We start from the raw sequence: 520763 nt of genomic DNA, 5'->3' as shown, positions 1-520763 counted from the left end.
CTGTAACGAAAAAGAGACCCAGAAAAGACATGCCTTCAGTAGCCACCCATTGGCCTCAGACATATGTTGCATATCTGGCCCTGGAGGACTGGAGGAACTAAAGAAAACCTCTCCCTGCCACACATACAAAAAAGCAGAAGAACTTGCATTTAGGCAAAAGTACTCTGCTCTCAAATTGGGACACGGGTGGCGCTGTGGGTTAAACCACTGAACCTAGGACTTGTCGATCAGAAGGTCAGCGGTTCGAATCCCCATGACGGGGTGAGCGCCCGTTGCTCGGTCCCTGCTCTTGCCAACCTAGCAATTTGAAAGCATGTCAAAGTACAAGTAGATAAATAGGTACCGCTCCGGCGGGAAGGTAAACGGCGTTTCCATGCACTGCTCTGGTTCGCCAGAAGCGGCTTAGTCATGCTGGCCACAGGTCCCAGAAGAAGTCTGCAGACAAACGCCGGCTCCCTTGGCCTATACAGCGAGATGAGCGCTGCAACGCCAGAGTCATCCGAGACTGGACCTAACAGTCAGGGGTACCTTTACCTTTACTCTGCTCTCAACTACCAGGTTCTAAAATGGTGGAATCCGCTGAATTAAGTCTCCCTTAAGTTTCCCAGCAAAGGAAAAAGAATTAGGATGTACCAAAAAAATTAAGGTTTTTGATTAAATTTATATACCACCCTTAATCTGAGGGTCACAGGACCGTATAAAGTATGGGGGGGGGGGGGGATACATAACATCCAGGGCCGAATTTAGGTTTGATGAAGCCCTAAGCTACTGAAGGTAATGGGGCCCTTTATATGTCCAGCTGTCCTTTGTCAACAACAAATTGTCGCTGTTTTTTGTGTTGAATATATGCTATTTGTTAATTTATGGACCTAATAGGTCCACCCACAACACAAAACACTGTTGCTGTGTGTAGGTTTTGTTTTATATGTTTTTTTATCTTATATTTTGGAAATGTACATCCAGGGGTTTTTTTCCTTTAATTTTTTGGGGGGCCCTCAAGAGAGTGGGGCTGTAAGCTATAGCTTGTTTAGCTTATATGTAAATCCGACACTGATAACATCAGAGCTTTTTCTAAAAAAAAATGTTTAGGGGTACTCTCATTTTGACCCAAGGAAATCACCATTTTATAGTTCAAATTGGAAAAAATAAATACAGTAAACGGACAAAAGTACAAAGATTACCCCCCCCCCCCGTTTAAAAGGCCATAGATTGTTAGCCGAAGGCCTGAGATAAGAAGATATGTCATGAAGGCACCGTGTGAATCATTTTGTTTGATTGGTTTTATGCAGGTTCTATGCAGGCAGCTAAGACTTTGGGGATGTAAGTTGGTAAGCTTTTCAAAAACTCAGAAAGGAAAGACTGACACCTGCTGGCTGTTGTGTGATTCAAGAAAAGATTGTATGCTACCAGCTACCTTGAGATGATGCAACTTCCATTATGAAAAGCAAAATGATTGGCAGATGCTTTGCAGAGTCTGCCTGTATTATTATGATTGATTACCCACCTTTTACCCTGAGGTTCCAGGGTGGATTATATCAAATAAAACCTAATATTAAAACAGTTCAAAACAACTTAATTTGCAAAAATAAGGTAGGTGCTAAATTTATACATCTCAGGTGTCTAATGAAATGCAATGATAGACAGACAGATTTATATACTTACTATGCAGGCTAGTAGTTTTATGCTTCTTGTGGAATTTTTGCTCCTCATTTTATTAACCCATGGCTGTGGCACAATGGGATAGTACATCTGGCTATTAACCAGAAGGCTGGCGGTTCTAGCCCACCCAGGGATGGCTGTGGGCATTGCAGGGGGCTGGACTAGATGTCCTTTGGGGATCCCTTCTACTTTCCGCTTTGTGCAGTGCACAGAGAATTTATTTTACAAGTCATTTCATGAATATTTTTTTAAAAAAGATAGATCAATAAATCCCTATCCAACAGCACCAGAATCATAGAGTTGGAAGGGACCCTGAGGATCATCTGGTCCAACCCCCTGCAATGCAGGAATATGCAGTTGTCCCACACAGGGATCAAACCTGCAACCTTGGCATTATCAGCAGCACACTCTAACCAACTGAGCTATCCAGGCATGTCTGGCATGGCACCACAAGAGACTTTAACCCCGACATTCTGTGATATATAGGGAAATGTACCCAAGCAAACTGATGGCATAAAACATTCAAAGCTAGGTCCAGGGAGGAATGTCTCAAAAGCACTGAAAAGGGATGTCTATTATGATAATATTATTGAAAGCATTATGTCTCATTTTTCTGTCACAGTTGCAATGCTCAGGACATCCAGGAAGAAATTTAAAAGACCTAACTTTTTGACCTTTTCGCCTTTTTGCTAAGATCGTACTCCATTTTGATTTATTTGAATTTCATCCCATTTCTGTTTTTATGGGCTTTAGTACTACTGTTTTACTGGTTTCATGTTGCTTTATTTTGTTTAATTGCATTGCTTAGTGTATTTTGTGTTGCATACTGCTTAGAGATTCAAAAAGCAGTAAGCAGCTTATAGCTTCTTTAGAGGAAATGAAAACACCTGCAAAACCTCAAAAAAATGATGATGAATAGCACCATGAAATCTTCAGAGAGAGGAGCTGCTAGAAAAAAAAACCCCAAACACAGGGGATCAGCTTCTTAAAACTACCTCATCCAACAGACCAAACGTCTTCAAGAATAAAAGCAACTTGACCTGACAACTGAAAGTTAGGACAGAGGGGGCTACATGGGAAATTCTAAGTTAAGCCATTGTTATGTACTGAGCTGGAATAATAGGATCCCGAATGCAGCAGTCTGATTGGTCCACAGAAGCCACCCAATCCAGCTCCAGGTGGAAGTGAATCAGCGACCTGATTGGCCTGCAGGAGCAGCCCGGAATTAGCCAATCACGCGGGGCCAATTGTGTAAATAATGTATATATAGCTAGACGTTTTGGGGAAAGTTTCATTCATTGCTACTATGAGCTGAATAAAGAGCATGAAATTCACACTCGACTCCGCGTATATATTAGCCATGGAGGAATCCCTGTACCAGAAATCCCTGTACCAGGCAATCATCCACCTTGAGCACCTGATGAACTTCTGGGGCACCATATTGCAACTTAGACTAATTCCAATGTGATTTGGAGGTCATGTGATCCAATGTAGTGAATCACTTTCCTCTCCTACTGCTCACTGTTTGCTTTACATACGTGTACAGTGGTACCTCGGGTTAAGAACTTAATTCGTTCCGGAGGTCCGTTCTTAACCTGAAACTGCTCTTAACCTGAGGTACCACTTTAGCTAATGGGGCCTCCTGCTGCCACAGTGCCACCGCCGCGTAATTTCTGTTCTCATCCTGAAGCAGCAGAAGAAGAGGAGTTTGGATTTGATATCCCACTTTATCACTACCCGAAGGAGTCTCAAAGCGGCTAACAATCTCCTTTCCCTTCCTCCCCCACACCAGACACTCTGTGAGGTGAGTGGGGCTGAGAGACTTCAGAGAAGTGTCACTAGCCCAAGGTCACCCAGCAGCTGCATGTGGAGGAGCGGGGAAGCGAACCCGGTTCACCAGATTACAAGTCTACCGCTCTTAACTACTACACACACTGGTTCTCGCAGCAAAGTTCTTAACCTGAGGTACTATTTCTGGGGTAGTGGAGTCTGTAACCTGAAGCGTCTGTAACCTGAAGCATCTGTAACCCAAGGTACCACTGTACTTTGATGCATGCACAGGTACCATTTACTTAAACTGGCATACAGGTTGCCAGGACTCTGCAGATCTTGACATTGAGTTGTGCAAGCTAGACTAACATGCATCTCAAGAACAGTGTGAACCCCCTGTACCAGAGAGCACTGAGTGTAGCACACTCACATCGTATCCTCCTGTAGTAATTCGGGAAGATGCTGTGTCCTATTGTTGAGAGAAGAAAGACAGTGGAGTACAGTAGGGGCAGGGATAAACTGCATATAAACAAGTGGGAAAGAGGCAGGAAGTTGTGTAAACTGCGATGCAATGCAATGTGAAAGAAAAAGAAAAAATAGTGTGTGTAACCCATCCAGAAAACAGCCCAGAGCAGTCAATGTGGCAAGCATAATTGCTGCAAAGGTATATGTGATTAGTCTCTCTGCGTAGGATCATAGAATCATAGAATCATAGAGTTGGAATAGACCACAAGGGCCATCGAGTCCAACCCCCTGCCAAGCAGGAAACACCATCAGAGCACTCCTGACATATGGTTGTCAAGCCTCTGCTTAAAGACCTCCAAAGAAGGAGACTCCACCACACTCCTTGGCAGCAAATTCCACTGTTGAACAGCTCTTACTGTCAGGAAGTTCTTCCTAATGTTTAGGTGGAATCTTCTTTCTTGTAGTTTGGATCCATTGCTCCATCTCCACTTCTCTGGAGCAGCAGAAAACAACCTTTCTCCCTCCTCTATGTGACATCCTTTTATATATTTGAACATGGCTATCATATCACCCCTTAACCTCCTCTTCTCCAGGCTAAACATGCCCAGCTCCCTTAGCCGTTCCTCATAAGGCATCGTTTCCAGGCCTTTGACCACTTTGGTTGCCCTCCTCTGGACACGTTCCAGTTTATCAGTGTCCTTCTTGAACTGTGGTGCCCAGAACTGGACACAGTACTCCAGGTGAGGTCTGACCAGAGCAGAATACGGTGGCACTATTACTTCCCTTGATCTAGAAGCTATACTCCTATTGATGCAGCCCAGAATTGCATTGGCTTTTTTAGCTGCCGTGTCACACTGTTGGCTCATGTCAAGTTTGTGGTCAACCAAGACGATTGGGGAAATGAATGTTAGCTGTCCAAGCAAAAATGAGATATAGGTATAAAAATAAATAGAAAAATAAATGATGCAACATACAGTGACCATCGCAGTTGATACAACAGTTGAGCTCATCTTCTCTGAATGTAACTGTCCCTGCTACTTGCTTTAAACTTCAATCAGCATGAGAGAGGAAAGGAAGATCTTTCGCTTTCTTCAGCTCAGCCTGGAACCTTTGGTTTCTTCCCACCACCTGAAAAAACACGAACCGCCTAAGCGGTGCCCCAGTAATTTAAGTCATCTGTTCCTTGCGAGCGAAAAAAACAAACAAACCTGTTAAGCGAATGAAAAGCTTTGCCGTAAAAATCATGTTTGCTGTCTGTGCAACCTGGAAGAGGGCTGTCCTCCTGCTGCTGCCTGCCTCTTGAGCGGCTGGTGCCTTTGAGGAGCTGCCCCCTGGTGCGCGCCTGTTTGCTGAAATATTTAAAACCTCTTTTGTGCTGCCAAGTGTGCTCTGCTTGTTCGCAGTTCAAAGACATTTCCCCATAGGACGCAGCATTTCGTAAGTCATTATAACTGCTTATTATTTCACAGCCCCACAGAAAAATGCCTGGGATATTTCTCTGACGATATGCCGGCGAGACGTAGGATTCCAGCTCAGCAGAGCTAACTGTTCTTTACAACGAAAGCAAAACATGGGTAAAATTTTGTATGCTATATTCTGCCTTTCCTTCAAGGAGCTGAGCATGTCTTTTTGGTTGTGTACACATACATACACTGAAAGCACATTTAAAGCAGATTATCACCACTAAGGAATCCTGGGGATTGCAATTCACCCCTCACAGAGCTATAGTTCCCAGCACCCTTAGTAAAGTACAGTTCTAAGGATTCATTTGGGGGAACTGATGTGCTTTCAATGTGCTTTCAGTGCATGGTTATGGAAGGTTTTATGCAGCCAAACTTAAGAAGAGAAGAAGAAGAGTTTGGATTTGATATCCCACCTTATCACTACCCGAAGGAGTCTCAAAGCGGCTAACATTCTCCTTTCCCTTCCTCCCCCACAACAAACACTCTGTGAGGTGAGTGAGGCTGAGAGACTTCAGAGAAGTGTGACTAGCCTGAGATCACCCAGCAGCTGCATGTGGAGGAGCGGGGAAGCGAACCCGGTTCACCAGATTACGAGTCCACCGCTCTTAACCACTTCACCACACTGGCATAAGGGATTAAGGATGAGTTGAGCATATAGCACAGATCCTGGTTCGACTTCACTAGCTGCCAGTTCATTTCTGGGCCCAGTTCAAAGTGCTGGTGCTGACTTATAAAGCCTCACATGGCTCAGGACTTCAATACCTTAAGGACTGTCTCTCCCCATACAAACCAATCCAGACCTTGTTCCCTTCATCCAAGGCCCTTCTCTGTGTCCCTCCTTCCTGTGTGGGGAACTGAAGCTGGGTCTTCCCAGCCATGGATCTCACATTTTGCAGTTTCTTGAAACATCCTGCAAATACTCACTGTATCTTCTGAAATTATCATAAAGCCAATAAATCAAGCTCTCAGAACAGAACTTCAGTGTTTTCTCATGCAATCACTACAGTTTTCATGATTTGAGACGGACACCCTCAACGGTGGTTGTAATGATTCTAGGGGTTGCTCGTGCGTAAATCGGCGCCACACCTGGGTGGGTTGCCTGAGTGAACCCTTTCTGTCTGGACAGCCACTCGCCCGTGGCAGTCTCAATCGCTGGCAGAATCCGTCAGTGGGCGTTTCTTGAACTTCTTCCAGCATAAAAGTTATTTGACGCCTAGTCGCCACCTACTCTCTCTGCGCGGAAGCCTTCTGCGCAGGGAGGGTGTGGGCATCGGAGGACCCGTGCTCTCCCCACTGGTCCCCGGTGAGGAGTCTTGGAGCCACCTCGCCGATTCCCCCATCTGCCCCCCTCCTCCACTGGTGCTATGCTGATTTCCTTCCCCAGAAGATGTGCTGCTTCTCTCCCTCCCGGGATGCTCTCCGGAATCCCTCTGGAGCCCTCCCTCTTCCTCTGGCTCCGATGGCAGTTCCCTGACAGTGGTTCTTATCCAACTTTCTACTTTTCATAGAACTTTTCCCACAGCAATTTGCCTGCCGTGAAGCTGCTGGGCCTTGCTGCATATTCTGGGGAATGTGCCAGGGCACACACTCAGGTGTCTTTTAGAGGAGCACAATGGGAGCTGTTTTTCACTAAGCTCACCCTGCAAAATTGCCAAAAACGTTAGGGTTTAAACACACACACCCAAACTCAAGAGAATGAAACCAGTGTCAAAACATGTTAACTAAGATCATTGAATTAAAGTGATTTTAAATTCAATCCTGACCCAGTGTATCTACATGGAAGTCAAGCCTGCCAGTGGAACGCAAGACTGCAAGGAAACACCCATTTCCTTACCCACTGGAGCCCTGTAAGGCATGGCCTATGGAGTTGCTAGGTTCTCCCAAATTCTCTGGAAAGTCTGTTTAAAAGGCACAGGGGACAGAGAAGCAGAGGAAGGGAAAGGTCCACCTCACCAGCTTGCCTTCTGCTTGTGTAGTATTGGACGCAACACAGTTTCCATACTAGCTACTTGATTTCATTGCATTGTTAAAATATCCTTGGTGCTAAATCTTTAAGTTTGTATCAGTTCTGAAATTGGGTAAAGTCCAGATTTTCAACCATTCCTTTTTCACATAAATATTTATAGCTGGTGGCCTTATTCATCAGCATGCCATTTTACATTTTCCTTCTCCATAGGTTAAAAAGAGCCATTTCCCATGTTTTGGCTAAAAATAAGTAGACTATGCTAGCATGTGCATAACCATCACCATCCGATCTCTTACTCTTCTTTTAACTAGTCCCAAAGTGCTGGTTGTGGGTTGTGTTGGATTTCATAACCTAATATGCCTAATATGTGAGAGAGCCAGCCACTGTTTTATAACCAAAGTACATTCCCACCAAATGTGGGCAAAGGTACCTGTTCTTCCGCCACATCTTGAATGTAAATCAGAAACACTGGGATACATTTCCCTACGCACAGTTCTAACCGGGAGATAATTCCTGTTTGCTATAATATCTTAAAAGCATTTTCTCTCATGGACAGGTTGATTCACATTAGCTGTTCATATTATTCACATTAGGTATTCACATTAGCTGTTGCTTGTAGTATTCTATATCCCTCTAACAATAGTTTTGTTTTTGTTTTTCCTTTTCCAAGATTTACAATCTTTTAAAAAGTTGGTTCATATTTTATCCCCTCACAACATTTGGGTTAATGCTTTGTATTTGCACATATGGGGGGGGGGGGGGAATGGCTGCTGAACATTTGAATTCGTTTGTACAAGCTGAGCCCAGAATAAAATTATGCCTTGGAACATGGTCCATAAATCTAGTTGTGCTACTCCCAAATCCAGCACTGATGTAACATTTAGAGGCCCACAGACATGTGGGTGGGGGATATCACACAGGTCTTTCCCAGGTATGAAAGACTAGTGTGTACCTAAATCCAGGTCTCTTATTCCATATTCAACACTCTGCCCACTGCATACACATAAACCAATCTTAAAATTATATTTGTTCAAGTTTGTCTTACCTGAAGGTGGCGCCTATGTGCTGTTAACCAAGCCCTGGCTTTTGCCAATACCCACGACCTTAAAAAAAACAAAAAACCACCCTCCAGGCTGAAAAGCAAGCCATAAAATTTATCACTTGCTATATTTATAATTCTGGCTGTCTCTTTGAGTAGGCAGCTCCTGACCGCAGCTAATAAAGGAAACGAAGTTGGTCACAATGTGCACAGATTCTTGCAAAACCAGGGACAGCAAATCTTAACACATCCGTGGCAGCTTCGTGACAAATGAAAATCCCCCTTTGGATGCTACCAAAATTGTATTCTTTATGCAACATGCACAGTGGAGTGCTCATGCAGAAAAGGAGGGGGACTTTGATAGATTTAGGATGTGAGTCTAACCCTAGGATGAGTTAGGATGTAGCTGCTCTCCATCTCAGCCAGCAGGTTCACGGCTCAGCAAGGCTGTGCTGATGCAAATCCCCAACCCTGACTCACAGAATCATGCAATTGTAAAGTTGGAAGGCACCGCAAGGGTCACCTAGTCCTTTAAAAAAAAAAAAGATATTTATTAAAGTTTTCAATATATTACAAAAATTAGAAAAAAGAAGAAGAAATAAAAAATTAAAAGGAATAAAAAGAGAAAGAAGATACAAAATAGAAACAGTTAAAAGCAAATCAATCTTTCCATATCATATCTTTCATTTACTTGTTTCCCTGACCTCCTCACACCTCCCTTTCTTGCATTCCAGTTCAATTGGTTAATTCAGCAAATCCTTCCCCTCTTTAATTTTATCTTAATCTTTTATCTTAACATATTATAGCTTTAAATTATCACCTGTTAGCAATCCATTTTTACATATTCCTTAACATTGCTGCTAAAAAATTCCACTTAACTTCAATCCAGCATCATTCTAACATTCATTAATTTTACAATGTTTCTGTAAGTAGTCTTTAAATTTCTTCCAATCTTCTTCCACTGAGCCCAAGGGTCACCTAGTCCTGTCCCCTGCAATGCAGAAATCTCTGCTATAGAACCCATGACAGATGGCCACCCAACGTCTGCTTAAAACCCCCCAAGGAGAGCCCACAATCTCTTGAGGGAGTCCATTTCACTGTCAAACACCTCTTACTGTCAGAAAATTCTTCCTGATGTTTAGTCAGAATCTCCTTTCTTGTAACTTGAAGCCATATTTCTCACCCAGATTTCTTACCTGTTGTAAGTTGCTCAACTCAGCTCAGCCATGCCTGAGCCAACACAGGTGGGATTTAGATAGAATAAGACCTGAATAAATGGGTGTTCCAGCAAAACGGGTAGTGTAAGTCAAACCCAGTTTTAAAAACTTGTTTTCCCTCTGCCAGGCTCAGTCTAAGGCAGAAGCAGCCCCACTTAAGAATGGAGTTCGGATCTACTTTATGCCAGTTTAACTTAAGCCAATTTAACTTAACTTATGCAGGCATCCCTTGGAGAGATAAAATCGAGATATGGAAATATCGATGAGACGCAGGACTGAGATTTGGATACGCTTCGAGGTTCAGACTGTGGGAAGCCGTAAAATCAAAATTACAATTCGGAAGACAATTTGATCTTTTTTTATTTTAGTTTTTTAGTTTTATTGGATTATGATTTGATATGTTAACTGGATATTTTTATTGGAAAATTAATAAATGCTCTAACAACAAAAAACCTATGCTGGCATCCTATACTTAGTATTGCTCCCTTAGTGGCAGAACAAAAATTTGGCAAGCCCAGACCTGAGCTATTTCATATTTATCTATATTGTACATGCTTGATAACAGGCCATGGAGAATTAGGTTGGACGAATATTTGCTCTGTTAACATACAAACACAGAGTGAAAAGCTAACTTTGGTTAGCCAAGTATGGGGGGAAGGCTTTTGCGTGGTCTTCGAAAGAATCCCATTTGCCCCCACAAAACTGATAACAACCCCCTCGCCTTATTCCCTTTCTTGGGTTCACTTCTCTGCGATCTTGGCCAGTGTGCTTTCTGCAAAACAGTTATGCTATGCTGGCATAGCTAATGCAAAAGAGCTATTGGCATAGAAATGGCAGGTTTAGGTAGCTGTTTTGAGATCCAGCTAGAGAACGGGTAGAATGCCAGGCACTTAGATCTGTATGCTGGCAAGTTCAGTTCCGACAGCTGGAGAGGCAGTCCCAATATGGAATGCAGGAAGCGCTTGGTTGGCCCATAGGTGGGTATGGAGCTCAGTGCCTTCTCTGAGCAATGTTGCTGAGATTGAGTTGGCATGGCAGATTTTGCCATGATGCTGACATGTGTTATATGTGGGGCTGCCTTTGAAGACTGTCAGAACTCCTCCACAGAACAGGAGAAGTAAGACCTCTGCCTGAGACCCTGGAATAATACAATAAAAGATTAGGTAAGTTTGTAAATACCGTATTTTTTGCTCTATAAGACTCACTTTTTCCCTCCTAAAAAGTAAGGGGAAATGTGTGTGCATCTTATGGAGCGAATGCAGGCTGCGCAGCTATCCCAGAAGCCAGAACAGCAAGAGGGATTGCTGTTTTCACTGTGCATTGATCCCTGTTGCTGTTCTGGCTTCTGAGATTCAGAATATATTTTTTCTTGTTTTCCTCCAAAAACTAGGTGCGTGGTCTGGGGCGTCTTATAGAGCAAAAAATGCGGTAGTTTAGAAAGTAATGGATCCATTAAGTGTCTTCTACTATCTGTCTTAATGATTTGCCCTAATTCACACTTCTTGAACCAGTATACAGACAGAAACACAACTCTCCTTCAAAATTTCCACTTCTCCAGATTTTCTGATGCAGTCCTTCAGCATGTACACCTTAGTTAAAAGTGGGCATAAAAATGCACATCTTAGTGTAAATAGCATACAGAAATGCATTATATTATCAGAAGATGGCTTGCAAAATGCATATATTAATCAAAACTGCGTACAAAAAAAGTGGTTACTAAGAGAAATCTGCACTAAAATGCCAAAGAATTGTCATGAGTGTTTTCTTAAAAATAAAAATCACATATTGTTGCAGAAATGTGAAGAACTGGATTTAAGACTGGAAAAAACAGAACTTAAAGAGACACTGAAATTGAAAGATTTTCCCTTCATTGCCAGTGCCTCTGTTTGGTGCACAGCAAATGGTTATCTGCGGAGTCCTTGCATTCTTTAGTGGCAGGAAATGGGGAGCTGTGAGTGCGTGTGAGTGAGTGACAGGAACGGAACTGAAGTGGGGACGTTTGTTGTGAATGGCCTTCATCATTAGTCATAAGAGACAAAGACTGTCTCATTACCTCTCAGCAGAGTTTGCTGCCCAGAGACCCACAGTGTCTCAGTAAATTAGTCATTCTGCAAGGCACACAGTTTTTGCCCCAGAGGTGCTTATTTCCCACAATGCCACTGAAATCTGCAGAAAGATTTTTTTAAAAAATGTTGATTTTGATCCTAATTGTTAAAAGTTTTATTCAAGAGTCAGGACATATTTAACTGTGTTAGCCAAAGGACAGAGCAGAAAGCAGCAATTTGCAATACATGATTGATGTTGTTGTTGTTTAGTCGTTTAGTCATGTCCGACTCTTCGTGACCCCATGGATCAGAGCACACCAGGCACTCCTGTCTTCCACTGCCTCCAACAGTTTGGTCAAACTCATGCTGGTAGCTTCAAGAATACTGTCCAACCATCTCGTCCTCTGTCGTCCCCTTCTCCTTGTGCCCTCAATCTTTCCCAGCATCAGGGTCTTTTCCAGGAAGTCTTCTCTTCTCATGAGGTGGCCAAAGTATTGGAGCCTCAGCTTTACGATCTGTCCTTCCAGTGAGCACTCAGGGCTGATTTCCTTAAGAATGGAGAGGTTTGGTCTTCTTGCAGTCCATGGGACTCTCAAGAGTCTCCTCCAGCACCATAATTCAAAAACATCAATTCTTTGGCGATCAGCCTTCTTTATGGTCCAGCTCTCACTTCCATACATCACTACTGGGAAAACCATAGCTTTTACTATACGGACCTTTGTTAACAAGGTGATATCTCTGCTTTTTAAGACGCGGTCTAGGTTTGCCATCGCCTTTCTCCCAAGAAGCAGGCGTCTTTTAATTTCATGGCTGCTGTCACCATCTGCAGTGATCGTGGAGCCCTTCCCAGCTCTTGCCACCAGGTGCTGTGAGTTACCAATCAGCCTCACCTGTGTGGCCACGCCTTGCCTCTTCAAAACAAACTTAGGAAGGCCCCAGTCCTGCAAAATCCTACTGGTCACAGGGCCTGGCTCCTGCACGCACACCTGAGAGCCAGCTGAAGTGCAACTTTTAGCTTTAAATTAGAAATGCAAATAATATTTCAAGAAGTGTTAGTATTTAAATTGCTAGCGTGAAGTAGGAACCCTATCAAAGAAAGGGAAAGACTTATCCAGCCTCTGCTTAATTCTTCTCCTCTTTTTCCGATTTCTTCTTTGCTGTTCTGTCACAGACAAACTTGAAAGTTTATTATCATCTCATTCCCTTGTCAGAGAGGGAGGATACATCAATTACCCTGGTGCTGCAGGAGATGACATAATCACTGAGGGCCCACCCCCAAAAAAGAAACAAGTCCGAAAGCTGCAGTCCCCTGAATTCTCCCTTCACTACACCACTGGTGTCATTAAGAATTATTATTGTTATTATGGAAAGAGATGGAGAATAGTTGAGATAATAAAACTGAATTTCAGATGCAGGCTTTGCCCTGAGTGTTTGCTGCATTTGTGCAGAATCTGGCACAGAACTTGCAGTAAGAGAATCTCAGGTGTCACATTAAAAAAAAGAGGGAGGAGAGATGTTATCCCCCATGCTTGCAGAAAAAAGCTCGGAGACTGTTACATATTATTTGCTTATCCAGGAACTAAGAATAAGATGCAATTTGCTAAGCACTTTCATATGTCTTTTTTTAAAAAAAAAATCTTCAGGCACTTTACATATATTAATAACTTAAACGCATGTAATCCCCCTTTAATCCTTTCAATTAATCATTTAAGTACTCTGTGTGATTTCGGTAATTATCCAACAGCATTAGGAAATGTAAGTGGAAGGGGTGGTATAGAAAAAAAGAACAGTAACCCTTCAGCAACAGAGTAGCACCAGATCTAATTCCTGCTCCTGAGATGCGGGACTTAACATCTTTCCGCAGGGCCTGCAAGACAGAGCTGTTCCTCCTGGCCTTTGGTTTGGACTCAGTCTGACCCTTATGTTTCCCTCCCCTTATGGTTGTGCTCTATGGGCTACTTTTAAAATGAGGCTGCATTTTAAATTGCATTTTAACCTGTATTCTAAATTGGTTTTTCCCCCCCTATTATGTTTTTACTGTAATTTTACTGGTGTTAGCCGCCCTGAGCCCAGCTCTGGCTGGGGAGAGTGGGGTATAAATAAAGATTATTATTATTATTATTATTATTATTATTATTATTATTATTAGTCTTTTCTGCTCCTTTGGTATGTCGGTATCAGTTACGATACCTTCAACTCTCTTGGAAAATGTAATAAGAGTCCTGCTGGATCAGACCAATGGCCCATCGTGGTCCTGAAAGCAGGACCTGAGCATAATAATAATAATAATAATAATAATTTATTATTTATACCCCGCCCATCTGGCTGAGTTTCGCCAGCCACTCTGGGCAGCTCCCAATCAAGTATTAAAAACAATACAGCGTTAAATGTTAAAAACCTCCCTGAACAGGGCTGCCTTCAGATGTCTTTTAAAGATAGGATAGCTGCTTATTTCCTTCACATCTGAAGGGAGGGCGTTCCACAGGGTGGGCACCACTACCAAGAAGGCCCTCTGTCTGGTTCCCTGTAACCTCACTTCTCTCAATGAGGGAACCGCCAGAAGGCCCTCAGCGCTGGATCTCAGCGTCCGGGCTGAACGATGGGGGTGGAGATGCTCCTTCAGGTATATAGGACCAAGGCCATTTAGGCACCAACACTTTGAATTGTGCTCAGAAACGTACTGGGAGCCAATGCAGATCTCTCAGGACCAGTGTTATGTGGTCTCGGCAGCCACTCCCAGTCACCAGTCTAGCTGCCGCATTCTGTATTAATTAACAAAAGCATACTCCTCACTTGTGCTTTCCAGCAACTGGAATTCAGGGGCACACTTTACAACTATAGTCTCTTTCCACCTTCAGATACCTTGCCATCAATCCTGACATGAGAGTGATGCACTGAAACATGTCTTCAAAACTCTGCTTCCAATTGCCGAATGACATTTTGCGCTTCCCACATCGTCCATGTCTTGTTGCTTCCTCATTTTGGCAGGGCATTTCGGTTGAGTACTTTATTCTATCCTTTAGATTCCAGAGAAAATGACAAGTACCGTATTTTTTGCACCATAACACTCACTTTTTTCCTCCTAGAAAGTAAGGGGAAATGTCTGTGCGTGTTATGGAGGGAATGCAAGCTGCGGGTGGCATGCCTACGGATTTCCCTCCTCTAAAAACTATGTGCGTGTTATGGTTGGGTGCGTGTTATAGAGCGAAAAATACGGTACATTGAACACTTTCCTTTCTTGTTGTTGCTTAATGCCCATTTCTCTCTCTAAGCCAGCAAAGAAAATAGAAACAACAGCAAAAAAAAATCTCAAGACAATATACGCCACTGATCAGGCCTCTTCCCTCCAAATGAGATCTTGTTCTCAGATGTAAGAACAAGCTGCAGCCATTTTCCACTCAGCAATAATTGAAGGGAATGGCTCATTTGAAGTTTAATCCATGAGAATCACCGTCCCGGCATGCTGGCATTGTTTTTTGTCCTCGCGGTGACCTCTCAGGGCTCCAATCCCACGTCTCGGTATCAATGCAAACCGTCCCGTGGGACTGGGCACTCCCTAATCTACCTTCAGGAACCCAGCAAGATTAAATAAAAGATGCAAGATTTATTTACAGGCCGAGTGGGATGCTGCAGTCTTACATTTCTCTCTTGCGTGGTTCAAAAGGTCTTGCCAAAACTCTCGCCAGTAGCAGAGAAGTTCGAATGATGTTGTTTAAGTCATCCATCTAGGAAAAGATGGCAAAGATCAGGGAGGATAGGAGTGGGTGAGACAGAGCTAAATCTTCCAAGAAAGAATCTGTTCTTCAGAAACTATATCACTTTGGCAATCACACAGGGTCCCCGGATGTTTAACGGTCTATTGATCCCTGTGCCACCACTGTGCTCGCTTCCCCACTGCCACCAACCCATTAAAGGTAAAGGTAAAGGTACCCCTGCCCGTACGGGCCAGTCTTGACAGACTCTAGGGTTGTGCGCCCATCTCACTCAAGAGGCCGGGGGCCAGCGCTGTCCGGAGACACTTCCGGGTCACGTGGCCAGCGTGACATCGCTGCTCTGGCGAGCCAGAGCCGCACACGGAAACACCGTTTACCTTCCCGCTAGTAAGCGGTCCCTATTTATCTACTTGCACCCAGGGGTGCTTTCGAACTGCTAGGTTGGCAGGCGCTGGGACCAAACAGCGGGAGCGCACCCCGCCGCGGGGATTCAAACCGTCGACCTTTCGATCGGCAAGCCCTAGGCACTGAGGCTTTAACCCACAGCGCCACCAACCCATTACTCTCTGGTAAAACACTGAGTCCAGACAGTTGTTAAAAGTGAACCAAAAAAAAAAGTTTATTTTACAGACATTAACAAGGTTATGGTTTCTCCGATAATATTCCTGTCAGTATCTTAATTTTAGTTTATTACTGGCCTATACCTTCCTAATACCTTCTGACTGATTATCTTAACTGTTTGACTGACTCTTCTTAACACGTTCTCTCACTCTCTCACACCAGACTAGCCCAACCCATAGACTTATCTTATCGGTCTCTTCTAACTCCAGACTGTCTTCTCCACCCTAACTCTAACTCTTTCCAAAAAAACTCCTCTGTGCTTAAACCTTATACACAGTTAACTCTGCCCCCTGGGTTCCCATTGGTTGGTCATTTTACAATTAGTTAACCCTTTCCCTGTGAACCCAGTATGATGTCACACACCTAGGAGGGCAAAGGCCACAATCACAATTACCTTTAAATAAATAGCCATTTCTAAGGGCAGAGCCACTTCCAAAATCACCTCTGCCATGTTAATTTGAAGCCTGGTAACCAAAGCTGGATTAAGACATGCTGAAACCCTTGCTAGATCCAGACACATCAAAGAAGCGTTTCAGTTAAACACATTGTAATTTTAAACAGGGAAAACACGTAGAGAAAAACAGGACTCCACAGTGCCATCTGGTGGCACAATGTTATATCACATGGACAACGCATATAAATCGCTTTTTCTTTACAGATCTAGCTGAGTCCCCTAAGGCATGTCACGTTTTAAAAGGACCCACAGAATTAACACCCACCCTGCAAAAGTATCTTATTTTAACAGGAATGTCAATGAAAAGGATAGTGTCAGTTTCCCATGTACCAAGTATGTAAAACTTGTAATTCAGGTTTTTTGAATTGTATTTAGAGGCCCCTCATAATCTGAATCCCTAAACTAGTGCTTCTCAAACTTTTTCCTCCAGGCCACACTTTCAGAATAAAACTTTGCTCGCGCCACACCAAAATTTTAATTGAGAAGAAATATATTGGAAAACAGAAATAAGCAACTCTTAGCAGTGCTTGTTTTATAACATAGAACACTTTATAATATTATCATGACACATTCAGAAAATATAAAACAATGCAACTACAGAAGAACATGAATCATTTCAAAAATATAGTTATAAACGAGTCTCTTACGTTTGTACCTTAAGTATGTGGGCAAACTCAGTAAGAGGTCTGGGCTTCCTTTTGCTGAGAATCTCATTTATATTAGGTCTAATTTGAGACAGACGAATTTTCATCTCATCATCAACAAAAAGAAGCCTTTCTCTTTTCTGATCTCTCATGTTTGTCACAGTTGAAAATCCCATTTCACAACAATATATAATGTAGAACTGTAGAAGAATAGCCAATGCTCTTGAAGAGCAGTGTGGATACTGTTTTTGGTTGTGTGTGTGTGTGTGTGTGTGTGTGGCTATTATACTATACTACTCTGAAATGTTTAGATGTTTCTTTGATTGTCCTTGAATCCCATGCGCACCAGTGGGGCACGTCACACGCTTTGAGAACCACTGCCCTAAACTGTAGCTTATTTAACTTGTGCATAATCTGGCACCGCTTGTAAATGTATTTTGTGCACATTATGCCCATGTTGTGATGATTGCTGGGAGCACTTTCTCATGAAGACAGAATGAGGCTGTACGTAAGAAAAGTTCTCACTGTTCGGTTCTTGTAGGACTTTGAGCAAGGCCTGGGGGTGGGGACGACTCACCTTTCCCAAGAATTTCCAGCATTGGACCATTTGGGGATAAGGATGCAGTGAAGAGGTTCAAGGTCTACAGCACGATTCGTCAACAGATGGGTTGGGAACCTCTACTAGGTTGTGGTGGGTCACAACAGCATAATAAAAGGCTGGAGGCTGTTGGTCTACAGGACCTAGGACAGCTCCTGGAGATGACAAAACAACTTCAAAGCTCAACTGATGGAAGGCACTCTGTGCCACTGAGGCCACCAGTGCCTCAAACAACATACAACGGATTTCGGAGTACCTCCAAGCTACATACCTGCTCCTTCAAAGGGAGTGTAACTCATCAAGAGCAGAACACTTCCTATCCATCCAGTCTAGGGACCTGCCCACTAACAGTCACCTCAGTCTTATCTAAACACAGTGGTAGAATAATGTAACATAAAACATATGACAATGGTACAAGATTAAACACACACACAAAAATAAACATAATTTTGCATACATCAAAACTTAAATGAGCAGAAAGCTGGTCAGTATGTTACATAAAAATGTCCGATAACCTCACATCCACAAGTTGTTGACATTAGTACCTAGCTGCCACCTTCCCAATCTTTCATGCCTCAACCCAGAAGTGCCCTGCAATTTTTTTGACAAGCACCTGACCTAGAAAGACCCTCCAAATGCTATCCAAATGCGATTTTGGATTTAAAAGCAATGTAAGGTAGTTTCTATGGGAGTATATTGTATTTAATTATGGGGTATCAGAGTTTTTAGGGGGCTAACCAGGCTGGGAAAGCTGGGATAGTAGGCTTGTTGGTTTTTGAATGTCTGATGTAGATTTTTTCAATTTTGTTGACAATAAAGATTATTGTATCATAAAGCTGGAGGGTGGGGTAAGGCACTTGCCCCTTGGTAGTAAAGGCAGAGTGTATGAAACACACAAATTGGTGTTCTCCGGTGTTCAGAGACAGGCAAATGTTCTGTCGCTCTGCTGAAATGAAGCGCTCGCTGGAAGATTCCCACGTTACTTTGGTTAAGGTTTTCCATTTTCTTTTCTTTTTTTGCTGGAGAGGATCACCGGATCCAAATCCGTCATTACTATTTGCAGAATAGTAATGTTCCCATGGTACGCTGTCCCTTCTTAAAAGATGCTGCACACATGGAGTACCACATGTCCCGGCCGTTACTATGGCGATGGGAGCACAGGTCTCTTGCCAAACTCTAGAGAGGGGACCGAAAGAGAAAGGGATATGAAGCATGAGGAGGAAATTGAGCAGAACGTGGAAGGGTGTCATTGTTTTTGCTCAATTGTTTATAATAGCAGCCTTTATATTGGCAGGGGCAGCTCAGAGAATGAGCTGCTCTCTGGAAGGCCACCAGTTCAGTTTCACTTGGTGGCCAACAGCAGTCTACTATCTTTCAGCCTCAGTCTGTCCCTTCCACTTCTGCAGTATGGTGATGATAATAATAATAATGCTGGAATACCGTTATAAGACTTGCTATGAGAGTTTTATGCTGAGAATTGCCTTGAGTTCTGAATGTGTACTATATGAATTCTGGGTGTTATTAAAGTCTGTTACTGTCAGGGACTGGGCAGTGGAGGGGTGGAATGGTGGATACAACCTCCTCAGCCTGATCCTGCCAGCAAAGAGGGAGACAATATAGATTTGCAGCAGTGGTTTGTGGAAGGTCACAGCTCAGAGGCTGCAGAGGGGAGAAGCTGGGAAATATTGGGAGAGGAGCAGGAAGAAGAAAAAGAAGCAGCACCAGGCGAGAGACAGCCGACAGACTCAGTGTGTTTGGAAAGCATGCCAGACTCCCCCTCTCCCAGAACACAGCAGGCATTGAAAGTAGGAGAAGAGAAAGCTCAGAGGCAGAAAACGCAGATCAGCCAACGTAGAGATGGCATATAGTAGGAGAGACAGAGAGGGTGGGGCTTTACTCGAAGCAACACCATTACCCAGAAAGGCCACATTTCTAAGTCTCTCTCTGTGAACATTGAATAAAAGACATTGGTAAGAGCTTCTTGTATATCTTTACTGGCAGCCTGCTGTGAGGGGGAGAGATCGGATTCCCTGAAGCCTGATAGTTACCTTGGAGAAAGGGCCATAGCTCAGTGGTTGGGCATCTGCTTTGGGTGCAGATGGTTCCAGGTTCAATCCCCAGCATCTCCAGGTAAGCCTTACCTGGGAGAGCCACTACCAGTCAGTGTAGACAGTGTTGAGCTAGATGGAACAATGATCTAACTCCATTGAAGGCAGCTTTCGTGTTTCTATATTCCTGTGTAGCCTGAGGTCTTGTGGATAGGGAACTGCAGAAGACCAAAGAAAATATATAAAGACTAGAACATTACATTTTGAAATAATAATAATAATAATAATAATAATTCATTATTTATACCCCACCCATCTGGCTGGGTTTCCCCAACCACTCTGGGTGGCTTCCAACAAAAGATTAAAAATACATTAAAACATCAGTCATTAAAAACTTCCCTAAACAGGGCTGCCTTCAGATATCTTCTAAACGTCAGATAGTTGTTTATTTCTTTGACACCTGATGGGAAGGTGTTCCACAGGGCGGGCGCCACTACCGAGAAGGCCCTCTGCCTGGTTCCCTATAACTTCACTTCTCACAGTGAGGGAACCGCCAGAAAGCCCTCAGTGCTGGACCTCAGTGTCCGGGTTGAACGATGGGGGTTGAAAATAAGGTTTAAAAATGTTGTCTTCACTACTCCTGTTCAGAGATAAGTACTGTTGCTCGTGCAGCCAAAATGGCAACACATCAAGACAAGAGGCTTGGGATGATGCAAAACTCAAGAGTTGAAAAGGGATGATAGGAGTTGTAGTGCAGCTACATCTACAGCAGGGGTGTGTGTTAGGAGATCTTGCATCTTGGGTGAATTAGATTGAAGTAATTGCTAACACTTACTGGAGTTCAAAGGCTTTATTCATGCAGAAACAATTTAAAGGAATAATAATGATGAGAGATAGAAACAACAGACATCTTGTCTCAACAAGCTAGGAAGGAACAACAAACAAAAAGCTCAGCTTTTGTGAGTGGAGTTAACTTCGACCAATTTATTATTATTATTATTATTATTATTATTATTATTAGTGCTATTTTTCTAGGAAAAGAAGTGCCGGAACTCACCATGAACACCTCCTTTGTTCTCTTATAATGGCAATGGCCTTCACCTGAGAGGTGTTGGAACTGAGTTCCGGTGACTTCCAGCTGAGAAAAGCCCTAATGGTTATTATTATTAAATTTATATACCTGGGCTAATCATGGCTCCCAGCTTAGCCTACATAACAGAGTTAATGTGAGGAAAGTGGGGTGGGGAAGACCACTGACATTGCTTTGAGCTCCTTTGAGGAAAGGTGGAATATAAATAAAATGTATTAAGAATAAATCAGATGAATTAAACATTTTTAAATTAAACATGTTTAAATTGGAATGAGCACAATCCAGTCCAAGGGGCATATTTCTGTCCCATTGTTTTCAGCTGGAGAGATCTAAGCAAACGCTCCCACTGAAAGCAATGTGATTTACAAACATTTGCTGGATCGTGACCCTTTTAAAGCACACACACACCAGCAGATCAGTATCATTCTTGTTCATTTGCACAAATTTGTGATTCTTGTCCCTAAAAAAATAATAATAAAAAGGGAAACTCTAAAGACACACATTCAAAGCCAGGCTCTTTACTTCCTGTCTTTTAGATTTTTCTAACATGTAAATCGACCATTACAAAGAGGATTAACTACCAGAATTGAGTGACTGGACTGCAACATTCAACCCCATTTTCTATTCACAGCCAGGCAAGACCAGGTGCCCAGAATCCTAATGCCCATCTTTTGAGTTTGAGCTTATCTGATCTGCATACTAAACACAAACTTCAATTGTTTTTCATCTTTAATCCATTGGTGGCCTTAAGAATGGAGTATTTTACTGCTAATTGTCCTTTAAACAGCTAGAAGAAAATCTGAAAGCAATTGGGAAGCCAAACACACATTTTACTGAAGGACAGGGATTTTACTTACTTACTTGGTTTCATGTTGCCGTTTATCCGTGACACCACAGTTTACAGGAAATTAGGAGATTCTTCTCTCTTAGCAAAACTACAGTCCCAATATCAGTCACTTTTTCTTGAAAGTTCATTGTTAAATTATTGTGCCATAGTTATACGTACACACACACACACATACCAGTGTCACTCAACACTTTTGTGTAACAGTAATGATACATACTTTGCAAACTTTTTTTCACAGTTTGTTTTTCTTCTTATGGCATGCTAATTTTGATTTACCGTATTTTTCGCCCTATAGGACGCACTTTTTCCCTTCCAAAAATGAAGGGGAAATGTGTGTGCGTCCTATGGGGCAAATGCAGGCTTCAGGAGAGCCCCAGCACCAGCCCCACAAGGTTGGGGGACAGAGGGAGGCGGAACGCCGCCATCCCGCTGTCTCCCGAAGTGGTTTGGAGGCTGACGGCGGGAAGACCCCGCCGCCAGCCCCGCAAGCTCCGGGGACAGTGGGGAGGCGGAGCGCGTCTTCCCCCTGTCCCCGGACCTGATCTGAAGGCGGGCAGCGGGGAGAAGAGCGCTTCTCCCCGCTGCCTGCCCCACAAGCTCTGGGGACAGCTGGGAGGCGCAGCGCGTCTTCCCCCTGTCCCCGGACCTGATCTGAAGGCGGGCGGTGGGGAGAAGAGCGCTTCTCTCCGCTCCCGGCCCCACAAGCACCTGGGAGGAAAATAATTTTTTTTCTCTTTATTTCCCCCCCAAAAAACGGTATTTTTTAAAAAGTGTATGTGTTATTATGCCAATAATTATGATGCATATCCCAGTTCTGAATAAATCTGTTTTTAAAAATTGCCTAGGTTTTATCATCCCTCTATAATCCGTGAGATTTGTTATCATTGCATGTTCATGCATATATATTTTTTTACTCTGCAGAGCACATATTTGTAACTACAATCATATACGCCATGAGATTATTTCTCTTCACTATGTGGTTTTTAATGTAAGGTGCTTCAAATACAGAGACAGCAGCATATAACTATTGCTTGGAAATTCTTTTTTTAAAAATCACTGAAGTTTTGAAATCAGTGGAAAAATCAATGCAGTTTTGAATAGTTCAGCCCACCATCTTGATTCATAATGGCGTCTGGTTGTATCCAAACATAGATAAAAGCCTGCTCCTTGATCTCAGGAACCATCATGCAAAATTTGGTTACAATATCCTAAGAGGTGTCCAAATACATAGACAACAGACAAACGAGGTCATTTCCAAAATATATAGTAGAAAATAAACAAGTAAGCCTCCACCGATTTCAGTGGGATTTACTTCTAGTGGGAGCTAGAGATATGCTTTCCAAAGAAATATGCTTAGCATTGCACCCTCTGTTACTGAAGTCATTATTCGGGCTCAACATTCGTATAGGACTTTCTCTTGTTCTAAGCTCTTTACACAGCTCCTTGTGCTCCTGTTCTTACAAGAACCCTGAAAGGCAGGCCAGTATTTACCGTATTTTTTGCTCTGTAAGACTCACTTTTCCCCTCCTAAAAAGTAAGAGGAAATGTGTGTGCGTCTTATGGAGCGAATGCAGGCTGCGCAGCTATCCCAGAAGCCAGAATAGCAAGAGGGATTGCTGCTTTCACTGCGCAGCCATCCCTCTTGCTGTTCTGGCTTCTGAGATTCAGAATATTTTTTTTCTTGTTTTCCTCCTCCAAAAACTAGGTGCGCCTTGTGGTCTGGTGCGTCTTATAGGGCGAAAAATACAGTACCTCTTCAGTGATGCTGCTGCTGAAGATAGCATTGTGTCAAACTAAGTCATAATCTGAGTAAATCCATTGAAATAAATATATATGACTATATTATAAAGTCCATTGGTTTCAGTGGGTCTACTCTGATTATGACTTAGCTCTGTACAACTATCTATGAACACTTACCTAGGAGTAACCCACTTTGAACACAATAGGGCATGCATAAGTATGTGCTCTTAGTCATGAGACATAACATTAGCCCTCAACACAATAAAAGCAAGGCCATCCCTTTTAAAAGACTCTCTTGGTCAATTTTGTGGTATTCTGGTGTCTTTACAAGGTTCTTTGGACTTGTGTTGTGATCCTAATAAAACGGCTGAGCAGCTGACTTAGGAAGTGGGTGGGCAGAATAAACCAGCACTACCACAAAGTTATGGGGCTATTTATTGTCTGCTGTTCTGAGCTGTACTTGTGCAAGTGTGCGTTGGGGAATGTGTTAGTGCATTGTAAGACTTACGGCAAAACACCGGAGGAGTATCCAGTGATCAGGTACTGTAAAACATTTGCCCACACAGCTTCTTGGTTATCAGACTTTCGAAATGTGACACTGTCACATGATAAGAGTTCTGGCATGGCCACCGACAGACACACAGTAGTCCTTTTGTTGTTATCTAGGGCTGAAATCAGTTGCATTAGGAGCCACAAATCTACAGTTTCTTTCTGTGCTTAAAGCTCATTGTATGTAAATGCAAACAGATGCGAATGTGTAGAGGGGAGATCCCGAGATTCGCCTAGGTGCTGGGATAAAATGACTCATGAATAGTGCAAAGGCTTAATCTTTCTGCCAAAGCTCTCCTGTCGAGGATGTCAGTACTGATACCTTTTGTCAGTTTTTTTATGAGACTTGCCAGACCGGCTTCAAACATACAGTCTGTTTATTCAACTGAATCTACAGCACTTGGACAGCTCTCCTCATCCTTCAGCCTGCTGGAAAACGTTGCCATCAGTCTAAATTCAGTTAATCTATCTGTTACTGAAAGATACGGGTGATGCATGTTGGAACAACAGTGTGGAGGGGGAGGGTTGAGCCAGGAGAACACAGTTTGAATTCTAATATTAAAAACAGGTCTGGCACCAGCACAGGGAAGATGGGCAAGTGACAGGCAGGGGCAGAAGAAGGGGGGAGCGGTCGGGGTGTCGCCACTGAGGGGGGTGACAAAATGGCGGCCAGCACTCACCATGGAGCCTGCAGCATTCCCAAGCCAAGCGTCTCTCCTGGGAGTGACACGGTGGCTTGGGCGCCCGCAGGCTCCGCGCTGCCCCAAACAGTCCACTCGCTGCCTCCCCCCAGCTGTAGGGTGGTTGAGTGGGAGGAGGCAGGCAGACTCCTCAAAGGCCCCACAGAGCAGCCTGCCCCGACTCACCCCACCCCGTGAGTGGCTGGCCCTGCCCCTGGTGCAGGGCACACGCACCACCCCAGGCACCTGACCGGCTTGCTCTGCCGCTGGTGACAGGGCCCCAGCAAGAACCGATAGCTCCTGTCATTGCTAGGGATGTAGTTCAGCTGGAAACTGTAGCCTTGTCAGGAGAATACAGTGGCACTTCTGGTTGCAAACGGGATCCGTTCCGGAGACCCTTTTGCAACATGAGCAGAACGCAACCCGCGACTGCACAGGTCGCGATTTGCCGCTTCTACGCATGCGCATGACATCATTTTGAGCGTCTGCGCATGTGCGAGCGGCGAAACCCGGAAGTAACCCGTTCGGTTACTTCCGGGTCGCCACGGGACGTATCCTGAAAGAACGTAACCTGCACCGAACGTAACAAGAGGTATGACTGTAGTGGCCATCTATTAACTCTGAGCATCCTTAATAAACTACAGCTCCCAGAATCCTTTGGGGGGAGCCATGGCGGTGTAAAATGTACTATGGTGATTTAAATGTATGGTGGGCATGTCCCTTAAGTTAGCTCTGTCTTTCACCTACTCTCTGCAGTCTCAACTGGCAGCAGCCACCACTGCCCCCAAGTTATGATCTGCATCACGAAACAAAATGTGTCACAGCCCTGGACTCTGGGTAGGGTTTAAAGGATTGGGGTTTTTTTGTTCACAGGAATATCTGCTTGTATTTTGTGCTATATGACCATCCTCCAGAGCTTCCAGGAATTTGCAGTCTCACTGGCAATCAGCCAGCACTTTGTAGAGTGAACAGCTGTGCGATGGGTCTGCTCACTTACTATGGATCTCCCTTGAGGCAGATCAAGATGCATTATATGAAACCAGAGTAGGCACTCAGCCAGCCAAGCTGATAGCCTGCAGAAATGAATGAAAAGGCAACAAAAGCCAAACAAAAAACAAAACCCTCAACAGGGAACATGATGAGGTGAGTGCATAACTGTGTTGCAAGTGGTCTGTTACAAGAAACACAAGCAAAGGGGGGGTGACAGCTTGAGGGGGGGGGGACCTTAGTAGAAGAGTGCTCCAGAACATATATATCCCAGCCCTAGAGGAAGTAATGATTTCCCCATATAATATGAGGGGTTTCTACCAGATTGTAGGAAAATAAGAGGAGCCTGCTGGAGGCAGAACATACCTATCATACCTAGTAACCATTGATACGAGGGATGCGGGTGGCGCTGTGGTCTGAACCACAGAGCCTAGGGCTTGCCAATCAGAAGGTTGGTGGTTCGAATCCCCACAACAAGGTGAGGTCGCATTGTTCGGTCCCTGCTCCTGCCAACCTAGCAGTTCAAAAGCACGAATTGCAAGTACAGTGGTGCCTCGCAAGACGAAATTAATTCGTTCTGCAAGTTTTCTCGTAGAGTGAGTTTTTTCGTCTTGCAAAGCACCACGGCGGGGAGGGGTGGAGAGAAGCAGGGCAGCTGCCGCAGCCAGTCCTTGGACTCACCTGCGCCTTGTGGACACCGCGCAACGCGGCTGCTGGAGGGCGGCGGGGCTCAGGAGCGCGACTCCTGCTGCAGCACTGGCTGCTGGCGGCAACGGCTCCCAAGGGGAGCGCGTGAGGGCGGTGGGCAGTGATGCAAGGCAGCCGGAAGGCCGGAAGGTGGGAGGGAGCCGGAGGAGCGGGGAAGCGAGCATGCGACCGTCGCCATGACAGGAGAGGCAGGGCTGTTTCGTCTAGCGAAGCAAGCCCTTTGGAAAATCTGTCTTGCGAAGCACTTCAGAAAATGAAAAACCCTTTCGTCTAGCGGGTTTTTCATCTTCCGAGGCATTCATCTTGCGGGGTACCACTGTAGATAAATAGGTACCGCTCCGGCGGGAAGGTAAACGGTGTTTCTGTGCACTGCTCTGGTTCACCAGAAGTGACTTAGTCATGATGGCCACATGACCCAGAAGCTGTACGCCGGCTTCCTCGGCCAATAAAGGGAGATGAGCGCCGCAACCTCAGAGTCGTCTGCGACTGGACCTAATGGTCAGGGGTCCCTTTACCTTTTCCTTTAACTATTGATACTTTTATTCACTATGAATTTGTCTAGTCCTGTTTTAAATCCCAGTCAGTGGCCATCATTGTCTCTTGTGAGGGCAGATTCCATAGTTTAACTCTGCACAAATGTGTTTTAATTGCAGAATGCACAAAAAGTACACATTTCCTGCAAAAGACACACAAAACTCTTGCGACTCCATGCATAAAGCAAATGCTCATATTTACATTTGTTTGCCGCCACGGTTTGTTAGCTCATGAATGCAAATTGAAAAAGTTTATAGTGTTTTAAAAGAAGGAGGAGGTGGTTACAAAATTAGGAACAAAATGGGGAACCAGAGCTCCAACTGTCTGGAGCTAGAAATCTGAATATTTCAGCTCACTCTGAACAGTTGTAAGAAGAATCCACTTGGTTGGTGCATTTTCTGAGTGTGTGAGTATATTAATAGTTGCCATGCAACCCCTTGTTGCCATAGCAATTGTAAACAAATTAGTTATGTGACTGAAGCTTCCATTTGGTTTGAGAATCGCCCTATGGGCAATTCCTGTCATTAGTGAAAAGTGAAAGAATTTTTTAAAAAAAGAAACATGCTCTCCCATCCAAGACACAAAAAAGCCTGCTTCTGAGAGTCCTTTTCAAGCTGTTGAGATGGCTGGATTCTAGCCAAGTTCAATGGAAGAGCAAACTTCTCATGAAAATATTAAAAAATATTGACTGTTTAAAGCCAAAGCCATGAATCTCCATCTTTTTTTTTTCTTTCTTTTTAATGGGGGGATATATTTTTCCAGAATTAATATCTACACAAGAAAGCTGCACACAAAGCAATACTACTTGCTTTAGCACACACAGCAACCTGGGGGGTGGGTCACACTGAGCGGTGGCCCATTCAACACAGCTATTTTCACACATTAGCTAAACATGGCAGAGTGGGAGGGAGTTTCCATCCCCAAGCTGCAAATATTTCTCTGAAGCTGTGAACAGATCCCACGTACATAGAGAGCCCTTGAGGACTGGTGGGGGTTTTGTGGGGTGGGGTGCATTCTGCAACATGTCACTGACAGAGTAAGAACAGACCATTCACACACAATTCCGCTTTATTAATTGTTCTGTCATGGTTCCCAAATGACCACATTCATACATTGAAGGCACTATGACACCAGACCCTCCAAGTGTCCCTATTTTCCAGAGACATCCCTGATTTAGAGAAGCCGCCCGGTTTCTGATTTGATCCTGGAATGTCCCGCTTTTCCTTAGGATGTCCCTATTTTCATTCGAAAAATGTTGGAGGGTATGGAATTATCCAACCCCCGAGCTGTCTGAAGGCAATCCTGTGTAGGGAAGTTGTTGTTTTTTTTAATGTTTAATGTTTTACTATGTTTTTATATATGTTGGAAGCTGCCCAGAGTGGCAACCCAGTAATATGTATGGGGTATAAATAGTAAAATTATCATTACGGAATGGGACGTCCCTATTTTCATTAGAGAAATGTTGGAGGGTATGTGATACCACTTTCAACTGGAATGGTTTCACCCAAAGAATCCTGGGAGCTCTATTTTTTTAAGGGTGCTGAGAGTTGTTAGGAGACCCCTATTCCTCAGCCGGAATTACAATTTCCAGAATTTCCTTGGGAACTTTGGGTACTCTCAGCAGCCTTAATGAACTACAGCTCCCAGGATTCCCTGGTGGAAGCCATGATTGTTTAAAATGGTATCATAGTACTTTTAGAAGACGTCTGAAGGCAGCCCTGTTTAGGGAAGCCTTTAATGTTTAATAGACTATTGTATTTTAATATTATGTTGGAAGCCACCAAGAATGGCTGGGGAAACCCAGCCAGATGGGCGGGATATAAATAATAAATTATTATTAAATGTACAGTGTGAGTGTGGTCAGTGTTATCACATTAATGTTGTCTGGAGGAGCTCTCCTGCCATTATAGCACAACGAAAGCATCATAACCCCCTCCCTCCAGAACATTTGCGGTATGAAAATTCACAGGTCATCGCAGCAGGATATTATGAGATATGCCCAGATTGGAACGGAAGCAGTACGTCCATCCCACAACCTCTTCAGGTGCAAACAGTATTGGAAGTCAGATCACATCTAACCACCCCAATACCACCATGAGCACAAATCATCATGAATGCACACAACAAAAAAGGACATCAGGTGTGGGGAACAAGTCCCTCTTGAAATGACCATGCTGTGAAATCTGGACTGCCTCCATGTAGATTGAAGGTGTAAAAATCTGAATAAATCGTATTTCTTAAAGCTACTACAGTCTCCGCCACGTTTTCAGTTCTGCAAAGGGTCATCCTCACCCTTCAATGCCACACGCTGAGGAAGGGGTCTGAAATATACTTGGAGTTGAGTGTGAATTTCATGATCTTTATTCAGCTCATTGTAGCAATGAATGGAACTTTCCCCCAAATGTCTAGCTATATATACATTATTTACACAATGGGCCCCGCGTGATTGGCTAATTCCGGGCTGCTCCTGTAGGCCAATCAGGTTGCTGATTCACTTCATCCAGGAGCCTGATTGGCTGCTCCTGCAGGCCAAACAGGTCGCTGATTCACTTCCACCTGGAGCTGGATTGGGTAGCTCCTGCAGACCAATCAGACTGCTGCATTCTGGATCCTATTGTTCTAGGATTCAGCTCAGTACATAACACCGGGTCCCTCCTCAGAGTGAGGAACTGTGGTTGAGATGGTGAGAGAGAATGACTGTCCTGCTCTCAGTTTGCTGCATTTGTGGCAAATAATGTTTTGAGTAGAGGAGCAGTGGACCTGGAGAAGCCTTTGGGAATGCAGCAGGCCACATCACTGCAACAGCCATCCTTTGAAAGTCTCATTTCTCTGAATTTTCCAGCGCGGTTTCCCAGCCAAGTAATGTATACATGAATGCATACACGAGGGCAAAGTGTGCATTGAAATGCATATATTTGTGAATGTAAGTGTGTGGTATTAGAGAAAATTGCTTTGCAAAAATGTGTATATTAGGCAAAAGTGCATACCAAAAAATGTGTTTATTAGGCAAAACTCATACTACAATGCTGATGAATTTTAAAGGAGATTTAAAATAATAATAATAATCAAATTGCTGCAGAAATGTGTAGAGAAGAATTTAAGAATGGAAAACGAAGAACTTGAGAGAACTGAAACCAACAGATCTGACCATCTCTAATTCAAATCTAGCCCACCTTCACTCATACAAACCATGACCACTTCAAGTGGTATCATAGTGCTTTTAATATATGGTGTGAATCCGCCCTGGCTTCAACTGTGATGCTCTCAGCCTAACCTACCCAACAATGTTGTTGTGAGACTGACATGTTTTCCGGGCTCTTTGTTTCTTACACTTTTATCTAGCTCCTTCTCCAAAGCTGTGGAAGATCAGCAGAGAAATCAGCTGAAATGTTCTTGGACCCTCCGAATGGTAAAGGCTTGTCATTTATCACACGCAGGACAAAAAGTTGGCAGCCTGTTGCATCACTATTTACCCCCTCGTATTCAAAGCCCAATCAATAACTGGGATGAAAGGGCTTGTAATAACGATGAAAAGTAGGACAGACAAAGTAATCATTGCTGCCAAGGCAGTCGCAAACTAAATGGCTGGACTGAGCATGTTGCCCAGAGTTGTAAGGGAAAGAGAAAGCCTAGAGAAATGTGGTCCAGTCAGTGTTAGTCAGCTTGCAAAACTCATGTTACATATACCAGGAAGATAAGTGTACAAGCTGCATAATACAAAGCTATAGGAAACAAGAAGCCCCATAACTTCTTTCTTAACTTATTATGGAATGTACCAAGTAGATATTATTTCATACTTGGCTTGGTTTTCGTAGAAGGTTCTTGAGACCCAGTCTCACTAAATTCATTGTTGGTGGGTATTACTACAGGTGGAATTAAGACAAAACTGCTTTGGACCTCTAGTATCTGGATGATGCAGACTTTTCAAAAAATCCAAATGTTCAAAGTAAAATTACTCCTCAATCACAGAATCCAACTTCATCGAACCTCTGTCAACAGCCTTCATACTGGAATCAAAACTTTCTAGCATTCTCCATTGGTCATGCCAACCTGTAACCGCTGATCTCCATTAAATAGTTCTTCACAGAAGTCAAATTGAATAGCAGCTACTAGCTCCCCCTTAGATTTGAACTGGTTTCAGTCCTAAACATGATGCATTCATCTTGGTGTTTTCTAATTTTGCACAGAATGAACACCCTCCCTCTGATGCTTCTGATGGAAACCAGGTTTCTGCATATTTGTATGATGACATGATTAATTGAGGGATGGAATGATTAAGAGATGGATTTACCAGCATTCTCCCCCAAATGGAATTTCTTGCGAAATATTTGCATTTATATAGTACTCTATTCTAGTTTGTCTGTAAACATGGGTATCAAGTGAGTAAGTATACTGAGTGAATGGAATTCTGGAGTTTGATGTTTTATAAATTGCATTACAGTGGTACCTCGGGTTACAGACGCTTCAGGTTACAGACTCCGCTAACCCAGAAATAGTACCTTGGGTTAAGAACTTTGCTTCAGGATGAGAACAGAAATTGTGTGGCGGCGGCGTGACAGCAGCGGGAGGCCCCATTAGCTAAAGTGGTGCTTCAGGTTAAGAACAGTTTCAGGTTAAGAATGGAGCTCCAAAACGAATTAAGTTCTTAACCTGAGGTACCACTGCATTTATGGCATTTGATGTTTTCCATACAGTATTTAATTTTTATTGTTTTCCATATTCTGTTTTCCTTTTTCTTCGTATATGGCTTTGCAATCTTTTCTGAAGAAAAACAACCTATACATATTTGAAACAAACAAACAAACAAACAAACAAACAAACAGGTGTATCTATATGTGAACATCTCTGTTTCCAGTATTTTAACAGCGGGATGCAGACAGCAGACAGAAGAGCTGAGTCAGCTGTCAAATGAGAGCCTGTCTTCTTTGCCCACCTAAACTGAAAAGGTAGGGAGAGGGAGAGGGACCCAGAGAAGAACTTCCAAATGTGACGTTCATGACCATACACAGGTTCATATGTGTCAGGGAACTGCCATCAGAGCTGGAGGTGGAGAGGAGGCTCCAGAGGGATGGTGGAGAGGGTCCCAGTAGGGAGAGAGGTAGCCCATCCGCCGGGGAAGGAAATAAGCGTAACACCAGTGGAGAAGGGGGCAGATGGAGGAATCGGAGAGGTGGCTCCAGGATTCCTCGCCGGAGACCAGCGGAGAGGGCACGGGTACTCCGCTGCCCACACCCTCTCTGCGCAGAAGACTTCCGCGCAGGCAGAGTAGGAAGAGACTGGGCGTCAAACAGCTTCTATGCTGGAAGAGGTTCAAGAAACGCCCACTGATGGATTCTGCCAGCGACTGAGGCAGCCACGGAACTTGAGGCTGTCCAGATCAAAGGGTTCAACCAGGCAACCTAGCCAAGAGTAACGGCAACTTACGCATGAGCAACCCCTAGAACCATTACAATATGGAAGGAAGTTGTCCCTTACTCAGACGACCTTCAGCCAGGAAATAGAAATAAAAGCAAACATCAACCTCTCTTTAGACTTAAATTTATTTAAACTTTAAATATATTTTATAAACATTTCAAAGCCTCCCCCCCCCTTCTTACCACACCCTTTTGGTGACAAGCTCTCAGAACAGCTTGTATATGATCAATGAAAACGTGTAACCAATGATTGAAACAATACAATGTTCCATGCAGGACCAGCCTGGGACAAGATGGTGCCCCTCTCTATTGCATAAGCAAAAGCTAAATGTACCTCCAGCTGGGCCTTACTTCAGCCCTGGCAACAGGACAGCACTCTCCATTATACCTGAGGGCAGAGGCATATGTTAAGAGGCATATGGCAGGCCATGTGGCACACACAGCTCTGTTTTCCAGTGCCTCCCTAACACTCCCTGCCTCTCAGCATCTGCTGCCTGAGGCAGTTGCCTCACTCTGCCTAATGGTAGGAATGGCCCTGGTCCCATGTGGCTTTTCAAAACTAGCCTGATGGTAACAAGTTAACTCACAAGGTTTCGACCTTGCAGGGCAGTTGGTTCTGGTGGCCTCTGAGAGGGGAGGAAGGGCCCAGCACAAGCTGGAGAAGAAGCAGCCAGTGGAGATGACAACAAGGGCATTTCCTTTCTCTGGCTACTCTTCCTGGCAAATGGAGAACATAAGATATCACAAAGCCAGTTTTTCAGGTTCTACCGAGTTTTGCTTTGTGGGTCATCAACTGCGTAATGGCAGTCATAAAGTGTATAACAACACTAGTTCACATTGCAATGGTTTGCTCAGAACCAGTGACTCTGACTCCAAATTCATAAACTTGGGATTCCTAGATCCATATCAGGTAGGTGCAGTTTGCACTGCCAAATGTCAGCAGCAGGCTATGCCAAATTAATGTCTTCCCAGCAGAAGGTCAATGTTGGCTAGAATCACAAAAAAGAGAGGGAGAATCTGTCAATTTCTGTTCTCTCCATTTCTTATATTTTCCAGTCAGTTCTGCACATTTTGCAGCAATTTATGACTATTTCGTTTTTTAAAAAAACCTGTGGATTCTCCTGTCAGACATTTTAATATGCACTTTTGACTAATGTACACATTTTTGCAAGCAATTTTCCCTAATATAACGCAATTTTGTATGTTATTTTCATTAATATATTCATTTTAATGCACTTTCCCCCCTAACATGTGCATTTTTGTAAATATTCTTTGTTTGGATACCTGCACTGAAAAAATTGAGTAAGTGTGAATTTGGAAATATAGCTGTGTTTCAGTTAGCATATTGTTTTGGAAAGTATGAATTTGAGAGCTTTAAATGTGTACTGAAATGAATTTCTCCTCCTTCCCTCCCCGTAAGTAAGGAGGTAGGGGTGGTATTAAGAGCAGACTGAGTTTGGTAGAGCAGTTCCCCATTCATTCTAATGGACCACGGTTGCAATGGTCACATTGCAGATTAATGGCTAAAAAGCAGAATCTGAACTGGGAACTTCCTGGATCACAGCTCACATTCTAGGACAATATATTTCCCCAGCTCAAAATCACCAAGTTACTTCTTTTAAAACCAAAAATTATTAAATCTGAATGGGACTGGCTGTAGATTTTACACAACTTGTAGGAGTCTATAAATTCCTTCTCATTATATTAGCTTATCTGTCTGTTTCACCAAAACCATCCCAATGCTGGAAAGAAGGCACATTCCACGTCAAAGTAGTGATTTTGCTAGGAGACAAGAACAGGGCAACAAGCATCATTGACTATCCAAAGTTACTGCACATTCATTTCAGGGATATTTGACTCACTACCGTGCCTGCAGACAAAGAAGACGAGAGAGGACAGTTGTACGAGGGCTAGGCAAGATTGGCTTCAATGGGGTGGCCCAGCATAATTGCATCTCTGTAAAAATTAGTGAAGGGTGATCATCCCACAATGCAAGGGTTTGGATGCTCTTCTAAACATGCAATTATCCCATCTCTCAAAGAACTGGGTGGGAGATTATCCTGCGCCAGCAAGCATTAGTCCATGGAATCAATTATCAATGCTAGATGAACTTTGTACAGAGCAAACCATGGCAAGAAAAGTTATTGGCATCTGCCCCCCTCCCCGTTCCACTGCCCCACGACAACAGTGCCTTTGACCAGCCTGTCTTCTTCCTGACCTTCCAATCTACTGGTTTCCCCCTTTTTGTGCTGACTGTATATTTAAATAGTTGAGTGTGTTCAATCCACACCAGCTACCATGTTCCTAAATTTCCAGTCTGCTATGGAAGTCTGCCTCTGGTGGTCTCCACCGGAACTGAGGAAAGGACAATGCTGCTATGAGATGTATGAGCATCTTATTGCCAGGCTGCCCCAGATGACTCACCCATTCATTCTAAGGTTACTGACAGTCCTGACAGCGCCCACTGCAGAAGGCTCTTCTGGCCCACCAGGTCGCTGGGTGCAGCCAACCTGTAAATTCCCCGCAACGCCTTGAGTTAGGATCATCATGGTTTTCCCAGGGTATCCTGCCAACCTAGCAGTTTGAAAGCACGCCAAGTGCAAGTAGATAAATAGGTATCACTCCAGCGGGAAGGTAAGCGGTGTTTCCGTGCACTGCTCTGGTTTCGCCAGAAGTGGCTTAGTCATGCTAGCTACATGACCAGGAAGCTGTCTGTGGACAAACGCCGGCTCCCTCGGCCAGTAAAGCGAGATGAGCACCACAACCCCAGAGTCATTCGCGACTTGACTTAATGGTCATAGGTCCCTTTACCCTTTACCTTGCCAGTGTAAGTCATGCTCAAAGTGGTTCACAATGACTATTTTTATGTTATTGCTGGCATCCGTCTATCTCGGGAGACAATAGAGGAGTGCATCTTTGGTGCTGAGGTCAAACTGTTGCAAGGTGTCAGGAACGTTCTTTCCCAGAGTGACAGTGAGGGCTCCGAGGACAAAGGAGGGTGGCAGACAGAAAGAGATGAAGGCTTGCTTTCTTCACATGCATAGAGTGTGAAGTGAGCCCCTGCCGTCCTGGAATGCAGGTCGTAAATTTCCAGGACAGCATAAAGCAGGCAGAGGGGCCGCAGCTCTCAGACATGCTCTCAGGGGAGGAGGGGCAAACTGGACAATCTGCTCCTGAGTCTCCTCCTACTAGGAGGGTGGGCAGAGTCCAGGCTTGGCATCAAGACCACAGAAGGAGGAGCATCCAATGGCGTATATCCTGTTGGAAAAGAGCCCACCCTCCAGTGGGCTCAACTGACCCATCAAGTGATGAAGACTGAGCTGTGTGCTCGGACTGAGCTACTGTGTAAATACCGATAAATCTGAACATGATAAAACTGCCAGCTTGCCGTCTCTTGGTGTGAGAGGGAGATTGTAAATAATAATAATAATAATAATAATAATAATAATAATAATAATACTTATTATTATTATTATTATTATTATTATTATTTATTTATACCTCGCCCATCTGGCTGGGCTTCCCCAACCACTCTGGGTGGCTTCCAAAAAAATATTAAAATACTGTAATACATCAAACATTAAAAGCTTCCCTAAACAGGGCCGCCTTCAGATGTCTTCTAAAAGTCTGGTAGTTGTTGTTCTCTTTGACATCTGGTGGGAGGGCATTCCACAGGGCGGGTGCCACAACCGAGAAGGCCCTCTGCCTGGTTCCCTGTAACGTGGCTTCTCGCAGTGAGGGAACCGCCAGAAGGCCCTCGGTGCTGGACCTCAGTGTCCGGGTAGAACGATGGGGGTGGAGACGCTCCTTCAGATATACTGGACCGAGGCCGTTTAGGGCTTTAAAGGTCAGCACCAACACTTTGAATTGTGCTCGGAAACGTATTAGGAGCCAATGTAGGTCTTTCAAGACCGGTGTTATATGGTCTCGGCGGCCGCTCCCAGTCACCAGTCTGGCTGCTGCGTTCTGGATTAGTTGTAGTTTCCGGGTCACCTTCAAAGGTAGCCCCATGTAGAGCGCATTGCAGTAGTCCAAGCGGGAGATAACCAGACACAAGGTTGCAGCGCCTGCTGTGGCTGTAGAGACTGACGTGGGAAAGGCGTGTTTTCTTTTCCTGCTGCTGTTTGTGCTGCTGCAGATGCACCATGGCGTCTCTTCTCTCCTCCCTTTGGTTACAAGTGTAATTGCAAGAATATGAGAGGCTGCATGGGAGGGCTGAAATGCATTTCCTTTCCATGTAAAAAGGTCCCAAGTAGGTCCACAAGGTAGGGCTGGGAATATTTCCTGCCAGAAACCCTGAGAGCTGCTGTCAATGCAGACAATACTGAGCTACATGTAGCACTGGTCTGCCTTCCTGCTACTAAAACACAGGTATAGTTCTGTGAAATAATTGTGACATCTGCTCTAGTCTAATAAAATTAAATTTATGCTCGGTTTATGCACACACACACACACGCCAATAATAAACATGTGTTTATTATTGAACCTGTCTGGATGATTTCACATGCAAGACCCCCAGCGTGCCTTCAGAAGAAAGCCCCCCGAATAACTACGTAGTGCCCTGCAAACACTTTTTCTATTTACACAGCTGCTCTGCTGCCGAATGAGAAGCGAGTTATTCTGCTTTTTTTTAAAAAAATCATAATGGAATTTCCCGTGCTGTTTTTGAACACCGCTGTGCATCCTGAGCGTGGGGCTCTCGGCAGGAAGTAGTTCATGGGCATTTCGGAGGAAAAGGAAAAGAAAGAAAACCCTTTCATTGTGCTGTGTTAAAGGTGCCCGAATGGAGCAACGAGTTCTGAGAATTGCAGGGCTGTGGGAGAGTTGTTTTAATGGAGCAATATCCCACTGTGGGCAGTGAATGCCCTTGCAGCCTCTGGGGTGCTTATCTCGAGCACTCGACCGAATGGAAGAGTTCTAAAATGACCTGGAGGGCTTAGAAAACAGTTCAGAAATGTAAAAGAAAGTTCAGAAAAGGAAACTCAAAGACCTTTTAGGAGAGGAAGACAGGGCACTGCCTTAGTCTATTTGGTTCAGTAGTGTTTTCACTGACTGGCAGTGGTTCTTAAGGGTTTCAGGCAGGGAACACTCCCAGCCCTCCATAAAGATGCTAGGGACTGAGGACGGGAATTTCTGCAGGTAAAGCCAATGTACTGACCCTGACCTAGGGCCCTCCCCACTGTGGATGTCCTGCGCACTTCATGGCATTGCTACTGTTTCAAGAGTTTACAACATCCTTCTGAAAAATGACAGTTACAGATCTGACCAGGCAAATCAAGCGCTGTGAAATGCACCAGCAAAAGATGGCCCAGATATTTAGTTATTTATTTCATGAAGTTTAAATTCCATCTAAAAAGATAAGCATGACAAAAATCCTTGCATCCCACCCATGAGAATTTCACCAACACCTTGTGATGACCCTTGTAACCATTTTCTTTTCTCAGCAAAAGAGAATTTTTAAGCACAGTGTGAATGCAGGATGAATAAATCAAATGAAATATGGTTTCCCTTTGGTATGCCCAAATGTCCTTCCCTCAACAGTGCAAGAGGGAAGAAGATCTTTAAAAATCCCTTCCCATGGACACAAGTGTCCCTGTGACTCTGGAGAGGCTGAGTTGGTTATTCATGGTCTCCTCTGCTCCTTTCATTGAGATCTGCATAAAATCTTCATTGAACCTTTCTTCCTAAATCTGAGAGGTCGATCAGACAGCATCTTAAAAAACAGAGACATTGCCGACAAAGGTCCGTATAGTTAAAGCTATGGTTTTCCTGGTAGTGATGTATGGAAGTGAGAGCTGGATCATAAAGAAGGCTGATCGCCGAAGAATTGATGCTTTTGATTTATGGTGCTGGAGGAGACTCTTGAGAGTCCCATGGACTGCAAGAAGATCAAACCTATCCATTCTTAAGGAAATCAGCCCTGAGTGCTCACTGGAAGGACAGATCCTGAAGCTGAGACTCCAATACTTTGGCCACCTCATGAGAAGAGAAGACTCCCTGGAAAAGACCCTGATGTTGGGAAAGATGGAGGGCACAAGGAGAAGGGGACGACAGAGGACAAGATGGTTGGACAGTGTTCTTGAAGCTACCAGCATGAGTTTGACCAAACTGTGGGAGGCAGTGGAAGACAGGAGTGCCTGGCGTGCTCTGGTCCATGGGGTCACGAAGAGTCGGACACTACTAAACGACTAAACAACAACTTCTCTCAGATCAAATTGGTATCTATCACTCTCAGGGTGTCCAAGAACTCTGCCCCAGCAAGCAAAAGGAACTGACCCTAGACATTTTTTAACCTTCCTCTTTGGAGTTTGTACAATGACTGTAATTTTTTTTAACGCTGGTGCCCATTTTACTTTATTCTACACTGCTTTCATTTATTTAATTCATTTTTAAAACTTTACTATACACAACTGGACAATGTGCTCTATGTGTTTCTTATCCCAGTTTCCTAATGCCGGCCATGGATTTGATGTTTATGTACATGCACACAGGTACGTACACTCTCACCACGCAACGGCTGCGTCCACATGGGGGACCACTTGTTCACAACAGCCAGCCATGTGAGCTGTCAGCCTTGCTTCTCCAACATCCTTGTATGGGAGCAAGAGTACAATAAGGCAGTGGTTCCCAACTGGTGGTCCACAGGCCAAAGGCGGTCCATATAACCCACCCAGGAGGTCCATGGTACCATTCAAATAACAAAAGCTACCATAGAGATATCAAAATGTTCAAAAGTAGGGGATTCATGGCTTGGCTTTTGGAAAACAGGGGTCTGCAGTACTTAGCTAATTGGGAGCTACTGCAGTGAGGGCTTTTCTATATGACTACTAGGCTAGTAGCCCACCCATCCACATCATGTGCTGGGCCCGGGAGTTAACCCGTTCAGGTCCGGTCCCGAATCCAATGATTCTGCAAGGAGTCAGTCCAACAGGGCCAAGGCAGGAAACAGGCTAGGTCAGGCACAGGGTCTCAGGCAGGTTCCAGCAAGCAGCAATGTTGCTCCCACAACCTGGAGCAGTGTCCGGCAGCCTTTTATCTCTGATGGGGTAACGGCCAGTCCTGATCCCCCAGTGACTCACCTCCCTGTTTCGCCCAAAGGCGAGCACTCCTCCTGCGAGTACTCAGGTCTCTCCTTCTCTCAGACCTGAGTCTACAGCTCGGGAGATGTCGGTGGGTTACTACACCCAGAAGCCTCTCCTGACCCAACTGGTAGTGGAGCAGCTGTACGTGATTGGGCAGCAGAGGGCAACGAGGTAATCCCCGCATCTGGAGCCAGGGCAGGCTCAGGCCCCTGACCCGGCCCAGCTGGTGCTTGCTGCAGGGGAACCTGTGCAGACTGGGGCTCTTCAGAATCAGGCCCCAGACTCGGTTCACAGTCTGAGGCAGAGGATCCGGTGTGGATTGAGATTCCTCTGGTTCCGAATCCAAGCCCGAGTCCCAAGCCATCACACATCATTTCTGTGGGTGTCCAAAGTTTTAAAAAAAGAAATTCAAAGCAAAGTTCATTTGCATCTCAATGCACTCATTTCAGACTCACTTGCAGTGCAGCAGAGCTTCATTGGCAAAACAATGGTTGGGAAACTTTCTCATGCAGAACCTCCTAAAGTCAAGAAGCAAACCCACAAAAGGGTTCCTCCACACATCTAACTGATGCTTGGCTCTGGCTATTGCCACCCATGCAATCCCAGGCATGGGGGTCGCATGGAACAAAGGAATCGAGACGGTGCATGAAAGCTGAACATTTCCCATTGATGAGAACTTGCTGGAGGTGTGGAACCCTAGTTCATCCTCTGCTTGCTGACTCATTCAAGAACCAGCCTGATGCAGAGGAAATGCTTGTCTCTCCCCTGGCAACTGCTTCTTCCTCCATATGTAGGCCTATCTCCTTGTTAATGGTGTTGAATTCTGGTTCTAAAGAAAGGAAAGAGAAACCTGAGTCATATGAATGGCTGCTTTCAATGGGCGGGGAGGGGGAATTTCCCAGTGTATGGAATGGAGTGAGTCCGGAATACTGCTCAATGGGATTCACTCAAAGATCACTTGCCAACACATCACAAGTTTTCAGCTAACACTGGGTGGCAGACAGGACTGGATGGAGACGGGGGTTTTCTGGAGCCAAGCTTTCATAGAACACTTTTAATGAGCTTGTCTCTTGTTTCCCCTGCATTGCTTTGCCTTTTAAATTCTGTTTTCTAAGGTGCCTGTCTCATCTCTCATAGGCTCTTTTCAATTTTAGTACATTAAGCAGACTAAGGGCTATTTTGCATTTCGCTCCTAAGAACGGGATGTCGCCATGTCAAGAAGATTTGGCACCGCTTCCTTTTAGCACGACTAAGAACTTTTCCCCCATTTCCAGTATAAAATGTAGGCATGTTCTGCTTCTTCCTCAGAGTTTACGTACTTAATTTCACCATTGCTATGCTGGAAGAAGGCATGCATTTCACTGAAGAATCTCTGATGGTGTATTTTCAGCCAGTTTCCCTGGGAAGAGGCTTCCACAGATGGGGAACCAAGTGCAGGTCAATTCTGTTTCCAGGGCAGCTGTCTACCAGCTCCATCTGGTACACCAGCTGAGACCCTACCTACCTGTCTCACCAGAGTGGTACATGTTCCGGTTATCTCCCGCTTGGACAAATGCAATGTGCTCTATACATGGGGCTACCTTTGAAAGTGACTCAGAAACTACAATTAATCCAGAATGCCAGACTGGTGACTGGGAGCAGGGGCTGGGACCATATAACACTGGTCCTAAAAGACCTACATTGGCTCCCAGTATGTTTCTGAGCACAATTCAAAGTGTTGGTGCTGACCTTTAAAGCCATAAATGGCCGATATACCTGAAGGAGCATCTCCACCCCCATCGTTCAGCCCAGACACCAGTTCTGAAGGTTTCCTGGCTGTTCCCTCAATTGTGAGAAGTGAAGTTACAAGGAACCAGGCAGAGGACGTTCTTGGTAGCGGCACCTGCCCTGCGGAGCGCCCTCCCATCAGATGTCAAAGAGATAAACAATTATACGACCTTCCATAGATATCTGAAGGCTGTCATGTTTCAGGAAGCGTTTAATGTCTGGTGTTTTCTTGTGTTTATATTCTGTTGGAAGCCACCCAGAGTGGCTGGGGCAACTGTGTCAGATGAGTGAGGTACAGGTATGTAATTAAGTAAGTACATAAGTAAGAAATTATGAGGAGGAGGAGGAAGAGGAGGAGGAGGAGAATGTCATCCAAGATCTTGCTGTCCTGTAGGCTAGTCTACCAGGTCCATGAAAGAATTATTTTCCTCCCTTATCATAACAAGAATATTTTCTAAAAGTCTGCCTACCACATATTCTGGATGCATACTTGCCAAGGATAATCTAAAGCAGTGTGGTATTTTATAGAAAACCACATAATGGAGTGGCTTGTAATGACCTCAGCCATTGTGACCAGGCTATGTGTATACATGCAGTTTGCATACACAGCATGTAAGACTTTCTGGCATCCTGTTTTCAAAACCTGAAGCTGCATTTTCCCTTGCTACCAAATCTGCATATTTTCTCAGAGCTCGTTTCTTTCACCACAATAGACAATATCTCCCCTCCTGCCAAAGAAATGTCCAAATGCTAAAGAGTAGCTATAACAGTCATTACTACAACAGCAACTTTGAGCTACGAGCACTCTTAAATTAGAATTATTGCTGCAAATGATTTGTATATGTCTTGATTGCTGTGATTACTGATTCTGTAACCATAAATGTGTATTTTTGCAAATTCATGCTAACATCAGGCGCTGCATACAATGAACTTTTTCCCTTTTTGGCTGAGTAGTTTAAATGACTTGTGTCCTTTACATACACAACATTGTCACTGCTCAAAAAAACAAATTGCATTCATGAAGAATCTGAGTCCCCCTCCACCACTCTAACTAGTTCACACCATTACATGCATAAACTGCAATTCTCAACAGATTTGTCTCAGATTTGTCCACCTTGTGTCACAGTCAACATGCAGATATTCCACACCAAACTTGAGATCAGTTGGCCACATCATCTGGGCATGGTAAACAATTAGAGGTTATTGGGGTGTTGTGTGTGTGTGTGTGTGTGTGTGTGTGTGTGTGTTCAAATGGTGCCTCTAAAGCACAGGGATGGGCCCTGCAGATGGTGTTGGACTACAACTCCCATCATTCCTAAGCATTACCCATGCTGCCTGGGGATGAAGGGAGTTGGAGTCCAGCGACATCTAGAGCGTTACTGGTTCATCATCCCTGTTCCCACAGACTTTCAATGGGTTGCACACTTCCAATTTCAATTATGACTGCTAGCGAAAAGTACTGTTTGCTAGCTTCCTAGTCTAACATCATTCCATCTATTGGTAAATTCATGTGGCACTTTCTGATTTTGCAGTCCATTCTGATTGCTTCCTAAATCCTCCATAGTTTACCATCTTATCTGTAACGCACCAGCACCTTTGCAAATGACTTTGTCAACAAACATTGTTAAAGAAATCAGTAAATAATGCCAATGCCAGATTTTTAAAAATTGATCTTATCAGCCAATACTGTCAGTGATGCTGTCAGGGATGGTGAATAGGGAGATTTTTAATGTTTGATGTTGATGTTTTACTGTGTTTGATGTTTTGATTTGGTTCACCAGATACTCCATTCCTTTCCCACCCATGGCCAGCCCAATACATTTTGCTGCCTGAGCCTGAGACATTCTATATACACAAAATTCTACATACAGAGGCCAACTGGGCTAGCCATTTAATCTGACTTCAACATTAACATAGCAGCACATATGAGGCTTACCTTTGCCATGCAGATCTATCTGCATGGTACACACACTTTGCTGATGCCTGAGCTACCTCACTGCTTAACAATAGAGCTGGCCCCACACCTACCCCAGTTCTGATTCAGTTTGATTATTTTCTGGACAGACACTCAGGTTGCAATCCTGTGCCCTTACCTGGGAGTGAACCTTACTGAACTTCTAAGTAGGCATATCTAGGGTTGTTTTGTCAGTGTCTTTTGGCCACTGGGCAAATTGGAAAAGGTTTGGAAAAGGGCAATCAAAATGATCACCTTCCCTATAAGGAAAGCTTACAACATTTCAGGCTTTTTGTGTTTAGACATGATAGAGGCGTACACAATTACTTCTCCGTATCCACTTTCTTTACTTCATGCATAATGTTCTCCTATAAGACTCAGGGATATGCAGTGAAGCTGAAGTATGGAAGATTCAGGGCAGACAAAATAAATTAATTCTTAACGCAGTGCATACTGCTTTGGGGGGGTTTGCTTTTGTTTTACTGTCAAGTGGTATATAAACGTTATGAAATAAATAAATAAATAAATAAATAATAAATTTAAAAAATAGTAAAACTATGACATTTGCTCTCACAAGGGGTAGTAATGGCCCCCAACATAGCTTAAACAGATTTAAAGATTTCCATTTACTGAGAGAAACCTTCTTCCCTCTTTTATCTTCCTTGACTCTGCCCATTAACTATGTTGCCATCCTCTTGACTTTTGTGCTACCTTTCCTGATCTGCAATATACATTCTTCCATTATTATGAACAACAAAACTCTGGTTATATGTCTACTGCTATTTTAGGATTCATTCTACTGCTATTTGCTAGTTAGGTAAAGGTAAAGGGAGCCCTGACCATTAGGTCCAGTCGTGGGCTGACTCTGGGGTTGCGGTGCTCATCTCACTTTATTGGCCGAGGGAGCCGGCGTACAGCTTCCGGGTCATGTGGCCAGCATGACTAAGCCGCTTCTGGCGAACCAGAGCAGCGCATGGAAACGCCGTTTACCTTCCCGCCGGAGCGGTACCTATTTATCTACTTGCACTTTGACATGCTTTCGAACTGCTAGGTTGGCAGGAGCAGGGACCAAGCAACGGGAGCTCACCCCGTCACGGGGATTCAAACTGCCAACCTTCTGATCGGCAAGTCCTAGGCTCTGTGGTTTAACCCACAGTGCCACCCGCGTCCCTATTTGCTAGTTAACCTTTGGCTAAAACTGTGATACTCCAGAAACAAGCACTATGATTGTTATAGATCTTTATTTTGTGAACCACACTGAGAATTACGAGTGAAAGGGTGGCATGCAAATTTAATAAATGACATTCAGGGCAGGTAAGGCTATCTCTCCATGGCTCCTAGCCACAATGGCTATACTCTGCCTCCATGATTGGGGACAGTATGTTTCTGAATACCAGTTGCCAGAAACTGCAGAAAGGGCAAGTGCTGGTGCCTATTGGGTTCCCACAAATATCTGGTTGGCCACCGTGAGAACAGGAAACTTATCCAGATGAGCTATTGACCAGATCCATCAGAACTAGTCATGTTCTTACATAAAGCACTCTTCTATCACTTTAGCAGTCCTGGAGAAACCCGGGAACAGTAGTTTGTGATGGATGTTGGGAAATATAGCGCTCTGAGGTCAGCACTCTTAACAAACCACACTTCCCAAGATTCTTTGGGGGAAGCAATGACTTCTTAAGTGATATAAGAGTGCTTTAAATGTATGGTATGGACGTGACCTCAGGGAAGAAGTTTGCAGTTATAGAGGTATGCATTTTTTATCCATGACTCAGAGAGTAAAAATAAATATGGAAATGTCTTATGAGTGGCCTGAAGGAGCCACCAGCATTCCGCTTAAACTTTGTGCAACGTCTCACTCGGCATCTTAAAATGCGCTCATTCTTTGGAAGCCTGCATCCTGGGTGCGCAGTAAATTACAGTAAAGCAAAAGAGAAACTTCGAAGCAGCTGTCCTTTCCCTCGTTACCTTTCACGCCTTCTCAAGCGCTGAAAGTTTCGGCTGGGCTTGAATTTACTTCGGGAGGCTCTTAAAAGAAAACGTCGACAGAACAAGCCCTGTCTTGAATGCAGCGTAACGACGAGTCACGGGAGAGGGCAGGGAGACCGAAAGGAAGAAGAGCCGTCTGTGCTTCTGTTGACTTTTCCCTTGTCCTGGTCCTGCTCACTCCTGAGAAATCGCAGACAGGTTACTCGCCCTCTGGTTTTACAGAGCATTGATTTCACACGCACACACAAATAAAAATACGAGCACGTTTCCTGACCTCCTACAGGAAGGCTTGAAAAGAGAGCGCACACTTGCACCACCATTAATAATAATACATTTATTAATAATTATTATTATTATTATTATTATTATTATTATATTTTTATTATCCTAAAAGGATAGATGCATGTATATAATGCTGCATAACGCTATCTGGAGACCCAGAAATCTCGTTTGGCAAGGCGACGAAGGAAAGAGGAGAGGCTTGCGCCCTCGCCATTCTCTCCCGGGTCCCGAGTTTGCATTTCCAAGGAAGCTGAACTGACAAAGCGTGAAAGTGGCCTAAAAGTGGGGCGGGGGGCGCACAAAGGAAAGCCACCCCGGCTGCGGAGCGCGGAGGCTCATCAGTATTCGCCAGGCTCGCCTCCCAGCGCCCCTCGGCGCCGCCGCCGCCGCCTGCGCGCACACACATTTGCCCGGCGCGGCTCCTCCCCTTTCCTTAACTTGCTGCGCTTCTAAGTTGCCTCCGGCAGAGTCCCAGCCTGCGCCCCCGGCCCACCTTCTCGCTCCCGCTTCCCCGGACAGCTTCCGACCCTCCCCGCGTGGACTCCGCTCGATCCGGAGGGAATCTCGCCTCTTGCTTCGCTCGGAGAGGACTCCGGAGTCTGGAAAGGTGAGCGCGCGCTCTCGATCTCGAATTGTAGAGTTGCGAGGGGATCGTGTGGTCCGACCCCTTTTAGTGCAGGGATCTTTTGCGCGACGTCGGGCTCGAACCCGCGACCCCGAGGTTAAGAGTCTCGCTGTGCTATCCCTTCTCCAGTTGCATATGCCTTCCTCTCCCCTTGGCACCCCCCCCGGTCCTTTCCTGCCTTGGTGGATGCTGTCTTCCTTTGGGTTACCCCTTGCACCCTGGTTATTGATCCGGACAGGTTGGGGGGTCCTGATTTGGGGTGCGGGAGAAGAGCGACTGTAATGACCTGTAAAGTGTCTCCTCGGAGAGCTAAGTTCCCCAAAGTTCAGTGGGACTCGTTTCCAAAAAAGGGGGGGGGTATAGGGTTGCAGCGTAAAAAATATACACCTTACAAATAGGATTCCCCTGCCCCAAAACGACATCTTTCCATAACCAGCTGACAGTGGGAAACTTTAATTTGTTCTAAATAGTGCAGAAATTAATATTTCAACATGGGTGAGAGGATGAATGTTTCAGCAGGTACTTGTGAGAAACTTAATTAAAACTTCTATGGTTTTCGGTAGCTGGGAACCACCAGCTACCAGAGATGTTAAGCAGTTGATACAATTGGAAAATCTTGTTGTCTGTGCCCAGCTTCTCATCATTTCTAATCTTTTGTGAGTCAGCCTCATAACTTTTGCAGTGGGAGACACAAACAGCTGTCTTAAATACTACGATCAAACGTGGAAGGTGAAGTTGGATTTAAGTCAAAGATTTAAAAAAAAACACACTATCATGCACACCTTTGGAATCGGGTGTTTGATGTGTGAGCTGCAGTACAGCAAAATATTAGTCTTTGTGAGTGTAAGTGTGTAATAAGCAAGCAGTGTCCCTCTAATAGGGGTTTAAACTCTAATTTGTCCTGTTTTGAGTTGATATGCAGACTACAGCATACCTCAAGAGAAGGTAGTGCCTGTGGGTGGGGAAATGTCTAAGAGCAACCTTCTTAAATACAGCAGATGAATTGATTGCATGCTTTTGGTTGAGGTCATGTACAAGATCATGTAAATTACTCATATACTGTCAGCAGAGAACTAAAAATGATTTGCACAAAAGCTGCAAAATTTGGCTAAAGCATGATATGATTCCCCCCCCCCCAATATATAACAATAATAAGTAATTTGATCTGAAATAAATAGATTTTTTAAAGCAACCATAAGATATCCTGACGCAACGCAGCCAAATTTAAGTCCTGTTGCTTTTAGTGGGGGTGATAAACCTGTTCTTTAATCTACGCACTGGAACTTTGAGGATGCATTAATCTGCTGCTTAGCTGAGCTCCAATGAACACAGTGCAGTTCATATCTGAACAAACACACATAGCGTTGCACCCTAAAATATCTGGATTGTGTCCGCGCCCCTCTTCATACAAAAGACTCTATTCTGCTATGTTGTGATGTACCGGTAAATTATTCCATATTGACTACAATGCCTTGATTGTTATTATTTATTTGTTTTTAAAAAAATGTTTGCATAAAAGAGTTGAAAGTTAGGTTTCTACTGCATGGTTTTGAAGGCAATTATTGAAAACTCCACTTTCTCAATCTCTCTTTCTCTCTCTTTCAGGGTTTCTGTTGTCACTGATCAAGGAAAGGGAGTTTTCATCCCCCTCCCCACCACAGAGATTTTAACAGCAGCAAACCTATAAAGTAGAGGCGTTGTGAGCTATAGATGACTAAAAGTAACGGTGAAGACACGAGGTCAGGCAACAGGATGGAGCGCATTCAGCAAGGAGTCCGGAAACGTACTCTCCTGGCAAAGAAGAAAGTGCAGAGCATCACAAAGGATGATGTCAAAAGTTACTTACTGAGGAATTTTTTTGTGCTCTTCACCATCATTGCTGTCATTGTCGGTGAGTAATTTTGACTGAGGCAACAAATCTTGAAAAAAACATCACTTGGACAGAGCGGTTGCTGTTGTCCACTTTCTTCCCCGTTGAGAAGAACTTGCCGGCTTGGAAAGTTTTCTATCGGAACACTCTGCATTGTTCAGGAGTTGGTGAAAGTTTCACTGTCGATGGTCAGGTCTGCAGGTCTGACTGCAGTTGCACTGCTCCGTGTTTTAAATCAGTAGAGCTCCAAGGGGGTTAAATCAGAAGGAAAATGGTTGAGTTATTTTACTGATTTTTTTTTTTAAAAAAAAGCCCTTAATTAGAAGCCCCTTTTTATGAGCCCTTAATCCTTCTTAACAATTAAAGAAAATTGGCTACTGCCTCAGCGCAATTTCCCAAGGGTGTGTTTCTCTTACGTATTTATTTACTATATTTTTATCCTGCTTCTCAGACCGTTTCAGACAACTGTTGTCTCCCCAAGCAGCTCACTTCAACAAAAAGAGAGTGAAAGAGGCCAGCCATCAGACTTACAAACTAAAAAGGCAAGAATCAAAAGGGAAGAGGAGTAAAGGGAAAGAAAGGTAGAAGAGAGGAAATCAGTTATTTGAGGCCAGAACGAAGTGTTGAGTTATAAGCATTTGTTATACCCTGTTTGGATCAGTCTGATCTTCCTTTGCTGGTGTTCATGCTTAAATTCCAGTTGGTAGCTCTTAGAGCAAAGTTTCCAGTGTCTCTTAATTTTGAACAAAGTCAGGATCCAAAAGTGAGAACATAACAGCCTCAATATTAAGCTATTTTTTCCCTCACAGTTAAAGAATTACAGCCACACAGCCAAGGTCAGGAGTTTATGGTTTGTTTGGTTTTGGGTTTTTTTTAGAAATCTGTGTGTTACTCATGCAATTCAGTAGCTATTAAGATATATACCTGCATAATGGTTATGGAAGGTAACCTGATTGGGTTTTGTTTACAAAGCCGATTAGGGCAATGTTTGCACTTTTTATATATTTTGAATATCTCCGGTGAGATGAAAGAAAAAGGTTGGCTTGGGAATGTTCCTTGCTGTGTTTACAATCCACCCAAATATATATATATATTTTTAAAAAACCTTCAGATAAGAATTTATAGTGGCCTGAATCCACAGAACTGTGTGGTCGCTAGTTCTACAAGGCAAGGAGACTTTGGGCTGGTAGTCCCCCTTTGCCTCATGGCAAATCTCTTTTTGAAACTTTAAAAAGATACAGCGTTCTCATCCACCATTCAAATGAAAAACCATTTTGATCCCGCCAGGCCCGTCCAACTCCTTAGGCACGCCTAAAGTAGCTCTCTGAGCCATCGCTGTTGGGTTCCTTTTGTGAGAAAATATTTTTATAGGAAGAAAAGAATTCACGAAAGTGTGGTGTGTATGAAAATATTTGATTTCTGGGGTTCTGCTTTCTGCAAACAAAAATCATTTGCACTCTGGAGAGCCGCATTCTTTATTTTGGAGAGTATCAGGTGTTGGTTATTATTAAAAGCAAGACAGAAAGGCTGCCGAATACAGCGAAAGAGGCTCAGCCAGCTTGCTTCCTAAACCTCTGCAAAGATTGCACATCACGGATATATTCCTGTGGGAATTTCACAAGGATGTTAATAGGGGTGTCTGGTTCAGTGAAAGATGCACAGAATCCCGGACCACTTTCCCAAAGTTTGCACTACATGCAGATTGTGTCCCAAGCTTTCCACCCTTTTCGTCATTACATTTTGATGGCCCAACTGGGTGTGAACCCATGCAGTTGGGCTTGCAAGCAAAAACTTCTAGTTAATTTATGCCACGATTCGTCTTAAGAAACAAATTGGACTCCCAAGAGGAAGCTTATGTCTTCGAGGGAGGATGTGGTACTTCAGGAAAAAGTAAGGCTGAAATCCTCTGACCCTGAACCTGACTCACAAACTGATTAGAGTTAATATAATGTACTTGGACTTCCAAAAAGTTTTCAACAAGGACCCCCTGAGTAAGCTTAGTAATTAAGGGAAAAGAGGAGAGGGTCTCCTGTGGATCAGGAATTGGTTAAGCAGGAAGCATGGAGTGGGAATGAACTGCCATTTCTCTGAAGGAAGAGATGTAGAAAAATTAGTACCCCCAAGGATGGGTATTGGTACTTGTTCTTTTAACTTGTTCGTGAATTACTTAAGAGTTCCACGCTGGGAATAATTAGAAAAAGGAACTGAAAATAAAACTACCTATATAATGTTATTATACAAATGTATGGTGTGGCTGCACTAGGAATACTATGTATAATTCTGGTCACCTCAAAAAGGATATTGTAGAGTAGGAAAAGGTTCAGAAATGGGCAACCAAAATTTTCAAGGGGATAGAGTGACTCCCCTAGATTGCAGTGTGTGTGACATTTTGATTTGGTTTAGAGAAAAGGCGAGTAAGAGGTGTCATGAAAGAAGTTTATAAAAAGGATGCATAACATGGAGAAAATGAGTGGGTGGGGGAGTTTTTATCCCATTCATAACACTAGAACAGGCACATCCAACAGGTAGATTGTGATCTACCAGTAGATCACTGGACATATGTGGTAGATCACTGGTAGATCACTGGCTCCCCACAAACAACTTTGACCTGAACACCAAAAAAGCAGGGCTTCCCCACCTAAGAAAAGCTAAACAACTTTGACCTGAGCCCCCCAAAAGGGGGTAGATCACTGCCAGTTTTTAACTCTGTGAGTAGATCGCAGTCTCTTGGGAGTCGGCCACCCCTTCACTGGAACATGGACATCCAATGAGGCTAATCATTGGAAGATTCAGCACAAATAAAATGAAGTACTTCTTCATGTGGTGCATAGTTAAACTATGAAACTTGTTCCCACAGGAGGCCGTGGTAGCTACCAACTTAGATGGCTTTAAAAGGGTTAGGAAAATTTGTGGAGGTGGCAGCTATTGATGGCTACCAGCCATGATGGTTATTCTCTGCCTCCATGGTCGGAGACAGTAATGTCATAGAATCCCAGTTGCTGGACACAACAGGAGTGGAGAGCGTTCTTGTGTTTGGGTCCCATTCCCTGGTTTCCCACTGGCATCTGGTTTGCCACTATGGGAGCAGGGTGCTAGACTAGATGGGCCATTGGCCTGATCCTGCAGTCTCTTCTTATGTTACCTGGGAGCGTGCTTCACTGAATTCAGTGGGGCTTGAAGAGACCTATGTAAGGCTATGCTGCAAATAAGGTCTACAGGATGTCACTGTTTAGGTATTGGCAATGTAACCATCAGAATCCTAACTGTTTCTATGTGGATACACCTTTCATTAAAAATAAATATTGGTGAGCAATTTTAAGAATGCATTTCCTTCAGAATGCAAAGACTGTCTCGCATGCCTTTCGGGAAATCTCTCTTCGGGCATTGAATAGACTTAGATTTGCATGGTTTTAACAGATTCTCATTCTAGCACCATTATATATATATGCCCTTAGATTGGTCCCCGTATAGAATCATAGACTAATGGATTGATATTATCTAACACACACACACACACACACACACTTTGTTGTGGAACTCTAAGCAATCACAAAAATTGTCTGGAAATCTATGCCAACAATTATTAAGAGTGGCTACAAAATTAGGGGTGATAGCTTCAATGGGCAAAACTTTCTGCATTATAAAAAGGAACCAAAAGGACAGGTGGATTCACTTAAAGAAAGTCCTTTCATGCCTAGTTCCTCTAAGGATAGCTTAGATTTACCTGCTGTGCACTCCCCCCCCCAAAAAAAGAGAGAGATTCTGTAAGCTTTGTGTGTGGTGTGGGATGAGCCGTTGTTTTCCCCAGAACAACGCAAGCTGAACATCAGAACCAACCCCTATTTCCATTTGTCGCAGCAAAACAGAAAGCGACATTGTACATGTTTGAGAAACCACTGGGAATGATTTCCTATGAGGTGCTTCCTGTCTTGTCAGTCATATTGGACAGCATAGAAACCTTGAATTGCAGCATTCAAAGTTTTGATGTGCAATCTTTCTAGCATGCTAACATATTCTGAAATGTCTATTACAATTTGGAAATGAGCCTTTCCCCAAAAAAACTGAATGATGTTGGTAGAATTGCAGGTCTTGGCATACAAACTCAAAGACACACATTTACAAATGGTTCATTGGAGGACTGAGTTTAAGTAATTTAACTTTGTGGGGCGGGATCCATACAGTAGCAGTGCCTATACAGTGATTTAACGTTTGAATTTTGCGGAAATCTTCCTCCTCTAAGAAAAAGAGAGGGAGAAAGAAGATGTGAAAAAGAATGTTGCTGATTGTTGTTAGCCGCCCTGAGCCCAGCTTTGGCTGGGGAGGGCGGGGTATAAATAAAAATTTATTATTATTAATTATTATTATTATTATTATTATTATTATTATTATTATACAAGGACTTATTCGTTGAATTTATTTGTTTGTTGGAATTTCTATACCGCTTAATGTTTTAAAATACATGAGCAATGTGCATTTTAAAACCTGGAATTACGGTATATGCAAAATACAATACAGAAAAAGAGCAAAATATCTTCAACAGCACGGGCAACTATGGCAGGGAAAGCCTGCATGAATAAGAAAGCTTGAAGCATAGGTCTAAAACACAGCAATGTAGACCCTGATCAGACATCCATTCTATAAAATAGTGTAGTAAAGTCAAATCAGCAATATATGATAGTCTTAAGATGTTGATTTGCAGGCTAATTCAGTTTGCCTCACTTGCAAAATATCTGATTTTGTACCATGGATGTTTTGTAAATGGATCAACCAGGCCAATTGCAATGCAATCTTACATTGTCATCTCCTGGAATCCTATGAGTTTGGGTTTTCTCTCTCTTTCTGCATGGATATTGTCTATTTTAATCAGGAATGCATCGAGCAAGAATGGGGGACCTGCGGCCCATCAGGTGGAGTTAGACTTAGCTCCTATCAGCATTGAGAATTCCTTTCTGAAAAGGAGAACCTTTCCTACTGGTCGTGATTCTTTGGGGTGAAGGGATGAAAAGTGGAAAGAAGTGGTGAGGGAAAGGATGGATATTTGTACTTCACAGAGGAGCGCTATTTCTAAATAGAGAGCTGAACTGGAGTTAAGGGCACTTTACACCGTCAGGCAAAACCAAGGAGGAGGAGGAGACCTAATGGTTAACACCAGGATAAAAAGATTTTTCTCATATAAGGAGTATTTTAGTGGGTTTCATTAATGCACAGTAAAATGGAAGCAAAGATACCGTGTGTGGCGAGCAATCTGAATTGTGAGTGCCAGCAGCATGATAACTATGTAAATATTCAGCCAGGCAATCCTCATTACAGCCACTGCTAATTCATGGTGACTAGCAGGATCAGTACAGTGGTACCTCTGGTTACATACTTAATTCGTTCTGGAGGTCCGTTCTCAACCTAAAGTGTTCTTAACCTGAAGCACCGCTTTAGCTAATGGGGCCTCCGGCTGTTGCCATGCCGCCGCCACACTATTTCTGTTCTCATTCTGAAGCAAAGTTCTTAACCCGAGGTACTATTTCTGGGTTAGCAGAGTCTGTAACCTGAAGCGTATGTAACCTGAGGTACCACTGTATAGGGAAAAGTCTCATGTTCCTGTGGCCAGATCCAGCACCAAGCAGCAATGGTAGCATAGAACCTGAAGCACCTAAAGCAAGGGGCACTTCATTTTGCAGATGCTTTAAGGGATAGCAGTTCTGCTGTGATGAGGCGGTAGCTGCCACCTGTAATGATTCTGCTATCCTGTCTGGTCTAGCAGTGAACAACAGAATCATAGAATCATAGAATTGGAAGGGACACTGAGGATCAACTGATCCAGCGGTTCTCAACCTGTGGGTCCTCAGATGTTGTTGGACTACAACTCCCATCATCCCTGAGCTCTGGCCCCATAAGTTGAGAAAGGCTGATCTAGTCCAACCCCTTGCAATGCAGGAATCTCAACCAAAGCATCCATGACAGATGGCCACCCAACCTCTGCTTAAAAAGGAAGGAGATTCCGGCACCTTCCGAGGGAGTCCCAGCCAGCATGGCAATGGTCTAGAGGGTCACAGGCTTCTCATCTCTGCTCGAGCCAAAACTTTGCCATTTTTCTCTTTCTTTGGACCAGGTAGTAATAAACTCCACCTACAATCAGTAAGAAATACCTCCTCCATTTTATAATCACTAACCTGCTGTGAGGCTAAGAGGCAGTAAGGGGCTTAAGGTGACCACATGAACTTTATGACTGAACATAGATTTGGACATGGATCGCCTTGTGTGACACTATCATCTGCACCACATTGATTCTCTAAATTTTAATGCCCCATGATTCCTATAAATACCTCCCAGGTAGCCAGGTCAGTTCCGTCTCAACTTATCCAAGAGATATGTTGCCTTTAGCAGCTCTTGTTTTGATTCACTGCTTGCCTCGTCTCCAAACCAGCTGACCTCCAACATAGTTTATTTTTGCTTGCTCTGTATGGAGAAAGCTCTGACTTCAGAGTGAGACTTAAGTTTGGCATCATGTTTTGCTCAGATTTTAGCACCTGGTTTCACTCAGGGCTTAAGGCCTCAAAAGAACATTAGAACTGGTTACCTTTCTGGAACTATTTGCCTTAGCTCCAGTTTAACCAATCAGCACAGACTGATTGCAAGCTTAATTTAAGTAACTCCTTTCATCCTTCGCGGAAGGTTGAAAACTATTACAGCTGAACTAGAAACATCAAGTTGTACATTGTTAACTTAGTATAACATTGTAATCCTTTGAGCTCTGTCTCTTGTGCTTCTTCCTTTCCCCCTTGATGTACATTACAAAGGCTCAATCCATTAAGGCTCCCCAGAACTTGTTGGACTTCAGCTCCCATCAGCCTCATTGAGCATGGTCAATGGTCAGGATTCATGGGCATTGGTCCAGTTTGGTGGGCACTTGAGGGTCCCAGGGGAAGCTGGCAATGCTGAGGTAAAGAAGAGAGTCTACAGAACCTTGGACAGCTCCAAGGGGCCCTACTAATACAGCTACTGGAGATGATGTCCCTTGTGGGGCCAACCAGAACCTTATGTAGGCTGACCAGACCTGTTGTGTGCTAGGCTTTACCTCCCTGAAAGAGCAGGTTATCTGGTTGAAGAGTCGTCACCTTATATTGCAGTCTATGGCTTCTGAGAGACTAGCAAGACAGATGTTCTGCAGGGGCTTTCCCTCTGAGTCAAGGGATGGTGGTAGAGCTGTGTTCTCTGGGGCCCTGAATGAGGTGCTGGTGTTCTTCCCTCAAAGAAGATGCCTGAACCTTCTCCTCATCAGTCCCCACTATGCATGGCTGGGTCCCCAAGTCATTAGTCATGACAGAGTTCAAGTCCAGCAATATTTGGAGGGATGCAAGTTCCCCATCAAGAGCTTGGAGTAGCTTCCTTATGAAGAAACATTTGGGATGCTTCTTAGTTTAGGGGCGGCAACTACATCTGAAGTTTATGACATTATGAAAGTTTATGACATTATGAAAATTCTGGAGTGAGTTTATTTGGTGGTTTAGATGGAGGCACAGAGGAAGAGCCCTTACTTATGAAATGCTCTCCCCATCTGGCACCAACCCTACAATATTTTTAGTACCAGCTCAAGACTTTCCTTTGCTCGCAAGCATTTGATGTTACTGTCTTTTGTGCCAGCTATTTTTTCAGATTTTGGTTTGGTTTTTTGGATGATGTTCCTAGCAGGGCATGGTTACATTTTCCTTTCCTTGTCTAGTTATTCTTCACATGGAATAACATACAGAACTGATCCCAAGATGGTGCTGTGTTGCTAAATAAGACAGATTGTTCAAGAATGGGTTTTGACAGAGAACAGTCTTGCAATAGCTATTAGCTAGGAAAGTTAGCAAGATGTTAACGATCTTTGTATTACCTACTATCCAGAGGTATACTGTCCTGTTTTTGTAATATACATATGATTACTGAATGCTGGAACAAACAGTAAGAGAGGCATCATCTTGGCTGCTGAGTAAGATGATAATTTAGCACCACCTGCAATTCTTATATTATTAGTTTCCATAGAAAGCTCTTCAATTGCCTTAATAAGGAGGGAGTTGTTTTCTTGCAAGCTCATGCTTATTTGTGTGATTCTTGACTTCATACAGTATATTTTGATTATTTTTCATAATGAATAAGAAGAACGCAATAGTTTGCTAATAGTGGCCTGGTTCACAACCACACCATGGGTGGTCTTCAGGGCCATGTCTTGGGTTTGCATGCTGTGGTTCCCTCCCTCATTTCCTGCTTCATGATAACTATAAATTGCCATGATGACTAATAGGGCAAACTATGGGGTTTCTAAAATACTGCTATCTTATTGGAACTCCCAGCAATCTCCTAACCAAAGTCTACACCTTCTTAGCTCCAGAAAAACAGTAGCCTATTGGGCACTCCCAGATCATTTCCTGGGCTTTGAGCAAACTATTGTTATTATCGGAATTGGAAAGTCAGTTCAAATTGATATCCCATTCTCAAAACCAAGCTGTAGTTTGAAACGACCATAATTTTAGAAAATTGGGATGTCTTGTCAAACTGTAGTTATTGCAAACCAAAGAGGGAATTGGTGCATAAGAAAGCAGGAAAGAAAGGAGGGGGTTGCACAAAAGCCTGAAGAACAGTCCGGGTAGACAAAGCTTGGTTTGGCCACAACATCTGAACTTATCCACTGAATTGGATGTGTATGTTTATCAAAGGGAGTGAAAAGAATTGGGCAAAACTGAAATAAAACCAAGCTAAATCTTACTGTTATTGGACTTCTTTAGAGGACCTAAGTGGGTTATATGTGTAATAAATAAATGGCGCGAGGAGGAATTATATTATATTACCCTTTCATTCTCTCTGCATAGTGCACCTCTTTTAAATAGATTATCTTTCCAGCCATAAATTCATCTTTCTCGTTAGTTTTTGTCCATGTTCTTCCAGCTGGTTTATTTTGGATAGGAAGCATCATTATTTCTACTAAGATAACACATCTCTGACACTTCCCTGCACAAGAGGACATCATTTTGGATGACATATCAAAACGAATTCCATCTCAAGTTTGCATTGCTTTTTGAAAACCACTCCTCCTTTTTTTTCCCATCTCCCAATGTATCCTATCTGGATCCTTTGGGTCTTATGAGAGTTCCAAAAATCTAGACCAGTCAGCTGCTAATTACATTTTATTGTGGTAAAACAACTATTTTAAATTATGCAGGGCTGCTAGCTTTACTCACCTTAATCAGTAGATGAACAAACTAAGCAATCCTACACAATGCTTTCCGGAAAGTAAGTGCTATTGAAGTTGATGAGACTTACAAATCTAAGATTGTCCTGCACAGGTTTAACTGATGTGAATTAGTGCCACAAATTTAAACAGATGCAGGACAACTCAAAGTGGATACATCTTGTTATTACTAACAGAAGGCAATGCCTGTAACATATTTTTCATCTCTGTGCAGGTAAACATTTATGTAACCTCCATTGGTAACTTGGACCTTTTCTGTATTCTTCATCATAATATTACAGTGTGTACTTATTACACACAGAGAGCCAGTGTGGTGTAGTGGTTAAGAGCAGTAGTCTCGTAAGTCTGGGGAACCAGGTTTGCGTCTCCGCTCCTCCACAAGCAGCTGCTGGGTGACCTTGGGCCAGTCACACTTCCTTGAAGTCTCTCAGCCCCACTCACCTTACAGAGTGTTTGTTCTGGGGAGGAAGGGAAAGGAGAATGTTAGCCGCTTTGAGACTCCTTAAAGGGAGTGAAAGGCGGGATATCAAATCCAAACTCTTCTTTTTAGTCTCTTTTCCATCATTTGGAGAGAGGCTGTAATAAATGCTGTTGTATGTGTCCCTGATTTGCATGTGAGATAAAATCAAACTACACTATATGAAAATATAATATTTTATCTTTGCCTCCAGCTAATTTAAGTTGGTACATGATTTTTTTTTCCTTCCAGGGCTTTTTGCCACAGCTCACTGTACCAAGAAGACACTGTTAAAAGTTCTGCAATTGTCCAATTTTGTGCTCATTACCCTCAAGCAGCCATGTAGTCTTTGGGCTCAGATGTGTTGTTGAAATATGAAAGGAAAAAGAAAACATTAAAAATAGCCTTCTGAGCTGTTGTTTTTGTTTCTTTGACTTCAAATTATATTCCCCTTTTCTTGGGTCAGAAAGGAAAGCTGATTTTAGTTCGTTGGATAGGTGGTAGACACCTAAAAGAGGGATTAGCCAATGTGGTTCCTTCCCAGGCAGCATGGGTAGTGGCCAAAGATGATATTGGTTGTAGTCCAACAACATATGGAGGGCACCCTATTGGCTACCCCCTACCCGTTCAGGCCAGTCTTGCCAGACTCTAGGGTTGTGCGCTCATCTCACTCTATAGGCAGACACTTCCGGGTCACGTGGCCAGCATGACAAGCTGCATCTGGCGAGCCAGCGCAGCACACGGAACACCCTTTACCTTCCCGCTGGTAAGCGGTCCCTATTTATCTACTTGCACCTAGAGGTGCTTTCGAACTGCTAGGTTGGCAGGCGCTGGGACCGAACGACGGGAGCGCACCCCGCCGCGGGGATTCGAACCGCCGACCATGCAATCAGCAAGTCCTAGGCGCTGAGGCTTTAACCCACAGCGCCACCCGCGTCTACCTTGATCTAAATGTATATGAGGCTGTTCAGAGGTTTGGGCTGAAGTGTCCCCAATAGATCACTAAAATGCAGGACCTTTTCATCTGAGTCATGCTTCATAGCCATGTTCAAATATATAAAAGGATGTCACATAGAGGAGGGAGAAAGGTTGTTTTCTGCTGCTCCAGAGAAGCGGACACGGAGCAATGGATACAAACTACAAGAAAGAAGATTCCACCTAAACATTAGGAAGAACTTCCTGACAGTAAGAGCTGTTCGACAGTGGAATTTGCTGCCAAGGAGTGTGGTGGAGTCTCCTTCTTTGGAGGTCTTTAAGCAGAGGCTTGACAACCATATGTCAGGAGTGCTCTGATGGTGTTTCCTGCTTGGCAGGGGGTTGGACTCGATGACCCTTGTGGTCTCTTCCAACTCTATGATTCTATGATTCTATGATTCTATGAGTCAGATGAGGTGATGGATGTGCTGAACGGGTGCCTGGAATCAGTAATGGTCTGAATGATGGGGTAAGAAACTGAAGCAAAATACCAATGTTGGAAATCCTGCCAATTGGGTGTTTTAATGGATCTGGATGGCATTGCACTTCCCCTGAAAGACCAGTTTTGCAGCTTAGGAGGACGGTTAGCTCTGGGCCTTACTTTAGATGCCCAAGTGCTATCAGGGAAGTGATTTTGCTTTCTCCAGCTCCAGACTCTCTTGTCACACTTACCCATGCCCTAGGTGAAGATTTGGCTGCTACAATGCATTGGGGCTCTCCTTGTTCAGAACATGGCCACCACATAATTGATTGGCATGGGTGGCTTGGAACACGGGCTTTCTGTTGTTAAAACAATGCTCACTGGTTTCCGGTTACCAGATTCAGTTCAAGGAGCTGATGTTAACATATAAAGTCCTATATGTCTTGTCACTTGAATCCATTGGCTCAGGTTGGGTTCTGTGTATTTTTATCGCCACAGTTGTGTTTCAGACAGTGTAGTATCGGGAAATAAATAAATGGCACCTACACCAAAATAGGGCTCAAATGCTAGACATTGCCTGCAACTTTGGAATATAAAGGGGCAAAGTTGACATGACATTTATCACATTGTTTAAAAGGGGGGGTCTTCCATGTCTTGGGCTCATGTTATCTGAAGGACTGCCCGTTCCAAACCTCCCTGTTCTTTAAAGTCCACCCCTGAGGCCCAATTCTCAGTGCCATCACCTTCACAGTGAGGCAGGTATCAATCAGATATACCACAGAAACACCACATAGATACCGTATTTTTCACCCTATAGGACGCACCGGCCCATAGGATGCACCTAGATTTGGGGTGGGGGAATAAAGGGGGGGAATTATTATTTTTTTTCCCAGGCGCAGGGCTGGGGAAGCCCGAGCTTCCCCCGACCCCAGCCCCCAGAACGGGTACCAGAGTGATGCCAAAGCTGTGCGCAGCTTTGGCGTCGCTCTGGGAGCTTCTGGGGCTGGGGCGAGGGAAGCCTGAGCTCCCCCTGATCCCAGCCCCCAGAACGGGTCCCAGAGCTTGCCTGGGACCCCAGAACGGGTCTCTGGGAGCTTGCTGGGCTGGGGGGATAGCTTCCTGAAGCCTGGAGAGCGAGAGGGGTTGGAGCACACTGACCCCTCTCACTCTCCAGGCTTCAGCGAAAGCCTGCATCGCCCCATAGGACGCACACACATTTCCCCTTCATTTTTGGAGGGGGAAAGTGCGTCCTATAGGGAGAAAAATACAGTACTTAACATTAATAAATAATTATTTTTAAATGCTGTGTATGATTTGGAGAAAGCCAAGTACCTCCAAATGCTTTGTAAGGATCAAGTTTGGTATTTCTAGAAAGAGTCCATTAATAAAACTTTGTGCTTGCTGAACCAAGTCTTTTGTGTGACCTCAGTCCTTTCCCCCCCTTCTCTGTCATGAAATTACCTTCGTGATCAAGCTTCTAAATTGTGCAGGGAAGTCCAGCAGGCTCCGCACTGCAGACATTCAGCCAGAAGCCATGTTGAGCTGACATTGATAACAAGATGGAGGGTGGAGAATTGAGGAGCATGTCCCCCTCCCCCCGCTTTTCACAAGTGGGTAGGGTTTTAGTAAGGCCTGCATAGTGAATGTGTGCAAAAAGGCTGTCGGAGTGGAAGAGTAGATATCAATATTTGTGGCAGAGGGTAAAGTGCAAATAAGTGGGCTGGTAATATTTGTGTGAGTGTGGACATGCAAGGGTTTTTTGTCATACAGTCTTGCTAATGATGCACAGCTCTGTTACTCCCCCCCCCACCTGAGTTAGGAGAGCCAAGGCAACTTCTCGGTCAGTTTGTGGTTCCGGTAATGGACTGTATGAGGGCCAATGAGCTGAGACTGAATCCTGATAAGATGGTGGCCCTGTGAAGAAGAAGAAGAAGAGTTTGGATTTGATATCCCGCCTTTCACTCCCTTTAAGGAGTCTCAAAGCGGCTCACATTCTCCTTTCCCTTCCTCCCCCACAACAAACACTCTGTGAGGTGAGTGGGGCTGAGAGACTTCAGAGAAGTGTGACTGGCCCAAGGTCACCCAGCAGCTGCATGTGGAGGAGCGGAGACACGAACCCGGTTCCCCAGCTTACGAGACTACCGCTCTTAACCACTACACCACACTGGCTCTGCGAATTGAAGGTTCCCACGTCTGGGAATTGGGCAGGTTCTGAATGGGGTTGCAGCCCAGGAACAGCTACGTAGTCTGTTGGTACTCTTCGATCTAGCATTGCCAATGGAAATGCTGGTAGCATCCATGGGGTTTGAAGCGCTCTTGGCTAGCTTTAGCTGGTGTGCCATCTAGGGCCATTCCTAGCCAGGGATAACTTGGCCACAGTGATCCATGCAGTGATAACGTCATAATTTGATTATTGCAGTGCACTCTGTGTGGGGCTGCTGACTGGAGCAGGCTGGTGAGTACATGTCACACCAGTTCTAAAATAGCTGCAATGTCTCCCAGTGTACTACCAAGCCAAGTTGAAGGTGCTTGTGTTGACATAAAACCCTACACTGCTTAAGACCAGGATACCTGATGGAGTCCCTTACTCCCTTATGCACGTGCCCTTGCTTTAAATCTGGCTGGGATGCCCTCCTAATAGTGCCACATTTGCCAAGTATGCATTGTGCGGCAACAAGTGAGAGGGCTTTGTCATCTGTGGCACCTCAATTTGTGGAATGCTCTGCTCAGTTAGGTCTGCCTGGTGCCTTCATCAACATCCTCTAGGCTACCAGGCTAAAATGTCTATCATCTCTCATTATAATCAAAAGATGAATGATGGACAAGTTGGCTGAAGGACTATTGGAGACAAGGTTCTAGGTGCTTTAGTGTTCTTTATTTCTCTGATGGGTTTTCATGTGGGTTATTGGAATGGTTTTATTGGCATTTATTCTTTTGTACATTAGGCCTCCTCCCCTTTGTGTGAGTCTGTTAGAGACTTTTTTGGACTAAGAGACTAGCAAGTCAATTCAAATAAATACATGTTAAAAACAACAAGCTTGATGGTTATCCACCACCTATATAAACGTTTTAATTTAGTGGGTTAATTGAAAGTGGAATTGACTGGGTTATTTTCACAGATGTGATAATTTTCTTACTGCTATATGTAGATGGTTATTTTCATTGCTTGTCTACTGCTTTTTTATTATTTGCTCTTGGATTTGTTTTAAATGAAAAATGTGATACAAATTTAATAGAATAAAAGAGGATGCAGTGTAGCTACATGGTTTCATTGCTGTTCAGGAGCCTCACAGAACCCAGTTGTTTGACCCATAGACGTTTCATAGGATAGACCAGGCATCCCCAACCTCCAGATGTTTGGGCCTACAACTCCCATGATCCCTAGCTAACAGGACCAGTGGTCAGGGATGATGGGAATTGTAGTCCAAAACATCTGGAGGGCCAAAGGTTGGGGATGCCTGGGATAGGCTTTTAGGTGTGATCAGAGTTTGGTAAAAGATCTGATTTTGGATAAGCAAGTTTACATGCAGCAATCTATTGAATGCTTGCCTCAAAATTGGTTTTATAGTTCTTTAGTTTTATCATTCTGTAATTATTCATCTGATGTGCTTATTGTTTGTCATCATCTTGCATGGCCTGTGGCCTGATAGAAGTATTACCAAGCTGTAACTAATAACATGGTAGAGCTGCCTTTTAAAAACTCACTTAAACCTAATGTCTGTCCAGTAACATGAAAAAGTATAAAATGAAATAAAAAGGCTTTATATTTTATTCTGTTCTTTTTGGTGGTTATACACAGCTGAATCTTTTAAGTGCATTTCTAATTCTGCTTTATATTAAAACTGGAATAAATTGTTCTCCAGAAAACAATCAGGGCATGGATTGGGTTTTTTTTTAATTATATGAAAATATGTGCTTCTCCTGTGCTCTCTCTGAATATTTGCTTTTTCTACCCCACTGATGTGAAAGGTCAAGGCAAAGCCTGTAGAACAGCTTTGGGGTATTTCTTACAAGCCTTTGTTCCTTTGAAAGGCTCGCAAATTATTTGGAAACCTGAAACTCTTACTGAAAAGGGCTTGCTCCAGGTCTAGTCAATTTACGTCTGATCCTTTAGTGTGCTAAGTTCCTCTTAAGTGATACTCAGCACCTCCATTTCTCTGTAGAGTATAGTTGTACTGTTGAGGGTCAAACGGCTCAGGATTTCTTTTTGCAGAAATAGCCAGCATAAGGAGTCCAGTCTGGGTTGGGATCCCAGAGTAGAAGACAGGGTGCCTTAGTCATTTACCTCCTGCTGTGTTCCTGAGCTGGATTTAGGGACTTTTTTCATCCTGAGAGCCGTATTCTCTCCCAGGCACTCTTCTGAGGGCCACATGCCCATGGCGGGCCAAGGACAGAGGAAACAACAGGTGGAGCAATGCATTCAAAATTTACCTATGCACAGTAGGCTAGTTTCTACAAGCACATACCCGGGAAACAGGATGAGCCACAGCTCAGCTATGAAATCTGAAGTGTGTTCTCTATGTTGTGCAGAAAGATGTGCTGTGAGAGAGACTGTAGCAAAAGGGAATTGATAACAAAGCATCCGGCAGCATCCAGCGTCTTCAGATGGGTAAAGCCCTTCTTACGCACAAACTGTGTTCACATCAGCAAGATACAAAAAAAAAAGCTTACAGACCCTGAATTTGCTAAGAGTTTTCTGCATATCTGGGCTATTTCTGGATTTTGTCTGAAACACGCACTGATCTGTGGGAGTGGAAATGCACGCAGCATCTTTTTGCTCTTCTGCCCAAAGAGGCACATTTAGCATAGTTAGGAACTTAGCACACAGCTGTTGCACATTGCAGAGTTTGTAATTTAAAGTTGTCCTTCCATAGCCACTGAGGTCAGACAAGAGCAAGTTGCCCATTACACTTGGCGCAGATATATGTCCTTGGGGACAATCCAGGCTGGTGCACAGGACCACCTTGTGTGTGCTGGCCATAGTGCTGAGCAAAACATCAAGGGTTCCTTGAGGTGAACATGCCTCATGACCTATTTAGGATGAGAAGGGAGAATCACTACAGAGAGGTCTGAAAAAATTATTTCCAAGCTTCTGTAAGCAGGACACTCATGTGTGGTGACCTTCAGTGCAAGTCAAGTTACTGTAATGAAATAAAAGTTTGTGAGGTTTTCTCTTCAGGGGCAAGCCCCATGCAAGTGAACTCAGAGCATGCTTGTACTATGGACAAGCAGGTTTAATGGCCACTGCCTTGGTCCAAGGAACCTTGCATAAATAGCATAACTAGAGGAAGGTCAGGATTGTGGTTCATGATTGCTAAGGTGTTGATGAGGAAATACAAAGCTACCTCAAATGTGTTCAGGTCTAGTGTAAGGAAGGAATTTGCTGGGTACGCCCAAAACATTTGTCCACCTTCTTTGAGAAATCTTGGAGAACAGGTGAGGTAGCACAGGACTGGAGACAGGTAAATGTTGTCCCAGTCTCCAAAAAGGGGAGAAGGGAAGAGTTAATGGAAAATATTTTGATACTGGTGAAGAATATAATGCAGACAATTTATAAGCATATTGATAATAATGCAGTGATTAGTAGGCATCAGCATGGATTTGTATCCCAACAGATTAATGTTACCTTCCTTTTTATTGGATTACTGGCTTAGTGGATTGTAGGAATGCTGTGCATATAATTTATCTTGATTTCAGCAAAGTATTCGATAGTTTGAAAGTTTGTTGAGTCTATGCTCAGAGCTTCCATGAGCCTCCTTTCAGCTGACCCTGAATACATGCAATTTGTGATGAAGATGTTAGTCTCATTTTCCCCCCTTACTTTCTCCCCAGGTATCATCCTTGGATTTGGTCTTCGGTCATACCACTTCAGCTACCGAGAAGTGAAGTACTTTTCCTTCCCAGGCGAACTCTTAATGAGAATGTTGCAGATGCTGGTTTTGCCTCTCATTGTATCCAGCTTAGTAACAGGTACACTCTTATCTTTTCCCTTTTTCTGTTTTGCAGCAGCTGCTGCTTTCTCTTTCCCTTTTGCCAATGTGTTGATAAAGAGAAAGAAATGCTTACAGCCGAGTGCATGAAAGATGGCAAACTCCAGGATTCAGATACTTGGTAAAATAATTCAGGGGCCATCAACATGGTACCTCTGGCTGCAGTGGTCCCCTTGGAGTCTTCTCTTGGCACAACAAAGCCGTTGAGTACCCCCTCTCATTGAGCACCCCTTGATCACAAAGTGGTGGTTACCTTTTTCTCCCTTGAAAACTACATAGAGCTGAAGGAGGAAGTTGTAAGAGTGATGCTCCTTCCCACTTCCTCTTTCAGCTCATTAACTCCACCGGGTCTGACTTTTACCCAGCTCCCTTGGAAAGGTGAGGTGTGTGCCTGCACTTAATCTCTTTCTCAGAGGAGGGGGCTGATTCAAGGAAGGGGGGGGGAATTGACCAGAATGAGGACCAGAATGCTTAAAAAACCAAATGTGCCCACTGGCTTAAAAGTATCGGTGACCTCTGCAGTAACACACCATGAGAATTATTAGGAAAGAAATTGAAAATAAAATTCCTTTATTTATGGATGCTTTACATGCAGAAGGTCCCATGTTCAGTTTCTGACATCCATTTAAAAGGGCAAATTTGCACTTGATGAGAAAGATCTCTCTCTGCCTGAGATCTTAGAAAGTGGCTACCATTCAAAGGAACAATATTGAGACCAGTGAGCAAATTGTCTGACCTGGTCTAAGCTTCTTTGTCTGAAAACACTGACAGTCAGCAGCAACGCTGGCTGATTTCACAGATATTGATTGGAAACATACCGGCACATTTTGCTTCATAACTTTCTTTCTAGGAGAGCTACAGACCTACTTGCTGAAAAAAGTAAATATCAGAATCAGGGCCTCCTCCCTGGGGCTGCCAATGAAGGCCTTTGCAAGGCCATGGCAACCCTTACAATAGAAGGAAATATTTTTTTCAGAGCTGAAGTTGTCTTTGGTCATACCAAATATACTCATGTTTTACTCATCTGCTTTATTTCATATTGTTACACACACCCCAGTCTCTGAGTAGTGAGAGGTTTCGGGGGTTCTAGTGTGAGCCCTGGGGTTAGTTATCTTGGAATGAAGGCCGCAGGAGAATGATGACGTTTCTGTGATAGCAAGGTTTTGTTTATACATACAGTGGTACCTCAGGTTACAAACACTTTGAGTTACAGACTCCACTAACCCAGAAGTAGTACCTCAGGTTAAGAACTTTACCTCAGAATGAGAACAGAAAACGCGCAGCAGTGGGAGGCCCCATTAGCTAAAGTGGTACCTCAGGTTAAGAACGGTTTCAGGTTAAGAATGGACCTCCGGAACAAATTAAGTTCGTAACCCGAGGTACCACTGTATTTATACCGGCTGAGCATAAGTAGAAGAATGGAAGAAGATGGAAGACATTTTAGCCACAACAAACCCTCTCTGCTGCCACAAATAACAAAGCAGGAAAATTAGGATTTACACACCCCTCCTAAAAATAAATTAATAAAAGGTTTGCTGCATAGATAGTGCTTTGAGTATTTTGACTTGTAACAAAAATATAAGACTATTTTACGATACTGCATAAGAATCTTCTCAACTGCTTTGTGTGACTGCAATAATATTATTTTTAAAACAGAAAATATCCTTCCTCCACTCTTTTATAAATACAACAAATATCAGAGGGAGGAAGAAGACCCATCATTGAACCAAGAAGGGTGCGAGGGATGAGGGGCAGTCGGGTGGCTGGCAAGAAAACAGGGTGGTTTCCACTTTCCTTGAGCAGGGACGACAGAGTGGCTTTATCAATGGCTTAGAAGTATCTTTGTAGACAGTACTGATGTCCATATGCTGTTGTCTGCAGAAGGCAGCTAGTTTGTAAAGGGAATGAGGTCAGTTGTCCAGTGTGAATAGGTAAGGATTCTTCGTTCTGATGTTTCAACACAAGTTGTTTGGCTGCTTCGCGTGGTGCAAAGAATCCACTTCTTTTGTCTGGATACAAAGTCTCATTGAGGCACTACAACTTAGCAGTAAGTCTTTTGAGGGCCATTGGATTGTGGCCCATCTCTCCCCACAAACTACCTTCTCAAAGTGATTCTCTATGAAAAGATGGATGGATCCGTCTGTTTTTGCTCCATGTCCTTTTTGCATCTGTTCCTTCATAAGCTTATTCCATTTCTGCACTAATCTGTGTTGTTTTTTTTAATCTGCATCAGAAGTCACGTTTAAATACATATTGGAATATGAATCTTTGGGTGCATTTTCTCGCAAAGTACACATTTATACTTGTATAAATGCTTTACAAAAATAGCTGAGAGCTGTGTTGCAATATTCAGAGCAGTGTGAAATCTGAAAGATAACTGTCCTGTTCTCATTTTGCAGAGGCTGGGGGTAGGGGAGTGAAAATCAACTCTTTTTAAATAGAGCATTCCTCAAGCACCCCCACCTCTGAGAAATCTAGTTGCTAACCTTGGGCATATGTTAGATCCCCCCCCCCGAACTTGAATTTCTATTTATTATTTGTTTTTTTAAAATGCAAGTTACTTGCATGAAATGGCAGAACTTTGCTCATCTCTGTTTGTTTTGTGGTGTTCTATACGAATCTTGATACAAGGCGTTTCTGAGATATAGCTATAGATATGCAACCTGTTCCCCGCATTCCCATTCAGTGAGAAACTCCAGGACTGAGAGTCGAGCTAGTCATGACAATAAATATTATGCATTGCATTTCAGCCTTTTGAACTAAAAATAAAATAAAAAGTAAGGCAGCCACTGGTGGAGAGAGCAGGTTTAAACACAGTCCAGGGAAGGGGTCCTGTACTGTTGAAAGTCCTGCCCCTGGAAAGCTGTTTTTTTCCTTAAGCAGAGGGACATTTAATTATTAAAACATTTTTATATGGTGCTCCACGTTTTTCCTCCCATACCAAATAGCAGCTTGAGATGGAGCTCGCCCAGTGGTTGTTCTCAGGAGCAGTTTGTGTGCCATTTGACCAATTCTGAGACCATGAAATTTCAAGTCACTGCACTGAGGCATGAAGACTAGGGTATTTCTTTCCTTTCTCCTGCACCTGCGATTGTTCTGCCTTCTCACTGCAGCTTCGTGCTTCCCCATTCCATGCACTTTCAGATGCTCCAGCAATGATTACTCTTTTTCTGAGAGGAAGTGATGAGTGTCATTGTGGCCACAAAACTCCCTTCCCTTATGCCACATGACTCTACCGGACCTAAATTCCTCTCCCAGGAACAGCAGGAGTTCCTTGCTGAACTTGATGTGTGGCTGCATTCAGAGAGCACCGTTGCCGCAACTGACAGCATTTCCAACAAGGCCATGAACTCTGACCCTCATTTCCAGGGGTCAGAAAGTTGCGCCTGATTCTGGAGCAGGAAATCTGGTTTTTCTGTGACACCATGACCCCTGCCTGCAGCTATAGGAGAAAAACTCCATGGCTCATGTTTCAGGGGAATGTCATCTTGCTGGTTTTAGTTCTGAGTCCATCTCCAAGCATCAGTCTTATCGTCAGAGAAAATCTAATTCCATAGACCTGGAAGAACTAGCAGCATTTGGAAAAACTGGTCCAGGGCTGAGCTGAAATGGCCTCTCCAGTTTTGCCACCCCATTCAGAAGCTTTGCATTCGGGAAGGTCATTTTGATGATTTTCTGTGGCACAGAAGAGAGGGGGCTGACATAGGCAGTAATTGCTATTGGTGACCAGACTGTTTCCTAGTGTGGGGCGATCACCATTTTGCCTCCAGGATTTCCTAGATTGAGGGCAGTAGGTCACCACATTGTGCCACCATTGAGTCAGTGAGAGTGAGGGCAATACTTCCAGCTGTCACTCTTGGAAGTTGGGGGATGGCAATGCCAGCAACCAGCCACTGGAATTCCAAGGAACACCATTATCATCACCAGGACAGTAAAACAGATGGTAGGTAAACCTAGAAGGATGGTCTTGGGAAATCTCAACCCTCACTCAGAGCTCCCAAATCCTGAGCCAAAAGTTCTTTCAAGGGAATGTTTGACTTGGCCCTTGTTAATGTGGAAGTCCCAAATTTATGCCCTGTCCCAGTGTCACGGTTCAGTTCACGGGCAATCGAAGTCCCGGCAGGGGATGTCAGGACCGGGAGCAGGAACAAGGGTCCAGATGCCAGGAGTCAGGAAGCCAAGAGTCTGAGGGTCAGAGAGCCTGGAGTCAAGAAGCCAAGAAGCCAAGGGTCCAATGGTCAGGAAGCAAGGAGTCACAAAGTCAAGGGTCTGAGGATCAAGAAGCAAGGAGTCATGAAGTCAAGGGTCTGAGGATCAAGAAGCAAGGAGTCAAGAAGCCGAGGTTCAAGGATCAGGAAGCAAGAAGCCAAACTCAGCAAGGCAGGAAGCGTGTTGCTGTGGCAAAGAGCCAAAGGGAAATGCTGACCTTATATCCCTTCCCAGCTCTTGCCACCAGGTGCTGTGAGTTACCAATCTGCCTCACCTGTGTGGCCACGCCTTGCCTCTTCAGAACAAACTTAGGAAGACCCCAGTCCTGTAAAGTCCTGTTGGTCACAGGGCCTGGCTCCTGCGCACACACCTGACACCCAGTCTCAAACTTACTAAATAGTCTTAGCCAAGTTTTTATCTTTCAGCCTCAACCATTCATCTTAAGCATGAGGATAATAGTGCTAATCTATCTTTCAGAGTTCTTGTAATAATTATTAGTATAAGATATACTAATCCTTGCAATTTATGGTCCCCTGAGCATAAGAAAGCCCATCAGCTGCATATTGCAATAGCTCCACTTTCCAATGAAACCCCTTGCTTTGGGTTTGGTGGTTCCAGAAACTTTATTATTTTATTTTCTTTGAGAAAATGTGCCTCCTGCACTTTTGCTGGAAAAACAGTGCTCAGTTTATGGTGGACTGCAGTACACAGAGGGTGCACTGCTTTCAGCCTGTTGAGTTGCAAGTTGTGCGAGTTGTATATGTGGAGCATTTTGAGAAAGCATTTCATAGATACGAAGCTGAATCTATTGTTTGGTCGTACAAATCCATCACTGGTTGCAACTCCAAGAAGCCCTGGGGGCTCGCTCAGCACCCACTCTGTGGGGCCTTGGACGCAACTTCTGGGTCTCATCTGAGGCCTTGGGGGGGCCTTGAAAGGGGTGTCCTAGGCCTCACAGGGCCTCCAACATCACTTCTGGGGGTGACGTAAAGCCATGACTTCATGTGATAACGGCACCGCTGGGCTCCCATGATGTGGGGCCCAAGTCAGCGCCCTGAAATCCTTTTGTTCCTGACTGGGGAATTTGATGTGGGGGAGAGGGTAACCTCAGCCAAATGAACATAATGATATTTCAAGCCAAAGATGGCTACCCTTGCAGATATTGTTGAACATTGACTCCCATCAGCACCAGCCAGAATGATCAATGGTCAAGGATGATGGGAGTTGTAGTCTAACAACATCTGGTGTGCCACGTACAAGTGTCTGCTATTTCCCTGCATCAAGAATCTGCTTCTGATGTATTATTTTTACTAGTGTATTAATTTTCTGCTTTAATTGCTCTGCAGCCCAAGTGACCATGCCATTTGACTGGCTTAACAAGTTACTATGATGAACTCTCCTCTAATTAAACTAAAGCAATTCACCGCATTACATCATGCTTATTTAGCATTAGGAGGGCCAACAAAATCATCAACTGGAAGTTCTTTTTTCAGAAGCAAATCGCCTTTAATAGTGGGTGACTGATGTGAGTGTGCATGTGCCCCTTTCCCCCCTCCCTGCAACACTCATTTCTTCTTCTTTTTGTGAATGAGCAACTTTAAACCTTCTTGTGAGATGGGGGGGGGGGAAATGCTAATCAAGATGTCACGTCCATAAAAGGATGGCCTTTTCAGGTCTCCACTAAGCAGGTATCAGCTGTGTTTTGTTCCTGTAAAAAAAATAAAATTGCGCTGCTCTTCTCTGTGCTCCTGCACTTCTGATTCTTGGCACTGGGACAGTAAGTTCTTTGTGCTCTGGTATTACAATGAGGCTACCAAAGAGAAAGAGCCTTGGTCCGAGGCTGTCAGCTGTTACTAATCACTGTTCTATGGCTTGCTGTGAATCTCTGCGAGTCCTTACCTCTTGCTCTGCTTAGCACACATAAAGAAGATAAATTACGCCTTTAGTTTCCCTTCAAAAAGCATATTGTGTGGCACATTCCAATACAGTGAGCGAGAGACGGAATCATGCAAAGAGTTAAATTAGTATCTAAACAGCCCCCGCAGCAGGGCTTTGCCCTGGCAGATGTGAGGAACAGGAAATGTACTGCTGGGCTGGGCATCCAAAAAGTTCCTTGTTGCTTTGCACTTGACAAGTTTCAGAGGATAAATCAGTTGCAGCTCAAAGCACAGCATGTCTGGAGTTTACTTGGAGCCTGCCTATGCTCTTCAGCTATAGAACCTGGCTTCAGTGCCAAGGGCGGCGTTATGCAAAGTGATGATAAAAAGACAAGAGTGAATCTGAGCATGTACAAAATTATCTCGAAGTAATCACAGTCTCTCCACAAAACATGGCATTGGGGAACCTGTCTGAGGGCAAGAGGCTTTGACCCCGGTGAAAGATTCATGAACCATGGTCCAAATGAAAATATCTCTACATCATCTTCATTGGAGGTCTCTTTGTATTACATGCCAGGTTTGTTTTGCTTTGTTTATATTAAACAGGGTTAACGATGACAGCAGTTAAAATACCTGGCTAAATAACCTTTTTTTTCTGGCACCAAAATATAGCAACTTAGGCACCTAGTGAGCCTTTTAAGGGAGGGCATTCCAGAATTGGGTTTCTGTTAGCAAATTAGTAGCTGCTTTGTCATTAATCCTCCAAATAATTCGGAATTACAGTTTGCAGATCAAATTTTAAACTGTATGCTCACTATTTGATAATTTCCTCTGCACCTGCATCCCATAAGTATAGGGGACACTTCAGCATGTCAACCTGGCATTTTCAGCAGCTAAAAGTGTTGGTTTTTTACATTCTGTTGGGCGCTGTAGGTATAATATGCCAGTGAAACAATATCCACAGGTTCATCAGGAGAGCTCAGTGAAGAATATTACAGGTGGACCACCACAGTCCACTGGTGGGCCGCCAGCTAATTTCTTTTCACTTGATAGTTGCTGAGATTTTGACCCTATCAAGGCACTTTTAATGTTCTTATACACCTTTCAGGGATGTTTACTGAGGAAATTGGAAACATACAATGATCTACCAGTCTTCAAACAACCCTATTTTTTAAAAAAATCTAGAGTAATTAGGAGCATCCCAGGGAAACAAGGGACTTACATTAAAAACATATGGCATACACTAAAAACAGTAAAGCAATTCAGGTGCTATGAATAGGGGACAGTGAACATGTGATGGGGACAAGTAGAGATGAGCACACTAGCTGCATCCCATCTCTCATCCTCTTCATCACCTTCCAACTGCTGGTTGTCTAAAGCCTGGACCTTTTTAAATCTGCAGAGACTTCCTGTGTATCTTAAAATGCTTTTGTTTTGTTTTTTAATGCTATCAGAGGACTGTTGTCCTTTGTCTGAAATGACAACAGACCTCCTGGTTGACAGAGTCTATGCTAGGATTAGCTAGCTGTTCCTTCAGACTTGTACTAGCTGTGTCCTTCACATCCTGCTGAGCAGAAGTCCACAAGGAGGGATAGTCTAGCACAGCCTTTCCCCAAGCTGGAGTCCTCTAGATGTTGTGGACTGCAGTTCCCATCATCCGTAACCATTGTCCCTTCTAGTGGGAGCTGAAAGGAGGTGGCATCCAAAACATCTGGAGGGCACCAGCTTGGACAAGGCTGGTCTAGCAGATCAGGTCATAGTCACAGGATCTCATATACTTTCCAAAAAATCAGCAAAGCCTTTACTGCTCCTGGAGCTGATTACCTCTCCCATGCTTTACCCACTTCCTGAAAAGTGGCAGCTCTTAACACTACTATGCTTCTCACTTAACTCCTATCTGGTGCATTGCCTGCAGCAATAAGAAGGAATCAGGAAGCAGAAGACCCCACTTATAACTCAAGGGGCTGATTAGTTCAGATAGAACTCTTGTCCTGTGTCCATTTCATCTCTATTTAAATGTGGAATGTCCTCTGCACCTGTAATCAAGTATCTGCAGGAGCACTGATGGAAGGATGCACTCCCACAAGTTAAGATGCTTGAAGGAGGGGTATGATGCCAGAGGAGGAGAGGACAGAGGCTGAAGAAAGAGCTGTGAGTGGAAGGGAGCACTTTCCCATCCTTTGGACCCCCTGGGAAACTCATCAAACCTTCTGCACCTGGAACGGGGTGTGGAGAGTGCAGCTGTGGGCAGCCTAAGAAAGTACCATCGTCCTTGGGCGTGTCCATAAAAAGCAAGTCCGGAGTAAGAGACTAGGGTGATGTCAGCTGTTTTCAGGAGCTCTTTTCATTGGTGGGTGAGTTGAGAGTTTGTTTGCACCCTGGGTTCTCACCTGGAGGCAGAGAGGAAGGGGTGTCAGAAGGGAAATGAATTGATATTTTTATATATTACAAACTTTATATTAATGTAACATTTTCATATGTAGCTGTGTGTTTTTGTAATATCTGTTTAAGTTGCCTGTTGTTTCAGCTTTCTGTACACTGCTTGGAGATATATTTTTAATATATCAAGCACTGTAGAAATTAAATAACCAATACATATATTAGAAAGTATATGGAAATAGTAAAAGATTATACCAGCTCAATATTTGGGGGTAATAGCACCTACAGCCTGTGTATAATGTGATGTTTTTACTGTATGTTTTAAATATATATTCATGTGTTTCTTTGTACAATTTTTAAATTAAAATTTGTGAATTATAACAATTTGTACAATTTTTGGGAATGTGACCAGCTTCTTTTGTAGATAAGAAATTACAACATAAGAAGTTCAAGCACAAAATAATTGTGTTATATAGCATTTGCAACGCATTCCGAAAACAGACATACCATCTCTCCGAATCCAAGGGTAGTTCATATGTATCAAGGGAGAGAGGGGAAGCTTTTATCTCCCCTGCAGACACCCTGTCTCAAATTTCAAGGGGGAAAGGTAACATAAGAGCAAAGGAAGTCACTTTATATCAAGCCAGACCATTGGGCCATCTGCATCAGCGTTGTCAACACTGAAGTGGGATAGCTCAGTCGGTAGACCAAAATGGTCAAAGGCCTGGAAACGATGCCTTATGAGGAACAGCTAAGGGAGCTGGGCATGTTTAGCCTGGAGAAGAGGAGGTTAAGGGGTGATATGATAGCCATGTTCAAATATATAAAAGGATGTCACATAGAGGAGGGAGAAAGGTTGTTTTCTGCTGCTCCAGAGAAGCGGACACGGAGCAATGGATCCAAACTACAAGAAAGAAGATTCCACCTAAACCTTAGGAAGAACTTCCTGACAGTAAGAGCTGTTTGACAGTGGAATTTGCTGCCAAGGAGTGTGGTGGAGTCTCTTTCTTTGGAGGTCTTTAAGCAGAGGCTTGACAACCATATGTCAGGAGTGCTCTGATGGTGTTTCCTGCTTGGCAGGGGGTTGGACTCGATGGCCCTTGTGGTCTCTTCCAACTCTATGATTCTATGATTCTTCTAGAGCACAAGACTCTTAATCTCAGGCTTGTGGGTTTGAGCCCCATGCTGGGCATTGCAGGGGGCATTGCAGGGGGTTGGACTAGATGATCCTTCCAAATCCACAATTTTATGATTCTATGATATCTGAAGTCGCTGGGGATTGAATCTGTGGGTGGGGAGGCAGTTGCTCTATCACTGAACTATGACCCTTCCCTCTTTGGACTGTAGCTCCGTGAGAGAGTATCTGCTTTCATATTCAGAAGCATTCTATCTTTGATACTGTTGATAATATAGCCATCGTGACTAGTAGTCACTGATAGCTTTATTCTTCTATTTATCTCATCCTCTTTTAAAGCCATCAGAGCTGGTGGCTGTAACTTGTGGGAGCAAATTCCGTAATTTAACAACACGCTCTCTGAGAAGAAATACTTCTTTTTCTGAAAGCCACGCCATTCATCAGGGTTCTCATATTACAAGAATGCTTATTCTAGTACAGTAGTACCTCAGGTTAAGTACTTAATTTGTTCCGGAGGTCTGTTCTTAACGGGAAACTGTTCTTAACCTGAAGGACCACTTTAGCTAATGGGGCCTCCTGCTGCTGCCACGCCACCGGAGCACAATTTCTGTTCTCATCCTGAAGCAAAGTTCTTAACCTGAATTACTATTTATGGGTTAGCAGAGTCTGTAACCTGAAGCCTATGCAACCCGAGGTACCACTGTATGTGTATTCACAGTTTTTTTGTGATGTACAGACTCTAGTTTCACTCTCATGCTTCTATTTGCTAGGAGTTGCTGCCCTGGACAGCAAAGCATCAGGGAAGATGGGGCTCCGAGCCGTCGTCTACTACATGAGCACCACAATCATTGCTGTCCTGATTGGAATTATCATGGTGGTCATCATCCATCCAGGGAAAGGGTCGAAGGAAAAAATGCATCGAGAAGGCAAGATTGTGCGAGTGACAGCCGCAGATGCCTTTCTGGACTTGATCAGGTAAAAATGCATTTTCTGTCGTATAAGCAAGGTAATGAAAGTTACAGCATATGACTGAATTTATTAACACTGAGCTATCAATCTCTTTTCGCTCTCTTTTCCCTTCAAAATGGCACCCCCGGCTCAGAAATAACTTGTAAACATAGACCCCCAAGGCTTATTGATCAGGCTTTTTAAGCTTCTTAACAATGTACTGTGGGGTTTACTAATGAGATTTGAAGCAATTCATAATTCCCCAATTCAGGGCCAGCCCTGCTATTAGGCAGAGTAATATGGCTGCCTCAGGAAACATAATTGAGGAGGTGGTATTCACCCACTATTTCCCCTGAGTTCTCTAAGCTGGTCTACTCTGCACTATCGAAACTCTCCTGCTGTGCTCAGTATGGTGGAGGAAATTGTCCCATCACCAATATTGAAGTAAGATTCAGGGCCCAGCCATCTTTGATCTCAATAGTAGAGCAATGGCTTTCCATGCAGACAGTACCAGGCTCAATCCGTGGCATTTCCAAGCAAAGCTGGGAATGTCCCATCTGGAACCATGGAGAGGTGCTGCATGTTGATGCTAGATGGACCCATGTATTGACTTGTTTAAATAGCAGCTTCCTGTGTTCCAGGGCTCCAGTCTGATTCTGTATGTAGAATGGAAAAGTAAAAGAAGAAGGTAGTTAGCGTAGGACTCCTTGACATAATAACAGGATGTCTGTGGCTTTTTTAAGTTTAGAATTTTATAGTACTGACTCAAATAAAATTTTACATAGAATTTTTAAAATGGAAAGATTACTGTAGGACTTTGTTCTAACTTCCTGTTGTGGGCATTTCATTCTGGAAATCATTAATGTACAAAATGTAAAAAATGTACAAAAATGTACAAAAATGTTGCTGATTGTGATATGTGGATTTGGGGAACACCATCTTATCCTTTGTGTTAGCAAAACCCCTTAGGCAGACCTGCCCCAATTCTCCCCACAGCTGTACGTGTGAAGAATTTGAGAATTTCTTCTGTGGGTTGACTGTGAACCTGTTGGAACTGTGATTTCAAATAATGCCCTGGCTCTAAGTTTTGGAGGGTCCCTTTCTATACCCTCCTCCTTCAGCGGCTTTACTTTCTCACTGCAAAAGTGTTGTTTATATTCTGAATCAAGGAAGACGTGTATTTATTATTTCTATTGTCTAACCAAAGTAAACTTGAGGCAGGGTAGATTTGCAGCAGGCTCCCGCTCAAAAGGTTGAGGAGAAAATTCGCTGAGATTAATTTGGTGAATTGCAAAGAAGTAGCAGTCTTTTTTAAAAAGAAAAAAAGAAAAGAAAAAAGAGAGAGTAAATTGATGCTAGTTCAATATACTGCTGAGACCATATGCTTGTGGTAGAATACATGTCTCATATTCAGTCCCTCACATCTCCCATTAAGAGGTTGTTGTTGTTGTTTAGTCATTTAGTCGTGTCTGACTCTTCGTGACCCCATGGACCAGAGCACGCCAGGCCTCCTGCAGTTTGGTCAGACTCATGTTTGTAGCTTCCATTAAGAGGATCAAGTAGCAAATGATGGGAAACACCTCTGCCCCAAGAACCACTGCAAGTCACTATAAATTATCATCACTAGGTGGACAAACAATCTGACCTAGTATGGTATGGAAGCTTCTTATGAGCGTAAGAACGTAAGAAGAATCCTATTGGGTCAGGTCAAATAGATGACCATGGAGCCCAACCCTATACATATTACCTTTATGTAAACCCCACCAGCTTCAATAGGGCTTCATCTTGAATGATAAAAGATGTGTACTATTCCTCAAATAGTTGTTGTTCTTTCTTCACAGAAACATGTTCCCTCCGAATCTGGTGGAAGCCTGCTTTAAACAGGTAACGATGTGTGGTTTTAATTACACCTATCTTCATCTGGGAGCTTCAAGTAAATCTTCTGATGCAGCTGAGTAGTCTTAGCCATTATGTTTTTGTAATGCCTAGAAAAGACACGGACATAACGTCTCTCCTTTTCCCCATCTCTCACAGTTCAAAACAAACTATGAGGAACGGACACCTAGTATAGCAGTTGACTCAAACGAAACATCTGTCCTTGCTGGCATTATAAACAATGTGTCCGAAGCAATGGAAAACCTAACTCAGTTGAAAAAGGAGATGATCCCTGTCCCAGGGGCTGTAAATGGAGTAAATGCACTTGGACTGGTTGTGTTCTCAATCAGCTTTGGACTGGTGATAGGGAACATGAAGGAGCAAGGACGAGCATTGAGAGAATTCTTTGATAGCCTTAATGAGGCTATCATGCGCCTCGTATCACTAATCATGTGGTAGGTGTTGAATGCTACATTTGTTGATCTATCTAGCACCATCCGTGTGCATGGCATTTTACAGAATACAAGAGGAAATATCCCTTCCCTGCCTAACATTCTCCATTTATTTGCCATTAATTTCCAGTGCGGCTAAATAACAGAACAATCTCATGCATGTTTGCTTGGAAGTAAGTTCCTCTGTATTTGGTGAAGCTTACTCTCATGTAAATGTGTTTAGGATTTCAGCCTTAGCCCCCTTGAAATGTGTCAGGAAATTTCTGAGTGCGTGCAAATGGCACCACCAAAATATACACACCTAGGCTTCTCATTGGATAGCCGTATATTATATTAACTGTGTGGTTTGTTTGTAGGTATGCGCCACTTGGTATCCTGTTTTTGATTGCTGGAAAAATTGTTGAGATGGAAGATATGGGTGTGATTGGAGGGCAGCTTGCCATGTATACTGTTACTGTCATCATTGGCTTGCTCATCCATGCTATTGTAGTGCTCCCTTTACTCTACTTCCTAATCACCCGAAAGAACCCTTGGGTCTTCATTGGAGGATTGCTGCAAGCTCTCATCACAGCCCTGGGAACATCTTCAAGGTAGGAATATCCATAGCCAGATCAAGATTGATTTTGAGTTCACTGAGTTTGCATATGCATGTACACCATTTTAATAACTCCACTTTTGCCTCAACCCAGCTCTAGTCATGTTTTACAAAGAGGGAATTAAACATGACAAGCTGTAATAGTGCATGGACAGGGAACTTCATTTCAATTCACATAACTTTTACAGCAGTGCATTGAGTTTAGGCCAGGAGTGGAGAACCTGATGCCTTCCAGGTATTGTTGGACTGTAGCGCCCATCAAACCTGACCACTGACTATGCTGGCTTGGGCTAATGGGAGCTGAAGCCCAGCAACATCTGGAGGGCCAGAGATTTCACATTTGGGTGCACATACCAATGGACATCCAATTTATACTCATGGGTCTACTCTGAGATGGACTAGCATTGGATACAGCCCATGGTTCCTGATCCAGTAAGTGAGCATCTGGAGCTACTTTATATCCAGCGCTATCTACTTTGGCACTAGCTTTCCAGATCTTAGGCTTTCAACTGAAATGACAGGATGTGAACCAGGACACATCTGCAGGCAACTCATGAGATCCACCACTGAGGTATGGGCTCTACCAATAACACACAGGCACCCAACTATGTGTGGAGATGCTCTTAGCTAGATTGGGGCACTGGCACACAGTTGAACATGTGAACTAATTTCATTTAAATAATAATATTTTTTAGGTAATTTGAGTTGAAATCTCTGTCTGCCGTCCTTGTTCTGGGTGGCTCCATAATGTCAGTAAAATGTGTATAGCCATCATCCATATCAATATTACCTGCCTTTTCTGATGAGTTAATTTTTCTCCATTTCCCCCCTTTTGGCTTTAGTTCTGCCACCTTGCCGATCACATTTAGGTGTTTGGAAGAGAATAATGGAGTAGATAAACGCATTACAAGATTTGTGCTTCCTGTGGGTGCAACTATTAACATGGATGGTACCGCTTTGTATGAGGCACTGGCTGCAATTTTCATTGCACAGGTTAATAACATGGACCTCAACTTTGGACAGATTATCACAATCAGGTTTGTAAATGTTGCAAAACCTTAGACGTTTGCATGGGCTGCTTTTTGCATCATATGGTAGTGGGAAAGACATGTGATAGGAGCCACAGTATATTTTAGCTGTACATTTTATGCCCATGATTGAAAACATTGTCATTATGAGTTAGCTCCAGGTTTTGTAAATCCACTGAAAGCAATAGGACTTAAATCATCACTTAACATAGTGAAGTAGCTCACCTCTAGGGGGATGGGTATCACAATATAGCCCTCACAAGCTAGACTGTACAAGGAAGAAGAAAGAGAAGGATCGCCATAATGTTGAATAAAATGGGGGTCCTTGAATAACTTAATGATTCAGGCTGAAATTCTATGCACATTTACCTGGGAGCAAGTCCCATTGAACTCACTTCTGAGTAGGCATGCATAGGATTGGGCTATAATTCTCTCCCATTGAAATAGATCCCTTTTTATCAACACAGTTCAGCATACTTCCTTGAGCCTCATTTGAGAAAATCTCCAGTAATTCCTGTAACTTTAGTAATTTTCATAATCAGGGGTAAAGAGTAAATGATGATTCCTTGAATATCATTGTTATCAGATTTTATTGGCCAACCAAATACAGGTTATAGGCAAAAGCAAGCACACGTCTCAAAAACATATTATAGCACATATGTTTAAAGCATTATAATACATATATCGGTTTAATCTGCACTTTGCACCACAAGTGTATTCATGTTTGCTCAGAAGTAAGCCCCAGTGGAACACGGGTGGCGCTGTGGGTAAAAGCCTCAGCGCCTAGGGCTTGCCGATCGAAAGGTTGGGGGTTCGAATCCCCGCAGTGGGGTGCGCTCCCGTTGCTCGGTCCCAGCACCTGCCAACCTAGCAGTTCGAAAGCACCCCCGGGTGCAAGTAGATAAATAGGGACCGCTTATTGGCGGGAAGGTAAACGGCGTTTCCGTGTGCTGCGCTGGCTCGCCAGATGCAGCTTGTCACGCTGGCCACGTGACCCGGAAGTGTCTGCGGACAGCGCTGGCTCCCGGCCTCTAGAGTGAGATGAGCGCACAACCCTAGAGTCTGTCAAGACTGGCCTGTACGGGCAGGGGTACCTTTACCTTTACCTTTTTAAGCCCCAGTGAGTTCAGTGAGACTTGCTGCCAGAAAAGTGTATATAGGATTACTGCACAGTCTTCATCAGCTACAGCAGGGGTGGTGGAGAACCTCCAGTCTGTGGTACAAATCTGGCCATTCCTAACAAACCACACCCATCTGATGTCATATGCAGTATTCCATCAGGTGTGGGGTAGCTCTGCGTGTGACTACAAAGGAACATTTGGGAGCTTGAAGTCAGCTCCTGGTTGTTCCTTTGCAGGAGCTAGGTGTGCCCCAATCAGTCATCAGCCGAGTTTTCCCCCTCCGTTTTATTAGCAGTTTCAATGTAAACCACTTTGTGCTACTAATCCCTGCACAAAGCAGGCTTGAATTAACCACCCATCAGCTGAGTTCAAGGCCACAGGAAAGTGCTTTGACAGCCTTCTGCTCAGTGCAACAACTGGATGGCACCACATCGTGGAGCAGAGAGGTGTCCCTAATGACACATCTGGCTCAGGCATTTTGAACTTGTTGCCTTCCAGCTGGCTGTGCTGGCTAGAGAGCCAATGTGGTGTAGTATTTAAGAGCATTAGTCTCGTAATCTGGGGAAACGGGTTCACTTCCCTGCTCCTCCACATGCAGCTGCTGGGTGACCTTGGGCTAGTCACACTTCTCTGAAGTCTCTCAGCCCCGCTCACCTTACAGAGTGTTTGTTGTTGGAGAGGAAGGAAAAGGAGAATGTTAGCTGCTTTGAGACTGCTTCGGGTAGTGATAAAGCGGGATATCAAATCCAAACTCTTCTTCTTCTAGATGGGAGTTTTAGTCCAAAACATCTGGACAGCACCAGGTTAGGAAAGGCTGATCTAGAGTATGTGCAAAGTTTTCTCATAAGACATAAAGGAAGATGGGGAAAACATTTTTGTAAAATGATAGATAGATGATAGATAGATAGATGATGATGATAGATAGATAGATAGATAGATAGATAGATAGATAATAGATAGATAGATAGACAGATAGATAGATGATAGATGATAGATCAAAAACACAACCTATGTGTGTGTTTAAAAATTAAAAGCTCTGTGTGATTGTTTTGGTGTCTCCTTTCTCTGAACAGCATTACGGCTACAGCAGCCAGCATTGGTGCAGCAGGAATTCCTCAGGCTGGCCTCGTCACTATGGTGATTGTATTGACATCTGTTGGTTTGCCTACAGACGATATCACCCTTATCATTGCAGTGGATTGGTTTTTGTGAGTATTTCTGCAGTGTAAAGTATAGGCTAGTGGGGGTTCATGAAAACTGAACTTGCAAGTCATTTTAGTTCATTTCCCCATGAATGTTTTACCAATATTTGGTTGTATTGCATAGGATATAAAAAATGATCATTTTAACTGCAAAGCAAGCCAGCACCCATTAGGATGTCCCCCATGCCCTGAACGTATTGTGTTTCTCAAATCTCTGCTCACTCAAGAAACTTTCTGGATGATGTTGAGCCAGAAACATACTTTATTTCATCAGTCCTACTTCATAGAGTTGTTGTGTTGGGGAAAAGGAAAGACCCTTCCCACCACTCCATGAGTTGAAGGTTAAGAATCTCTGCCTTAGAGGAAAGGATCAGATGGAAGTGTTACAAATAAATTTCTTTATATACAATTGCATGTTCTGTTTTGTTACTTCAGTATAGAATTGCAATGTTAAATACACTGCAGATTACATCTTCCTTTCCTAATTTCAGTGAATCAGTGTAATAATGTACTGTGTGTATTGGGGCTTTGGAGGGCTGGGACTGCCTAGCTTGTTTAAATTGCAAATTGTTCTATAGGGATCGTCTGCGTACCACCACCAACGTTTTGGGAGACTCTATCGGCGCAGGGATTGTAGAACACTTATCGCGGCATGAGTTGAGGAGCAAGGATGCTGAGATGGGTAACTCTGTGATAGAGGAGAATGAAATGAAGAAGCCTTACCAGCTGATCTCCCAAGAGAACGAGAATGAAAAGCCCTTAGACAGTGAAACCAAGATGTAAGGTAGAGGAACGATACAAAGCACTAGATACGCAGAAAGCGTACACTTCCTCCAATCCTTTCTGTAACTTGTCCGTTTGTTCCTCATCTCTCTCTATATATACAAGCAGAGCACTGAAGAAGTTTAGGGCTTAACTAGACATGATGAGAGACGTGAGGTTATATCCAGTGGTGTCACTCAGCTGTTATTAAGGCTTCCATCAGCAGGAAGGGAAGCTATTTTCAGCCATTTCCTCACAGACCTAGAACCCCTCTCACACCCTATATCTGCTCCTGAGAGTTGTGGAACCCTCCAGTGCAGCTTAGGGAAGTGGGGGCTACAGTGCTTCCCTCCTCATTTCGCTGATGGAAGCTTCACTGTCAGTTCAGTGACGTTACTGGATAAAACCCATGGTGCCTACACGCAAGGTCTCTTTGCTCCCTTCTCCTTGTGCTTGCATCTAGGTAAGCACAACACGTATTGTGATGTCATCACTGTGCGCATCGCCCTGCATCCAGTCCTGTGTGGCCGGAGGAGGGCAATGCACAGCACAATGACGTCATTCCACGTGGTATGTTTACCTGGATAAAGGTTTCAGGTGGCATGTGGAAGGAGAGGGGAAAGAAGATTGAATGGCTCCAGTGCTACATCTACTGTAATATCTAGTTAAGTCCTTGCTGAAAAATATACCTTATTACTTAGTAATGAATGTGTTATATGATTGTATCCCTTTAAAATAATAATAATAAGACAAAATACCAAGCATACAACATTATGATGTGATGTGATGTGATGTGCTATGGGGATGGGATATATTGTGTAATCAAATTACCAAGAATATTCAAGTGCACATGCTGCATAGTCCTGTAAATGTGATCTCACTTTATGTAAGCTGAAGCAGCAAAGCAGACAAGAAATCTTGAAAAGGGGGGTTGTTTGTTTGTTTGTTTGACTGTTAGACATTCTTCACACCAGGAAGGCTGTAATCCTATATACATTTACCTGGGAGTAAGTCCTACTGAATTTAATGGACCTTACTCCTGAGTAGACACATATAGGATTGCATTGTAAATTTACCTTTTACACTTGATGCTATTCTCCAGAAAAGTGAGTAGCAAATTTTGGTTTCTCTTTCTAAATATATTATTTCCTTATTTTATTGCTATTGGAGCACTAAAAATAGGGATACTGATTTTTGTTTTAAATACATGGACAATATGTCCTGCAACTTGCTCTAGTTACCATCTAAGCAAAAAAGGATGTATCATAGTTTCATTTCTACCTAATGGGATATTTTAGGATCAGGAAAAGCTTCCTGGTACTGTGCACCTTCAAGTCCCATTTAATTCCGAGATCATGAACCTAGAAAAATGCATTTGTGTATGTGTAACATTACTGTTCCTCTTTTGGATTATGGCATTACTACTTAACACAAGTACTGTTACCCATGCGTACTGTCTTTTCAGGATCAGAGATCGAATATACACATGCACTTTGGAACGTAAACTGTCTTCATCCCTTCGTTGCAGGGGGTGGGGGATATTAAACTGTTGATACCACATCAGCGTGGGCTTTTTTGAAACAACTTTTGGGCGTCCCCCTCCCACTGGACATAATTTTCCAGCCACTTACTTAACTCTGAACATTCCATCGATTAAACTAGATCAGGCCTGCACAAGTTGTGATCCACCAAACTGAATGTAGCCCACCAGTAATGATAGTTCAAGAAACTTCCTGCTGTTGCTGCACACGACAGATCACAGAAACAAGGGGATTATCAAGCATCAGACCGATAGTGAGCTACATTTGGCTTTGTCGTGGGCCATAAATTGTGAAGGCCTGCCCTAGATCTCTAGCTGCCCAGTGAGTTGAGTTTGACATGCATTTTAACTTTCGATGGGAGTTGGGATCGTAAGTGACACTTTATAAAGGCATATCAGTTTTATACCCACTCAAGTGTGTACTTTAGTTGGTGCTGATAATTCTATTAAAGATCCCTAGCCCCCTCCCCCTCAAAAAGAGGTACTTATTAGGAGAGTTTAAATCTGTGACACAGATACAACCTGCTTATCATCTCACTTCTAACTGCTGTACAGGGCTCATTAAAGTTGGCCACCTAAAGGTGAAAAGATAGTGGTTTTTGAACCCATCTTTGTTGTCTTCCGAACCATTTGTTTTCAGGGCAGGCAATGTGAGTTCGAGCCACTTCTGCACAGTTAAAATGTTTGCCCGTCTTCACCCTTGCCTATCTACTTTGTGTCAGAGATTTTCCGATGGAAAGAAGCACTTATAGACTAAGAGGTAGAAAGCAGAACGCACAGAGCATCTGACAGGGTTCAGTAACATTTCCACTGTCATATTGCAACTGCAGGGGACAGGAGAATGCTTTCAAACAGGGTGATTTTCCAATTAATTTGGTCTGTTTCGTTGTCTTGCTAAACAAAAGAAATTGTTGCCAAATGCATTTTTTCCCAACATTGGGGTTACAAGGGAAGAGGGGTTTTTTTTTTTCCATTCCACTGCCAAGTTCTCCATACTAGCAACACCCCTGATGTAGGGGGAGTAATCTTTTAGAATAGTGAAGCTAATGTGGTGCTCAATTACTTTTAGTAGGAAGAATATTAAAAAAAACAAAAACACAGCAGGATAGCAAATACGTTGAATAAATATTGAAAATATAAGAGAGGATTTTTAAAGAGCAATATTATAAGTCTTCTTCTGGGAGTAAGAGGCAGGGCAGATTTTACACACTGAGGTGAGATCCATATATTATCACCGATTATTTTTCCTGCTCCAATCTTTACTCCCCGATGAAGCCCAATTATGAAAAAGAAAAGAATGATTTATATATATATATATATTTACATGCATTGCCATAGCAGTCAAACGGGAAAGGTATATGGATGTGAAACAGGGAAGGTGTGCTGTACTGTAGATATATATACACACACAAACTGGTTGCATAGTCTATGGGGGTTGGGGAATTAATAGTATTTCTGTGAGATAGGTACAATATATTTCTTGTGTTACAGCTGCCACTCAACCATTTCAATGTAATTTTCGTCCCTGAGAGTTCATTCATATGGTCACAGATTTTGAAGGCAAAGAACCCTGAGAATTGCAAGACCATCTCAGCTAAATCTCAATATGCTATGAAGTTAAACTTTGATATTTTTTGTTACCTCGCTTCCCTTCACAAAGTGGCCAGAATTAACCTAACACTGCAGTCTTCCTTAATTTGTATGGGAGAAGGGGGGTTTGAAGCAGTCGTGAAGGTGGTCTGTATAGATACAGATTTGTGAATTAGATGCAAACTGGGTGTGCAGCTGAGGCTGGATCCTGGAGACCTCCATTGTTATATACACTCTACTGCAATGCACATGTGTGTTTGTCTGCAAAACAGATGAGTTCAAATGTATGTGTAATCATGGCATCAGTATCACGGGGGCGTTGTGAAGGCAGAGGTCCTTCCTCACCACAAAATTCCTTGTAGCTTTGACCCATAAACCATCCTTTCCTCCCTGTCCCATGTTGGATCTGTGCATCTGTAGAAACCAAAAGTATGTTCAGGATGACTGGCTGGCAGATAGTGCATGCTTCCTGCATGCACTTCCATAGGAGTGCAGAAGGTAGCATCAGAAAGCTGGACCATCAGAGAGCAATTCAATATGTGGCTCTTCCCTATGCCAACAGTGCCACTGTTTCCAGAAGTGAGGAGGAGCCTTACTATCACCTCTTTCCACGTGGCCCAAACCCATCTCATATCCTCTTTTCACTATACGAAATTGCCTTGCCAAGCTGAAAAGAAGCCCATCTGATGAATGGCCCACTGACACCAGTGGTGCAGTTAGGCAATCACTGATCTTATGGGATGTAGTTCTTTAGAAGATAACAGGTTGTATCCAGTATAGCATGAAGTGAATCGTTCCATCAGCACAAGGATTGACACTTGCGCAATAGAACTTCCTCCCCCCTCCCACCATGCACCCGCTAAATCTGTCCTGGAGGTTTCCCCAACCCTCTGGAGCAGATTTGGGGATGGCAAGGGGCATGCACAGGAGGAGAACATTAGACAAACCCACTGGATCAAGCCAGTGGACCATCTGGTTCTGCATGCTGTTCTCACAGGGCCCAACCAGATACCTGTGGGAAGCCTGCAAGTTGGACAGCACTGCCCACCTTCAATTCCCAGCAACTGGAGGAGGGGGTAAGTTCTGTTGCACAAATGTCAATCCTTACGCTAACAGAACAAGTGCATTGGATGCTGCTCAATGTATACTGCTTCACTTCAGAATGTGGTAAGCTAGCTCAGCTGCATCTGAAAGCCCTCCTGGTGTAGTGGTTAAGAGCGGTGGACTCGTAATCTGGTGAACTGGGTTTGATTCCCCGCTCCTCCACATGCAGCTGCTGGGTGACCTTGGGCTAGTCACACTTCTCTGAAGTCTCTCAGCCCCACTCACCTCACAGAGTGTTTGTTGTGGGGGAGGAAGGGAAAGGAAATTGTTAGCGGCTTTGAGACTCATTTGGGTAGTGATAAAGCGGGATATCAACTCCAAACTCTTCTTCTACTACTACTTACTCTGCTGAATGGGACCATGGACCTCTCCAAAATCCTGCCCTGACATAACCACTGACTACCAAGGGTTTTCTGGAATGTAGAGGGGATCTTTGGTTCAAAAATGTGACCTGTGAATAAAACTTGCAGACACACATACTACAAAATGTGAAGAGGACAAAGTCTCAGAATGCTGGACACAGGCGGTCTTTCTTTGGACTGATGAGGCAGGCTCCTTATTCCACAAGTTGCAGATCCTACTCACTTAGCTTGTCCTTGAGCACTGTCCTTATAGAAAGTGGATAGGAGTTAACCCAGTGCATTCAGGAATTGGAGGTGTTTTAAACAATGCAAAGCTCTTGGGTCATCTCTAACTGAATGCAGTAATGGATTCTCCTTTTTATTATATTTCTTACTTGTGCTAACAGAAAGGAAAACTAGATTACAGACAGGCATCTTCTGACATGTAACTAGAGATATTTTTTATAGAAATACTGTATTCAGTATGTGTGTACAAAAGTTAATATTAGATTATATGGAGTAACTTTTTAATTACATTTTTGCTTTTGATTGGATACTATTTTTTGGGAAATACACTGCAAAGAAGATTTCGTGTTAAAGGTTGTCCTTCCGTAACATCACTGTAGGGGGGGGAATGTGTTACAAAGCATGACAGCTTTTAAAATATTTTTTACACTAACTTTGTTTCTTACAGAAATCAGGTATCATAGAACAATCTCTATTCCCTGCCCACTCTGGGTTGGCAGCTGGGTACACCCAGTGTGGCTTGAGAAATATTACTTTGTAGATGTATTTTCAATAAAAAAAATAGTTTTACATTTTTATTTTTGAACTGTGTGGTGTTTTGCCTTCCAGAGAATAACGGGACTCTTCGCATTGTTGTGCATAAATTAATTCCAGTTCTTCTTCTTTTTAAGTCAAACAGTAGTGAACAAGCAGTGTGTTCTGGTTTATTTATTGATTTATTTAGTATTGGGACCACCTGAGAAGGTGCTCTTCCCAGCCACGTAACAGGAAAAGAGTCCACATCTGATAATATGAAATGGCACAAGTTCAGAACAATTAATATTCCATACCAACTTGGGAGAATGTTTACAGTCCAATCCCAACTAGATTCTGCCTAGTGATACTGGATATTCAACCTATATTAATCTGCAGAAGAGTATTCCACAAAGGTGCATTGTTGAAGAGCAAGGAGTATTGTGGATGTATAAGGTTAAGATGCCATTTTGTCAACTGCCACTGTGATGCCATCATGCTTCTGGATCATAATGTTGCCAGTATCTGACTCAAGGCACACTACAGGAATATCTGTTGGATCAGACATCAAATGGGACAGAACAGATACCACACCTGCATGTTCATCTGAGAGGGTACCACGACAGTCCAGGTTTAGGCCCTGGGAATCAGTGCACAGGGCTCCTGCAATGGAGGGGTTCTTTGTTGTGATTTCTAAATGAAGCTCCAACGCCCCCTCCATCTTGCTGAGCACCACCTCCCAGTTCTTCTATTGAAGTGAATCTTAGACTTATCAGGATGTTAGGCGCCAAGATGGAAAATGAGGTGTAATGTTGCCACATATCTTATTTTCTCTATACAAGTTTTGTATACCATGTAGCAGGGAAGAGGGACCTTTTTGGCTCCACAGGCCAGATCTTTATCTGGCTCCACCCCTACAGGCCAACTTTGACAGGTGGGTGGGAGAACTCATCTGTCAATCAGATTGTGTCATTATGACATCATAAAATTGATGTCATGATTCCCAAGCACCTAGGACAGGGGTAGGAATAAAATGCCTGCTTTTTGCAGACATCTGCTCTGAGAGAATGTCCCCTGTTTATGGCATTGCCCCCACAGCCCTGTAGAACATGGCCATTTTTGTTGAGGGTGGGGTTTTTAACTATAGTGCAGAAATATATCCCATCAGACACAGGTGGCATTGAAATGAAAGTTTTCAATTGAAATGGAAGTCTCTTTCCATAGTGTCTGTCCTTAACTAATATGGCCACTCTTATTTAGCCACATTAATGATTCTCACCTTTCATGCGAGTGCTTTGCGTGTCGAGGTCCCCAAGCCACCCCCCAAATAACTCACAACGCACACTTAATTTTTGTTTAAGGTTTTTGGCATAATTTTGGCCACAACTTTATTTAAATACAAAACCGTGAGTGGTTGTTTAGGCATTGGTTAAGACTATCTGTCCCCCCGCCTGGGGACAGAACTGACTTCTGGGCACCACCGAAAGACAGTGCGGGGGAAAGCAAGTCAGGGAGAAATGGAGCTGAGTCCCAGACCCTCAATTCTCATCCGCATGCTCCCCGAAGGCTTGCCGGCCCTAGTCCCATTCCAGGGATTGGACGAAAACATGGCAAGCCCCAGGATTCCTTTAATGGAATTCCCTTTCCGCAGCAACCATGGAGGGGCAGACCCAGCCTATCCTAACCCTTCCTTCACCAATTTATAACCAATGCCTAACTGCAACCTTACAAGTTGTGGCGATTTGCTACGTAGTAGGCAAAAACCAAATGGCCCAGCCAATCAGCCAGATGGACAAAATCCCTACCAGGCCCCTGCCCCAACAGCAGACGACCCCATGACAGGCATAGCAAGGTCAATGCAACAACCCCTTACTCAAGGGCGGGTGGGCGGGTGATCCGTTGCACGCAGCAAAGAGAAAGCTCCAGGCTGCGTGCAGAGTATTTAAACATTTTACCCCTCCCACCAAAATTGCAACATAACTTTTACCCCAGCAACCCAGTGAACCAATCACTGCCCCAGGCCATCTTTAGAGACCCTGCCTGGTAACAGAGGGGTGGCTCAGCAGACCCCACTGCAACACGTGCTCTCCATGAAGGAGAACACGCTTTAGCAGGCAACCACAGAGGAACAGAGAGCAATGTTTTCTCTGCAGAATTGGCTGCTCTTGCCACCACACAAACTGATCTGGCAAACCAAGCCCCGCCTCACATGAACTTAATGTAAAACTACACTTACGCAAGTAGAATAGCACACCAAACTAATAGAATTGATCAGCTGGATTCCTGAGGTGGAACGTGGGAGACTCCAGATGCCACTCAAACTTAACATACGTTGTGAATGCATCACATGAGAATGGCAGAAAACATAAGGTGAGTGTAATGTTTCAGCTCAGCATAATTTCCAAGTACTTGCATTTTGAGATCATGAGTCAACTCACTGGACTTCACCTACAACAGGAGATGTATATCCCACACCTGGGAACCCTGGTTGTTATACAAAGCTAGTTGCATGGAATTACAGCTGGACTGGGGCCATATTTTAAATGCAAAAGAGATTAAGTTGGTTGGTACAAGGCATAGATTCTGTATGTTAAAACCTTAATTTTATTAATATTGAAGATATACTGCTCTCCATGTTATTAAAATGTTTGCGGGCGTTGGGGAAGCATTTTCAGTCTAAGGGCTGCAACTCTTTTGGGTCAACCTTCTGGACTGCATGCCAGAGGCAAAAATGAGCAGAACAACTCATTTGACTTTTACTTTGTACAGTAGGCTACATTCCACCCTTGCAGAATCCAGCAGTTTCGACACACATACACACACCTCCATCCAGGGAAGAAAGAGGCATTATTATAAATTAATGCCATGTTCTATTCAGGCAAAAAAAACAGTTGAATAGTGTGTGGAGCAGAACCATGGGGTGTGGGGTTGGGGTGGGGGTGGCCTGCGGGGCGGGGGGGCCCAGGAAGATGACATGGCTTTAGAAGAAGCTTGAGGGCTGGATGCAGAGGCTGGGAGGGTTGCATTCAGCATGTGGTCCAGAGTTTCATCACCCTTGAACTAAACCTTGGAGAATCATATGACAGCTTTGCTGACACTGGGCTGTAGACATCAGCCATCGTTAATAGTTATATATAATTTGTTAATAGTTATATATAATTATCTGTTTTTGTGTCTGTAACCTGAAACAAGAAAAGTGCACTCTCTCACGTGGACTAATTAAATGATGGTTCATGATGACAACCAAGAAGAGAGAGAAGGTGGGATATGCCAGCTCTCCCTCCCCAATATATGTGGAGACCTTGAATTGCTTACCAACATTCCGTTGTACTGTTGTATATCATATTTTGACAACTCTGTAAAAGAAATTTTCTTCACCATCTATATAACCCGTCATATAGTGACAGTAAATTTCAGGAGCAGCCTTTTTACTAGGTCTGTTTATATATAATAAGAGAGCCCATGTTCTAGGCTTGTTAAGAACATAAGAGAAGCCCTGCTGAATTGAATCAAACACATATCTAGGTCAACATTCTGTTTTCCCCCAGTGGCCAACCAGAGGCCAATGGGACGCTTACTCGGAAGTAAGTCTCACTAGTCCAATGGGACTTGTTCTCAAGTTAGTAAACATGCACAGGACTGGGATGCATGTAGTGATAGGTGAATCCCCCCAGTTCACTTCAGAATTGGATCATCAGTTGTGTGCATCATGCGAGAGCCTACAAGGAAAGTTACCTCCCTCCCAAGAGTGCTGAACTGACACATAGTATTGGTTGTAACTTATCATTTCTGTAAAGTTAATCTATTTTTTGCCCAAGTCATGGACACTAATCACAGCTCAGAACATAAGAAGAGCCTGCTAGACCAGACCAATAGGTCTTCTGGTTCTGCATCTTGCCCTCATGGTGGTCTTGCAAGGAGGACCTAACAGAGCTCAGACAGAACCACATGTGCAAAACCTTGTTTTTCCATTCCAATATACTGAAGTATTGGGGAGGACATGGTGCTACAGGAGCATTGCCAGCAGCTGAATTTTGTACAGCAAACTTGATGATAATTAACCTTGCTAGCATCAGTTGCTCAACATGTTTCCATCCATTTCCATTTTCTTGTGTTAGAGTTCAAGCTATTCTTACTTCTTCAGATAAATCTCAGCAAGGTCTCTTTGGCCAAAAGACAGTATTCAAGGGCTTGCCTAAATTATCGTTTAAATGTGTTGTATAAAATTGGGTTAGCTCTGATGTGCACTTTTTTAATTGGTTCATTCCCACTACATAGAAGGGTTTTGCCTATTAAATTGTCGAATGCATAAATCACTTGTGGCAGGCGGAAACCCCCTGGCTGCCTTGTCATGGCTTTGTTTTGTTTTGTTTTTTGGATAAGGTTCAAAAAAAAGATATCAAATTCAGATTCCTGAATGCTAACTGCAGATGCAGACAAGCAACAACGTCTTCACAATAAATTGTACCCCAGAAAAACCCTTTGTTTCAAAGAGCAGCTACAATTCTACAGATGTGTGTTCGGCCAACTAAAGAACAACAAAAAGGAGGAAAGTCTTCGTTCAAAGCCAACAGTGCTTTCGGTGGCCGTCAATCTCTGCTCTCTTCCAGACGACCTGTGTTTTGAGCATTCAGCCTGACTTGCTCGCACAAAGCTGGCACAGGGGTTAGACTGTGTGTGGTCTTTAGTGAACGTTCATTTGCATTTGCTTGCAGAAAAGTTGTACAACAATGAGCATTCATCCTTAGCTCTTTGTGCAATGTTTATACATCTTCCCACTATTCATTCAGCCCAAGATTTCCAGTGCATTTCCCCATCACTTTCCTAACTGCAAAAAGTCCATTTTAAAGAAGTGGATTTGTTGCACTAGAGCAAAGGTAACAAACGTGATGCCCTCCAGATGCTGTTGGACTCCAATGCCTACCAGCCCCAGCTAGCATGGTCAGTGGTCAGAGTAGTAGTTCAACAATACCTGGAGGGCACCCTGTTGCACGTGAGCAAAAGGGCATATTAATCCAATTTAATTGGGCGGTTCGAATCCCCATGACGGGGTGAGCTCCCATTGCTCAGTCCCTGCTCCTGCTAACCTAGCAGTTCGAAAGCATGTCAAAGTGCAAGTAGATAAATAGGTACCACTCCGGCGGGAAGGTAAACGGCGTTTCTGTGCACTGCTCTGGTTTGCCAGAAGTGGCTTAGTCATGCTGGCCACATGACCTGGAAGCTGTACGCCAGCTCCCTCAACCAATAAAGAGAGATGAGTGCCGCAACTCCAGAGTCGGCCACGACTGGACCTAATGGTCAGGGGCCCCTTTACCTTTAAATGTCCAGAAAGGTACTGGAAACTCTCCTGCACAATACTGATAGTCTATAAGTGACCTTATACTTACACCACAGACTTTACCTACCTGATGCCTTCCAGATGTTTTGAATTACAGACTCCCCTCAGCACCAGCCAGCATGGAATCAGGTAAAGGCTACCATACAATATATGTTTATTTTTTTTCCTAAGAACACTATTTTCAGTTATATTGACTGATTGATAGGATTTATATTCCCCTTTTCAACTAAGACAGGTTCCCAAAGCAATGAAAATTACATTTGCTCTGTAACCTACAAGAGCACTTCCTTGTCGGAAAGCAGAATTCATATGGATGGTTTGAATTAAACTGGAAGCAAGTTTACTGGTGACACACACACCCCTAACATAGAGCTCCCCGTCATTTAGTTATTTATTTTATTGTATTATTTATTACCCTGATCTTCCTCTGAAGAGCTTTCCAAGCAGCTTATGGTATAGTTCCAAAGTGGGCTATCTGGAGTACCCCCTATCAGGGATAAGAAATCTGTAGCCCATCAGATGTTGCTAGACTCCAACTTACATCAGTCCCAGTCAGCATGACCAGTGATCAGGAATGTCCGATGACATCAGAAGGGCCACAGATTCTCCACCTCGAAGGTAGGTAGATGCCTAGACCTGCTTAAGTTAACAGTCGAACATCATCATGTGACTTCAGAGGATTTGATGGAGAAAATGGGTGGCACAGTTCCACTTCTGAAAATATACATTTGCTAAAACGTAATGGATAGGGTTTGGCTTACAAGAACTATGTGTCAAAATGTGGGATGTTAATAAGAAAGCAAAAAAATAAATACATGAGCATGAGCTTACCTCGCCTACTGAACTTTAAAAATCCGTTGTGTGTCATATACCAGGGCAGACTATCTGTCCATTTAGCTTAGGATTTTGACTCGCAGCAACTCTGTGGAGTCTCAGGCAGAAGCTTTTTCTTAATACCTTCTACCTGTTTCCTTTTTCCTCCTTAAGTGCCAGGGATTCCAAAGCTGGGAGATTTTGCATTCAATGCATATGCTCTACCACTAATCTTCAGTCCTTCCCTTTTGCTGGATGCAGCATGAACTTTTTAAAAAATGTCCCTCATTTCCCAGAGTGCATACATGCAACTAAGCAGAGCCCCAGCAGTGCAGGTATACCTCCAATCTATTACTGGTGGATGTGGTAGCATGCCTATTGTCACTAACAGGAAATTTGTAGGGGTCTGGCGTAAAGCATGCAGGCTGGGTCATGCTTTGGCTGATTCCTGGGGTGTGGAAGACATAGTTAATGCTGTGGGCTAATTCACAAAAACAGTTAACATGAATAACCACTGAGCATGTTATGAGACACTCCCACCCTGCTAGGCTGTTCTCTGGTTTAGGAGCATGCTTCCTCCTATGTATATATATGAAAGACAGGTGATGAAACAGCCATTTTTCCCTCCAGAAAGCATTTATTCCATCTCAATTAAGAAGACTATTAACAGGCCCCACCTCTTCTCTAAACAGAAATGCTAGCTCTCACTAGTTCACTGAAACAACCATATCCTGCTGTGCCATTGCAGTTCACTTAAAGGAACAGAGGAGAGAACTGGGAGATGAAACACAGCAAACTGAATCTGTCACTGATTCTATGTGCACTGTCAGTCAAGTCTGGTGTTGTTGCTGCTGTTAATTAAATTTGTATACCGTCCTTCATCTGAAGATCACAGGCAGTTCACAACATAAAAGTATAAAATGAGAACACAAAATACACCACCACCAATAACCTCCTCCCACAAGCACACTGAAAAGGCCATAGGATGTTAATCAGCCAACGGCCTGGTTGTAGAGAAATGTTTTTGTAATACATACATATTGTTGCATACCTGGCATTTGTGGTATTATTACAGAAGTGAAGTTCCTTCATGGATCACTGCCTTGTCGTGGCGAAGGGGTTTGAATAACTCAGAGAAGCTATGAGCTATGCCATGCAGGGCCAACCAAGATGGACAGGAGAGTTTCGGAGAGTTTTGACTAAATGTGATCCACCTGGAGCAGGAACCGGCAAGCCACTCCAGTATCCCTGCCAAGAAAACTCCATGGACAAAGACAACAGGTCAACATGAGTTTGACCAAACTGCGGGAGGCAGTGGAAGACAGGAGTGTCTGGCGTGCTCTGGTCCATGGGGTCACGAAGAGTCGGACACGACTAAACGACTAAACAACAACAACAAAGAGGAGGATCTTAACACACAGCCACAGGGAAACATAATGTGCTGATACAAAGGAGTAACAAAAAAATGTACATATGTTAGCCAAAATATGAATGGACATAGTAACAAAAGATGCTGCCTTAGACTGAGTTGGATCAATTGGTCCATCTAGTTCAGTCTTGTCTACAGTGGCTGGCAGTAACTCTCCATAATTCCAAGCAGGTGAGATGCTGGAGATTGAATCTGTGACATTCTGTTCTACCCCTTGAGCTATAACTTCCCCCCTGCAGGACTTGCAATATAAGGATTGCATATAACCAATAGTCAAGAAGCAAGGTGCCTTTGCATCACATCTCTTCTGTGTACACAGAAAGCCTGATACATGTCCAGTCCTCCCTTGCTGGACTCGTTATTATGAATTTTGTTTGCAGTGGCCAGGTTGAGAAGTAGCAAATTCTACCTACAAACCAACTACGTAGTATTCTGAAAACTGGGTTGCTGTTAGCGTTTGGCCCTACTTTAAAAAGTGGGTGGTTGTCAGTGTGAGGGTGAGTGGCAGAAGCTACAATCACTGTACCTGTTAAACAGTTAAACTCCTAAACAGTGCCTCCTTCCTGGAATAAAGGGCTCCAGCAATTCTGCTGTGTTTCAATAGGGCTTTTATGTGGGAGCAGGGGTACATAATGAGCACCCTATTCAGAACAAGAGTTTGTGTCTGTGTAACAGCATGCGGGAAGGATAAAGGAGAGAGCTCATTCATGTGGAAAAATCAATTATGGGCTCAGCAAAGTGCTTCTGTTCCCCGGTGTGAAGGACTGTACTTGAGAGAGAGGGAAATCAAGAATGAGGCTTGTGCTCCAGTGTAGCTGCAAATGCTGAGAGATTCCATTTTACTCCTCTTCTGCCATAGAACATCCCACCGCAACAGGGAAATTCAACATGCACCTGCCAAACATTTACTAGCATCCGCTTTCTTACTCGCTGTGTGATCTGTGCTTGCCAGTGAGTTGTTCAGTATAGAGCCCCTGCTCCCCTTTGCATTTCCCTTCAGTGAACAGGGGTGGGGAAATGTTCAGAGTGTCAGAACAGAGTACGGAGGAGGAGGAAGGCAGAGGTCACAAGGTGTAAGCTGAGCCTGGACAGAGTTACTTTCCGTCACCACTGAGTAACTGCAAACACACCCTCCAGAAGACTGTCATTTCTCTCTAATCAAGAAGAATGGAAATTATCACTTCCAGGTAGCCTTCAGTCCTGGCACATCCTCAGTTTAGGAGCGCAAACAATGGTGTGTGTGTTAATTACCTGCCGTTTTGGAACTATGTATTATCTTGTGCTGTTTGCAGAATGGCTGCAATGTATTTAGCCTCCCAGCAACCTATTTTTGCATATTACTCAGGTCCGGTCAAATTTTTAGTGCTTATGGCCAAAGGCCTTTGCAAACGTTCAAACAGGCTCAAAAACAGACAAAGAATCACATTTGCAATTGCAATTGCAAATACTGTACTGAAAACACTACGTATATAAAATATAGTAAATATAAGCCAGAACCAAGGGATTTTTTTAAAGCAATACAAGAAATAATTTTTTAAAAACCTAATAGAATCATCATCAAAATATCATCAAATAAAATTATCATCAAATCTCTGAAAGCACTTCTTCCCAGATCCTAGCTGCAACCAATGCAACAAAACATGTATGCCACCTTGAGCGACTTCACCTATAAGTTACTAAAAACTCAGTATCTGACAAAACCTATAATATCCTCTGGGATTTGTGTGTGTTTATGTGTAATTCCAATAAAACAGTATCCTGAAACTTGAAAAGGGGTCCCAAAGCATACTTGAGAGTGTGTTGGTTTAGCAGGGGCTTTGCGTTAATGTAAAGTTAAGGAGTCACCCGTCCATATGAAATCTTAGCATATGGAATTCTGTGCTATGAAAGTATTGTTCATATTATTTAGCAAATCACTGAAAACAGTCCAATAGGCAACTAACTATTTTGTAATTTTCAAAATATTTTAAATAAATAATTTTAAAATGGTTAATAGACTATCTTTGCATTAAGCCAAGGCCAAGCAAACCACCCAAACAACAGCCAAATAATACAACCTAACCTACACGGGGATGATATGAGTATAACCGGGAGAAAGGAGAACAAGGTACACCACTTTGAGCTTTTTGCAGAAATGAGAAAAAGTTATACCCTACTGGAGGAAGTTAACTATAGTAATGTAACATGTAGATATAAAATCACCACTAATACCATTAGTGATTTATTGTAAATAACTGCAAGTAAAATTATTACTTATTTATTGCTGTATATACAGGATGATACTATATGATCAAGCCATTGCTCACTTGTACAGAAATTTCTGGTTGCTGCCCGAATAATCTGGGGCTGCTGATGCACAGAAGGAATCAAAATAGACATTTTCTAAATGACTTTTAAAAGGGAAGCAACCTAAAGTTGTATTTGAAGATACATGACAATGAGTTCTGGAACAACGTCCTAATTTTACAGCACTTTCTTCCTTGACAAACAACTTGCACTGCCTTGTATAATATATACATTTTTGAAAAGGGCTGAACGTGGCCCGGAAGAACAATGAGACAAGATGTTAGAATGTTTCCCAAGTTCCTTGAACTGAGTTAGTGATAATGAGAGCCAGTCTCTCCAGCTTGGTCAGAACAGGTGCAGCTTTCCTTCACCTTTCTGTGCCAGTTCTCATTTATCTTCAACTTCGTGGCCTCTTAGTCTCTTCCAATCCTGTCTCTGCCAAACTGCATAGTTATTTCATGACTTGCATGAATGAAGGAGCCTAGTAGAAAGAGACCACCCATTATGCATTAATTTATGGACGCAATCCAGGATGTAAAACCAGGACTTGGGTAGAAAAAGGGCTATGACACTGAACCACTGTAGCTCCTGTAAAGAGGTCAGGGGGTGGGAGTGGGGAGAAACTATTCAATCTCTGCCAGGGTTTCATTCCCCCTGCTCCACCCCCACATATCCCACAATATCCTTCAGCTTCAAAACCATCAGCTGCGACTACCCGCTCCCCCTTCCATATCCCTGCCACAGCTCCCAACAAGTTGGTTTACACTGCCACCCTGTGGCAAACTGCTTTTATCTCAAAGCAAACTGAAAATCAAGGCAGACAGAAACTCTATACCTCGGGTTAAGTACTTAATTCGTTCCGGAGGTCCGTTCTTAACCTGAAACTGTTCTTAACCTGAGTTACCACTTTAGCTAATGGGGACTCCCGCTGCCGCCGCACAGTTTCTGTTCTCATCCTGAAGCAAAGTTCTTAACCCGAGGTATTATTTCTGGGTTAGCGGAGTCTGTAACCTGAAGCATCTGTAACCTGAAGCGTCTGTAACCCGAGGTACCACTGTACTTTAAAGCAGCAGAAACCAGAAAGAGTTCTGGAGAGCTCAAAACTTTGTGCAATAATTTGTGACATATTGGCTAATAAAGGAGAAAATTTCTGCAATCACCTGAGAAAATCTGGAAAGTAATTACTGCATTTTTATTCCATGCTTCCACCAGGGAGGGATAGATGGTGTCCTCTACAGATGGACAGATCCATCTATTTCTGGTCCTTGCCAATTTCACAAGTGTTGGTGAAATTCTTTTCTAATGTTCTTAAGTTTATTCATAAGTGTGTTCCATCGTGCTCGCTTTGGTAACACATATACTAAAATTGGAACAATACAGAGAAGATTAGCATAAGTGTGTTCCATTGCATTCCTGCATGTATGTGCAATTTAAATTTAAAGAAGAAATATAATTAGAGTACATTATTCCAACCTTTGGTCTCTGTTAAAACCACAATTTTCCTCTCGGTTCCCTCACTCCCAGCTTTGCTCAAACTTCTGCCATTGTTTTAAACCACCACTTTCCCTCGCTCACTCCCATGCCATGGCTACTGCTGTTGTGCAACCTTGCCTTCACTTTTGCTCTCCTACCCCATTCTGCTGTCATGCAAATCCAGAATTGTGATGAGACACTACAAATCCTCCGGTGCGGGCTGCATTCTGACTTTTTATGATATATAGAGAGAGACTTTTTGTGAACCAACTGCATCACAAAATTAATAGAACTGAAGATAATTTGATTCTGATGTACACATTAGCCCAGGAGATACATTCTGGATCAGTTCACCTTGGAATTTACAGAAATCAAATTCCTCAAGTGTCCCTAGAGTTATAGGGGCAGGCAACCCAGGCAGAAAAGGCACTGCACTAAGGAAGCACAGGCTATTTACTCAACCTCACTTGCAACCTCACCACCACCACAAACATTCTTTCAATTGAACCTCCCCATATTAAGGAGTTAGTACCTGAATTTCCTTATTTTTCTCTTCCATCGTTTCTTTTTCTTTTTGTATCATGTCTTTTTGATGCTGTACATTAAATCCATGTAACATCATGCATCGTTTTACCCTGTTCCCTGCGTTACACACCTTTTCCGTGGCCTGGGAGGGCAAGACCCTGACTGACTCCAGCTACAAAAGCTTTTGAACACACTTAGTTGGCATTTTTTGAGAGTTTTTCTTTTTTTGTAAGAATGATATTGATGTCCATATCATTATTTTTAGATCTTATTATTTATGTGGAAATTGCTTCAATTTGGTTGTGTACTTTTTATGTGTTTTATTTATTGTTTATTACTTTTTTATGTTTGGGACTGTGCAAATCTTGTCATGTTGTAAGCCACCTTGAGCACAGTTTTAACTATGGAAAGGCGGCATACAACTAAAATGATGGTGATAAATGGGGAAAATAGTAGCAGCAGAGGTACAACCTGAACTGCTACACCAGCAATAGCCATTATCGCCAAATGTAGCATAGCACTGAGAGAAAGAGGGCCATGCGGAAGCAGAAAAAGGGACAACACACAACTCTACATGAGGTGCGGGACTCCATTGGTTTCCTTGATGCTGGCATTTTTTGTGTGTCCCCCTCCCTCCCCAAGTGTCCTCATGATGCTTTGTCTGGATTTCTTGGACGATGTTCAGTGGATGAGTAAGCGGCAGTGGCAGTATGGATCCTGCATTTCACAGAGGAGATCTGTTCTTAACTGATCGTATCAAGGAGCCAATCAGAGTGGGCGAAATTGTGGTCTTTAGCAGGGGTCAGCAAACTTTTTCAGGGGGGGCAGTCCACTGTCCCTCAGACCTTGTGAGGGGGCCGGACTATATTTTGAAGAAAAAAATGAATGAATTCCTATGCCCCACAAATAACCCGGAGATGCGTTTTAAATAAAAGCACACGTTCTACTCATATAAAAACACCAGGCGGGCCCCACAAATAACGCAGAGCTGTATTTTAAATAAAAGGACACATTCTACTCATGTAAAAACATGCTGATTCCCGGACCGTCTGCAGGCCAGATTTAGAAGGCGATGGGTCTGGATCTGGCCCCCAGGCCTTAGTTTGCCTATCCATAGTCTCCATAGAAGGGAGCAGCAGCGTAGCAACCCCTGCCGGTGCCTGGGGCAGACCAGCACTCCCCCCCCCGCCCCACCCAGTGTGGATTGCCCCGCCCCTGGCTACACTACTGGAAGGAAGGGCAATTCCAATAGCGCATCGGGCTTTGAAAATGAATGAGAAACAAAACGGAGACATCAACTTATTGACGAAGAGTGATAATAACACTGTTGGTGACAGAGGCTTGTACAAGCAAGGCCAGCATTGGGTGGAGAAGAAAGACGTAGTAGGCAGTGGCGTAGCGTGGGGGGTGCAGGGGGGGCCGGCCGCACCGGTCGCAACATCTGGGGGTTAGGGTTAGGGGGCGCAAATCCATGGGTTAGGGGGCGCAAATTACTTGCCTTGCCCCGGGTGCTGACAACCCACGCTACACCACTGGTAGTAGGGTGAGTAAGAGGATTTGTGGCAAACATTGCAACAATGACCACTGTCCTCTTTCTACTGGGCTTGTTTATGATAGTGCACTGGCCTGCAACCCAGGGAGGCCAACTGGAGAGGTTGTTTACTCTGAGTAGACAGTGGGGTGTGACGTATGCACATTTCACTGCTTCTTAACCAAGCTCAGTTTGGCTTTTGTTTTTGTTTTTCTACAGCAGTGTAACAGCAGAGTTGATCTCAGTATTTTCGACAGTTTGTCACGTTTTAGCTTTTTTGTACATCAGTGAATTTTTATATTAAAAGATTTAAGAAAAAACAACACACCTCTACCGTTAGGATATTCCAGCATCCCAACATCTACATCATAAAAAATAAAAAATAAACCGTTTTGGCTGCCATTCCACCTAATTTCTACAGGACCAGGCAACCAGCAATTATAGTGTTTTATTGCAGCACTTGTGTACAACTGCTGGGATTCATTTAGCTTGGTAGGTAGGTCACCATTTTTGTAGGCCTGGAGCATATTAATAACTGCAAGAGAACTCTAAGCACAGTATCTATCAAACAGTGGCATACGGTGACATTTTTCATAGGGGAACAGTTAGGGCCAGAGGTGCCAGCTTGTGAGGGTGATGGAGGGGGTGGCGCATGTGGACACCACACCTCCCTCCCTAAGCCAGGCAGAAGCTTCCCAGGAAGGAGGCGCTAAGCTTTAATATTTTAATACAGGTACCTCGGGTTACATACGCTTCAGGTTACATATGCTTCAGGTTACACACTCCCCTAACCCAGAAATAGTGCTTCAGGTTAAGAACTTTGCTTCAGGATAAGAACAGAAATCGGGCTCCGGCGGTGCGACGGCAGCAGGAGGCCCCATTAGCTAAAGTATTGCTTCAGGTTAAGAACAGTTTCAGGTTAAGAACGGACCTCCGGAACGAATTAAGTACTTAACCTGAGGTACCACTGTACTCTAATTTACCAGGAACATTTAGGGGACAAGCCTAGTCGCCCTAGTCCACTGACCGCACACCACAGCTATGAAACTAAGCAAACTCTTGAAATCACCTACACATTTCTGTTCAAAAGCTATTTTTTAAGTCTACTATTCTGCTGTAGCTATTTCTAATACTTTTGCTCATGGTTACATCTCATAGGAATTCAGCTTTTCCCTGCTCACCCCCCCCCCAAAGACACAGCTGTGGGCCTGCCTCCTTACTGTCATTTATATTATTTTACCAAACTGGAGTACAGAGGCTATTATGCAAAAATAAAAATATTCCTTTGCTGCTCTCTTATCTTGCCATGCGGATGTTTTCATGATCTTTTCTGTTGTGGCAATTTTACCTTTGGAAATTGGTTTCTCCACTTCACTATGGCAGGGCCTAAAGGATATTTTGTTTATAAACTTCCCCTCTCTATCCATTCTTTCCCAGAGGGGCACCAAGCTCCCTTGCTAGCAGCTTTGCAACTGCTCTTGCATCAGTTCAGCAACCTAAGTCTGTACTCCTATTGACAGAATGTGATGAAATTGCTGGTGCTTCTGATGCAAGGCTTTAGGCCCTTGGTGGCCAATGGCATCAATCCGCTCTTTCAATGGTTGCAGCTGAGCCTGGTTTGGTACAAGTTAATGGCACAGAAAAGGCACTCCCGGGGACCTTTCACTTCTCATTAACAAGCTTGCTGCCTTGTTACTGGCCCTTCTGTGTGCCTTTAACAGCAGGCAGACACACAGAGAGATGAAGCTTTTCCTACCATTTATCTCCCGGCCAGGAAAAGCTGTATTTTTCCCCCTGACAGCAGCCAGTTCCCCTTAGCAACAACAGTCTCTCTACAGCAGAAAAGATGCTGTGAATGTGGTTCCAGAATGGCAGGATCCATACCTATGAAATGCCAAATGTTTGCAACAGGTTCAGTCAGCAAAGCCTCTACTGTTCCATCTTTATTCATTTTTACTTATTTCACAGCTGGGGTTGGGCTTTTGAGGGACACTGCGCCTCCTCACATTGCCATCCTGGGCAACTGACCCTTTCGTCTTCCTGTAAATAAATCTTTGGCTGTCTCACCTTCCATCAGGAAAAATCCTGTGCAAAGTGGGGAAGGATAAATTTACTAATCCCCAGATTGGTCTTGTTCTCACCTTGGTATCAAGCTAATACCATCATTCCTGGTTCCTGGGCCAATTAGACTTCAGCAAGCCCTGAATGACATAAGGCACCAGAGCAGAGCAACTACACCTCTGTTAAATAACAAACAACATTAGCATTTAAATTGAGATTGCCCAGGAGACAGGCAGCCCAGTCAGAATACACAAACAGTTCCTAGAAGGGCCTGTTCAGGAGAAAGGTATGATTGTGTGAGAAGTAATTAATAAAAAGCTAAGCATACAGACATACAGGTTAAGCTCCTCAAAAGCAGTTTGGATACTGTAGAAAAAAGCCTGGAGAAACAAACTGAAGATCATTACAATTAAATAATAAATCAGCACAAACCTCCCAGCGCTTAGATTTTTGGCAACCTTCTTCTACTTCAGGGACAGGGAACTTCTATGGCCAATGCTCACAGATGATGGGAAGACATGCTCTGTCCATCATTAGCTAAAGAGCTATAGGTTTCCTGATCTACTTGCAGTGTCTACCCTACCTCTGTCATGAAAAAAGAAGGCTGCACTTTGGTTAAAGAGAGGAGGGACAAGGGTGAGTAGTTAATGCTGAACACCTTCTGCAGGCAGAAAATAGCCTATACCCTTCCAGGTGTTTATGCACACTCCTCCAAATTCTTTGACTACCCTCCCCTTCAAATATCCACTTGTTAGATGCATAATTGTTTTTATCTTAACTTTAAAAATAATAATCTTGACCCAAACAAAGCCCCTTCTGGGGGTTCCCTCACTGCGAGAAGCCAAGTTACAGGGAACCAGGCAGAGGGCCTTCTCGGTAGTGGCACCTGCCCTGTGGAGCGCCCTCCCACCAAATGTCAAAGAGAACAACAACTACCAGACTTTTAGAAGACATCTGAAGGCAGCCCTGTTTAGGGAAGCTTTTAATGTTTCATGCATTACAGTATTTTAATATTATGTTGGAAGCCGCCCAGAGTGGCTGGGGAAGCCCAGCCAGATGGGCGGGGTATAAATAAATTATTATTATTATTGTTGTTGTTGTTATTATTATTATTATTATTATTATACAAGTCAGCCTGTGGTTCCATCTGGCTCATTATTGCCTGCACTGACTGGCAGAGGCTTTCCAGGGTTCCAAACAAGGATCATTCCCAGCCCTATCTGGGACTGATCATGGAACCTTCTGCAGATGCTCTACCAATGAGCTACAGTCCTTCCCCTAAAGAACAATAGTGGGAATCAATATATGGCCACTTCCCAACATAAAAAGTGTATAATTCAGTGTACGCTCTCATCACCGAGTAGAATATGTTCTGAAATGTGAACGAATGAATACCTCTTAGTTCAAGGATTAGAACGATCAGATGCCCAAGCAGCAACTGAAAAGGAATGCAGTGTTCAGCATTCAAGAAGTTCCTGAACAAAGATCTGCAAATTTACAAGGATGTTCTAGAATGGAGCTAACTTTAATCAAAACTTAAGCTAAATCTAATGAAAACCTAATGATGGTAAGATTTTTTTCTTTCTTCATTTTTTCTTTTTGCTGCAGTAGCATGCAAAAAAACCTGGCTCCATATTTATCAAAGGCAAAGGTTTTCGTGCTTCAGCCAACAACCTCCCCCATTTCAATTCCTGAAGAAAACACTGCTTGCAAGGGACTTGGTCATTTTACATTTATTTTAAAGACCTGAAATGCACCTAGGCCTTGAGGAGTGTGATGCTGGTGTTGTTTTATAAAAAGCAAACGCACACATTTTGTTTGGACTTTATTCAGAAGCCTTAAGCGATGAAGTTTTATACTGGGAGACAAAAGTGTTAAAATTCAATTTGATTGAATGGTTAACAGAAATTCAATTTACTTTCAGGAAATACTGTTAAGGAAATGTGTGCAGCACATGCACCAACCAACAGTCTTCCAAGTCCACCATCTCTGTCCCGTACTTTCTCCCCTTCTTGTCTAGTCACTCTCCTGATAGTGGAAATCATAGTCATCAATCCACTTTAAACCAAGCATGACAAATTAGTCAAATCCCAACACAACTTTGTCTTACTGACAAAAGAAACAGTGGAGTACAGTATTAAGCAGCACACTAGAATGGACTCATTAAACAAATATAGCCACCAGTCGATTGGAAACAGCATCATCTTCATTAAAACAGAGGCCTAAAATTGGGAGATGTAAAAGGAGGTCATATTGAGGGCATGGCCTGCTGTCACAGTTTACATTAAGTAAGTACATTATTTTGTCTCTAATGTGGGGTTGAGGGGTGTGTGTGTGTGTGTGTGTGTGTGTGTATGGATGCATATGGCTCCATGTGGTATGTAATCAGGAAAAGAGCCATTTTTAAAAATATTGATAATTTCTATAAATGAACTGGTGAATTCCTATTTCAGTCTCAGGACTGCAATACCTCAAGGACTGCTTATCTCCTTATGAACCTGCCCAGACCCTGAGATCAACTTCTAAGGCCCCTCTTCATGTGCCTTCTCCATGAGAGGTCTGGAGGGTGGAACATGAGAACGGGCCTTTTCTACAGTGGTTCTCCACTTCTGGAATGCCCTCCCCAGGGACATTTGGTTGGCGTCTTCATTATACACCATTAGGCACCAAGCGAAAACATTCCTTTTTAATCAGGCTGATTAACATCTTATGCCCTTTTAAAATGTGTTGTGGGAGGGGGGGGTTATTGGGTTGTCTTTGTTTTTATTATGTATTTTGTGTGTTTTTATATTGTGATTTTATGTTGTGAACCACTCTAAGATCTACAGGTATAGGGTGGTATAACAAACAAACAAACAAACAAACAAACACCTCAGACTCAGAGCTACCGGTGCTTCACACATGCATTTTACCACTGGATAGCTGCTTCATCAAGTGATGGCTGGATTGCTTATTTAATATTACTTACTTACTTACTTACTTACTTACTTACTTACTTACTTATCTAGCTATCTAACTACCAAAGTTTATAGACTGCCTTCTCAAAAAGTAGATTTCTTTTAAGTAGTTTACACAAAATAACTACCCTTCTCCAAATGACTCCACAGTACTGTACAAAAGCTTGAATAAAAGTAATTCTCATAGCATAAATAAATTTAAAAACAACAAATGAGCAAAAAGAAGCAGCAGCGGAATAAGTGTTATACATGCAAGTGAACTACATGGTTTGGGGGCGAAGGGGGGAGATACCATTACCCCTTTGTTATATGCTGGGGGGGGGTGTCTTCCAGCCATTCATTCATTCATTCAAAATGTGCAAAACTCACAAAAAGTGCAAGAGTCTTTTACTAACTTGCCATATTACCATCCCAGTGAATTCTGAGCAACAAAATCTCTTTTGGGGGGGGGGGGGGCAGAGTCCACTGTGCTCACTAGCAGGCTGCAGTGCAAGATGCTTCGCTGAGAGCACAGAGATAACTAGGAGGGGTATCATAGCTCAGCGGCAGAGCATGTGCCTTGCATGCAAAAAATGTCTCTCACATCTCCAGCTAATGGATCAGATAAACAGGTAGGTGGTGGGAAATACTTCTGCCAAGCACCATGGAGAACCATAACCAGTCAGAGTAAACGATTCTGGGCTAGATGGACAAGTAATCCAGCCCGGCAGCTGCCCATGCTGATTACAATATGGGCTTCCAACTAGATCCAGATAACCACAATAACTTTTAAAAAGCCAAAGAACCCTAACATTTAAATAGGTCATTAAGGTAAAGGGACCCCTGACCATTAGGTCCAGTCGTGGCTGACTCTGGGGTTGCGGCACTCATCCCGCTTTATTGGCCAAGGGAGCCGGCATACAGCTTCGGGGTCACGTGGCCAGCATGACTAAGCTGCTTCTGGCAAACCAGAGCAGCGCACAGAAAAGCCATTTACCTTCCCGCCAGAGCGGTACCTATTTATCTACTTGCACTTTGACGTGATTTCGACCTGCTAGGTTGGCAAGAGCAGGGACTGAGCAATGGGAGCTCACCCTGTTGCGGGGATTCAAACCGCTGACCTTCTGATCGGCAAGCCCTAGGCTCTGTGGTTTAACCCACAGCGCCACCCACGTCCCTAAATAGGCCATTAGAACAGGACAAAAGCCTTTCTTGGAATCAACACATTAATGCCTCTTAGAGCATTATGCACAGCATTAGGCATACACAGTGGGAGTAAATCCTACTTGCATGGAGAATTGACCACACATTTTTGCACACCAAAGAATTCTCTTCCTGTCCAGGCTCAGTGTTTTTTTTTACAGTTCAAATGACAGCAAACCTATTGATGCACTCAGACACTTATTTTTCCATATACTGTAGCAACTGGCAGAATGAGGTATTTAATACAATTGTCAAAAGGCGATAAGATCACACACAGAAACAGACATTTTGGGTACTGATTGCACGGTATTGCAGAGAAATTCAATTGAGCAGAATTCTGATGGGAACAAAGGCTTAGTTTCTCCATCAAGAAAGCTGTTTGTTAATACCATACTGGAAGGCAACTGAGTGGGGAAGACGGGACTGGACTGGTGTCCAATGTTGCCTTCTGACTGCTATGCAAGCAAATGCTCTCCACTTCTGTTAAAATTAGTTTTGAAATACCAAGATGCACCACCAGAGGGCAATGATAAAGGATGCTTAGCATTTCACTCCCCACCGCATCCCGAATCAATCTGGGTTTAACTTCTCTTTCAAAATCATTTAAATATCAGCTTTTCCCTATTCAGCTAATGGGCTCGCTGTCCAGCTTCACCTAGGACTGAAAATACCCTGATATCACCTTGCTAGGGACTTTTCCATATAGAGTTAAAAAGCAGCAGAATAACAGGAACAATTTAAAAGGATGGCAATCAAGGCACCCCAGGTTGTGACAAAACTGCAAGGCTTTAACAATTCCTTCTGATGACTAATCACCGGTTTTGCATCCTGAGGAGACAACCAGGTACTTGCAGTATATGTTTACTGAGAGTTGTGGGGCTATCTGAAGCCTCTGCAAAGAAAGCTTCTATACCTGTGCTCCTAGGAAAGTGAGATCTGATTATATGCACCCAAAAATGTGTTCTTTTCTTTAAATTGATTCAGATATATTTCTTTCAGCCTGATTGGGTCATTTCCACTTTTGTAGAAGCTCATTTAGAAATGTGCTTCTACCCCCACCCAACTTTGGAGCCTTGTAGACTCCTTCCCCACTCCCACCTGTACCTAAGTTGTTAACTTATTTAAAGACCTTCCCTCCCTGCTTTCAGCTCAACATAAAGAAATGAAGCAGCTGAAATGCCCCCTCTGGCATGGAGATAATTGATGGGAGAAAATTTCCTGCCAAATCTGAGTGCCCTTTTGCTGTTCAAGGCACAGGAACAGAGGCAGTAAGAAATTTGGCAATTCTTCCCTCATCCAACCTTGGTTGCATTTCAGTTTTGGATTTAGGCAGCTACATGTTTGATTTTGTTATTCACCATTTAGAATTTTTCTTTGTTACTTTCTGCCTCAACAAAATTGGACTTATCAACTAATTTCCATATATTCCACTTCCCTTTTTATCAGAGTCAGTCCCCATTTTCTGGGGTTTGTCCTTTCCTTGGTAAGACACTGCTCATGTTTTGCCCCATCCAAGAAATATTGCAGGATACATTTACATTTTTATTTGTTAATGTGTATACATACACATGTGCTACAGTGTATACTTTCCCACCCAAGTAAAACATAATTTTTGCTATGAGAAGTGGACAGGAAAAAAGGCACTGGAAAGTGTGGGGTTACACTTGCTTGATACAATATTGTCTAACCTCCCCGCAGACAAATCAGAATGAATGCTAGCTTATCTGGAAGTGACCAGAATCTCAGAGCGGATGCATCTCAGCAATAGCACATTCAGGAAGCTCCCTTACTCTAGATCCTATTATCTTTCTAGTCCAGTCTTGTCTACTTTGACAAATGGTGGTTTCACAAGGTCTTTCCCATCACCTGCTACTGGGTCTCCTGTGCTATCCCATGGTTGGAGATGCCAGAGATTGCATGGGAATTTCATGCTAAGTATGTATTCTGCTAGGGAGTTGTGACCCTTCCTCAATGCACACACATTAATTAAAGATGTCAGCATATAGCTTTCCTTATATCTTCTGCATTGTTATATTTATAGTTAGCTAATATTGCTAGTGTGACCCCTGTTAAGAAACAGGGGGTTTGCCAACTTCTCAACCAACTCTTGCCCCATTGTCTAATAGTCGTTGGGTATGCAGACATGGGAACCTCAGATATAGCAAGCAAGCTATTTCTTTGTTCCTGTGCTGGGCTATCCAGTGCAAGGTACTTCTGCATAAGGCAAAGATGGGCATTGTGTAATCCTAACCATGTATAAAGGTAAAGGTAAAGGTACCCCTGACCATTAGGTCCAGTCGCGGACAACTCTGGAGTTGCAGTTCTCATCTCGCTCTATAGGCCGAGGGAGCTGGCGTTTGTCCGCAGACAGCTTCCGGGTCATGTGGCCAGCATGACTAAGCCGCTTCTGGCGAACCAGAGCAATGCACGGAAACACCATTTACCTTCCCACCAGAGCAGTACCTATTTATCTACTTGCACTTGATGTGCCTTTGAGCTGCTAGGTGGGCAGGAGCTGGGACCGAACAACGGGAGCTCACCCCATCACAGGGATTTGAACCACTGACCTTTTGATCAGCAAGCCCTAGGCTCTGTGGTTTAGACCACAGTGATATAAATCCTATTGAATTCTATGGGGCTTACTCCCAGATAAATAGAGTTAGGTATGTAGCCTAAGAGTGGGACGCGGGTGGCGCTGTGGGTAAAACCTCAGCGCCTAGGACTTGCCGATCGCATGGTCGGCGGTTCGAATCCCCGCAGCGGGGTGCGCTCCCGTCGTTCGGTCCCAGCGCCTGCCAACCTAGCAGTTCGAAAGCACCCCTGGGTGCAAGTAGATAAATAGGGACCGCTTACCAGCGGGAAGGTAAATGGAGTTCTGTGTGCTGCGCTGGCTTGCCAGATGCAGCTTGTCACGCTGGCCATGTGACCCGGAAGTGTCTGCGGACAGCGCTCGCTCCCGGCCTATAGAGTGAGATGAGCGCACAACCCTAGTCTGTCAAGACTGGCCCGTATGGGCAGGGGTACCTTTACCTTTTATGTAGCTTAAGACAATAGAGAGACATCTACTTCTCCCCTTCAGTTATATAATATCAACCTGGCACTCCTTTAACCTGTTCTAAAAGTTAGATAGCTAGAACACACCTGTCATCTGAAGCAGCCACTCTTCTCCTGGTGAGGGACTTTTGTTGTTAAGGGAAGCCTGCCAGGGGAAGCACACCTGACAGGTGCAGATAGCTCCCTAATCCTCTTTTATCTTGCAGAGCCAAGCAGGCACCTGGCCTCCTGACTTCTCCCTCTCCATTGTCACAGCCCTTAATACATTTGACCCCCACCCATCCCAAGCTGTTAACACCCCCTGCTCTGCCCTGCTATTTGAGTCTTTGGAAAGAAAGCCAGTAGCCTGAGGGCGAGGCCACTCAAAGCCAAACACGCAGGTGTCTGAGCAGTTTTATCTGTTCTGCCTCAGGGCCATCAGATGTGATGGGGCAGCTATGTTTGTCGTTCATGTGTGAAAGAGGCATATTGAAAAGAATGGCAGTGGATGGCCATTGGGATGTGTTGATTGCTTCCAAATAGCTATGGGAATATACTGGGTTGCTGAATGGCTAGAAATGAAAGTAAACTGAGTGGCCACTGGGAAAGAAGAAAGGCATTCTAAAGGCCAGGATTAGCCAAAAATAATTATGGTGATGGGCTTCCCCTGTTCTGGGGAGGGAATGAAGGGATGAAGCTTTGAAGTGGTCTGTGACTAGTAGCTCAAATTCAAAAGGTGTGGCAAGAGAAGGGATGAGTGATTGTTTAGTTTTCTTACCTATGCTTATCAATTAGAGCAAGCTGGAGTGTGATCGTCTCTTTTGCTGAGTAACCCCTTTGTAGTTATTTGGTTCTAACATTTCAAACTGCTTACTTCAACTGTCAAGCAGGGACAGAATACCCAAAATAAGAAGAGTGACTGCTGAAGAGAATCAGTAGAAGCACTTATCTCCTTTTATGTAAGGAGTTTTCTACTTCACACTAGCATGATAAATGGTAAAATGTCTCTAAGATTGTTTGCCTTTGCAAAAGGCTACGTTTCAGCTGGCTGAATAAGAGCCTTTATTAGGCATGTGTTTTACAAGTTGAACCTACACATATTTACTCAGAAGGCGCTGTGGGTTAAACCACAGAGCCTAGGGCTTGCCGATCAGAAGGTCGGCGGTTTGAATCCCTGTGACAGGGTGAGCTCCTGTTGCTAAAACCCTGCTCCTGCCAACCTAGCAGTTCAAAAGCACGAAGGACAAGTAGATAAATAGGTACCGCTCTGGCGGGAAGGTAAACGGCATTTCCATGCACTGCTCTGGTTCGCCAGAAGCGGCTGAGTCATGCTGGCCACATGACCTGGAAGCTGTACGCCGGCTCCCTCGGCCAGTAAAGCGAGATGAGTGCCGCAACCCCAGAGTCACCCACGACTGGACCTAACGGTCAGGGGTCCCTTTACCTTTTACTATGGAGTTCAGTGGAGATTGCTTTCAAATAAGCATCCATAGGATTGCAGTCTTACAATCAAAATATAGTTATGAGCAGCTGGAAGTTAGACTGCTTTGTAATTGGAATATGGCAGTTTCCCCATCCACCCATTGTTTGAACTGAACAATGAGCTCACCTGTGTACTGACGATCTTCTGATCAGCAAGCCCAAGAGGCTTAGTGGTTTAGACCACAGTGCCATCCGCTCACAAGCTCCTTTACCTAGACTGCTTCGTAATTGGAATATGGCAGTTTTCCCATCCACCCATTGTTTGAACTGAACTGAACTGAGAGTTTTATTCTCTCTCTCTCTCTTTTTAAATGAAACTTTGTGGGCTAATGCAGTGGTTCTCAAACTTTTTTTCTCTGGGCCAAGCTTTCAGAATAAAACTGTGCTTGTGTCACAGTGAATTTTTTTTACTGATAAGATAAAAATTGGAGAACACAATGCCACCCAATGCTATTCCTGTTTGCATTAAAGTCATAGTAGTCATAGCCAGATTATTTGTATTCAGTTTTTTGGTATATTAAGTGTGCTGGGATTTCTGGTTATGCGAGGGGGTCTCCTAACAACTCTCAGTGCCCTTAAAGTTCCCAGGATTCTTTAGTGGAAGCCACTTTTTTTCATATGGTATAAGAGTCTTTGGGGGTGAGCCATGATTGTTCAAGTAGTATAAAATTTACAGTGTGATTGTGATCCCAATTATAGTCAAGGTCCCTAACACACAAACACACACCTGTTACTATATAAAAGACAATTTAGTAATAAATGAATAATACAATAACATAGCTAGACAATTAAGAATGCTTAATACCAGCAAGTGCAAAGTGAAGCTCATTCTGGTCTGAGCAGTAGTAGCAACTGCAGAAGCCAGTCCTTAGCACCTGGTGTAATAATAATAATAATAATAATAATAATAATAATAATAATAATAATTTAATTATTTATACCCTGCCCACTCTGGGCGGCTTCCAACAAAACACTAAAATACAATAACCTATTAAACATTAGAAGCTTCCCTAGACAGGGCTGCCTTCAGATGTCTTCTAAAAATTTATTTTAAAAGTTTGTTAGTAGGAAAAGAATGAGAAACACTTCAGGCTTATGTAAAATGGTAGCAAAGCTCTCTCTTCTGGTGATGGTGGGAAAAGCAACATCAGAACGAGCCCTTTAGAAAAACTGTGAAGAGGGAGGAGAGGCAAATATTAATAGGAACAGGGTAAAACACCCTGTGTCCATGGGCGTAGCCAAGGGGGGGACAGGGGGGCAGCTGCCTCTGAATCAATATAAATCAATACAAATCTGAAGTTCTGCCCCCCCCCAAAAAAAAACCTGCTCCCAAACAAAAAATCCTGGCTATGCCCATGCTGCGCTCTATGATTAGTGGCAGGTGGCAATGGTGATGGTAAGCCACAGTGTTCTTAAGAATAGTATCCCTAGGTAACTGTGCACAGGAATCCAGCCTCATTGTCTAAATGTGCTTAGGACTGCAACCTTGAGTTCTGGTCCTATATATGTTTACTCACAGAAGCAAATCCAGTTGAGTTTAGCATGGTTATACCCATGTAAGTAGCTCTAGAAATGTATTGGGCATCAGGTTCTGAATATGTTTTCCTAGGAAAGGATCCCTGTGGATAATGTGGTAAGGCTTTGTGCCACTTGAAAACAATGGACAGCTCATATAAAACATGCCAACATTTAATTTTCTAAATTATAGAGGAATGCATGATATGAAGGCATTTGTGCTTTGCCAGTGGAAGTCAAAAGCTACAGCTGATGGAGCATGTGTGAAAAGAACATGTTATTTCCATAGTTGCTACTTCTGATCCATGTTATTTCCACAGTTGATATGTCACCCTAACTGTATCTACTCAGCTGTGGCAATGTGCAGGAAGCATCCAGTACATACAAAACAGTAAATTACATCCTTAACACAATTCTGTAATGCCCACAGAGAAAGCATTAAGCGAAAAACAAACCAAGCATTAGCATGTTAGGAAATAAAAATGGGAGAAATTAAGCCTGCATCGCTGAAGTGCAAATAAACACAAAAGGAACAGATGCTCAGACCAAAAATGGGTTGTAGGCACAAGAATATGGGCACAATTAACTGCAGGTGCAAAACCAGAGACCCAGCTGCAAAACTCCCATGGTTTCACACTGAGATATATATTTTTGTTGGGGTACTCAGTCCCATGCAAGATATCAGCAAGTGTTAATATTCACCAAACATGATCTTGGGCAGCCTGGTCCTATGGTCCAGCTAAAATGGATATCCTTGGGAACCAATGTTTCTTCATTTCAAAATCTCTCTCTTGTGCTAATGATCAGAAAGCTGTTGAGTAAGATAATGTGTATTATTATTATTATTATTATTATTATTATTATTATACTGCCCTAAACCCTGAGGTTTCAGGGCAGTTCACATAGAAAGATCACAGTATATAAACTTAAAATAAAAGCAAAAACCAAATAATACCTCCTGCATCACAGGAGTAGAAATTTGACAACTTTTCAGCAGGCTAAAGGTGGAGTGACAAGGGCTGCAGGCAGGGAGCTTTTTACAGAAGGTGGCTTCTCCTACTATGCAACCCCAATTTTGAATTGTGGCAGGGGAATCATGCACATAGGATACATTTGTGCATGCAGTTTCCTATCCGGATGGGAAAAGGCACATGGAAGCCAGCTTCCATGTATATAGAGTTCAGATATAGATTTCAGCTCATTTAATAACTGGATAAAGGTAATCAGATTTTGAAATAATAATTACAAAGTTTGTCATATCCCCTATTATATTGTCTAGATATTGAACTGTATCCAATTGTGATTTGTAAATAATCTCTATCTCTCTTGTAGCTACCACTATTGCATCATGTGAGCACACACATGTAGTACATGAAGAATGATGTATATTGCTGATAATCTACTTTTCTAACCCAGAGGTCAGCAAACTTTTTCTGCAGGGGGCCGGTCCACTGTCCCTCAGACCTTGTGGGGGGCTGGAATAATTTTTTTGGGGAAATCCCCCCCCAACCGACTCTCCCCTCCCTTCTTCACAGCACCAGACGAGCCCCGGTGACTGCTTACCTGTGCCTTGCGAGTGGCAGGGGCTGGTGGCGGTGAGATGATGAGTGGTGCGAAAGGGCTGTCTCCGTAAAGGGCTGCTTAAAATGGTGCTTAACCAATTGCGGTTCAACAAAGCCCAGCCCCCTTCCTCCTCTAGGCAGGGCAGGGAGAAGCCAGGAGGGAGGGAGGAGGCGCCGCTATGGTGTGTGTGTGAGGGGGGGGGTAATGGCGCATCCCGAATGATCAGAATCCCCACGCTGATCCACGCAGCAATTTCCGGACCATCCGTGGGCCAGATCCACAAGGCAATTGGGCCAGCTCCAGCTCCTGGGCCTTAGCTTGCCAACCCATGATCTAACCCCCTGCTGCAGAGCACCTGCACAAGCGACGCTGACACAAAACTCCACACATTAAGTAAAATAGAAACATCGCCACCAGACCCCACCCCAACCTACCATGGCCCCTCCACCTCTTCCCCCCTTTTTCTTCCTAATGTAACACTAATGTCTCAACAAATGAATCTGACCTGTAGAAAATGCAACTTGGAAAAAAAGAGACATTGCACATACTTTCGTAAACCAAGAAATCTTTAATAAAAAAGACATTTAAAAAAATGGAGGTGAGGTATGAATGCCTCCAAAAGAAGTGTGAGATTAAAACCAACGCTCAATATAACAACAAGGCAAGAAATGTTTCTTGTTTCTTCTGGAATGATATTGTCCATCACTGAGTTTTTAGAATCTAATTGGTGACATAATGCTTCAGGGTGGGGGGATAGTAATAATGAGCTACTATGCTACCAAGAGCAATAGAATGAAGAAATCAAAGTCTGCAGGAGGTGATAATAGAACTGTAACAACAATAGTTTCTCAGCACCCCAATAACCAAATAACCCATTTATAGATTAGTGCAGACTGTTAATATAGAATGTATGCTCTACATTGTATGTCAGACAAGTTATCGTGTGGATTCTAGCTTAATTCAGTGCCCTTATGTACACTTTTAATTCAACGTCCTTTTCTACTTGCTGACTCTTGAGACTATTAGCTCTACAAATGTCTTGCATTATTTGCACAGCCAAATAGAACTTTGCTTTGTTCATATTATCAGATATACTATTCTCTTCTGGTCTCTATTAAGCATTCAAATTCACATGACTTTGTTTACACAAAGCTGTGACATACTGATCTATCAATGTCTCTCTTGAGAATTGATTTCATGTACAAACAATGCTAGCTTTGGACACAGATTACAGCATTCTTTTCCCCTTTATATACGGGGCTTTTAGCTTTTGCTGCAGGTATGAAGTTCCTAAACAGAAGAGAATAAAGCTACCTGGCAAGTTAATAAAAGAAAACAAATCTAGACCAGACCAATTTATGTATTTTTGAAGGCAATTCTATCATCAAATATGTATGTTTACAAACATATATAACCTAAAAGCAAGATAGGATAGAACATTGAAGTTGAAAACATTCGTCTTTTCCTTACAAATTAAAATGTGGGTAAACTTTTTATGTTGCTGCTTAATTAAAATTGGGTAGGGGCAGCAACATGCACCACCAGCGTGGCAAAACACATGTCTGCAGTGTATTCATGTCCATTTGTAATGGCAAGGCATGCCCTATAATGAGAAATGAATCTGAGGAATCTAATGCTGCTCATCCAAGCTCACTGTGGAAAAAGAAAGGAAGTAGGAGTTCGTGAGCATTCTCCAGTGACATCTTCTGCTGTCTCATATCTAAGTTGTTGGCAGAGGGATAGTGGCTTGCTGGACTAAAGCAAGCACAACCCTGCTTGAAACAGGCTGTGAGCAGGGCTGTCCTTGCACCAATCCTGCTTGTAGCAGCTTTTGGTGATCACTCCTGCTTGAATTGCACACATCACCTCTACTAACAACTGAACAAAGCTATAGCCTCACATGATGTATCTGTTGCATTTGTCAACCCTCCATGAGTGCTGAACTGAGGCTGTGTTCATATAACTATGTTATCTGCAAAAAATCAATAAATAACATTTTAAAAGGCTTGTCCTAGTCAATACCATTCAAGTGAAATATTTGCAGTGACACTGTCATTGTTTTTTAGTGTGTGCTGTTGTTTGTCTTTTCAAATTTTAGAACAGAAAATGTAACACTTATAATATTGATTATCCTTTCTCCCGAGGCCAGCATAAAATGTGTGAATATGCTAGCAAAATTAATATTTCATTGAAGGAAGGATTACATTTCCTATACAGTTACAGCTACACATGTAAGTTAAATTATTTGAACTATGATTTTGGCAATGTTATATGCTTGGGTAATTTCCAGCTTCTCGTCGCATGGTGCAAGGTAAGGAATCAGCATTAGGACAGGCTGTCAGAATGCTTTCACATGGTTCTAGAACACACATTCTTTAGGACAGGTTCTGAAGGCAGGCTTATTAAAGCTAAGGCATCTACATCTGGGCAATGCCTGAATGAGAAGACCATTTGCATTCCTAACCAATTTCACTGGCTGGCACAGAAATAGGACTTCAGACACAGATCTTAGATTGCCAGCAGGATCACACAGATGCAGGGCGCAAACTATTTAAGAATTAAAAGTTAATGACGAGAGCCCGGGTGCTGGTGAACAGCTGGAAGTAAAGCCCCACCATGGGCAAGCACAAGGCATGGAGACCCCCCCTCCCAGATGGAGGCAGTCCTGGAACAGCGCTCCAACCTGAGTTCCTGCTTCCTGTTGACTCAAGCCCTGACACCCAGGTGGCTGTGTTTTGCATTAAGTTTCTGAATCATCTTTGAGAGACTGCCACCACCCCCAACCCCCGAGCACTGAAGCAACCAAAGCTAGGCCATGATGTTCCAGATAGGGCCACAGCTGTCATAGCTGTCAACTTGTCCCTTTTCTTGCAAGGAATCCTATTATGAATAAGGGAATTTCCCTTTAAAAAAGTAAAACGTTGACAGCTATGGCTGATATACAAGCCTGAGAAGGTAGAATGCACTCCTTGCCACAACTGCTACCTGTACCTCTCAGACAGTAATGATATCTAGATACCTGTTTGTCTTGTTAACTATAAAACACCTGGTTAAGAAACAATTTTCCAAATTAATTGATATTGTTATAATTTGGCTGTCATTGGGGGGAATATTGGAAAATTAATAAAAACTTATTTGTAGAAGAAGAAACAATTTTCCATATGCCGTAAACTAGTGTTTCTGGGGGAATAATAATTGTTGCTGTAACGTGAGCACTTTTACAAGGCTTTTAAAATAGTCCTCAGTTTCTTATATGCCTTATTTATACACTGTACTTTCTGAATAAATAAAAATTACTGCTGAAGGAAGTCACTAAAGGGCTATTACTATTTAAAGTACTTTTGTCAACATTTTATCTACTTTCAACAGACATGGCTATTCCTTAAAATAATATGATGTATAATAGAAACAGCTATTAATCACAATATGTAATTATAAAGATGTACTGCCAGACCAGTACTTAAATGTACCATTGAACCATTATTTAAACCTCATTGGAATTAATGAGAAGTACAGAATAATATTTAAATTGTGTAAAAGCTCAAATTCTTGTCACCTTTTTGCCTCTCTCAGTATTAAAACTTTTATTCAGAAGTATGTTGCCAACCTCACAGATTATCAGATACTATGTTGGAATATGGCTGCAAGGAGAACCCATACTGATTTCATTAGACATTGAGTTAATGAGTTTTGCTATAATTCAGTGGATCTAGTGGCAAATAGGTATAGATTCCTAGCATTTATAATTAATACACTTGGAATCCATGGCTTTCTGTATGTATGATATTCAGCAACATACACATTCAGATTATATGCTTTTGATGACACACTCTTTGATAACATGCTATGGAAGGAAGAGCATAAACAATCTGAGTGAATAGTGAAAAAAATCACTGATCCAGTAATTGTATTCTCCAGTGTCTTAAATTGGTGGTTTTCAAACTGTTCCTAAGAACCCTGGGATTCCCTGGGATCTTCTCAGGAGGTTCTTAGTGTGAAAATACAGCAATGTCAGAAAGACATCTTATTCACCATAACTGAACTTCCTCTATGACCAGGGAAGGGGGACATGTCACTGATTTCAGTTCCCATCAGCTCCAGCCAGCATGTTCAGGGATGATGGGAGTTGTAGTCCAGCAATATCTGTTGAGCTGTAAATTCCCCACCCATATCCTACAATGTCTTATATTGAGAAAACACTGGACACATTATAGTGCTCAAGAGTCCATTTTGAGGATGAGCAATTACCTAAACCTTTGTGGCTTCACTGGCACTCTAGAACAGGATAGCGATGTAATGCTCTCCAGATATTGTTCTATTACAACTCCCATCAGCCCCAGCCAGCATAGCCAATGGGTCAGGGATGAAAAGAGTTGTAGTCCAACAACATCTGGAAGACAAAATGTTGGCTACCCCTATTCTAGAATGTGTTCTAGAATGCTACGCCACATATAGGGCTTCTGCAAGCAGGACCCAGCAACAAAATTATGCAGTATGGAGAGCTTCTGTTCATGGTTTCAGCCATTCCATTCTTCCTTCCAGTTTCCTGCCCCCCCCCCAACTGACCCCAAAGTATGTATTTAGTGTCTAGTGAGCATTCTCAGTCCTTGTTGACTTGGGTTTCTTCCTCCATTTTTATGTTTTTTTAGGGCAGGTACTACATTAAAGTCATTGATTTCTCCATTGATGTCTATGGGAGCTATCTTAAGTTCCTTTGAACATTTTCAAATCACTTTTTGGAGTGGAGCAGGAATAATAATAATAATTTTATTATTTATACCCTGCCCATCTGGCTGGGTTTCCCCAGCCACTCTGGGCAGCTTCCAACAGGATATTAAAAACACACTAAAAGGTCAAACATTAAAAACTTCCCTAAACAGGGCTGCCTTCAGATGTCTTCCAAAAGTCAGATAGTTGTTAATTTCCTTATGGGAGGGCATTCCACAGGGCGGGCGCCACTACCAAGAAGGCACTCTGCCTGGTTCCCTGTAACCTCACTTCTTGCAGTGAGGACTAGTCCTGTCCTATGACTTGCAAAGGTTGCAGTACTCTGAAAATGCCACGGCTTGTCTTTCTACACCGGTGGTTTTGCTTTATTTATTTGACATTTCTGCCTCTACCCCCCTGCAGTTGGCATGTATGGCATTATCTCATTTTATCTCCACAACAATTTTGTGTGGTAGGTTAGGGAAAGAGGTCATGACTTACCCAAGGCTATGCGGTGGCTTTGTGACTAAGCAGGGACTTGAATGTGGGTCTCACCCACTCTTGCCCAACACTTTATCCGCTTCATCCAAGTTGGTTCTTGTATAGTTATCAAGATTATTTGATGAATGCAAATGTTCTCTCTAGAAGGCTGGTGTCACTACAAAGCTAGCAGAAGTGCTGATATATTTGCAATCAATGTTTCCCATCATAGAACGGAGATTTCCCTAATCAGAAGAAAGGTATAAATATAGCACTGAGCTGGTGAACCATTGCAGCTAAGAATATGAACAATGAACTTAGGTCCCCTGCTTCAAATTTCACCTTGGCCTTAAACTCACTAGGCTACATTAGGCAAACCACAACCTCTCAGCCTCTGCATCTGCAATATGGGGATAACTGACCTACTTAGAGAGTTTTTTTAAGAATAGAGTATGAAACAATTCACCCATGGAAGGTGTTTTAATCTACTTTAGTTTTTTATTTTGATCCAAATGGGAATATATTGCTTTTCTATAACTTCCGTAACTTTTAAAACCATTTTCCATCTTAAAACTATTTTCCATCATCAGCCTAGATAGCTCAGTTGTTCGAGTGTGGTGGTGACAACGCCAAAGTTGCAGGTTCGATCCTCATATGGGACAGCTGCATATTCCTGCATTGCAGATGTTGGACTAAATGATCCTCAGGTTTCCTTCCGACTCTATGATTCTAATAAACTTTTATCTTGTTTCATAAACTTAGGTAGTCTCAGCTTGCTGTAAGCACTCTCATGCCTGGAAACCATACCTTGTGTTCCCTTGAGAGGCTTCAGGGAGACCCCAGGGGAGAGTTTAGGCTGATTCATAAGGGGTAGCCTGGTATATACACTCTCCACTTTTTTCTTGTAGCAATGACTTATTTAAAGTGAAAGAGTAGACTGAGCATAGGGGTACACTGTGTTTGCTAGGAACACTTTCCCCTCGGACAGCACAGGACGTAGGGTGGCCCAACACTTCTAATACTCCCTTTCCAATACCCCTTTCCCTGAGTAGTGCAGGAAATTGGAAATCCTGCAGGTGAGCAAAACTTTTTTACAATTCAGTATGTTATGTATCTTCAGGTAAAACAGAATCATGAGTGCTGATAGCATCTTTATCTGTTTAACGTTATAGCTGGGAGCTGTTATGCTCTGAAGCTGCTCACTGGCACTGTCTGTCAAACCCACTGCCTCAGCTTTCAAAAGCTGTACTTGTCAGTTTCCATATTATGCACATATCACATGGTAAATCAAATGGTTGAAGAAAAACAATCAGTACCAACCCCCCCTCAAAAAAACAGCCAAAGCAGAAGACCTATGAAACATTATAAAAAGGTAAAGGGACCCCTGACCATTAGGTCCAGTCGTGGCCGACTCTGGGGTTGCGGCGCTCATCTCGCTTTACTGGCTGAGGGAGCCGGTGTACAGCTTCCGGGTCATATGGCCAGCATGACTAAGCCGCTTCTGGCAAACCAGAGCAGCACACGGAAACGCCGTTTACCTTCCCGCCGGAGCGGTACCTATTTAATCTACTTGCACTTTGATGTGCTTTCCAACTGCTAGGTTGGCAGGAGCAGGGACTGAGCAACGGGAGCTCACCCCGTCGCTAGGCTCTGTGGTTTAACCCGCAGCGCCACCTGCGTCCCCATGAAACATTATAGAATGGTATAAAAGCATATGTGGGGTTTTCTTTTTTAAGCCAGTTTGTCTGTCACTTGCTCTCACTGCTCATTTGCACCTGTGGATCTCCTTTATCAGGACAGTTAAGGATTTAACATTCCAAACAACTCCTACTAGCACTGATTATTTTTCATATTGTAATGGCAGGTTAGATACTTCACAAAACAACAAATGATGTGCTCCCTCTTCCATTTCAACCCCCTTTCGCAAAACTCTACTTTCTCTACCCTTCATGCTCCCCATCCATCACTGTGGTCATTGCTTCAGTTAGAAGCGGCCACATACTGTATAACGTTTTCATTAGATTGTATCACCTATATACGGACTGTTGGCAGTTTAGACTGCAATTCAAAGTCCACTTACCCATGAATAAGCCCTACTGAATTCAATTGGACTTACTTCTGAGCAGACATGGTTCAGATTGCAGCCTTAATGATGAGACCTTGTTGGAGGGGTTTGTCAAACATTTGGACATTGGAAAGAGTATAAAGTATAATTAAGCCATACTAGTAACCTTTGATGAGAGATGTTTAGGCCCTGCCCCAGGTTTTAGGAACCCTGGATGTGTTTCTATTGGTAACCCCCCACAATGGTGGTACTGCCAGACTTCCCCTCTCTTAAACAAGTAAACAGTCAGGTAGGCTTACCTGTTGACAGTGATGTAAAGAGCTAGGAGACAAGTGACCACTGATTAGCAGCTTGTAGCTGACACATTTTATCTTCCACAGCACTGTTGGCAGCTGCCAGGCACCCACCTGAGCTAAGTATCCCTTTTGCTCCCAGGCCATTACAGTGATACCCTGGCAGGTAAGCACACCTGGTGGAATCGCTGCCAAGTGATGGCTGGGGATGGTGACAGACGTCCAGGCAAAGCATCAGCTCAGCTATCCCCTGCTAGAGTGTGTGGCTGGTAGCAATTGCCCCCGTATGCTGAACACCAATGCTGGGCTTGTAGATGCTGTTGCTGGCCAAAAAACTTCAGTATTTTTTTTTTTTAAGATTCAGCATTCAATTTTTAAAAGACTATTCTAAAAGAGTCAGGATAGTATAGTGGTTAGAGTGTCAGACTACGGCTCAGGAGACCCCCGTTCAAATCCCCCCTCAGCCATGAAGCTCACTAGGTGTCCTTGGCCATTCACTATTTCTCAGCCTAACCTACCTCACAGGGTTATTATGAGGATAATGGGGGGGGGGGGCGACCCTCAACACTGTCTTGAGCTCCTACCAGGAAAAGTGAGACGTGAAAACTAATTAATAAAATGGGGGATAAATAAATAAAAAACTCTGAGGAAAGTAAGATGAAAATGAATTATTCCATCTGTAATACATGTTAACCCCCCCCCCACATATTTGTAGTTATTTATAACATCCAAAGGGATGTCAAAAGATTTGAGTTTCCCCCCACCCCATCAGCTGCGGCTGTTCATATGCCATGTGCTCAGGTGTTACCAAACACCTCTCATCTTTTATTATAATTAAACGGGTCAGTTTTACACAAATATCTACAGTTTCCCCTTCAGTGATTTGAAGTTACAGGTACACGATTCATGGAATATAGCCTAACGGCTCAATCCTCTGTCTTTCTCAGATTAAAAAGTCCCATCATGTTCAGTGGGACTGACTGTTAGCCAAGTGTGGCTAATGAGTTGAACCTGACTTGAGAGCAAGCTCCATTTCTTAGTGGTACTTACTTTTGAGTAAACAAGCATAGGATCAGGTTGTATGTCTGATATGAATTACTGGGCACTAGGCTTTTCATCCTATTTTCTTAATTTACTTTTTAAAGAACTGAAACTTACTTAATGGGAGATATAAAGCACTGTCTGCCTCAGGAAAATGTGTCCCAGTGGTGATATTAGACAAAAAGCATGAAAAATGTTTTTCAAAACACTAGAGTGCATAAAGCATTAATGAACATTAATGTCTAGAACTGCATATATTACATGAAAAAGGATGTGTATGTGTTTAAATTACAAATCACATTCTTTATGTTCTTATGGTTTTTTGGGTTTATTTATTTTTTAATAGCAGTTCTGTTTTTTTAAAAATTGCATCATGGAGTGACATATATTTCTGAATACACAAATTAATGTTTAAAAGATTATGAGAATCTTTAAAAGCCAATAATTTCTTTAAAATCTCATATTAAGTGTGATCTATCTGTCTGATTCTTGGGTTCTGTATGCTTTGGCACAACAGTAGAAACAGAATCATTTCTCTTCATACTCCTGAGAGAAACTTCACTGGACCGTACCATTACCCAGATAAAAAAGGAAGGTGACTTATTGTTATCCATTAATTTTGATATTTCTTTTTTTAAAATGTTATAAATGAATCCATAATATCATTGTAAAAATGTTAAAGTATACATCTATGAAATAAAACGGTCAAACCTGAGGTAAATATTTGAGGGCAAATATGGACTCTTTCCTAAAAGTTGTTTAGTGGGCTAGTCTGTTGTCTGAGGGGAATAAAAAGGTGAAGGATTTCTTCAAGTCAAAGGGCCACTCTGGAAATCTTACAGGGCTTCATAGCTATATCTTAGGAGACTTTATGAGTCTCTCTTAATTATTTTGAGGATATAGCATATTGTAAGGTCTGTTGGGAGCACCATTTGACATCAATATCACTATTCTCTCTCCCCCCCCCCCCCAATTCAAGCAAGGGTAATTTCCAGATTTTCTTCATGATAATGAGATAAAAAAAGGGAAATATCAAGAGACACATTTGCTTAAATGTTGTTCACTGCTTTGCGTATTTGTAATTAAAAGGTGGTTTTGAAGTGTATTTAATGAGCAAGCATTATTCAGCCCATATGAGAGACAAGGATTACCTTCTGAGTAATTGATGGCAATGAGCAGGTGAGGAGAGAGTAATTTCTAAACACACCTAATATAAACTGAGTAAAACACATAGTTGTGGTGTTGTTGTTTTTTAAAAAAAGATTAATCACGTGAAATTAGTTCTCTGAAGTCCTATGGGGCAGTTGTTCTCTTAATCCTTGCTAAGTTCTATAGGATTTAAATATTTTGGATTTTTTTTAAAGGTACTCTGAGGAGATGTTTGGCTGGATCATATGGGTTTACCTAATGATGGGCCTTTTGTTTATATGCTTCCAGAATGGCTGAAAACTTTAATAATGTAGTGCTATGCATGTCTACTCAGAAGTAAGACCCATTAAGAACCATTAAATTCAATGGAGCTTACCATCAAGCAAGTGTATATAGAATTTCAGACTTAAATCAATTCAGGATTTTAATGTTTGTATGTTGTTTTATCGTATATTTGAATGCTGCTTATTTTTTTATGATATTATGCAATCTAGAATTTTTCTCAGATAAAAAATTTAAAGGTCCTAGATGCAGAATAGACTCACTGAAATGAATGGACAAGTTACTGGACTCTATTTCAGTACATCTACTCGGAGAATGACTAATATCTCACCATCATTAGCAATTGGTGACTGGCTTTTCATTGTTAAAGGGAAATTATAGGTTATAAGCACTGTTATCGCATATTAAAACTTTTAAACGTTCTATTTTAGGTATTATTACTTAAAACATGGATTTGCAGTGCATCATTTTTGTGGAAGAATAAAGAATCACAAATTTATGACAAGGTAAGGAGGAAGCAAGAAAAGGTAAGAAAATACAAATGCTTTTCTGTCTGAAACTTCCAACATTCAGCTTCATAGGATGGCCCCAAGTATTATGAGAAAGAGAGAAAAAATTCACTTTCTCCATAGTATGCATAATATAATGGCTCCTAATAACCCTTCCCTTTCAAATGAAAAAAAGCCCAAAATGATGTTTTGAACACAGGGGAATTGCTCCAGCCGCTTGATAATTTCAATTGTCCTTTTCCAGTTGCATGAATTCAGGAGAAGGTGTCACCCCCCCCCCCGGGCATGGAGGGTGGTAAAGTAGGCCCAGACCCAAGGACATGATAGAGTCCTACTCTTTCTCATTTGATATTAATTGTGTGGGGAAATTAAATGTCCAAAGAGAGCTATTGTATTCTAAAAACATTACACCATGACAAATAGAAGAATGTGTGAAAAATGCAAAAAAATGAATATTTTTCTGCTCTGCTGCATGAATATTTTGACATATCTACACAAAGTAACTATGAAACTATCTTAGATAACACTCAGTTCTTATTACTTTAAATTATTTCATTAACCCAAGTATTTCCTAAATTGCAAAATGCTATACAAATGCAAATTAATCATCTTCAATTCCAGATTATATTCCAGTCTAAAAAGCTATTTGTGTTCATGAATGCTGTTGCCTGAGTCTTTGCCTTTAAAGTAAAAGACTATTATTTGGGCTTCTTGCAAGCTAGGCTTGGTTAACTTGCCCAAGGCTATACTGTGAATTTCAGAGTCAAGTAAGAATTTGAACCCAGATTTTGGTATTCCAACTCAACACTCTCTTAGCGAGGGTATTACTCATTTTGTACTACTGATACGTCTGGTGTAATGTTTCCGACATCTAGAAGTAACAAAAGCCTCAGTAGTTTAGACCAGGGGTCAGCAACCTAAGGCCCATGGGCTGGAAGCAGCCCGCAGAGGTCGTTCAACCAGCCCACAAACAGAGCTGCCCGCTCGCGTGCTGCGATAAACTGGTGCAGTGTGGCATGGGGACCCGCTTCTGCGGTGCCGGAAATCACACCTGCGCAAGCGCAGACGTTCAAAATCGCATCTGCGCAGACACAGATGCCGAAAATTGTGCGGGGGGAGGGCCCACGATCCAGCCCATGGAGGGATCTCTGCCGAACAGATCCGGCCCAGGCAAGATAAACCTTGCTGACCCCTGGTTTAGACCACAGCACCACCCACTTGGTGGTTTGAATCCAAGTGACGGGGTTTGCTCTTGTTGCTCTGTCCCAGCTCCTGCCAACCTTAGCAGTTCAAAAGCATACCAATGTGGGTAGATAAATAGGAACCGCTGCAGCGGGATGGTAAGCAACATTTCTGTGCACTCTGGCACTCGTTACAGTGTCCCGCTGTGCCAGAAGTGGTATAGTCATGCAGGCCACATGACCCTTAATGCTGTCTGTGGACAAATGCCAGCTACCTCGGCCTGAAGCAAGATGAGCGCCACACCCCATAGTCAAATTTGACTGGACTTAACCGTCCAGTGGTCCTTTACCTTTAGAAGTATCAATTTCAATAGAAAAATTGTTTATTGAAATTATTATATTAAATTATGCAAAAGGTATAACAGGTCTAGGAGCTTTGGTCACCAGGTATGCTCTTGATGGAAATAATATGCTTAATACATTCAGAAACAACTTTGTAAATAGGCTGTAACTCTGCAACTCATGATATTATATATGATGCTCAGTACAGTATTTATGTTGTTCACCCTGCATCTAAACTTTCAGAGTAGTGCTGATTTCTGTATTAATTACAGGGCAGCATGGATATGTTAGTGTCTGTTTCTGGATTCATTTTCAGAATGCAGGTTTGCAAATAAGGGAATTTCCTGCTAAGGTTGCCTAGAAATAACTCAAAAGTTTTCTGGGCTTTTTGTGCTTTTTCCACAGGAGGGCACAATTTGGCTCTTTACATTTATACTTAGTATGAACAGTCTACATTTTAAAAAGGAAATCCTGACTGCACAAGGCAAAGTGTATCTGAGCAGATATTCTTTGGACCTGTCTTATTAAAATATATTAATATTTCAATATCTGAGAAAACCACATTTAACTAAACTTGTTTTGTTATAGTCTTCAAACTATGTTTTAATGTATAGACCTGACTGAATGAAAACCTGTAAAGGGTGGTACTACTCAGAGTAGACCCACTGAAATTAATGAATATGACTAAGTTAGGTCCATTAATTTACTTAGGTTTATTTAAGTAACACCCTAAATTTAAATTTAAGAGCACAACTACATACAGTTTATGACCAAACAAGTATTTAGCTTGTAAATAATTTACAGATGAAATATGAGATTAATTCTTATGCTTTTTTTGCAACATACTTTAAATTGCCTGCAAATACTTTTTACCAACATTTTTCTCAGAATACATCTTATGTGAAGAAATTAAATTCATAACATTTCAACCTATATTTTATACAAGTCAAGTATTCTGGATTTTTTAACAAAAAAAATCACCATACCATAATTCCTAAACATATAGTAAATGAAGAATTTAATGACACTTTTAGTTAATGGAGAAATGTGCTACCCCTAAGTTTCTGCATCGAAACAATCTGCTTGTGGGTATACTACTGCTTTGGTATCTAGGACCTACTACCTGTAATAATACTTGAAAACACATACAATTTTAAAAAGTTAGTGTCTCTTCTCTACAAACTGTGCAATTATTTTTCAGGATAAATGATACCTAACACGTTTTGGTCACTACCTGGCAAATATGTCTAATTTTGTCTTTACTAAATCTCTTTGAAACAAATGAAACTGAATTTTCATTGCTTTGACTTGAATGTCCTATATGATCCTACACATATTTAGTCAGGAAGTCCTACTGTGTTCAGTGGGAATCATTCCCAGGTAAGTGTGTATGGCATTAGTCATGACTAACTGTAGCAGCATTCTAGGTCTTTAAATCTGGAGTATATGTATATTTATTTCCTTATATTCAAAGACTTACAAGCCAGAATGTTACAAGTAGCTAAAATCATATTCCTATAGCACAATATGCATATACGTAAAACTATACCCTTAAAACTATACCCATCTACACACAAGAACATCTTGTTTGTATGTGCTCTTTTGAAACAGGGCCATAGTGCCTAATTTCTGGCAGAGGCTGGCCCTGGATTACTGCATTCAAACAACTACATGAGGTTGAGCTCTGAGCATTATGGAAAACTGACTCAAGTAGAAATACTGTATTTAAAAATTAGCACCTTGATTATATTGGGGGGGGGGGGTTGAGAGCTCCAAAGCACTGGAAAAAAAAGCAGGCAATTGAGCCAATTTATATGAATTCCACTTCGTTCCTATTCCATAATCTCACAAACTAAAACAATTTACCTGAAGAGAAAATAGATAGGCTTTCAAGTCCGTCAATGTCCCCTTCTTCCAAGGCTGCTTTCTCAACCCATTATTACACTATTTGCAAGAAATCTGTCAACAACCATCTCAATTTTCCAGCGAAGGAGCCTTCATTTCAATATCACGGATTCCCCTCTCAACGCTATTTCAGAAAACACGGTTTTGGAAAAGCATGCCCATCTGGAAACCAGAATTTTCAACAGTGAGAACTTCAAATCCGACGATATGGCGATCAGAATCAACACCTTATAAAAGCACACATGCACGCACGAACGAGAAATTTAATAAAAGAAAACCAGGCGTAAACGGAAACAAGCTTCCAATATTCCATCTGGATATGAAAGAATGCAGCAGGTATTCCCCCACCCCCCTTTTCTAAATTTCCACTCATCCTCTTCCTTGGGAGTTCTTCGTATTTTCAATCCTCTTCATGTGGCTTTTATCATTTTTAAAAGATAGAAAAAATGGACAATTTATTTTGCTTAAGTATTTCAGTCGTGTGCCTCATCTTGACAGTTCGTAGATCTTCTCCTCGTAACATCAGGCCTTTATTTGCAAACTCCAGCCTTCCGTATATACATACAGCAAAACAGAGGAGTGGGGGAAAGAAAGAAAGAAAAACGGATAAAAAGAGAAAAGCAAAGCACCCATATACGCAACTCGGAGCTGCCATCAGCTGTCTGCGCGGCGACGCAGACTGAAGAGCCTCCCCAGCGAGTGCATGGATGGATCTCTCGGCTTAGGGAGGCAGGAAAGCAGTGAGCAAGCGAAACAGAAGCAGCAACAGAAGAAGGAGAGGGAGAGAGAAAAAGGGGAGGTTGTTGGTGTTTGGCGCCGGTGGAGGGAGTCATTCCTACAGCTGCACTTCCGGTCGGCATTTTGTTCTGAGAGGGAGCGAGACCGACGCTCACATTCACGCAGGCTCCTTTTCCCCTCTCTCTCTTCTCTCTCTCCTCCCTCCCCATCTCCTCCCTCCCCGGTACCGACTCACCGTGGCCTAAGCAGTCCCCTCCCTGCCCCGCCCCACCCGCCCGCGTACACAGAGGAGGCGGAGAGGCGGCGGCGGTGGTGACGGCGGCGGAAGAGAAGGAACAAGCCGCGGCAGAGGAGATTCCCCCTCCTCCCTCCCCCCTCCCTCCCGCTCGCTCGCTCCTCTCCTCCCTCCCCTCCCGGGGTTGGTCGGTCGGTCGGTCGGTCGTTCGGTGCGTGAGGTGTTTATCGAATCCGGCTCGGCCCCGGCCCGTGTGGATGTTGGCGGCGTGAATCGGGCTTGGTGGGAGGACGACGGCAAGGAGGGGAAGGAAGAAGAAGAAGAAGAGGAGGAGGAGGAGGAAGAAGAAGAAGAAGAAGAAGAGGAGGACGGCGGCGGCGGCAGCGGGGAGGACGGCAAAGACGACGACGGCGGCGGCGACTTAAGGGATTCGCTTCGGCCGCTCCCGCCCGTCCCCGGCTCTACATGTTCGCTGCACTGAGGAGGAGACGGAAGAGGAGCCAGCCCCCCTCCCGGCCCGGATTATTGTTGTTATATTATCTCCCCTCCTCCTCTCGCTCCGCGGCGGCCCAGCGGCGGATCCTCTGAGGAGGGAGGGGGGCGGATTTTTCTCCTTCCTCCTTCCCCCCCCCGCCACCGCTTGGATTTCGGTTGGCTTCAGACGGTGTTTTGCTCAGGTAAAAGCCCCCCCTCTTCCCCCCCTTTCAGGTTTCTCCTCTTCCTCCTCCTCCGCGAAAGGGTAGCCGCGAGCTGGGCCTCCTCTTAGGCGAGGCGGCCCAGTCAGGGGAATTAGCCTTTTCGGCCGGTGTGGGAAAAAGGAGAGGAGTGGGGCGGCGGGGGTGAGGGGAAGAGAAATAATGAGTGGCAGCCGAGGGGTGGGGGGTGTTTTCACGTTTCTCCCCGCCTCCGCCTCCTCCCGGGGTTTGGCGGAGGAGAGAATGGTTTCTGCCGAGCTGCTGGAGGAGCCCAAGCCCGGAGGAGGGCGCAGGCCCAGCGGCCAGCGCGTTCACTCCAGCTCGGGGATTAGAGAGGCGAGGTGGCTCCTGTGTGACAGGCCTCGGCGCCCGAGAGCAAGAGCGGGGAGGAGGAAACAATACAGTTGGAGCAGAGGCCGGGGCACCGAACCTATGCCATATTTACAACTTCACACCGGCGGGCTGAGCTGAGGGAGGAAGGAGGGGAAAGAAAAGGTCCCAGCCAAATCGCGCGGGGTGGCGGAGAGAGAGAGAGACGGGCGCTCCCACGCGCTCCCTGTGTGTGGTTGGCAGCAACTATGTTTCCTTCGAACCTTCCTTGCTCAATCCCGACGGTTCAGATAGTTGGAGTGTACACGGTAAATTTGTTTGGCTGGAGAGGTGATTAATTGTCGCTGGCTCTGTGCAAGGCCTTTCGAATGCGTGCACTACTACTACTGCTGCTACTACTACTGCGTTGATAAAATAAAGGTAGCCCTTTCTGGATGACTGACAGAACGCAAACACCTGCCCAACTCTCAACGTACACTGGCTGCAGCGTATGCCACCTTTATTTCCCTTTTTTCCATCTCGCTTTCCATAAAAAGATAAATAGTTAGCTGTTGTTGCTCCATGGGAACTAAAACGTTGATACTTTGCAACGACGGATGCCTAAACATCTATGTGGTTGATTGCCACTGTAAAGGCCAAAAACCTTAAATTTGGAATCTCATCAATTGTAGTTAAGCCTGCGGTCCTAAAACATACATGTTGAAGGAAGTGCCACTGAAGTCAATGCAGCATACTTCTGAGTAAACATTTTTAGGATTGGGCTGAGAAATGGGTCAAGATTGTGCAGAATTAGACTGAAGTTTTAATATTTTAAAAACGAAAGTAGATCAATTTCAAATCCATAGGTATTGATTGCGTCCAGGCTGTTTGTGTAATTTGGTGATGCCTCTGTCACTTATCTGAAAGTTTGTTAAGCCTCCTAACATTAAATGGTAGCATATGTAGTATTTTAAAAGATACATATAGAATATTTTGGAAATTATAGATTTATAAATGTTGTTTTAATAGAATGGAATTGTTCCGCATAGCTATGAAGAACTGCATTTCATCTGGTTGTGATAGCTATTTTTATATTGCTAGTTGCCAAATGATGTCTTTCAATGATGGTTAGAGCATAGCAACATTTCATAGTGCTAGCTTTCATGATGTTGTAAGTGTTGTATTTGTATTGGAAGTTAGCTGTTATTTAGTGCTTCTCATAAGTAAAGTAACTTTTGTTGTTGTTCATAGAGTACTATTGTGCACTTATGGCTCCTCATACATGTTAATATAGTGACGTTAATATAGCTGTCACACAGAAGGCGTGTTTTTAATGCTGTGAATCTGTGTAGTAGTCAGCAATGTGTCCGTGATTTGTATTGGTCAGGCAGCAGTTTGAATTTTAAAAAGCTTGAAGATCCTGCTGAGCCCCAAACCTGGCCTCCCTCCCTCCCACTAATCTGCCATTCCTGTCTTTGTGCTGCCTGGGCCTGTTAGACACTGTTTGCAACAGGGCCTCAGGCCTATATGCACGGGAGAGGAACCATTTTCAGTTTGAAAAAGCAGCTTTTATTTCTGAACTTTATGAATTGCTGAGCGAGACATGTCGTTTCTAATTGTGCCCGTGTGTGTAACTGAATCTTTGTTTTCCCTAAGCTGTGGTGTATGTAGAGGCATAGGTCTAGTTTACAGGAAAGAAAGGACTGTATGGAAAATAGTTGTACTTGACTGTTTTTCATCATCAGAAAGCGACACTAGATCTGATAATTCTTTTGTCACTTAAGTTACACACAATATGATTTTGCTTAAATTGCGAGATGTTTCTGATCACATTTTGTATAATTCCAGCAACTTATTTATTTTAGTTCAAGATTTAATTATGAACTAATTTCCTATAGCCACACATTCTCCTACTGCTGTCTTTCACTTTATTCAAAGATTTTGTGTGTTTTGAAGGTGATCATGTAATATATGGAATATGGAAAATTCAGCAGACTTTTTCTACATGTATTCTATGATTTGTAGTATTATTTGACCATATTTTTATTTTTATTTATATGAGATTACAAAGTCTCCAGCTTTTTAAAAAATGCCAAGCAGTGGACAGAAAACTTAAAATACAGGTTTTGGTGTCCTCGGGTGTCTTCCCGTGTAAAAGTTGGGGTGTCTAGGCGACGTTTCGCCTAGACACCCCAACTTTTACACGGGAAGACACCCGAGGACACCAAAACCTGCATTCTTGTACCCGTGAAAATCTACGAAAGCAAAACTTAAAATAGTCTCTATAAATACTGAACAATTATTTCTTCATTGAATTTCTTGGTTAAATATGTGTGATTAGGATGCCTTGGCTAATAAGCAAATCTTTGTTTCTTGCTTCCTAAAAATTTATATATGATGTACACTTTCCATTTTTTTAGTTCTTGAATAGTTTTTTTAATGAAAAGTTCATAAAATAAAATAAGTGCTAAAACACTTACTGTACTTTGTTTTAGCAAAGTATAAAACATATCTAATTTTGCAAATCTATAATCTTAAATTGAAACTGATTCAGTTCTGTTAAAATTAATGAAAAGGAGATGGTTCATATACTGGGTTGTGAATAGGATTTTACTTGTGTAAGCCTTACATTTTATCAAAAAGACACTGCTCTCTCCTCCCCCCCCAATTTCTCTAAGCATTTGGGAATGGTGAATGTGTTTTTTGAAAACTGCACATATAGGGATGCATTTAAATGGTATGTAAAACTTTAAATTGTGTCACAGGTAACTGCATTTTAGCAGAGTATTACATATATTCTATTTTTAATAGTTTTAATTTAAGAAAAAAGTTAACAAATTAGTTTAAACCTTTATTCTAACATTGGAGCTACACATTCTGGCACTACCTTATGCCCACACACTTTTGCTCCCTATTTACTTTGTTGAAATGACATACATTCTAACTGCATGGATTAAGTGTGGAATCAATGCCATATATGCACTCAATCTAGGTCAAGGACAATGCCCCTTTATTGTATCTGGTGCCCAGGACAATGCACTTCTAATCCTAAATGGGCAATAAGATGTGCCCATTCACATCTTGTATACTTTATACATATGATGAAACTAGTTAATGCTGAGTAGGGTGAATAATTTACTGTGAATGAAATTATTTCATTAACCTACATTGGCATTTTTAGAGATTAGTAATTTAGTGTTATACTGTACTTTGCAGTATAGAAGTCTTGACTGGACTTAAGTATGCAAGTTAGTGATTCTTCGAAATGCTTCTTAAGCATTGGTTCTGAACAGATCTGCTTAGAAATAGGTTCCATTGGAACTGGTGTGACTTGCTTCCATGTTTTCAAGTCAGAATTGGAGTTTTCCATTGTAAGGCATTTGTATATATGACTGTGGACAGGGCTGGGGAAATTGCATGGGTTGGATGCAGAATTGCTCTTCCATTATCTGAAAGTCTTCTGTTAGAGGAAGAGGGGAGGTGATCTTTGCCCATTTCCCACCCACCCACCCACCCCACCAGCCACCATCACTTCATTTTCCCAGGGAGTCTCCTGACCTTCCAGAACAGATGTTTTGAAGGTACAGATGACTGCAGGGGGAATTAGCAAAAATAATCTCACCCTCTTTTGCCTTCAAAAGCATCCAGTTAGCATAATTCCATTCTGCTGCAAGTTTGCATTAGCTTAGGAACTTTTTAGCCCTGCTGAAAGCTTGGGGCTTAAATTTGCATTGACTGCTAAATATTGCTGAAGTTTGGGAATAATAATAATTTTTCAAATGAGTTGAGTGTGGTAGTTTTCTTCATATCATTCTTGGTTTTAGATTTTTCAGACTTACTATTTTGTTTTCCCAGATGTAGCTATTGAAAAATTAGGCATTTCACCAGGCTTGGAAATGACACAAGTTGCTAGTGCAGTACTCAGCAAAAGTTTTACTAGCCTGTCTGTCACTGCCTGAAAGCAAAATGAAGAAACTAACTTCTGGTTTACAGAGCTCCCCTGCCTGATCACCTTCTGGAATTTATTTTACTTATTTATAAAAAATATTAATGAGTTGCCTTTTGGTCAAAAACAGCTTGCAAGGCAGGTTATAGTTTATTTATTTTTAAATAGTTTCTAATGATTAGCTTTAGTAATTAATGAGAGCCAGTGTGGTGTAGTGGTTAAGAGCAGTAGACTCGTAATCTGGGGAACTGGGTTCGCGTCTCAGCTCCTCCACGTGCAGCTGCTGGGTGACCTTGGGCTAGTCACACTTCTCTGACGTCTCTCAGCCCCAATCACCTCACAGAGTGTTTGTTGTGGGGGAGGAAGGGAAAGGAGAATGCTAGCTGCTTTGAGACTCCTTTGGGTAGTGATAAAGCGGGATATCAAATCCAAACTCTTCTTCTTCTTCATAACCATTCTATAACAGTGCTTTAAATTTTGGGTGTTTATATCTATATATTCTTATTCAGCCTTACTTTTGAATGACTGTTGATATCACTGTCATCTAGCATTGGAGCCAAGAAATGAAAAAAGAGCTAGGGCTAGGCTATGGAGGAGGCAGTCACTGCTCTATCATAGGAGGGTAGTATGCCACTCAGGACTTCTCCTTATGCAGCTTCAGCAGGCTAGTGGAAAACTGTGCAGATGGTATAAATACTTTTTGGGGCATGGGATGTTTGGGAATTTGAGTTGTAGACCAACAGTTTGCAAGCCTGGCCTCCTGGAGTGGGTAGTAGTTGTCCCTTGAGGAGCATCTGAACTGTATGTGCAGTTGGCCAAGCACTACTGCTGGCTCTGCATGCAGCCCTAAATTAAATACTCTCCTTTGAGGCTGTGTGCACTTTTTTTACCCTTTTCTCAAGGGTTTACAGCTCTTTAGAGGAGGTGAAAAGTAGGAAGAGCCATACTTTCAACTTAAAATGGCAGCAACTTGTCCACGCCCCCTGCTGTGTTTTCCTTTTTGCTCTCTCTTCCATCTGGTTCTGAACCAGAACACCCATAAGCTAAGATCCATGATAGCATCATACTGTTTGTCTGTAGGAAACACAGCATGTGTCTGTCTTTTCTATACCAGTATGGCAGAAATGTTGACAACAGTGGCCTTACCTGGCTTTTTAAATGCCTTCTGGGCTTGACTGATGGCATGGTTAACTTGTGACAACCTACCTCTTTAGCATAACACCTTGGGCACACAGCAGAGTCTTGAGGCAGCAGTATTGTGTTGACTGTCCAGAAGGTAAAAGCACAACAATATTCAGTGAGTTTTCAACTTGGCAATGTTAGTGGGTGGGGAGGGAGATTGGGATTGAGCAGAACAATAGAATCATAATACTGTACAATTCTTAAAAAGAGGGAAATGCTGAAGCCCTTCCCATGGCCATCTACAATGAATGGCAAATTGAAATACAACTCCTTCTGCAGTCTGATGCAACTATACTGAACGTGTGGAGTGAAGGAGAAGCAGTACTTGGTAGCAGCAGGTATTGGATTAGTTCATGCTTCTCATTACTGACACATGCTTCAGTCAAAACCACTATTCAGCTATTCACTGTGTGGAGCCTCTGAAAATGCTGCCATGTAGTAGTGTTTGAAATGTGAGCAGTGTCTGAAAACACCCCACAGTGGGGGAGATTCAAATGATCAGCTTTCACCCAGGAGTTGAACCTTGGGGGAAAATAGGTTTCGCTACTCTTTGGTTTGACCCATCTTTTCTAATGTTCTGGTTTAGTTCCAGTTCAGTATCAGTTTTTGCACACTACCAAGACTAGACATTAGCTTTAAATAATAAGTAATGTGTTGTAGTACTTTAAACTAGCTCAAAAGCATTTCATGCAGATTAATGTTATCTACTCTTATGCTTACAATGCAGCTTTTGTGCAATGCTGAATAACTTCATTTTAAAACAAAAACACATCCAGTGGGCCTTTTGAACCACTCCCTCCAATTTCCACTGCAGTCCTTGGATCATTCAAAAAGCTGTCCTTGATAGTAAGGGGTGCCTCTCAAGTAAAGCTCTAGCTGATTGGATGGAAAAACTGGAATACTTTGTGTGCCCATAATTGCTTATGTATGTGAATAGTATCTTTTGTTTTCAGTTGCTTGTGTGCATTAATATATATATATATTTATTTATTAAATTTGTATGCCAACCCTCATCCATAGATTTCAGGGTGCTTCACAACATAAAGTTACAATATTAAAACCACAAAATGCATAGTAAAAATAAGAGCAACAACAAATCAAGAATCCTCCCTTCCACAACACATTTGAAAGGTCATCAGATGTCAATCAGCCAAAGGCCTGGTTGAAGAGGAATGTTTTTCCCCTGGTAGCTAAAGGTATATAATGAAGACACCAGCTGAATCTCCCTGGAGAGAGCATTCCACAAACGGGGAGCCACTGCAGAAAAGGCCTATTCTTGTGTGGCCACCCTCAGCACATTTTGTGGAGGAGGCACACAAAGAAGGGGTACATATGCTTTAGGTTACATACGCTAAAGAGGATGTTCTCAGTATTCGAAACTCCCATTGTTCTAGGCACATTTTGCGACAGGGAATTTCATTAGCGCGAGCAGTTTCTGACCTCTGGGCACAGTACTGCTCCTAAGATTTCAGATTAAAACTGCAGAGTGCTTCCACACTTAAAACAGCTTCCCTACTTCCAGCTTCTCTCTGAAGACTGGAGCAGAGACCATCTTAAGAATATTAGTGAGGTGGATGGGGGAAGGACTAGCCCATGTGAAAAGTGAACATATTTTAGTTGAGGTTCATTCATTTTCAACTTTGTATTGTTATTTAAAAAGTGCGACTGCACATTCCGTTGTTGCACCCTAACCTATGGCTTGTTTTAACATTGGTTTCGTATTATGTCTGACCCCCCCCTTTTTTTTAACCAGCATACCCTAGCTAGAAAGGCACAGAACAAGAGTGCTTGCATGGCTAAGTGATGCTTTCTGGTTCTGTTCCAGATAGGTCCTTGTCCTGACTCTGCCAGGCAACAGGTCTTTTTCCTGCCTACCTCTTCCAGATCAAGCCTTTCCTCTCTAACCAGACCATGACTGCTTTTCAAGGAGAGGGGAAAATTTAAAGGAATTGTTATTCTATCTTACTAACACCTATGCAAGGCTGCATGTCAAAGCACTAATAAAATGATACCAAGCTTTCCCAGAGAGCCAGTGTGGTGTAGTGGTTAAGAGCGGTAGTCTCGTAATCTGGGTAACCGGGTTTGAGTCCCCGCTCCTCCACATGCAGCTGCTGGGTGACCTTGGGCCAGTCACACTTCTTTGAAGTCTCTCAGCCCCACTCACCTCACAGAGTGTTTGTTGTGGGGGAGGAAGGGAAAGGAGAATGTTAGCCGCTTTGAGACTCCTTGAAGGGAGTGAAAGGCGGGATATCAAATCCAAACTCTTCTTCTTCTTCTTCTTCTAGTTAAAGCTACTTACATTAAAATTAATAACTTTTTGTAGGGACAATATACTGTCCTTTCTTACCATACATATATGTGCATGCACACAGATGAGAAGAATGTGCCTGGCAGGAATCCTTCCAAGATGATGGGCTATCATTCCACTAGAGTTCTAGCAGAACCTTCCTGTCAATCATCTGATGTAAAAATAATCCCACCTGTCAAAGTTGTGGGGACAGATTACAGTCTAACCTGTTGGACTTCTGAAACAATTGCAAGAGAGGTTTATTTCCTTCATGTTTTGCATGTGGGCTTCTCAGCAGTATTGCGGTTGGCCACCATGGGAAATAGGATGCTGGACTAGACAGATTTTTGTCTGAGCAGGATTCTTACGAAGTCACTGGGATATGAATAGTAAAATTATTTACTGCAAAGTAAACTCTATGGAATTGCTTCAGACTTGGTATGTTTCATGCAAAGAACACCATAGTGACCTAGATCTAGCACAGAGGCAAAAAGTGGTGAGACAGTTTTTCAGGTATGCGTAAGTTTTTGAACTCTTGTGTTGGAGGCAGGTTAGCTATTGCCTCTCAAGGTACTTAAAAAACTACTAAAATTTTTCAATCAGAAAAAATGTTTCTGCTTGCATAGGTACAGAAGAAGCTATGTGGTTCTAAATTTACTTAATCAATGGCCAAGACATATCACTTTATCTATGTTACTATATGCTGTTAACCATCTTAACTTTTCTTTCCACCTCCCATTATAACTAAATATTTTCACAAGGATAAATGTCAATACAAGAACACATTAGAGGAATCATGATGTGGTGTTTAAAAATGGGTTGCTAAAGAGTCAACTCCTTAGCACACTCCCCCCCTCACCTCCAACTGCACTGATTTTATCAGCAGATAAAAAAAATTAAAGTAGAGGCAGCAATGGATTGCAAAAACTCTCCAGACAGCCCAGCATTCTGAGGGGGCAAATCATCCCCTTCCTGGTCATCAGACTGATCACTTGAAATGCAGGGAGGGGCATTAACCCATCCAGCTGATCCGCATGTATCTGAGGAGGGGAGACTGTGCAGGACTAGCATGCAGCTGCAAGCGTGTACAGTGGTACCTTGGGTTACATATGCTTCAGGTTACAGACTCCGCTAACCCAGAAATAGTACATCGGGTTAAGAACTTTGCTTCAGGATGAGAACATAAATCGTGCTCTGGCGGTGCGGCAGCACCAGGAGGCCCCACTAGTTAAAGTGGTGCTTCAGGTTAAGAACAGTTTCAGGTTAAGAACGGACCTCCAGAACGAATTAAGTACTTAACCCGAGGTACCACTGTATTGGCTGAGGGTGATAATGATCCTAGAGCCAAAAAGTTTAGCTACCCCTGCTCTAAAATATCTGTTATGATAACAGTGAACCTTTTGAAGTGAATTTTTAATTTACTAGGAAACTCTTTATAAATAGAATTTTCTGCAGAAAGTGAGCATACGTATAAATAAATACCCTCCTGCAATACCTGTTAAGTGAGTAAGTAGACAGGCTTATGTGGTGGTATATACTACAGTACAGTTAAACTGGTATGTCTTTTTGTTGCACTTCTTTCTAAGGTATCCAAGAACTGCTTCATAACCTTACTTGCTCTAGTTTATTTTGTCCTCTTTTGATACAGTAGTTTTTGTTTGTTACCAGCCTCTTCTGTGCCTTTAGCTGTAATTAAAGTAGGAAATGTGCACTATAAGAATTGTGGAATTCTCTTCAGAAACTGGTATAGCTAGATTAAAACTTTAGCTGTATGAAACATCAGATTGCATGTGCATTAATGAACATGGTAGATGCAACAAGATACTTACTGCATGGTTTCATGCATGGTTTTTTTCAATCCCAAATCTTGTTAGGGGTCATACAATTTGAGAGAAATTGAACTTTTATTTATATTGACATTTTTGACATTTTTACAAAGTTTTGAAATGTTCTTGGCAGTCCCATGAAGTTGATGAGTACTCTTATTTCAGTTATGGGAACAACTTTCTGAGAATTAACAATGGCCAGCAAGGTCCATTGCCTATTGGTCCTGGGTTGTACTACATGCTTTTGTTACTATCACATGTTTGAGTTTCTGAACAACTGTGACGTCTGGAAACAATTTTCTTACTAAAAATACCTTAAATCAAAGGTGCAATTCTTTGCATTCTAATATGAGAAAGAAGATGAAAAAATGTTGAATTTGTGTTTACTTAGATTACAATAAGGTGAATGTTTCCAGGCTAATTATTTTCTGAGCTTTACATGGTCCCTAGTTGCTCTGTATAACAACCCTGAATGGGGTAAATGTCTGCCTTTAGTTTATAAAAAGGCATATATCTTACAGAGAAGATATATATTCACTATTACTGGGTGAGAAAGTGTTAACTCTACATTTCCCTAAATGGTATATTGAAAATCTACTTGACATCCATTTCTTTTAAAAATCTTGCTGGCTGCAACTTGGTAGACGCATCCTTCAGTAAATGTTGAGGTGAATTCTTCTGCAATTAAACAGATGCTTCTGCAAGGACAGGTGTAAATCTTACACCAGTCCCAGCTTGCAAAACACACATAACAGATCTTTATTACAGGATATCAAGGGCACATGCTCCTGTGTATATGTTGAAGTTAGAGGGTGGCATGCATATGAAGGATTTTTGCTTTGTGTAGAAATATATTAAAGGAATTACATGAACACATATTAAGAGATTTAAGAGTTTAGTCTTCATGATTTTCAGATTCAGGGTTCACTTTTAATCAGAAGCTGCAGTATGGACTTTCTCTATTTTATTGTACACACCCATTTTTTTCTCTAAGGTAATGAGATACAAAGGAGGGTAGAATCCTTTAGTTATATACAAGATATCACTTTTAACAGGGAAAGCATAATATGTGTACAGTGGATATACAGTCTTCCACAAAGAAGAAGGGGCAAATCATACATTGCACATTTCCTCATAAACCATAAAAATAGGACCAAGCCTACTTTTTCAGGCCTGGTCCTGGCTCTGGTTTCCCCAGGCTTTTGTAGGGATGGGAGTGGGAGCATCAGAAGTACGTTTTGTGAGTGTGTAGGGGAAGCTGACAGGAGCTGCGAAGCATCCAGATCATAAACATTTTCAATCTTACCTCTGGGGAATGATTTGGTCTGATCATTCAAAAGAGGAAGACGTAGTTCTATGCACTGAGACTGCAGGGGCACATGAGAGCAATTCAGAGAAGCCAAAGTGCTGTAGGGTAAAACACATGTGCCTAAGATATTTGGAAAGAGACAGTGTGTAGAGGTAGGCCAAATGCTAGAAGCTTGTGAGCCAAGATGGGTGAGCTGGAGTCATTGGCATAATAAATATAGTAGGCCTAATATAGAGTACAACAAGCTAGAAATCCTAAAAGGAGTGGACTTCACATAATTGCTGAGAAGTGATTGGGTGGAGTAGTTAGGACTGGAAATATACTGTTGTCTATCTTTCCAAAATGTAGGTAGACTTGAGATGGAGAATGAAATCAAAGTGTGGTAGTAATGGGTGACCTGCATAGACTTGTACATGCATGTTCCATTCATGACAGGTAACATTTCTAGATGCCCTGAATGACTGCGCTTGAGCCATTGGTTGGGGGAACCAACCAGTGGTGATTCTGGACTTAAGTCTTAAGTGATGCCTAGGAGGACCTGGTGCAAGATGTAAGTGTTGAACCTATTGTAACAGTAACCATAGTGCTATTAAATTCAACATACTTGTTGAATTTTGCCAGCATACATGTTGGACAGGTTGTCAAGAAAATCATACAGGCATTTTCGACTTGAGGAAACTTCCCCAAAATGACAGGATTGATTAAAAAAAGGAAGTTCAAAGGAAAAGTAGAGGGACAGTCTCTCTGAAATGCTTGGGCTGTGTTAAAAAATCACAATAATAGAAGCTAAGCTCTAATGTATATCACAAATCAGGAAATATTCCACCACAGCCAAAAGCATACCAGCATGTATAATGAGCAGAGTCCTGGAAACCTAACAGAGGCAAGAAGGTTTCCTTCAGTAGCATCCTGTGTGAGAGGCAGGGAAGGGAAGATCTCCCAGGGTGGGAGGCTGGGAGAAGAAAGGGAAGCTCCCAGGTGAGAGCAGGGAGGGTCCGCCCCCTTTTTTGTGGGACAAGGAATAAGATCTACCTCTGTTAGAGGCAGCCCTGCTCAGGGAGATTTTTAATGTTTTGAGTATTTTTGTGTGTTTTAATACAGTCGTAACTTGGTTTTCAAACAGCTTAGTTCCTGAATGTTTTGGTTCCTGAACGTCACAAACCTGGAAGTGACTGCTCCAGTTTGCGAACTATTTTTGGAAGCCGAACGTCTGACGGGGCTTCTGCGGCTTCTGATTGGCTGCAGGAGCTTTCTGCAGCTAATAAGAAGCTGTGGTTTGGTTTTCGAATGTTTTGGAAGTCGAACGGACTTCCGGAATGGATTCTGTTTGACTTCCAATGTATGACTGTACTTCGTTGGAAGCTTCCCAGAGTGGCTGTGGTAACTCAGTCAGATGGGCAGCATATAAATACTAAAATAATAATAAGTGTGTCCCTGAGGGCAGAGTGTCCCTGAGGACAGAAGGGCTCAAAAAGTTCTTCCTGTGGTGGGTTCTCCCTGCTCTCCGTTTATTTATTTATCTTTCAACCATGCTCCCAAGGTTGTAATTGCGTGAGTAAATTGTGTATGTGGCAGGCGCAGTGTACTTTTTTTCCTTTTTTGTGCACTGTACTTATACATAAACATGCAAAGGATTGTGGTCACTTGTGGTGCACAGTCAGACTGTGATTTTAATAACAGGAAATTATGAAGCTGTACCATTGAGCTGTCCTGGAGCATCTAACATTCTTGCAGTTAATATTTATTCTAATATTTACACTCAGTCAGTGTGTGAAGTTCACCAGGCGCCAGGCGCATTTTGCACCTGGTTGTTAGCCACTTGCAACCAAGTGAAGATGTCAGGGCACCAGACATCTGACTTCTCTACCATCTGGAGGTGCAAGCCTGGGGGCCCTTGCATTTTGGCTGGTTTCACACACTAGTAACACATCCTGTAGAATTCTAGCTGTTATTTTTTATCTGCACAATGAATTCTAGGAATTAAAAAGTTGTATTGAAAAATACAACTTCCAAGCCATCTAGCCCATAAATGGAAACTAGTCATTCTGTTTTGGCGACTGTAACCCTGCTTTAAGGAATCATTTGGTGCCTATCTTATAAATCTGTGTTTCTAACACTGCACGCAGCATAACACTGCTAGGGAAACTGAAGAAACTGTGTCTGTGCAATGCAATTACTTTCCATTTGTTTTATGTTCCAATCTAATGAATAAAAATATGGGTTCATTCGCTTTAATCATTTTCACATGCTATAGAAATACTCTGCATGTACACATGTGCATATCATATAATTTTCAGTTGGAAAAATAACCACAAAACATGCATAGATAAATTTAATATATCAAGTCAATGACTTCAGTAGGTTAACAGCAAAGCAGCAGATTACTTTGTAGGAGGCAGTGTACATTTCTTTTCTTTTTTCTTAAAAAAAGCTTGAACTTTTTCCTAACAGAGACAACAACTTTAAAGAAATAGGAAAATGTTTTATTGACCTCTTTGAAACAATTCTGTTATCAGTCTGCGTAAACAGAATGTCATATACCATTTAATTCCCTAAACAAAGAACCATGATGTAGCACATTAGTAATGCATGGTGGTTGGAGGGGGAATAGCCAGTAACTATAGGCGTCAGGCTATAGCATCCACACTAGTAAGACAGAGCCTCTATCGTGGTTATCTGTTTTGCTGAACTTAACTACACTTTAAAACACATTTAAATAGTGGACATACTGTGGTGTTTGTCATTGTAAGCAACTTGTACAGGTTTGTATATTATGAGATAGGCAGTACAATTCTATGCTGGGAGATATTTATGTAATATAAGGTGGGTGCAAGGAGGAGAATGAGAAAGGGATGGATTATTTGGTATGTTGTGTGCTTGTTTGGATATTCAAGACAGCTGGATTTGGAGGGAGAAAGAGAAGGGTGACTGGTGTAAATGCGGAGGGGTAGTGGGTAGAGTAGGCAGAATAGGATAGGATTAGGATTTGCAGTAGGGATAGAGTTATAAGCACGTGTTATGAAATCATCTTTGGCGATAACCCGTAGTCGAGTAAGATTGTTTTCCATGAACATGGTCTTAACAGTGAGGTTATGAAATATAAAATATCCAAACACTGTTATGGAAAACAAACCATATATTCAACTTTTGCTATTAAGGATTTCTTCATTCAAACTACTTCTCAAATTTGGCCAAGCTATTAAGGCTGTGACAAAGTCAGCCAAAGATATTTGTATCTGTATGGTGGCAGTAGAATACCAGTAGTTAGGAGATTGTTTAAGGTTATAGAAGCTTGCTGCTGGGAGCCCTATAAGGCAAATAGGTACGGTATGTGGGGCACGGGAATATTGAGAGAACCCTTGCCAGGCAAAAAGGGGATTGGTAATTTGAATTAGTACCCACTTGCTCCTAAGTGGTAGGCTTGGGCAAGGGAGGGTTATGACTCATGCTTTCACACATTGAGGTTATGGGACTTGGTTGTCTGTATCCATCCTATGAAACAAAATATTGGGACATATATATGTAAACACACACACACACAAATATATTGCAGCATATTCTCAGTCCCTATCCAGCCTAGAAAAGGAGTTCATCCTGTTCAGGCCTCTGAGAGATTCAGCAAAACAGAAAGGAGAGGAAATCTTTCTTATTTCCTAACCCTTTGAGGCCTTCCTCTTTTGTGCTATATAGTGCAAGAGCTCAGGGTTGGTTGCCAGTGCCAAACGTGAATATTTTTAATAGCTATATAGCAAATGTGGGGAAAGGAATGTGAGTAGGAAAGGAAAACTATCCTTCCACTGAAATTTCCATGTAATGGCTATCTATACTGAACCAAAACACCTTTTGTGATTTTTAAGACAAGATGAAGTGATGCATTCAGATCATCATTTGGGTGAGGCTCAGGGTTTCAAAACGCGCAGGTCGCATTCATGAATATAGGAAGCTTATATAGGAAGCTTCATATAGTTGCTCACTGCAACTGGAGGATGATGGTAAGCATGAGTGGATAGAGCTTGGGTGCTCATCCCTGCTGCCTCCTCACATTTTTCTTTGCAGTATATGTCCACAGCAGCCATTACATTAAGCCAGGGGTTGCGTGGCGAGTTCCCGCCCCCTACCAGGATAAATAAAGACACGAGACACCATAATTTAAGGTTAAAATGGGCGAATTAGGCCACAACTTTATTGAATTCAGGAATGAGAGGCATTGGCTTAGGCATTGGTCCTATCGACTATCCGGCTCCAGCCCATTTGCTGGAGACACGGGAAGGGTTAACACCATAGTGGGGGAGTCTCCTGCTGAGGCACGTCAACTAGGAGCTCCCCCAGGTCACCGCTCTGGGGCGTGCCTTTGGCCCACACCTCCATAGGCTTCGGACAGGGCCACGCCCCCCCGGAGTCCTTTATTGGACCACCCTTCGTTCACTGGGGGGAGGTGATGGCGTCCCCCCCCCCCAACATCCTCTTAACCCCTTCTTACCAATGCCTAACCCCAATGCCGAGGAGTTGTGACGAGTTGCTACGAGGTAGGCGAAAAACCAAATGGCTGTAAATCGCCAATTGGGAAAAATTCCTACCATGCCCCTTGCGGCGACAGACCGAAGTCCATAGCAAAGTCAGAGACCTACCTAAAGCCTACCTAAAGGGAGGGAGGGCGGGCAAACGTGGGGGCTAGCCGGCGGAAAGAGGACGAGCCTCCTCACGCCGGCACTAAATAGGGCAAGCCACGCGCCCCCCCCCCCCAGCCAGCCAATCGGCTGGCTGGGGGGGAGGACACACCGGGATTCCCTTGTTCTTGCGGGGGCTGAACCACTCCCTGCTCACGTGGGGTGGGCGTGAAGCCCGCAACCCCACCTCCTGGGCAAGCCGGAAGTGGCTTTGTGTGACGAGTTCCCGCCCCCCACCAGGATAAATAAAGACACGAGACACCATAATTTAAGGTTAAAATGGGCGAATTAGGCCACAACTTTATTGAATTCAGGAATGAGAGGCATTGGCTTAGGCATTGGTCCTATCGACTATCCGGCTCCAGCCCATTTGCTGGAAACACGGGAAGGGTTAACACCATAGTGGGGGAGTCTCCTGCTGAGGCACGTCAACTAGGAGCTCCCCCGGGTCACCGCTCTGGGGCGTGCCTTTGGCCCACACCTCCATAGGCTTCGGACAGGGCCACGCCCCCCGGAGTCCTTTATCGGACCACCCTTCGTTCACTGGGGGGGGGAGGCCAGGGGTAGCCAGCATAGTGCTATTGAGATGTTGCTTGGCTACAACTCCAATCAACTCTTACCCCTGGGAGGCCAGGGGTAGCCAGCATAGTGCTATTGAGATGTTGCTTGGCTACAACTCCAATCAACTCTTACCATTGGTCATGCTATCAAAGCTTGATGGGAGTTGTAGTCCAACAGTTGGAGGGTCCCATGTTGGCTACTCCTGTAGTCTATTGGAGTGGGAAAGAGATGGGACTGTAGGCCCTTTGCATCTTCTGTGCTGAAAGACCAGCAGCGTTTAGCTCTACTTCTTGAAATATATCTTTTTCAGTTGAACTTTCTAAGGAATAATGTCTGAGATTATTTTTATTATTTTATTCCACTCAATCCCCTTTTGTTTCTGTAGTGTTTTTAGACAGTCCTTTCCTTCAGGTTTCTAGTCTTATCACTGATATTTGTATGCTCCGCTATGAGTGTTTTTGGCTGAAGAGCAGGATAAAAATGTTTCAAATAATTAAATAGTTGGTAAGCCCACAGTGGGTTTGAATCTCCATGTCAAACTTTACATCTGATCACACAGACTCTCATTGGTATTATGCATTAATGGATATTCATGATAGCCATAATTAATTTGCAAATATTATGACTATAGATTATCAACATTTGAAAATGGAACTAAAAGAGATGTAATCTGTTGCCATGCCTGTAATGAGAGAAGTGACACTAGAGGGTCATTAAGGACAGTCCATGCTTAAACTAGGCCTAGGCCAGTGAAAACCTGTTTTTTACCTTGTTAAGTCATAGTAACTCCTGAAGTGAGTGAGGATGGGTTAGAAGTGAAAAATGCACTGTGCTTCTTAACCATGATTTGGAACACCTTCAATGTTTAGCATCTAATTCTGTATTTTGTATCTTAATTACTTGAAAGTGTAAAATTGCAGGACTTATTAATGAGCTATGTTGCCAATTTGATTCCTGTGAGATGAATGGAATACAGATAGCAAAACTCCCTATTTACATAAATGTCATTGTACAGAAAGTGTGTAGGTGTACTAATGCATTAGTAATGCTGAATATACTAAAAGTTTGAGCCCTCTTAATTTTTCTTAGAAGTGCTTGCAGTCTTCTGCAAATTTACAATCCTGTTTCACCTAGTTACCAGTGATGTCTTAGGTTGATGGCTACATCTGAAAATATAGGCAGGCTTCTCTCCCTGTGAATGCTGAGTATAGCAGTGTTTTAGCTATTAACTGCATGCCTGGTTTCTGTCTCTTCAAACTCCTGATTCTTCCTTTGAAGTCTTGAGCTGCCTCCAGCCGAACCCAGTTTCCCACTGCAGCCCTGTTATTAATGTTTTGCAAGACACCAGTTGCTTGGTAAAATTCTGAAGAATATTGTTACCTCGCAAGTGGTGCCTCGCAAGACGAAATTAATTCGTTCCGCGAGTTTTTTCGTTCTACGAGTTTTTTCGTTTTGCGAAGCACCACTGCATTTAAACACTGACAACGGCGGGGAGGGGCGGGGAGAAGCAGGACAGCTGCCGCAGCCGGTACCTCAGACTCACCCGTGCGTTGTGGCTACCGTGCGACGCGGCTGCTGGAGGGCGGCGGGGCTCAGGAGCGCGACTCAGCGGAACCGCCACCATCCTCTTCACCTGAGGGAGGGAGAGAGAGAGAGGCGCTGGCGGCAACGGCTCTCTGGGGGGAGCGCGCGAAGGGGGTGGGCAGCGGCGCGAGGCACCAACCGTCAGCGGGAAGGTGGGAGGGAGCTGGAGGAGCGGGGAAGCGAGCGTGCGTGCAGTGCGCGTTGCCATGACACGAGAGGCAGGGCCGTTTCGTCTAGCGAAGCAAGCCCTTAGGGAAATCCGTCTTGCGAAGCAAGAAAAAGCAATGAAAAACTCTTTCGTCTTGCGGAGTCCCACTGTATTACGGATTTAGATTTTATTTTCCTATGTTAGACATTAATATCAGTGGTGTATTCTGTATGGAATAGTGAGAAGACATCTGGCTATGGTCTCTGTAGAAATTGAAGGCATGGGAAAATCCAGGAGGCAGGCTTAGTGATGTTAAATTCTCAAAAATAATCTTTTGGAGAATATTCTCTAGAATATTCTCGATTAATGAGAATTTTCATTTAAAATAGGAGAATATTCATCTTAATGCATTGAAAATGATATAATTTTAATGCATTGAACATACATGTTAACATACATGTTTCGTGGGTAAACCTGTTCAGATGGCAACCAAAAACTGTACAGTCATACCTCTTGTTACGTTTGCTTCAGGTTGCGAGTTTTCAGGTTGCATCCCGCGGCGACCTGGAAGTACCGGAAAGGGTTACTTCCGGGTTTCACTGCTCGCACATGTGCAGACATGCAAAATTACATCATGCACATGCGCAGAAGCGGCGAATTGCGACACATACAGATGCGGGTTGTGTTCCTTTCATGTTGCAAACGGGGCTCCGGAACGGATCCCATTCACAACCAGAGGTACCACTGTACAGATACTTTTATTCAATGGGGCAATGCAGTAAATTCATATTCTTTGATTTTTTGCACCAAACTTGAAATTTAAAATTCAACATGAATGACTCACGTTAATCCGTAAGCCTGCCACTCACTAACTGTATATTTACTATCAACTTTGAATTTTAATTATGTTGTGTATGTATGAAATGTAGCTTTTAAAGTAAAAGGAATATTAAAAAAAACTTAGGTCTGCTACTTGAGTACATTCTTTAATAAGCATAACTACATGGTACAGTATTTTCAGTCCAACATTAATAAAATCAATATAAAGTTTAAAATAAATGCTATTATTTCCAGAAAATAAAACACAAATAACCAGTAATGACATATAAAAAAGAAGCCATTAACATTATGTCAATCTCTGGTGAATGGCACCTTGTACCATTGAATGGCACTGCAAAAACCAGTTACTGGCAGTAAATAAAAATATAGAAAAGCCAACTGTTTAAATCAAGGCCACCTCACATTCTTTTACACATAATTGTATAAGTCTAGGTACTTGAAGTGTATAAAGCATTAAAGCTACTTTCTGTAAAAAAAGTCACATTGTATGACCAAGGGTATAGAATTGCTAAGAATAAGGTCACACCAAAATAGAAAATTGGGACGTGGGTGGCGCTGTGGTCTAAATCACTGAGCCTAGGGCCTGCCGATTGGAAGGTCAGCGGTTTGAATCCCTGCGACGGGGTGAGCTCCCATTGCTCAGTCCCAGCTTCTGCCAACCTAGCAATGCGAAAGCATGTCGAAGTGCAAGTAGATAAATAGGTACCGCTCCGGTGGGAAGGTAAACAGCGTTTCCATGCGCTGTTCTGGTTTCGCCAGAAGCGGCTTAATCACGCTGGCCACGTGACACACCATGTTAAACCACAGTTTAAAAAACAAGCTATGATTTCATGTTTATGCATCCTGCTCAAAAGCTTCTTTGAAATATGCCCCTCCCCCCAATTCCTGCTTCTGCTGTTTTGCAGACAAAACAATACAGAATCTGTGTTGTTGCATTGCTCAAAACCAGGCTCATAGTTTGAGCAGTAACCAAAACAACCCTTGGTTACTGCTTATGGGTTTTTTTTTTTGGGAGGGGGGGAGCAAACTATGAGTCTGGGTTCAGATGATGTGAAAAGCTGGATTGAGTCTAGTTTTTTCCAGTGCTTCAGAAGTGGAGGAGGAGCACTGTAGAAACTTTTAAGTAGCATGCATGAGGATGCTGTTCACTTTAAGCCATTAGCTTTAAACTATGGTTAAATGTGATGTGTGAACTGGCCACTGTGATTGAGATTAAACACATAGCTATTTCTTTTCAGTGATTCTAGTATTTCTCCCCAATGATATATTTAATGGGATGGAGGGAAGTGTAAATAATAATGGTTCAGGATAGCTAAGTTTTTCTACAGTTATTACTATATTTGTAGCCTCATCCATGTATACTTATTATGAAGCAAGTTCCACTGAGTTTAGTGATGCCTATTATTCATAAGTACAGTGGTACCTCGGGTTACGGATGCTAACCCGGAAGTAGTACCTCAGGTTAAGAACTTTGCTTCAGGATGAGAAATCGTGCAGCGACAGGAGGAGCAGCAACAGGAGGCCCCATTAGCTAAAGTGGTACCTCAGGTTAAGAACAGTTTCAGGTTAAGAACGGACCACCAGAACGAATTAAGTTCTTAACCCGAGGTACCACTGTAATCGTAGTCTTACAGTGTGTTGTGGTGGTATACCAGGGAAGAGTATTTTTAGTAAATACTCAAACTTATGGCTATTGCTTAATTATGTTTAAAGGATTTTTATTTTCCGAGCCTTTTCCTCTAAAAGCATCATTTTCTTTAGCTGCTGCAGGACAACACTTTCTCTATTACTGTTTACATTAAGAGTTAATACAGTATCTGTCAGGGTTTTTTTTGGATGGGGAGTGAAGAATTGGGCGGCATTTTTCTCAATGGTTTAACAATTCTGGAAATTACTTGGAATACATCTTACTCCCAAATAACAGCACAATCCTGTAAAATTCTACTAAAAAGTAAATCCTGTTGTATTGAATGAGGATTACTCAAATATTAGTGCTGTATAGGATTACAGCCTATGTATACTTTAAACAAAATGTAAATATTTATAAACTCATTGGAACTATACTTATGTTAATTTGTCTAAAACCATCTAGAACAGACATGAATAGCAAAATTCTTGTAGGCAGAGCATGACAATAACTGTGTAGGCTATTGTCACCTGGTCACTTTAATCCATTTGAATCTCCTTTGTTCTGCAGCTTAACCAGCTGGAAATGGGTATCCATTTTGCGCAAATGGAGAATTTTAGAGTGCCTAGCTGTAGTAAAAGCCACACAAATATTCTTCTGTACTTTCCGGTGCACCTGAATGATGGTAGTTTGGTGGCTCGGGGCCAGTTTTGATCTTTCAGTAATTCATGCATCATACATCAAGTCATCTGAAATCATATAGTACTTGAGGTTTAAATATGTAAGAGAAAGTGTATAACACTTGGATCTATATTGCCCAGATACATTAACAAATAAATACATGTATAATGAAGCACGAAATAATTCATTGTATGCCACAGCCTGTCTTTTTAAAGTTTTGGTGCTTAGCCATCTCTTAAATTTCTCTCAGCAGCTATATTTTCTAACTATTCCTTCTGGAATAATTCCCCCTCAGCACAATTTGGAATCTTTTCAACAACTAATTATTCTTGCTTGAGTATTTTGAAGCCACACTGTCAGGGAATGTGTTTGCCATTCTGTTCTTTTAAAATGTTATTTAACTAGCTTTAAGTAAAGATGGATAACATTAATAAACTAGTTTCTTTTCCATAAAGGTAAGTGAGCACTGGCTTTTTATTCAGAAGCTGAATTCTTGCATGGTGAGCTTTTCCCTTTATTTGCGCAGCACGTGCGTGCGTGCGTACACACACACATTTATGATGTTACATGCTTTTGGGAAATATCTACTGCAGCTGTTTCCATTTTCCCAGTTATTAAAAACATTTATTACCTGAAACTTTTGAAACTTTGGGTGCTGGATTCCTATTGGGTTTAAGGTGACATACGAAGGCATGAATATAAATATAAGAACACATTTGGAGTACTGTGTCTAGTTTTTGATGTCACGGCCTTTGAGAAGAGCTATATAATAGACAGTTACATGGGAAAAGAATGAAGGAGCTGGTTATGTTAAGCTCAGAAAAGGTTAGCAGTTTACCAAATAAGATTGTAATATTTTTTTTGCTCATACATTCCATGCAAAAGCTGGGTAAGTGTCTGCTGAATATAATTGATATATGTAGTACTCTGCCTGTACCAGAACTTTGGACTGGTGGAATCCCTTTAACAATTTTTCTTTCTTTCTGTGTTGATCACTAAAACGTTAGGACAATATAAGAATTTAAAACTAACATGGCATTCCCTTTTATTTGTTGTTGTTTAGTCGTTTAGTCGTGTCCGACCCCATGGACCAGAGCACGGCAGGCCCTCCTGTCTTCCCTTTTATTAGGTCAACCTAAATATCACAAAGTAGTGTGCAGATTTTCAAGTTCTTCAGAACTCTTTAGCAAGCTGGATGGTAAATGGGGGCAGGAATGTGGGGAGCACAAAACAAAACAAAAACAAACACTTATTGGCTGATGTTGAAGCCATGGAGTCTCCATCAAGTCATAGTCTTAAAATGGAATTGGAAGGAGGTAGTACACATACAAATAAGGTGAACCTATTTAGGTGCTCTGCAGGTATCTGGTTTCAAAAGGCCTGTTGGGAACAAGCATAAAATGACTGATTCCACATCTTTGAAAATAAAAAGAATGGCTGTTACCCATATTGTCTCACTCATTAGACAAACACATTTCTGTTTTAATTTGATTTTATTTGGGAGTATTTATAGACCTACCAATCAAAGTTCTTGAGGTGTCTTATAGTATACTTAAAATTCACCTAAGTTTTCAAAAAGGTAGAAAAAGTTTTTAATACCTGGGAAAATATAAACTCATTGGTGCATTTGTGCCTTTTGTGAATGGGTGCCTCTTAGTGAAATTATTTTTATTGAGTTTAGACCATTTTTCACTTCATGACTTCAAAAATAGTGGCATATGTTGAATATAGGATGTAGTAAGGTTGCCTGGCGTGCTCTGGTCCATGGGGTCATGAAGAGTCGGACACGACTAAACGACTAAACAACAACAAAGGTTGCGCTGTGTGTGTTGCTGCTCTGAGTTTTTCCACTTTATTTTTTAAAAACAATTTGACATGCAATTATTCTGTCATCAAATGTTGGTTTTATTGTAGTGAGAGGATTAGTAGTGGTATTCTAATGTGGGTATGTTCTGATATTGCACTACAGGAAGGCAAACAACTCTATTCCAGTTCCCAATATACGGTGTCACTTTAGTGTGTTCAAGAAAGACTATCTGAGGCATAGTTGTGGGAGGACATCTATCTCCACTCCCTAGATGCTGGAGTCAGGGCACACCCATACACAGACACCACAATGACAGGCACTTTGCTAGTTGTAAATAAAACTAGTAGCTGAGTCATCAGGGGGAAGGGCTACATGTGTAACACTTTGTGTCACTAGTTTCCTGTCACTTTCTCCTGTATTTTTGAAAGTCTCAAAGTTGCCTAGTTGTATGATCCAGCAAGATATTGCATAGAAGCTTACTTTACCAGCAGCTGAAGACTTATTTCAGAATAGCAAGGGCACTGAATTTAGATCTGCTGAATAAAAGTGAATTCTCATTTTGTAGTACATTTCCACGAAACATGTTTAGAGTGGAAAAACCACCCAAGGGTGAAGGTTATATCTAATGTAAATGAAGGAAGAATTTGGTTCTTTTTTTGTTTTTATTTTTTACCACTGTAGTCTTAAGTGCTAAAGCAGTGTCAGTGCAAAAGTTTATTGTTCCTGGGGCCAGTTAAAGTTACTAAGCTTACTATATAAAGCACAATATACATTCACGGTACTGTTAAAAAATTAAATTAACAAACATTTTAATTAGCAGTTCTCTGTTTAAAAAGCTGTGAATTGTTCTTGTGAAAGAGCGTTGTCTGTCCTGCCTCATTGTTGTTGTTGTTGTTTTATTTATTTATTTATGCCCCACCTTTTTCCCAGACCAGGACTCAAGACAGCTCACACAAATTAAAATACAAATAAAATACAAAAAGCTAAAAACCACATAAAATATAGGCATTAAAAAGTAATTAAACTCTAGTAGAATTGATACAGTAAAATTATTAAAATACAAATAATAAAAACAAAAATAGCACAGTACTATTAAAAACCCATTCCTTTAAAAAAAAACCCCGTCATTTTATGTTGTATAGTGTATGTACTGGGTAACCGTTATCTTCTGCAATCTGAAACTGCCTTTGATTTAGTACTTACTGCTTGCTAATAACCTGACTAGAAATGGAAATTATATAGCTGGTTTTTGAATTTTCTTACTTTTAAAAGGAACTAGGGCAGCCTTTTGGAGATTGTGCAGATAGTGGAAATTGTATAGTAGTATATGATTTTGTTCCTTGAACTGGGTGAAAAACGTACTCCTTGTTAGATTGTGTAGAAGTGATGAATGGTTTCTTAATTCTGCAACCTCTGTGGGGCTATTTGTATGGGGGTACTGCACAACATACACACAGCTCCAGTGGGGAAACCCTTACAACCAATCCAGTTGGTTACACGAAACCTCAAAAGAAAGGGAAAGAATTTCACATGCTATTTCTTCATGCTTCCTATAGTTTTGAGGAGCTCAGCAGATTCCTTTCTTCTCTGCCTCTTTCTCCTCCTGACCCTTTTAGGTACATGTCAAAGCCACATCTTACTTCTTTCACCCCCACCTGTAAGCTCCTCTCCTGGCTGGGAACTGTTTCAGGCTTCTGCAGTTGTAACCTTGGGGGCCCCTTCTCAGAGTTCAGTTGCTATAAAGTTGCTGCTTCCGCTGCCCAGGCCTATTCCTGCATCCCAGGACCTCCTTAGAATGCATGTACTTCTGATGTCCCACAAGAGCTAATAAATACTCTTGAAGTATCTCCTTTCATTATTACTTTTATTCCATTAAAAGAGAAGTACAATCTATTTCAGTATAAATCAGAGAGAGACTGAGTGAAATCGATGTTTTGGATGGGGGAAGTGCCTATACAAGTCCCTGAGTGACAGCCTTAGCCAAATCATAGTCTCCTCGTCTAGGCTTTTTCACAAGGCTATTTTGAGATAAATGAAATTAAAGATGACAAAGCTTTTTCAATACTGTACTAGAAAGTGACATTCTTTGACCAGTATCCTATATAGCAGTGATGGGGAATCTGTGGCCCTCTAGATGTTGTTTCAGTGGGTATGGCTAGGGAAAAAGGAAGTAGGAATCCCAGCAACATGTAGATTCTGAGAAGTCTTAATACTTCAATTAAGATATTGTCAATAGCAGGGAAGGTTTAAGGATGGGAATATATGACAGCAGAGAACAACACCCAGCTGCAGCAGTTACTAATATACCTTTCTGAAAATATTTGGTAATATTTCCATTTACCTTTCTGAATGATTTGAAACTATCCAGCTTTGAAATCTCTGCTTTTGCTACTTCCCTTATAAGCTTATTTCATTGCTAGAAATATCCACAATAAGGCAACATCCACAGCTTGTGCTAATAATCATAAAAAGCAGTCTGCTTTCTGAAATGAGCCTCTGCAGGGGCACAAACTCTGTTTTCTGTTAGTTAAGATGACTGATGTGTCTTAGTCCAGTGGGCAGGGGTGACACACATTTTCATGGTCTTCCTTAAAAAGCTCTTTGGAATGTGAACAGTGGGAGACCAGGGTCCCTTCAGTGTTTTGCTAGTTAATCTGTTCTGAGGGTACATGCTGTTAACAGGAACAAGAGAGTCTTGTGGTACTCCTTGGACTTGGTCTGAAACCAGTCTCCCTCTTTTTGGTGAAGTTGCTTGGAAGCAATAGAGACTAGTTTCTCTGTATTGGAGATTAGCAAATTTAACTCTTAAGCGGCAGGTAGAAATTAAGAGAGGCTTGGTTTATTCATAAAAATGGAAACATTCAGCCCTGGGTTGTGTATACTCCATTTTCAAAATACTTTTTATCCTGTACAAAGGAAATTGAATAGATTTACACAATTTCTCTTATATAATTCTTTAATATGTCAAAATATTCTGGTTTTGCTACTGATGGAGGAGAAAAGATTCTTAGAAAATTGATGTGCATTCTGACCAGTTTAAGTATTTTAAATTTTTGTATGTTTTAAACTATTGTTGTAAATCGTCCAGGGATGTTATTGTTTCACATTTTTGTAAACTGCTTTGAGGTGGTGGTGGTGGTTGTTTTGTTTTTACTATCAAACTGTGTAGATTTTATGAAATAGATAAATAAGATGCTGTGCAGAGAGAATTCCTGCCTCTTGGAGGAAAGTAATTAAAGACTTTATACCCCATCCTTCAATATACATATTTTCATAGCAGTTTAGCATAACTAATCATTCTAAAAAGATAAAACTTTTCTAATGCAACCCATCAGTAAAGCAGGAGGGGAAAATAGTTAGCAATGATGAAACCATCACAGAATGGTTAAAAATTAAGTCTGGGTAGTTTTGGCTGATGCTAAAAATACATCTGTAGACACAAGGTAAAACCTTCCTGGGGAGAGCTTTCCACAAGTGAAAGCTGTAAAGTTGGGGACTAGAAATAGGGCCTTGCATGAATATTTTATTTATTTGTATACGTCATTTTATTCTACTAGTAAAATACATAGTTTGCTTTTGGATTTCAGATGCAAGGCCACTCTTGGGAACATTGATTGATCTAAGAGTAGAATCTGAATGGCTTGAATACTAAGGAATAAAAATGATAAAAACAATACTTTTGCTTTACAGAGGAAATTTTTTATCTTAGAAAATTGCACGTTAGATGTACTGACTCCTTTTATAATCAAGTTATAAATGACAATTTCCCCCATCAGCGTTATAATTTGAATACTATTTTAAGCTATAATTTTGAAGTATTTTAATAACCAATCAGTTTAGTTGTGTGTGTGATTGAGTGCAGTACAGATATGGCGCAGTTCTTGAAAACATTATAAATGTATATTTCTGGGCTGGTACTACAAATAATGCTTCAAGAATGATAGTACTTGTTTCTAGAATGTGCTATTAATGGGACAGTATATGTTAATTGTTGACAATTAGTTGGCCAGCGGTCCAGTCTATGTTAATTGTTGGCAATTAGTTGGCCAGTGGTCCAGCCTAGTACCAAGTATTGTAGAAGTGGGCTCATTCTTTCCTGTGACTGTTCACCTGCATCAAATAGAATGATGGATGAGCTTAGCAGGTAGAATTATCTTTGGGCAGCCCCCCCTTTTTTTTTACTTCTGGCTACCAGCTGCATATTGTAGGTAGAAGTTATATTCATGTGGAATGCAATCCAGTGGTCAGTGGGATTACTCACACACAAAATGTTCATCAAACGTATCTTTCCAAACACCTTTGCTACACAGACACCAATGCCAACAGAACCAAACTGAAAAAGCAACTTCTCACATTCATTCAATTTCCTTTTGAATATAATCTTGGCTGAGAGGTTGTGCTTGCAATTGAAGAAGGATGTCTACAATACCATTCAATGCATGTTATAAATTATCAATATGGGATCCTTTAGCCTGGGCAGTAGAAATTCTTCAGGAAAATATTAAAACAAGTTAATTAGGTATTTTATTTAAAAATGCTCATTTGCAAATTACTCATAAGTAGGCCCATTGACTCTGTGGGACCTGCATGCTTCATCTGGGCTCTGTGAACAGGTTATTTGCAAACTTCCATATGCATGCAACTTCTACCTGCAGTATGCAGGTATTTTGGCCCTATCCAGTGCTAAGCTTTCAAATTATTCTTCATGGTGTTGGGTGATAAGTGAATTTTTAATTTTTTTGCTCTATAACAGACTATTGTCTGATGTTTTATCAATATTATTTATTCATTTATTTCTGTTGGGAGCCACCCAGAGTGGCTCAGGAAACCCAGCCAGATGGGCAGGGTATAAATTTTAGCTGTACTAATGTGTCAACTAAAGATAGTCCCGACCCTGCAAGATTCCCTGAATTGAGATGCAGAGTATATGTTGTACCATGTACTTAAAACTGGTGTTTGTGCACTAAGACATGGCTTCTGTTGCTTCCCCTTCCCTATGACCATTCATCCATTGCTGTTGTGGAATCTTATTATTGGAGCATCTTTGAGGGACTTCTGCAAACCTTTATCCTTTGATACTTTTCATGCTGTGTCTCCATACTCATAGGAGGTACAGGTGCTTTCTTTCTCAGTCATCATTTCATTTCCCTTACTCCTCGATATTTTCATAGATAGCTTACTCTTCCCCATATCATTAGTAAAGCATGTATTTTGCAGAGATGGGGGTATACATGTAAGGTAAAGGTAAAGGACTCTTGACAGTGAAGTCTAGTCACAAACAACTCTGGAGTTGCGGCGCTCATCTTACTTTACTGGCTGAGGGAGCCGACATTTGTCTGCAGACAGTTTTTCCGGGTCATGTGGCCAGCATGACTAAGCTGCTTCTGGCAAAACCAGAGCAGCACAGGGAAATGCCGTTTACCTTCCCGTTGGAGTGGTACCTATTTACCTACTTGCACTTTAAAGTGCTTTCAAACTGCTAGGTTGGCAGGAGCTGGGACCAAGCAATTGGAGCTCACCCCATCGTGAGAATTCGAACCGCCGACCTTCCGATCAGCAACCCCTAGGCTCAGTGGTTTAGACCACAGCGAAAAGTGTATACCCAAGCTTATGACAAGTATGATGAAATCTTGCCCCGTCCCGTCCCCCCCAGTAAATTAATTGGTTTAATACTAGAAGTAGTACTGCATGTTTTAGTGACAATTTTGTGATTGTGGCAGAACGTGGAAATTTGAAAGTACATAAGAGTTTCTCATTTGGGTTAAACATTAGGTAGCAGATAATGATTTAAATACTCCTATATCTGGCAGTGATTTTATGTTTGCTTGGCTTTTTAAAAAAACCTTCCTACAAGAGTGGCGTGATTGAGTAAAAAAATAATACATTTCAAAGTGTCCAGAAGGTGGAAGATTTTAATAGTACTGTAGCATGAAACTGCCTGCCTGCCCGTCCTTCTGTATACTAAGAGTTTGCTCATTAGATGCATGCTTGTAGGAAACTTGCTTCAACTCTTGAGAAGGTTGGCAGAAAGTGAAGAGGTTCTAAGGCTTTCTGGTTGTTGTAACTTATAAAGTGGAGTTTAAAGCAGAAATAAACTTATTTTAAGGGAGCTAAATATGTGACCCCCCTCTCTGTTTGTTTGTTTGTTTGTTTGTTTGTGTATGAGAGAGAGAAAGAGGTTACATACGCTTCAGGTTACATACGCTTCAGGTTACAGACTCCGCTAACCCAGAAATAGTACCTTGGGTTAAGAACTTTGCTTCAGGATGAGAACAGAAATTGTGCTCTGGCAGCGCGGTGGCAGCGGGAGGCCCCATAACTTAAGTGGTGCTTCAAGTTAACAGTTTCAGGTCAAGAATGGACCTCCGGAACGAATTAAGTACTTAACCCGAGGTACCACTGTATTGTATAAACCAGTGGTTTTCAAAGGGTTTGGTGTGCCACACTGGTGTGGCAGGCGAGGATGGCAAGTGTGGTAGGAAATTTCAAGGACAAAGAAACATTTAAACATTTTAATGTAGTATGGTATAGTTTCAAAATATATTTTTAATTTGCAAAATATGGATAAACATCTTTTCAAAATGAGAGCATCAAGTGATACTGAGGACAATCCTAGATGTGATCTAGAATCGCTTTTCAAACAGAGTGTTGGAGAAGGTGCATTTATAACTATACTTTGGGAGTGATTCATGTTCTTGTGTAACCACATTGTTTTATACTTTCTGGATGTCCCATCATAATAGTAAGTAGTTTTGTTCTATGTTATAAATCAACCACTGCCAGTAGTTGTTTAATTTTGTTTTCCAATGTATTTCTTATCAATAAAAAAGTCAGTGTGCCACAAGCAAATTTTTATTCTGAAAGTGTGGCCTGGAGAGAAAAGTTAGAGAAGCAGTGGTTTAAACAAAGGTTATACAGATTCAGCTTGTGAAACTTATTTCCTGTGATGTTGTGATTACAATTGGTGTATATTGTTTAGAAAGGATTAGATGGCTACTATCCATGATAGTCAAAAGCACAATCTCAATACAGTGCACCCTCCGGATACAAACTTAATTCATCCTGGGAGTCCGTACTTCCCCCGAAAAGTCCGTATCCAGAGGCACCGCTTCTGTGCATGCGTGTGACGCAATAGAGTGCTTCTGCACATGTACACAGTGCGCAGAACGCTTCTGTGCATGCGCATGGGGCGAAACCTGGAAGTATACACTTCCAGGTTTGCCGCGTTCGTAACTCGAAATTACGTTACCCGAAGGTAATGTAACTCGAGGTACCACTGTATTCAGAGAGTAAATACCTCTGGACGTTAAAGCTGTTATGCCAGTCATGTCCAAACTTGGCCCTCCAGCTGTTTTGGGACTACAATTCCCATAATCACTGGTCCTGTTAGTTAGGGATGATGGGAGTTGTAGTCCCAAAACAACTGGAGGGCCAAGTTTGGCCATACCTGTGTTATGCCATTAATGAGATTGGTATGTCTGTCTTCTCCCTCTCTATTTTTCTGCTTCATATACTTGAATACTATGTGTGTGCAGTGGCTTGCCTGACAACTTATTATTAATTAGAAACCTTATATTGGGTTGTATCCACATTGTATGTATCTTAGCTGCCACTGTGACAGAAACACTGTTCCTGTGCACAAATGTGTGGAAGGTATGCCGATTGGCTTTCTGATTGACTATGAATTAAGAACTGGCATTTTAGTAAATGTGGTGGTATAAAGTTCTGGACTGCAGTCTTGTACCAAAGATCTGTAAGAAGTTATTGTTACTAAGGTTTAATTCCAAAGCTCACTGTTTAGAATTCTGAATACTGCTACTTCATTTTGTCTGTCTGTCTGTCTGTCTATCTATCTATCTATCTATCTATCTGAAGTGTAAATGTTTACTTCGGCCAATTTAATTCAGCCTCTTGTGCTTTTAAGGGCTGACCAGTCTAACTAATTTTATAGACTTGTGAGGAAGTTTAAACACTTGAAAACGAAATGTATAAAAGTTACCAAAAATAGAAAATTATACTAGTCTAAGGCCCTGGTGTTCTAAATTTAGTCCTGGATAGATGCCAAAGGACTTGTGGCAGTTTTAAATATGATGATACTTTGGCAAGTTGTTTGTAAAAGACACCCATTTCAGTATAACCTACTTCTGGCCACTTAGCTTTTACTACATTTTGCATTGATATGCAAGACTAACACAGCCTCAAGAGACGTAGGTTTTTAAAACACCTTCTTAAAGATGTGCATCTGTATCCTGCCCCAGGCATGTTTACTCAAAGAATTCCATTGGACTTGCTCCCAGGTATTTCTGCATAGGGTTAAAGCCTTAGGCTTAGATAGTTACATCTTGTGTGTAAAGTTCATTGAATATGAATTTCAGGGTATGAAGAAGACATTATAAAACCCTTTCAGACTGTTGGAGCAGAAGGAATATTAAAATAATGATGTAATAAAATACAAGTTTGAGAGTATAAAAAGATAAAGCAAAGTTATTACATGGAGAAGAGCAGTTGCTGAGTTTTTTCTTAGTGCAAGATGCACAGAATTAATACTCATTTGAATGAATAGTGCCTATTTGAAATCATTTGTGTTTTGTGATGGTGTGTTCATAGGACTTTTTATGCTGAAGAACACTAGGAAAAGGCTTCACTGCAATCCTATGCATGTTAGCTCTGTATTAAGTCCCATTGTGTTCAATGAAGCTTAGTCTCTTGTAACTGTGTCTATAGCAGCTTTGTTTACATGCCTCTTCCTTTAACAGAAAAGGTGTTATTTTGTTTGTTGTATGGTGTATTTTAGCTCTTTTCTTGCATTCTCTTTCTAACATGAAATACCACATCATGCATCTGCCAGAAATTCACACGTCATTGCAATGTAGCTTCCATAGACCTTTTTCTTCTGCTTATGTGAGCAGCCTTGTTTCCTCTTCCACAAGGGGGCAGAGTAATATCTCAATTCAAAAGAGCCTAGTGAACAGCTGCTGCATTTTGAAGTTGTAAGAATGCCCTGCCCACTTAAGAATCAGGCAGCTGAGCCAGGCTGGAACTTAAAGGAGAATGTTACAGGAGGAATCAAAGATGAAAAACTCAGTCTTATTTGTGTCTCCTTATGATTGCATGTATGTGGTTAGGGCTTAATTTAAAGTTTGCATGTTAAGTCTATCAAATTATGGGTAAATAGTGAATTGAGTTGCCCAGTTAATCATAGTGAATCTGAGAGAGATTAATTTATTCTGTTGATAAGCAAATGCAAGCTTTCAAGCATCTAAGATGTTGTCTAGAGGAAAAGTAAAATAAATAATTACAGTGCAATAATAAGCATGTTTATTCAGAATTAAGTCCCATTGAATTCACAGTGGGATTTACTCCCAACTGAGTATGTTAGGGTTGCTGCCTAAGCGTTAGGCTTAATGCACGGGGGGGGGGGGGGGTTTCTTATGAAAAGATATGCATAGGATTGTGCTGTATGCAGTAGCCTGCTGCAGATTTTGTTCAGTGGCATGACCATGATCCAGTACATCTATAAAACTAGTGGTTTCATGTACCCAAGGGAACTTGAGTTATATGTTTCTTAAAACAGTAGCCTTCCCCCCACCATAATAATGATGATGATGATGATAATGATAATAATAATAATGATAATAATAATAATAATAATTAATAATTTATTTGTACCCCGCCCATCTGGCTGGGTTTCCCCAGCCACTCTGGGCGGCTTCCACAGAGACTAAAAATACACTAAAATCACACATTAAAAACTTCCCTGAACAGGGCTGCCTTAAGATGTCTTCTGAATGTCAGATGTTGACATCTGATGGGAGGGCGTTCCACAGGGTGGGCGCCACTACCAAGAAGGCCCTCTGCCTGGTTCCCTGTAGCTTTGCTTCTCGCAATGAGGGAACCGCCAGAAGGCCCTCGGCGCTGGACCTCAGTGTACGGGCAGAACGATGGAGGTGGAGACGATAGGGGTGGAGAGTATGGGGCCCGCCCCCAGGCCCAAGGTGGAAAATGGGCTTCAAGGGGGAGCGGTCCTCCCCACAAACTCACGGCAGAGCGGCAGCAGCAATGTCCCGAGGCCTCCTTGGTGCCTTATATGCTGTGGTGGAGTATGGGGCCCGCCCCCAAGCCCAAGATGGAAAATGGGCTTCAAGGGGGAGCGGTCCTCCCCAAGACTCACCGGCAGAGCGGCATCAGTAATGTCCCGGTCCTCCTTGGAGCCTTATATGCTGTGGTGGAGTATGGGGCCCGCCCCCAGGCCCAAGATGGAAAATGGGCTTCAAGGGGGAGCGGTCCTCTCCACAAACTCACGGCAGAGCGGTAGCAGCCCCACGGCAGAGTGGCATTTTGGGGGTTCTGACACTCTGCTGCTTCTTTCCTAAGCAATCAGTACATATTTTTGAATGCCTTTCATTATAAACCTTACCCTTCTGAACAGGATGTATCTGTCTAGTATAAATGGGTGGGAGAGACAATGGCAAGAGACTCTCTAGATGTAGTGGGACTCCATTTCCCATCAGCCCCAGCCAGCATGACCAATGGTCAGGGATGATGAGTTGTATCTAACCCTTCACAAGCAGAGTTCTACTTACATAATGAGATTTCCTCTTTCCCTTCCAATCCTCTATCTGCACCTGCCCAAAATCTGCTCTGGAGAGCTCCACACCTCCCTGGAGCACATTTTGAGGCATGAGCAGGAGAGAGAAATTCCATAGCAGAAACTGTTGTGTGGGTGGAATGGCAGTGTTAGATACAACTCAGCGACATCTGGCAATGGGTTCTCTACGCCAGGTCTAGACTTAAGTTCTTGCAGTGAGTTTTAGGATACCACATGCCTCTATACAATCATTCTAATTATTTATATTACGTGTCTTTGTTTATTCCCTAAATTCACTAGGTTTGCATATAGACGTGAAAATTTCCCACTGCACCATCATTATTTGTATGCTCCCTTTTTAGTTCTTAAGGTATCACCACCACTCTTCCCTGTTTTGAATTTGTTACATTGGTCATCTAGCTTGTTCTTGCATGGTTTTTCTTTTACAAATAGCCTGATGAGGTAGGGAATCTGGATCAGCCTCATGACTCGAGAAAGGGGAACTTTAAACCTCTGTCCCTGCCATATAAAAAGAAGATAGTAGTGGGGATCTGAATGGGACGGTGGTGTGAGAGAAAGAGGATTGAACTTTTTACCCATGCTGTGGTCACTATCAGAATCCCCCCAGGCTTGCTATCTACAATAGGTGCAAAGTTTCCAATGGTGTGGGAGGAGCAATTCCAGCTGGTACCTGAAAAACGAACAAACACACAAAGGCAAATTCATTGGCAACTCTTGTATCTTGTCTGTCCCTAAATGAAGGCTTTCTCCTGAGATTTTTGGTTCTGTGTCATGTCTTTATCTAGGCTAAAGCCTTATTCTGCTCCAAAAGCATGCTTCATTGGAATTAAACTTGATTTCAGTTTTGTTTTCCAAGTTTAATTCATCAGATTGAAGTTTCAGGCTGGTATCCTATCCATTTTTACTTGGAAATAAGTCTTATCGTAGTAAGTGGGACACAGAGTTGCATATTGTTATATTGTAAGTCTTTAAAAATGTAACTTTAAGTAGCAGGCCTCTTGAGTTGAATTAGGGTGGGAAGTGTTAGCAGCTTTGTGCTAACATAGTACATTGGTTCTTTTCTCCCTTTGGGATAGGTTTGATTTAAATGTATGTGGGGGGCTTAGATAACTGCCTGCCTAGAGAGCCAGTGTGGTGTATTGGCCTAGGACCTGAGAGATCAGGGTTAAAATTCCTACTCCTTGAATATCACTGGGTGATGTTGGTTTAGCCTTGCCTCTCAACCTAACTTACCGTACCTCACAGGGTAGTGTGAGGATAAAATGAGGAACAGGAGAATCATGTATGCTAGCTTGAGGTCTTTGGAAGGAAGGTGGGATATAAAGGTATTTATAAAATAAGACTTTTAGCTCTGAAGTGTTTAGAAACTAGTAATACTGTAAGGTACAGTTGTTAGCATTTTGTCTCTTTGGGAAATTTGAGATCTGCATCTGTTTATCTATAAAAGGTACAATAATCATAATGTGGTGGTGGTTATAAAAGCTGTGTGAGTGTGTGTAAAATCTCAAATTAGGGTAACCTCATAACATCTTAACTCACTTTGGAAAGAAGCCTGGCTGACGTTAAAATAGAAATAGAAATAAATTTCTGAATGTATTTTGCTGATTAACTTGGTGGCAAATCTTATTGTCTAAAACTTTTGGGGAGAATGAAGTGCCATCAGTATGAGACCAGCTGCTTGTTTGTCCTTAGTTTCCAGGCTACATAGGTGTATTCTGTGTGTCTGAGTGAGATTTCATTGCTGCTGACACTGTGAGGTTTTCACATTGCAGGCTAAAACAGCTTGTGTTTTGTTGTTGTTGTTGTTGTTGTTGTCAGCTTGTGTTTTGTTGTTGTTGTTGTTGTTGTTGTTGTTGTTGTACAAATGCTTAAATTTTTTCGGTGCTATTTAGTGAGTAAAATGTGTTTATATTTGTCATTTTTTCTTTGTTGTTTATAATACTTTTAGTTCCCATACGTACTTTAACTGGATGTTCCAATGCAGCCATGCACGGTATTTCCTGACATGTTTTCATATCTGATCAGAATTTTTCATTTTTATTTCATAGATTGGTCATTAGCTTTGTAAAATATGAAGAAAATATTCTATTTTGAATAAATCCATTTGAATAAAAAAGCTATGAGGTTGTAAATGTTTTCATGTTCCTTATCTTTGCTGCTGCTGATACTATATCTATTGGACAGATGTTACAAAATTCCTGAGATATGTTTGCAGGCTGGATATATTTGCAAGCTCTTTATTTTGCCATTTAAAGTGTTTTAATACTTGAAATATGTTTCCAAGTATTTGAACTGCTTCTGGATTCATGCATCCATCTTTGAACATGTAAAGTGCACTTCTTAAAAAAAAAAAAGTTTTTATTTTAAAATGACCTGACACCATCTGATCCACTGGTAAAACACTGGCCTATAGAAAATTTTGGCCAGAACAAAAAGTTAGAGGGAGAAGCAAACCATAACTCTGGTTCGAATGTCATGCTGAGGTAAACTGCATGGCTTGTTCGTACCACTAGCATAGGGACAAAGTCCTGCTCATTCAGAGTAATCTATTAATCATGGTTTGCTTTGACATGCAATGTGTCATTTTTTTTAAGTGTTGGATTTCAGTTTCACGTAGGCCTCTTATCTGTTTAACTTTATTGTCAATAATAGTTAAATGGCAAGAGGAAAATCTTTATTAAAATGATTGTAGGCTTTTTGCTTGCATGTTTTTTCAATGGAGGAAAGCATGAGCACTGCTTGGTGGTGGTAAAAACAGGTATATTTTATAGCATCATGATGTGTGCTTAGTTTTAGTAAAAGAATACTTGGTAGTAAACACTGCAACTGTTTACATGTATGATTAAACTATATATTTAGAAACAAAGTGCAGATGGGGTCCGTTTTGCATGCATTCAGTTGACATGTAACCTCTGATGTATGAGTTCTTTTGAACCCAGAAAAGGGCAGAATGGGGACTGAATGGGGTGGGGCATGGGCATAGCCAGATTTTTGTCAGTGGGCAGGCTTTTGTTAGGGGAGAGGCAGAACCTCAGATTTGTATTGATTTTGATTGATTTTGGGGGGGCAGCTGCCCCCCTGCTCTCCGGCTACCACCCATTGGGTGGGCTATAAAGAGGCGTAATGGGGCAGGGTAGACTTATATGTGCTCTGCCGAAACACATGGGGGCCAGGAGTGTGACCCCCCAAACAAATTGGGGTTGCCTATATACATAGTTTTAAATTTTTTTGCACGTATATTTTAATATTCAACAAATGAACCATTCAATTATTTGGGTCTAACCGGAGGATTCAGTTGTTCTGCCAGTTCCAGTATGGAAAGCTAATTTTGCAACATGAACATGATTTTTGCAAGTATGAACATAAATTGTGTAAATCAATCTAATCTCATAAATATTTTACTCTTTGAGCTAGTCAGGAAACAATGCTGTTCATATTAGGAGAGATGCTCATGAAAGTCAAAGGGGCAGGTTACTGTAAAGAGTGAGACATTTAGCTTGGCTATTGAAAGTCCCTGGTTTCCTTCTACATGTATGAGCCTTCATGAGCTGTACAGAAGAAGGCTAAGGAAAGCTTTTATTCTGCTTGAAATAAACAGCAGTTCCTTGTTAAGTCTGGACTCAGGGGCGTTGGTTTCTTTAAGTCAGGGTGGCTAACCTGTGGTCTGTGGATGTTGTTCCATTCCTAGCTAACTTCAGCCAGCACGGCCAGCCTTCAGGGATTATGGAAGCTGTAACTCAGCAACATATGAAACGGCCACAGGTTAGCCAGTCCTGCTTTAAACATTGGTTTGTTAGAAGAAATTGTGATGCCAAAAGGTTTACCTAGATGGGGTGAAGGAAAAGAGGGTCTGTGATGCTACAGTATGTGTTGTTATCTAGGGAGTGGTTGGAGAGCATGCATAGCTCCAAGCAGTAGAAGTCAGCGGGGTAGCACAAGTAGAGTGGTGTTTCTCACCTGCCTTGTCACTGCCAGTAACTGAGAGGGGGAGCAGTGAAGCTTTGGGATCTTAGTACAGTGTGGCATGGTGGCAGGAATATTGGATTGGCTCTGCCACTGCCTGAACTGTGCTCAGCTGCCTGCACCCCATCCCTCTCAGGAACTGGGAGTGACACCAGTGTTTAGAAGGCAGGTGAGCTGCATTGCCCTGTCTGTGCCACCTCACCAACTGCTACTGGCTCCAAGCAATATTTGCCAGGAGACTGCAGTGTTGAGGTAACCAGAGGGTAGTTAAATTGTGGAGAAGGAAGGGAGACACATGAAGTTGGGAAAGTGGGGGGTTGGGGTGGGGAATCCAGTTCTCCCATGATCTATCGAAGTATATTTTATTGATGCAGAAGCCCATCCCACCAAAGCAGCTGCGATTTGTAATCAGAAACTAGTGGACTGGGTTTAGTTTATAGACTGAACAGTCCAACTAAATAGGGAATGAAGGCAAGAATTCCTTGCTGTCTGAGGCTCCTTCTTTCTAGGGCATATGTCAGTGGGGTGGCCTAAAAGAAACATTAGCTGCAGGAGACAGTATGGCACTGAGGCACAGGGGAACTGATATCTTGCCATTCAGATCCATGATGGAAGCTTTGCATAATCCTGGCACCCAGGCAACACCTGTAGCTCCTAGTAGGAGTTAGCTAGTATATTATGATTACTTTTTGTTTGATTTATTTGTCTCCTAATACAAAATGTTTCTAGTGACTTACATACACAATTTTAACAAACAACAACCATAAAGTTTGACAATAGAAGAAAATACGGACTTTGAAATTGCTAAATATCATATAAAAGGGATTGCTTACCTTTTATAAAGTTGTTGTTTAAACCCTATGTGTGTTTGGATTTCAGACTCTCATACTAGATCATTACATGATTGAACTTTTGTGGTTTTAGATTGTGGCTTGGTCAGAAACCAAAGCTTCAAGAAACTGTAGCTCACTGAGTTCATGCATGATGGAGAACAAGTGGTTAGTTTAGAAGTAGAAGCAGAAGCTTTCAGTTGCAAAAGGAGGGGAGAGTGCTTAAGGCCAAGGCCTGTTCATGTATTGGGTGATCATGGTTTCCTATTCTGTCTGAAACAGCCCTATATCACCTCTGTCCAAGAAATCAAGACATCAATGAGTCTGAGAGGTGCAGGAATAATCTTGGCAGCCAACAGTGTTCCCTCCCATACAACGTTACATCCTTTTATTGTCTCCCTTCCCCCTCATGAACTGGCAGAATCATGGAGCCCTGTGGGGAGAGTATCTCACAGAAGATTTGCAATCCTTTCTTATAGAGGAAGAAAAAAGCCCAATGGACGGAGTTGACTTCTTCCTTACCTGGATAGCTTTGAGAATGGAAAGGAGGGCATCCGATCAGAGGTGTGGCAGGCATGTTCAAACTTCATGCAGGGGCCGCAGAGCAAGGAGGAATTTCTTTAAGCATGGAAAGCAGGAAAAAAACCTATAGCTGCCTGCCCCCTCATGCTGCCTACCCCCCCCCCCACGGTCTGGTGGGTGTCTGTGAGCATGTTGGGGATCCCAGCTTTATTGGCAGTAGTTCTCACAAGTTTCAGACTAGAGTGTTTCCAGCACTATCTGGAGTTGATAGAGTTAAGGGATAGAAAAACAAATTTGGGAATTGTAAGCATAAATGTAGTATCTGAAGCTTGGTAAAAAAAATTCATTCATTTAAGTCACCTTTCCAAACTCTCAGTATTGTATATCGAAAACATGTAAAAAGTAACATAAATAAACAGCAGCAAATAACAAAATAGTGTACAAGACTGCATAGACAGTAATATCAGAAATGTGTCTAGTTCCTGAGACAAGTGCAACCCTGCACTGTTTGAAAAGGAAAATTTGAGAGGTTAGGAAGAGAATCCAGGAGGTTTGGGTGGGTTTAATAGGTCAGGCATTATTAGGAATAAATCTGTACTCATCTGGTTCAACCCTCCCCCCACTTCTAGATCAGATCCTGCTTTCATGCATCTCACAAGCATCTTGTTCCTGTGCTTTTGCCTGTGCTTTTCCTATCTGCATTTACTTAGGAGTAAGTCCCACTAGTAGAGTTTACTTCTGTGAAGGCATATGGAGGAAGAGTCACAGCTCAGTGGTAGAGCATCTGCTTTGCATGCAGAATGTCATAGATTCAGTCCCCAGCATTCCTAGGTAGGGCTGGGAGAGAACCCTGTCTGAAATCCTGGAGAACCACTGCCAGTCAAGTGGTTCATCTGTCAAGAGTGAGATGTTTAGTTTGGCCATTGAAAGTCCCTTATTTCCTGCTACATCTGTCAAGTGGAACATCTGTGTATCTGTCATTAGAAACAGAATGCATGGTCTAATGCTGTATCAGAAAGAAACAAAGAGATTACACGCATTGGATAATACAAATGATGTAGACAATTTTGTTGAAATATGGCCTCCATTTATAAAATACTTTCCTGATGATCCTGAAGAATAGCAATTATCAAAATCACAGATTGGACTTTGGCAAAATTGGCCCCTGGAGTTGAGATTTTGTTTTTGTATTCTTTTCTCTCTCTCTTTTTGGTAGTTGTTATATATAAAACTATATATTAAATCAATAAATCTATATATTTATTGAAACGAAAAAGAAAGAAAAAAAGAAAGTGAGTACTGCATATATGTCAGTTCCCTCCCCCAACTCCTCCCCTCTTGAGCATTTTGTTTTGGGTGTATTTACAACAACATGGTAATTGTCTTAAATCTCTTGAGTCAAAGGCTTTTTAATTGCCTTCTGAGGTGGCAGACACCTCCCTTTCATGCAGTGATGCAGTTACTGAACCCTGCACCCACCTGGTAAGCCCTCCTTCATTGGCTCTTGAAAAGCTATGCTAGGTAAGGGTCAAGAGGGCCAGCCAAGGTACAACTCCAAGTACCCTGTCCACATCATCCAGCCCCAAGGTCTTAAATGACTTTCATAAATCTGGACAAGGTTTTGGAGACTTCAGCAAGACCCATCAAATGCATGAAATCCACATTGTTACGGAGATGAGTGATTTTCAAAGTGCCTAGGTTACAGAATGCTGCAGTGTAAAGCAACGTAAACCTTGGCTTCCACACCATAGGCAGAATTATGTGCTCTAATGTATTTTGGGTCATCTTCATTGCAGGTTTTCTGCCATTTGTGCTCTAGCTATTGTCCACCCTGTTTCATTGTTGAAGCATTGGGAGTACCAAAAACAGCATCGGTGTGGTGGGAGGTCTACAACGTTGGTTCAGTTGTGCTGTTGGCCTATCACATCTCACTATTCCACAGTTGAGACTAGGGCATGTTAAAATATCTTAAATGACCAGAAGCCAAAATCAGTTTCTTCCAGTTCTCTTTGTATTTTCTAGTATATTTAAATATGCCAGCATAATGCCCCCCCCCCCCACTAAGCTATCTGGAGCCATGTTTAACTACTCTACCATATTTACAGTTGGGTACTAAGAATAGATCTTCCCAACTGTTTCATTTACGCTAATTGGATGAAGCTGGTGGATGACATTGTTCTATGTTAGCAACTGAGTAGAGAATCAAGTTGTAAAACTTACTCCAGATTAGCATGGAGTATATGTTTGTGTCACAGGGCTCAAAAAGGGGACCCCAGACCATTAGGTCCAGTCGCAGACGACTCTGGGGTTGCAGTGCTCATCTCGCTTTACTGGCTTCCGGGTCATGTGGCCAGCATGACTAAGCTGCTTCTAGCGAAACCAGAGCAGCGCACGGAAATGCTGTTTACCTTCCCGCCGGAGCGGTACCTATTTATCTGTTTGCACTTTGACACGCTTTTGAACTGCTAGGTGGGCTGGAGCTGGGACCGAGCAATGGGAGCTCATCCCATCGCAGGGATTTGAACTGCTGACCTTCTGATCGGTAAGCCCTAGGCTCTGTGGTTTAGACCACAGTGCCAACCACTGCAGGGCTCATAAGCATACCTAAATGTGCAGTCTTCAGTGAGTTGTTCTCTGCTTTCCTTTGTTGCATGGTAAGATTACACAGCATCTGTAAGTGGTGTTACATCTAGGACTGCCATGGAGGTTCCATGGAAATCTTTTTTGCTGAATATTCTCACTCTCATTTCTCTGCTTTTTAACTGGGGTAAAAATATCCCTTGCTCCTGTCTATAAAAGACAAATGATTGATCTGTCTGCCATTCCGTAAAATATGATTATGAAAATCAATTTAGAGATTGGCAATTGGGGAATTTGAAGCATTTAGATTCTGAAAGGGAGGAAGATGACAAAAAAGGGGAGGGGAATCGTCTTTGGGCAACGCATGGGGCAAAAGGAAAGCGTATTGTGTAGAAGACACACACAATGCAGAAGATAGTTAAGTAGACTTTCAGTACTATAGTGGAGAGTGTACATCTGTTATACCCACTAAGACTTTATAAAACACACTGAGGCATCACAGAGAATGGCCAGAAATGCAAAAAAGAGAGAAAGAAAGAGGTGAATGACAAATTGATAAATGGTGAAAGAAAACTGAAACTAAAGCTGCAATTGCAATACCATTTACCTGGGAACAAGTTACACTTAATTTAATAGAACTTTTTATTTATTTATGCGTAAGCATACATAAGGTTGCACTGTAAGACATTTTGTTAAACTTAATTTGTTTCATTTTCTTACTATAAAGAGGATTGGTTGAATCCAACAGTAGCAGAATGGACTTCCACCCACATAGCAGAACCTCCTGTTCGTCTCTTGCACCTTTCTTTCACCTTCAAAAAGGGTGGGTGACACTCCAGGGGAGATTTTTTTGGGCACATAGGAAGCTTCATGGGGAAGGAGAAGGCGGCAAAGTCATGTTATGTCTGCTTCTGCACCATTGAATTCCACCCAGTATGTGCACTTTTATTATGTAAAGCATTTTCATCCTGTTCTTTAGTCAAAGAGCTTTCTAAAAGAATAACACGCTATCATAAAATATGCATTAGATTCTGTTTTTCATACTTGCTTTGTTGATAAATTTAAAGCTATTTTTAAATGTGTGAACAATGTAGTAACTTGTCCATAAACTAAAACATAGTTTCTTCAGAAGTGTACTGATTTGATTTGTTCGATTTTGCAGACCTCACTTGTCTCTTGTCACAATCCCTCTCCCCCTGCTTCCTTGTTTTCTTGTGTGCAACATTTGCTCCCTAACCTTTTTGTTGTAAGCAGCAGCCATGAAAGTCTTGTTTCCACCAAGTGAATTATGTGAACTGAACATTAAAAGTTTTCTAGGTGTTGCACCTAAATTGCATGTGAGTTATACATGGATATGTAGGGACTACGTTTCAGTGTTACAAGAAATATATGATCTGGGCAATGATACAAGAGGCATATAAATCATTGGTTTGGGCTGATCTGCCAAAAATTGGGCAAAGTCATGCCAAAGTCATGTTTCAGTTCATCATCTTGATTCAAAATGGCACCTGGCATCCAAACAGACAAAAACTGCCACTTACCTCTTGGGGAATCGTACAACTATATATTCAGAGGCATCAAAATAGGTGCAGGGTGGACCTCTCATGCTAAACGTGATGATGTTCCACCCAGTGGGATGGTGATATCTTGACACTGTTTGGAACTGTCATGCTAAGTTATATTTTGGTCCACATTCTTGATTTAAAAAGGTGGTTGGCACCATCAACAAAGACTGCCACCTTCGCCTTGGGAGCCCTTGTTCATAAACATGAATGCACATATTTTGAAGATGGTGGTACAAATAAAATATTTATATTTACATTCCTGAAATAATAGAATTCTTAGACTGGTTGAGAACCGGAGAAGCAAGAAAAGAACTCTGCTATTGCAGTGAGGCTTCTTTGACTCGTCGCATTATCCTACCTCATACTCCTAAAAGGCAGTCCAGACGTTTAAAGGACCCTCTGGGGGACTGCAGAGGGACAGGGCAGAATTTGAGGTTGGGCTGCCTTCCTTGAGTAGTTGTTCTTGTTGTTAGCAGTATCCATCTGTCTTGGGAGACAGTGGAGGTGTGTGCCTTTTGGGGGATGTGTGTGTAAAATCTAACTGTTGGAAGGTTGAAGTGTCTGCTGTGGCTGTAGAGACCAATACGGGAAAGACATATTTTGTTGCAGCTGGGGCAGATGAGAGAGTTCAGTTCTGCTGTTGGAGGTGTACTATGACGTTTCTTCTTTCTGCGCCCTTCCCAGTAGTCATTCCTCCTCTAGTCACTGGTGTGGATACATGACCTGACTGTCTGCCGCCAGGCACTGTGGTCATCTGCAAGGGATTCCCATAGGGTTGGGTTGGTGTTGGCAGCCTTCATGTCACATGCTTTGTAGACATCTTTGTAATACAGAGTTGGTCTGCCATTGGGCCTGGTGCCTGAAACCTGCTTCCCATAAAGCACATCCTTTGGGATCCTGCCATCCTTGGGAACTTTGCCACCAGAAAGGCACGTAAATTTATGCAAGATCCAAACCATTGTGTTCTAAATGTACTGAGTGCTGTTCATATTTTTAAAATTGTAAAGTTGTTTTATTTTACAACAGGTACATAGCTAGATTATATTACAGTTGGACCAGTTCAATATAACACAATCTTTATCTTGTTTAGAAACTACTACATGGGTGTATTTCAAGTGTGCTACCTGGATATACAGTATTTTGAATGTATAATCACATGACACTTCTTTTTATTCTAGTAATTTTCATTATATTATCTGAAACTTAAAGTAAGATGGTAGCCTGGGATCTCTCCTTTAAATACGTTGTTGGCATCTGGTAGCTTTTCACTTGAGCTTTTATAAGGTTGTATTTGAAAAATAATTAGGAGTCTCAAAACAAGTAATGCAGAAATGTTCTAAATATTTACCAGGATCTACAAATAAAAGTATTTATTCCTTTTTGTCTTTTAAATTGATCCCTTGACAAAGACTGGAAGAGTAGCATCTTTTGATACATAGACCAGATTTTGATCCTTGAATGGCCACCAGGGGGCATTGCTGCATTCATTGGAATAGAACTTGCGGTGAAGTTTTCACAATAGTTGTAGCTGCTCTATTTGATGTTTAATATGGTGAAAAGGAAGTTGTTATTGCTTTTGCAGCACTGGCAAATCTGAAAAGTGACCAAAGGTTAGAGTGGCAAAGGAATTAACAGATATGAGTAAAGTATCGTATGCAATTCTATATAAGAATTGTATGGTTTCATCCATAGAGGCATGTGGAAGGTGCCTATGAATCTGTGAGCAAAGGTGTGAAATTATTTTGACTCTGATTGCCACTGTATAGATTTGTAGTAAGCCAATTATTGAGATTGTGGTTTGATATGGGATATGATATCGCATCTGTTTACAATTTTTCCATCCTTGTGTGCAGTGCTCTGCAGAGGCCCCCTTTCTACTTCAACTCTCTTTAAACAACTCTCCTTTCCCCTGCATACTCCTTTCTATCATATATCAGGTGCTGCGCCTCCCTTTGTTTTATTGTTGTTAGATAGTACTGTTTTATTCTGATGTGATTTTAACCAGTTTAAACTGCATTGAATGATGTATTCACATTTAATGTGAGGCAATTGTGTTTGTTAGTTTGCTTAATACATTTACTTTGAAGACTATTTAAAGATTTAGCAAATCTTTTTGCCTTTATGAAAATAGCATCATTTTCAGTATTGGTGTTTTCATTTCAAGTACAGTAAAAAATAAAAAATGACTAAATCTATGTTCTGTTCTCACCCCTCCCCATTATTATGACAGTAGAGTGCCTTAGAGGCTAGCTGTGATTCTGAGAACTTGGAAGGATAACAGCTGTCTGTGGATCTCCCTATCCACTGAACACTGATAGATGGGCTCCAACTGCTTCAGATAATACTTGGGGCTGCTTATATATTCCTAGCAACAAATTACAGAGGCGTAGCTCTGTTAGTCTGTTTTTAACCGGAGCTCACTTTGACAAATACATCTTTGTAAATAAGATGACTCTTCATTGGTCATGGTGGTTGTGTCCTAGCTGAAATAGTGGTTTCTTTCAATGATTTTTGGAGTTGCATCACTGAGTAGCATGCCTAGATAGGGACTCTCCAATTTACACTAGGTGTTGTACTGGCTTAAACAACAACAACAACCACTAACGACATAATTTGTTTAAAATTTTCTGGTACAGGCAAACTTGAAACAGGTATATTCAATATAAAATTGAATTGTTCTAGAAATTATCATGTAGCAGTGTGATCAGACTGGAACTGCCTGGTAGAAAATAACAAATAGAGACCTTGTAACAAAGTGTTGCAGTGTATCCCTGGCAGGCCTGTGCAGAGCTCTGTCTGAAGCCTGGGGTGGGCTTATTGGCTGCAAGGGCATAATGCTTGTAGCAAAGGGAACTAGACACCCCTGCCCCCAGCAAAAAGAGAGTTAGCATCAAATATAGTATCCCATGTTGTTCTTATGTGAACATTATTTTTTTAATTTTTGAACATTTTAAAGTGCAACCCAGCTTATTATACATGTGACTGATTGTTGAATTTGTTTTGAGCAGAAATCTTAGAGGGGTAATTTTAAGAAGATTACATTGGTTGTGACATCTAATGCAGGCTAGATAAGATTTGCAAACTTCAAAATTATAAGAGAATATGGACTATATACATTAATAATAATAATACTAATAATAATAATAATAATTCATGACTGCTAACCAAATAACTAGTTTTCTATGTAAAAGAAAACAATAACTGACTGAGTTTAAGTTTTATATTTATTTATTTACCTGCTCATCATTTAAACCAATTCCACAGCAGGATACACCATAAAAATATGTAAATATGTAATAAAATACACAATCTGAAAATCAAACCGCTGCAATAATACTTCACATTTTCATAGCAGCACTATGGAAACAGTAAAACATCTCCAGTCAATTTAACTAAATGCCTGAATAAATAAATAAATCTTTAAAAGAAAGCTAAACACATCAGTGCTTGCATCAACCTGATTCTTGAGGGGAGGGCATTCCAGTTATGATTAGGGCTTGGTGATGTCTGGTTTTCAATATCACAATATATTGCCAGCTAAACACTGCAATATCTCAATATATCATGATGTCTGAAATAAGGCTGGAACTTTTGGGGGAAAATAAAAATTTAAACTTGATGCGTTTAATTAAATGAAAATTTACTCAGTGGTAGCATGTTAAACTAAACCATTAAAGATTTCTGGAGAATATATTACTGTTCTGTTAAGGGTCTTATATACCCATAGCAACACCATGTACTTGGCTCCATAACACATTTGGAACTGTTGTAGATCAGTGATAGAAAGTCAGGTAGACAATCTAGGTGCCACTTGGCACCTGAAAACTAGGTTACAGGTGGCCAGCCAGCCTCTTCTTCAAAACCTCCAAGGGAGGACAGTGTACCACCTACCAAGGGAGTCATTTCCATCTTCGAACAGCTCTTACTGTCAGAAAGTTCTTTCTGTTGATTAGCCAGAATCTCCTTTCTTGTTACTTGAAGCCATTCATTTGGATCCTGCCCCCCCCCCCCAGAACAAGAGAAAACATGCTGGCCATCTTCCATGTGACACTCCATCAGATATTTGAAAGTGGCTACCCTATTTCCTTTCAGTCTCCTCTTTTCCAGGCTAAACATACCCAGCTCCCTTAACCATTCCTCATAAGGCTCGGTTTCCAGACCCTTGATAATCTTGGTTGACCTCCTTTGCACTTATTCCAGCTTGTTAATATCCTTCTTAAATGGTGGCACCCAGAACTGGACACAGTACTCCAGGCATGGTCTGACCAAGACAGAATAGAGCTGGCACTATATTTTTGCTGGCACTATGACACTATATTTTTGTTGGTGCAGCCTAGAATAGCATTAGCTTTTTGCTGTTGCATCACACTGTTGACTCATGTTAAGCTTGTGGTCTACTAAGACCCCTAGATCCTTTTTGCATGTACTACTGGCAAGCCAGGTGTCCCTCATCTTATATTTGTGCAGTTGGTTCTTCCTAAGTGCAGAACCTTACATTTGTCCCCAATGAAATTCATTCTTGTGTGTATGTAGCTCTGCATGTATGTAGCTCTACTCACTACTATAATATAGTGTATATATATTTATATATTTTGTGCTTTTTATAATAATATGTGTTCTTTATATTGAGCCACACTAATAAAAAAGATGTCAAATTATGTGTTACTTACTAAATCTTTATAGCATTTATCCTCCAACAAACTCAGAATAATTACATGGGTGACTCTCATCTTATTTTATTTATTATGTACTATATTTATACCTGCCAAGTTGGAATTCAAGGCGGCTTACAACATTTAAAAACATCAGTTGTAGAGTAAATAATAGTAAAAACAATACTTAAAATACACCACAATATATCTAAAACCAGCAATTTGAACTGACAGCAGCCCAGACATCAGCATTGTCTGCACCTTAGTTTCCAAATGCATAAAGCCTTTACTGCAGAAGTAAATTGATGCATCCTTGCCTGAACAGAAGCAGGAGCCAAGCCACATTGATCTTATCCAAAGAGGAAACTTTGTTTGCTGATCGGAATCTCCATACCACAGGAAGAGTCTAATAAACATGGCTTTAAGGCACACACCTTGCCTCTTGCTAGGCAGAGTAGAGACCCTGATAATCGTGCTTAGCCTGATATCCGTGCTGCATCTCTATTCTGCCTAGCAAAAGGCATGGGGTTGTGCCTTAAAGCCACATGGATCTTTTGGGGGGAAAGCAGGGAAGCTGGGTCTCTATTCTGCCTAGCAAGAGAAGGGAAACTTATTGTTAATGCTGGGTCTGTCTCTACCAAGAGGCATGGGATTTGCTCCTTGCAAATTGTGCAGGCAGAAAGCAGCTTTTACAGCAAAGAGGCGGCAGGGGCTTATTCTGCTTAGAGGTGGCAAGGGCTTATGCCTTGCAGATCTGGCAGGAAAGGGCCATTTACTTTGCAGTAAAGGCTTTACTTTGCTGTAAAGTGCTGCTTCCTGCCTGCCAGGTCTGCAAGGCCGGCTGGGCAGTGCATTCTAGATACAGGGTGAAAAAATATGAAAACTTTATCACAGTCTGGAGTTCATACCTGTAAGGAACAAAGTATGGATATATTGCTCACCTCTAGTTATGATGCCACTGTACATCTTTGTGGCACAGTTAAGAGACAATATCAGATAACGGGTTGGTATATAGTGGAAAAGGTGATCTAGCAAATATCCTAGGCCCAGTGTTAGAAAAGAATACAAAGATGAAAAATGGACGAACTGCAGCTAAAATATCATGTTAATATTTCACATAGTCTAGTCCTTCCCCTGCCCACCCCACCTAATATTATTAAGAGGGTCTCTTCTCCAGTCTTCAGAGAGTAGCTGGAAGTAAGGAGGCAGAAAAAGCTCCTCCTTTCTTTCCACTTTGCAGTTTTAAATTGAAATCTTAGGCGCAGTGCTGCACCCAGAGCTCAGAAACTGCTCGTGCTAATGAAATTCCCTGTCGCAAAATGCACCTAGAACAATGGGAATTTCAAATACTGCCTAGGCCCTAAGTCACATAGGGCTTTGTAAGTCACCTCAGGCACCTTGAACCTGGATTTGTAGCTAACTGGCAGCCAGTGCAGTTTCTGTAGTACTGGTGTTATGTTTGTGACTAGACACCTGCCTTGCCACGGTGTTCTGCACCAGTTACAACTTTTTGAATCAAATCAAAAGACTGCCCCACATAAAACACCTTGCAATAATCTAGTCATAAAGTAACCAATGGAAGAACCACTGTAGCTACGAAACAGAAACAGTTACAGATGGAGTACTAACCAGAGGTGGTAAAAAGGCACTTCTCACCATGAAAGTAACTTGTGCCTCCGTGGACGATTCTGGATGTAAACCAGTGCTAGATTTATAGGTGACACAATAGTTGCATATTTATTACTGAGGAAAATTATGTATAAATAGCATAGACATCTTGTTTTTACCTGATGAAAAAACACTCTTCTGCTCTGTCGCTGCAGAACTTCTATAAAGTTCTGGGCATTCCGTATCATAGTAAGGGATTTTGCTTAGCACCCTCATGTGGGTAGAGGGAAAGCAAAAACAAACAATTTATTTTAAAATTCTATCCCTGATCTCTCAGAAAATAATATTTGAAATACAAAACAGGGATCTGGATTGCATAATGCCAAAGTTTTGGACAATGCTCTTAACTAGTATTAAAGTGATATTCAGTTGTAAATCAATATGCATCAACTGTTATCGCAAACAGTTGGAATACGTGTTTGTTCAGGAACTTGTATTATATGGTGGGGGGCGGGGGCGGGGGCGGGGGAGATACTTGATTTATACCAATTAGTATTTGATGTACTTTTCTGATATTCACTGATTTTAAATATTTTGATCTATTCACACTTGAGTTTTTTTACTGAGGGCAGTTCCTTATATCTCTTTAAGATGACTGCTAGTGCTTGCCTCTCATGCCATGTTTGCTAACAGTTTTGTCTTATTTCACCTGTTGCATTCAGAATTTCACACAAGTATTACAAGAATTGCTGTACAGTAACTTTGATCTGAGACTATAGTATAGTATGCGCCCTCTTGTGGACAAATCCATATTTATACTTAGACACGTGCATGTGTAAGGATTACTTTTGAATGATATAATTAAATGGAAGCCCTTTTCCTATAACTTGTTTTATGAAAAGAAGATGACTTAATTTCTGTCTTATATGGATCAAAATGGATCAAAATAACCACAGAGAATCAGCTGTATCAATAAAGCTGCTTATTTTCTTACATCTTTTTAAATTTTTTTCCTCAATATTCAAATTTATTTCTTCTTCTTAAAGATACACAGTTCTAGCTGCAGAAGGTATACTATGATAATGAAGGGCATATGGAAATCTGCTTTAATACTGTCTGCTCTGATGACTGGCTAGGTTCTCCAGCAGAGGTCTTTCCCATTACATGCAACTTAATCATGTAACTGGAGATTGAATTAGGAACCTTCTGCATACTAAACCTTTGCTCTGCTACTGAACTACAGCCTTTTTCTTAACCGTCAGGTGTCTCTAGCACAGTTATATTTGTTATATTGTAAATTCAAAGCCTACCAGCAACTGGACAAAAATAAGAGTAAAATAAGCTGTCATTTTTCATCATATAACTGATTCTTATGTATGTTATACTTTTGTTTCGATTTGTAATTGCCTTGTTCATTTTTTGGTAACAGCCCTTAAAGCTGCCAGTTGTAATTAGCATTCTGAATTAGGAATTTATGTAGCAATGAGATGAATATGGTCCATGCCAAGTAAGTCTTGAATAGTAAGGTGAAACCCAGCATTGAGATGGAATATAACTGGAATATATTTAGTACATTTTTCAGTACATTTTAATCTTTTACGACAAAATACCTTTATGTTGGTTGATTACTGTGTAAAATTACAGTAATGATTGGTCTGGCATCATCATTGGAGACAGCAAACACTGACCTTAGGGGAGGGGGTAGAAGCATTTGAGAAATCTAAGGCACCCTACTTTGTCCTATCAAAACTTTGATCTTAAACTGGTGGGCTGGGACCCACTCCTGGGTCATGGCATGATCTAAGGTGGGTCACAAGAGCAGCACTACCACTTTATAAATATATGGGGTGGTGGGGGGGAATAAAGAACTGGATACCAAATGCATGTTTGGGTTAAAGGTTGGTCCTGCATCTAAAAAGTTGAAAATTACTGTGTTAAAAGAACAAGAGTTTTAGTAGGCTGATATATAACCAGAGGATACTTTTGTTCTTAATTGCATTTCATGATAGCATAATCCTTTTGATTTTTTTTAAAAAATGTTTCATTCCTAATGGGTGTTGAAATGTGGTAGTTATCTGAACTGTATGAAACTGAATGTGAGTTGTCTAGATGAACATTCTTTAATTAGCCCCCACCCTAAAATTACACTGTATTTGTTCTGTAAATTGTCTGCAGAAAGTTAGTCTAAACAATTTCTGTTATAACACCACCGTCCTGATCTAGCTAAGATCTTCAGCTGTTAAAAAATATAGATAGATGCGGCATATACAGTTCCCCAGTCTGATCTGTCTTCCCTTTGCTACTCAGTAACTGGCCTGTGTGATGTATGGTGTATGTATTTTTGTGCTTTATGGTTTATTAACTTCTAAATAGCAGTAGATCGCTATCTGCCTGTAAGTTCCACAGCAATGATTGTGCAAAAGTTGCCTTTTGATATTCTATAAGACATTCTGCAGATGTGTGGAGATTAGTGAAACTAGCTAGGCATTAACTATAGATGTAAAAGCAAATGCTCTTATTTCTAGTCTTTCACTTATTTCGGTTTTTCATGTGCTCTGTATGGCTAAGAAACTTCATAGTATTGTGTTTTGTTAAATGGTCAGAATGTGTAATTAAAACTTACTTGATGTTAAAGGCTTATTTCACACTATGTAGAGATAAACCCAGGTTTGTGACCAAGCGTATCTACATCAGGGAGCCACTCATTACTCCCTGACCCAAGTGATTTCCAATACTTTTTTAAGAGTCACATTTACACTTCAGATGTGCAATTAACTCACTTTATCTGCACATTAAAGAAAACAAATGTGTGAAAGGAAACCTTTTTACCTTGCTCATTTATATTAATGGTTCATCAAGAAGTAACTGCTTTCACATGTTAATTATTTAATCTAGAGGATCACTAGAGGCATGTGATTAGATTTTTCTAATTTCCCAACTGTGCAGGTAAATACACAAAACTGAATAACCTACACAAATTTTAATTGGCCACATGTTGTTGGGTTTTTTTGGGGGGGGGGGGATTGACTGGTGACTTTACAAACTGCTTACCTAGAAGAAGGTGTCATCCATGTAATGTGTATCTACAAAATCATGGCAGTTATTTTCCTTGTGTTGATGAAATCAGTAGATTCTTTACTACTTCTTTTTTTTACTATAGTTGCTGTAAGAATAATAAAGTTCAGTAAAATTAGGTTTTTTTAATACTTGAGAACTTCTTGGTGATTCTTTGCAAAATAAGTATTTCTTTCTCATTCCAGTGCTTGGGAGATGGGAAGTAATGATAGCTGGCATCCGAACTAAGATCTGTGTGTAGGCACTACCATCCCAACATTTCAGGATGAATGGGGATATGCCTCATGTTCCCATCACTACTCTTGCAGGGATTGCTAGTCTCACAGACCGTAAGTATCTCTCTTGAGTTTTGTTGCGATTCATTAATTAATCCGTTTGGGGAGCAAAATTGTGAATTGCACATTTATTTTTATGGTGGGGTGGATTTAGTTTTCTTTAAACTCTCTCGGCCCTTTGGCATTTTATGGGTTTCTCTTTATGTGTCAGTGGATAAAAGTTGGAGGGGTATTGGGCAGATGACCATAGGGCCTTTGTGGAATCTGGTTCCTACTAAAGAATGCTTTATTCATAATTTAATAAAAAACTTTGAGATTAAAACCTGCATAGTGAAATGCAGCTGCTACACGATAATCTCTATACTGCCTACCTTCCTCTTGGGCAAAAGGATGACATTAAAGGTTCCTTTGTTCTGGTTTGAAATGAAAGCTGCAGCACCTTACTAGGCTCCCTTTGTGGACGGGTGGTCACCTGCACACTCCTAGGCTCTTCATGTGGGAAGATAGTAGGGATTAGGAAATGCCTTGTTTAGAGCATTGTTGATTTAGCTTTTGTGAAGTGAAATTGACAGGACGTATAAAATAAAATATATTCCAGGGATATATGTACTGAAGTAAGGAGAGTGCCTAAACATCCCCCAAATTCATTTTTGAAGGTCTATGCAACAGGGCCCTGGTTGAGGTGGTACTGATAGCTTGAGTGGTATGCATGATGCTTAATAGTGAAACTAGTTTTGAAATTAATGCATCTAGTCCAGTTATGGCATGGGTTTTGGCACTGGCAAAATACTGATTGTCACTAATGATGTAGTAGGCACTGTAACTGAGCACATTCCCAATCACAATCTGCACAATGCTCAAATTAGCAATGGAAGGTGGGGAGAAATGCTTTCTAAAACATTTATGTATTGGTGGAATAATGCATTTATTAATTTTTTTACCCTTTTCAAAATAGTTTTGAACCAGCTTCCTCTTCCATCACCTTTACCTGCTACAACTACAAAAAGCTTGCTCTTTAATGGACGAATTGCAGAAGAGGTGAACTGCCTTTTGGCCTGTAGAGATGAAAATCTGGTTTCACAGCTTGTGCACAGCCTCAACCAGGTTTCAACAGATCATATGTACGTATTAAAAGTCACTTCACAAATTAATGTCAAAAAGTTTCAGTATAAACTATAGTAGAGGCAGGTTATAGATATTACTGTGTTGTTCTGTCCTAATAAAATGCAAGATTCTGTAATTATTGAACATGGCTGTATATTTTTCAGCAACAGATGGCCACTTATCTATTATTGTGCTTGATTGGATGCCCGCAATAAACTTCAGATTTGGTGCTGTAGAAACTAATTTCAAAGAAGGTGGTTTGAATGGATTTTAAACTAAGAATTATTTTAGAGAACAGGGCACTTAATCCGTGGCCTTGTACTGACAAGATGAAACATCTCACCAGGGTCTACACCCAATTATAATTTATTTGGAGAGATGCGGGAGAGGGCTGGATAAAAATGTACGTATTAGTTCTGAACAATTCTTAAGATTTCATAGAGAAAAAAATTCTACTTAGGAAAGAGTTCTGGTCTGGGGAAAAGTGGCCCTAACATGAACTCCTAATGAATGTGTGGCTTATTGATCTGATGAAAATAGAGTGAAGACAATATATTAAGTGTTTAAGTAAAGTAATCTTATGGGCAGTAGATAGAACAGTAGTGTAGGTGAGCTTAAGTATCCTGTCTGTTGACCTGCTTTTGGCATGTGAAAGCTGTATTTAATTTAGAGATGTATAATCCATATTTTTTTAAAGCTTGCTCTGAAGAGGAGGTCATAACCAGCTGGCACAGTGTGTTCCCATGACACTGAGTTGGGCCTAATCATAACAACTTGATCAAAAGTCATGTAGGCATTTTTCATAGCTTCTCAAATAAAATAGATCAGATCTGGTGCTCAGTTCTAAAGACAGCCAAGATGGTTGCTCTGACGCCAATTATTGACAGGCAAAATTGAGACAGGCGAAGTGTCTTTCTAATCAGAAACACAGTTGCCAGTATCGAGCCCAAAAGAACAATATAAAGTTTAAAATTTAGCTTCAGAATAAATTGGACAGAGGAATTGGTCAGACAAAACAAGATAATCGATAGCAACACAAAACTGGTTGTGTAGAGAAATTTGAGTAGATTCCATCCATAATTTACAGGATAGCTTACACAAAGATTGAGAGTGACTCTTCATCTTATAGGATTGCAGTATTATTCATTGATACATCACATTAACCACGATGAGCAAAGGATTATTTATTTTTGACCATTTACATACTGCTTAATTACAATTGTCTCTCAGTGGTGTACAAGTAACTCAATACAATGATTTCCAGAACTCATTGATTCTGGTTGTAACTGTCCAGAGTGCTGCCCATGTACTCTGACATAGAAACATGAGTTGCAACAGTTCCCATTGGAAAGAAAAAAGGATATGTGTTAATGATCTTGTACAAATTGTCAGTTTAGTAACTTCCTGTATTTTTGAAAAAAATCTCATCAGTCCCTGTTTGTTTATCTCCAATGCCAGAGAACTGAAAGATAACCTTGGCAGCGATGATCCAGAAGGAGATATACCAGTCTTGCTGCAGGCTGTCCTGGCAAGGAATCCTAATGTTTTCAGGGAGAAAAGCATGCAAAACAGATACGGGGTACAAAGTGGTGAGAGTTTTTATTCATTTCATTATTTCTAAGCAAGATAATATGCATCTGTGTTACTTTTCATTCTGATACTCTAAACTGATTGTGGATACAATTCAGATTCTTATAGTTGGTTTTCTGTTATTATATGAAAATGTGCTGTGATTCAGATGAATTAGACACAAGAGCATTCACTTTCAAACAAGTGCATCTGTTCCTAGGGGAGTTACTTTTTTATGTTCTTCTGCAGTGCCTAAGTAAATGTTAAGTAGTACAGCCACTTGAGGTTTATCCCGAGCCAAGTGTTTCAAGGTAGCAACCCAGTCAGATGGTCAGTAATAATATTAATAATAATAAGATGGCCTCAATAATAATAATAATAATAATAATAATAATAATAATAATAATATGGTGATTATTATTAGCATAATATCTGACAAACTCTTGCTTTGGCCATTGCTCCATTTCTTTTGGAAGTACTGAGGAAATGAAAAGATGAAGCAAATTGGCAGCTCTAAACTTTCCCATACATTAGTAAGTTCAAATTATGGAGTGGATTTGAAACTATGCACATTATTATTTTGTGTATTGTCTGAATTGGACTATTCTTTTCTGACCTGTAGAATAAAGGGGTGGTATAGTATATTACTTTTTCTTCTATACCTTCAGCAGTAATCCAGTATTTCATGTGTGCTACATTTAGATAAGCACCTGTAACTGCTCTGAAAAATTGCAGAAAGCTGTAGCGCCATGTATGCCGCTGAGAATGGATTTTGAGATGCTGGCCAATTGTGTGTGTGTGAGAGAGAGGGGGGTGGGGGAGAGAGATGTTGCTCAGATACCATTGTCATATGCACAAATGTGTTTGATGCTTGTAATACTTTATCTAGATAATAGCAATAGTTGAAGATATTTTGTAATAGTTATGACAAGTGGAAAACAAATCATTGGATTAAATATGCAAGTAAGTATATACTTTGATGTGACTTTTAAAACTTTTTTGTTTTGTTTTAAGGAATGATGATGCCGCAGTACAAACTGTCTCAGAATTCCATGCATGGTAGTCCTGCATCTTCCAATTATCAGCAAACCACTATCTCTCATAGCCCTTCCAGGTAAATGAAGTTTGTAACATAGGATTATAATTTTTTAAGCCTGTTTATAAAACCTATTTAATATTTTGAGTAAGGACTACTGTTTTTCTAAATATTGAAGTGAGACACTTGGAACCCCAGACAAAATGCATAACTAGATGAACCATAAAAAGATGGCATACAGTATGATGCAAGGCTGTAGGGGTAGGATTCACCAGAGTGTGCATCCAGAATTCAGATATTCAACATTGAGTCCCCAACCTCTACAGAACTGTCTCAGTTACACCTGAAGTAATCCCCCCCCCCACTCAAGCAAGCATCCTTATTGGCAGTTCTCATGTCAACCTTTCCCTTAACAATTGATGCAATATGGGGGTTTAAGTAGCAGGTCACAAGATTATTGCAGGGATGTACATAAACAGAAATTCTGATAGATTCTACAAAATTGCAATTGATACTCTGTTAAGAAATGTCAGTGAAATAGTAATTTGGACAGCAAAAATTAAAATGAACTTATGAAATACACAAGGACTGTTCTCCAAATATTTGGCAATAAAAGGAGTTAATTTGAAATGTAATTCAAGGTGTGTTGACTTACTAAGGTCTTGATATTTTGCAAACAATGCACTTAAAATGCCAGGAAAACTTTTTAGTGCCTTCAATTATAATTTGAGAAATTAGGAAACGCATAGTATAATCAGTTAGAAAAGGTTGCTAGGATATACATGGACAAGGAAAGTACCGTATTTTTCGCTTTATAACACGCACCCGACCATAACACGCACATAGTTTTTAGAGGAGGAAAACAAGAAAAAAATATTCTAAACAAAACAGTGGATGTATGAGTTTTGTGGTTCATGCTGTGGCCACAGACATGTGATCTGACAGTGAGTTTGGAGTAGCCCAATGCAAAAATCCTGAGGATCCATGTGGATCCATGCTTTGTAACCACGTTTTTGCACCACTGTGGCCCCAGGCAACAGTGGGTGTGTGATATTTTTGGTGCATGATGTAGCCATGGACATGCTGTATGATCTGATGGTGAATTTGGGGTGACCCAGTGCAAAAATCCTGAGGATCCATGTGGATCCGTGCTTTGTAACCACGTTTTAAGTTGGGAGGGAAGGAGAAGCACTCAAGGGACAAGGAGCACGCGTGGAGTGTGTGGAGAAAGATGCTGCTAATAATGCAGGCGACGGGTTTAAGGGGAGAAGGAACACACGTGGGGTGTGTGGAGAGGGATGCTGCTAATAATGCAGGAGAGGGGTTTAAGGGGAGAAGGAACACGCGTGAGGCGTGTGGAGAAGGATGCTGCTAATAATGCAGAAGAGGGGTTTAAGGGGAGAAGGAACACGCATGAGGTGTGTGGAGAAGGATGCTGCTAATAATGAAGAAGAGGGGTTTAAGGGGAGAAGGCTCCTCTCCTCTTCCACTTTGCTCCTTTAAGGCAAGCAGGCTCTGCTTTTCTCCCTCCTCCCCGCTCATCCCCGGCATAGCAAGCTGAAAAACTTTGCTGCTATGTAGCGAGCTGAGTGGGGAGGAGAGAGGGACAGAGAGCCTGCTTGCTTTAAAGGAACCAACCGGACAGGAGCCGCTTACACTCGTGTAAGAGGCTCCTCTCCTCTCCCGCTTTGCTCCTTTAAAGCAAGCAGGCTCTCTGTCCCTCTCTCCTCCCCACTCAGCGGCTCTTCTCCCGCTTTGCTGTTTCAAAGCGAGCCACGGAGGAGGGAAGGAAGGGGAACCATGGATCCTCTGCTCACGACTGCAGCAGATCCTCTCCCCCCCCCCCGCCACCCGTAGGCATTCCCTCCATAACATGCACAGACATTTTCCCCTTACTTTCTAGGAGGAAAAAAGTGAGTGTTATGGTGCAAAAAATCCGGTAGTTAAGCACAGTTTATGACATTGGTTTTGAGATTTTCTGTAAGCAGCTTTTACTCAACAGCAGTTCTCACGATTTTATAGTGCTTGCACTTCTTTTTCCAATTTTCATCTACTTGTGTAAAGAAAAGGAGGAAATTTCTTAATCTTTATAAATTCATTAGTCAGACTTGTTTTTCTAAAATTTTATACAGGGTTCATTACAGATCTTAATGAATAATATATAATGATCTTTAAACAAATCAATTTTAGATTCTCACAGTCTGATCCCCTTGCTCTATCTAAATTATTGGAGGCATATTTGAGAAACCAGTCTGCCAGTAGAAGTTCCACAAGGACTTTCACTAGTGCAACATTGACTCTTGGGGTGTGGGGTAGAAGAGCTCTCCAGACAGAGGAGGTCTCCAGAAGAGGTCTCCAGGGGAGGAGCCCATGGACCTTTCCTCCCTGGGATAATACAGGTCATTCCAACAGTACAGGACTATTTTAAGAATTTCCTCCTCTGGGAGATCTATATGGCCCTTCCATGAGTTGATTAAGCTTTCTGCTCATGGAAGAGCACCTGTGGGTCCAATCCATTAATTACTAGGAATTGTATTATCTGTTTATTGTATTGTATAGCATCTGTGAAATTATTTAAGGAAAATCATGTTTAGATTGATGTTCATATATTCTTTGTTTGGATTTTATTTACAGTCGATTTGTGCCACCACAAACAAGCTCTGGTAATAGATTTATGGCACCACAAAACAGCCCTGTGCCTAGTCCATATGCTCCTCAAAGCCCTGCAGGATATTTGCCATATTCACACCCTCCAAGTTACACGCCTCACCCGCAGATACAGCAAGGTATTTATTTTCTCTGTGTCTTTGGAATATATATATATGTAGAGTTGGTTTTTGTCACTGTATCACATTCTGATACACTATTCAATCTAAGTACTTCTTCTTATATCAGAAATTCATACCTTACAAGTGGTGAGCATATGGATAATGAAGAAAATATTCAAATGTGCTGCTGGTGACTGTTTGCTTCTAAGAATTAATCTTGAGCATTAAAACTCTTTTTCGGTTGTACTCTAAAACAAAATACCAACACAGACAATAAGATTAAATAATTGCTCCCATTTTTATTTCATAGAATGTATTATGTGTACACAAATTATTCTCTTTAAAATAGAGAGTTATAGTTAGCTAACTTTCCTCTAAATCTTTATTTCCACCTATTTGATAATACAACTTGCAGTTATAAACTATAGTAAGTGGAAAACTTTAATCTTCAGAATAGTTAATTTTATAACTATGAGCCAAAGCTTAAAGCTTGAAGACACGAATTAGTTATGTCAGACCTTTATTTTAACAGTGTTACTATTAACAGAATTGTAAGTAAAACAACAATTTTAATTACAATTCTGTAAGTTTATATTATTATAAAAAATTATATTATTATATAATTATTATTATTATACCTTGTGTTTCTGGGGGGCTTCTGACACATATAAAAACATAGTAAAACAAAAGCTGGTGCAACGAAAATATAGGCTGCAAACAGGTGATTTTTAAAAAATATATTCAAAACAATTCCAATACAAATTCGTACTTTATATGCTGTCCCTAATCATATGTTGCACACAAACATTAAAGTGTACATGTCAGCAATGGATGCAATATTTTAAATGTGCATGGGATGTTGTCCTGAACTTCAGTTATATGGTGACATAGCAAAGAACAGAGTTCCAGTTTGGGTGAAGATAGAAAATGTCTTTGCTACAAAAATAGGAAAGTGGCTTAAACAGTTATATGTGTATGAGAGGGTAAGGGATGGGAGTGGGGAAAAGCTCACATTTTCTATTTAATGAGAGGGGAGCAGTGCTTGTGATCCAGAAAGCTACAGTGGAGGCCTAAGTGCAGTGGAGAAACTCAAAATACAGTTGGTTTGGGTCAAAGAATGGTAGAATGAATGGCAGGGTTAGGGAAACAGAGAAGACAGCAAAAGGGGAAAGTAGAAATGCTAATAATTACCTCTCCAAAGCTGGGAGATGGCGTAGGAATGGACTTCCTGAGATTCACAGTGACTCAAGAGTTAAGGGTTGGGGTTCTTTTTCAAAGTTTTTGAAGCAGTGAAATACAATATATTGTATTGTCATACACTCTTGAGTTTCTTGACGTCATGAGGTTGCTGAGGATGACTGCAAGGCAGAACACCTTAGTAACCATTAAGCAGACGGAATTGACACACAGAAAAAAACCCCACAAGCCTCCCATGCCTCACAGGTGCATTGGGGTCAAAGTCTGTGTGGAGCTTAGGCAAAATTTAGTTTAGGAACCATATTCATTTAGTCAGTCTTATAATTTGTGGAATACTAGTTCTCAAAATCTGATCTCTGAAATATGTTTTTAGTTAAAGAAAACATAGAAGCCACACTGATTAAATATAAATATGAAATCTGTGCTTGAACATTTATGCTAGAAAATATTTAAACGTATGCATTCACTCTTCTCTTCTCTTATTTCAGCTTCAGTATCCAGTCCCATTGGGATGAGGAATATACATGAAAATAAAGTTACAAGTCAGTTGTCAGGCAATTCAGCTAATCACCATGCTGATAATTCTAGACATGGCTCAAGTGAAGACTACCTGCAAATGGTGCACAGAATAAGCAGTGAAGTATGTAACAAATCATTTTAATGTTTTATAAACATTAAGGCACTGTTCCCTGAAAATAAATAAATGAATAAGTGTGTGTGTATCATCTATTGTGAGTGTGTCTGTGTTTGTGTGTGTGTTAGGTACCTATGCTGTACGTTTTTTGAAAGATGGAAAATTTTGTGCATACAGTTAAAACTTTAGCACAACTTCAGACTTTGTCTCCAGTCTGATTTTATAAATTAGTTCACTGAAAATGATAGAGAGCAGTAGAAACATTGCCTTTGGGTGCTTTTGTTTAATACTGTACTTGAATGACAAATATTTTATGGTAAAGCATTCCTGTATTACTTTTGGTCAAGTAACCTACAAAATGAGATTAGTATTGCTGATCCATAGTTTGATGGTTTTTAAAGGAATACTTAAGCTTGTGTGATAACTTGTTGAATTCTTAGTTCCTCACACTTCCTGATATGTTTCACATATTTTGAAAGCTTTTTTGGGTGCAGGGAGGGCATGATGCAATGTGAAACTTTTCAGGTTCTCAGGGAAATAGCTCCACGTTGCATTTACTTTGAGAATGCATCACTGTAGCCCTAAACTGTTGATGGTGAGCCAGAGCTGTTTCATTCTCCTGTATGTGAGAGAAATAGACTATCCCTCCTCGTCCTCTTGTAGTACTAGTTTTCCTCCCCTACTTCCTCCAAGCTCTTAAAAAAAGCTGGAGAAAGAGATGGAGGAGTGTTTTCTTCTCAATTGATATTAAGTTTGCTAAGAAATGTTTTTCTCTTTAGCCTATGATTTGAACCACAAAATTTAGTAATGCTTTGTTCATAATTCTTAACTTTAATAGCTCGATTGTACTACTATATGATGAATGCTTTTATTTTCATATACAGTGGTACCTTGGGTTACAAACACTTCAGGTTACAGACTCCGTTAAACCAGAAGTAATACCTTGGGTTAAGAACTTTACCTCAGGATGAGAAAAGAAATCGCGCACCAGTGGCGTGGCAGCAGTGGGAGGCCCCATTAGCTAAAGTGGTACCTCAGGTTAAGAACGGTTTCAGATTAAGAACAGACCTCCAGAACGAATTAAGTTCGTAACCAGAGGTACCACTGTAAAATGAAGTCCTTGTTGTTGCTAATATGTGGCATGACAGAGAAATTGCACTGGTAATTATCCTTGTGGCAACTTCATAAAAAGCAAAAACAGGAAGTCATTGAAAAAATTGCTCCTTTCTAATAATCCACTAATATGATCTCTAGGAGGGTGATTCTTCAGTAAGGAACACTGCATCGTTTTCCTTGAGATCACCACAGTCCGTATGTTCTCCTGCTGGAAGTGATGGAACCCCTAAAGGTAACTGTATGACTCTTTGATACTGTTGTAGATAAGAAACCTAGATCTGTGCCAAAAGTTCAGGACAAAGAAAGTTCAGGACAGAAAACTTTTGGATTTCTAACAAGAACAGGACTATGTTAGATGACTAACTCAACAATAACTTTTGATACACCTTGAAAATTGACAGTCTTTCAACACATTGCCCATGTGGAGGGCTAAAGTGTATTTCAAGAGAGAGAGACTGTTTCACTGTATCATAGTTTAAATCTATAGTTATTTTTAAGAAAATACAAATAATATGGTATATTTATTCAGGATATTCCTGATTACCTTCTACATCAAAAAAACCTCCAGATTCATAACTGTTTATAACCCTCATACTGCTTAGAGTTTAGCCTATCAAGCAGCTTGCAGCTTGCAAAGCCATCTATTTTTTCTCCCTCCCTCCCTCCCTCTTTTCTTTTTATTTTACAGTGATGGGAAGGGCTTGGAGGGCCACCTGGTCTGATGCCTATAACTTAAATGAAGCCTTTCCCAATATGCCTTTTACTACAGCTCCCATCAGCTCTAATCATCATGGTCAGTGGTTGGAGTTGATGGGAGTTTTAGTCTATAACATGTGCAGGGCACCAGGTTGGGCAAGTCTGGCTTTAGTGGGTCACAGGTTTTGCAGGCCTGCCTCACAGAGTTGGACACTGAAAAAATAAATATCAGGATTCTTTACCTTACTTCCTGCCCTCAAAAATTGTTATTCAAGCTTGGTCAACACTAATTCCTGATGAAACTGAAAATCCAAAAAGTTGAAAAAACAATTCCAATTAGAAGTTTCAAAAAACTAAGAACATGTACCTTTTGTCAGTACATATTCACTATGTACTTTTTCTTCATGATACCATTAATTTTTTAGTCACATTGTTGGGAAAGAAACATGTTTAGACCACTTGTTGGCTTAATAGTTTAGCTGAGCTCAGATATATAGTTAGTTGCTGTACAACCAGAAGAATTTATAATATTCGGTTACATCTTTTGTTGAATGCAAATCCTCTTTCTTTCCTTTACATCATAAAGATATTGTATGTAGGAAATGTCTTCTATGTACATTAATGTGTTTGAATGTGTGGCAGACTGCTTTCTAATATTTTCTGAAGTTACAGAACTCCAGCACTGCCTGTCTTAAATAAAACCTTTATCTCTATTGTTGATGTATAGTGCTATAACCCCCCCCCATAGTATTGTTGCCCTTCTACCAGTGTTAATTAATTTTTGTGGTGATAGATAAAGCTCCCTTTATCCTTGGCAGCTAAATGCATTGCTAAATAAAAAGGTCACCCGTGCAATCTAGGCAAGGAGAAGGGTGTTCCATAACATGCGAATCCAACACCAAGAGCACGTTTTGTTCTTAATCCTATTTATTTTCAACCTGTTTAGTGACAAGGTGTACATTAAGAGTGCTAGTAAGGGGCAGATTGAGTTGACCGTAGAGATTATTACTGGACAAAGAAGGCAGCCCCTTAGATAATACCAGTCAGATATAGATAGTATCTAAAAAAGAAATTATTCTATGTTCATAATGTTTATGTTTTTGTTTATAATCTGTACTTTCATAAAATATAGCAGGGTAGATTACAACACACAAAATATGGTGAAATTGATCTTAAAAACAAACATAAAGCATAATTAAAAATATCAACAGATACTGGTTAAAAAGAAAAAAATCAGCCTGCCTGAACAGTACTGTTTTCAGAATACTTCTGAAGGCAGGCGAGAATGGTTCTCCTTGAACTGCTACAGGTGTGCGGTTTCACAGGACAGGCCTGTCACAGTAAAGGCTTTGACTCCTAGTGAAGGCCAAACCTGTTGAGGCCCTCCATCTCACTGTGGAATGATGAATGCAAAGAGCCGTTGACACAATTTTTACCAAGTTAACTCAAAGCAACTTACAATTTATAAACAAATGCACACATTAAAACTGAAATTAAAAAACCCCAAAAATATGAAAGTCAGTTTTTCAAAAGCTGGAAAAAAAATCCCACCCATTCAAGGAAGCCATAGATAATTAAAAGCCAAATGCCTTTTTTTTTGTTTGGTTTTTTTTTGGCTGGCGCCTAAAGGTATGTGATGATAGCACCAGCTGAGTTTCTCTGGGGAGAGCATTCCACAAGTATGGAACTACTACCGAGAGGGCCCATTCTCATGACTCCACTCTCTGGACCTCCCATGGAGCAGGGTGGATGGGTGGGTACCTGAAGAAGGGCCTCAGATTATGATTACAGGTTCCACCAGTACATATGGGGAAAGGTGGTCCTTAGTCACATAAAGCTTTATAGGCCAAAACCAGCACTTCGAATTGGGCCTGGAAACTAATTGGGAGCCAGTAAAGTTGGGTCAGGATTGGTTTTATGGGCTCAGATTGTCATGCACTTGTGAGCAAATTGGTTGCTAAATTGTGCACCAGCTGCAGTTTCCAAACTGCATTCAAAAGCAGCCCCACATATAATGCATGGTAGTAATCTAATGTATAGGTCAACAGAGCATAGACAACAGAAGTTGGGCTAAAGGTAAAAGGCAAAGGACCCCTGGACGGTTAAGTCCAGTCAAAGATTTCTATGGGGTGCAGCGCTCATTTCTTTTCAGCCAAGGTAGCCGGCATTCGTCTACTTGCACTGGTGTGCTTTCGAACTGCTATGTTGGCAGAAGCAGGGACAGAGCAATTGGATCTCACCCCATTGCACAGATTCGAACCACCGACCAACCGATCGGCAAGCCCATGAAGCTCAGTGATTCAGACCACAGTGCTACCCGCTGTTGGACTATCCATGTCCAGATAGGGGAGTAACTGGACCTCCTGTTGAAACTGATGGAAGCAGCATGACCAAGACCACTTGAGCCTCAAGTGACAGTAATGGATCCAGAAGTACCACCAAGTTATGAACCTGCTCCTTCAGAGGGAATGTAACCCTATCCAGAGAAGGCCACCACCCATTCACCAGTCTAGGGAACCATCCACTAATGGTGCCTCTGTCTTCTCTGGATTGAGCTTCAGTTTATTGGCTCTCATCCAGTCTATTAATGAGGCAAGACATTGGTCCAACATATCCACTGCCACAGCTGAAGATATAAAGAAGATGAGCTGTGCATCAATAGCATATTGCTGATAATGTACTGAAGACTTGAGATGATCCCACTCAGTGATTTCCTGCAGATGTCGAACAACATGGGGAATTAATCTGAATTCTCTGGAACCCCACATTGAAGACTTCATGGGACCGGATGACACTCCCCAAGCACCACCTTCTGGAAACAATCATCCAAGTAGTATTGGAACTACTACACAGTGATGTCACCTACCCCCAACTCAGACAGCATTTCCAGAAAGATAACGTGGTCAGTGGTATTGAAAGCTGAGATTAAAGACAAATAATGGGCACACACATTCTCCCAACAGAAGTCAAAATACAGGATGACCAAAGCAGTTTCCATCAGGATCCCTAAGTCTCAAAGGGCAGACTATCTTAATCGCTCCCCCACCCTTGCAGTGGGGATACTGCTAGCTTCACTAGGAAGTCCAGTCTTCACTAGGAAGTGGTCTGACCATGACAACAGAGGCACAGAGACACCCACCTGCTGCTATTTCTAGACCACCCCTTTCCCCACTTGGAGCAAAGACAAAGTAAAGGGTATCTGAGACAGCTGCCATGGAGGCCATGAAATTGTGAGCTGCTCCAACTGCAGGCTTGGCATGCTTGTTGACCACCCAGAATTATTGTCTGAGATTCCTACAACACCACGCCCAAGACTTGCTCAGTCAGGGCAGCTTGGTGGGTGGTACAACAACAGCATGCCTAACGTGTCCCTAAGTCCCAGAGTCAGATGCAGACCCTCTGGTCCAGCCCTGGGGCATAGAGATTTCCGGATGAGGGAGAATGAACTTTGATGAACCACAGTAATCCCATCTCTCTAGCCTGGGTTGGTGCTGCACTGAGTACACAGTGGGACAGAACTGGGAAAGATATGGTGCACCCTTCTCTCCTGCTCACACCTTATTGTGAAAAGGATTTCATGGAGTTGGAAAATATTCAGAAAAGGGTAACCAAAATGATCAAGGGGATAGAGCAAATCCTCTATAAGGAAAGGTTGCAAGATTTGGGACTTCATTGTTTACAGAAAACGTGACTAAGAGGTTACATGATAGAAGTTTATAAAATTATGCATGGCATAGAGAAAGTGGATAGAGGAAAGTTTTTCTCCCTCTCTCATAACACTAGAACTTGCAGACATACAAGAAGCTGAATGCTGGAAGATTCAGCAAATGTAAAAAGAGTACTTCTTTACATATTGCGCCATTAAACTAAGGAATTATCTCCCACAGGAGGCAGTGATGGCTACCGTCTTGGATGGCTTTAAAAGAGGATTTGACAAGTTCAGGAGAGGGAGTCAGTAGAGCTTTCAATGGCTACTAGCTATGATGGCTGTGCCATCAGTAATGGTTATGAATACTAGTTTTTGGAAACCGCAGGAGGGAATGGTGCTCTTGTGCTTGGGTCCTGCTTGTTGGTTTCCCACAGGCATCTGATTGGCTACTGTGAGAACAGGATGCTGGACTAGATAGGTCACTTAACTGATCCAGCAGGCTCTTCTTATATTCTTTTTTCTTGGTAATGCACACCCTGGTCAGCACCTTTATCAACAATTAGATCATGTGTGAGCATGGTCTTATTATTCATTACCTTGAATTTAGCAACAGCACCACTTAGCTATTGAGCACAGTGGATGAGCACCCAACAGTGTCATGGGGCTGTGGAGAGGCAGATAACAAGCACCAGATGCAAGTTGTCTCCATTGTCTGCACCCTTTGTGATGCCTACCATTCCCTTCGATTCCCATTATTAAATGGTGCATGTTTATGCCATGCTTTTAAAAAGTATTTTCTTTGCCTTAGGTTGTTTAACTGATACTTCCTGAGAAGTGGTTGAAAAATGGAATAGTTGTGATTTGATACCAAGTTCCAGCATTAAAAGTCCAGCTATTTGACATCCAAGAATAGGTGGGCACTAGATGAACAAACAAAGCCTAAATAATCACAAGCTAATCAAATGGTTAGCATTTGTCCTAACATATTTGCAGATCTTGCATGATAGGAGCCATATATGTTGATCATATTTTACAGTTGGCATTAAAGATAAAGGTAAAGGGACCCCTGACCATTAGGTCCAGTCGTGACCGACTCTGAGGTTACAGCGCTCATCTCACTTTATTGGCCGAGGGAGCCGGCGTACAGCTTCCGGGTCATGTGGCCAGCATGACTAAGCTGCTTCTGGCGAACCAGAGCAACACACGGAAACGCCGTTTACCTTCCCTCTGGAGCGGTACCTATTTATCTACTTGTACTTTGACATGCTTTGAAACTGCTAGGTTGTCAGGAGCAGGGACTGAGCAACGGGAGCTCACCCCGTCACGGGGATTCGAACCGCCGACCTTCTGATCGGCAAGTCCTAGGCTTTGTGGTTTAACCCACAGCGCCACCCGTGTCCCACACAGTTGGCATTAGAAGAAGGTTAATGGGAATGGATAACCACTACTTTGCTTGTAGGTGGCAGACAATCTTTTTTCTTCAAAGGCTTGAATATTAGTTTAAATTTATATCACCCTTTTGTTGCACTGTATTAGACCAAAGACATACCTTTAATACCATTATTTTTAAAAATGGCAGGCTAGTTCTTACCCCTAAAATATTAGAGAGGGGTGTGTGTGTGATCATTCTTTAAAAGAAGTAAAAGTGTTGATGCCAACAAACCAATTTTTTGACTTTAATAATGTTTCCGTTTGTCCTGATCCAGGGAAAATTCTGAAACAGACTTCTGTATGTTTATGTTATGCAGAGGCTCATCCAGGCTCACTCAAACTGGATGAATGAATTTTTATACACACACTAGGATGTGGATGTTCACTGAGGCACCACTTGCTATGCGTGACTAGTTTTATGTGGGTAGAGCTGGAACCAGGGCCTTTAGCTCTTGTGTTTCCTTTTTAAGGAAAGTTTGAATTGGTTAACCAGTGTATGAAGACTGATAGCAAACTTTAAATGCTTATTGATTTTGTTTCAACCCTAGAGTGGCATTAAGTTTATAATACGCTACCTTGTAAATTAGATCTTTACAGTGTCTGTTATGCTGCATGTATGTTGCAGAGATGACCCGTTCTCTAGCTCCATATGATCGTCAAGTGTATTTAAACTGTTATGCCTTTAATTGGAGGCAAGGTTGACTAGATTGATAATCTTCATAAGGTTTGTATTCTGCAAAACTGCTGATCTTCTAGAATTTCTAGACTGGTGGAAACCATTCTGCCTTGGAAAAAGTTGTTAGGGACGGAATAAGAAAATCAACACTTTGTAGGGGTCACACTTTTTTCAAGAGTGAAGAGCAGCATCAGTCCACAAACATGAAGAATGATTAGGAGTTTTCCTCATGATAAAAATAAAGGAGAAATAAAAGAAAATCCTGTATGGCATGTAAAACTTTGTTTCTTGGTGTCTTGCCTTCATCTTATACTCACATTTTATGTAGAAGATGGACCTTTTCAATGAACTTATATTTTTACTTGGAGACTTTTGAACTGGTCTTTGGACGTAATAAATTATTATTATTATTATTTTAGTATTATTATTCTACTACTACTACTTGGAGACATTAAATATTGCCCCTAGAAATTTCTGGCTTGCCTGAGGACCACTTGGATAATAAATAAATTTTGTTATACTTTACTTCCAAGTTATTAAAAAAGTACTTGTACTAATATAATTGAGAATGCATTAAACTGACTATAGAATAATAACTCATTTAACTCTATGGAATAATAGTTTTGGGGTCATCTGTACTTGGACAATATACTCACTGAAACATATTGTAATAGTTTGTGTGACTAGTGACTTCTCAATACTAAATCAACAAAGTTTTTATTCTTTCATTCATTGCCATGCAGAAAAAGCTGACATGTTTTGCATTCCAGTGTGTTGTTACATGGGATATTCATTTTTCTATATATACAAGTATGTGAATTAATTTCCGGATACTAGGTGAGGGCTTGAAAAGTCCCTTCCAACTGTCACCAGTCCCATCTAAAGGGGGAAAAGAAAAATGAAGGCGCCATCTGGAGTGATTTGTTTCTTCAATTAGTGGAAATATCTCATATAGTGGCAAAACTTATACTTTTAGGATCCCCAAATATGTACTATATTGTCACACTTTTATGGATGGGGAAACATCACAGTGAAGGTGAATTTCAACTATAGAGACTGCAGAATATTTGCTTAATAGAGGTGAAGCACCATCCTGAGACTCACAGGATCATCTTAAGAGAAGACTTATTAGTACTTTGGGGAAAAGAAGCATAAATACCAAAGTGATGTAGATTTACTACCTGACTAGTGGATTATCTATTAACAAGCAAACTGATGAAGCGGTGAGCCTTTGCAAAGTTTTGGATTGCTCCTGAACCTGAAAGTTGCTGATACCAAAGAAACTGAGTCACCTGTTGTTGGATGTATTGAGGCTGCACATGAACATGAGGCTAGAGAAGCAATTGAAAATGTCCCTGCTCATGGGAGAGTGCTTGGCTAAGGATAAATCACTCATAGATGCCATAGATGCTATCAGACAGATCATGCTGCCTAGTGAAATATCTGGAAAAGGGGGCTCTTGCATCTCTGTAGAGTATACTTACAAGTTTGAATTGATGCCTGGTCATCAACACAATCCAAATTTCTGCAAGCCCCACCTACAATCATCTGCAAAAGCATTCTTCAGAAGACAAGACTGTTTATAACCATCCTAAATTCAGCAAAATTCTCTACTGGTAACTTAAATAACAAATATTGCAACATCTCAGAGTTAGATGGGACCTAACTGAGTCAACTAGCCCAACTCCCTTTCTGGTAAAAGATAACTGTATGTAAAGCATCCTTATTTGATGCTTATCATTGAAAAATAATAATAATAGGAGAGGAATTCTTCAATCTTCCTGTGCAGCTTTTTCAATTGCTGGATTTATTGTATCACAAAGTAGCGGAACAGTAAGGATCCCTAATTTAAAAAAAAGCTAATTGCTTTCTGAGAATGAGTTCATATAAGTACTTTGAGTGCTGTTATATTAAATAGTGTGTGTTTATCTGATGTTCTAACTGTGCAGCCTTCTCAGATGTACTTAAAAAACACACACCCTAAGATATAGAGCAAAATTTAGAATGTGATTGGTGATTCCCGAAGTTCAGTGCTAGTTGGTAATCCCTGTGACACTTTCCCCTGGGGCTGCAAGCCCTTTTTGCAGCTACAGTGCTGCCCTAGAGAAGTAAATGCTTCCTTTGGAATGTAGAGTTTGGGGCATTACAGATTAATCACTATTAATAGATTGTATCTCTTGCAAAAACATGCTATCAAGGCTCACAAATTTACAGGCTGGAAAATGGAGAAATGGCAGTAAATAACTGCAAAAATGCAAAGGGAAAGAAGATGAATAAAGCACACAGAGAGAGGCAGAGATCCATGTTTTTAATGTGGACTCTATTTTAAATTTAACATTATTGCATTACTTACATAAACCTGAAGACCTAAGTAATTTGAGTTTGAATATGACTTCTGTTAGTTCACAGAATGTGACCTATCTGCTACTGTGTTTAAAGCATTCAGTTGCTGGCAGTACCATGAACTACTACAAATTCTCTATCACTGTGCTTCACTAGCTGAAAATACAGCTGTGGCATACAATTTAATCACCCTTTTCTACCTCTGTACTTACGTAGAGGAAGAACCTTATATGAGGAAATTTTTGTGGATGTTAAACTTTGTGTGTTACTTCAGACACTTTTTAGATAGCACAGAAGGGTAGTGGGTAGTGTGTCAGTGCAAATGAATGCTTTTAATTAGTATAGGGTGTAATGGCAAATGGACTTTACCAACATCTTTCACATAATTGGTTAATCTTTGGGGGGGGTAGTTAACAAACAATAACAGTAGGCAACATGGCTAAAGCAATACTTTCAGCTGTTTGTAAGTAGAAAATGTATTGGTATGTAAAAATTCAGACTCATGTGAGAGGCCTGTTCCGGTTGCTGAAAGAGGCAAAACCAGCTAATCTATTAGAGTCATTTTCCTTTCTCAGATCCTTAAGAGTAGGGAACTCGCATGACGCTGCATGTGTGTGTATGTGTGTATGGATATGTGTTAGTTGCAGTCCAATTTGCCTGTCTACAGCTCATTATTTTGGGCTTTTGATCACTGGACTCTAGTGAGAAGCTAGCTATCTTTAAACTTTGTTCTCCCCCATGGCCTTGGATGCATTTTGATTAACTCCATTCTTTAATAGTTGAAGCCCTTCCCCTTGTTGAGCACAGTCCCAAAATGGTTTCTACCTCTTGGTACCTCTCATGTTAGATGTGGATTGCTAAATTGCTAGGAGTTACAGGCATCTTTTACTGCAGATATTATAGGTGGGTTGTAGTGAATATTACAGACCTCAATATTCCTCTAAACTGAGTTTTTGCCATTTTGTAAGTGCAAATATCTGTACAAGTACAAATTACTAATAAAGACTATTTTTGTGTGCTTTCATAGAAATGTGAACCAACATAACTGTTCAGTTTTTCTGAATTATTATTCTAGGATCAAGACCACCTTTAATACTTCAGTCTCAGCCTCCACCTTACTCATCACCTAGAGATGTTCCCCCAGACATATTATTAGATTCTCCTGAAAGAAAGCAAAAGAAACAAAAGAAAATGAAGTTAGGCAAGGATGAAAAAGACCAGACTGAAAAAGCTGCAATGTATGATATCATTAGCTCTCCATCTAAGGACTCTACTAAACTTACGTTAAGACTTACTCGTGTAAGATCTTCAGATATGGACCAGCAGGATGATATGCTTTCTGGTTTGGAAAACAGTAACGTGTCAGAAGGGGACATTTCCTTTAATGTGCAGTATCCAGGACAGACTTCTAAAACACCAGTTACTCCACAGGATATTAATCGCCCATTAAATGCTGCTCAGTGTTTGCCGCAGCATGAACAAACAGCATTCCTTCAGGCACAACAAGTGCCTGTTTTACAACCGAACACTTCAGTTTCTGCAAAACAACCTCAAAATCCTTTGGTACAGACGCATCAACAGGTTTCACAACATGGAACTATCACGCCATATGATGAAGTAGAATTGGATGCATTGGCTGAAATTGAACGGATAGAACGGGAATCAGCTATTGAAAGGGAACGGTTTTCAAAAGAAGTGCAAGACAAAGGTAAAACTGTTGCGTATGTGCTGTATTTATATTTAATCAAATTTCCTATCCCCTAGAAGTCCTTGAAAATAAACCATAATCTCCATATAAATACACATTCTTAGTACAAAGTTGGTGATTAGTGGTGTCTAAATATTTAGAGAACAAACTTGTAGTGTGACAAATCTCTCTTAAACCGAAAAGGAATACAATTTAGGTTGTAATCTTTTGTATACTCACTTGGAGATAAGTGCTACTGAACTCAATTGGATTGACATAGGATAGGGCTGTTTACTGTAACTTGCATTTCTCTTCTCAAGAGTAGAGCAAGGGATAAGGGAAAAGCTTTGTAATTGATGATAGCCACTTTTTGCAGCATTCATCCTGTAATGCATTTGTTAAGGTGAGCAGACTTTCAGCTTGCAGGATCTGGTTTTTGTGTGTGTATATTTGCCAGAGCCAGTTACAACATACTGGTGGTGAATCTAGCTGGAAAAAATGTGGCTGGAGCTGGACACAATTGTAGTGACCTCCCTTTATCAGTAGACATTTACATCTGAACTACACACCAGAGACTTAACATCACACAAAGATCTTGTTACAGTGATTGCATTTAGTATATTATTTTTCTAAACATCCTAATCCAACGCTGATCAATTCTTCCTTGTGCTCCCCCCTCATTACCTCAAGTGATGAGAAATAAGAAGAAAAGAAGGGAGGGAGAGAATGGAACTAATATCAATCCTGTGCTTGTTTAACCACAAATAAAACTAGTAACATCTTTCATTATCAAAATAACAGACTTACGAACCTTCTCTACTTATAAAACTAAATTAATTCATTTTAGGAGATACATCTAATATCTACCCAATGCATATATAGTCAGAAATGTCACCAAGATATGAGTGATTGAAAGCCATGCTAGAACTAGGTTGAACAATTTCATAAAAGTAAGATAACAGATCACCAGAGTTTGTCGTCATCAGACCTGGAGAGCTTTTATTTGCATGTTTACTTAGAAATGTAACTTTGTGTTCAGTTGAGCTTAGTGTGCTATTCCCCCCCCCCCCCCCAGATTTGTTGTTAGTAGATAGAATCGGAGTTATATTTAGGGGGGGAAGTGGGTTTTTTTGAGGAAGGAAGTGGAAGAGTAGGAAGAGAAGAAGAAAATATGAAATAGGCAGTTCCTAAGTTGGCACAAGTTTAGCTCTGTCACCAAGAGGATAGAACTACATGCACTTTGGGCAAGTCATTGGTGGGGAGGTGGGTACAAAGAGAGGAAAAGTTTATGGGCAGCACTTCTCTCAAATACAACAAACTCTCAAGTTTCATCACAATTAAGGCTGCAGGCACAGCTCTCCCAACTTCTCCTGGCTAGTTCAAGGCAAACTTTCTCCTTGCAAGGGGGAGAAGATATGGAGGGAAAAGAGAGGGAAAACAGCTGTGGCTCCTGCATATGGATTCTCACTTCTATGAATGGATGCTTAACATAGCTGGGAATGAGAGGGGAATTTGATCAAATAGTTGCTCTCACCTCAGAATTTTGCTAGTTGGTACCCCAAGCAATTTTTTGTCTCCATCTGGGCTGCTAACTTTGCCTCATCAGAAGCAACTCAGTTACTCTTATTCTGGCCTTTTGAACAGGTGCAGATCCACAGTTAGGGTAAAAATGCTGCTGGACATGTGCACAAAGCAGCAATAAAAGAGAGATCATGCCAAGTCTCTCAGGGGAGACTATTGGCAGGCAAAATCATCATGATTGACATTTTACCTTGCAGTGTTCTGCTTGCCTCCACACTGAGATAATAGAAATGGCTGTTGCTGTTCAGTATGGGAATATCCATGTAGCCTACTTACATTTCATTGTTAAAGCATTTTGGCAGCATTTCCTCAACATCTGCTTCATGGAGAAATGGAAAGACAACCAAACCTACTGAATTGTTGGATAGTCAATACTAGTAAAAGACATAGGAAAAGGGCTCTGTCTTTATTTTAAAGGTTGTCTGAACACTAGCTTATACCTTTGAAATTCTTTTTTCCAATAGCTTGTGATACATATTTGGTCTGACACCAATAAGTTAATCACCAGTTCTAGTTGCAAACAGGGATATCTTGCAATAGCATAGAGCCATCTTAGGGTCCATTGACAAAGAGTTGCCTGCAATTTCAATTGTAACGTTTTATCCATAATTGGTTAAAATTGGACATCTCAAGTAATTCGGCAGAGCATTGCTAACATACAACACCACCAGTTTTCTAAATCTGAAATATCTAGGAGGTATAAGATATCAGTGATACCATGGTTTGTAAATACAAACACTTACATTAGTTCTTCTGAAATCAGTGTAGATGACATTGTTTTAGCTCCATTGGTCCAGTGAAATAGTCCAATCAGCATACATGCTACCTCTTTTTTTCTTTGAAATGATAGCTCTCAGTAAATTTTATAGCACCTGATAAGACCATGGGAATTGCCCTTGTTTGTTGTGTCTTTGCCAGTATGGACAATGGAGGAATGTTTCCCTCTTCTGGGTTAAACCTAGAGCTGGGACAATGGGTGCAATGCACACATGCCTTGCAGCTGCTGCAGACGTGGGAGAGAGGTATCAGATCCTATAGTAACAGGAATGCTTTCCATACCCTGTGAGATTGAGAAGATGTTAAATAGATGGTGCTATGGGAAGGATAGGTAGCAGGTAGAGCAGAACTTTTCAAACTGTGTGTTGTGACACGTCAGCATGTTGGCTGCGGTGTGTCTCGTGAATGCTCTCCGTGCTCCTACCGGGGCTGGAAAGTGGTTAGTTTAACCTCTAATTTGTTAATAAAACTGATTTACTGTGTTGCAAAATTATGCACGTCTAAAAAGTGTGTCACCAACATGAAAAGTTTGGGAGTGCCTTTCCCTAATAATCTGATGCAATCACTGTTGTGCCATTAGATAAGAATGCCATGTCCTGCATAATTTACTACAACAGTAGAGCTATATTTCAGTGATGGAAGCCCGTACCATACCAGGTCACTATTTCAGCTGTCAGAAGACACCAAGTGTGTGATACAAAGTCTAAAATTCATTTTCCCTTTAATGAAGCTTTAATCTGTTTTAATGGTTTAGCATAATTATGTTTCAAAGTGTTGATTGGCATTACTTTACTTGTATACAGATTTAGTGTTTCTTTTTTCTCTTGTAAATCTAATACTTTTACTAAATTTATCAGATCATTCTCACTTATGTATTCTTACAGCTGGTGCAGAAACGTGTGTTACATCTTAATGTTAGTGACACAATATGAAGGTGTCCTGAAATCGGCTTCCTAATCATTACAAATCCATATTTACCTTTTTTTGCTTTTTTATAAACATTTTTTTTTTAAAAAAAAACATTCTGCTTTCCCCTCCCCTCAACCCATTCCCAGATATTTGGGATATGTAAACTAAAAATGCTGCTGTGATGCGTGGATTACGCTTTTCAAGGTATGTTGAGGAAAGCTTGACAGTCAGAACAAATCTTGTGCCCAGTTAGATATACTTAAAAGATTTAGTAGCCCAGGAGATCTGAATTATAACTGTATCATAGCAGCTTTTTGCCTTGCCACATTGTCTACTAGTGAGAGCTTGAGAAAAATGAACTGAAAGATACCACTGTAAGTTTGATACTATTAATTGAAAATTCATTTCCTGAGTTAAAAATACACAGATCAACATCAAATTGTTTGACTATCCATCAACATTCTACATGAGTCAGTGCAGCTTCTATTAATTATGTGGCTCAAGGAATGGATAATATATAAAATCTGATTCATAAATTACAGAACATAGGATAAGTTGAGATTCTGGATGATCTCAAATTGGAGTGCTCGTTGTTGTTGTTTTAGTGAGGTAAATCCAGGGGTCTGTAATGCTTGAATAGATCCTGGAGATAGTGGGCTAGGCAACATAACTCGAGCAAATAATGACAGTTTTAGGTGGGCATTGATGGACTGTGAGTCAGTATGTGTAAAAATGCATGCATTTAGAATAACATAGTTCCAAGCCATGACTGAAGTCCTGTGCTGAGATTCCTTATCCAATGAAAGGAGAAGCAATTGGTTTGACTTGCGGAAATTATTTAAAACAACTGAAAAGCTACATATGTCCACAACCTTTTTGAATGGTTCGATGCACCGAGTGTGTGTTGAAGTCTCCACACACCTTTCATGCACAAAGCCAGAGAGTTGCATCATCACAGTTTTAAGCTTCTTCCAGTTTTCTGTTGTATGCAGGAAATTCTATCCAAAATTCCAAAAATTAAGAAATTTCTAGAGATTATAAGACTTCTCTTAATTTCATTCTAGTATGCACATACCTGTAAGTGAACAAAAAGGAAGTGGCCATGTTTTATGTTGTGCTGTTTTCTGTGGTGTGTTTGCCATATTTAAATATTGAGCTTAAGGATCTCATTTCCTAGGATTATATATGATCTGATTTCAGTCACTTTGATCTTTGATTCAATGAAAAGTCAAAGAATCTGATTACATCCTTCAGAGTTCAGAGGTAATTGTTTAACTATTAACTATTTCCTTCTACTAGTGTCTCACTCTTTTTCTTATCAGGAGATGGATTTAATACATATTTTTAAAAAGACAGTTTTATGTCCACTATTGGTAGTTTTGTAATCTAAACTAATTGTATGCAAATCATCTATTGTAATTCTCAACCCTATTTATGGACAGAGAAATTGGGGATGGGGAAGGGGGAATAAGCATTTCATCATTTTTCTGGAGAGAGGAGAAATGGGATTAGGCTTGCCATTGTAAATGTAGTTATATCTATTGAAACACAACAGCAACATGCGGCTAATGAATGTGATAAATATATTATAATTGGTAGTAGAATGTCATCCAGAGTTTACAATTTGTAAGTAATATCCAAATAATATATATCGGTTCATAACCAAACAGTTACTGTAAAGAGTTACTGGTGAGGAACACCATGATGCAGGCAGGATGCCTTTCGATGCCCAAGAAGTATCGTGGTGGGTGCTCCAACGTAACGAATTCAACAGCAATCAGCAAATAAGCAGTACAGTATATCCGGATTGGATGAACTGTTTTGAACTAGACTCTTCGTCAGCTGATAATGAAATTAAAGACATTACTTACAATGAATTACAACAAAAATAATACTGAGCAACTTGCATATTAAATAATGAATAAATAAGGAATAAGGAATACATACAGTAGTTTTTTTAGAATATCCATACAGGTAAATATAGTACTTGTGGATCAGAGCTCATTAATCAGTGTAGCTAATGGATACTGATACAACCGATGTAAGAACTTATAAAGCAGTAGTATAGCTTGTTTTTCTGATTAATCCCCCCACTGCTGTTGCAAGAAACTGTTGGCAGCCTGGCCACCATTTTGCATTCTTTACATTGCCTGGACCTAACACCATTCCAAGGCATTGTAGAAGGAAAAAGTGTTCACCACAAAAAATGGTGGAGAGCATTCAGATAAAATTTTCAAAGTGACATATTTTTCTGGGTGAAATCTCCAAATTCTTTCAGAAAAAAAGGCTTTTGAAAAATTTTGGTTCAACTAAAATTGTTGTATTTAGGGATACAAACAAATGCATGCCAGGAGAACAAAAATAATGAAGTTTTAAGTGTACAGGTGTATAATGTCTGTTTACTTTCTGATTCCCCAAGCCACTCTGCCTTGGCAAAACTCATTCTCCTGAGGACTGTAAAAATAGGTGGGTTGTCATGCTGACCACAAGACATGGCTGATGGTCTGAGTTCTGATTGCTGGACTATAATTTCTGTAGTCCTAAAAATCTGTACAAGAGCTATAGATTTATTAATGAACTTTGTGACTGTTGAATACTAGTCATTTCTTTCTTTGGCACTATCCAATCATCCAGGCACTGGTTTGCTCTATGCTCAGTCAAGTAGGAGGCAGGATTTCTCTGTGCAATGATTTTCTTTCCACCTTCACTTTTATAGTGTTATGGTACCTGACTTTCAGAAATTTGGGTTTTCCTCCGCCTTTTCCACCACTGCTTCAGCGGCCAGGACTAAAGAGACCTAGTTTAGCTACCTTTAGTTTTTTAAGTTCCTTACTTTGGGGGCAGGGGAGGGTTTACTAGAGAATGATGGATGGTGTTCCTCATAGAGATGGCACTGCCTACTGGAAGGAACAGGCAGGTTCACTGAAGCCTTTTGCCTCCTCTCCAGTGGGAGGAGTGATCCCTCACACCAGACTGACTTTTCCTGCCTGCAGTTGGTGATGATTGAGTCTCCTTGCTCACTGTTGAGGACTTGCCTTTTCTTGGTCTGGTGCTTTTCCTATTGTATATTTTTGAATTGGTGATGTTTTTGTTTTTATTTTTACTTTGCTTCCTCCTCTCCCCCTTTGGTGCTACTACAGTTGTTTTGTTTACTTCCCTTTTGTTACCCCAAATTGTGGGCTGTTTGTTTAGGAGTAAGGAGCCACAGAACTAAAATAGAAAATGAAAGTGACCACCAGAACAGGTGAAGTCTTAGCTCAACCCCGTGGGGGGGGGGGGAGGGAGGAGGGAATCAAATCCTATCATTTCCCGCTGATACATTTGGAAATAAGCATTGCCTAGCAGTTCTTGCATTGGCAGGCAGCAGAGCTCAGGGCTCCCCCTGGTGGATGTCAGGAATTTTGTAAAAGCTCATTGCTAACCACAAATCTTTTAGACAGAATACAGTGGTACCTCAGGTTACAGATGCTTCAGGTTACAGATGTAATTCAGAATCATATTTATTCCTCAAAGAATATTTATTTATTTAATGAATGTTGATGAAATTTAATTATTTCCCGTTCTTGCTGGTATAGTTGGTTCTATCTTGCTGTAGATGGTTCAAACATAATTTAGTGTGACTGTTTTGTTTTTAAATCTCACTAGCTTTCCCTAATTCATTTTAAGTTATATTGTTTTCTACAGCAGTCCAGTTATATGTCATAGTCTATGAACATACAATAATGCATATGTTTCATTTCCTTGATAAATTCACTAAAATGAAGATTTTTAATTTATTCTTTCTTTGATTTGCAGATAAGCCTTTGAAGAAACGAAAACAAGATTCCTATCCACAGGAGGCTGGAGGTGCTACTGGAGGAAATAAACCAGCTTCTCAGGAGACAGGTTCTGCAGGAAATGGGTCGAGGCCAGCCTTGATGGTTAGTATTGATCTACAACAAGCAGGACGGGCGGACTCTCAGGCAACTGCTACTCAGGACTCTGACATCATCAAAAAGCCTGAAGAGATAAAGCAGTGTAACGATGGTTCTGTTTTTGTTCCTCAAGAGGATGTTATTGGAGTACTTAAACTAAAATCTGAAAACCACCCTGACATCCCTAGGAAAAAGTCAGATTCCGAAGGTGTAAAGGTGGAAATACAACACAATGAAAACAAACAAGCAGAAGTGCAGCAAAATGAGAGTAAACGGATAGAAACTAAACACACTGAAAGCAAGCAGGCAGAAATTAAACATGAGAGCAAACATGAGAGTAGACAGGTGGATGTGAAACCAAACGAGAGCAAGCAGAATAATGGCAAACAGGAAATAAGGCAACGACCTGAGACTCCAAAACAGAAAAATGAAGTGAGGCCAGATACTCCAAAACAGAAAAATGAAGGCAGGCCAGAAACCCCAAAGCAGAAGAATGAAGGCAGGCCAGAAACCCCCAAACACAGACATGAAAACAGGCGGGATTCTGGTAAATCATCTTCAGAAAAGAAGCCTGATATATCTAAATATAAAATGGACATGAAATCTGATCCTTCCAGAGTGAAATCTGAAAGGCCTGATGCATTAAAACAGAGGACAGATGGACGTTCAGTTTCTGACTCTCTAAGACGGGATCATGATAACCTTAAACAAAAATCTGAGGACAGGGGTGAATCAGAAAGACACAGAGGAGATTCATCCAAGCTGAGAAGACCTGAGTATTTGAGGTCTTCGAGTAAGGGCGAGCATGACTCTAAATATGTCATTAAATCTGACAACACAAAACCTGAAAAACTAGACAGAAAACACAGGCATGAGTCTGGTGAGTCCCGGGATAGGCTGTCATCTGGGGATCAGAGACCAAGACCTGACAGCCCTCGTATTAAACAAGAAAGTAAAAGTGATATTGGTAAATTAAGGCCAGATAGACCGGGTTTTAAATCACACAACAGTAAAGATGAACGAAGGACAGATGGTAATAAGAGCAAAATGGATAGTAACAAAGCACACACAGACAATAAAGCGGAATTTCCCAGTTATTTGTTGGGGGGAAGATCGGGGGCTTTGAAACACTTTATCATTCCAAAAATCAAACGTGATAAAGATGGTAATGTCATGCACGAAGCAAGGAAATCAGAAATTAAGGGTGAACCGAAGGACAAAGTTGAGAAGATTGGGCTTGTGGAGGATCTAAATAAAGGAGCTAAACCAGTTGTTGTTCTGCAGAAGCTTTCTTTGGATGATGTACAAAAAATTATTAAGGATAGAGAAGACAAATCTAGAAGCTCTTGTTTTAAACCTAACAAGAACAAGTCATCCAGATCAAACAAAGGTAGGTTTTCAAGTTTTTATCCATTATGTTTAGTATCGTGTGTTTTATTCTAAATTTTAATTTTGGTAAAGAGGGTTTTTCTTGTTGCTGTTGCTGTTGTTGTTGTTCCTAACCATGACTTTCCTAAATCAGTTTGTGTAAACATATTAGGGATTGTTTTGTATTAGATTGTACTTATATAGCTTGATTATCCAAAAAGGTTGTTTAACAAAGATAAAAGTATTGTAGGTGTTGATTTTCTACCCCACAGGAAAAGTACATGTTTTTATTTCAGCCTAGCTGTGGAATTGAGTTTATTATATATTTACTTGGGCATTATTTCTTAGGGTTTCTAGCTTTCATCTTTGGTGGTAACCTGCTGCATTTTTCAGAAAAATAGTAAAATACAATACTTTCTGTTTGATCCAGCTAAGTATAACCAATGTGGACTTTTAATGGGTCTAAATTAAGTCATGTCTTTTAATTTCAGTGGGTCTACACTGAGTATGACCAATATTTATTAGCTTGTTATAATGAAACAAACATGGCTCTAAAAATTCCAGGTGTAGGCTTGTCCTAAAGTTGGAATTTCACAGAAGTCACCAGTCTGCCTAGATTATCTAGCTTTCGGGAAATAATGATTACATAATCATTTCCCTGTTTAATACCTTATCAACAAAGTATACTTGGATCAAAACAGATAAAAGAAAACAAAGAGATTTTTTTATTTTTCAAAAAAATCATGATTTAGTAGGTTTGTGAAAATAAAACAGTATTTGGTGCTGAGAAGGCATTGCAGTAAGTGCCGTCTGGAATTCTTTGAAGAGGAAGTATGCCACTATCAAGAAGATTCTTTCACTTGTAGCCACCTGCTGAAGCTCAGTTGACAGAAGCACACAAGGAAGAGCCTCAGATGAAGATTTAGTGCTAACTGTTTAATTCTGCATATCAACCTAGAAAGTGGAAATTAATTTGTTTTAGTAAATATTGTACAGTATAAGCAATGATCAGCCATGTACACCTAGTTAACCATGTTCAGCTTGTTTTGCATTTCTGTTCTTGTCCAGGTTGTAGCTAATTTACTCATTTCTACGCATGGTAGTCCTTTCTCAGTTATTAATATCCTTTCCTTTAAATGTTTTTGCTCAATATTGCACACACGTGTAACTATAATTAATGCAAATTTCAAAAATATATATTTGAAGGCATCAGTGTATTATATGTCTTTATTTCTGTAAACATTAACTGAATGTAGAAGAGTGGCTAGCTTTCAATCTATGTTTGGTTGCAAAATATGGGATCTATACTTAAATAGAGCAATTACTGTATGGTCACTGATGCTGGAACTACAACTCCCATTTTAGCATTTTAAAAATGGCTACATTCACATGTCCGTGGTAAGCTATGTTCGTCAGCACAAGCAGGGAGGAGCAGAGTAGGTATAATGGGCTTGTGCATGGTACACCATGGTTTCTGGCTCACTGTGATATGTGAATGTTGTCATTATTTGGGTTTATTTCTTGATTTCATTGTCACTTCGAAAAATGAACTATTTCCTTTCATAGATGTGCCTGAGACAATAGTAACTAAGCTGTAAAACAAGCATACTTTGATAGTTAATGTAAAACTGGTTTATTTAAATAGCTCTTGATCTATAACTAATATCTGGGTCAGAGACTTAAATTTGAGCACGTGAACAGCTTTCATGACGGATGTATTAAACATTTTAGATAACTGAACAATCTAGAGGGTGGAAGTATGCATCAGGTGGTCAAAGTGGGAGAAGAGGTGTCTGAGTTTTATCTCATCCTCAGTCATTTGTTCTGTTAAAGAAGGGTAGTGCCTCATTTCTCATAACTGGAGAAAGATCCTTGTTTTCACAGTGGTTATGTTGCAGCTCACTGTGGATAAATAGAACAGGAGGGGAGCAGAGACTAGAGAGAATGATCTGATTTAGCATGCTTGCTTTGCTTGTATTCAGTAAACAAAGTTAAAAATTTTGAAACTGCCAAGCTTACTTAATGCCTTCTTTGCATTTGACATTCTTTCATTGCTGTTAATGAACATATGAAATGGAAAATTTTCCAACGCTTTCTTTTTCTGTAGGGAATTTTTCATTTCCCACATCGTTTGAAGGTGACTCCCAGAAAGTATGGGGGTGGGGAGAGAGGCACCTTTTGTGAGCAGAAACTTGTGGGAGGCACCTTCACCCAATGTTCAGCAGTTACTGTCAGCTGCTTGCAACACAGCTCACTGTGTTAAGGCTTTGCTGAGGGCAGGAGGGGGCACGTCCTTGAATTGAACTGTATTATTGATGTATTTGCCACTTGTTTGTACAGTATGCTTGTTATAAATGATGCCAGCGTATCTAAAGTTGCTCTGCTATAAGTTGGGAATATGCATTTTGTTAACATAACTAGCTTTTCAAAGTTGCCTTCATCTGGTTACATGCACAATCTGCTTACATATGCAAATATGAGATGGGTAATGAATGGGTGCAAATAAAACATTGTGTATTGTGCTTATGAAGAGTCATGCTGAAGTAGACTGCTTCTGAGAGGGAGATGATCTTTTAAAGTTTTATTTTTTGCAAACAAGAGCTGTTGATTGATTTGATATTTTAATTAACAATTTGTACTTTAAAGTTTGAATTAGGTCTTTTTGCTGATAATGCTGTGTGTTGCTAGTTGCTATAACTTTTTAAGTTTTAGAAACTATATTGTGATACTGTGTGAAAGGACAGGTGAAAGTGCTAATCAACACATGCAAATATTAATTTGTTTAGAACCTTATTCACTCACAGTGTACTCTTCATTGATAGGTAGCATAGATCAGTCAGTGTTAAAGGAATTACCTCCAGAACTCCTAGCAGAAATTGAATCTACCATGCCTCTCTGTGAACGAGTGAAAATGAACAAACGTAAGCGTAGCACAGTAAATGAAAAACCAAAATACGCTGAAATCAGTTCTGATGATGACAATGACAGTGAAGTGGCTTTTGAAAGTAAGTAGAGTGGTGATTTCTCATTTTGATAACGGTGATATATTGTGTTAAAAATGGTTTGTGGTGTCTTCCTAATCAGTTCTGCCAGATGAGCAAGGATGAGGCCAGGGTAGTTCACATGGGGGGGGGGGACCAAGTAGGTATACACACTCCCAGCATTCTGTGGTCTTCATCGAGTAACACAGTGTCTGAAGTAAATCACTTCCTGATTCAGCATAGTAAGGAAACAGCTAAGTAACCTGCAGTGTCACATTTTGAGTACCTTAGATAAAAGCAAATAGGAGCTGAGACAGAATTTAGCTACTGGCTCTCCTTCACAAGTCTGGATGGTTTTCTTGTGTAGGGTACTGTAGACATATTGAGGAAACTATAGTAGGCTGTGTTGAGGTATGCTGGTGTAGTATGGTAACTCTTGGGGAGATAACTTAGACAAGGCATAGGCAAACTCGGCCCTCCAGATATTTTGGGACTACAACTCCCACCATCCCTGACCACTGGTCCTGTTAGCTTGGGATGATGGGAGTTGTAGTCCCAAAACATCTGGAGAGTTGAGTTTGCCTATGCCTGACTTAGACAAAGGTCACTTAATAGGAATTCACTACAATACAGAGATAAACACAGTCATGAAACTCATACATGGCTCTTTTTCTTTAAACAGTGAACAAATTTATTTTGAGAACTCATCTGTGGTGCTTCAGGAAGTTGTGTTTTATAGAAAAATTAATCACCTTTAATGAACTAGTTGGGCTGCAAAAGATGGCTTACTATGTTTTCCTTCCCTTCCTAGAAACTGAGCAAAAAGTGAACAAAATGTAAAGAAACATCAGAAGAAAGGTTTTATGGTTCAGTGGAAGGGTTTGAAAAATTTTGGAGTGGAAAATAATATGCACATGCCTACTTCTGGGTTCCTGTCCTACTGCTTTCATGGTGCTACAGATACGCTTTATTTACAAGAAGATAAAATGAATAGGCCCCTAAACAAAGTGTATTGCAATTTAATTGTATTTCTAAAACAAAATTAAAAGAATTAGGGGGAAATGGAAAAGAATAATGCAGATAATGGTGTCCTTGGTCTTGAAATGAAAATCAAAGTTTTAGCTAAAAAGTATACCTTTCAGTAACTGAAGCTAGAGATACACAGTTTTATCCAGTCAAGGAACACTAATTTCAACCAATAGGCAATTTATAAAGAGTAAGAGGGAGAAAAGGCATAGGAGGGAAATTCAAACTTACATTTTGAAACTTTTCTGGAACATACTAATTTTCTTATTAAGGGAGAGGCAAAAGAAGAAAGGTTGCAGAAGTTTGATGGAATAAGAGACATTAGGTTTATCAAGAAGAGGGTCAGATTAATGTAGAGTCCAGGCAGGAACATCAATATATATATATATTTAAGGGCTCCCCTCCAACTTTTGAGAGCCTGAAAAGTGAGAATCAGACATATAAACTGAACACCTGATGAGATTTGGATCCAGGGATGAAAATGTAAAGAAGAGAGAACATGTTTGTTTCAGTGAGCAAGAGGAATAATGTAAGTAAAGGAATTCTGGAACAGCATCAAGGTTTCAAAGAAGTGGCCGGCACACAAGTCAGTTCTGCATGCACATCTGGGATGTTGCTGCTTAATTAAAAAAAAAAAACTAGCACTACCACAAACAAACAAACAAACAAACAATCCACACCTCAGCCTATATATTTAGCAGTGGGAATTTCTGAAGTGAAAACAGCAAATGAAAGTCAGACATCAACCATAAGAATAGCTTATACAGATCTTGACCCAAAAATCCAAGGTGAGATGGAGCCCAGGTAAGCACAGCAAAACCTTAGACAAGAAATAAAAGGCTGAACAAGCTTTTGGGAGCAGAAACAGGAAAGGATGGGCTTCCATGTTTCTATATATTGAATACTGTGCTTGAAAACTTTCAGTAGAATTCAGCAACGAGCTTTATCAGTTTGTCCTCCATGATTACTACTGCACCAAGAAAGAAGTGAAAAAATGCTTGTGAATTGCTCCTAGCTGGAAGATAAGTTGGGTTTCTTTAAACTGGACTTTGCATTCATAACAGTGTGTTAATTTCTAGCTTCTCGGAAAAGGCATAAAAAGGATAGAGAGGATGATAAAGCTTGGCAATATGAAGAACATGACAGACGAGCTTCTGGAGACCATAAAAGGAGTAGCCACTATCATGAAGGAAGGAGGAGCTCTGGTAGCAGTCGATATCGCAATCGTAGTCCAGAAGACTCGGATGTAGATGATTATTCTCCCCCTCCTAGCCTCAGTGAGGGTAATTATCACACCACTGTTAAACTTGCTCTCACATTAGTGATAATTTTTTCCTAAGGCTTATTTTTTAAAAAAAGGATTCTTAAGAACCTGACTTACTGACAGATAGTTTTAAAGTTGTATTGGTCATATTGAATGTCATGATAAACCATACTTTATAGTGACAGGAAGAAGCCTAGTCTCCCCTGGCTTGTATTCCCCTTCTACTCCAGTATGTCCCCAAGGAGAAGTGTGGAAGTTTTTGAGATTGATTAAATGTGACACAGCTACCTGAACCTAAGAATTACTGCACTCACACGATGAAATCTTGGCTTAATAAGCCACAGTAATACATGAGATGCATGCACCTACACATAGCCCCTGTGTCACTTCTCCTTTTATGTAGGCAACAAAACAAACCAGGAAGCTGCAATTGCCCATAGCTTTCCATTCATGTGAACCAGGAACTATGGTTAATGACTTTGAAAAAAGTCAGGATTTGGAAGTCAAACATGGTTTGAATTTGAATTGTGATCCTGGCTTGCTTGGAAGCTGTTAACCTTGGCTGTGAAGCTAGTTTATTTCAACAACCCATAATTAAGATTAACCTCAGTTTAGGGTTTGGACATAATGCTAAGCTTCAGGTAACTGAAAGCGGAAGCAAAAGTTTCCTGTCTCCTCTCACAGCCATACAGCAGGAGGAGAGGAGAGCATATGAGCCAGGGAGGAGGCTGAGCTCATTCCCATCTCCATAAACCATGATTATAGTGATGTCTGAACACAATATTTGCATTACCATATAAGAAAGCATTTATGGAAATGTTCCATTTTATATTTTAAGTGGCTAGAAAAATGAAGAAAAGAGAGAAACAAAAGAAGAGGAAAGCTTATGAACCAAAGCTAACACCAGAAGGTAAGGTTGCTGCTGCCGTTGTTTCCTACCTTTAATGTCTTTGCCATTGTTAGTTGCCATTAATTGATCATGGCTCAAATATACTATACTTCATATTTTTATTAGAAATGATGGATTCGTCTACCTTCAAGAGGTTCAGCGCTTCAGTAGAAAATATTTTGGACAATTTGGAAGACATGGATTATACTGCGTTTGGTAAATAACCCATTTCCTATCAAATGATACATAGATGGCTATATATATTGGCCTTTTTTGACTGACAAATTTAGTGGACTTGAACATTATTTTCCTAAAACTCCCCCTCCCCATGGCACTGCTTGAGAATTCAAGAAAGAATAGTCATTGTAACCAGCACAAAAATTCCTGTTTAGACAGGGTGGAATGATTGTGTTGCTTAGACTTTTGTTCTGAAATTCAGGGTTTTTTTTACCCAGCTTTTGCCAGGGATCTCTAACTGCTGTACTTGCAGACATACACATCATTTACACCTTAATTGTTTTATGCAATTGAACAGTGTACTGGTGGAGTCACCACTTCGCTCCTCCTGCTTTCTTGGCTGCACCAGGAGCAGCTTGTTGTGTCATCTAGACTCAGGCTTGTGGTTTGCTTCTCACTAAATAAACCATGAATAGTAGCTAAGTCATCTTCTGTGTACCACTTGTGTTTCATTGGGGGGAAACAAAATGTGAGCCAAGGTTTGCTTGACAACATGCCAATGCTTATGATTTGTTTCCAGCATTCAAGTCACACAGAAGGATCAAAGCCAAGACTTTTGAGCAGCATTCAGAAGCACACTTCTCATGCATATTAAACCATGGAATGGCATAGGGGGTCCCCCTGGATCATGAACTTTAGAACCCTGCTCAAAACTTTAGAACCCTGCTCAAAATAGCTTCAGTTTCTGTCATCACAAAAATTTAAAGTTCATAACTTCTCAATTCTTCTGCAATGTTTCAGTGGACCCATTGAATGGATCTGATCTATGGAGCAGTTTGAGAAACTCTGAGCTAGGTTTTGAGAGACAATCTTCTAGCCTATACTTGTGTAGTTGAGAGGGATGGAGAAATTAGTTGGGCTCACATTCTTCATAATCCCATCTCCCAAACTGATACATGAACTGTGATGCATTTCTGCAACAAAAATATGCTTATAAAAAAGCATATATTTGGGGAGAGTGTACACAAAAATGTGTATATTAGGCAAAATTGCATACAAAAAGTATATATTAGGTGAAATGCACATGAAAATGCACACAAATTATTAGTGGACTTTAAAAGTAATGCAAACTGATACACAACTAAGGTGAACTGAAGACTGGAAAAATAAGGAACAAAGATAAAATAAAAACAGCAGCTCTAACTTTCTTGAGATATTGATGTCTATCTTAAAATGGCTCTGTCATGCTGTTGCATTGAAAAGAAAAATGAAATCTTTCAATTTCTTCTTCTTTAGGTGATGATGATGAAATTCCTCAGGAGTTTTTATTGGGAAAGCATCAACTTAGTGAATTGGGCAGTGAATCTGCTAAAATTAAGGCAATGGGCATTATGGACAGGGTAAGTTATTGCTGCCTTAAAAATGAAGAATGCAGCAGATTTTTGTTCACAGAGGGATTCTTCAACAAATATTTTTCATCTGGAAGAGATGTTATCTGAGAGCTCTTTAATCTCCAAGGCATTTGGGACAAAACGTAAAAGACAAGTGTCTGCTGTCAGTTAAATACAGAGACATTTGTTATTTGTTTTGGTAACTCACAACTTATTCAGCTTTATGCTCTTGGCAAATTAAGAAATTAAAATAAATTTAAAAGATGGAAAAAATGGGGTGAGCATCCCAGGAAACCCCGTTTGGGAAGACCACCCACTCAAGAACCCCATGGGTTTTGACGATACATTATTTTGGCTTTAGGTGCTATCTGGACTGTAATCCCAATGTAACTTGAGAGTTGCCTGCAGTCTAGTCCGAGCTCTGTCTGGGCACTAGGAGACAGTCCCTGCCCTCCAAATCCTAACCTTGAGCTGAACTAGGATCTACTTCCAATTTTATTTGGAGCCATTACTTTTTTAATTGGCAAGTGAAAGGAAGGATACACAATTTGAGGATGAAAGACACTACTCTGTTTATAAGTCCAAGTGGTGGACATAGAGATTATCATATCCATGAAGGATAATTGGTAGATAAAATGTTCTGTTTTTAGCTTTCAACAGAAAAAACAGTGAAAGTCCTGAACATATTGGAGAAGAATATTCAAGATGGTTCAAAGCTTTCTACTCTTCTTAACCATGTAAGTTGCTAAATGATGCTAGTATCATTGTATTTATTTTATACATTAATTGAGAGGCTAGAAATAGCCTCTCCAGCTCTCCTTCTGAACTGGAGACTGCACTTGAGGAATCCTAATAAGGCTGGTTCAGATGGCATGGAGTATACTGTGACATTGCTAGCAACCTCAGCTGAGAATGTCACATAGAGAAAATAGTATCTAATCTAAGTAACTTACTAGGAAGTCATTTCTACAGAGAGCCTCTTTAGATTGAAATAGAGGTTCTACTAGTCTAGGTATGCACAACTCGAATAACCACAAAGGATTTGTTTATATTTTATCAACAGGACATCCCTGATACATTAACTGAAGACAAGCATCATGTTATAATTTTAACTAACCAGTGTTCTCTTTAGCTAATTTTTTGACCTTTCATTTCTCCATGTCCCATACTGCTGTTTATTATCTCTCTCCAAGTAGAGACTTTTCTCTTTCCTTATACCACCATAGACCTGCATTCTCCTCTCTAGCCTCCCCACTTTCTGCTCCCATTTCCAAATACCTTTGTATCCCATTTGCTACCTTTCTGTTCTCCCTGCAGTCTATATACTTTTCTGTATTCCCTCTGTACCCGATGTATTCCCCCCCCCCCCAACTTTCTCTTCCCATTACCTAGGCTTCTGTGCATCCCATTTTGTTACATTTTTCTGCCTCACATCTGTTTCCTTCCCTCTCCCCCCCCCCGCCCCCATTCCATTTCCTTCTCCCTGACCTCTTCTACACTTCCTTCTTAATGTTGGTGGCTGCAGTGCAAAAGGCTTTTGCTCACTTAGCAATGCACACACCGAGGGAATCACAGATGCTAACCAAGGCTATTTGTATTTACTCTAGCAGAAGACTGTGGCTACCTTTCTTGAATTTGACACTGAAAGTATAAAGTCTAAAGATGCATCTGTGGAAAACAGGAATTCTGGACCTCTCAAGCTTAGAGTTGGCACATGCCTGCCCTCTAGTGTCCAATTTTTATTTTGAAATGTAAACTCACCTGAAGGCTTGGGATGGACAATTTACATACATGCATATTGCTTTTTATTTCTCAATCAGTGATATGTCTGCATGTTTTTTGTTCTCAAAGGCTGTTTTCCATTATTGTAACTGACTTCTTAACTGACTTCTGTGACTGACTTGTGTCAAGATCTACATTCTATTTTTTCTCTTTCTGTTGGTTTGCCTAGAGCAGGGGTAGTCAACCTTTTTATACCTACTGGCCACTAATGCATCTTTCTTGATGGTAAAATTTCCTTACCACCCACCAGTTCTCAATGGAAGGAGGATTCAGCTTGTGCCGTAGAACCCCCTACCGCCCACCTAGAATCCTGAAACGCCCACTTGTGGGCGTTAGAGACCATGTTGACAACCCCTGGCCTAAAGGAACACTGTAGCAAAGTGTTGTGACCGCTATATAATGCCTTATCCACATCATGCTAGATTCCACAGAATTAGACTTTAGAGTGACTTGTTTACCTTCCACTTTGAGAGGGAGGTAATGCTCTTACTTCCCTCTTACTGGAAATAGCTGAATGCACTTGCATTGGAAATACAGATTCCTTAGTTAGAACAGGAGCTCTTCCAGAGTGACTTTTCTCTGTTTTTGTGTTGATCCTTCCTTCCTGACATGGTTTCCTACTTGGTTAACAGAAGATGGAAAAGAGTAGATTTTTTTTTATCAGAAATGATGTTCTATAAGAGTTTATCTCAATGGATGAAGAAATACTGAGTAAGGCTCCAATACTGCCATGAATAGTGTGAGCCTCACTCACTGTTATTCTGCAGGGTCATTTTGGGTGAGGCTTACTAACCAGAAAAAAGCCCTGGCTGATTAGACGCAAGAGCACAGCTGGTGAAAAAGTTGGCAACTGTACTTCAGGAAGGGTTTTTCTGAGATTGTAGCATTGTGCAATATATCACAGAGATTCCTGGTTTGTATTTGGCTTTTGGGAGGTTTTAAAATATCAGTAATCACTAAACTTTTTCATATTGATATATTAACTATTGCTGCGTAAACTTTGCTCACATTTATTGTCTCTGATTGCTTTTTAAAAATGTTTTCTTTTAAACTTAGCACTCTGAATTTTTCTGCAGAATAACGACACTGAAGATGAGGAAAGATTATGGAGAGACTTGATCATGGAGAGAGTCACAAAATCTGCAGATGCCTGTCTTACAGCTATCAACATCATGACATCACCCAACATGCCCAAAGCTGTATATATTGAAGATGTAATAGAAAGAGTTATTCAGTACACTAAATTTCACTTACAGAACACACTTTATCCTCAGTATGATCCTGTTTACCGATTGGACCCTCATGGTGGTTAGTATAACAGATATATTTCTTGCTTTTGAAATCATACTATTGTAGAGAATATACATGCAGATCCAAAATCATCATCCTCTCCTCCTTCCTCCTCCTCCTCCTCCTCCTCCTCCTCCTTTATACTCTGCCCATCTGGCTGGGTTTCCCCAACCACTCTAATGTAAAGTAAGCCCTTTTCAGCTTTACTTAGATATATATTTTGTTTAAAGTATTGATATCCCGCCTTTCTATTCCACCACTGGTGTGCCCAGAGTGTCTGCCAACAACAAATTTAAAAATATAGAGAGAGATCTGAGAGGGCTGGGGAGGCTAAAATAAATTAATACTGCCAAGTATATGTGGTGTAATGGAAAAAAGGGAACTGTTGATATTCTGGTCCCAGATTGTTTGGAGTATTAAAGGTCACTATCAATACCTTGAATTGAGACTGGCAGCAAGTGAAGCTCAGACAAGTGTAAAACAATTTGATTGACTACCTAGCAGCTCATTTTGGAGCAATTGAAAGGACAGCCCCATAAGAACATATGAATGGCCTTGCTGGAACAGACCAGTGGTTCATCTCGTCCAGCATCCTGTGCTCAAAGTTACCAATCAGATTGCCCATGGGAAGCCCACAAGCAGAATCTGAACACAATACCACTATCTCCTCTTGTGGTTTCCAGCAACTGGTATTGAGAAGCCTATTGCTTCCAACTGCGTGGACATTGCAGCTAGCAGACATTGATAGCTGCTAGCAGATCTAGTGATATATAGCTGTTGATAGACCCATGCAAAGCACATCACAGCGGTCTATTTTCTTTTTCATTACGTTCTTCTTGTATTTTTCAAAATATTGGCTTGTGCTTTAGAGGGTTCCCATTGCTATCTCTGCCAGCTGCAACTTAAAGTATAAGTTGCATTTTCCCTGAAAATTTTGACTATGGGAAAATCCTGTCGGGATCTGAATAGTCTGAAATTATTTGGTGTCCTGTCATAATTGATTTGAGTAAATTTAATTTGCATACTTAATGGTGTAAAAGCTTCGTTAAGTGTTCCCTTCAGAAGGTCTCTCTCCTCTCATACATACAATACATACAATCAACTTGATTTATTATAGTCAACTTGGTTGACTATACAATGGTACCTCTGGTTACAAACTTAATTCGTTCCGGAGGTCAGTTCTTAACCTGAAACCATTCTTAACCTGAGGTACCACTTTAGCTAATGGGGCCTCCCGCTGCTGACACGTGATATCTGTTCTCATCCTAGGGCAAAGTTCTTAACCCAAGGTACTGCTTCTGGGTTAGCAGAGTTTGTAACCCGAGGTGTTTGTAACCCGAGGTACCACTGTATTTCATCTCGGGAGATAAGAGAAATGTATGAGCTTGGTGAGGAGAAGCTTTATATCTAATATGGTTGCATTGTGCTAAATTTCTAAAAAATGTGTCTTGTTTTAAAATTTACTAGGTGGTGTATTAAGCTCAAAAGCAAAGCGTGCCAAGTGTTCTACCCATAAGCAAAGAGTAATCGTGATGTTATACAACAAAATTTGTGATATTGTTAGCAGTTTGGCTGAACTGTTGGAGATACAGCTTCTTACTGACACCACTATTCTTCAGGTAAGTTTGATCCATTTTATCTAGATTTCTCTTCCCCTTCTGCACACACACACACACACACACACAGGTCTAAAGTTCTTCTCCAGTGGATATTTTTTTTCTTTTACAAGCAGTAATAATGAAACTTCTTAAATTTAAGCTACTAGATTTTAAAAATTATTTTATAAGGCAACTTGGACAGTCAGTTATATATGATATGGAAAATATATGCATCTTTGAATAACAATAACTACAACATACCCAAGGAAAACAAATGTGTTTTTCTGCTTAAATCTGAGGTACTTTTCATCCCTGTTGTATGCTACTGCGACTAGTATGGGAATTGGAGAACACAATTAAAAAGACGATGATCAGAGGTCTTTTTCTGTTGAAAAGATTTTGTTTTCATTTTATCAAGTATTATGAGAATTTATGTATATATTTCCTTTTCTGTTAATAGGTTTCTTCAATGGGGATAACACCTTTTTTTGTAGAAAATGTCAGTGAACTTCAGTTATGCGCCATCAAACTTGTCACTGCAGTAAGCACATCTTTTAACCAATATTTAATTGTAAATAAATGAATGACTTCTGGTGGTGCTGGTGGTTTTTTAAGGAACTTTTGTGGGGGGTGGCATTCATGAATTACTTAATCTGGTCCTGGTCATGCCCTCACTTCTAACTGCCTGGCAACAGGTTCTTTTCACCACTGAACTGCTTCCCACTAAGCTTTGCCCGATAAGCCAGATTGCAGCTGGTTTGTGAGAAAAGTATAAGAACACCACCACCACCACTGATCTTTCAGGCCATTATTTACCTTAATTGTTAGAAGAAAGGATATGCTGGCAGGAGCACTGCTGATCAAACAAATCTATTACTGTACTTTGATAGTAGGAAAGGGTTAAGGAATTATGTTACTGAGACCATGTCTGATGTGTCTATGATGGGACACTAACTTGTATTTGGGGCATGCTGAGAGTAGCTGAAAACCTACAAGGAGATATCCCTGAGAGAGAAATCTCATGGCTATAGCAAATGCAGATTGGGCTGATTTTTAATTTCTTTTGAAGCAATGTAGATTAGGATAGCAGCTTTAAAGCAGCTACCTTATTTTTCCATGTATAACATGTCCCCATGTATAAGATGACCCCTATTTTGGGGGACTCCAATGTAAGAAAATGGGGGGGGATTGCCCAGGGTTGTTGAGCGTTTTTTTTGGGGGGGGGGTGCCAAAAATACTAACCCGACTGACAAACGCTACAAATCGCAAGTGTCGCCAAAGCCACAACGCGTCTGCTCGCTCACCGACAGAAGCCGGCATTCGCACGCCCAGTTGCCGCAGCGACAGCCAATCCACAGCAGCCCTTGCCACAGCCACCAATCACCCACCAAATCGCTGCTGGCCAGCTCCTGCTCGTGGCTGCAACCAATAGCCCGTCTCCCCTCTGCACTATGCATGTATAAGGCGACCCCAGATTTTTAACATTATTTTAGAGTAAAAAACCCTCGTCTTATACACAAAAAAGTACGGTAGTTTGTCCAGCCTGATGGCTCAGTGTGTGAACAACTTTGTGAGCCTCACTAGGTTTGAAAGTTTACTTAGAAAACAATTTGAGTTGGTATTTTCAACTCTCTTAAATTAATGTTAGTAGTACCTTCTCCAAAATAATTTAAAACCATTTAATACATTTACATTAATACCACTTTTCTGGATTCATACCTCTTGGCTATAGATATTGATTGGTAATAGGAAAATAACTTTATGTTTTAATAAGTGTGTATGTGTGTTTGTAAAATAGTTTGTATTTTGGACAGCAAAATAAACAGGAAATGAAATACATATAATAACCATAATGAACTTTTTTCAGGTCTTCTCAAGATATGAAAAGCATAGGCAGTTGATATTAGAAGAAATTTTCACTTCACTTGCAAGGTTACCAACCAGCAAAAGAAGTCTGAGGAACTTCAGGTAATGTACAGTGCGAATTTCTCTCTCCCTCTCCTCCCATCTTTTGAAGAAGTCTGTGTTTTTTTAGACATTTTATTGTTAACTGCCTGCTTCAAGGGGCATGCTAAGCCAAACTATGTCTGCATAACTGCAGGGTTGGGATTTGAATCTAAGGTGCAATTTCAGATTTTGCATACAAGGCTTGTGGCTGTTGGGAGAGTAGAAAACACATCAAATGTCAGATGAGGGAAAACTCCTACCATCCCCTACTTTTTGCTTGAATTTTTTCAATTTTTTGTTAATATGGCTTAACTGAATATTGGTTAACGAAATGCCAGTGAGGTTTAGTGGACTAAGACTAGGCAAGCATCTATTCCAATCCCCACTCCACCATGAAACCCCCTGGGTGACCTGCGCCAGCTACTATTACAGCCCAACCTGCATCACAGATTTGATGAGATAATAAAAGAGGGGTGGGGTATAGCATAGGATCAAGCCATGCAAAGCATGCCACTCTGAATGCTATAAAGGAAGGGTGGGATAACATTGAAGGAAGGAGATGTATGAGTGTGAGGCAGGAATGCTTAAATAAGGCATGGGGAAAGTTTGGCCTGCTGACCAAATTAGACCTAGCAGGTCTGGTTTGGCCTACAAGGCTGTTTTCCCCATGCCATACACCTCCTGTCAATCTGTATCTACACCCAGTATTAGGTTTAGGACAGGTAAAGACATTACTGCAAAGGAACTACCAAAAGCTTTGAAGTGCACTCCCAATTGTTCCATAGCACTTGGGAGCTGCTGATCCCTTCTGAAGGTGTGGATTGCTGTCATAGCTCATGGGTGGTGACTGCAATCTCCACTGGGGTTCCTGATCCAAAGCTTTCACATGCTGAAAGTGGGACTTGAATTCAGCATCAACTCCCAAGTCCTGCTTTTGTCAGGGGTCTTCCTCTACAACCTTGCTTGTAGTCAAGCTGGGCTGTAGAGCAGAAAAGTTCCCATCCCTGGCTTAAATCATGTAGCTTCAAAGTAAAGTGATACACTTCTGTTGGATCAACTTTTGTTCCAGAAATGTACTGCTCTTTGGGGGAAGCTTATTGCTTAGTTTGAATGCAAAACCGCAACCCTATTGTGGGGATAAGATTTGAGATCATTGTAATAATTGAAGCCAATTGAAAAAAATGCCAAGGGTTTTAGTGTTTTCCACTGGGTTGATTTTTAACATTAGTAAAATAGGTTTGTGTTTTTCAACAGACTGAACAGCAGTGACACTGATGGTGAACCTATGTATATTCAAATGGTGACTGCACTGGTGCTACAACTAATTCAGTGTGTTGTGCATCTACCATCAGGCGAGAAGGACTCTAATTCTGAAGAGGAGTCAAATAAGAAGGTGAAAAATGCTTTAGATTTATGTATTTAGCATATGTTCATATAGTTCTTACCGTTATCATCATAAATTCATGGAATGCTGGGCCAGTGATGGGTCGGGCATGGAATGTGGGGAAAGAGCAAAGGGGGAAATGTCAGTTGGTGACACTTGAAGGAGAAGTTGAAAAGGCACTGAAGAGAGAGGAAGCAAGTAAACACAATATATCAGAGATGAAGAAAAGTGAACCTGGGCAACAGAGCAGATAGACTGAAAGACCTGTGAAAAATGAATATTCAACTAACTGTGTTAACTGAGGTTGAGTTATTTGATCACAGTGTTTGTTGGCTGAGTGAATTATATTTTGTTTTTAAGATAATGAAGTAGCGTATTTACCGAGTCTAATGCACCATTGAATCTAATGAGCACCTCAATTTCCAGAACATTGAAACCAAAAAAAGTATTTGCTGGTGAATGTACTGTATTGGGCTGAATTTAAGCCTCACTTTCCCCCCAAATTCCAACCATGAAAAGTTAAAGTGCAGCTTATATTTGCAACCTTACGGTATGCATCCAGGAGCGCAGGGCAAACAGCGCCCACCTTGTGCGTAGTTCCCCGTCCTCTCCCCCAAGGCCGGGAAGGGAGAGAGCGAGGAAGGGGAAAGGCTGCCGACAATGCAGCCCCCCCCCCCCAGTATGTAGCCAGGAGCAGGGAGAAAGGGAGCAGCTTATATTTGGGTATTTGTTTTTTCAATTCTAAAGGTGCGGTTTATATTCGGGTCTGGCTTATATTCAGGCCAATATGGTAAATGTGCCATCAAATCTAATGTGCACCTTAATTTTCACAGTGTAATTTGTCCAAAAAAGGTGAGCGTTAGGTTCAAGTAAATACAGTACAGTGGTGCCCGCAAGACGAAATTAATTCGTTCTGCGAGTTTTTTTGTTCTACGAGTTTTTTCGTCTTGCGAAGCACCAATGCGTATTGGCGGTTTCCCACAGGAATACATTGGCGGTTTAAAAAAAAAAAAGGCGCAAGACGTTTCGTCTTGCGAAGCAAGCCCATAGGGAAATCCGTCTTGCGAAGCACCTCAGAAAACGGAAAACTCTTTCGTCTTGCGAGTTTTTCGTCTTCCGAGGCATTCGTCTTGCGGGGCACCACTGTATTGTTCATGTTGAGTAGACTCAAAAGAGATTGCAAGGTTGCATCTCCTTGTCCATAGTTGAGAAACGTCTGTATTATACTTGCTGTTGCATAAATCACAACACACATTCAGTAAGCAGGCGCTGTGTTCATTTTCAGGTGGACCAGGATGTCCTCATTACAAACTCATATGAAACAGCCATGAGAACAGCACAAAACTTCCTTTCCATTTTTCTCAAGAAGTGAGTAGAATTCAACTGTTCATCTGTTATAAGTTTTATTTCTGTGTTGCTGTCCATGCAGGGCTTTGTCTCCTTCCACTTGCTCAGGAGGCAGGGACCATGATAAATATTACCCTTACCTCCCTTATTAAGGTCTTAGAATTCTAGAATTCTTTCTTTCTCCCTGGAGAATATCAGGAATTATCCCACCCTATGGCATAAATTGGTTGTGTGCAGAGCTCTTAGAATAGACATCTAACACACATCATTGTTCAGAAAATTTTATAGCCTTTTTGTTTCCTTCCACCCTCCCTGGTGAAAGAAGTATCTACTTCCACCATTGCTTAGTAGATCAAGTTTTGCATTCCTCTAGCATACAAAGCACAACACATCCCTGTTTCATTCATCATCATCGTACTTTCCATCAGGGCTGCAGTTCCCTCAGCATCCCTGTCATCAAATGCTCCAATGTCAGATCTGTTGGACAGTTATCACAGTCTGATATCTGGACAAACAGAGAAAGGAACATTGGGACTTTCCTTCTCAAAATGTCCAGAGGCACTCAGAATCAACCCAAAACTCTCATTCAATGGCTGGCATTCAGTGGCAATAATCTATTTTCATGGACTACATGCAGACACTTCTGCATCATAAACAACCCTTCCCTCATAGTTTCTCTTTTCTTTGTCCCTCCCTCAATTCCGGATAATTCTTGACATTTATGAGCTTGTCCATGGTGAAACTGGGAGGGGCTTGTTCCGGGGAGGCAAAAATGTGTGAGTGCTTTTATATTTAAACGCTCTGTCACAAGAGACTAGGGCCCTGCGGGACTTGACATCTTTCCGCAGGGCCTGTAAGACAGAGCTGTTCCACCAGGCCTTTGGTCAGGGCGCAGCCTGACCCCCTCCTCTGGCAATCTGCACAGGGTCTTGCTTGCTGGTTGCCATCAATTTGTGTTAGCCGCCCTGAGACCGGCTTTGGCTGGGGAGGGCAGGGTATAAATAAAATTTATTATTATTATTATTATTATTATTATTATTATTATTATTATTATTATTTAGCGCTCATTAACCTGGCATCAAAAGGATGTTAAGGCATACTTCTTCTCCCAGGTGTGATTATCAGGCTTATTACTGTTATATTGTTCCACATTTATGATTATATATATAGTGCCAGAAAATTCTCACTTAAAATGTAAAAGAAAAATCTAGGATTCATTGAAAGGTGAATTCATTATGTCTTATTTTCCCCTTTTCATTGCTTTCTTCAAACAGATGTGGTAGCAAGCAAGGGGAAGAAGATTATAGGCCACTCTTTGAGAACTTTGTTCAGGATCTTCTTTCCACGGTCAACAAACCAGAATGGCCAGCTGCGGAGTTACTACTTAGTCTATTGGGAAGACTGTTGGTAAGATGCTTGGATTTTTGAAGCAATAATTCTGCTTCACTTTTAATAATGGCTTGCTTATTTTGATGTAAGTTGTGAAAATAGTCTTACTGTACTGAATCTGCATGTTGCATGCAGTGCAATGTGCTTTGAGCAGGCGCAGACTTAATATAAGAGTGATCCTTAACTAGGATGAGGGATGAAGAACAGTCAGTTTCACTCCTTTTCCTACCATTTCTTTTTTTAGACTTCTTCTCCCTCCTGCTCTATTATCACTGTTCCATATTAAGTCTCACCAGTGTCAAACATGGTTACAGAAATGGACTCCAGATTTCAAAAGCTATGTTTGAAGTATCCTTGAGTTAATGTTGGTCAACTATAAATATATGCTAAATGAGACGCAGAAGAAATTTTCTTACAAATGGAGAGAGGATGGCTTTTGATCTGAAGTGGCCTGAATTATATGTGAAATGCTAAATAATGTTACTGAACTCTTCCCATTATTGTAGGAGAGGATCAAGCAATATGGTCTTGAAATGTGAGGGGAATAAAAATGAAGTTTATATATTTTTTTCTTTCATTTTCTTAGGTCCATCAATTTAGTAATAAATCTACAGAGATGGCTTTGAGGGTGGCATCACTCGACTATCTTGGTACCGTAGCAGCACGGCTGCGGAAGGATGCAGTCACTAGCAAAATGGATCAAGGATCTATAGCTCGAATTTTAAAACAGGTTTGAGTGAAGCTATTGTTGATTATTTTAAGACAGGTTTCAGTGTAGAGATTAGTGTCCATAAAATATTTGGAGTAACATCCCATACAAAACAATAAGGAGAAAAATAGCATTGTGAGATTTCTTCTTTGTGTTACTCTCAAAAATCAAGAGTGCCGTTGACCTCTTATTTTGATTAGTTTACCCTTAAAATATAAGTTTGTGGCAGTTGCCTCTGGGAGCATCCAGCTGTTAGCTGGGGTGGTGTGGGAGGTGGAGGGTGAGGGGGAAGAGCCAACATTTAATTTCATGGCAAAATAAAAATTTGCTGCAGAAGAAGCAGCCCAACAGGTTTGTTGGGAGATGGTGTTTCACACACTTACTACTAATTGATTGTGCGTATGACGACTTTGTTTGATACCTTTTATTTTTGTTATGTGTTAACATGTTGTGTGTGACATATTGATGCTCCCGGTGTGTTTTGTAATTTGTTTACTTTAAAGTGTGTTTAGATCAAATTGATCCAAGTTAGTGTGTTCTGATATTGGGAAGGGTGTGAATTTTATTTAAAATATATTGTGTATTACAGGTCTCAGGACTGGATGATGAAATCCAGCAACTGCAAAAGGCACTGTTAGATTATTTGGAAGAAAATACAGAAACTGATGCATCACTAGTGGTATGTTGTAGTTAAGTGAAAGTCTGTGTAATCCTTTCTGTCTTGAAGGCCACATCAACTATAGGCCAACCCTTGAGGGTGGTATGCCCATTCGGGCATGGCCAAAGTTTGCAGAAATAAATCACATGTGCGCACACACCCACACACCATGGTGCTGCATTGGAAAGGAAGGTCTTCTGCTTACCTTGCAAATGTGCTGGCTTGTTCCCTTTTAAGCTGAGTGAGTAAGGTCTTGGGAGACCTTAAGCCTTTCTCCCTTAGCACACCAATAGAGGAGGTGGCACAAAGGCTACTGCCTTTTAAACTTTTAAACTGCAACTAGATACACAGGCATCACAAGTTAAACATATAGAAAGGTGGTATGTATGGACATCTAAAAGGTTATGTAGAGATTGATAACAGCAGTTATAAAGTTCATGTTACTTGTAGCTTTCTGATATGAGGCAAAAAAACTGGCAAAATTTATTACTCTAGTGTTTTTCCCTGCTGAACTTTACATGTCAGTGTTTTAGTATTACATGCAAGTTGCCTCTTTTTACTATAAACTGTTTCCTGCTTCATACACACCCAATGTTAAGAAGTTTGGGGGCTGTCCTGACAAGCTCCTGCACTAAAAATTTACCACTACACCACTGTTCAGTATAAAAATGCTAGTTCTTCCAATTTGGCAATACTTTTTTTCTTTTTAATGTTTGTGGGGTTGTAATATAACCTAAGAAAGAGATGACAAAACCACATTTGTTTTTAAACAACTTGAGTGATTTTGGGGGGGGGGGGAGTTCAAATAAAGGAGCAAACATGGAAGTGCAAATCAGACATTTTCCCTGCTCCCTTCTTAGAAGTTTGAGAAGCTGAAGCAGGAGTTGCACCTCCTCAGATGTGTCACAAATAAGTTTTGCCACTTTTTAAATGTTATGCTGCTTTTGCATGAGTGAAAGAGAAAAGTATCAAGTACTCAGTGTTGTGGATTTTGGATCTAACTTGCTCAGTACAGTGTACTGCCTATACTGACTGGTAGGCTTCCAGGCCGGAATTTTTCCTAGCCCTATCTGGAGATACCGGGAACTGAACCTGGCGTCTTCTGAATGTAAAGCATGTGCTATGCCTTGAGATGTGGCCCTTCTCCTTTATGGGGAATATACCACAGTTGTCATTGACTTTCCTTCCTATCATGTAAGCATTCCTGTATTATGGACAGAGGCACTCTGGGTAGGTGAAGAGTGGGCCCTAACACTTTTATGATGGTCACATTTAATAAGCAGTAGAAGAACACGTTCATTTATTATAGACTCTAAAAACAGTTTATAATTGTTTTATCATGTTTTGTAGTGTAACTAATCCAGGAGTTAAAGTGTATTTGCAAACTAAAGTAACTCTTGTACATGAAAATGGCTTTGGGTTAAATTCAACTATATGCAACTCAAAATACAGTTGATAAATTCAGCTATATGTAATTCAAAATGTAGTTGGCTTGGAACATGGAAATGCCCTGCTTCATTTCCAGTAACAAGAACTTATATCAATATATTCTAAAATACTAGTGTCTGCCTTATTTATTTATTTATTTACGAATGAAAATCTATATCCCTCTTTTCTGTTGCTGTAAAAATACTCAAGGCAGTTTTCATCAATTAAAAATATACTAAATAAGCATATCCAACAAACAGTAGAAGCAATGAAACACTTTCTGACATTGTCCTTTTTGGGACTTATTTTTCCACACTCTCTCCTGCCGCACCAGTTTTCTCGGAAATTTTATATAGCACAGTGGTTTCGGGACACTACTATGGAGACTGAGAAAGCAATGAAAACTCAGAAGGATGATGATTCATCTGAAGGAACACACCATGCAAAAGAAATCGAGACAACGGGACAAATCATGCACAGAGCAGAAAGTCGCAAAAAATTTCTTCGCAACATCATTAAAACGGCACCTTCTCAGTTCAGTACATTAAGGTGAGTTCCACAGATAGTTCATTTTTATTTACTAAACAACATTTGGTGTTCATGTATTGCCATATTCTTCTGTTGATAAGCAAATGCTAAAGCAATATTCTACCACTTCATTACAGGATGAATTCTGATACTGTGGACTATGAAGATGCTTGCTTGATTGTTCGCTACTTGGCCTCTATGAGGCCGTTTGCCCAGAGCTTCGATATTTATTTGACACAGGTAAACTGTGCCAGAAGTCTTAGTGAAATACAGTTGGCTTCCTGGTTCCAAACGCTTATGCGGTAGTGTGCAATATCTGTTCATTGTTAAGCGCAGGTATTTAATAGGTCGTGGTAACACCACATGCTTCCATAATTATGTATCAATTCCACAACATTTTTCTTTATCCTGCATGCATTTCACACCTCCTTGAACTCTTTATTTCATCTGTGCATTTTTGTAACAAGAACCTTAAGTTAAAAAGGTGTCTTAAAAGGATAATGGTCCTTTGCCTACATATACTTTATTTGCATTCTTGAATTTTAAGGCTATTACCTCATAAAGTGTATATTCACACATCATAGTAGAGCAGCTTAATAACTCAAAATAGAAAATAGTTTTAGTAGTTTGCTTGCAGTGCATGGTACTGCCATGATGAATGTCGTAATTAGTAGCTTGATTATATTAATACTTAATAGGAATGCAAGCATGTTTGAATGGGTCACCACGTTAGGCCTCCAGAAATACAAGTGTACTCCTACTTTGTTTTATTTTTTGGCCTTCATTGTGGTTCTTGACCAGAGTTGATTAAAAAAGCAGAAAGAATAATGAAATAGCTACTATGGAGGACTTGATCCAAAATTATCACCAAAAAAATCAAAAGAAAACACATACTTAGATGCCTCTTTAAAGAAGGCATTATCAACAAGCAAGCAGTCATATTTTATATCACTCTGGGCACAATCCACCTAACATTGCTATTGCACAGCCTCCATTCATTTCAAGGGGCAGGCCCTCCACAAATCCACTTACCGGGGCAAATGTCCCTCACCTAGGCTCAGTGCTGTGGCCTAGATGTTCTCTTTACCTTCTTCCTGACCATATTTGATACAAGCAGCCAAGGCTCACTGTAGTGAGTTCCAATTCATCTGCCCAACAGTGGTATAGACAGGATAGTCTATTTTCCTGGCCCCAAAATCATGCATCTTTGGTGAGGAGGAAGTGCTTTCTCTGTGATGGCCAATGAAAATCCTACCCTCTTACAGTTCAGCCAGCTGTAATATTCTCTGGAGTGGTCTTCAATTCACATCATTCTTGTCACAGGTAATGGATGCACCTGCCCACCCCATAAGTGAATCAAGTGGGACACAGGCTGCCCCTACCCAGTCTCCTTTTGGAATAAGCTGGGCTTTGGAGCTTCTTGCTTCTGCCAGTTTCAAATGTCAGCAAGACGTAAGGCACCTCTTGCCCCCAGTCCTCCACATATGCAAGTGTGCACATGTTAAAGGATTTGAAGGAGGGGATATTGGCTATTTCAAATAATGGCTTGGCTACTGAATTGTGGCAAAACATGTGGACCTTTCACATGGAGTGAAATGGGGTGGTGCAATTAATATGTTTGACTGAGTTCCCCTTTGGTGAGATTATGTTAGATTTCTGGTAGCTGGTTTTTCATTTTACTTCAATTCTAGCATGTTTCCTCACTTCATTTTTGTTCGTTAAACATTGCGTTCTACTTTTCAAAAGCAAATAAAATGCCTTTTTGTTTTTTGTTTTCTTATTAGATTCTGCGTGTGCTTGGTGAAAATGCAATTGCTGTTCGAACAAAAGCCATGAAGTGTTTGTCTGAGGTTGTTGCTGTAGATCCCAGCATTCTAGCCAGGGTAAACAAAGGAAACACTCTGTGACCATACACACATTTTTCTCACAAGCAGCTTTTATGGTTTCCCTCACTTTGTGTTCTTGCTTGTTGCTTATAGCTTGACATGCAACGTGGTGTCCATGGACGGTTGATGGACAATTCCACTAGTGTACGAGAAGCAGCCGTGGAATTACTTGGTCGGTTTGTGCTTTGTCGACCACAGCTTGCTGAACAGTATTATGACATGCTGATTGAGCGAATACTGGTATGGCTACTTTTAAATTCTAACATTTTATAAGTTCAATTTTTACATAGCTCTTTATGATGAAATACATATGATGGTCCTCTGTTCACCTCTGTTGAAACATAGTTTCTGACAAGCATCTCAAACTGCAATAGTGAGCATTAAGAAGATTTTTTTCTCCATTTGTAAGGATTTTACACTAAGTGTTTTAGCTTATTAATCATAGTACTGTGTGGTCTTGTTTTAATAGACATTATATTAGTTATCTGTTGCTAATCAGCTTCTTATAGCTGCCCTATGTGTTGTAAGATGGGTAACATGCTGATTTTTTTTCCAGTATTAAAATTTTTCTTTCTTTTGCTTCTTCAGGATACTGGTATTAGTGTCAGAAAAAGAGTCATAAAGATTCTTAGGGATATCTGCATTGAACAACCAACATTTCCCAAAATTACAGAAATGTGTGTGAAAATGATTCGCAGAGTCAACGATGAAGAAGGCATTAAGGTACAGTAAACAAATCACTTACTACAGGGGTGAGCAGCCTCTGACCTGTGGGCCCATCTTGGTTGGCAGGGGTTCCAGTTTTGCCTGTGAGGCCATTTCCCTCAAACCAGGCCCATCTGTCCATCCGCTGAAGTCATGGCATGCTGCTAAGGCAGGATTAAACCCTGTCCTCATGCCCATCAGCTGACATCCTGCCTTAGCAGCATGCCATGTAACAGGATTGTGCAGCCGGGACAGCGGGACTGAGCAGGGATTAAAGCACTTCTCAAAAGCAGTGTTTGGATCTCCTGTGAGCAGTGGGTGGTTGTTGCTTCAGCAGGGTGGGGGTTGCTTGGCTGAGGCTATATTGGTGCTGATTTCCCTTCTCTTCAAGTTGAGCTGCTAGTGATATGTGTCTAGTGAATTGGGCTTTTTGTAGACTCTTGTTGGTAGTTTAGAGACTGTGGTAAGCTACTTTTACCTAATCAATAGCTATCCATTTTATTTCCAGAAACTGGTAAATGAGACATTCCAGAAGCTGTGGTTTACTCCAACTCCCCATAATGACAAAGAAGCAATGACCAGGAAAATACTGAACATTACAGATGTGGTATGAGAATGCTATTGTTCCCATTGACTAATGTATCAGTTGTGATAAATTGAGTTGTGTCTGACGTGTTCTAATTTTGTTATTGTCCTTGACATGATTGGTGATTATCCTCTGTCCCTAGTGTTGGTTTATTCTTTAAACACTGAGAGTTCTCATGCTGTAGTGCTCAAGCAAATGTTGCAGTTTGCACACATCTCCCTTGATACATGTAAAATACTGTGGGTCTTTAGTGAGGTTCCCTATAACTAATCAACTATTCTAGTATAGCATGTATGTAGGAATGAAGTTGATTAAGTAAACATAATATTAAATGGATTCAAATATTTTCAAGAGAGTTTAACAATACTCCTGCAGTACAGTGGTACCTCGAGTTACAAACGCCTCAGGTTACAAATGCTTCAAGTTACAAACTCTGCTAACCTGAAAGAGTTACCTCGAATTGAGAACTTTGCCCCAAGATGAGAACGGAAATTGTGTGCCAGCAGTGCAGTGGCAGCAAGAGGCCCCATTAGTGAAAGCACGCCTCTAGTTAAGAACAGTTTCAGGTTAAGAACAGACCTCCGAAACAAATTAAGTTCATAACTAGAGGTACCACTGTACAATATTTTTATAGTTTATATAATAATATTATAGTTTATATTTATATAAAGCAGATTTCATGTTTATTTGACATTGTTTCCAAAAACATATTTGGTCTGCTTTGGTCTTAAGTTGATGATTAATGAACTTAGATGGTGTTTCAAATATTTGAGATGCTATTCAGAAACCTATTAGTACTATGAATGAGCATGTCACTTTACAGAGCCTAATAGGAAAGAGGTCCCTGCTTCAAAAATAATGTAGGTTAGACAGAGTGAAGGGATAGTAACATAAAGCAATAGTCATAAGGTTAGAAAAAACTTACATTTGGTATATTACTATTGTGGGTGGCGCTGTGGTCTAAACCACTGAGCCTCTTTGGCTTGCCAATATAAGGTTGGCAGTTCGAATCCACACAACAGGGTGAGCTCCCGTTGCTCTCTCCCAGCTTCTGCCAACCCAGCAGTTCTAAAGCACACTAGTGCAAGTAAAAAAATAGGTACCACTGCGGCAGGAAGGTAAGTGGAGTTTCCATGTATTCTGGCTTCCATCACGGTGTTCTGTTGTGCCAGAAGCGATTTAGTCATGCTGGCCACATGACCCGGAATGCTGTCTGTGGACAAACACTGACTCCCTTGGCCTGAAGCGAGATGAGAGCCCCACCCCATAGTCATCTTTGACTGGACTTAACTGTCCAGAAGTCCTTTACCTTTTCTTATTGATGTTTTAATATTCACATATGTTACTGTAGAAAAGTTACATGCAAATGAATTTTCATTTTCTCTTAGGTTGCAGCTTGTAGAGATACAGGGTATGATTGGTTTGAACAGCTTCTTCAAAATGTAAGTAACTGTTTAGATAACTTAATTTTTTCTAAAAATGGAACTCCCTCAGTTTGAGGGGCAATGACAATAAAGATATTATTATTATTATTATTATTATTATTATTATTATTATTATTATTTATACTGAGTGGGGTAGGCTGTGGAATGGTAATTTGAAGGTGAAGGTGGATTCTTGAGGTTGCTTCCACAAATGGGAGCAAGACCTTTTTGGGAAGCCATTTCAGAGAGGGGGGGTTGCCAGGAGGGTGTGAGGAAAGTCACCCTCCTCCAACCCCATTACACACACTTTTCTTTTGCTCCAATGCACTGCTTGCAAATTATTGGCCTATTGACAGTTGCTTCCCATGTGTGACAGAAATATAGTTTTTTGCTATTTTACATGCTTTCTTATGAAGATGGCTTGTATATTCTCAGAATCTAGCCATGAGTATCAACATTGTCCATATTGTATATCTTTGTAGTTGCTAAAATCTGAAGAAGATGCTTCATATAAGCCTGTAAAGAAAGCCTGTACTCAGCTTGTGGATAATTTGGTTGAACACATTCTGAAGTATGAAGAATCTCTGGCAGGTAAAACAGTTATTTGCATTCCATTCATAAGCTATGTAGATTTTTTTTGTGGGTAGCAGAGCTCCAGGTGAAATTCAAGTTACTCTTCCACATGACTGTACGAATTATTGCAGAAGTGTGTTCATATATAAACCTCATGTAGTGAGGTGTGTGTGCCTCCAACACTGTTAGCTTTCAGGAGGAATTGGAGAACATTCCTGTCTACCCAGGCACTTGGTGGCTAAAGAATACTGTAAGGGCGATCCTGAGATCACTGGATGAAATGTTTTTACCTGTAACCTTTTAGATATTTTTAACTGTAACTGTTTTAGAATGCCTTTTAAATTTTATTGTGGATGTGTTTGCTGTCTTGGTCCCCTTAGAGGGGAAGAGTGGGATATAAATTCAGTAAATGAAATACACTTGACCATGTGATTGTGTAGCTAGAAAGCAGGTACAGAAGGACCTGTTCACATTGAGAGAAAGCATCTTATGACCTAGCCTTCAGAACTATAACCATTACAAAATGAAGCACATAGTGCAGTTTTCTTGTGCACATTTTGTGGTCTTAAACTGAATTGCAATAGTTCTGCACTTGTGAAATAAAAACCCATCTAAATAATGTTCCCGTGGAAGCTTTGAGTGTTGCAGGGGAAGCAGATGTTGTCATGTCAAACCAGAAAGTAGACAGGAACATGATAATAGCTCCAAGGGGCACTGTTGGATGAAACATTCTCCTCCTAAGGCATCTACACCTTGCTGGTGAAGCTGGCTGGTTTGTTAAAGGCCCTTGCCTTATTTTGTAGCCTTTGACTTCTGAAAGACTGAAGTACAGTAGGGCACTCATCCTCGAGTCAGAGGAGGATGGTAGCACTGTGCCCTCTGATGGGTGAAGGGGGGCAAATGAGACATTCACCGTTCTCCCCTCCCCAGGAAGCAGCACATGGACCTGGCCATTGCAAGCAGCTTTGGTTCTAATTCTGCTTGTTGATTTAATTGTCCAGGACGCACATGATACTAAATAATACTAACAACAGTTTTTGTATATTTGAACATCTTAATGGAATATTAGTTAAGTGTGTTTGTGTGTGCATATGTATATGCATGTATGCTTACATTTTTTTCTTTTTTTTCAGATTCTGACAATAAGGGTGTGAATTCAAGTTGCTTGGTAGCTTGCATAACCACTTTGTTCTTATTCAGCAAAATCAGGCCCCAGTTAATGGTCAAACATGCCATGACCATGCAGCCATATCTTACCACTAAATGCAGTGTAAGTACTCCCTACTGTTTGCCCACATTGCCTCTGCTTATGTTATGTGAAACTCATGATTTGAAGTGAAAATTGGAAGCAGCAAAGTTATTGGCTTTCCCTATTGGCTTTTAGGCACCAGGCCTAGGTAACCTATTTCCAGAGGAATTTGGGGTTGCCCCGATTTACTCCTTTATTTTTATATTGGTTATCTGCATAGGAAACAGTTTTAAACATCTTGCTGCTTTTAAATTTGCAAACTGGAGATCACGGGTTGGGAAAAAGGTTGATAGTCCTCTCTTGTGCCTCAGAAAGCATTTGCTTTTCATGCAGATGACTCTTCTTTAATTCAGGGTAGTTTCAAACCATATGTGCCTAATAGGTTTGCATGGTCTCCAATGCTTCTCTCGGCAAATGGGTGAAGTGTGATAACATGCAGACAGTGTGTGTACACATCAGAAGGGACCTTATTAGACAAATATCTACATGTTAGTCATATATGCTTTTTATGTTTGCTGCAGGGCAGTTTCAGCTCCAGTTATGGAGATGGTTTCCATGCCCCTCCCCCAGTAAGCCTACCTCCTCACTGCAGCAGGTCTAGGGGGCCCTTTACAGTGAGCTCTGTTGGGGTGTGGGCCCTTGTCATATGCCCATTCATGTCAACCCTTGCTGATGCTAGTTTAACCTTTATTTATTTTTAATAAAGTTGCTAACTGTTTAAACTCACATACTGGCAACTGTTTTTTCTATCTGCAATATAATTTTTAATATTCCATTCAAGGTGTATTTGTAAACAGGTGGAATTGATCACTAGGAGTGATTATTACTCATTTTATTCAGATACGTAGTAGTATAACAGCACATGAAAAGTGAAGAAGCTTAACCATATGCAATGTTTTTCTGTAGAGTCAAAATGATTTCATGGTGATCTGCAACGTTGCAAAAATTTTAGAATTAGTAGTGCCACTGATGGAACATCCGAGTGAGACTTTCCTTGCTACTATTGAAGAAGATCTCATGAAGCTTATAATCAAATATGGCATGACAGTAAGGTTTAATTTCTACTTCAAACTCATTTTGCATTAGCATGGTACTCATGTTAAATATGACTTGACTTCATATTTTTGTAATGGTTTTTACTGCACTTTATTGGCATTAGTCTTCTTATAGAGATGTTAGTTTTCTTATAGAAAAGAAAGCTAGAAATATATTAGAATAAAATCATATTCTCATAATAGCCCCAGAGCTTTCAGCTTTTGGCATTTGCTAAAATAAGGGCAAGATGTTGATTTCTCCACTGACTGCTTTGTATTGTCTTAGAGATTACTTCTAACAAAATCTAATGTGTTCTGCTTTGTTTCTAGGTAGTGCAACACTGTGTCAGCTGTCTTGGGGCTGTTGTAAACAAGGTCACTCAGAATTACAAATTTGTATGGGCCTGTTTTAATAGATACTATGGTAAGTAAATTTTTATGCAGAATTTTCATTATTTTAAAGTTAATTAAACATCTAATAGGAAAAGAAACTATGAAGACAAGTATTCTTTATTTTTTGCAGGTGCACTTTCAAAATTAAAAAGTCAACATCAAGAAGACCCAAACAGCACTATACTTACAGCAAATAAACCAGCACTCCTTAGATCCCTTTTCACTGTTGGTGCACTGTGTCGGCATTTTGATTTTGATCAAGAAGATTTTAAAGGCAACAGCAAGGTAAATCATTCAACTTGTTTTTATTATTGCTTGTAAGCCGCTCTGAGCCCGACCTTGGCTGGGGAAGGCGGGGTATAAATAAATATTATTATTATTATTATTATTATTATTATTATTATTATTATTATTATTATTATTATTTTGCTTACTACTACATTTGGATAGGCTGACATTTGGGGGTTTGGGGGAAAAATAAACTTGGATGAGCAGGTTTTCCCATGTGCTTACTTTTTAAATGAATGAAAATTTTCTCAAGCTTTACCCCCTGAATTATCCACATTGTTTCCCCTTTAAATAGGTTAACATTAAGGATAAAGTACTTGAGCTGCTGATGTATTTTACCAAACATTCAGATGAGGAGGTACAAACAAAAGCCATTATTGGTCTAGGTAAGAACATCAAAATACTGTGGTATTAGAGGCACACAGATTTGCCTATAGTGGAATTCTGCTACCAAAGTTCGGTTGGTGGAAGCAGGAAAGAGAGCTTCTGCTGATTTCCGCTTTCCCCTGCAGCCTCCTACATCCCCCCTCCATCTGCTCCAGAGAGTTGGTGGATGGCAGGTGGAATTGGAAATTTGCAAGGGAAAGGGGAAATTGGTGGGGAAATGCCTCCTGTCCCCTCCTCCAGAAGTAACCTGCACTGGATTGAAGTTGCTTTGATGAATAGCAGTTACCTTTGCATTTGTTGAACAGACACTCAGGATTACTTAAGAGTTCTTGGTTATGATGATTCAGAGCAATTGCTATTTAAATATAGGCAGTGACCATTTTGTGCTGACATGAGGTCCTTTTGGATCCAGAAGGGGGCGGAACAGGGGCAGGACAGGATAATATGCACTCTGCTGACACGCACAGGGGCCAGGAATGGAACCCCTATGCAGAATGGTCGCCACCTGTACAGTATTCCATGAGGATTTGTTTCTGTGTTGAGATAGATTATTGTAAGAGTTTGATTCTATGCAAGCAAGTTTTACACTTCAGATAAATTCTAATGCTTCTAAAATGGGTTAGTACCCATGTTATGTATCTATATACTTTTTGTGTCCTGTCGTAAGGCAGCTGATACTATTCCACAATTTGGCACAGTATCTTTTCAAAAGGAATTTGAACTAAAGTTGCCTGCAAATATGAATGTGGCCCCATTATAAGCACTCATGACTTTCTTTTAAAATCTGCTTCAGTAAAATGATATACCAAATTGTATCATCTTATTTTCTTTCAGGGTTTGCATTCATACAACACCCAGGTCTAATGTTTGAACAAGAAGTGAAAACATTATACAACAGCATACTTTCTGATAAGAACAGCTCAGTAAACTTAAAAATCCAGGTGTTAAAAAATCTCCAAACATACCTCCAAGAGGAAGATACACGGATGCAACAGGCAGATAGAGAATGTGAGTGATGAGCATTGTTGCACTTTAAATAAACATTTTAAAGAAGTAATTAATATCAAGTAACTGCAACTTAGTTTTCAGTTCCATCTCTGACGTTGTTTTCACAAAGAGCTTTCTGTGCATTGAAAACTTTACAGATAATGGGATAACAAATTAGGAAAGATCTATACGTGCAGTAGAATGAAATGGTTGAATACAGTTTAAGCAGTAAAGATCAGGTGTATAATCACATTTTGAATGCACCCCCCAAAGTAAAAACATATTTGCAAGAAAAAAAGTGGCATAGCAGTGAAAGTGCTGTGCCAGAACCGTGTGTGTGTTGCTTTTCAGAGAAGGTTTCTTGAGGGGGAGCATTAAAAGCATAGCAACTACCACCTGGAGTATGAAGTGGTACAGTCTGCTCTTCCACTTTAGCCTTTTTCATATGTAGAAAACAATGGCTGTTAAAAGTAGTTTCTCCATCATTGGAGGCAGCTACCCTGGAGTGGATTACTCCTCCCACTTCCTTCAGTAGGCGGGGCTTATGCAAATTATTCAAAGAACTTTTGTCAATGGCAGTTGCAGAAGTAACTGCCCTTTTCCAGTTTCTCACCTACTTGCTCTAGAGTGATGGGGCTTCTGAGGAGCTCTGGCTCAGTTTTCAACTATACTTGGATTTTTTTGAGCAATTGCTGCAAACTCCCCCCCCCCCCCCAAACTTGGAATTGGCGGCAGGTTCTTTTAGAAGAAAGACTTGTCTGGATAGTTAAACTAGAAGGCACTTCCCCTTCCAGACTTTCTGCTACCTCTGTAGTAAACCACAACAGAAATGATATTGTGTGGTTTCATATCCAGAAATAAGCAATGCTTTTCTCCTGTAGAGGTAATGAAACTTTAAGCATTTGCAGCTGAAAACAACCAAGAAGTTTATGCTCCTCCCATGTTTTTGACACAGGTATCAAGCTTGGGCTTAAACTGTATCTCTTGATCTTCAGCGGTGATGGTATTTCTCAAGAGGCCTTTCAGTCATCCCAATTAGTGAGGAGGCACATGCTGAAATGTTGTCATGTTATGTTGATGAAATGAGTTAGTAGGGAAGAAGGAGATGCTGTTTCTGTGTTTCCAGCAAAGCATACAAATGTTGGACCAGGGATTTGGTTAGGAAGGAGTTAAGCAGTACCACTAAAAAATTGCCCATACCTCCTTAGGAAGCCTGTTCCCAACCTGTGTTCCATATAGTAGGAAAAACCATATACCCGGTACTTGTATGTATATAATGTGATAAAAAGTGTTGCTAAAACATCTCCTTTGGTTTCTGTTTTTTTTATAGGGAAAAAGGTAGCAAAGCAGGAAGATCTGAAAGAAATGGGTGATATTTCCTCAGGGATGAGCAGCTCTATCATGCAGCTCTATCTCAAACAGGTCCTTGAGGCATTCTTTCACACGCAGTCCAGCGTCCGTCATTTCGCACTCAATGTTATTGCACTGACATTAAACCAGGGTCTTATCCATCCAGTTCAGGTATGCAATTGCATAATTTGGGCTACTATCCTATATACACATGCTTTGGAGTAAAATAAAAAAATGTATTCACAAAAACCTTTTGCACTTGTTAATCTGCAACTTGATTTACGTTTTCAGTAATACATTAATGAGCTGTTTATTTGCAGACTTATAGACAATAACACAGGAACTGGTGGTTTTCTTTCATAGAATCTGTAACCTCTTAAGAGGTGCTCCAGAAAAGGTTCAAAGTTTCAAAAACTACCACCTGGTTAAACTGTTGTGCTATTATTTGAGTGACTTCTTCAGGTATTATTGTTTCTACTTTGCGGTTCTTAACTGAATTCAAGAAGTAAATTACACAGTTTTCACACTGCAGCTCTGTGGTGTTCGCATAGCCTTTCCAGACCTCTTTTTATGGTGCTCTGCAGGCAATGGATATTTGTAGCGTGTCAAACATGTACAATATAAAAGGAGGAAAATACAGACATCTGCAGGCATATGTGAAGATTTTACAATAAGTGTCTATCTCTCTTTCAGTGTGTGCCATACTTAATAGCTATGGGCACAGATCCAGAGCCTTCTATGAGGAACAAAGCAGACCAGCAGCTGGTGGAGATTGACAAAAAATATGCTGGATTTATTCATGTATGTATGCTTCTGTTTGTTGTGCTTATTTTTGTTCCTATCCAGTGAAGCCATTCGGTAATTACTTCCAAAATGGGGAACCAACCAACAAACCAGTCATTTATTATATAGTCACAGACCTGCTAATAAAATGGGGAACGGTGGTGGAATGTATTTACTGACTAGAATCTTCAAGTACAATTTGATCTGACATTAAACCCTGTTTTGGAAGTAATAAGCAACTGTAGTTTACATTTATCAAGATCTGTGTGCAGGGAAAAGATGACGCCTGATGCACAATCCTAGCTTGCTAAATTGTGGTTAACAAACTGGGAATGTAGATATGAACTCTGTCTCAATTAACATTATAACAAAAATGTTTGCATTGCAACTAGAATAGTAGTGTGGTCTGTTTAAGGCACAGAAAAAATGTGAAACTAGTCCTTGAAGTAATTCAAGTTGTGCATCCCTTCATTGTCCTTCCTGTTTTATATATTCCTTAAGGCTCTCACTCTGGGCCCTTTCTTCCACTCTGTACATTCCATTTCATACAAAGCAAGTATGCAGAGGAGTGATGGCTTTCGTCCTTACCTTCTATGTTTTTGTTCTGCTCACTACATGCCTATCTATAGTCTATAGTAGGGTTGCCATATTCTGAAGATAAAAAACCCGGAAACATTTGGAGCACACACACCCCACCATCCCGTATCTCCTTCCTTGCCCACACCCTCCTTCCCTCCCCTCTCTTTGCTGTCTTCGGCCTCCTGCTCACGAGACGCTGTGTCGCAGCCAGTTTACCCTGTCTCCCCGACTCTCGAGCAGACTAGGGGCAAGCTGAGAGGAAACAGGCCCAGAGAGCCAGTGTGGTGTAGTGGTTAAGAAAGGTAGTCTCGTAATCTGGGGAACCAGGTTCGCTTCTCCGCTCCTCCACATGCAGCTGCTGGGTGACCTTGGGTCAGTCACACTTCTTTGAAGTCTCTCAGCCCCACTCACCTCACAGAGTGTTTGTTGTGGGGGAGGAAGGGAAAGGAGATTGTTAGCCGCTTTGAGACTCCTTAAAGGGAGTGAAAGGCGGGATATCAAATCCAAACTACTACTACTCCTCCTCCTCCTCTTCTTCTTCTTCTTCTTCTTCTTCTTCTTCTTCTTCTTCTTCTTCTTCTTCTTCTGCCACCTGAAGAAGGAGCTGCCACTGTGGTGGCTGCAGTGACCACTGTGTCAGTGGCGCTGGTGGCGGAGCTCCAGACCCCACTGTGGCGCTTTCGCTTCTAGGGCACAGTGGTGGCGCATGAGGGGGGTGGAGAGTGGCTGACCCTGAAGAACGTCTGCCCTCTCCTACCCTTTGGTGGCATGCACGTGCTCCTCTAACACCCCCCAAATAAAAAAATACCTCCCCCCCAAAAAAACCAGGTATTTCATGTGCCATGCAAAAATCCACGTGGACAGGCATGCTCGCCCCCCAAAAGAGGACATGTCCAGGAAAACATGAACATATGGCAACACTAGTTTATAGGGAATATTATTTCTTTCATTGCAGCTGCCATCAGCATTTCAGATTTTGGGGGAGCTATGGATATAATTAGTCCCACTTACTGTTTTGTGAGAGCAATTGGAAAAGCATTATTGAAAAACCTTCACTCTAGTAGGCTGAAGTGTGTAGCTTTGGAAAACACACATATATATTTTCTTCCTTGGCCTAGAAAGACTACAAATATTAAAAACACAAATAATCCCCCTAACTGCAACATGTACATCAGTGTGTCAAAATTGTGCATGTTTGCTATAAAAAAGCAAATGATTTGAAAATTGTTCACTAGAAAGCTATTGGGGAAACTGAAACAGATAACTTTGAGCTCAAATTTTTGTGGCAACCTCTTTCTGTTCGTCCTAAGCAAAATGAAGACTTATAAATGTTTTTAACTTCAGATGAAAGCAGTGGCTGGTATGAAGATGTCATACCAGGTACAGCAAGCAATCAACACTTGCCGTAAAGATCCTGTGAGGGGCTTTAGGCATGATGAATCCAGCAGTGCTTTGTGCTCACACCTTTACTCCATGATCCGAGGAAACCGACAACACCGACGAGCCTTTCTCATTTCCTTACTCAACCTCTTTGATGACACAGCTGTGAGTCTAATGCAGACCTTTTTTGTACTCTCTTAAAAAAGTGCTTTTGATGAAGTATGATCTGCTTTGGAGAGCATATCTGGCTTTGAAAATAGTATAAAAGTTGCAGTATAATAACCGCATAGAAATTATGTGGTGACATGTTGAACTTTGGCAGCTGCCCCCAATCATGTGCTCTCCAGATGTTTTAGACTACAATTCCCATCATCCTTAACCATTGGTTATGCTAGCTGGGGCTAATGGGAGTCCAAATCATGTAGAGGGCACCAGTTTGGGGGAGGCTGGCCTGGAGAATTGCTAACAAAAATGAAGATGCATTCCCTCTACACAGGGCTAAACTTGGTTCAATAATATTTTTAGGTTTTCCTAAATGCGGGATTCCACCCTTAGGATTAACAAGGCAGTTGCTTGGTCAGATTTGAGTTTTCACTTCTTCTCCTTGACAGGAGTGAAACCCATCCCTCTCACTTCCCAGAATGCTTTGTGGCTTTCCTGGTTCATCTTAGCATCCTTCCAATGCCAAAAGAGCTCACCGTTTTTCTTTTTGGCACAGCCCCTGTATTCATAGTTGGAGTGGGTTGAGGCACCAGGAGACAGAATCCATTCCTTCTGTGATGTTTCAGCGGCTAAAATTGCAAGAGCTGTTCATGCTCACAACTTGGAATAGGCATAATGGTTTGTATTCAAAGTAGTGGGAAGCCTCTCATTCTACAAGGATTCACCTTTGCACAATGGACTCTCCTCCATGCCTTCTAAATGCGCCAACTCTGTAGGGCTGAGATGTCTTCAGCCACCCCCCCCCCAAAAGAATCTATTGGGACAGGGCTGAGCCCACCAGTCTGAGGGGCCAGGTCTTGCAATGGTGGTGGGCCTTATAGTGCATGCAATGTCACACATGGAAACCCCTCCCCCCCCCAAAAAAAATGTTGGGTGGAACTCACTGGATACTGTATTCAAGGAGCAATAATGTGGCATGGAGCTCATTGAGCACAGAAATGATTGTGTCTGTCTGTCTGTCTGTCTATCTATCATCTATCTATCTATCTATCTATCTATCTATCATTATTTTCTTCTACTTCCACAGAAAACGGAGGTGAATCAGCTTTTGTACATAGCAGACAATCTAGCCTGTTTTCCTTACCAAACCCAGGAAGAGCCACTTTTTATAATGCACCATATAGACATCACATTATCAGTTTCTGGTAGTAACCTTCTCCAGTCATTTAAGGAGGTAAGTGGAATTATATTATACAACATTACCTTCCTATGGCCCACTGTATCTCTTCAGTCATTCAGGGTGAGGTAAAACCTTGGTGACCAGCCTTTTGGACAAGCGTGCTACTGAGTTCAAACTGAAAGAATGCCACTCTAGTGATCAGAATCCTTTTTCTTCACTCTGCCTTACAAGGGCGTAGGAAGGGGGGTGCCCCAGGTGCCATCATTGGGGGTGGGGACACGAATTATCATGGAACAATTACTGCCCTACTAGGGCAGTTCATAAAAAACTTTTTTGAAAATGCCTGCAGCGAAGGTCTTATCTTACTACACTAAGGATTATATAGCTATATATGAAATTTCATGCATATCAGTTAATATCTTGACCCTCCTCCATGAAAATAGCTGTTTACTTGGCCGTTTTCTTATGTCGTGAAGGCTGAAATTTCAATTCAGTGGAGCAGGGTCAAGATATTAACTGATATGCATGATATTTCAGATATAGCTATATAATCCCTAGTTTATTAAGATAAGACCTTTGGAGCAGGCATTTTTGTTTTTTTTAAAAAGCTTTTTATGAACCACCCTACTGTCCTACCCTCCGCTGGGCTTCCCGGGTCCTGGAAAGTCAGCCTATGTGAAGAAAATGAGACTAGGCCAAGTAGATTAGGCCTTGCCTTGCCTTTGCCCTGCCCATTGCAGCTGTTTTTTCTTGATTTTACTGCTGTGGTGTTTTTGTTTTGATAAACCACTTTGCAGGTTTTTTAAAATAAATTTTATTAAATAAATAAACAATAAATATAAATAAAATAACACAAGCCAAAACACAATCCATCCTGTAGATTTAAGTATCTGTCCATAGTCGCCTACTTGTTATCAGAGGCCCAGAATCCACATTCCTTTGCAAGAAAATATGAAATAACGTAAAACTGTTTTGTAGGCAAAAATAAAAAAATAAAAATAAAAAATAAAATAAAAAAAAATCTCAATGTGGGGAGGGGGTGACAAGAAATTTTCCACACCGGGTACCACCTGACCTTCCTACGCCTCTGCCTTATGATGGCTTTGCCTCAAATCTACCTAGCCTAGGCAGAAACATAGTATTAGGAAAGCCAGACAAGAGCGTATGTCTGTGTACTACAACCGGATCCATGAACCCTATTGCTGTTTTCTGAATGTGCCACAAATCTTGGGCCTACCAGCTGGGGCCCTGCACCCCCACTGCAGATTGATCACCCATGCATTAAAAAAGAAATGCTGCAACCATGTAAGGGGCTGCTGGTAATCAGGTTAAGCAGTCCTTTGTCTTGTAGGATGCATTGACTGTATTCTGAGTTGGATATTTAATAGCTTAGATGTGTGTGTAGTTCATCCTTTGAGTCTGCTTTCCCAAAATCTCGCCACTTAATTTCCCTTGATTGATAGTTCATACTGGTGAATGACTTCATGTCAGAACGGTCTTCAAATCTCTTTTTATAATATATCGATAATGGTGTTTGCTATTTTTCTAAACTACCTGCCATTTTCTTTCAGTCTATGGTGAAATATAAAAAAGAAAGGAAGCCATCATCTGATGAAGAGAGTGAGAGTGAAAGTAACAGTGAAAGTGACAGCGACAGTGAGGAGGAAGTTCACAAACCCCGAAAGTTGCGAAAACGTGCAGAGTCTGATTCAGATACTGATGAAGAGAATGATATAAATGCTGTCATGAAATGTTTGCCAGACAATTCAGCTCCTCTCATTGAATTTGCAAATGTTTCCCAGGGCATATTGTTGCTGTTGATGTTAAAACAGCATTTGAAAAACCTCTGTGGATTTTCTGACAGGTGAGGAGCATTCATGTTTTGCTTACTTTATCTCAGGAGTGGGGAAGCTTTTCAGTCTGGGAGCTGCATTCTTTTGCGAGCAACTTCTAGGGTGTGCATGGCAGTGATGGGTGGGGCTGGAAGCAAAACTTGGAGCAAGGGATGTGACTCTTACAATAGGCTACATTCCAGCCATGCAAAAGTCAGATCTTTCCTCCTGCACACCCAACCCATCTCTCCAACCTTTATTCAGGCAAGCAATAACTATTATCACAGTTCAGATGCATTCTAGCCAAGCGAAAGCACTCAAGGAAGGCATGAAGTAGGGCTGGTGAGGAGTGTGGCTGAGGAGAGGCCTGGGGACTGGATAGAGTCCTGGAAGGTCACATTTTGCCTGAGGTTCCCTATGCCTATTTTATCTGATCATTCCCTGTATTCACATTCTTGAGGATTTGTTATGGATTGAACTCAAAACTTGGGTGAATTCTGCATAATGCAGATGCATCTAGTAAAACCTAGTGCCATAATGTTTGTTTTATATAACACTAAGAATTTTGACCTAAGGGACTCAGAAGAATTGCTTATAGATTCTACTTTCAAAGGATGTGGGGAAATATTACTAACTTCAAGCATTCGTTTTGTTTTCTTAATAATAGTAAAATTCAGAAATACTCTCCCTCTGAATCTGCAAAAGTATACGATAAAACAATAAACAGGAAGGCAGGAATTCATTTCCATCCAAAACAGACGCTAGACTTCCTTCGAAGTGATATGGCTCATTCCAAGCTCACAGATGAAGTGAAGAGGAATATAGTCAAACAGTACTTAGATGTAAGTATTGAGAGCCTGCAGAATTTTACTGCCTATCAACTTCCTTATAAAAATGCTTGAACTCTGTTCTGAAATTTTAAGTTTTTGTTATTTAGAAGGTGAAATATGAAGAGCAGTGGTTACAGGCTGAAATTGTTTTTTTCTTCAGAGGTGAGGAATGGAGTATGCCGACTTCTTCCACTGCAAGTTTCCTTCTTCATTCGCTTGCTGAAGAAATGTGTATTTAATGCACAGAACTAGGCAAATTAGAGGCTGTTGGATGAGCTGCAGGTTGCATCATTTTTCCATTGACAGTGCAATGTCATTGGGTTGGGCTGTCACAGTGAGCTTGAGATGGTCCATGCAAAAATTAAAGTGTAGGCTCAAGCTACATGTGACATCGTAGAATTTGCCACTGAGCACAAGCTTTTGCTTTCACACATTACCAACATACCCTAGTGTGCTGTTGTCCCGATCTGGGTTGGGGGGGCCCCATGCCTTCAATCTGCATTATGGGCTGCAGGGGAGCTTTCTACCTAATGCAAATTTCATGCATGGGCCTGGCCCAGAAATGGACCACAGAGCAGGCAAAGAGTCAAAAGACTCCCGCTTGGGTTTGAGTTGGTGTGGTCCTAGCAAAATTTCCCCACAATTGCCAAAAGTTAACATTGAGGCTCTAATATGTAAGAGATCTAAAACCTTGCCCCCTTAAGGCCTATTAAGGAAGAGAACAATCCTTGCTTTCTCCAAGAAAAGATGTGTCACATGCTACTAAATTGATAGTGTACTCCGCAAATTGTCTTAACGTTACTCCCATAAGGCTTGCGCACCATCTTCCTTCCTTTTTTTCTTTTCTGTTTTCATAACTCATTTTAAGATGGCGTCTAATCTTCTTTCCAATATCCTTTCTTAGTTCAAACTTCTCATGGAACACTTGGATCCTGATGAAGAAGAGGAAGATGGAGAAGTGTCAGCTAGCACAAATGCTCGCAACAAAGCTATTACCTCGCTGCTCGGAGGAGGCAGCCCTAAAAACAATGCAGCTGAGACAGAGGATGATGAGAGTGATGGGGAGGATAGAGGAGGAGGCACTTCAGGGGTGAGGCGGAGGAGGAGTCAACGTATTTCGCAGCGTATTACGTAAAATGATTTTATGTGCTTATAAATGTCAGTCTATAATAAAATGTACACTGAGTAATGTAATCAATATGGAAAAAAAAACCATTTTGTAGATAGAAATTCTTAACCGTTTATACACCTTTTTGTAGAAAGTTCTAACAAAAACAATAAAAAACATAGAAGAGATTTTATCTAGCATAAAGTTTAATTTTCCTTTGGAATGTACTGTGTGTATCCTTTTTATTGTTGCCAAGTTTTTATGTAGCTTTATGATTCATTTGTACATATAATTTTATATATCAATAAGAGTTAAAAGACACGGGTACAATTTAATATGTGATTTTGCAAGGATGTTAACCCCTTGGCGCTGGCGGTCGCGGTGCGTCTCATTGCCGGCAATGGAATGTGTGCCGGGAAATCCCAACTCCCGGCGTCAAGGGATTAAAAGCAATAAAAGCAATAATTTCACTCAAGTTCTTTTGTGTAACACTTGGTCTTTTTTCCCCTCCCAATGTTTTAGTCATTGAGAAGGTCAAAACGAAATTCAGACTCTACGGAGTTGGCAGCACAGATGAATGAAAGTGTTGATGTCATGGATGTCATCGCTATTTGCTGTCCAAAGTACAAAGATCGACCACAAATTGCAAGAGTAGTACAGAAAACCAGCAATGGCTTCAGTGTTCAGTGGATGGCAGGCTCCTACAGTGGCTCCTGGACTGAGGCTAAGCGCCGTGATGGCCGCAAACTGGTGCCTTGGGTAGACACTATTAAAGAGTCAGACATTATTTACAAAAAAATTGCTCTAACGAGTGCTAATAAGCTGACTAATAAAGTGGTTCAGACTTTACGATCGTTGTATGCCGCCAAGGATGGAACTTCCAGCTAATGCATTTGTACATGCAGCCAAATTTTACAGGAAATGAAATAACAGAAAAAAACTTGAAATATCAACTTTCTGGCAAAAAAAAAAATCATTTTAATGAAGAGTAAGAATGACACCTGGGATGCAGGAAACAGAAGGAAATGTTTGGTAAACATTTTTGTGGGAGCTTCCTTCGCTGTTGTGCAGCAGAAACTTCTCAGTTCATTTTTACTCCCACTGTATAATAGTTTAACAAAAATTGTTTATATCTTGAAAAAAAACCTTTCTGTTTTAAAAAAAAATAAACAAGTGAATGTTGGAAATTAGTCTGTTAATGTTCTTAATAAAGTGTTCTTGGAGTTTAACCTAGCAGCGGATGGCTTTCTTTAGCTTAGCCCAGTTTCCAGGGAAGCATTGTTTTTCCAGGCTGTAAAATGGCAGAATCTCCTGGATATATAATTTATTCTGTTGGGGGGAAAAGCATGCAGTATCTATGACCTATCTGCAGGAGGAGTTTTTGTAAATGTAGATTTTGATGTATTAGGTCACCCTGAAATAATACAAGAAAAGGGATCCCCAGCAAATCTGGTGGAACGAATACTGCAATAAATTTTTTTACTTCTCTTTGTTACTTGTCTGTTTCCATTTGAATTTCTTATTGTAAAGATCTGTTTAAATCCATTTATATTATTTTGCAGTCTTTTATGTAAAATTTACTATATCAGTGGTTTTCAAAGCAAGACATAAATATTGTTTATACAGTTTGTATAGGCTGACTTCTGAATAATTGGTATCTTTTATTTTTATCCCTTAAAAGGGTGTAAACACAAGTTAACTCCAGGGTTTTATTGTATCCTGCAATATTTAGTATTAACTATATATGATTTAGCACTGTGCCAAACACATTTTCAAGAGTACATTTTGATATAAAAAGAAACTATAGTTTATGCCTTGTATGCTTCAATTTCTTTCTAATGCTGTCTATATAGCAATGTTCAAAATTTGAGTGGGGTTGGGAACAGCCATCACACTCGCCTGAGAAACTAGCAATGGATGTATTTCACTTGGTTAGGACATCAGACTGCTGTTGACCAGGAACAATGTATGTGACCCAAGAACACCACCTGTGCATTAGGATCCTATTGTTGGATATATTTTTATGTGAACCAGAAAATCCTAGCTGCACTAGTGGTATTTTCACTTAACTGAATTACAGTCATAGGGTGCAAATACCAGAGGAGTAAATACGGATTTGTAACTGATTAATTGTGCTAATATGCTCATAAGTTATTCTTTAAATGTTAGGGGTCAGAACACTTGGTTGTACTGTAGTTACTTGAAATTTCTTTTCACCTTTTACACAGCAGAAATACTACTTAAAACTCTGGAGTGGTTGCTTCAATATCTCTCATCACCAGGTTTAAAAGCAGCTTGACTTTCTGGATAGTAGCCTCTCTCTCCCCCCCCCCCCCCCCCCAATATTAACATACGGAGAAGAAATTAATAGCATCCAAATAATTAGCAGAGAACTACTTTAAGGTCTTTGTTTTCAAGTTTGTATAAAAGTGGATGCTCATCAAACAAACAGTTTTGGGATCCATTTATCTTATTCTGCAAAATTGGATATATGGTGGAGTGGGATTTTTATTACATCAGTTTACAGAACTCTAGTGTGCTACTTGATCTGTTAGGAACAGTAGAATAATATTCAAATCCTACATTTTCTTATACAGAATTCAAGAATTAAACTAACGACTAATTCTTCATCAGAATCTATTTAATAATTTTCTATGAAATAATTTTCATTTCCTCCTATTTGTTTTCTGTTGTACTGCAGTTTACTGCTAATTTAGTCTTTTAAGTTGGGAAAGCAAATGTTATACTTAGTCACTTAATGGGTTTCTTTTAATTGTTCTTTATAAAACCATGCTGACGGTTAGTAAGTCAAATTTACCCTCTAGGTCTGCTTTTCCCAACCCTAGTGCCTTCTAGATGTTTTGGTTTACAGTTTTTGAGTTTTAGATGGAAGTTGCAGTGCAAAACATATAGAGGGATTGACATTGGGGAAGGCTTCTCTCTAGGTACTTACAAATTGGTTTTATTACTTCCTTATTACTTTACTACTTATTGCAATACCTTCCTGGGTAGAATTAATATCTTAGTGTTAAACTTTGTTTCTCTGGAATACAATTTAACAGCAAAAATGTTTGAAATTTCATATTAATATATTCCCATTCCTAATTAAGCTTGTTCCTTGCAGCAACTGTTCCAGGATATTTTGAGTTTACACAGAACTGATTCAAAGTTGTTTACTGTGTTTCCAGCACAAGCTCCTAAGGGGAGCAAGTATTGATAATGGTGAGTGGATTATATGTTGAGTCTTGCTTCTAGAGGGGCATCAAGAATTGTAATAAATTCAACCTACTCCTTTTACATATACAAACAAAACTGTTGAATAAGAAAATATGGATGTTTGATATCTCTTTATACAGTCTGAATCTTGCAATCTCTGACCATTGATGAGCACTTGACAAGAGAAATCAATCTTTGGATAATTTGATAAAGACAGCAATACTTTTTTCAGGAATGGTGCCTTGGAACTGGGCAGAGGAGAAAGGATATTCTTCCTTTCTGAGTTAAAGTTTACTTTTTAATTAAGTGTTGGCTTATGTTTTTCTTCAAATATACCCCTTCAGCCTCCAGGTGATTTCTGCAAAGATAGCAAGTACCACTGGAGGCAAACAGCAATTCTGTACAGGGTTATTTGCTTTGGGGTGCCACCTGAGTACTCCTCACAGGTAAGAAAGTGAGTCCACTCCCAACAGACACTCTTAAACTCTGTTTAGATGATTTATAACATGAACAGGAAAACATGTTGCCCTCCAGATATTGTCGAGACTCCAGCTCTCATCAACAGCAGCTAGCATGGCCAATAGGGATTGTGGGAGTTGTTGTCCAACAGTATATAGAGGGCAACAAGTTAGAAACCATGTGTGCTTAACATCCCTCTATTAATCTGGATTTTCCTTTTAAGAATTGTTTCAAAGATCAAGTTCCGACTCTTAGTTATTCAGAATTCCCTCTTTGGGGACTTCCTGCCTTACAGCCTATAATCCCATTTTAAATGTAAACAGGTGGCACAATGGCTCTTAACCCGAAGGCTGGTGGCCTGAGCCCACCCAGGGACAGCTGTGGGCAGGATTCCTTAATTGATGGGGGGTTGGACTAGATGACCTCCATGGTCCCTTCCAACTCTATACTTCTAGGAGGTTGTGTTGTATATACTGTAGGGTATATAGAGATGAAATGAGATCCAAGGGAAGACAGATTGCCCAGCTGAGGATAGATGCACTTTACAAGACTCTCCACCACTATCTCTTGTGCTAAAGTTTTTTGTGTGTAGTATTGCAGCCTAAATTTTACTTCCCATTCTACCAATTTCTGTCTCGGATGTAATTCTTGCACATCTGCCCTTCTAATGGAGTAAGGTACAATCAGTGTTGTGCCTTGCATTCACAGCACAGTGGACTGTAGGAACTAGTATTTTGTAAATGGTCACGGGACATGGGTGGTGCTGTGGGTTGAACCACAGAGCCTAGGACTTGCCAATCAGAAGGTTGGCAGTTCGAATCCCCGCGACGGAGTAAGTTCCCATTGTTTGGTCCCTGCTCCTGCCAACCTAGCAGTTCGAAAGCATGTCAAAGTGCAAGTAGATAAATAGGTACCGCTCCGGCGGGAAGGTAAACGGCATTTCCGTGCACTGCTCTGGTTCGCCAGAAGCGGCTTAGTCATGCTAGCCACATGACCTGGAAGCTGTATGCCGGCTCCTTCGGCCAATAAAGTGAGATGAGCGCCACAACCCCAGAGTCGGTCACGACTGGACCTAATGGTCAGGGGTCCCTTTACCTAAATGGTCACAGTGGGCCTAAAATAGAAGGTGACTATGGACGAGGTGGGCAGCATCAGTCATAGTCTTCAAAGTAACTGAACAACAAAACCTTGTTGGGTCATTCAATTGTAATGGCCTTTGGGGACATACAATAAAGCTGTGACTGTGACTGACCTGCCAGAATCGTCTTTCTTCTGCAAAAACACCATTTGAAAGTATTAAACAGCAAAACAATTTATTACATTACTACAAACTACTTAAATAATTATAAAACATGATTCAGAATCTTCGGTATGAATTATCTTTTTAATCACTGTGCAACTGTGGCTATTTAAATCTTGCTATTTAAATACTGCTTTCAGAAACTATGAATCTTGTCGTCTTTGCCCGATATACCAAACATAAGTATGTTCCAAGAAGCCGAAGTATATGTGGTATTGTACTGGTCTGCCTAATTCCGTGATTTTGCGTTTATATGCTAGCTTATTGGTTAGGAAAGAAGTGTTATTTGCTTAGAGTTTTGCCATAATATTATGCCATGATGGTCAGCTGTCAGATATTTTTCCAAATAATATTGGGCCTACTTTCCTTTTAAAGGGCAGAGCATCCAAGAAATTCTGGTTTTATTTTTCTTCCACATTTGCTACCATAGCCTCCACTGCATTCCAGTCAAGCTTGCTGAGGATGCTGCTAGTACTTTCAGACACACTGTCCAAGTTATTAAGGCTGGCAATGGAGCAAGCATCTTCATGAGGCAAAGACTCCTGTGGAGATATAAAAGGTAATCAATGACAGGAGTTTATGTGATAGAGCTTAGCTAGCCAGACTAAGCTCCCCAAAGTGCTTTCTTCGCCAACTTTATACTGACACCACCAACTGCCAGGATCTCATTTCCCTCCTCTACTCTGACTTACAGTCTACCATATTCCATATTCCCTCTCAGATGGTGGTCTAAACATTCAAGATAGCCACTCCTTCGGAGCAGCAGCCAGGTCCTGCTTTAACAGCCGGAGAATAATTATCTTGCCTGCCCAGCATTTCTGTCCATAATGCCAGCAAAGACAACTTTATTTGGAGTTTCTGTGAGCTCACTCCATTTCAGCTTCTCTTCCCCCTCTCCCAGAAACCCAGCAGAGACAGTAGGGTGGGTGTATCCTATGCGGCCAGGATCCCTACCACCACTGGCTTGGGCTGGCACCTTCCCCCAGTTATCATGTCTGCATTTTTAGCCAGCGGTGTCGGGTGCATTTGCATAGAAAAGGGGATTAAAATAAAGTGACTGTCCCAAATATGCAGAATGAGTAATGGCTATGTTTCCACCCTTGCCTTGAAATGGGAATTCGAACTGCCATACAGTATCCTCTGGATCTCTTCAGGAATGCTCCAAACACTCATGGCGTCGTCTTCACTCTCCTCATTTGTGCGAGTTGTTGTGTCAGTGTCTTGGAACTTTCTCTGCTCATCAGAAGCTGCAAGAGAGCACATTCTTTATTTGCAAGTATTTCTTTCCTTCAATTATCTCTTGTTAATTGGTGTTCTGGACCTAAATTCTGCAACCGTTATCCCCCTTACTCCCAAAGTCAGATTTCCTAGTGGTTTCCACCTGCCCTAGAATATCTAATATGGGCTACTGAGACCTCTTATTTGTTCTACCCAATCAATTATAAGAGGCACCCCTGCCATGGTACACTTTGGGGCCTACTGTTCTCTGCTTATAGTTCCAAGTTCACAGAAGAGAGATGCAGCAAAATGAATCTGTTACAAATGGAAGGAATAAAGATCCTGTAATCAGTGCATGCAGTATTACAACTTAACCCTCAAGCGCTTACTATTTGAAGCAAGATGCACTACAAAGCGATGCAATATAAACTTCTCAACACAGCAAACTTTACTGTATTCAACGAAGTCAAAAGCCCTCAATCTATAAAGGGACTGCAGCACAAAGCTCTGCTCCCATAGCCTCCTCCATTATGTTGGCCTTGACAGTGATGCCCATTGGACATGCCACTAAATGGTATAATTACCAAGTACAAATTTAGCTACTTTGTTACGTTGAAATGGTATTCATCTCAAATATTATTTTCCTCAAAGGCTCAGAAGGTTCTGCACAGGCACAAAAAGTGCTTTTGAATTTATCTGTTGTAACACCAAGTTCAAGACCCTACTTTTAAAGCTCATTCAACTATTGGGCAAGCTCACTCGCATTTCCAGGTCTTGGGGAAGCTACCCAGACCAACTTCTGGAAAGGTCCCCAACTGCAGCAAACAGGATTGGTAAAGACTTTTCATTATCCAGCTCTTAGTTAAACCCCTAACCTATGTATTTTGGACTTTTAAAGTTTATAATAAGACAAAAAACTTTCCTCCCAGAAGTTTCCGTGTTCACTGCAGGAAAGCAGAGATGAGCACCAATGAACAGTGTGAGAACTGGTCGAATAACAAACCTTGACTTCTTAAGTCAAGCCTGTGACTTGACCACTGTTGCAGGTGTCTTCTGCTTTTCCACCGCATCTCCCCTTGATGGGATTCTGGTCCCTTTCTTCTGTAAGGAGTTTGGCATAGTCGGCCTTGAGCAGAAATGACACAAAATACCCAATTTATGGATCAGGAATTGCAAAGCACAACTATATAACCCCCCCCCCCACACACACAATAGTTCAGTGCAAACTGGGCATTGTGGCCATCTCATTTCCATTCTTACCTTTCCTTGGAGTTATGCCACAGGACAGACTGGAAAAGGATCTCGTCTGACTCAAACTACCTTTGGAAGCAGCCTTCCTCCTTGCAGCGTGGCAACTTCTACAAGGGATATACCACATTTCTATCAGAAATAATATATAAAAGTGCACGAAAATGGCTTCTCATAACATTAGCAGGGTCCATGCTGGGGCTAATCATGTAACATTACAATACCATTGTGTCTGTAATGACAACCATGTGCCACTGCAGTGTTTAAATGGTTCATTTTTCCAATGAGGAGTTGGCATAAGGCAGATTCCCAACTACTGGGAAAACCATATCAAACTATTTGGCTTTCAATGCATGTATTATCTACAGCAAAGAACTGATTCCATCATCTTACCAATTCAACTTGAGATGACAGGGATTGAACCTGGGATCTTTATATATAAAGTAGATCCTCTACCACTAAGTTAGGTTCCCTTTTTGCTGTTAGCACTGGAAGTAGCCCAGATATCCACAACAATCTCCATTTGCTGGAGAGCAAACTACATGTTATATTAACATGCATATTTGTGTGTGTGTGTGTGTGTGTGCACGCGCGCACTTAACTCTAGCCATCCATGCTGCGGTCCTGACCCAGATGGTGGTGGAAGCAGCAGCTAATATTTTTGTCTATTGAATTCAATCGGTCTTACTTCTGAGCTGGGGAAATTAAAGACATTGGGGAGCCTGTATACTTTACCCTCCAGCGGAAGCAATATGTGGTCTCTTGAAATCATGAGGTGATCTTGTTTTAGATAGTGATTCAAAGTCACTTGAAGGAAGTTGCACAGTGTCAGACAACAGCTCATGCATCAGAGTGAGGGCTTCAGAGACTCTAATGTTATGATGCTCAGAAAACAAGGCTCTGAAGGGAATGAAAACAGGAAGCCTATTATTACAAGTTTTGTTTCTTTACTGGCATTTCGTCTAGTTTAAAGAAGAAAACAAAGCCTGTCTAACCTTTGGGGGAAAGCAGAGAGGGATCCAAATTCATCTATGGGCCTTAAATTGTACAACCCTGCTGTATAACTTCCCCAGAGAAACAGGACAAACAGCAATATACAACTTTTAGATGTACCATCTTCCCCCCTTTTTTGAGTCAGCAATTTCTGCCCAAGGCCTATTTTTCAGCAAATCATTAAGACTGGAGCTTCATATCCAGGCCTAAGACAATTGTCCTTATGTAAAATTGCTTCATTTGATCTTATTTCCAGGCAGGTGACTGAAAGGTCTATATGGAGAAATCCTAAGTTCCCACCCACACACCAACAGGGCTTTACAGAATGACGGGGACATCACAGTTGGGCCCAATGCTTAGGATCCAGCAGCCAGTGGCATTTCTGCCCATCCACACATCCAGTGAGTGGGCAGAAGGGGAGCTCCATGCCAACAGAGTGACATCAGCTGGTGGCTGCTGGGAAGCTACAGAGGCCAGCAGGGCTGACATTGACACCTCAGCCCGATCCAAACTCCACCCCCTGCCCAGGGTAAAGGGGTTGGCAGTCACATACACCAGAACAAAATAAATGGAAAGGCTGGAATGGCACTGAGCGATAACTTACTTAGCTTTTTCACATTTCTTTTTCTGCTGTAATTTAATATTCTGTGTTGTGATTCCAAGTGGCTATACAAGAAAGGCAAACGGTTACTAAAATTATCTTCTCTTTCCAATCTTCATAATTGGTTACACATTCATCATAAGCACTTTTTCAGAGCTAGGATTTTGGAACTGTGCCCAAATGGAAAAGTGAGGTGTGGCCACTCGACAAATAAAAACTATTCAACTGGTTGCCTCCGAACATTTCAAGCCAACAAACATGGTCCACAACTATACTTTCAACTGACACAACCTATGAGAATTTTCAGTCAACTGCTGGGGTGGGGGTGACTGAATGGGTCAGAGGTCTGGTAAATGCATCTTTGCATGATGGAGTGGTGTCTGCTGCCCTTACAGAATCACAGAATTGTAGAGTTGGAAGAGACCCCAGTGGTCATCTAGTCTAAAGCCCTGCATAGACAACCCCCCCCCCTCCCAAATTTGGTTGCATGTTCCCTGTCTTTCTTGGGCTGTAGGAGAAGCTAACCCATACTCAATGCACTGTTCACTCCAACCAGAAAATAAATGAATGGAATGTGTGAAGGACAAAGAGAAAAGAGTATCTCTACTCATTTTGCTCTACCCACTACTGGTATGTTAGGCCACCCTTAGATTAAAGGATCAGGCGATGTGATCAACCCCTCTCCCCACCCCTTCTCATATTTTATCCCACAAATAAATAAGCTTTGATCATTTCTGTATCTGAAGCAGCCCCAAATGGATCCAGCTAATTTTAAAGCTGTAATTTGCAGCAGAAGCTGATTAGGGCGTTCATATCTGAGAACGACATCTTAAAACATTTTAAAAATGATTTTCTACGTTGAATTGTTACAGCCACATGATCACAATACAATGTAAGTAGTCTTACCATTTTTCTTCTAAAATGAAATGGATTGTGTTCTTTTGCCCTTTGTTCAGCCAGCGTTTGCAGATACTCAGCTAGCCTTTCCTTTCGCTTTCTTTTCATCCAAGTGTGTAACTCTTTTCTCTCCTTTTCTGTTTTACGTGAATGCCCACTCACTACACTGGAGAGGCTGGAATACAGCACCAAAACTCAGACATAATTAACACAGACTAATTAGATGAAATAACATTTAAAAGCGTGTAAAAGTAGCATAGCAATATATATGTCTGTTTTGATCTCAAAGCACTATAAAGTTTCCAAAAATATCAAGTGCATGGACAACAAAAGTTAGTCCACAACTAGAACTGGATTTGGACCACTCTCAAGGTAACACTAATAACTTTATCATGTATCTCAGTGAAGCCGTGTGGGCAGGGAATAAATATCCAAGAGACGGACAGGAGTGAAGCCTTCCAGCTCAGTCCGATCTGCCTCTAGGACAGAAACAACAACGCAGCCTTCCCATGATTGGCCAAATTTAGGGCAGGCTGAAATCCACTTCCCCGGATGGCGTGGGGACCATTTTTGGTGTTGTGCTGGCTGGGACACCCGCCCACCCCCCCGAGTGATGGCCCATTGCTGGATAATGGCGGGGATGGGGTGGGGATGTTGTCCCACAATGCCACCTGACCGGTTAAGGTAAACAAACATCTATCACAAATCTCAGTAAAGGTTCAACTGTAATTATTTACTTACTGCCTGCCTTCCAATGAGCTCAAGGTGGCATACATGGTTCTACCCTATAAGGTAGGCTAGATTGATAGATAATGACAGGTCCAAATTCACCCAGCGAACTTTATGGCTGAGTGGAGATTTGAACCTTGATTTTCCAAGGTGTATCCTAACCTCTAACCACTCTACCACAATGTCACAGGTCATGTAGCAATTACCTGGATATTTTTTTTGCTTGTGTTTCTGTGAGACCCAGCTCTGAAGCAGAAATGCCACCCTCAAGTAGAAGATCCGCAATGATGTCAGAAACACCACTCAAGCCAGTGATCTGCAGAGGATCTTCTGAAAAACTATTTTAAAAAGGCAATTGCATTACTGCAAATAGGAAAAACATACCACTTCTAGAAAAAACTAGGGAGGCAAATTTGATGGTACATTAAATGTATAATTGCAATTTCATACCTTTACTTAAACAAACAAAAAAAGGCATCTGCGGAGACTTTCATTTTGGATCAGGACTTTGGGTGGGCAGGTTTTTTTAACCCTTCCTCCCCCAAGCTATTTTCCCATGTCCAGTTCTCCAGACAAATCTCCTATTTCAATATTTTCTCATACATACCTCTCATCCAGTTCTTCTGATCTAACGTTAATATCTGCAAAAAGAAACAGAATTTATTGACAGCATAGATTGTAGAAGAGAAATGCACCATAAGATACAACCAACATGGGACACTGTACAAATACATTAGGACAGAAACAGGAAAAGTGTGACCCTGTAGATGATGTTGGATGGTAACTCCTGTCAGCCTAATGCCAAGGATATTGGGAGTTGCAGTGTTTGGATTTGCTAAGCAGTCATCCATAGTTATTTAGTATACATAGTATTTAGACAGTATTACGTTATTCAGGACAACTACCAAGTTTAGTGTTAAAACCATAGCATGTCTATCACTAAAAAGGGACTGTGAGGACACTAGTCTAAAATAAACCATTAAAGCATTGCCACTATTTTTTGGCAGCCCACATATTTTAAAAAGCCACACTTCAAATGCCTCTCATTAGATGATGAACAGCACAATCCTACAGACCTTAGTGACACAACAATCATGTTTTACCAGGGCTCAACCATCCATCTGTGGTACAATGCCATTAAGAAAAATGATTTATGCAACACTCTCACGCCAAGCCTTTGTCTAGCTCTGTAAGGAACAGAGGTAAGACAGGGCACCTCATATGGGGGATTATAGAGGAGTAAGTATAATATTCTGCCCATTTCTTTTTAATATGCAAAGATCAGAGGAAGCAGAATACAGAACAGAGGTAAGTAACAGCATAGGAAAGAACAATTTCCCAACCAGGCTCAACTTTATCTACCATCTCACACAGGTCCATGACATTTTCCTCAAATATGACAAAATGAAATGGCAAAGTTAGAAATGTTAATGGAAGCAGAACTATTCCACATATCATGATGAAATGTGGCTACTATACAAATAATGCTAACTAAAAACAGTAAGCAGCATGATTACAGAATAATCAACAAGTAGGGAATGGTACCAGAAGATGACTTTTTGATTCTGGGAAGATTAGAAGCTGATGCTGAAGGAGAAGCAGAGGGTGTTTGCAAAGCAATGTAGTTAGTTTGAAATGATTCCGTTCCTAAACTCCTTTCCTCCTCTGTATAATTCTCCACAATCACACGGGTTGAATAACGCTCTGTTTCAACAAAAGGATAATTGAAACCAAATGAGTGCACATTGATTTTTAGAAGCAACAAAACACATTTTTACAGTATGTTCAGAGGAGCAGCCGTGTGAATCTCTTGTAGCAAAAACAGGAAAGGGTCTTGTGACACAAGGATTTTTAAAAATAAAAATCCAGTGTTAATCATGCTCAGAGTTTACCCATTGAACTCAATGGACTTAAGTCTATTAAATTTACATAGATCTGCTCTGTGTGACTTAGGGTATTATCCAACTACCAAGTTCATTATGGGCATAAGCTTTCGTTGGCGATAGTCTCATTCAAATCCATGAAATGAACCAATACATTTATTAGGTCTTGAAGGTATCATAAGACACTTCCTTATTTTTGCAATATTTCGATACATTTGGATTATTTTACCTTTCCCCAATGCTCCCTACACTGTTTTATTCATTTCAAAATATTTTATCCAGCAAAAGCTTTCTCCATCCATCTCATCCTCACAAACTCCTACCATTCTCACCCTGAGCCCACATCCCTTTCTCTCCTGATGCTGACAATTATTCTCAACTTTCCATAGATCAGCCAGCAGAACCAACAAGACCCACCTTCTTTACAAACTTTAACACCTGGGGCAAAGAATGAGATGTCATCCTCTCCTGTACCTACATCTTCTACAGTGTCCACAACCTTAAAAAAAGGAGAGAGATCACAAAGCCACACTTTAAACATAAATATTTCTCCAATCTTTAACATAGGCACAAAAAAGTTTTGAGCAGAAGGAAGCATATAAAACATAAACCTACCAGTTTAGTACTGCTAAATTCTTTTTCTATTCTTTCTGCCACGTTCTGTAGGGCCAGTAGTTGCCTATCCATTTCCTGTAGCTTGGCAGAAATGTGCTTTCTGCTCATTTTTCTGGCTAATGGTGCTGTGGAGGAAGCAGTGCTGAAATCCTCGTTCAGGAGGTTCAATGTTAGACGATCACCAGGAATCTCTGTCTCTTCTGGCTTGGGTGGCGCTTGGGGCGATTCCGTTTGAAGAAGATCTCCTTTGAATCAAAAAAGAGGGGAAAATGCTTTTCCATTAACTGCTAGAAACACAATATACAACAATGAACGCTACAGCTTTGCAGGAAGAACTTAAAGTGTGTTTTGAAGGGGTGCACATTCTCAGAGGAATTGCTCAATTAAGAATATCAAAAGGAATCGGGTTTAAAAGTGAATATTTTGAAATAAAATGAAAATTGTTCACCTTCTGTCTCAAATTCTTCAGGTGGAATTGTATTGGTAACAGATGCTGCCATGTGATGCAATTTTGCAGAAGCTGGGAATTCAGACTTCATAGGCTGAGTGGCAATGTGTTTTGGAACAGACTCAGAAATATCTGGCAAGTTTTTCAGAAGATCACCATCTTCTATATCAATCACATTGATAAACTTCCGTCCAGTCTAAACCACATCAAAAAGATCAATATTAAATTTTTAGATGAAATTAGTGAACTACTCCCCCTTCAGTGGATGCATGAATATAACACACATGTTGTATCTATGTACTGCTGCATCATCAGCACATATTTCTCATAACTTACCAAATCAGATGTAATATCAGATGAGGATTGTAAAGACACATTTCCTGATTCAGCAGGGAAAGTAAGGTTCAAGTACACATCTGGTGGCAATGCCTGGGGAACACTTGCAGGTAAAAGCTCTGTGTGAAGAAAAAGAAATTGTTAAGTCACCATGGGCAGTAAATATCCAGGAATGCTGGAAAATATATTTGGACACAGTAGCAATAGGACTGATAAGAACATTGAAAACCTGAATATGCTATGACAGTAAGGTATTTTCCTCCTGTGCTGAGCAGTGGGGGTTAGTTATGGTAATATAACATTGGGCATGTTTAGCCTGGAGAAGAGAAGGTTAAGGGGTGATATGATAGCCATGTTCAAATATATAAAAGGATGTCACATGGAGGAGGGAGAAAGGTTGTTTTCTTCTGCTCCAGAGAAGCGGACACGGAGCAATGGATCCAAACTACAAGAAAGAAGATTCCACCTAAACATTAGGAAGAACTTCCTGACAGTAAGAGCTGTTCGACAGTGGAATTTGCTGCCAAGGAGTGTGGTGGAGTCTCCTTCTTTGGAGGTCTTTAAGCAGAGGCTTGACAACCATATGTCAGGAGTGCTCTGATGGTGTTTCCTGCTTGGCAGGGGGTTGGACTCGATGGCCCTTGTGGTCTCTTCCAACTCTATGATTCTATGATTCTCTCCTGCATACCACTGGGCATGCTGGCTGAGGCTGATGGGAACTGGAGTCCAACAACACATGGAGAGCCACGGGTTCCCCATCCCTGTACTACAAGTGGGAATGAGCCTCATGTGTCTCCCCCAGAAGAGGGATTCTGGCACAGTTTACTTGACTAATGGTGCTCATTTCCATCAGAAAAACTTTAATTAGTTTTTCAAGGGCCTAGCTGCACTAGATGCAGCAAATGCATCATTGGATCGCTCAGTATTTCTTCCTTTTTTTTGGTTAAAAGCAACCACAGAGGACCTGTGATTCTGTTTGGAGCAGCAGCCCTGGGGGAGTGGGTTAACCCTTTACCTATCAAGGCAAATACAGTGGTACCTCGGTTTAAGAACAGCCCTGTTGACAAACTATTTGGTTTATGAACTCCGCATCCAAACGGTGGAAGGGCGCCTCGGTTTCAGAACAGCTTCGGTTTAAGAACGGACTTCAGGAATGGATTACGTTCGTAAACCAAGGTACCACTGTAACTGCTTTCAAAGGGAGAAAAGACTGCTTTCAAAGACAGAAAATTAAATGGGAAAGTTAATCCCTCTCCTCCACAAGCACGTTCTCAGCAGAAAACAACATGATGTGTGATGGGGAGTCCATTCGCTCTTAATCATAACATATGAAATACAAATACAAAATTTGCTCAAAAGTTTTTTTCTAAGGTCTTCACAGAAGGCAAATACTAAATATTAACTTCTTAGCTATCTTTGAAAAACAAATGACAATAAAAGAGGGTACATAAGTGAAAAGTGTTGGTTCATCAACATTTTTTTTTGCCAGTAAAAATCAACATGAACTTTCTGTCCATATTAACTGGGGGGGGGGCAGTCTCATACTATAGTCATATATGGATTCTAAATCAGTAAAATAAAGTTTCTAAAGGAAGATACAATGTACACATATAAAAAATCTACACGGACAGACTGATGGCACACCTGCTACAGACGCAGAAGGAGGGATTGATTGATTTTTACCAGATTCAAAAACGATTTCTTCTGAGATGGTCTGCATAGCCTCAAAAGGTTTAACAACTTGATTGATAAAATAAAGAAAAGTGAAGATGAATCAATAGCAGGAAAGCACATTCTATTCTTTATTAAAATACAAGGATTTCAGAGGATATTTTGAATAATTTGGCCTTAGGAGAGCAAGTGAATTACTTGAAGATTAATTTAAGATAAAAAGAAATTAAAGATAACTTTAAAGATACCTGGTTGGATCCAGAGGAGTCCCTTAACGGACTGTCAGTTCAACAGATCTGCCTACTCATTTGCCAATTCTTCCTCTACCCTACAGCAAGGCTTGCTATCCTGTAGGGCATGCTTGGCTTCCCAAGCAGTTTCTGGTGTTCCTCAATTTATCTTATTATAAGGCAATGATGAAGCTTTTCAAAAATTATTTTTCACCAGCAGGTGGCGCTGTTGAACACCACACCTAATAGGCTGAACCCCATGCTCAGATCTCATAAGCAAGGAGGGGGCATTATAGCACCACATTTTATTTTTCCAAAGGACCCTTCTCCCTCTGGTGTGGTGCCCTTATTAGAATGTTTCAGAGATTCTTGAAAAACAGGAAGAAACTTGGCTACTGTGACAAAAGGATGCTGGACTAGATGGGCCACTGGTCTGATCCAGCAGGTTAGTCTTGCATTCCTGAGTTCCTGTTTCCTCTCCTTCTAACAACGGCATCACAGATTTGTGCATGCCCTGACATATGGTCCTTGGAGGAGCAGCAAACACTCAATGTGGCCAATCTTCAAAAAAGGTTAGTCCCCTGCAGCACCTCCCACACTATTCTCCAACATCCAGAGCAAATTTTTAGTCATTCCAGGAGACTTTGGGAAAAGTGGAACCCACCCAGAATGAACACATTTGAAAAACAAACAAGCAAGCAAGAAAACCAGCAGTTCATACAAACAGACTGAAAGGAAGCACACCTGTTACAGACGCAGAAGCAGCGGTGATTGGTTGATTTTTATCAGGTTCAGAAACTATTTCATCTGAGACAGTTTGTACATCTTGATGTGATTTATTAACTTGATTGGTAAAGAAAAAAAGTAAAATCAAGGTCAATCAACAGAAAGGCAAAACAAAACATTCTGTTACTTATTGAAAGAGGGTTATTTCCGGATGGAAGGACTGAAGGACTTGGTCTGAAGAGGACAAATTTCATACACAATGCTTAACATTGTAAAAATTATTGATTGCCATTTCTTCCACAGTTCTTAGGCTGTAATCCTAAACACAACCAGAAGTCACACTGAACTCAATGTGACTTAGTTCTGAGTAGACATGCATAGGATTGTGCTGCTAGGAGATATTCTAATATAAATTAACTTAAAGGAAAGCCATTTAGCTGCAAATGCTAAAAAAGCATCAACATAACAATTTCCTGCAGGTTATTTTACCAGGATCTGTATTTGTAGAGGCATCTTGAAGATCTGCAATTCTTTTTCTTACAGAAGCCAAGTAATGTAGTCCTGCTGAAGAAATCACTGCCTCTGGGTCTAAGAGGGAGGAAAACATAATTACTATCCACATCAAAATTAGTAGGGGAAGAAAACTATTTCAATAGTTTTTGCTAATTTCATTGTCTCAGCTGTACAATTAAAAATGAAAAAAACATAATTCATATTCAATAAAAAGGATTAGAGAAACATTTTTGCATATGTAGGTGCGTTAGGTGAATCCTGCACTTATATCCATTATAAATATAATCACAATTTTACAGACGGGAAACTGATGCCAGGAAATAGTGATTTGTGGGTTCAAGGACCCGAGCCCCGCGATGTGGAATGAATACACACGGACACGTGATATAAGGTTTATGGGCAAGGAAAGGCCACAACTTTTATTGGTTACAGCAGTGAAAAGGTATTGGCTTAGGCATTGGATGTCCACAACAAAGGGGTTGAATCACCAGTAGGTGGAGCCTGTTGATGCCAATCCAACTATAGACTCTCCCCTGATGTCACCGAGGGTCGTGCCATGGCCTCCCGCCAAGCAGGCATCGGACAGAATACACGACCGCCAGATTCCTTTAACGGAATACCCAAAAATTGAAGGCATAGGCGATGGCCACACCTAGCGCTTTGACACACCACAACACATTATTCCAATGCCTAACCGCCACGCGAGCCGAAAAAGCTCGCCGCCAATACCTTCAGAGCTGCAACCAATCCCTAACGCTATTGATGACACTATCCAACCACAAATCATTCCCCTGGTCCGTGAGAGTCTTTATTTCAAAATGAATCCACAAAAGCAGTGAAAGCATGTACAGTTATGACTGATAATTCATTCCGAAGTTCTTTGTATCTACTAGATCATGCTAAATATCACTGTCGTTCAAGATAAATACCATGGGTTGTGTTCCATCTTACTCCTATTCAGAGCAGACCAATGGAAATTAACGGGTATGATTAAATTCATTCATTTCAATGGATCTACTCTAAGTAGGACTTAGTTGGATACAACCTCATATTTCAATATTTCATATTTCAACCTCATATTTCATAACTGGATCTTCCAATTTTAAAAGTTTTGTTGAAATACTCACTCAGTAAGGAGCCACCATCATTGAGGTCATAGCTGAATTCTGTTTGATTATCCTGACAGAAGAATAAATATGATTAAATTCATATAGATTCAACTGCTGCTAACATATTTCAAGATACTAATATTATTTCAATACAGTATGTTTAAATAAGAAATAGTAAGTGTGCAACTCCTTTTGATTAAGAGATCATACATGGTTTTCTGTAACTTTCTTACAAATTATTATTTTAAATTTGATTCGCTTCTGTGATTCCCATCATCGTTTTAAAATATACCTAGGAAGCATTTGAGGGAGAGAAATTAAATAGGTTTTGTTCTGATTAGTCCATCCTGTCTGAAAGATCTACTAGATACACAACTGAAAAATTATGTATGTTAACATTGCTTACTTCATAGAATAAGTCTTATAATTGTTCTGCCAGAGTATAATAATAATAATTTTATTATTTATACCCTGCCCATCTGGCTGGGTTTCCCAGCTGAGCTGTTGTGTTGGCTGAGCTGTTTTGTCTATATGCCTTCCCTTTTTCTTTCTCCAGAGTTAACTTTAACAGGTCAGCATCCAATTTTTTCTTTGCCTCCTACTCAGAATAGGCAGGAACATGTGGGGCTACCTTTGAAGGTGACCCGGAAACTACAACTAATCCAGAATTTAGCAGCTGGACAGGTGACTGGGAGCAGCCGCCGAGACCACATAACACCAGTCCTGAAAGACCTACATTGGCTCCCAGTACGTTTCCAAGCACAATTAAAAATGTTGGTGCTGACCTTTAAAGCCCTAAATGGCCTCAGCCCAGTATACCTGAAGGAGCGTCTCCACCCCCATCGTTCAGCCCGGACACTGAGGTCCAGCCTCGAGGGCCTTCTGGCGGTTCCCTCCCTAAGAGAAGTAAGGTTACAGGGAACCAGGCAGAGGACCTTCTTGGTAGTGGCACCCGCCCTGTGGAATGCCCTCCCATCAGATGTCAAGGAAATAAACAACTATCTGACTTTTAGAAGACATCTGAAGGCAGCCCTGCTTAGGGAAGTTTTTAATGTTTGATGTTTTATCATGTTTTTAATATTCTGTTGGGAGCCGCCCAGAGTGGCTGGGGAAACCCAGCCAGATGGGCAGGGTATAAATAATAATTATATTATTATTATTATTAGGAATTTCTTGGCTCTGGACGTGCTACCCCTGGTTCCTTTTCTACCCTGCCCAGGATCAGACCTATTATCGTATCAGTGTCATTTCTGCTCCACATTTAGCTGCTCTTTTCTCACTATGAGACTCTATACTTAATCTGTATAGTTTTTTGTGTTGTTGCTGTTGACCTTTTCACTGGCTGCACATATCTCTTGTTCTCCCTTCCTCTGCTCCAGAGCTGTTATTGGCTGGACAATGTCACACGAAACCTAAGGAAAAGAAATGCAGACATGTTCACATGGGTGGTAGCTCAGGCAGACTTATTTACTGAGCAATTGTACTGATTTGTTAGCAGGGAGGTTATATGACAATAAGCTTTGGACCTGATTTCCTCACAGGGTCTTCAAGTTAGTAATTCATTCATCCCACACTTTTCAGTGAATTTTCTCGTTACTTTCCTAACCACAAAAAGTCTGTTTCTTTTTTATAGTGGATTTGTTGCGCTAGCGCAAAAGAGCATTTCAATTGTGCAAATCTAAATCTCCCACTATGTGCTTGAATCCCTCTTGCTGAATACCAACAGCTTAGAAGTGCTCATTAAAGCAAATAATACAGTCAACAAGATAATTATGAGTCAGAATTGCTGTATCACTGTACCTTTGCTTGCTCTACAATATCAGCTGAAACAACGGAGTCATCTTGTTGAAAAGTCACAGTTGCTTTCTTCCTTTCTTGCTTCTCTTTGATCTGTTTCTTGACACGCCTCCTCTGCCTATTATTACATTAGCATTTTAACAACATTCAGATAATTCTCTCTTTGTATTTAGGCAAATAGCAAAGTCCATCAACTGAGCAACCTAGGGATGGCACTGGTATTAAGGAACTCGCAGAAAATACAAATACCACCTGGTAAGCCTCTTTATATGTCCAGGTGTTCCCTGAGAATGGATCCATCTGAAAACAGCAGGAGGCAGCTGGGAAATGGCTGTTTTATTTACTTTTACCGCTTAATACCACAGTACAACAGAGATACAAATAATTAATTTTGTGTCTCAAGAGCATGTTTAAAAGGAAGCAAAAATGGGCAAGTTATATACTCAAATGACCATGAGACTGGACCACAAGACCCTGCCTGCCTCTCCCCGTGGTGTTTTGCACGGTGAATTGTGCCTATGGAGGTTTCAGTATTTGATAGAATTACCGTGAGTAGTTCCTCTCCAGGCTCATTAGGGATCAGAGACAACTCCCACACTTCTTAAAAGAAGCAGAGAACTTGTGGGGCTGAAGCCTCCTTCTTTAAAACAAAACATGTAAAATAACAAAAGAGAAACAAGACTGATGCTTAAGCTTGGTGGGCTAAAAGGAACAAGAGACAGCAAATCAGAGTTTATTGAAGTTTCTGTGGATCCTAATCCAGACTAAAGTCAGCTTGCTATCTTGCCTCTGATTTGGCAGAAGAAACCACTGTTTCTGAACCAATACAACTAGAAGGGATAAATTATATTTGTTTTGTAATTTATTATCAGCCCATAGTTACTGCCTTTTTCTTACGTTAAGTTCACCAAAACTGATATGATCACATTTAGATAGATTGGTATGATCAGTACTATTTGTTCTTACCTTTTTTTATTATTCATATCTTGTCTCACTTCACGCGGTTTAAAGTTAGCTTTTAATAACTGAATCTTTTCAGGATGGTCTTTAACCCCAATGTGGGGGACTTGGACAACCTGGCGGCTTTGCTCAAATGCAATGATAGTTTGAAGTGGGATGAGTTTTGGTGTTTGAAACTGTTTAGGAAAGAAAGCAGGATTTGATAATTATGTGAATAATGTTATTTTCCCCAAATTGGATGATGACTTTGAAAAGCAAAAGAGGTCAGATTCTGAAAATACTGAAAGACGTTCAAATTCCACTAATGTAAACGGAAACAACAATCAAAGGAAGGAGTAATGTTTATTAAGACATACTTAATTCTTATGCACATCTTTTAAAGCAGAGGTGGAGACTCTGTGCCCCCCTAGATGTTGCTGGATTCCAGCTCTCATCAGCCACAGCCAACATGGTCATTGCTCAAGGATAATGGGAGTCAAAGTCAGCGACATCTGGAGGGCCACCAATTCCCCGTCACTGTTTTAAAGGGAAGGTTAAATTATTTAATTAAAATATGTGTTATTTCTTAAGTTGATATCCTCCAAAGGATGCCCAGCAGCAAATAGTTCAGTAATAAAAATACAAATGAAAATAAAAACATAACATCTAAAAACAACAAAACATATAAAACATCTGTAGCAAATTCCAGAATGGATATAACCAAATCGTGTGTCTAGACAGGCTGACCGAAACAGAAAAACTTTCAAAAGATATCTTTATGCATGCTTATATAGAATCAATTACCTTGGTGAGTGGAGGTAAATTAGTGTAAAGCAATGGCATTCCTGTCTGCGAAAAGGGGTCTATGGAATCAAAGTTCTTTTCCGAAAGTTTAGCAGGCGGCATAGTGGATGGATGCTTGTATTGTGAGTAGGGCTTCAGATAAAGCAAAGGAATCGGTGCAAAATTTTGGTAAGTTTTATGCAAGGGAATCCCATTGTCAACCAGTGGCTTCTCTGCCTTTAGATGTGCATGAAGATGTTGAGAAGGCGCCATATTTTCTTTTTTCTCATATTCATCCAAATTAACATGGTTGGAATGACCCTTATTTACAGTTTCTGACCAACGGCCTGCCTGATCATAGTTGTTCAAATTTAGGTGTTCTGTTGTTCCTTTGTACTCTGGCATCTGTACACCTTGAGGACTCTTCACCAGAGGAGGAGGTACACCCCAGGCTTCTCTTTGTTTTGGGAATGGTCCATTGAAAACTTTTGGGGTTTTTACTGGGCAGATATTGAGTGGCTGGAACTGAAAGTCAGGTTTAAGTTTAAGCAAAGGAAGCCCAGTTGCATTATTTAAGGGTTTTGAAACTGGAATAAGCTTAGGTATCTTCTCAGCATTTAGGGAAACTGATAATAAAGGTAATGGTCTGGCTGGAACCTGATGAAGCAAGTTTTGAAATGGTGGAACCTGGCTTGTTCCAATGGTCTGGCCCTCTGGTAAGCTTGAAGAATCACTGATGTGCAGTGGATTCTAAATGAGAGAAAAATATACTGTCACAAGGTGAACAGACAATGGCTTAATGTAATAGATGAAGACCCTAAATGAATTATAACTTTACATTTAAAAGTGCAACTCTCTACTTACTGAAGTATCTCCATTATGACTTTGATAATGCAAGCTGTTTTTCTCCTGAGAATTGGTGTTTTTCTTCGTGACATCACTACTGTTTTCTAGAGTTGTCATCTCTTTTACTGGCAAGTCATACGTTACAAGTTTTGGAGGAGTCCTATCGACATCAGTGCTGCCAGTGTTTGAAGCCTGGTTTCTTCCCAACTGAAAGGACTGTGACTGCTGCATCTGCTGTGACATATTTGGCAAGTTGGCAAATGATGATCCTACTACTTGCATGAGGCTCATAAAGTTGATCTGCTGCAGCTAGAATATAAACAGAAATCATGACTAAAAAAACCCACGACTTCATAATATTCTTATTCTATTGCACTGACTCAGCAAAGTGCAGTTATCTAGGAATGCAAAAGTTGCTATATTTTAGTGAAATAATACCAGCTGAATAATACCAAGCATTCTGCTCAGGAACATCATATTTCACAAGCACAGTTTTGCCCTGCGCAATTATTGCAAGTACTTTATTGTAGATGCAGAATTTTCACCAATATATGAATAAATGCAACAGTACACAGTCTTGCTCAACGGATCATCTCAAGTCACATCACACTGCTCAGAAACGCCTCCTTCATGTGAATACAGTCAAACCTTAGTTGTCAAATGTAATCTGTTCTGGAAGCCCATTTGGCTTCCAAAACATTCTACAACTGAGGTGCCACTTCCGATTGATTGCAAGAGCTTCTTGCACTCAAGCGGAAGCCCCGTCGGATGTTTGGCTTCTGAAAAACGTTCAAAAACCAGAGCAATTACTTCTGGGCTTTTGGCATTTGGGAGCCGAAATGTTCCAAAACTTCAGGAGCCGAGGTTTGACTGTACTTAAAGTGTGGAGTGCACCCATTTGCCCCACTCCCAAGTGGGCTGCCGCCAGCTCTACCCCAACCTCTTAACGGGTTCGCGTCTCCGCTCCTCCACATGCAGCTGCTGGGTGACCTTGGGCCAGTCACACTTCTTTGAAGTCTCTCAGCCCCACTCACCTCATAGAGTGTTTGTTGTGGGGGAGGAAGGGAAAGGAGAATGTTAGCCGCTTTGAGACTCCTTAAAGGGAGTGAAAGGCGGGATATCAAATCCAAACTCTTCTTCTTCTTCTTCTTCCCTGCATTAAACAAATATGTGGGGAGGCGAGTATCTGAACCCCCATCTGTGTCTGCCCCAGAAGCTGCCTGAGTACCATATGTAACCCCCTTTGAGGAACAACATGATGAATTAGTGAAACGCACACAAACAAACAAGGAACTTCTTCTGCTATAAGTGTTTTGGACATGTCCCCCAGAAGAATTCTAGCAGGAGCTGGAGCACTTTTTCATAATGAATATTTTTTACCTGAACCAATTTAAACATTTCATCTTGCAGCATTTGCCTAACAGCATCTGAAACGTTCGGTGGTTGTTCCGTCGGTAAAGTAGTGTTAACTTCTTCGTTCTTTGGAACAAGAGGGCTACTTGGAAGAACACTTGACACTGCAGTGAAAGAAGCCCGTTCATCTGAGACCGCAAGCTGTACACTGCAGAAGCAGAGGGGAAATATACCTGAGACAAACTAACTTGTAAAATACCTAGATTCTGATCACTTCACATAAATACTCCTAATCTGATATAGTGTTTGCCCCCAATCTTTCTACTGCTGGAGACAGTAACTTTGGCCATTTACAGGAATATAAAGATGTGGCTAAGAGTTTTGTTTTGTCTGACAGCTTGTCATTTGCATACTTAACACAGTAGACTAGGAAATATTTTTAGTAATTTTTCTCATTAACAATTAGAAATGTGCTTATAAATATACAATCAATATGTCATACATATGCTGTCTTTTATAGGCTCAAAATGGCTAATAGCTTTTTCTTTAAAGCATATTATCTACAAAATTGCTACTTTAATCAACCACTGTGAAAAAGACAGAAAAAGTAGGCTGTACTTAAGATACTTGATCCTTAATGCTGATAAGACATGAGATGTTAAATGAGTATTGACACAAGGAAATGGAGTTCAACTTGGAATTTAGTACTAGTAGTACTTCCTAGAATACCTAGCAGTTCCTTAAACATCTACCAACCTAAAATCAAGCAGATAGTTCCTGTTTAGAATGTGTGGCCTGGTAGACTCAATCCCCTCCCCCTTGAGTGCCACTGACATTAAAAAGCAGGTTATCTGACTGAATCCTTGTGAATCCAGGCTCAAAAGTAAACTGAATTGCTCAGCCACTACTTGTATGCAGTAGCAGACAACGGGTTGCAAAACTTTTGACGCAACCAATGTATCTTTAATTATAACTTCAACTTTTCACATGAAATGGCCATAAGCGTTATTAGAGATTAAGTTGACAGATGACCTTATGCCTAATATTTAAAAAGAGCTTCTTAGTTTCTTTTACCTAGCAGTTTCTGACTTCATTTCAGGGCAAAATGAGCATGGAGTGTTATTGGGAGTTGTCTCGCATTTTGTATGGTAAATACTGTAGAGAGAAAAAATATATCAGGTCAGGATTTTTTCATCACATTAGGTATCTTGATTTGAATGCATGTCAATTATTTTAAGAGAAGTTATACTTCTTTATTCCTTTGATCCTACTTAAAACACAATCGGCCAATTCCGAGGGTGCTTGCTGGCCCCACATATTCAAGTGGGGATGGAATGTCTGTATTATGTCATATGCTCATAAAAGCTGGCCTGCTTTGTTGGATCAAATGAAGTAGTTCTGTTCAGACTAGTGCAACTGAATTTCTCCTCCATCTTTTCCCTCTCTGCACTCCCTAATTCTCTTCTAGGTTGCCACCCACTCCACTGCCAAAGCTCTGAAGGCAAATTTGGGAGAGACACAGGGAGAGGAAGTTCTGTTGGCAGAGTGGAAGTCCTTGCACAAACAGAAAGACTGCAACTTTCACCGCAACATCTGAAGAAAAGTGACACAATATGGTGTCCCAGGAAATAGAATTACTGAAAGTTCTAATAAAATCAGAGGAAGGGGTAGAGGAGGGAAGGGAATCCCCATGAGATACAGTTCTTTGTACACGTTAACAGGATATTTTTTGGACTGGGGCCCTTGCAAACACCAATGGCCAAGATACCAAAGCAAAAAGGTGTCTTTTGAGCACCCTTCCAATAAATTTTGTGCTAGGTTTGTTTTCCAAAAAATCAAGTTTAGATTCATGTAAATCTGCAGGAGTCTGATAAAACTAAACTGCACTTTTAAGTAGTACATCCTTTTCTTTGATGATGAATTTAATGTCAGGTATCTAAACTTTCCTTAAACTAGAAAATAGTTAAAGCACAATTTTATTTTATTTTAAATTAAGGATATAATGTCTCTCACTTATCCAGCTTGGTAATTTTTTCCTCCAATGTTTCCGTCAATGGATCTTCTGGTGGATATTCAACATCTGATACAGACGGCTGCTGTAATTTAAAAAAAGGCTTTTAAGTTCATTTGAGCATGTTAGCATGCAATTGTCTCACAGAAACACCTTATTTAAATCTATACAGTCCAATGGTGACTGCTTGGGTCCTTACGGCTCCCGCTGAGGAGTGCCCAGCACTAGAAATGTGTCTGGTTTTCTTTGCTACTGGTGGTAGGGAAATTCTTAAGACCTGCTTCAAGACCCAGAAGGAGCAGAAAAAGATGGCGGGGGTGGAGTGGGAAAAGGAGGAGCTGCTGAGGTAAAAAATGAGCTTTTTGGTTTTATACGCTTAAATGGAAAATATCCAGGTAAAGCTCAGGAGAGAGAGAAAACAGAAGGTAAGGTGAAGATCCCAAGGAGGTTGTGCTCTGAGCGGACACAGGAAACAGACTGAGCCTCAACAGGCAGAAAAGAGCAAAGACTTTGAAGTTTAGGTATTTCTTGTTTGCAAGCTTTAGGGCATGCAATGCAACCTGCTTCGAGACCTCTGGCAACCATCAGAGAATGTGCATATGTGCACGTTCAAGTGAATATATTTTACTCATTGCTGTGGTAACTTGCCTCTTTCTTTCGTTGTACCGATTTAATGCTGACAGAAATGGTAGGACTCTTTGAAACTGCAAACGGATCTTCACGCTCTTTAAAATAAAAGGCACATAAAGAGAAACTAAATCACTATGGGGACAATCCAGTCTATTGCCATCCCTTCCCAACTGTAAACACCCCTGCTCCATGCAGATTATCAACTGATTATCCCCTAAAAGTGTGTATATTCCAAGGCCAGTGGGACCTGCTACAAAATATCCTAAGAAGAGTACTCATGTTAAATGGCCTGGAGCAGGAACCTGGTAGTACTGTTCTGGCTGCTTGTGGGATAGGGTGTTTCAGGAGTGGAGAAGGAATAAAGAGCACTTCCTATTTTCCTTCCAGCTCTCCCAAGCCTTCCCCTCAAACCTTCTTTACAGTGATATACTGGGAGCAGGGGCACATAGTTCTGAAAAAGACACTAAACCACCCCTACCATTTACTAGAAACTGCCAAGGGCTTCCTCTGCCCTTTATTTTCCTTCATTCCACTTCCTTTTAACTGCCATATGAACAATATGTGCCTCCAATTGCTCTCAGCCACGTTTTATATTTTCATAATGGTTGCAGGGACCACCTGAAAGTGCTGTGAGAGCCACTATTTGTAAGCAACTGGCATAGGCTTTAACTACTGATAAAAACATAGTTAGAGGCTGAATATTAGAGTATGAATTCTGGAGAAACAGCAGGCTTTTGCGTTATTCTAGCAGTTGTACTAGTTTAAGCAGATATATAGGTCTTTGTTACAGGAAGGCATTGTATTAAAATTTGTGTAAAATAGCAGCTTAATATCATGTATGTGGATCTCTGTAGAATTAAAAGGTAATGGACCCCTGACAGTTCAGTCGCGAACGACTCTGGGGTTGCAGTGCTCATCTCGCTTTACTAACCGAGGGAGCCGAAATTTGTGTGCAGACAGTTTTTCCGGGTCATGTGGCCAGTATGACTAAACCGCTTATGGCAACACCAGAGCAGTGCACAGAAATGTCGTTTACCTTCCTGCCGGAGTGGTACCTATTTATCTACTTGCACTCTGACATGCTTTTTAACTGCTAGGTTGGCAGGAGCCGGGACAGAGCAACGGAGCTCACCCCGTCATGGGGATTCGAATCGCCGACCTTTCGATCGGCAAGCCCAAGAAGGCTCAGTGGTTTAGACCACAGCGCCACCTGCGTTAAAAAGAAAGAATTATTTTAATTAATTTAAATTTAACTAACCTTCATTTTCAGATGTCACATCTTCATTTGATATGTATCCCCCTATTTCTTCTGTCAGAAGTTTGACAGGATTTCTTTCTTCAATCTCTACACCATGTGTCAAAGGATGATCCTTGAAATTAATTTCTTTCTTCTCAGACTGCTTTTCATGTAAGGTCCTATACATGGGAAAAGATTGCAAGAACTGAAGACTTCAGACTGTAGACAGCCTTTCTTAGCATCATGCTCCAGCTCCTGACATTCTAAGCTCTTACATGAAACTGAACAATTATTACCCTGGAAGACTTTCAAAAGGTTCGCCAAAGGCATGTCCATCTTGGATACCAACTGGAGTCCCAACTGATGGAGAATAGCCTGTATCCACACTGATGTCTTTCTCTAGTTTGGTTCTAATAGCTGAAGTACTTGCATACTGTTTGTGTCGTTTCTAAACACAAAACGAAACAGAACACACATATAATTTTTATATAAATACATGACTAGCAATAATGTTTCATCACCAGCAATGCCCCACAATCTCTCTCTATATATTAATGCCTTTATCTAGCAAGGAAGATCTACCTGCCTAAGGAGAATGGTGAGCATGCAACCAATTTGGATCCAATGAACTGGATGTGGACTTCTGATATGGATTCCCTTCTGTGGAATTAACAGTGGAGTACAACTTGCTATATGCTACTAGATCTAGATAGAGTTTGAAGTTGATGTTCCTCCCATACCAAATTTGTTCCTGCGAGCATCTTAAGCTTGACAGATTTTTCTCAAGTATGTACTTCAATTAGGCTGCATCTTAAATAATATATTCTGCAAGTTAATAAAGAAAAAATTCAAACTTGTTCTTTATACAAGGCTTTGCTCTACTTAGTTATTATTAAACTTCTCAAATTAAATGCAAAGCAATGAGTTCAATGGCCAAATTGTTCATATAGTATGGTATTTAGATACATTAGAAATATTACATGTCAAAACTTTAATTACATAAATACCATAGCCCTAGTATTTCTCACTCAGGTCTTCAAGGCAGTCAAAGTGCATCACAGAAAGAACTTGTATGTTTATGGAATGTCTGTGATCTCCTAGCAACGGCACTACAGGCAGTTACTTCACATTCTAAACACTCAGCCAGCATAAAAGCATGTTACGCAATCAACAAGAAAGAAAGTATGACAGCATTTGCTATAAGCATTTTGAATTATATTTCAACACTGAGGCAGACCTATCTACAGTGCATTCACCTAAAATACGTCTCTCATGAAATATGTGATTATCCACATTGTCTCCTAAAGATACAGCTGAACATTATAGTATTTTCATGTTCCTTTTTTATAAACAATTCTAGAATCCTAGAATTGTTGGCTTAATAGGTTAGTCCAACCTCCTCCAAATCAGGAATCTCAACTACAGCATCCATGAGAGATGGCCACACAACCTCTGCTTCAAAACATCTAAGGAAGGAGAGTCCATCACCTTCTGAGGGGGGTCCTGTTCCACTTTCTAATGGCTCTTACTGTCAGAAAGTTCTTTCTGATGTTCAGTCAGCAATGTGTTACCTTGTGCTACTCTCTCAAGATGGAACAAGGCTTAATACATGCAACTGGGAACATACGAGAACATTGTACAGACAGTTTAGCACATCATAATTTCCTATCACTCCTGGGGGGTGGGGAATTGTACCCATATTTCCAACACATTGCAAGAACTGTGTGCACTAGTTGCTCCAAGTGGTTGCCGACTGGACAATTAGAAGTCAGCTGACTTCTAATTGTGGGATTTGGTAGGAGTGTGGATTCTGAAAATGACCCATTTTCGTACATCAGTCCAGGAAATGCAAGTCTGATGAGTCTGCTTCATGAATCACATTTGCTAAATTCATCCCCCACCCTGACACAGAAATGAGTCCAACTGAGTTTGATGTTGTTTACTCTCAAGAAAGTGTGAATAGGTTTGCAGCTTAAATATGGCACAGTGTGGAACAAACAATTAATTAAAGCCCCCCAACTACACTACAGCTTAGAAAGTGTTTTCCCTCCTTAATACATACAAAGAGTTGGGGAGAGGTCGGAGTGACTGTATACATTGTTGCTCACAATGGATATTATTGCAATTCTTACATTTGGGGGAAGTTACATTTAAAATAAGATATAGAATGCAAATATTCCTGAGGCAAACGTATTAGGAGTTAGGAAATGTCCACTCTAAATTTGTGGTCTTTCTGTATCCAGATTTTATTTGTACATTGATGCATATTAGCTAGCAACCAAACCTGGTGGGTTTAATTTCTCTTACTTACCCAAAGATGGACATTTTGATTTTGTGATTCATTGGAGAAATTTTGCTCTAAAAGCCACAATGATGTAAGTATGGCAGATGCAGATGTTTTTACATGCATCATTGGCTGGCATTCCTGAAATGGCTCTGTGGAGATGGGATCATAAAGCAGTCTTCTATCAGACCATCTGATCATCCATTCAAGCAAGCGAGCTACATTGTTAAATTTAAAGTTCATGTCTGGAGTTGGTTCTGTTCTTTGTAGAATATCGGTTACCTGAACTGCTTTGTAGATATATCTATGAACAGGAGCTGTTTGGGGGGAAGAAGTTTGTTCAGACAAACGCTGAGTTAATACAGGCGCAAGAGTTTTTTCTTTACAGGAATCTCGTGCACCATAAATTGATTGCTGGCTTAGACCAAATAATCCTCTTCTTGCAGTGAGTCTCATCACTGAGTCACAAACAGAAGTCTCAAGCACAGCTGGTTTATTAGAAACCTTTTTCTTATCATCACACAAAGGATCCCGATTAGCAGCACTGGGATCAAAAACAGGAGTGTAGCAAGAACCAGCCCTAAAAACATGTTGGCCTTTATTTCTGATCTGTCGACGTTTCAGTGTTGTGTGAACATCAAAAAGGAAAGAGTTGAGTTCATGTTCCCTAAGGAGTGTGGAAAAGCTCATCAGAAAAGGAATCATAGAGTCTTTGTGATTGACCAGATCTCTTTCAAGCATGTATGTTAAAAAGAGATCTAAAAACTTAACATATTCGTCATCATCACGTTCAAATTCCCATTCACCGACTAGAGGCAAAACATGCTGATTGGTTAAGTCTTTGCAGTTCTCTTTTATAATACGTTTTCCTTCTACATTTAAGTCTTTTAGCTTTTCAGTACTTCCATTGTATCCAGTCAATTCTCCTGCACAGTTGGAAACTTCTCTACAAGAGATCACAACAAATAGATTAGAAAGGGCAATCAACTAACAAATGACCTCTTTTTCTTGAAAAAAACCACAAACAAATTAAATACAGTGGTACCTCTGGATGCGAACGGGATCCATTCCGGAGCCCCGGTTGCATCCTGAGTAGAATGTAAGACGCGACTGCGCATCGCGTTTTGCCGTTTCCCCGCATGTGCATGATGCCTGTCATTTTGAGTGCGCATGCGGCGAAACCCGGAAGTAATGCGCTCTGTTACTTCCGGGTCACCACGGAGCATAACTTGAAAATGCTCAACCTGAAGCACATTTAACCCGAGGTATGACTGTACATAAATGCAGGTTTTCTGTTTTCAATACTGGTAACATGACTCAAAAAGTCTATCTAGCCATTAAAAAGATCACCAACCTTTTGGGACTAGTAGGGACATTCCAAATTTTGATAAACTGTGTGCGGCAGTCACAAATGGCTGCCATGAGGGCATGGTATAACATGAAATGTGAGTATAATCATTGCTGCTCCCTCCACCATGAGACAACCATATGCATGCTGTGGAAGTTACTTATGTCCTACTGGTCCTGACTGTGGAGATCATATAATATTGACTCCCCCACCTTCAAATACACCCACCCACCCACCCATGCTGTTGCTGTCTAATAAAAACAGGCAGAATTTCCCAGTACCAGGAAAAATATAAAGCAACAGTAGGCATTGTAACTCTCCAACGGTTTGACTTCATCCCCGAAGGTGCACTCTTCCAATGTTTCCTGAGATTGATACCAAAAAGGGGCACACCTCCCCAAATTTAGAAATTCCCTTCTAAAATCCTATTAATAGAAAACATATCCCCCACCCCTGCCAAAAAACATGAGGGCCACCAACCTGGTAGCCACAGGTTCTGCGTTAGCAATCCCTGCACTATTATTAGAATAAAAGATGAAAATAGTCCTGCACCAATTACAGTGGTACCTCAGGTTACAAATGCCTCGGGTTACAAACACTTTGGGTTACAGACTCCACTAACCTGGAAGTAGTACCTCGGGTTAAGAACTTTATCTCAGAATGAGAACAGAAATCGCACGCCAGCAGGCCCCATTAGCTAAAGTGGTACCTCATGTTAAGAACGGTTTCAGGTTAAGGTTAAGGTTAAGAACGGACTGAATTAAGTTCAGATCCGGAATGAATTAAGTTCGTAACCAGAGGTACCACTGTACAGCTGTCAAACTAATGTCAACTCCATATGGAATCACAATTGTTAACTGAAACTGAAAGGATTATTAATTATAGCTTAATATGATCATTTCAAAACATTTTTTTAATGTCTTTCTGGTAGGGAAACAACATTTTTCAATCAATGGAGGCTGACAGTAGACTCATACAATGTTGGGCAGGCTACAAACAAAATAGATAGATAGATAGATAGATAGATAAATAATAATTACTACTACTACTCTAATGAGTTTCCATGTAGTTCCCAGACACTGATGGAGCTACAGAAGCAGAATTGCTTGTTACTATCCAATGCACCCCTACCCGGGAATACACTCCACTGAATACAGTGTAGCTTATTTCCAATTAAACATGCGGAGCAGTTACATTGGACTTTTCTCGACTGCCCAAGTATTAACTTGCTATGAAGGGCTGGAAGGTGAAATAAACTATGTTCAGCAATATCATAAACTCATACTTGTGATGTTCTTGTGTCTGAGAAGAAACATGCCTTCTTGTTTCTTCCAACATCAAAGCTTCTGAGATTGAGTCCACTGTTTCAGCATCACTATAAACCTGAGAGTTTCCCAGATCTGAAATTGTGCTTCTGCTTAGACTAGTTCCCAAAGAAAATCTATCATAGCAATAAGCTTCAGGATCTTGTGTCTCCTCTTCTGGTGGCTCCCAGATGCTTCTTTGATGGGGTCCTATGTTCCTTATCACACGCTTTAATGTTTTCATATTCACTTTGTGCGAAGCCTGTATTACAACAGACATTATTTCTTCATTGTTGGGACCTAATCAAAGAGACATGAGATTTGTTACTATGCTTTTTCTACAGAGACTACAGTATATACATACAAAATGCCTTTCAAATAACATATGACCCTTTGAACATTTCCACCCTTTGAACATTCCACCACTTTCTAAGGGGTGGTTTTTTGGTTTGCTTTGTGTTGTTTTTTTTTTTTTTAAGAAAATGCTGATAAGTTAGTTGTCCACTTTGTTTTCATCACCACTAATGGTACCTTTGACTACGCAGTGTCTAAGTCGCTGGTGCAGAGCATTATATTTATCTCTTAATGGGACTCTTACATCATCAGGGTTTGGAAATGCTTTCACCAAAATTTCTGCCACCTGTACAAAAGAACAATGTCAAGATAATTTTAAGCTACTTAACATAGGTTCTGGAAGATCTACACACAACAGCAAACATGAAAAAGAAAATATTAATAAAGGAAGCTAAACTCTGTAATCCCCTATAATTTCTGATCTAGATAATATTACCTTTTTGGTTGGTGGCAATTCTCCAGTAAGGCTTAAAATTATATCCTGTACAAGTTCTTCAACATTCATGAACCTAGCAAAAGGCAGCATTCGGCAAGCCCACTCCAATGCACTGAAAGAGTGTTCAACTATACAGGCATCAAATTCAGTTGTCTTACATTCCTAAAGAAATAACACAAAGCAATAGGTGTAAAAGTCTCAAACTACCTGTGATGGCAGCAGATCTGTTTGTTTAAACCTAGGTATGTCCCAATTACATATAAAATATGGAATTGGGTTCAAGTCCGAACTTTAGGAGCAAAAAGGAGAGCATAGGTTAGGAAAACTAAACTCTCCTCCACAAGCTTCCCTTCCTCCACATTTCCCCCCAGATGATACTCAACATTAGAAGCAAATTCAACTGCAAGATACATGAACATGTTCTCTGTTTCTTTTGGGTCCTTCAGAGATGTGTGCAGCTTCTCACCTGGCAAGCCTCAGGTAAACAGAGGACATGTGTGAAGACTTGGGAGACTTTATTCAATTCTGCTGCTTCTATATCCGTCCCCGTCCCCCCCAAAAAAAATTTAGAGGAAGGCCTATAGCTCAGGGGAATAACATCTACTTTGAATGCAGAAGGTGCTAGGTTCAATCCTCAGCATCTCCAGGTAGGATTGTAAGAGACTACTGACAATAGTGAGCTAAATGGACTACTGGTTTCACTCAGCGTAAGGCAGCTTCCTAAGTATGCCTGAGAATGCAGGCTGTGGACAGAGTTCAGCACTGCTACAAACTCTGCTTTGGCTTTTAAAACTGGACACATGCACCCATTTTACAAGTGAGTGGGGTGGATCTGGGCTAAAACTAAGACGTCTGCATTGTATCTATATTCTGAGTCTCAGTCTTGGCTGTTTTTTTGAGCACAAACATGTCATTTATAAGATGGCCATTTAAAAGCAATGGAAAGATGACAGTATGGTTGCCTATAATGTTAAACTTCTATGCTATTAATATTACCTTCTGATTTTCCAAATTCTCTCTTGCAGTTTGGTACCGTCTGCAACTGTCAGACAATCTTTCACGAACATGAAACATCCAACACAATGCGCATAGTTCTCTAAAGCATGCTGTGAGAGGAAGCCAGAGAGATAAAGTTCTGATCAAGCAAGAGAACAAGAATGTTGTAAAATAAATATAAATTATCAACATTTTCACTAAAAATCATTAACTTATAAGTGACAGTATCTAAAAAAATGTTGGTTTTAAAAAATGATATTTGCTCACAGACTGTTGTAGCAGCATGTTTTGTCAATAAGCTTCAATTGGAAATACTAATTTTTAAGAAGTATATTCCTCATCCTATGAGCAAGTAATATTTGATAGACTTTCCTGGGGGGAAAGACAGGATTAGTACATAAAAGGGAAACAATGATTTAGGTGATGAAGTGGTCCATTGCACCTTCCAGGTTCTTAAATAAATCTGACCACATTCCCAGATTTGGGGTAAATTAAATTAGCCTACTTATAATGGCTTAAAATAGCTTATAATGGTGCATTCATGTTGGAATACAATTTTGTGTCAGATGGCATTTCATTAAGGGAGAGGAAATCCAAATGTTTTTCTGCAAAATTCACATTGATCAGACTACATTCACTTTAGATGTCTGCAGGAAGCTTCATGAACTTCTGTTCAGCACTGTTTCATGACATAAAAGCCCCCAAAGAAAAAATGATTCTTTACATGTGGGAACTGAACTGGCTGTACTTTGCAAGAGGTTCCTTCTAACTTTGATGAATACACCCTTAAAGTACTTCTAGTAGACAGATCTGTCTACTGATTGAGAGTCAACATGAAAAGAACTAGAGCTGAGAATCTGACTCTTCATTTTTATACTCTTTTCAACAACAGGTCAAATATTATATTTAGCACATCATTTTCAAGTCTTAGGAGAACAAAGGTAGCTTTCATAGTAAGTGATCAGTAAAATGGCAAGGAGTTGGAACAAAGGGTCTTTGCTATTTTCTAGGCTCATAGGCTAGACTAGTAGACAAATACCTTCAGAACACAGGGTGGGTGTTTCAAAAGGACCTTTGTGAATAGGCATTGTCACTCCAACTTGACCTTTTACTCCGTTTCAACAATTTACAGCATCTGTGCACTTTTCTCTAGATACAAACCTATAGTTTTACATGAAACACTGTCAAGTCCATGATCACCAGAAGATGTAGGCCTTAAGAACACCGTATGACATTTAGAATAATTAAGCAAATTTTCTGGAAGAGCACTTAATGAGGGAAGAGCACCTTTCTTGCGAATCTGAAAGAGTGGAAAAAAGCAAAGGTTACAAGAGAACAATTTAGATAAACAAGTGTTCCTGAAAAGACAGAGGTGTTATGTGTCCCAAGTTCTCATTTCTGGGATGTCTGGACAGTGTTACAGGTCCCTGAAGAAGCATTTTCATCTAGGTTACATGGATGCTGACTAGGCCGGAGACATTAAGGATTACAAATCAACAGGTGGCTTTCTCTTTACGTTTGAAAATTGTCGTGTTTACTGGGGCAGTTATAAACAATGATCTGTAGCTTTTTCTTCCACAGAGTACATAGCCGCAACAGAGGCATGCAGAAAACTGGTCTGGATTGACCAACAGACTGTGGACTTTGGGTTATTTGGGGAGAAACCTGTCTGATTGATGGAGCACATCCAACGCTATTCGAAATTATCTCAGAGCAAGAAGTTTCATGCAAGAACTAAACACATTATTAGGATGAAATACCACTATGTGAGTCAGGTGATATAAGATGAACTTGTTGAATTGGCACACTGTCAAACCAAAGAAATGAAAGCCGACATTCTCACCAAGCCCCTACCAGGAGAGTTTCAAGAACCTTCTCATCAAGATGGGATTCTGGGTGGTCCATTAATTTACATACAATTGTTATATTTGCCTGGGAAGGGGTTTATGAGATAATCAGCCTCATATTACCAACTTGCTTACATTTAATTAGTGAATGAAGGGGTAATGTATGAAGAGTATGCTGTCCTGCCTGGCTTAGTTAAGTCACTCCCCCATACCTTGGAAGGAAAAGTTATCAAGGTTTATCAAGCTCCCCCCCCCCCCCCATCACTCTACCATGTGAACTCTGACATGTAAATTGGTCTGGGCTGGTTGCTGCAAGCTCAGACTGCATGGTTTTCTACAAAACCATCTTTGTGTTTCTATGCAAATATTTTAGAAACATTAATCACTTTTGAATCTATATTTTGTCTTTTCTTAATGCTATATGGAAAAGCACATGAATCTGACCTTTGAATAATTTGTAAGTACAGTCATACCTTGGGTTGCGTGTTTTTGGGTTACGGACTGTGCCGAACCTGGAAGTACCAGAACAGGTTACTTCTAGGTTTCGGCACTCGCGCATGCACAGAAGCGCTAAATCATGCTTTGCAGAAGTGCTGAACTGCATCACGCGAGTATGCAGACACAGTGCTGCGGGTTGCGGACATGCCTCCCACACAGATCATGTTCGCAACCCGAGGTTCCACTGTAAGCCATTTTTTACTTACCAAACGTGTGGTCTCTTTCTAAGCTAAGGAAAGAGAGGAACTTTGGAAGCAACTTAGAAGGGGATGTTTTAAAGGTCTAAAAGTCTATAATTACATGCTTTACTTTGTTGCATATTTTATTTTTAAATCTTTGCTGGGGTTCTCACACCAAAGAGTTCTTGCCCCAAACCTGGATCTAGGCAATCAGGAATTCTCCTTTTTATTACATGCCCCCCCTTTCCAACCAAGATTCAAAGCCCCAAATATCTGAAAGACTTGCCTCCCTCCCTATAGACCCTCTTGAGTGCTGAGATTGGCAGAGGGGGCCCACTTGGTACTTTCTCTGCCCTCAGAGGCTTGAGGGCTGGCAGCCCGGGAGAGGGCATTTTCTGTGGTGGCCCCTAAGCTGTGGAACTCACTCCCCACAGAGGTGCATCTGGCACTTCATTATACTCCTTCCATCAAATGCTAAATCTGCACCTCTTTACCCTGCCTATTGACACTTGAGGTGCATTTTATAGATCCCACCTTATACTTATTTCATAAAATTTATTCACCACGTAAAGTGGCTTACAAAAAAATAAAAATAAAATAAAAATCACAACCATATTTAGCAGCCGACAAAAGTTAGTTATTATCAGTTATAAGAAAAGTTTAAAGCACTTTCATCAGTATACCTTTTGCATTATTTTCCGTGCCCGTTTCAGCTGCACAATATACCACTGAGCAGCAGGGAAAGAACAGTGTGCTGCCCGAAAAAGGAGAAGAATTCGCTGAACAACTCCAGATACCTTCTGCCGACAAACTCTCTCCATTCTTAATGCTAAATCGATGTGTTCTTCCTAAATATTGCAAAATTAAAAGGGGATAAAGGGTATGACAATGAACAATGAAAATGACAAGTGCAATGCAGAGTCTCCACTCAAGTATCTCCACCCTAACCCCTTTTTCTATATTTATGGCTGGAATTCTAAGAAAAGCTTAATGGACTCCCCCCAAAACACCCCCCCCAAAGCAGGATGGTTTCAAAATCCAAAAGCAAAAGAAACATCTAATTCAGGTCAAGTGTGACAAAGTAGAAGAAGAAATCAAATGGCTTCCAAATATACTTACTTCACCAGGAAATGATGGTTGAGGACAATATAAGGGTGGTGCAGGAAGATATAAGCCATCAGGCACCAAACCACAAAACTTTCTGCTCAGGTCCTTGGCAGAGTCCACCAAAAGTTGAAATGTCTCTGACAGTATGTCTGTTTCTGCCATAACAGCTGCTTTCAGTATTTCTTCTATTGAACTAAAAATTACATTTACATCTTCCTCTTCAATAGGATCTAAAGACAGACAGCAGAGGAAGTAATAATGCAAATGCATTAATAATGCTTCCAATCAATGCTGAATAGCACTGGGGGGAATAGTGCTCTATGGGACCCTAAAACATAACCATCAGGGGCTCAAAGAGCAGTTTGCTAATACTAATCTCTGGACATGAGTTTGCAAGTAGGATGAAAACCAAGGTGACACAATGCCCAAAATGTTCCAGCAGGATACTGTGGTTAATGGTATCAAAAGCTCAGATAGAAGAGACAGTCACACTCCTCCTGTCTCATCTCTCTCCTGATGAAGGTAATTCCTCAGGGCAACCAATGATGATTCAGTCCAAAATCTGAGCCCGAACCCAGAATGAAATGGATCTATTCTAGACAATTTGCTTCCTCCAGAAACATCTGTAGATAGATGCTCTGCCATGACCCTCTCCACCACCTTATTCCAAAATGGAGTGTTAGCATGTTGTTGACAGCTGCTGCATTCCATTGGGTCCAGTGCTGGCTTTTCAATGAGTGGACAGAGTATTGCTTCTTTCAAGACTGTGGGCACCATGCCATCAATATATCGCTCAGGCCTACTGCTATCTTACAAAGTTCTATACGCATGCATGAGGCAATCTCTGAGTATGTGCATGGTACTCTTGTTTGCACACAGATTTACCAAATTGCAACCTATTGAGGTGAAAAAACTTTACAAGTAGAGGCTACTTCATATAATTGTTTTGGCTAGGCTAGAGCCTTTCTTCCATACAGCTATGTGAGTCCCACATGAAGACTGGCATACTAGAGTCCAAACACAGATCTCCCATCTAAATGAGAATTGAATCATAGTTCATATAAAAAATGCAGAAGAGTGTAAAGGAATAACATGGACATGCAGAAACTCTGAACAGATAATTAAACAAATGGCATGCACATTAGCATCTCTGGCCTAGCATCTCTGGTCATTCCCTGATCATGGAAAAGGGTGGATAACTGCATGAAATCATACCATTTCCACAAATGTGTTAAAAAACAACTTCAAGAAAATGAACTCAGATGTATAAATTGCACACCTGTGAACTGTTTGCATTTGGGGTCTCCTTCATTTGATGCTTCACTGTTGATTGGCTTGCCCAAAAAAGATTGTAATTTTTCTTGAAAGATTTGTGTTGGAGTCAAGTGTAATGGCATGCAGAATTCTACTTTTTGTGACCTGAGAGTGAATCAAGAAAAAGAGATTAGCTTGTCTCTAACTGTTGCTCTCTGAATGACTTCTGTGCAGTTATATATGGGATCTATGGAAGTACAGTGACAATTCAAAAAGTATGACAGGCACAGAGAACATCTGTATTGTGTAATGATCTGAAGGGCTTTAGGACCAGTTCTTTCCCACTTGGTATTTTTGATACTTTCAAATGGTGGACACAGATACTTCATAATTGGTGACCAGAAGGCTAACGATTGCTTTGCTCAACTGATCTTACAATAAGGTTACCAGACATCCCCATTTCCTGGGGACAGTCCTCGGATTTACAAATGAGTCCCCATACAAAATCCATTGAAGTTGAGAAGTGTTGCCGGATTCATTGAAAAAAATCTGGTAACCTTATGTTACAATTACTGCAGCTATCATGTTACAATTACTGCAGCTATCAGCTAGATGCACCACCACTGGAATTATAGAATGGAAGACACCACTGTCATTATCAAGCTATGTTTATATGGCACTCCTGGGAACTATGCCTTTCAGTTAATAGATGTAAATTATCTGTCCTAATCATTCCACCACCCAATAATACTGCACTCCTTGCAGAGCCCTCCTTATCTCTATGTGAAAGAATCAGGTTGAGGGCAGGAGTCAAAGGAGCAAAGAGCATATCTTTTTCCAAACTACTATTGTCCAAATCACCAACACAAGACAATGTCATCTTTTTTCTTTTACAAAAATAGGAATAATAAAAGATAGATATAAAGGCATTCAGTTAATTTTATTGTAAATAGTAGATATTATATGTCCATAAGCAAAATAACACTGCAGCATGCAGTTCTGTAATTTATACACACACAACTTACGTTGGGAAGCCACTGCTACTTTGACAATACAGTTGATAAGCCACCCCAACTGAAACAGCCATTTTCCAGTCTCCAAGTTTATGTGCTAGCCACACAGCTTCCGGAATTAGTCCACCAACAAGCAACAAATCAAGAGCATATTCAACTGTCCAGACGCACGAGAGACCATGGTCCCTAACTGCATTGGTGACTATGGAGTGCTGTAGTGGGACAATACGAAGACACCTGTCTAAGATAAAAAGGAAGTTTATTAGTTAGCTATGTTTGCTTTGTTGTTAACTGCTTCCTATATGATTTCCAAATGAGTTCCTCACATCTTTAAGTGGAAAATCCCCTGAGTTCCAATTGAATTACTCGCAAATAAGTGTGAATTACAGTCTTCATAATGCAATGTATCATTCAGACCATGCTTTTTGTGGGAATTACCATGACTCTTGATTTTTGCTGTTCTTCCCTTTCCCCACTTATTTTTAATTGTTTGTGCTAGAACAGAAATGTGAACGCACATCAAAAACTCATGAGAAATGCATTCATAAAGGAAAGTCAATATTCACTCAAAAAATTACACAAGATAAGAGAAGGAAGGATTATCACTCCAATGTGTGTGGGGGGGGAGGGGAGGTTAGAGATTTTTATAAAATGAGCCTGAGACAAGAGACTCTAAACTAATATAAAAATGGCAGATATGAAGTTTTGAGGAAAACTCTTCTCCCACTAACATCAATGGGGCTTTGAAATCCTAACTCTGTCTGGATGATAGTAAACCAGAACATGTGACAGCATTAACAGAATACCTTGTCTGATATGAAGCGGGGGTAAAACATCAACATTATGTGGAGGAAGCACATAAAGTGGTTCATTAGTGAAGTAAGCTGCCATGAACCGTGCCAGAGACTGAACCACTGCTAATATAGCTTCAGTATGAACATCTGTTATCATCTGCTCAGCACCTAAAAGAGTTTAAAGAGTCTTACATAAACAAAATATCTGCTATAGAAATAAAAAGATATAGCTGATAAATTCAAGCCTATCAACCCTCATTGCTACTTAAGGCAAAGGTACATTACATATTGTGCTGAAAGAATTCTTTGGTCTTTCCAAAATAAAACCCTAGAAGCCTCTTTTGTACATCAACTTTGCCTTCCTGCATGATGACAACTCATACATAAGCTTCACTCTGTAGAATTCCTTTAGTAAGAATTCAATAACAATAAAACCTGATTAACTGTGCAATCTTACATTTATTTACTGAGGTACAAGTCCCACTAAGCCCAACAGGACTTACTTTCAAAAAAGTGCATATATGATTGCAACGTTACACTGTACTTGATTACACCAAACTATAGTGTTATTAAATCACAGCCAGATATTAAGCTTGAAGGACAATATCTCATTCAAACTAATGGGACTTTAAAATCTGATCTTTTAACCAGCTTGCTAACTATAAAAGACAGCTGTTTGTCACCATACTTCTACAATTCTGAGGGAAATATATATTTAAAATAGATAAAGGATTCTTAAAGGGACTTTTAAAAATTAAGCAACTAACAGATGCTTAGTCAAGTCTTAAATATAAATTCTATAATCACTATAAAACAAGAAAAATACCACTCTATTGCAATAATGTTACAGTTTTAAATAATGGGATAAAATGACAAATTATGTTACACATCATTCATTTAACTATACTAGGATATTCCACATTCGCATACCTGACACATCATTCCTTTCAGATATTTGAGTTCGTTTTAGAAGCTCGCTCACTAGATGATCGCACAGACCCTGAGCCTCATTTACATTGTAGTGATATAGATGGCAATATAATATAGCAAGATAATATCGAGTTTGAAGAAAAGGTATTCTCTTGCCTCCTGTATTAAAAAGCAAAATAATTATCCAGTTAAAAATATAAACCCTGGGGATGTAATGAAAAATAAACCCAACCTATATGAGTGTACTAAGCTCTCCTCAACCACCCACAGATGTACTATCACATACAGAAGGAACAAATAAGGTGAATAGGATTATACAGGACCAAAACCAACTTTTTCATGGTTACTGTTAACAGTAATTCAAACAGGAATGGGTCCATATTGTTTGAATAATGCTCTTCAACTCCAGTACTTCAAAAGACACAAAGCAAAGAGAAGTTGAAAAGGTGAAGGTTCTCCAGTTACTGTGACAGAAGAAATGCAATGGTCAAACCTAACATTTGCTTTAATTTATTGCATTTATATCCCAGCCTTCCTCCAAGAAGCTCAGAATGGTGTATGTGGGATCCCTCTCCAAACAACAACTCTGTAATGAATGCTAAGGTGATAAACATCACATATGAAGCTTTGTGGTTGAGTGGACATTTGAATATGAATCTTCCCAGTTCTACTCTTAACACTGTAAACTAGGGTTGCCATTTTTCAAAAAGATACAAATGTTTTGACTCACTTGTCATCTTATACCAAGGTCTCTAGGCAACTTACAAGAAGCACAAAGAATTCTTTAGCAACAGATTACGTATACCTTGGTCCTGTATACCTGAAGGAGAGTCTCTACCTCCATCGTTCAGCCCGGACACTGAGATCCAGTGCCGAGGGCCTTCTGGCAGTTCCCTCATTGAGAGAAGTGAGGTTACAGGGAACCAGACAGAGGGCCTTCTCAGTAGTGGCGTCCACCCTGTGGAACACCCTCCCTTCAGATATGAAGGAAATAAGCAGCTATCCTATCTTTAAAATACATCTGAAGGCAGCCCTGTTCAGGGAAGTTTTTAATATTTAATGCTGTACTGTTTTTAACACTTGATTGGGAGCCGCCCAGAGTGGCTGGGGAAACTCAGCCAGATGGGCGGGGTATAAATAATAAATTATTATTGTTATTGTTGTTGCTGTTGTTGTTATTATTATACAAATATAAAAGTACCAACAATCAACTAGACTAAAAGCGATCAAACCTAAAAGCAAAAATCCATCTTTCCCAAACATCTAAGCATGATTAATATAAGAATCAACAAACTAAAAACTCCAGCAGTAGGAATATATTACTAACTGAAGGCTGGAGAGAACAGAAAGGTCTTCACTTGACCCCAAAGGGATGTTAATGTGTATGCCAGGCAAACCTCTTTGGGAATGGTGTTCTCTAAGCAGAGGGCTTGGCAGAGGAGTTGCCACTCAGTAGACTTATGAAAAAGGCAGGTTTCTAAAAACGACCGTTTTAGGTTTTAAAATGTATAGAAATTTTCTTCCATACGTTTATGCCAATGTATAGAAGAAAATAAATGTCCACTGCACAATTTATTACGCTTTCTCTAGAACACTTTTCCAATGAGAATAAGCTTAGAGTTTCTTATTACCTTACCTTTTCCTTTTATTTCTTGAAGAGCTCTCTCCCATGCCTCCACTGATTCTTTATAAGACCCTATTAGAAATTGCTCCTCACCTAAATAAATAAATTTCAGCCAATAGTCAATACATTTCTTAACATACAGTAAAAGAGTAAGGCTGTTGTCACACAGCTGTTCACTTGACTGCTGAGGGACGCTGCTGCTAACTAATGTGATGTCAGACTACTGAGAGCTGCTGGACCATGACAGCAGCATTGGAGAGTGTCTTGTCGCAAGGTGGAAGAGAGAAAGAATCAAACGGACAAGCAATCCAGGGAGGAATATTCAGGATAGTCTACGGCAGCTCCCAAGCAACTATCCTACTCTGCTGCTGTCCACCTCACAGTGATGACAGCATTTCAGCCTCCGCACCGGAGGGTGTGGATGAAAGAGAAGAGAGAAATGGATGTAGCATGAAGGCCCCAGTGAGCTGCAGAGGAACTCTTCCAAGGGAGCTGGAGGGGAGGGGAGAGTGGTCTGAAGAGCTCTAAAGGGAGTAGGTGGGTTTGGCAAGATCCAAGAGGGTGGAGGATTTGGTGAGGGGTAGGCAGAGTTGGCAAGGGAGTTGGATGAAGAAAAAAGCATCATAAAACTGCCACAATGTTCAATGCTACCTTCAGCTGCAGACTGTAAAACATATTATTACAAGCACAGGATACTTTTGGAGAAAGGAAACAAATTTTAAATTGTCAGGTTTCTAGACCAGAAATTTTGTTATTTATTAATTAGACATGTTTTTAATTAATTAGGTTTATTAGTTAATTAGAAATGTTTGGGACAATGTCCCTACCAAGCAGTTTCTAGCAACAGGTAAAATAATTACAATAAAATGTGTAAACTACAAATAAAAGCTAAAGAAAAAGTAAAATACAATCTTTATTAAGATTCATCTTATTTACCCTTATTGAAATCAGAACTGCCTCCAGAAATCAATTCAGGGATTACACAACCTCCCCAGGATTAGTTCACTAAAACATGTCATAGCGGTGTGTCATTTGCATAATAGCAACAGCTTGGCACAAACACCAGGTGACCCTTCCAAGCAGTTTTATGCAGATGTTAAAATGTTTAAGGAGCAAGATAAAAAAACACCTGCAGCTAAGGGGCAGAGAAGTCTTCCAGCACCACCTTCTGGACATGCTCCCCCAGAATGGATCAGAGCATTGTAACATCCTTGCCCCAACTCTTACTCTGGCAAAGCAACTCAGAAGCATACAATGGTCAATGGTATTGAAAATCATTGGTTCCAGGAGAACCAAAAGGGACACACTAGGGTGATGGAGGCAGCTGCAAACTGAGCTGAAACAGAATGAAGAATTCAGTATCATGCCACTCTCTCTAGACTTGAAATGCCACCACCTTTTCAAGTACCTTGCTAAGAAACTTGATACTGGACAATAACTGTTAATGTCAGTAAAATCTAAATTGCTTTCTTTAAGATAAGTAAAATTATTGCGTCTTCAATCAGCATGGACATCTTCACCCAACCAGGATAAACCATCTGAAGGTTCAAAATGGAAGGTCACTTCCGTTATGTATCACAACAATGTAATGCTTCCCAGCTATTGGCTAAGCAAACTCTAAATGCTAATTTAATTGACATACTGAAACATATGTGCAATTACAAAATTAATAAAATATGGAGCTGACTTTTTGTCCCACTCATTATTATTGCAGAAGAATAGTATCAAAATTGAAGCTCAGGAAATTGTCCACTGTTACAAAAATCAACTGATCACAGTGTTCTGCATGATACTAACCAATCACAGAGTTGAGTTTCAGTATTCGTTCTAATCTTTCTCCCGAAGACTGTAAAATTGCCTGTGTATGACTTGCCAGTGCTTCAACGGTTGGTCCTTCATACGTAATTTGTATTTCAGTTACTGGCTTGCTTGACTTATGTGCTTTTCTCCTTAACTGTGTCCAGTACCAAAGAACATGCTTATATAACAATTGCCACATTACAATTACCCTGAAGTTGAAAAAGAATAAAATATTTACAGCAAAAGTCAGATCAGAGAAAATTAGTGATGCTAATATGCTAGGAAATAATGCCTTAAAACTTCAGATTATGTTTTAATCCACTTATCAGTGAATTAAGATAGTAAATCAGTGAATTAAGCCTATCAGATACTTCAGTGCATTATCACAATTATCACTACTTTTATTTACCTTCTGTTGAATTTATTATTACTAGTTGTGGTGAAAAAATTAACTCCCAAGATTTCCCTGCTAAATATACTGTACATAAATTTACTATGATCAAGATAGATAAAAGTTACAAAGCAACTTATTAACTCAATAACACTAAACTTATATAGAATGTGGATTTCTGAGGTGTTAATGTTTATGTAAAGGACACACAAAAAGTCTACTTAAACATTAATTACATTGTATCTGCAACATTTTTCCTTAACCATAAAGTAATCTCTTGTAAGGTTGGATACCACTGTCAACTGAAGCCTATTTAACTAAAAGCCAGATAAGGAAGCTATTATCCAAGTAATAATTAATACTGTAATGGCATATGTACGGTGGGTGCAACTTTTTGAATTTTCGCTTTGACCATTTAGGCCTAAGTAAGAACTTTTAAGATCCTAAGAAAAAACTCCTCTCCCATACCTTAGAAATCCAGCAAAGTCTAATATCACACAATGTCACAAAAAAGCTTTAGAACTATCCCTCTTAGAATGGCAGTCAATGACTAGCACATACTGTATGCGATATCTTTTAATTTGATTGGGTGCTTTATTTTAATTGCAATAGCTACCCAAGACCCTGGAAAGGAGTAGGAAAGAAACTGAATAAACAAAGGAAATAATATATTTTGAAACTCCCATTTTATGCAACACAGCACAATGGTTGTGATCCAAAGAACCATGGAACTAATTCTGAGCCCAATAAAGGATGAACACGGATTCTTTTGAGCAGCAGCTTTGAATGAGATGAGGGGAGAGTTATAACACAGCATGAAGACCAATTGTTAAAAAAAAATGTTATATTTGATTGGTACATGTAAGCCACACCTAAAATACCTTACCTTTTAAAAAAAAAAATCTGGCCATTGCAGTCTTCTTATTTTGTTCAGAATTCAAGTAAGCCAATAATGTTTATTTCTTTCATTCAAGACAAATTTTTAAAAATATATAAATACAATTACAAATTATAAAAAATAAGTTTTCAAACAGATAATAAATACCTCTTTTCTGAATTACTGGACAGGTTTACAGCTGGAGGAGAGAGCTTCAGTATGTAATTCAATGCACAGAAATGTTGGTGGCTGCTCCAATCTATAGCTTGAAACACAGACACAATTATGGAATCAAACTCCACCTGATTATTAACATCCGGGGCTCCTGGAAGTATCTCATACTGAGGTGCGTTCTTGCCATTTAAAAAATGAGTAACCATCTTCAGCAGAGAGAAGCCTCCCAAAAGATTATTGGAGAACAGTTGGTTTTGTTGTTCCACAAGCATCAGCTTTAGGGTTTGCAATGTGAGCTTCATCAAATGTCCCAGAATTTGTCTATGCTTACCATCCCAACTTAGAAGAGACAAAAATTGCTGGAAACATTTTAACACTGACTGTATCCAGGTACAATTCCGGACAGGGTGATCTAAATGTGCAACATTAAGTTTTGGATACTGGAGAATGTTAAAAAAGTATATAATGCAACGTATGGTACAATTTAACAAAGTGTCTCTTTCTTGCATGTTTCTTGAAATCCCTACTCTCCAAGCTGCAATTAGATTTTTTTGGATATGGTTCAGTTCCAAAGCTGTGTCATCTTCTTCTCCTGTTGCATCCATTGCGTGAATGGTGTCAAACATGGATGCAAATTCCAACTGGCCTTCATCAGTTACAAAAGTATCTCCTTTTTGGCTTCCCAAAATAAAGGAATGACTCTGAAACAACTTGTCGCAATCTGATTCTTCTTCATAATCCTAAATTGAAGATAACATTACTCATTATCTGATACATGTGAAATTTTATCACACATTTATATAAAGAAGAACCCCACATAATTGTTCTGGGAACTGTTTCACAGGTACTAGTTGTGCAATAAATATGTGGAGCTGTGTCACTCAATGTAAAACTTAACGTATAATCCAGGCTATTGTTATGGTGCCTTTTGACATGTCTTGCATTGTATAGAGATGGATGAGGATCCAAAGATTTTTCCCAATGCAAACTAAACCTTAACAGCTAGGCTGCAGATACATGACAAACCAAACTCAAAACAACTGCAATCATTTCACCAGAACAAAGCAATCCCAGTGTCTGGGGCACATACAGTTCCACATTACAGACTTTGCCATGGAATGGGGAACTGTTTGCACCCTAGCCATTAGTATTTGCTTTGTGAACATATAAGGGATCCATGGTTGCATCTCACAGTAGTTCTACTTAGAGTAGACCAATTAAAATTAATGGACATGACAGATCTATTAATTTCAATGGGTGTAATCCTGAGCATAATTCAGATGGCTACAATAGCTATTATTCCATAATACCCATCAATTAACAAGATAAATCAATTATATGAGATGGAGGCTGATAACTCAAAATGAGGTGAAGGGTAGGTTTCTTGTCTTGTTGGTGATGTGAAGTATATAATGGTTTGACATGCATTCAAGAAAATAAAGGGCATATTTGTACTTAGAACAAAAGTGAAATTGCTATCACAAGCCAAGCTAGGAGTCCCAAGTCATAAATTGGCTTATAAGCACATATATGGAGGTAGTGAGAACCTTCTTTTATTATTATAGGTATCATATCAGGATTTTTTTTTTTAAAAAGATGTCTTCCATGCAACAGAGCTGACATCGATGCAGATCAGAAGAACAAATATATGTGTTATATACTATTATTCTAATTCATGTTGCATTATATCAAGAAACTAGCATCAAAGGAAACTTGAATACCTGCAAGTGTGTTACTTCTCCATTTAGCTCTACTGTTTCCTCCTCTTCTTGCAGAAATTTTGGAATGGTAGAGAAAGCAGAGCTCTGACTTTGATTGTGTTGTAATAGATTAGCTTTTAAGGAGGACAGTGATTGCAATGGCAGCCTTTTCTCCTTGGACTGTGGGAAACAACATGATAGTTTTATTATCCTATTTTTATATTCTGAACATCTGAAAGATACTGATGAATGTGATGCTGAAGCTGACAGGGCAGATGGATCACAAAAAATATGTCAAGAAATGAAACTTTTAAAAGAACATGATTAAGATGGACTTGCTGGGCAGTAAAAACAGCCTAATCTATATTTAATATCTAAGATGTTTATAAATACAGACTGCAATTTTATACACTTATAATTGGAAATTTTGTCTTATTTCTCAGTACATACGCAGAGAATGATTTGACAGGATCAGGAAAGAGGAACTTGTTGGAAACATCTTAGCAAAATATCAATAAATGTATACAAGACAACCAGCAGATAAGAATGCAAAAACAGAAACTGTTAAAGACTTAAGATTATTATTGAGATTGTGTGTGTGTGTGTGGCGGCATTGATTTGCTTGGATGTCATTACTGAAAAACCCTTCTCTCTTGCTCTTACCAAGCTTGCTTCTGGTGTTATTTTGAGAAGGGCATTGGACAATTATCTTGGCAGATATGCTGGCTAGTGTGAACATTGTGGGTGCTTTATTTCACATCACACAATTGAAGAGATTCAAACACCTCATTCTGAACAGAAACCTAAAATTAACTTTCCTTCTCAACACTGAGTAGGCTAAAGCAATGTAAGTATTTAACCATGGAATAAGTGAATTATCCTAATGTGACCAATTAATAATGTCTAGAACCAATTCCAGGTGAATAACTGTATTATCCTAATGTGACCAATTAATAATGGGTAGAACCAATTCCAGGCAAGCATCTGAGAACTATACTATTAAACCTATGTTGCAGTAGAAAACCAAATGAAACAATACCTTAGATTTAATCAAGCTGTGGTGCAGTTTTTCAAGCCTCTGGGCTGAATCAAGCAGCAAAGACCTCATATATGCCGAGGGTGAGAAACCATCATAAAATTTAAGAACGGTGATTATATACCCATCAGAGGCAATGAAGAAGGGTAAACTTGGATGTGATGCTACAGAAAATCTCTGCCTCATTAGATCCCCTTCAGAGGCTGATGAATCATTAGAATGATTCAGATCTTGCATCAAAGAGTTCTGTGATCTAACAGATAAAATACTAAATTATCAGAAAAGTAAAGTAAAAGCAGTTCTGTAACACAAAAGACCCTGATGTTGGGAAAGATTGAGGGCACAAGGAGAATGGGACGACAGAGGATGAGATGGTTGGACAGTGTTCTTGAAGCTACCAACATGAGTCTGACCAAACTGCGGGAGGCAGTGGAAGACAGGAGTGCCTGGTCCATGGGGTCACGAAGAGTCGGACATGACTAAACAATGTAACACAAAAGTTTTATGGGGACAATCCAGCTCAGATTAATATCTTCTCCTACACTAGCACAACAGTTGCCAATCTGGTGCCCTTGAAATGTTTTGGACTACAACCCTCATCAACTCCACTCAGTACAGTCATGCTTAAAAATAAATAAATGATCCTAATAGTGGCTTAAATAATTTGTACTTACATGATGAAAATGTCATTTGTTCAGCAGGAAAAGCCATTATAAGAAATAGGAGAGAACTATGAATGAGAAACAAGATATTGAGAAGAAAGACACAGAAAAAGCAAAAATTATTTGAAAGGTGAAACATTTAAAAGAGAAGAAATGAACGAAAGAAAGAAAGATATGAGCAAATGAATTTAATAAACCACATTACAACTGTCTCACCTGTATGTTATTAGTGGATGTAGAGGAATAAATTCTGCTGGTCCAAATTCTACAGAGCAACCATATGTTACTAAAGTAAGCAATTCACCCAAACAAGTCATTAAGATCAGTGACCCACGTTTTAACATGCAAGCCAAAAAAAGGCTATCATGAGTCCAGCTCATGTCAGAAATCCAATAGGATCTAAAACAAAAGAACAAATATCACCTTCAGACATCAGTATCCAGCTATCCAAATATGATTTTAAAAAAAATTCTGAAAAATACTATACTAACCTTATAAACTTTGACTGAATTTTGTGTTTCTTACTACCACAACCTTTAAGGCTACCAGAAACAGCAATGAAATTTGCTGTGCTCATAAACAAAATCTGAGTTGCCTGAATATTTTTTTTAAAAAAAAAAAAAAGACAAAAGAAAGAATGGTTAAACTGCATGCAAACCAAGCAACATAAAATATAATGATTAATTAACACTTCACAGCACATATATAGCTTTCATTAGAAACTTATTGGAATAATCTAACATATATAGCACATATAACTTCAATTGCTGAATGTGCTGATCTGAAGCACTGATGAAATGAACACAATACAAAAGTACAGCAGACTCCTTCTCTAATTCCTTGTTTTTATTACTATCCCCTTGCTGAAGTATAAAGGTAACCCAGAAGACTGATTTGCTGCATCACACTTAATATTCTTTACAGTATTAACAAGATCACTTTTGCTTTATGTTACTAATATTTGTACCTGTAAATCCTTCTGGTTGACACCTATTGCTAGAACAAGCCCATCATTTGAAAATGCAGTAAGCAAAGCACCTCTTGATTTTATTGGCTTACAATGGGGAGCCAAACTAGACAAAGAACATGTCCGCTGTGTCCAGTGTATCACAAATGGAAAAGAGCTACATAAAACAAAAATACATATAGATAAGAATATAAAAGGAAACATTATTTCTGGATGTCTGTAAGTTAATTGGCGGGTTTCCCTGTAACACTAAAGCATAGATACATGACCTTGAACAGGCTTGAACAAAGCCTCTGCCCTCCTGTCTGGCCAGGAGAACTTTGGCAGAGTTTAGTTTAGCAGTATGCAGCAACCACATGACTCAGCTCAAATCCTGATTCAGTGCTTTGGAAAACAGAACAGTTTAGCATGGACTATTTCATGCTCAATTTGGCTCGGGTACAAATCCCAATTTGGAAAAACAAAAGAATCTTGTATTTCTGTTCCATATTATGGGGAAATTTTAAAAACATCAACAACTTTTTTCAGCATACGTTGCAATCCTACTGTACATTCAATCCCTGCACATATAAAAACACCTTAATTAATGCAGAATTTTTCTTGATCAACTATCTACATGTTATTCAAACTATGTGGCAGCAAACATTGAAGTTTTAAAACCAAGTCTTAAAAACCTATATTAAAATTTAATTAATGATTTAATCTTACCAAGCAATCTTTAAACTGTTCTCTTGCCATTTAATTTCCAAAAATGTCAGCATTAAATGCTCCTGAGAATAAAATGCAAAACAACACAAGCAGCAGTCCCCCAGCATCTGCAAATGAATCAAAATAATGCTTAATAACTCTACTTGGATTTCTTAAACAAGTCATATACAAGCCAAGTTTTAAGGTCAAATCAGCTGAAAGCAATTAACATTTCACCACATGGTTTGTATAATTCACATAGAGCAAGAGAATATATAAAACATAAGCTTTCACTTCTTACACCTTGATGATTTAAGCAAAAATTACATTGAGATTTTGTGTTCATGCAGTATTATAGTGAGGCCTATTTTTTGTTGTCTGGGCATAAATAGGATAGGGGATATTTACTATTGCCCTGTGCACAAATCATGAAGACACCTCTACTGCAGGCACATATGGTGAGGGTCAAGATACCAGACACTGATTTGTCATAGACTATGCTTGTCCCACAGAAGCCTCAAAATTAAAAGAAACTGTTCACTTAAGGTAGCTAGTAACAAATGCACTGTGCCTTTTGGGGTTGCGCACCACCAACTCAAGATGCCTTGTTAAGGACTCAATCCAACCCAGGCCATGTGAAAATCTCACCTAAATCTCACCTTATTTGCCTCTTAATTCAGGAAGTACATAGAGCTGGTGCACTTCTACTTTCCACAATAACCAGAATTGTACAACCCATAACAGAAAGGTCACTATGCATTTTACATACACAGCTTACTGAATCTATATAAATTAGACCGATTTTATTGTTTACCTCATTTTGGATGAAGTCAACACTCACTGACGTTTCTTTCTCTTCAACAGATGGTAATACAACTGATGCTTCAGGAATAATTTGTGACCACTGTCCCATTACACAACCTTTAGCTGGTGTACTTTTACATTCCTCACTTTCCCATAGAAAGATACTGGCAGTTGCCGTAGTGAGAAGAACCTTATTTCCATCACCAGAAACATATAGGTATAATCTCATTGAACAGTCTAGAAAATAATGTTGTGTTAATGCAGCTTCTCATTCTTTATATGATCTATCCAAAATACATTGGCAGTTTTAATAGTTTTTGACATTAGCTACTGTGCTAACTTTTTATTGTATAAAAGTAAATAATAATAATACATAATAATAATAATAATAATAATAATATATTTATTGTCATTGCCCCCTTCGGGGACAACGAAATTACTTGACTGCTCCATAAAAACACTAATTAAACAATACAGTATACTACAGCAAGGGAGATTAGATGACTTTCAAAGTCCGGGCTTCCCATTCAGGGCCGAGATCGCTCTGGAGAAGAAGCTGTTCTTAAGACGGCTCGTTCTTGTCTTCAGCGTCCTGTGTCTCCGTCCCGACGGCAAGAGCTCGAAGAGACAGTGACCAGGATGCGATGGATCTTTTACTATGTCCAGTGCCTTCCTATGGCACCTTGTGGCATAAATCTGCTCTAAGGTGGGGAGTGGGCAGCCAACAATGCTCTCTGCTGCCTTAACAACCCTGCACAACCCCATCCTGTCCTGGGTAGTACAACTTCCGTACCACACACATAAGCCATAAGTGAGCACGCTCTCAATGGCACAGTGATAGAAGGCAAGCAGCAGTTTCTGCGGAAGATGGTTTTTCCTTAGTATTCTCAAAAAGTACAGTCTCTGCTGCGCCTTCTTCACAAGCCCCCTTGTGTTGACACTCCATGAACACAATACAAAGATTAAACCTAGGACATCATGTTTAGTACTTATAATAGCACAGAACTAAGAAAGCCTACCATATTTCACTAAGAAGCAGTATAATCTTTTTACTGCTCTCAACATGACTATGATTACCTTCTAAACAAGGGGTATGGAACCTCTCAACCATGGGTCAGTCTTGGCCTGCCAAAGGGTCCAAATAAGGCCCATTATGCCATTTCCCGCCAAACACACCCACCAGACCATTGGCTGATGTCAGCTGATATGTGGGGTTCAATCCTGCTAGGTGCTGCGTCCTCAGCACATTCCCTGGTATGAATGCCCTGGTGGGTGGACCTGCCCAACTATCAGTCACGTGACATCATGACAGCTGATTATTGATAGGTGGGTGGCCATGCCCACTAACCAAAGTTGGCCCATGAGCGACAGCGGTGATAAAGATCAGACCCACTAGACCAAAAAGCTTCTCCATCCCAGTTCTATAAAAAATACATTATATATGCTAAGGTTTAGCTTAACAAGTCATTTCTCTTTGAAATATAAACACTATTAAATAACTCAGAGTCATGAATAAAATCAACATTTTCATTTTTAGTTGTTAAATAAGCAAAATAGTAATGTTTGATAGAACCTTTTTTTGAACAAAATAAATAGGGGAAAGGACAACGTTAATCAAAATATTGAATATTCCTACCTTGTGCTGCTAAAACCACCTTCTTACATTCTTCAGCTGCTGAGACAGTTTTCATAGTGTCTTGGTCTTTGTTCCAAAGAAAGAGTTCTCCTGTTTTAAGTATCCCTGCCAACCAAGCTCCTGTTTGATTAAGGATAATTTTGTTGTTCAAAGTGCAACATTTTAGACAAATAGTACTATTTCATGCATATTTACTCAGAAGGGAGTAAACTAGGTTCAGCTAGCTTACTCCCAGGGAAACATGCATAAGACTACACTATTTCCCCCCCTTTGGTCCCAAGTCGTTACATAGTTTTAGAACAGAACTATATTGAGGGTAAGGTGGTAGCAGTGGAAACCCTTTACTTGTTTATTTATTTAAGATACTTAGATACTGCCCTCACAAAGTAGAGAGTCAGTACATTTTTAATTCTCAGAAACACAATTCATTTAAATAAATTCAAAAAATAAAATCATGCAACAACTTGTTAGTGCTAATACTTAACCATTTCTTGAAGTTGTTAAGACAACAACATTCTTCAGCAAGGGATGTAATTGGGGGATCTTCTTTGTCCTCCCCGAAAGCAGATTAATTTCATTTATGCTTTTGTCATCTAAAAGAAAAACAGCCTCCTTTTCCTATTATAAAGAAAGAAAGCCTTTTATTCAGGTACCCACTTCCACATGTTTCCTGAAAACTAATACCTGAATAAGCACAACTACTGTATACAGTGGTACCTCGGGTTATGAACTTAATTTGTTCTGGAGGTCCATTCTTAACCGGAAACCATTCTTAACCTGAGGTGCGCTTTCACTAATGGGGCCTCCTGCTGCCGCTGTGCCACTGGCGCACAATTTACATTCTCATCCTGAGGCAAAGTTTGTAACCCAAGGCACTACTTCCGGGTTACCAGAGTTTGTAACCCGAAGTGCTACTCATGGACAGTTCCCCACTGCTAAAAGTGTCTTTTGCATATCACAGAAAAGATGTAACATAGAAGTTCCTACATAGGAGGACTAAGAGAACACTGGAGCTGCTTCCCCGAGTGGATGAGGCTTGTTTGACAACGGAGAAACCATGTCATTAGTGTAATCAGCCCAGACTTGTGGAACACTCTACCAATAGAGATTTAGCGATCACCTTCTGTGACAATTTTTGAACACCTGCTGAAAATGCTTCTATTCCGCCAGGCCTATGCAGGCAATTAAGAATTCATCCTTCCACAAGGTTTATTGATACTTGTTTTTAACTTTTTAGCTTTTAAATTGTTTTTAACTTTTTATACTTTTATTGTAGGGTTTTTATCTTTTTAATGTTGTAAACTGCATTGATGTACTTTTATGATTTAGCTGTATACAATTTTTTGTATATAAATAGATGAATAAAGGAATGGACAGTGTCTTTTAACACATGGAAACAAATCATATGAAAACTAAGATTAACAGAATTCTTACACTTTTTAAATTTATTTCATATGTAAAGAATTTAAATCCTGTGAAACGAAGTGGCAGTTGCAGACATAACCATAATATGCCCCTGTATTTCCTAACAAATCTGTATTTTTATTAGTGGTCTCTAAAGGATGAGTTCTTTGCAATATAACCAAACACAGAAATCTAATCAAGCACTTTTAAGTACTATTCACTTCAGCCAGGAGGCTGAATTCTAGAGGTGTTGTGCCCCTACTGTATCATAAAAAAATAGCAGATGATTGATTACCTGTCCCAGCCAAGTGATTTGAGGCCATGGCTTCCTTTGTTTGATACATGTAGAAGTTAGAACTTCCAGTTTAATTTCCATGATTATTAAAAGGTAGTATAGCCATTAAACTTTTCAAAAAGGGAACGTCGTTTTACATGACTGTAAAAAAAGCACAGAACTATAGAGACATTCAAATTTATAGAACAACTTCTATCACATTAATGTACACCATTGTAAAAAGAATGTAAGAGAAACTGTTGGATCAGACCAAAGGCCTATGTAGTGTAGCATCTTGTCTCACATAGTGGCCAACTGGAAAGCTTACAAGCAAGATATAAGCACAATAAACTCTCCTGCTGTTGTTCTCCAATGACTGCATACTGCCTCTAATCCTGGAAGCAGCATATGGTCATAATGACTAATAACCGTTATCCACCATCAATTAGTCTAATCCTTAAAGCAAAATTGGTGGCAGTCACTACATCTTATCCTAGTGAAGGCTGAAATTTAACTATGAGTTGCAGTTGTATTAAAAAGCATTTCACACCCTGGGGTTCAAGCACTGAGAAAAGGATACTTGATACACCTTGATCATGTCCCACCCTTGCTCATCTCCACCCCCCCTAACTTTTCCTCATAAGGAAATTGCTCTAGCCCTGATTATTTTGATGTTATTTTCGGGGACAGGAGCATTTGCAGCCTGTCTACTTTCATGCAGGGGGTTGGGGGGGAGTGTGGGCAAAAACAAAACAAAGAGCGGTTAAGAGGGACCACAAAACCCATAACTGGATCGGGGGAGCAGGATAAGCACCCGTTCCCTACACAGGAGAGGTTGGTACTTCTGTCACCAATGCACCTTTCCCAGCTCCGCGATATCCCTTCTGAGAGGCAGCAACAAATTTATTATACACTGTATTCCAAGTGTTATCAGCACCATCAATATTTATTAAATTTATATGCCGCCCTTCACCTCAGGATCCCAGGGCGGTTTCCAGCACCCAAACACAGAAATACATAACAATAAAGCAATTACCCACCAGGTCACAGATTGCTTAGTTAGAATAACTGCACCATAGAGATTTTATACAATGTACAAAGCTGCCGAGCAGCTTTGTCTGCCTATCCCTTCTCTCCATACATATGCAGATAGACAGACAGATAAAGCTGCCGACCAGCTTTGCCTGGCGCCCCCCGCCCCCCCATATAAAGGAAGCTTTGCCTGCCTCCCCCACTCAACCTCGGGCATGAAGGTTCAGTCCACCCCCGGCTGGAGAAGGGATAAGCGCATTTTTGTGGGAAATAGAGAGGTCGAGTAGGGTGGGAGGGGGAGAGCTATTCCCTACCCGCCTCCTTTTCCCCATAGCGGGCGCCGCCTTCGCGGACCCACCGTGCGCGTCGTCGTCTCGTCACCGCCTCCCTCTCCCCCTCAGCGCCAACGGTTATCCTTCCTCGCGGCTCCCAACTGCCTCCTGAGCGACCAACGGCTGGGGTGGGGGAGGAGCTAAGCGACCGAATGCGCATGCGTCGCTCGGCGACGGTTGGAATGGGAGTCAAGAGTCGGCAGTTAACGGGCGGAGATTGGAGGCTGGGCCGCCCCGTCTTTTATATCGTTTCGGTCGTCGCTCGAGCCCGCTTTCTAGCCCCCTGCGCTGGATTCGCAGGGCTTGCAGATTCCAGACGCGCCTCCTCTCCAAAAAGGCTTTGTGGCACCTTAAAAAGCTGGGTTAGGATGCTAGTGGTTTCTCAGACGCCGTTGAACTACAACTCCCATCATCCTTGCTGCGCGCAGGGCTTGATGGGAGCTGGAGTCCAACGATATCTGAAGTGATTTCCCCATCCTTGGTCTCAAGAGACTTAAATTTTGGCTTCGACCCTCGAAAGCCTTGCGTCGGAATAAAATTTGCATAGTTTTTAAGGTGCCACAGGACTGTGCAAGTCAGGGATCAGCAAACTTTCAGCAAGCGTCGCTCCGTCTCTCAGACCTTGGGGCCCGGACTATATTTTGGAAGGAGGAAAAAATGAACATATTCCGATGCCCCACAAATAACCCAGAGATGCAATATATATAAAAGGACATATTTTACTCATTTCCGGATCGTCCGCGGGCCGGATTTAGGAGGAGATTGAGCCGGAGCCGGCACCTGGGCCTTAGTTTGCCTAGCCATGGTGTGTAAGTTATGCAGGGCTCCTTTAAGACACGCCCCCACCCGTAACATTTTATTAATTGTTGTAGGGACTCGTGTGTTTCAGAAAGCCCATGCAGTGAAATACAGTTTGCCTCTCTGGTAAGTGTGCACAAGATTTCTATCCTATGTATATTCTATATATGTATATATATGTATATATAGGAGCAAGTCTTACTGAGTTTAATTAATTAAGTTTGGTCTAAGGTAAGTGGATATATAAGCAATACATACAGCAACATATACAAATACATAAAACACACACACAAACCTTACTAGTTCACCCAATATAGGCCTTAAGAGCAGCCTTGTTAAAATATTTAAATCTCCCAGCTGAGACAATGATCGCGTATTTGATTAACTTTTTACTAAAGGACAGGTGCTCTGGCACCTTCTAAAAAAGTGACATGCTTTGCCTTTAGAGCAGCAATTTTAAGGAGAAAAAATTGTGGGGACTATAAATTAAATTATTCAGGAAAGCAAACTTAAACACATCTTAAAAAATGATTTCCTGTTCTCAATGTCTTCTCCCTGAAGCCACTAGGGTTGGAGTTCTTAATCAATTAAAGATATATCCTGATTGAGTACATGTGCTTATAAAAACTTCAGATTTCAGGCCTGTTCTCACTTTCTTACTCCTAAGAGAATAACTTTTCTAAGTTTATGCATGATACAGCATGTGTGCAACATCTAAACCAGGGCCCTCCAAGATGTTGGGTTTTCTCGCAAGCCACACTTTCCAGCTCTCCCACCACTTCCAATTTCCCGGCACCATACGTGTCCAGTCGTGCCCAAGTGGGGAGTTGCCTGTAGTTGCCATTTATAATCCTAAACCTCTTTTTCATAGCAAACTCTCAAATACATAGCTGTATGATTTCCACTTTTATGTCTAAGCACGTTGTGTAAATTCTATGCAAAATCAATAGAGAAACCCATTTTAAAAATAATTTTAATTGCCAGGGCAAGATTATACAATGCATTTTAATCCAAAGCATATAAAACTGTTTCACTGCTAGAAAAATTTAGTAGTAAAAAAAGAAGAGAAACAACCTGCCATTCTGCATTCTATGTGAGGTTAGTTAAGAACAGACAACACAGAACTATGATAAGCTCCACAGCTTGTTTTAATGCTTTAATAAGCATTTGCCTTTTCGGATTCCAGTGCAGTGACAGTTCATTCCACCTGAAGAAATAGTTGTGCATCACTCAATGAAGCCGTTCTAATTTAGCCTGTAGAGATTTAAAGTTCCCTGTAATTGTCTGTACAGCTAGTGTTGGACTTATGGACTGCAGTTCAACAAGGTAACAGCTAACAGCATCCAAGCAAATATTTGTGAATCGCCGCCTAAAGAGAAAGAAAGAAAGCAATTAGTTTTAGTTTATTGTTAGGATACAGAGACCCAAAACTATAGTTAGGGTCAGTGATCTTCTGCAACAAATCTGGCAATGGGATATGCTGGTGGTTGTAGCGAGATGTGTCAGTTCTGAGCAAGATGTATACAATTTAGTATGGTAAGCTCCTTCAGCAGTCTGCCTTCTTTGCTTATGTTACTTTATAAAACACCACTTACAATATTTATTAATTAAATTTCTATACTGCCCTTCATATAAGGTTTACAGGGCTGTTTATAATATAAAAACACAGAGTAACAAACAAAAACACAAACCCCACCACAAACACAGTTTAAAAGGCAATAGATTGTTTAACTGGCCAAATGCCAGGCAGAAGAGGAATATTTTTCCTCGCGCCTAAAGATATGTAATGAAGATGCCTGGCGAGTCACCCTGGTGAGAGCATTCCACAAGCAGTAAAGGTCCGTTCTCTTGAGGTCACCCTCCAGGCCTCTTGCAGAAAAGGCACACAAAGAAGGGTCTCAGATGATGATAGCAGAGTCCAGATCAGTTCATCTGGCAACCATTTCCAGCATATGTTAAGTCTGTTTACAGCATCTGCATTCAAAGAAGTACCTTTCAAAGGCAAGAATTTTGTTAGGCTCTTGCACAAATGCTGATAATAACACATGGATGCATTCCAAAAGGTGCAAAGGCTTCTTCATTTTACTCCAGTATGGATCCTGTAAAGAAAAAAGAAAAATACATGACAATTTGGAAATTATTCATCAACATGTTGAGTGTACTACAGAGTGCCTCATAATACCCATTCTGCATTTGAAAGAACTTAATTGTTTGCCTAGTGAGATCAAGCAGGCTCCAATTTAAAGTGGTTCCTGCTTGTGGTATCACCAGTCTTGTTTTTAAAGAAAAGAAGAAACTGAGTAGGGGGAGGGGTAGAAATGGGGGTAAAAAAAGAGTAACAAGGTATTTTTAAACCTTTAATCATTGTATACAAGGCCAATATGTTGGTAGGTGTGGCATTTTCACCCATTGGGTGAACTGCACTTGTAAAATTCAAGTCTTATATACAGCTATTAAAAATACAGGAGCCTGTGGAAAAGTAGGTGGCAATAGGCTTGACAGCTGGACCTTACTAGATATGATACAGATGTGTAAATACAGCTGTGCCAGATAAGATGTGACTTGGCTGCAAAAGCAGACTGAAGGTGCTAACTTGGTCCCCACCTGCATATAAGACAATGGGCGGGGGGGAGTGGCAGCAACAAATGAAGTAGTAGCGAACAAAGGTCCTCAACACAACCTCAGAAGCAGCCGAGGCAGCAAGTTGGTATTCTACGGACCAATTTAATGAGCTCATAGAGTCACAATCTACTACATGAGGATCAATGCCTACTAACTACAAACACATTTTGAATGTCTGGCCCAGTACAAACCTAGAATTTTCTTCCTGTTAGTATCTCAGCAGTGATATACCTTTAAAAAACTGGTATTCTGTGGTCCACCCCCATCATTTGTGATGATACAGAATTTAAACAACAGATCAACAAGAAAATATGCTACGTTTTTCCTCTTACCCGTGCTTTGAATAGGTGATCATATACTTCAAGAAGTCTTGGTAGCGGCACGCCAATTTCTTGCATTGTGTAAGTTACAAAACCCACATCCCAGTTCAAAGAACAAACTTGTTGTTCTAGATACTGCACTAAGAAATCTAAGGGGGGAAAATAGTGGCCAGTGAGATGCAAATCATTTGCTGCAAAGTTTAGTTGCTATTCTTTCTTTCATATGCCTGTGAATTCCTTGACTTAAGTCAACCTGACAGGAAATCTACTCAGTAGATGTTTTAAAAAACGTGGACACAGTGCAATACAAGAAGTTCTGAAGAGACTGTTTGAGGACTCTGACCATTTGACTTCCTAGTTCACAACAACAACTAGTTCTAGTTCAGCGATAACCAAAGGCGTTCTGCTCTTTTCAAGTTTGGCTTGAGAGAAATGACTGGGAAGGTGTTTGCCTCACCTCCATGTGATGACTATAGGCGAGGACAAAATCCCTGCTACCCTAGAGTTCAAGAAAAATGTGACCTATGCAAGTGCATACCCATTTCTGGGACCTACGGAGGCCATAAAGAAGAATGTGTATTTTCAATACTCAGGGTATGACTCAACTACATATGAGGGCATTACCTCTAAATGGAAAATTGTGTGCACCTTCCACATACTTATAACATTGCTCCTGTGCTCCACATGGTCACTGCCTACAGTTACTTCTAATTCTGTTCAGAGTAATTCAGATGTTGCTTTGAGCCTGGGTACATGCAGAATCTATTTGAAACTAATGGATATGCAGAGAAGCCTCCTCACAATCAAAGCACATTCTTCCTTCTATTTTGCAGTCTTCTAAGAGCATTCAGTCAAATGCATATACAAGGTGCTTTTGGGAAGGCTCTGAGTGGAGTTTATATGTCTCAGGACAGGACTTGTGTGAAAGCTGCATCCTTCCATATACATCCTTTTTATTTCTATGCTGCCTTTTCATAGTTAAAGCCATGTTCAAGGCAACTTACAATATGAAAATAATTACATAATTACAAACATAGCAAAAGTAGTCTAAACAATAAAACAGCAAAAACACATCACAATTGAACAATTTCCATATAAATAATAAAATCTAAAAGATAGAAATGAATTAATATAAATAACAGCAACACCACCCCTAACCCCAGCCCAAGAGTCTTTTAAATCACACACATTCAGGCAAATTCTTAAGTAGGGCTTCTCCTCCCACCCACACTTTTAATAAATATTTTATATGGAATTTGACAGCTCAGCACTTGATAATACAGAAGGTACTGACTCTGATCTAACATAGACACTTGGAAGAATTATTGGATTTATTTCCTGTTTGTTCTTTGTTTTATTCTGTTATTTTATTTTTTCAGTATCTCCAAATATCCTTAATTTGAATTATATACCTAATGGAAAATAGCGAGGTGTCCCAGCGTAAATTTTGCCAAGCATTACCATCTTCAGGCTAAGAGCCTGCATTCTGTCAGGAGCACTCATAGTCACACTGTCACTCAGCGCTGAAATAGAAAAGACACTCTTTTAGAAGATCAATTAAATGCTTGCATTTATGTTATTTCCATTTTCAACATGCAGAACCAACTAAAGAAAATAATCATGTCAATTTACCCTCCTACAGGTGAGTTATGAATGAGTTTCCAGTTTCATAGGACTCCAGATGGTTTAAACAAAATATTCTGGTGATACAAATGATGCTCTCTCTAAGAACACAGAAACCATGACACCAAGCTCTTTGGGAGAGTTGCTGAATGTTTACCGTTAATAATAAAAGAAGTAGGATGAAATGAACTCATAAATAAAACCTAGACCCTTCCTTTGCAAGGGTTTTGGGTTTTTTTTTTTTTGCTAATTTTTTGCTAATGAATCTGACAGCCTGCTTGCTGAAGGTTAAGCTACTCCACCAAGTCTATGCAGATCATATTCTTGCTAATAAACAGTTGACTCCAACTTGCATGGTGTGATTTTCTTCCAGCTCACTCCTGTCAATTCCTTCCCACCCCGCAAAGTGGACTGAAGAGCAACACAGAAGTGAGTCATTCCATAATGTTGTGTGCTTCTAGGCATCTCTTCTAAGTACTTGAACCTACCTTTATCAATTATTTCTTGCCAAAGTGTCTGCACTAAGATAGGATCCGAATGACCAGCGCAATGAATAATAGCCAGTTTACATTCTGAGAGTTTGAATGGATCAGCAAATTCCCCATAAAGCTGAAATTTAAAAACAAGTTTGATCATTCACATAGATCAAATGCAGAATGAAGTATAAATGGATTAATAGGCAGTTTACAGACATTAAACAAAATATTGAATAGCATAGGTAAAGGTACCCCTGCCTGTACGGGCCAGTCGTGACCGACTCTAGGGTTGCGCGCTCATCTCGCTCAAGAGGCCGGGAGCCGGCGCCGTCCAAAGACACTTCCAGGTCACGTGGCCAGCGTGATGAAGCTGCAACTGGCGAGCCAGCGCCAGCGCCGCACACGGAAACAACTTTTACCTTCCCGCTATAAAGCGGTACCTATTTATCTACTTGCACTTAGGGGTGCTTTTGAACTGCTAGGTGGGCAGGAGCTGGGACCGAATGACGGGAGCTTCGAACCGCCGACCTTACGATCAGCAAGTCCTAGGCACTTTTTGCCCACAGCGCCACCCGCGTCCCACATTGAATAGCATACCTATACCCTAAATAACAAATAACAGATAGTGCATATTTCTTGTGGAGTTCCGTTATATATATGAGTGTTTTTCACACACAAGAGTGATGACTGCTAAAGACCGCACACAACATTGTATTATAAAAGAACTAAAATAATATGAAATATGTAAAAGAAAACACTTTTTTAAAAAAACTGGTGAGGCAGAGCAATTTTTCTTGATTAAGTGGAAAAAATGGTTTGGGAGATATCAGATGAATTTTTTGCACAATACAGAGAAGCCTGGGAATGTTTGTTATTATTACTATAAGATCACCTTGCTAATTTCCATCAACTCGGAATCCAGCTGGGAAATGGCATCTTGTACTGAGGAATGATGAGAACACTGACGGAGTAATGCTTCCTGTATTTGAAACTGAATCCTTGCAACCTGGTTAAAAAATTACAATAGTCTTTAATTAAAAGCTCAGTGAACATCAGCAGCCACCTACAATTAGGTCCAACACAAAACATTTCACTTCTTACAATGACTACATATACACACACCACATATGGACTCCAAACTCTGCAATTCAAAATAGCTGACTAGGTCTATCTAGGCAAAGTTACTCCTTCAGATTAACAGGATACCAATATGTTCGGGGCTTTATAAGTCAACAACTAAACCATAAACTAGGCCAGTAGCAAACTGGGAGCCATTTCAGCCACCGTGTTACACAATAACGATAGGTTGCTCGAGTTAGAATGAAGTCCTGTGCTGACACAGTTGAGGTGGCCTAATTATGATTGTTTATTTTAGCTACCTAAATACCACTTAGTTACCAAAGTTTCCAAGTGCTGCCCATAAACAGCACATAAACATATTAACAGATAAAATCAATTAATTATTAAAAACAGGAAGCTTATCTAAATCGCTATTTTAATATTTTATTTCAGCTGTTGAAATCTCCCAGGAACACAGTTCTGGGTTCTCCTGCATCACCCCTGACCACCTCCACCAGCTTGGTCAGGGAGATCCATCAATGCCATCTAAATTAATTATCATACTTACTTCCATTTTCTCTTCCAATTCATGCAAAAATTCACCATCTGCAGCAATTGGTGAGATGGCTGTGGAACTCTTAGCACTCAAAATGGCACGCGCAATATATTCAAGACGCTGCTGAAGTGAGATCTCAGTGCTGTTAAATGACATAATGGTGTGACTAATATAGTAGCTTCCATGAGCAATTATCACAAGAATGTTAGCTGTTTTCAATATTTTAATCTAGTTCTTCAGTCTGTCTATTTCTCTGCAGTACGTTATTCTTTGTCTAACTGCTCTAACACCATTACTCCTGTATCTCCTCGCATCTTGCACCTTGGCCATTTCTTCTATACCATCTAGAAATACATAGAAACCAATAAAAATTCAGTTTTAGAAATGTAACATACAGATGCATGGTCTGATAACGTCGTCAAAACTTATCAACTGCTATCCACAATAAATTTCCTCAATGCATGTAAATGCTTTTATGTTAGCAGCTACAGCCACATCCTATGCTACTGGAGTCCCCCACACTGTATGCCATGGAAAAAAATGCTTCCTTGTTGGTGTCTTAAGAAAACATTGCTACTTCTTTAAGGCTAGTTGAGATTATACCTTTGGCATGATCGGGAGTAAGTTTGAATCACTCTCCTCATCCATAGATAGCCAAAAGAATCTCCAGAGGGGGGCTGCAATCTCTCTTCCTCCTATTTCAGGTGGGGTGCTGAAAAAAGGTCATTCCCAGTATAGAAACAAGGTGATCTCTTTCTCCATTGGCAGAGGCTCAGGACCAGGGAAGAGAGGTTGCAGGCTGGATAGGAACCTTCCACAAGCCACATCTGGCCCATAGGCTGGAGCAGGCATAGTTAAACTTGGCCCTCCGGATGTTTTGGGACTACAACTCCCATCATCCCTAGCTAACAGGACCAGTGGTCAGGGATGATGGGAACTGTAGTCCCAAAACGTCTGGAGAGCCGAGCTTGCCTATGCCTGGGCTGGAGAGTCTCCATCCCACTCTACATGCATACTCAGAAAAAGGTCTTATAAGTTCAAGGTGTGCCTAGGATTGCAGCCTGAACCCTAAGTCGAGTTCTCCACAACATGTATTGCATAATTAATTTTATCTTCATATACGTGATTGCATTCAAACAGAATTAAGCCCCTGATTTACCTGCAGATCCATTTCAAAGCTTTTAATTTGTGGATCCACCAGTCAAACACAGCTCACCAGCCAGCCATGTATGATGACTCATCGGGGGGTCAGTAATCTTGTTTTTGAGGCAAACTTGGGGATGCAATCACAGGAAGATTGTCAAACATGTTGAGCCCCCAATACCTGGTCAGTAGGCTTGTTCAGTTTGATCAGGCATGGCCAGACCTGGCCCTCCAGCTGTTTTGGGACTACAACTCCTACCATCCCTAGCTAACAGGACCAGTGGTCAGGGATGATGGGAATTGTAGTCCCAAAACAGCTGGAGGGCCAAGTTTGGCCATGCCTGAGTTTGATGGATCACAAGTTCTGTTCTACCTTAGTGTCATAAAGATTGCTCTGCAAAAATTATAACGTAAGTAAATAACCAAAGAATACTGGAAGTACTTCAACCTACCCTGGGACCTTACAGTGAAGGCTGAGCAATCAATCAATCAATCAATCAATCAAAACATTAGATGCAATTGCTGATAACAAGCTACCCTTACCTATGCATGTCTGCCAATTTTGCAAGTACTCTGGCCGCATTACTAAAACTTCCGTTTTTTTCAAAAAACCTCCACAGAAGATCCATATAGCGAACTTTGTTTTGATCAACTTTGGCCATACGTGCCAAATATGGCTCCAGAAAGGGAGAGTTTATCTGCAGGAATCAAGGGGGGAAATGTAAAATCCTATTAGCTTGCTAATGCAGTGTTTTATGAAATGTGTATCTTAAACACTGTACATTGTATTTATTTATCTTCATCAACTTGGTTTGTGACCTTACTTACTTGCAGCAGTTTATCTGACAGATCAGCTTGGACCAACCAGCTGTAAAGAGCAATACTAAAAAGTTCATCCGTAGAACGCTGGGCCAATTTTAGCATTTGTTCAAACTGCAATGAGAGAAGGGGAGGGAATTGAAAAAGATCTCTAACAGTATATCTTTATTACACTTTTAGTCCTACTAGGTGTTTCCTATGCACCAGTTTAAATTCCTCTAATGAATAATACAGGTGAAGGTTTTTATAATCTTTTTATAGGCAACAACAGCTGCCAGGGTAATGATTGCTACTAAATGGAAGTCTCAGGACACACCAACAAAGAAAGAGTGGATTTGTAAATTAAATGAGTATATAGAATTGGCAAAATTAACTTCAATTATAAGATATCAATCAAATCAAAAGTTAAGAATGGAGTGGAAGTATTTTGAAGATTATATGTCAAAATATTGTTCTAAAAATGACATGCTAAGAGGCTTAGAATAAAAACGTAGCAATAACAAAATCAATAAAGAAAGAAGGAAAAATCAGAATTCAACAAAAATATTTTATTATAGAATGCAAGGGGGAAAGGTAGAAAGAAATATAAAGAAGTTGAATTGCTGTGGAGGGGAGTAGAGGGTGGGTGCTGGGTTTTATAATTAGGTGTATAATTATGCAGCTGTTGTAATCTAGATATTATATTTTATGTGAGGGAATCATTGGGAATTTTGGTTATTATGTATATATGTGAAGTTTCAATAAAGATCTTTGAAAAAAATAATACAGATGAAGGTTGTTAAACTGTACTAACAGCTTCACAATAAATTTACAGTAAGTTAGTAGTCTGGATCTGAAAAATCATACATGTCCTGAAGGGAATTTTATCGAATAGCAGGCCCTTCCTGGGCCTACTCAAGGCCTTCCTTCAGCATAGCTAAAGCAGTTCTTTGAATCCTGGATATTAGATTTATGACAAGCTTAAAAGTACTTCCTGGGCAAAGTTAATGGCAATTCAGTGTATGCCATGTTTTTTCTTACATGATGTCCTGCTTCTTCATTGCTTAGCATATTGGGATCTGATGTCAAGACAGGAGGACCAGGTTTTTTGGGCACGCTGGGAGACTGTGGAGCAGCTTTACTTTGATTGACTAACTCCTGGAGAGTGTCCGTGATGCACTTATAGCTGTTTAGCCTGCAGAAAAGTGGAAACCACAGGAAAATGACTCACAAGCAAAAACTTCCAAGCACCCACAGCAACAATTTATTGTCTTGCATATGCATGTTATTTTGTGCTAGATAGTAGAAGCTTTGATTCTTAACATCACTTCCTAGATTGCCAGAGGCTGGAATGGCTGTAGAAAATATGTAGGAATTCATCTGCAATTCAAAATAATTAGTGGATAAAGCAACATAAAGAAACGACCCACTCTGTCACTCTTCCTTGGTTACACATCTGCGGGGGCAGGGGGGATGACAATGGTGAATCTTAAAAATTTGGACCCTTTCCATTTCTCAGGAAGGTAAAAAATAAACATCAGAGCTGGTCACTTTTTATTTTGACATAAAAAAAACCCCTCTACAAGATATTAAAGTGTATGTAGTTTTTGTAATTTTAAGTTTTTACCATCAATGTGCCTTTTTTCTATTTGTGCTCACAAATACAGCTTTTGTTGTATTTAAGGCTACAAAGCCTGGAGAGGGGAGTCCCGGTGCCTCAGGTTAAGCCCAGCCCAGGTAGAGGGAACCTTAAGGCACTCCACTCTTCCTTTTGGCTACTTTATTTCCAAAAATCCACAACCTCGTAAAACAACTGCTAACATCTCTGTCCTAAAACTCACTTTGGGTTTTAGTAAAGCAAACAGTCTAATTTGTCAGCGCCTAAATGTTATCGAGCGTCAGAACAACTTGGCCACAATAAGGAAATTTTGCCCATGGTATGAGTAGTTTCCACCTACCCATTTCGACTCTCTGGCACCCTATCTGCATAACCTAGCAATTCTAAAATACAGATGTGCCTTTACTCTCGCAAGATTGAATGTGTTGCCCTCGGCTGAACTTGAGGGACGATTCCAAGAGATTCCACATGAAAAACGCTTATGTCCCTGTGGAGATGGCAGCACCAAATCGGTGGCGCATGCCTTTCTTTATAAAGATTTGAGGAATGAGATTATCACCCCTCTTTTATTGTCCATTCCAGGTCGCCCAGTCACTGCCACAGTGTCCTTTCTCTTGGCAGATCAAGATGAGCAAGTGACAGCAAAGGCTGCAAGGTTTTTAGCTGGGGCAATTAGAATAAGATCCACTGCTTGACTGTTGATTCGAAACCTAAAATGTATTTTATATAATTGACTTTTTATTTTTATTTTTTGTGTATCATATTGTTGTTTTATTGCTATGGCCGATGGCTGACGCAAATAAAGATTCATTCATTCATTCATTCATTCATTCATTCATTCTCTGCCCTGAAGAAAATTTCAATTGTATCCCCAAACTTGCCTTTCCTGGAAAGCCTGACATCCAACAACATCTTCCTCTGGTTCTCCATTTTTGTAATAATGGAGTCCAAGACCTTGGGGATCTTTCTTCTCTGCAGCCATGAGAGAAAGTTCTACCACACCCTCATAGAAACGTACTTGAGATTAAAAAGAAAAGAAAAATACATTAACAGAGATAAGAGTGAACATAATACTACAGAAATTGACAATATGAAAACAACCTATTTCAAATTAGAAAATGTGAAGTCCTAATTCTAATTATCTGATGCTGTGGGCTGCAGGGGCAGCTGTGTATCTACCCACATTCTGAAAACTATGTCCCTCTGTGAAGCCCCGGAAAACTAGGTTTCCTCAATGTTTCAGTATTTTATGCAAGGGCAGTATACAGTGGTACCTCGGGTTAAGTACTTAATTTGTTCTGGAGGTCCGTTCTTAACCTGAAACTGTTCTTAACCTGAAGCACCACTTTAGCTAATGGGGCTGCCATGCCACTGGAGCACGATTTCTGTTCTCATCCTGAAGCAAAGTTCTTAACCCAAGGTACTATTTCTGGGTTAGCGAAGTCTGTGACCTGAAGCGTCTGTAACCTGAAGTCTATGTAACCCGAGGTACCACTGAAATTCGAACACATACAAAATCACGAGTACTGTGTGATTAGTTTCTGAAACCCTCAATTCACATATTAAGTGTTACACATATGATATCAGATTTCTCAAATGATAAAATATGCCTGATGCACACAAACATAAAAATTACAGGGAATCTGAATTTTATTTGAAGGTCGAGGAGGAAATGGTGTCTGGCCATGAAACCAAACACAAGTCACAGTTACCCTGCTTGCAACTTCATTCTTCCAGGAAAGAGACAGGAGTTAAGGAGTGGAAGAGGGTGAAACGCAGACATCAGGTTGGTTTGGAGTAGCCAAAGTTGGCAGCAGGAGCACACTCTCGCTCCGTGGTTCCTATCTCTTCCTCTTATTTTAAAAAATCTGTTCTGCAAAAAGCAGGAGACCTGCATCTGTTCACTGCAGAGGCAGAAGAAAGAATAGTTTCAGAGAAGACGTGGGAAGGTGCCTCCAGTTGCAAGGACCCAGCCAGTCTTTCTTCAGAAGAGCCTGTCTCCTGGTGAACAGCGCAGAAAGCACATCAGCGTTCTGGGCCACTGGGTGGCAGCAGATAGGGAAAAATATGTGTTCTTTAGTGTTGTATTGCATTTTTTTCTAACTGTGATGTATGTGCATCACTTCCTATACTGTTTAATACTGATATTCCTGTAGCAGTTGGTCTGCAGAGAGATCAGTAGACCCACTGAAATTATCCTCCTAAATCATGTCCCTTTCTTTCAATGGGTGGGATTCAACTAAGTTATACTCAGAGTACACCCACTGAAATTAAAGAACTAAGCTAGGTCCATTACTTTCAGTGGGTCTACTCTGAGTAAAACCTAGCTGAATACCACCCACTGGGTCTACTCTGAGGATGACTTAACACTGGAAACAACACTATATTCATAAAGTTAAAAGTTCAGTGATGCTTGTAACTCACCTTGCCTATACTGTGCACAGACATTGGCGAGATCTACCTGTGTGCTAATCTGTTGATATTCTTTCAATGACTCCCTTAGCATCTTCTCTTTTTCAGATTTGTTCTGAACTTGTCGGGACCGCTGAAGTAGTTCATTTGCCTAGTAAGACACAAGCATAGATCAAAGTCTGCATTCTTCATTTGAACTGCACACACTGAACATTCAGTGGGAAGCCAAGGCCTATAGCAGCTTTGCACTGTGTGTTGATTTACTGAGATTGAGGTTGAAGCATCCATCACACTTAACGAAGTCAATGAATTATTCTACTTCCTGGCCAGAAGTGATATTTTTTGTCTAGGAAATTACGCTTGTGCTAAGCTGTCTCCTTATCCTTCTACAGATCGTAACACTCATCTTTCAATTATTTTCTTAAAATGATCGCAGTAGTTTAATATTAAATATTTTCCAGTGACAACTGATAAATTTTAACACTTCTATATGCATATTATTCTGAGCACAGCATGACAGAATGCAATTCTCATATTATATTGCCCTCACTAGATGCAGAAATAGCATGCTAATGCACACACACACAAAACCCCTACACCCTTACTTCTTCTCATATTGGTTACTATACCATACCTTGGAACAGATAGCATCATCTGTGCTGTAGAGCAGTGGACAGATGTCTTGTAAATGTGAACTAATCCCATCAACAGCAGCATGGTCTCTGATGTAACAGTTGATGAGGGATGCAATAAGGGCTCCAGTTAGCTCTCTATCTCTAATTACCAAGTCTCTGAAAGTAGTCACCTTCAGGTGTTCCTGAAGCTCCTATGGAAAAAGCACATCCCCAATTTTTACTGTAAATGCTTTTTTCTTGTTTAAATTTTGTAAGAGAGAAATCCTGCTGCATTTACATTACAACAAACCATCAAGGACAGCATAATTTACAGCACACATTATCTTTTTTAAAAATATGCATAAGATTAAAATAACTTTGATAATGTCAGCAGAGAAGGGCACAACCTGCAAACCACCCTCTACATCAGCGTGAAACTCTGTTTTAATAAACCAATATAAGAACTTGCATCATAATTAAAAATGATTTTGGTACTTTGCAGGTTGCCCTTTAAAATAGTGAGGCACTCTGAAATATTTAAAAGACTGCAAAATCACTAAGTGATACCTATTGTCCAGAAGATCCCAATGTTCTGCTTTGAACAATAAAACTCCTATGTCTTCCAGGTCAAGAAGCAAGGAGTGATCAAAGGCTGATCGATCGCCAAATATTTGTGGAATAGTTTATCTCCATTGTAATATTGCAAACAGTTTTGCCTAACAATTTAGCTTGGAAGGTACTGGTTCAATAAAGCTCAAAAGGAAGGTTTGGACAATTAATGATTGGGAGTTGCTGCGCCATTAAACTTAATTAATGATTGGGAGTTGCTGCGCCATTAAAGGTAACAGACTTGGACAACATCTCGGATTGGAATGGAGTCAGAGGAAGCTGTGCTGATAAAAAGACAGTTGGAAAAATATATACTAACAAAGCTGTATTCGATGGATGAAAGTACATGATGTTTGACATGACTGAGAATCGTGGACTCGGGGACGGAGAATTACAAAGCGTCAAAATCGAGATGTGGAAAATATGGCAACAACGAGAGGCAGGACTGAGATGTGGAGATATGCTTCAGAGATCCAGACTGTGGGGAGCTCTGAAAAATTAATAACTATAATTTGGACTATAATTTGGTCTTTCTTATTTTAGTTTTTTTTTAATTGGAGTATTGTGATTGGATATATTAATTGGATGTTTTTAATTGGAAAATCAATAAAAATGATTTAAAAATAAAAGAAGAAGCAAGGAGTGTTGTGGCACATACCTTCTGAAGTTCACCCACCACAATGTTGAACTGATGCTCACAAAGAAGCTTCCACAGTGCCAAAGCCTGGCAGGTTTTCCGAACAAGTTGCTGGATGCCTTGAAGGGAGGCCTTCTCTGTTAATTGTGCCTCCGCTGTAAAAGTGAAACGGACACTGCTAAATTATAACTTATTTCTATCCCCTGAACATGTCACACACACAAGGGTGAATGTGTCAAGTAACAGATGCTTTCACAAAATGTTTTCAAGCACTAGAAACAAAGAACTATGTGGCATGAAGGGATCGTTGGCTTACCCAATTCTAACACTTCTCTGCTAGGTAGGATTCACCAGGTTTAAGCGATCCCTAATATGGTAATGAAGTCATAGTAAATAACAAGATGAAAGATGAAAAAAATATTTTTTAATAATTCCAGTGGCACCTTGAAGATCAACTAAATATAAGCTTTCAAAGGATGAGCTTTCGTGTGTAATACACACTTCGTTAGATACTCTGAAGCAGAGGTTGCTTCACCCTTCTAACTGTTGATGACTGTTATGGCAGTTGGTTCCACAGGGAAGGGCAAGGGATTTTTAAAGGGATAGATGACCAAATTTAGCTTTAGTGTGTATAATGGGACATGAATCCCATATCTCTCTTCAGATCAGGTCTCTCCATAGTTTTTAGTTTAGTAATGAGTTGTAATTCAGTAACTTCTCTTTCAAGTTGCTATTTCTATTTCTAGCCTCTCTCTTTCAAACAGTCTCAAAATATTCACTGTTTACTATTAAAGCTAGAAAGAAATTGTCCCCATGTATTTTTCTTCAAAGATACATGCTAAAGAAGAGAGAAAATAAAAAAGAGCTATTTATCTACCATGAAACTTTCTCTGGAGCTCTTGCTGCAGTTGCTGAGAACTTCCACCATCGGACCGCATGAATCCGAGTAATCGCTGCTGCAGGTTAGCTGAGGTGGCAAAGCTTTTTCATGAAAAACAAGGGGAAAACGTATACAGTGTATAAATAGGGTATGGTGTGTTGGGGCCGTCACATGCGAAATATACAGTAGTAAAAACTGGTTTAGATAGCAGAAGCTGTTTAATATGTTAACAGTAAACTCAGATTCACCACCCTTTTAAGCATCCTTCAAAGCACCTTAAGTCTGGTTATCTTAATTTTGTCAGGGAAAGGCCCTCTAATAAGAAGACTTAGAGACAGGTAGGGCAAACAAGTTCTACTTTGTATTTGCTGACCTTGAGTCTCCCATAGGGCTGTGAGCCCTAAATTAAAGTGTTCTGGGAGTTATTAGGAAGCTATTCTAGACCAGGAGTCTGGCGTAAGTCAGTTTAGTACCTACGGCCTGAGGATTGGCAGGTTAATGCACAGTCCCTTTTTGGTCCCCCAAAGTCCTCATTTGTGGTTTCTGATTAAACTGTGGCTGAAAACTGGCCTAAGCTGTATTTTGTAAGCTGCTATAGAGACCTATCAAGTTGGATAATATATCTGCTATAAAGACCACAAATATCCATCCATAAATACTGGAGATACACATGTTTTCTAAGGGAACAACTCAAACTTTCATACCAGTTATCTGTACAACACAACTGTCAACCACCAATGCTTGTTTTCCTCAACACCCTTAATCTTACCTGGGATTTCTAAGGGATCCTATTGCTGCAAATTGTGAATTCCTATCCAAAAATTCCTGCAGCCCTTTTAATTCTTGTAGTACAGTTTCTAACACTTGTGGTGGAACACTGCTTTCAACCTAAACAAGAAAGAGGTTAACTGAAATGAACCTATTTGAAACTAACCAATTTTAAATTATTCTAAATTTCTGTTCTTGGAGGTTTCTGGGTAGATGACTAGGAAGTGCATCCTCCGGTAACCAGGAAAAGTCACTGTTAGGAAATGTTGCTTTGCAAAACCTTTTGAGCTGGAGTCAGACAGGGGAAGAAGGGAAGACCACAAGTTTCTCCTTTCCCCTGTGCATGAAAAGAAAACTGCAGAGGAAGCCAGTCCTTACGAGGGAGATGGGGAGGAGAAAAAGGCAAACCTTTTAGTTGCTGCTGAACCAATGCTGTGCAGCTCTGGACAAGCTGAGAAAGCTCTTTGCTGTGATAACCAAGGAGTGATGGTGTTGGGGCCTGAATCTCCCTTTATGGTGTAACTTCCTGATACCAGCCTTGCCTAGTTACTAGTTACACTTCCCAGTCATCAAGACTGCCCTATCCCAGAACCTCCAGAGAAACACACCTGACAGCAGGTAAACAGAATCCAGATCTATGTTTACACAAATAACTGCTTTTCTAAGCTTACACATTGTGAAGAATCAAGCGATTAACCTTCAAACCTGTCCTTTTCCCAAAAATTGGGTTTTGTAGTAATGGGTTTTTGTTTTGAGATCACCAAGAGGGAGAATTCAAACTTGCAACCCCCACCACCACCTTGAAGTGGAAAACCTATCACTTGATTCTGCAAAATTAAGCTACTAATATTTTTGGACGAGGGATGGCTGAACCCTTCTATATGACAAGCTGTTTTTCTATCTGAAGAGAATTTGGGTGAGGAGTAGAATTCAAAGGTGAAACTTGCTATTCATCTTTATCAGGGGCCGGCAAAGTTTTTGTGGCTTGGGTCTGTTCACGGTCCTGCAGACACCGTGGTGGGCTGGAGTGCGCGCACGCACACATGCACAACCGCTATTTCTGGCGCGGAGGAGGCATGCGCAGCTTCCCACTGGCTGCAGGAGCTTCCTGTAGCCAGTGGGAAGCTGGCCAGCATCGCGGAAGGCGGTCCCCATTCTGCTCCACGCCAGTTTAGCGCAGCGCATGGAAGCCGACCGAGTGGGCAGCGGGGGTCCATGGGCCGGTTAGACCCCCATGGGCCGCTTGTGGCCCATGGGCCTTAGGTTGCCGACCCCTGATCTTTATTATCATCAGCATTTGAGTTTAAAGGCTTGCATTTACTATGCATATATTACTCCCCTCCCACCCTCAAGCTCTGAATACACCTATACTAAGAATGGCACAACAGTGAAGTGATGTGTTTGGATCTGGCACCCACTGTTATCAAAGAAGATCAAAGGTTACAGTCACCACCGCTGATTTATGCTGGTACAAAGTTCCAGCCAAACCTATTAAACCCAATGATTACAGGGACAAACATGTCCTTCCCTTCTAAATCCATCTTCCTGAAATGAAGAAAATAATAATACGGTTCTTATGCAGTGTGGTGCTTTGTGATGGCACACTGACCAATAGTCACCGAGTTGATTTCCTTCATATATAGACATCAACACCAGTATTAACCCCCAAACTACCAACTACCCTTAGAAACTTCATATAAGATTCCAAAACAGCCATTAATACTCATCAGTACTTACAGCTACAACTTCTCGATTGCCACTCTTGAAAACTCTCTCCACAACTATACTTCCATCCCAAATGTTTCTGGAAAGCAATAAAATACAATTTTGAAATTTAATGTGATCAGCATATGATGACACTGGAAGCTTCTGCTTCCCTTTTAAGCTTAACCACAGCTTAGTGTGCTGTGAAACCCTAAACTATGATTAATCTTATCCATATTTAGTGGAAACATACCAACACCATTTGAAGTTGGTTGTTTCCACCAACCACAGCTAAGAGAAACTTCATTTTGTCAGGTTATAACAACATGTCTTCCCACCTTTCCATAAATAACTTACCCTATGATCCGAGAGAAATATATGCAGATACCATTGTGCTTTCCAGAAAACACTATCTCGGGGCACATTATGCCACTAAGAGAAGCACTGGGTTGAGACATGTGACTGCTTGAAGTGAACACTGGAGTTGACATGGTTGGAGGATGCAAACCTGGAACATAAACTCAATTTTTAAAAAAAGACAGAAGCAAGATTATAAGGACTAGAGAAATATATTTAAATAATTAAAAGGAAATACCTTGGGCTGGTGTTGCCAAAAAGCTTGGATTAGGGTAGGGGCTACTAGCAGACATAGGAGAACCTAATATAAGAAGAGCAATGCATACTATAAAGCAACCATAAAGCAACAATACATAGCCTAACAAGACAACAGGAACCTACCAATAGCATACAAATTGATCCAACAGCCCCCTCAAGCACACAAACAAAACTCATTGCAGTCAACTATAGGCAACCATCCACACCATACCCCCCCCATGTCTATCTCAGCACCCACAAAAACCAATAAATGAACAGAAATAGAACAGACGCACATGATGCTAACACAAAACCCTCATGCATACCCTATGTAGAAGGACAGTTTACTACCCCCCTTCTTCCCTCCCCCAACTTTATACTGTCCATAACGTGTCTCACACAAAATATGAATGATCTGTAGAAAGTATTCTATGAACTGAAAGAAGAGATGCTGTATGTACTTTTGTAACCCAAGAAAATCTTTAATAAAAACAATTTTTAAAAAGTAATAATCAGAGCACAGCTTTAAGAGATTACAATATAAAGCCAGGGAACCATTATTCAGTAATTGTCTGCCACCCACAGTTTGCTATGAGATGTCACTGGCAGAGATGGATTACAGTTCAAGACATATTGAAAGAATTTAGAGGGACGGGCATATCTTTGCATCGCACACGGGAAAGGGTGAAAGAAAAAGAAAATTAGCCCCCCCCCCCAATCTTCATTTATTGTTATCACTATTTCAACGCTCACATATTGTAGATATAAAATACGGAGGAGATTTATGTTGCTAAATTGATCTGTGTACTAAAACAGTTCAAAGTACTGTCAATTTCCTCTTCTTTCAGCATGGGAAGGGCATTTGTACCATAAGTATAAATGCACTTCTGAATCATGAACTCGACAGTAGTGAATGACTACTAAAGCTACACGAGTGGGTGCAAGTGGATGGAATGTTTTTGCAAAATAAAAGGTAAAAAAAAAACCCTCTTGCCTAAAAGTACTGACTATATTTGCTGCTTACCAGGTGGAACAGGAGATCCCAGTGCGTACCCAACATTACTTGGAGGCGGCAGGGTGGATGGAAATCGCATCTGTGTTTCACCACCATATCTGAGATTTACAAAATTAAAACAACTGTATCAATGCTGCAGTCAGTTCTCAGGTTATTTTTAAGCAGTCAAACAGTCAATAAATACTTCTTTAGGTGGCTGAATTGTGAAGCGTATGTAAAAAATAGCTTGCCCACTGTTTAATGTTATGTCTAAACCCTATAATGGTGTGTCAAGGGGACCCTCTGGCCCATGGGCCAAATTAGTAAGGTAATTAGGACAATTGCGGTCCAGTCATGGCAGACTCTGGGGTTGTGGCGCTCACCTTGCTTTACTGGCCGAGGGAACTAGCGTACAGCTTCCGGGTAATGTGGCCAGCATGACTAAGCCGCTTCTGGCGAACCAGAAAACGCCGTTTACCTTCCCGCTGGAGCGGTACCTATTTATCTGCTTGCACTTTGATGTGCTTCTGAACTGCTAGGTTGGCAGGAGCAGGAACTGAGCAACGGGAGTTCACCCCATTGTGGGGATTTGAACCGGCGACCTTCTGATCGGCAAGCCCTAGGCTCTGTGGTTTAACCCACAGCGCCACCTGCGTCCTTTAAGGGACAAATTAGGACTGCCAAAACAGTTTTTCCTTAACCATGCCCACCTGCCCCACAGCTAACCATCAGGTGTGAAACAGGACAAAAGGGTGGCAGCAAAGGAACAACTGGAAGTTTAAAGTGTGCTTTCAAGTGCTCTTTGGCAAGCAGCGCTCAATCAAGCCCTGCTAGGATTGGCTGTATTAGGGAGATCCCCATGTGTAGATCAGCTGGTGAATGCTGATAGCAAACCCCTTGAAACTTTTAGCTCCTGCCATAATAACCCTGCTGAAAAGCCCTAGCCCCATTCCACATGCTGCTGTGCCCTCAGGAAACAAGCCAGAGCCTTGATGTTCATGACATCTGAACTAGGGTCTGCGGTTTGCTTCCCTCAAAGAAACCACATGCAGTAAGCCATGAACAAATCTTGGTTATCATTCACAAACCATTAGGTTGGCTTTGGGTGTCACAACAAATCAGACCTTGACATAGGAGCCAACTCCTAGGGGCCATGAGGGCTTTGGCCTCCACAAAGTTGATGGGCATTGCCATTAAAATGGTGCATGTGCACTGTGTCATGTGATCAATCATGCAGGGCAGGGCTTACCTGGGCCCCACAATATTTCATTCAAGTTGGCACCCCTGGACCCTGACTTTGTTTTACAGTCGGACAGCAGCAGAAGTGGAGCAAGAACTTTTCAGCAGTGTGCATTAGCATTCTGTGGGTTCACGCTAAACAAAAGTTTGTTTTTACCTACAGTTTAATGTGACATGCAGATTGGGCCTCTGTGGCTAACCTTAAAAGGTAAAGGGACCCCTGACCGTTAGGTCCAGTTGTGACAGACTCTGGGGTTGCGGCGTTCATCTCGCTTTACTGGCCGAGGGAGAAGGTGTACAGCTTCCAAGTCATGTGGCCAGCATGACTAAGCCGCTTCTGGTGAACCAGAGCAGCGCACGGAAATGCCGTTTACCTTCCCGCCGGAGCGATACCTATTTATGTACTTGCACTTTGATGTGCTTTCAAACTGCTAGGTGGGCAGGAGCAGGAACCGAGCAACGGGAGCTCACCCCGTCGCAGGGATTCAAACCGCCAACATTCTAATCAGCAAGTCCTAGGCTCTGTGGTTTAACCCACAGCGAGACCCGCGTCCCATGTGGCTAACCTTAGCTATGTTTTATTAAAGCAAGTCAGTTTCATAAACCATGGTTTGAAGTTGACTTGTTTTATTAAACAAAGCCACTGTGTGCCTACTAATTAAATATGAAAAAGGTAATTTCAACACAAATTAGAACTTAGATGCTGCTTTCCCTAAACTATTTTTCTCAAGAGTGAGGTACAGAGAGGCATGATCATATCTTAAATCTATAATGACAAAATGAAACCTAGCACTATAGTTACTGAGAAACAGGAATCAGCTATTCCACAATGAAACTTTATGCAATGCTTAGTTTTAACAGTTCGTATGTTCCAACCAGAGTCCAGCACAACCCATTTACTACTGGGATACCATAGATATTTAAAGTATAATCTCTTGGCATAATGCAGATATGAATAATTTTACCTGAAAAATGCTCGAGTGGCCCAAACAGATACTTCTCTATCACAAGCAGCAGAAGAACAGGCAAGTATTAGGCAAGTAGCACAAGCCTGCTCTTCCTGTAAGAACCATCATTAAAAAATATCAGTAAAAATGACAGAACAATCTTGGTGCAGTTTTAATGAAATGAGGAGCAAGGGTACTAAAGGGTAACTTGTCTATTTAGAAGGAAGTCCTACTGACACCAATGGGGCCCATAAAAGATAAAGCTACCCCTGCCCGTACGGGTCAGTCGTGTTCGACTCTAGGGTTGTGCGCCCATCTCACTTAAGAGGCTGGGGGCCAGCACGGTCCGTAGACACTTCCGGGTCACGTGGCCAGCATGACGAAGCCGCTCTGGCGAGCCTGCACCAGTGTAGCACACGGAAACACCGTTTACCTTCCCGCTATAAAGCGGTACCTATTTATCTACTTGCACTTAAGGGTGCTTTCGAACTGCTAGGTGGGCAGGAGCTGGGACCGAAGACGGGAGCTCACCCTGCTGCAGGGATTCGAACCGCCGACCATGCGATCGGCAAGCCCTAGGCACTGAGGTTTTACCCACAGTGCCACCCGCGTCCCTCTAATGGAGCCCATATAAGGGTGTAAATAATTGCAGCCAGAAACATGGTGTGGCTACCAGATGTTAGGTATATAACTAGAAGTCATCACTATAGTGGAGGAGTATGCTGAACCGCCTTACTTGTCCAACACAATTAATAACACACTTACAGAATCTATTAAGATAAAATAGGGTGATGGCCACTAATCAAGACAGTGTCAAAACAAACAAACAAACAAACAAACAAACAAACAAACAAACACATAATGGAGGCTAACTATTAACCACTGGTAAAGGGATCCCTGACCATTAGGTCCAGGCGTGGCCGACTCTGGGGTTGTGGTGCTCATCTCGCTTTATTGGCCGAGGGAGCCGGTGTACAGCCTCTGGGGCATTGGCCGAGGGAGCCGGTGTACAGCCTCTGGGGCATGTGGCCAGCATGACTAAGCCGCTTCTGGCAAACCAGAGCAGCGCACGGAAACACCGTTTACCTTCCCGCCGGAGCGATACCTATTTATCTACTTGCACTTGACGTGCTTTCGAACTGCTAGGTTGGCAGGAGCATGGACCAAGCAACGGGAGCTCACCCCGTCGCAGGGATTCAAACCGCCGACCTTCTGATCGGCAAGTCCTAGGTTTAACCCACAGCGCCACCCGCGTCCCTTATTAGCCACTGAGAGACACCTAAATTGAGTCTCAGAGGCTCCCCCCCCCCCCAGTTTCTTATATAACCAGCAAGGGATCACTATCACTATCATAACCTGCTTATGAGCTCCCCACTGCTAGAGGTAGCATGTTGAACCCCTAGTTCTATCTTTGGCCTAATACAGTAAGGAAAAGTTAAATTCTCACCGGGTGCAGTTTGAAAAATCTTTCAATCTCTTCTCCATCACCTCCTGCATTGCACACAAAAAGATGTCGCAGCTGATCAACTGGTCTGAGTTTATGAAACATAAAACTCCCCTAAAGAAAAACAGAACGTTTTTTATTTATTTAATGGTGATTTCCATAGCATTTTTATTGGCCAAAATAATTTACACTTCTTACACCTTGTTCATCTTTATGACAGCCCTATAAGGAAAGTCATTAATAATTATATTTTACAAAAATGGAGAACGGTTCGTAAAGACGTGGCATGCTCCAGGCCAGGCACCCCCAAATTCGGCCCTCCAGATGTTTTGGGACTACAATTCCCATCATCCCTGATCACTGGTCCTGTTAGCTAGGGATGATGGGAGTTATAGTCCCAAAACACCTGGAGGGTCAAGTTTGGAGATGCCTGCTCCAGGCTGTCCAGAAAGTCCTTGGCCAAGGTTTGAACCTGTAATGTTCCCAAGCAGCTATAATATACAACAAATAACAATATTTAAGCTACAGTAAAGGGCTTGGGGGGGGGGGAGGAATCTTCTCCCATGCCTTTACTTGAGGTAGAGCCTAGTTTCAGAGATATTTGAAACAACCTCAAGATATCAGAGCTGTACCTCAAACCTTTTCATAACCAGGTAATAAACATAGCCACTTGTGCTACATACAGGACTGGAGGGCAGGGCTCAAGCTTGATCTTCTCACTTTTAGAAATTAAGTACAGTCCTCTCACGTCTGAATTCTCTATCATGTAAAGGTAAAGGTAAAGGTACCCCTGCCCGTACGGGCCAGTCTTGACAGACTCTAGGGTTGTGCGCTCATCTCACTCTATAGGCCGGGAGCCAGCGCTGTCTGCAGACACTTCCGGGTCACGTGGCCAGCGTGACATCGCTGCTCTGGCGAGCCAGAGCCGCACACGGAAATGCCGTTTACCTTCCCGCCAGTAAGCGGTCCCTATTTATCTACTTGTACCCGGGAGTGCTTTCGAACGGCTAGGTTGGCAGGCGCTGGGACCGAACGACGGGAGCGCACCCCACCGCGGGGATTCGAACCGCCAACCTGATGATCGGCAAGCCCTAGGCGCTGAGGTTTTTACCCACAGCGCCACCCACGTCCTTGTAGAGCCAGCATATTAAGAAAATTTTATTTTGCATCTACATGAAAGTCATAAAATGTTCCATGTTTTAACAATTATGATTAACACATATACATTAAAAGGCTCTAACAAAGACGCTTCAAAGGAATAAATTACTGGAGTAAGAAAGAATAATACGTCAGTATAGAGTCATAGAAGCGTAGAGTTGGAAGGGACACCAAGGGTCCTCTAGTCTAACCCCCTGCAATTCAGGAATCTTTTTGCCCAACCCATGGCCCTAATCTTAAGAGTCTCACATTCTACAAGCCTGAGTAGACAATTAATCCAGATTATGTATGTACACATATGAAGTTACCGTACTGGCCCGAATATAAGCCGCACCCGAATATAAGCCGCACCTTTAAAATTGGAGGGGGGGGGAGAGAAAATACCCAAATATAGAGAGGGGGGAGCCGGGCTGCGTTGCCAGCGGCCTTTCCTTTTCCTCGCTCTCTCGCTTCCCAGTCTTGGGGGAAATGATGGGGGGCTGCACGCAAGGTGAGTGCCGCTTCGCTACACTCCTGGCCTTGTTTGCCCTGTGCTCCTGGCTGCATACCGTAAGGTCACAAATATAAGCCACACTTTTCACGGTCAGAATTTGGGGGGAAAGTGAGGCTTATATTCAGGCCAATACGGTACTTTCCCCCAATTCCTTCCCAGAAAAGGTAGTTTGCAAAGCCAGTGGGTTATATCCGCTGTGTCACCATCTGATGGTACTGCTTCAGTCAGTGTAAGAAGAGAGGCAATTTTAAGAGATTCCTTCCTAAAGTTCCTCCACATCCCCAATATACTCTGGAAGGTTCCCCATTACTTCTGAGCAGATTTCAGAAGTGGGGTGTGGGATAAATGGCCAAAGGTGTTTCTCTCTTCCTTTTACTGATGAAAGCCTTACTGTCAGCTGACCCGACAACATGGGATACAACCAAGTGGTAGGACGCCAGAATGATTTCAGACAAGAATAAAAAAAAACACCACACTAGGATGTAAGAGATCAAATTCATTTCTAAACAGAGATTAAGAGCTTCTGAAAATGTCATCTGAGGTTCTGTTTCATCTTCCTCCTCTTTCTCTATTTTTATTTTATTTTAAGCAAGCAGTTGCACTACAAACCTGTGCCGAAAGGAGAACAAATTTCTTTGGCGGTAGCATATGCTGTTGTACAACTACAGGATAGTCAGTTATAGGAATTAGATCTTTATTCAAAGGTGTTACTATCTTCTGAGCTTTGTGATCATCTATTGCAGAAAGAGCCCAAGAATGTCCATCCACATGTGTCTTTGTCTGAAATAAGAAAGTAAAGAGTAAAAAAAAGTATAGAAGAGTAACTTGCTTTCCAATCATATGCTTCAGCTATAACAATTTCCATTGAACCTCTGCCTGCAGCTGAGGAAGCTAGATGTCCCCCTATCTTTCCAGCTGCCAATTATAATTCTATCCTTCACAGCATCTGCAATATTATTGTACCAAAGCTAAATGAGGATGTAAAAATATAAAGGTAAGCTAAAGGTCCTCTGGACGGTTAAGTCCAGTCAAAGGCGACTATGGGGTTGTGGTGCTCATCTCGCTTTCAGGCTGAGGGAGTCGGTGTTTGTCCACAGACAGCTTTCTGGGTCATGTGGCCAGCAGGACTAAACTGCTTCGGGTGCAACGGAACACCGTGACAGAAACCAGAGCACACAGAAACACTGTTTACCTTCCCGCCACAGCGGTACCTATTTATCTACTTGCACTTAGACGTGCTTTCGAACTGCTAGGTTGGCAGGAGCTGGGACAGAGCAACAGGAGCTCACTTCGTTGTGGGGATTCAAACTGCCAACCTTCCGATCGGCAAGCCCAAGAGGCTCAGTGGTTTAGATCACAGCGCCACCCATGTCCCTGAATCAGGATGTACTTCCCACCAGGCAATTAAATCTATGACTGCATCCCCCCCCCCAATAATAATTTTAACTCAGTATCAGAAATGTGAAAAGCTGGTCACAACTTGTGATATGGCCTTGCAATAAGAAGCAGAAAGGTGTCAAAAGGGGAAGTATCAGAAGTAGGAAACTTTTGAACTCTTACACAGATTTATGAAGAGAGAGGTGAAAGAAATCTAGGTAGACAAAACTATCATCTCTCACAACAGCTATTATTTTCAAAATAGCCTAGCAAAATATAAAGAATTACCTGTGTTTCCATCATTGGCTTTTGGAAAGGAAAAGAATCATGATTAACACACCACAATATATCATTATCCTCATTTTCTGAAGCAGCCATTAGCAGAACCCCTGAAAATATAATAATAATTTATTAAGAAATGATGAAACCTAAAATCGAATCTTATGATTCATCACTTTCTATAGGACAAAATAGCCTAAACTGGACAAAGAACTCTTAAATTAATGATAAAAACTCAGCTCCAGAAATTACCTTTGCTATAAAGAGCTTGGTGCACCTTTGATGGCTTTTCCACATTAGAAGCAGCAGAAAATCCTGGAGGCAGGCGGATGTGAACCAACGTTAATGTTGAAGGACGAGAAAAAGGATGCTTGAATGGACATGTACTAAAATACATCCGTACACCTAAGAAAAAAGCACAAGATACTCCATTAACAGTATAAACGTATTTCATAAAAGGGTTGCAGTACAATCCCATACCTGTCTACTCAGCGCTTTTTTTCTAGAAACCATGAAGTTGTTACAGTAAGTGCCACACTTTTTAACAACAAAAAAGAAGTGCTGTACTGCATAACCTTCAATACCCCCTGAAAAGAACTGTGTCTACTTCAAAATTAGTCCCATCAAGTTGAATGGGGCTTGCTTCCAGTTAACAGTTTTGGATCATGGCATTAATGAGTCTGAAGTATTCTGTTCAGATACGGAACTATTGAACAGCAACAACACAGACTGCTTCATTTCCCCCATTTAAAGGCAATGGTATGAATGATAATAGAAGCCTGGTTATTTCTAACTGATCCGCACATTTTAATTCCTCTTCACCCACTGTTTCTTGATCCCTTTAGGATTGCTAGGATACTATGATTCAGTGATCCTATACCCTATTGGCTCCCTTCTTTGCCTCGATTCTTCCTTTCAGTACCCGGTTGCTAGTTAGTTTCTTCCAGTTTGCAGGCACTCTACTCTCGAGGTCAGTTCAGATTCTAGACTGGGTGGAGATACTAACTGGGTTGTGATACTACCCACTTCCCCACCAACAGGTTATCCATGCCTCCCTTCTACCATGCACCAGAAATGATTGCATGAATCAAGCTATTCTACATAGAGGCCACCACATGCAGTGCCTGCCTTATGTAGCACATTATGTTCCTGACGTTATGTTATATATAACAGAGGGGAGGGACATTTACCTGCTCATTCATCATGTGAGCAGGCTTGCCACCCAGTAAGTTTTTGAACCAGGGCATAGACACGGTACTTAGCGTTATAGAAAAGGATACTGAATTCTTACCTGCATGAGTGATTGCCAATAACTGGCAATCAATGGATTCAGAATTTTCAATCACTGCTATCTGAACAATAGGCTTAAACACAGAACGGTCTATTGTCCTAAAAGAAAACCAAGATATCAGCTTGTGTACATGCAAGATCTTTTTACCATGTAAACAAAATGATCTAATAATAAGAGATTAAAGTCAGCTCCCCAAGCATAATACCTTAATGTAGATATTTTACCTGGCAATCTTTCCAGCTGCAGCCACAATAGCATTCTGAGAAACAGAAGCAACCCTCACCATCCCTTGACCATCTGGACCTAAATCATAAACCTGCAATTTAATTATATTGCTTTTAGTGGGTTTACTATGAATTCACTTAACATTATTCTCTTTTGCAATGCCTACCGCAAATACGTCAGGAGGCAAGTTAGTTCTGAAATGAAAGATGGCAGCTGCACTGCATTCCAAGGTGAGTAGTTCATTGGACAGAAACACAAGAGAATCTTCTTTTATTGAATGCAGGTGGGATGTTGGAATAAGCTTGGAGTGCAAAGCCATAAAAACAAACAGGGGAGGTGAAAGGATGCAGAGCGAAGGAACTTGTAGTACATTTGCATAGTGAACAGGAAACAATCCTGTATGAAAGTTGCTATCAGCAGGCACAGGACTGACAGCTAAAAGGAAGAGGATAACTTTATGTTGGGCAGGTGGGACAAAGAATAAGTGCGCAAAGTACAGACAATGGTAGGCAACTACCCGCTGAAAAATGTTTTTGAAAGGCTGGATTAGAACTGTGTTATACGGTAAATTCCCATCAATGTGATGAAGTTAGCATTGATGTGAACCTAAATTTGTGAATAAGGGGAAACAGAATGTATCAAAAGGCATACCTGTATCACACCTTTTTCAGAGCGTGTGTATAAGATGTTTCGGGAGTTGTCAATGGCAATTTGAACAATGGGATCTGCAATTTGAAAATAGAAACCCAGAATCAACTGCTTAAAGTCTGTCAACATTTGGTATTGAGAAATAGAGACCTTCATTCATAATGTCCAGAAGATATCAGTGGACGATCAAAAGATTTTTTTTCTTACCTAAGCACTTCAAATAACAAATTTCAAACTTAAGACTAGCCGAATTACCCAAGTGTCTTAATAGCATGTTTGTATTGTATTTGAATTGGTTAAACTGCTTTAGCAGTAATTTAGTAGCACGAATCTTGAAAGAAAGCAATCAACCTATTAATTCATTTACATAAATGAAACATTTAAGTGAGCCAGAGGTGCCAGACATTTGTAACGTATTATCAAACACAAATACATCTGGGTTTTAATATTGGTATTTTAAACATGGATTTTACATCACTTACCATCTTCTGAGAATGTGAACTGGAGCAATGATGGAACAAGGAAAGAAAGGGTGCTCTTTGAATGATTGATCTTCCTACAACGCTGGCTAAACCAGCCAGCCTCAGCCTACAAAAACAACAACAACAACAACACTAGAATTAGATTATTATGCAAACCCATAGAATACTTTACTTGACCCATCTAGTTATCAATGAATTCTCAACATTATTATGCAGCCTAACTAGTCCTGGTCCCCAGATCATTGCAGATGAACAGTGTGCTCTCCTCCAGCACCAGCAGTCTGTACTTCGAAAGAGAAGTCATTTTATAAAGTTCCATTTTAAAAGTTCCAAAACCTCAAGAGTTTATTACTCCATATTTTTCTCTCACTTTGACTGGACCCTAATCTTACATAAGGACAGCAGTAAATCTGCTTTATACCACAGAGTAAGCCAGCATAATATTACATCAGATTCACTAGCACATGTGTTGATGTGCCAGCTCTAAGCACATGTGTGTTGATGAAGCAGGTATGAGACTTGACCTTTTGATTGCTGGCAGAATTCAAGAAGGAAGCTTGGTCTTTTGAGAACTAGCCAGTTTGTGGCCTCTTTGATGCAGGCCATAGAATAAACTCAACAGTATTGAGTTATTGTCTGTCACTGTAACAAAAATACTTAAGCATCAGATGGTTCTTTGCTAGGATTCTGAAGATCATTGAAGATGACTCAGATTCAGTACATTCTTTGCAATGAACAAGAATATTTATTAAGTTAGCAGGAGTTCCAGGCTAACATTTATGCTCTAAGAAACTCACTACTCTCTTTCAAATAAATGAAGCAATATAGAAGAGGAAGAAGTGAGGCATCAAAAGCAATGTACTTTCCATCCATCCCCCAGTATCCATCTCTAGCAGATTTCACTTGCCTGGTAAGCAATTTCATACAAACAACCATCTTTGCCAGCCAAGAAGATACGTCCATTTTCAGAAGAAGTTATTGTCAGCAGATAGGTGTTATCGGTAGGCAGTGAGTAGAGCGGGTCTGGAAGAAGCTGCATTCCACCAGACATGCTATCATTGAGGGATCCAGAACCTGATTAAATATATATATATGTTATTTTATTTGTTGACTACTTCAACTAAAATGATTTCAAGAAATAACATTGAGTTTGTATATCATGAACTCTTAAGTGTTATTTTCTAAAAGTTAATAGGTTTGCTACTAAGGCGCCAATCCTAAATCCTCAGAATAAATAAGATTGAGCCAAAATTATCTTATGTTGAAAAACACAGTTCTTAAGAGTTAAAATTTCATTTCTCCTCAGTAATCAAACATGCTTAATTCACAATGCCAATTTCCCCCCCTATTTATGCTATTAAAAGTATATACTCCAGATACAACAAAATAGTAAATTTTCTAAAAACACGTTATCTTGAGCATGTATGTGTGTTTTAACACGAAGACTTATCTCAACGTAAAACTTATTTACTCTCGGGCCTCATCTACACTAAGCGTTTAAAGCTGTAACATACCACTTTAAACAGTCATAGTTTCCTCCAAGGCATGTTGGGAACTGCATTTTGTGAAAGGTCCTGAGAGTTGCTAGAACAGGCTTCCTCAACCTCAGCCCTCCAGATGTTTTTTGGCCCTACAACTCCCATGATCCCTAGCTAGCAGGACCAGTGGTCAGGGATGATGGGAATTGTAGTCACAAAAACATCTGGAAGGCCGAGGTTGAGGAAGCCTGCACTAAAAGATCCCTATTCCATTCACAGGACTACATTTCCCAGAGTTCCCTGGGAAGACGGCTTGATTGAGAAACACTCTGGAAACTGCAGCTCTGTGAGAGGAATAGGGGTCTCATAACTCTCAGCTTCCTTAACAAATTACATTTTGCATGATACTTTAAAGTGGCATGATACTGTTTTATATGTATAGTTCAGGTGGGGCCTCTAAAAGCTTAATCGGCCATTATTTCATTCTACCACCGCCTCATTCCCTCAGCTCCACCAACGATCAAGTTGGTTGTGTCTAGCCAGGCACTTGTGTTGGTAAGGTAGCGAGCTGAATCAAAGAGGAGCCAGTTGCATTAAACAGTCACCAGCTGGTAGCAGCAAGTTCCTCCAAATTTCTTTCCCTATCTCTTCATGAAAGCAAGCATGTGAATACACAATTACCTCCTTGCAAGGTTGCGTAGCTTAGTCCTAGAATGACTATATCCACAGGAGTAGCCAAAACGAGCAGGTGCCGTATATGTGGTTGAAAGACTCCTGTGCGTAAAGAAAGCAGAAGGCGACTTGTCAATATAAGGAGGGGAAACCACCTCTAAATAACATGCTACTTGTCATAATCAAGATCTAGGAGAGTGAAGAGGTATATGCACTAATTCCTGTCAGTCAGGAAATATCATTTCATGTCTTTTAACTGCTATTTTCCCAATCCTACAATAATTCCAGCAATGAAACCTCAAAAATAGAAGGTATATTTATGCAACATTTATCTTTGGGGTAATTAGGTGCACTGCATGATAACATTCAAAAGGCCCAGTATGTAAGACAGTTTCTAATACAGAACAGACACCAACAAAGCAGGCAAATGAAAGCTTGTTCTCAGGATAAAGATAAAATGATTTTTCCCCAAGTGTATTTTGTCCACAGCCTATTATTACCTGCTTTTGGTTTCACCAGTCCCACAGCAAGGATGGTTTCACTAAGGCCATCAAAATAAGCGAGGTCTCCGCTGCAATGAACAGAAATGGTTACATGAAAACATTGAGTACTTAATTTATCAAACAATGAATGAAATTGTTAAGAGCAGCAATCTGTTACTTACACAAGCCTTTTCTTCTTATTAACCAATATTGAGATTACCATACCCCAAAACCTCCTAAATTATTTATCTTACATACCCATCTTCGTACTGCCACATAAAAATGTCACTGTCAATGGTCAGCCAGGCCCTGCTAATTTCAGGAAACACTCCCATCATACAATTGCATTGCATATCTGAAGTATCCAGACTTAAGGATAAAATGCACCAAGGTAAGACATGCAATTCTGCATTACGTTAAGTTTGCAATTAGGGAAGAGGAGGGGAGGATCGGGATAAGTGTAGAATTCCACAGCTCAGTATTATAAATGTAAAGTCACAACATACATAGCAATTATTTTATTATGCAAATGCTCAGTTGATAAGACTCCAGAATCTTGATTTGTATGAACATAAAGAAAATAAATTCAGAGAAAGAATGAATTTATTTCAAGCTAGGAGATAGTATGACTAGGAGCCTTGATTTCTTTTTTACAATGTTTAATTTACGTTTAGCAATCAAGGGATGGATAGAGAGAATGTCAAACAGAATAAATGGAGGTTCTTTTACATGACACTAAGCAGTCTGAAGTACAGTCATACCTCTAGTTGCATTAGGTTCATGTTGTGGATTTTCGGGTTGCGAACATGGCAAACCCAGAAGCGTTCTGCGTGCTTCACGCATGCACACTCTGCGCAGGAGCGCTCTATTGCGTCACACGCACAAGCGGCGCTCTACTTACAGACTTTTCGGGGTGCAAATGGCACCCCGGAAGGGTTCACATCCACAAGTAGAGGTACCACCGTAGTACAAAGCATTTTTTATTGCTGTTTAAAACACAGAAATAATTCAATTCCAAGCAATAAAATTAAGTTTCAACAGCAGAATGCCATACTGATTATTATGCAAATGTTTCCTAACAATCATTTGTGTGCACAAAAGCCATGTTCTATTCTGTTTCTATCATTTCTTTCACCATGCCTGGAAGCTCCAGCACAGTACAGATCACTGATGGGGAATCTGTGGCCGTCCAATATGTTGCTGAAGTAGAATTCCCATCACTCCTGGCTGTTGGCCATGGTGGCTGGGGTTGACATCCAACTATATCGGAAAGGTCACAGCTTCACCACTTCCGACATAAATGAAAGGATGAATGGATGGAGGGCAAAGTGTGAAAAGCCAACACCTTTGGAGCAAGAGGCTGGCTCCCATCCACTCCTTACTGCTCCAGTCCCTCACCATGCTGTGCTTCTTGGTCTGCTGCTGTTGGAACCACTTTTGATGCTGAAGGGGGAAAAGGGACATTGGAAACTAAAAACTGGGCTTCTTCAAAAAAGAGACTACCTTAGGCCACACATCCAATGATCATGAACTGCTATTACTGTACTAGTGTCTAGGCAGGATCAACTACCTATAGTAGAATCGGAGACAACAGCAGAGGTGTAATGGCGAGTGAAATAAAGTAGAAGGGACGCCCAATTTCCAGCTGGGCACAAGTAGCTACGAGGAGGAGAAAAGGGAGAAAGATGGGTGGGAGAGATGAAAACAGCAACCAACAAGAGATGATCCTGTCAGATGGGAAGAAGGCTGGAATGAATAGGGATTAGCCAACAGCCTAAAGCCCATCCTTTAGCCCTCATAGCCTTCATCTCGCAAGATTTAATGTGCCTTTCACTTGTATTATAATTAGGATACGTCCAAATTGCTCAACCAGTTCAGGGGGCAGAGGAACTCTCCGAATTGAACTTATTTCTGGAAGATTGGGAATTGAAAGAAAGCCAGGTCCTTGTAATGGGTAATCCATATCTGACATCCCAGAAACGGTGGGGCTACCTGCAAATGTGAAAAACGTAAAATAATTAGAAGTAATAGAAACAAACAAAATGCTTGGATATTTTCACTTTAATTGAATATTTTATTTAACCCATAGAGACTTATTTTTTCTTCAATATATGAAAAGTACGGTAAGTGCTTTTCTCTATAAACCTAGGAATCAATTAATGCTCTTACATCTCTGAATTTTAAAAAATTTAAGTACCCTTGCAAGATATATTAGTAATAGCCACCAGTCTCATAAACTGTTAAGATAAATTAATTGACATGTGGAATTGCAGATCACAATACAAAACTCAGGATACACAAAGTGATCTAGTTTTGCTTGTTAACACTACAAATATTTGGTTTACAAATGAGTCATTAGTTCCAAAAGTATTGGCAACTATTTCAAATGTATTAGTAAGTGTTTGAAGTCCGAGGGGGGCGGGGGAGGGAATCTGAGCACTAGAAACATGAATTCTAGATAGTACTGCTCAACTAATGTATGTGAACCTAAAGGCTAAGTCTTTCTGGGAGCATGGGAAAGGGAAGCTAAGTGCTGGGAAGTACTGTACTTAACCATAAGAAATACCTTAAGAAAATCAAGGGCTGTTAAACAAGGGCTGTTTGGAGTGAAACCATTTCCAGTACAGAAGTTCTACTATATTTGCATAGCTTTAACATACTATTTTAAAGTTGCTTGATAGAGATTCTATGCTAGTTATTGCCTTCAAAGGAACCAACGAATGATTATAATGTATGCTTGTTTCTATTTGTTATCATCAAGATAAGCATGAATGACTATTGCAAGCTTTATATTTGTTTTATCAATTCTGTTTAGCCTGGAAAGAAAAGGTAAGGCTGCCTCAAAATACACCTGATCTTAACTGAAAAAACCAAAAGATTTTTGAATACTGAATTTTATTGCCCTAAGATTAGTCTTATAAAAGGAACGCATCAGAAGATGGCAGTTGAATAACATATGGTACGGCAACATAATGGTTTATTGTATATACTGTAAGTGGAATATCGGGGAATGAAGGGAAGCAGATTTTTGTAGAATTTTAAGCTATTAAAGACAAAGCACCTGTCCCCAAAATAACCTAGTAATGAGACCATTACTGTACATTCATATGTGTATAACCAGTATAGAACAAATGTACCTGGTAGTAGCACTGTAACATTTGGTGTGAACCCCAGCTTGCAAGAAGTACAAAATGATTAGCACTAGACATTAGAGATTAACCAGATTATTGCCAGCATAATGAATTAAAATAGCAGCAAGTAAAACATAGCAACAAAGGATTCCATCAATACAAAGATAAGTGGATTAAATACTGTATATATTAAAATCTGCTAAAAAGCCACCAATGAAGAGGCCAGGATGTGGGGCCAACAATGAAAGGGACCTGTCCTTGGTACCCATCAATCTATGTTCTTGGTGGTAGAAAAGAGAGTAGCGCCTATGAGGCTAATCTCAGGGCCTGGGCAAGTTCACACAGGTGCAGGTGGCCCTCCAAGTTACATGGCCGCAAACCTTTCACGGCTTTAAAAGTCACTACCTGAAGTTTGAACTCTAAAGCATATTAAGGTAAAGGTAAAGGTACCCCTGCCCGTATGGGCCAGTCTTGACAGACTCTAGGGTTGTGCGCCCATCTCACTCAAGAGGCCGGGGGCCAGCGCTGTCCGAAGACACTTCCGGGTCACGTGGCCAGTGTGACATTGCTGCTCTGGCGAGCCAGAGCCGCACACAGAAACGCCGTTTACCTTCCCGCTAGTAAGCGGTCCCTATTTATCTACTTGCACCCGGGGGTGCTTTCGAACTGCTAGGTTGGCAGGCGCTGGGACCGAACAAAGGGAGCACACCCCGCCGCGGGGATTCGAACCGCCGACCTTTCGATCGGCAAGCCCTAGGCGCTGAGGCTTTAACCCACAGCGCCACCCGCGTCCCCTTAAAGCATATTACTATAGCCCTATCTAGAGAATTGGTAGTCTAGTTGTGTAACAGACCCCGTTCTATTTGTTCAAATAGACCAGTTCTCCATTTACAATACAAAGGTGGTGAAGGGCTTTACTATATATCTGGCTATATACAACATTACTAACAACATTTCCATCATGCCTGGGCTAATATCCAGGTGCCCAGAGAGTCGCAGGATGGAGCAGAAGGCCCCACGACCTTCACTTAGGCCCAACTCTTCAGAAAGAATCAGAGCCACAGTTAAGCCTTACTTTGGAAGCGGTGATGAAACTGATTTGCAGTGCTTTTACCATTGCTGTTATGACAGTATTCTACTACTGCATAGGTGCCAGGCAAAAACGTTCTTCAACCAGGCCTTGGGCTGGTTAACATTCTATGTCCTTTTAAATGTGTTTGTGGGAGGGAGTGCTATGAGTCTGTTTTGGTTTTGTTCTTGTTTTTATTGTGTATGTTGTGTTTTTATGTTGTGAACCTCGCTGAGTTCTTCAGATGATGAGCAGTATACAATTTTAAAAATAATATTTTAACTTGTTTTAAATGTTACTATTACTTACTGAATTTATTGGCCACTTTATCTAGCACAAGGAAACCCAAAGCGACTTACAAATGCTGCAAGCCTCCATTGGCATTTGTCCATCTCGAAGGGAGCAGCTAACAATTTCCCTCACTAAACAGGTGATTCAGCAAAGTCACGAACCTTTTTCTGCCTCCCCACTTCCAGCTATTTTCTGAAGACTGGAGAAGAGACCCTCTTAAGAATATTACGGGGGTGGGCAGGGGAAGGACTAGACCACGTGAAAAATGAACATAATATTCGAGCTGCAGTTCATTCATGTTCAGGTTTGTACTGTATTCTTATTATGAGAAAAACACATTGCTGCACCCATAACCTAGGTTTAAGGTGCCATTTAGCTCCTAGTTTCATGGCTGGGAAACCCAGCCAGATGGGTGGAGTATTATTATTAATAATAATAATAACAACAACAACAACAATAATGGTATAGTGGTACCTTGGTTCTCAAACACCTTGGTACTCGAACAACTTGGAACCTGAACACTGCAAACCCAGAAGTAAGTGTTCTGGTTCACAAACCTTTTTCGGAAGCCGAACGTGCTCTGTTTTGAGTGCCACACTTCTGTTCTGAGTGTTACGCTGAGGTCTGTCTGTTTTTGCTATTTATTTTACGTTTTTGTGGCTCTTTTTGTTTTGTTTTTGTGACAGTGTGGAACCCAGTTCATCTACTGATTGATTGATTGATTGTGTGACTGCAGTACCTTGTTCATTGCTTTCACTTTATGGATCAATGGTTTCGTTAAGATAGTAAAATTCATATTTAATTGCTGTTTTAGGGGGTTGTTTTTAAAAGTCTGGAACGGATCGATCCATTTTGCATTACAGTGGACGCTCGGGTTGCAAACGTGATCCGTGCGGGATGCACGTTCGCTACCCAGAGTGGCGCGTCTGCGCACGAGCGGGTTGCGATTTGGCACTTCTGCGCATGCGCAAAGCACAATTTAGCACTTCTATGCATGCGCCACCGCCGAAACCTGGAAGTAACCCGTTTTGGTACTTCCGGGTTTTGGCGATCCGTAACCTGAAAAAAACACAACCTGAAGCGCCTGTAACCCGAGGTACGACTGTATAGTCGTACCTCGAGTTGAATGTGTTTCGGGTTGAGCGTGTTCGAGTTGCGCTCCGCGGCAACCCGGAAGTAACGGAGTGCGTTACTTCCGGGCTTCGCCGCTCGCACATGCGCAGACGCTCAAAATGACATCACGTGCATGTGTGGAAGTGGCGAAATGCAACCCGCGCACGCACCTTCACATCTTGCGTTCCGTTCGGAGTGCGAACGGGGCTCCGGAACGAATCCCGTTCGCATCCCGAGGTACCACTGTATTTTCTATGGGAAAGCATGCCTTGGTTTTAGAACGCTTTAGTTTTGGAACGGACTTCCGGAACGGATTAAGTTTGAGAACCAAGGTACCACTGTACAAGTATCTCAGTACCTAACCCTGGGCTACAGTTCCCACCAGCCCTGCAATTTCTGGAGGGCACTAGGGGGTGTGGGGTGAAGGGGGTGGGTGGAAGCCTGGCATTGAGGCTGGCAGCGCACGCGGGAGACCGTCAAGGGGGGGCGAGAAAATGAGAGAGAGAGAGAGAGACCCCGGGAGCCTTTCCCGCCCGCTCACGCGCGGCTTACTGGGCGCCGGCACCGCCAGCAGCTCGGAGAGGTCCGGGTAGCAGCGGTCTTCTTGGATCTGCCGGTCGATGATGCGCCCCGCATTCTCCAGCGCCTCCTGCACGGCCGGAGCGGCCGCCGGGCTGAGAGCGACCGGCATGGCGAGGCGGAGGCGACGTCGAACCCAAGCCGAGCTTACTTCTCCCCCTCAGCAGAGTCGAAGCAAGGCCAGGACTGCGCTGCGTCGCGCCCGCGCGCCCAATCCCGGCATCCACCGCGCTGCCGCGGGAGACACGAAGACGGGACCCGTAGAGATAGGAAGAAAAGGGTTAGAGTGATCCTCGTACGCACACTTCCGGGCTTCCAATATGGTGTGGGGGTTTTTTGCGGGGTTTTTTTTTTTTTTTGGTGCGGTGGGGAATATATATCTCTCACTACTGAGAAAGCGACCGTAGAGAAATAAGCATTCTGAGTAAAGTTAACGCGAGGAAACGATTTCGTTTATTCAGGAGAAAATGCACAGTAACTGATTTCAGTAGGGATTGCTTTTTTGCAGCCCATTCATACCCGTGTGTTCATTCAGAAATCCAGCCGAGAAAGTGTGGCATTACTGCATAGGATTGCATACACAACAGGTGTTGGGCTTGACGTGGTCTTTCTGAGGTTCTCCCCCTCCCCCCGAGTCTATGCTGAGGTTTTTAAATTTGATGTGACGCCCTGAGCCCTTGGGGTAGGCTAAAACAAATGTAGATTTATTTAGTTTTTGAATTTCAACGAGGCTCGCTGCCAAATAAACGCGCATCATTAAGCGCGATCCTACGCCCACTCACAAGTAAATCCTAGATAAGCTTCACTGAATTGTGCTGTCAAATAGGGTTGCGGCCTTGTGTGTGGTGGATTGCTAACAAAAGAATACTTTTATTTTGGGAAAGGGGGTCTAGCGTGCGGGGTAAATATTTGTTCTACTGATACTCGACGTTACGTACAGTATTGCTTTCGCCACCTTTTGCAGGAACAGTTACAGACCCCAAAATGACAAATACCTGCACAGCTGAATACATTTTTGTTATTCTAGATACTACCCTCGAAAATAAATAAGCATATGCAAACGAAATATACCAGGGTTGTAACCCTGAAACTGAAACTAAGCAGTATTTCGATTATAATTATCAACCCCTTCAGTCTTGGGCATAGTTATTTCTCCCTCCGACCACCAGGGGTCTCACTCTGACAGCCATCGAGCGGAAGTTGCTTCCTCTCGCTCAGCAGCCACTTCCTGCTGGTCGGGCAACTTACCTGTGTTGTGGTTCCTGGAGAAGGGAAGTGCGGTTCGCTCTCGGGATGGAGCAGGTGGGAGCAGAGAACGGTGAGTAGCGGGCACGGCCAGGCTTCCCTTGGAAGATCTGCCGGTCTTGGGTAGGAGGAGGAAGCACTGAGCGCTCTTCTTTCTTCGCAGATGCCGAGGCGGTGGCAGGACCCGACCCGGAGCTGGCAGCTACGATGGGCTTCTCAGGCTTCGGTGAGTGAGAGGCTTTCCTTGAGGCAGAGCTTTGCATGCAGAGGGTCCCAGGTTCAGTCTAGTCATCATCATCATCATCATTTATATCCGTGATTCCCAACGTGGGGCACACGCCCCACAAGGGGGCAATTTGATTTTTAAGGGGGGCAATTCGAAAATGAGTTATTAACAGTTAATGACCCTTTCGGCTTCCTCCACGTGAATAGTTCACTTTTTGAGTAATAAGAACTATATGTCACGGGGGGCATCAGGATTTTAGAGATGCTCAGGTGGGGCATGGCCAAAAAAGGTTGGGAACCACAGATTTATATACTGCAGCTCCCTTGGCACAAGGATCACAGGGTGCTTTACAGTATGAAAATGCAGTCGGGTCAGGACAGTGCAGTTACGTTTAGGAGTATCCCCTGGAGAGCCACTGCCTGTTTGTGAGGGAAATACTGAGGTAGGAAAACCTTGGTATAAGGCAGTTTCCTACGTTTCTCCCACATCCATACGGGTCTACAACTCTGAGGTTGCAATTCTGCACAAGGCACATGGAGGGTGGTGCAAGATTTCAGACGTGCAGATGTCACCAGCTGTGTACTGTCACCACCTCACTTTTGCCGTGGGTCAACATCTTGCCCTTGACCTTGTGCTGAGCTTCAGAGAAATCCAGGAATGTTGCTGAATTGCCTCTGAAACTCTGCACAGTGTCAGCAATTGAACGCTTGGCCTTATCTTGATGTGAGAGTGTGTCTCTCGAAGGTGGTGGACTCCGTTGGAGGATTTTAAACAGAGGTTGGGTGGCCATCTGTCAGGGATCCTTTAGAGATGATTCCTGCATTGCGGAAAGCTGGACCCTACAATTCTATGATTTTATGACCTGCAGTTTTACTGAACTACAGAATGTTTCTAAAGCTTATTCCAAAGTAGAGTGTTCCACCTCTCAGTTTGTGCTGGAGCAGGTGTTGGCCAATTATATATACATGTAAACATACATATATATAGTTGATGCCTAGTGTCCTGGCAAACATCATAATGGCTACTTTTTAGTACCACAAGATTTCTTACTGATGGAGACAAGACAAACTGTTTCTCCTGGTCCTTCTTCCCAGAATGTTCTTCTTCCTCTGAATGTTCCTCTTATATGAGTGGCCACAACAAATAAAACTGAGAGTTGTATATACAGTGGTACCTCGGGTTAAGTACTTAATTCATTCCGGAGGTCTGTACTTAACCTGAAACTGTTCTTAACCTGAAGCACCACTTTAGCTAATGGGGCCTTCTGCTGCCACGCCGCCAGAGCATGATTTCTGTTCTCATCCTGAAGCAAAGTTCTTAACCTGAAGCACTATTTCTGGGTTAGCGGAGGCGGTAACCTGAAGCGTATGTAACCCGAGGTACCACTGTACAGTGTGCGCATGTACATTTTCTCTAATCCATGTGCCATGTTGGAGACAGTGGTGGGAGCTGCTCAGTTAAGGTGCGTGGGGGACATTTTACTTTATGGATGTTTCCAGGTATAAGGAACCCCCAGAACAGGTTTAGGAGGCATATGGAGGGGTGAGAAGTGAGGAAATGGCTTGTTGCATGAGCAGGCCTTGTTCCATGCACACATACTTCACTTAATGCTAGGTTCAATTCCACCCAATATGTTTGATCATTAAAATACTATTGCAAAAGTGTAGTAAGCTTATACACAGCTTATAATGCCCTCTATACACAGCTTGTAGACTTCTGGGAGGCATCTGGTTGGAAACAAGATGTTGGACTAGATGGCACTTTGATCTTGTCCAACAGGACTCTTGTGTACTTAAGAGTACGGTAGGTTGTTCATTCATTGTTGCATACAAATGTTTTATCATGTCAAGGCATTCAGTTCTCACTGATTTTCATGCTTTCATTTGTATTTTTATAAATTTCTCAGGAATACTCCCCCCCCCCCTTCATGTAAGCTAAACTCTTAGGAAATCACTTTCTTATTTCCCCCCCTCATCACTTAGGAAAGAAAGCTCGAACATTTGACTTCAATGCAATGTTTGAACAAACTCGAAGAACTGCTGTGGAAAGAAGTAGGAAGATCCTGGGTGAGAGAGGCGATTTCATATCAAGGGTTTGATTTTCCCTTCATTTGACTTATAGCTCAGACTACCTTCTGGGAGTTTTCCTTAAATGTTAATAGCTTTGTTAATAGCTCACAACATAAGGCAATTTAAAATGGTTTGGAGGGTGACTGAATAAAAATGGTACAGTAAACACTGAATGAGCAAAAATTGCACGGTAAACATTATTTATTTATTCATTACCCACCTTTCACCTTAACATTTCAGGGCAGCTTACAACATTAAAATCATTTTAAAATAGCTTTTAAAAAAAACAACAGCACAGACCAAAGCAATCCACACCTCGCCACAAATAAATGTTCCAAAAAGGCACCTGTAAAGTAATACTTTTTATAGGCAGCTTTGTGCTAAGTGCCTGCTTCTTAAAGAGGTGCTGCAAAGTTAAAAGGGATGGGAGGTAGTTTCTTTGGGACAGTGCCTGGGAGGTAGAGGGACCTTGGTTCCTGGGTTCTGGAACTTTTCTCCTCTGCCTCCAGCTGCAGCAGCTGTCAGTGGAAATCTTTGGGAAAAGATCTAGCAGCCATGTTCTTTTAGCTGTTGGCAGAGGCCAGAGTATCTCAATTGCACTCATTTTTGTGAGCCCAGCATAAAAGCACATCAAGCCCATGCTCACATCTGCTTACTTTCCTCCTTTTACAGACAGCAGTCTCAGGGCTTCAGGATGTGATTTTTTTTTTCAGTGGGAAAACAATGTAGTGAGAAAAGGGTTAAGCTCCAGGTTGAGCTCCCCTCCACACTTTCTGTGGCTGTTTTATGTAAAAGAACGGGCAGTTGGACGCATCTCTTCAACCACATGCTTAACAGAAGAGTGTATTTTTTAAAAGGGGGGTAGTAACCATTTCCTCAGTCTCCCTTGGCTCTAGCTACCAGAATGGAGCTGAAATGAAAACATCCTAAAAGGTGCAAAATCTTTGGCAAGTTCCCCAGTTAAGGAATAGACTAAATAACTTGACATTTTTGATTTTCCAGGCAAACTTAAAGCCTCTCAGTTCTCTGGAGAGGTTGGTTTTAATGTAGCCTGGTTCTGAAAATGAAAGGTAGCTGATTTAATTCATAGACTTTCTATGTAGAAAATCTCTCTGCAGAAGGTAGGAGAGAGAAACCAAACAATGGCATACCACTTGTACATCTCGCTTGTATAAATTGACTTGACTTTCCTTTCCTTCCCCCTGCAGCAGTTCATGAACCCCCTCTGAAATGGATGAGGGAATGGACTGATGGCTTCGGGGAGGGGGGAGGAGAGGAATGGGAGGTCCTATTACATAAGTTATGTTGTTGGATCTTGCCCAGAAATTTAAAAGGCTCTGTTTTCTTTTCCTGTGAAGCTTACCGTTACGGGCAGGGGTGGGCAACCTGTGCCCCTCCAGTGTTGTTAAAAATCTCCTTTAAGCCATACCCACCATGGCCAGGGATGATGGGAGATGAAGTCCAGCAATATCTAGAGGGCCAAAGGTTTGCCATCACTGCCTTATATCAGCAGATACCATAAAAACTAGGACATGTTAGTCTATGACTGCTTGATCTTCAGTGTTATAGGTTGGGGTTTAAAAAATAAATAAAAATGATTTGAATTATCATCATTCCAAACATCTTAAAACCCAAACGAAGACTTCAGAATTGGCACCAAATTTCTCCTTTGTACTTTATTTATTCAGAAGAGCGAGAGAAAAAGGCAGCTGAGAAAGAAAAAGAACTTGAAAGCCGGTGTGAAGGTATTGATTCTTCAGCCGCATCCTTACGCCCAGTAGTGAAAACATCTTCTAAGTAAGTAGATATAATAGAAACATTTGGCTCTATATCTTTTTTCTGGTAGAATGAGAGACACTTTTCATGCAAGATGGCACCGTGTTGTATACCATATTACTTAACAACCAATGTTTGGAGTTAGCTGACACACTTTTCAAGGACAGTTTGGTTTGATTTTCCAGTGTTTCGTATGCCTGGACGGTCTCTGAGCAAGCAGCAGTAGCTGTTGCCAGCAGTGATAGAAAAATTTCTTACTAGGAAATAAGCTCCAATAAGTGCGAATGTCAACAGTGCAAACCTATGCATGGTCAATACTTTGCTTTAGCATTTAAAGCCATGAGCAACTTGAATCCAGGTTATCTAAGGGACCACCTCACCCGATATATGCCTGTCTGACAACTTCATTTCTCAGATAGGGCATTGCTAAGAGTACCACATGCTGGCACCGTTCTCCTTCTTGCTGAAAAAGCTGGCTGGAAAGCTAGGACTCAGAAGCTCTTTTCCCACATTTGCAGCCATTTTGCTTTATACTCTGCTACTCGCAGGATTGAGGCCAGGGGCTACTGCCACCGAGGCAGAAGGAGATGACACATCTTGCGAGAAGGCTCAGTGGTAGAGGATGGCCTAGGACCCTCATACCTATGGGACCGCCTCTCCCGGTATGCCCCACAGAGAGCCTCAAGGTCCATAAATAGCAACACCCTAGTGGTCCTGGGCCCTAAGGAAGTTAGATTAGCTTCAACCAGAGCCAGAGCCTTTTCAACTCTGGCTCCGGCCTGGTGGAACGCTCTGCCTCATGAGACCAGGGCCCTGCAGGATCTGATTTCTTTCCGCAGGGCCTGTAAGACAGAGTTGTTCTGCCTGGCTTTTGGCTTGGAATTAACTTGATCCCCTCCCCCTCTTTCTTTTTCCTTTTTCCTTTCTCCTCCTGTGATGAGGCTGTATTTTAATGTTTCAATATTTTAATGTTGTATTTTAATCTTGTTTTTAAGAAGGCGGGGTATAAATAAAAATTATTATTATTATTATTATTATTATTATTATTATTATTATAGCACCTGCTTTGTTTGCAGAAGGTCCCAGATTTAATCCCCAGCATCTCCAGGTAGGGCTGAGAAACATTTCTGCCTGAATCCCTGGAGAGGCACTGCTAGTTAGTGTTGACCAGTGTTCTTCAACTTTCAGTTCTCACATGATGTTGGACTGCGGTTCCCATCATCCTCAGCCATCTTAAGCAGGGGCCAGCAAACTTTTTCAGCAGGGGGCCGATCCACTGTCCCTCAGACCTTGTGGGGGGCCGGACTGTATTTTGAACAAAATATGAATGAATTCCTGTGCCCCACAAATCACCCAGAGATGCATTTTAAATAAAGGCACACATTCTACTCATGTAGAAACACCAGGCAGGCCCCACAAATAACCCATAGATGCATTTTAAATAAATGGACACATTCTACTCATGTAAAAACACGCTGATTCCCGGACCGTCCGCGGGCCAGATTTAGAAGGCGATTGGGCTGGATCCAGCCCCCGGCCTCAGTTTGCCTACCCATGATCTTAAGGTTAGTAAAGGTAAAGGGACCCCTGACCATTAGGTCCAGTTGTGACTGACTCTGGGGTTGCGGCGCTCATCTCGCTTTATTGGCCAAGGGAGCCGGTGTAGTATAGTATAGACAATACTGAGCTTCATAGACAAATGCTCTGATTCCATATAAGGCAATTCCCTACATTCCTATCTTTCTCACCCACCCTGCACTGGCTGCCAGATACAGTGTCCTTCGTTCACCAATCTGTGGCACCACGTAGGCAAATGTGTCGGGGAGAAAAGGCTAGGCTGGGGACTTCAGCAATGAGCCCACAGAGGCAGGTGCCATGAAAAAGACCCCTGCCACTATACATCTCATATTTTTGTTCGCCTAGGGATTCATCTGGTAGTGAAAGTGACGACAGCTCAGATGAAGAACCAATTGGCCCCCCTTTGCCACCCCAAGGGTCAGCGGAAGATTCCGATGATGAACTCATTGGCCCTCCGCTGCCTCCTGGATATAAGGGCAGTGATGAGGAGGATGACGAGGACAACATCCTGGAAGAAGATGAGGTCAGTTTTTATTCTCTTGGCGTTTCTGCTGTGTCGTCTTCTGTTTTCGTGTTGATTGCTTGCACTTTGCATCTGATTTGCAAAGGAGATAATCACCTGGGAATTGTAAAGGTAAAGGGACCCCTGACCATTAGGTCCAGTCGTGGCCGACTCTGGGGTTGCGGCGCTCATCTCGCTTTATTGGCCGAGGGAGCCGGCGTACAGCTTCTGGGTCATGTGGCCAGCATGACTAAGCTGCTTCTGGTGAACCAGAGCAGCGCACAGAAACGCTGTTTACCTTCCCGCCGGAGCGGTACCTATTTATCTACTTGCACTTTGACGTGCTTTCGAACTGCTAGGTTGGCAGGAGCAGGGACCGAGGAACGGGAGCTCACCCTGTCACGGGGATTCGAACCGCCGACCTTCTGATCAGCAAGTCCTTCTTACTAAACTTATGGGAAGTTGAGACTGTTGGGAGTCAGCTCCTGCCAGCATGATCAATGGTCAGGGTTGATGGGAGTTGTAGTTCAGGAACATATAGCAGGTCACTGGTTCCCCTCCCTGCTCTAGGTGGTGCTGTTGATCTATTTTGGGAGGAATTCACCGCAGTTTCATATCGCAAAGTTTCTCAAACTGTTAATTGTTTGTGGTTCTTGTTTTCGACTTTTATTTGTTTTATTTGTTTCCTTTTATTTCCATGTAGTGGTTCATATGGGTGGTTCCTTAGGACACCCATAGTATTGTAATGCTTGCTTCAAGAAATAATTCAACAAGTGTTTGCTTCTTTAAAGACCAATGGTTTTCAGTGTTAGGTAGATTTATACTACCCACTCACCTTTAGGTGATCACATTTGAAAGAAGAGAAGTTTTGCTTCTTATCTTTGGAGTTTCCTTAGAAAAGCAGGTTTCTGCTTGTTGAGCATTCTTTTAATACGGTTTGATCCTCAGTTGAAGGGACATTAAACGTAAAAGAATTTGTTAGTTTTGCAGCTGTTCTCTAATACTTTAACACACATATATTGTTTATAGGTGGATTCAACTGATTTCCTTTTCCTTTTTCTTTGTTTCTCCCTCTCCTGGATTGTAATTCATTGAACATTCTCACATGAACAGAATTTTTGAGCACTTTTTAAGATATGGGTAAATGTCTGCAGTCATCATTCACAGCTGTATAAAGTAATATGTGCACCTTTTAAAAAAAAGGAATACAAAAACCTTATAAGCAAAAAGTAACATGTTCAACTTCCTTTCACAAATCATACCAAATTGCTTTCCCCAAAGGAACACAGCAGTCATAAAGTTAAGAATCATTTTTTAAACATCACTTTTATGAGGCTGTTACTTGATTGAATCATATGTAAACCTTTCAATTTAACCCCCGACGGGTATTCTGAGTGACAATTTTGAACGTTAGTGCTATTTAACATTTTTGCTACATTTTTGGAAATACCATTTGTGAAGATTTATTGATGGTATGTTGTTTTACTGTGTAGGTATTATAGAAAAAGAAATGTTTGAATGCAATGAAGCCTTAAAGGGATAGCCATTCATTTACTGTACAGTGGTACCTCGGGTTACATACGCTTCAGGTTACAGACCCCTCTAACCCAGAAATATTACCTCAGGTTAAGAACTTTGCTTCAGGATGAGAACAGAAATCGTGCAGCTGCGGTGCGGCAGCAGCTGGAGGCCCCATTAGCTAAAGTAGTGCTTCAGGTTAAGAACAGTTTCAGGTTAAGAACAGACCTCCAGAACGAATTAAGTACTTAACCCGAGGTACCACTGTATTTTTAATACTTAAAAGTAGTTGTGCATAATCTGATATAAAACTGATGTCAGTGTTTGACGCAACATGGTTTAATTGCTGTTCCGACAAAGGAACTAAATGACTTGGAAGCCACAGTTTTTAGTTATTTTGCTTTTCTTTTCTTTATAAAGTCACTGATAACACTTAAAAAAGATTTTTATCCCTGTGACCAGTGCTTTTTTTCTTAAAAAAACAAATGTTTCATTTTCCTACTCACATTGAAATACTGCCCCTCAATGAGACCAAACTTAGATTCGCCAAATTTTTAGTGGTATGTGTACCCCTGCATCCCCCCAGACAAAAAAGCACTGCCTGTAACAGTTTTCTTCATTTTTGCTTTGGGCTAACAAATTAGTTTCATAACCTTTGCATGGAGTGTTTTCAGTTTTTCCGTGCTCAAATAAGGAAAATGTGCCGTAATTGGTACTAAAGATGAAGGCTGTGACTGTCATTTGGTGGTGATGTGGGCAAGAGTTAGTGGGACAGGCTGGCTATGTGGGTAAAGAGCAGCAAGTATTTTGGCTCAAGATGGAAGGATGCTCACTTACTTATTTTTTTTTAAAAATTACTTATTAAAAAAAAATGGCTGTATTTCCATGTTAGAAGTGTAGGTGGCTTTCTATCTGTCTACCTAAAACCATGGCATAAAACCATGGTATAATAAGGCAGGGAGATTTTAAATTAGTAGATTGGCAAAGAAGAAAGATCTTATGCAGGTTTTATTCTTCACTAGATTCAGTTGAAAGATTTATTGTTACTATTATTCAGAATATCATCAACATTAATCTCCATGAGAACAAGGTTGAATGGTTTGTCATTCAACATTTTTCTTTCCATCTCCAAAACAGATTCAGATCGACCCATGTTGTCATTGCAGTTGTCTCATCCGTATGATTTTTGTCAAGAGTTTAGTGAAAAAGGATTTCTACGTCTGTTTACAATCAGCTGTGCCATTTTGACCCTACAATAATCAGATCAATTCCTGTTTTCTGTTGTTCAGAAAAAAGGCACTTTCTTATTGTAAGGTCGGCACGCAAATGCGTTTCAGGCTGCCTGTTTCTGCGTTTTGCTCTGCATTCAGTAGGCTAGTTTGCAGCAAGTTGCTTGCAGAATTGGGGCTGGGTGCTAGGGTTGGCTCTATACTACAGCTCTAAACAACTACTATTAAGAATTATATCAGTTTCACTTCATTCATTATTATTAGTGTTAAAGCTGTAATGAAGAAGAAGAAGAAGAGTTTGGATTTGATATCCCGCCTTTCACTCCCTTTAAGGAGTCTCAAAGCGGCTAACATTCTCCTTTCCCTTCCTCCCCCGCAACAATGCATGCAAAATTATTTTACTTGAAGTGTTACTTTAAGTACCCACATAGCGACTTGCACAAAAATGCACAATGTGGTGGAATGTGTATCCTAGGTGTGATTTTTACATATGCATTTCATTTAAGATCCTGCTGAGAGATTGAAAGAAGCATTGAGGACAAAGCTGGCGTTTGTCCAGGGTGGCATTTGCTGTTTGCTGTGGCTTTGAAGTTGAATAAACCTGCAATCATTTGTTGATTGAAAACATGTTACTCTGGGAATGTGGAGAGATTTGGAAGTAGGACTTACTTGAGTGGAACACTAGGATTTTCACTGAACAGGGAAGTGATGGTGGTGAACAGGACATAACAGGAAGATTGTTTGGTAGTACAGTGGTGCCTCGCAAGACGAAAAGAATCCATTCCGCGAGTCTCTTCGTCTTGCGGTTTTTTTCGTCTTGCGAAGCAAGCTCATTAGCGGATTAGCGCTATTAGCGGTTTAGCGGCTATTAGCGGCTATTAAAGGCTTAAGGGATTAGCGGATTAGCTGCTAAAAGGCTATTAGCGGCTATTAAAGGTTTAAGGGATTAGCGGATTAGCTGCTAAAAGGCTATTAGCGGCTTAGATCAGCTGATAAGCGGCTTAGATCAGCTGTTAAGCGGCTTAGCGAACAGCTGTTAAGCGGCTTAGTGAACAGCTGTTAAGCGGCTTAGGGGCTTGGGAAAAGGGGGGGAGGAGGAAAAAAAACCAGGAATCGCAAGATATTTTCGTCTTGCGAAGCAAGCCCATAGCAAATTCGTTTTGCGAAGCACCTCCAAAACGGAAAACCCTTTCGTCTAGCGGGTTTTCCGTCTTGCGAGGCATTCGTCTTGCGGGGCACCACTGTACTCCAGGTTGTACCTCAGAGTGGGTACAAAACCAAAGAGAAGCCTAGGAAGGAAAGCAGCTCTTCCTAGACTGTAGAAGATGTTCAAGGAGGGTAGACTAGAAGCTACCTTCAGCCTGATGCTGTGGGGCTCAAGGGCAGATGCTTAGCCATCTAGCAGTCCATATTCCTTCTCTTCTCCAAGTGAGGTTCAAGCACTTTATCATTTCAGCGGAAGAAAGGCCCTGCTGGATCAGGCCAAAGGTCCATCTAGTCCAGTATCCTGTTCCCACAGTGGCCAACCAGATACCCATGCAGGACATGAGTGCCATAGCAGCCTCCCCACTTGTGCTCCCCAACAACTGGTACTCAGAGGCATACCTCATCCAGTTGTGGATAAATAACATGGCCATCATGGATGGTAACCCCTGATAGAGTTATAGTCCATGAATCTATCTAATCCATATATTTTTTAAGCAATCCAAGTTCCAGAGTTTTAACTATGTTAACTTTTGTCTGCCCTGAATCTTTCAACATTCAGCTTACTTGGATATCTGAATTCTAGTAAAATGAGAGCAGGAGAAAAATTTAACACTATTCACTTTGTTCATTCCATGCACAATTTTCTACACTTCTATCATTATATCCCTCCTTACTTTCCCGCCCCTAAATTCATATGTTCTACATAGAGGGAGTTGCTCCAGCCCCTTGGTCATTCTGGTAGTCCTTTTCTGAACCTTTTCCAGCTCCCCAACATCCTTTGGGAGGTGAGGCAACTAGAACTGGGATTCTTGAATAACACAGTCTAGGGCAGTCTCCACACACATGCTTTGTTCTGTTCCTCCTCCACCATGTCGCCTCATTAGGGTTTGAAAACAGTCCTGCCATTCCACTCAAGTCTGAATTCCAAATTCCCATCCCTTTCAGGCTTGTCACATTTACAAGAAAGGACTGGGTCATACTAAACTTGGTCCATGCCTTCCCATAACTAAAGGAATCAAAGGACTTAATAGCAGGAATAAATTTAAAAAATTGTCCAGTAGCACCTTAGAGACCAACTAAGTTTGTTCTGGGTATAAGCTTTCGTGTGCATGCACATTTCTTCAGGTACCAAGCTGATACCCAGAACAAACTTACTTGGTCTCTAAGGTGCTACAGGACAATGTTATTATTTATGTTGACTGCGTCAGACCAACACGGCGACCTACATGAATGTAATAGCAGGAAGTTTGCATTTGACCCTGATTTTCAGCTAATGTGGATCAAGTCCACCAGGGCTGCAAACAACTTGCAGCCTCTGAGAGGTAACAACCCTGTAAATGCAGAAGTGGGACCCTGAGTTAATGGGGGTTCCAGAGAGGGTCATATTCAGCTATGATAATTTGCCAAAATAACGCTTGCATGAGATGCTTGTTATGTACAGTAGGAGGAGAGCATCACTGGTGGGGTGTGGTAATGATGGAAGGGAATGATTGGTACACCAGTCAGCAGTGTGGGCCCCAGACTAAGGGCTGGTATGTAGTGTTAAAACTAAAGATCAGTGTGCATGGAATATAAATACATTTGTTAATCCTGCATCTGCTACCCCTTATCTTTCATCGAAAGAACCAAGCCCATATCCAAACATTCACAGCTCTGGCAAGCTGGAGTTGTAATGGTGCTTGGTAATACAGTCCACAATGATCAAACTGAACCTGTGTTGTTGTTCTCATTGAAGTGGCATTTGCAGAGATGAGGAGCTCAGAATAAAACACCAGTATCACTTGACCTGGTCTTTGTGAAAAAGAGATGGCTTACGGTACAAGCACTGGGCTTGAAATACCGTACTTGGATAACCTAGAAATGATTTTACTCCACATGAAGTCGGATAGGCCATGCTGTACAGTGTTCGAAACTCCCATTGTTCTAGGCATATTATGCAACAGAGAACTTTATTAGTGCGAGCCGTTTCTGAGCTCTGGGTGCAGTACTGTGCCTAAGATTTCAGATTAAAAACTGCAGAGTGGAAGGAAAGGAGGACCTTTTTCTTCCTCCCCACTTCCAGCTATTCTCTGAAGACTGGAGAAGAGACCCTCTTAAGAATATTGGGGGGGGGGGAGGGGGAGCGATCAGGGAAAGGACTAGACCATGTGAAAAATGAGCATAATATTTTAGCTGCAGTTCATTCATTTTCAGTTTTGTTATAAGAAAAGCACGCCTAGACATTCCGTTGTTGCACCCATAACCTAGGTTTAAGGTGCCATTTAGCTCCTAGCTTTCATATCTCAGTTTCTAACACTGATGTTGTATAGAAGTTCTGGTAGAAGAGCCTGTGTTTGTGTGTGTGTGTGCATGAATAAGTGAGACAGAAAGGTAGGAATGAGCTGCATTAAGGCCATTATTGTATGATTCAGTACAGGGCAGGAGTAGGGAACCTGCGGCTATCCAAATGTTGGTGGGCCATTGGCCATGTTGGCTGAGACTGTTGGAGGCTGGAGGCTGGAGTGGGATAGGACCTCCAGCCCTGGCTCCAATATCAGATTCTTAACAAATAATGTGAACTTAGTGGTTAAGCCAACACTCACATAATTGAGACTAAGCTACATTGAATTTAGGGGGCATATTTCTGAGCGCACAGGATTGGGCTTCACAAAACTGAACCGAACCAGGAAGTTTCTGATTCAAATATCACTCTATTTATTAATTAGTTAAGCAAAGTACTAAATTCTTCTCCCTCTCCCATGTGCAACATGAGGATAAAGGTTACCTAACTTTACAAGGCTGTTGTCAGGATCGCTGAGATGATGTTTTTGAGTAGTTTTAGAGCAGGGATGGGAAACTTGTGGTCCTCCAGATGTTGGACTACAGCTGCTGTCATCACTGACCATTGGCCATGCTGATTAGAGTTGGAGTTGAACAACATCTGGAAAGTTACAAGTTTCCCATTGGTGCTTTAAACACTCTAAAGTGCTATAAATGTAAAGTAAGCTATCCGGATATGGGATTTTGAGTTCTTCAAAGGAAAAGTGGGGTATTGGAGGAATAAACAAATAACAGAAATAACAAAATAGTTATGTTTATGGCATAACTAATATAACTAATTACTTAAAAAGGTAAAGGACCCCTGACAGCTAAGTCCAGTCGTGAATGACTCTGGGGTTGTGGCGCTCATCTCGCTTTACTGGCCGAGGGAGTTGACGTTTGTCCGCAGACAGTTTTTCCGGGTCATGTGGCCAGCATGACTAAGCCACTTCTGGCGAAACCAGAACAGCGCACGAAAATGCTGTTTACCCTCCCGCCAGAGCAGTATTTGTTTACCTACTTGCACTTTGACGTGCTTTCGAACTGCTAAACTAATTACTTACCTACAGATTAAAATATATCACTATTTGAACAGCAATTATTCCCAATTAATTTTGCTCCACTCGGAGAGATACCTGTTGTTTAAAAACGTTTAAGAAAAACTGCAAGTTCCACTGGGCAAATGAAATTTATAAAATGAAATTATGGATTTCCATAATGCAAATGGGCAGAAATCATTTGGTGTCAACCCCTATAACATCACTGATGGAAATAAATGAGAATCTGGAACCTCAGACCTGAGGGTCATAGGCATCTCTGTCTGGCCCTCTGCACTTTTCCCAGACTACACAGTTTCCCTTCTAGTCCTGCTTTTCATCCTCCTTGAGTGTTTTTGCGTGGCTAGGATGTGTCCTTGAACTCTGATAATTCTGCTTGCTTCTTGGGTACAGGATGGCGAGGGGTGTGTGCTTTCTACTGGCCCATATGGGACCAGCACATATGACCGGGCCTGGCAAATATTTAATATTCCTACCTTCATGGCTGTGATTTGTGGGTTGGCCACTTAATTTTATTTTGATTTTACTGTGATTTTGAGCTGTGTTTTAATCAATTGTTTGATTTACTTTTTTTAATGTACAGTGGTGCCCCGCAAGACGAATGCCTTGCAAGACGGTAAACCCGCTAGACGAAAGGGTTTTCCGTTTTGGAGGTGCTTTGCAAAACAAATTTCCTATGGGCTTGCTTCGCAAGACAAAAATGTCTTGTGAGTTGCTGCGATTTTTTTCCGCTCCCCACCCCCTTTTTCTAAGGCACTAAGCTGCTAATAGCCTTTTAGCAGCTAATCCGCTAATCCCTTAAGCCTTTAATAGCCGCTAATAGCCGCTAAACCGCTAATAGCGCTAATCCGCAAATGGGCATGCTTCGCAAGACGAAAAAACCGCTAGACGAAGGGACTCGCGGAACGGATTCTTTTCGTCTTGCGAGGCACCACTGTATTATATATTTGGTGTTAACCTCCCTGAGCCCGGCCTTGGCCGGGGAGGGCAGGATACAAATTAAATTTATTATTGTTGTTGTTGTTGTTGGCGGGATACAAATTAAATTTATTATTATTGTTGTTGTTGTTGTTGTTGTTATGATGATGATTATGTGTGGAAGCTAGCTTACTGTACAAAGGTAACATTGAAATGTGTTGCTTTCTCCACTTTTGCATGTCCCCACACCCAGTAGATTAGCCAGAAGGGAATGGTTTCCCATCCCTGTATGAGAGGATTGCGGCCTTAAAGAGTTTTTTGTGTGAAGCTTGGGCCTCGCAGGTCAATAACAATATTTCCCTTCTATACAGACAATGCTGGTCATCTAGCCATTTATTTTGTCATATCCCATTACATAGAAATGTGCTGTTATACGGCTGTTTGTAATGTGGGCTAAATATTAATGTTTTGAAGGCAATTTATGGGTGGCATGGGAGAATTACTAATCAAAACAGTAATAGGATTGGAACCAGCTGTGCATGCTCCACATGAAATTGCCCTTCCTTCCTTCCTTCCTGCAGTATGTCAGGCATTTTTCCAAGGGTTTAAAAATACCTGAGAGAGGTTTTGTGAATTTGCCATTGAAATCTTTCCACTTAGCTCTGATATCTTACTTGACGAACTGAAATGTATTTCTGTCGCCAGTTTCTGTCAGGGCTGGAATGCGTAATTGGGTAGATTAATTAGAAACCTTTTGAGTTGTTTTGGGTTTTTTTAAAAGGTGTCCCAGATAAACCATGGAGCAGAATTTTACAATACTGAACCTGTATGCATGTAATGCCACACTAAACCATGGTTTTGCATGAACAAGTGAATGTGTGGCTAAGGCATAGTTTGGCTTAGGGTTGTGTCTGAACCCAGGCTTTTGGTTTGTCTCCTCAGACGAACCACCAGTGGTAAACCATGAACAAACTATGATTACAGCACATAGCTTGTCTGGAGCAAAACAAGTTACCAAGAGCCCTTGGGCGCATGTACTTTCCCCTTCCTTCCATTACTGTTACCTTCTGCTTGTGAGAATTAGTCCATTGCCATTCAGGCTAACTTCTATCTGATAAAAGTGTGTGAATCGCCCCCTTTTAATTTGTGGAAATAACTTACAGATAACCTTTGGTCTGTTTCTTGATTAGCATATAGGAGGGAATCAGGAGCAGCAGTGACAGACACAACTGGCCCCAAAGCAATAATTTCAGCTTGGTCTTTGACCACATTTTCCTTCCTACCTTTTGGTTTACTTCAGGCATCCCCAAACTCAGCCCTTCAGATGTTTTGGGACTACAGTTCGCATCATCCCCGACCACTGGCCCTGTTAGCTAGGGATGATGGGAGTTGTAGTCACGAAACATCTGGAGGGCTGAGTTTGGGGATGCCTGGTTTAGTTAATAGCTGTCTATCGCTATTGGCTTGCGGCTTATACTCTTCTAGCTCTAGGAATTCATATTAATGCCTCAACAGTTTGCTCCTTCCCTTGCTCCTGTGCTTAAACACAGCTTAATTGTTTTGTTTTCCAGGCTTTGATCAGTTTTAGCAGGAAGTTCTATTTGTGATCATGCATCAGCTGTGTCTGATAAAGCGGAGAAGAATGGTTATTAGCCTTGGAATTATATAAAGCATTGATCACTGCAGTACCGTAGTACAGACTGAAAGCATTTTAAATTAGATTTTATTTTTGATGTCCACCCCGAAACATAATTTAATATAAGTTAATGGGGTTAGCAAGAAATTAGGTGGTACAGTGCCAGTTATTTAGAATGGCAAACAAAAACAGTCTGGTTACGATTGCTGGTATGTTCAAAGCTTGCCTTTGCGTCAGAGCCTTTTTGATTCCAGAGGCCAGATTCTTATTAGAATCTAGGCTTTTGGGCTAAATTTGACAGATGGGTGCTGCTATTCAGCCCCAATCAACATCATATTAGGAAAATTACAAGTCTGTTGCATGTGGGGTTGGATCACTTTCTTTTGGTGACTGGATGTAGACACTTTCTTGGGCTTGTTCGCACATAGCAATAATGTATGTTCAGTTTCTTACATGAACAAGTTGGTGCGATCCTCTGGCTTATGCAATCTTATTCGTCTTCATGGGAATAAGAGATCAAAAGTATCTGTTCCTGGATTGTGGCAAACCATGGTTTGTGGGTGTGTCCAAACTTGGAAAATGAAAGGTGGCTCCAACCATAGTTCAAATGAACAGTGGTATACAAATTTAATAAATAAAATAAAACTTTCCAGGATATCAAGTTTCAGGATGGTAGATTATAGGTGAACATTAGTAGAGCATTGGTAACAGTAAGATAGGTTCAACAAAGAATTAAATTACCTAGAGGAGTAATGAGCTCCGCTTCGTAGGTTATTAAGCATTGACTGGACAGCCATGTGTTAGAGTTTTCTATCTCTGGATTTTCTTCACTAAGAATGGAAATCAGTGATACATTTCCTCAGTTAAAACACAGCAGCAAACCATGGTTTGTTACTATTCAGGAACAGTAAAAAGGTAAAGGACCCCTGGACAGTTAATTCCAGTCAAAGGTGACTATGGGGTTGTGGTGCTCATCTCACTTTCAGGCCGAGGGAGCTGGCGTTTGTCCACAGACAGATTTCCGGGTCATGTGGTCAGCATGACTAAACCACTTCTGGTGCAACAGAACACCGTGACGGAAACCAGAGCGCATGGAAACACTGTTTACCTTCCCACCGCAGTGGTACCTATTTATCTACTTGCACTGATGTGCTTTCGAACTGCTAGATTGGCAGGAGCTGGGGCAGAGCAACGGGAGCTCACCCCGTTGCGGGGATTCAAACCACCAGCCTTCTGATCAGCAAGCCCAAGAGGCTCAGTGGTTTAGACCACAGCGCCACCTGCGTCCCTTTTTCAGGAACAGTAGCTTCAATAGTCTTATGTGCCAGCCCAGGGCTCGTACTGACGCTGTAACAGTCAACTAAGGTGGATTGCTATGTCTGAACCAGACCACTAAAATGTGATAGATATTTGTAAATCCCCCAGTCCTTCATTGTATACATCTTTCTCTATATCTGGCATGTGAAGTATATGATCAATTTGATGTGACCTGGTTGTGGCTTCTGGTTGTGATTTCCACCACTGTATTAGTTGGTTTGGCTAATATAGTCAGTGTGTTTTGATGTGCCCTCTGTTGGAATTCCACTAGAAGCATTGGACAAGAGTAGCTGATCTAACCCTTCTTTTAATAACTCAGTTGCTCGATGTTAAAGGCCAAGGCCACGGACATGCTCATCTTTTCTACCAACTTGCATCTTATGATACTGTGTTCTGTTCCCTGCCCACAATCCACCTGCATACTGTGGCCACTAAGCATACTCAGTCCTCCTTGGGGTCCCTATTTCCAGGGTTTGATTTTTCAGTGAAGGTTTTTTTTTTAAAAAAAAAAAAACTTCTGCAAACCATGGTGCTTCCTTGTGCCTCATCATGTGGACAATGGAAATAGAAGGATCATGTGAAATTGTAAGTGACCTCAATAGAGGTTCTTACCACAGTTAGTCAGGCTAATGGCAACACTCACTGGAATAGAGTACCTTCTGTCACAGAAGTCATCACTCGTTAAAATATACTACCTAAATGTTTTCCTTGGGATCACGATATATTCTCCTTTTGGATACATCTCAACTTGCAACTGAAATTCTGTTCATATATAGGCATTTTTTGGGTGGGCATGGAGATATTTATAGTATATTCTATAATTTAGGAACTTTGGAGTTACTAAAAGGGAACGGGTCACACTGATTCTTCATAAATATTTGGCTGTTATTAAGAGATGTTTTGCCAAGCCATGTCCTGGGAGGTTGTTATCTTAATTTTTGTTTTGATTGAACAGTTTTGTTTAAAACTCCGGAATCCCTTGGACTGTGCAGCTAATGTTCCCTCTCTCCAGAATGTACTTCAGGCAACGTGCTCTTGGAATTCCAGGGATAAATTTGCATGTTTGGGGTTTTTTTTTATGACGTGCAGGTGGCAGATGCAGATGTCGCTTGATATCTGTATGATGGGATTTGCTCCTTGGCACAGCTTAAAAGGTCTATTACTTGAGCTTCTTTGCTCCCTTTAGCTCCAGCCTCCTCATAGTGCCTTATAAAAGTGCATGGAGCTATTGGCAAGCTAGTCAAAGGCACCTGTTTAGAGCTCATTCTTCTGTCATGTTTGCTTTCTGTACTTATTTATATAAAGTTTTATATCCCACCGTTCTTGCCCTGTCGTCTTTTCAAATCCTTGTGTGTGTTCTTATTTCCTGCCTCTTACTTTCCCCCGGGTTCACCTGGGCCTGCCTTCCCCATTATGGCGCCTTGCAGATGTTTCGGATTACAACTCCCATCAATTCCAGTCTCGATCACGCTGGCTAGGACTGAGGGGTGTTAAAGTCCAAGATATCTGGAGGGCATCATGTTGGGGAAGACTGACCTGAGTTTCCTTTGGCATTGTACTTTTTGAAGATTCTTATTGGTAGCCATCAGTTGGCAAGTAAACACAGCCATACAACTTCACATTAGTATACTGGGCGTATGCAGGCGGGTGAACGAGGTGATCTGCGCTGCTTTCAGGCTGGAGGTGAACCCCTATCTACCACGCCCCGTCTTATTTAACATTGCTTATGGCCGCGTCTCACCGATATGCCTTCATTAGAGCTAGGTTCAATGTCTTTCCAACAAACGTGCTGAGACATAGATTTTCTAAGGGCCAAGTCCCTTCAATGTGTGCTTGTGAAATGGAAACAACTGAATCTCTTCATCATGTTATGTTTATCTGCCCTCTATATAACTCAGCCCGTGCTAGCATACTAAACTCCATAATCCAGCCTATGGCTGGCAAACCAGTAGACCTACAGCTTGCCTGGGCACTTCAAGATGTGGATCCTTATATTACCCTACAGGTTGCTAAATTCCTAACAGCCGTCCTCTCGTATAAGAGACGGAATGGAATGTTAGCTGATTATTGTCAGCTATAAGAATTTTTTATAATGACATCAGATACTGATTTTAGTGTAGTCCTTAAGAATTTTAACCTTAATCTTAAACTTTTCTTATGAATGGCTAATATCTGTCCTTGTGAGTTGTGAACGGTGTCATACTACGTGTGTTTTGTACGAGCCCGCTGTTTTATTTTATTTGTTTTGTTCTGTTGTGTTGTGTTTCATTATGGGCGTAAAGCCAAATAAACATTTTGAAGGCTGGAGGTGGGGTACGTATAACTTTTGAAGGCTCTCACATTTTTGAAGGCAAAAAAACTTGAGCTGATTCTACGGTAAAGTCCAATTTGATGATTAAATGTTGTTTTTGTTGTGGACATGGTTTGTTGTAATTGATTGTAAGACTGGCTTGCTGAGGGGTTGCACAAAGAATTAGGAGACAAGATGGAGGAGAAGAGAGAATTGAGAAAGCTTAGGTTCTGTTTGGATAAAAAGCACCAATCAGAAGATGTCTAAAGGTGTTTGGCTGGAAATGCTTCTCAGTCTGGATTGGTGGGGAGTGAATACGGGTTCTTTTTCAGTTAGGTGCTAGTGAGCTGTTTGTTCAGTTTGGAGGGTTTGGACTGTTAGTGAAGGAAGTGGAAAGAAGACCTTTTTTAAGGGACAGATATGAGAAAGGGATGTATTTCACTAGCAACAGACTCCTGACTGAAGCAGTGGTGAAGCGTGTGAGGGGGCCACAGGAGCAGTTGCCCTGGACGCAAAATGGATAGCGTGTCAACATTTCAGCACCCCGGTGCTGTCTCGCTTCTGTTGCTGAGCTCCATTGAAAACAACTTCTCCATGCGAACCAGTGACCTCTCCAGACAACCAAACTTCTTTTCTTATCTCTCTCTCACACACATGTGCACAAACACTTATGTTGATCACAGGTAATTGTGACAATCCTGAAATAAAAGATCCACCAAAATCTGCACTCATCATTTATGAAGCTGGGAAAGGCAATCGTGACTTTGAAAGGCATTGGAAATGTACCTGAGGCTGCAAGCCAGTTCCTATTTACCTGGGAGTAAGCCAATTGAACTCATTGGATCTTACCTTTGAGTAGACATGTATAGGCTTACACTTTAGTATTCCATGACAATTCACATCACCCCCCCAAAAAAATTTCTGTAATGTGTTTTGTTCTTTATTGTGTATAAATAAATATTTTTCTTAATGGTATTATCCTCCTTAGGATCCTGTCAAGAAGATTCCTGACTCACATGAAATTACACTGCATCATGGAACAAAAACAGTAAGTGTCTTGGCATCTATGTTGTCCATCCATGTTGATCAGCTGACATAGTTAATATTATTGTATTAATTCATTAATTTCCCCTCCCTTCATCAGGAGGTCCCAGAGCAGGTTAGAACAATTGAAAATTAGGTTATAGTCACAGGAATAGGGTGGGCCCTGAAAACACACTTCTCGGGAGTAAAGAGGTGTGTCTTTTGTACTTGCTGAAAGCTGTATAGTGAAGAAGTGAGACACACCTCTGTTGGAGAGGGAACTCTACAGGTACAGGTAAAGGACCCCTGGATGGTTAAGTCCAGTCAAAGGTGACTATGGGGTGTGGCACTCATCTCACTTTCAGGCTGAGGGAGCCGACGTTTATCCACAGACAGCTTTCCGGGTCATGTCGCCAACATGACTAAACCGCTTCTGGCGCAATGGAACATCGTGACAGAAGCCAGAGGTCATGGAAACACTGTTTACCTTCCCGCCGCAGTGGTACCTATTTATCTACTCGCACTGGCATGCTTTTGAATTGCTAGGTTGGCAGGAGCTGGGACAGAGCAGTGGGAGCTCACCGCATCGCGGGGATTTGAACCGCCAACCTCCTGATCAGCAAGCCCAAGAGGCTCAGTGGTTTAGACCACAGCACCACCCACGTCCCATGGAAACTCTACAACTTGAGATCTGGTCAGGCCTGGATGGGTGATGTGACTTCCTGGAGACCACATCTACATTGGCCTGGGTTCCATGATGGGTGAAAAAAAGATGGGATGTTAACTGAAGATAGATGGATACTTTTTGTGAATGGTTCACACTGTGCTTGGTAGTCAAACCAAGTTTGCTGAGGCTGCTAACCTCCCCACACACCCTGCTCCATGATTTGCTACCCAGGGGCAAGTTTTAAGGACCACTGTTTCCTTCAGCCGACTCTCCGACTCTCGTGTAAGGTCCATTTGCTGAGACTCCCATCTGTATCTCTTCAAACTAATGAATTTAAGCTGTTGATGACTGTGTTCCTGTGCAGCTGAGAAATATCAGAAAAGATTTCCCACGTTGAAGAGCCTTTCCAGAAACCTAATTAATTTTCCAGTTGCCTTGCCTGTAACAGGAGTGGTTTTCCCACTGAAACTGCAGGGATAAATTTTCTCCTGACAGTTTTGACATGTAGGTGAGCAGTGGAAAGTGTTACATAATCGACTGAGATACTATAAGTGTCATGTTTTCTGTACTTACAGTTTACAGCTGCTTCAGCTGCATACGCAGTGATTGTCTAATGTGGTTTTGTCATCTGTGGCACTCAGTATATAGTGCACTCCATTTGGAATAGTCTAATTTGCAATGCATTTTGTGTCACAAAAGGAAGAGGCAGACTGGTGCTGGCTTAAGGAGTATTGTAATATTAAAGCTGCCACATTCTTTTAGCAAATGAAAATAACAGGATAACTCAGACCAGAATTTTTTGTATTGTGTTCAATACTCTGCAGTACGTTAAGGGCAACTGAGTACAGTCCCATCTTCTGCATTTATGGGGTGCTTTGCGGGGATCTTCAGAGGGTCCCAGTGAAGCTTTAATTCCTCCATCATGCAGGATTGAAACTATCAAGAATATGAATAAACCCCCCATTTCAGACATACATGAGTGCACACATGGGAGGAGAGAATGAATATTAGAACATTAGTAGAAATGTTATAAGGAATTAAGTATAAATAGATTAATAGAGTGTTAAAGGAAAAAATAAGGTTAGAATGTTTTAAGATAACTATAGGATAGAAAACAGAGGAAGATGGAAAGGAATTGCTGAAATAATTAATAGAAGTGGAATACAAAAAGGGAGGTGTGAGGAGGTCGTTGAAATAAGTGAATGGAAGATAAGATATTGAAATTGTTTGATGTGTTTTAAATTGTTTTTGTTTTGTTCTGTTAGTTTAATGTGTTAGTGTTAGTGTTATGTAGTGTTTTTGTATTGTATTGTCCATTTTTATCTCTTCTATGTAGTGTTTAAATTGTTGGAAAAGTAATAAATATTATTTTTTTAAAAAGAGAATGAATAATGCAGGACATTTTCTAAAATGTGCAATTGATGCAAGCTTTCATATAGTTAAAATATTACATCAAAAGGCTTAAAGCTAAATGGATCTCTCATTGGATGTTCAGGTAATGGTTTGTTTGATTTGTTTGCTTTGCTTTCTAGGTCTCTGCTTTAGGACTGGATCCTTCGGGTGCCCGTTTGATAACTGGAGGCTACGACTATGATGTTAGATTTTGGGATTTTGCTGGAATGGATGCATCTCTTCAAGCTTTTCGATCTTTGCAACCATGTGAATGGTACATCCTGATGTTTCTCTCTCCCAACTCCCTCCAAACTTACATCAGCAATGCTCCTGTCTTAGAACAACTTAATAGCATCGCTATGTAGCAGTATTGAACAAACTGGTGCCCTTTTGATGTTGTTGGACTACAACTCCCATCTGCCTCGGGCAGCACAATGCAAAAATCTGAGGTGGTGCATCTTGTATTTAATCACTACTACTAGGTTGGTGGTAGAGTCTGGAACATCTTTTCAAAAATTACTTGTTGCAGTTCTCATAGCTGCCGAACTAAGTTTGAAGAAATGCTACCAGGGTGGATAAAAATCAATGATTTTTTTAAAAAACTATATATTAAAAATGGATTATTTTAAATTTAATTCAGATTTTTGTATTTAAATCATTTTTTTTATTTAAATCAGATTTTTAAAATAAAATGCTTTTGGAGGATAAATATTTCTAAAGATAGTTTTCTATTTAAGTTACATTATACTCCAAAGACTATTCATCAGGAAATAAGGATTTATTTTAAGTTTTTCATGTGTGCTAAAACTCAGTCTAAGTTTTGTTTTTTAAAAAATGTTTAACCACATCAGTTAAACATGGATACATATGCTATAATGTTATTGTTTTAGTTAAATAAATTGTTTAAATTGTTGTTAAGGAAATGATTATTTTTCTCATTCCAATAAAATACAGCAGAAAAGTTGTCCAAATATAAACAGATAACTTGTTAAACCTCACAATAATTTCATAATTATCTGTCTATGTATTTCCAATAGTATAACCAAATCAGTAATTTTTGATATAACTGTAAAAACTACTCTGAAAATTTATCATTCAAAAAAATGAAACCTTCATCTGGTTGTAAATATTAAGATTATACCAGCAAGAATGAGTCTTTCTGTAAAAAAATTATTTAAATCAAGTCTTACTGACGAGTGATTTAAATCATGATTTAAATTGATTTGATTTAAATGAAATCCACCCTGAGTGCTACTAAACATTTCAGACACAGCTCTCCTTGGCGGAGTGCATATTGCCTCTCCTTTTACCTGAAGATCTGATATTTACTGCTTTATTTACTTGTCAATTTAGAAAAAAATATATATAAAAAGGCCTAAGCTAAAAGAGTAAGCAAACGCACTGAATTTACTTGAGTATATTTTTTTAAAAAGTGAAATAATTATAACAGCAGTAATTCTGATAAATCTGATGCAAGTTCATACCATGTGCTTTTCATTTGTGGGATCCTTTACATGGGCATTTAGAGGTTTTTCTATGGCCCAGCTAGTTAGGAGGATTCGTTCAAAGGCCTGCAATATTTTTTTTCCTTAAGGGAAAGCTTTTGGTTTTTGTGGTTTCCTCGGTAGCACAGGCTTGTATTTCATGCAAGACATGGTTTGTTTGGGAAATAATCTTCAGGAGAGGAACGGTTGCTTCCTCATCCACTTTGCATCTGACACTGTACCGTAATTGTTACAAGGGATTTCCATTCTTCTATACTGGGGGTGAGGATGTCTGTATTCTTTTATACTAGGGCCACCATGCCCGATGGTCAGCAATAGCAAGAGTTGTCCATCAACATCTGAAGGGCCACAAGATCTCTACCCCTATTTGGGGGCTTGCTTTCATCTTCTGCACAAGCTTCTGAATGAACACTTAAATATTTTTGGGCCAGTTGTGTGATGGAAGACCCTCTTTGGACTTAAGTAGTGAAACGGGGATGCGGGTGGCTCTATGGGTTAAACCACAGAGCCTAGGGCTTGCCGATTAGAAGGTCGGCGGTTTGAATCCCCGCGACGAGGTGAGCTCCCATTCCTCGGTCCCTGCACCTGCCAACCTGGCAGTTCGAAAGCACATCAAAGTGCAAGTAGATAAATAGGTACCGCTCCGGTGGGAAGGTAAACGGCGTTTCCATGCGCTGCTCTAGTTCGCACAGAAGTGGCTTAGTCATGCTGGCCACATGACCCGGAAGCTGTACGCCGGCTCCCTTGGCCAATAAAGCGAGATGAGCGCGCAACCACAGAGTTGGTCATGACTGGACCTAATGGTCAGGGGTCCCTTTACCTTTACTAGTGAAACAGTCCTCATGATACCAGAGCAGAGCCACATGTACTAGTATTGTAGTGGAGGAATGTGGATTGCCATCACTTTATTCTAGCAACATTTTCACACCAAATCCTCAAATTTCTTGTTGAACCAAAGAACACTTTGGTAGCATTGCAGGAGCGCCTTCCAAGAGGGGAAAGCTCAGTAAATGAATATGGCAATGTATGAGACCTTTAGGGCTTGCATTGTCTGTACTTAATGTCAACATTAAATCTTGATTTAATGGTTTTAAATTCGTCTGGCGGGTATAAGATGAGTAGCATCCTGCGCCAAAACCTGGCTAGTCCAGCTGACTTCATTCTACATTTTTCTTAAGTTTGGAAAACTGGTGAGGGGGTGGTGGAATTAAGCATGAAAATATATATTTTAATACATAGCTTTTTAAGGGGGGAAAGGTTTTTAAAAAACTTACAACTTGCAAGCATTTAACTTGCGCAATCACAGGTTTATGCACTTGGCAGCCAACTGGCTGTGATCACACAAATTAAATTTATGCAAGGTGGAGAGTGGCTCCCATCAGCCCAAGCCAATGTGGCCAATAGTTAAGGGGGGAAAAGGGGGTTGTGGTTCAAAACATCTGACTGTCAGTGGATCCCCAACATCTCTAGGTGTAGTCATCCTCAGGCCTAGCAGGGACGCAACCTGGGACTTTTTGCATACAAAGCATGGGCTCTGCCATTGAGATCTGGCCTTCGTCTTGTTGAATTTCTTTTTTAATTATGCTTGTGTGATGGGATGAAGAGCTGCTTGTGCGTAAACTGCAAGTCCCTCAGAGTTTGATCAAGTTCTCAAACCTCTGCCTGTGACGGAGCCCCTCCAGCATGGCTGCGTCAATCGCTAGCAGAATCCGAAAGTGGTTGCTTTCGGAATCGTTTCCAACATAAAAGCTCCTTAACGGAAACACGTCTTCTGGACTCTCGGCGTGACAGTTTCCGGCGAGGAATAGGTGTCCCTATGGGAGGTCCTGAGACCTCCCCGCTGTTTTCGCTGGAAGCGTCTCTGAGCCATTCCTCCGACTCATCTTCCCTTGAAGTTCCTGCTCTCCCCCTACTGGTTCCCTCTTCCGCTGCTGCGTCTCTCTCAGCCTCAGAGAGCCCTTGCACCTCCTGTCCTTCCGATGGCAGTTCCCTGACATCCACCTCCCCTCCAGGGCCCCCTTCACCCCCCCGTCTCCTTCCCTACGGGTTGTGAGGAGGTAAAACCCCCGAAAGAACCTTCCTCATCGTCCGAGGTTTCGAACACCTTCCTCCACTGGTTGCTGTTCCTGGTCTCTCGATACTCCTCGTCATCGGAGTCCATTCCCTCTTCCAACTCCGACTCCGCGAATCCTTCCAGTTCCTCTTCCTCGTCGGTGGTGCCGAAATACTCCCTCCTAAACCTTGCTACCGGCTGTGGTTTCCTCGGGAATCTTTGGTGGAACGTTTCTGTTAAAACTTCGTCATTGACCTCCCCTGCAGTCACCCAGGTGTTTTCTGACTCCGGTTCCCCTTCCCACGCCACCAAATACTCCACCTGATTTCCCTTCCACCTGGAATCGAGGATTTCCGCTACATGGTTGCTTCTTTCCCTTTCTTCCAAGGGTGGTCCCCTGGTGTGCTCCCCTTCACGTCCCCCCCATACGGTGACAGTAACGCCCTGTGGAACACTGGGTGCAATTTCATGTGGCTGGGTAACCGGAGTTTGAAAGCCACTGGGTTGACCTGTTGAATGACCTCAAAGGGTCCCAATCTCTTGGGTCTTAATTTTTTACAACCCCCTTTGAACGGCAACCCTTGGGTTGACAACCACACCTGATCCCCCACCCTTATGGTTTCACCTTCCCTTCTGTTCTTGTCTGCCTGCTTCTTATATTGAGCCTTGGCTCTTTCTAAGTTGAGCTGGAGCTGACGATGGATCGCTTCCATCTCCTCTACAAAATGTTCGGCCGCTGGGACGCTCCATCTCTCGCCTCCCTCCCCTGGAAAAGCCCTGGGGTGACACCCGTAATTAGCCAAAAAGGGGCTCATCCCTGTGGACACATTCTCCGCATTGTTGTAGGCAAATTCTGCCAGCACCAACTTTTCGACCCAATCGTTCTCTCTGTCATTGACACAACACCTCAGATATTGTTGGAGGATGCCATTTGCTCTTTCCGCCTGCCCGTTGGTTTCAGGGTGCCGGGCAGTCGAAAAATTGACTTCCACGTGCAGTAAGCTCATGAGCTTCCTCCAGAACCTGGAAGTAAATTGTTTGCCGCGGTCTGAGATCACCCTCAAGGGGGCGCCGTGCAGCCTAAAGATGTGTTCAACAAACAACTTAGCTGTCTCTTCCGCTGTGACTGCATGTGAGCATGCTACAAAGTGGCACATCTTGGTTAACAGGTCTACTACTACCATGATGGCTGTTTTCCCCTTGGATTTTGGCAGATCCGTCATAAAATCTATTGATACCGCTTCCCAAGGCCGTTCTGGTGTGGGTAATGGTTCTAATAACCCTGCCGGCGCCCTTCTTTCCCCCTTGGCTCTCTGACATTGGTCACACCATCTTACATACTCCTTTACATCTTCCCTCACCTTGGGCCACCAAAATTCCCTTGTAACCATCCACATGGTCTTGTGTTGTCCAAAATGTCCCGCTGTGGGGCTATCGTGCAACTGCTTGAGTACTCTTCCCCTCAATTCCCCTCCTGGTATATACAGTGCCCCTTTGTAATACAGTGCCCCATTTCTTTCCTCAAAACCTTCGGGACTCTCCCCCTCTCCCCTGAGACCTCTGAGCTTATCCTGGGCATACTCATCATTTTCCGTTTCCTCTACCAGTTCTCGTCGCCCCACCAGCGCCGCCCCACACACCCACCGGTCCTCAGGGATGACATGTCTTTCTTCGATTGCCCCCTCCCCCTCCAAATACTCTGGTTTGCGTGAGAGAGCGTCCGCCCTGACGTTTTCTGGGCCTGGCACATAACAAATTTCAAAGTGGAATTTGGAGAATTCCTGTGCCCATCTCACTTGTCGTTGGTTGAGTACTCGAGCTGTTCTCCAATACTCCAAATTCTTGTGGTCGGTGCACACTTGCACCTTGTGTTGTGCCCCAATTAACAAATGTCTCCACCTCCGGAACGCTTCGTGAATGGCGAGTAGCTCCCTGTCATACACCGTGTAGTTCCGCTCGGACTTATTCAGCTTCCTCGAGAAGAAGGCGCACGGTCTCCACTCCGACGTATTCCTTCCCGGTTGAAGAAGTACAGCCCCTACCGCCCGGTCAGACGCGTCTGTCTCCACTCTCATGGGTTTCCGTAAGTCCACATGCAGAAGTTGTTCTTCCGAGGCGAAAGCCCTTTTCAATTCTTCAAATGCTCGCCCCGCCTCCGCCGTCCAAACAAATTTCTTCTTGCTACTGAGGCAGTCGGTGATGGGCGCCGTCAAGTGTGCAAAGTTCTTGATGAACTTCCGATAAAAGTTCCCAAACCCCAGGAATCTTTGCACATCCTTCTTGGTCTTCGGTGTCTTCCATTCCAGTACCGCTTGGACCTTGCCGGGATCCATGGCCAATCCTTTGTCTGACAAGCGGTACCCCAGGAATTCCACCTCCTTGGTATGAAACTGGCACTTCTCCAGTTTCACCCACAGCTGATTGGCTTGTAGCCGGCCCAACACTTCTCGCACGTCCCTCACATGCTGCTCTTCATCTTCCGAATACACCAACACGTCATCTAAAAAGGCCACACAATTCTTGTAGAGCAAAGGTCCCAAGACGTGGTTCATAAAACTTTGAAAACATGCTGAGCCTGCTTGGAGACCGAAGGGCATTACGAGGTATTCAAATGCTCCCAAAGGGGTGAACATGGTGGTCTTCCATTCATCCCCCTTCCTTATGCGTATCAGATTGTACGCCCCCCTCAGGTCCAGTTTTGTAAAAATCTTCCCCTTCCTCACCCTGGTCAGAATGTCATCAATTCGGGGCATAGGAAAAGCCAGGGGTTCCGACACGGCATTTAGGGCCCTGAAGTCTACTACAAGTCTCGGCTTATCTGTGTTTTTTTTGTCCACAAAAAACACTGGACTGCCCCCCACCGCTCGGGACTCTCTGATGAAACCTCGCTTCAGGTTTTTGTCAATGAACTCCCTCAACTCCTGCATCTCCCTGTCTGACATGGCGTACAGCTTGCCCACTGGGAGTTGAGCTCCAGGGAGTAGGTTGATTTGACAGTCAAAGGATCTATGCGGCGGCAGTTTGTCCGCTTCCCTTTCGCTAAATACGTTGCTCAGATCTGCGTATTGCGGAGGCACCTTCCCTTTACTCATTACCTCCATCCCGGCTAGGGTGACTCTGGCTCCTCCTGGAACCTTCCCCTGCTTGCAGTGTTCTAGGCAATGCGCCGACCCAAAGGAGACCACCCTCTGATGCCAGCCCACTAGAGGATCGTGTAGTGCCAGCCAGCTCATCCCCAAAATGATGGGAGCTCCTCCCAAGGTGGCCACATTAAACGCTATCCTTTCGGTGTGCCTTGCCACCCTCATTATCATCGGGACTGTCTGTTGGCTCACTTCTCCTCCCAACAGCTCTCTGCCGTCAATCGTGGTCACCTGCAGGGGGTTACTTAAGGGGATGGTCTGTATCTGGTGCTCAGCTGCAAACTCCTTACTCATGAAATTACAGGAGCTGCCTGAATCCAAAAGCGCCTTGATCTGTAGTGGGTGTCCGTTTGGCAGCTCTAGCAACACCTCTATCACTAAAGCAGGTCTGGGAGGTTCTGGCGTGGGCACTTTCACTGCTTTGTGGCCTGGCTGCTGTGCCCCGACGGTGGCAGCCAGGCGTTGGCTTTTACTTGCTCCTTGCTTTCCTCCTCTTCTCCCCCAACAGCTCCTGCCATCCCTTGCCATTCCTTTCTCTGTGGACAGACTCTGGCAAAGTGTCCTGGCTTTTGGCAGAGATAACATTTCTTGGCGCTCTTTCCCTCCTTCTTCCGCCCTTCACTGAGGTTTGAAACTGCGCGCGCCCGCGCTGTTCCAACTTCCATCGGCTCTGCTGGCGGGAAAGGCGGCTCTGGAATGTCTGGAATGCGGAGCTCCCTCCAACGTTCTCCTTTTCCTTCCCGCCTTTCCAAAGCTCTCGCTTCCTGGCGCGCTCCTATGGCCAGCGCGGATTTAGTCAGCTGGTCCATAGACTCCGCCCTGGGGCCCCGGGAAAGTTCATCTTTAAGGGACGAAGAGAGACCCTCTTCGAAAAGCATCTGAATGGGTTCCGCTGATAGGTCCCACCCCAATCTATGAATCAACATAGTAAACTCAGTCCAGTACTCACGGACAGACCGGCTTCCCTGTTTGCAAGCCATTAACTGCCTTCGCACCACCCCCTGCTCAATGTCGCTGGAAAACATTAGGTCCATGGCACGAAAAAACTTCATCGTGTCCTTTAGGATCTCATTATGCGCTGCCATCAGGGGTCTAACCCAGTCCTTCGCCCCTGATTCGAGATGGCTAATCACAAAAGCCACTCGCGATTCCTCGTCGGGGAAGTCATCAAACTGCAGGTTGAGAGCGTATTGCATCTCTGTTCTAAAGGCATGATAGTTTCTGGGGTCCCCCCCGAATTTCTGCACCAATCCTGGCATCTTTCTGGTGAGCGGGGTGGTTTTCTCCTTCCCCTTTTCTGCATCCTGAGCCCTCCTCTCCTCCAGCCTCGCCGTTTGCAAGGCAAGCTGGATCTCCAACGCTCTGTACCTTTCCTCCAGGCTTGGACCTCCTCCAGCTGCTCCTGCTCCTCCGGTTCCGGCTGGTTCGCTCATGATGCCTCTCCCTGTCACAAGCTAGCTTTCGGTGACTTTCGGATTGCTGTGATGGGATGAAGAGCTGCTTGTGCGTAAACTGCAAGTCCCTCAGAGTTTGATCAAGTTCTCAAACCTCTGCCTGTGACGGAGCCCCTCCAGCATGGCTGCGTCAATCGCTAGCAGAATCCGAAAGTGGTTGCTTTCGGAATCGTTTCCAACATAAAAGCTCCTTAACGGAAACACGTCTTCTGGACTCTCGGCATGACAGTTTCCGGCGAGGAATAGGTGTCCCTATGGGAGGTCCTGAGACCTCCCTGCTGTTTTTGCTGGAAGCGTCTCTGAGCCATTCCTCCGACTCATCTTCCCTTGAAGTTCCTGCTCTCCCCCTACTGGTTCCCTCTTCCGCTGCTGCGTCTCTCTCAGCCTCAGAGAGCCCTTGCACCTCCTGTCCTTCCGATGGCAGTTCCCTGACAGCTTGTTAGGAGCAAGTCCAAGATAAAACAATTTTGATTTCAGTTAGTTGGCCTAGAATAGTGACTTCCATTCTTGAATCAATTGGCACAAAGGGTGGTACACAGCACAAATGAACTTCCCCTCCCTCCCTCCCCCCCAAAAAAAAAAATCTGTTCTGGGTTTCCCCTCAGATTTCAGCAGGGGCACAGGAAGAGGAGAGGGGAGAGTAAGTTGCGCTGAGCAAGCAGAAATCCTTGTGCTAGCAGAACTACTTTATTGGATACTGCCCCAAATGTCAGCCTGCAAATTCTGGGAAGAAGAAATGTATATATTTTGTGACATGAATTGAGGATTAGTAATGTGATAGCGACGTACATAATATGTAATTTGACATCTGTTGGTAGAGGAGCCTAAACAAATGGTTATTGAGATTGCAGGTTAGCTTTTTAATATGGTTTTGGGTCTCACAGCTTATGATGCATTTGCTGTTGTTTGTCCCTTTGAATTGCTGTTGTGTTAATTTGGGGTCCAGTCTTGTCTACATGCAGGTGGGTTAAGCTAGGGAGTGAATTAACTGTCCACAGGGATATGCAACTAGGTTCCCATCATCCTGTGGGCTTCACTAAACAGCAGATGTCTATTAACATGACTCTAATTGTGTGTGTTAATTGCATTGCATAGATTTATATTGTTATTGGCTGAAATCCAGGGATTCACATGTGTACTAGAGCCTTCAGTCCCACTGGAAGCTCGTTTGAGTTTAGAAAGCAAACTTCTTTCCTTCAAAGTATTCAACTTGAAAGAAGTTTGGAGAACTTTGGTGCTGGGAGCTTCCACAGGAAACATTCATTGGATTACGGTCAGGGTAGCTACATTCAAGTAGTTAGATCTTACCATTTATGATCCAGGTTTTTTTGTTAGCTGGTTGCTTTCAAATGAAGTACAGTGGTGCCTCGCAAGACGAAATTAATTCGTTCTGCGAGTTTTTTCGTCTTGCGAAGCACGGTTTCCCATAGGAAATGCATTGACGGTTTCCCATAGGAATGCATTGACGTTTTAAGAAAAAGGCGCAAGACGTTTTCGTCTTGCGAAGCAAGCCCATAGGGAAATTCGTCTTGCGAAGCAACTAAAAAAACAAAAAACTCTTTCGTCTTGCGAGGCATTCGTCTTGCGAGGTACCACTGTACTATTTCCTAGTAGAAAAGTGGTGGCAAACATTACTTCGTTTTATGTTTTCTAAAACGAGCGCAGCCCTCCAGTGCTCTGACACAGTGTAAACAGTAATGCTGTTTGAAACGTCATCCCTTAATTTTTCAGCCACCAGATCAAGTCTCTGCAGTACAGCAGCACAGGGGATGTCATTCTTGTTGTTGCGGGCAACTCCCAAGCCAAAGTCCTTGACAGAGATGGCTTCCCTGTAATGGAGTGTGTAAAAGGAGACCAGTACATCGTAGACATGGCAAACACCAAGGTAAGCAAAAGAATGCTTAACTTGAGCAGTGTGACTTTCCATACCATTTCCCTTTTCTCAGTGGAGACTAAGGAAATGCTTCTTGCTCGTCTGAATGAAGGATAGTGAGGAACTTGCAGGAGCATGTAGAAACCATTCTGCTGGGCACGTTTGTTGCTCCACTCACTATTGCCTTTGACCCCTCCCACCACTGGCATGCAGCCCCCAGAAGGGAGTGAGGCCTCTGGGGTGAAAAAGTGTCCCTGCTCTTGCATTAAAAGGAACCAGCTTAATACAGATTAGTTACACAGTCCTGAAACGTTTGCCAGGAAATACAGTGGTACCTCACGTTAAGAACTTGATTCGTTCTGGAGGTCCGTTCTTAACCTGAAACTGTTCTTAACCTGAAGCACCACTTTAGCTAATGGGGCCTCCTGCTGACGCCACGCCGCTGGAGCCCGATTTCTGTTCTCATCCTGAACCAAAGTTCTTAACCCGAGGTAATATTTCTGGGTTAGCGGAGTCTGGAACCTGAAGCGTCTGTAACCCGAGCTACCACTGTAATCAAACAACTGCAAAAGGGTGTGAAAAGGGCAAAAATAGCCTGAGAAGAGCAGGAAAACTGCAAAAATGGCGTGAAAAGAGCGGGAAAATGGCTAGCAATCCCAGGAGGCTTTGCACCAACCTTTGAGACCTGTGGAGAGTTGAAGTTTGAGGAAGGAGGTTTGGAGGCAATTGGAGGGTCTTACAGGCTTTTTAGATGGTGTTCCCCACTATACACGATTTCACGTATACACGTAGCACCCAGGAACGTAACCCCCATGTTAACAGGGAGACACCTGTATAGTTGTAGTGATTTATATATACTACTACTAGTAGTAGTGCTTTATATAGATGTTGAAATGGAATAAGCAGAGATGAAAGAAGATACAGCTTGGGGCAGAAAAGTTGACAACTCTTAAATGTAAAATACCTGTGTATTGTAGCTTTGATGTGGGCTGTTGATGAAACAGTTTGCAGAACACATCATTGTATTTAATAATGAGGGTACCTGGTACTTGCCAACTGAAATGTCAAGAAAGGAAGGCAACAAAAATAATTCTGCCTGGAGTTTTAATATGCACACCTTTGCTTCCCTTTTTCTAGGGACACACAGCGATGCTGAATTCAGGATGTTGGCATCCCAAAATAAAGGAGGAATTTTTGACATGTTCCAATGATGGGTGAGTGTTGCTGCCAGACTTTGCATTCTCTTTTGGCTTTCTATTTCTGTGCTGGATTCCTCCCACTCAGTCATTTACTAGGCAGAATCTATTATAGAGGTCAAGGATTAACTAGACCTGGTGTCTAAGCTGCATTATCAGTATTTGTACTCTGAAGCCGTCTTAAAAATTCCTCATAGATTGTAGCCCTTAACTTATAAAGTGCAGCTCAGACATTGCATCAAGGCAAGGTTCGAGTTTAGAAGTTTTTAATATTTAATGCTGTATTGTTTTTAACACTTGATTGGAAGCCGCCCAGAGTGGCTGGGGAAACTCAGCCAGATGGGCGGGGTATAAATAATAAATTATTATTATTATTATTAGAAATGTGTAGGCCAAGCCTGGTTTCTCTACTTTGTTTCTCCACCCACTTAGCCCTTGCTTCTGTGATGTAGGAGCTCATGGGAGCAGTGTGAGAGCCGTAACTTAAAACCATGGTTTATCATTTCAAAACCATGGTTTATTGATTCCAACCATTAGTCCAAATCATAGTTTGAAAATCCTGTTTTCTGAAGTGCTCTTCAGTTGTTCACCCCACTCCTCTGTTCTCTGTTGCCTATTCCCAACACTTTCCTTTTGGTGTGTGTGTGTGTGTGTGTGTGTGTGATTGAATGAATGTCAATTGAAGTAGAGAAGGTTTCCAATGCATGGAGGGTGGTTGTGCAAAGGAGAGGTACCTGCATGTCCCTGTTTTCCTCCTCACTCGAGGAGCATAAAACCCGAAGAGGGTTGGATTCTGGTTTGCCAACTAAATACAATGCTAAAATAATATTGAAGCTCATTTTAACCATGTTTTGCAGTTATGTCTGGAGAGAATTCAGGGGGGGGGTGTTTTTAAAGATGGTTTCCCCAACCTGGAGCCCCATATTAGCTCCAATATACACATGGAACTCCCCTGTTCTCAAGGGCTTCGTTTAGCTTCAGAGGTGTGTACCACTACTAGTGTGCAAAAGGATGCTCTGTCCATTAAAATGAAGGAGGCAGCCCTGTGTCCAGGAATCACTATTTCTGAAAAGCTAAATACCTAAGATACAGGGATGGAAAAGTTTGAGGTGACTGTTATAAGTCAATAACAAAACTGAGTGTGTTTGGAGTACCTCTTCTTTTAAAATTCAGATATAAAGAGCATCTGCTGTGCCCTGGTAGCACTTCTCCCCCCATTCCTCCTATCTATGCATGTCCCACACCATCCCCAGGTCTGCTCCAGAGGGTTGAGGGAACCCCTAGAACCGATTTAATGGGCTCACAGGGGGAAGAGAGGTGGAGAACATTGTATTGCTCTAGGAGAAGTCCTTGTTCTGACAGAATGAAAGACTTAGCACTGCGTTGGATTCCACCCAAAAAAATTTCAGTTCCAAGCACAGAAAGGGAGGGGAAAGTTTAACATCTCAATAGCTGCTAAGATTAGATCTTATAACTTCTGTCTCTTAGGATTACAAGTAGTAAAGTATTTTTCTATTCCGTCACTTTTTAAAAAGTGGACATTTTTCTTAGCAAGACTGCTCTTGACAGTGAAAAATAAGAAATTGTATAGTCCAGACTTTCCCGTTTTCTCCGTATAAGCATGTCTTTAGCAGTTATACCAAATATGGGTTCAGGGAACGCTTAATGTTGAAACTGCTATCCTGATAAAGTGACTAAAATACATGGGAGCAGTGATATAAATGGATGTATAATTATGTTTCCAAAGACACTAAATTGCATTACTTAATAAGAAAGGTATTTGAAACTATTCTCTGCTAGCAGCAAGTGTCTCTTGTGCCAAGAATTGGGACTTAAGGTGCAAAAATGTAAAATCATAACAGACCTTTTATAGATTAACAGTAGTCATTTGTCACAGTGACAGAGCTACTTTCCGTACTAATTGGAGTGAAATGTTCTTGCTCAGAAATTAGCTGTGCCCTATGCAGGGATCTGTCCAAGCACTGCTGGAAGAAACAATATACTGAAGGGGGGGTGTTGGTTTTTTTTGCCAAGGAGGCATGTTGCCATGTCTCCTAAGCTGCAAATGATCTGATACTTAGTCAAAATAATATGAGAATTGGGAAACAATAGGATTGGATGCAAAGACTTTGTTAGGAGTGCGGAAACTTAGGATTCATCCCATGGGTTCTAGCCAATGGGTGTCCTTCCATGATGGCTTCAGTGGAGCCTTCTGCAAGTGAAAGAGCCAGTCCCCTTCCTCCTGCAATCCCCTCTAACACTTCCGACACTTTTCTGTGTAGGGTTCTCAAACTCTGGAGCAGATTTTTGGGGGGTGGAGGTACCCGAAAATTGCCTTGGCTCCAATTCTACTGACAGAAGCCTCCACCTGATCAAAAAAACCTTCAGTTGGCGAGACACTGGTTAGATACAAACTATCGTTCTTAGTCAAATCTTCAAATATCTAAAGGGCTTTCACGTGTAAGATGGAGCAAGCTTGTTTTCTCCTGCTTTGGAGGGTAGGAACAAACCGATGGATCCAAGTTTCAAGGAGATTCCAACTAAGGATCAGGAAGAACTTTCTGAAAGTGAGAGCTGTTCAGCTGTGGAACCGACTCCCTCAGAAGGTGGTGGACTCTCCTTCCTTGGAGAGTTTTTAAGCAGAGGTTGGATGGCCATCTGTCATGGATGCTTTAGTTGAGTTTCCTCCATTGCAGAGGGTAGGACTAGATGACTCCCTTCCAACTCTACAATTCTATCATTTTACTTGTTGACATTTATATGGAAGGTATAATCAACAGCAGAAAGAGCATTAAGGCTGCAGTTTATAAAAGGTCTTGGGTCAAAGTGTGGCTTTTTCTGAAGCTGGTCTGCCCAAGACTTAGCATGTAAGCTGTATACATGGTGCAGCATCTCTCTGGTTCCCACAGTGCTGTGCTTTCATTGCAGTTATATCTTCATGTGGGAGAATAATCAAGTTCTGAATGTGTGTTCTTGTGTGCGTTTGTATAGATAGATAGCTAATAGCTAAACTTACTCTTTGTCATTCTCTCAGTCCTTTGCAGAGGGCTGCAAGGTTCCTTATTAAAATGATGTGATTTGGTTGCCTGCAACTTGCAGTTACTTTGGCTCCCTACTTCTCCATTTTCACCACGGCCTGAATCTGTGGCCTGGTCTGCACAGCACATTCAGCCAAGCTATGGCTCACCAGTACCACAGAGAAATGCTTGCAGCTGCTTCGGTCTTTCCTGGGACTGTTTACTCCTGCACCACGCTGAACCTAAGCATGAGCCATAGCCAATAAATACTTCAGCAGGTCATGCAAACCAGATCAATGTAAAAAACAAAACAATGTTTTCCCCTTTTGAGTTTTTGTTTATGGATAAAACCTAGTTTCATATCCTGGTTATTAATGCAGTTACTGCAGTTTGAACAGCATTGTCTGTACCTGCATGCTATACCTGCAAGGGCAAATTAACCTTACTATATATTCATAGTGTATTATTCCTTTAGCCCTGAGCTGAGGATTTGCCTTTGCAGACAATTTTCACACCAGCTGCTGCAGCCCTAGCCCTGGAAGTGGTGTAGAATTGATTGATAACAAACTGGACTTCCCTTTTTCATCTGGGCATTTCATAATATTCCAACTGAGTATTGCATATTATTTTTTGATTAATTCATACGGGATGAGGTACTATATACCTTCCATTTTGTGTGTCAATTATGTGTAAGTTTCTTTACCATTGAAGCCTATATGAGGAGTGTTATTTCATATGCTGGCTACTGGGTGGTGCTCAAGCATTAAAAATCAGTTCTCACTTTTCCCAGGGAACTAGTCTCAACATGGCAAAGGCTTCTGGTTTCCATCGGCCACAGGAATCGAAATCTCAGAGTTGTTCCCAAAGTCTCTATTTTTCTTGGCAGTCTGTTCTCAGAGGGGCTAATGGAAACAAATGCCTACTTACAATGTTCCTTGAGTTAATGCGGTTACTGTTCCAGCAAATTAGGCTTCATTATTATTATTATAACCTATAATCTATGGGATGTGGCTTTTGTTTTGAAGGACACAATCAATTTTATCTTGTTTTCAGAAATATAACTACAGCTAATGTTTAATAAGGCAACAGAAAACAAACAGGAACTGGCTAGCATTTGGGTCACATATATCAAATAGTCTCGGAGCAGGCAGGTGTGTGTGTTCATAGATGCACACAAAAAACCACATACACACCTACAGTATCTATGTTGCGTTGTGATGGCTATGTAGTTAAAGCTGGACTGCTGACAAACAATTTGGGGTTATGCTGAGTGACAGCATAATGTTGAATGATGGTTAGAGAGAGAGAGAGAACCTGGATGGGAGTTGGAATGGAGTATTCTAGAAATGGGCAGGGCTAATTGGCTGAAACTTCAACAGGAGTACTCCCTCCCCACTGCAATATGAATTAGTACCTCTGATGTTCAAGCAGGGTAGTAAAGGTAAAGGGATCCCTGACCATTAGGTCCAGTCGCGGACGACTCTGGGGTTGCGGCGCTCATCTCGCTTTATTGGCCGAGGGAACTGGCGTACAGCTTCCGGGTCATGTGGCCAGCATGACTAACCCGCTTCTGGTGAACCAGAGCAGCGCACGGAAACGCTGTTTACCTTCCCGCCAGAGCGGTACCTATTTATCTACTTGCACTTTGATGTGCTTTTGAACTGCGAGGTTGGCAGGAGCAGGGACCGAGCCACGGGAGCTCACCCCGTCGTTGGGATTCGAACCGCCAACCTTCTGATCGGCAAGTCCTAGGCTCTGTGGTTTAACCCACAGCGCCACCTGCGTCCCTTCAAGCAGGGTAAATGTGTGCAAATTGTTTGGAAACGGAAGTTATTAAGGTCCACATTCCCTAAGCTTTTCTCTTGCCATTATTTTAACTTGGCAGCCATTTCAGATGAGCAGAAAATTCATCCATATGGCAAAGACCCATACTCTCTCACTAAAACAGCGGAAGGGGAAACTTAACAAGTGAAGGGGTGTTGTGTGTGTTTGTTGTCAGCATTTATAGCGCTTTGTGCAATGTCCAAATTACGTTGTCTGCTGTCCTTGCCTGTAAGGAGTTGTAGTCCCTGTATGGCAGACAGAGAGAATGGCTCACAGAGAACAGCTTGTCTAAGGCCACCTGTCTGGTAGAGGTGAGATTCAACTGGGAGAATTTCAAATTTGTAGCTCAAACTGCTGATTGCTATGCTGCACCCTACTTTTTTCTAAGGGGCGTACAAAGAATTTCCCAGTTACCTCCCATCTAGATAGCTTGTAGCATCAGGCACCCTTAGCTTCAGCAGCAGAACTGAACCATGGGCCAAGACTTGAGCAGCTTCTTGTGGTCTTCATATATTGTAATAAAACTAGTGGGTGGTGCCTTGTGGAAGGTATGGGGCACCTTGGGCCTAGAAGACAAATACAACCCTCTGGGGTCTCTGTGTGGCTCTTGGGCCTCTTCCCAGGTTATGCCTCTCGCTCCCCAGGCTGCCTCTCTCACTGGTCCTCCTTCCCACCCCAAGTAGTTTAGCCAGGCTGGTATGTGACTTGAACTCTGATAGTGCCTCCTACTTGTCCGGATGGAGGATGGAGAGGGGTGTGTGTAGAAACAAGCCTACTGTACAATGGTAAAATTGCCATTCGTTGCTCCACCCGCCACCAGCATGTGGCCCTTGGAAAGTTGCCCAGAAAGGAGTGTGTCTGAAAAAGATTCCCCAGTCTTGCATTGTGGCCCAGCATCTACTGCCGCTGTAACAAACACAGCACAGACACAACATCTCTATATAATGGTGCTATATTGCACTACCAAAACAATGATGCCGCCTAACTGTTGCTGTGCCATAAACCTTTGTACCTATCCAGTTACTTCTCTTCCAGGTTCCCAATCAGGATCAGATGATCCCAGGATCAAGTGATCCTAGGCCATCAAACGATCCCAGACAGAAGCTGATGTGTTCGAAAACTTGTGCTCATATGCTTGAATTGCGAGACTAACATGGTTGAGAAGGAAATGGCGAAGCGTCCCTGGAACAGACCTGTTTTGTTTTTGTTTTGACATTTAAGGGTTAGAATTGAGGGATGTAGCAACTAGTTAAAAAGGGGGGATGGATAAATTTGGGTCCAAGCACAGCTGTTGCAGTGCACACGTGTCAGTCACTTTTGAACTTGGTTTAATCCCACCTGCTTTTGCTCTAGCGGTAATAGTACGCTTAGTCTGTGCTGTATTAAATTAAAATGCAACATCAGCTCATTTCTTCTTTTTAACATAGACTAATGTTTTTCTGCAAGCGTGGACAACGAAACCTTCTGCACGTAGCATAGGTTAGTTTCTCACATTACCAGCTGAGGGCCCCCCAGTGTTGTAAATGATTGCTGATGAACTTAAACATGCCCAGAATAAAACAGCACCTGTTTAAATATTGAAAGTTAACCAGATGCTGGTTCTGAGAGTTGCTTGGTGGTGGCTGGGGAGAACCTTCAGTACCTTTCTGTCTGTAAGTTTTTAATCGATGGCCACCCAAGTTCTTAGTCATAAATCAGATACTTTGATGCATAGCTCTTTTACTCACCATTGATTTTGTCCTTGTAAGCATTTCAGATAATGACTTTCCTAGCTAACAATGGCTTTAATACCCAAAAGTTGTGCTGCCGTAAAATCTCTGACAAAGTCGGACTTCAGTACGTTAATATTTATAGCTCTTCCAGCATGTAATCATCCCTGAAGTCCTTCCACTGTTTTCTGGACTGGGCCAGTGAAGATCTGCACAGGATCTTGCAGCTGGGCCAGCAAATATCTCACCAACTATAGCAGGGGTGAGAAACCTCTGGCCCTCCAGACATTGCTGGACTACACTCCCATCATCCTCTGACCACCAACCATGCTACCTGAGGCTACCATCACAGGTTCCTCATCTCTAAATCTGAGAACTGGAATGTAAATGTAGCAGGTTTTAGCCAGAATGAATTGTTTTTGTTTGTTTTATTTACCTTATCATCAGAATTAAAACGATTTTCTTCAGTGGTTTGCAAACTACCTTGTGTAGTAGCATAAGGTCTCCTATAACAGCAAAGTGGGCATCGTTATAATCAGAACGCTGCTATGTTTCCTCAAAATTTTCACAAAAGGTGCCTATCACCAGCTTGCTAGTCAGAGTTATAGGAAATAATAGCAGCTTACAAATGTATGCACACTAAGCAGTTGTTTTATTAAGTGGGAAAGTGTTTATAGGTGCTACCTGTTTTTCACAGGAAAAGTTGGCTTCTATTTATATGGAAAAATATTTCTAGATGTTTCTGCGGGGCGTTGATTTTGTGCATGTTGAAAATCCTCGTATATTTGAAATGTTTAATGTGATTTGGCCTATTTTCGTTTCCAGACATGACATCAAGCTCCTCAGTGAGGAGAATACGCTCATGTCCCCAGCACATCCAATCCTGGAAAGTGTGGAATTTTCCAAACTTTGTGTGTGAGGTTATATTTAGGACTGCACCAGTAATGAATGTGTGTTTCTTGGGAATTGGTAAACATCTTTAAGTGCTGCTATTTGAAACACAGCAATAAACAAAATAATTTATAGAGTTCTAAAAGTCCCAGGCTTTCATGTAAAAACAAAATTGGAATATGAGATGAATCATCAGGGGTTTTTCGATTTTTATCTGGCTTTTTTCTTACCACACATGGGATGTCTATTTTTGTGAATAAGCAAGATGGAGCTGAGTGATATTAAATTCCCACACAGCAGGTGTTCTATGTCCCTAGCCTCTCTCTCCTTGCCCCCACCCCCTCTTTCAGAAATGGAATTGCAGCCAACCTTGAAATTTAGCAGTCTTGAGTTTTGTGATTTGTCATCGGAGCCAGTAGTGTGGTTTATCTTGCAGCTGGTTTATTGTAAGAAAGTTCCTTTACCGGAACCTCGCTCTTTCCATCTCTTAGCTACCCAACTTAACACTTGGACTTCTTTTTTCAATAGCATTCCTTGAAAATGTTTATCTCCAACTTCCGAGGACTGTCTCAATAATGGCATCTGGAACTAGGGTTTTCATATATGTGTGTGTATGTATTTTAATTTAATTTAATACATTTGTTAGTAAAGGTAAATGTACCCCTGACCATTAGGTCCAGTCGCAGATGACTCTGGGGTTGCGGCGCTCATCTCACATTGCTATCGCTGAAGCCTTAGGAAACTGCCTGACGTCCACTTTGTTGACTTCTCAGTGCCGTTCTAAGACATTTTTGTCACCCTCGTTATTTTAGCCCCTCTGGTATGGTTATTGGTTCAGTTCCGTCAGTTGCTGGTTGTTTTTAGCTCCTTCCAATATCATTGTGCTGGTGTTTTTGTATTTGGGTTTTATGCTGAGTTGGGTTAATTGTGCATTGTAGCATGGTTAAATTACACTTTATTTCTTAAATGCCTAAATTGTTAATTTGATGAGGCATTTAACATGTATAAGTTTCAAACAGATACATGATCCTAAAGTGAAAACCTCCAGTGCATCTTCATTGAAAACGAAATCCATTTTGCTTCACTCATTGTGGTCAGGTGTCTAAAATCAGTCCACAATACAGCACCACCCTCATAATTGTTTGCAAAGCGAGGCAAATTTAGAACAGTCAAGTGAATTAGATTGTGACAGTCTCGGAAAGAGAAAACAAAACTTTCAGTTTGCTGTTGCCCCATTTCCACCATGCAGATGATATCTGCAACCATGACCATGGTGCATAAAAGCTGGAGATGAAAGTTATTAGTCTGAACACCTCCTGCGTCATCACAGTGTTATACAAACATTTTGTGCTCTGTACACAGCTAATGCTGGCCAGGCTGTAGTTTTCTGAGCAGCTGGACTAGTAGAGAAGTCACGCCAAGGCCAATACCAGACATTTGAATAAACAGCACATATCATTGGTTTTTGTTTAGATTACAGCATTTGTCTTCACCATTTCAAGACCACCTGACAAGGAGCACAGCAGTTAAACTACTACATGTCTGTTGGTACTCTAAGCTTTTGTTTTTAAGCAGAAGATCACTCTGATTTAATGGGCAATCCTGAAGCTCTTTGCTCTTCTCCATTTATTCCCATTTGGGGCCAATGATAGTATTGAGAGGAATCGTCTTAACCCACATCTGTGTGATGTATTTAAGGCTTCCGTCTTGCCTGGGAGTAAGTCCCATTCGGCTCATGAGACTTATCTCTAGAGCAAATACGCTTGGGATTGTGTTTAGACCTTGGAGATTGAAAGACTACTAGGTCCTGCAGTGTGAAAATAGTTCATTTGCTATGTTTTTCAATCTCTTGCTTCTTCCAAAAAGATTAGGGTGGCATGATTAGGGTGATTTTTCAATTCTCTTCCTTCCTTCCAGCACTCATTGATCCTTACAGCAATGCTGTAAAGTAGGTTAGGTTGAGAGAGAGTTAAGTGGAGATTTGAATCTGGGCTTCCCAGTCATAGTTAGACACTTGAACCCCTATGCTACACTCACTCACAGATTGATTTAGAACCGAACCCAGTGGGAGGTTTCTCTTTGATCCCGCTGTATGGAGTATTCTTGCAAATGAATCATGGCAAGAAATTTGTAGATAACGGGGATGATCAAGCAATGGGACATGGTGTGAGTGTTTGCAATTCAGTGAGAATCAGCAAAACCTGAATATAAGTGCTGTGGTGTTTTAGAGCTTTATGTTTAGCTCTTTGATAAATAATTATAAAGAATCTTACTAAAATGAAAATTAAAAAAAAAGGGTCCCACCAAGTGCCCCATAAGCCAGGGAAACTGAAGCCCACACTGCAAGGTGGACATCCATCTGTCTCAGGAGGGAATGGAGGAGTGCGCCCAGTTGTGCTCCTGAAGATGTGTTGTGGTGCGAGGACCCGATCCCCGCGATGTGGAAGGAACACACAAGGAGACATGATATAAGGTTTATGGGCAAGAAAAGGCCACAACTTTATTGATTACAGCAGTGAGAAGGTATTGGCTTAGGCATTGGATGCTCACACAAAGGGGTTGATTCACCAAGGGGGTGGAGCCTGTTGATGCTGATCCAACGAAAGGCTCTCCCCTGATGTCACCGAGGGTCGTGCCATGGCCTCCTGCCAAGTAGGCATCGGACAGAATACACGACCGCCAGATTCCTTTAACGGAATACCCAAAATTGAAGGCATAGGCGATGGCCACACCTAGCCCTTCATCACACCACAACACATTATTCCAATGCCTAACCTACCCACCAATACCACAAAAGTTGTGACGATTGCTATGAGGTAGGTGAAAAAACCAAAAAGCCTAATGCCAAATGGAAAAATTCCTACCAGGCCCCCCAGACAACCAGGGCGACCAAGCTAAGGTCCATAGCAAGGCCAAGTAAACCTAACCCTGAGCTAAAGGGAGTGGAGGGCGGGTGACTCGAGACGGGTCCGCGAGGAGTGAGGGCGAGCGGGAGGCTGGCGCCACAGCATATAGCCTCCTGAACACGCCCCCCTCGGCAGCACCTGGTTGGTTGCCGACGGGGGGGAGTGGCGCCAGCCAGGTGAGGCAGGAGCAAGGGGGCTAACGCCCCCTGCGGAGGCGGGGCTCGGATTCCCGCCCACAACCACTCCCCTCCCCTCCGGGGAGGAGAGTCTTTATGGCGTTGCTACTCTCTGAGCTTTTCCCAGCAGTCATTCTTCCTGCAAGACAAGACTGTAATACAGGGATGGTAAGATGGAGCAAAAATTACTGACAAACCCTGGCTTTCTATGTGGTTAGTATGCAGAGAAAGATCTTATGTAGGCCATCACTGCTTCCCTTGCTTGTGTGTTACATCTTGCATCCATTGGTTAGGACACTGGTGGGAGCAAGTTGCGCTACTTATCAGCCGTTGGGTGGAGTGATGCCAGCAGTCTTTTCTTTTATTGTCACCAAAAGGGATAGGTGGTTTTTCCAAGCAAAAAACAGAAAATTCAGGAAAGGGTCCTGCAAATATCCGTGGCAGGACTTGGCCTCCGCAGGCTCTCTGTGGCTGTAGCACGGAGACCAATAAGCAGTTGAGAGCAGTTAACCCAGCTGCAGTTCTGAGCCTCTCTGCTCTCCAGGACCAGAAGGACCAGGAATTGGAAACATGTGTTCTACTACTGAGTTACGGCTTCCTTTGAGTCCTAAAGGATGTGAGTCTGATACCTTCTTTCCAGAAGTGTGCTAAGGAATTGCAAAGTGGAATGTGTTAATGCCCTATAAAATGTTGGGTTCTTTAGCTTTAAACACCCTTGGTGCCTGGTTCGTTTTATGTTTAATGCACACATGTTTTAACTTGCCTCTTGTAGGACCACTGTGTGACTCAAATGTATACACCAAGACCCCTTTATATCAGTGGTTCTGACAGCTTTGTGGACCCAGCAGGGACCCTGGATAGAGTTGTCTCCTCTGCTGAAGTAACCTGAAAAGCCCTTTCACATGCTAGACCTTCTGGACTGGCACTGCATTTCTTACCGGCCCATTACTGAGCTAGACACAGGCTATATCTCTACAAACAGGATCCTTTTTCCTGACCCTCTTAGGCTTCATTCTAGCTGAATCTAAGTTTTAGCAGTTTGCAGCTGCAGTCGTGGTGAAGAAACTGAGTCAACCACTTTTGCTGGTGATCTTAGCTTAGATTCTGCATTACAAGTGTAATTATTCTACGTTCATCAGATAGCAAAGCACAAAAATATAATTTTAGTTTCTAAATTTTGAAGTTATAGCTGAAGCCTTAGAGGACATTGTTTTGATTTGGAAACAGCAGAGAAAGAGTTAATTTCGCAAAATGCAATTTTTGACATGACATTAAATAGTATTCCTGGAGGCCCTTGGCTTAATGCTATGAAAATTCAGTGTGTGTGTGTATCTCTGCTTTTTATCTCCGGTTGTCTTACTGAGGCTTTCTTCGTTCTGCATATTTTAATCATGCATTTGGGAACACTTTTCCGAGAATTGCAGTACTTTTTTCAGTGGTCCTGAAGAATATATACAACTGTTGCTGAAAAGATGAGCAAGTTCTTGCTTTTAAATGATGGGGGTTAGCCTTGGAATGATTTTGTTGGGTTTTTTATATATAAAAAAGCATGTGCATTAGGTTAAATGCAGTCCAGAGAACGATAAGTGCACTCGTCCCATTGAAATACATGCTAGATCTTTAAAAGTCTGCTTCTAAGCATTGTCACTGCTGAATGTGCCCCCCCCCCCCCCCGGTCATACGTGTTAGTAGTTGTATAACTTGTTCATCTAATCAAGTTCTCAAGTGTATCAGGAAAATAAATGCAATTGCCGGCCTGGCAGAAGAGCATACAGTGGTACCTCGGGTTACATACGCTTCAGGTTACAGACTCCGCTAACCCAGAAATAGTGCTTCAGGTTAAGAACTTTGCTTCAGGATGAGAACAGAAATCGTGCTCCAGCGGCGCAGCAGCAGCAGGAGGCCACATTAGCTAAAGTGGTGCTTCAGGTAAAGAACAGTTTCAGGTTAAGTACGGACCTCCGGAACGAATTAAGTACTTAACCCAAGGTACCACTGTATTCTCACTTCAAATGGGAGTGGACTGGTAGATTGCATGTTGCACCAACACTCTGATCCCTGTTTGGAAATCTCAAGAGCTACAGGCTTAAATACAAACACAAACTTATGTGTTAACCTAAATCTCGTGGCCTTTCTCTAGGTGATAGTCACACTGTGTATTTTTCTTCCTTTTAACATGTATGACTACATCCAAACATTTGCTGATTGAATTCAGTGTGTTAATTTTGTTTGAAAACTAAGTTTGTTTGCATGCATCTAAAAACTAGTTAGCCTATTCTTTGCCAGAGATGCATATGGGGTCCACTATTGCCAGCATGCTCTGTACCTCTTATTGCCAATAAGGCGATATGGCAGGTGGAATGCATGGTGAATCTGTTTGAAAAAAAGAATACTAGGCAAAAGCTCGCAGTTCTGTGTGAGTTTTATGCCTGAGGTAGTTGCAAGTTCAAGGGAACATCCCCCTTGGCACTCCAAGACTCAGGACCCAGAATCTTGAAGAATTGCACCTCTGTAGTAACATGTGGTTATATGCACATTTACATAGAACACATGCTTGGGGCTATGTATAGGCTTGGTAACAATTTTATACACACACAAAATAGGTTTGGGGTCAATCTATAGCTTCAAACAACTTTGCAATTCTTGAAATCTCAGATCTGGGGGAAAACCAGAACGAATTGTTTTGCCAAATAAATTGGTAATCTAGAGATTATTACCAAGCCTACACATGTTCTGATCACACATTACAGGCAGAGGGCCTTCTCGGTAGTGGGGCCCAGCCTATAGAACACCCTCCTATCAGATGTCAAGGAAATAAACAACAACCTGACTTTTGGAAGACATCTGAAGGCAGCCCTATTTAGGGAAGTTCTTAATGTTTGATGTTTTATTGTGTTTTTAATACCCTGTTGGAAGCTGCCCAGGGTGGCTGGGGAGGCCTGGCCAGATGGGCAGAGTGTAATAAATAAATTATTATTAGTAGTAGTGGTGGTAGTAGTAGTATTACTCTTACTACTACTACAAGTAAATGTGCATGTAAACAAATGTCACAATGGAGGTGTGTTTTTTCCAAGATCCTAGCGTTATGACGCACCAGGGAGACATTGCCTTGCATTTCATTCACAAAGGGGAAATTATAGAGTCCGATTTAACTAAAAGTCAGGTTTCCATTTATTGAAAAAGGTAGAAAACGTAAGTACATAAAGCGTTAAGATCGGGATGTGGAAAATATGAAAACAACGATAGGAGGCAGGACTGAAGATTTGGAGATAGACTTCAGAGGTCCAGACTATGGGGAACCCGGAAAAATCAATAATTAAAATTTGGATTACAATTTGGTCTTTTTATTTTATTTTTGTTTTTAATTAGATTATGATGTGGACATGTTGATTGGCTGTCTTTATTGGAAAATCAATAAAAATGATTTTTAAGAAAAAGTAAGTACAAAATACCAAGCCAGTTAATCAGTGTAATGTTCATGCAGAGTTCCCATATATCACCTGCTTAAACTTGTTTATTTCTTTGGGGAGGGTGACACAGAGAGACAGACACAGACAGACGGGAAGCTTATAGGTACCATTACAATGGAAGGGGAGAAGCACTAGACATCTTGCAGGTTGTACACAATAAGAAAACTTGCATCCAAATTGCATGGGTTTGGACCACGTGAGGCCAGCAAGATCCAATCAGAAAACTGGAAAGAAATCGAGTAATGAGGGAAACAAAAGGATGAAAGCACCCAATATTACCTGCCCCAGAGTGCAGAGAAAGAGTAGGTGCCGGCTGAGCTTGGCAGGCATTGTGGTCCAAAACATTTGCATGGCACCAAGTTTGTGAAGGCTGACGGACACCATAGTCTGCTTCCTTGGTTGTGCATGCAAGAACCTACACTTTGCACAGTGAAGGTCAAGAAGTTAAGGAGCATGCTCAGGATAACAGCAACAGTAGCAAGATGAAATGCTTTTAATAGTACATCATATTCCTCTTTATTTTTTATTGTATTGCTGCCTAAAATACTGTGTTTTGTAGGGTGTCTTAGAGAGGTGTTAACAGTTTTACTGGCCTTTCTGCACCTTAGGATGTTTCTAGTCTAAACCCTCAAATTACTCTGCACGGCCTTTTGAAACAAAAGCGATATGATGGATGCTCTGCACTTTGGTTCATTCTGCGGCAGTGGAAACTTTACTGTCAAATCTCTCCTTATTGAGATGTACGTGCATGGGTGTCAGTGTGATTTAGCATCTACTGGCAAACGTTCCGCTCTCCCAGAGTTGAACTCTGAGATAAGATGCAGATCTTCCTTCATCATCGTAAAACTACTAGACTGTGTCCGTTCTTTCTACCCAAAATAAATACCTGGCTTGTAGTACTTTATTTCTTCTATTGTGCAAACGATCAGGCACAAGGTTAATAGGAAGCACGAGGAGAGTAAGTGTATGAAAGCACCAAATAGTGCTTTCAAGACCAACGTGTGTGTGTGTGTGCGCGCGCGTGCGTGCGCGCGTTAAAATGCTAAAACCAAACACACTTGTAGCTGAGAATTAAAGTGAAAGCTAGATGACTGCTGTGTTGTCATCTACATTCACATACTCTGAGCCAAAGCAGGCCAGAGCCCTGACCATGCTGAGTACAAGTGGTTTCTGTACAAGTGGTTGGTAGGGCAAACTGCAACAGTCGGGTGCAGAAACCAGAGTAGTGATTCACATCTGAGAGAGGAAATATTCATCCACTGTAAAGATCAGTAGGTTATAACCTCTAATATTTGTGCTTACGCAAGGTACATCTTGAGTAGAGCAGTGGATAGCCCCAAGCAGTTCCAGTTATCTGCACATAGTGGGGTTCTGTGTGTTGATTGGATGCAACTTTGTGATTATAGACCAGAAGAAGACCATCCCTTTCTCTTTTTTAACCATATAAACATCTGCTGAATCAGGCCATTGGCCCATTTGTCCAACATCTGGATCTCACAGTGGGCAACCACATGCCTATGGAAAACCTGCAAGTAGGGCCACAGCACCGTAGCACTCTTCTCACTTGTGAAGGCATGCTATCTCTGGCAGTGGAACATTGATTTGGTGACTAGTAGCCATTGATAGCCTCTCCTGGATAGTGTTGTTAGCTGTTTGTCACTATCCACCTTTCTCCTGCCAGAATGGCATAGGAAAAAGTATTTGGGAAACATCATAAGCTATAGCGTGTTGGTTAAAGAAATCTCTCTCTCTCTCTCTCTCTCTCTCTCTCTCACACACACACACACACACACACCAATTATTAACACTCCCATGTTTTGTTGATATACCTCAGATGCACCATCTCTAAGGTCATTTTGAGACAATACCTTGCTTTTTGCTACTCTCTGCTGGCAGCTGTTTCAGCCTTGCTGTGTGAATCTTGCACTTTCCTTTCCTGAAATATGAAACCGCAGCCTCCTCTTGTTTTTATCATTTATATCAATTCACACACACACACACCCTGACCACAGCTCCTGAAGCTACATTGAAGGTTTCTGCCAAAGTTCCCTTAAATGCAGACCACAGCCTAGCAGGTGGTGTAGACAATTGCCATTGGAATTGCAGGAGTGGACAGCTGCAAGCTCTCCCTCCCCACAATCTGTCCCCCCAGTTCTCCCCACACCTCCAATGGCTTTTTAAAAAGTGTAAATAGCCATTGCGCTTTTAACATTACATCTAGTTTGGCCTGGAGCAGCTTGCTGGGTAATACAGGAAGTTGCTTTCAGAAAGGGATGGAGGTTTTCACACAGTCTTCAGATGCCAGCTATTACATGGAAATCAAGCCACAAACCACTCTATTAACTTGGCCGAAAAGAGAACATTTGAAGCTGGGTGGTAATTACCCTTCTTTAACCAGAGTCTCGCTACTGACTTCTTAAGGGCAGCTGTCAGCACTCCCTCGAGAAGGTGGTCACAACTTCTCAGGTTCACGCAGGCAGCCCAGACATGAAAGATTTCAGCAGCTGGGAAGGACAAGGGTCAAGGAGACAAGGTATAGGTCTCATCCTCCCAAGCAGATAGGCCGTATCATCAGGTTCTAGAACTTAAAGGTATCCATAATAATAATATCCAGACAATAATATGTCCAGATATTACTCTAGTCCCAACCAACTCCAACACTATAGCAACTATGGCACCCCAGTTGTTGTTGTTAATTACTTATACCCCGCCCATCTGGCTGAGTTTCCCCAGCCACTGGGCAGCTTCCAACAGGAGATTAAAAATACATTAAAACATCAGTCATTAAAAAACTTCCCTAAGCAGGGCTGCCTTCAGATGTCTTCTAAAAGTCAGATAGTTGTTTATTTCCTTGACATCTGATGGGAGGGCGTTTCACAGGGTGGGTGCCATCACCAAGAAGGCCCTCGGCCTGGTTACCTGTAACCTCATTTCTTGAAGTGAGGGAACCGCCAGAAGGCCCTCGGAGCTGGACCTCAGTGTCCGGGCCGAACGATGGGGTTGGAGATCATGGATGTGATCAGCTTTATCTGCAAAATACATTGTTAATCCTTCACAGCAGGCCTTTGGATTTTGCTTCCCCCATTTATATGTACATTTATCAGAGAACTCATTAAGGCTGCATACCCAACAAGCTGTCCTGGTGCACAGAACTGTGAATCATTACTCACTTTCACTGTTTTGGCCGTTGTTGAGTGTTGCATGTTTACAAAAGGTTTAGTAAAGCTATTTTTGTCTTTATAAACTATGTATGTTTATGTGATTTTCTAAGGTTTGCCCTGATTAAAATGTTAGCTGCTGGACTGAAAAAGGTCCTTATGGAACAGCTTGCATTTTGAGATAGTTACATACTTCGAACTGCACATTTTTTATATAGAAAAATACACACATTAAAGACTGTAAAGGGGGGGGGGAGAGACCTTCTCCATCATGCTTCATGAAAATGATCTTTCTAAATACAGTAATGTGAAAGAAGGCTCAGACTGATGAGAAGTCCATTGAGCTGAATCTTTCTGCTTTTACTTTCCCTAACAAAATCACCAAGCTCTTGCCTCTGTGCATGTTTTGTTTTCAAGCCACGTGAAAGAAATGTAGTCATGTCATTTTAAATAGTTGCATTTATAAATATCAAAGGCACAGTTGATCCCTTCCATGCATGCACAGTTCTTAGAGGAGGAGCAGATACCAACAGAGGACTTTCCCTGTTGAGTTCTTTCCCTATTGATCCTTGTCTGAGCTCATGTACTTCCAGGCACACTGTAATGCATGCTGGGAAGCCTATGAACTGCTCCTGTTCTGGTAGCACTGTGTGGGCATAACCTGTACATACATAAGTTTCTGTAGGAGGTTTTCTTGGACTTCCCTTTGCTGATAATGACTGGGTACATTGTCATGCACCCAGCACAATGTGCACCTTCCCAATGGAAGTAAGGTAAAAGGACTGTGTTTGTTACCTAGAATGTCTCCGTTTTAAGGGACAGGTCAGCTAAGACTGCTGAGTTGTAGATAGGGTATTGATATGAGATTTTAGCTAATGACTAGTGATTTGGAAACCGAGTTAATCCTAGTAAACTTAATAAATAATAAAATTAGCATATTGTGTTACTCTTCTTTTCTGGAAAGGTGTCCAGTACTAACTACATCAGGCAGACTAATCAACATGGTGGTAGTTGCTCTTATAAATAAGTTAACGGCTGGAGTAACACGATGACATGTACTCAGTACTCGGATTAATAAATGATAGAAACCCTTTTTCTATTGCCAAAGGGAAGTAAACTATATTATAGTGATGGCAACCAGCAGGGCATTCGACTGGATCATATCGAGGATCATTGCTTCAGTCCTGATTGGGTGTAGTTATGACCACCTCGGTCACATCATCATCATCTTCTTTTGGCAACTGCTTTTATTTTCACATCATTATACACCAAAAGCAATAGTAACGGCAACAAAGAGAAAGAGAAATATCAGAGCAAAAAAGGAAGAAAAAGAAAGGAGGGCTATGAGGAGAGAGAGGGAAAGGAATCATATTTCCGTACAATTGCCCTTCATAAGCATAGCATTCAGGAATGTTTTTCCGAAGGAATCCATGAGAAGAGGGCAGCATGATTGTGTTCCTTTACTTTCATATATTCAATAAATGGATGCCAAACTTTAGAAAATGTTGTCCATTTTTGGCTGGTGTAAGGTTCACTTTTCCATTAAAGCAGTGGTCCAGATCTGGAGATGCTGGTAGTCTTGCAAGTCTCCTGTAGCTGACTTCCACTGTTTGGCCACTGTGAGCCTGGCTGCTGCAAACAGGAATCAAAGTAGTTCTTTATTAAAACCCTTGGATTCTGAGCCATCCAGTAAGGATAAAAGGGTCATCATCAGGTCCATAGGTAAATGTGATGTGATGTGGCCTATTTCATAAAATATTTTCTTCCAGAAAGACTGAATAACAGGGCAAAGCTACCACATACGGGAGCATGTACACATCCCTCCATACCCCTACAGGAAGCTGGACTTGTTTAAGTAATTCTTCTCAGGGCTTTGAGGGTACAGGTGCCACCTGTGGAGAACCTTATATGCGTTCTCCAAAGGCGTGCTGAGATGGTGTGAAATAAAGGTTTGTCCCAGAGGGCTTGCCACTTTTCTGAGTCAGTAGTTTCCCATAGTTGTTTTAAGGTATCTGTGGAACCCAATGAGGCTGCCAATAGAATCCTGTATATTTTGGAGAGCAATCCTGTATCACATACTGAATTTTGTCTTAACATATTTTCAGAACTAGTCAAGTTGCATGAGCCCAGACTTCAGGGTTAGAAAGTCTGATGGAGAATTTGATGGTTCTGAATTCATGAAAGTGGTATTCCTGAATATTTATCTTTCAGTAACTCTCTTTTCGCTGGAGTAGTGTTTCTGTAGAAATAACTGATTCTGTTATATTCCGGGCTTTAAATTGTTGCATCTTATCTTGGGAGTAAAATCCTGGATTATGTAAAAAAGGAGATTCATTTGGTTATTGTATGCAACTGGTAGCAAGGACTGCCAATCTCTCAGGCAAGATGTGGGGAAAGGTTTTGTATCTATGCTTAATGATAATATTTGCCTGTAAGAATCCAATTGTTCATCATCTTTGTCTGGTTTGGGTAGTATTGTAATGATAAGAGTACCTGGGATGGGTCCACCTCGCCTAACAAAACACCTAGAAAGCGGGAGAGCTGTGTTGTATTTTTTTATTATATTCTCCTATATAGCCATCATTGCCAGGAGCCTTTCCAGGTTTCAGATTCTTTATTGCGCTGAGGATATCTGAATGATTGGTTTAAATATTCCATGTGGACTCTGTCCAGTTAACATACCCTCAATTTGTCCAGGCATATACTTGCTGTCTCCAAATTCGTATAAAAATTTTAATATAATTTCCCAAAAAGTTGTGTAAAACGATTCAGTATTTGTTTGATTTGATATACTTTCCCACCCCACCCCCATTTTTTAAAGGGCATAATTTCTGTTCTAATTCATTCTTCTACACAGTGTCTCTCATCCATTTTTGGACACATGCCTCTTCAAGTTCTCTCCAGCACTGTCTGTTGTTTGCTTGATGCATCTACATAAGTCCTGGTGTTCATTCTAGATTGCCCCTTTACCCATACAAAGGACTCTCAAGTTGGGACTAAAGTGAGTGCCATTAGAGGAGATATAGTTCTGCTGCCTGTAGCTTTGTGTGAAATGTCCTATTTTCTAGCAGTACATCAAAAGCCACCATGTTAATCCTTTAATTTAATTCAGATGCTAAATGTTAGCCATGTGTGTTGATTTCATGGCCAGACTCATTTCGTTTGCTAAAACGATAAATATAATGTTTTCCTTTTGATCCAGGTTTGTAGTTTACATATCTGGAGCATTCTCCGTTTATCAGCAGTAGATTTTTTAAAGCTGCCATTGGAAAACAAGAGAATCCACTTAGCCTGAATCACAAAATCAAGCCTTTTTATAATTGGATCCCAGATGTCTTCATATAGAGCTCTGAAAAACATGCCTCTTGAAAACTCAGTGACGTCGTCAACATTCAGTCGCACATTTAATCAAAAGCTTTCGGGTGCCTTTTGTATTTTCATTGGTGGTTGCATTTTTTAAAGTTGTGGATTGGACTTTGCAGCACATAGTTTTCCCCATTCATTCAGCGGTAAATGGAGACATGATGAATTGCTGGTACAGCCGAAAACATTGGGAATCTCTTTGTGAACAGAACAGAGAGCCCTGATGTATGCTGAGTGTACCAGCCCATAAATGGTCCATGTTACTCTGGACAGATTTTTATAGGGAGACCCGATATGCAAGAAAGAGTGAGAAAGGGTGTCTCTCTTTGGCTGATTGCTTTCAACTTTAAACCATGGCTGCTTTACTCTGTTCTCTTTCCCATCCTTGTGAATTACACCTGGAGCAGAATGTTCTTTGTCAAAGCTGGTGGAAAACAGAACACAGCAAGGGCCAGGCTATTCTTGCTGTGTAAATAGCCCTGGCACGGAGTGTCCCAGTTTTATTGGCCATCTAGGTCAACCAAGTAGGACTCCAGTTCTGCCTCACTATATGTGGGAAAGGAAGGAGGCATCATGGAAATGCAGCATTGCCAGGGCAAAAGACAGTGGAGGAGTCTGATAATACCAAATAGCAATTTCAGTTTTCCGAGTTCTGCTACTTATGTAGCCAAAATGGCACCTTCCCCACCCCACACTCAAGGGAGAGGTTTTAGCTTGGTTGAAGGAACATGTGACCTAAACAGAAGTACAGGAGATTGCAGTAAAGAATTATCAGGGGAACCACCTTCTCAACTACCCAATGAGGACTGAGTGCTGTGGAATACTGACTCTTCCAAGAAGGACACTGACAAACTGGAACGTGTCCAGAGGAGGGCAACCAAAATGGTCAAAGGCCTGGAAACAACGATGCCTTATGAGGAACGGCTAAGGGAGCTGGGCATGTTTAGCCTGGAGAAGAGGAGGTTAAGGGGTGATATGATAGCCATGTTCAAATATATAAAAGGATGTCACATAGAGGAGGGAGAAAGGTTGTTTTCTGCTGCTCCAGAGAAGCGGACACGGAGCAATGGATCCAAACTACAAGAAAGAAGGTTCCCCTAAACATTAGAAAGAACTTCCTGACAGTAAGAGCTGTTCAACAGTGGAATTTGCTGCCAAGGAGTGTGATGGAGTCTCCTTCTTTGGAGGTCTTTATGCAGAGGCTTGACAACCATATGTCAGGAGTGCTCTGATGGTGTTTCCTGCTTGGCAGGGGGTTGGACTCGATGGTCCTTGTGGTCTCTTCCAACTCTATGATTCTGGGAGGGCAGAAAACCAGTGGAGAGGGGGAGTGGAATGGAATATTTTAAGGAGGCTGGGTGCAAGCCAGCTAGCCATGAATCAGAGCATCCTGAACTGCAAAATCTTATGGCAGGTACCACTTCATTACTAAGAATATTTATGCTACTTGGGGAGGTGGTTCCCGTAATTGTGATTATTTTCTTGCGGTTTGGCTGATTGTGCTGTGTTTTTACTTTTCTTATATTTTATTGATTGCAATCAAAGCTTATTCTTTTCTCTGTCTCTGCAAGTTGTTTTGAAGCTTTGGTGTAAGGGGATAAATGAATTGAATTAATAATAATAAATACTAACCGCGTCAAGATAATTGCAGTATCAAATCAAAAAAGATTAAGGGATCTCCAGATTCCTAAAAGATGCAGTTGTCCTTATTTAGGTGGACTAACTGGACTGTCAACTGGGAAAATGTAAATAAGGTCCTGGGTTGTGTTATCTGGACAAGAATTCTCCAATGCTGCTGCTGCTGATAATAATAATAATTATAATAATGATTATTTTATTATTTATATGCTATCCATCTGACTGGGTTGCCCCAGCCACTTTGGACAGCTTGCAGCAAAGTATAGGTACACCATAAAACATCAAACAATAAAAACTTCCTTACACAGGGCTGTCTTCAATGTTGACTTTTCCATATGTAGTTGGTACATTTTAGACAGTGCTTAATTGCTGTCAATGATGGCACTTTACTAGTAAGCCTCAGTGAAATGTACTAATGCAGTGATATGGTTGAGTTGTAAGTATTTATACTGGCTTATGTCAGCATCTGGGTGGCATTAAACCTGTTTAATCATTGTAGCTGCCCAGGACGTGTATTTGCTTAAAGAAAGAAAGAAAAAAGAAAGTGGTAGACATTTGCTTTTAATTATGGGCAAAAGACACACTAAGGCCAGTGTCCAAGCATGATTTCTCTGGCTTGGTACAAACTTGTAAGATGGACCACTCTTGCCCCTGGGATCCTGTGTCTGAAAAACTGGAAAATCAGTTGCTGATGTTGTTTAAACTTGTTTTTCTGGCCACCTGATTTGTATTTCTAGACAAACCCTGGCAGTATGGCATGTTTTGTATATTCATCATACACAATGCCCTTTGGGTGCTGTTTCCTGACCTTAGGAACTAGTGTCAGTTCTTCTGTGCCCCTTGGAGACCAGAGGTCTATAACATTTGCTCACATACAGCCTGGTACCCCTGAATCCTGTTAGCAACCGTGGCTCTAATTGGCCCTCAAGCCTCAGTGTCCCTGATGCTTATAGTGCTTGTTCCTCCATCTTGCTACTGGTCAGCTTCAACATCCCTTTGGTTATGCAGAGAAAATGGCCGGTGAAACTATAGGGATTTGTAATCTTTCAGAGAGCACATAAGGGGGCACACATTTTCTCTTGCTGTCCTCTTCCTTTGCTTGTTCTGACATTACTCTTGATTTTGGTTCTAACTGGGTGTGTGTGTTTTTGAGACCTGGGCACCCCATATAGATACAGGGAAACAGATTTGAATATGCTCAAGCATCACCTACAATTTGGCCTCATGTTAACAGGGTTGTAGTCTCACCCCATCTCCCCAAACCTAGTAAAGTGTACCCACACTAGTCCTTGCTCGATCCCTGCATGAGGGCGGATGCATGTGCACAAGGACTTTCACATGTTTTCGTTTCATACAGAATTGCACTTCCCCTTTCCTTCTGCACTTCTTCAGATGGTTTGCTGGATGCAGAACCCACGTTTAATCTCAAATTGCAATAAGGAACTCCTTTTTACTTTTTTTTTAATCATGCATGTGTGTTTTTCTCCCATGTACAAAGGAGGGCAGGCTAGGATTTGTGCATTTTCAGTGGCCGAATTTTGTGACAGGTGCAGGTTGCCATGCACAGCCCAAAAAGCAATGGCTACCAAAATAGCTTTGTCTACACAACTACCTAAAAACAAAGAAATTATTTCTTCCTTTTCATCTGGTCACTTCTCCCTCCCTTCCCCCTCCCCCTTTCTTTTTCTTTGGATTTCTTTTTAAAGAAATAAAAATAATAATTTGTGGTGGTAACACCACGCAATGGGGCAGGGGCACAACCCACTTGTAGAACATGTCCCAGCCACTGAAGACCAATCTTCTTCCATAATTATCTATCTATCTATCTGTCTGTCTGTCTGTCTATCTATTTAGAAAATGTACTGACCATCTTACACTATAAACAGCACTCACTCATAAAAAGAGTAATACAAACCTACCTACAAAAAAATTGTGTGTGTGTGCAATAAGAAGACAGCAACCTAGAGAACTCATAAAACACAATCCACAATATTAATATTACCTAGGGATGCATCCATCATTAGTCCTGTGCAAAATAGACCCATTGAAATTAATGGCCACAGCTAACAATTTCAGTGCATCTACTCTGACTAAAACTTGTTTGGGTACAATCGTTAGTGTTAAAAGTATGGGTTTTGCATTTGGCTGACATGCATGAACATCATAAAAATGCACAATTCCTCCAGCTGTCAAAGGTTTCTTCTTCCATAGTGTGGTGCGTGTCTGTTTCCTGTTTAATAACAGAAAGAAAGCCTTCTTGAGCACGAGTTAAATATGCAGTGATTTGTCTGGATTGTGGCTCCTATCTGCAAATGGTGCATCCTTAATCCTTGCACAAATATTGTTTTGGAAGGGATTATTACAATGCACCTATAATTGTTCTTTTGTGGCTGTGAGGTGGAAACTGCAGGCCAGTCGCACAGTTATATACCTACTAGCTATATGGATTGAATGGCTCATATTTTGATTTCATTTCAAATAGCTAGAAACGGTTGGCTCTTCTTTTGGCTTAACACATACTCTGAATGAACTCTTTTCTTGTTTGGCTGGTTTCAAGGTGGAAGAAGGCTGTGCAGTGAACTGAGAGGGATTTGGGAACAGATGAGATTTTAGGGCTAGAGGCAAACAAAACCCTGGCACATCACAAAAATAATGTGTTTCCTCTCCAGGGACAGTAGCAGACACATTGCTTAGGGCCCTAGGAGGACCTATTTCCATTTTATATCTTTTTAAAATGTGGCTGTGTGAAACTGGGAACTTTATTTTTCAACAAAGTGTATTTACCTTAATGAATAACAAGAGTAGTGGTGATTATGCTATTGATAATAGTGTGTGTATGCTATTGATAATAGTGTGGAACGCGGGTGGTGCTGTGGGTTAAACCACAGAACCTAGGACTTGCTGATCAGAAGCTTGGTGGTTCGAATCCCCGTGATGGGGTGAGCTCCCATTGCTCGGTCCCTGCTCCTGCCAACTTAGCAGTTCGAAAGCATGTCAAAGTGCAAGTAGATCAATAGGTACCGCTCCAGCGGGAAGGTAAATGGCGTTTCCTTTCGCTGCTCTGGTTCACCAGAAGCAGCTTAGTCATGCTGGCCACATGACCCGGAAGCTGTACGCTGCTCCCTCGTCCAATAAAGCGAGATGAGTGCTGCAACCCCAGAGTCGGCCACAACTGGACCTAATGGTCAGGGGTCCCTTTACCCTTTACCTTTAATAGTGTGTACACACACACACACACACACACACATTTCCCAATTCCCTTTAAACCTTAAAATCTCTTAAGCTTAGACATATAGTTTAGATTTGCCCTCTAAAAACTGGAATAAATCTGCAGGTGGGTGGGTGTTCAAGTTTGAGTTAAGTAAGGCACGCATTCTATAATGTAGCAGTATGATCAAGTGTTGTCAAAAATATGCCTTTCCCTTCTTAGCCTTTAGCAACTCTCGCCATTGCTTTTGACATCCCTTCTGTTTATCCTCATTCCAAAGCTCTTCCGCATTTGGGATCAATTCACTGGAGACTCCAGATCCTGTGGAGATCTTCTAGAGACAATATTTGGCTTTTGAGAATATAAATGTTGATAATTATCCATTTGAATTCTTGCCTTTGTGCTGCAGGCGACAATCCTGAAGCTACTCCTGCCAAAGAAGGATCTGTTTCAGGAATGTAGCCTTAGGAACTTCTCTTGATCTTCCAGGCTCTCAAGGTCTTTCAGCACAAAGCATGCTCTAAATTCATGGTGCAGTAAGCCATCTAGTCTGGTGATACAGCACCAACAGTGTCCTGCTCAGATGTAAAGGAGGCAAGTGATAGTTATGCTGCTGTTTGACCCCCACTTTTTCATAAACTCATACTAGCACAGTGGGGAGGATGTACATCCTGCCATTAATTTTAAAAGGAAGAGGATTGTCATTTGATTTAAATATTTTTTAGTTGCTTAATCACATGCCTGTTGACTGGTTAAATTTAAATGAATGTCCTTTTGGGGATATTGAAAAAAGTGTTGTTGGTGCTGTCTGTCTGAGAATTCCTGGATGACAGGATTCAAGTTTGGGGTAAGTCCTCTTTGGTGAGAGAACTCCAGCAGAGATTTAGAGTCACTAAATATGCAGCAAAATAAAGCATGGAAATATAGGCTGTCACACCTTTAAAATAGGCCCTTTTAAGTGAGTTCCAAAATTACCCTCTTCCCCCAACACAGGAAAAGTCCACATGTTCGGCAAATTGAAAACTGGTTTACCTACAGAATAGTAGCTGCTTGAACTTGTGGTTGAGCACAATCAACCAGCTTCAACCTCTTCACATGCTAAACTTCTCAGGTAGACTTGGGTTACAACAATAAGCTTGATTGCCTCTTTCCTCGCAAGGTAAGTGCACACTAAGAGGATGATCTTCAGACCATCCTAAATATCTTCGCAGAGGCTTATGAAAAGCTTGGCCTATCACCCAACATTCAAAAAACCAATGTGCTACACCAACAAGCACAAAACAACCCTTCTGCAGTGCCACAATCCAATTCAATGGTGCAGTGTTGGAAAGCATCCATCACTTTTTCTACCTGAGCAGTTATCTTTCCACAAGGGCTGACATTGATGCTGAAATCCAGCATCGCCTGAGCTCTGCGAGTGCAGCTTTTTCCCAATTGAAGCACAGAGTGTTTGAGCACCAGGACAGTCACAGGGAAATCAAAATGTTTGTTTGCAAAGCTATTGTACCACTTATCAATGCCATCTCCAGCTCCTTGAAAGATTCCATCAACGGTGTCTCCAAAAAAGTTGACATGTCACTTGGGAAGACAGGCAAACTAACGACAGTGTATTGGAAGAAGCAAAGATCACCAGTGTCAAAGCAATGATTCTTCAACATCAACTTCATTAGACTGATGGATGTCTGATTGTCATCTTCCAAACCAACTACTCTATTCCGAACTGGTGGTCAACAAAAGAGGTTTAAAGACTCTCTCAAGTCAAATCTTTAAAAATGTAGTATAAACACTGACAACTGAGAAACATTGGCCTGCGAGTGCTCCAATTGGAGAACAGCCTTTACCAAAGGTGTCATGGGCTTTGATGACGCTCGAACTCAGGACGAAAGGGAGAAACGTGCTAAGAGGAAGGCACGCTTGGCAAACCCTCACCATGATCAACTCCTGCCCAGAAACCTGTATCTCTACTGTGGAATGACTTGTGAATCCACAATTGCCCTCCACAGTCACTTACAGACTCCCTGTTAAGACCATGTTCATGGAAGACAATCTTACTCAGCTACGAGTGGAAGAAGAAGGAAGGGGAAGTTGTATCGCTAAGACTGACACAACAGCTTACTCTATGGTATTATCCCCTTCATGCATTAATTGGACTTAATCATGTTGTTTAAACAAGAATTTACAACTTAATGAACCAATGGTGCTGCTCATTGTTAAAAAGAAATATCATATTTAATATTTCCTTCTTCTTTTTCCATTGCAGTAACACCATAATTAAATAATGGTAAATAATTTCTCTCTTTATGTAAAATAATGGATTTCACTAAGTTAACATCTACTTTGGGTTGTAATCTGGTATGTATGTACACAAACCACTGACCCAAAAGAAAAGAAAAAGTATACAGTACTGCAGAATGTTATTCTTTTATTGCCTTCACCCCCTTGGTGGAGTTCTTGATTTCTGCTCATTGTTAGCATAATTGCCTGTGATGTTGAGTTATAAGATGGCAGCATATGGGGCTGAAAAAACAAATTGCTAATGCCTACATTTGTTGGCTTACAGAATTCCTTTTGAGAGCTTTCCGTTATCGCCTACGGTAATGGCTGTTTCATGTTAGCCTCAGTCAAAAGTTCTGATCTGGGTGGTGATAATTCTAAACCCAGATGAACTGCAAAACTATTTACAGCCTTAACTAATTGGGATCTTTAGAAGCCATCCTGTTTTTTCAGTGATTCACTCTTACTTTCTCTGCCTCACGCAAAGCTATATCTGAGTAACTTCCCACTGTTGATGGTAACCAGAGCTGAACTTCCTGTTTCAAACTTCCCCTTTGATCGAAGCTTAATGTATCCCTTATAGAGATGACTTACATCCTATTTTTCTTATCCAGAAGATTCGTTTTAAATATGTTGACCTTTCCTGCATCCCTTTACCCAAAATGGAATCACTGCATCTCTTTGGTCTCTCCTACTTTATGGGAGGCATTAGCCAAATTCCATGTATTTTGCAGCAATAATAATAATAATAAAACAATAGATATCAGGAGTACTGATTTATAGATTGAGAAGGCATGCTTTTTTCCTATATGGAGTGTTACTGGCAAAGATCTCCAAAGCAGATAGTGCCCTTTAGTAATTTGTCTCATAAAGCAAATAATGCCAAACACAAGTATATCAAAGGATTTGGTTGATCAGATTTGTTGACTAGGTGAATAAAATTGGAGTAGAAGAGAGCTATATCAAACTAAAAGTTGAGCTATAAAAAGGATACAAAAGTTCAGCTTCAACAGTAAATCTTTGAAGGCTAAAAATATGAAAATTGCTGTAATACATAAAAGAATGGCGGCACGTAGTGTGTCAGAAAGTATTTGAAATCTTAAATGCAAATCATCTTTATGGTTGTTTCTGCCATCTGGTGACCCCTTCCATTATTTTCTGTAAACCTTGCTGCTGGGTGAGTCAATATCTTCACCGGTATGAAAATTGGGTTGGTCATAAAAAGGCAAAGTTAGAGTATACATTACACTTAGTCAAATAAAACATTAGCGCAGCAGTCCATTCAGATGTTGTGGAACAACAGCTCCCATCAGCCCTAGCAATCGTGGCCAATGGCCAGTGGTGGTTGGGTTTCAATTTAGCAACCTCTGGTGGACCAAAGATTCCCCACACTTGCATCAATGAATGGGAGATGGTGTTTGGCAACAAGGAGTTGTGTGTGACATTTTTATCATTTTGCACCTGCAGACCATGCCAAGAATAATAAAGAGTATCCTTTAATTATATATAGAAGCTCATTTGCCTCTTATGTTAACATTGGGGTAGTCTTTGTCCATGTCAAAGGATCAGTGTAGCATGTCAAATGGGAATTCACAGTTAGTTGCAGCTTCTGTAACCCCAGATGTATATTTTGGCCTATTTGCATGGTGTATTAAGCTGAGGGTGGGGAAACTATTATAGCCCAAGAGCCAAATTTGCTCACCTCTCAACTCTCTCCTTTATACTTATTCCATCTTTTTTCTTAGTGTTTCAAGGCAACTTGACAGCTAGCACCATTGTATCGGTTGAAAAGAGATTGGAGGGGCAGTTGCCCATCCAGCTCCAACCTTAAGCCACACTGGTGAAAGAATGGGTTCTGGTGATCAAGGAAAATTTTTTTATCACTAGTTGTTCTAATTTTAAAGATGCACTCCATGCAGTTCTCATAAAGCATGACACTTTGTGAGTTTCAGTTAATTACTTACTTTGTTTAAGGCATTCCTTAGAAGTTTTATTGACTATTCCTCTGTAGTTGTCACCACTCCATTAGACTTTATGACTCTCTTTGGTGTAATAAAACTAATTAGCTATATAAAACAAGCGAGTGGATCCTGTTCCGTAAAGTCTTCTCATAAATAACCGTCCTTTTAGAGCCTCTTAAGGCGTCTCTGCTCTGTGTGTTTTTCTTCAGATAAATGTGAAGAATTGACAAATACCTTTTGTCATCCTTATCTCCTAAGAATTCCTCTATCCAAAGCCTATGAAACTCTGCACTTGAATGTTTGTGGGAGCTGTTAAATAAACTGATGATGTTGAATGTTTGTGGCTGACTTAGAAGTTCCCCATTTTGAGACTATATCAAATGCTGCCTTACTCAACTGCAGTTCATGACCAGTGTGGCCCATATGCTAACAAAGCCAGTTGCAGTGTTTGGGGGACTTCGGAAGTCCAGGAGGAGTAATCCCAAGGCAGCTCTGGTCCAGTTTTTGAAAGGGCTCTTCTAGCATGTAAAGTTGCAACATCATGGACATATCCCATTTGGACCACTACCTAACACGCATCTCCTTTATCTTCAGCTTGTGCAGAAGATGCTGAGTTAATTTGGGGGCCTAGTAGTGAACAACTGTCAGATATGTTTCACCAGTTGTCTGATTTGTCTGCCTTGTTCAAAGACTAAAAGTGGGTTAGGCATTATACTGTTAAGATTATTCTTAAGCAGTGGAATTCTGATTTACTGTAACTGTTGAGGTTGTCTCCTTGGATGGAATATCTTACTGCTGTTCTGTTCTGTTTTGCTTTTTCTTAACCTGTTTTGCATATGGTTAGGAATGGGTTTTTCTTTTCTAATATGGTTCAAATTAGCTTAATTTCAATCAGATGCATCATTTTTGGGTATGTCGTTTACTCAGAGTATCTACTGCCAGACAAGTATGGAAAGCTCCTCTGGCGTTGACTGTAGTTTCAGGGTATTTACTCCTTCTGTCCTGAGTGCAGAGCTGCATCCTGCAAGTGGGTTTAAAAAATGGGTTGTTTTTAAAAAAACAAAACAAATGAATATTGGAAGACCATTTCATAAAAAATTCTCACTACTTCGGGGCAGTTGGGGAACATCTCTCGTTGATCTTTTTGTGGTACAGTGGTACCTCAGGTTAAGTACTTAATTCATTCCGGAGGTCCGTACCTAACCTGAAACTGTTCTTAACCTGAAGCACCACTTTAGCTAATGGGGCCTCCTGCTGCTGCCGCAGCGCTGGAGCCCGATTTCTGTTCTCATCCTGAAGCAAAGTTCTTAACCTGAAGCACTATTTCTGGGTTAGCGGAGTCTGTAACCTGAAGTGTATGTAACCTGAGGTACCACTGTATTCGAAAAGGAGGGTGTAGACTGAAACGTCAGATCTCTGAAAACCGAATGCTAAAACACAGCAGCTTTCCAAACTGAAGAGTGCTTGGTGGGAATTGTAATACATTGTATAGTGGTTAGTGTCGGACTAGGACCTGAGAAACCATGACTCAACCTTGAAGCTCGTTTCTCAGCCAGACCTACCTCAAAGGGTTCTTGTGGAGATAAGATGAGATGGGGAGAACCACGCATATTATCTTGAGCTCCTTGGAGAAAAGGTAGAATAGGAATGTGAGAAATAAATAGTGCGGGACTGCGTTGTTTGTGACTTGCATCACACCATTTACTATTCACCCATTTGCATTCTAGCACTCTTCACCTTGCTGTGATACACTCCAACCAGCTCCCAGGAATCTTCTGCAACCTTGTCCCTAGCATCATCTCCTGTCTATTTCCCAATCACACAGGTGTTTCAGTTGGCTTACAGTTTTCCATCTCATTATGTTCAGTTGTATGTGGGCTTGATTAAATTTATGTTGGGGTGGGTGGGAGGAGAGTCACACTTTGGCAGTGAGAAAATAAAGCTCCATAAATCCTTTTAATTGTCAAATACAGGGCATACTGGACATATGTTTTTTTATTGTGTCTCTTTTATACATTACAGTATGCAGAGTATGCTACATGGGTAATGGGTCTCTGTAAAATCAAAAGAAACACAAATTTGAAGAGCTTAAAACTGAACTCAGTAAGAGAGTCAGCTGTTTCCAGAAATTATTTACATTCTCTGATCATGAATATGTCCCCATTACCTTCCAAGAGAGCATTTCAATCCCTTTTAAAATTGCTTTGAATCACTCTTTGGCAATAAGAAGCATTTCACAAAATCTGTTTTGCAGATGTGGAATCTACCGCTTTTAAAAAGCCAGTTACACGTAAAATGGGTTTGCATTGTGGATTACGTGTCAGCCCTTCCAGCTGAAGAGTAATTTTGTAGATCTTCAGACTTTTCAGTGTGAGTTTTTGTTTTTAGTCCGTGACACAGGCGCAAAATGGAATTTAAATGCCCTGTGTTTCGATGACTGCCTTCAATCGAATGTGTGATTAATTTTGGCATATTTTTCTGATGTTTACTTTTCAGCAATGCGGGCATCACCCCCATGCCTCATTTTCTTTTGAGCAGTGCATGAGCTTTATTAATTCCTTTACTAATCCTCTTTACAAAACAATAGACTCCAGCGGTTTGGCCTTCGCCCGTTCAGTAACAAATGTATTATGCTTTATTTATTTCTAGTTTCACCGTATTCTTTGTTTATTTGGTACGTTTATATACCACTTCAGTTCCATCATGGAACTGAAGGTGATGTGCATGAGGTTCTCAAGAGAAGACCCAGGCTGGCTTAGCCTCAGGAAGGTAGTTGCATCCTCTCGAAGTCTAAGAAGAGAAGCATCAGTTGTACACAATGAGAAATGGGAGTGGGCAGGGCAGTGTGTTAAATGTATGAGAAAGCAAAGGTGGGTGTGGGGGTGCTGCATCCTCACACCCTGTTTTTTACCTTCCTCAGTCCCATCCTTATAACTGTTGGTCACCATAGGGATATTGCCTGGAAGCGTAGACCATGAGCGTTGGTCTCATGCTCACAGCATCTGCAAGGCAGCTGATTACAGAAGGGAACTGCAAATTAACCAGCAGAACTTGCTGGTCAGGACCTCCTTGGGCTGAGGAATCAGGTGGCCTTGGGAAGCCAGTGATGCACTTCTCCTAGCTGATAAGTGTATGGCTGAAGTAAGCCTTTGAGCTGTTTCTTCTGTCCCTTCTTAAGCTGGTTCCTCTTTCATTTGTCTTATACCTGCTGTGCTGGCTTGGTCTGTCTCTTCTTTGTGCTTTTTGAAGTGTCCCCCCCCCCATACCCATAACTTCCTCTGGACCCTGAGTGAGAGGCAAGAAAGGGAAAAGAGACTGGGAGATGAAAGGAAATTCCCAGGTGAGAGCTGGAAGGGCACACCTCCTTCTGTGTGAGACAAGGGTTACCTTTGAGAGAGGGCTCTGCATTTTCTTTTCCCTTTCCCTTTCTCTGTTTTGTTTTTAGTTAGATTAGTTATTTAGATTAGTTCTGAAAAAAGCTGGCTCTGACCAAACAAACTTGTTGGGGGGAAAAAGATTAGTTACTTTTATTTTATTTTATTATGAAAGATCTTTGATAAAATCTTAGGAGAAGAAAGAAAGAACAAAACTTCCTCCATAGACCATAGGTATGGATGTAACTCCCAGTGATACTCCTGTAGCTTCCTGGAGTAATAGGCATTGCCTGTTGGTATGTCAAAACAATAGATGGGTGGAAGATCCATCATTAATGGCTACATTTTGCAGGATGCCCACATATGAAATGCATAGTAGCACGGCATGTACAGATTATGAGGGGCTGAAATGCATATACTGTATGGGTTGCCAGAGGCTTTTCTGTTTGGCCAGCCCAAATAATTCTTGGCATCTAACTATATACAGTTTGTGTGTCTCATAACTAGTATGAATTTGCTAGTGTGTGGTCCAGTTCTTGGGTATGCCCACTTTTGTTTTGCGAAACCTACTAGAAATCCGACTCTCGGTCTTTGCTCAGACTGCCTTATCTTCTTGGTAGATGGCTGCCTTGATACAGTAGTAGCATTTGACTTGGCAAAATACCTGATAAACTGTATTCTTGGATCCCAATCTTGGTTGTGTAGTCTAAACAAATGAACTTTGTCCAAAGTGCTCTTTGATTCATTTCTTTATAATTAATTATCTCCTCTCCCTGCCAAATTTTGAAATGTTTTTATTCGTTGGATGCCAGAAGACGTTTGAGTTAAAGTCTGGAAGAAATTCAGCATTTTGAAAGGATGGAAGTCTGTTGTGTATAGGAGTATTTAGCCAGTCCACCTGTATTTATGTCCTTCTCCATTCCCATTCCCGCACTTTCAGCTGTTTTATGTGTATCTAAGAAACAGTAAAATCCGGCGGTGGGGGTATGTCTATATATCTCTTCATAAAGCTTATATCTTGCCATTTGCCTAAGGTCCCAGAGTGGATTACAGCACTGAAAACATAAAACAGTGCACATAAAATAATAGAATATCAACAATACAGTTATATCTGAGTGGTGTGTACACCCTTACTAACCTAGAGTTCTCAGGATGTTTGGGGCTATAACTCCTGTAATTCCCAACCATTATGTTAAAGTTATTTACGAACTCATCGTCAAATATATGAGCCCAGTATTGCTCCACAACTCTCCTGTTCAGTTCTCTCCATTCCCAACTGGAAGCAGTCTTTGTCCACATCGCTCCATCCATCCCCCACCCCAGTAACATTTTGCTGGATTCCTGGGCATGTTGAAAAGATAAGCAGCTAGCAGGCCCACCCATGCTGCCAAAATGGCAACTTGCCTGGCCATTAGGCCAGCGCAGATACTTTTCAGTGATTTTTAAAAATCTAAATTGGCATTGGATGACTAGTTTGCGAGAAGGACAAATGAGCAGTAAGTGGCTTGAACTGAAGCCTGTGCTGCAGATGTGATGAAAAGCACCTCCTAAGGGTCACAGGCAAGATGCTACCCACGGAAGAGAGGGTACCTATGCTTCACAATCCCCTAAGCTTTGTGCAGCTCCAGCCTACTTATTTGTTTATTCATCTAATATTTCTGAGCCCTACCTTTTATGAAAACCTTCATTGCAAGACAGCTCACAAAAACAAATTAATAAATAATATCTGATGACGTACATTCCTTGGGTGTAACAATATTTATGCATGAAGATGTTGATCTCCATGCTATCGTTATGTACCCCCTTCATGTAAAACTAATGCATTACTAGGTCCTTGGGCAGTCTCTGTTTTCTGGTATGCAGCTCTGAGTATATCACTAAGCATATTTTCCCTATTTGGGGGGGGGGGTAGCTTTTGGGTATACCTTTCAGTGTCTACTAGATTCCCTTTTCTTTCAGCAGCCTATCCAGATATAAAAGGTTGATGGATGGGTTTTGTGTTGCAGCTGCTCTATAATAAGCACACCTGATTCATGGTGAGGTGGTTTGAACTGAAGCCTTGGCATTCTGTTGCAAATTCTTAAAGCAGTCACAGGGTGCTTCCAGATGTGCTGCTTACGCAGAGAAAATGCAGTTGTAACGCCACACTTTCTAATGCAATTATGCCATCACTTTTCTAATCACAAAATGCCTGGAAAGTTGCACTGGAAAGCTTGAGATAATAACCACTAGCTGGCATTGTTGAATGAGCCTCATGTGGACATATCAGGCAAGTTGTATAATCTCCACGCAAGTTTTGTGTGAGCAGACCAACATGAATGCTCAATGAACAGCTGGTCTGGACGCTCCCACAATCCATACTACTCATATAGCCTACTTCGGCAGCCAGTGAAGGACAGGTTGTTACAGAGCTTTGGGGCCATCTAGTCCATCTGCAGAACTTCAGGTCCTCTGTTGGAGCAATCCACGGTGGGTGTGGTGACCCTTGAGAACTCTTGTACTACTCCCACCTTGTAGCAGCAAATATTCCCTGGGCAATCTCCAGGGCTGTTTTGCTTACAGTGCCTCATTCTCTGTGGGTCATTCTTCAGATTGAAGTGCCAACAGTGACCCAGAGAGCCCTTAGGAGTGCCGCCGTCACTTGGATGCAGCTGCCTTAGGCAGCTGCTGCCATCCAGAACTAGTAGCTAGCTAGATACCAAAAGCACTAATCCGCTGCCACTCCTGATCTGCTGCTCGAGGCAAGGGAATTATCTGGGCTAATAGGTGGGGTAGCCTTAAGCAGCTTGCCTTTATTTTTGTACTTGGTGGAATATGGTCTACCTGCTGTAGCACAGCAAAGCAGACCATCTAACCAGACCTGCTAGATCAGCACTGTTCAATTACAGTAATGTTCTGTGTCTGCAGCAGGCCATTACAGCCTAATGAGGAATAATTGGTCAACTTTGCACTTAATCTCACAGGCATAGATTGATCACTGCAACATCAAACTAAGTAATTATTCAAGTTAGTGTAAACAGAGAAGAGGTGGGGGAGGGAGGGATTGTAGCCATTTTCACACACGCTGAACACATGGAGGCGTGAGCAGGATTGCACCCACTGCCCACTGCCACATGTTCAACTGGAGCTGTGAATAGATACGTTCTCTGCACTATTGTAAATGAATTTCTTAGAAACTTCCTTTCTATGCAATTTTATTCTCCTCTTGTCTTAACATTAGAGGCTGGGAGATGCATTGTTTTATTATGCACTCCTAGGTTTTCAGTATTAAGCATGCATTTAAAAGAATTACCGGTACATAAAACGACATTGCGGTTGTGGTTTGTTTGCGTCATAACAAATTTATTTCACCTTTTAAACTGTTTGGCAAACCATTCTTTTTCGTTGATCTCTTCCTTAGGACTGTGAGGACATGGGATGTTACCAATGACAAAAAGCACAAAGGTGTGTTTAAACCACGGTCGGCCCAAGGTAAACGGGTGATTCCCACAAGCTGCACCTACAGCAGAGATGGCAAACTCATTGCAGCTGGTTGCCAAGATGGGTCCATACAGATCTGGGATAGGAATATGAATGTAAGTGGCCATCTTTTTTCATACACCAACTGTGAAAATGGGAAGTGCTGAATGTGTAACCTGGTGAAATCCCTTAAGGCTTTTTATGCAGTCCCTTCCAACTATACCACCTTCATATATGCTGGCAAACAAATGTTATTGATTCAGGTGGCTATTCTTTTCAAGCAATATTCAATAAAATGAAGGTTTTTTTTGGTGTTTTCCATCTTAACAATGGCCATTTCAAACATCCATTGCTGGCAAACGTTGGGGCTGTACACTCCCCCTCCCCATGTCCTCAAGATCTTCATGTGTTTCCAAACTAAGTTCTCCATTATGTCCGGAATGCGAAAATATTTTTTAAAACTTTGCTAACTAATCAGGATTAGTTCCGAATGTGAAATTGCAGAACTAGAATGCATCTGCAGACTTGACTCTATGAAATTCAGACTTAACAGACTTAACTTTTTGTTGCTGTTTCTTCGTCCCCATTGCTATCCGCGCTAAAATTTGCTCACTAAAACTAGTGGTTCCACCCCTAACCACTAACTGAAGCAGGCTGGAACCCCTGTATTTCCTTGTGAAGTTGTGTACAATGATGCTGAAAAGACTCTGGTTGAAAATGCACTGTGGATTAAATTATACAAGCAAAGATAGAGAGGGTGATTTTTTTCATTCAGGGGTATCTGCAGTAGCCTGGCCATCAGATGATACTCTGGCCAAATGGCACTGAAATTTCACATGTCTTTCCTGCTTATACATAAACACCTGAAAAGGTGAGCATGCACACCCGTGTACGGTGTCATTCCTAAGGCACACAGAAGTTCATGCCGAGAAAGACATGAATAAGCAGACTATTAGGAATGCTGCTGTTAACTCTACACCAGGAAACTTAATATTTGAATACTGTCTGCATTTACATCAACAGCTGCACAGGTGATGAAAGCCAGCCTCTGAAAAAAATTATTATTCTGTTGGAACAAGTTTACACTTGGAATAGCTTCCTTAAAGCTTCATGCCATTAAGAAGTTTTACTAGGTTTATAGTGGAAATAATAACAGAAATAAAAAGCTGGCAATCAAAATTAGTCAGAATTTAGCTGGACTAACGTTATTGTAGGCTTGTGGCTGAATATTTATGATAATGTAACTCCTTTCACTTCCTGTACACCTCCCTTTTTGAAACAGTATGAAAGACTGAATAGGTTGATATTGCCATACTAAATTATGTGACGACAACATTGTTCTCCCAGATCACTTACTTTAACAGCCAGTGTTGTGGAGAAGCTTTGTCATACCTTCAAGGATTTACTATGTACACTTTTTTATTATTTAAGAGGAAGTATTCTTGCTTAATTATCAGGATCAAAAGGTTTGTTATAATAAATGAAACACAGTTAACCTGCAGACAGTGCAAGTAGTTGGGAAGTAGAGCACTGCTACAAGTCAAAGGGAAGGGTAATAGCCATGCTAAAGAGTTAGGAATTGCCTCCTTGCTCATATGAAATTTACATACTGAGTTTTTAAAAAATTGCTTTGAGCTTCCTTTTTACAATCAATCAAAATTATTGATTGATCGATTGAGTTTATATACCGCCCTATACCCAGAAGTCTCAGGACGATTCACATAAAAAGATCACAGTATACAAAATAAAAATAAAAGCAATAACACAAAAGAGCCACATTTTAAAAGGGTACTGGATGTTGATCAGGTCAACCAAAGGCCTGGTTAAAAAGGAAGGTTTTTTTGCCTGGTGTCTGAAGGTGTATAATGAAAGCGCCAGGCGAACTTCCCTAAATGTCTAAAGTGGCAAACAATAATAAAACACAATAAAATAACAAAGCAAACTAATTTTTTTAAGTCATTCTCTTCAGTAACGCGTAGCCTGCATGTTGTAAAAAGCAAGGGAATGGTCTCACTCAATGATCAAGCATTGAGGGGAAGGCAACCTTGCTGACTTGTAGCCCATTACTAGGGCTTGAGTCATGCACCAGAAATATTTATTCTGTCGTGAAGCTTCACTGTTACAGAAAAGAGAGCATGGCTGGGAGGAGGAAGCATACTGTAGCAGTCCTCACAGAGTGCTTTCCCCCGTTGCTCCATTTTCCATTGACGTCTGGCCCATCAGCCTGGAATAAATTCAAGACTTTCTTGAATTTTAATAAAGGAAGGATAATATGACATCAAGAGGAGATAACCAAGAAGCTAACTAGAGTTCTGTTATATGTGTGCTTCTCTTTGAAGAAGAATGCCTCTTTGCAAAACTTTCTCTGATAGTTCACATACAGGTTTTCCATTGTGTCACAAAAACTTCATTAATTTTACTTCTGGTGCACAGAGAGCACAGTTGTGCGCATGCATAGTTTATGAAAGCATTCTGTATAACGAAATAATAAACCGTATGTGAAAAGTTCGAACAGTCTCCACAGACTTCGCATTTTCGTTTTCATTGAGTCATCGTCGTTTTTTGGAAACTTGATTCACCCATTTTTTACCCTTGTGTAAAATAATACCTGTTAAGTCATTATTTTTATTGTTATTGCAATTCCCCCAATTTCTATGTTACAGTTAAAATTAGGTGGCAACTCTCCCCTTCTGACCTCCTAAAGAATAGAGAGGCAAACCTGTGGTGTTTCTCTTTTCGCCTCCAAAAGGGTAAAGAGAACACTTGTTACAGATACCAAACATGAGAAGATTCCTTTCAGATGCAGAGGATCATCTAGTCTAACATCCTGTTTGAGAGCAATCTGCTGGATGCCTCTGGGAAATACATAAGCAGAGCATTGAAGAGCAATAGCCCTTGCCCGCTGCTGGCATTTTGTGACATACTGCCTTGACATACAGTGGTACCTCAGGTTACATACACTTCAGGTTACATACGCTTCAGGTTACAGACTCCGTTAACCCAGAAATAGTGCTTCAGGTTAAGAACTTTGCTTCAGGATGAGAACAGAAATCATGCAGAGGCGGCGCGGCGGCAGCAGGAGGCCCCATTAGGTAAAGTAGTCCTTCATGTGAAGAACAGTTTCAGGTTAAGTACAAACCTCCGGAACGAATTAAGTACTTAACCTGAGGTACCACTGTACTGCAGGTTCCACATAGCCAGCATGAGATGTGGCCAGTGATATACCATGAATTTGTCTAAACATCTCTTATGGGTGGCCATTGCCAGATCTTGTAGGTGTGAATTCCACAAATTAATTGTGCATCATATGAATTACTTCCCTTTGTCCTGCCCTAAATAAACTGAGGAGGAAACACCTCTCACCTATATATACATCTGATTTTTAAAAGAGTTGTAAATTTGTAGATGTGGCAGATGTGTCGTAACTGGACAGCACACAAACATGTACAGTGCTATGCATTTTTAATTATGCTTTCTCTATATAGTTTATAGTTTTGGTGGGCTCCATAATATTATAATGGTTACAGAAATGAGTCTGCTTGTGTTTGTTTCATTTCTTTTTTTTAATGATAAAATAACACGAAAAATAGGAATGTAAATACTTCAAATACTTTCATCAGATTATTTCTTGAGTTTTCCTTCAGGTTGAATTTTGCCTTGCTTCATCCAGTTGGAAATACTATTATTTACAATGCAAATTATCCAGTAAATTAACAAGGTGTTTGACTGTTGGCCAGGTTTACGGCAGTCAAAATTGCTAACAATGAGGAAAAACACCCTTTCTGCCTTTGTTTGCATGACAAACTGATGGTTTCATAGGAGCCTTTGAAGAGTACCTAGCTACATCTGGAAATTTCTTGAGTAAATATAAGATGAAAGGCATCCAAATAGACAGTATATTTTCCTCGCAAGCTCAAGGTAAAGTTTCCATATCCACAAGTATCCCACACTTCTTTTTCCAGAGGTATGTGTGCCAGACCTCTGCTACAGAACCTGAAAAATTGCATACAGCATGCCAGAAGCAAATATTAACATTTTTCCCCCTGCATACATCTGGTCCGGCTTCTACTTCCTAGCCTGAAAATAATGCCATATGATCATCCCATGCTCCTCCCTCTGGCTAAGATTAAAAAGGACACTGTTCTGTTTCTAAATGCATTCTCTCTTATATAATAAACAGTTTACACTAAGGTGCTATCCAACTGTTTGTATTAGCTAATACAGTGACAAGAGGCAGCGCCGAAGCTTGAGCTCTGTCGCCTCGTAACAAAAATAACTCAGTCAGACCTCTTTAAGCACTATCCGAGAGCAGTGCAGGTTCCCCCTTGTTTTCAGCTACAAATAACCTCCCTTGGGAAAGGAAGCAATGCTTATACCTCTCTGTGTCCAGTTCATACATGGAGAGGGGAGGGAGAATGATATTTTGGCTTTTCAGCCTTCTTCTTGTTCTGGATTTGAGAATAAAATGGATCGAGAGAGAGAAAAGAAAAGTGAGACCTTAGACTCACATGGAGGGAACCTGCCATAACCCAACCACTGAAGATGATGGTTATTCACTTATCTTTCCCAAATTGACAATATAACTCGTTGTACGCTTCATGTCCTTGGGTGATGGCTTTGGGCAGGTTTTGGGTGGTATCCTACTGCTGTATTTTTTGCTCCACAAGACACACTTTTTTCCTCCTAAAAAGTAAGGGGAAATGTCGGTGTGTCTTATGGAGTGAATGTGTGGTCCCTGGAGCCGAAATGCCCAGGGGCGAAAAGCAGATCATGCTTTTTTTTTTTTTTTTTTTTTTTTTAGAAAGATGAAAGGGGGTGTTGAAACAAAGCTGCTGAGCAGCTGATCAGCAAGCAATCAGGAGGGGAGATAAGGGACTCTAGCGTTAAAGGAGGCTGCCACAGCATGAACTACAAAAACCATACATCCACTGTTTCGTTCAGAATATTATTTTTCTTGTTTTCCTCCTCTAAAAACTAAGTGTGTCTTATAGTCGGGTGCATCTTATGGAGCGAAAAATACGGTATCTTGTTCCATCAGTGCAATGATCTTTGTTTATGCAGCAGAGCTTCCCCCTCCCCTCCTGTTCTAGGGATTCCCCCAACCCATTGAAGGATTTTGAGTGGGAGTGCAGGGCATACACAGGGATTGCAAAGGAGAGTTTCCTGCACAAGTGAAAATCCTTGCACCTATGGAATGAGCTAGTTCCATTCGCAGCCCCCACACGTGTTGGCAGAGCATGGATATGCATGCCCCGCCCCATTCTGCCCTCTTCCTGGTCCAAAAAGACCCACACACCAGCAATCACACGTCAGTTGGACATGACTAAAATGGCCATCGCCTGTATAGCACTGAGCCCAGTGAGCAGAGAGGTCTTGTGTTCTTAGGACTCTTGTTCATAGAGAGAGGATGCAGAAAGAAACATGGCCTGCTAAGTCCGACATCTTTTTAAGGCATTGGTGGCTCAATCATGCAAGCAAATTGGGCAAGCGCTTGGGGTGCCAAAATTCCAGGGGTGCCTTCTTCAGCTTTACCTACATGTCTTAGAGAGATCGATGTGCATTTGTACACGGAGGCTGCTTGGCAGCTCATCCGCTGAGCAATCTGCCTTGGATTCCAGGAGATACGACTGAGATACAGCTGCTCTATACTGGCCACAGTTGCAAAGTGAAGGTGATGAGCATTACCAGTGAAAATAAGGCAAGATTTGGGTCACCTCTTGATCTTGAATGGGCTTTTGTTATACTACGCAGTGTGTAGTATTTGCTTAAGGCAGTGATGGCCAAACATCCCTCTAGCTGTTTTTGGACCACAACTCCCATCATCCCTAGCTAACAGGACTAGTGGTGAGGGATGATGGGAACTGGAGGGCCAAGTTTGGTCATCACTGGTTTAAGGTAACAAAAAGCTGTGGGTTAGCCCTGCTTTAAGAGGCCCACCATAGTGTATAAGAACATAGGCTGATGTGTGAGAATACACAGAGTGTGACAGTGTTCAACACCAACCCAAACAGAGGCATGTTTGTAAAATAGCATATAAATAAAGTAGCTCAGACCTCTGCTACATAGAAACTCAAGAACTGGGAATAATGACTTTGGCATTTGCACTGTTGATAACGGTTTTAGGTTCACACTTTTTGTTTTTTCACACAATAACGAGAAACATTCCCTGAGAGCTGAGGTGGAATGTACAGTATCGTTTCCAGATTTTGCTGCAAACGGTGGCCTATAAAAATTGATGTTTCAAAATAACAGCTCTTAACATATTCTGATGAAGTTGTTGGGCTTGTATTTTGTTTTAATGAGTTTTTAAAACATATTTTAGTTGTGTGCTTCAGATTATTTGAACTTTTATCATTTAGATTAGCAGGTGTTTAACCCAAAAGCAAGCGGATTAGAGAATTCAGCTTAGTGCTACAAGAGGAGAAAATGACATGGCTTGATATGTCTATTTCCTGAATATTGATTTACAGCAGGGAGTGAGAATCCTATGGCTCTCCATATGTTGTTGAACAGCAACTCCCATCATCCCTGACCAGTGGCCATGCTGGCTAGGGTTGATGGGAGTTGTAGTTCCAATCTGGAGGTTCCCCATCCCAGGTTCCCCATCCCAGTTTTGCAACATCAGTCAGTTCGTTTGCTAGTTCCCATTTTGTGGGGAAATGGAAGAGACCACAAGGTGTTTTATCCGCCATCTCAGTTTGTATGCGGCCCTGTGGTCTAAACCACTGAGCCTCTTGGGCTTGCCAATCAGAAGGTTGGTGATTTGAATCCCCGCAACGGGGTGAGCTCCCGTTGCTTGGTCCCAGCTCCTGCCAACCTAGCAGTTCGAAAGCACGCCCCCCCCAAAAAAAGTGCAAGTAGATAAATAGGTACCACTCCAGTGGGAAGGTAAACAGCGTTTCCGTGCACTGCTCTGGTTTCGCCAGAAGCGGCTTAGTCATACTGGCCACATGACCCGGAAAAACTGTCTGCAGACAAACGCCAGCTCCCTCAGCCTGTAAATCAAGATGAGCGCCGCAACCCCAGAGTTGTCTGTGACTTGACTTAACTGTCAGGGGTCCTTTACCTTTACCTTAAAAGGACCAGCACATCTAACACGTCCCTCTCAGTCCTGTGAGAAAGGTTCAGCTGAGAGGCAATGAGCTTCTTGGCTGAGTGGGACTTTGAGTCCAGTATTCTAACTAATACACTACACTGGCTGTCAGTATGAGGAGTAAAGCTATGTATGACTTTATATATGATGTGATACTATATGATGACATCCGAGGTTTTTTATATTGTAAACTTTTTCCAAAATAATCTTTTGAAAATAGTGGTGTCCTAGAACTGATAGATGGGATGTGGGTGGCGCTGTGGATTAAACCACAGAGCCTAGGACTTTCCGATCGGAAGGTCAGCGGTTCGAATCCCCGCGACGGGGTGAGCTCCCATTGCTCGGTCCCTGCTCCTGCCAACCTAGCAGTTTGAAAGCACGTCAAAGTGCAAGTAGATAAATAGGTACCGCTCCGGCGGGAAGGTAAATGGCATTTCCATGCGCTGCTCTGGTTCGCCAGAAGCGGCTTAGTCATGCTGGCCACATGACCTGGAAGCTGTACGCCAGCTCCCTCGGCCAATAAAGCAAGATGAGCGCCGCAACCCCAGAGTCAGCCATGACTGGACCTAATGGTCAGGGGTCCCTTTACCTTAGAACTGATAGTTAAGGATCTTGCTAGAGAAGTAATTGTTTTTGCTATAAAATGAATTATTTCTGAATGCTCATATTCTAGTTACTCATCAAACTACAGTAGCAGAAATAAAACTCTTTCTTGTGTAACTATGCCTTCATGTGCCCCCCTTTTGCTAAATATAACAAAGCATTTCTCCCCACGATGTTGCTACTACATGAAGCTTGCTTTTCAGCAGATGTTGATTCTAGGCAGAGAGGTGGAAGGGACAGAGTGTTTTCCAGCTGTCTTTTATTTAACATATGACCTGTAGTGATGCTACGCAGACTGAAACCAGATAGAACTCTTTCTAGAAGCAAGTTATTCTTTCCCTTAGATACAGAGTTAAATGTAGTGCTGTATGTAATCCATGTATGTATAGCCCATGTATGCTTTAATGCAGCATGGATTTAGGCTCATGACATTAGACCCCTAATTCGCTAAGCCTGGCGGACATAGGAGCCAGGTCCTTGGACCAGCAGAAAGGAAGGAAGAATGTGAAACTCTGATTGGAGAACTGAGCTGTAGGTGAAGCCAGGTGTGGGGAACCTCACTAATGTGGCCATCCAGACTTCTCTACCTGGCTCTCGGAACTCTTTCAAGGCCACACCCCCTCTTCCCAGGCCACACCCCTTACTGGCATGGCTTTCCATCTTCCTTGAGTTTTTTGGCCTGGCTAGAATATGTCCTTGAACTCTGCTAATGCCTCTCGCTGGTCTGGATGGAGGTCAGAGAAGGACCTGTGAGTTTGTGTAGAAACTAATTTACTGTAAAAGGTAAAAATTACATTCATCACTCCACCTATTTTTGCACGTGGTGATTGTCCCACCCTGCCTTAAGCCTAAGGGAGGCCTCCTCATAAACAGCAAGCCAGCCAAATTCTTAAAGAGAGCAGAAGTAACTGTATTTTGCTGCCAAGTAGAAATGAGAATCTAACCATTTCTTCACTCTCTGGATTTTGATTCAGTGGAGCAGATTCTCCTCATCACTGGATAGGACAATGGACTTGCCAAATTTGCTGCATGTAGTATGTGGTAAGCTAATCTGAACTTGCCCAGTGGCGCAATGCCCATGAGAAGCATTTTATAGAAAGTATTTAAACCACAGTATATCATAGGACTGGATTTCCATAAGAATGGCCAAGCAAAAGGTTAAACTGGGGATTAAAAGCATAATTTAGAGAGGGAATGGTGAGAACTTGCTACTTTTATGTGTGCGGACATTTTTCATGTAGAGTGCAAAAATAAAGAAAGGCCAGTTGAACACTTTCCAGAAACTCTATTTTTTATTAATGATATTTATTGTTTCATGTTGGCCAATTAGCATTATCATTTTTTAGAGATACAGACGCTTTACGAGACATCCAAATATTTTACATAGGATTTCATTTTTTTAAAAACTGCACAGATGATATTTCACCCGGCTGTTTGGAGAACATTTTCCCATAAAATAGTTTTGGCTGCTTAACCATCAATAGTCAGCCATATTTTTTCTTTGATATGAATTTACAAATATTGCAAAATGGTGGACTTTGGGGGGCAGTAATATATTTTCTCTTGTCTCTTTTACAGATAACTTGCTTCTCAGCTGCTAATTTTCTATATCAGGGTAGTCAACATGGCATTCTCCCGATGTTCCTTGACTACAATGCCCATCACCCCTGACTATTGACCATTCTAGCAGAGTGTGATGGGAGTTGTAGTCAAGCAACATATTGAGGGCACCACATTGACTAACTCTGCTCCTTTGCAGCTTCACCCATTACACAATGAGAACTAATGACACTCATTCATTTTAATTTATCGTATTTCTATCCCACACAGTGCAGCCTATATGGGCCTGTCTCAAGTTCTCCCAGCAGCATATGAGATAATTTGAGCTTCCATGTGGCCAAGATGTAAACCATTGTTTGAAGTTAACTGAAAGTTGTAACGTATTCCAAAGCTGTTAACCATGGTTTTCCAGTTTAGATGAGATGGGAAACTATAGTTAATGGAAGACTTTTTAAGTTTGCTTGCTCCCACTGCGAATGAAGCATGTGCAGCCAAAAAACTTATCAAGAATAAGCCAAGATATGATCATCTTAACTCTCTTAATAACTCAATTTAAGTGTTTGGGATTATTCTTAGGTAAAAATTCAGAGACCTTTCTAAATGAGAGGTCTGGTAAAAACGAGTTTCTAAATGAATAGTTCACCTTTTAATTAGTATGAGACTTATTGTTTGAAATATATTTTAGTACTGCTTAGGAGAACATCATTTTTCAAGACAAAGGAAGTATTCCCAAAGTTGCATACTGCTGAAGCCAAATGGCATTCAAACTCAAAAATATTTGTTCTAAATCTTTAACCCAGGCTTTTTGGCAGGTCTTGGTTTGGCATGTGAATTTCCCCCGTCTTTTGCTGCTTTCAAGATACATCCAAAAAGACAGATGATATATTTTGTCATCTTAAATCTTATAAACCTGGTGTAGGAAGGATGAGAATACTGTCTCTTCATTAAAAAAAAAAAAAAGTATTTTTGTATCTTAGTCATGGATACTTGCCTTTAACTCACATAAAAGGGAGTGATATCCAGGTATTAATATCATTTGGTTGCATTACTTTTTTCTGGACTGTAAAACTAAATAATTGGAAATGTTACAACTTCTTCCCACCCCAAATATACTTAAAAGTACATAAAAGGTGTTGGACAAGTATTGATGGACATCAGCTGTAGCCCTGTTTCCCCCGTCTCACCCAAGATTTTCACATTGCTTGGCTGTTTGTTTTTTTTAATCCAGCAAATGCAATAAAGGGCATTTGATGTTCTGAAGGAGCCAGGTGTGTACAGTCTAAAAGTAGCAAAGCTTTTTAATATTTTATTTTCTTCACAAACAGGTTCATACCAAGTTCCACTGCAGGCAGGCACATGCTCCAGGCAGTGACACTTCATGCTTGACATTTTCCTATGATGGTACAGTTCTTGCCAGTCGGGGAGGTAAGTGACCATATTTCCTTCCATGTGTGCTGCTGAGTACAAATGAGGCTAAAGTTTGTGCTTAACTCGTGCAGCAGAACTTGGTGCTGCTTGCAGATTTTGGTGGGATCTTGTCCACCATTTCTTATTCATTTGTCTTTTCCCCCTGGGCCTGGTCCGCACAACTATCAAGAGAGAGAGCACAAGGCCAGTGCTCCATCTCCTCAATCTTATCACTGTTTGCATGTGTGGCGATCACACAGGGTCCCTGGAAGTTTGACGGTCTATTGATCCCTGTGCCACCACTGTGCTTGCTTCCCCACTGACACCAACCCGTTTCTCTCGGGCACACAGAGTCCAGACAGTTGTTAACATTAAATCAAATAAGCAAGTTTATTTTATAAGCCTTAACAAGTTTATGGTTTCAGGTAATTTTTCTTGTCAGTTTCTTAATCTTAATCTTATACCTTTCCTAATAACTGCTAACTGATTATCCCAACTGTCTATCTGACTCCTCCTATCGGTTTCTCTCACTCTCTCACAACACAACTCGACCAACCCACAGACTTATCCTCCCTCTTCCTTCTCCAACTCCCAACTAACTTCCAAACAACTCCAACTCTAACTCCTCCCCTTGGGTTCCCACTGGCCAATCACATCCCACTCATTTAACCCTTTCCTTATGACCCACCTAGGAGGGCAAACGCCACAGCATGCTAAGAAGGGGCAGGTAACTATGCAGAAACAGTAAAGTGGTGGTAGAGGAGGTCCAGGGGTCATCAGTGAGACCTCTTGTCAGGTGCCAGCGTGGTTGCTCGAGAGCAAACAGGCAAGACTCCCACCAGTCTTTTCCAGACTTTATTATCTGTTCAAAACATTTACAGTGCAGAACGTCTCAAGTCCATGTCTGCTCAATTGGTAGCAGAATCTGGGTGGTCCTTAAACTTCCCCCGGTATAGCAGTCTTTTGACCCCCTCCTACGCCTCCCCTCTCTGTGCGTAAACCGACTGCGCAGAGAGGGCGTGGGCAAAGGGGGACCTGCCTCCCCCTCACTTTGCTCAGGCTCGGTGTTGCGGCTCTCTCTAGCATCCTCCATCCATCCATCCCTTCCCCACTGGAGGCGTGGCTTCCCTCCTCTCCGGAGGAGGAAGAGCTGCTTCGCAAGATCTTCGGAGGCTCCCTGTAACACAACTGCTCTTCCACCTCTCGCCTCTGAGCTGATGGTAGTTCCCTGACATCCCTGCAGTTGTGTGGCCCTTAACAGGTACCAAAGCAAGCTGATGTTGGGCCTGGCAGGACGTGTTACCAGAAACACAGGGTACAACCAAAACAAAAGACCCATGTTAAGTTCCTCCTTCCCCACGCTTGCAACTTGAAATTATGATGTCATTATGATGAACCTTTTCCCAGCAGCACTGGTGTTGTCTGGTGTCAGGACGTGAGCAAAGTTTAACTACTTGTTACGGAGGGAGGTATGACAGACCACACCAGGCTGCCATTTAGGGCAGCAACCCCATGTCTCTGATTACACACACTTCAGTTGTGCAACAGGGTAGAACAGTAAGACGTGCTCATAATTCATCTTGAAGGCAGTGTGTGCCGAATTAATTTACTTTCGCGGATGTCCTGTCAAATTTTGCATTTATCGTTTCTAAAGAATTGTGACTGTTTTATTTCACCTCTGTTGATTCCCACCCCCCTCCAAACCCCCATGTTGCAACCCTCAACCACCCCCAGAATGTCGTAGGTAGCCAGGTGGCTGTTCATAAATAAATTAGGATCTAACCCAGATGCTTTGCTTTGATCTAAAATCATTTTGAAATTGGGTGTTTAGTGTGCAAGTTCAAAAGCTGCTTTAAAAATCACGCTGTCTCAGATAGGTAAGCGTAATTGTAGTCATTTTTAATACGTACTAAAAACAAAAAAAGAGCGCATTTGTGCTTTTGGTAATGGAAGTATTTCTCTGGACCTTTACCAGCAAAAGCAGATGTGTATTCAGCAGTCAGTCTTAGATTAGCGCACCTGCCCAAATGCAAGGGATCAAAGAGGAGATCATGTTTGGGGGAATAGGAACTTGCAGTGAAACCCTGATTATATTCCTTGGTCTGCGATGCAGTTTGCCTGTCGGATATGAGAGAACTGAGACTGGGCTCAGCTGCAGACACAAGGGAGAAGGAACAACAGAAGAATTGCTTATGAATGTTCCCAGTTTCATTACCATTGAGAGTAAGCTTGTAACTTGACAGAAATGCAAGAAAGTGATGTTTAAAGATCCACTTCTGACCCTGAGAAGAGGTCTTAGAAAGCATCTTTGGATATGTTTTTTGCAGCACAGTAATAAAAGATGATTCAGTAATGAATGAGTAGCTTGATCATAAAGGCGAGGCTGGATTAATTGTGAGGTGTTCTATCTTCCTGCTGACATGATAGAAATTTGCAAAGTTTACATGTCTTGTCGCTTTACATTAAAAGTATAATGTATCATGGCCATAGCCCTGGCTGGTAGTTTTTACTATTTATTAATATAGAGCGTTTGTGCCCCACTCTTCTGCCAAAATGGCTCCTGGAGTAGTTTACACGCAATCAGCAAAGTATACAGTTTGATGTGATGCAGAACAAAGAAGCTTTTCCTAACATATTTGTTAAATGTTAGTAACAACCGTCCCACAAGTCCTCCAGAGAGACGATTGTGTCAAGGTTTAGTCTGTCAAGGCCAAAGAAGCCTTGATTGCAGTTTGTTACTCTGAGAGGCATATTTGAACAGTTGCCAGATAGGCTGTTGTTCTGCAAACATTTTTTAAAGCTGAATTACTTAGCTTTTATGTTGTGATGTGGGATGCAGTTAGAAATTGTAACCTGAACTGCTATTAGGATTGTATCTTAAGACATAAGTTACATGTTGTTATTCTGTCATACTCAGGTAGTGACCTAAACTTAGTTGCTTGGTCAGGAAGAGGAATGTGTGCTTTTTTGCCTCGCATGTAGAGCCTTTCTTCCTTCGTCTGCATTCCCCCGCCCTTCTCATGGGCTCTGGGATCTCAGAATCAATATTTTTTCCATGAACCGCCAGATCAGGACAAGCTCCGAGGGCACTGTAGGGCCTCTACTAGCAAGAAAACCTGGCTAGAGCAATGACTCGGCTGTCCTGGATTTAGGATTGCTACTGATTGAGATAGAGTCCCACTCTACAATTATGTGCCCTTATTAGCTGTGTCCCCAACCTATTCTTGGGAAACCCCCAAAGGTGGCACCTTTTGTCTGGAGTCAAGAGAATAAAGGTAAAGGTAAAGGACCCCTGGACGGTTAAGTCCAGTCAACCCCATAGTCCAGACTATGGGGTTGCAGCGCTCATCTCGCTTTCAGGCCGAGGGAGCCGATGTTTGTCCACAGACAGTTTTCTGGGTCATGTGGCCAGCATGACTAAACTGCTACTGGCGCACGGAGGACCGTGACAAGTGCCAGAGCACACAGAAACACCGTTTACCTTCCTGTCGCAGCGGTACCTATTTATCTACTAGCACTGTCATGCTTTCGAACTGCTAGGTTGGCAGGAGCTGGGACAGAGCAGCAGGAGCGATCAGCAAGTCCAAGAGGCTCAGTGGTTCAGACCACAGTGCCACCCAAGAGAATAGGGTTGGTCCTAAAAATATGTCTCAGGTGTCCAAGGCCAGGTGCCTTCAGCATATGACATGCTGAAAGGAGCAGAAAGAATTCAACAGCTTAGGGGCCACCACAAAGAATGCCCTCTCTTGGGTCTAAGCCAGTTCAACTTCCGAAAGGGGCTCCCCTGCTAATATTAATACCTATAGGAAAGGAAGAGGCCTTTCAGATATTTGAGGCTTAATTTGTGTAGCTTTTTAAAAAAGTTATTGTTTCTGTATGCCTCCTGAAAATATAGTAAGTTCATCAGCAATTCAAAATTTCCCTGTACTCCTATCAGAGTTCCTGTCAGTCTTCCATTGTGTCATTAGCCAGGGGGCCTCAGAATTCACGGCACTGAAGAACTGCCTAGCAGAATAGAGAATTTGGAGAGGGTCTGTGACTTGGTTCAGACATAATGGGAAACCATGGTTATAAATAAAAATTGTAGGCTCTCTTCTCTTTTTTCTTCTGTGCCTGCTAGGAGGAGTTTGAAAGCTTCTACTTTCATTTTTAAACTAATTACAGTCTCTGAGATGTCTGAAGTCAAAACTGCAGGTTCTTTAAGAACAAACCAGGCTCTGAAACTATGGTTTGAACCTAGTATTTTTCTCATCAACCATTGCTTAATCAAACCACCTGGAAATCTTTAAATCTTTCACTTTAAATTTAATTTTAAAATGAAAGCAGACACATTCAGTCCCCTAATCATAGCTACGAAAGGGGAGGGGCAGGGAAGTTCTCCATGGCTTGAACTTGCAACAGGAAGCTGTGGTTTCCCAGTATGCCTGGACTGACACATAGCCCAGTGTGGAGAGTAAGAAATCATCAATACTTTTGGCTGAAAAGAATTCAAAACTCCAACTTCCTCACTTGCCTTGAACAAATAAATGTCTGTTATTTGGCAATTTTTGATAAATTGATTTTTAAAAATGTTGTTTTGCTTTTACTGATCTCTCTTTCTCTCTTTGCTGAGGGTATTGGGAAATAAAGAATGCCATTCCTCTAAAAGTTTGGGAGAAAACCATTAGAAATATTGGTGGGGCAGGGGCAGTTTCTACATTGGCCTTTGTAATATTATAGTAAAGGAATAGAGTGTTTTTCTTCATTGTTGCTTATTAAGTCTTCATTTTATATTTCATAGGTGATGATACTTTAAAAACGTGGGACATCAGGAAGTTTAAAACACCTCTGAATTCAGTTGTTGGTCTACCTAGCTTCTTCCCAATGTAAGTACCTTTTTGATTTAAGATACAAGGAATTACGTGCTGGTGTCCGTGAAGATTGATTCAGTGAGGTACAGCTTCTTGTTGAACCAATCTTGTTGAACAGATTCTACTCACCATGTGCCCAGCTCACCAAAAAAACTTGAGTAGTAACTTGTGATAGTGACCACGTTTTGAACCATCACAAGGCTTGTTCAACATGTGTAAATCCAGTTCGGAAGGGCAGTTTATGTTGGCAGGTTTAAAAGGGGGAACTACTACTACTTAGAATGTCTGACATTTTGTCTAGACCTCCGACTGATGGTGCCCAGAAATGTTAAGGATTTGGCCTTTGATTTCCCCCTTGCTCTTATTTCTAATACTGATGCCATGTTCTGTTAATTGTTTGTGCCTGAGATAGTGGACTTTTCCTTCCTCTCCCCAATGTCCCTTTTAATCTACATTAGAAATTAATCCAGAGAATCTGTCCTACTGAACAGATTTTGCTCCTCTTGCTGATATTCACCTCTTAACTTATTAAGTTCTACTGTCATGGTTACTCAGTGATATGAATCCCTAGAACTTTACTTTCATTCTATTCTCAGTGGTATGACATATATGTCATGGAACTAGCTCCCTTGTAATTCTGGGTTTGTTGGGGTTGGGATACATTTGTCCATGTAAAAGTGCACGATATTATTAAAAATGGTAGCAAGATTGACATAAACATGAGCAGTAAGGAATTTAAAGGAATTTTAAAGGATAATTTTGTAAAAAAAATATTGGATGTGCAGTATGAACACAATAGAAAAATAAGAAATCGCAGAAAGGGAGGGGGGAAGTAGTAGAAAACATTATATGTTTTGTGTAGATTTATATTCATTGCTAAAGGTTGTAAAATGGGAAAATTAAAAATTATATATGTGTGTGTGCATGATACAGTGGTACCTTGGTTCTCAAACTTAATCTGTTCCAGAAGTCCGTTCCAAAACCAAAGCATTCCAAAACCAAGGCGCGCTTTCCCATAGAAAGTAATGCAAAATGGATTAATCCGCTCCAGACTTTTAAAAACAACCCCTAAAACAGCAATTTAACATGAATTTTACTATCTAACGAGAACAGTGATCCATAAAATGAAAGCAATAAACAATGTACTGCAGTCACACAATCAATCATTATCAGTCAATCAGTAGATGAACTGGGTTCCACACAGTCACAAAAACAAAACAAAAAAGCCGCAAAAACGAAAAAGCAAAAGAAATAGCAAAAACAGACAGACCTCAGCGTAACACTCAAAACGGAAGTGTAACACTCAAAACGGAAGCGTGGCACTCAAAACGGAGCACGTTTGGCTTCTGAAAAAAGTTTGCAAACCAGAAGACTTACTGCTGGGTTTGCAGTGTTTGGGTTCCAAGTTGTTTGAGTACCAAGGTGTTTGAGAACCAAGGTACCAGTGTAGACCCACCTCTCACTCCCTCCAAAGCTGACCTGCAAGTTAAGAAACAGCCTCAGGAGTCTTCCCTCTCCTTTTCCCTTGTTGATCTTAACTATGGTTTGCCATTTTACTTGCATCCTGGGTTCAAAATCTGTGCTCCATCTTTAAAGCCAACTAGACAAGGGAATTGACATTGGGAGAGGAAGACTGGCTTCCAGCTTGCATTTTTCAGGAAGTCAGAATTACATCTCCACAGTACACTAGGGTTACTGTGCTAGAGCTCTTTAAGCTTGTAATGCAAATTGATTTTCGCATGCTGTTTTTGCTCCCTGCTTTTGCTCATGTACACCACTTATCTCAAAGTCTGAGATTAATTTTGAAGAATGTAAAAGGAAAGCACTATTTAGTCTTGAGAGTGGACTTTGACATTTCGGAACATTGGTTCCTTGCTTTGAGAGAAGAGAAGGGAAACAATATTGGAAAATAGTCCTGTTTACAAGTTCACATTGTTATGTAAAGTGGATGGGTATGATGTTGAAAATGGATATTTTGACCTACTTATTTACTAAATAATGATAGCCAGATTTTGAAATTTTCTGATTGTTGTACGCTAGACCTTACCCCCTTTCCAGTGCTGAAATCTTTTCGAGACATCTCATTCTGTTGGTTTTGCCGATTTTTGCATATTGGAACACAGCTGTGATTTTAGTTGTCATACATAATTAAGGGTTTAACACAGAGTTTGACATAATACATAAATAAGATTTCAAGGAAACCAATTCATCTGTTCTATACTTTATTTTCAACAGGACCGACTGCTGTTTCAGCCCAGATGATAAACTACTTGTTACTGGTACTTCTGTTAAGAAAGGAGTTGGAAATGGAAAACTTCTCTTTTTTGAGCGTGAGACATTTAAGAAAGTGTATGAGATAGATGTCACAGATGCGGTAAGCCAGAGTTCAGTTATTACTTGATTTGTTGCTTTTATTCATACATGAAAAAGGATTATGTTGTCACTTTGGTATGTATAATTATAATTGATGTCGTTTTTAGCATATAGGCATATCATTAAATTCATGGTTGAGATTCTGTAAGATCAGGATACCCTAGAGTATATAGTGGTACCTCAGGTTACAGACGCTTCAGGTTACAGACGCTTCAGGTTACAGACTCTGCTAACCCAGAAATAGTACCTCGGGTTAAGAACTTTGCTTCAGGATGAGAACAGAAATTGTGTGGCGGCAGTGGGAGGCCCCATTAGCTAAAGTGGTACCTCAGGTTAAGAACAGTTTCAGGTTAAGAACGGACCTCCGGAACGAATTAAGTTCTTAACCCGAGATACCACTGTACCATGCTAGTTTTGGTAACTGCATAGTCTCTTACAATAAAAAAAAAATTAACAATAATAAATGATTTCAGTAAGATAAGCAACAGGCACAATACCTGAGTCCCACAAATAGTGGGCAGTCATGGGACTTCAGAGGGCTCTTGCTCTTTTGTAAACTAGATCACATTAGCAGGCATATATGTGAGTTTGGGTGCGTAAGTACAGTTACTCAGATTCAGCGTTTTACATTTATTCTTGTCCTGCTTGCCTCGCACTGCACTGTAGGATTGTACAAGTGCAGAATTGTATATCATACTGCATTTGCAATAATTTTTCAAACTGTCCCTCTTTGCTGGTGCCTTTGAGCAGAGGGGCAACTGATTAAATAAATAAGTTAAGAAAGCCAAGCTGTGTTTGGATGATGATAATGGTGATGATTATAAATCTAGCTTTATATAAAGAGATGAAGGAATTTCCTGGATTTGAATTAAAGAACAGTTCATTTAGCAGTTGGTATGAACAATTTCTAAACCGCACGCTCATTCCTACCTCCATTATCAGATCGGTTAGTGACACGAGAGGTTTCCCCCCCACCCTTGCCTACCAATATATGTTGCCTGATTCACTGGACTAAGTATTTTGTAGACACCTTAATGCTACGTACCTTGTTTCCCCCTCTTCTTCACTTGTGATAATTGTTGAATTGTGGAATTTGTATTCTTGGGGCACTCTACCTGGGAACCAAGGGACTTGTTGGGGGTAGCTAGAAGGTTGAATTCTATACCTATTCAGTACCTTTCAGTCATGTAATTTGAGATGATGTTGATATATTTAGAAAACAAACAAAATGCAGGCGTTCCTCACTAGCCAAGGGCCATACATAGCTCTTCAGGCTTCCACAAGTAATCTTAATAACTAAAGTAGAATTAAGATTTAGTGCATGAGAGGGAGGGCAGAAGAAAGCCAATGAACTGTGCATTTAATCTGAGCAAAACAGCAGGGCTTATTAAATTAAATGATAAACCGTCCTAATGGGTTCAGCACATGAAATGGGATGCAAGAGAACATTATTGTGTCAAATTCCAACATTATAGGAAATACTCTTTGAACAGCTGTTTAGTTTTACCCTATCAGACTGGGGAGAGGGGGGTGGGTCCAGACAATATAGATAATTTTAAAATGCTCAAAGGCAGTAAACTTAATCTTTAAAACTGCTTGGTAAATAGCCAGTAGATTTTGGCCTTCAAATGAACCTGATGTTTAATAGAAGCTTAATGGCTACTTTAAATGCTTGACCAAAGTGATGTCTAGCATTCCTTTCTGTCATACCAAACAAGCCTTTGTTCACCTCTTTTCTTTTTAAAAGTTTTTTTTTGGGGGGGGGGGAGTACATTATTATTCCAGGCTTCTGTTGTTTTCTTTGTATGGGCTAGCTTGAGTGCTTGCAGGCCTATCCAGAAGGCACTTTGCCAGTGCAGTCTATTCTGAAGTGAATAGGGCATGAACAAAGCTAAGCCAAACCATGGCAGATTATGAATGAGCAAACATGCAGGCTTCCATAGAGAAGATGACAGCCGCTTTGTTGCTCCTCTGGTCCTGTTGCTGCTGTGTGCTAAGCCATGGCTTGACTTCACACTACAGTGGTACCTCGGGTTAAGTACTTAATTCGTTCCGTACTTAACCTGAAACTGTTCTTAACCTGAAGACCACTTTAGCTAATGGGGCTTCCTGCTGCTGCTGCCGCACCACCAGAGCACAATTTCTGTTCTCATCCTGAAGCAAAGTTCTTAACCTGAAGCAATATTTCTGGGTTAGCAGAGTCTGTAACCTGAACCGTATGTAACCTGAAGCGTATGTAACCCGAGGTACCACTGTATGTCTGATCTTGGGTTCATGGTCTGTCTCACTCCAGACAAACTATTAGCTATACCTAATGTTTGTTCTATGACTTACCATGTCTGTAGCTTGAACACCATTGTCATTGCATGACTGTGGTACAAATTCATAGCACTACTTGTAAGAAATGGCAAAAACCTGGTAAGCAGCCTTATATCAAGTCATGCTGCTGATAATAAGCTTTTATAGAGAATATTCTCATCTGAACCAAATAAGGTAACATTTGTTTCCTAGCTCTTTTATTAGTTTGAAATACTTACAGGCCAGGGCTCAGCCTCAGTTTTGAAGACAGTTTGCAATGTATAGTAAAAACCCATACAAGATGTTATCTCCTAAAACCAGAGTAATAAAAGCAGCAGCAGCAACAACAACTGTTTGAAATTGCACTTAAACCCAGAAAAAGACACACTTAAAATGTCGTAAGCTCCAGTAAAAGGTGGCATAGATAAATGCTCTGATATCCTTCTCTGCATGCCACCTCCAAGGGAGGTTGGAAGTGAAAGATCAGGCCTTTTCTGTTGTGGCCCCCTTTCTTTGAAATTCCCTCCCCAAGGAGGCCTGCTTGGTGCCAACTTTGTCATTGTTTTGATGCCAAGCAAAGCTGCCACCCCCCCCAGCCGCGATCAGTTGTTTGTGTTGTTTTGGTGTTCCATCTAATATGGGCCTGGGGTGGTTATGTTATGGTACTGTATTTTTGAATATGTTTTCAGCATGTGTATGTGGTGTTACTCTGTTTTTACTTTGTGTAAATCCCAGTGCAAAAAAATCCTGAAGGGAAGTGATACATAAATTTAATAAACTTAACCTCTGAGGAAGATCTTAATTAATCAGGCAGATAAAATGCAAGTACGTGACATTTCTTCAATCAGGTAAGGTAACTTGATGGAGCATATATACATAAAATGGAGCATATATACATAAAATACCTGATGGAGCATATATACATAAAATTCATATATCACTTGATTGTAGAAAACCTCGAAGCAGTTTACAAAAGATTAAGATCAAGAAAAATTCACAACCATACAGTACTTTAAAACATCAAAAGTTAAAATACTAAAAGAAATTAAAATTACCTCAATTTTTCTTGTAGGCATATACCGTATTTTTCGCCCTATAGGACGCACCGTCCCATAAGGCGCACCTAGTTTTTTTTGGGGGGGGGAATAAAGGGGAAACAATTTATTCTCCCCCCCCTCCAGGGCGTGGGGCTGGGGTGGGGGAAGCCCGAGCTTCCCCCGACCCCAGCCCCCAGAACAGGCAACTCTCCGCAAGCCGCGGGAGCCCGGCGCCGGGCTTCCGCGCTTTGCAGAGAGCTGCGCAAAGCCTGGGCTGCTGAGCTCAGCGCGCCCAGGCTTCAGCATGCAGGCAACTCTCTGCAAGCTGTGGAAGCCCAGCACGGGCTCCCACGGCTTGCGGAGAGCTGCGCAAAGCCTGGAGAGTGAGAGGGGTTGGTGCGCACTGACCCCTCTCGCTCTCCAGGCTTCAGCGAAAGCCTGCATTCGCCCCATAGGAGGCACACACATTTCCCCTTCATTTTTGGAGGGGAAAAAGTGTGTCCTATAGGGCGAAAAATATGGTAAGTTCATTATATAAGACCTACAGTTCCCAATGTTGCTGAACGTAGTTAAAATGTTCCCCATATTGTTGGTCCTAAGAGTTCGAAGGATAGTGTGTTTTACAAAAAAATTCCTAAGACAGATAGGCTGGTGTTTTTTCCTAGCTGTTGAGCATTTTAAAGCTGGTGACAGTATGTTCACAGCATTGTGGATAACTTTTCAACTCCCACCTTATTTATTGTAGTTGGCTAATTGCATAGGATGGGCTCCAAAGGAGCTTCACACTTGAGTTATTTGGTTTGTCCATTTCTAGGCAAAAGTTTAGCATAATATTTTAATGTGCAGACAGTCTGTCTATTCCACAGGGGTAATAATGGACGTTCCTACTCATCTCAATGGACTAGTCATGCATTTTGGGAACAGAATGATGGTGGTATATTTTTTCCAGCCTTACATTACAAGTATTTTAAAACGAATCCATTTAAAATAAATTATTTTACAATCTTGGAAGTTTTGTATGCCAATGGGAGTTGGAAGAGTGACTGAAAAAATTAGTTTCTAGCCAGCTTTAGGACAGATAACAGCAGCATTGAAATGTTAGTTGTATGAAGTACAGTACATTAAAGTGCTGTTAGTTAAATTAATTATTCTTGTGCACATCTGTTTGATTTAAAGCTGTTGTCTACTCTGGAAGTAGTGCTGTTAACCATGCAAGAACAATGACTGTCCCTTACAAAATAATGTAAAACACGGATGGCATGCTGTGGCCAGTTGGATTAGAGCGCCCATCATGCCTGACCTTTGGCCTTGTGGGTGGGGCTGATTGGAGCTGCAGTCCATCAACTGGAGGGCCACAAGCTCACCACTGCTGATGTAAAAGGTGCTATTGAGAGGTTTTATTGGCTGACTGGAGAGACCAGCTGGTTCATAATTGCTAATGTATATGGCCCATGTCACTGTGGTGTCCAGCCATGCCAATTTAGGGACTTAAGACATCTGCTTTCTCGTTGCTGATTACGTCAGACTCAGCAGCACAACTGCCACAGTTTGGAAGTACAGTGGTACCTCGGGTTACATACGCTTCAGGTTACATACGCTTCAGGTTACAGACTCTGCTAACCCAGAAATAGTGCTTCAGGTTAAGCACTTTGCTTCAGGATGAGAACAGAAATCGTGCTCCGGCGGTGCAGCAGCAGCAGCAGCAGGAGACCCCATTAGCTAAAGTGGTGCTTCAGGTTAAGAACAGTTTCAGGTTAAGTACGGACCTCCGGAACGAATTAAGTACTTAACCTGAGGTACTACTGTAAAGACAACCAGGGCAAAGGTATTGCTTGTAACTGGGCACCCTAGCACAATACTACTATTATTCTTGTTGTTGTTATTAAAATGTATTTATACATACATACATACATACATACATACATACCCAACCCATCTGGCTGGGTTTCCCCAGCCACTCTGGGCAGTTCCCAACAGAATATTATTACAGTGGTACCTCGTGTCATGTACGAATGCTTCGGATTATGAGCTCCGCTAACCCGGAAGTAAATGCTCCCAGTTGCGAACTTTGCCCTGGGATGTGAGCGGAAGTCGCACGCCGGCAGCAGCGGGAAGCGCCATTAGTGAAGGCGCGCCTCATGTTACGAGCGGTTTCGGGCTACAAATGGACCTCCGGAACGGATTAAGTTCGTAACTGGAGGTACCACTGTATTAATATTAATAATAAAGTGATAAAACATCAAATATTAAAAACTTCCCTAAACAGAGCTGCCTTCAGATGTCTTCTAAGAGTCAGCTAGTTATTTCCTTGACGTCTGATGGGAGTGTGTTCCCATATTCTTGGGAGCTGTAAACACGGACACACAGTTGACTTGAATGGGGAGTGAATGAGGGAGAGGGTTGGATATTAGAGGAGCCCAAGCCACAAATGTGTCAGTTGCACACTAGAAGAAGCTCACATTTTCTGCTGGAAGAAATTCTACTCTATCCAGAAGTGAAAGAGTTACGGGCAGGGGGAACAGTAGGGGTTCTAGGTGCTGAGGGAGCGGCTGCTGAGCATTCCTCTGCAGCACAGGAAGGAATGAGACTGCATCTTCATGCAGAGCAGAGAAAGTTGTATAAATGAATATACCTGTCCTCTTCCTGAATTGCTCAAAGCGCAATCCATGTGATTATCTCATTTTAGGCTCACTGCAAACCTGTGAGATAAGATGTTCTCACGGACAGAAGCTTCTCAAAGGCCTTGCAATGATCTTAATGGCTGATTGGGGACTTGAATCTAATTTTCCCAATTCTGGACGAAACTTTTTGGTCAGCTTACTACACTAGCTACAGGATTATGCCATTCCAGGGCCTAACTGGAATCTCATCTGTGTTACAGCATGTCTTAGCACATTACAATGTTTTATTTGCTTTCATTCATAACTTGCCCATTCCACAGACATTTTTTAAAACCTGAATTTGTAGTATGTAAAAGTGAGGGCTGAATACATGTTTCCTATCATAAAATTACTCTGAAACGTTAGGTTCTTTCAGGTTTTTTCACCCCCTTGTAACCACTACAGCAGTATTAAATAGTGAAATACTATCATACTGGTATGCTTGCTTATGATTCTGATGCTGCAGTTTCTCTGAGGAGCATTAAATTCTGCGGCTAACATATGAAACGATTGTATGCAGTGTTAGTGAACATTCTAGTGCTCCTCAGACTTCCATAATGCATTGAAGCTCATTGTGCTCCCTGGAAGACTACTCCGGGAGGTTGAGGGATTTTCCTAAGCACAAGGGACTGCAGTGGGCAGGAAAACACCAGCCCATCTTGGAACATGCCTAAGGTGTTTCCAGGCATGCACAGGACTCTTGGATCCCTGCCTATAAAAACAGTGTTTAAATCTAGAGTTCATTTACTGTCCTCCTGTTCACCCAAGGAAAGTTCAACGTGTGTATATGTGTATGTGTGTATATAAAGCAGAATGTCAATGCTTGATCATCGCTGTCAAAATGTCTCTTTACGTGTTCCGAGTCTTTGGCGCTTATCTCACTGCACGGGCAGCCAAGTGCAGCAAATCAGAACAGTCTTCTTCAAACAGGCCCCACCACATTGCCTCATCACCACTGAGGCAGAAAGCAAAATTGGCACTTGTGAGGCAAGCGTGTAAAGCCGAAATGTTTTCTTAGCAGCAGTTGTTGCTGACAGTTTTATGTCTTTCCGATCCATGGTGGAGACCTAAACTAGACATCTTAAACCATCAAACCAGTGCCAGATAAGCCACAGCGCTAATGGGTTTTTCCTTTTAAGAAAAACAAATGACTTATCAAAGACAGTAGGTATAGCCTGTTTGGGATAGGTGGAGCAGTCAAATGTGACAAAGTTCTGTACTCCTAAACTTCAAAGAGCCTATGTGTTCAGCCCCCCAAAGTTCAGGATTGCCATTAGGCCAAAGGTCTAGTGCTGCCTTCTCCTGACATCAGCATTCCTCCTTCCTTTGGTTTGGGCCGATCCCTGTTTTGTCTGGCTATGGCAGCTTGGGTGCTGTTTTTTTCAGCTAGAGGAAGGATTTAACGGAGAGCTGGTATACTATTAGTCTCCATTTCACAAATCTTTCCACAAAATTGTCATCCTCTCACAGCATCTTAGCACTGTGTCCTCTCTGTGCTTGAAATGCAGGCTGATCCATACATAACACTAAGCCATGGTTTGCTTAACAGATCACCAGTTAACCATGAGCTGTCCACAGGCAATAAAAGAAACCACAGCGTCTTTCTTCTTAGTCTGGTTTCTTTTTCAGCTGCTCATGCCCTTGTAGTTTGAGTATCTGGGGTGGGGTGGCCCAACAAACCATGGTTAAGGAAGGCGCTGAGTTTGCATGTAAAACCAAACCATAGTAAAATAAACAAAGGTTTGTAACCCAATAAATAAACTATGGCTTCAGGTCACGTTTTGTCGGCAGTGAGGATGCTGAACAAGGCACATAACACATTACATGCAAACCAGTCCCCTGAAATCTACAGAAAACTTAAAGGAGGGAATTTGTGTACTGTTGGACATCTCTGCCAGAGAGCATAGGTGCTTGTGTTGCTGGCAAGCAGAACAAAATAAACACCTAATGCAAAGACTTTTTCATCTGGCTGGAAATGCTTCTTAAATTAAAATGTATTCTGTTGTTTCCAACTGTATATGCATACATACCTCCACAAGTCAGCTATATTACTATCTTAAGACTGCAATCCTATATCCACTTTTCAGGGTGTTCCCCACAGGACTTAATTCTGAGCAGATAAATATAGGATTGCTCTGTAAGAGTGGTATACTATTCCCACCCCCCTTTACTGATAAATCTTGCTATATTCCAATTTCAGTCCAAGTTTTCATAGTTATCTCCCACTCTCCTCTCTTTGGCTTGGTTGTCTTTCACCACTGGAACATTTCAGCCAATACTGACAGCAGGATGGAAGAGTGAGCAAATTTCATAATCCCTTTCCATCACATTTAGATTTTAAGGCCATCTGTAACGGAAAGGAGTCAAATAGAACAAACATGCTTTCTCCAAAATGCAGACTACTGCAGCTGAAAAAAAAGCCTCAGGCCTTTGCTTCTTGGCTCATAGCCTAAGCCTAAGGCAAGTGTGGCTGTCATATGACATCACCAGTAGTTTTTTTTTAAATAAAAAACAACAATGTGTTTAGTACAGACTTCAGCCAAATGTGAATGGACATATATATTAAAAAATCACTTCAAAGCCAACTAATCCAACTTCTTTAAGCAGTTGACAAGTTCCGCATGTATGACTACAACTATTAGTTAAGTTTATAAATTCAGTTAATTCTCAACTGTAGAGATTTAACAGATTATCCTCTTCCAAATTCTCACTGTATACTTTTTTACCATGAGTAGTCTAGACTCTTGAGCTCTGGGTGATGTTTTCTTTTTAGGGTAGAGTTTGCCACCAGATTCTCCCAGGTGTCAGCCTTAAACAATACTGGGCTGGACAGACAAGGAAAGAGAAAATGAGCACAAGACTCATTCCTGTAGTACCATTCTATATTCCAGTATTAAATGTGAACTGATACCGTGTCTTTTATTAAACCAATTTCTCTTTAAAATTAATGAAGCAAGTTTTTTTCATTTAATGAAAACTGTCAGTCTTCACTCTTAAAATCATTTTTTCCTGCAATGCTAGGTGATGTTTAACAAGCGTTCTTGCCCCTGCTATAGAACTATGAAGGGTTAGTAGTGCTCTTTAACTCCCATAATCCTGGCTGTTGACTTTCCTAGCTGGGGTTGATCAGTGTTGGAGGCCAAGAATATCTGGAGGCATACCCCTGGGGGGGGGACCAATGGCAAGTTACAGTAGGTACTTTGACCTAGTTTTCACAAACAGGCAGAGATCGACCTGTGCATGGACTGTACCATTCAGACTGGAAGTGGGACTTTGGTGATCAGCATGCACCTCCACTTTCTTCTATCCCCCTCCCCAAATCTCTGCATTTTGGAAACTGTGAAGATAGCTGGAAGACTTAGCGAAAGCCTTTTTCCCAACTTGCTAGTTTTCTGCATTCAGGGATTCAAAAAGAGAGAAACATTGAAACATGTGGAATGGTACAATCCTCTGCCCATCTGTGAGAACTAAGCCTCTGTTAATTGGATTACCAAAGGTTCCGCCTTGCCAGTAGGAGTCAACTTACAAAAGTCCTTCTTGAGACAAGGCAGTAAAAGAGAGAACTATTCCCTTTGGGAATGTAATGATGAAGCATAAAAATGCCCTGCATTTTACAGGCTTGTCAGCCCAATAAAAGGTATCATCTTGCTTGTTTTACAAGCTTATCCTTCTGTGGGAGCAGCACATCTCTTGAGACCCTTTTATACAGTGAAGGCCAAACTATTTGGTATTTTAACACGGAGCCACTTTGGCATTCAAATAACTTAACTTCCACTGATGGGTGATGCTCACATGGGATGAATATGCTACTGGACTATACATGAAGGAAGTTGCAAAAGTCAATACACGTGGGAGATTTCCAATTGGTTTTACCCTTCCAGCAGCAGCTCCCTGCATGAAATGTCCAGAAGGTCTTCTGGGGTTGCTTTTTAAAGGGTGCCAGAGGAATATTGCCAGATGGGGAAGATGCAGCCCTTTAGATCAGCTTTCTCCAAGCTGGTGCCCTTCAGATACTTTGGACTACAACCCCATAAGCCCCAGCTAGCACAACTTGGGTAATAATAATAATAAATTTTATTTATACCCCCCCTCCCCGGCCAGAGCCGGGCTCAGGGCGGCTAACACCAGTAAAATTACAGTAAGAACATAATAGGGGGAAAAACCCAATTTAAAATACAGGTTAAAATGCAATTTAAAATGCAGCTTCTTTTTAAAAGTAGCCCATAGATCAAAACCATAAGGGGAGGGAAACATAAGGGTCAGACTGAGTCCAAACCAAAGGCCAGGCGGAACAGCTCTGTCTTGCAAGCCCTGCGGAAAGATGTCAAGTCCCGCAGGGCCCTAGTCTCTTGTGACAGAGCGTTCCAGCAAGTCGGGGCCAGTACTGAAAAGGCCCTGGCCCTAGTTGAGACCAATCTAAGCACCTTGCGGCTTGGGACCTCCAAAATGTTGTCATTTGTGGACCTTGAGGTCCTCTGCGGGGCATACCAGGAGAGGCGGTCCCATAGGTATGTGGTAGCAAGCTAATAGACACAAATGAGCCCAGAACTTATGCTCTGTGGTGGCATATGATGCCTTTCTAAAACATGGCAGGAGAATCACAAACATCCAATATATTTTGCATAGAGAAGCATGTGCATATTGCTTGCATAGCAGGTTAGATCATGTACAGTAGAGGTACAATATTTCTTTCTCTTAAACAGCTGGGTAGTACTCAGAAACTAGCTAGCAAAGTGTTTGGGGTTGTTACTGGATTCCGCCATTGTTAAACTGGGAAACACTTGTGGCTGGGGCTGCTTCAAGATGAAGGGTTAGCAGAATTGAAACTAGCGCAACTGCCATTGTTGTAATAGCTACACATTCTGTCAGCAGTTAGTACCTCCTTCCTGCAAATTGGGGTGGAGAACCCTTTTCACCTGGAGGGCTGCATTTCCTTCTGGGCAACCATTCGAGGGCCACATGCTAATTGCAGTAGGCTAGTTTTGACACACACTTAACAGATTTCTCCCTGTCCTCCATCCACACAAGCAAAAGACATTACCAAAGGGCACATTATAGCTAGGCAAAAACACACAAAGCAAGGCCAGAGAAGAGTGTGGCCTGAGAGAGTTCTGAGGGCCAAAGAGAGATGCCTGGAGAGTCGTGCTTCGCCCCCAGCAATGAAGCTCCCTTTTGCTCCTTTTAGGAGCTGGAATTGTCCTCATCCACTATCCCCAGAATATTTTATTGTATTAGATCTATATTAGGAAACAGTCAATGCATGTATATTTGAAAGACAACAGTAGTGTCTTATATATTTTAAGGGGAAATGGTAAAAAAAATAATGCTTTTAAACCACTGGAAAAGCACAGCAATAATCTGCTTTAAGGAAATCTGTAATAGCATTCTGACAATAGAATTTTACACTGCATCTTCAGGTATAGCTAATACTTACTGTTTCTGAGTTCCAAATTCGCAGAGCCGCAAACTAACAAGTGGGGCCAGAGGGTTAACCAAATGTTTTGCGCCGGTTTATGCAAAACACTATAAATCTTCCCCCAGTTGATTTTGTACAAGAAGGAAAATCTGATTGCAGAAGTGCCTCGGATCCTGTGACTTGCTTTTAATTACAGTGCTTACAATTCTGACTCAGCTCATTTGCCTCTTGGGTGCAGTTGAAATTCAAACATCAGCTGCCTCATTTGCAGCATTATTACAGAACTCCCAAGTAAAAGGAAGTAAAGCATTTCACTCTTCCTAACACACTGCTATGGGCTTAAATGGAGTACAGATTCAAGATTGTAATTTATTTGTTGTCTAAATTTATGACTCGCTTCACAAGAGACATCAGGAAGTGATTTACAGTATAATAATGTATGTAAAAAAGATAGATGGATGGATAGGTAGGTAGGTAGGTATGTAAAACAATTGCATCCATTAAACTTTTTCTAGAAAACACATAAAAACACTTGGAAACAACAATAGCACATACATAAAATCAATTTTAATCCAAAACAATATCCAGTTGGGATGGAGATTTTACCAGATTAGTTGAAAGAGGAACATCTTTAGTATGCACCAAAAATACAACAGAGATCTCCAGGATGTCTTCTGTAGAACACGGTGATCTGTTTTGTCTGTAGGGACTAAGGCAATATTTCTCGTCACAAGCTATATGGGGCTTTGTACAACAATACCAGCACTTTGAACCTAGCCTGGGACCTGATTGGCAGCCAGTGCAATTCTTTCAACCATTGCACAATACAGTGGCAACATTTCGCCCCAGTGAGCAGTCAGTTCACTACAGGACAGCCTCAGGGGCAGCCCCACTTACAGCACATTGGAGTAATCCAATCTGGAGGTTATCAGTCCATGGACAAGAGTGGTCAGGCTATTGCCATCCAGAAATGAGCATAGCAGTCTTACCAACTGCAGGCACTCCTGAGGTCATCTGGGCCTCTAGTGACAGAGATGGGTCCTGGTGCACTTCCAGACTACAAACCTGCTCCTTCAGGGGGAATACAACCCCACCAAAAGCAGGCAGTTGGCCAACTGTCCAGTAAACAAACACAAATGGGAGGTCTTTCTACCAGTTCCTGCTAATTCTGTTACCATAAGATGCCTCACTAAAATACGTTGAATAACATCAATGAACTGACGACATCTAGCTCTGTGTTTTTAATTTTTATGAAGTCCGGGAACACTGATCTGGTCTTGAACCTGTGCCTGGTAGCTGTATTTATCTGGAAGAGGGTGTTAAGGGAGGCTTTGCAGTGGTAGAAAAGGCTGGTCACTTCAAAGCAATTCTTAATCATCATGGGCAAACCAGAAAAGGGACCATTTGCATGACTACAGTACAGTGGTACGCTTCAGGTTATATACACTTCAGGTTGTATACACTTCAGGTTACAGACTCCGCTAACCCAGAAATAGTACCTCGAGTTAAGAACTTTGCTTCAGGATGAGAACAGAAATCGTGCTCCCGCAGCACGGCAGCAGCAGGAGGCCCCATTAGCTAAAGTGGTGCTTCAGGTTAAGAACAGTTTCAGGTTAAGAACAGACCTCCAGAACGAATTAAGTACTTAACCTGAGGTACCACTGTACATATTAAGAAAAGGCACACTTTCCTTTTTTGCATTTCCTAATGTTCCATTTTATTTTATTAGAATATTTGCATCCCACACTTTCAGGCAGGAAGCGCTACATAGCTGAAATCCCAGTGCACATCTAAAGAAACAGCCACACATTGAACAACAGTGTTGTTCAATGAGTTGCAAGCAGAAGCAACCGTTTTAGGCTCAAGAGGTCCACAGTTTCTCTTGTTGTGCTTGCAGTGGAAAATGTTCCACCAGCCTAAGCTTCCTCCTCGCTTTGGAGATGGAGAGGTGCAGGGATTGTGGAGGACATCAGAGTGGGTGGTGCAACAGTGGGAATGATCCTTGCCCCCTTCTTGGTTTCATAGATGAGAAGAAGGCTGGAGTTATTAGTGGTGCACTTCATAGATGCTCAGAAGCATAGTGTTGTAAACAACAAACAACAAACTTCCTCCTGATCTTGGAAGTGGAGACAAAAGCTGGAAATTTTCTTCAGGTTGCATGAGGCCTTATGAGAATAGTTTTGTTCCTTTTTCTGGTTTGAAGCTGGGGAGGAGAGGCTTGGTATGGTATTCTTCCTGTGCCTCTAAGTGCACTAACTTCAGAACATGATTCCAGAAACGATGTCACCACAACCGTCTCAAGCTCAAAGGTAGGGAGGGAACCAGAGCACAAGTTGAGAGGCAAGAGCCATCCCTACCTTTTAGGGAAGGGGCAAATGTCAGGAAACAACACAATTGGGGGTTGCCAGCAGGTCTGGCCTAAATGTGTAGAACCTTTTTAGTGTTCATGCAATAAGTCTTCGTACTGAGTATAATTAAAGCAAAGCCATTAAAGCAAAGCAGCATGGGACTGGAAGAATGAGAATTCTATCTAAAACAGATATCCCTATACTTCAAACATTCCCAGAAGATTCTTGCATGAGTGCCCAATTGCAAACACAGATTAGGCTTTGCTACTCCAAATTTTGAAGAATCTTTGATAGGATAGCAAAAGCTGTTCTCTAATGTCACTTTTTTTTTAACAAGCATGTTTTAGCTGACCTGATTATGCACATAAATAGTTTCGGGGAGAATATTAACGGAGAACTATTTCCATTTTTTTAAAAAAAATGTTTTTATTGAATTTCCAAATTAACAAATACAAGAGAGAGAGAAAACAAATTTCTCGAACATACACAAACAAAAGTAAACAAATCATTGGGATCTAGGAATTCATCCATTTCATGTCTGTTTCCTTATTGTTATATATTATGTCTAAATTAATTTACTTTGCTGTACATGCAAGCAAATGAACCATATTTAACATTCAAACAAACTAGGAATGAGGTCAAAATTGGGGAAAGGTAGGATTGTTGGCCAAATGGTTTAGAAATTGGCAATACGATATGCCTACAGAGTCCCTTTGGTCTACAAAGTGGGAATCCTATAACAGAATGCCTTAAAAGGCTCCAAAGTCGTATTAAATTTAATTTAGGCTTCCCAGTTAGAATAAAATTGTATTTTATGCTCCCTTATTAAATAAGTTATGTGGCTTTTACAATTTAGCTTGTTACCCTAAATTTGGAAGCCCCCTTTTCCTTTCCATCTGGCACAAGATCATGGTTAGTGGTGCATATTGTATTTCCAAATGGTATGCTTGCTTACTACTGCTGGTTTAGGAATTTCCTATCTTGCAGAGGGAAAAAAGGATCCCTTGGAGGGGAGGGGTTGTTTTAGACTTTTATTTGCCACCTGAACAGCAGTTGCTATGGAAGTATGTAGTATGGTGTAGAAGTAAGTAAATGATCATTGGTTTCTACACATGTAATTGACTGAGTCTTTGTGGCTTAAGGGTCTCGCGCACCTCTTGAGTATTACCTGAAGATAAAGATAGGTGAAATGTGATAAAATAAAAGGGAAGCTCCCCCTAAAACTGGGTATTGTCCTGGGTTTCAGAACTAAAAAATTACTAACCAAGAACTATAATGTTGTTTTTCAGAGTGTTGTCCGTTGTCTCTGGCATCCTAAGCTGAATCAAATCATGGTTGGTACAGGGAATGGATTGGCTAAAGTATACTATGACCCCTTCAAGAGTCAAAGGTATTTAATTAATTGCATCTGAACCTTATTTCTTAAAATGTATAAATGCTTGTTTAGATGTGAGATTTCTTTGAGTTCACTGTTTCTTAAAAGGCGAGGAGCGGGGAATGGTAGCTTGTGTTTTCCTGTTTTCCTTTTTTTGTGTATTTATTTGTTCAGTTTTACATATAAAGGAAAACCAACAGTCCCAGATGACTGGGAGTCGTGGTCAAAAAGATAATCACAAATCATTTTCAGTAGTTTGTGTTTTCAAACTAGCCGTGTTTCCCATTGGAACTTATTATTGCCTCTTTTTAAATTTCTGGAATCCCGTTTCTGAAATGTTGCACCGCTGACACATTGTGCCTGCTCCAATTCAACGATCCCAACTTTATAAACTATGGTTTATTAAGCTGAGAATGAGCATTGTGCGCATGCATTCCCTATGCGCTCCTCCTGTCTCAACCTGGCTTCAGTGCTTGTATCTTGGTTACTTTAAACAAGAGTTTTCCGTTATGAAATTGGAAACTGTGGTTTAATCTTGGACTCCAAACCATGATACGAAACCAGGATGTTTACAGTCTGGTGCTGTCTCTGAGGAGGCCCTCCTGGAGACCTCATTGCTATCATTTAGGCGCCAGACAAAAATTCCTGTTTTCCCAAAGCTTTTTAAGAGCTGCTAATGTGAGCATTTAAAAGAAAAAAAGAAAAGAAAATCTTAAGCTGTTTTGATTTTCCTGCCTAAATAGGCTGCTGCTGTTTTAGTTTGCCATATTAGTTTTTGTGCTTTATTTAATTATTTTTATCATTACTCTTAAATTGTATTTTTGTTTTGTATCTTGCACCTCTGTTGGCCACCATGGGAACATGCGTTTATGTTGAAGGCGCAGGGTATAAATTACGTAAATAGATTTATATGAGTTATAAAAGAATTGCAAGAGGGTGCAAAGCATTTTGATACACCCTTAATTTGTCTACTTAATATTTAACTAAATAAACTTACTCAGTGGGTTTAGGCTAAGCAGCAAGTGCTCCCAGTTTGCATGTTTGTGATCTACATATGCAGCTGTGCTCTTACTCAAGAAGACGTTAAGGAAACATGGGCAAATTCCTGTTCTTTCCCACTATTTTGGCAGCCTCTTCTCATTAGCTTTGCATCAAAAGGGCAGTAAACGCGAAAGTGAAAAATAGAAGGTTCAGTTGATTTCCCCCCTACTACTCTTTCCTCCTTTTAGTGTAAATTTTTAATATCCTCCCTGATCCTAGACAGAAAGGTCCTCCTGCAAAGCCTTACTGACATCCCTTAGTCCTGTCCCCTCTAGCAACCACAAAAATACGTTTTCATTTGCCCAGGTGCTGCTTTGCAACCCAGACTGTGAAAAAAAAAAGTTTTCTCCAGCATAACGGACAGCCCCCTTTAACAACCTGAACTTTATGGGTCAAAAGGAACCTGCTTCTACAATAAGCCTGACTGAAGATACAAATATAACCCAACTTCGTGGTCTCTAACGTTGTCTCACACATGTGACTCTGCAAGCCAGACACCCAGCCGTCCTTTGTTCTTACGAGGATTATATATCATTCTACTTTAGGGATAGGACACTTGTGGCCTTCCAGTGTTGCTGGGGCTCAGCAATTCCCATCAGCCCCAGCCAGCATGGCCAAAGGTCTGGGATGGTGAGCACATCCAAACAGCCACAGATCCTGAGAGTTCCTGCCTAGACCAGTTATCAAGACATTTATGAGAGTCGATGCACCCCGTTGAATCATATAATTTTTAAGACAGGGATCACACACAGAGAGACAGGGATCGCGCGCACACACACACACACACACACACACACAGATGGTACAACTAATAATAAGATGACTACACATCCACGCACCGTATTTTTCGCTCCATAAGACACACCTAGTTTTTGGAAGAGGAAAACAAAAAAAAAATATTCTGAATCCCAGAAGCCAGGAGAGCCAGCGGGATCACATCGCAGCGATCCCACTGGCTGTCCTGGCTTATGGGATAGCTGCACGCAGCCTTTCCCAGGCAGCCTTTCTCCCTCCTCGGGGAAAAGCCCCAAAGAGCCGCACACACACTCCATGCGGCTCTTTAAAGGGAGCGCTGAGCAGAGCCTCCCGTCTGCATTCGCCCCATAAGACGCACACTCATTTCCCCTTACTTTTTAGGAGGGGAAAAGTGCATCTTATAGAGCAAAAAAATACGGTATTTACATGGAGGAAGGGAGAGATGAAAAGGAACAGAGAGTTGATAGATGCTTTACCCTGGCTATTCTCCACCTGCAGTGGGGTGAGCCTAAAGGAGGAGATTCAAGAGGGTTCTTGGCAGACAGATTACCTCATAAATACTGATTTAAGGTCAAAGCACAATTCATTTTGTGACAAAAATTTTGCCACTGATATTTGCTTGGGGCTTGCTTCCAAGTAAACGTATATTACGATTGTCCTGTAAAAACAGCTTTTGAACTTCACCAGCATTTCTTTTCAACTCTTTGCATGCATGTTCTTGTACTATTATTCTTTTTTAATCCTCTCTAGGGGAGCAAAATTGTGTGTTGTAAAGACAAAAAGAAAAGAAAGGCAGGCTGAGACCCTCACGCAGGATTACATTATAACACGTAAGTAACTCTTAAAGTAACTGTTTATTTAAATACATCCTTTTAACTCCCTGTACAGTATGGCTCAGATCTAGTGGACTACAGGGCCCTTCTTTAAAACCAGAATCCTGCCAATCAGCAGGAAGGAGTCAGGGAAGACTTAAATTGGCCACACTCCTCCCCAAAACCCAAATGTTGGCTCTTTAGCTTTTAAAGGGGGCTCTGTTCATTTGGTCCCAATGACAGGACTGAACAACAGAGCAGAGCAGCAACTTAGCCTGACATTCTTCAGTCTTTCTGAGAAGTGGTGATGGCTGTGCTATGAGCCCCATTCTCTAAGTGGGATTTAACCCCACCAGCAAAAGTGTATTGCCACTCTAGCAAAGTAAATTGTAATCTCAGTTTTGTATCCTCCATCTACTTAAGATGCATCATTTTCACCTGTGGGGATGAGGCATTGACTTTTCAAGGAGAGGCATTTTCCTTCATTATTCCTTAAGAAGCCTTCATTCCACATATGGAAATGGTTTTTATAGTTAACCTCAAATGTTTTATGCAAAATTGTGTAGCATGCCACTTGCCAGCAAAAGTTTGACTTTTCACGCTTCACGTAACGTGCAGATGTAAGAAATAACTGTTTATTCCTAAGGTTCTGAAGCCGTCCAAAGCCAGAATGTACTTTTATTAAGGGTAATAAACTTAACAAAAGCTGAATTAGGCTGCATCGGCAACACTTGCATATCAGATTTGTGCCCATGCATAACCATTCTGAGCGTTCCTGAACGCAAACGCCAGAGCTTTCTATCCCTTTATCTATGCAAGCAAGAGGAATTATCAAAGTTCAAGGGTATATTCCATCCAGACCAAAGCCCTCAAGGACAGCATGGAGCAGGGCTGGTAAAAGCTGGGGCGTGGGGAGAAGGGGTATGGCCTGGGATGGGGCTGTTGCTAGGGAGAGTCTTAAAGGGGAGATAGAGAGTCCCCAGGCCTGAGCTTTCCACTCCTGAATTATGAGGAGATGTGGAGAACCAGACACCAGGGCTGCTGTAATGTCTGGCTTTATTTTCTTTTAACTAACCATTTCACTTGCACCTGAGCATACCTGCCAAGTTTGTATATACAATTATCAAGCCATGTATGATTGTCCGGGCACAGGTGAGGAATCTGTGGCACTAGACTACACCTCCTATCATTCTATCCTCTTGCTGCTAATCTACAGCTCCTATCATCCCTGGGCTTTTGACTATGCTGGCTCAGGCTGGTGAAAGCTGTCCAAGGTCATCCGGAGGGCCAGAAGTTCCCTCCCCAACTTCTTTAAGTTCACTGTCTCTTAAGTAAAATAATAATAATATTATTATTCTTTTAGCTCATGCACTTCCGATGTTTCGCGAACCACGCCAGCGGAGTACAAGAAAGCAGCTGGAAAAGGATAGACTGGATCCCATGAAATCTCACAAACCTGAACCTCCAGTAGCAGGACCAGGTAACCAGAATTTCTACAATTTGAAAGCAAAACATTGCTAAGGCCATTTGTGTGTTTCTTTGCGGAAGACTGAATCAGCCTATAACTCTGTTATAGGCTTGTAGATGCTGATGCAACTTCTCATTTGCGTGGATGTACAGTCGTAAGGGACACGGGTGGCGCTGTGGGTTAAACCACAGAGCCTTGGGCTTGCCGATCAGAAGGTCGCGTTTGAATCCCCGCGATGGGGTGAGCTCCCGTTGCTCGGTCCCTTCTCCAGCCAACCTAGCAGTTCAAAAGCACGCAGTGCAAGTAGATAAATAGGTACCGCTCCGGCGGGAAGGTAAACGGCGTTTCCGTGCGCTGCTCTGGTTCGCCAGAAGCGGCTTTGTCATGCTGGCCACATGACCCGGAAGCTGTACACCGTCTCCCTCGGCCAATAAAGCAAGATGAGTGCCGCAACCCCAGAGTTGGTCACAACTGGACCTAATGGTCAGGGGTCCCTTTACCTTTACAGTCATACCTTGGAAGTCGAACGGAATCTGTTCTGGAAGTCCTTTTGTCTTCCAAAACGTTCGGAAACCAAAGTGCGGCTTCTGATTGGCTGCAGGAAGCTCCTGCAGCCAATCGGAAGCCAAGGAAGCCCTGTTGGACGTTCGGCTTCCAAAAATAGTTCACAAACCAGAACAATCACTTCTGGGTTTGCGGCATTCAAGAGCCAAAATGTTTGACTGCTAAGCTGTTCGGAAACCAAGGTACGACTGTAGTTTTTCCTTTTCTGTTTGCTCTTTTTTTTCTTCCCTTGCCACTTTGCACATCTGTTCATTCTCTCCTATATTAGGTCGTGGTGGTCGTGTCGGGACTCATGGCGGGACTCTGTCTTCATACATAGTCAAGAATATTGCACTGGATAAAACCGATGATAGCAACCCCCGGGAGGCCATTTTACGGCACGCAAAGGAAGCGGAAGAGAGCCCGTACTGGGTTGCTCCAGCATATTCTAAGTAAGGAAACTTTCTTAAGTGCGGGGGGGGGGTGCATGTGTGTAAAACCCATATACAGATATGCCTAAAAGCCCTGGTGAACTTGAACATAAGCAGAAGACCTGTTTAACAACACTATTCTCTGCCTCTTTTTTGGGAGTGTTGCCACTAATGTAGAAAACAGATAGGATGTCAGCTTTTTTTTTTTTTTAAGGAAACCTAGTTTCTAACCCATTTGAATGCTACATGAGTAAAATAGAATTAGAGCTTAAAAAAATATTTGGGTTTTTTTTTTAAAAACCCACCCAGAAAGCTGTCTGTAGACAAACGCCGGCTCCCTTGGCCTGAAAGCGAGATGAGCATCGCAACCCCATAGTCGCCTTTGACGGGACTTAACCGTCCAGGGATCCTTTACCTTTATTTAATTTTTGCATAAACATGCCATTACTTTTGTAGATACGGGGATGTTGCAGAAATTAGGATGTTCGTGTTTTTCTCTCAGAACCGTACGCCACACCATGCTCACAAAGCACTGCATGGTTTTTACAGAAGCATGAATGACCAGTTGACTGAATTTGCTGCTTTTAAACTATTTCTCCCCTCTGTGACATGTCCAGCAATCTCTTCGTAAAAACAATGGGTTTTGCATTTGCTGGATTTCAACAAGGATTTGCTTTTCTTAGCCCTCTACGATGCCAGGTGCATAGCTAGTTCTGTATAAATAAATAATATATATGAATATTTACATATAAACACCTCAGACCATGGTGCCCCTTTAGTCTTTATCACTTTAAGTCCCTTTTTCATGGGTTCATCCCAAAGCACTACTGCAATATTTAAAAGCCAGCGCCAGAATGACCTGGACCAATCAAATGACTCCTTACCAGTTAACCTGCCCTCAGCTTGACCCTGATTGGGTGATAAGAACTCATTCAACCATCGCCACCTATAGTGTGGTGCAGCTGTTAACTTTATAACAGCTGTGGGCTGAGCCCTACACTGTTCATGCTTATAAAGGATACTTATAAAGAGCTAAAGGATACTTATGAAAACCATTACAATGGAAGGTGTTCATAAGGCCCAATTGTACTTTTCTTCCTGCTGCAGCTATTTTTTCTTGACTCTCCATGAGTTCGCTGAATCTTGTGGGGATGAAAATATGCTTTAAATGTATGGTGTGTATGCCGCCTATGTTTTGATAGTTTTATTGTGCCTGCTTCATTTCAAAATGGGTGGATTCTATTGGTATTTTTGATTTTAAAAAATTACTATTTATTTAAAGCACTTGGACTAATAACAATAATAATAATAATAAATAAAATTTCATTTATATCCCGCCCTCCCCAGTCGAAGCCGGGCTCAGAGAGGCTAACAACAGTAAAATAATACAACATTCTAAAATCATTTCATTATAAAATCAGTTCAAATCAATAATAATAAAAAAATTAACTAAGATGATGAGGCGGTCCGTACATTTTGTTAAATAGAAACAACAAGTCCCCTCACTCAAGAACTAAGCTATCAGATAACTCAGGCTTCAATTATGTACCCTCCTAAACTGAGTCGCCATGTATAGGATTGCACAGTTAATGAATAAGACTCTGAAGGGCAATTTGATTGACCTAGTAAGACTTTGTGTTTCCAGTAGTGGGGAACCGCTCACTTGCTCCAACAGACAGGACTATGCAAGTAAGGCTTGTATCTGCCATCCTCTGTGTGAGAAAAAGCCTCTCCCAGTTCAAGCCTTGCCTAGCTACAAGGGGCAGGCTGCCTCTAAGGACATTGCTGGTGCAGCTACCGTTTCTTATGGGGGAGATAAAATGTACCAATGCCTTAATTTTCTTCTCGTTAAGAACGTAATTTGCACGTCCCCTTATCTGAAAAGCCGTGCGTCCATTTCATTCCATCGCATTAATAGAGATCCCTAGTGTGTGTTTGGTGTCGCAGCTTCCTCAATGATTAGATTTCATCCTTGACACCTGCAGTGTAATGAACATGAAAATTTTAAAACGCAGAAGTAATTCAGAAGGCTCACTGTGCCCAGTGGGTGGCTCACATTACGGTTTCTTGTTAGGAGTGTAGCTGGGCGTGAAGTGGACAGGAGGCAAGTTGAGCACACTGCTCATGCACACATCAGATAGCAACACTGGGCGGGTGTGTGTGTGTGTGTGTGTGCGTGTGTGCTGCTTTTGGGACAATAACTAGCAGATAGGATATGCAGCTTCGTTGCAAAAAAACTACCATGATTTCTGCATTGTAGAGCTTCTTTTAGGACTTGCCGATCAGAAGGTCGGCGGTTCGAATCCCTGCGACGGGGTGAGCTCCCATTGCTCGGTCCCTGCTCCTGCCAACCTAGCAGTTCGAAAGCACATCAAAGTGCAAGTAGATAAATAGGTACCGCTCTGGCGCGAAGGTAAACGGCGTTTCCGTGTGCTGCTCTGGTTCGCCAGAAGCGGCTTAGTCATGCTGGCCACATGACCCGCAAGCTGTACGCCAGCTCCCTCGGCCAATAAAGCGAGATGAGTGCCGCAACCCCAGAGTCGGCCACAATTGAACGTAATGGTCAGGGGCCCCTTTACCTTTACCTTTAACTAATCTCTCTGGTGTCCAGGTTATACAAATTACATGCAAGGAAAAGCATAAGCAAAGTTTCTTATGGTCTTTCTTGCGCACTTTTTCAGCTCTTGTGGGTATTCACCAAGCCCCACTTACTAACGGAGAAGACTTGAAATCCCCCAGTGAAGATTTTGAATTAATCTCAGGTGCCAAAACATTAACGGGTGTGAGGCAGTGGCGTAGGACTGATTCTCTTGTGCTCTATTCCTCCCACAACTGAACCAAGTTGGTGAATTACAATGGCAAAAAGAATCCATTTTGGGGATCATTAGTAATGGGATCAAAAATAAAACAGCCAATATCAAAATGCCTTCATGTTAATCTATGGTGCAACCACACTTGGAATATAGTACACAGTTTTTGGTTGCTTGCATATAAAAAATGATATTGTTTAGCACAAAGTGGGGAGAAGAGGGGGGGCAGCAGTGAGCCATCTCCCAGCTTCTTCCAAATCTGTTAAATGTTAAATTACTTTTGCACTGACCCTTAATGAGAAAGCATTATAAGATTTTAAGGAATTTTAAGGAATTTTTATCCTTACCTTTTTAATTGCCTTGTGTTTTGCCCATTTCTTAAAGTTTGGGCAGGGCACTAATAGTTCTACTTTTGTCATTTCTGTTAGAAATTATGTGTGAATTCTGGAGGAAAGTCCCCTTTCCCCCAATCCATAGCAGTAGCACCAAATTATTGAACCATGGCTTTAATTGACAAAGGCTCCCCTGTAGGCTCACCGCCAAGAAAGTTGTGGTTTACCCTTGCATATTAACTCTCATGTAGCGGAAGCAACTTTTCTTCACATTGCCTGTAGCACATTTTTTCTTCTTTGTGAATGAATGCTAAACCAAGTGAGCAGCAATAACCTATGGCTTTGAAACTACCCTAAAGCATCTGATCTGATTTCATCTTCAGAAATACTAGAGGAAGATGTATGTGTTCTCTCACTCAGGTGTGATACAGCCTGCTGAAGCATTGCTCACATTTTCCATCTGTGGCAGGCCAAAAAGTAGGCAGTGTGGACCAACTCATTCTTAGAAGTGTCAGTGAATAAGAATTGCAGCTCGATGTGTTTCGGAATCTAGGTTCCTTTTTCAGGAGCAATCACTCAAGTCCTATGGAGTTGCAGAAGCAGCTTGCACTAATACTGCTCCTGATCTGGCACCATGAGAACAAATTTTTGCATTGTTTTTGGTTTGTCTCCCTCCTTTTCTTTTTTGTTTGGGCAAAGGTGGCAGCAGGGTTGGTACCAGTGGTAGACCATCAGTGCTCTTGGTGTAGAGGCCAGGGGGGAGGAAGAAGCTGCTCTATGACGAGTCAGATTATGGTCCAGCCAAATGGATCAAAGCTTTCTGTGCTGGCTCTTAGAGGTCCATTAGTGGACATAATCTGGCAATATTGCACATCCTCTGCCCTGCCTAAGAGTTCTGAGATTTATCCTCTGTGCAGCAGTCTTGTGGTTTGCACAGATTGCATCCTGCAGAATAGTCTGCACCCAGAAGCTTCCTTCTATGCCTGAGCAGGCCTTGCTGAATCCGAGTGAAGGTCATTCATTACTGGGGCTCAGTATGTCAAGTTGGCTGCAGTGCTTTTTTCCCTTTTTAATCGCAGCACTTAGATACTTAGTTGTTCGAAAGCGGCAAGTGGTGAGTTCAGGGTGGGGTCCTTATCAAATCTGTTTGGCAAAAGCAGTCCTTAGCCAGAGAGAAAAGCACAGTCTCGGGCTCTTATTGTCCTTACAGACTGCCAAGGTAACTGAAACTACTTAGTACTTTATGTCCTTCTGATGTTGTAAAAATACTACTGCGCAAAAGCCAAAACAACACTAGCTTGCCTTTTATTAATTACATGCTGGAGTGTGTTCAGCAATGATGCAGTTTTGTAGTAACATTCTGCGCTGCTTGGAGATTCCTGACCAATTTTTAAGTGTGAAAATTAACTAAGCACTGGTTAAAATGGAAAACGTTTGTGGAATCAAAGTATTAAAAAATAGTTTGCTGAGCATGTAATGCTTTCGTTGTTGTTGTCGTTTTCAAACATCCGGTGGTGACTTGGTGTAAATTTATTTATATGCTGGCAGTGTCTTGGTCCAACTTCCAATCCGTTGAGTTTGTGTGCTGGGTACAATATGTGTTCATATGGAATTAGTTGTTTTCGTTTTCCGGCAGCTGCCAAAACGCAGTGCAATTAATGAGCAAATGCCATGAGACGTGTGCACTGTTTCTAATGTGACCTTCAATGTGTATTTCCGTATCTTCTCTTAACTGCATTCCAACTGGTTCAGCAGGCGAGGACTAGAAACTTCTCATTCAACCAGTACAGTGGTACCTCTGGATACGAACGGGATCCATTCCGGAGCCCCGTTCGCATTTAGAGGTAAATGTATCTAGTGACGGCACGTCTGCGCATGCGTGCGTTGCTTTTCGCCGCTTCTGCGCATGCGCGTGATGTGATTTTGAGCATCTGCGCATGCGCAAGCGGCGAAACTCGGAAGTAACGCACTCCGTTACTTCCGGGTTGCCGCGGAGCGCAACTCAAACATGCTCAACTCGAAGCATATTTAACCCGAGGTATGACTGTACAGTGGTACCTTGGGTTACATACGCTTCAGGTTACAGACTCCGCTAACCCAGAAATAGTGCTGCAGGTTAAGAACTTTGCTTCAGGATGAGAACAGAAATCGTGCTCTGGCAGTGCGGCGGTAGCAGGAGGCCCCATTAGCTAAAGTGGTGCTTCAGGTTAAGAACAGTTTCAGGTTAAGTACGGACCTCTGGAATGAATTAAGTACTTAACCTGGGGTACCACTGTAGTTCAACTTGCCCTGGGCAGAGACTAGACCAGGGATGGGGAATCCATTGCTCTCCAGAAGATGTTGGAATTTCAACTCCCATCAGTCCCTGACATCATAACCAACAGGGATGAAAGGAACTGTAGTCCAGCTTCATCAGGTTAGCTTCCCCTGAACTAGACTGAGGAAGTGTGGTATATCTTGGAAGCTGTATAGCAAGCATTGCAGTCGTATATGTGATTGGCTGTCTGAGACCACCAGATTTCCAGGAGGATTCCAATCGGTATCATGACCCTAGAGTTAGACTCCCCTTTGCCAGGGGGTGAAGGACTCTGAATAAGAAGGGGAATTGTGAGGAAGGGCGCTTCCAGAAGATGAGTCTGTGGTAACAGTGCCACTCCAGTTAGTTTCCCCATCCCTGGCTGAGATAGTGAACAAACTTTAAAGAGCTGTCCCACAAAAATAAAAACCCTTGAAGACTGGAAAAATACAAGAGACAACAGTGCAATTAAATAACTTGAAAGAGATACAAAATTGAAATGGGGCAGATTGCCCCTATCACACCACACAGCAGTACTGAAAGATCTTTGTTGGTTTGCAGCGTGTTTGAAGACTCCATTCAAAGCACTGGTTTTGGCCTCTGAAGCCCTGCATGGGTCAACACAAAGTTGTTAACTTCTGCAGAGCTCCTTTTTAATCGTCATTCTTCTTTAATATCTTTTTAGGACCCAGCCAAAAGCAGTTTTTGCAGAAGTAGAATCAGACGAAGATGAAACAGATGACAAGCCAGAGTGGAAAAAACGTAAAATTTGAAGAATTTAAATTGGAAGAGGCTCGCAAAGGATTTGGTTTCTTTTTCCTTATGCAAGAGCAGATTCCTGCAAGCAAAATTGCTTTTCTCGCACAGGGCTATTTTCACTAATGTGAAAGACTATAATTGCCATAAAGTGACATAGATTTGTTTAGCATTACATTTGCATTTTGTAAGGGAGCTGAGTTCATAAATAAAAGCTTATTTTTAAACTATGATTTCTTTAAAAGCCTATGTGCTGTTTTTTATCTATATAAAAATACTAGACTAGATAATCCCTGTCTCGGAAAAAAAAGAGGATGCTATAGTTTTTTTCTTACCCTCATGTGACTTTTCAGGTGGTGTGACGTATCGCCTAAAGACTACAGGGTACTTGTCATAGTGATAGTATCAGATAGAACAATTTAAGTTGCAATTTTATACACACTTATCTGAGATAAAATTCGATTAATGCGGCTTGCCTTTGAGTAGATATGTATAGGATTACACGCCATATTTGTTTTCAATAGCAGATATGCTTTTATTTATTCTAATGCATATAAAATGTGCATCAAGAATTGTACAGAATATTGTATCATTGACAAATGTGTTTATTATCTACTATATCAGAACTAAATATTTCTCCAATAGAAATGTATATTTTCATTTTCTATGTGCAGCATATATTGTATCAGACCTATTAATTATTACTCTGTACCAGGAGGCAATAACATCTTTTTTGCATTGCTTATATTTAGTGTATGGCTTTGTCTCAGATTGTGTGTGTGTGTGTCTGTGTGTGTACACACACTGATAACACTAAGTTTTGAGGTGTGATAGCAATTGCCCTATTTATGTTGAAAGTGCTGTAACCTCTATCAGAATTTCCAGTGTGTCCATATTTTCTCCCTCAGGATGATGCTTCCAGCAATATATGAAAGCTGCATAAGGCATAAGGCATTACCACTTCTGGGGGGCAAAGAATGGTGGATACATCAAATAGGCTGGCTTAAATTTTTTAAAAATTATTTATTTAGTTAGTTAGTTTTTTAAAAAAACAAAATTCCAAGGCACATACATGCAGGTTCTTTGCATGGCGCATTAGTGTGTCCTAGCATAGTTTGGGTATCTTAGAATAATAGAATTGTAGAGTTGAAAGGGACCCCAATGGTCATCTAGTTGAACCCCCTGCAATGCAGGAATCTCAGCTAAAGCACCAATGGCAGATGGTCAGCCAACCTCTGCTTAAAAACCTCCAAGTAAGGAACCTCCACTGTCGAGCAGCTCTTACTGTCAGAAAGTTCTCCCCGATGTTTAGTTGGAATCTCCTTTCTTGTAAATTGAAGCCATTGGTTTTAGTCCTGCCCTCCAGAGCAGCAGAAAACAAACTTATTCCCTCTTCCATGTGACAGCCCTTGAGTTATTTAAAGATGGCTATCATATCTCCTCTCAGTCTCCTCTTTTCCAGGCTAAACATACGCAGCTCCTTCAACAGGGCACATGGTTAAATACACAAAGCAGAAGATAGAAAGGGTAGTTTTCTAGTTGGCTAATACTTTATACAGTAGCATAATACACATGGTCAATGTTTCATGTAAGCTATTATCTTTCTGTGTTTGTTGTCCGAATGGAGGAAGATGGAATCATGATGCTTTTTGAGTTTTCATTTGTTTAGAACAAGTTGTCCCCCCATTTTAAATAGTTCCAATCCCACAAAAGCATATGGAGGTGACTTGAGGACTACATTAACTGGGTCTGACGTGAAACAGCGTAGTTCAAGGTCCCTAATTATCCTTCTGTTTCTTAGAACATTTACACTTAATACACTTACGATGATTAGTGGTTCATCAAGTGCTCTTTCTCTTCATTTTTGGAATTAGGATTGCTCTGTTTTCCTACAGACCATCTTCCAGCTGGATGGATCTTTGATCTAAAAGGCTGCATCGCTTAACCCAGTTTCCTTGTTGGTTTTTGGCAAGCAGTTCTCCCTAAAACCTTGAAAATAAGATTCCTGACAGCTAAAAACAACCTGAAAGGTGGGTTCACTAGAAGTTCAAGTTTCCCTTTTACTTATTGATAAGATCAACTTAAATGCAAGGAGCAGGGAAGTTAGTGTCAACCACACGTGCATCTTGGACTTCTAAAATCCTTAGCAAAGCACTTGACCCTCCAAAAAAATAGTAATCGGAAGGCCCTTTCAGGTGTATGTATGGCCTGAGGAACAGCAGGTCTGCCTGTTTCCTGTCCACAAATTGGTTAACACATCTGCAACTTGCCTACGAACTTACACACTTCATATCATCAGAAATCCAGTGTCATTTGTGGATGTCGGAGGTCCCCTAGGGTTGTGTTGCAGCCACGTGAAGGCATGTGCATGCAAAAGAGGTGGAACATGCCACCATGAAGCTGGCCCTTGTGTTGATCTACAGAAGCTTCTGAGAAAAAATCCTCTGGGAAGGTAATCCTCAATTTATCTACCGGTAGAGGTTAAAGGCCATCAAATTACACAGCTAACAGCAATATTAAATGAGCTGTTGTTAACACACTTTGGACAGCATATCGGACTGAGTGAAAATAATAATACATAGAAACTAGATGGGTCATAAAGTTAGATAGAGTGGGAAGCATCTAGTGAGATGATATAAAATGTTTTGTCTGCTTTTACACTAAATCGCCACCATACTCTTACTTTACAGATCATTAAGACTGCATAATAATGAAATTAGCAGACAAAAAGTGGGCACTGCTTATGCAGTTATGAATAGGAGGAGACAGGAAATGAACAGAAAGCCTGTCTCTGTTTAAAATATTAGCCCAGCTACAGAAGAAAATAATCCAATACACACCTGTTTGTTTCCCTAAGGGGGGAAAAACTCTTAGAAATCAGAATTATGATATAAGGTACATTGACAGATAGCAGTTTGGAGATTAGTGTGCTATAAGAAGACACTCCCCAAGATTCCATAATTAAGGCTTCCTCACCTGAATTACCCTGTGAACGCTTCACTTTTAGCTATGGTAACAAGAAGAAGTCACCTTAGGTAAAACAGAGACACGGCCCATATGATTAGAAAGTTCCTGGATAATTAATGCCACTTTGTAAGATAGATATCTGTAATCCAGCATCCTCGTCAGTGTGGTATCAAAGCTACATCTGTGTGTGGTTTGATCCTATACCATACCAGTAACAGGTGCAAAGTGTAACCATGTGGAGCATATGAATTACATCAGGGTAGCTAACTTGCCGATCGCATGGTCGGCGGTTCGAATCCCCGCGGCGGGGTGAGCTCCCGTCGTTTGGTCCCAGCTCCTGCCCACCTAGCAGTTCGAAAGCACCCTTAAGTGCAAGTAGATAAATAGGTACCGCTTTATAGCAGGAAGGTTGTTTAATTTTTCTACTGTATTTTTACTGCCAGAAAGGAGGGGTACTGTGGGATTTTCTGTGCCAGGTCCCTAAACAACTTGACTTTCCTTGGAGCCTATGCAACTTGACACAGGGTGAGTGGGCACTATCATTTGCTGCTCTTCCTCAGACGGCAAATTGCCTTGGGCCAGCCTGATTTAAGCTCATTGGGGCCATGGCCCTGCCTATCTAGGCCAGGAGTGGCCAATGTGGCAGGACTACAACTCCAATTACCCCTGACCATTGGGCACCATGTTGGATATATAACTAACTGTAAGGTGCTATGAAACTGACAGAATAGATTTTTTTTTTTAAGTGTGTGTCTGTAATAAACACTTGCTTTCCTTGAGACGGGACGCAGGTAGCACTGTGGTCTAAACCACTGAGCCTTGGGCTTGCCGATCAAAAGGTCAACGGTTCAAATCCCCACAACAGGGTGAACTCCAGTTGTTCAGTTCCAGCTCCTGCCAACCTAACAGTTCGATAGCACGCCCAAAAGTGCAAGTAGATTAATAGGTACTGCTCTGGTGGGAAGGTAAACGGCATTTCCGTGCGCTGCTCTGGTGTCGGTGTTCTGTTGCACCAGAAGCGGCTTAGTCATTCTGGCCACATGATCCGGAAAAACTGTCTGCAGATGGGACAAACACTGGCTCCCTCGGCCTGTTAAGCGAGATGAGCACCGCAACCCCAGAGTCGTTCACAACTGGACTTAACTGTCAGGGGTCCCTTTACCTTTACCTTTTACTTGAGACAGATTGACAGTCATGCTTCTTGAAACGTGACAGAATGCTTTTCTATTGCTCTGGTATGAAGTGCATAGTAGAATATCATAATAAGAACTTTGCCCCCCACCCCCAGTGTAATTAGAGAGCAAGCAAGCCAGTTTTGGAGCTGTGCATGGTCTTTGGCGATCAAACTTATTTGTTCAAAGTTGCACACACAGTCTGCGAGAAAACAGGTGCCCCCCAAAAGCCTCACAACCCCACCCTTGTTTGGTAATATCCTTGTTTCTAGGTCAGCACTTGGTGCTATGCTGTCATGACACATGTACATGTGTTATTTATCGTAGAACTTCCTATTACTGTTTTTCACAGTTGGAAATGCAGTGTTGGAAGGGTTTGCTTCCCATCATGTAAACAGTTTCACGGATGCTTCGAACGAAACAATATGCAATTGTTTGTAAAGGTTGGTTGGATACTTGGCTTGCCAACTGCATTGAAACCCTGCACGCTTTTGTGGGAAAATACATTTTTACCCAAACAATTAGGGGAAAGCAACATTGATGGGTTGTTATGAAACTACAGCAGTCGGGGCCGGCACACCCATGAGGCAAAGTGAGGCGACTGCCTCAGACAGCAGCATCCACAGGGGCAGTATCCTGGTGTAGATCTTTATTCCCTACCCCCCACTTGTTCAGCAGAAATGTGAAGCCCTGCATAGAAATTGGGAAGGAGGAGATAGAGGTGCCATTTTGTGTTCGCTTCAACAGTCAACGCTATTGCATTTTAAGAATTAACTCAATGCACAGTTTGTCATGAAGTAATTCTGAAAGTGTGTTCCATCATGCACCAATGTAAAAAAATAAGGGTAAGTTTCAAAGGAGAGGGTTGAATCTAATGGCACCCTTACCAGAAGCTTCCCTTTTGGGAATTATAGGGACAGAACTACACAAAATGTATAGAAATTTATTCATGTATGCGACTACAGCGGCAAGAATGTTACTTGCCCAAAAATGGAAAGAAGAAGAAGTCCCAGCAAAAGAAGAATGGATACAAAAACTTACGGCACATGCAGAAACGGCAAAACTTAAAGGAAGAATGAGAAAGCAAGATAACAAACTTTTCATAAAAGAATGGAAATGGTTTATTGAATATTTACAAATACAGTGGTGCCCCGCAAGACGAATGCCTCGCAAGATGGAAAACCCGCTAGACGAAAGGGTTTTCCGTTTTTCAATGCACTTCACAGGACAAATTTCCCTATGGGCTTGCTTTGCAAGACGAAAATGTCTTGCGAGTCTTGAGATTTTTTCCCGCTCCCCAACCCCTTTTTCTAAGCCGATAAACCACTAATAGCCTTTTAGCAGCTAATCCACTAATCCCTTAAGCCGCTAATAGCCGCTAAACCGCTAATAGCGCTAATCCGCTAAGCCGCTAATAGGGTTGCTTCGCAAGACGAAAAAACCGCTAGACGAAGAGACTCGCGGAACGAATTAATTTCATCTTGCGAGGCACCACTGTAAACTGTAAACAGATAAGAACATTGACGGGATTATTATAATAACCTGCAGTTTTATAAGAGTATATATTTGCATGCAGCAGAATGAGGATTACCAGTGGGGAGATCAAATTTTTGAGAGCTTCCCTATGGAAGAAAATCAAGCACAATAGGGAGGAGGCTGGAATGGAACTTTTCTCTATAATGTGGTACCTTATTTTGGGGTGGGCGGTTGCAAGGAGGATTTACATATATTTAAACATGTGATCCCCTACCATAATTTGCAGTCAGAAGTGGTATGATGTGTATTCTAAGCATCTGGTTCTGTTGCATGTGTAGTAGACCAGATCTTCATTTAAGGAAGATGTACATGTGGGTGGCACTGTGGGTTAAACCACAGAGCCTAGGACTTGTCGATCAGAAGGTCAGCGGTTCGAATCCCCGTGATGGGGTGAGCCCCCGTTGCTCAGTCCCTGCTCCTGCCAACCTAAAGCATGTCAAAGTACAAGTAGATAAATAGGTACCGCTCCAGCGGGAAGGTAAACAGCGTTTCCGTGCACTGCTCTGGTTCGCCAGAAGCGGCTTAGTCATGATGGCCACATGACCCAGAAGCTGTATGCCAGCTCCCTTGGTCAATAAAGCGAGATGAGCGCCGCAACCCCAGAGTCAGTCACAACTGGACCTAATGGTCAGGGGTCCCTTTACATTTACAGCAAAACTGAAAGAATAAGGAAAGGCTGTGTCTCAGGGTATCCGGTCCCAAGTTCAATGCCTGGCATCTGTAGTCTTGAAACCTCGGCTTGTCCTTATTGAGCTAGCTGGATCATTGATCTGACTCAGTATATGGCAACTTCCTATGCTTCTAAGAATTAATCCTTTCCCCTCTTCCTTTTAGGTTAGCATTAGTCATTTCCATGCAGCTGTTAAGACTTACATATTCTCACATTGTTCAGATGAAAATAATGAACGAACAATGACAATGATGATAGTATCCAAGTATCGCTGCAATCCTGTGGGGAAAAGAAAAGGATACTAGATGGAAATCAAGAGAGAGGATGGCTTATCTGTTGTTTTTTTAAATAATATTTTATTGATTTTCACAGATTATAAACAAAACAAACAAGTAAACAAACAAACATGGATCATAACCTTATTAAAATTACACTTATTAACATTGTTAAGTGACTTCCTCGCTTCCCCTTGTTTGAATTTCCATGCACTTCCTTTTAATGGTTTTCCAAATAATCAAAGTTCTTATGAAATTTTACTAAAACATTAACATCCTTATATCTTTTAATTTTAAAATTAAACATATTGATTCATCACTTAACTTATATGAAATCCTAAGCCAATTAAATATCTGCAAGCTATTTCCAATTAATTTCATTTTACATATTTAACTAAATAATCATTAAATTTTGTCCATTCTTCCTGATACTCCTCCTCCTTCTGGGCACGGACTCTTCCAGTTAGGTCGGCTAGCTCCGAAAACTCCATCATCTTCATGTGCCATTCTTCCACCGTAGGTAATTCTTGTGTTTTCCACGTTTTCGCTAACAAAATTCGAGCGGCAGTTGTGGCATACACAAATAATTTAACATCTTTCTTGGGCAATTCCAAACCTGTTATTCCAAGATGAAAGGCCTCTGGTTTCTTTATAAATGTATATTTCAACATTTTTTTTTTTTCAATTCATTATAAATCTTTTCCCAGAAGCCTTTCACCTTGGGACAGGTCCACCACATGTGATAAAAAGTTCCTTCAAGAGGATGGCTTATCTGAAACATGGGGAGCAGGACTGGCATCACCACCTGTTTATTTGGGTACCTGCCTGAGCCCCTGCAGGGTCAACCATTGACTCCTGTCCTGAACCCTCTTTTAGATCCTTTTTTTAAGACAGGTGCTAGCTACCTTTTTAAATTTCTCACAGGATCCCTGGCACAGCATCCCTCTGGATCATTATGGAAAATTCAAATGGTAGTTAATCCCAGCTAGCCGGTGCTGCTGAAAATATTGCTGTCTCTGCTACCTCTGCTCACTACCTGCTTCCATTTGCCGTTGCTCCCAGGTAAGCCCATAGGGGCCACTGATGAAGGAAGTGCCCACTTTGCCAAGGACTCTCAAATTTGGAGCCTGCCCTGATGAGGAAAAACTAAACTCAAGAGTACACTAAACTCATCTGAAAATAAATTTTGAGTTTTGAGGGTCCCATTTCAGAATATCCTACACCAGCGGTTCAAGCCTATACTGATCACACATAATATTTGCGTGAAAGCAAATGCAATAATTTGTTTTTGTCTTTTGCATGGAGCACATCAAACGAAGCTATAACAAGACATAAAAAAATCACCGAATACAGATGAGTCTCAGCTTTTTAAGCCATTTCCCTGTTTTTTACTCAGCACCAAATGTGGATAAGAAATAAGAATATTGTGACTATTTATTAAACACATTTCTGTCCTATCTTTCATTTGAAATATTTGACACAGAAATAGATAAAACTACAACTGATACAATAAAGCCTTCAAAACAGCTAAAATAACACACCAAAAGCAAGGTGAAATCAAGCAGGAGACTTTAAATACACAACTCACATATCTCCTTCTTAACTCAGTCCTCTAAAAAAACAACAATCTGGGAGAACAGGTACAATTTGTCCTTCGCTTTTTCTCCTGGAGGCTGCTCTAATTGATTTGCTTTGTTTTAGCTAGAAACCCATTATAGTCTGGTCTGCATATTCTGTTTGCAAGTACTGTACTGCGAACTGGGAGATCCAGGGAAGATTCTGGAGCAGATCATTAAGCAAACAGTCTGTGAGCACCTAGAAAGGAATGCTATGATCACCAATAGTCAGCATGGATTTCTGAAAAATAAGTCATGTCAGACTAACCTGATCTCGTTTTTTGACAGAATTACAAGCCTGGTAGATGAAGGGAACGCAGTGGATGTAGCCTACCTTGATTTCAGCAAGGCATTTGACAAGGTGCCCCATGATATTCTTGTAAAGAAGCTGGTAAAATGCGGTCTTGACTATGCTACCATTCAGTGGATTTGTAACTGGCTGACTGACCGAACCCAAAGGGTGCTCATCAATGGTTCCTCTTCATCCTGGAGAAGAGTGACTAGTGGGGTGCCACAGGGTTCTGTCTTGGGCCCGGTATTATTCAACATCTTTATCAACGACTTGGATGATGGACTCAAGGGCATCCTGATCAAATTTGCAGATGACACCAAACTGGGAGGGGTGGCTAACACCCCAGAGGACAGGATCACACTTCAAAACGACCTTCACAGATTAGAGAACTGGGCCAAAACAAACAAGATGAATTTTAACAGGGAGAAATGTAAAGTATTGCACTTGGGCAAAATAAAAAAATAAAAAAATGAGAGGCACAAATACAAGATGGGTGACACCTGGCTTGAGAGCAGTACATGTGAAAAGGATCTAGGAGTCTTGGTTGACCACAAACTTGACATGAGCCAACAGTGTGATACGGCAGCTAAAAAAGCCAATGCAATTCTGGGCTGCATCAATAGGAGTATAGCATCTAGATCAAGGGAAGTAATAGTGCCACTGTATTCTGCTCTGGTTAGACCTCACCTGGAGTACTGTGTCCAGTTCTGGGCACCACAGTTCAAGAAGGACACTGACAAACTGGAACGTGTCCAGAGAAGGGCAACCAAAATGGTCAAAGGCCTGGAAATTATGCCTTATGAGGAACGGCTAAGGGAGCTGGGCATGTTTAGCCTGGAGAAGAGGAGGTTAAGGGGTGATATGATAGCCATGTTCAAATATATAAAAGGATGTCACATAGAGGAGGGAGAAAGGTTGTTTTCTGCTGCTCCAGAGAAGCGGACACGGAGCAACGGATCCAAACTACAAGAAAGAAGATTCCACCTAAACATTAGGAAGAACTTCCTGACAGTAAGAGCTGTTTGACAGTGGAATTTGCTGCCAAGGAGTGTGGTGGAGTCTCCTTCTTTGGAGATCTTTAAGCAGAGGCTTGACAACCATATGTCAGGAGTGCTCTGATGGTGTTTCCTGCTTGGCAGGGGGTTGGACTCGATGGCCCTTGTGGTCTCTTCCAACTCTATGATTCTAAGATGTAGGGGAAATGGCATGTAGCATATCTCAGAGATGAGGCCATTGATAGCACATGGAGAAAGAGCAGAGTTCAAACTCTTGCACACGAAGGCTACTTTTCACAGGTAGCAAGAGATGAGAGGACTCCGTGTCAACATTTGTCTTGTCCTGTGCCCCTCATATCTAAGAAAGAGATGAGCAAGCAGGAAGATAAGACCGTTGCATGAAAATCAACCTCCTCTTCCACATCCATGATTTTAAACCGACTAATGTTACAGTTATAAGGATAGCTAAGAGTGGGAGAAAAGTATCAAGGACATATTTTGATAACATACCAACAACAACAAAAAAAACCCCACCACCCCTAACTTTAGTTTGAAAAATGGGAGCAGCCCTATCGCTTTATACAGATGAAACTAAAGTGAAATTGAAATCAGCAAACTAGGAATAGCCACTCATGACTTGTAAGACATCGTCCAATTGTACAACAATAACTCAGAGCCTAAAATTAGGGGGTTGCGTAAGAGATCCACGTTTGCTTGAATAGCTCCTGTGTTGGGTTGCTGATGTCACCCATCTGTACTGATCCCTTCATTATTGTAGGGCTTAGTCAGGGAACAGAGCAGATTGAAGAGTCATGAAATCATACCCCAATTAAGCATCAGCGAAGTACCAAGCAGATGACCGATATTTAACAGACATGAGCGATAACACCATTGCGACGAGCCAAAGGTCTCCCAGCTTGCCCATTACTGGAACTGCTTCAGGGGCTGGTGCCCTCTTTGTTTCATGTTTGAAATATGGAATGTTTTGCAATATTTTGAACTATCAATCAAACAGAATCAGGGATTCTGTGAATGATGTGGGTTTATTAGGTTATTATGTAGGCTATTGAGGTGGTTTTAGGGGTGCGTAGTACCCAACACCCAGTTACAGAGACCCCAAATCCCCTCTCCAAGAATTTCACCAAATTTTAAGAAGATGTTTGCTTCCCTAGATTTTAATAGGATGTTTGCTCCCACAAAAAATCTGGTTGTACTCATTATTGTTGAGTTGCATTTCAAGCACACTGGGGGAAGGGGCGCTTATCCTGAGAGCTGATTATGCTGGGGGACAGGACAAGAAAGCCAGGGGCAGGCATTTTGTATCCATGTGTCCCCTGTTGATAGTCACATGCTCTAGAGATGCATTGAACCCACCACCCAGATATGACCTCTAGGGCATATCTGTGTGCATGCTCTCAACACCATAAATAGCCATTCCCAACATCCATCGAAAAGCAAAATAGGGACAATGTCATATCAGATGGCACAAAACAGGGATTTCCCCTGGTTAGCAAGAACAGCTGGAGCATATAAAAACTTGAAGTGAATATGAGACACACACACCCCGTCTTTAAAATATACAATTGCCACTCTTGCCACAAGTATTTTCAAGTGCAACTGGGATAAAATATCCATTCCTGCATCCTTCATATTTGATACCAAGCATGTACCATCTGATAGTCATAGCCAACTATTTAAAATGCCTTAAGCACGAGCTTTTAGGAAAGCAACAAGGTTAAAAAATAGTGCAGAAGGAGGGGAAACTCCGTGGTATTGAGTAATGAACAGGGAATTAAAAAGAAGTAAGTCAGCTCCTCCACTTCCTGAGGAATGAGACTTGACAGTTTACAAAGAGCTGGTAATAAAACCCATGAATGAATGAGCACCAGAGGATGGGCTTTGACATGAAGCAACCCATTAGTGGTGAGGCCATCGCAATATTCGGTAACTTATGCGGCTGGATGAGATGAATAAATTTAAGAGTGAGCCCAAGGGATATATTGGCAGAGGAGGGTACATTTGCATTTGGGGCAGGTGTTACTATACATTGGAGAAAAAAAACTTGATGTGGTTTAGTCTTGAAGTACATTTTAGGGTTCGGTGTTACACTGTCTGGAAACATGGAAGAGCAAATGAAATCTATAGTTTGGATTCCCAAGACAAGTTAACTTAAGGAAGTCCATGGAAAGAAATGTTGCTATTCAGACTTCCCACCTGCAGCCCCCTGAGTCAATTCTGTGCCACATTTCTCTGATGTAAATAGGGGCAATCCTGTTCAACAACAACAACAAATTATATTATTTATACCCTTTAACTTTGATATAATGCCTTCTTGCTTTTCTGGATGGAGGCTAGAAAGGACAGAGAGAGAGAGAGAGAGAACACTAGCCTTCACTGCAAAGATAAATTTTGCATTTACTGCCCTTCCCACATTTTGCAGAAACTTGTGCATTTTTACGAAAATCCTTATGAAAATCCATCTGCATTTTAGTATTGATTTCTAATAAACACATTTTATATGCAGTTTTGACTACTGTGCACATGTTAGCAAGCAGTTTACTCTAACACAACACATTTCTCTCTGCTGTTGTCAATAATACCGTATATATTTGTGCACTTTCCCCTGATCTATGCATTGTCGGTAAACGCTGTTTGCTTGGCAAACTGCATAACAAATTTCAGATAAGTGTGAATTTCGCCTAAGCGTGAATTTTGAAGGATGGTTGCGTTTCGCTTCTCCTGCCATTTTGCAATGTGCAGATTGGCTTGGCTTGTTTTCAAAGGAGTTGAATTACGGGGCTCCCCCATCCCTAAATGACACACAGGCGCCCAGAGCCATTTCTCTTGTTCTACTGTCACCTCTGCTCAAGCAAGGTTTTGCAGCTTTATGGAAAGAAACCTGCAGAACTAATTCACCAGAGGTGCCCTAGGTGGACGGAGCACAATCTGAGCAAATAACAATGTCCATTTCATGCCACCATCAATTATCTGAAAGAAAGCTGGTTGGGTGGACACAGCAACAACTATCATTTAGTCCTAGCCTGGCAGCACGAGATCAAAGGAACAGCTTGAACTTAACTTGGAAATAATTCATCAGGAGCCATTTATGTAACTGAAGGGTTTTACTTGTCAGGCCCGGCAAAGGACAAACGAGATGTGTTTGGCATTGACCCAATCCCACCCCATCTTTTGAAGGACAGAACAAGGTAGTGCCTGGTGAAGGCCAGTGATTTCATAATAGGGGAATCCAAGGGCTTAAATGCTGTCCTAACACACCCACACACCAAGCAACACTTTGGAAGTTGGGAAAGCTCCTTTTTAACTGTTGGTTTCAAAGCTGCCAGTTGTCAGAGCTCCCTGGAAAGTTCGTAATGCACTTTAGCAGGCATGTCCATTTCCAGTGTCGGCCTCCTCCGAATATTAAGGAATTTGAAACGTAGCTCCTTGAACGTGACAGCACTTTATGTTCCAGAGTCCTAATTACACTCACACACAAACGCTGCTACTTGCCAAATGAAAACCAGAGCAAATGCATATATCATGACAGCGTTAAAACTGCAGGAGGTGCATTTGAGTTGACTGTTTCAAGCCTATCTTGGCTTGGGTCTCTGGCTTCGGCTGTCTTGCCCAAATTCCATGGTAAAACCTATTTGGGATCAGTGTCTTTTAGCAGGCTGGTTCTGAGCTGGGGAATGATTAGCTGCTGCATAAATCCGATTCTCACAAATATTATTTTTGAATTCTTTAGGGTCTGAATTGGACCTGATTGTGTCAGTCGACCAAGCGTGAGATCATTCCTCCTTCATTGCATCATTTCACAGTTCTGCAAAGAACTGCATTAAAATGGCCCAGTCAAATGGAATGGCCTCAATGTGCCATTCATGAGGCACTAATTTTTAGTGATTTGTGATCACTATTCCACTTGAATCCTACATGGAACACTCATTATGAGCTTTCTCCACAAATGACTTGTGGGATATATACCTAGCATGCTTAAGTCTACTTAATGCATGAAGGGGTTAAGACCATAGAGTAAGCTCTCCTGCCAGGCTTGGCTCACCTTGGGAGGGACTAGGTAATGAAGCCTTTGTTCTTCTTCAGTCTACCTGAGGAGCTCAACATGTGGTTGCTCCAAGCTCAGACCGCATGGCTCTCACAAACCATTCTTGAGTTCTATTCCCAATAATTTAGAAACTTTTACCACTTTGGAACTAAACTAAGTTTTACTGCCTCTGCAGCTTTTTCTGACTGCTGCATGGACAAGCACATGAACCTGACCTTTGAAGAGTTTGTAAGTAAACCAATTTTTATCTTACCAAAGGTGTGGTTGTATCCTATGCTGGGGAAAGAGGGGCGTTTCTAGCTCAGAAAGGTATGTTTTGAAGGTCTAAAAGCCTATATCCCACATTTTACTTCACTGAACATTTTTTAAACCTCTGCTGGGGTTCTCTCACCAAAGAACACTTGTCCCAAACTTGAATCTTGGCATCCAGGAAATTTTCTCTTTATATCTATTTTTCCTTGAACCAACATAACTGCGGGTGGGGTGAACTATAGATTTTGGGTTTTGTTTTAAAATGGTTTACATTGCCTCAAAATATATTGGTCTATATACTTTATTGCAGTGTTTTTGTTGTTGTTGGAAACAGTAATTCACGAATAGGCAGGTAGCAATGTGTTGCCTAAGCTCCTCTTCAGTGTCTGCCAAGGGTCCTGAAGGCACTTGACCTCTGACTATTGCCCTATCCGTTCTATGAATTTAAGGCAATATCACACTGTTGTAAATAGTCATGGCTTCCCCCAAAGACTCCTGGGAACATAGGAAAATGCCTTACACTGAATCAGACCCAGTGGTCCATCTAGTTCAGTGTTGTCTGCACGGACTGGCAGCAACTCTCCAAGATTTCAGGCAGGATTCTCCCCCAACCCTACCTGGGATTGGGCACTCTCATACTTCTCATCTGTAGCAGAAGGGGAATGGTGGAAGAAGACAGAAATCTGGCTGAACCTGATACTCTGCTTACATCTCAGATTGAAAAAGGACAAAGAAAAGTCATCAGTAAAGTAGTGCATGAATGAAGATTAAGGCCCATGTAACAATAGAAATGAGCTTTATTTCATAAAAAGTTTATAAAATGCATATTGTACAAAAATAAAGTCTGTAGAGAACTTTGGTTGGTTAACACAAATGTTTGAGACGTAAATTGGTGGTGAAGTTAAAATCCCAAAAGAAAGATGCTCTCTTGTTTTTGACCTTGATTTTCCGCAGAGAAAAAAATCACAAACTTTACCTTTTTCGTAGTTTCTGAATGTTAGCATTAGGCTGCCATTAGAGGTTGAGACTCTGGAAGAAAAGCTGATGGAGCAAACTATCAACTGTTAGTGAAGGCTCACTGCAAATGCTCAACTGACTCGGGTTAAGGTGCTGAAAGCTAATCTGAGCAAACAGTATGACTCAGCGATCAGGCTTTGTGCAGCCAGCACTATGCTAAGTGGCCAATGCAGACTAGAGTGAAGGTGAACATAAGAGTACAAACCAATATTCTTACACTACCAGACTGCATGTTCTAAGAGGAGCATTTATTCTAATTTGTTTGCGGGGAGATGAGATGGCATTGCATCAAAGCAAGTGTTGTCCTACACTTTCCAGTACATTTCTCCCAAAAAGCCATAATTTCACAACCTGAATTTGCTGGCATGACACTGAATCCCACCCCAAAATAGTCACAGTCTGGAAGTGCCCAAATCTTGCCTAAAGGACTGCTATTAACATCACACACATTAATTTCAAACTGAATGCGAGTGACCTTGTCTGAGTTCCAGCCTGATGTGTTGACTTAGGACAGGCATAGAGAAACTTGGCCCTCCAGATGTTTTTGGCCTACAACGCCCATGATCCCTAGATAACAGGACCAGTGGTCAGGGATGATGGGAATTGTAGTCCCAAAACATCTAGAGGACTGAGCTTGCCTATGCCTGACTTAGGAGAACAAGTCATTTAAGCACAACACATCCCAAAAGGACAATTGATCAGAAAACACCCTGGCTGAATCTGGGTTTTCTATGGGTTCATCTTAGGAAGCAAAACAGTCTTGGCTTGCTAAAAAGAACAAGCAGGATTTAGGATATGTCTAGACCAACATTTTTTCATGCAATTGGACGCAAATATTATTATTCTTTTTTTCAGGGAGGAGTGTGCGTGCATGATCTGTGTTGTCTGGATGGTGCAAAAGTGTATGTCTGGTTGTCCGGTGCATTGTCTATCCTCATGATCATTATCTATTTTTGACATCAGAGTCTTTCCCTGGACAGAGTCCAGATGAATTAAGGGCCCTTGGTTTCAGTGGAGTGTTAAGCATGTGCATAAATGCCACCCATTGAAACCAATGGAACAGGATCAAAGATGTGATATACAGCAAAGAGAAGCAAAACTAGTAAAAAAAAAAAAAAAAGAAATGTGAAAAGAGATCCTGACCTGGATGCACTCTTAGTGACTTTTTTCAATATATTTAGAGCTCTTGCTATAGAAAGCATCTCTTTTCTTTTTTAAAAAAAGTTCATTATGCAACCCTTGCATACCAAAGAATGCTGCTGTAGATTCAGCAAAGCATATGCATACTTTGATGCTCTTTGACTTAAAAATAACGTGCTTGCATATATTTTCCCACATAGGACTAATTGCTGTTGAATGTATTTTAGTTCTAAATTAGATCATTCATCTCTCTGTTTCATTCACCATCATGGCAGGCCATATAAAACCTGGTGGTCTTCTGCTTTGACTACTAAACTCATTAAACACAGGAGACGTTGATTTGATACCTTGTAAGGGATTGCTTTCTCCAAGGTTAGGCAATTGCCAATAAATAGATGCTTTTGCTGCAACAAAGGGGTTTGTGAATTTCTGCCAGAAGGATAGAATGAGTTAGTCCTCCTAGTATGAAATGCCCCAAAATCTGTAAGACTTAACAGCCTGGATGTACATGCAGTTCATGCCTGCACTCCATAGCCAACCCAGGCTGGCAAAGTAAACTTGTGGGTGGCTTTGCTGTCACCTTCCTCTGCACATCAACGCTGGGCAGCAATTAATGCAAGCAAGAATCAAGTAAGAAAAGGTGCTTGCTTTGTGTCCTGTTAAGTGTTAGGGAGCTGCTACGTCTATATGCTGAAAGAGACAGCTTTAAGAAGGGCAGGGAGGGAAATTTCATTAAGGACTAATTCGGAATAAATTATTGACATTCATGAGGGCTGCCCATAGCTCAGTGGTTTTGAATGCACCAAGGTTTTGAATGCACAACATCTCAGGTTCAATTCTTTTCTCATCTAGGGTGACAACTTATGCATCACCAAAAACAGAAAAGAAAGAGGAAATCAAGACTGAAAAAGAGGGGGGAAAGAGGAGATAGGTTTGCATAACATTTGCATATGCTAATTGATATGTATAGATGAGGTATAGCAGCAATACACCAATAGGTACAACACCTACTGTCATAAAATGAGAAGGCAAAAAGAGCCCTATTAGAAAAATATGTATTAAATTACTCTGCTTCTTAGAATAACATTTTCAGCAACTAACACCATATTTTAAAGCCCAGGCCTTTTGCAAAGCTGCAGAAACATGTCAGATTTATCAGCACAAGTATAAAGCTTAAGTGCTCTGCAATCTTTCTAGCCATATTGTGCTCTCCATTGAGGGTAATGTAACAGTAACTTTAAAATGAAACAAAACTATCAACTTTCTGCGAACCTGCTTCATTGATGATAATATAAAGCTTATGGGGATTGGTTAAATTTCATCTGACAAAGAAAATGGTTCAAAATCTGTTGATGGGGACCCTCCAGCCAAAAGGTGAGGACTTTCAACTCTAGGTCAGTGCAGTGGGACATGGTTTTAAATACATGCTTAATTCTCCCATTGAAGTCAATGGGAATTCAATTTAGCAGGATTATACTCTCTGCTTTCCCCTACCCATTATTCTAGCTAATGTTACATAGTATTTGGGGTGTGTGTGTTAATGATGAGGTTGTGGACTCTGATCCGAGCTCTAATCAGCTGCAATTGTTTGTGGTTTTGGATGGGGATTTGCATTCAAATATGTTTCAAAAAGACTTAGCTGAGCATCACTTCTAAATATCCCTGAGCATCCAGAGTTTCATCTATAGAATCTTCATGCACACACGCGTGAATTCATGGTTACATCTCATTATTTTGGATTGGGGTGATCAGTCATTGATTGATTGACAGCGCTCCCTGCTCCAGGAGAAATTGCAACTAATTGAATGAGTTCAGTAATGAAACACATCGCCATGTACAGGGTGGGACGAGAACAAAGGACTTGAACCCAAGTCTTTCCCCCCAGATCTTCCTCCTCTGCTGCCCTTTTTTAATCTAAAAAAAACACCAACACTTCACTTTGCTTACAGGGCTGCTGCACTTGCTGTAAAGTACTCTGTTGGTGAGACCCCAGGCATCCACCATCTTAATTTGCTCATAAACCTAAATTTTAATCTATACATATCAATCAGCATATGCAAATTTTATGTACTTTACAGTCACAGGCCTGCGTCTTGAGTATTTAAAGTACCTAGGACTGCATTCAATAGTTCCAGGAGTGGAACGCTAGCAGACAGATGAATTTTAATGTTGTACAACAGAGGGATTCTCCATACCAACTACACTAGTGGAAACTTATTGCACAGTCTATTGTGCACCAGATTCGATTGTGCAACAAAGCTACCAGCAATCTGCTTATGCTTTCTCTTGCACAGCAATGCTCCACTAACACCAAACAAGAATACCGCCAAGACCGTGTGTGTGTGTGTGTGTGTGTGTCTGTGTGTAGAGGTACTACAGAACTGGCCTACCAGTTGTGAGGTGATTTTTCATTCAAAAGGTAAAGTAAGTGATTTTTTTTTTTAAGTTAGCATTTCATATATCAACCATGGACCGTTGTTCCCAGCATCTGTGTCTCATTGTTAACTTTGGCACCTGTTTTGAAGAAAGAAGCTTTAATAAATAAAGGAAAGGAAACTCAAGACCGAACCGTAATAAATAATAATCATCATAATAACTTAAATCTCAATAAATATTTTCTCTAGATTTGTCTCTGACCGGATGCATTGCACCAAGTAGTCTTTGTTCACTCACGACGACCTCAAATAGAAACGTAGTCCTTTAAGTAAGTGACCTTTAGTCCTTTTTGTAAACCAAGAAGAAAAAAAGATCCACATTTTTTTTTCATGGCGCAGCCGAGGCAGGAGCAAGTGGTTAAAAACACAACTTGTATTCAGAGAGAAGATGAAAAGAAAACTCTTATTTCTCCCCCCAATTCCGATAATCATGCTTGAGTTCAATTCGCAACTTTTGTGTTGGAACTGCTTTTCAAAAGCGGGTGGAATTTTAGCTAGCTAACTGGAAGCCCTGCTCTCCAATATACCAACGGTGCAATCCTGTTCGTATCTACTAAAAAAACCAAATCTCAACAGGATCAATGGGCCTTATCCCCACGTAAGCAGGTATAGAATGGCAGGCTAAAAATATTTTTGCTGACACCTTAGGCTTGCTACTCAGGTTACCTCTGTGGTGTGAGAGCTTTGAGAGTTCCACGACTTCCTGCTCCTCCAGGTAACATGAGAAACCCAGTACAGTGGTACCTCGGGTTACATACACTTCAGGTTACATACACTTCAGGTTACGGACTCCGCTAACCCAGAAATATTACCTCAGGTTAAGAACTTTGCTTCAGGATGAGAAGAGAAATTGTGCTCCGGCGGTGCAGCGGCAGCAGGAGGCCCCATTAGATAAAGTGGTGCTTCAGGTTAAGAACGGACCTCTGGAACAAGGTACTTAACCCGAGGTACCACTGTACATGGAAAGTCTGTTCCTCTCCATTCTCACGTTAACCTAATTTTGTGAAAGCTGATACATTGAGCAGAGAAGCTACAGCATAGCTGGCGGGTTTCTCCTGACTCTGACTGTGCAAGGAGGAGAGGACTTCATAATATCCTGGTGGGAACAGACAGGAGTGGTGCTGCTGTGGTTTCTATAATACCAGGGGATGCTGCAGGCACGCCAACTCTAGGGGGCAGAGGTGCCATCAGCCCCCTCAATATTCCTTAGCAGGGAGCTCAGCCCCCCAAATATTAAAGGGGTGGAAGAGTCCAAGCCGCCAAGCATGGTCAAAAGGCAGGTTCCTTCTGGGCATGAGAGAGAGGAGGAGCTGCAGCCAATGAAGGCCTCCTGCCAATGACGCCTCGCCTCTTGATGATGCGTGTCGTGCACATGACATCACAGGCGCGCGCCAGGCAGCTGAACCTCCCCAATTGTTGACCCAAGGCAGTGCCTGGGGCAAGCTGAGTAGCAGGCTTAAGAGTCCCACATTCTACTACCTTGCTACTTCACTTCTTTCCATTTTCCGGCCTGCTCTGCCTCAAGTGGCAAATTCACCATTGATATTCGCCGCTGAAATTCGCCGGCAGGTATTTGCACCCGCCGTTTTAACTGGTTTTCGTGTTTTAACATTTTTCTATGCTTTAAATCATTGTATTATTATTTTTTTAGTGAACATCTTATCCTTTTTTGTAAACCGCTTTGAGGCTTCTGTGACAATCTAGCGGTATATAAATTTTATGGAATAAATAAATAAATAAAGGATCCCCCGCCTCTCTGCCCAATTTTTTGGGGTCAAGGCCAGTGGCGGATGGTTGTTACTTCCAATTCCGTAACAGAAAAAACCCAATCTCCGACAGAGATTGTGTTGTTAAGCACCTGCCTTGCCAGGGTTTGCTAACAGTGGATCGCCTTAAAGCAAATGTTGTAAGTCTCTTCCATCCATCTTGGATCTCTGCCCCTGAGCATTGATGCTTATTTGCCTTCCTGTAGAAACAAAACGCCCCAGCGGTTGTATCCTATCCAATTCTCCTATGTTGGATTTCTAACAACCAGGCTCCCACAATTATTATTATCATTATTATATTTAGATTGATTTATATCCCGTCTTCTTGTTGTTGTTCTCCCATATGCTTGGTCCTCTTGCCTTCCTCTGAAGCCATCGTTCCATCTTCTTGGGAGCCTTGGACCCTTCTTTAGCAGGAATGCAATATCAAACCCAAAAAGGATGTCAGACACACCCACATCTTTTCGCGGAATGTTTTTTCAGTATGTGATAAGTTGATAGGTCATCATCCAAAAACGAAACATCATCATCGTAGGCAATGGGTCTGCAACAAGGCTGTGGTCTGATTTTGTCACTGGCCAACTTTCTGTTTTGGGTTAAATTGTTTAAAATTTGGTCATACACGGTTACAGCGGACTCGCAGGAACCACTACAATACCGGAAAATCAACTCTTCTTTGGTGTTGTATCCCAAGCCCAAGTCAGTCACATTTAAGTGCATCTCAGTTAAGACACAATCCCGGTTTCTTCCCTTCGGATCTCTCCGTCCTTTTCTGCTGCTGGAATTATTATTGTTCTTTGCTGCACGTTGACGGTTTCTTTCCCTTTTGGAGCTATATGGCGTTGGTTTATCTGGTGACCTCTTCAGGATTTTTATAGTGGCTTGAATGAAATCTTCTACGTCACCAAGCCGCTTGGGATAATCCTCAGAAATATTAGCTGTTTTGAAAATACAGAGAGAAAATAGTTTGTCAGATGAAGGTATATTGGGAGGAAGAACCTCTTTTTATATACAGGCGTGTATATATGTGTGTCTATCTATCTATCTATCTATCTATCTATCTATCTATCTATCATCTATCTATCATCTATCTATCATCATCTATCCTGTCATACCTTGGTTGTCGAACAGAATCCATTCCAGAAATCTTTTCGACTTCCAAAGATGTTTGACAACGAAGGCACAGCTTCTGATTGGCTGAAGGAGCTTCCTGCAGCCAATTGGAAACCACGTAAGCTGCGTCGGACGTTCAGGTTCCAAAGAACATTCTCAAACTGGAACGCTCACTCTGGGTTTCTGGCGTTCAGGAGCCAAAGCGTTCAAGTCACAAGGCATATGGACGTACGACTGTAGTACACACACACACACACACACACACACAGAGGCATATTTTATATACTTGCATGCTTTCTCTCTGAATGCACAATTCTTCTCAGAACATTATTTAAATGCATCTTTTGATAATTGCGGCTGCAATCCTATGCACACTCACCTGGGAGCAAGTCTGAATGAACTCAATGCATAGGACTGGTTTGTAGCTCAGTTCAGACCTGCACGTTAAAGCAAGAGGAGCAGACCACCTAAATTCACCATGGTAGCATTCCTCAAGCACCCCTTCTCTGCAATGTATGAACCAGTGTTCCCCATCACACATTGGGAGGTTGTGTTTGGATCCAACCCATCTTCCCTCTGCATCTTCCATTCTTCTTGGTGTGCCATGAGCAGAATACCTTTAGAGAGGACTGTACCATGAGCAGAATACCTTTAGAGAGGACTGTATCAAAAGAGGCTTGGGGACTGAATGTGGCCCTGCAAACCTCTCTAGCTGACCTTTGGGTCTGTCCCCAGACCAGACCCCTTCCCAGGCACATCCACTTCTGGCCCTACCTTACATTCCCTTGTGTGCTTTTCCTTGGACACTGATAATGTCTCTTTGTGGAAGATGGTTAAAGTGAGAAGTGCCATCTTGCTAGTTACTCTGAAAGATTTTGAAGCATTTTGTAAGGCACCAACCAGATCTTAAGCACATTTGGGCTTGTAAATGTGATCATCCTTTTATCAGTGGGAAAAAGCCCTCTTTGCACTACACTCATGCTAACCCTATCTTGTTAAATATGTGTTTGCCTAGCTTAACATTAAGAGAGATAATTTGCTTTATGAACAAAACTTGATTGTCCCCCTCTTAAAAGAGCAAATCCAAACAAAGTTGTGTTGGGGTGTGTGTGTTATAGTTATTGTTTTTGACATTGATACGTATTTTTGTGTTTTTATGTTGTAAACCGCCATGAGATCCTCAGATAGCGAATTAGTGTAGAAAATAAAATAAAATAATAAATAAATAAATAAATAAATAAATAAATAAATAAATAAATGGGACTGCACTTTCTTCAAAGAAAAGCTTTTTAAAAGAAAAAAATCTTGCATGGTCATGGTGAGGAATGTGTGCTGGTTTTTAGTTGGGGTACTGTTTGGGAGGGTTGTAGCAGGGGAGATTGTTGCTGTTACTGATTAATTTTTTGTATCCTTATTTTTAAACCTTGCTTTGATTTATGTGGAAATTGTTCAGTTTGGTTGTGTACTTTTTGATGTGTTTTGTTCATTGTTTTTGACTACCATGGTTATATTTGTAACTATGTAATTTGTTTCATGCTGTAAGCCACCTTGAGCAGGGTTTTAGCTGTGGAAAGGTGGCATACAAATACATGCGGCCCCCAAGAAGTTGCGCAGAAGAGAATCTGGCCCTTGAGCTGAAAAAGTGCTCCCCGGCCTTGCCTTAAACAAATATCCTCCCTGCCCTCCCTGACCCCAGTATATTTAGATGTTCATCAACCGCTGGCCTGTGAAAGCGCATGAAATCAATGAGCCGTTCTCATCTTTTCACCTTCCCGCAGCCTGGTTTGAAATGAGCAGACGTAGCAGGTTAGGAAGCAGAATATAATCCTCGCGTTACAAGCCCTTCTCAGTAATGGACGTTACCAGAAAGGAATCAAAATTCACCTGTTGGCCTTCTGAAATGGTGACGGGGCTTAAGCAATTAAAGGAACTTCTCGTATTAAGAAGAGGCTTCGGTGAAATGGAGACCCGTCAGCGGCATTCGTTAACGGAATATAACATCAAAGATGCTGAGATCAAATAATCTTTAAATGATTAATGGTGTTCAGGTTCATTATCTTCCTTGCTGGCTCACCAATGTGTCAGAGGAAGAACAGAGGGCAAGCTTTCCTCCATCTTAGAATTCCCACAAAATCTGACACTCTCACTGGTGTCCTCTCTCTCTCTCTCTCTCGCTCTCGCTCTCTCGCTCTCTCAGGTGGCATGTTAAATGTCCCGAGGCAGTACTGGAACAAGCCAATACTTTGGGGCAGGAGGAATAAGAACTGAAGTCGCTTAGTTAGTTGTCCCCCTCCACCATTATGGTTCCAGTTGCATCTCCCTTATCAGGTGAGAGGGCGAGGCCGAAACAGGCTAGTTTTAAACTCCAGATATAACGAATGCTTCAATATAACCTGTAGCCTGTATACACATTTAAAGCTCATACATTAAAAGAACCACGGGAACTGTGGTTTATCCTTTGGAGAGTTACAGTTCTCAGGACCATTAATATAAACTGCAATTCCCAGGGGAAGTTGTGTGCTTTAAATACCTGGTGCGTAAGCAGCCATAATCTCACACTTTAGTCCAAGAAAATGGAAGGGTCTACAAGAGTTGGGTTTAAATCTCTCCTCAGCCACAGCCTAAAATGTCCATCTGCAGGAATTATATTCTTACATTATATATTGGATTTCTTAACTGCCCTTCACCATAAGGTCAAAGGGCAGGTGGGTAGGTAGATAGGTAGATACATACAGATATATCTCAACACATTAAAATCAGATTATGACTGCAGGGTCCAGGTTGGTTCATATGGTGAAGGTGGTCCTTGTGGTATTTATTACAGGTAAGGTGGGCCCTGAAAACACACTTCTCAGGTGTCAATGGCCAGGTAAAGAGATGTGTCTTTTGTACTCGCTGAAAGCTGTATAGTGAAGAAGCGAGACACACCTCTGTTGGAGAGGGAACTCTACAGGTAAAGGTAAAGGACCCCTGGATGGTTAAGTCCAGTCAAAGGCGACTATGGGGTGTGGCACTCACCTCGCTTTCAGGCTGAGGAAGCCAGAGTTTGTCCACAGAGAGCTGTCCAGGTCATGACTAAACCACTTCTGGTGCAATGGGACTCCGTGACAAGTGCCAGAGCGCATGGGAACACTGTTTACCTAACCTGCCACAGTGGTATCTATTTATCTATTTGCACTGGTCTGCTTTTGAACTGCTAGGTTGGCAGAAGCTGGGAGAGAGCAATTGGAGCTCACCACCGTCGAGTGGATTCAAATTGGCAAGCCCAAGAGGCTCAGTGGTTAAGACCTATATTTACCTTTTACTTATGACTTCATACAGCATGAGCGACCCTTAATTTAAACCTACCCAGACCTGATGACCATTATCTGAGAACTTTCTTCATGTGCCTCCTCTACGAGAGGTCCAAAGGGTGGCAACACAAGAAGAGGCCTTTTCTGCAGTGGCTCCCTGTTTGTGAAAAGGTTTCCCCCGGGATGTTTGGATTTTTATCTTGTATTTTTATGAACTGCCCTGATATCTACAGACGAAGGGCAGTATACAAATGTAATAAATACTAATAAAATAATTTTAAATAGAAACAGGGGAACTATCCAGAGGTTAATACTGATGGAAGTATTTTACATTTATAAATCTCAAATGACATCTGACAACAGAAGAACCCGCCATCTAAAGCTGAGTCAACCCCAGTGACACCTCAAGTTCTGGGTACCACAGTTCAAGAAGGACACTGACAAACTGGAACGTGTCCAGAGGAGGGCAACCAAAATGGTCAAAGGCCTGGAAACGATGCCTTATGAGGAATGGCTAAGGGAGCTGGGCATGTTTAGTCTGGAGAAGAGGAGGTTAAGGGGTGATATGATAGCCATGTTCAAATATATAAAAGGATGTCACATAGAGGAGGGAGAAAGGTTGTTTTCTGCTGCTCCAGAGAAGCGGACACGGAGCAATGGATCCAAACTACAAGAAAGAAGATTCCACCTAAACATTAGGAAGAACTTCCTGACAGTAAGAGCTGTTTGACAGTGGAATTTGCTGCCAAGGAGTGTGGTGGAGTCTCCATCTTTGGAGGTCTTTAAGCAGAGGCTTGACAACCATATGTCAGGAGTGCTCTGATGGTGTTTCCTGCTTGGCAGGGGGTTGGACTCGATGGCCCTTGTGGTCTCTTCCAACTCTATGATTCTATGATTCTATGATTCTAAGTGTGGCGATGGTAGAGATGTCTGATTTTCATGAAAGGGAGAAAGAGATGAAATATCCCCACTCCTCCCAGTAGTCTTCAGGTATCAGAGCCATGTGCAGGAGGGAAGTGGTAATGGGGATACAGACTGTAAGAGGCAGGAGGACTTAGCACCTCTCACACCCCTAAAAACTGCCCCTCCACACCCAATATATCCTACTTGGGCAGACCAGAGTTTAAACAAAAATACAGTGTAGAGTGGTACCTCGGGATAAGAACGGGATCCGTTCCGGAGCCCCGTTCGCATCCTGAACAGAATGTAAGAGGTGACTGCGCGACTGCACATGCCACGTCTTGCCACTTCCGCGCATGCGCACGATGTAATTTTTGACCATCTGCGCATGCGCGAGCGGCGAAACCCGGAAGTAACGTGCTCTGTTACTTCCAGGTCGCTGCGGAGCACACCCCGAAAATACTTATTCTGAAGCGTATTTATCCCGAGGTATGACTGTACTTCAGTTTCCATATTGGAAACCAACATCCAAATCCCCGCTCTGTTATGAAGCTTAATTTCCTAAGCACAAGCAGGATCTCATTCAGGAAGTGAGAGGGTATTTATATCTGCCCAATCGAGCCACGGTCAACCCGCAGGTGGATGCATATAGCCCTAGTTGGATGAGCGCTTAGCGGCTGCAAGCGGTGCTGCCCATGCAGTTCCTCCCCTCGATCTGGCTGCCAGGACTGCATGCACAGAGCCCTGTTAGGAAATAAGCGATAATGCCAGGCAGCTATTTGGGGGGATGCCGGGCAGGGGAGGGGAGGGGAAGCACTGGATTTAGTTCTGCTTCTGCCTACTGAACAGCTGATCGGCATGATTCTTTCATTGTGCACAGACAGACTTGGCCGCCCGGTGAAAATGCCGTCTGATATGTGCCTATGTGTGTGTGGTCTTCACCTGTTGCCCGCTGCTTCCTCCCAGAGTACACTTGATTCCCCCTCGGACACGCAGCCGCCGGACTGCATGTCGGCCTGCATGGCGCAGGAAAGGGCTTTGATGAAGCACTGAAGGAAGTTGCCACCTGTCCACCTCTGCTCCTTGCAAGCCATCGTGAGAGGCAAAGGAAGCTTTCGACAGATGGCGAAGAATGGTTTCTTCAGGCCGCTTATGCGAGTGGCAAACAGAATAACGGAATTTTGCAAGGCAACCCAAATTCTGCTTGCAGAATAAATTGCGCACGCAGGAAACACTATGCAGATGTGCGTCCTTTTTTTTGCATAGGCAGGGTCAGTCAGCCATGAGCAAAAGAAAGAAATTCAGTAGCTGAGAGCTACAAAACTGGAATGTTTGATTTTGCAGTAAAACAGTTTAGGGAGCAAAGGCCCATTAAATGGTTCTGCACCAACCCAGAGGCAGATCTCGGTTGGAGTGCGGCAGGACTCTGTCCTAGACCCTGTGCTTGTCAACTTTTTTTTAATGACATGATTTGGATAAGAGTATAAAGGGAATGCTTTTCAAATTTCAAATGACATGAAGCTGGGGAGGGACAGAAAACAGAGACTAAATGGTCTTGACTGGCTGGCATGCCAGGCCAAGGCCAGCAGGATGAACTTTGAGAAGGCTGCTCCATCACCTTTTACACGGGAGCAAATTTGACCCACAGAGGAGCAGTTCTCAACCTGTGGGTCCCCAGATGTTGTTGGACTACAACTCCCATCATCCCTGAGCTCTGGCCTTGCTAGCTAGCGGTGGTGGGAGTAGCTGGCCTTCCATAGAGGAAGACTCTTGGGCTCCCTTTTGCATAGAGAAGGGTGGGTAGGACAACGATCCCATCACTGTGGTGGACAATTGCTTAAGGGAAGCTGCTTCCCTTCATAGAGCAGGCAGTACCGTCACCAGGGTCGCGGGTGGCACTGTGCTCTAAAGCACTGAGCCCCTTGGGTTTGCCGATCGGAAGGTCAGCGGTTTGAATCCGCACGACAGTGTGAGCTCCCGCTGCTCTGTCACAGCTTCTGCCAACCAGCAGTTTGAAAGCACACCAGTGTAAGTAGATAAATAGGTACCACTGCGACGGGAAGGTAAACAGTGTTTCTGTGCACTCTGGCTTCCGTCATGGTGTTCCGTTGCACCAGAAGTGGTTTAGTCATGCTGGCCACATGACCCGGAAAGCTGTCTGTGGAAAAACCCTGGCTCCCTTGGCCTGAAAGCGAGATGAGCGCCGCAACCCCATAATTGCCCTTGACTGGACTTAACCATCCAGGGGTCTTTTGCCTTTGACCTTTACCTTGCTACCCTCACCTTCTACATTCAGAGCCTCTGCAATGACCCGTTCACCCCACTTTCGGAGCCATGAAGAATGAATCAGTCACTTGGGGGCCAAGTAGGAATTTTGGGATCAACCTCCAATTGGCCTTGATATTTTGTGTGAGACAGAGGTATATAAATACTTTTATGAATTAAAATAAGGCTGCCAAAGGTGGCTTCTAAAGGAAGGGCGACCTGAGATTACATAGGATCTCCTATCTATTTTCATAAAAAAAGAAAAGCGACTTCACAAGACACCCAAGCATTCCCTCGTCTATGCTCTGGGCCGGAGGGCGAGGAGGGTGGAAGGAGAAGGGAATGGAGACAGTTAGGTCTTTTGGTCAACGTGCATCATTGCTTGAAAGGAAATGTGGCTTCTCTCCAAAACGTGAAGAGGGAAACCCAGGAAAGATTCCAGTGGGAAGAGAGCGAGAGAGGAGGAGGATCAGACGAGGCAGAAAGCGAAAGAATGCAGATGTGGTTTTCCATCTGCTGGGAAGATGCTGAGAAGGCAAAAGAGGCTTGAGAATCCCTCTCTCTCACAGGAAAGCAACAGTGGAGAGGACTGTGTGATTTGCAGCAACAATAATTACCCTGGGAGCACAGTGCCCTATGCGCTGCAATGAGCATGGGTGGCCTGCGGAGAAGGGAAGTGGGCGTATGTGGCATATTCTGGGCAGGCCCGTGAACCTGACTGTGGCCCGCTCAGTCTTGTAGCCTGCTGTGTGCTTCTTTCCATCCTCTTTATATGTCCAGCTGTCCTTTGTCAACAACAAATTGTCGCTGATTTTTGTGTTGAATATATGCTAAATGGTAATTTATGGACCTAATAGGTATCTAAAACCATTTGCACATAACATCATAGGAGCCTACACAACACAAAACACTGTTGCTGTATGCAGGTTTTATTTTATTTGTTTTTTATATTTTGGAAATGTACATCCTTTTTTTTATTCCTTTAACTTTTTTGGGGGGGGGGGTGGCAAGAGAGTGGGGCCCTAAAGCTATAGCTTGTTTAGCTTATACGTAATCCGGCACTGGGCTGCTGGACATTAGGGACCAACTTTCAACTTCACATTTAGATACAACTACTAAGTGTAGCTAACCCTTTTGGTCTCCTACTCATTTTGCTCCACTGATGTGGAGGGGAACTGGACTGTCAGTAATTTGTGGCAATCCTATTTCTGGTAGCTGGTGCTTCTAGGTGATTTGGCATATTGATATGCTAGAAACACAGTTTGCTTATTGCACCCTGAAAAGCATCGAATCTGCACAAGCCTTCAGTTTGCACCTAGATGTGGGATTCTTTGTCATAGTCTAATTGAGCCCAGTTAGCTGATGGACTTTGAATTTAAGCCCAAGGAGCATTGTTCCACCTCCCAGCCATTGGTGTGTCTCCTTCCGCTTGGTGAGCTCTGACTCATTCTCCACGAACAAAAGCTGCCACCTCATTGACTTCATTAGGGATGCTTTGCACTCAGCAGTGCCGCCAGGTTTCAAAACAAACAGACAGAGGTTTGCCCTTCCTTGTATTCATGCAGAGGAAGCGGCAAGTATACTGAAAGTACACATGTTCCTGATTATTCGCAATGGCAAGAATGCTGATGGAATCACTAGAGTTAAGGAATCCCAGCACTCCTTTGGAACCAGGCATGTAGAGACTTCTGGTTCACATGCAACCTCCTTATAAGAAAGAGGAGAGGGCAAGCAAGTAGAAAAGTCAGTGGTGGCCCCACAAGAGCACACCTGTGAATCTTTTTGGTTTCATAGCAATTGGACTACCATGGCGTCTAACCTCTAGTAAGGTATCCTCAACAACCTCATCAAACTACCATTCCCAAAGTCTGAAACCACCAAACGATAAAACACAGTGATAACCATATGGGTGAACCTTCAGACCCAATGATGCCAATGGGAGTACAGTTTCATAGTGAATGAGTCAGCCTAGTCCTCTTAACTCCCAGTGGCTTCTGCATGACTAGGCCTGAGCCGTCAGTCATGCTTGCTACATTTCTGCTTTTGGGTTTAGCTCTCTCTCAGCTCTAGGCTGGGAAAGGAGCAACCCTCGCAGGAGAGCTGGTTAAACAAATGTCCAGACTTGGTGCCAGGACAACCAAAAGCATTTTTTCAGTATTTAAGACGGATAGAAGTTGAAAGAAGGAAAGGGAACTTTTTCTTACAGTCCATTTGGCCAGCATAAGGAGTCAGCAGCCGGTTGGAGGTGTGATCGTCTTCAGTTCCCTCTAGCACTGAGCGGGTCTGGCCATCAGGAAGAGGAAAGGTGGAGATTGTGTTGAGTAGCAACATGCAGACAGCCACCACGTCCCATAACTTCATCTTAGATTTCCTTCCAGCACAGGACCCTGGCAAACAGGAGAGAGACATGACATTAGCGTTTGCATCTTCTCTGTTGATCCCATCCATACCGCTCCATGGCTCAGTGGCAGAGCATCTGAATGCAGAGAAAATTCTAGCTTCAATGCCCACCATCTCCAAGTAGGGCTTGGAGAGACTTCCTGCCTGAAACCCGCTGCCTGTCAGTGGACAATACTGAGCTAGATGGACCAGTAAAGGTAAAGGTAAAGGTACCCCTGCCCGTACGGGCCAGTCTTGACAGACTCTAGGGTTGTGCGCTCATCTCACTCTATAGGCCGGGAGCCAGCGCTGTCCGCAGACACTTCCGGGTCACGTGGCCAGCGTGACAAGCTGCATCTGGCGAGCCAGCGCAGCACACGGAAACGCCGTTTACCTTCCCGCTATAAAGCGGTACCTATTTATCTACTTGCACCCGGAGGTGCTTTCGAACTGCTAGGTTGGCAGGCGCTGGGACCGAACGACGGGAGCGCACCCCGCCGCGGGGATTCGAACCTCCGGCCTTTTGATCGGCAAGCCCTAGGCGCTGAGGCTTTTACCCACAGCGCCACCCGCATCCCTAGATGGACCAGTAGTGTGGCTTATATGTTCTTATGCCATGTGCCAATCCCTGGCCTCTATCTCATATCCCCATCTTGGCAGTCTGCTTTAAAGCGCCAAGTCTTCTGGGGCTAGAACGCTGCCGTTTCCATCCTCCCTTACAATAACAAACACAGTGCTTGGCGCTGAGGCCATGTTTATTAGAAGCAAGCAATAACTCGTCTTGCTGGCCCTGGTTCTGTGACTCAGCTGCTGGTCAGGGAGGAGAAAGGAGGTCAGCACGCGCTTTAAAGAGCTGTTGAAAGGAACCCAACAATGTCTTCTCAAAGGCTGCTGCCAGACAGTGGATCTGTTCAGGTGCTAACTGTTGATGGCCAACCTCAAAGGCCTTCCCTGGTCTCTGTTTCTATGTTCCAAACCTTACGCTTTGTCTTTAAACCGAGCTTGGAGCAGACAACCCTTCAGATACACAGCAAACACCAACACACACACACCCTGCTCCATCGACAGCACCTTCCCAAGTGACACGAGCGCTTGAGTTTCCCTCACACCCATTGCCAGCATGTCTGGTTACTGTGTTCATACAGGAGAGAAAGTGTCATGAATACTATTTTTGAAAAATCAACCCTACCTTTTAGTATCATGGTTTATTCATTTCCACTCCACCTTTCTCCCTTGCAAGGAGCTCAAGGTGGTGTACATGTCTCTCCCCTTCCTCATTCAATCCTCACAACAACCCTGTGAGGTAGGTTAGGCTAAGAGGCAGTGACTGGCCCAAGGCCACCCAGCCAGTGGGGATTCAAAACCTGGTCTCCCATCTCTGACACTCTAACCAGGCTGCACATATATATTAGAGACACAGGAAATCCAAAAGCAGGCGAGGTAAATGTCACGTGTAAAAACAATCATGCAGAGCTTTCTGCAGCACTTGACTGTGGCCTATCCTCAGCCCCATGAAGTAATAATTGAGCACACACAGAACATCCTTCTCTTGTCACAATGAGCAGCCTACTCAGGGCTGCCCAAGGCATTGGGCTGCCTGAGCCCCCCCCCCCTGCATCCTCTTAAGGGTGTATTCATGATTATTTGTGCTCAGGATTATATCAGGTTGGAGGGGGGGAAGAATGATTATTGGTTTGTAGGGTTTTTTTTGTTCTTGCTTTTATCATGTATTTTGTGCTTTTATATTGTATTTTTTATGTTGCGAACCACCCTGAGATCTGAGGCTGATGGGTGGCATAGAAATTTAATAAATAATAATAATAATAATAATCAATCTGCTTCAAAATAGCATTTGCATGGGCAAAAGTTTCAGGGTGGACATACTGCTTCATTTCCAATCAGAACATGGCAGCAGGACATTTTGCTTATTAAGTTTTAATCCAAACATGCATGTAGAACCTTTTCTTCAATTACATGGGATTGGAAATGGGGGAAAAACCCAACACCCCCCAAATGCAACCAAACAAGAGAGATTTAAACATCATATACATAAAAACACGGAACTTGTTTCAGCCATGTTTAAGCATAGTGCTTAAAAATCACTATTCTTTTTTAAAAAGCCTTGTACTTTGCAGAATTTTAGCACAATTTTCTCCTATTACAGACATTTCTGTAAGACTTCTACCCAATATATTCATATTTGTGCAAACAATTTTGCCCAACAGAATGCATTTTTGTCCATCATATTTTTACTAACATCTGCATTTTAAAGTGCAGCTCCCTGATACATGCTCGGACCATCGGCTGGGTGAGGACTGCAGGGCCTGCTCCCTTCCAGGGCCTTTTCCAACTGGTCCAGGGGGCGTGGCCCAGGCCCTTATCTGGAACAAACTTTTGGGGAAGTGTGGGAAGTGTTCTGCCATTGCTTCCCTGTTCCAGGTGGTTAATGTGCTTTAAAATGTCCTCAAACAGTCGGTGGCAATTTAAGTTTTTATTCCTTTTTTTCTTTTTTCCTTTGTTGGGGGTGGGTGGGTGGGATGGATAGTTGGTTGGGGATTAATTTTAGTACAATTGTTCTGTTCCTTTTTGTTGTTGTTTTATTGGTTCTGTATAGTTTGTGTTTTGCTTTTAAGGGGTGGGATCAGGGCTGCCTGGGAGTGGCTCCCCAGCCAACACAATGGCTGGGACAAGTTTCACAGGGGGGAAAGCACTGGGACATCCGATCTCGGTGATCATGGGCAGGAGGCGGAGTTACGCTAAGACCAGACCATGTCATTACCGAGGAGGCAGGTTTAGTCGTTGTTTGAAGACTATCCCTGCCTCCGGGTCTGGCCTTGACCGGATGGATACTGGAATCAACAGGGGAAACCCACATGACCTGAAAGTGTTGCTGTGCAATGCCAGGTCAATGATGAATAAAACCACTGCCATCCACGACTTGATTGTGGATGGAGGATTTGACCTGGCATGTGTGACAGAGACCTGGTTGGAGGAAGCAGATGGGCCTGTCCTTGCCGCTGCTTGCCCACCAGGTTTCTCTTATGCACAGCAACCCAGGTCATGTGGGCGGGGAGGGGGGGTTGCAGCGATTTTTAGGAAGTCACTAGCTTGCACCAGGCGTCCTACTGGGAAGATCCAGCTCTCTGAGTGCATGTTCTGGAAGTTGGGCAATAGGGGCAGTACAGGATTCCTTTTGGTGTACCGACCTCCCCGCTGCACCAAGGATTCCCTGTCCGAGCTGCTTCAGGTCGTGGCGGATTTTCTCCTGGAGACACCTAGTTTGGTTGTCCTAGGGGATTTTAACATCCATGCCGACACGACCTTACAAGGGGCTGCTCGGGACTTCGTGGAAAGCATGGCCTCCATGGGGCTGTCCCTGAATAAGTTTGGCCCAACTCATAGTCATGGACATGCCTTAGACCTGGTGTTCACCTCTAGTGACGTGGGTGATCTGACACTAAATAAAAGTGAAACAAAAGAAGTGCCATGGTCAGATCACTTCCTGGTGCAACTGGACTTCTCCGCGACCCTTCCCCTCTGCAGGGAGGTGGGACCAATTCGGATGGTCCGCCCCCGCCACTTAATGGATCCAAATGGTTTCCAGAGAGTGGTAGGGGATGCTTTAGCCCATGTTGATGGCCTTTCAGCTGATTCCCTGGTGGCCCGCTGGAATGCGGAGTTAACCAGGGCTATTGACTGTCTGGCTCCGAAGCGCCCTCTCCGATTGCATGGAGCCCGAACAGCCCCGTGGTTTTCTTCGGAGCTGAGGGCGATGAAACAATCGTTGAGACGGTTAGAGCGTCGGTGGCAGAAAACTCACTCCGAATCTGACCGGACACAGGTTAGAGCTCAACGTCGAGCCTACCAAGTGGCGATAGCGACGGCGAAGAAGACTTTCTTCACCGCCTCTATTGCATCTGCAGAAAATAGTAGCAGGAGACTCTTTCAGGTGGTTCGCAATTTAACGGAACCACCTTTACCACCGGGGCCTTGTAAAGACCCCAAGATCTCCTGCAACGATTTTGCAAAGTTTTTTGCAGATAAAATCACTCATATTCGGAAGGAGCTAGACACCACCGTGGGAGCAGGGCTGGGGCGGGAGAGTGCTAGAGCTCTGTCTGGTCAAGTTGCATGGAATCAATTTCAATCCGTTACCCCCGAGGATGTGGACAGGCTGCTTGGACGCGTGAAACCAACCACCTGTCTCCTTGATCCTTGCCCATCCTGGCTAATAAAAGCAAGCCGGGAAGGGCTGGGCGATGGGCTCTGCGGGGTGGTGAATGCTTCCCTCTGTGAGGGAACATTCCCAGATCCGCTGAAAGAGGCGGTCATTAAACCGCTTCTTAAAAAACCATCTTTAGACCCGGCCAGTATGGCCAACTATCGCCCAGTCTCAAATCTTCCATTCTTGGGCAAGGTGATTGAGCGCGTGGTTGCTGAACAACTCCAGGCACGCCTGGAGGATGCGGACCATTTGGATCCCTTCCAATCGGGATTCAGGCCTCACCATGGGACCGAAACTGCCTTGGTCGCGCTGGTTGATGATCTCCGGCGAGCTAGGGACAAAGGTGAGAGTTGTTTCCTGGTTCTGCTGGATCTCTCAGCGGCCTTTGATACAATCGACCATAACATCCTTCTGGACCGTCTAGAGGGGCTGGGAGCTGGGGGCACTGTTATACAGTGGTTTCGCTCCTTCCTCCTGGGCCGTGTTCAGAAAGTGGTGGTGGGGGATGAGTGTTCAGACCCCTGGGCCCTCACTTGTGGGGTGCCTCAGGGTTCCGTCCTCTCCCCCATGCTTTTTAACATCTATATGAAGCCGCTGGGAGAGATCATCAGGGGGTTTGGACTGGGTGTCCATCAATATGCAGATGATACCCAGCTCTACCTCTCTTTCAAATCAGAACCAGTGAAGGCGGTGAAGGTCCTGTGTGAGTGCCTGGAGGCGGTTGGAGGATGGATGGCGGCTAATGGATTGAAGTTGAATCCTGACAAGACAGAAGTACTGTTTTTGGGGGACAGGAGGCGGGCTGGTGTGGAGGACTCCCTGGTCCTGAATAGGGTAACTGTGCCCCTGAAGGACCAGGTGCGCAGCCTGGGAGTCATTTTGGACTCACAGCTGTCCATGGAGGCACAGGTCAATTCTGTATCCAGGGCAGCTGTCTACCAACTCCACCTGGTACGCAGGCTGAGACCCTACCTGCCCGCGGACTGTCTCGCCAGAGTGGTGCATGCTCTGGTTATCTCCCGCTTGGACTACTGCAATGCGCTCTACGTGGGGCTACCTTTGAAGGTGACTCGGAAACTACAACTAATCCAGAATGCGGCAGCTAGACTGGTGACTGGGGGCGGCCGCCGAGACCACATAACACCGGTCTTGAAAGATCTACATTGGCTCCCAGTACGTTTCCGAGCACAATTCAAAGTGTTGGTGTTGACCTTTAAAGCCCTAAACGGCCTCGGCCCAGTATACCTGAAGGAGCGTCTCCACCCCCATCGTTCTGCCCGGACACTGAGGTCCAGCTCCGAGGGCCTCCTGGCAGTTCCCTCATTGCGAGAAGCAAAGCTACAGGGAACCAGGCAGAGGGCCTTCTCGGTAGTGGCGCCCGCCCTGTGGAACGCCCTCCCAGCAGATGTCAAAGCGATAAATAACTACCAGACATTTAGAAGACATCTTAAGGCAGCCCTGTTCAGGGAAGTTTTTAATCTGTGATATTTTACTGTATTTTTTGTTTCTATGGAAGCCGCCCAGAGTGGCTGGGGAAACCCAGCCAGATGGGCGGGGTACAAATAATAAATTATTATTATTATTATTATTATTTTGGACTCACTGTTTAGTTAGAGGACTGTTACAAAATACAGAGAAGTGCAAATTTCAAATGATAGCTGCATTTCAGTTCTCGTACTGGTTCGAGAAGTGCAAATTACAGTGGTACCTCGGGTTAAGTACCGGTACTTAATTCATTCCGGAGGTCCGTACTTAACCTGAAACTGTTCTTAACCCGAAGCACCACTTTAGCTCATGAGGCCTCCTGCTGCCGCCGCTGCACGATTTCTGTTCTCACCCTGAAGCAAAGTTCTTAACCCGAGGTACTATTTCTGGGTTAGCGGAGTCTGTAACCTGAAGCGTATGTAACCTGAAGCGTATGTAACCCGAGGTACCACTGTACATGCTTCCTCGTTAAAATGCAAAATGTTAGAATATCTCTTCTGCCCCATTGCCAGTAGTGGATTGGGCAACATGCGTGTGTTGCAACAACTAATGTGGTTTTAAGTGCTTTAGCCGAAAGCTTCCAAGTTTGTGGCGAACAAGAAAAAGGAAGAGTTGGGAATGGCCCAATGGAAATAATCAGTAGAAAGGCTCTGACCTGGGTCTTCTTACTCTCATGGTAGAAAAGACCCCCTCCTGAGTAGCATGCCTGCTCAGAACTTTGCAGATAATAACTTGCTCTCTCAGTAAGTGGAAGCAACGTAATACTGTACTGGCAAGGCAGGTAAGCAAAAAAGCCCCATTGTGCCCCACTGACCGCTACTGTTAGTTGGTATGGGAGAGACCCTTTGCACATGCTCAAACTGGACTCCCCACTGTGCATTAGCACTGGGATTCAGAACAGCTTCCGTAGCTTAAGGTTTGCCCCTGGTTCCGCATGTTTTCGATATTTTTATTTTTTTTAAAAAGGGGGAATTCAGATTGGGTTACATTTAAAGGGCCTTTGATACGTAAACTTTACAGAAAGTGGGATGCTTTGGCTTTCACATCAAAGTAGCAGTGATTTGGCAACTTTCAGTCATAAAGTGTTATATAGGCACCAGTCGGGCCTGGTAAAGTGAAGAGAGAAAGAGGGAGGGAAGGGAGGGAGAACAGGAGGAGGCATCTGCAAAAATGGCAGGACTGTAACTCTCTCTTGGCTGAGTTTTCCTATCCTAGTTGAAACTATTATCCGCCTTGCAAACGGGCAATCTGGGACCAATCAGGCATTTCCCATCCTTTCAGCTTGCTCACCAAGAGCAGGCTGGTGTGTGGACTGCATTAAATTCCACTGTAAATATTTCAGAACATAGTTCTAGCAGGCAGGCATTTCTGTCTTTCTTGGAAAGTTCTGCCCAAGCGGATCTGAGGTCAGGGGCAAAGGAAACCGGAGCACTTGCAGGTGCTTAATTAGAGCCAGGGTGGATCCTCTCCCTGCCCCTGCAAGCAAACCTGTTTACACTGTAAAAAAAAAGGACCTATTTCTGCAAGGCTTAGTTAGTTCTGCCACAATAAAAAAACCAGCACTATTGCACTTGTGCAGAGTGCCTTTCCCTCACCACTGGGTAACCACAAGGAGCATTATCCTTGGAGCTCTGATTAGGGCTTCTAAGGCAAAGGACACAAATGAATTCTACACGAACAGGAGATCCGACACTTCTGGATTTCAGCGGGATTACAGCATTATCTGCAGCCCCTTGAAGATGAGACATTTGGATTTGACCCTTTTGGCAGCACATCCTGAACAAATTAGACTAGCATAAGTGACACGTAAAGGCAGCTTTCCCCCTCTGTGGGATTTCAAACACCCATGTTTACCCTTGCTAGTCTTATTAATTCTGGTAGAATTCTACCACATATTGGGTTAAGAAGAGAAGAAGAAGAGTTTGGATTTGATATCCCGCCTTTCACTCCCTTTAAGGAGTCTCAAAGCGGCTAACATTCTCCTTTCCCTTCCTCCCCCCACAACAAACACTCTGTGAGGTGAGTGGGGCTGAGAGACTTCAAAGAAGTGTGACTGGCCCAAGGTCACCCAGCAGCTGCATGTGGAGGAGCGGAGACGCGAACCCAGTTCCCCAGATTACGAGACTACCGCTCTTAACCACTACACCACACTGGTGATGCCCTGGAATCTTTACGTACGTAACATTGGGGGAAGAGGCGCATTTGCACCCTTGGGATGTGCATTTGGGTGGCACCAGAGAAGACACAATGGGTCGATTTTCATGCAGCTGACACCAGTAAGTGAAGTCCTGCGCATCTTTTATGCACAAAAAGTGTCACTGTGTTTAAAAGGGCTGGGACATCCATGAGGCAGACTGAGGTAACGACCTTGAGTGGCAGAAGCCAATGGACATGGTCAGGGCCGGATTTAGGTTGGATGAGGCCCTAAGCTACTGAAGGTAATGGGGCTCTTTATATGCCCAGCTGCCCTTTGTCAACAACAAATTGCCGCTGTTTTTTGTGTTGAATATATGCTATATGATGATTTATGGACCTAATAGGTATCTAAAGCCATTGGCACATGCAAAATGTAGGCACCCTATATATAGAAATGAGAAACCAGTGATATTTTATAGAGCAGGCTAGTAGGCAGGGCCCTTTACTGACATCATAGGAGCCTACACAACAGAATACACTGTTGCTGTATGTAGGTTTTATTTTATTTGTTTTTTATCTTATATTTTGGAAATGTACATCCAGTTTTTTTCTTTAAAATTTTTGGGGCCCCCCAAGAGAGTGGGGCCCTAAGCTATTGCTTGTTTAGCTTATACATAAGTCTGGCACTGGATACTGGCATGGGCATTATGTTCCACTGCCATCATGCGCCCTTCTCCTTCAGCTGCTGCCCCTCTCTGGATTCGACAGCAGCAGCTTCCAACCTCTGGCCTGTCTTTTGGCTGCGGCTTTCAGCTGCGGCTCTCGGTGACAGCTTTTGGAAACCCAAAGCTGGAAACTGAAGCCAAAGCCAAGCCAAAGCTGGAGATGAGGTCTAAAGGTGCTTTTGGCTTGGTCTCTTGCTTTGGGTTTCTGAAAGCCTAAGCCTAAGCCCACAGCATAGCTGTCAACATTTCCCTTTCTTTAAGGGAAATTCCCTTATTCCGAATAGTATTCCTTGCAAGAAAAGGGAAAAGTTGACAGCTATGGCCCACAGTCCAAGCTGGCTTGGCACATTTCCATATCAGTTTGCATTTTTTAAAAAGTCCTCGTGGAACTATATCAACTATTTAGTGTAAGTTTCCTAACATAGACATCTTTCTACACAATTGTGCCCAATTCCACTGCCCCAAATCTTTGGATCTAGCCCTCCACATCAGGGGTAATGAGCAAGATTCCTGGTGTCTTGAGCTGCACTGTAAATCAGGCACTATGTCTGTGAGGTGGAAGCAGGTGGAAGAAGCTGTGGGCTCCTTGTCTCCTCCTGCATAAAGGAATTTAAAGTAAAAGCTATGCTGGTCACTAACTCTTAGTACAAGTGTCACTTTTTGAGTTCTGGTCTGGCAACTCTGCAGTGGCGTTGCGTGGGTTGTCAGCACCCGGGGCATGGCAAGTAATTTGCGCCCCCTAACCCGGGGCAAGGCAAGTAATTTGCGCCCCCCGCTGCACTGTCCCTCCCCCAGATAGCCCCTCACTCTCTCTCCACACCGCACCACAAGCCTGCCCCCCCCCACAGTGGGCGGCGACCCGGTGGCTTGGATCGGATTTGCACAGCCAGCACTGCAGTGAGAGAGAGTGAGTGAGCCAGGTAGGAGCAGAGAGCTGCGAGCGCGCCCCCCCAGATGTTGCGCCCGGTGCGCCCGCCCCCCGCCCCCCCACGCTACGCCACTGCAACTCTGAGACCTTGTGCAAGAATAAAAACTCCCAAGTCTTTAACAGCTGTAAGTCTCCTTCATCTCCAGGCAGCCAGAATTAAAACAGATCATCTTGAATTTGCATGCATTGCGTTTTGTGTTTCAATAAAAAAACCAAAACCCACCAAAAAACCAACGCCTCCATTGACAGACTGCATAGTAAACCAAAACCCCTGTACATCTCCAGTGCTCATCAACACTTCAAAAATGCTCAGTCAATGTATAGATCCTTGCTGCTTCTTCATCTGTTTGTTTGTTTTTAATAAAACCAAGGATGACAACAAAACTAACCACCGTACACATTTGTGGTCATCAAGGTGACCTATGATTCCATGGTTAATTTTATTCATTTTTATTTATTGAATTTCTATACCACCCTTCTTCTGAGGGACACAGGGCAGTTCACAATATAAAAACACAAATATAATATAGTAACGAACAAAAACTAACAATCTGTTTCCCTTTCATGACACTCAAAATCAACTCCCTGGTCATCTCACTCTCCCTAATGGATAAAGGTAAAGGTAAAGGTACCCCTGCCCATACAGGCCAGTCTTGACAGACTCTAGGGTTGTGCGCCCATCTCACTCTAGAGGCTGGGAGCCAGCGCTGTCCGGAGACACTTCCGGGTCACGTGGCCAGCGTGACAAGCTGCATCCGGCAAGCCAGTGCAGCACACGGAACGCCGTTTACCTTCCCGCCAGTAAGCAGTCCCTATTTATCTACTTGCACCCAGGAGTGCTTTCGAACTGCTAGGTTGGCAGGCGCTGGGACCGAGCAACGGGAGCGCACCCCACTGCGGGGATTCGAATCACCGACCTTTCGATCGGCAAGCCCTAGGCGCTGAGGCTTTTACCCACAGCGCCACTCGCGTCCCTCCTAACGGATAGGACTGGCTTATTTTGGACCAATCATCTTCAAAAGCCTTAAAGCTTTTAAAAATTAATTTAAACTCCCAGTTCTTCTTAACTGGCTAGTGGGATGGGCTGCCTGACTAAGAACATCTGCACACTCCCAAAAATACATTATCTGCCTTATCCAAGTTTAGCCATCATGGCTGCACCAAAGGATTCCTGGAACTGTCACCTGGTGGATGTGCTGAGAATTTTACATTAATGTTCCCTAGTCCCAACTCACAGAACTGCACTTTCTAGGAATTGTTATTTAAAGCTGTCTGAGTTGTGGATATAGCCTATCAAAGTCAATGAGATCATTTGTCTCCTCAAAAGAGGCTCTGCAAGGAAAGTGGGAAAGAACACCAATCAGTTGCAGCTTTGCTGTAAAGACAGTGATGATGGAAGCTGAATTTTTAGCCATGATGCAGTTGATCTTTTACCCATCAGGTGGCAACTCTAAGCAGCTCCAGTGATAGCAGGCGGTGACAAAGACAGAATGCTGCCTTGTTTTGAGTCAGATTCTTACCCTATCTACAGTGGTATCTCGGGTTACATACGCTTCAGGTTACAGACTCCGCTAACCCAGAAATAGTGCTTCAGGTTAAGAACTTTGCTTCAGGATGAGAACAGAAATCGTGTTCCGGAGGCGCGGCAGCAGCAGGAGGCCCCATTAGCTAAAGTGGTGCTTCAGGTTAAGAACAGTTTCAGGTTAAGTACGGACCTCCGGAACGAATTAAGTACTTAACCTAAGGTACCACTGTAACACTGTACACTGTAACACAGTACAGTGGTACCTCTACTTACAAACTTAATTCATTCCAGAGGTCCGTTCTTCACCTGAAACTGTTCTTAACTAGAGTTGTGCTTCTGTTAATGGGGCCTCTTGCTGCTGCTGTGCTGCCGGCACACGATTTCCGTTCTCATCCTGAGGCAAAGTTCTCAACTTGAGGTAACTCTTCCAGGTTAGCGGAGTTTGTAACCTGAAGCGTTTGTAACCTGAGGCATTTGTAACTTGAGGTACCATTGTGCTGTGCCAGGCAGAAGCTCTCTGGGTCTTTGGGCAGAGGTCTTTCCTTTATCAACTACCTGGCCATCGATCTGGAGATGCCACAGAATGAACTTGGGTTCTTCTGCAATGCAAAGTGACATGGCCTTTCTCCTTATATAAATGACTGATTTTTGGTGCTCCCCCCTCAAAAAAAGGGGGCATTAAGGTGCCAGACATCCTTATCAACATGCCACTTGAAATTAAGTCCTACATTTCCAAGTACGGTAACATGTTTAGGGCCAAAAAAAGCAAGAACTGCACATCTTTTAATTGTTCACATGAGAAACTCTGCAAAAATTGGTGGATCTACTTGACAGTAAACAACTTGAAGCATCACTTCACACAGTATGCATAAGATCACTTTTGCATTTCATAGTATTTGATCTAGAAGAGATCTACCATTCTCTTCGTCTTTATACTTAAAATCACCATGGTATACTAGACCATGGGTAGGCAACCTAAGGCCTGGGGGCCGGATCCGGCCCAATCACCTTCTAAATCTGGCCTGCGGGCGGTCCGGGAATCAGCGTGTTTTTACCTGAGAAGAATGTGCCCTTTTATTTAAAATGCATCTCTGGGTTATTTGTGGGGCCTGCCTGGTGTTTTTACATGAGTAGAATGTGTGCTTTTATTTAAAATGCCTCTCTGAGTTATTTGTGGGGCAAAGGAATTTGTTCATTTTTTTTTTTTCAAAATACAGTCCGGCCCTCTACAAAGTCTGAAGGACAGTGGACCGGCCCCCTGCTGAAAAAGTTTGCTGACCCCTGTGACTAGACTATCTGCCTTTATAATGGAAAAGACTTGATAACAGAGCATGTCTTCTAGGGCTCCTGGTGAATCAGGGAAAGCCACATTGATCCATTCAAAATCCTTCTTTGCAAAAGCCTTAGGACAGGGGTGCCCAAACTTTTTTCAAAGAGGGCTAGATTTGATGAAGTGAACATGTGTGAGGGCCGACCAAAGTCGAGCTGTTTTTAGGATTGAAGTTTAGCCCAAAGTTGTGGAGCTTTCTTTTGGATTTAACCCCAAAGTTGTTGAGGTTTTTTTTTTAAGATTCAACTTGTTGAACTTTTTCTACAATTTTGCCCCAAAGTTGTTGAGCTTTTTTTAGGATTTTACCCCAGGACAAATAATCTGGGGGCTGGCAGGCCCGATAAGCCCCTATATTTCATCTCAACCCTTAAACAGGGCAGATCCCAAACAACTCTCTACTTCAGGTGAAGGTCAAGATGGTGTCTCCCATGCCATGGATGAACATGGACTGCCTGGGAGTTTAGCACTGGTGATGAGGCAGAGTTCTTCACTGAACCTAAAGGCAGCAGGCTAGCTTAAGCTACTGTAGGGCAGGGGAATTGGCACCTATCAGTTGCTGGGAATCACAAGCAGGGGTGGTGCTGATGGGCTGAAGTCCTGCTTTTGGGCATCTGGTTGGTCACCATGATAGCAGGATGCTGGATCAATGGGTCATTATTGACCTGATCCAGCAGACTCTGCTTATGTTCACCTGCAGGACCCTGTCCGATAGCACCTTGCTGCTGCTCCTCACTGTTTGCCACCTGAGGTTGCCGGCTGACTTTGCCTAATAAGAAGGCTGGCCCTACCCTAGAATAATTTTGTGGAAAAGAAAAAGGGTATACAATAGTTTAAACCCCAGCACCCCTGTTTAACAGGTTGTAGTTACAGCTCTAGAAAGACAACCTCTGGGGTCATCTGAAATGAAAACTTAGGAGAAAGCTCAGTGGTAAGCTAGTTCTTTGCATTGTTCAGGATTGCTTAGCCTGAAATGTCCATAGAATGCAATGTCATAGCTTTCCTGGACAACTGGTCCCATTATTCAATAGTTTGCATAGTTAGGATACCCAATCCAATCCTGCAGTGGAGCCCACTGATGAAATGCTGACATGTCTAACATTTGACCAATGCTCTCTGGCACAGTTTTGCAGAGTAGAACTTCCTGGGAATGTGTGCCCTCTGCCATTTCCCCCAGTATATTTACCTCCCCCTTTTTACCTTCTTTTGCAAACTAGTCATCTGGTTATTTCCCTGATCTGGTTCATGAAATGGAACAACCAAGAGCCACCTGAAAACAAATACACATCAAGAGGACAAGGCTGTGAATAGACCTTGGATGGAACAATATATTGGTTAAGTTGAACTCCTCTTGGAAGCTCAAACATTGCTCTTTAGTGTTTTCATAATAAAATAATAATAATAATAATTTATTATTTCAACAAAATATTAAAAATACAGTAAGATGTTCACTTGAAAATGTTGTATGTGCATGACAAAATGTCTGCTTTCAGCCACTAATATGACAGATGCATCTTTCTAAAGATGTTAATTTCTAAAGATGTTACCGTATTTTTCGCTCTATAGGACGCACCGGACCATAGGAGGGGGAGAACAGGAAAAAAAAAATCTCCCCTTCTCAGCTCAGCGCCCCTTCAGCGAAGCGGGAGGAGAAGCAGAGCCCCTTCCATTTCTCCTCCTGCTTCGCTGAAGGGGCGCTGCACAGAGAGGGAAAACTGTGCAGCGCCTCTCCAGCGAAGCGAAGCCTGGAGAGCAAGAGGGATCGGTGTGCACCGACCCCTCTCACTCTCCAGGCTTAGGGCGTCTATCCACAAGCCTTCGGAGTGCAGCGGGAACTCCCACTGCGCTCCGGGGGCTTCAGGCAGCTTCAGCGAAAGCAATGCGAAGCCTCCGGAGCACTCTCCCTTCAGAGGCTTTGCGTTGCTATCGCTGAAGCTAAGGAGCCTGCATTCACTCCATAGGACGCACACACATTTCCCCTTCATTTTTGGAGGGGAAAAAGTGCGTCCTATAGAGCGAAAAATATGGTAATATTTAGAGCTCAACATGGGCCGGTGTTTCATAGGCTCAATCTTTGCTTTGTATGAACACTCCTTTACCACAGTATGAATGGATGGTCTTGACTCCAACCTCTTCTTGATAGTGTGGAGCAAAGCAGGGTTGCTCTTTATCACCACTTTTCTTTGTTCTCTCTATCAAGCCACTAGCAATGTCTGTTAGAAACAATGCGAAAATAGTGGGTGTAACAATAAATGGGAGATTGCATACTATCAGCTTTTTCGTCGATGACATCACCCTTATGTTATCTAAACCAGAAACTGCAACACCTGGGCTTGCAAAGGAACAGAGGTACTATGGTGAGGTAACAAGACTGCAAATAAATGAGCCTAAATCTGAAATTATGTGTTTAGGTAGTCCATTGCAATCTCAGGCTAATACAAAGCACATTACTGGTTTTAAAAGTTGTCCTCAAAAACTGAAGTAAAAGGTAAAGGTACCCCTGCCCGTACGGGCCAGTCTTGACAGACTCTAGGGTTGTGCGCCCATCTCACTCAAAGAGGCCGGGGGCCAGCGCTGTCCGAAGACACTTCCGGCTCACGTGGCCAGCGTGACAAGCTGCATCTGGCGAGCCAGCGCAGCACACGGAACGCCGTTTACCTTCCCGCTAGTAAGCGGTCCCTATTTATCTACTTGCACCCGGGGGTGCTTTCGAACTGCTAAGTTGGCAGGCGCTGGGACCGAACAACGGGAGTGCACCCCGCCGCAGGGATTCGAACCGCCGACCTTTCAATCGGCAAGCCCTAGGCGCTGAGGCTTTTACCCACAGCGCCACCCGCGTCCCATCAAAAACTGAAGTATTTGGTACTAAAAACCCGCATTCCTCAAAGAGGGCAAATTTTGCACTTCTGCTAACACAAATCAGACAGGAATTGAAGTCTTGGGAGGAGCTACACCTTTCTTGGCCTGACCACATTGTGGTCCTTCCAAAGTTCCCCTATCTGTTTCAACTTTGGCCAATAGCTACAATGCCTAAAGAAGAAGAAGAGTTTGGATTTTATATCCTGCTTTATCACTACCCGAAGGAGTCTCAAAGCGGCTAACATTCTCCATTCCCTTCCTCCCCCACAACAAACACTCTGTGAGGTGAGTGAGGCTGAGGGACTTCAGAGAAGTGTGACTAGCCCAAGGTCACTCAGCAGCTGCATGTGGAGGAGCAGGGAATAGAACCCAGTTCATCAGATTACGAGTCCACCGCTCTTAACCACTACACCACGCTGGCTCTCAGAACTTAAAGAACTTAAGGCCTGGCAATGACTACTAGGCAAATTTATTCACCAAGACAAGCCAGCTTGTCTGTGTGATAGAATTCTATACAGTAACAGAAGCTGAGTTGATTTGGGAGTGCCACACTTATAACATGCATTATAGGGCAATTTAGCTAATTTTTCCAATGTGATCCTACTTTATTTATTACTGCAGTTAAAAGGTTGTTTCTGAATGTTGTTGTAAAAGTGGTAAACATTTGGGGGAAATGTTTCATTTTCATTCATTTTTTTAAAAAAGAGCAAGCTTTAAAGAGTAACACAGGGCTCTCAAAATAAAGTGAACGAGAGACCGCACATGTAAACTACTAAAACTAGGGCACTCAAATCCAGTGCGTATTTACTGCTTGTAGCCATAGACCTTTGCAAACAAGGGCATTCATCAGTGGGCCAGTGTATATATTCATATTTGCAATGAGGTAGTTAAGCATGCAAAAACACTGCAAAAAGCTCCCTTCAAGGCTTGCCTTGGCAATCTACAGTTTCTATAAGTTCTGCTCTGGTCCAGAATGCCTGCCAGGAAATCGGCTTCCTCATCCAATCCCATTGCTTTCCAGCCAAGGTGTTGCAAGGGCTGGTTGTGGTTGGTGGGTGATGAGGGGAAAGCGTTCTGTACAGGCTCAGAACTGCTGTCCTCCTTTGCCATCCTTTCATATCCTATGGCTGAGCCACAGAGGTGCACTTCAAAGGAAGGCAGCCCTTGGACCCAACCAGGACTTTTTGCTCCCTGAAGTGGAGCCCTAGGGCACCTCCCTTCACCCCTCCCAGCTAGGGCCAACACTTAAAAAAAAAGTCTTAATGCACTATTCAGACACCAGTTCATGCCTTCAGTGCTTTTATGGTGTGTCACCATCCCTCATGTATACCTCCAGGCAGGCCTTGTAACCAAACCACACACAGCTATTCTTTTTTTATTGCACTTATATTCCACCTTTTCCTCCAAGGAGCTAAAAGCGATGCATATGGTTCTCCCTCCCCTCGTTTGATTCTCTCCAATGACCCTGAGAGGTAAGTGACTGGCCCAAGGTCACCCAGTGAGTATCATGGCAGAGAGGGGAATCGAACTCAGCTCTCCCAGGTCCTAATCAAGAGACTCTAATCGGCTCTTGACCTCCTATGTGCTTGACAACTCTCCTGTTCTTGCAGCCTCAGACAAGCAACAAACACCAGAACTTGACCGCGTTCCTGATGGGCCGCCGCACACTTTGTGGACCACAAGTTGTGCAGCCCTGCTTCGGTTAGTGCTCAGGTGAAATTACCATTTCAAACCTGTCACTAGAGGGCAGTCCACACCTACTTTGGCTTTGCTGGGTTTGCAGCATCCGGCCCCTCCCCTTTCCTCAATATTTTTGGAGGGATGTCCCTCCTCCCCCCCCCAATTGTATAACTTTGGGAAGCCAAGCTGCCCCATCACCATGGAAACCATTTAAAAAACCCCAACCCTAATCAAATTATTACAGTACTCTTTTGCACATGCTAATCTCTTAACAGGGCAAAGAGAGGGAGAGAGATACCTTTGACCAATTCCGGACTCAATACACCAAGCAGGTTAAATCTATATAAACAAATTGCACGCAATCTTCTCACAAAAGCCTATCTGTGTGAATGGCTCTTATTTTCAGCCTACCTCTTGGTTAGGCTAGCATGCTGCGGTCTTATGCATTTCCCAATATGAGTCTATTGCAGGGGGAGGCGGAGAATTAAAAAAATAATATTGTGGCACTTTAAAGACCAGCTCATTTTATTTATGACAAATAAATAGCTTTCATCCAATGCACCTGGCCAAGTGTAGTCCATGAAAGTGTCTGCCTTAATTATGTAAATATATTATTATTGGTCTTTAAGATGCGACTAGACCTTTTGGTGATTTTATGCGTATATACTCCCAAGAAAGAGTTACTACTCTTGAATTCTGGGTAACATGCCCAAGCAGCTTATAACTCTCCGCATTCCAAGTCAAATGGTAGTAGACCCCCTCCCACCTGTCACTGGCCCTAAAATCGAAAACATCCCTGGATGGGATCAGTGGGAAGATTCTGATGCAGAATGGAACCCAGTTTTGGGCTCCTTCTCTGGGCATTTCCTATCCTCTCCTGCTCTAGGGTGCTAATAACCTGTGCCCAACAACTTTGAATATGCATTAACTACCTCCTCCAGATTCACGCCTCTAACGAACTACCTTTTTAAATTCCGGAGGGGAATCGTGTCCCTTCTCTCTCTCCAGAGAGATCACGCACCTCTCCAAAATGTGTTGCCTCTGCGTCGCTCGGTGGCGGCTCCAGATCCCCTACGAACCCCACGGAAATCTTTAGGGAAATAAGGTGGCTCGGGCAATTGCAACCCAAGCTCGCTTTCCCTTGGGATCGCGACGCTCCCAGAGCATTCCCGACCTTTGCCGAGGATTTCTCCTCGGAGGGGAAAGGTGAGCGAGTCCCTGCTTCGATGCAAGGCGGCGGTGCTGGGCGTGTTCCCCATTCCCAGTGGGAGGAGAAGAGGGCGATCGAAGCGCGCGTCGCCGTCGGATAAGCGCTGCTTCGGACACGTTTCGAGGCGCAAAAAGAGGCACTGGCTCGGCGGGGCTGGTGTTGCCGTCCCAGCACGAGCAGGATCGGGATCAGGAAACTCTGGGCCTCTGGAGAGAGGCGATTATGGGAGCAAGCTCGGTTCTGTATTCCCACAAGAGGTGCCCAGCTCACGCCTGGGGAAAACCCGTCCAGCGCACTTTTTCTTTCTTTCCATGCGCTTTGGTTTCCTTTCCCACACGACCGGCGGACGCTAGTCGGAGGCTGCTAGTTTAAAGGAAAGGACAATCCACGGTGAGACGGCGGAGCTGACAACCAGGAAAAAGTTTAGGCGACCGCTTAAGCTTCTAGCCGTCTTGAGGGTTTTCGTGGCACTAAGCAGGTTTGCGATTTAAATGCTTTGTGGAGCGCACGGTCCCTTGACTCGCCTTTCCGCAGCCCTCCCGTTCAGCCCGGACACACGGCACTGAAAAAGTCTTATTTTACGCATCTCCAGGATCAGTTCCCCCAGGGACATCTTAAGCCCCTTACGTCCTAGCGAAACCAGAGAGACACCAGGGACTCCAAGGATGGACGAACCTGGCTGAAAACCTAGAACGATTTACCTGGGAGTACGTCCCACTGAACTCAGCGGGTCCAACTTCTGAGTAAACATGTCTTGGCTTGCACTGTTATTCAAGGATGCAAAAAAATGTCGCCCTTCACTCTTGAAGCTGAGGAAAACCTTGGCATAACAGGGAGGATCTGAGAGACAAGTGTTCCAACCCCCCAGTCAACTTGAAACTCCCACCAGGCGACCCTTTGGCTGGTAACGGTCTCTCAGTCTAATCTACCTCACAGGGATGTTGTTAGACTAAAGCGGGAGAGGTAGAACCATATATATCGCCTTGGTCCAAGGGAGAGTAACGAGGCAAATTTAATTCCTCCACATTTGAAGCTCTCCAGAGGAAGCGTCTTTTCAGGTGAGCAGGCCGACGGCAAAATATTTAGAGCTGCAGGGCGGGGAGTTATTGTAATTGCACACTTACCTGGGAGTAAGCCCCACCGAAGACAGTGGGTCTCCCTTCTGAATAAATAGACATAGGATCCGGGTTCAGATGACCCCAGCCGTACTGATTTGGATCTGGGGTGGTGTTGCGAGTGGCCTTATATAGCAAAGAAGCGCATTCTCCAGAAACCTAAGCAACCGCTGCGTCTGGCTGCCAGAGGCGCACCAGTGGAGAGCTATGGGGCAGGACCCAGTTCTCACAAGGCTATCTCTCAACTTCGGCCCGACGTAACTGCGTAACGACTGCCAAACAGTTATTTGGAACGCGCTCATCACCTTCACTATTATTATTTTTTTGAGAAGTTCAACAATGAAGTTAAACTAACCCGCTTGAAATGACCAGAGGATGAGTCTATACTTCTAAAACGAGCTCGTGCCATAAGACCTCCCTGGGGATTTCCCAAATGCCCCCCCCCCCGGCAGGCAAAGGAGCCTACTTAACCAACGCGAGATGGCGGGATGGAGACAGAAACAGCCCACTCTCCAAGAAAATAATTATAAAAAATACCACTTTTAACTCCTGCAAGTTTCCCCTCCTTTTTTTTGTTAGAGGGCCCTCGCTACTGGCGCTCTTGAAATGTTACCACCCGACTCTGCTGGTTTAGACCCCTGGATTGCGGCGGATCCAGAATAACCAGGGCGGAGTTCTCAAGGTGGGGGAGGTGGGAAGAAGCCGCCCCAAAACTCCTGTCCTCGGAGCAGGCGAGTCTCTCCCCGCCCCCATCCCAGGCCCCTCAACCAGCCAGACCATCGCTGCGCGACTCCCTGAGCACCCCAGCCCAGAGGGGCGGTTTCCCCGGAGAGCCCTCCCCCTGCTTACCTCGGATCTGGTCTCTTCCGACCCAAGGGTGACATGAACGCCCGGGATCCACGGCTCTCCGGCTCAGAGATGCATGTGGAGCCCGGGGCGCGGAGATCCTCGAAGTGGGTGGGCGATGTGGGCTGGGGTGGGGAGAAGAGCCTTGCTCGCAATCCAGGCGGGGGAGGGAGCTGTTGCCGCCGCCGCCGCCCCGCGCCCTCCCCCCGCCGCAGCCCCGCAGGTGCAGCCGGGGGGCGCCGCGCCTTCCCCACGCCTTGCGCTGCGCCCGATCCAAAGCTTCAAGGTAGACGGCGCGAGAAACTCGCCTGGCCGCGGGGCGCGCCGCCTGTCAGTCGCAACTGGCCCTGGAGCCTACAGTTCAGGAGGAGAAGAAGGAGAAGAAGCCGCTGGCCGGACGCCGGAGAGAGACACCCCACCCACAGCGGCGGGGAGTCCAGTGAAGACATCGGGGGGCCCCGGCCACGCCGGCTGCTCCAGGGAGAAGAGGTGGGGAGGGGAGAGGGCGGGGCGCGGGGCGCACCCAAGGGAGACAAGGGCCCCGGGAGTGGAGAGTCCGAGGAAGGCTGGGCGGGGAGAAACGGGACTCAGAAGCCAGAGAAGCTGCGTCCTCCCCGAGGGCAAGTCAAAGCTTGGCAGATAGATCCATGTGGAATGATGCGCTGCGCCACCAGAGGCTCGTGCAAAATCCAGACGCCGAGTCTTGCCCGCCCTCCCCTCGCGTCCTCCTCTTCCAACACCACCAAGCACCACCACCAGGTCACTGTAAGATCCTCAGGAATCGACGTGGAGGGGGCAAGCGAGAAAGGAAAGAAAGGCTCTCCCGCCGCCGGAGGTCTAGCTCCGCTCGCACGCCAGGGGGCAGAGGAGGGCGCGCTCGAGCCGTCCCAAGCGCACGCCGAGAGCTCTCTTTGCCAGGGGGAGACGGCCCGCGAGATGCCTTTATAGGCTTGGCGCTCGGTGACGCGGCCCCCATCGCCGCCTCTGATTCGCCCGCGGACCTAAACACACGCACACTCACACACACACAAGCGAGCGCTTCTCCCTTTCTCTTGCAGGCGCTCCCCCGCCTCCCCCGCGCGCGCCCCGTCCAGCATCAAACAACACCAGGAGATCCAGCGAATAGCTCTTGGCTGAAGTCAGCGGCTCGACATATCGTGCGTATTCCATGGCCAGCCGCGCGAAGGAGGCTTCTGAAGTTGGCCCGGCGTCTTGGGCTCGCATTTGCTTTGCTGATGTAACCCAACGCCGCACTTTGGTGCAAGCCGCCCGAGGGGCGTTGGGCAGCCGGACTCCCCCTCCCGCCCTCCCACCGCAGGCAGCCCTGTCCCCAATTCCAGAGCGCTCGCATCATTCATTGCTAAAGGGGCAGGTCGACGGAGACGACTGCTGCCATCGCTTGCTGCCACCGAAGATATGCCTCTCTCCTGTCGCCTCCTCAATATCTTATTGTTCTCTGGTTGAGGGGAGGGGGGAATACACAGGTAGATGGGATGGATCAATAAAGTTGCACAAATGGGGAAAGCCCAGAAATAAACTTCTTTGCAAAGCCTCGCCCATGTCCAGGAGGCCCCGCCCCTAATCGCAAATGGTGGCTTGTGCCCAGGTTGTTTGAAAGCACTTTTGGATTTGCATACACTGTTTTGCATGCAGGGTTAAGCATTGATTGAAGGAAGGAGATACTTTGAAATTGGATGCTTAACTGCTTGGTGTTTACACCAGGCAGATGACCAGAGGCGAAGGACAAAACTACCTCAACAAGCTCCAAAGCTTGTATCCAACACTCATCCTATAAACTATTATTGCTCTGATGGACCTTGGTGAACTATTAGGGCTCCATAACCCTGAAGGACAAATATTAGTATTTGAAATGGACAGAATAGTCTGAGCAGGTGTGGTCCTATTGGACTAGGACCTGGGAGACCAGGGTTCATATCTCAGGCCATGAAGCTCCCTAGATGATTGTGGTCCATTCACTGCCTCTCAGCCTTGCCTACATTACAGGGTTTCTATAGGAATTAAATGAGGAAAGGTGGGACATGAATGCAATACATAAATGCAAAAATAAATAAGCAGTCTGGTGCTGTGTTATCAAGACTCTTGGTCCCAAAGAATCCACCCTCTCGTTCCTTGCCATGTGACACAACTCCATGCCAACATTGCCTTGATGGCAAAATGACATTTTGGGACCTTGTGTATGCAAGGCAGATGTTCTACCACTGATCTACAACCCTGATGCAGTTTTTCTTTTTAAAACTTAGCTTCTTTTAAAAAAAAACCACTAAAGGCTTTCCTTGGAGTAAGTCTCATTGAACTCATTATGTGTCCATTCATAGAACTGTACCTTAAGTCGCTCAGCATGCGATGTATAAAAAGTCTGGAGAATCAGGCAGCTTATTCTCGCCACACACTTTAAAGAACTTCCTTCTGCAACAATGTTTAAAAGGGACTAATTGAATATAACTGTAAACAGCTGCCAAATGTTGCTACTGTTCTAGTTGCCATTGGCCTCTGCCACATCGTTGCCTTTTCGCTGCTGCCTCAAACTCCATAGGGATCTTGGCACTTTTGCTGGGAATCCCTGCCACAGGGTAGCTGTTGCGATACCATCACACGAAGTCTGGGGAATATTCCTTTACAGAGTTCAGAAAGAGAGCAGGAAATATACCAAGGGGCAATGGAAATTAGTGGAATAGTTTTTAAAATATATGTTGACGTCTTGCTAGAATGCATGATTTGGGTGATTGCTGTATCATCACTTAAAGTGCATGTTGATTGCACAAAAAGCTTTGTCAGGCAGAATCACTTTATGGCAGCCTAGCTCAGTCCTGAGCCCTCCAGATGCTTTGACCCACAATTCCCATCATCCCTGGTTATTAACCATGCTGCCTAGGGCCTGATGGGAGTTGTGGTCCAACAACATCTGGATGGCACCAAGTTGCTTAACTAAGTTGAGTAAGAGCTATTTCACCCTTTATAAAATACCTAGCCCTGCTTAGCTGCAGCTGGGCTCATGTACTTGTGCATTTGACACAATTCCTTACACTTTTAGGGCTATTCATGCATATTATGAAAAGGTCTCAGGGAATGGGGATCTTAAATTAGGGCAATTTGTGTGACTGGAGAAAACAAGAATGAGTCAAAAGAAATGAGTGTGCACATGCTTATGACCAATGATGCCTCCGTCGTACCACTTTCAGCTCTCTGAAAAAAGCTATTGTCTGTCTCCAGACAGACCCTGAATGCAGTGGATTTTTGAGGGACATGGGCTGTGAATGAACAGAGCCTTTTTGGGGTCATCACTAAGGCTAGATCAGGAGGTTTACTTCATGTTGAAAATGCTGTATAGCTAAGTCCTTCATCACCATTGGGAAATTTGGGGAAGCAGAGGTGGTGGTGCTCAGTTTAACAATGTCCAGAGGTGGGAAACCTCTCCAGATGTTCCTGGACTCCAGCTCCCATTAGCTTTCACTATTGACCAGGCTAGCTGGGGCTGATGGGAACTGGAGTCCAACAACTTATGGAGGTGTCACAGGTTCCTTATCCTTACTTTAGCTGAAAAAATTCCTACTATCTTTTAAGAGCAAGACAGTGAACAGTGAATACTGAATACTGAAATAATAGGCAGTCTAATTAGTAGCTGTTATGCAACCACAGTAATGCAAAAAATGGCATTTGGTTTCCTGGAAAGACCTCTAGCACAAGTACCCAGTATCCTCACAGACAATGGAGAAAAATACATTATATAACTCTATAGTCTTGTGCAGACATAATTCGGGCATGAATCAAATTGGGTATTAAAAGTCTGGGAGTGGGCTATGGACTACCCCCCTCCCTGCCATCTTCCCATCTCCAAGTCTGGCATGAATTCTTTCCTCTTTTTCTTATCAGCCTCAATCATGGTTCAAGGTTCCAACGACACCCTAAAGTCTGTTTTTAAACCCAGGTTAAAATGGGGGAGCTGATTAGAATAGATGCACAGGTAATGCTAAACCATTAATGCCTCCTTTGGAAGTGAGTTCCATAGTTTAACTTTGTGCAGTGTGAGAAAGTACCTTCTTTTGTGATGATCTTCCAACATTCATCTTTATTAGATGTCTACAAGTTCTAGCGATATGGGGAGAGATGAATACTTTTCTCGATCCATTTTCTCTATGCCATGCTTTGTTTTACAAACTTCAGTGATGTCACCCCTTACTTGGCTTTCCTCTAAACCAGCCTTTCTCAACCTGTGGGTCCCCAGATGTTGCTGAACTACAACTCTTATCACCCCTAGCTAGCAAGGCCAGAGCTCAGGGATGATGGGAGTTGTAGTCCAACAACATCTGGGGACCCACAGGTTGAGAACCGCTGTTCTAAACTAAAAAGTCAAGTGCTGCTACCTTTCCTCATAGGGGAAATACCTGAGGTTGAGGCATTCCTGAGGTCCAGTTTGTGATGTAAGAGAACAATGGATTTTGTGGTGCAATGGAATGGGGACACACACACACTAAATCCTGCCCATTCGGAACACTCACTTGGTAATCTGAGGCTAGTCACTGTCTCTCAGTGCAAGATGTATCTCAGCCTCATTGGGAGGATAATCAGCTCTTTTCTTGGAGAAAACATAGGTTATTAATGTCAAAACCAATAACTATGTCTGCATGGACTAAGCACCCAATCTCCAGAACGATCGTTGTCTGGACTGGAGATGTGCTACTGAAATGCTTTGCAAACAAGCTCTCAGAAACTACTAGCCTTATAAAAAGTACTAGTTCACTTGAAACTAGCATAGAAGACACAAAAAGCATTGCTCTTCCTCCATTTCTGTGCTGGGAGGGAAGGAGTGGGTTTCTCTCCTCTGGTAGCCTGCTTGCAATCTGTCCCTTCTCTGCCAGCACACTTATTCACCTATGTGGAATTCCTTGTCACCTGCGGCTACCAGGCTAGTGGTTAATTACAAGGCTGCCGTAATACAAAAGCGTGATTTGTTTCTGGCCTCATGGAAGAGTTTTAATGGCATTTGAATCAAGGAAGCAGAAAGATAATTTAGGCTGTTCAGGAGAGCACCCTAGATCCAGACAGATAGAATCATAGAATCATAGAGTTGGAATAGACCACAAGAGCCATTGAGTCCAACCCCCTGCCAAGCAGGAAACACCATCAGAGCACTCCTGACATATGGTTGTCAAGCCTCTGCTTAAAGACCTCCAAAGAAGGAGACTCCACCACACTCCTTGGCAGCAAATTCCACTGTCGAACAGCTCTTACTGTCAGGAAGTTCTTCCTAATGTTTAGGTGGAATCTTCTTTCTTGTAGTTTGGATCCATTGCTCCATGTCCGCTTCTCTGGAGCAGCAGAAAACAACCTTTCTCCCTCCTCTATCTGACATCCTTTTATATATTTGAACATGGCTATCATATCACCCCTTAACCTCCTCTTCTCCAGGCTAAACATGCCCAGCTCCCTTAGCCGTTCCTCATAAGGCATTGTTTCCAGGCCTTTGACCATTTTGGTTGCCCTCCTCTGGACACGTTCCAGTTTGTCAGTGTCCTTCTTGAACAGATGAGCCAAGCAGAAGACCCTAAACAAAAGATGAGATAATCTGTTATTCATGGCACCATTTTCATACTGTTCTCATCCTAAGCCAATGGTCGGAAGTTTGACAGATCTGAAGTTTGACAGATCATGCAAAGCCAAGTACCATTCCGTGGAATGCAGGTAATGTTATATCTCCCAGGCCAGTTAGGACTAGAGCTGCCAAGAATTCTCCTCCAAAATATTCCTCTGCAAATTTTAATGTTAAATTTTCCAGAAGTTCTCTGAGTGTTCCAATATTTGGTGGAAAATACGACAACAATCTGATGTCTTTCTTTTACACAATAGGTGGTGCAATCCCATACTCACCTGTCTGGGAATAAGTACCACTGAAGTCAATGAGAGTTAGGTTTAAATAGACATGTATATGATTACACTGTTAATAACCATATTTGACAGGACTTTATAGCTGACAAGCAATGGTGTGTTGTATCTTACAATATATAGGCATACTATTTCATCACTGCTAGTTGCGTGCCAAGGCCCTGTGCCCCACAGTTCCCCATTAATTAATAACACAGAGACACGAGTATTTAGGATTGCTTACAAACGCAAATGATTACAAACACAGTCCATTTTGGGTGGCCTTCCACTTGTGTGCAAACATGGTCATTTTCTGGCAGGTGCAGAAAGGAGGTCTTCATTTTTTAATCTCTTGGTCTCTCTTACATGAATAGGTCTGTTTCATTGGCAAACCATCTTTTAGAAATTCTTCTTTATTACAGTTTCAAGACAGGTGTGTCGTGAGCAGGTGGGGCTGTGAGGATCGCGCCTATGACTGTCATGAAGAGACTCTGCACTTCTGAATTTGCCACTACACTACTGACTGAGACTAAGGAGAAGGAGGAAGCTGATAGGCATTTTCTTCCCAGGACTGGAAGTATGTCATAAGGCAGACAGCTGGGGTCTGGCTGGAGGTCAGCGGAGGTTGCTT

The 520763-nt window shown here is 41.9% G+C and overlaps 7 protein-coding genes and 6 long non-coding RNA genes across 35 annotated transcripts; 6 read left to right on the top strand and 7 right to left on the bottom strand.

Annotated features, from left to right (window-relative positions):
* Positions 1–39752: 39752 nt before the first annotated feature.
* On the bottom strand, positions 39753–41390 carry LOC310659658. The gene is made up of 2 exons (XR_014502913.1): positions 41271–41390; positions 39753–40162 (listed from the first exon to the last, which is right to left on the bottom strand). It is a non-coding gene; the product is annotated as an uncharacterized lncRNA (long non-coding RNA).
* A 4315-nt stretch (positions 41391–45705) lies between these two features.
* Positions 45706–87866, top strand: SLC1A3 (solute carrier family 1 member 3). The gene is made up of 10 exons (XM_083402955.1): positions 45706–45932; positions 47556–47841; positions 64729–64866; positions 75257–75461; positions 77276–77318; positions 77469–77764; positions 78118–78351; positions 79199–79393; positions 81579–81713; positions 82286–87866. Exons 2-10 carry the CDS (start codon positions 47661–47663, stop codon positions 82488–82490), a joined length of 1632 nt encoding a protein of 543 aa, XP_083259081.1. The 5' UTR covers positions 45706–45932; positions 47556–47660; the 3' UTR covers positions 82491–87866.
* A 139-nt stretch (positions 87867–88005) lies between these two features.
* LOC310659569 (ragulator complex protein LAMTOR5-like) lies at positions 88006–88734 on the bottom strand. Its single transcript, XM_083403264.1, has one exon. The coding sequence runs from the start codon at positions 88522–88524 to the stop codon at positions 88261–88263; it is 264 nt and encodes an 87-aa protein (XP_083259390.1). The 5' UTR covers positions 88525–88734; the 3' UTR covers positions 88006–88260.
* A 26805-nt stretch (positions 88735–115539) lies between these two features.
* LOC310659586 lies at positions 115540–129034 on the bottom strand. 3 transcript variants are annotated; one of them, XR_014502830.1, is made up of 4 exons: positions 123587–124273; positions 122713–122923; positions 120200–120423; positions 115540–116963 (listed from the first exon to the last, which is right to left on the bottom strand). It is a non-coding gene; the product is annotated as an uncharacterized lncRNA (long non-coding RNA). The 3 variants fall into 3 exon arrangements; XR_014502829.1 differs by lacking the exons at positions 122713–122923; positions 123587–124273 and adding an exon at positions 128907–129034; XR_014502831.1 differs by lacking the exon at positions 122713–122923.
* On the top strand, positions 124353–253520 carry NIPBL (NIPBL cohesin loading factor). 7 transcript variants are annotated; one of them, XM_083402579.1, is made up of 48 exons: positions 124353–124561; positions 125440–125535; positions 182977–183120; positions 184022–184187; positions 185629–185759; positions 186754–186853; positions 189410–189561; positions 191229–191380; positions 192629–192722; positions 202361–202993; positions 210035–211547; positions 214348–214526; positions 216608–216811; positions 217631–217702; positions 217808–217897; positions 219155–219258; positions 219900–219986; positions 222108–222339; positions 223789–223940; positions 224380–224460; positions 225787–225887; positions 227121–227259; positions 228536–228618; positions 229872–230004; positions 230573–230716; positions 231285–231374; positions 233116–233330; positions 233447–233549; positions 235094–235192; positions 235289–235435; positions 235784–235918; positions 236409–236507; positions 237875–237928; positions 238393–238501; positions 239617–239753; positions 240639–240779; positions 241097–241190; positions 241290–241444; positions 241743–241833; positions 242669–242842; positions 244152–244342; positions 244865–244972; positions 246878–247078; positions 248163–248309; positions 249827–250119; positions 250755–250929; positions 251822–252007; positions 252548–253520. In XM_083402579.1, exons 3-48 carry the CDS (start codon positions 183057–183059, stop codon positions 252911–252913), a joined length of 8316 nt encoding a protein of 2771 aa, XP_083258705.1. In that variant the 5' UTR covers positions 124353–124561; positions 125440–125535; positions 182977–183056; the 3' UTR covers positions 252914–253520. The 7 variants fall into 7 exon arrangements, with proteins under 7 accessions (XP_083258705.1, XP_083258707.1, XP_083258706.1 ...); XM_083402581.1 differs by lacking the exons at positions 124353–124561; positions 125440–125535 and adding an exon at positions 128581–130595 and having other exon boundaries at positions 210035–211543; positions 214344–214526; positions 251822–252048; XM_083402580.1 differs by lacking the exons at positions 124353–124561; positions 125440–125535 and adding an exon at positions 128583–130595 and having other exon boundaries at positions 251822–252048.
* Positions 253521–256996: 3476 nt separating this feature from the next.
* CPLANE1 (ciliogenesis and planar polarity effector complex subunit 1) lies at positions 256997–309708 on the bottom strand. Of its 13 annotated transcripts, XM_083402575.1 has the most exons (56): positions 309584–309671; positions 308215–308355; positions 307001–307133; positions 306516–306635; positions 304890–305116; positions 304097–304203; positions 303389–303545; positions 302913–303016; positions 302638–302820; positions 302434–302489; positions 301763–302012; positions 300745–300903; positions 299018–299763; positions 297579–297790; positions 295794–295874; positions 294158–294316; positions 293240–293395; positions 292446–292674; positions 291446–291585; positions 290179–290396; positions 289743–289907; positions 287697–287835; positions 286536–286645; positions 285540–285701; positions 285281–285389; positions 284731–285049; positions 282125–283043; positions 280110–280261; positions 279835–279992; positions 278595–278671; positions 277949–278031; positions 277010–277090; positions 275963–276143; positions 274601–274891; positions 273758–274486; positions 272981–273150; positions 272018–272132; positions 271549–271629; positions 270236–270287; positions 269085–269183; positions 268614–268712; positions 267613–267708; positions 265969–266087; positions 265633–265828; positions 265185–265429; positions 264987–265068; positions 264232–264390; positions 263294–263327; positions 262893–263024; positions 261967–262132; positions 261064–261125; positions 260202–260366; positions 259479–259576; positions 259222–259344; positions 258105–258247; positions 256997–257542 (listed from the first exon to the last, which is right to left on the bottom strand). In XM_083402575.1, exons 11-56 carry the CDS (start codon positions 301994–301996, stop codon positions 257402–257404), a joined length of 8586 nt encoding a protein of 2861 aa, XP_083258701.1. In that variant the 5' UTR covers positions 301997–302012; positions 302434–302489; positions 302638–302820; positions 302913–303016; positions 303389–303545; positions 304097–304203; positions 304890–305116; positions 306516–306635; positions 307001–307133; positions 308215–308355; positions 309584–309671; the 3' UTR covers positions 256997–257401. The 13 variants fall into 13 exon arrangements, with proteins under 13 accessions (XP_083258701.1, XP_083258695.1, XP_083258698.1 ...); XM_083402569.1 differs by lacking the exon at positions 302434–302489 and having other exon boundaries at positions 309584–309708; XM_083402572.1 differs by lacking the exon at positions 302434–302489 and having other exon boundaries at positions 265185–265426; positions 309584–309708.
* LOC310659588 lies at positions 265978–268607 on the top strand. The gene is made up of 3 exons (XR_014502833.1): positions 265978–266108; positions 267631–268206; positions 268250–268607. It is a non-coding gene; the product is annotated as an uncharacterized lncRNA (long non-coding RNA).
* A 96-nt stretch (positions 309709–309804) lies between the features above and the next one.
* Positions 309805–317016, top strand: LOC310659626. The gene is made up of 3 exons (XR_014502880.1): positions 309805–310481; positions 315294–315349; positions 316909–317016. It is a non-coding gene; the product is annotated as an uncharacterized lncRNA (long non-coding RNA).
* NUP155 (nucleoporin 155) lies at positions 311315–348448 on the bottom strand. Of its 2 annotated transcripts, none has more exons than XR_014502778.1 (35): positions 348154–348405; positions 343852–343989; positions 342256–342352; positions 342016–342086; positions 341525–341617; positions 340273–340439; positions 339366–339471; positions 338887–338960; positions 338235–338326; positions 338011–338108; positions 336972–337124; positions 336729–336829; positions 335673–335843; positions 333416–333526; positions 331987–332081; positions 329813–329901; positions 328790–328852; positions 328552–328702; positions 328228–328294; positions 326492–326610; positions 325720–325823; positions 324864–324997; positions 323617–323808; positions 322995–323133; positions 321452–321587; positions 319994–320147; positions 318983–319087; positions 318698–318852; positions 317024–317355; positions 316289–316402; positions 315409–315529; positions 314710–314820; positions 313310–313446; positions 312348–312454; positions 311315–311724 (listed from the first exon to the last, which is right to left on the bottom strand). XR_014502778.1 is itself a non-coding variant. In XM_083402650.1 (35 exons), the coding sequence occupies exons 1-35, from the start codon at positions 348290–348292 to the stop codon at positions 311586–311588; spliced, it is 4173 nt and encodes a 1390-aa protein (XP_083258776.1). In that variant the 5' UTR covers positions 348293–348448; the 3' UTR covers positions 311315–311585. The 2 variants fall into 2 exon arrangements, 1 of the variants encoding a protein (XP_083258776.1); XM_083402650.1 differs by having other exon boundaries at positions 317024–317153; positions 348154–348448.
* A 947-nt stretch (positions 348449–349395) lies between these two features.
* Positions 349396–464278, top strand: WDR70 (WD repeat domain 70). The gene is made up of 18 exons (XM_083402878.1): positions 349396–349498; positions 349589–349651; positions 351634–351717; positions 353409–353517; positions 355420–355597; positions 370035–370094; positions 372269–372402; positions 382015–382168; positions 383294–383370; positions 419722–419896; positions 430362–430461; positions 435224–435308; positions 437529–437667; positions 452715–452815; positions 455348–455427; positions 456773–456889; positions 457710–457872; positions 463975–464278. The coding sequence occupies exons 1-18, from the start codon at positions 349474–349476 to the stop codon at positions 464060–464062; spliced, it is 1932 nt and encodes a 643-aa protein (XP_083259004.1). The 5' UTR covers positions 349396–349473; the 3' UTR covers positions 464063–464278.
* Positions 367266–369724, bottom strand: LOC310659652. The gene is made up of 2 exons (XR_014502907.1): positions 369097–369724; positions 367266–368451 (listed from the first exon to the last, which is right to left on the bottom strand). It is a non-coding gene; the product is annotated as an uncharacterized lncRNA (long non-coding RNA).
* On the top strand, positions 440990–442882 carry LOC310659635. Its single transcript, XR_014502890.1, has 3 exons — positions 440990–441045; positions 441528–442547; positions 442798–442882. It is a non-coding gene; the product is annotated as an uncharacterized lncRNA (long non-coding RNA).
* A 16263-nt stretch (positions 464279–480541) lies between the features above and the next one.
* Positions 480542–514514, bottom strand: GDNF (glial cell derived neurotrophic factor). Of its 2 annotated transcripts, XR_014502807.1 has the most exons (4): positions 514256–514389; positions 494017–494199; positions 482296–485179; positions 480542–482185 (listed from the first exon to the last, which is right to left on the bottom strand). XR_014502807.1 is itself a non-coding variant. In XM_083403227.1 (3 exons), the coding sequence occupies exons 2-3, from the start codon at positions 494171–494173 to the stop codon at positions 484686–484688; spliced, it is 651 nt and encodes a 216-aa protein (XP_083259353.1). In that variant the 5' UTR covers positions 494174–494199; positions 514256–514514; the 3' UTR covers positions 480542–484685. The 2 variants fall into 2 exon arrangements, 1 of the variants encoding a protein (XP_083259353.1); XM_083403227.1 differs by having other exon boundaries at positions 480542–485179; positions 514256–514514.
* Positions 514515–520763: the final 6249 nt, after the last annotated feature.

The sequence above is a fragment of the Podarcis tiliguerta genome (assembly GCF_965153285.1).
Source record: "Podarcis tiliguerta genome assembly, chromosome: 11".
In the NCBI taxonomy this organism is placed as follows: Eukaryota; Metazoa; Chordata; class Lepidosauria; order Squamata; family Lacertidae; genus Podarcis; species Podarcis tiliguerta.
This window is presented reverse-complemented; position numbering and strand designations above follow the sequence as displayed.

Excerpts from the sequence above, each read along its gene's own strand:
- SLC1A3 (XM_083402955.1), top strand. The coding sequence starts at position 47,661 with ATGACTAAAAGTAACGGTGAAGACACGAGGTCAGGCAACAGGATGGAG. Across the intron at positions 79,394-81,578 it reads GGACAGATTATCACAATCAG|CATTACGGCTACAGCAGCCA; the intron begins GTTTGTAAATGT and ends TTCTCTGAACAG. Across the intron at positions 81,714-82,285 it reads ATTGCAGTGGATTGGTTTTT|GGATCGTCTGCGTACCACCA; the intron begins GTGAGTATTTCT and ends ATTGTTCTATAG.
- LOC310659569 (XM_083403264.1), bottom strand. The coding sequence starts at position 88,524 with ATGGAGGGGGCGTTGGAGCTTCATTTAGAAATCACAACAAAGAACCCC.
- NIPBL (XM_083402579.1), top strand. The coding sequence starts at position 183,057 with ATGAATGGGGATATGCCTCATGTTCCCATCACTACTCTTGCAGGGATT. Across the intron at positions 217,898-219,154 it reads CATGGATTATACTGCGTTTG|GTGATGATGATGAAATTCCT; the intron begins GTAAATAACCCA and ends CTTCTTCTTTAG. Across the intron at positions 237,929-238,392 it reads TTGAACAGCTTCTTCAAAAT|TTGCTAAAATCTGAAGAAGA; the intron begins GTAAGTAACTGT and ends ATATCTTTGTAG.
- CPLANE1 (XM_083402569.1), bottom strand. The coding sequence starts at position 308,295 with ATGGAAATTAAACTGGAAGTTCTAACTTCTACATGTATCAAACAAAGG. Across the intron at positions 307,134-308,214 it reads AAATCACTTGGCTGGGACAG|GAAAAGGAGGCTGTTTTTCT; the intron begins GTAATCAATCAT and ends TCTTTATAATAG. Across the intron at positions 279,993-280,109 it reads CCTTTTGAAAGTCTTCCAGG|GACCTTACATGAAAAGCAGT; the intron begins GTAATAATTGTT and ends TCCCATGTATAG.
- NUP155 (XM_083402650.1), bottom strand. The coding sequence starts at position 348,292 with ATGCCGGTCGCTCTCAGCCCGGCGGCCGCTCCGGCCGTGCAGGAGGCG. Across the intron at positions 328,853-329,812 it reads GGGATCTCCTGTTCCACCTG|GTTCTCCTATGTCTGCTAGT; the intron begins GTAAGCAGCAAA and ends TTCTTATATTAG. Across the intron at positions 323,809-324,863 it reads TGGTGGGTGAACTTCAGAAG|GAGCTTCAGGAACACCTGAA; the intron begins GTATGTGCCACA and ends CTTTTTCCATAG.
- WDR70 (XM_083402878.1), top strand. The coding sequence starts at position 349,474 with ATGGAGCAGGTGGGAGCAGAGAACG. Across the intron at positions 419,897-430,361 it reads TCTGGGATAGGAATATGAAT|GTTCATACCAAGTTCCACTG; the intron begins GTAAGTGGCCAT and ends CTTCACAAACAG. Across the intron at positions 457,873-463,974 it reads GTTGCTCCAGCATATTCTAA|GACCCAGCCAAAAGCAGTTT; the intron begins GTAAGGAAACTT and ends ATATCTTTTTAG.
- GDNF (XM_083403227.1), bottom strand. The coding sequence starts at position 494,173 with ATGAAGTTATGGGACGTGGTGGCTGTCTGCATGTTGCTACTCAACACA. Across the intron at positions 485,180-494,016 it reads TTATGCTGGCCAAATGGACT|CTAATATTTCTGAGGATTAT; the intron begins GTAAGAAAAAGT and ends TTTTCAAAACAG.